General features: G+C 46.3%; 1 protein-coding gene and 1 pseudogene across 1 annotated transcript; one reads left to right on the forward strand and one right to left on the reverse strand.

The window, feature by feature from the left end:
• Window positions 1-12450: 12450 nt before the first annotated feature.
• On the reverse strand, window positions 12451-476380 carry LOC147663514 (verrucotoxin subunit beta-like). The gene is made up of 3 exons (XM_086950399.1): window positions 476281-476380; window positions 334242-336251; window positions 12451-13058 (listed from the first exon to the last, which is right to left on the reverse strand). The coding sequence occupies exons 1-3, from the start codon at window positions 476378-476380 to the stop codon at window positions 12451-12453; spliced, it is 2718 nt and encodes a 905-aa protein (XP_086806525.1).
• LOC147663515 (zinc finger BED domain-containing protein 6-like) lies at window positions 274228-275388 on the forward strand (annotated as a pseudogene).
• Window positions 476381-576716: the final 100336 nt, after the last annotated feature.

The following is a 576716-nucleotide window of genomic DNA, read 5'->3' on the forward strand; positions in this document are numbered from 1 at the left end:
ACATTACTGCTAGCCTTCTCAAAACAAACACTTTTTAAAATGTGCAGTGTTGTGCAAGGACAAAGAACAGATTGCAAGCTTCCCTGACACACAGAACACTTTGCAAGCTTCCCTAGGACAAACAACAGGTACAAGGATTGCTAAATCACTGTTTCCATCCTCACACACAAAGAACAGATACAACATGTGCAGTACAAGTGCAAGCTTCATTGGCAAAAAGAACAGGTACAAGGCTTGTGACATAACTGTTTGCTCCCTCACGCAGAACAGGTAGAACATTTGCAGGGTGGTGCAAGCTTCACTGGCACAAAGAACAGGGGCAAGGTCTGTGGCATCACTCTTTGCCTTCTGACACTAAGAACAATTGAAACAATGAGCAGCACGGTGCAACTATCCCTGGCTCAAATAACCAATGCAAGTCAGGTTGCATCACTGTTTCCCTTCTGAAGCACACAAAACATTTGTAACATGTGCAGCACAGTGAAAGCTTCCATGGCACAAAGAACAGGTGCAAGTCTTGTGACATCACTGCCAGCCTTCTCAAAACACATAACACTATTAAAATGTGCAGTGTAGTGTAAGCTTCCATAGGACAAAGAAAAGATTGCAAGCTTCCCTGGCACACAATCAATCAATCAATCAATCAAAGTTTATAAAGTGCATCTACTCACCAGTTAGGATTTCAAGGTGCTGGGGGGGGGAGTGTAGCGTGTTCCGGTAAGGTGGATAAAAAAAGCCAAGTCTTCAGTTCCTTCGTGAAGCTGGGGAGGGAGGAAGTTTGTCTGATGTGGATGGGTCGGGCGTTCCAGGTGCTAGCTGAACGTAGGAGAAGGAGTGTCTTCCTGTTCTGGTTTTCCTGATTTGGGGTACTTCTGCGAGAGAGAGCTAGACTGAGCGTAGGGCCCTGTGGGGTACGTGGAGGTTTAGTCGCTTATTCAGGTAGGCTGGTCCGGTGTTGTGGAGGGCTTTGTGTGTATGGGTGAGGATCTTGAAAGGGATTATTTTCTCCATGCCAGTGCAGTGTATGTAGATGCTGTGAGATGTGGCAGGTTTGGGATAGGTCGAGGATCAGTCTGGTGGCAGCGTTCTGGATGATTTGCAATTTGCGGGTGAGTTTTTTGTTGATTCTGGCCTAGAATGCGTTGCCGTAGTCCAGTCTGCTGGTAAAGTGGGCGTCTGTGACGGTCTTTCTGTGTTCAAGGGGGATCCATTTGAAGGTCTTGCATAGGAGGTGGAGGTTGTGGAAGCAGGTAGAAGTGACTGAGTTGATCTGATTGTTCATACTGAGGTCGGGGTCCAGGATGATTCCCAGGTTGCACGCTTGGTTGGGGGGGTGGGCGGGTTTCCGAGAGTTGGAGGCCACTACGAGTTGCTCCATGCGTTGGGTTGAGGGCCCATGATGAGTACACAGAACACTTTGCAAGCTTCCCTAACACAAAGAACAGGTACAAAGTTTGTGAAATCACTGGTACCTTCCTCACACACAAAGAACAGGTACAAAATGTGCAGTAGAAATGCAAGCTTCATTGGCAGAGGTACAAGGCTTGTGACATCACTGTTTGCTTCCTCACACAAACAGAACAGGTAGAACATGTGCAGGGTGGTGCAGCTTTACTGGAACAAAGAACAGGTGCAAGGCATGTGGCATAACTCTTTGCCTTCTGACACTCAGAACAATTGAAACATGAACAGCAAAGTGCAACCATCCCTGGCTCAAAGAACCGGGGCAAGTCAGGTTGCATCACTGTTTGCCTTCTGACATACACAGAAGAGTTTTAACATGTGCAAGCTTGACTGGCATAAAGAACATGTGCAAGGCACATAGCATATCTGTGTGTTGTAACACACTCACAGAACACTTCACAAATGTGCTGGGCGGTTCAAGCTTTCCTAGCACAAAAAACAGGTGCAAGGCAGGTGACATCACTGTTTGCCATCTGACTCAGACAGAATACTGGTAATATGTGTTAGGTGCTTCCCTAGCACAGAGAACAAGTACAAGGCATATGCCATCACTGTTTGCCATCTCACATGCACAGAGCACTTGAAACATGCTGCATGGTGCAAGCTTCCTGGCACAAAGAACTAGTGCAAGGCAGGGGACATACCTGTTTGCCTTCTCACACTCACAGAACACTTAAAACATGTGTAGGATGGAACACATTGCAAGCTTCCCCGGCACAAAGAACAGTTTCAAGTCCCGGGCCATCACTGCTAGCCTTCTCAAAACACAGAACACTTTTAAAATGTGCAGGGTGGTGCAAGCTTCCATATGACAAAGAACAGACTGCAAACTTCCCTGGCAGACAGGGCACTTTGCAAGTTTTCCTAGCACAAACACCAGTTACAAGTCTCATGAACTCACTGTTTCCTTCCTCACACACAATGAACAGGTACAACATGTGCAGCAGTAGTGTAGGTTTCCCCAGCACAAAGAAAAGGTGCAAGTCTTGTGACATCACTGTTTGCCTTTTCATGCACACTGAAGAGGTACAACACATGCATCAGCAGTGCAAGCTTCCCTAGCACAAGGAATAGGTGAAACACTTGTGGCATCACTCTTTGTAATGTAGTTCCTATATTCCTAATAGGCTCTGCGCATTGGAATATCATACTCTATAGATGTGACACAGAACTGAGGTCAGTATGTCTCTATTGAGTACATTAAACGTAATTACTTGTATGTTCCAGCTAACTCAGAGGACACTAGAAACTTTCTCGAATGAACAAGAAGGAAATAGTCTCTAACAACTGCATAAACATGACAACTTTATTTCCCCTAGAGTCGGAACAATATCTTTAGAGTCGTGGAAACAATAGATAACCGTTTCACTCAGTCAATCGTGCATGCTTAGTTTCTACAGAGTAGCAGAGAAATAAAGAGATGGGCATTTCATTAAAAGGGTTTATTGAACAGTCTTGTTTCTCATAAAAGAGATATGAACTACTACAATCGTAAGATAGAATGCGAAATAGAATACATACAGCATTAGCAGTAATACAAAATAATATTGTAATAGCATGGTTTTGTGGCTATTATATATTCATTTAAAATACATACATAAATAACACAGGCTAAAATACTCAACTGGTGCTTCTAAAATAATCCTTCCCCAGTATACCTAACCTAAGTCTAGTACGAGGGAAGAAGTAGGTGCTGTTTTGCTTTAGTTTAGTTGTGCCAAGAATTGCCAAAGTTTTCTCTAGCTTCTAATCAGCTCCATACCTTAGAATGAGAGAGTTTGGTATCTCTTTTCCTGGACTCGATCTCTAACACCCCGCAAGGGGAGTCAGAAACACGGGACCTGTATTGTCGGCGAGGAGGATGACAGCTTCTGGTCAGTGCATCAGTTGGGGAGTTGACTCCCTTCTCGACTTGCTGTGGCGAGCCGCGTCGTGCAAGTAGGTAGCCGGACTGCACCGAACCAAACTGTGCCTTGCCATAGCAAGTGAAGGTATATTTATACTTTGAAGGTGTTTAGGAATGCCGGTATTGACGTAAAAGTCGGGCATATGAACGTCATGAATGAACCCCTAAGGAATAGATGTTCATGCATAATAAACGAGTTCTTGGAGAAATCAATATCCAAGCAAGGGGAAGTCCTAAGGGCTTAAGAGTCTGGATTTCCATGAACTCGGTGGTACGTAGATGAACGGATGTAAGTAGCCATGCCTGAATTTGGGGTAGCATGGACTATGCCTAAATAAGGGCTGGATGTCTGTGCCTCATTAAGGGCAATATTATTTGTACCTATATATGGGGCATGAAACGTGAAATTCATACCGGACCTAAATCTATACACAACATCTTCTCCTACACACAGAACAGGCCCAATGTGTGCAGCACGGTGCAAGCTTTCCTAGCACAAAGAAGAGGTAACAGGCACATGGCATGACTGTTTTGCTTTTCACACACACAGAACACTTAAACCATGTACAGCGCAGTGCAAGCTTAACTGGCACAAATGCCAGGAGTAAGGCAGGTGGCATCACTGTTGCCTGCTGATGCACCAAAAACTCTTAAAACATATGGAATGCGGTGCAAGCTTCCCTGGCACAAAGAACAGGGGCAAAGGTTCGGGTATCACTGTTTCCTCATGATACACACATATCACTTGTAATATGTGCTGCAAGGTGCAACCTTCTATGGCACATGGAACATGTGTAAGGCTCGTGACATCACTGCTTGCCTTCTCACACACTGAATAGTTACAACACGTGCAGCAGCAGTGCAAGGTTCCCTGGCACAAAGAACAGGTGCAAGGCTCATGACATCACTGTCTACCTCCTCACACACACACAGAACAGCTACAACATATCAGTCAGTCAGCCCCAAAAATTAATATTTAGACCATTTGAGCCTGAAACACATATCACATACAACCATATCAACTTTTATAATTACATCACTTAAAAATGACTATATAAAATATCAAGGAATTAATTAATTGTATTAAAATGTTCAAAAATCTAAACACCTTAAAATATACCCCGTCTTCTAGTCTACTCCATATCATCATACACTATAATACAATCATCATAGATGACCCACATTTTACAAATGTATATACCCATAAAAACCTTTTTAATAGCAATCATAAACCTCCCTATGGCACATGCTATATCCAAGAATCTAATTTTAGTTAAAAGTTCCATAGGTTGTGCACAGTTTCTAATCTCACATTATAAAAAGATTGGACATAAAACATTTTTTCAGTAAGGTCATGTCCAGCTTTCTTTGCAGGCCTATCTGTCTTATCTAAAATAACAGGGTTAAATGCATCCAGAAGACATGTAACACATTTGCCATCTATTTTGTGGCTGACACCCATGGCAAGTTAGCTATAAATAAAGAGAGGATTAGGGGGGCATAGACACACCCCTTTCTTAATCCATTTTCAGTTCATATTTTCTACATCAAGGTTCTCTCAGTGTCCATAATAACTTGTACCGAGTTATAGCTGTGAAGCTCCTGAATTATGGACGAGGAGACCCTATGGGACATCCCACCTTGTAAGTGTCTCTATAAACGTTTATGACACACCAGATCACTTGCTGCACGGAAGTCAATGAAATAGCAGTACAAACTGCCCCTCATCTCCACCGACTTCCATGTAATAGACCAGATAGAGAAGCAATGATCAATTAACAAGTGCCCTTCCTTAATGCCAATTGTTCAGGGGGCACAACATAATTTACTTCTGCCCCGATTTTTAGCCTTCTCATTTTTACTAACCTATAATTGTTAGGGGCTTTTATATCTTCCGACTTGTGGGTGGATCTAATAATCAGCCCTCTCCAGTTTTCTGGTATATGTCCTTTGTAAAGTATGGCCATAAACATTTGGAAAAATAATTCATCCCACCAATCTGATGGGGTCTTAATAATTACAGCTGTGAGAAGCGATAAAGCATCTGATCTCACTTGCCGTAAACTGGGATCTGATATCCTCACTTATGTCAGTCCAAGGGGTGACCCTCCGCTATGGATTCCCCTCTTCTCTCATATATTTCTACCAGATACTCCTCTCAAGCCTCTTCTATCACCATCCTTTTTTGAAACCCTGATTAACCTTTTATATTGTTCCTTTATATTCTGAAGGCTACTATAACTCACAGAGTCTAATCTTAGGTTAAGGCTTCTTTCCCCTTTTCTTATCTGTGCTTTTACTTTCCGACATTTCTCACTAAGCCAATCGTTTCTATTAATAAAAATTCTTCGGATCCTTTTATCGTCAGCTTTAGTCTCATTTATTTCAACACTTAAGCACTGATTACATTTTCACACCACCCCACATTTTTACTAGGGGTGCTACCTAACCTTTTGCTCTGCTGGAATCTGGTTAATTATTTCATGCACTCTTTGGACATTCTTTTGGCAAAACTCCTAGGTTAGTTCATTTGGACAGGGAGAAATGTTTCTCTTGGTCTCTCTTGACCTCCTAGTAAAGTATGTTGCATGGGATAATGATCACTTCCTTCAGCTTGAACCACCTCAACATTCCTAACTAAATCATATTCCAGGTGTGCATAAAGATATAATCTATAGGGCAGGGTTGGTGTACACTCTTAAACGTTCAACTAGCGGGACCGTCCATATTTATCCTTCCATTCAAACAGACATAACCTTTTGACCCCAAATATTTTCCTAAGGCCGTATTTTGCGCTGCTAGATCAACATCTGGAAACTGGCATAATGTATATTGTATGCGATCAATAGCTCTTTACTTCATGAAGCAACCCTACCTGGGTCCGATTTATAGTTGAAATCCTCCAACAGAATAAAGAGCTCTCTAGAGTACAATTCACTCAGGCCCTCTATATCTTTAAGTGAATATTTCCCAATTCAACCCTGTACTCCTCCCCTCTCCCCCTGCATATATAAACATTTACTCTAGTCATACAGTCATATTTTGGGTCCAGGTCCGGAAGGTACACCCTACAGGCCACCAACCAAGTACATTTCACTTTCAATGGATATCACATTTGTAGCTATTAAAGTGGATAGCAGGATTATACCCCCCTCCCGATGGGCTTCCCTGTTGCCTCTTTTTCGCCAATCTGTTAATCTGAACAAACCCATCAATCCTAGGGGTTTCGTCACACAGCCACAGTTCTTGCACACAATCTTATACTGTTGCAAAGTCTTCCTGTGCCCTGGGCACCCCCCAACGTTTTTTTCACTGGTACTGGTGGTAACTGAATCGGACTGTACATGGGCTCTGCCTAACCAGGTCCAGGGCAGTGCTATGGTGAAAGAGACACTTAGAATACTGTGAAAACACCTACATACACTAGAGTACACTATGGGTTAGGGTACCCCTGTGATTGGCATAACCTCCCCTATCATATCTCTGGTTGCCTACAGTGGATTTCTTTTTGTTTTGGTGTCAGTTTAAAGGTAAAAATATTTCCTATTTTTATAACTCTTCGTTTAATTTTTATTGTGTGTTGTGTCTGAATTATTTACTGAATTGGTGTGTTTAAATGCTTTGCATACCTATCTTTGAAGTTAAGCCTGCCTGCTTGCAGCCAAGCTACTAAGGTGTGAGCACAGGAATATTTTTTAAGACCTATTCTGAGCCCTATATTGTGTCAGTGGTATTATTACCAGTGGTAAATGCATATCTGCCACTACTAATAATCCACTTTCCATCATATACAAATCAATATATTGCCATATTTCTAATTTTGACATTCTCCTGTAACCATCAACATTCCATATTAATACCCTGAGGCTGTGTGACGACCCTACGTCCTAATCTATTTCACTTTGACACCCATCTACATGTTCCTGGCAAAGCATGGGCCCTATATCTATTTCCAAGTATCTGCCCTCCCAAATGTCTAGCCATATCAGTTTGTACCGCAGTTATTTCAAGGCCTTCCTTCTCCCTATATTCCTGCCCAATCAGCCTAACCTGCCTTGATCCCAACAAGGCATGATGCTAAAGGAATGGTTTTTCATGATTGCTATGTTTGGCATTTCCACCTCCGGGACTAACCTAATCCCTTCTTCTAACAACTCCTGTTCTGCTTTCATTAGTACCAACTTAGCTGTACTAGAATACAGTATTATTTTATCAACTTAATTATTTTCAGCTCACCTGTTTAAGGTTGTTTGTCCCTATTTCCTTCAGGCTGCCACATTTAAGGGCCCATTCCTATCTCGGTCGGAAGGCACTCCGACCGAGCCAGATCCAGGGTGATTTCCGACCGAAGCGGAGTCCTGCAGTCCGACCGAGCGAGTACGATGCTGCCGTATGCTGTCGGACTCGGTTCGGTCGGACCCCCATAGCAGTCAATGGGAGTACAACGTGTACATGGGCTCCCATTGACTGAATGGGTATATCGCGGACAAGTGCGCCCCCTACAGTGGGTAAGCTGTGATGCCATCCGCACCGTACATGCCTGTGTTGGGGAGACCCGTGGGTCTCCCCCTGTGTCCGAGTCGTAAGGCTGCAGGTAACTGGGGGTTGGTGCGGACCCCCAAAGTCCACCTCCGAGAGATGTTGCGAGCCGGACGCTACGACTCGATCCGGCTGTCCGAATCGAGCATCGTACTAGCTCGGTTATGAAACATCTCCACGGTTTGCTTACGGCCAAGACGGACGGAGCGGTTCGAACCCGGAAACGATTCGGACGACGATTTCTCGCTTCTTTGCATCGTACTTTGCCGTCCGGACACGTGTACGAACCGGATGAAAATTCAGCCACCAAATCAGGTCCGCTGATGCCAAACCCGATTCGGTGCCCTTCCGACCGAGATCGGAATCGGCCCCTTAGAAAAGCAGAAAAGTAGCTTGGACCAATTTAACGGTTGTAACTTTCTCACTTTCTTACTCCTTCTTACTCCTTTGTCCATACTGAGAATGGTTAAAAATATAACCATAAATTGTTCCCATCTCTACCTCCTGTTTCTATTTCTGGGGGTCTTTCTTCTTTCTATAGCCTATCAGTTCCATTCCCCCTGCTCACCCTGTTCGATCCTTAGAATCACCCTTTTCTCTTTGCCCATCCAACTCTTTGCCATCACCATTGTATCTCCTATTTTGGGGATGTGGGCTACTTCTCCTATCACTACAACTAATTTACCCTTGTTCCTGAATCCTCTTCCTTACAGTGGTATTGGGGCAATTACTACTTCCTGGAGATTTTTGTTTTGGGATTTTACTGGATTCTTATGCCTTCTATGCTCTTCATCTTCAGCTGTTCTTCCTTTCTACCCTTCCTCCTCCATCTCATCCTGGGAATATATTGCCCGTAACCACTAGATTCTCCCTGTTTTTTTTGCAATCATTGTGTATCTAGATATATATACACTTTGTGAAGTAGTCAATCCAGGCACTTCCTTCTCCTCATGATAACCTGGTGTTTCAGTAGAGGGTTTCACTCCTTCTACAGGCCTTACTATAATTGTAATTGATCTTTTTGGGCTTGTAAAACCTCATTATTCAACGTTGCTACCTCCAGCAAACCTTGCCAGGTTTTTTGTAGCATCAACATTATGTCCAACATAGAGACTGATGGCATTGCCGAACTTTCAAGATCTACAATAGAGTTTTATGCTGATTCTTCACCTGCTTTAGCTGGATACTTCCATTCTTTTCTTCTGGTCTACTGAGGGGTTACTGGATGCCGAGCTATAATGCTCACTTTAAATATCTATACCGCCCTCCTCCACTTGTAAGCCTCTAAACTCCAAGCAGGTGAATAGCCGAGGTGATGAAGACAGCCTTGGTTCTGGGAATAGTTCTTTTTGACTTAATGTGTCTTGGTCATTTAGGAAGGGTAACTCCAGATACAAGGGGATACTGGTTGACATTCTCACCTGAATCAATTGCCATTCTTCACACAACTGAGATTCAGACAGCAGTTGTTTCATTTTAAAGTGTTTCCTACAAAGTCCTTAAACAAATTACTGTCCTGTCTGCCCCTGCTGTAGTATTGTCCAGTGCCGTTCTGTCCCTTATGTGGTTTACCTTTCCCTGGTGCCAACTATTGGTCTGGTATCAAATTTCTTTAATAGGGCACACAAATACCCTTCTGACTTTATAAGTACTGGTTCCCCGCTTTAGCTCTCTTCCAAACATTCTGGTGCATCTCAGTTCTGCCTGTTCTACTGTTGCCAGTCGCTGTGCCTCAAGCCTGCTGCCATCCCCTCCCACAACTATTTTTTCTTCTCTACTTTAACTTTTTACTTTTGCTTCAACTGTCTACTTTCATTGCCAGTCTTCTTTTCATCTTCAGGTTTGGATAATCCCACCTGGGCAATCACCCCAGGTGTTTTGGTGTACTTCTGGCAAGGCTTTAACTTAATTGTTTACCAGCCAGATGGTTCTTTGCTCAAGGTGTGTACTGAAGATAGCTTCCATTCTCCCTTTGTTGAAGAAACCTAATCTGGACAGCAGAGACCCCAACAACTACAGGCTGATTTCTCAGCTGCCTTATCCTGCTAGGATCACAGAGAAGTCAATGAATATTGAACTATCACAGATCATTAAGGATAACAATCTGGGTTTAGACGGCCACATAGTACCGAGCTGCAACTGTTTAATGTCTCAGAGGAGATTAGGGATGTTCTGGACAATGGTGGGAAGACAGCTTTAATCCTGTTCGACCTCTCTGCGGTGTTCGACACAGTCAATTACGGTCTTCTCATCGATCGACTTTGGGGCAGGGCACTTAAACTACCTAAATCTTTTCTTTCAGATAGGGAGCAACTGGTGGAGCTTGATGGGTTTAGGTCTACCCGTTTTCCTTCCCCTGTGGGATGCCGCAGGGTTCAATGTTAAGTCTGATACTTTTAAATATTCATGTCACCTCTCTTGCCACTCTAATAAAGTAATTTGGCATTACTGTGTCGTATCTTGATGGCACGCAAATTGTGGCATCACTGGTCGGTGGTCCTGAGGACACTGCTTCTATATTCCATGGCTGTATGCATGAAGTTGGAAACTGAATATCCCGAAATTGTCTCAAGCAGAATTCAGGAAAAAAATAGTTTTTTTTATTTGGGTGTGACACCTTCATTTGGACACCCAATTGGTGGCCACAGGAATAAGAAGATCTTCCTAACTCAGTCACTGAGGTAAAAAACCTAGTGAGTATATTTCGACAATAAACTGTCTTTTGAAGGCCAAAGATATGCCATCATCTCTGCTTTTTCATGATTAAAACCCTCTAGAAAGTGTTACCTTTTCTTCCTTTAGACCTTCAGAAAACTGTGATTTCAGCACTTATGTTATCAAAGACCACTGTAGTATGCAATCTAGATTTTTAAACAAATTACAGGTTCTAAAAAATGCTGCTGCATGCTTTTTGCTTGCTGTCCCAAAATATCAATCGGTATCCCACACTTTGCCAATATTGCATTGGCTTCCAGTCAGTAAGCAACTTGAATTTAAGTCCCTCTTCTTTGCTTTTAAAGCACCAAATGGGCTTGGTCCTAATTTTTTTAAACACATATTTGTGTGTTATGTTCCCGAAAAGCAGCCCCGATCTTCATCATCGCCAAGGGCTAATACAACGTCTTGGGGGGTAGAGGTTTTGTGGCAGGCACAGCCAGGTTGTGTAACTCTTTACCCCTAGCACTTAAGAAAGAAACTAATCTTCTTGCCTTTCTCAAACTTCTAGAAACCTGGTTGTTTAAAAAGTTAGTTTTTTTCTGGGTATCCCTATTTTCTGTAGTTCTAGTTGTCCTTCTATCTTTTCTCTTAATCAGAGCATCTGTGCCTAGACATCTTCAGGTTTTAGTGTGCATTATAAAATAAAATTTCATTTAATTGAATTTCATGTCAAGCTTCCCTGGTAGAAAGAAGAGGTGAAAGGCAATTGTCATCACTGTTTAGTTTCCCACACACGAAGAACAGGTACAACAAGCTTCCACTTCACAGAGACCAACTTCTACAGCTGCTCCCACAAGTCCAAACACAGCCCCATAGTAACACCTCCACCGGGTCCTGCTGAAGCCGCTGCTCAGCCCCACCTCCCACTTCAGACCGTTTTTCAATGTAGTCTAGAAAACAAGGCTGCCTTACAAACATTATCCTAGTTTAACATATGTTCGTTTTTCATCAATTTACTCTCGATTCCTTGTTAAAGGGACATATGTATCAAATACTCTATTTGCGAGTCTCAAATAGCCATTTTTTGAGAATCGCTATTTGAGAATCGCAAACAAGATGTATTTAAAACTTTGCAAATAGTTAGCGATTTCTTGGCATTCCCTAATTACGATTAGCAAACTGCGAAGAGCAATTAAGGAATACCTTCCCATTCATTCCTATGGCCAGGAGGCCCATAGGAATGAATGGGAAGACATTGTCAATTTGCGATTCGCAATTTGAGAATCGCAAATTGAGGATGCAATTTCAAGGGTGCCAGGGTGTCCAAAGGACACCCTGATTCACCCATGAAATGAGCATTTGCGCGCATGTAGCGCACATACATGCCGGCATGTATGTGCGCCACATGGCACTTTGAAAAATGCCAAAAAGTGCATTTTTCAAAGATATCGCAAATTACCACCAACTTGAAGTTGGTGGTAATTTGCGATTTCTTAAGGAGAAATCTTACAACTTAGGTGCTTCATACATTTCAGTTAAGGAATCGCAATTTGCGATTCCTTAAATGTATTCGCAAAATAGAGAATCGGAAATTTTGCGATTCTCTAATTTACGGTGCACTTTTGGGATGATACAATCCCAAAAGGCCTTTTCCCATTCGCAAACGGGCCGATTCTCAGAATCGGCCCGTTTGCGAATGGGAAAGGGGCTTGAAACATATGCCCCGAAATTCCTTCTTCCTCTGCGTTACTCTGTTGTATACATTTATGTTAAATGTTCAATTAATTATCTAACATGTCACATTTTCTTCTTTCTCTCCATCTCACAAATTCTTTCACTAATCTCTTGTCTTCGTTTGTTGCAGTGTTTTATCATCTAAGTTGTTATTTGAGGAACCTTCCATTATTGGCATCCACCATCCGTTTAATGACGTTAAACAGTTCCTGTCTCTGCTGCTCCTTCTCTTCTCCTGTTGCTCTGTTGTTTAGAGCGCAGTACCGGTTCTCACAGCATTTCATTAGATATACAAACCGCATCCAAGGATTATTAACATAGCTCTGTATTGATTGATCTCCAATGTCATCTTTTCCTGTAAACAGGACCATCAGGTGCTTCTCGACTCCAGCCCCGAACAAATCCTGCAAGGTCCGAACTGCGTACCTTTCATCCTCAGTGACCCGCCCCACAGCCAGCACTAGGATGATGGCGTGAGGCCCTGGGGCGCTGAGGACGAGGCTCTGGGCCACCTTTTTGATCATCTGCTTGGAAAATAGTGTTGTGCTAAAGAGCCCCGGTGTGTCAATGACAGTGACGTGTGTGCCCCTGTACTCACAGAACCCCCTCTGACACTCCCTCGTCACGGGGACTGCTGCGGGTCTGGACTCAAACACTTCTCTTCTAAGGAGGCTGTTCCCGCTGGCGCTTTTCCCTGCTCCGATGCTACCGACGAGGATTATTCTCAGGTCTCGGGGTGGGAACCAGAGAACAGGATCTGAAAAGAAAAGAGGAGAGAATCAGGCCCAGGGTGCTGATGAGAAACATTCATGGCCTCCTGTTTCACTTTTAATGAACAGGTTTCTAAACACCTTTTGCAGATTTAGAGTTAAGGGTCGATTACGATGTTGTTCACAAAGCATTCCAACCGAATCGGTCTCTGAATGTTTTCTGGCCGAATCGGATTTGGGGCGTCCAAACTATCGGTTATGATGGTTCCAGATACCATTCAGTCGGACTCCTATTGACTTTAATGGGAGCAGGAGTTCTGACCTAATTCACTGGCTCCCATTGAAGAAAGGGGTGGCTGGGGAAAATTGTGTACCCTGCGGCGGGCACCCCGTGGTGCCTACCACACTCTGCATGGTTGCAAAGAGGGGTACCTTGGGTACCCACACAAGCTCCATTCACAAGGCTCCTGGTGAAGGGGGGCCTGCTACGAGCCCCCAAAGTCAGATTCAGACAGCTGATCCGTGTCAGAACAGCCAATTTGGGAAGGCTGTCCGAATTTGACATCGTAAACGCTTGGTAGAACATGTGGTCGGTTGACCTGTTCGAGTCAGCTCCGAACAACTCGGTTCCTTCGAATACCATCCGGAACCAAGTAGGAATTGACTTGGAAAGTCCGAGGGATTTCTGAACATCGTAATCGGTTATTTGGAAAGCTTCCCGAATCGGTCAGAAAGATAGGTTCCGAATCAGATTCGTCAGGCCCGAATCAGATTCAGAGCCTTTCCTAACAACATCGTAATCGACCCCTAAGTATCCTAAAAGGCTCACTGGGCTGTGAGGGACTCAGTCACTCATCTAGCAGGGGCAAAGAGATAAAGAGTTCATCCCTTGTTAGCAGTGCTGTAATTTTAGCAAGTCGGATGATCAACTCATACACGTGCAGCTCCATTTGATGAAATGTCTGCTTTCAATTCAGAAATGACAATGTAAAAACAGTATAGCCTTATGTGAACACCATTGCATGGCTGTTTTTAAGTCATACTACGGGTATTTCAATAGGTAGATGTGCTCAAGTATGTGGTGATAATAAACTGGGTTAATAGACTGACAAAAGACCAGAATACTGATAGAGCATCATGTTATTCTGAAATTTTTGTAGGGATGCATCATAATCACGAGTAGTCAGCACCCGCTTAATTACAGGGTTGTATTAATGTGTGGTCATTAGAAGTGTAATACTAAATCGAGCATATTGGAATGTGTAGACGTGTGCTTATATCATTTGAAGACTAATGTACTGCTTTAACCGAGAATATGCCTTAAGTAATGTAGAAGTTATTATTTCGTGTGTAAAATGTTGCATTAGGATTAATCCTGCCCTATATTAAAGTTGCACATGTAGGTTTGCTTATTAATGAATCAAAAGTAATGCTTAACCCCTTAAGTGCTGCCTCGGTGCATTGGCCGACGGCAGCACTACCTCCCCAGTGCTGCGCACGACCATTGGACATCCATTCAGCACTAGTTCCAATGGACAGCGCAGCACTGGGGAGGAATGTTTAATAGCATCTATGAGGTTAAAATGAAATGAAATGTAATGCCTTTAGAATGATTTTGAATGTAATGCTTATGATGTAGTATTAGAAATACATTTAAACGTGTAAAGGCCAGGAACATGAAAACGCCAGTAGAGGCCTAACTGCAAGTTTCTATGTTGGCCAAATACTGTAGGCCTGAAATGTATTTTCCTTGGGAAGGCTCCTTTTTCTCGGTCGAATTTTGAATTGTAGATTTGTGTGCGTGCAAGATTGCTTTCTCATACACTTTCTGTTGCAGGTGCAAGGACACATGCCTCGTTAGGTAGAATAATTCTTTGTTTTAGGAGTTAGGATGGTAGAGTCGAGTATCGAAGGAGTGCAATGGAATGCATAAACGATACATTTGGCTGAGAAAGGGCCTGGGACCCAAGCACAAAACAACGGTTTTTGGATGTAGCTGAAGTTTTGATGGAAAAATCCAGGAGTGAGAACCTGCCTGAAGGGGTGTGTTTAGGGCGTGTTTACTGTTTTGGGGATTTTGTTTTAGGGACAGCACCCTGAGGGTGGAGAGCAGATTTTGAGGGCAGTCGTGGAGAGATGAGCAGAGTAGCAGGGTCCGAGGAGAGTGAATCAGTAAGGAGCATCTTAGAACGAGCTCTGTAGCTTAGGCTACTTGACTTTGGAAAGTGAGTGTACTTCTTAGGAAGTCTTCACTGCTGACACCATTTCTCTTGCTTGGGAGGGTCGCTAAGTAAGGATGTCACTTTAGAGTTAGTGTAGAGACAGACTAACCTTTTTCTTTCTTTTGGGTAAATGCAGTCAAGGCTCCAAGCAGGGACTGTCATTGTTTGCCTGATGCTTTTTGAGTTTAAGCTAATCTTCATATTGAGTTGTCTGAGACTCTTGCGTAGGATCATGTTTGTATTAGTGCCTGTTTACTTTCTGAACCCCTTGCTGAGGTGCTTGTATGTTTAGTTATTCTTGGCTTTGTAATAAATCTTTCAAACTTTATTTCGTAGTCAGTGGTCCTTTTAAATTGGATTGGTTAGTCGTTTACAAAGTTGCTGTGAGTTATGAATTTGGTGATCTTCCCTTTGCACTTCTTATCAGGCAACAACGGTCTAGTCGACCATGGACTCTAAAGATTGGTAAGGTAAAAATCTAGGTAGAATCCGGCTGTAACACTACCAAAGTCCCGTTTTGTCACATACTATTTTTTTTTTCAGGAACATATCATAATAAAGACTCGACCATGCCTGCCCAAGGTCAGACTGCATGCTGGAAAAATACGAGCAATGACCAGGTATGCAAGTGCACCATATCAGAAGCTCTAATTTTTTTACACGATTTTTGCACCAATGCAGATAATATTTGTGTCAGTGCCTTCCTATTACAGTGCCAGTGTGTCCCACAAAGGCGGGGGCTGGGCGGGGTAGGCATACAAGTGTACATTGCAGCCTTGGCAAACCTAAATAGGAAGGGCTAGATGCGGGCAAAATAAATGTGTTCGCTATTGGCTACAGTTACAGTAATTATCCAGGGAACGTGCACCAACAGCTGGCACCCTGTTCATTGTCTTTGAGGTAATACTCCTACACACATATGCTAATGGGAAGCGTATGGCTTTTTTTTTTAATTGATAGCCTGTTTGCGACTTGGTTTTATTTAGGAAAGCATTACCCAAACTGTTAGCCACACGGCTGCACCCTGCCTCTGAAAACAGTTACCTTTTGGAAAGTGGGCTTCAATCGATCGTTTTTGTTTGGTTGGATCATTAAGATCTCAACAACCTCAATAACTCCCCTGTGTTGAAAAAAAGGCAAGAAAGAAGCCTTTTAGCATGAAGACTCACTTACTTTGATTGAGAGAAGAGGGTGCTAACAGCCATATCCATCAAATAGCTGGTTTCTCTGTCTCTCGTCTCCCTTCTCTCGCCGACTGGTCCTCCCCCCTTATGAAATTTGTTGCACTTCCTGGCTCAACAGAGCAAGCCTGCAAGAACAGAAGAAGGTGATTTGGCTCAGCCCCACCCCTGATTGCTGCCTTTCATGAAACATAGTCTATGCCTTCTTTTAACCCCATACTCCTCAGTAAAATGCTTGGAAAGGTCAGGGAAGGAAATAATGCATTTACAAATGCACGCCTGAAATATGAAGCTGAATTGATGATGTTGTTAGCCAGTATGCATCAAGGCCATCTCCTTATTATTCTAACAGACACGGAAGTACCACTGAATAGCCCTTCATGTTTGTTTTCTGTGCGCCGGTACAAAGGTTTCTGCTTAGTGTCTTTGATTATAAAAGTTATGCTCATGGTGGCCCGTAAAGTGGGCGCCATAGCAATAAAATAAAAATAAAAATTGGCGCCATCCGTTAAGTAAGCACCGCCCGTCCGCTCAGAAGTGATTCAAATTACATGAAAGCGGGTGCCGTGCTTAAAGTAAGCATGGCAACAGTCCACATAAAAGGGATTAAAAAATAAAACATGGGGGGCGTGGCCAAGATGGCGGCTTAGCCAGACGTGTTCTTCGGAGGCTCCCCGTCCCCATTCCCCGTGTCGTGTCTAATTAGCTGACCATTCCCGCTGCCGGGCCCGGTGTCGACAGCCAGTTGCTGCGGAGGTCCGGAGGAGGGGTACGCCGGAATCCGCTCGAGGGTCCCGGGCGAGCGACCCGCGGAAGGAGGTGCCTGAGGAACCGGCGCAAAGGAGCAAGAGAGGCCCCGGCTTGGGCCTAGCCGGTGGAGGCGCGTCGGCCTCGGACTGCACACACAGGTGAGGGCAGCGGAGGCGGACTCGGAGCGCACCACCCCAGGAAGAGCCTACATCGCCCAGGGAGCCAGAGAGGAGACGCAAAGGCCCAGGAAACTGTGGACAGGTTCTCAGTAACGGCACCGGGAGGTCTGCTGCCGCAGGGCCGCAAACGGGGGTGGCTGAACCTCTTGTGTAAGAGAGCGGGGAAAACAGGCCCAGAACGGGCACAAGAGATCAGGGGCACAAGTCGAGAGTCCGGCAGTGGCTGCAAGGGGGCCCTGGCGCCGAACGTGCAAACCGCACACTGCCACTACTGTCTGCGGTCAGGAACTTGAACGAGAGGAGGGCTGGAGCCGCTGGAGCCGCAGTGAACAGAGAGGGGCCGGGGGGCAGTGGCCGTGTCCCCAGGGGCCCCCAGAAGGACCATCGCACCGGGGGATTGCCTTGGAGGAGTTGGAAATCCTCCAGCGCAGCACGAGGCAGAACGGGCCGAGTCCCCGGACAGGACGGGAACCTGGGGTCGAGAGAAGGAGCCTAGCTCCCGAAGACACGAGAGGGCGGGTAGCTCTGGAGGATCGCGGGCAGCAGCACCAGAACACGAGATCAAGAGGCACGCGCCCATTGCAGAGAGGTAACGCGATCCAAGCGCGCCACTTACCCTCGCCCCACTGCACACCTGCCACAACCTGACTGCAACCCCGTCTAGCAGGCAAAGCGGCTGGGAGACGGCGGGCCGACTGGAGGGGAGAAGATGGCTTCCTCCAACCGCAAAGGGAACCGCACCATAACCGACATGCTGTCCAAAGGGGGCTCCAAGGCCGAAAAAAGCCCGGACAAACCGGCTCAGGGACCCCCCCTAAAGGTACGGACCGCGAGGGGGGAGAAGCCCCGGCGACCAAGACATTTTCTGAGGCCCTCTTCACCTCTCTTAAGGAAGATATCCAATCCCTTAGACAAGAAATGGCGGGGATTATAAAGAGCTTCGCCGGGACGTCGACGAACTTGGGGAGCGGGTAGCCGCGAATGAACTCTCGGGACAAGCCAGAAGCGCAGAAATGGAGTACCTTAGACATGAAATCATTCGGCTTAACGAGCAACAGACTGATCTCCAATCCCATACGGAGGACCTCGAAAATCGCTCAAGGCTAAGCAACATTCGGTTCGAAATGTGCCATCCAGAGCGGAGGGGGACGATATCACAGGCTACCTACAAGCCCTATTCAGGACAGTACTTGATGAAAATGAGGACTTTGAGATCCGTATTGATAGAGCCCATCGGGTGGGTCCGGCCCGCCGATCTCAGGGTCCCCCCCGACATCTTGGCTTTTTTGTCCGACTACCCTCTCAAGGAGCGCATACTAAAGTCTCAAACAGCCCCTTCAATATCAGGGCCATGCTGTGGAACTATTCCAGGATCTATCGGCAATCACCCTACAAAAGAGGAGATCCTTTAAAATAGCCACCACCTTCCTCCGCAACAAAGGGGTCCCCTACTCCTGGGGACACCCCTTTAGGTTAATCTTCAAATGGAACAGAACCCTCCACCATTTGCGTTCCTTGAGAGACACCAGCTTCCTACTGGGTATCCCACACGAGGAGGACTGACCGGGCGACGAAGAAGGGGGGTGCTCTGTGAGAACCCCGCTCAAGTCCTCCCAAGTGACAGGTGACGGCTGGCAGAAGGTGAGGCGCGGACTCCCTTCCAGGAAAACCCTCAAGCCGAATCTAGAGACAATGGCACAAGAAAAGGCAGCAGCAATTCAGGAGGTTTCCAAGGACACTGGTGCCGACTCCTTAAAGCTTTAGTGATGGTCACACTTAGATAAGTATGGCAACAGGGTTGGGGGACGGGGCGGGGAGTCTCGAGCCGTTGAGCTGCCACTGCCACATAACCCGTACAAGTACTCATATACTACAGGTCTGAACTGACGTTATAGTGGCCTGGGTCGAAGTTCAACAACTGGATTTCATGTTTGGAAATGTTATTGCATTGATCATTCCTTTTTAAGCTCACTGAGGCAGTTGTAAACAAACAACTGACCACATTTCTGGAGGATGAGGATCTGTTGCACCACAACCAATCAGGTTTTAGAGCCTCCCACTCAACGGAATCAGCTCTCCTCTACACAACTGAGACACTGAGGGCCGCCATGGATCAGGGGGACAGGGCTGTCCTAGTTCTCCTGGATCTGTCGGCGGCCTTCGATACGATCTCGCATGAGATACTCATCAACCGTCTAGCTACGGTGGGCATAAGGGGCACGGCCTTGGCATGGATGGAAAATCTCCTTGTGGACAGGAAACAGATTACTGTCCTCGGACAGTATTTATCAGCAAAAAAATCAAATCCAACAGGTGTACCCCAGGGATCAAGGCTAAGCCCGGTGCTGTTTAATTTATATATGACACCTTTAGTTGAGTTAATATCATCATTTAACATCAATACAGTACCATACGCAGATGATACTCAGCTCATCTTAGTTTTAGACAGCAAGTCCACAAGTGCGGAGGAGAATCTTGGAAAATGCCTCACTGCAACCTTTAATTGGATGAAGACTAACCATCTGAAATGCAACACGGGCAAGACTGAAATTCTCCCTGTGGGTCCCCAAAATCTGTTTTCCCCCCAGCTGTGGTGGCCCCCAAACGGGGAAATTCCGCCAAACACAGTACTATCCGCACGTAACCTGGGAGTCAGATTTGATGAAAAACTCTGTTTTAAACAGCAAGTGGCTGCAGTGGCAGGATCTTGTTTCAACATCATACGTGGTCTTCGAAAGTTTTTTAACTTCATCCCATTAGAAGCAAAGAAGACAGTTGCAGTGGCATTAATTCCATCACGCTTGGACTACTGCAATAGCATATATGCAGGAGTGAATAGATCTACCCTACATAGGCTGCATGTTGTCCAAAATGCTGCTGCACGCCTGTTGCTTAATCTTCCAAGGAGATCTTCTGCTTCTGCTGCCTTAAGACAGTTACACTGCCTCCCCATACATAAGCGAGTTCTCTTTAAGATACTGGTAATTACTTTTAGAGCGTACCACAAAAAAGGGCCTAAATATCTGCTCCCACGGTTCAAGCCATACATACCAGGTCGGAACCTGAGGTCATCAGACATGTGTCTTCTAACAGTCCCCAGATTTAGATTAGCCACCAAAGGAGGAAGATCCCTGGCCGTCCTTGGTACTAAAGCCTGGAATAAACTCCCACAAAGCCTACGGCAAATCCCCACTGAAATCGAATTCAGGAAAGCCCTGAAAACCTGGATTTTTAATTTACCAGACACGGTTAGCAAACAGCTAGTCTAAGCTCTAAACATCCCTCAGGTACTATGAAATTGATGCGAGTAGTGTCTACCGGCCCACTATTCTAGGCTACGGACTACAGCGCCAAGATGCTCCTTGGAGCGATAGTATGCGCTCTATAAAAACTATCTTACAATTACAATTACAATTACAATCTGTTGGGGTGTATTGGGGAAGGGGGGAACTGGTGGTAATAATACTGTACAAATTCTCACCGTAATTCCTTTGAGAGATATGTTATGGTCTGTCTGGGGGGGGGGCACTGGCAGGGGGGCTCTGACATGGGTGGGGGCTGGGGTGGCCTCATCAACGTAGGTGGGGGATTTCGTCAACACAGGCAGGGACGAATGGGAGGAGGGGATGCTCCGCTGAGGAGGGCAGGGCGGAGGATGGCTTCTATAGAGGAAACATTAGGATTGACTTAGAATGCCACTCACTATAGGAACCTGGAATGTCAAGGGTCTCAACTTCCCGCAGAAACGCCAAAAGGTCTGGAAATATATTTCAGATCAGCATTTAGATATCGTAGCTCTACAGGAAACACACTTGTTGAAAACTGAAGACCACCGTCTTAAACATAAGAAATATCCCCTTATCTATAAAGCCTCAGCATCCACTAAACAAAAGGGGGTAGCTCTTCTCTTCAGTTCAGCCGCTCAGTTCCAACCTATGGGCACTCAGGGTGACAAAGAGGGGAGATGGCTGATGATCAAAGGCCGTATGAAGTAAAGATGTGCACTTTTGTATCGATTTATGCCCCCAATACTGGCCACAAGAATTTCTTGCTTTCACTGTTGGGAAAGGTGAATGATTTTGCAGAGGGTCCTTTAATCCTCCAGGGGGATTTTAACCTGGTCTGGCACCCAACACTTGATAGCACGCACACACGCCGTTCGGACATGGGTACTTTCCCCGACTCTGTACAGACACACATTGGGAACATGGGACTTTTGGACACATGGCGGGTCTTACACCCACTTACCCAAGACTACTCCTTCTTTTCACATGGGCACCAGTCTTATTCGCAACTGGATTACATTTTTTTAAGTCTGTCCCTACAGGGTAACCTACAGGATGCTAAGATACTCCCCATCTCGGTGTCTGATCATGGGATGTATACAGTGTGTCTTACTTGGCTTGGCAATGCCCCGAAACCTGCCCGCTGGTACTTCCCGGAAGCCTTGACGAGGGATAAGGAATCGACTGCGCAGTTGAGGGTGACTATCAAAGAATTCTTCTCCTTTAACGACCCGGACGAGACCTCTGAATATAATACCTGGGACACTTTTAAAGCGATTTTGCGAAGTAAATGCATAGCGCTCAACTCAGCCCTGAATAAACAGCGAGCTAGAGAAAGGGAAGACTTAGAGGAGGAACTGCTGAGAGGGCCCACAAGCATGCACCCACTAGGCAGACGCTCCGCACACTCACGGCACTCAGAGGCAAGCTGCGGGCCATTTATAATAACAGGGCAGAGTTCACCCTCCTCAAGCTACGCAACCTATCCTATACTCAGGGTAATAAGATAGGGAAACACTTGGCCAGACAACTGAAGGACAAAAGAGAAAGAGAATGTATAGGGGGTATTCAGGACACGTCAGGGACTCTACTTCATAAGGACGAGGACAAGGCGGATCTTTTTGGGTCCTTTTACAAATCCCTGTATGCGACTGATACACTTGACACTGACCATCAACAAGCCTTCCTGAGGGACTTGCCTGTCCCACAGGTCTCCCTGGAATGGAATGAGGCTCTCACTGCTCCAATCACCCTCGAGGAAGTACAATCAGCTATCAAAGCACTGAAACCCCACAAGGCGCCTGGCACTGATGGGTATACGGCGGTCTTTTACAAGACTTTTGCGGCTGACATTAGTCTACATCTGGTCCGGCTTTTTAACCAGATGGCCACGGACGGCAACACCGCGGACTCCATGGCCGAGGTGGTGATCTCCGTGATCCCAAAACCAGGCAAGGACCCCACTCGCTGCACCTCTTACAGGCCCATTGCTCTCCTAAACATTGATGCAAAGCTGTATTCCTCCATACTAGCCAAAAGATTGTATGAACTCATGCCGCCTATCATCCATCCCGATCAGTCGGGCTTCATTAAGGGACGTCAAACACATGACAACACCCGACGTATCGTCCACTTAATTGAGAAAGCCAACAAGTTTAAAATTCCTGCGGTCCTAGTCGGCCTCGATGCTGAAAAGGCATTTGACCGCGTGGATTGGTGTTTCCTATGGGCCACACTCGCGAAATTTGGCTTCTCCCCCCAATTCATAACAATGCTTTGGGCCAACTATAGACACCCAAAATCCAAAGTCTCGGTCAACGGGGTGCAATCTACCTCATTCTGCCACTCCAGGGGGACTAGACAGGGTTGCCCCCTGTCCCCCCTACTCTTTGCCCTTAGTATAGAACCCCTAGCTATAGCGATAAGGGAACATCAGGGGATAGAGGGCCTCCCTTTTACCGGTGAAGCCCCCAAAATCTCAATCTTTGCGGATGACGTCCTCCTCTCCTTGTCTAACCCGCTGTGTTCGCTCCCATGCTTGCAGGACGTGCTTAGCTCCTTCGAAGGAGCGGCGGGTTTCAAGGTCAACATAGATAAGTCCTACATTCTTAACCTTACCCTCTCACACACAGAATCCTTACAACTCCGAACGCTAATGCCTTTGGAGTGGGTGTCCTCTTCCATACAATATCTGGGGGTGCAGCTGACGCCTAAGGTTGAGCAACTGTATGCAGCCAATTTTCCCCCGATCCTCTCCCGCATTCAAAAGGATCTGGCAAGATGGAAGCCGCTCTTTCTCTCCTGGTTGGGGCGCATCCATGCTATAAAGATGACTCTCCTCCCCAAACTGCTATATCTATTTCAGGCGCTCCCCATAGAACTGGAAGAGGATTTTTTTAAACGCCTGAAGAAAATGATCCTGAAGTTTGTTTGGCAGGGAGGGCGGGCACGCTTCTCCTTTTTCATGCTCCGTCGACCACAGAGGGAGGGGGGAGCTGGACTCCCTGATCTTAGACTCTATTATAAGGCGGCCCAACTGTGTATTCTGGTCGAGTGGTCACAAATGGAATCGGAGAAGCACTGGCTCCACATGGACCGCAGTATAGCAGGTAGGACGATCTGGGACTTTATCTGGCGCAATAAAAAGGACAGACCCCCAAATGCATACATCAGCACCCCAACGCGCACTACTCTTAAGGTGTGGGCCTCTGTGGCGGAGAGGGAGGGATGGACGTCTTTCCCGTCACCACTCACATCAATCCACTTCACCTCTTCATTCCCCCCAGCGCTTTGGGAGGGGACGTTTTATGCCTGGAGGGAGTGTGGATGTCTCGCACTGACGCACTTATTTCACAACTATGACCCCCTTACATTCGAGAATTGCAAAAAGGACTATGGGGTAGTGGACCACGAGCGATACCATCACGCACAGCTGCTGCACTGGGCTCTTGACCCACGAAGTAGGGAGGGTGCCACCAGACCCCTCACCAAGTTCAAATCATTCCTCCTTAAAGCTAAATCCATGAAGGGGGCTATCTCTGCGCTGTATAAGCTCCTACTCTCCACAGAAATCGCCCCCCGTCCACGATTTATGTCGTGGTGGGAGGGGATGGCCCGGCGCGACTTCTCGGAGGAAGAGTGGTCCCACCTATGGACGGATATCTTTAGGTTCAATCAATCCACAGCTTTAAGAGAAGCCCATTTGAAGGTAATGATGGATTGGTACTTATACCCATCTAAACTAGCTAGAATATTTCCAGGTACATCAGATAGATGTTGGAGGGGTCTGGCCTTTTGGGAGACTTCCAACACATCTGGTGGGACTTCCCATCCATTAGGCCATTCTGGGAGGAGATTCTGGCTCAGATGAAGACTATCCTGGGATACCCCGTCCTGACTTCAATGACAGAGGCCCTGCTTGGCGTTAGAGACCCAATGCTAGAACACCAAACCAGGGCTGATAAGAGAATTATGTGGCTCTTTTTGGGAGCTGCCAAACTGGCTGTAGAGGCTGCATGGAAGAAGAGGGAAGCACCGGCGATGTCGCTATGGCAATCCCGCCTGTGGCAGCTGCTAAGCTTAGAACGCATGTCTGATATATCCCAAGAAGACTTTAAGAACTTTGAGTACCGATGGGGACCTTTTGTTTCATTCCTCTCAAAGGGCCTGCCGTCAGCAGTCTGCCCTTCCACACTCAGAGCCCTGCATATGTTCCAGCTCTGAGGATCACCATACGGTTGACACTCTACTGTAGAGTAATTCCACCACTGGGGAGAGGGGTGGGCAAAGGGAGTTCGGGGGGGGCAAGTTGGGGATTTTTAATTTTTGATTCTCGGTGTAGTATCCACTTTTCAATTCTCGTTGAGCTCTGGAGAGACAATACTAGTTAGGCACGCACACTGACACCTGGTTGGTCTGGAGAGCATAGAGAGAGTACTCAGCGCAAAGACATTCACGGAGGCGTCACTGCTCTCAGCAATTATCCCTTATCGTAGACACTAGGACTGTGTCTCATCTTCCCAGATGCTGAACTGTACAGATGTGTTGCGGATGGGCCTGGGGTACATTGTGACCATGGGAAGCTCCGACCCTCCCACTTGTCTGTGATGTAAACAATATGCTTTGAATTTAGAAGTGCCCCTGCGTGGGCTATTGGCGGATTGTGCCTTGAATCTTTGTTGCGGAAAAAACAATAAAAATTTGTTTGACAAAAAAAATAAAACATGAAACCACAAAATGTAATTTAAGAAATAGTCCCTAAACCAAAAACATAAAGACCTACTGCGTAAGTAAACTGTTGTTGGCCGGTGCTCCAGGCTTACAAACGGAAGTGATGTACAGCGAGCACCGGCCAATAAGGAGGCAAGAAACAGGAGCAATACAGTGTTGAGCTAATTGCAAGAAGAAGCCGTATTAGACTCCGGAGAGTTCTTGCAGCAGGTCTCGAAGGCAGCGCATGTGCGCTGATGCTCAAACTAAAAAGAGTATATGTGAGCTAAAACTAAATCTGTGGTATGCCAACAAATCTTTATTGGGGCATCCAGAGGTCAGGATTAAAAAGGTGACATTTTCACCCGTACCAAACTCAGTAAGTCGAAAATATATACAACCAGTGGTTGGAGTGGTTCGCTACTCAAACGCGATTTCTACTGGTCAGTGTACTCCCTAAAAGAGACAAAGTGTTAGGTTTGTTCAAACATACACTTATCTTCATGCACTCGTAGGATAAGAAAACAAACTTCAGCATTTGGTGTTGATAACTAAGTTGTTACTAAACCCATCTGTAATGATGCAGAGACAGCAGTGCCCAGTGACCAAACTGGTCAGGCACTAGGACCAGCCCGAGTGAGGGACGAGGGCGGGCGGAAAGGGAGGAGCTGGGGATTAAGGAGTTAGTTAGCCGTTAGCCCTGTATGAGGAAGGAGCTAAATAAAGGAACTGGTACAACCATCCGTGTCTGCGTGCATTCTGTGGGAATAACGACACTACAACTGGAGACGAAGGTGTCCTGTCCCCACGCGTGCGTGAAGAAGGCTAACTAGGCACCCAGCGGTTATTGACCCGCCTGGAGGTCACCCCACGTCCGGAAGTTCGAGCGCGTTGCCCACAGCGCCCACCGAGAGCCCACCTCGGTGGCGGAAGCTCGCTACCAAAAGCGCCCACCGAGAACCCACCTCAGCGGCGGAAGCGCGTTGCCAAAAAAGCGTCCACTGAGAGCCCACCTCTGCGGCGGAAGCGTGTTACTAAAAGCGCCCACCGAGTGCCCACCTCGGCGGCGGAAAGAGCGGAGCCCGCCTCGTACAAAGAGGCCCAGGAAGGAAAGAAAGCTGCCCTACCTGTTCGTGACTCAAGCGGTGGATCCTGGCTGCATGCGGTGAGTGAAAGCGCCGATTAACTGGGTCCCCGGTGAAGAAAACAAGAAAAACGGCCGAAATCTCACCAGAAACGAGATTCCCGCACGGCCATCGTAGAGTCAGGCAGCATTGGCCAATCCCCTGCGAGGGATCATCGGCGGACATTTTGAAGTCAGGCAAAGAGCCTGGAATAGCAAACAAGCATTGGCGAGTGACAAACAAACATTGACAAAGGTAACAAGACTAACAAACAATCACTGGTGAGTTCAACAGAAGCAACAAACAAGCACTGGCGAGTGCAACAAAGACAGCAAACAAGCACTGGTGAGTGCAGCAAAGTAACAAACAAGCACTGGTGAGTGCAACAGAAGCAGCAAACAAGCACTGGCGAGTGCAACACATACAGCAAACAAGCACTGGCGAGTGCAATAAAGACAGCAAACAAGCACTGGCGAGTGCAATAAAGCAACAATCAAGCACTGGTGAGTGTAACAAGAGTAACAAACAAGCACTGGCGAGTGCAACAGAACAGAACAGAGAGTAAACTAGGACTGTAAAGCAGTCAGGAACCACAGGCGTACAATGCCCAACTCAGCTACCACAAACATGATGAGAGCGTCTTTTCTGCGCTGCCCCAAGCCCCTCATTCTTGAATCCGGTGGAAGCATGGGCCCGCGATGGCAAGAATCGCTAGAAGATTTTGAGGACTTCATGAAAGCATCCAAAGTGACAGACCTTGAAGAGAAACTGCTCGCTCTCAGGAACCTGATTGGCAGGGAAGGTGGACGGCTCATAAAAGAATTGTCAGAACTACGGTAAAGTACGTGAAGCACTAGACCGCAAGTTCCTACACAAAAGTAACATCGACTTTGAGTGGTACACATTCAACCTGGCCGCGCAAGAGAAAGGTGAACAAATGGGGGCGTTCGTAACACGTCTGAGATGATTGGCGAAGTACTGTGACTTTGACAAGTTTTCAACTGACGACGCCCTGCGACTAAGATTCATAGAAGGTTGTCTCTCCGAACCACTGAGACGAAAATTGCTCAAGACAAGCTACGGGTTGGAAGAAATCGTAGAAATGGCAAGAGTAGATGAACAAGCTGATGAACATGCGAAGAAAATTGAAGACGGGAAAGGTGAGAGACGGGAACAAGTATTCAGGATGCAGTCTCAACGAGTGCACGGACGATCCCCACCACAGGTGCGTTCCTCCAGGTCCAAGAGACATCACCACCAGTCAAGCAAAGGACACAAAGATACGAGTCATGCGAGGGGACGATCAGACAGACAACCCAAATGCTATAGATGCGGATACGACTTCCCGCATGCAGATGCATGCCCAGCACTAGGACAACAATGCCGTAAGTGTGGTAGAGACAACCATTTTGAAAGCATGTGCGGGCTGTACCAAAGAGTGACCACAAGGGAAGGCACCGGCAACACCAGTCTTCAAACAATCGCCATCATGTCAGAGCAGTCCAGGATAGTCGAGACTCATCCACTGAGTCGTCACAATCCAGCTGCCGTTCCTGCAGGACATGTCAATCTCGGCGGTCGTCATCAAGAGAATACCGGTCCCCATCACCCATCCCTCAAGATCCAAAGGAATACCTCTATTGTGTAGCTGACCTTGATCAGCTGAAAAAATACCAACGTCTAGACATCAGGGTTGGCTCCCACCCCACCAAGTTCATGATAGATAGTGGGGCATCGCTAAACTTCCTACCAGTAACAGAATACCAACGCATGAAACCACCGCCAAAGCTGGTTGATGCCCATGTACAAGTGTATACGTGGATGTCTAAGGAGCCACTAACGTGTCTTGGAAAGTTCGAGACCGAACTATCATATCAAGATCTCACAATATCAGCCTACATTCATGTCATCGAGGGGCCTAAAGCCGACTGCCTCCTGAGCCTAACCACTGAAGAACGACTAAAATTGGTGAACATCCTATTCAGAGTCACTGACAAACCAGCACTCATCCAGAAGTTCCCCAAGCTCTTTCAAGGCCTGGGAAAAATGAAGAACTGCCAAATAAAACTGCATATAGACGAACAAATCACACCGGTGGCGCAACACCACCGAAAAATCCCGTTTCATCTGCAAGAAGCCTTGGAGAAAGAACTCCAGGACCTGTTAGAAGCCGACATCATCAAGAGAACAGATGGACCAACCCCATGGGTCTCCCCTGTCGTGGTAGTCCCAAAGAAAGGAGAAACCAGCTGAGTCCGTCTGTGTGTAGATATGAGGGCGCCCAACACAGCAATAGAGAGAGAGAGACATCCAGGCCCTCACATCAGTGACATGATCACTTCACTCAATGGAGCCAAGATCTTTTCAAAACTAGACCTCAACAAAGGATACCACCAACTAGAATTGCACGATCATTCCTAGGCATGGCCAGCTACTGCTCCAGATATATACCTGACTATGCCACGCTAAGCTACCCGCTAAGAATGCTCACTAAACAAGGACAACCGTTCCAGTGGTCCACTCAATGTGAAGGGGCGTTTCGAGAGATGAAGAGAACTGTAGAATCAGCAAAAAACCTGGCTTACTTCAATCCCAAAAAGAAGACGGAGATAACAGTGGATGCCAGTCCTGTAGGATTAGGAGCCATCCTCGTGCAATACGATAGAGAAGAAGACCAACGGCACAAAGTAGCATACGCCAGCAGAAGTCTAACGGACACGGAGAGAGCATATTCACAGCCAGAAAAAGAAAGCCTGGCTGTTGTCTGGGCATGTGAACACTTCCACATTTTCATCTTTGAAAAACATTTTACAGTAGTGCCTGACCACCAAGCTTTGACCATAATATTTGGAAACCCGCAAGCAAAAATGCCACGAGAATAGAGAGATGGGGCCTACGGCTCCAAGAATACACCTACACCATAATTCACAAGCCAGGAAAAGATGCAAACCCCGCAGACTACATGTCCCGACACCCCACCAGATCCAGTAAATCAGAACAATCAATCGCAGACGAATACATTCACTTTGTAATAGACCAAGCGAAGCCTCCGGCTGTTCCACTGGAGGCCATTTGTGAAGCGACGCAAACCGATGCCACCCTGCAAGAAGTGAAACGTCTGATCCAAACCAACAGCTGGAGACACACGCAAAGCAGTGAACAAAACGACGAAGAGATGGCGGCATTCAAACATGTCCGCGAGGAACTGTCAATAGCAACAAAGGGTCTCATCTTACGAGACACCAGAATAGTGATCCCACGACAACTCAGACAAGGGGTTGAAGGACTGGGTTTTTTAGAGCCCAGCGGCGTCAGGGATAACGCCAGATGCCTTCGAGTTCCCCTGCCTTGGCAAACAGAGACACGGGACACTTCTGGATGACGTCAAAGACCAAATTTATTGGTTGCAACCAGGGACAGAAATCTAAGAAGCACAACACGGGTGGTTCGACAGAGACTGCACACTTTCAATGAGCGGAGCATGGTCTTTTATGCCAAAAATCAAGCCTTAGGCAACATTCCAGGCTAGCATACAAACTGACCAATGAACAAGTGACATTTCAAAGGTAGCACATGAAGACAATCCCATTTTCCGTTGTCCAGCCCACCAGAAATGACCAAGCAATTTCAACATTCCTGTCCGGACGGGCCAGGCAAAACCCATAATAAAAACCTCAACCCAAATCAGCAATTATGTCATAAAAGAAGGAGCAGAAACAGATTGAAAGCAAGATAGAAAGGTGGGTGCAGTGTACTGTAAACTTTGGCATGTCCTGCTCTTTGATCTTTATCTGACCAGCTGCTCAACAAGAAACTGGCTCAGCGAGGTCAGCTTCAGACAAGGAAATCAGTTTGGCCAGGTCACACAGAAGTCAGCTAAGGTGTACGTGTCCCAAGGACTCGCTTGGCCGAAGTCATCGGCCTATGTGAGGGCAACCACACAAAATGGCTGCCGCACACAAAATGGAACCTGAGGGTTCAAAACGAAATCCCTAAATACATAGTGTTCTCATTGATCGATTCTTACAAAAACACTCGTACACACCGCACTCATCATTTGCGGTTCGCTGATACCAAAATCGTCTATTTCCGACGGCCTTTATTGATCGGGTTCGGAACACCGAACCATAGGCCCTAAAACTACAGAACTACAGGGTCATCAACCTAGCACATGAGGGACACCGGGGCATAGTAGCCACAAAAAGAGCACTCCGTGAAAGAGTCTGGTTCCCAACACTAGATCTGATGGTAGAGACGACCCTGAAGGACTGCCCACAATGTCAACTGGTGAGCCGTCCGGATCCCCCTGCACCACTACAAATGTCTCCACTACCGGAGGGTGTCTGGCAACACATTGCCATTGACTTCTTTGGGCCAATCAAATACGGCCCATACGTCCTGGTCATCATGGACGAATACTCCAGATTCCCCATTGCACAACTGTGCACATCCACGAAAGCATTGAGTGCCATACCAATCCTAGAGGAGGTCATTGCCGCATGGGGCATTCCCCTAGTGGTGAAGTCAGATAATGGACCTCCTTTCAACAGCCATGACATTGCTGATTTTGCTCAGCACCTCAACTTCACACACCGCAAGATCACACCACTATGGCCGCAGGCCAACGGAATGATTGAACGATTCATGGCCATGATCAAGAAGGACATGCAGCAAGCCAAACTCACCGTAAAGAGCCTTCAGGCAGCACTCGACGAGGTATTGCGAGCATACGGAAATACGCCCCATTCCACCACAGGCAAATGTGCGGCCACTCTCATGCTGGGGCGCCCAGTGCGCACCAGAATGCCAATGATGACTCCGGCAGCGAACGAACAGTATCCCGACTCTGACCATGAGGAGATCGCGGCCAGAGACAAAATAAAGAAGGAAAAAATGAAGAACTATGCCGATGAGCGACGTCATGCTACTCCCCCTCAAATCCAAGAGGGAGACTGGGTGCTGGCCCGACAAGAGCAGCACCGGAAGACTGACTGCAGATATCATGAGGTTCCGCTCAAAGTGATACAACAAAAAGGAACTATGATCACTGCAGAGACCGATGGAAGAAGACTTACCAGGAACGTGACATACTTCAAAAAGTGCGGACCCAATGTTAAAGAGCTACTGACCAAACCGAGGCTGGAGCAGAGAGAACCAGAGACATTGCCAAATCACAGTCTGTGTTTGATGGAGATTGCCGATGAAAATAAGTGCGACAGTTCCGACCTCCAGTCACGCCCCAGACGTGTGATCACAAAACCGTCTCGCCTTATCGAAGAACCTTAAAGATAGACTGTTTGCTGTTTTTTGCTGTGGTGTATATATTGTGTTTTCTTTTATTTACATATGGGGGAGATGTAATGATGCAGAGACAGCAGTGCCCAGTGACCAAACTGGTCAGGCACTAGGACCGGCCCGAGTGAGCGGCGAGGGCGGACAGAAAGGGAGGAGCCGGGGATCAAGGAGTTAGTAAGCCGTTAGCCCTGTATGAGGAAGGAGCTAAATAAAGGAACTTTTACAGCTATCAGTGTCTGCGTGCATTCTGTGGGAATATCTGTGGGAATAACGACACTACACCATCATTAGACCATGTGGTTAATCAATCCATATATTGATTGACTGTTAATATGGCTTACCCGTAATTTCGGGTAAGCCATGGGCTCGGTTCAAAAAGTTGAGATGGCATCAAAATCTTACTGGGAAACACAAGTGGGGATAAAGGCTTGACTGTATTGCACAGTCATAAATGGCGCAATGTACACAGTTGCCTTAAAACACATAAACATACTATGCTGGTGAACCTACACAAGAACATGCTGTTACTGAACAGAATAAAGCTGACGTTGTGTAAATTTTAAAGAAAACTTAAAGAACAGAAGGGGTTTTCTTGTTTGTGTAAATTTTGTTAAACTGCTGCAAACGGGTTTGTTGCAACCAAAAAGGAAGGCAAGCCATGCTCTTAGTAGTAACAGAAACAGTGTTTAGGTTCTGCAATAGTCATGAATTTACGCTGACATTTGCCTTCAGTTTGTAACTTTGTCACCACATTTCAGTCGAGACAAGTTTTTGGGTGAATATATGATTCTTGACCCAGACACACCCCATAGTTTAAACTACATCTCCCAGAACTCTTTGGTTTAGCACAGCCGCGATAACACAGGCAATCTTTGCTGAGGTAGATAGTCTGTCTTACCTGACCGCTCTTTGCCTACATCAGTAGGGGGTGGGCGGTGCCTGCTCACAAACAGGAAAAGTGTGGATGTTTTCAGTAGCACTCACCCTTCCGAGGAGGGAATCCAAGCCCCAGGCATCTGCTCTTGCAGGCATTTTCTCTGCTGTGTATATTTGTGTTTGAAGAGTTTTTAACTAGTCTCTTGTTAATTCAAAGGACGCTGCCACATTTCCTTTGCAGTAGTTTAGATTGCCAAATATTGCGTGAGGGAGCCACTCGCCTTGAGCATTTTTAAACCTGCGTGTCTCCCGAATCTGGGATCTTTTCTGGTATTTCCACAGTCACGCATGTTTCTGTCATCAACTTCATAAGAAGTTATATTACAAATAGGCACCCTAATAAAGGCGCTGGTAACATAGCAACCTTTCACCTATATTCTCCCCTACAATACACTACAATATTCTTCGACCCCAACCACCTACAATGCATCCTTCTCAACACCCGATCAGTCCACAGGCACGCCATTGACCTTTGGAACCTACTAGACAACATCTCTCCTGACGTCGCCTTCCTAACGGAAACATGGATGAACGCCTCCTCCGCCCCTGACATCGCCATCGCTATCCCTGATGAATATAAGATCACACGCAAGGACCGCACCGACCATACAGGAGGAGGAATCGCTATCGTCCATAAGAAATCAATCCGCATCTCAACCAGCTCTGACGCAAACCTCGCCAACTCCGAACACCTTCACTTCCAGATCCACATCGACCCCAATACAACTCTCAGAGGCACCCTCCTCTACAGACCACCAGGACCCCGCGCAAAATTCAGTGAAGACATCACGGACTTCATCACCCCACACGCGCTCCCCTCCAAAGACTACATCCTTCTGGGAGACCTCAACTTCCACCTTGAAAAGATCAACGACCGCAACACCGCCACCCTCTTAGACAACCTCGCCAACCTCGGACTTAAACAACTGGTCACTTCCCCCACCCACATCGCAGGTCACACACTCGACCCCATCTTCACCTCCAGCAACCATGTCTCCTTCAGCCACACTACGGATCTCCTCTGGACTGACCACAGCTGCGTTCACTTCACCTACAACAAGCCGAAACCCATCATCCACCTCCAACCAACTCTACAAAGAAACTGGAACAAAATCACCACGGATCAGATCTCCACATCGCTCCTTCGAACCTCCCAGCCCTCTCTTCTAACGCCAACGAAGCCGCCTCCAACCTCACCCTTTGGCTATCCAACACCGCCGACACCTTAGCACCACTGAAAAAACGTCAACACAAACTTGGCAACAAGAAGGCCTCATGGTTCAACGATGATCTCAAGAAGTCCAAGAAACTGTGCCGCTCCCTTGAAAAGGCCTGGAAAAAAGACCCATCCACCAGCAACAAGGACGCCTTCAAAAGCGCCACCCGTACACACCACCAACTGATCCGAAAAGCCAAGAAAACAGCATTCAAGGATCGACTTGACAACAACGCCCACAACAGCAAGGAACTTTTCAACATCGTCAAGGAATTTTCCAACCCCTCGGCCAACTCCAACGACATCACCCCCTCTCAAACCCTCTGCGACTCCCTAGCCTCTTTTTTCCACAACAAGATTGCTGACATCCACAACAGCTTTGACAACCAACCCGGAAGCCAACCCACCCTACCATCTGCTGACCATCTTCCCCCCGTAAACACCCTTAACAACTGGAACCCTATCTCCACTGAGGACACCATCCGCCTGATGAATTCCATCCACTCTGGATCCCCCACAGACCCATGCCCTCACCACATCTTCAACAAAGCAGACTCCATCATAGCTCCGCACCTCCGAGACGTCATCAACTGCTCCTTCAACTCCGCTACCTTCCCAGAAGACTGGAAACACGCTGAACTCACCGCCCTTCTGAAAAAACCAACAGCAGACCCCACCGAACTCAAAAACTACCGCCTCATCTCACTTCTTCCATTCCCGGCCGAAGTCATCGAGAAAGCCGTCAACAACCAGCTCGCCGCCTTCCTCGAAGCCAACAAATCACTCGACCCCTCACAATCTGGCTTCCGAGCCAAACACAGCACTGAGACCGCCCTCATCGCAGCAACAGACGACATTCGAACTCTACTGGACAATGGAGACACTGTCGCCCTCATCCTCCTCGACCTCTCTGCAGCCTTCGACACAGTCTGCCACAGCACCCTTTTACAACGCCTCAGAAACATCGGAATCCAAGGAAAAGCACTGGAATGGATCACCTCGTTCCTAACCGGAAGAACCCAGAGAGTCCGCCTCCCACCATACAAGTCCGAGGCCTCTAAAATCATCTGCGGCGTACCACAAGGATCCTCACTCAGTCCCACCCTCTTCAACGTATACATGAGCCCCCTTGCGGCCATCGCCCGCCAACACAACCTCAACATCATCTCTTACGCGGACGACACTCAACTGATCCTTTCTCTCACCAAGGACCCCAGCACCGCCAAAACTAACCTACACGAAGGAATGAAAGAAGTCGCCGAATGGATGAAACAAAGCCGTCTGAAACTGAACTCAGACAAAACAGAAGTCCTCATCTTAGGCACATCCCCCTCTGCATGGGACGACTCCTGGTGGCCGGAAGCCCTTGGAAAAGCACCCATCCCGACAGACCACGCACGGAACCTTGGCGTCATCCTGGATTCTTCACTCTCAATGAACAGACAAGTCAGCGCCGTATCCTCTTCCTGCTTTAACATTCTTCGCATGCTCAGAAAAACATTTCGCTGGATCCCCTCCGAAACAAGGAAAATAGTCACCCACGCTCTAGTCACGAGCCGACTGGACTACGGAAACACCCTCTACGCAGGTACCACCGCTAAACTCCAGAAGAAACTACAACGTATCCAAAACGCCTCAGCCAGGCTCATATTAGACATCCCACGCAACGAACATATCTCTGGTCACCTTAAAGACCTCCACTGGCTACCCGTCAATAAGAGGATCACTTTCCGACTGCTTACCCACGCACACAAATCACTCTACGACATCGGACCAGATTGCCTCAACTCTCGACTGTCCTTCTACACCCCCTCCCGCCAACTTCGCTCTTCCAGCCAAGCCTTCGCCAATGTACCTCGCATCAACAAGACCACCATGGGAGGCAGATCCTTTTCATACCTGGCTGCCAAAACATGGAACTTACTCCCCGCCTACCTTCGCCTCACCCAGAATCACCTAGCGTTCAGAAAGCAGCTTAAAACGTGGATATTTGACAAATAATCCTCCTCCCCTTCCTAAGCGCCTTGAAACCCTCTGGGTATGTAGTGCGCTATACAAATTTTATGACTTGACCTGACTTAACAGTTTACAGGGAATGACCTTTTACCTAGATATGACACTGCATTCATAACGTGGGTTTTCCCTAGTTCCAATCTCATACATTTTGCATGAGGTTTCTTGGAAGTACAGCAGGACTGCCATATCCTGTATAATATCTCTGTATAAAGTTCAGGTCCAACGTCATCCTTTAGGCCGACACATCACCACAGCAAGGTAGGACCCCTGGGGAGACCTATGGGTATATATACGTCACTTCTTGCTTAGAAAGACAGAGGAGACTGAGACTTCCCGGACGACACACGGACCAGAGACGCTGAGGTTCCTGCATGCAGATACTCTAGCTAGCAGTGGTCTAACATCCCTCGTGGGGTGTCCAACTCAAGACCAGGACGGGGTCCCACAGCTTCTTACTTCGGGTAATGGGGTTGACTAAATCCTAGTGGGATTCTTGGCTTAGCACCTACACACATCCTAGGTACATTTAGGTACATCTGGTTAATGAGGCATTGTAGGAGTACGCACTATCATATGTTTTATATACTTGTATGTATTCATGATTACTGCAAGATGGTAGAGTTATACCATACATTTACTTTTGCAGCGCTTTTAATCATTTACCTCTGCTACTGTCTAATGGTTGTTGCAGCTCATTTATTCTACACAAGAGAAACAACTGTTCAATAAATCCTTATAGAAAACGCCCAGACTGTTTATTCTGTGTATCTCTCAGAGACAAACTAAGTAAGCACGAGTGACTGAGCGAAAGGTAGTATATTATTTCCACAATTCTAAGGGATCAGGGGTGTCATGTTCGATGGTGGCCAAGAAATTTTCTCTCCCCGATAAGAGGAGATTCTAGTAGCACCGTAAGCTAGCTGATACAGAAGGCCAACATACCAAGTGGGGGTATATAGAGTTAGTCTGACACCAATCCTGCAGTGTATGCTGTCCGAACGTGCAGATCCTGTACAGTTGTTATAGGAACTACCCGACATGGTGCAGCCAACGTTGGTTGGGTACTTATTTAACAGTAGAATCTGACTAGTTCAGTTGTCCCATTCTCAGACCTCCTACTCACAAAACACCATTTACATCTGGAGTGAGTGGGCACAAACTCTGCCGCAGCTGAGTAGGTGAGAAATCCAATTTATGGCAATAGTTTAATCATGCTTGAAGGACATTTGGTTCCTAAAATTGTGCAAAACACCTTATCTTAGTTCCCTTGAAAAGTTATTCCATGTTCTAAACGCAATGACTAATCAGGACATACACTTAGACCCGCGATCGCAACCACAGCCCCTCTCAGACGAGGAGGAAGATGAAAATGCAATACATTTTGCACCAATTATTAGGCATGCAGTCACCCTAAAACTGCTTGTGCATGGTTTAACACCTAGTAGTGGCATAGAAGCTTTTGGGATTGAGGCACACAAATCATATCGAACAGAGGTATTCTGTCCGTGGGTTACATTCCCAGTAGCTAATGTGTTAGACCTGGCACCATTGGCGTGGGTCTCCTTTCCATTATTTGCTGTTGCTTCTGATGTTTTAGCTGGTTTTAGATGCATTAGGCACTGTGCCACTGCTATTAAGTGTCACAGTGCAAGTGCTCCCTACGGTAAATTGATGTATGGATTAGTAACTCCATCATTGGCTTATTTGGTTTACTTGTCAGACCCTAGTACAGTGCACTGCGTGTGCCCAAGGCTTGTAAATCAAATGCTGCTGATGGGCTTGCAGCACTGATTGTGCCGCCCAGCAGATCAGCCTGTAAAGTGTGTCTCAGGCCTGCCATAGCAGAAGCTGTGTACAGTCTGGTACCCGTCTCATTCCAGCTCAACAACTGATGCTGTCTCGCAGTGGTACTGGTGCCTGCTAGAAGAGACAGACGGAGATTTCACCCTCCCGGAACAACTATGGGGCTCAGATCTGGGGGCCCAGAGCATCGAAACCTGGCAGAATTCCTGTACCCTACTATATAAATGCGTCAAACCCGCATGGATAAGACGTAATCATTTTTTTACAATTCACCGTGCATATTTTACACCGCTAAAACTATCTAAATTTATCCCAGGGAAGAAATGTAATAAATGTGGCCATATCGCAGCCTCAGACATCCATATGTTCAAGGAATGCCCCAACATATCACAGTTTTGGAATGAAGTTAAAGTAACTTTGGACTCTATTCTTAATACTTCGATCTCCATCACACTCTCCTTGATTATATTTGGATGGGACAATAATATAAAGGGCCACGCAAGGACATTTCTGTTCTTTGCCATACTGCTCGCAAGAAGAGAGATATGTAAGGTTTGGATTGAAAATTCAGCACCAACCCACGCAAACTGGCTTTCGTCTCTCTACGCAACCTCTAAAACAGATTTGAGGAGATCAGGTGGCGAGCGTAGCCATATCTTTTGGGACGTTTGGGTTCGTTGGAGACAATAACCAGGGTTTTTTTTTTTTTTTTTTTTCCCCGGTCCTATGATTATGCCTTGAAACTCCAAGAACTAGGCCCCCCCCAGTCGGCTCAGAATGGCTAGTTCAATTGAATAAAACTTCAAGTTTGGAGTCTTTTCCCACGATACTCTTCGGGCCATCTATTGCCGAGTTCCACCAAATAGAGTACAAGATGCAGAGGAAATTCTGCACCTGGATTAAGTGGTTGGCAGTTGGAGGCTAAATAAGAGTGGGTCAGGCAAATGAGGATAAAAAAAAAAAAAAAAAAAAATGATGCTGGAGACCGGGTTACCAGGCAGGCGGCGTGTAGCTTCGACTACGGAGGTAAGAGACAGGGGACGGCCAGGCGCGGTGCACTCTCAGACGTGAGCCCGAAAAGAGATATTTAGACTGACTTGGCGAAAACTGTTTGGGCTTAGTATATCTCGAGTCCTGGCAAGCATGTACCCTAGTATAACTGCGCGAACCCGGCTCATCAGCCTAAATTTAAGCGGGTTTTGAACATTATATCATGCATTGTTCCAAATAAAGCACGCCGGATTTTTTCATGCATTTTAACGCAGTTTAACATGCTTTGTTCCAAACAAAACACGCTTTAATTTTCTATGCAATTTAAATGCATTATGAATACCTAATAGTTTTATCCACACAAAACGGAATACAGTAATGTGTAATACCTGTACTCCACAACTATTGTTTATTCAGATATAAGGAACTTTCTTCAATTATGAAAAAGAAGCGCTCCGTCTCAATTACGCTAATGCAAGGGCGAGGAGTGGAAAGACGCCTTATCTGATGAATACCCTGAGTCATCCAAATCAACATAAAGAACGAAACCCAACGCTCCCACTACAAAGTACTGAGTAAGCATATGACCATCTAGTTCTGTAAGGGGCTTATTGGTATTTTTTGTGTCTTAAATTAACACACTAACTGTACACCAAATATCATTGTGTGTACACAGGTTACTCTAAGGAACAAACCTGAATTACAACAGTGGATAAGAGTCTTTCAAATCATTCAAACCAACTTAAAGAACTAAAACCCAACGCTCCCACTACAAGGTACAGAGTAAGCATAAGATCATCTAATTTTGTAAGGGGCTGAGTGATAGCTTAGTGTCTTATATTAACACACTAACTGTACACCAAATATTATTGTGTGTACACAGGTTACTTAAAGGAACAAACCAGAATTATAACAGCGGATAAGATTTATCTATCCCCAGGATTTAGACTGGCACCGCAAATTGAATACTGCGAATTGTGTAAGGAATCTTTTATTTATAGTTTAGACACCATTACACTAAAAACTTTCTGTAAATGAAATCCCTCAATGAATGTATACTAATTGATTGTTCCATATAATTTTTAGATTGAAGAAATTCACTGTAGTCCTGAGGAAGGTGTACCATCGATCTTAAACACCGAAACGCGTCGACAATTTGGCTACTTTTAATTATTGTGTAAATGTAAATGTGTTGAGTATCAATATAATGTGATTGTGTTTTTATTTGCAAAACTGTTGCTTATATCATGCTGCTTTTGATTAAGTTTTTAATAAATGTGATTTTAATGAAAATTATGCTTTTTTGAAATAATTTTGGGAAATGTTAGGATATATACCATTGAGGTCAGAAAAGTTTTTTGGTGTCTTATTCCATAAAGTATTTCGCGCTTTGATTTAGGAACCACAGAAAGGAACAAACCCCCTTTTTTTGTTACAGTCTGGTACTGCCATGTTGACTGGGCAAGTGCACCCACTTGCCAGTCCCTAAACTTTCCCTTTTCTACATATTAGTCAACCCGAAGATAGGCCCTAGGGCAGGGTGCATTGTAGGTAAAAGGTAGGACATTCCCTGATGTGTGTTGCAGGTCCTGGTAGTGAATTACAGCTATTTTTGTTTTTCACTATTGCAAGGCTATCTGTTCCCCATAGGCCAGAATGAGCAGTTGATTATAACATCCTATAGTCCTAACTGACTCAGGGAACTAGGCAGAAATTCGATTTTAGGATGCCTGAACTCAGAATGATAAAGTACATCTTTTAGTAAAGTTGGTTTTAACATACTGTGTTTGAAAATACCACTTTTAGAAAGTAGGAATTTTCTTGCCTAACCACCAAGCCTGCCTCTGCTAGGTTGTGTATTCCTGGCCTGGTCTGACTTGCTCCAGGAGACAGGGTGAGTCAGCACATGGCGGAATAGACCCATCTGCATGTAGAGTGATGGGAGGAGTAGCACCTGGAACCTGAATAGGGCTGTGCCTGCCTTCCACAATGCTAGCTCCACCTCCTGTGGTGTGTCTGAGGACCCTGGCCCATCCTGACAAGCAAGAGAAGGAGTCTTGTAAACAAAGTTTCCCAGGACTGAACAGAACTGATTTGGACTAGGTACAGACACTCTCTGCCTTCAGAGATAAAGGATTTTGGTGTATAAAAAAGGGGGACCCTGACCCCAGAACTTTAGATCACTTCTGGGAATCAAGACAATCATTTGCTGAGGAGAAGAACCATGGAACTGAGGGAGGAGACTACCCCTATGCTGAGTGTTGTTGGGGTTGGCCTGCAGTGGTTGCTTCATTGCCAAAGAAAGGAGAAGAGGACTGTGTGTGCTTTTCATCATCTTCAGAAAGATCTCCAAGGGCTAGTACTTGAGTTTGCCTCATGCCTGAAGTCTCAGGCATACCAGACTTCACCCCTTCTGTCTTCCTTCATCTAGAGCTGCGGTTCTAGTTGCTAAAGAAGGAAAGGGCAACATCAACGCAAGTCAGCAACGCCGTTGCCTACCCCAAGCCGTGAGCACTGCTCCGACTTGTGCCGTGGGTCCGATGCCTGCCGCTGTGCCGCATCGACTTCGACACCGACATTGTCAATGCAGAGCCAATCGTCGAGGTGAGTAACCAAAAAGAAGCCACAGACAACCCGACATCGTAAGGAACCGTGGTTTCGGCTGCATTGTGACGTCACCTCCCCGATGCAGTAAGGAACCATTGTCTCACCTCCCCTGCGCTGCAGTAAGGAACGGAGGCTATACCTCCCCTGGTCATAAGGAACCGACTCCGACCAGTGTCAACTTATCCGCACCTTCCCAACACCAGGAGCTGTCTTTGTTTTTCATCGCTTTCCCAAGGTACTGTTCTTTGGGGGTCTGTGCCGTACTTTGAGATTTCTCCCATCACGATATTGTGATAACTCCAGGTAGAGTTATTTGTTGCTAGAGACTGATTTTAAGTGAACAACCAATTTAAGCATATCTAGAGTACATTATTGTGGATCTTTGTCGCATGAGTCTTGAGGTTAAGTCTATATAAAAATACCTATTTTTATAAATACACACTTGTTGTCTATCTGTAGTGTTGTCACTGTATCACTGTACGTGTTCACAAATGCTTTATACACTGCCTCTGAGATGAGCCTGTCTGCTCATGCCAAGCTATCAAGAGGGTGAGCAGGGGTTTCTTTAGTAGTGTATCTCCCTTCCACTGACTAGAAGCGAGGGTCCCTATGTGGACAAAGGTGTATACCATTGCCAACTAGAGAGCCCCAGTTCTAACAAAATGCAAGAACAAAAACATTTCTTTCTACATAGAAGATGGCATACCACTGGAATATGGTCTGTATGAGGACTTTGAAGTTCTGCTCACGTATCAGGGAACACTTATACTGGTTTAAAGGCACCCACCCCATGCACGAAACAGAGTAAGGCTCGGTTCACTCAGAAGAGAAGGAGTGGCATGGCCAATATTAGCAACCTATACACCACATCCTGGCATTGAAACAATGCCACAAGGAGACTTCTTAATACAACACAAAGAATTGATAAAAATTTACAGAAACCTGATGCAATTCGTCATGTGGACACTTAGGGGTCCATTATGATATAGGGCGGATTGCCTCCGCCAGGCTGGCCGTAGCCTCGGCCAGCCTGGCGGAGGCAATCTGCCCGATATCATGAACAGATATCCCCCCCCGCCATATTAGGATGGCGGGGGGACCACGGCAGACGGAAAGACCGTCCACCGCTTTTCGGCCCCGGTCCCCTTGCGGCCGGGGCGCAAAAGGAATAATATGGCACTGCCAGACATATTATGATGTCAGGTTTTCAGTGCCTTTCCGCGGCGGCGATGCCGCCACGGAAAGGCATGAGGTCTTCACTCTGGGGGCCCCCTGCGGGCTCCCAGAGTGAAGAACAGGTGGGGGGTGCACATGGGGGGTACCTGTGGTATCCCCCTTCATTGTCATTTACAAAGCGGCAGGCACCACACGGTGCCTGCCGCTTTGTAAATGACAATGTGAAAGTGCATTTTCAGCATTGTGGCGGACGGCGCAGAGAGCACCGCCCGCCACAATGCTGAAAATAAATGATGTGCCCGCCACTGCGGCGGGCACATCCTAATAGCACCCCCGGGACCCCCGCCCTTATGGCGGGCGGTCCCGATTTACGATGGGATGACGGGCGGGCAAAGTCCGCTCGTCATCCTAATGAGGCCCTTACAGTCCAACCAGCTCAGAGTACAGCAACTAAAATTACACCACAAACGTTACACGCAATAATGGGCAAAATTCCTGCAAAACTTGAACAAATGCCTCTCTGGGGAACTCAGAAAATAACACCTCTAAACGCAGTATTCCGGAATACTACCCTTTATGTAAAACACAGAATGCTGACAATCTGCTTGCCCATGGGGATAATAGCACAAATAGAGAATTGTACCACTTGGGGCACAGTCTTCACTGCCATCTACACCAGAACACATGGTATCCCGTTGTTAGCTGTAGTACCAGATATATTAAGACAAATAAAAAATTAGTATGGAGCAGAACCTGCTCTGAACTTAGGGATTAAATTACTAGGTAATTACGCCCAGGTATCAGCAATAATATTAGCAAATGTTAAAGGGGAGGCAGCATCAGTGGCCATCCGCCAACACCTAAGGTAGTTCATTCCTTTACAACAGGAGCACAAACTACCAAAAATCTTTCAGAGTGAATATGCAGAAGTAGGCAGAGACAGTTTGGGTGGGAAAGCATTAAAACCACAATTGATGAGCAGTCCTGAAAGGGACACTTCAAAGCAGACACCTGCTTCTTCTAAAAAGAAGTGGGATAATATTAAAAAACAAAAATCAGATCTCAATGCAGAGGTAGATCTCCTCCACAGGATCTGTCCGAGAAAAGGTATAACCTTAGAAATAGGGATAATATTAGGAAACCTGACAGGTATCAGGCTACTGATACACGTTCCTCTCATTTCTGTCAGGGTTCATCAAAAAACTCCGAGAGGGAAGGACGATCAGATAGAAAAGAAGAGAGTAGACAGTCAAGAGACAAGCAGCACACTCAAGACTATACTTACGAAAAAGAAGATACGTCAAAGCAAACGCCACAGTTTAAAATGAAGAAGGTTGCAGGTCTTAAGATCAGACATGCCCAGAATTCTGAGGACTCAACTACCTAATGGGGAATAGGCTCAGACGATGCTAGACAGTGTGGAAGAAGTAACAATAGCTCGCCAAAACCTATTGGAATTTCTGGTGTCAGAGGACTTGAATGATTACATCACGGTGGAAACACCAGATACTAGGGTAAGTGTCTTGCATAAGTTATATGAAATAACACTCCAGATGGAGGAGGACAAGCCCAGGAAAGTGAGAGGTCTGTTTTGGGGGAACCTGATGTCGGGTTATGAAAACCAATTAGAAGAACAAGATTGGCCACCTACATATATTATGGAGTGCCAAGACTGGAAACAGTAATTTTACCACGCCTCTTACACACTCACAACCACACGCGCACCCCTCACACACTCACAACCACAAGCACGCCCCTCACACACTGACAACCACACGCACGCCTCTTACACACTCACAACCACACGTGCACCCCTCACACACTGACAACCACACGCACGCCTCTTACACACTCACAACCACACGCACGCCTCTTACACACTCACAACCACACACACGCCTCTTACACACTCAGACACACCTCTTACACACAAACAACCACACGCACACCTTATACACACTCACAACCACACACACGCCTCTTACACACGCACAACTACAAGCACGCCTCTTACACACTCACAGACACACCGCTTACACACTAACAACCACACGCACGCCCTCAGCCCCACGCGCACCCTTCACAGACCAGCACTCTGGAGGCACATGCACGCCTTACACACTCACGCCTCTTACACACTCAGAACCACACGCGCACCGCTCACACACTGACAACCACACGCACGCCTCTTGCACACTCACAACCACACGCACGCTGTAGATCATTGCTAAAAACCAGTGGCAAAATCAATGAGTCCCAAAGGCCATTTCTGTTGGTTTTGTCAATACTTGTTCTTCAAGCATCTTTATACCTCAGCGGCACGAAATACATGTGAAATTTCTTTTATTTTTAAATAGTTTTGTTACAGATTGTCTGCTATGTTCGCCTCCAAAATAGGCACCCTGCCTTACATATACAATAACCACTGTGAACTGGAAGCGATGCATTGTCCATTATAATATTGTTTTTTTTCACCCAAAGTCCAGAAAATGTTTAACAAAGAGTAAAAAAAAGGGCTCAGGTATAGTTTTTGTGGCATGAAAACTGCACATCAAGCCACAGAAATTGACGTTAGTGGTACGTATGCATTTAGTTATACCCCTTACTTTCTGGCACGGACAAGGCTTTGTGTTGTGCTCTTAATGTACTGTGACTATGTGGTACTTTCTAAATCCCCCTTTTGGGTGGTTACTCTACTGCTGCACCCCTTGGGTGCCTTCACTTGGCCTCATGTTGATCTCCTTTGGTGCTGACCATTTTCTGCAGATAACACAAGCCTGTTGGAAATAAAGTGCATTGTGACTTGCTTTCCCCCATCTCTCACAGCCTTCTCTGTGCAAAAGTATTTTACACCCTTTGACACCTGTCTCTTGCCTGTGAAGAACCATTTCCCACCTTTCAGTTAGTTTCACAGCCCAGCTATCTCACACCTACCTACTGTCTGCTGTTCCTCTGTGACACCTCGCTATTGTCTGCAGTACTCCCTTTCACCAGTGTACATCATTGCAGCCCCTTTCACACTTGTTTGTTGCCTGTACAATCCCTTGTACACCTGATGTTACACAAAGAGCTTCTCCCACCCAAACCTACCCATTATCTACACACTCCCTCTCAGACTTCTTGCTGTGTACAACCCTTTTCACACTCCTCTTTTATCTGCACAATCCCTCTCTCTCTCTCACTCCTACATCATCATCTCTCTCCCCAGTCTGTCACCTTTGAAGTCCTTTTTACACCTGTTGGTTACCTAACGGTTCATCTCTAACAACAGTGTATAACTTGCACAGGGGGCTCGCAGTGTGTGGAGGGCTCTGTGTGGGTGTGTGGAGGGCTCTGTGTGGGTGTGTGGGGGGCTCTGTGTGGGTGTGTGGGGGGCTCTGTGTGGGTGTGTGGGGGGGCTCTTTGTGGGTGTGTGGGGGGACTCTATGTGGGTGTGAGGAGGGGCTCTGTGTGGGTGTGTGGGGGGGCTCTGTGTGGGTGTGTGGGGGGCTCTGTGTGGGTGTGTGGGGGGCTCGCAGTGTGTGTGAGGGCTCTGTGTGGGTGTGTGTGGGAGGGGCTCTGTGGGTGTGTGTGTGGGGGGGCCCTGTGTGTAACTTGCACAGGGGGGCTCGCAGTGTGTGGAGGGCTCTGTGTGGGTGTGTGGAGGGCTCTGTGTGGGTGTGTGGGGGGCTCTGTGTGGGTGTGTGGAGGGCTCTGTGTGGGTGTGTGGAGGGCTCAGTCTGGGTGTGTGGCGGGGCTCGCAGTGTGTGTGAGGGCTCTGTGTGGGTGTGTGTGGGGGGGCTCTTTGGGTGTGTGTGGGGGGGCTCTGTGGGTGTGTGTGGGGGGCCCTGTGTGTGTGGGGGTGCTCTGTGTGGGGCTCTCTCTGTGGGTGTGGGTGTGTGTGGCATTTGCAAGAGATTAAGCTATTGGCATTGTAAATGACAATGCCATTTATTTATCGGTTTTCAAAATGAACACATAAATAATAAAATTGTCATTTACAATGCCAATAGCTCTAACTTTTCCAAAGGCAAAACCATTGCATTGTAAATGCTTGTCCTTTTTTTTTGAAGAACGAGTCAATTTCAAACTCCAGATACATTGAACTTTCTTTCTTTGTTTGACATGACTTCCTCCATACCCTTTTGTCAATTCTCCCTGCTTCTATTTTTGACCGCTACGCCACTTTGTGTGATGTCACTCTTATCACATAAGGTTCTTTGTAAGATGCAATATATTTTTTTTTTAAATAGTCACTTATACATACACTTTTTCCACCCTTTCCCTCCCCTTTTGGTTTCCACGACACTGGGTGTCCTTTCATTTGCACAGAACAGTTTACTGTGCATAGGTATTTTTGTACAACTTGTCATATCATTTATTTTCTTATTTCCAGCCCTGAAGAGTCACGGTTAAATATCCGTTGACGAAACACGTGTCGGTTGGCCATTTTCCCTGGTGGATCTCCTTCTGATGGGAGCACCAGCAGTAAATAGAAATAAAAATCTTTGAGAAAAACGTTCTGGTGACTATCTTATCCTTTTTGTTGTAAAACTTGTGATACACTTCACAATATCTTACCCCTATTTGTGTGCTCTGGACTTGGCTTGATCAAATCGGAAGAGGGGGTCTCCGCCCACTCTTTCCTTTTCAGAGGTTGTGGTTTTCCTCTGACCAAGATGCACCAAAAATAAAACATTTCCAAATCAACATATGTTTCTCCTCCACATTACCGTAAACTGTTGAGCGCCATTAATTTCTGAAAACTCCAAAAACCTCTCGCTGAACCCACATGTTAATTTACATATGTCGACCAGTCGGAAGATGAGTGGGTGTTATATTCCATATAGGAACCCTAATATAGGCGCAAGTAAAATTGCAACCTATCATCTATATTCTTCCCTACATTACACACATAACGGTTTACAGAGACTGACCTTTTACCTAAGTACGACACTGAATTCAGAACACAGGTTTTCCCTAGTTCGAATCTCATACATTAGGCATGTGGTTTCTTACTAGCACAGCAGGGCTACCATCTCCTGTATATTATCTCTATATAAAGTTCAGGCCTGACGTCAATCTTTAGGCCAAAACAGTAGCACAGCAAGGTAGGATCCCTGGTGAGACCTATGGGTATATATGCACATCACATCTTGCTTAGAAAGACAGAGGAGACCAAGACATCCTGACCGACACAGTGACCAGAGACGCTGAGGTTCCCGCATGCAGATTCTCCAGCTAGAAGTGGTCTAACATCCCTCACGGGGTGTCCAACCCGAGACCAGGTTGGGTCCCACAGTCTCTCACTTCAGGTAAAGGGGTTGACAAAATCCTAAAGGGATTCTTGGCTTAGCACCTACACACATGCTAGGTAATCTTAGGTACGCCTTGTTAGGGAGGCATTGTAGGAGTATGCACTTTTTATCGTGTATTTTATATACTTGTATGTATTCATGATTACTGCAAGATGGTAGAGTTATACCATACGTTTACTTTCTTAGCGCTTCTAATCATTTACCTCTGCTACTGTCTAATGATAGTTGCAGCTCATTTATTCTACACTAGAAAAACAACTATTCATAAAATCCTTATTCAAAATGCCCAGACTGTTTATTCTGTGTATCTCTCAGAGACAAACTAAGTAAGCACGAGTGACTGAGCGAAAGGTGGTATATTGTTGCCAAGATTCTGAGAGATCAGGGTTGTCATGTTCGATGGTTGCCAAGAACTGTTCTCTCCCTGGTAAGAGGAGATTCTAGTGGCACTGTAAACTATCTGATACTGAAGGCCAACATACCCGGTGGGTGTGTACAGATTTATCTGACGCCAATCATGCAGTGTATGCTGTCTGAACACACAGCTCCTGTATTGTTTTTATAGTAACTACACAACATGATGCTGCCAACTTTATTTAACAATGGAATCTGAGTAGTTCAGTTGTGCTATTCTCAGAGACCCCAACTCACAAAACACCAGAGACGTCTGGAGTGGGTAGACTCGGCCGCAGCTGAGTAGGCGAGAAATTCTATTTATTGGCTAATTGTTAGTCAAGCTTGAAGGACATTTGGTTCCTGAAATTGTGCAAACACCTTATCCTAGTTCCCTTGAAAAGTTATTCTGTGTTCTAAACAAAATCACTAATCAGGACATACAATTAGTCCCACTAGCGCAACGATTGCCCCTCTCAGACAAGGAGGAAGATGAAAATGCAATACATATTGCCCCAAATTTCAGACATGCAGGTACCCAGATACTGCTTGTGCATGGTTTTTATACCTAGGGTTGGAGTAGAAGCTCGATTGATTGATGCACACGAATCATATCGAACAGAGGTATTTTATTTGTGGATTACATTCCCAGCAGCAAATGCAAGAACAAAAACATTTCATTTCAACATGGAAGATGGAATTCCACCGGAATATGGTCTGTAGGAGGACATTGAAGTTCTGCTCATGTACCAGGAACACTGATACTGGTTTAAAATCACCCCACCCCATATAAGAAATAGAGTGTTGTCGCTGGGATTCTGCTCCTACACAGAACTGTGCACAGCGACCCAGGACCTCAATGAATTGTGTTGGACCAAAAACTCACCTCAGTGCCTAGAAACCCGAACCAGCTAGCATCAGTGTCACATTAGCTCTTCCCCCTATAGCAAATGAACCAATGATTAGACAAACCAGAATATGCGACTTAGGTAATACTCCGGAATGGTGGGAAGCAAGAACACTCTTTAATTGTACTCTCATACCAGTCCGCAACAGGAGTAAAAAAGAGACACGGCAAAGGTTAAAATATTTTGTTTGACGACGTGCTCTAAAATTCAGTATTTTTGCTAAGATAAGCAGACATATGATTAGAAATAATATGATCAGCATTGTTACAATTCCATAAAACACAAAAGATGAAATCATATTGCAATGATGGTGAAAACCGGTAATATAGTGCCAAGTATAACACCCTCCCTATATAGGATTTATGTTTTATAAAATATAGACGGTCTCCTCGGCTTGTGTGGGGGACCCCATACCTCTAAGATCAGCAGGAGTGTATCACACCAGGATCTGCAAAAGCTCTCTGTCTCTCTGGAAAAATGGGATTCTTCCAAGTGCTTGAAATTATGCTTACAGTGCAATATTAAAGGCGCCAGAATCTCCGTTGGCTTGCAGCTGCACATATGTCTAAAACGGGAGCCGATCAGCCTGAACAACAGCTACCTTGTTATGATAAACTTGCAGGCTTTAGCACTCACTGTGCAGACCAGGGTCATGATGTAAGTCTAGGGATGTCGAAAACAAGCCACTCTCATGTGAAGTAATTCATGCAGCCTAACTTACAACAACAGCTATATGCAGTGTCTTGTGCAAAAGCAGCAAAAGGTAAAATGGCATTTAAACTTCTAATAAGCCTATGCTAACATAGCAATGTGAGCAATCAAGGCCCAGCTCTCACTACACCCTCCCTTGATCGGAGAACTCACAATAAGGGTGGCAATTTTTTGAACGCAGAGTTTAAGTTTAATTCAGACAGAACCAAGTTCAAAAATGTTGTGTCTATGAAGCAGGAACAAAATTGTCACTTCAATCCAACAGCGTATAGACACAGTACGTTGCAACCGCCTCTAATAGGAAGTCGTTGTTCTCGTCAGTGAACATTTCAGCCATCCAATTCAGTAATGGAAAATAACACACATGTTCTTCAGCAGCCGGAGCCTCTAGCACCATCAAAGGACAACTCGGGTGTTCTTCGAGATAACGGCGTGCCAAGAAATCATAGGCGTGGTACAAAATGGGGTGGTGATGGACGGAGCATCTGAACCAATCAAACACTCACACCCAGTCAACAGATCTGGGTTTAATCCATCACCGTTCTTTAGCCCACTCTGCCACCCCAGTTCAGACATGGCCATATGCAAATCAGTCTGACCCTGTGCCTCATGGGAACAGTCCAGCCCGAACTGCCAAGCCATGCCTTCCCTGGACCGGAAACAAGCTTCCGAGGACCGGTTCCTGGCATTTCAGCCGTCTTCAGCCCGGCTTGCTTGAATCCAGTGGCAAAGTGAGCAAGGGACTCACGTCTGAGCATACCCTGCCAACTTATGGCGAACAAAGTGGTACAAAAGGGGGTGGTGATGGACGGAGCCTCTGAAACAATCAAACACTCACACCCAGTCAACAGATCTGGGTTTAATCCATCACCGTTCTTGAGCCCACTCTGCCACCCCAGTTCAGACATGGCCATATGCAAATCAGTCTGACCCTGTGCCTCATGGGAACAGTCCAGCCCGAACTGCCAAGCTATGCCTTCCCTGGACCGGAAACAATAATCATAGGCAGCAGTCCATATTTTCCAATTGCCTAGGACTCCATGAGCAGTTGCACAGGCCATAATTCCGACACCAGAACAGTCTAGTTCATGAGCAACTAAGTGACCTATTAGTAGATCATAACCCTGGTTAGGAGACACCATGTTGCAGAGACACAAATCCAGAGCCCATTCAAAACTGCAATCCAGGCAGTGGAAAACTGGCTGCAATCATGTAAAGTACGAACACCGTAAAAATAAACCATACGCAACACTCAGAGTCACCAGAGGCAGTGATCCATAGTATTCAAGCATCCGGTTACGAAGTTGGAGCAGCCAGGGCAGTCCGTCGGGGGGCACAGAATGTGCAACCATTTTTTATTGCAAATCAACAGCAGTACACCGGCAGCCAAGGTGCGAATTAACGGGAAAACGCCAAAGAGGCTGGAAAAAATAGAATTAAAAAATGCCGGTATCACACCAAATATAGTTTGGAATGAGGTCACTAGGCCAGAACTCACTACTTTAAAAAAGTGTGCCAAGCCCGTGGTCAAGGAGGCATTGAATACAGTGTGAATCAACACCCCAAAATGCAGGCGGAGATCGGTACTTATAAAGCAGCCCCTCAGTACGAGTATTAGCCACGTGAAGGACGAATGTTTCACATGCAGATGTAAGGGCGACTTCTTTCTGGGACAAAAGAGCCCTTATTAGACCAATCATGTTGAACTCTGCTTTCAAGGTCGGAATGGAAGGCCAGATGGATATATCGAGCATCTAATGCGGAGGAGGAAACAGGACATTCTTACAATAGACAACACGTGGGAGACATTCACTATGTATGGAATCCCTGCCAGCATACCACAGCAATCTTCATTACTTAAAAGTAAATAACTACGTTTGTTAACAATGTGAAAGTAGGTGTAATAGCCGGGGTGGGTGCACCTTTTAAAATACAGGCCGAATTCGGAGCTTCCGAATTACACGAGCCGTGCAATTGTAAATTCCTACAGACTAAAGAGTGATCAGGTGTGGAAGTGCAATCTTCCCCTTTTAAATAAACTTCTTTACCCTCCCTTAGACACCTATAAGTGAATGGCTGAGACCAAACCTCATGGGGATATGTGCTACCCAATGGTTCATATCCCCCTATGGCATAGTTCTTCATTCATGCTTCGAATTTAAACTGTGGAAAAGGCAGCGTTATTAAACCATGAATAAGCCAAACTGCAGAATTTGTTTCGGCCACAGAAAATGGTAAAGGTTGTAACTTTTCAATATGCAATAGAGAAAATGATGCATCTTTAATTGACATAGATTTTTGTTTAACAGTTAAATTTAAGGGCAAAAACAGCGAAAAGGTATTCATGTAGTCCCAAGGCACCTTCCCAGCCTTTATCGTTTGTAAAGTCCATGCTAAACTGCATAATAGAACGCAATTGATTTTGACCATGGTACAAAACTGAGACATCATCTTACAAAATATCAACGACAAATGAAACAATATTGTCTAATGTGCAAATACGGGACGAAAGAGTGTTAATGCTATTATCTACAACTGCAAGCACTTTTTCCAAATTGGCTTGATCAATAGCCCTTAACCTAGAAGCAGCTTCAATTTGGGACAGTATCCATACCTCGTTGTAAACAGTGTAAATCCATCTTTTGGATCTGCCTGCAGCAGGACCTTTCACAACCTCATTCAAATCAATATTGTCAGATAATTTAGAGAAATGAAGCTGAACTGACGCTAAGGTGGAGTGTTTGAGCCAGTTCTGACATAGCTTGCCTACTGAATAGGTAGTGACAGAATGATCACTTTCAAAACGGAAATCCAACCGAACTTGTGTATAGCCAGGGCTCAAACCCAGAAAACCATGATGGCATGAATCTGCAGTTTTTTGCCATAATAACCAGCCTTGGGGATCCAAACTGGAAATGTTAAAGGACGAGTTTAGTAACAGAGTCTGTAAATCTCTAAGGGACATACTGGTGTGATTGTTCCATTTGGGATAAGGCCCCAATTCAGGAATCGAAGGAGCATTTAATTTTTTAGATGTAGCCAATCCAAAGCAGGTGGTCTGTGAAATAGTAGAATTTAGAAACAGCATATGGTTCGGGATGAGACATGCACGATGCAAAGCCTCAGTTCCTTGCACTTGCCAACTTTTAGAAACCCAAACAGAGTTAACCCCTTCCCTGTCGGCCCGTTTCCGCCCCCGTGCGGTAAACAAACGAACAGGGGCGGGCCATGACGAACCCCAGCCGTCATCAGCACACGAGCACCGTAGTGCATGACGGCTGAGGTTCGTCACCAGCATGGAAGGGGTTAAGATCACTAGTATCTTTCCACAGTTCATAGCCCCCAATAGCCAATTGGTCAATAAAGGACTTAGACTATAACAATTTAGTGTGGGTAGGTCTAACTTTGGAAGAGGACTTTTCAGTCATCTTAAAATAAAATGCACCAGGGTTTGATTGATTAAAATCTGTAAAGTAAGGAAACTTTCTCAAAAGAGTCTTGGAGCTGCCTTCAACAGGAGCGGGACAATGTTCCCATTGTGTGTAGTTAATCATATTTCTGAATGTGTTTGCTTTCTGCAGAAAATGATTGCCAGAGTGTTGGTAACAAAACAAGTCAGCATAATTTGCAGAATCTAAGTACACATCTTCAGCATCAAAGGCAGCATAATATTTCAAATCAGAAAACAGAGCCTCTACAACTTGGACATCCCAATCATCAGAGTGTATATTTTGCTTAACCACATCCCCCATTGAAACACAAATTACATTAGGGACATTTATAACCTCTGCGGGTCCGTGAATCTGAAATTTAACAGCATCCCATACAATCCCATCCAAGACAGGCCAAGCAGTGATGTTCACAAAAGTCTGGTTCCTCTTCATTCTATGTGATGAGGAGTGGGGTGCCAAAGTTCCATCAATTTGTCTAATTGTATTTCTTTCTTTAACATAGTGTCCATTCACAAGATGGAAAAAATATACCACAAATCCAATGGACATGAATCAAAAAATGTAAAAAAGCACCAGCGAAATTTAAGTCCAAGGTGGACTCCAAAAATGTTTTTTAAACCAAACAGCAAAAATTAAAACTTTTGAGGGCGACTTCGATGTGGCAGAGTCAGCGTCAAATGAAAAACGTGATTGATTAGCCACACGGGTCTCTAAATCGGGCAGAGATAAGTCTGTTGGATAAGTGTACTAGGTATCATCAAGAGGATCACCAGCCTGTGGATTCAATAAAGGATTCGTAACTTTATTCATCTCAATGGCAACAACAGGCCTGGTGATAGGTACCGGAGCCAAAACAGAGTTTCTCAGTATCGCTGGACAAGAGACCGCAGGTGTCATACTAAAAAGTATTGGCCACTCTGTGTAGTTTGAAATTGTCAATGGAGATGAACCTGTTTTCCTTACTACCAGGAAGTGGAGGTAAATTGACTGTTCTTGTACCCTGCATGCCAAGTACAGGAACTGGAGCACAATATGAGGGGCCAAGCTCCTTCTTGTTCTCAACCTTCTCTCGGACCAGTTCACCCAGTCGGTGATACTACAGCAAGGCCACAGAGCTGCAAATGAAATAGAGGCCTGGGAAGGGTTCACTAAGGCCCTCGGGATAAAATACGCAACCAAATCAAGGACACTAAAAGGCAAACCCCCGAAGAACACACTAAGAAAGACATCCACACTGGAGATAAAAAGCCTTAAAAGGGACATAAAGCACACCCTAAAACAACTACGAATAAAGCCAATTAAAGAACCTCTACAACACACCCTACATGGTCTAAAAGCAAGCTTAAAAAAGGCAATTTGGGAAAACAAAAGGCAGGCGAACGACGAACTATGGGCAAAAATAAAGCATGATTCCAAACTAAAGAACAGCGCCAACTTTTGGAAAACAATTCATAGCTTGCAACACCCAGGGCACCAAGGGATAAGCTCATACATAGCAGAGCCAGCCTGGGCAGACTACCTGCATAATCATTTCAACAAACCAAACGAAGATACATCTACAGCCTCGTCAGCAAATAAAAGAGACCACAGCAAAGAGGACAGAGCAGCAACAAAGGAAGAAAAAAGGCTCAGTAACGTAGCAGAAGGCAAAAGAGCACTAGTCAACGAAAAGATGGCAAGGGGAGAAAAGGATAACAGCACCCCAACACCCAACACTGAATATGACATCAAAATATCCGCAAACCGGATAAAACCCAAATAAAGAAGGGGAAAACTGAGGGAGCCCCGGGTCCTAATGGGATTCCAACGTTGATATTTAAGCACGATATCGAGTTCTGGAACAACACACTAGTTACACTTTTTATAAGCATACTGGAACTAGAAGCATGCCTGGAATCCTGGAAAGGCTCCATTATAAGTCCAATTTACAAGCAAGGAGACAGGAGCAACCCAGGCAACTATCGGCTGATAGCCCTTTTGGACATAGATGCAAAGTTCTATGCCGGCATAATACTAGAAGAACTGACACAGTGGGCAGAGACAGAGCTCATAATCCCACCAACCCAAACAGGATTCTGTAGAGGGCAGGGAACAACCACCAACATCATGGCTCTATCGTTACTAACAGACGCGGCAAAACTAGGAAAAACCCCACTGTTCCTATGCTTCATTGACTTTAGTTCAGCGTTCAACCATGTGGACCGGGGCAAACTATGGCAAAAGCTTAAAAAATGGGGGATTCCAGAACTGCTCTTGAAACAACTTATCCTACTCCACACCAATACCTGGGTCCGGATCAAGCTGGGCAAAGGGACACACCTCTCAAGGCGAATCAACACCTTTAATGGCCTAAAATAAGGGTGCGTCCTAGCCCTCACCTTATTCAACCTTTACCTGGCAGACCTCCCAGAGAAATTGGATAAAACCAACTTGCACGCGCCCCGGTTGGGGGACATCACGCTGACCAATCTCCTTTATGCCGACGACCTTGTTCTAATAAGCCGCACTCCAACAGGCTTTCAACATCTCATAAATACCACCAGCTCATTTTCACATCGTAACGGCCTAACCATCAACTTGAAAAAAACAAGAACCATGGCAGTGAACAACAATAAGACCAGGAAGAACAGCTGGTTCTTGGATGGCCACAAACTGGACCAAGTAAAATGCTACAAGTACCTGGGTGTTCTGGTGGACAGCAAAGGGTCATTCAAACCCCAACTAGAGACACTTTACAAAAAAGGAACCATGAGTTTTCTCGCAATGAAACCCCTTAAGAAGATTCTACCAGACCACACGCTCGATCCCTTCCTACAAGTACTGCTCGTCTCCAACCAACATTAACATACAGGAGCTAATCAACCCTAGGAAAGGATGCACAGACAATAGACAAAGTGATCAGTAAAACCTACAGGTCACTCTTTCAGCTTCCTAATTATGTCTTACCAGCACAAATTTGTCTGGAATTTGGGATACAAAAGCAAACGGTGGAAAGAAGGGGCAGCTTTATAAAATGTTGGCACAAGATCAGAAACGGAGAGCCAGGCACCCTAAACACCCACCACTGGACTGAACTGCAAAGACGTGAACGATCACATGCTGAAGAGTACTTGATGCAATCACTAGAAAGCCTAGAACTGACCGGCCTCTGGAACAGCTCAGTAGATCATAAAAGCTTTAAAAAGCAAGTAACAAAAACAACGAAAATAGTATCGCTACTTGAAGACAAAGAAACCCTGGCGAAAAGAGCCCATGGCTGGATAGTCTTAAATGACTATAAAACCCTCAAACCTCAAGCATACTTAGACCACGGCTTCAAGCAAAAGACAAAGGAGAAATTCTTAAAATTCCGACTAGGCGTACTACCGATCCTCCCTCATCTGGCACCATGGGAAAGGAACCATAAAGATCAAACCTGCCGTCTCTGCGGGGCAGGACCTGAAGACCTAACCCACATAATATGTATTTGTCCCAGCTTAATGGACATAAGGAGAACACTACTACGTGTAAAATGGAACCAGGAGGGGGTCAGGTCATGCCGACAGGCAGTTAAACTGTGCTTCAACCCAAGCGAGATCCAACTAAACTGCAGAACTACAAAAATTCTTGAAGCAGTGACAAAGAGAATCAAGGAGGCACAAAAAGAAGTACCTGCCCGATAGCCGGAAACATGTCCTAGGGCATTTTTCGAACTCACGGCCCGAATGCAGGAGAAGGTAAACCACTGTATCATTTTAACTTTTGATACTTATTCTTTTATTCCTGTCAGCAACCACTTTTTCTTTTAAAAATGTATTTTAAATTGTGAGTTTTAATTAACTGTGCAATAAAAAATCTTACTTACAATTTACTCACTCGGCGTAGCCAGCCAACTACCAGAATATGCAATGCAGCATCAGATGTGGAGGGCAAGTGTTCCTTTGCAAGACTGTCACGGGTCTTTTGTAGATTTTGGAAAACAGCACAATGTTCATCTACGTCAAAGGGAGTGGCTGACCCCACCTGGTCTAGACCCTCAAGATCCAGAGAAAACATTTTGATACCAAAGAGCATCTCATATGGGGTCGGCCCACCCAGAGACCTTCTAGGAAGATTATTAGGTGCACGCTGAGCACTATTGAGGTTGGCTAGCCAGTTCCGGCCTGTACCTAATAACCTAGCCGTCAAGGATTGCTTTAAGTCATGGTTCATCCACTCCACAACACTATTGCCCTTAGGCCGATATGGAGATGAACATTTTACTTAGACCCCCAATGAACACATGGCATCCTTGTATGCCTTAGAGGGAAAAACTGGACCCTGGTCCGAATGGAAGGTACCCCATGCAAACATTCCCACAAAGACATGCAAATCCCTTACGACAGTTCGAGAATCAGCACTCGTTTGTGGCCACACCCCCACAAAGCGCGTGCAGGAATAAACTGAAACTAAGATGTACTTATGCACAGTATCAGTGGAGAAAGGACCACAGTCATCTAAGTAAACACAACAAAGTGGTTTATTAGATATATACAACTGAGTCTGGGGAGGGCGTGCAGCAGTAGAAGGTTTAATTTGCTGACAAATGTCACAATGAAGGACATAATCATGCCTCTGTTTGTACAATCCGCGCCGCTAGTAACGCTGTTGTAGGAGAGATACAGTAGCTGACACGCCGGCATGCACCGAGGCCATACCCTCGTGACCCGATGTAATCAAAGCCTGCTGCGGCCGGCGTTGGGAATCCACCTGTCACCAGCTTTGTTAATTCTCACATAAGGAACTTTATCAGGACTTAAATGAGGGAAACCTTTTGGGTAATTTCCTCCCTTCTCTGTTGCGGCAATAGCTGCCAAGATGTCATCATCAATCTTACTTTTGGAATGTGTAACTGCTGCTACTGAGTTTGTCGCAACTGCTGCCTTGGCCGCTTCCTCGGCAAGACTGTTGCCAACAGCGTGAACTCCAACACGCCGATGGCCAAGAGTATGAATTACAAACACGAGTGGGAGCCGATCTTTAAGCTCAGCCACTCAAACCCAGATCATTTTATGTTTTCTTGTGCTAGCCTTGGAATCACAATAGTCATTCTGAGTCCAAAAGTGCAAATTGTCATTGTAAGATTGTAGAAAGTAGTAAGAGTCACTTACAATTAGAGTAGTCACACTAGGATCTGTGTACTCCAATACAAGCATTAGAGCACTAAGCTCTGCCAATTGGGCAATACAGTCAAATAATGTCTGTGTATGCACAACATCGGACTTGAAGTCGCCATCCACCATATAGTGCCAACCACTATTGCACAGTCCAAAGAGTATGTGTTCTTTGAATCCGTCGCCGGCTGCGCCGAACTGTCAGTATAAATGATACAATGGAAATCCTCCAGCGGGCGCATGGTCAGAGGAGCAGGATGAACAAATTCATATGGCAAGTATTTTTGTGTCTTCAAAGAGGAATCAAAAATGAACGTGACATCCGTGGATGTCAAGGACATCGCCCATTGTATCCACCTGGGGTGCAAAGTTTTTGAATTCGGTACACTGCCTTTCGTCACTGCCTCCAAGGCAAGATACGGAGTAACAACCAAAATGATTTTTCCCTGCGACAGAGCACGTTCTTTGAGAATCGCCATTTGACTGCTGTCAAAACTTTTTCTACAGTGGAAAAGCGCAGCTCAGCAGAAGTGTACAAGTGAAACTTGTAAGCGATAGGGACTGTGTCACCCTCATTAAAAGTCAGGTACATGAAACCCACCGCCCTAGGTACGATTCTTATCACCAGGTTGGTGTGGTTATTACGAGTCAATAAGAATTTAGATTCAAGCAGATCAGCCTGCAAAGATTGCAAGATGGCCAAATGTGCTGGCATAGACTGTATTACAAGTGTCAAATTGATCACCTGACCCTCCCTGCACAGCAACTGCAAACCTATGGTTTGCTCGCTATTTTAAAACATTTTCTTGTGCTTTATCAATTTATGTTGAATCTCTCAATAACATTTCTCAGAACAATTTTGATGCTTTAAGCTTATCAGTATTTTTTTTTCTTATGACTTTGTGCTCATTTGTGTTTCATGGATACAATGTTTAACATTGAATAACTCTTCTTAAGTAAAACAAAGTTATGCAAATCATTAATTACATTAATTTATAAACATTAAATTTGTCGAGAATCCCAATACATTTCGGGATCGAAGGATCCCTTCTTCTGGGGAACTGAAAAAATACGAAACAAAATGTTTGTCAATACTACATGATCAGTCCAAAGTGGTTCAGATAGTTGTAATATTTACATATACAGAAGGTTTCTGTCATTGTCGTAGTGCCATGTGTTAAGAAAAGAAACCTTCACCAAAAAAAGTGCAGATGTGAAATTCGAAATGAAAGGTAAATATGAGCGCACTAATCAACGTGCTTACCAACAAAGAAATCTGTTCCAGCCGTTTGTTATACAACACTGTGTGTCACTCATTGAAAGTCAACACTATCAACGTAACCTGTAGGTGAAAGTGCAGAAATTAAGCTGTTGTTTATGCCTATGTCGAAGGTTATCTTGCCTCCTTGCATATACAAGATTGAGTGATTACCTGGAAACTAACGAGCTTGGCCAATTCAAAAAATCTCATGAAATCGATATCCAGATTTGACAACTGTAAGCACCTGAACAGTCATGTAGTACAAGATGTATTCTAGGTCAACTATAGAGGTCTAGATATATCAAAACCAAAGATTCAGAATATACTAGTGTTACTTTAGGTGCCACCGAATGCCCCCATCGAAGACAAATCTACTGCGGTGTTGTTGAAAGATGAATTCACCCTGCAACAAAATGCCATATGTATTCACTGAATAAAATGGTATGCTAGCTTCGGGTTTGTCTTCCCAACTCACAAGCGGAAAGATTACCTGTAATCTCGCCCCCTGGCTGGCTAAACGAAAGTGCCTCTCCACGCAGGATATCCGACAAATTGTACACTCCTGCCGAAAAAAATGCTTTTGTTAACACGCTGTCTAAAAATCACCACATAAAAAAACTTCCTATAATACGTAAAAGACTACATGTGTTTACCGTCGCCAAGTTTTCAAACGACGGTCCACGCCTCCACTATTTCCCGTGCTGCACAAACGCAACGAATTTCCTCAGAGTCAAGTACTTCCATGTTCAGTACCAAACACAGAAAACAGACTCGGATCTCCTATACAAACAAACTTGGATATGGCGGCCATATTGCAGTGGTGAACAATAACGTACTACTCTCCTCAGAATAGTACTGATACATGCAGCCCTGGCTGCGAACATGTGTAACTAATGACCCGCGAGATTAAAACTACCTAAAACTTTGCAGATTCTCTACGATCAGTGTGAATGATCTCCGATACTTCGTATGATGTTGTGCGTGTGTTACCATAATACTCCCGATGTTAGGGACGAAGATCTGGCATAGTGCAAAGATTGGAGAAGTGATGAAGAAGAAATAATACAAAAATAGTAATTAAGTGCAATTTATATATTTGCAAGAGACATCAAAAATTACTGAATAAATCTTACTGTTAACAATGCAGTTGTACTGTATTTACAATCAATACAATCCTAAATAAAGAGAAATATATTTGAAAAAATAACAGAAACCATTGTCTCAAAGAATTAATGCTAGAACATTCATCTGTCAACACCTCACTGTTAAATCTTACTAGCTTAAATGTTGTTTTTGTTTGTAATGTGATGATTAGCTGCTAAAATTAGGCATCTACCTTACGGATTATCACTAAATGTGTCCAGGCACACTTTAATTGAATGTATCTACATCATGATTTGATTATGAATTGGTGTGCTCTATTTATAAGAAGCAAATCGTATCTAATTTATCATTTAATCCTCATCATAATGAGGACACTTACAGTCCAACCAGTAATAGTTGCAACAAATACAACTCCACCTCAGAGTACTGATTCCTGAATTTTGGCAGAGCATACATTTTGGGTTACGCAGAAAGATTAGAACCTTTCTACGATATAATAAGACTTGACTTTTCAGTTAGACAATTGACACAGGAACACACAGATACTCTACGTTCCTTGCAAGCATGATATGATAGCTGCAAAACACATGAAAACACGTGTGAATGTCCACAACCTGGCGATCCGTATAGTTGCGGATCAATCAGGATACATCTACCTAACAAACAATGAAGGTGAAACAGTACTAATTGCATACAAAAAATTTGTACACAAATTCTGAGATGCGCTTTGCATCTGCAGAAAAGGTTCTAACAGCACTAGAGACTGCTGTAGTCAGAGAAAGCAAAGAAGACAAAGTATGCCTGAATCCCTACTCTTTACAAGCTTTTATACTTTTTGCTTATAAGCCAAACACATTTACATTCATTTACATTAGACCTATTATACATACTCCTTCACAGTACATACAACTATATACAAAAACCATAAAAAACAATTGTGACTTAAAGTGCAACTTATTCAGTAAATCAATCAATAACATAGATTTTCAAACAAATATATATGTAACTATTAGAACATATAGTCATTCAACATATAATTCATCAACATAGGAAAAAAAATCCCTTATTCTTCTATGCTCTTTTTGCCGACGCGTTTCGAATCATAGGTAGTCAATGTCTAGATTCTCATCAAGGCTCTCTGGTTCTCTGTGTAAGATGTGAAAAAAAATATTTCTTTCCTATGTTGATGAATTATATGTTTAATGAGTATATGCTCTAATAGTTACATAGATATTTGTTTGAAAATCTGTTATTGATTCACTGAATAAGTTGCACTTTAAGTCACAATTGTTTTTTTATGGTTTTTTTATATAGTTGTGTGTACTGTGATGGAGTATGTATAATAGGTCTAATGTAAATGAATGTAAATGTATTTGTAATATATGTTAACTATGCACAATTTTTTCCTTTTCACTTTAAAATACTTAATGAGAAAATAGAAATAAGATCCAAGAAAAAGGTATAAATAAAATACAGGTACAAACATAAAAGAGTAGGGATTCAGGCATACTTTGTCTTGTATGCATTTAGTGGCCCTGCCTGTCTCCTGTTCCTTTGGGCCCAACTCCTTCCTTTTTACAAGTAGTCAGAGAAAGAGCACTGGCTCAGGGGAATCTAATATTTGTCGTGACTCTAGTACCAGGCTGCAACAAAGGTGAGTGTTCCCAACGCTAAGGCTTTTCATCCAAGATGGATACAATGTAGAATACAGGTAGGAGCCAAGTATAAAGATGCAAGCATTTCTGCAATACGAACAAGAATATCCTCTGCCAAATGAAATTATGCCTCTGGATAAGTATGCATATATAATTTACAATGACGGATCTGCCCAGCCAGCCATAGGTAGTAAGCAGCAAAACAGCGCCCCAGGCGCTATCGTTAAAGGTCGCATGCAGGATGGAAAGTTCCATCCAAGTTGTATGAAAACGCAATCTCTTGGAGACTACACAGCACAGCTGGTAGAGTTAAAAGCACTGTTAATGGCACTGATAAATACAGATCGATAATTCTCCACACTAATTGTGTGTGATTATTTTTACTGTGTACAGTCATTTATTTATTTGAAAGTTTTATGGAGCACGAACAAGACCCTTGCGGGTATCAGAGCGCTTTACAGTAAATGTTTATAGGCATATCAAACAATAAAATTAAGCAGGATCGTAAGAATACCATCATAAATCTTAATAAACAAACAAAAGGAGAGATCGAACATTAAGGATAAACAGGTTCATAATGAATGGCAGCAAAGACAATCACAGATAGAAGGGTAAATCAGATAAGGTATAATATAATGAGCATTTGCACCACTGAGGTCAGAACAGGTTCAAAGATGCAAAAGGTGGCACAATTATGCACAAAACAATATGGGACCGAACTACCAAGGGCTCACGTGATCCATACACTGAGTCATCAATATGATGACGTTCATGTTGAAGGGAATTAATTGGCTGACGAAGCCTTAAAGGGTGCTGTACGTACATATTTCGGAGCTGCAATCACTCATTCAAAAACGAGAATAGAAGGAGAGATTGCTGTTGCTACATGCAATAAAACGGCTCTACGAAAAAGGTTTCCACTCAGGTACTCTTACAAGTTAGATGCCAATAACGTTCCTTTTGCTCAGTTTCCTTGAGTGGGGGATAGAGTAATCTCAAACATGGACCATAGGTTAAGTTTAATTCTAGCAGCACACGAGGGGATCGGCTCTGCACATGCAGGAGTTATGGCAACTGTTTCTTTATTGAAGCAACGCTATTGGTGGCCAGGGTTAATGAAGCAGAGTAAAGTTTATGGCTTGAATAATCCTTTTTTGACATTTTTTAAAGATTTTAGAATTTTTTTAGAAGTTTTAAACATTGCAGCAAAACAAATGGTTTAATAGCCTTGTACATACCAATATCTAGTAAGCCTAGCAGTACGGTGATAATTTACATATGTCGTCCAGTCGGAAGAGGAGTGGGTGTCATATTCCATATAGGTACCCTAACAGGTAACATTGCAACCTTTCACCTATATTCTTTCCTACATTAAACACATAACGGTTTGCAGGGACTATCCTTTTAACTAGATACAACCCTGCATTCAGAACGCAGATTTTCCCTAGTTCGAATCTCATACATTAAGCATGAGGTTTCCTAGTAGCAGAGCAGGGCTACCATCCCCTGTAATATATCTATATTTAAAGTTCAGACCCGACGTCATCCTTTAGGCTGAAACAGTAACAGAGCAACGTAGGACCCCTGAGGAGATCTATGGGTATATATACATCACATATTGCTTAGAAAGACAGAGGAGACCCAGAATTCCCGACTGACACACTGACCAGAGATGCTGAGGTGGTATAACATCCCGCGTGGGGTGTCCAACTGGAGACCAGGATGGGGTCCCATAGTTGCTCACTTCAGGTAATGGGGTGGACTAAATCCTAGAGGGATTCTTGATTTAGCATCTACAAACTGGCTAGGTAAACTTACGTGGGAAACAACCTTTACAACGCAACTTTTACCATGCAGCGCCTTTACGACGCAACTTTTACAACGCAAACCATTACAACGCATTGTGCTGGGGGGCGCTCTAGGATAGGGAATACGTTTAATTTACTGTCCAACGCCTTCCCTAGTGTCCACGGGGACTGGAGTTGGAATAGTAAATAAACTATTCACTATCCAGCGCCCCAAAGCACTATGCGTTGTAAAGGTATTCGTTGTAAATACCGCGTTGTAAAGGCATGCGATGTAAAAGTATGCGTTGTAACGTCATACATCCCACTTACGTACATCCAGTTAGGGAGACATCATAGGAGTATGCACTTTTTACCATATGTTTTCTATACTTGTATGTATTCATGATTACTGCAAGATGGTAGAGCTATACCTTCCATTTACTTTCTTAGTGCTTCTAATCATTTATCTCTGCTACTGTCTAACTGTTGTTGCAGCCCATTTATTCTACACTAGAAAAAGAACTGTTGAATAAATCCTTATTGAAAATGCCCAAACTGTTTATTCTTTTTATCTCTCTGAGACAAACTGAGTAAGCACGAATGACTGAGCGGAAGGTAGTATATTGCTTCCAAGATTCTGAGGAATCAGTGTTGTCATGTTCGATGGTTGCCAAGAACTATTCTTTCCCAAGAGGAGATTGTAGTGGCACTGTGAGCTAGCTGATATTGAAGGCCAAAATACCCAGTGGGGGTGTACAGAGTTAGTCTAACACCAATCCTGCATTGTATGCTGTCCGAAACGTGCAGATCCTGTATAGTTTTTATACGAACTACACAACACTCTCTCCTGCTTTTTTCATGTCTGATTGCAGGTCCCTGTTTTTTTGCCTTCTTTAATCTACATGTTTTTATGCCTGCTTTAATTTAAATGTTGTTTGAGTCACTGTTTCTGTTACTACTAAAATCATGAATCACCTTCCTTTTTGGTTGTAACAAACCCGTTTGTAGCAGATTAACAAAATTTACAAACAAGAATACACAATCGTTTTTAAAAGTTTTCTTGTAAACTTACACAATGTCTGTTTTTTTCCCTTCAGAAACAGCATGTTCTTTTGCAGGTTCACCATCTGAGTCTGTTTATGTGTTTTAAGTCAACTGTGTGCATTGTGCCATTTATGACTTTGTAATATAGTCCAACCTTTATCCCCACTTGTGTTTCCCAATAGGATTTGCATGCCACCTCCAGTTTCTGTGTCATGGTTTAAGGTGTCACTTGTTCACCCGAAATTACGGGTAAGCTATATTCACAGTCAATCAATAAATGGATTGATTAACTAGATGGTCTATTTATGGGTTAACTAAGGACTTAGTTATGAGCACCTCCTGCTGAAGTTTGTTTTGCTATCCTCAGAGTGCATGAAGATAAGTTTATGTTTGAACAAACCTAAAACTTTGTTTATTTTCGGGGCATACACTGACCATTGGAAATTGCGCTTGAGTGGGGAACCACTCCAACCACTGGTTGTCTTTATTTTAAACTTACTGAGTTTGGTATGGGTGGAACTTTCACCGTATATTTTTATTTTTTACATCGGGCCTGAAGAAAGCCACCACACCTCTATGAAGGGTAAAAGCTGAAACATGTTGACATCCACTGTTCTATTACAGGAGGAATAACCCCCTGTCATATACTCACTTTTTAATCCTGACCTCTGTATGCCCCAATAAATATTTTTGGGCATACCACAGAGTTAGTTCCAGCTCACATACACTCTTTTATAGGTCGAGCCTAGAGACAGCGCACCTGCACTGCAGGCTCTGCGAGGCATGCTGTACTGGAGTATTTTATTGAAGCCCCTCCCACCCTCCTCCCATATTTGTCATTGGCTTATGTCAGTTCAAAATGCTTTTATTCGGTTTGTCAAAACATAACCATATAAGCCATATTGGCTTATGTCATTGCCCTTCGAAAATTCTGGCTTCTGATTCATACATAGCCTTGTTAGTCCCTCCTTAGTACCGCTTTGTCTTCACTTGTAACCTCCCATGAGGACTAGCCCTTTTACTTCATTTGTTACATGGTACACTTTATAAGTTGGTGAGCACTATTTTCTTTAATGCTCTTCCCTTATTCCACCCATTGTATTCCCTGCTTTCTTTTTAATTGTAATTTATTTTATTCAAATTACTGTATAACGGCTGACCTTATTTGATTATTTATTATACTGTGCTGTCCACATTCACTTTAGCGTCCACACCTATTTAATTATTTAATTTCCAGCGCCGGCCACTTTTACTTTAGCGGCTGCACCACGAAGTTTTTGAATATACTTTAGTTTTTTAAAAATGAACTTTAGGTGAAAGCAAAACATCCTGGAGCTCCTCCCTCTCAGTGAGGGGGTTCTAGCCCGCATTGGGACTAGGTCCGCAGTGCAAGGAGGTTACCCGATGATGAAGCATGCCACCCTCGGGTGGGTGAGGGAAACCAACCTGTGAAAAGGACACTCCAGCACCCTTCTGTTTTATACTAGTACCCAGGGGCCATTTTTGTCTGTTCTAGTTGTGTTAGAGGGGATTCAACCCCTGTTGGTCTTAAAACCTCCTCAGGCCCTGTTTGTTGTGTGTTGATTGTTTAAAAACACAAACAGCAAACACATCGGGTTTACTTTCTAAACAAAACCTAAAAAATAATTCCCGGATCCACACCTTTGTGAAAATACTGTCCCTTTCAGCGATGTCTGAGATCAAACACACACTGAACTATGAAAAACATACCCTTAATTTAAAAGAAAAGAAAAAGAGAACAAATATGTGTTTACATACTTTTGTTTATGAACTTGTTTTTGTGAAAGAGACCCATCCACCTTCTAAGGAAAGAATACTATATGTATGTTACTTTACTTACTGTGATGCTTCTGCCTGTGATGTCACTGTGATTTCATGTGTTAACTAGCTCCCTATACACTCTCTATTTTTCTTAGGTCTTGTGCCCTTCCACCTGTCACAGGTTTTTCCAGGTTTCTTTCAGTGCAATCATGCCCTCTGCAGCTGCGCAGGACCACCCCCTTGTGATGCAAGGCAGCCCCACCAAGAGAGCGATGTGCACCAAGGGAGCACTGTGCGGGTCCTTACAGTACACCCCTGTGCTCCCTGAGGCTCCATGTCAATCAACAACAAATGCTTTAGCACTAGCTCACCGCAAGGTGGCGTGGGATCTGCAAGTCTAACCCTTGAATGAGTGGGGAAAGGAATGGGGCAGAGTTCACATGAGGACATCACAGTTCGTTACTCTGAGGCATCAGAAGGAAAACATATTTTGTTGTGAATATCATTTAGAAACATGCTGTCCCATTGGGTAGATTGTGACTGCTGTGCAGAATGATCACTGCCATCTTTGGCAATGATTGAGCCATGCTGCATAGCATTGTGGCTGCTGTGCAGAATGATCACTGTAGTCTTTGGCGATGATTGAGCCATGCTGTATAGCATTGTGACTGCTTTGCAGCATGATCACTGCCATCTTCGGCGATGATTGAGACAAACTGTATAGCATCAGTACTGCTGTGTAGCAGGATCACTGTCGTCTTTGGCGATGATTGAGCAATACTGTATAGCATCGGTAAAGCTGTGCAGAATGATCACTGCCATCTTTGGCAATGATTGAGCAATACTGTATTGTATCGTGACTGCTTTGCAGCAGGATCACTGCCATCTTCGGCGATGATTGAGACAAACTGTATAGCATCGGTACTGCTGTGTAGCAGGATCACTGTCGTCTTTGGCGATGATTGAGCAATACTGTATAGCATCGGTAAAGCTGTGCAGAATGATCACTGCCATCTTTGGCAATGATTGAGCAATACTGTATTGTATCGTGACTGCTTTGCAGCAGGATCACTGCCATCTTCGGCGATGATTGAGACAAACTGTATAGCATCGGTACTGCTATGTAGCAGGATCACTGTCGTCTTTGGCGATGATTGAGCAATACTGTATAGCATTATGACTGTTGTGCAGCATGATCACTGCTGTCTGTGGCGATGATTGATCCATACTGTATAGTATTGTAACTGTTGTGAAGCATGATCATTGCCATCTTCGGCAATGATGGAGCCAAACTGTATAGCATCGGTACTGCTGTGCAGCATGATCACTGCCATCTTTGGCGATGATTGATCCAAGCTGTATAGCATCGGTACTGCTGTGCAGCATGACCACTGCCGTCTTTTGCGATGATTGAGCCATAGTCTATAGCATCGGTACTGCTGTGCAGCATGATCACTTCCATCCTTCGCGATGATTGAGCCATATTGTATAGCATTGGGACTGCTGTACAGCATGATCACTTTCATCCTTCGCGATGATTGAGCCATATTGTATAGCATTGGGACTGCTGTGCAGCATGATCATTGCCGTCTTTGGCAATGTTTGAGCAATACTGTATTGTATCGTGACTGCTGCACAGCATGATAACTGCTATCTTTAGTGATGATTTAGCCATTCTGTATTGCATCTTGACTGCTTCACAGCTTAATCACTGCCATCTTTGGCGATGACTGCGCTATACTTCATGGTATTGTGACTGCTGTGCAGCATGATCACTGGCATCTTTGGCGATGATTGAACTATTCTCTATAGCATTGTGGCTACTGTGAAGCTTAATCACTGCCGTCTTTGGTGATTATTGTGCCATACTGTAACGCATCGGTACTGCTGTGCAGCATGATCACTGCCATCTTTGTCGATGATTGAGCCATACTGTATAGCATTGGTACTGCTGGCAGCATGATCACTGCTATCTTTGGCGATGATTGAGCCATATTGTATAGCATTGTGAATGCTGTGCAGCAAGATCCCTGCCGTCTTTTTTGATAATTGAGCCATACTGTATAGCATCGGTACAGCTGTGCAGCATGATCACTGCCGTCTTTGGCGATGATTGAGCCATACTGTATAGCATTATGACTGCTGTGCAGCATGATCACTGCCGTCTTTGGCGATGATTGAGCAATACTGTATAGCATTGTAACTGCTGCGCAGCATGATCACTGCCATCTTCGGCAATGATTGAGCCAAACTGTATAGCATCGGTAATGCTGTGCAACATGATGACTGCCGTCTTTGGCGATGATTGAGCCAAACTGTATAGCATCGGTACTGCTGTTCAGCATCATCACTGCCGTCTTTGGTGATGATTGCTCCATACTATATAGCATCTGTACTGCTGTGCAGCATGATCACTGCCATCCTTGGCAAGGATTGAGTCATACTGTATAGCATCTGTACTGCTGTGCAGCATGATCACTGCCATCCTTGGCAATGATTTAGCCATACTGTATTGCATCTTGACTGCTTCACAGCAGAATCACTGCCATCTTTGGCGATGATTGTGCTATACTGTATAGCATCGTGACTGCTGTGCAGCATGATCACTGCCGTCTTTGGCGATCTGTTTTTTTCTCTTCAGAAACAACATGTTCTTTTGCAGGTTCACCATCTGAGTATGTTTATGTGTTCTAAGTCAACTGTGTGCATTTTGCCATTTAGGACTGTTAGAACCGGCTGTCTCTAGTTGGCAGAGGTATGCACTTCTGACAAATAGGGACACACCTTTTCTAGTCAGGCCAAGGGGATCACACACTTAGATAACCCCTGCTCACCCCCTTGGTAGCTTGGCAGAGCAGACAGGCTTATCTCAGAGGCTGTGTGTTAAGCATTTATGACCACATACAGTAATAAAGTGAATACACTACAAATGGACACGACACAGTAGTATTATAAAAATAAGGATTGTTATATAAGGCTTAGCACAAGACCAAATAACGACAAAAATATACCACAATCTTAATAAATACTCTTGGAAGGAAAAATAATAGTTTAAGTGTAGTTTCTTCTTAGCACAAAGTCTTTAGTATCAAAAGCAACTCTTCTTTAAAACACAGTTCTTTGCAACAATGTAACCCACACGGGAGTCACACGACGTCGAGGCAAAGTTAATCCAAAGGGTTCGGCGTCGACCGCGAGGAGCACTACGTCGAGCCCGGAGTCGCACAGACCCCCACAACACAGTACCTGGGACAAACGAAGCACACGATGATCAGCGGCGTCGAGATGTCCGGCGTCGCGCCTTCGGGGTCGATCCGGCCTCGGAGTCTGGGCGACCTGCAGCGGCGTCGACAGAAGTCAGGCAGGAGCAGCGCTCACGAGGCGAAGCAGGATACGGCGTCGTTGTCGATGTCGATGATGAAGTTGCAAGAGTGAGCAGAGCTCACGGCATCGAGAGGACTCAAAGTCGATGCGATCAGCAGCGGTGCAGACACGAGGTCACTTTGAGCTGGAGCCGAACTCACTACTCACTGGCGTTGCTGCTGGCGTCGTTCGGGCCCGGCGGCCGGCGTCGAGGAAGCGGGACACTGGAGCCGTTACTCACGATGTCGAGCTGGATTCGGCGACATCCGTCGGCGTCGAGATTGCTGGTTTCTTTCAGAAGTGCTGGATTCTCAAGTTCCAGCAACAAACACTTTTAGCAGATGAAGTCCTTTAGCCCTGTGACTTCAACAGGAGGCTGGCACTCTTCCAGCCCTTGGAGATTTTCTTAGCAAAGTTTGAGAGTACACACACAGTTCCTCTCTCCTGGTTCCTTGGCAAAAATAAAGAAGCAATGCAGGATTCCCCCCAGCAAACAGCACACTGGCAGTAGGGGTAGGCAAGTCCTTGGATCAGCAGGCTTCTTGTCCTTGGTTTCAGGGTTCTTTGTCAGAAGTAATCTAAATTCTTGGTTCAGGGGTCCTTCTCTTATACCCCTTTTTGGCTTTGATCCCTTTGTCCATGCAGGGGAATTTCCCAACATCCTGGGTGTGTTGTGGGTGTAGCCAGGCAGAGGCACCTGGCCTATTCACTGAGCAGGGCTGGGTCCTCAGACACCCAGCAGGAGGTGGAGCCAGCATTGTCACTGGCAGGAGCAGAGCTATCGGCCTCCTGGTAGGAGGTGGGGCCAGGATCGTCCATGGCAGGCACAGAGCCATCAGTCGCCTGGCAGGAGGTGGAGCCAGCATTGTATCAGGCAGGGCAGGCTATCAGAAGCTACTCTCCCCCTACTCTCAATGCAAATGTCCCACTAATCCCACACTGACTCTTCAGATCTCTGGAGCCAACCAGCTCCTGTCACACACACACCAAACCAGCAGAAACCAGAAATAGTTAGACAAGAAAATAGCCACTTCCTAAAAGTGCTATTTTCAAACCCAGAGTCAAAAAACCATCCACACCAACGGATGCGTAATTAAACCCCGAGTTCAGGGATACCAAACTCGACATTGCACCATGCTCCCCGAGCCAGCTAGAATTATAGCATTAATAATCCTGGCAGCCCATTCTAACTAATGGAGAGGAGGTTACCTCGCAATAGGGAAAAACGAATATGGCTGTAATTCACTATTAGGACATGCCAACTTGGTCAGGCCTGTCCTACCTTATACTTACAATGCACCCTGCCTGTGGGCCTACCATAGGGGTGACTAACATGAAGTTAAGGGAAGGTTTGGGGACTGGCAAGTAGGTGTACTTGCGCAGTCAGCGTGACAGTACCAGACTGCACGTAGGTCTAGCAATGGTAGACCTGTAGACACACTTTTACTAGGCGGCTTGTGTGGGTGGCACAACATGTGCTGCAAGCCCACGAGCAGCATTTGTATTTACTAGCCCTGGCACTCCTGGTGCACTAGACTAGGGACTGACAGTAAACCAAATAAGCCAAACATGGAATTCAATCAATACAGTAATTTAACATAGGGAGCACTTGCACTGTGGCACTGATCAGCAGTGGCACAGTGCCCAAAGATTTATACCAGCAAAAACATCGTACACAGAGGAGGCAACAGAAAAAAAATGGAGGAGAGACTCAAGCCAATGATGTCAGGTCTAACAATGACTGTGTAATATAGTCCAACCTTTATCCCCACTTGTGTTTCCCAATAGGATTTGCATACCACCTCCAGTTTCTGTGTCAGGGTTTAAGGTGTCACTTGTTCACCCAAAATTACGGGTAAGCTATATTCACAGTCAATCAATAAATGGATTGATTAACTACATGGTCTATTTATGGGTTCAGTAAGGACTTAGTTATGAGCACCTCATGCTGAAGTTTGTTTTGCTATCCTCCGAGTGCATGAAGATAAGTTTATGTTTGAACAAACCTAAAACTTTGTCTCTTTTCGGGGCGTACACTGACCATCGGAAATTGCGCTTGAGTGGGGAACCACTCCAACCACTGGTTGTCTATATTTTAAACTTACTGAGTTTGGTATGGGTGGAACTTTCACCTTATATTTTTATTTTTTACATCGGTCCTGAAGATAGCCACCACACCTCTATGAAGGGTAAAAGGCTGAAACATGTTGACATCCACTGTTCTATTACAGGAGGAATAACCGCCTGTCATATCCTCACTTTTTAATCCTGACTTCTGTATGCCCCAATAAATATTTTTGGGCATACTACAGTGTTAGTTTCAGCTCACATAAACTCTTTTTTGGTCGAGCCTAGAGACAGCGCACCTGCGCTGCAGGCTCTGCGAGGCATGCTGTACCGGAGTATGCTATTGAAGCCCATCCCACCCTCCTCCCATATTTGTCATTGGCTTATGTCAGTTCAGTTCAAAATACTTTTATTCGGTTTGTCAAAACATAACCATATAAGCCATATTGGCTTATGTCAATGCCATTCGAAAATTCTGGCTTCTGATTCATACATAGCCTTGTTAGTCCCTCCTTAGCACCGCTTTGTCTCCACTAGCCCTTTTACTTCTTTTGTTACATGGTACACTTTATAAGTTGGTGAGCACTATTTTCTTTAATGCTCTTCCCCTATTCCACCCATTGTATCGCCTACTTTCTTTTCAATTGTAATTTATTTTATTAAAATTACTTTATAACGGCTGGCCTTATTTAATTATTTATTATATTGTGCTGTCCGCATTCACTTTAGCGACCACACCTATTTAATTATTTAATCTCCAGCGCCGGCCACTTTTACTTTAGCGGCTGCACCACGAAGTTTTTGAATATACTTTAGTTTTTTAAAAATAAACTTTAGGTGAAAGCAAAACATCCTGGAGCTCCTCCCTCTCAGTGAGGGGGTTCTAACCCGCATTGGGACTAGGTCCGCAGTGCAAGGAGGTTACCCGATGATGAAGCATGCCACCCTCGGGTGGGTGAGGGAAACCATCCTGTAAAAGGGACACTCCAGCACCCTTCTGTTTTATACTTGGACCCAGGGGCCATTGTTGTCTGTTCTAGATGTGTTAGAGGGGATTCGTCCCCTGTTGGTCTTAAAACCTTCTCAGGCCCTGTTTTTTGTGTGTTGATTGTTTAAAAACACAAACAGCAAACACATCGGGTTTACTTCCTAAACAAAGCCTAAAACATAATTCCCGGATCCACACCTTTGTGAAAATACTGTCCCTTTCAGCGATGTCTGAGATCAAACAGACACTGAACTATGAAAAACATACCCTTAATTTAAAAGAAAAGAAAAAGAGAACAAATATGTTTTTACATACTTTTGTTTATGAACTTGTTTTGGGGAAATAGACCCATCCACCTTCTAAGGAAAGAATACTATATGTATGTTACATTACTTACTGTGATGCTTCTGCCTGTGATGTCACTGTGATTTCATGTGTTAACTAGCTCCCTATACACTCTCTATTTTTCTTAGGTCTTGTGCCCTTCCACCTGTCACAGGTTTTTCCAGGTTTCTTTCAGTGCAATCATGCCCTCTGCAGCTGCGCAGGACCACCCCCTTGTGATGCAAGGCAGCCCCACCAAGGGGGCGATGTGCACCAAGGGAGCACTGTGCGGGTCCTTACAGTACACCCCTGTGCTCCCTGAGGCTCCATGTCAATCAACAACAAATGCTTTAGCACTAGCTCACCGCAAGGTGGCGTGGGATCTGCAAGTCTAACCCTTGAATGAGTGGGGAAAGGAATGGGGCAGAGTTCACATGAGGACATCACAGTGCGTTACTCTGAGGCATCAGAAGGAAAACATATTTTGTTGTGAATATCATTTAGAAACATGCTGTCCCATTGGGTAGATTGTGACTGCTGTGCAGAATGATCACTGCCATCTTTGGCAATGATTGAGCCATGCTGCATAGCATTGTGGCTGCTGTGCAGAATGATCACTGTAGTCTTTGGCGATGATTGAGCCATGCTGTATAGCATTGTGACTGCTTTGCAGCATGATCACTGCCATCTTCGGCGATGATTGAGACAAACTGTATAGCATCAGTACTGCTGTGTAGCAGGATCACTGTCGTCTTTGGCGATGATTGAGCAATACTGTATAGCATCGGTAAAGCTGTGCAGAATGATCACTGCCATCTTTGGCAATGATTGAGCCATGCTGCATAGCATTGTGGCTGCTGTGCAGAATGATCACTGTCGTCTTTGGCGATGATTGAGCAATACTGTATAGCATCGGTAAAGCTGTGCAGAATGATCACTGCCATCTTTGGCAATGATTGAGCAATACTGTATTGTATCGTGACTGCTTTGCAGCAGGATCACTGCCATCTTCGGCGATGATTGAGACAAACTGTATAGCATCGGTACTGCTGTGTAGCAGGATCACTGTCGTCTTTGGCGATGATTGAGCAATACTGTATAGCATCGGTAAAGCTGTGCAGAATGATCACTGCCATCTTTGGCAATGATTGAGCCATGCTGCATAGCATTGTGGCTGCTGTGCAGAATGATCACTGCCATCTTTGGTGATAATTGAGCCATACTGTATAGTATTGTGACTGCTTTGCAGCATGATCACTGCCATCTTTGGTGATAATTGAGCCATACTGTATAGCATCTGTACTGCTGTGTGAAAAGTTGTGAATAAAACAAGAAAGAAAGTGATTCCTTGGTTGTTAGGTTTATTCATATGCACCCTAACCATCAGCCAACAGCCAGTAACTGACCATACAAGAATCCCTCATACAGAACATTCTAAGTTCCATGGAAACCCCAAGTAATAGATATAGAGAGAATACTACACATCCCCTTTCTTATAATTTAAAAGCTAAAGTAATACAAGAAGAAACAAAGATGAAAAACATAAGAGAAAAATGCATTCAAAAAGAGTACAGGAAACAACGCTAGGTTAATCGTGCAGGAGCATAACAAAATTCCTTATCTGGTATAATCCTTTAGATAAGAAGGAACTCTCTTTGTGCGAGAGCTAGGTCTTTGTTGGGTTACATTTGTATCATCACAACAAACAGAATTCTTTACATTAGATTTATCAATTACCGTGAAATCTTTAACAATGGCAACACAATTTAAATTCCAAATCTTATCATTTTCCAATTTGACTGAGTTTTTAAAACATTTAATGACATGCATCGGTGCAGAATATTTTGACCAAGCCAAAGCACCTACGGGTGCTCTGACCCTAACAACATCACCAATTTCAATCTTCCCTTCCTTTACTCTTTTCCTTTCATCAAAGCATATCTTGTTTTTTAGCTGAACCTTCTCCTCTCTAACGCTCCAATCACCAATTCCATTGTTGATCAAACCTTTACCCCAACACATCCAAGCTGGACTCAAACTCGTGTTGGGAACCCTCCCTTTAAATAATTCAAAAGGAGTTTTCTTAGTTGTCATCTGTGGTGAAAATCTATGAGCCAAAATGCATTTTTGCAACTCCACCTTCCAATTCAAGGAATTCACCCTTGAAAGCTGAACATTTTCCTTTATCACCCTATTGAACCTTTCCACAGTTCCATTGGTTTCTGGGTGATAAACAGAAGACCTTTTATGCTTTATTCCACAGGACATTAAAAATTCAGACATCATATTTTAACAAAATTGTGGACCATTATCAGATAAAATTGATTTTGGAAAACATTCTCTTCTAAAAATTTCTTCAAGAAAAGAGATGACACATGAAGAAGTAACTTCAGAAACAGAAGAAAACCTCCACCCACCTTGAATAAAGATCAATCAATACTATCTAAAATGGTGTACGATGCTCCCCTGAAAGAGGACCTACAATGTCTATAGCAATATCTTCCCAAGGACCCGTTGGAAGATTGCGACAAACCATGGGAGTGGTGCGTGAAAATAAAATGTTGTCACTTACCCTACATTGCAAACTTTCTCTCACCTCCCTTTCTATTTCCTGATCTATTCCTGGCCACCAGAATGAACTCCGAATCCTTTCTTTGGTCTTAACAATTCCTAGATGACCCTGATGTGCCTCATCAATCAATCTTTTCCTCAAAGAACCTGGAGGAATTAATTTGTTACACCTCAAAAGAATACCATTCTCAACTGATAACCCCTTTTCAACTAAACGCCATACTTTCTCAAAAGAACTATCCCAATTAACTTTTCCTTTAAGCTTATCAATTATTTTCCCAACTTCAACATCCTTACTAATTTCCTCCAACCACTCATCTTCAAGAATGACACCAGAAGTAATCTCACATACATTTACTTCATCTTCCCATACTTCATCTTCACAGTCAACTCCCTCTACTTCATCAACTAAACGTGATAAACAATCAGCAAATACATTATCAACTCCTGGTATTTAAACAACACTGAAATTAAACTCCTGAAGTACAATCACCCATTTTCGAATCATTGACGAAACACTATCCAAACCTTTCATCATATACATCTCCCTTAATGGCTTATGATCTGTACAGACTGTGAACCTCATACCCCATAGAAAATTCTTAAACTTTCTTAGTGCCCAATATATAGCCAGGGCCTCCTTCTCTATAACCGAATAGTTCAGTTCCGAACCCCTCAAACTCCTAGAAGCACAAACAATCAGTTTCTTTTGTCCATTCCTCCTTTGTTTCAAAACAGCACCCACACCCTTTGAACTGGCATCTGTTACCACAAAAGTCTCTTCAAAAGGTACAAAAGATTGTAAATCTGGAGCATCAACCACATCTTTTTTTATTTCACTAAACTCCCTTTGACACTCTTCTGTCCACTTAAACTCTTTATTCTTTCCTAGAAGATTTCTCAAATTGCTTGTTTTACCAGCTATATTGCTTATAAATTTTCCATAGTACTCAACCATGCCAAGAAAAGATACCACCTCTTCCTTGTTCTTTGGTGATACCAACTTTTCAATAGTCTCAACCAATTCTTTTTTAGGCGCAATTCCAAACGCAGAAATATGATGACCCAAATAATTTACCTCATTGACCGAGAACCTACATTTTTCATATTTCAAAGTCAAACCAGCATTTTCTAACCTTTTTAGCACCATTCTTAGAGTTCTGTCATGATCTTCTTGATTTACACCGAATATTAACAGATCACCCTGATAACATTTTACAGATCTAATCCCTTTCAAAATTGAATGCATCACCCGTTGAAAAACTGACGCAGTGGACACAAGACCAAACGGCATTCGTTTGTATTTGAAAGCAACCATTGGCGTTATAAATGCTGTAAGTTCCTGTGATTCCTGCGTCAGCTCAATTTGATGGTATGCCTGTGTTAAATCTAAAGTTGTAAACACTTTTGAGTTACCTAGAGATGTTAATAGTTCATCTATATTAGGCAGAGGAAATTTATCTACTACAACTTCCCTGTTTAAAGATCTTAAATCACAGCACAGTCGTATCTCTCCATTGGGTTTGTTAGCGACAACAATTGGCGCCAACCATTCAGTTGCTTCTACAGATGTAATAATGTCTTTTTTTTGTAATTTCTTTAGTTCTTGCTCCACCTTTTCCTATATCGCAATAGGAATTCTCCTAACTTTTGCAATTACAGGTATAGCATTTTTTTAAATTTTATACCATGTTTATAGCCTTTCAAACATCCCAACTCCTTTCGAAAAAGTTTTGGAAACTCTTCCATAAAAGTGTTCACTTCAGATCCTACTTCTTGAATTTGCACTTGAGGATCAGAGTTAGGATTCAAAATTACACCCAATAAGCGTTGATGAGGCCACCCAATCAAACAATCACCAACCTTGGAAACATACAGCCTGATTCATGATCGGGCCGTTTTGCGAGGCTCAAATAGCGAATCATAAGGAATCGCTATTTGAGACTCGCAAAACGGTAATCATGTAGGAATCGCAATATTAATTGCGATTCCCACTGATTCCTTATTTGCGATTAGCTAATTGCTAATCGCAAATAAGGAATAACTCTTCATGCATTCCTATGGGCCAAAAGGCCCATAGGAATGCATGGGGAGTATTCCTTATTTGCGATTAGCAATTTGCTACTCGCAAATAAGATAGCGATTTGAAGGGTGCCAGGGGTGTCCAAAGGACACCCTGTAGCACCCCTTAAATGCAAATTGAAACAGGTGTTGCGCACACACATGTCCAAAGGACATGTGTGTGCAACATGCAACTTAGAAAAATGCTTTTAAAAGCATTTTTCTAAGTTTTTGCTACTTACCGAGAGGTCTGACCTCTCGGTAAATAGCGGCCCAAAATTGCATTTTCGCAATTTTCAAATGCTTCATGAATTGCATTTAAGGAATCTCAAATAGAGATTCCTTAAATGTAATTCCTCGCAATTTAGCGATTTAGCAATTACCGATTTTTGCATTTGGGATGCTGAATCCCAAATGCAAAAATCGCACTCAGAATCCGGCCCTTTGCGAGCCGATTTAGCCTTCATGAATAAGGCTGATAGACTTTTCCCACAGTTATTCTCTTCCCCAATTCAAGAGTTGCATTAAAGTAACCCATCATGGTAATGGGTGCACCACCATATCCACCTGGACACACATCCATTCTACTGAGCTTATTCCTACTTTTGAAATGTTCCTCATAAATTTCTTTTGAAATAATTGTAATACGTGCACAAGAGTCACATTTCATCTCTATATCTTTATCATCAATCTTGATAAAACCAGTGGGATGATCCTTCTCACCTTCCACTTTAATTTGACAAATAACCTCTTTTATCTCTTTGTTAACCGCTTTTCTTTCTTTTGTTTTACAGAATTTTACAAAATGCCCCTTTTTTACCACAGCCATGACAAACAAAACTCATAGCTGGACAAAATTTTGAGTTTGCCTTATGACCTGACTTTCCACATCTGAAACAGGTAATACTAGCCACGTCAGTTTCTTCTTTATTCATACTTTTCACAACAGGTTTTACTTCCTTAATTTAGGAAACATCATCCTTAACCTCTTGCGCCTTTTCTTCAACCTTACCTTTGTCATTTTTCAACTCATTTACACATTTCAACATATGTTCTCTTTTTACAATACCAATTAGCTCTTCCAAGGGTGGTTCATCTTTGAGCCACAACTCTTCCCTGATCTTATCCTCTCTACACTTCAAAACAAATTGATCCCTTATACGATCTTCATTTGCACCACCATACTTGCAGGTAGAAGACAATTTCCTTAGGGCAGTTATATATTCTTCCACTCACTCATCTTTTCCCTGTTCACGTTTCCCAAAATGATATCTCTCCATAATGGTACTCACACGTGGTAGATAATGTTTATCTAATTGCAATAAACACACTTCATATTCATCCAAACCCCTTTGCTCTTGCTGAGACAAATCTGGTAAATTTTCAAGCACTTCCTGACCATCACCCCCGAGACAATGCAACAACGAATGCTTCCTTTCTGCACTTAAGTTAGTACCACATACTTTTGCATAATGTGCAAATATCTTTTTCCACTTACTCCATTTGACTCTTGGCTCACCTGGATCATTCAAGAAAAATGGAGGTGTCGTCACATTCTGCATATTCTTAACTTGTAATGTTTTACCATATTATAGACTTTAAAACAATAGCCAAGTCTCAAACTCATGAGTTAAACATTACTTTCAGTGAGAGTACATAAATATTCATTTAAATGCACAAATAAAACAAAAAAAATAAATTAAATTTTCACTCTTCCTTAACTGAAATAATAGCAGTTCATACAACTAAGCGAAAAATATTTTCCAATTACTCTAAACATGGAATATTGTACCCATTTTGATATTAAAATTGCATCCTTTCTATATCACAAATATTCAGGTTCATCGATGTACTTCTTTCCTGATAAAATGTGATTATCCCTCACACGATGTCTTCAAAATGTATAATTTAAGTTCCTTCCAGCAATAGTAACATCAAATTTGAGCGATCGCAAATGTTTTGACGTTTCTTCTCTGTGCGTAATCACTTTTTTCCTGCAACGGCCTTTGCCACTCCTACACAACGACGAATCATCACGCAGCGTCCTTAGCTACCACTAACGACGTTTCCCTTCACCAGACGTTCGCCGAATCCCTCAGCCTGACTCCACTACGTCATCAGTCGGCACTGCGTCTCAAACAGGACGAAGCTCCGTAGCTGAACCAAGCATTAACGGTCAAACAAAACGGTAACAGCTTACTCCTCTCTTCCAAGAGCAATAAAATGCACCGATTTTTCGTAAAACAAGTTTACAGATTTCAAAACTGCTCCTCAGCTGTTTTCCCGTTTTAAAAAAAATAATTAACTTCTCCAATTCCTTCCCTTCCACCACCTTTGAATTACAGCCGCTGGGGTACCTCAAATCTTCCCTTTTAAGAACTACTGCCGCTGGGATTCGATACAATATGCCAGAAATCGTTTTTCAACCTCTTTTAGAATATGGTTGATTTTCCACGAAAAATTTCAGACATTCAAATTCACAAAGTACTTAGCTTGATGTTAAGGTGCTCTTTATATATTGTGTATCCCGTCCTCGTCGCCAATGAAAAGTTGTGAATAAAACAAGTAAGAAAGTGATTCCTTAGTTGTTAGGTTTATTCATATGCACCCTAACCATCAGCCAACAGCCACTAACTGACCATACAAGAATCCCTCATACAGAACATTCTAAGTTCCATGGAAACCCCAAGTAATAGATATAGAGAGAATACTACACTGTGCAGCATGATCACTGCCATCTTCGGCGATGATTGAGACAAACTGTATAGCATTGGTACTGCTGTGTAGCATGATCACTGCCATCTTTGGCGATGAGTGAGCCATACTGTATAGCATTATGACTGCTGTGCAGCATGATCACTGCTGTATGTGGCGATGATTGATCCATACTGTATAGCATCGGTACTGCTGTTCAGCATGATCATTGCCATCTTCTGATGATGATTGAGCCATACTCTATAGCATCTGTACTGCTGTGCAGCATGATCACTGCCATCCTTGCCGAGGATTGAGTCATACTGTATATCATCTGTACTGCTGTGCAGCATGATCACTGCCATCCTTTGCAATGGTTTAGCCATACTGTATTGCATCTTGACTGCTTCACAGCATAATCACTGCCATCTTTGGCGATGATTGTACTATACTGTATAGCATCGTGACTGCTGTGCAGCATGATCACTGCCATCTTTGGCGATGATTAAAACATACTCCATAGCATTGTGGCTGCTGTGCAGCATAATCACTGCCTTCTTTGGTGATGATTGCGCCATACTGTATAGCATTGGTACTGCTGTGCAGCATGATCACAGTCGTCTTTGTCGATGATTGAGCCATACTGTATAGCATTGTGACTGCTGTGCAGCATAATCATTGCCATCTTTGGCGATGATTTAACCATACTGTATGGCATCAGCCCTGCTGTGCAGCATGATCACTGCCGTCTTTGGCAATGAATGAGCCATATTGTATAGCATTGTGACTACTGTGCAGCAAGATCATTGTCGTCTTTGGCAATGATTGAGCAATACTGTATAGCATCCTGGCTTCTGTGTAGCATGACCACTGCCATATCCGGAGATGATAGAGCCATATTGTATATGTTAGAAATGGGATCCCTGTCTGGCCAGGGCTTGCGCCAAAGTCAGTCAGAGACCACCACTCCTAAGTCAGGGCAAGGGAGTTACACGCCAAGATAACCCCAGCTCACCCTCTAGGTAACGTGGCGCGAGCAGCAAGGCTAAACTTGGAGGCGATATGAGTTAAGTATTTGCGCACGCACCCCAGCAACAACACCCAAGGCCCACCACAAAGGAAACTCCACACAAGGTTATGTAAAAATAGCCTTTGTATTACACCAAAACACATTAGATAAAAACACACACTTTACAATGTGCCAGGGGCACGGGCAGAATTTACAGGGGATATTTACAAGACAGGGCCACCTGGACCACTGTCAGGAATTAGCACTTTTAGAAGTAACACTTTTTAGAAATAGCACTTAGAATGTAAAATTACATTAGCACAAAATAGCACACAACCAGTAATCACTGGTAACCAGGACCTCACTAGCACCACCTGTACTAGGGAGGAAACAACCACCTAAGTATCACTATACCTGTAGGGGTGTAAGAACATAACACATGATGCAATGCATAACATTCATTCAGAGGTGTCAAAGGACAAAACACATGACGTATTCTCAACACATTCAGAGGTGCAGAAACCACAATAGCGCAAAATCCACATTAGCCACCACCTGTGGCAGTTCCTGTGTCCCAATGTCAGGGCCTAAACGTGGCAGTTGCCCACAAAGTGCTGGGCAACTGGGTGAGGATGGGGCAACACGAGGGAGCCTCGCAGGCTCTGAGTAAACAACTGTCCCCTTGAGCCTCCTCTGGGCTCTAAAACACATGGGGCGCTGCTGAGCCTTTCTCCGGGCTCAAGAACACAGCAATGGGGGCACTCAGGAACCTCTCAGGGCTGGTAAAGAATGGGCCCCTTAGAGCCTCCGTGGCTCTGACAACAGATCGGGCACCTTGAGCCTCTTGTGGGCAGGAGACCAAATGGAGCCTTTGAGCCTCTCTGGGCTCTGAAAACCACTGTGGCGCCTTACCCTACTAGTTGTAGCTTTGCACAGATGGGGATTATCCCATTTTTACCGTGCAGAGCGTGTTCCTCCGGCCACAATTCAGTGGCTGTGAAATCCGTTCTCTCCATGGCTTTACTAAACTGCCGGTCCTTGCCGAGCCATGCCATTGAAATCAATTCACTTAACCTAGACCACGAGCTCGATGTGTTATTTCTCACGGAGACCTGGCTCTCCCCCAGCTCTGGCCCTGACATGGTCAGAGCACTCCCCCCAGGCTTTCATATACTCCACCTTGATAGACCTAAAGGGAGGGGAGGAGGAACTGCAGTTCTCTATAGAGACACGCTCACCTGTAAGATCCAGAATGGAGGGGTGGCTGATTGTGAGAGCTTACAGTTCTCCCTTCGGTTGTCACCTACAGTGTCTCTGGTGGGCTTGTTGATCTATCGCCCTCCCGGACCTTTGGGTAGTTTCCCTAACTCTCTCTTGGAAATTACTGCACTTCTTGCCTCTTCTACTGCCAACTTTGTTGTTCTCGGCGATTTTAATATCCATCTTGAGGACCCAGCCAATGCCACAGGAGTCGATCTGCTCGACGATCTCAGATCTTTTGGACTCAATTTGGCCAATTCGGGCGCGACCCACGAGAAGGGCCACCTGCTTGATCCCTTATTTTCGAACCTGGACCATCTTACTCCATCTCCGGCTCTTGCCCTACCTTGGACAGACCATTATTTGGTGTCCGCGTTATGGCAATTTAACAGCCGAGCTGCGGTGGTCCCACGGGTTCACACCCTGGAGAGAGCCTGGTCGAGGCTCCCAGTTGACACCTGGGCGGCACACTTGGAGGCCACGCAGCCCTCTCAGGGAGCCAACCCGATAGTCGCTGACGCGAACTTCCACACCTGGCTCGTGGATTCTCTAGACACTCTCCTACCCAAAAAGAAACAACTTACGAGGGGGAAGAGAGTGGGCTCGGCACCTTGGTATTCATCAGAATTAAGAACTCTGAGGAAAGGATGTAAGAGGCTAGAGCGGTCCTGGAGGAGAGACTGGAGTGAGGCGAATCGTAAAGAATATCGTGCGGCCCTGAGCAGGTACAAATCCGCTATTCGGGTGGCAAAATCAGGATTCTTCGAAGAGCGCATTGGCTCTGCGGCCAACTCTTCCAAAGAGTCATTTAGGGTCATTAAGGAGCTACTCCATGCCCCCGACCCTCAGGTTTTCCACGAGGACCCTCGCAAAAAATGCACAGAACTGGCCTCGTATTTTAAAAGTAAAATCGACAACATACTGGCTTCCCTTCCCCGGCTAGGTGAGATCTCCTCTTTGGAGGACAATCCCAGCTCCCAACCTGAGTCACCATTGGCGGAGTTGGCTTCCCTTGGTCCAGTTACTAAGGAGGAAGTCCTGTCGGTGCTGAGATCTATGAAGAGTGGCTCCCCGAAAGACCCAGCACCTATTAAATATCTTAAACAGGTGTCATCTACTATCGTTGGCCCTGCTACAGACTTGATAAACCTGTCTCTCGCCCATGGGGTGGTCCCCCCCAGTTGGAAAGGGGCGGTGGTTAAGGCTCTTTTGAAAAAGCCTAACCTCGATCCCGCCGATCTCGCCAACTTTCGGCCTATCTCTTTGCTGCCGGGTATCAGTAAGGTGGCTGAGAAGTTGGTGAATAGCCGCCTCTCCAACTTCTTGGAAGCCAATTCCCTCCTGGGCGACTCCCAAACGGGTTTTCGGCCTGGTCAGGGGACCGACACCGCCCTGCTGGCGGTCGTGGAGAATGCGAGGAGCATGCTTGATTCGGGGGGATCAGTGGCAGTGATCCTCCTGGACCTCAGCGCTGCTTTTGACACCGTGGACCATCAGGTGCTTCTCCAACGGCTGTCAGGGGTGGGGGTCACGGGTTTGGCCCTCAAATGGTTCGCCTCCTTCCTGGAAGGTCGTACATTTGAGGTGTGGGAAGGCCAGGAAAAATCATCTTCTACCCCTCTCCAGTGTGGTGTGCCACAGGGCTCTTCATTGAGCCCTACCCTATTCAACGTTTACATGGCCCCCCTGGAGAATGTGGTACGGCCGCTGGGTATCAAAATCATCAGTTACGCTGATGATACCCAGCTGGTGGTAGGCCTCTCCCAGTCGGCGTACCATCCCGACCGGCTGCACACGTGTCTTGAAAAGATCTACACGTGGATGTGCAGCTCAGCCCTAAAGTTAAATGGCTCCAAAACGGAACTGATGCTGCTGGGGAACTCCTCTCCATCTTTGCCCCCCAGCAGCTGGCCAGACTGTTTGGGACCGATGCCCCCCCCCAAGCAGGAGATTAAGAGCTTGGGGGTATGGCTGGAGCAGGACCTATCATTTAAAACCCATGCCAAAAAGACTGCTGGCGTGTGCTTTGGCCTGCTCCGTTCAGCCCAGAAGATTCTGCCCCTGCTCCCAGTGGCCACTCGAAGGCTTCTCATCCAGGGACTTATCATCTCGCGGCTGGATTTCAGCAATGCGCTTTTCCTGGGCGCACCCGAATCTACCCTGAACAGACTGCAGCAAGTGCAGAACACGGCTGCCAGGCTTTTGACGGGTCTCCCTAGGCGGCAATCTGCCCGCCCGGCGTTGAGGGCACTGCACTGGCTCCCTGTGAAGGACCGGGTGAAATTCAAGTCACTCTGCATCGCCCACAAAGTCCTGCACGGGGTGGGTCCACCTATTCTTGAGGAGATGGTCCAGCCCTATAAGGCCTCTCGTTCCCTCCGCTCTGACCACCAACATCTCCTTCAGGTTGGCAGGGTGAAAAAGGCAAGAACTGGGGGCAGAAGGTTTTCAATAAATGTGGCCTCCTTGTGGAACTCACTGCCCTTACAACTGCGCTCCGAAGCCAGTCTCTTCAGGTTTCGTAAACTTTTAAAAACTTTTTTGTTCTCTGTTTAATCCTTGCATTCTTGTAGCTGTGTTATGTTCTGATAAGCGCGGGGATGCCTATTGGTAACCAGGCGCTATACAAAACTCGGAATAATAATAATAATAATAATAATACTGTGGAAGTCCCCCCCTCTGGGGGACTCGAGAATACTGGCCTGTCGTTGGAGTCCCACTCACCGGTTTCTGGCGGACGCTCCTCGGGTCTCCCGGCTCCTTCTTTCACTCGGCAGCTGCGGGGCTCTCCCCACACCACGGGGGCCAGCTGCCGGACAGAAGGCTTCTTTCTCCTGGCAGAGTGCACCGGATCCCGGGGTCGGCTCCCGGTAGCTTCCGGCTTCCTCCTTCCTGTCCCGGGCCGGCAGCCAATCATAGGGCGACCCGGGGAAGGTCACGTGATGTCCCGCAGTCCCGCCCCCGGCCTGCCTGACTTCCTGGTCGCGGCCGGGCGGCAACAGCGGGGACAATCTAGCGGGCAATGCCGGGTGGGCACCAGCGTCTTTAAAGTGACAATAAATCGAGGTGGGCACTCGAAAATAGCTAAAAACAGCGCAAGGTCCCTGGCGGGGTGGGCACCTGCCAGGGGACGTTAAAATCGGCGTGGGCAGCCGCAAAAGGAAAAGTAAAGCGCTCCCAGCGCTGAGGTGAAGGCACAGCGCTCCCAAGCGCTACAAGAGCAAATAAAGCGCTTCCAGGTGCTTAGATTTACAAAAGGGGGTGGTGATGAACAGAGTGTCTGAATTGAGCAGACCACTCTTACCCAGTCCAAAGATCAGGGCTTGATCCATCACCGTTATTTATCTCACTGCCCCATCCCAGCTCAGAACATGGCTATATGCAAATCAGTCTGTTTCCCAGTGTAAGAATTGGCTTTTGTAGTTTGGTTTGCCCTGTTCCCATCATGCACTGGGACAGGAACAGACTAATTTGCATACAGCCAGGTTCTGAAACTGGGATGGTGCAGTGAGCTAAAAAACGGTGTTGGATCTAGCCCTGATCTCTTGACTGGGTGAGAGTATTCTGTTTAATTCAGAGACTCTGTCCCTCACCACCCCTTGTTGTTAATATTTTTGTCCAGGTGCTTAGAGGCCCACAAGTACAGCAAAAGTCCTCCAGTAGTGCAGGAAGGCAGGGGGGGGGCAAGGCTGGGCCAGGGGCCAGCTCACTGGCCCTCCAGGCAGGGAGGCAGTCCAAGTGGCGGTTCCTCCTGGCCCCAGCAGCAGCAGCAGCCCCCTCAAGTAGGATCAGGAAAGAACAACTTCTGTGGGGACACAGCCCCATTTTTATACACCAAATCCTTTGTTCTGGCACAGGGTGGGGGCAGACCCAGTCGCAGCTGGTCCTTGAGTACCCTTGATGGCACAACCACCCCTTTCTTTCACTGGCAGGGCTAGGGTCATCAGTCACACCACAGGGGGGCGGAGCCAGCATTGTTTGGGGAAAACCCAGCCCATCCAGGACACAGGTACACTCCTCCCACACATCACTCATGCTAATCTCCCACTCACCACCGGGCAGACCCATCCAGCCTTCCTGGAGCCAGGCTCACCAGCCTGCTCCAGCCAATCACACGGCAGACACATTTTATATTAATATGCCAACTCCCAGAAGTGGCACTTCTACATATGACACACTCATGCAACACACACCGTTGCGAAGCATTCACTCTCACGAGTTCGCACATATCAGATTCGAACCTGTACACCCCACGCATCAGGAACTACCAGGGACACATACATACCCCATGCATTCCTATGGGAGGGCAGGCCTATCTCATCACATGCACTCAGAGTGCGCACGCACTTTCCACTGGGACACAGTGAAAGTGCGCAGAACCCAAAAATCACCATCACCAGGTCACCATTACAAGCAAAAAGTCTAGGGGTGAACCTGCCATAAGGGCCAAGTCCAACAGTATAGAATCAGTACTGCTGTGCAGAATGATCAATGCCGTCTTCGGCAATGATTGAACCATACTGTATAGCATCGGTACTGCTGTGCAGCATGATCACTGCCACCTTCGAAGATGATTGAGCCATACTGTATAGCATCAGTACTGCTGCCCAGAATGATCACTTCCGTCTTTGGTGATGATTTAGCCATACTGTAAAGCATTGTGACTGCTGCCCAGAATGATCACTGCCATCTTTGATGATGAATTTGCCATACTGTGTATCATCGTGACTGATGTGAAGCATGATCACTGCCATCTTTGGTGAATATTGAGCAATACTGTATTGCATCACGGCTGCTGCACAGCATCACCCCTGTTCGCCATAAGTTGGCAGGGTATGCTCAGATGTGAGTCCCTTGCTCACTTTGCCACTGGAGTCAAGCAAGCGCGGCTGAAGATGGTTGTATTGTCAGAAACCGGTCCTGGGAAGCTTGATTCCGGTCCAGGGAAGACATGGCTTGGCAGGTCAGGCTGGACTGTTCCCATGAGGCACAGGGTCAGACTGATTTGCATATGGCCATGTCAGAACTGGGGTGGCGGAGTGAGCTAAAGAACGGTGATGGATTAAACCCTGATCAGTTGACTGGGGTTGAGTGTTTGTATTGTCAACGCTCCGTCCATCACCACCTTTGGTTTTGCTTTGGTGATGATTTAGCCATACTGTATTGCATCGTGACTGCTTCACAGCATAATCACTGCCATCTTTGGCAATGATAGCGCTATACTGTATAGCATTGTGATTGCTGGGCAGCATGATCACTACCATCTTTGGCGATGATTGAGCAATATGTTATGTTATGTTTTGTTAAAAATCATTTCTAAAGAGCACGTTCACCAGGCGGTTTCTTGGCGCTGTTGGCAGGAACGGTTGTTGCAGGGGCGCTCGCGCGTGCAGATTCTAAACACCTTCTGCACACGCGCAGGCGCCCTCACATGTCCTGACATAGCGCTACACCTTGAACGCATGCGCAGCAACATTTCCCCAGAACGCTAATCTTCAGCGCATGCGCGCTCACAATTCAACATCTCGTAATAGCGCTAAATCTTAGCGCATGCGCGGCTTACTCCAGCCTCCACCCTTAGCACTGGCCGGTTAGTGAAGACCAATGGGGCGGTCATTTACATTAAAAACGCCGTTTTTTCGCGCGTTTTTGCCAAAATTAACCAATTAGAGGGTGTATTTAACCCAGCATCCCACAGTAGATATCACCTCCACCCCTACTCGGACGCTGGCCATAGGGGTACCGACGGACAGGTATGAAGCTAGCTGAACATGATACTCTGCAACTTTTAGTATCAAGCTTTGTCATTATCTTAAGTAACTTTAAACTGTGCAGTTCACTGCATGCTAGTCTGGTTGTCTTACTGCTATCAAATTAGCCTCTTTGTGCTTCCCCATATTTCTCTGCATGTGGGTTCAGCTTACATCTATAGCCCATCCATAGAACCCACGTTTTACATTTAGTTCTATTCCCTAGCCTAGTCACCTACCATGTGTCTCTGTCTGGGTTGAGTCTTGTTTTAGTCAACTAGTTTTAGTTAGTGTTTAAATACATATATATGGACAAGTGGAGCAAATATACTCTGTACCTCAATAGATTAGTTCATTAGAGGTCATTATACTTTTCCATTCCTAACAGAGCGGGGCCTCCTTCTTTCCCGAGTGGGTGCCGGGTGAGGTGAGGCACTTTCCCAGAGACTGCTGGGTGAGTAGAACATAAATCTACGAGCTATGTGTAGCTAATTTGTTTATAAATCAGAAGACATATGTAGTTTCTGAAGGGCTGAGAAAAGTCTTCTGCAGCCATTGCTTATTCTTAGTTGTGTTGTGTCTTTTTGAAGTGCCACTTCTTCACCAATTGCCTCTCACTTTTCATTCAAGAAAATCTGGACTACTTGGATGACTACCAAGGAAAACTTTGGGCTCAAAGATCCGGTAGGACTAATCCAATATGTTAATCACACCATTTGGTTCTAATAGTGCAGATGCATAAACATCTCTAGGTCCTGAAGAAAGCTCGGACCAGGTGTCCTATGAGCTGAAACATGTCGACCACTATGCACTACGCCGTGATATAGTCATTTGTTAAAACTATAGGCGTTGTTTTTACCCTTGACCCTGGACAATGCTGAATAAACATATTTTTTGTCACAGGAGCCAATTTTAAAATCACCCTTATTTTTGTTTTCACTAGCACTGCACCCCATTGGTCCTACCTCTGCAATACTTGGGTTAAGAAGACCACTTTCCAGAACCTATCTCTGCATCATTACTAGATGCATCAGGAGGAAATCTTGGTTCATGGTCCATATCCCACATGACGACACTCCACCATTAAGGGTGGGCTGATGGGACTTTTTCTAACCTAGTATTGTCATTGGGAGGTCAGTTTGGTGTAGTGGTCTCTTTGGCACGACACAACTCTTAGTTTAGCAATTTGACCAGGTACCTCTTGTTTGTTTATTTAGTTGATGAAAGGGGTTTGAGTTACCGTGGTCATTAAACTTTCCCCAGTTGACCCCCCTACCCTCTTTTTTCCAGGAACGGTTGTCGCACCAACCAGTGGGTATCAGTTGTAGGCGTGGGAAAACAACCAAGTTTTAAGTGACTTCCTAAATTGAGTGTAGGATTCTACCATGCGTAAGTGGGGAGGGAGGGTGTTCCAAAATTGGGGCGCCAGGACCGTGTATCTGAGGCAACCGTGTTTCTTCCGTTTGAAGGAGTGGGAGACAAACAAGTTCTTTTTGGCGGAACGTAGATCACGATAGGGAAGATACCGCTGAATGTTTGAAGCGATAAAAGCAGGGCCGCGTCCTGACAGGGCCTGACAGCAATACTGTATAGCATTGTGGCTACTGTGCAGCATGATCACCACCATCTTTGGTGATAATTTAGTCATACTGTATAGCATCGTGACTGCTGCGCAGCATGATTGCTGCCATCTTTGGCGATGATTGTGCCATACTACGCAGCATCGTGACTGCTGTGCAGCATGATCACTGCCTTTTTCAGCGATGATTGAGCCATACTGTATAGCAATGTGACTGCTGTGCAGCATGATCACTGCCGTCTTTGGCGATGATTGAGCCATACTGTATAGCCTTGTGTGCTGTGCAGCATGATCACTGCCTTCTTTGGCAATGACTGACCAATACTGTATTGCATCCTGTCTGCTGCACAGCATGATCACTGCTGTCTTTGGCGACGGTTGAGCCATACTGTAGAGCATTGTTACTGCTGTGCAGCATGGATTAGATTGTATATAGTTTTTGTATAGCGCAATAGCTACCCGCAGGCATTCTAGCGCTTAGCCAAATACAGGTGTGTGGGGCAGGTTAATTTTGCTGAAGAGAAAGGTTTTTAATTTTTTCCGAAAGTGCAGAAGGTTGGGTTCTGAGCGAATAGAGATTGGGAGGGAGTTCCAGAGCCTAGCCGCGTTTGTTGAGAACATTCTTCCTCCACTCGTTTCTCTTTTGAACCTGGGTCTGAAGACTTGAAAGGTATGAGGCGACCTAAGCTGTTAGTTGGGGTGGTAGGGGGTAATCAAGGTGTGGTTGAGGATTGCTCCTTTCCTCCAGTAGGCACGGTGGGCAATGCACATGCTTTTAAAATTGATCCTGTCTTTTACTGGCAGCCAGGGGAGGGATTTTAGTTCAGATTTCACTGATAGGCGGCGGGGAACGCGGAGAAGTGTACTGGCAGCGCAGTTTTGTATCACCTGGACTTTTTTCAAGGTTAATTCAGGGGCGCCTAGATAAAGGGCGTTTCCGAAATCCAGCCGGGAGAGGATTAGGCCCTGGACCATGATCTGTCTGGCCTTGTAGGGGAGAAGCAGTAGGATTTTTCGGATGAGTCTCATAATGCCCATGCAGGTGGCAGATAATTTCGTTTCCTGGTGTCCGAAGGATAGTGTGCTGTCTAGCCATATTCCTAAGCTCTTGATGGTGTTCCTGGCTGGGGGTGCTGGGCCTAGATCTGGTGGCCACAGAGACTCAATGAATTTTTGAGGGGAGTTACCCAGTACCATTAGCTCTGTTTTGTCGCCGTTTAGTTTCAGGTAAGACTGGCTCATCCAGGTACTTACTGCTTCCATGCAACCTCTGAGATCATTAGAACATGAAGAGGGATGATTTAGGGTAACCACCAGTTGCGTGTCATCCACATAGGACACGACTTGGACGCCGAAAGTATTCAGAAAAGGGGGTGGTGATGGACAGAGTATCTGAATTAAGCAGAACACTCCTACCCAGTCAACAGATCAGGGCTTGATCCATCACCATTTTTTATCTCACTGCATCATCCCAGTTCAGAAACCGGCTACATGCAAATTAGTCTGTCCCTGGCCCAGTTCATCAAGGGAACAGGGCAGACCAAACTACCAAGCCAATTCTTTACTGAAAAGGAAACAAGCTTCCGGGGACCCGTTTCTGGCATTACAGCCGTCTTCGGCCCGGCTTGCTTGAATCCCGATGGTGCAGTGAGCAAGGGACTCACATCTGAGCATACCCTTCCACGCTTATGGTGGACAAAACGATTCAGAAAAGGGGGTGGTGATGAACAGAGTATCTGAATTAAGCAGAACACTCCTACCCAGTCAACAGATCAGGGCTTGATCCATCACTGTTTTTTAGCTCACTGCACCATCCCAGCTCAGAACCCGGCTACATGCAAATTAGTCTGTCCCTGGCCCAGTGCATCATGGGAACAGGGAAGACCAAACTACCAAGCCAATTCTTTTACTGGAAAGGAAACAAGCTTCCGGGGACCGGTTTCTGGCATTACAGCCGTCTTCGGCCCGGCTTGCTTGAATCCTGATGGTGCAGTGAGCAACGGACTCACATCTGAGCATACCCTTCCACGCTTATGGTGGACAAAACAATTCAGAAAAGGGGGTGGTGATGGACAGAGTATCTGAATTAAGCAGAACACTCCTACCCAGTCAACAGATCAGGGCTTGATCCATCACCGTTTTTAAGCTCACTGCACCATCACAGCTCAGAACCCGGCTACATGCAAATTAGTCTGTCCCTGGCCCAGTGCATCATGGGAACCGGGCAGACCAAACTACCAAGCCAATTCTTTTACTGGAAAAGAAACAAGCTTCCGGGGACCGGTTTCTGGCATTACAGCCATCTTCGGCCCGGCCTGCTTGAATCCTGATGGTGCAGTGAGCAAGGGACTCACATCTGAGCATACCCTTCCACGCTTTTGGTGGACAAAACGATTCAGAAAAGGGGTAGTGATGGACAGAGTATCCGAATTAAGCAGACCACTCCTACCCAGTCAACAGATCAGGGCTTGATCCATCACCGTTTTTTAGCTCACTGCACCATCCCAGCTCAGAACCCGGCTACATGCAAATTAGTCTGTCCCTTGCCCAGTGCAACATGGGAACAGGGCAGACCAAACTACCAAGCCAATTCTTTTACTGGAAAGGAAACAAGCTTCCGGGGACCATTTTCTGGCATTACAGCCGTCTTCGGCCCGGCTTGCATGAATCCTGATGGTACAGTGAGCAAGGGACTCACATCTGAGCATACCCTTCCACGCTTATGGTGGACAAAACGATTCAGAAAAGGAGGTGGTGATGGACAGAGTATCTGAATTAAGCAGAACACTCCAACCCAGTCAACAGATCAGGGATTGATCCATCACCGTTTTTGAGCTCACTGCACCATCCAAGCTCAGAACCCGGCTACATGCAAATTAGTCTGTGCCTGGCCCAGTGCATCATGGGAACAGGGCAGACCAAACTACCAAGCCAATTCTTTTACTGGAAAGGAAACAAGCTTCCGGGGACCGGTTTATGGCATTACAGCCGTCTTCGCCCCGGCTTGCTTGAATCCTGATGGTGTAGTGAGTTAGGGACTCACATCTGAGCATACCCTTCCACACTTATGGTGGACAAAACGATTCAGAAAAGGGGGTGGTGATGGACAGAGTATCTGAATTAAGCAGAACACTCCTACCAAGTCAACAGATCAGGGCTTGATCCATCACCGTTTTTTAGCTCACTGCACCTTTCCAGCTCAGAACCCAGCTGCATGCAAATTAGTCTGCCCCTGGCCCAGTGCATCATGGGAACAGGGCAGACCAAACTACCAAGCCAATTCTTTTACTGAAAAGGAAACAAGCTTCCGGGGACCGGTTTCTGGCATTACAGCCGTCTTCGGCCCGGCTTGCTTGAATCCTGATGGTGCAGTGAGCAAGTGACTCACATCTGAGCATACCCTTCCACGCTTATGGTGGACAAAACGATTCAGAAAAGGGGGTGGTGATGGACAGAGTATCTGAATTAAGCAGAACACTCCTACCCAGTCAACAGATCAGGGCTTGATCCATCACCGTTTTTTAGCTCACTGCACCATCCCAGCTCAGAAACCGGCTACATGCAAATTAGTCTGTCCCTGGCCCAGTGCATCATGGGAACAGGGCAGACCAAACTACCAAGCCAATTCTTTTACTGGAAAGGAAACAAGCTTCCGGGGACTGGTTTCTGGCATTACAGCCGTCTTCGGCCCGGCTTGCTTGAATCCTGATGGTGCAGTGAGCAAGGGACTCACATCTGAGCATACCCTTCCACGCTTATGGTGGACAAAACGATTCAGAAAAGGGGGTGGTGATGGACAGAGTATCTGAATTAAGCAGAACACTCCTACCCAGTCAACAGATCAGGGCTTGATCCATCACCGTTTTTTAGCTCACTGCACCATCCCAGCTCAGAACCCGGCTACATGCAAATTAGTCTGTCCCTAGCCCAGTGCATCATGGGAACAGGGCAGACCAAACTACCAAGCAATTCTCTTACTGGAAAGGAAACAAGCTTCCGGGGACCGGTTTCTGGCATTACAGCCGTCTTGGGCCCGGCTTGCTTGAAGCCGAAAGGGCGAATTATTTCTGCGAGGGGGTTCATGTATATGTTAAACAGTATGGGGCTCAGGGACAAACCCTGGGGAACCCCATAACTGAGTGGTTTACTGGGCGAGGTGGTATCGCCTTCGCAGACTCGGAATGAGCGCTCTGAAGGAAATGATCGTAGCCAGGCCGCCGCTGTAGATGTTATCCCTAGTTCTGCGATTCCGTGAAGCAAGATGTCATGATTCACAGTGTCGAAGGTCCAATAAGATAATGGCCGCAGTGCCGCCTTGATCCACTATCATTCTAGCTTCTTCTTCCGTTACAGCTAGTAAAGCGGTTTCTGTTCCATGCATGGGGCGGAACCCAGTTTGAGATGAGTCCAGCATGACCACTGCCATCTTTGGCAATGATTCAGTCATACTGTATAGCATTGTGACTGCTGTGCAGCATTATCAATGTCATCTTTGGGGATGATTGAGCCATTCTGTATAGTATCGGTACTGCTGTGCAGCATGATCACTGTCGTCTTTGGCGATGATTCAGACATACTGTATAGCATTGTGACTGCTGTGCAGTATGATCACTGCCATATTTGGCGATGATTTAGCCATACTGTTTAGCATTGTGACTGCTGTGCAGCATGATCAATGCCTTCTCTGGCAATGATTGAGCAATACTGTATTGCATTGTGACTGCAGCACAGCATGATCGCTGCCGTCTTTGGTGATGATTTAGCCATACTGTATTGCATTGTGACTGCGTCACAGCATAATCACTGTCTTCTTTGGCAATGATTGCGCTATACTGTATAGTATTGTGACAGCTGTGCAGCATGATCACTGCTGTCTTTGGCGATGATTAATCTATACTGTATAGCATCAGTACTGCTGGGCAGCAAATCACTGCCGTCTTTGGCGAGGATTGAGCCATACTGTATAGCATTGTGGTTGCTGTGCAGCATGATCACCTCCATCATTGGCGATGATTAAGCCATACTGTGTAGCATTGTGACTGCTGTGCACCATCATCACTGCCATGTTTGGCGATGATTGTGCCATACTGTTTAGCATCTTGACTGTTGTGCAGCATGATCACTGCCTTCTGTGGCAAGGATTGAGCAATACTGTATTGCATTGTGACTGCTGCACAGCATGATCGCTGACGTCTTTGGTGATGATTTAGCCATACTGTATTGCATTGTGACTGCTTCATAGCATAATCAGTGCCTTCTTTGGTGATGAGTGCGCTATACTGTATAGTATCATGACTGCTGTGCAGCATGATCACTGCTGTCTTTGGCGATGATTGATCTATACTGTATACCATCAGTACTGCTGGGCAGCATAATCACTGCCTTCTTTGGTGATGAGTGCGCTATACTGTATTGCATTGTGACTGCTTCACAGCATGAACACTGCCATCTTTGGCGATGATTGTGCCATACTGTACATCATTGTTACTGCTGTGCAGCATTATCGTAGCCTTCTTTAGCGATAATTGCGCCATACTGCTTAGCTTCGTGACTGCTGTGCGTCATGATCATATTCAGCATTGGCAAACATTTTAGCTATACTGTATAGCATTGTGACTGCTGTGCAGCATTGGCATAGCCGCCTTTGGCGATTATTGGGCCATAGTTTATAGCCTTGTGGCTGCTGTATAGTATGAATAACACAACGGGAGTGCAGTACCTAAGGGGTGGAAGGAAGGGGAAAGGGAAAAGAGAAAACTTTTGTCATGTTGCCCTCACACGTCCTGAGTGGTGTCATGCTTCATCATTGGGCCTTGCTCCTCGTCGGGCAGGTGCTGCAATACTTGACGGGCTCACCGTTTCCGGGGCTCTTTTTGGAGATCTTTTTAGGAGAAGCCGTTGGTTGTGTGTAGGTAATGGGGCAATGTGGGATGTGGTGCACGTGTGAAGTGGTCTAAAATAGGTCAGGGTCAGTCCTAGGCTCAATAAGATTTTAATGGTAAGGTAAATCCTGCCTAATTAAAAGGAATTTGGACGCCCTGCTGGATTACAGTGATCCTACCAGGCTGTCACTAGTGTGGGGTCGACATATTTTATGCCTAATTGTTCCTAACTAATTGGTTGGCACTTCGTCAGGACCTATGTGTGAAAATAAAGTGCACGACTAATGGACAGGCTCCAAGACTTTTCTGGGGGTAGCCTGTCATGGGGTCTCGTAGTCCTGTACCAGGTAATGTAGAACCCGTAGTATCAGGAGCTACTGCCCGACGGGGGTGATAGGGAGCACAAAGTTGCTCGGCTCGAGTGGCTGGCGGCAACTCGCCGGTATGCCTACCGTTGCTCCGGATCCCCGTGCTGTATCGTATGATCATTGCCGTCTGTGGCGAAGACTGTGGCCGTACTGTATTTCATCTTTGCTACTGTGCAGCATGATCACTGCCGTCTTTGGCGATGATTGAGCCATACTATATAGCATCATGACTGCTGTACAGCATGATCACTGCCTTCTTTGACAATGATTGAGTAAAACTGTATAGCATTGTGACTGCTGTGCAGCATGATCACTTCCGTCTGTGGCGAAGACTGAAGCCATACTGTTAGCATCTTTGCTGCTGTCAGCATGATCACTGCCGTCTTTTGGCGATAATTGAGCCATACTGTATAGCATTATGACTGCTGTGCAGCATTATCAATGCCATCTTTGGGGATGATTGAGCCATTCTGTATAGTATCGGTACTGCTGTGCAGCATGATCACTGTCGTCTTTGGCGATGATTGAGACATACTGTATAGCACTGTGGCTGCTGTGCCTCATGATCACTGCCGTCTTTGAAAATGATTTAGCCATACTGTATAGCATCGTGACTGCTGTGCAGCATGATCATTGCCAGCTTTTTAAACGGGTGATCAGGACCCACCATACGTTTTCTGAAATAAACATGAGTTGCATGTAATTTAATTTACATAGTGCGCAGAGTCAATCCAAATTATTAAAAGGATTTCTTTATTCATAATCTTTTGGTTCTCTTTTCTAAATACTTTTTCTTTGATGTAGTTGACGCATTTCATCTCTTGACAGAGATGTCTTCAGGGCTACAAAAAATATAGACAATACATATGCATTGTAAAATCATTTGACAAGTTATTTATAAACAACAGCATGTGCTTGGGTGCAATACATATGATTCAAATTGGTGCATCATAGGGTTATATATTAAACAATCAAAGGGTTCACAAGTTTTTTATCCTAAAGGGACATAATCACTGTGCACACTATATTGCCCATATTTCATCCAAATTAAAACACAGTAATTTTACTGATGTGGCCAAAGCAGAAGACACTCAGATCATTGACATTATACTAAGGTTTTATTTGGTCATTTGTATGAGAAGAATTAACATTTCTAATCCTTTACACATGTCCACTCAACAACCGATATAAGTTTACACTGATTTTACAGAAGTTGTATTACAGACTGTAGGAAGATAGGACCTGTTTGTATGGTTACCCCCCACTTGTTGCTGGTGTCCTACTGTTTTTTCTGACTAGTCTGCCTGTGATCCTTCTGACCAGGACCACAGTCTCTGTGCTTCTTCATTTAATCAGCTATGGTAAGTACCTTGGTACCTTCCTGATTGGCTACTGATGTACCCTTTTAAGTCCCTAGTATATGGTACTAAGGTACCCAGGGCATAGGTAAACCAGGGGACTCCCATGGGCTGCAGCATGAATTGGGCCACCCATGAGGGAACCTTCAACCTGTGACTACAAGGCTGCCATTGCAGCGTGTGTAAGCTGGTACTAACACCACTTGTGAAAGATATAGGTTTATCTATATCTTAGGTCACTACACTTAAAACCTATAAGTCACCCCTAATTAAGCCTTTCCAATCCTGAAGGCAGGATGCTCGGTTCTAAGGATGAGTAGGACGCCCCTTCAGCCTCCGGAGTCCATTCTTCTGGGTTGAAAGTGCACCAGCCTTTGAGACATATAGAGAGACTGTAATGATGGGAAGTCCACACGTAGATTAGTATTTAGTGATGCTTTATTCTAAGATGTAAAGGGAGACCCCACCAGGAGCATCCAGCATGGTGCTCAGCCCAGCCAACTGTAATCTGTCAGGCAGATCACCAACATTCTGTTAGATGCATCACATTAACATTCTAATGGAGGTAGAGAGGGAAAGCATAGGGAATGACAAGATACTACATTATCCTCTCTCCTTAACAGAAAACAAAAAGCTTAAAACAGGAACGGAGAACTAGAGAAAATGAAGGCAAGTAGAATGAGCGAAAGCGGAAAAAGAAGAACAGAAAAGAGGAACAACTTAAAAAGAGAACAAGATAGAAGAATGGAAAAAAACGTATCAACCATCCACCCTTCTTACACCATATAGACCATCCTCTCTTCTCACAGAACTAAAAGGAAAAGACCAAAGGAAGTAAACGGAAGAGAAAAGAACAAAAGGAAAAGTAGAGGTGAAACCGCACGAAAACACTATTACCACTAAGCAAAATACAATAATGTAACGAAAGTGATAATAGTGCAAGAGAAGTTGCAATAAAAGTACATAGCATCTTAATACATGTAAATCCGAACATATTTAGGATAAAAAGTATAAAAGCACATAAATAGAAGGCATAAGCTAAATATGATGTAAAACTTTTAAAATCTAAATGTGAAAGCAAAATACAATAATGCAAAAGGACTATAAACCCTAGCATAGCTCCTCTGAAGGAGACTAAAAATACACCAAAGCATAGCTCCACTGAAGGAGACTAAAAAAATACACACACCCAAAAGGGCACAAAAACCCTGTAAACAACTAACGTAGCGTCAGGTGGGACTAAGACCCACAACAGCAAAATGGGACATGAACCCCATAGCAAAAACATGTCATCAAATAGATGGGACTGAAACCCACTACAACAAAGAAATGGGACTGTAACCCATCGCAAATACACATAACCAGCGCAAGTGGGACTAAAACCCATTGCAAGAAAAATGGGACTAGAACCCATATGAAAAACATTGCAAGAAAAGCAAAAGGGACTAAAACCCAATGCAAAAATTAAACATGTGGGACTGAAACCCACAGTCAGCGAATGGGACTATAGCCCAAAGCCAACACATAAATAATACAGATGGGTCTACAACCCACTGTAAGTAATTGGGACTAGGACCCATTACAAACATTTAAACTATTCAGGTGGGACTCAAACCCACTGTAACCGTAAGCAAATGGGACTGGGACCCATTGCAAAAAACATCTGAAATAAGCAAAAGGGACTAAAACCCTCTGTAAGCAGATGGGACATGAACCCATTGCAAAAAATAGAACGAAACAGCTGGGACTAAAACCCAGTGTAACATAATGAAAGAAACAAACAGTTATAATGCACAGCAGAGTACACATAAAATACGTGGCCAGTGAGAAGGAAAATCACATTACAAAACTAGTAAGAAAAAAAAACGAAACACACTGCCTGCTGCCCTGTGCCATCAAAATGCAATACTCAGAAATATAAACACTACATTATCACAAAATTACGCGCTGCAAATCCCTTTATGTTATGCAACACAGGAGTGGAAATACTTAGAAATATAAACACTACATTGTCACAAAATTACGCGCTGCAAATCCCTTCATGTTGTGCAACACAGGAGTGGAAACAATAATGTTTTTAAATCACTGGAGCTCGAACCATGCTCCTGAGAAAAACATCAAAATTGTAAAGAACTGTTTAGGTTTCCGATTTTATCACCGGAGCTCGAAGCATGCTCCCGAGAACATCCTTATTAAAACTAAAGACCAGAAATCATTTCGTGAAACACCTTCGTGTCCATGAAGAGAAGTGCACAGTACCTGGAGGTCCGTTTTAAAATGAGTGAAAGATCACGCTTTTGATATTTCCTGCTGTAACACCAAACCATCGTGACACACGTTTGGTAAATGAAAAACAAGATGCAGGTGTGTGTACCACCGTGAAGGAAGCATCGGAACACACACAATCCAACACGAGCAGGATGATCCACTCCCCACGAGTGAAGATGAGCTCTAACAGACACACCAAACAACGTCGAAGCAAGGAACGTAAAGGGCGCTCCAAGGTAAACATAGCGTCACGTATAGTGACGCAGGGCAGGGTGGTTCACGGCGTCTCTTCACATCGGGAGATCAGGCATAGCGTCACAGAAGCTCCACAGCGGCGTCATAACAACAGGCATGAAGGCATCAGGTGAGAGCGTGACATGCGCTGAATATTTAAACTGTCAAAGTTCGTTAAACCGGCAAAGGCAGGGGTGGCTCGATTATCAGTGAAATTAACAGAAAAAAAAAAAAAGTTGATGGTGATAAGCCGGTAAAAACTGACAAACTCTGCAGTGGCACGGTTTTCAGTGAAATGCGCAGAGTAGAGACAGGTTAAAAATGTTGAAGCGTCAAACAACATTGAAAACATGAGGCCAGTTCAGTAGAGAATAGTTTCTTGTTGCCCAAATAAACCTTTGAATAAGTCCATTGAAAAAAAACACTGTAGCACTGTATGCCTACTCTCGTGTAAAGGATGAGCCAGGAACAAAAATAATTCCGATTTAACCCATTAAAGAGGACAGCTCCAAAACAGCATACACAAAACTCTCCTTGTAAATAGGACAGTGGCTCTCCTTGTAGATAGGACGAAATGTAAAGAAGCCCTATAAAATCATTTACCTCAAGAGAAGGCACAGCACAGGATGAGCCAGGAGCTGACAAGTTAAGGGTTTTTCCTTGATGAAACAGGTCCAAAACCACAAAACAAACGCATTCCTTGTAAATATGACGTTGGCTCTCCTTGTAAGTAGGAAAAAATACAAAATTGCCCAATCAAATGCTTACCCTCATGTGAGGAATAAACGTGAGTCCCAAAGTCACAACAGGCACGCTTACCCAAAGTCAGGGCACAGCTCCATTTTAAAAATTTTAGACTCACTATTACACAGGACGACTGCCAGACTGCTGTGGGCGACCGGTTGTAGGTCACTGGTGGGGTCATGCTGGCAGTAGGGGTAACTTTTCTTGTTGCTTGAGGACCTTCCCAGGTTTCTTGTTTCTTTTCTTAATTTCACACAGCTTGAAGTTCTTCCAGACTTGACAGGTGTAGGTTCTTTCTATTGATCGTCGCCATGAATGTAATGATGGGAAGTCCACACGTAGAGTAGTATTTAGGTGATGCTTTATTCCAAGATGTAAAGGGAGACCCCACCAGGAGCATCCAGCATGGTGCTCAGCCCAGCCAACTGTAATCTGTCAGGCAGATCACCAACATTCTGTTAGATGCATCACATTAACATTCTAATGGAGGTAGAGAGGGAAAGCATAGGGAATGACAAGATACTACAGAGACCATGCGTCATTACGTGATGACAAACTCTAAACTGGCTATAACAAACTCAGTCATGTTTTGACCTCAATGATCCAAATACCAGTCTTCAAGAACTGGACAGCAAGCGAGGGCTGCTGCTGACTAAAGACATAATTCTGCCCTCCTGCTGCTGAGCCAAGCTTGAGCAGAGAAAGGCACAACAATAGGTATCCTGTGGCAGGGAGGTGTGATCACCTCTCAGACAGGGCTTAGTGTATTGGGACAGTTTGGGGATGCGTGGCTGCGCCACTGAGACTGTTGCATAGCCCATTTGGTTCCCTCCTGCATACTCCAGCTCAAGCCAGTTGGGGGAGCCATTGGCTCTCACTCTGCCACAAAACTGGACAAAGGACATGGGAGTATCCTCCATACCATCCAGCCCCTACTCTGGGAGGGACCCCTGAATCAACCCAAACTTTTTATTAGGGTACTTAAGGGCTAACCTGTGGGTGGGTCTCTAGATTCATTGTGGGATTAGATTCATATTCAACTCCACTTAGTCTTCGACTGCCCGGACACTCTGACCGCATCAAACTTTGCTTTTGGAACTGAGACCGCAACTGGGAAGACTCCGACTGCTCCCTGCCTCGTCGTCCTGCAAGTCTGCTGCAATGTCTGTGTCGGTGCTCCATACAGGTTCCACACAGGACCGGTGGACAACAAAGAAGCCCAAAGGAATGTCCCTTTAAGTGAAGCAGTCACTCCCCTGCATCTGCATCAATGTAGCTGACTGGTTTGCTGATCATGGGCTCCGACAGACTCCGAAAGGCTCAGTAACATAGGTGGCGGTTCTACAACTGCCTCGAGGCCTGCACTGTCTTCATATCGAGTCCGAAGCCAGTATCCCTCATAGGTACCATTGCAATCGGGCCCCTGTGCTGCCCGCTGTGAAGGCTTGGCAACTCTCTCCTCCAGTGATCTCCGGGTCCCTCTTGTGACTCCTGTGCCTCCGGCCTGGGGTTCCTTCCAAGGGTCTTCCTTGATTCCAGTGGGCTCCCCTATTTGCTCTAGGCCTGCTCTGACTTACCTAGTTGTGGTGAGTCACTTGGGCCTTGCTCGTCCCTACACTGCAGCTTCTTTGACTTCTGCGCCTGTTGACGTTGCCAAGGAATGATGGTAACCCTGCCGGACACTGAACTCCTGGCAATCGACACCCAATGTGGGACAGCTTGTGAACAGCTCCTCGTCTTCCACAGCATTGCCTGATCTTTACAGCTGCAAATTAAAGTGCCTGTCAACTCTTGGGCATCTATCAACATCGGTGGGCATTCATCGTCAGTGCCTCCTGGACACTCCTTAATGGCATAGACTCTGTCCCCTCTGTGTGCAGGTTCTTCTCACCTTGAATCCACCTTTGGGTTTCACTGGACTCCTTCTTCTACATTGGCACTTTTCCTGATGTCCTCCACTGTGGCTGCAGTGGTTTTCGGCACCACTTTGGACCTATACACCCGGCTTCCCTGGTGTAGATATCCTGGTTCCTGGGGTATTAACAAGTGGGGTGACTCTTCAGCCTTCCATTCTCCATGGGGCTTCTTCAGGGTCCACTGGGAAGCATCCATGTTCATTAAAACCGATAACCACAACGTACCCTTTGACTTTTATTGAGCAGTCATGTTCCCACTTTACACACAGCTTCCATGGGGTTCCTAGATACTCACCATGAGTGGGTCCTTTGGTCCCCGACTATCCCACATCTTCTGGGTCCATTCTCGACTTCAGTCGCATTCGACTATTTTTGTATATAGTTTGGTCTCCCCCTGGAGCCAGGTATTAACCTTCTGCTTACCGGTTTTATTGCAACCGTTTTGTGTGTATTGGGATTGTATCTCCGGGTTGGAGATATTGCAATGTTTTAGTGAGGTGTCTGTATAAATAATTATTTTTATAAGTACAGTATGTGGTTCTTTTTCACTTAACTCATACCATAAGAGTAAGTGCTGGTAAAACAAGCTGCTTTACACTCCTTCTGGAGTAAGCCTGGAGGCTGTTCTCCACAGCTACCACTTATAGAGTTTTCTATGGTTTTCTGAGACCACTAAAATCACCATAAGGGTTTTTTGGATTAGAGCAGGGTGCTGCACTTACATACGTGAGCACCATATACTAAGCTAATCACCTACACAGACATGTTCTACTCTTTCCTGAATTGCCAGTAAAATGTGTGTGCAACATTTCATAGAAACTAGATATTCCATTATATTGCCATTTTGGAACTCGCATCCGCCATTGGTATATCATTAATTTAGCTCTCAACAATTATTGATTCAATGGTTACTCTATCTCGAACACACTCAAAAATAATTTACACAAAAATAGAGCCAAGCCGGTATCAAAATCTTTATTCGACAGTAAGTCATAAAAGCACACACAATACACAGACTTACACAATACACAATAAATATTACATAAACAATACACAGAATAAAAAAGTTATTAAATTCCAATTGGTTACTATCGAATCACGGAAACTATTAAAATTCATATCTAATAATTTAAAATTACTTCCTGAATTAAAAACGACTTAATTTTAAAAAGATAATTCCCTATGGTTAACTAGCAGCAGGAGACATTAAACTGCGTGTGCGGATAATCCAAACCCATCTTAGAAATTTAGCTAATGCAATAGCTATAGGTGGGGAGCAATCAGAGCCTAATATTCTTAAAGCTTCAATGTGCCTCACGGTACCCAGAGATAAACAAATGGGTATCAGCCATTTGCGCTGCGGGGCTGCATAAAGGGGTCATATCAAAAATAAATGAGCTACAGTCTCTGCCACATCTAGACAATTATGGCATTTTTCATCTTGAGATGGCGCCCATTTATGAGTGAAAGCTTTTAATGGTAAAGTTCCTATCCTAAATTGGAAGTATAGTTTACGATCGAGGGGACTCTCAATTTTATCTCAATATACTTCACATGCCGGCCAAAATTTATGATCTAAAACACGGCCTGTCAAGTTGGTATTCATACAGGACCGATATTGTAACATCTGAACCATTTCCCAATATTTTTCCTTCAGTTGGTTTTTAGTTGGGAATTTCGCAATCTCTGGTTCATCCCATAAAAGACTTAGATCCAGCTTTACTAAGAGAGACCTTAAGTCAACCTTGAGACAAGGTACCAAATCAAAGGCCGACTTCAAGTCGGCAAATACCGTGTAGAGCGACCCTTTAGTCAAGATCACATTTCTCCAGTAGATTGTAAGGAAGCGGAAAACTTGGTCTATGGAACTCGTACACGGGCGAAAGCCTGCTTGGAATGGAGAAAGTATGTTATTTTCCTCAGCCCACGACTGTAATTTATTTTAAACTAAGCGGCCCATTAGGTTTTGTGCTGAAACTATAAGGCTAATAGACCTAAAATTACTAGGGAGGGATTTGTCTCCCTTTTTAAAAACAGGGATTATTTCTGCTCCCTTCCACGTAGGTGGAATAGGAGCACCCTTTGCCACTGAATTAGCCAAGAGTGCAAAATACTGGCACCAGGTAGGTCTATCACTTAGGAAGACATCCGCGGGGATACCATCCATGCCTGGGGCTCTTCCACTTGTCATGCAGTGTAATGCTAGATCAACATCTTTAATAGAGAATACCTGATTTTGATAAAACATATGGGAAGGTAAGGGATTATCGTCCTTTGTTGGGATACAGGCATATTGAGGTTTAAAAAAATCTAACCACTGGTATTGCGCAACATTATTTTGAGGAGGTTCTGCACATTCTCCCCTATTGCATTTAACAATATTCCCAAAATTGTTTGGAATCTTTGGCTTCACAAGCATTTTTCATGTCCCTCCACCTTTCTTGATCCCACTCTCTTTTTGCCACCCTCTGCGTGAACCTGTAAAAATCCCTTTCCTCTCTTACTTGAGCGATGTTCTTAGATTTTAATACTACGCTCAATTTATGGCGAGCAAGTTTACAGGCCTCGTTGTACCACCTTGCCACTTTAGTGTTTGAGCCTCGACTACCTGTTTTTAACTCTTTAGAGAAGAAGGTTTTTAAGCTAGAGAAGAGACGGGTATGTGCTTCTAGCATGACTTGAGGAAAATCCAAGCCATTGGTTTGAGAATTTAGGTAGGATAATTCACTCACAACCACTGCTTTAAGCTCTGTCAATTTGTCTGGATTTTCGATAAATTTATTCCACTTAATGTGGCGCATGTGATTAGAAGCAACAATGTCAAGTGTTAATAACCCTCTCCTCACTGGCCCCACTCTATCCCCCTTCTGAGATCGAAATGTAGAACAAAGGGGGTTGTGGTCGCTTTGCAACCTGCGTTTGACTACCATGTCTACAATACTATGCCATAATCTTATATCTACTAGTAAATAATCTATGCGGCTCCTATTATGTCCATTATCAAAAGTATTTGCACCCAGTTGGTCAGAGGGAGTTCGCCCATTTGCCGCTCTAAGGCCTCTCTCTAGGCATAAAGCCTTTAATTGAATTGCAGTAGCTGACCATCGTTTTACAGCTGGAATACCGAGTTTAGGGATACCCCATCTGGAGTCTTGATCTCCTGAGAGATCCTGATCCTCTTGCCCGAGTGGTCCAAAAGTGGAGTTAAAATCCCCAGCCACAATAGGAACAATTTGATCTGGTAAAGACTCTAGCTGGGTGTCAAGAGCGGCTATTGTCTCAGAAATGTTCCCCCCGATTGACCCCTAGCATAAACATTAAAAATAGCCACCCAGAGATTTTGGCTCCATTCAATCTTGACCACCAAGATATCCTTGACTGGGGACAGAATATGCAAGACTTTACAGCATAAACTCTGACGAACCCAAACCACCAGGCCACCTGCAGGACGGCCTTTAGATTGTTTTATTGCAGGGATAGCTACACCATTCTGGGGATAGTAGTTTACTACCAATGCCAGCAACATTCCATGAGAGAAGCGACAGGTTTTCTTTAATTTCCGGGGCTGTACTAACAGATGGAACCCTCTCTATCCTTACTAAAGTGTCACTCTCTCTAGCTGGCATTTGCTCGGTAGCGGTAGTTTTGGTGATCAATGTAGTGACCGGAGTTTGATTCTTTATACCAACTCCAGGATCTATGGTGGAATTGGGATGTTCCACTAAGGAAGTATTCAATTCTTGTATAACCCTAATGTTACTCCATGCACTATCCAAGGAGCGGACAGGCAGCATGTTATCTAAATAAGTAGCCAAATTATCTTGTACGTGGGGCACAATGTTTCTGATACTAGGTAATGTGTTTCTCAATAGCCCAGTAGTGTCATCCTTTAGTCAATCGCATGCCTCCATGTCATTCAAAACACCAAAACGATTCCTCAAATCTACTCCTTCAAACAAGGTTGGAATTTTCCTCCCAGGTGGCAGACATGCAAGCAGTCGATTTGGTCTAAAACTCAGGGTTCTCCTTGTATACCATGACCTATCATAGAAAAATTCTAGAGTTAAGGGTATTACTGCAGAGCCCCTTTGTTGAGGAGGGAACAAGTTTGCCAACACATTAGGTAACACTTCAGGACCAGAAAAGTTCACGGCTATACAATCTCCCCCAAATCTTTTCTTATGGTGACCCACCCATGCCACCCTTCGGGCCATGATTATTTCACTTGCTAATTGCTGGCTACCCCTTTCCGATATCTTCATATTATTAATCAGCCAATGCAACGCTTTATCCATTAAGGATACTGAAGATTCCACTTGGCCTTGACCCAGAGGCGGAACATTAGCCAGTACAAGAACTAAAGGTGTGGCTTCTGGAATAAACTATTAGGGCTCCTTCTCTAAGTTTGGTTTATGTGTGTTCAAGGAGGATACTGGGGGAATGACTAATGGGTGGCCACTCTGGAGATTTACATGCTCACTAATGGGATTTAAAGTGACGGTATTTAATGTAGAATTATGGGTGGTTAAACCATCCAGAACAGAGGGAGGGTGGACTATACCCTTAGCTATAGGGATCTGTGGGTCCTGCCCCATATGTTTTACTGACTGACCTGCAGTGTCGTGAGTTACTGGAGCTAACATTAAAGGAAAATCGTTCAAAGGGACCGGACCACGTGTTTGCTCAAGAGCTATAACTCTTTCTCCAATTGAGGTTAGTCTATTCATAATGGGTGCCAAAATTAGGTCTAGGTTCTCTTTAAATGTTCCCCAAAGTGATTTAGAAATATCTTCCATAGATGGCTGATTATTAGGAAGTGGATGTTTAATTAATTTGGGCTTTGGTTTCAGATGCCTTACTACCCTCTGTTGTTTAACTTTATTTGGGGGTGCCATACCGGCAGCTCTGGTACATCTCCTTGTAATCGGAGCGGGTGGCGGCGAAGAATTACACAATGAAGCATCTTCAATGAAGCCAATAGGGGATACATTTTGAGACTGGTCTTGAACACTCATAGACGTACAGGGTGGGCCAGCCAAATCTATCAAGTCCCGAGGTAGTCCAGGAGTTAGATTTATTGGCTGGGAATCAACGTCCTCTGGGATGTCATGCACAATAGTGGTGATAGTGCAACCTGGGTCCTTAGAAAGGCGCCTTTCAGTTCTTTCTATTTCCTCTGTTACTAAGCTGGTCACTTTCACTAAGTACGAGTCCAGAGTAGCCCCTCCATTTTCCTTCGGTTTGTCGGTCCTCTTCTTTCCCATTATTGATTAGTAAGAGATGTAGTATATTACAGTACCTTTCTTTGGAACAAATGTTAGAGGAGTGGCCTGCCCCAACCTCCTCTAGCCACCAACGGCCACAGGCAGCCACAGACGGTCCCGCCCTTGTCCCGGGATTCTCTTGGCGCGCTCCCGCATGCGTCCCGCGACGCAGGAGCTCAGCCTGCCTTTCCAGCGCCTCCGGGCGCGGAAGTGGGCGTGCGCACCTGCGTCAGAGTGCAGGGGATCCTAGTGTGTGTAGTCCCCCCTCTCAGCGGCCGCACAGATGTCAGGAGCAGCGGAGGCGGGGGAGACCAACAGGTAATGCTGCTGTGTGCTGGGAAGGACTGGGGCAGAGTTCAATACCCCCACTATGTTGCCGTTTACCAGGTAAGCCTTTAAACACCACCAAACACCCCCCGCAGTCCTCGGTGTTGCTTCAATGGAGCCCCGTTCCACCGAAGCTCAGCCTGCCTTTCAAGCACCTCCGGGCGCAGAAGCGGGCATGTGTGCCTACCTCAGAGCACAGGGGATCCTGGTGCCTGTAGTCCCCCCTCTCAGCGGCCGCGCAGATGTCAGGAGCAGGGGCGGCGGGGGAGACCAACAGGTAATGCTGCCATGTGCAGGAAAGGACTGGGGCAGAGTTCAATACCCCCACGGTGTTGCCGTTTACCAGGTAAGCCTTCAAACACTACCAAACGCCCCTGCAGTCCTCGGTGTTGCTTCAATGAAGCCCCGCTCCACCGAAGCTCAGCCTGCCTTTCAAGCACCTCTGTGCGCAGAAGTGGGCGTGTGCGCCTGCATCAGAGTGCAGGGGATCCTGGTGCCTGTAGTACCCCTCTCAGCGGCCGCGCAGATGTGAGGAGCAGCGGCGGCGGGGGAGCATGTGCTGGGAAGGACTGGGGCAGAGTTCAATAACCCCACAGTGTTGCCGTTTACCAGGTAAGCCTCCAAACACCACCAAACGCCCCCGCAGTCCTCGGTGTTGCTTCAATGGAGCCAAGCCATTTACCAATAAATAAACTCCAATGACTTGTGTCCATTTCATCTCACAGATATGGAATCAGATCTCTGTCCTAATATATTACTTGAGCGGAAAACATATTACTTCGGGACACACCCTTTTATGCATTCCTCACATAATTTATATACCTCCCAATGATCTTTCTAGATAATGTAAGGGGTGTACCGTCGCGATGTATTGGCACTTGTATCAGCTATAATTTTTGAAAAATTCCCAACATTACAGCGTTATGGCGCACATTATCTAGCAGATTTTATTCCCATTCAAAAACTACCAGGTCCCTTATTTGGCTGGTCTCTAGTGTCAACAGAGGGAGAGTCGGACCATTTGATTCATAATACTATGCACAAATAAGACTGTACCAATAATAATTACCTTTGTTACTTATTATATCATACCTTATATATATATATTCGTCAATTCCACGCACCAAACGACAATGTTGTCCTCAGCATATCGTGTACAGGCCTATTTCGCATCAGAACCTAGTAAGATTGTAAGAGCGAAATCCTCCTTTTACTTCGAGAACCCAAAACATTCATTCTGCTTATATCTCATCTGTTAGAAATGGGGTTCTCTAGTTTGCAGTGGTATGCACCCTGTCCAATTAAGGACCCTTCTTTCTACTCAGAATAAGCGGATACCACAGTTAGATAACCCCTGCTCATCTCCCTAGTAGCTTGGCACGAGTGGATAGGCTTACCCCTAAGGCAATGTGTAAAGTATTTGTACAAAACACACACAGTGTAACATAGTGAAAATGATACAAATGAACATCACACCAGTTTAGAAAAATAAAGTATCTTTCTCTAAACTAAACAAGACCACAATGCCAACAATCTAACGTACGCATCTCAAAATATGACTTTTTAAAGGTTTGACGCAATTCTATCCATAGAAACCTATAGTTGCAAGATTTAAACACAAAGTACCTCAAATGCGTCAAAATCAACAAGACAAACAGCCGCAGAGAATGGAAGCGTTGGATAACACAATGATGCGCCAGTTCCTGAGACCTTAGGGAGGTGATGCTGTCGTAATTTAGCAATGATTAGGTTAAGCATTAGCAGAAGACCTCTTGTATTTAGAGACTATCTTGTCCGTTTACGGAATCCATTTAGTATTTCTGTCGGCCAGTTTGTTTGCCATGTGCTCTGTCCTACCTTCCTGTTAACTGCTCTTGAAATCTGCCTAGAGACAAGATATATGTATCCTCTTCTGCTTTGCACATGCTCAGTTGAGCATGCAGCTGTCTCCAATTTGTAACTGCCAAGATGTGTCCAGATGAATTAGCTAACTGTCAGCTCTTCCCACTTGTTGCTAGCACACTCTCTGTATGACCTTATATGTATTTGAAACCAACACTCTGTGCCTTGTACCGCCTTCATTTCAGCCCCTGTGTGGGTATCAAAGTATCAAGCTCCTTCTAGTCAGTGTGCTACCTCATACTATACCGAAGGGTGTTGTGTGAATGTAGTTCCACCTCATGAGGTTTAATAAACTCTGTCTTTTCTATTCCAGTTTCTGTGCCAACTTCCTATTATTGGTCTAAGGACTCTAAGCAGAGAAGGGTGAATCCCTTGCACTAGTCGGCCTGGCTGAGGCTTGCTACCACACATTGGCGCCCAATGTGGGACTCATAGGAGACTCGGATGCCCGGAAGGACTGGTCGAGACGTAGGATTGGAATCCCGCTTTGGACGTGATCACTGCTGGAAGAGACCCGAGTCTTGGCATCCACAGCGTTTTCCCTTTCTTTCTGATCTGACCATCCAGGTGGCGCCTGTCCTCGACTGAGATCTCTTCTGTTGATTCAACTTGCAGTGACCGTTTGGTCGATTTGAGAACTTGGCAGTAGGAACCTGGACACCATTTGATTGGTAAGAGCCATTTTGCGGCACTTGCTGTAAGTTTGACCCCTTGGATTGGTAAGGTAGTTTAGAAACGCTTACTGTGGCATTTGTATATGGAATTGGCCAAATATTGAACTTGTCCTATGAATATGTATATATATATATATGTGTTGCAATACATATAGGCAGGTAATGAGGAGATTTTTTTCTACTTCTAAGAATATTTGAACAGCGCAACGTACAAAGTGTACTTTAGGAGCTACTTTTGATTATAATACTGCATATTTTGCACTATTTTTGGCATGCCTGTTTCCAGCACACTTCGTAAGATGTGTTGCTTTTTTAGTGGTACCAATTTGAGAATCGATAAAGCACAATTGCCCCCCCACCCCAGAGGGGAGGCCTAATAGGGACATGTATATTAAATATGGTATTTCGGCCACAATGTACAGCACATTGTGGAATAAATACACCCGCAAGGATCCTGAGTTGCGTTGGCCTATGCATGGGTCATTTGATTTGCGAAAGATTCAGTATGTGGAACAACGGGTGTTCAAGCAAAAGGCTAGGCAAGACATGTTTGACTGTGTGCGAAAGTGGGAGAAAGAAGTGCGTGAGCGAATGATTAGTGAACAGGCCTTGATTGAAAAAGAACAGCGTAAAAGTGTGCATGCGAAAGCATTAGCAATGAAAAATAAAGAGATTAAAGAAATTAAAGAAAGGGAAGATAGGGAGAGTCAGTTACAGGTAAATGGCCAAAACACTATTCCTAGGCCTCTTTATCCTATTCTTAATAAACCCCAAGATGATTCTCTCTTATTAGATCGTTGTCCACCTCGGTATACTCTTCCCTCTGCTCCTGATGAGTCAGATGAGTACTCTCCTGCGGGGCAGGAAAAAAACCTGAGACATTTGCTCAATGTTAAATACCAAAAGTTCCTCTCAGATTAGATCTGCAGCGCGTAAAACCGATCGTAGTATTAATACTGCTTCTGAAATCTTAGATACTATTCAGAATTGGTCAGAAAGGGAACAAAAATATTTCACCGAGATATTTGCTGGAGAGGTTCTTGAGCGATTTAGGAAATATTCGGTGGAAGTAGAGCCAGATGATATAGGAGCTGATTGGAAGCATCTACGTGAAGGTTCTTTTGTCTTCTCCAAGGTGGCTGACACGATCAGACGCTTCATTAAACTACGTGATGAAGCAGTCCATTTGTGCGGGAGAAAAAGGCAGCAGACGCAGCTGCACAAATATCTTGAATCAACATGGCACAAGCTCCGACGCTCGAAACAGATAAGAATGTTGTAAATGCGAAACCTATGTGGGAATCCGCACCTTGATATGTTCCTCCTGAAGGAACAAGCGGAAGTGATGATAAGACTTCTATTGACGCGAAAGGCTATTTTATTTATAATTGGGTTTACACTCCTTGGAGTAGAGCAAATGTCATGGCTCTTAAAAATGCATTGCCTGATCCGCGAAAGAATCAGACAGCTTTTTATGAATAAATTGAGGGTGCCATTAGCTCTTGTACTATGACTTTGTCTGACATTGATTTGTTTTTTGGATTAATATTACCGCCTGATATGTGGAGAACTGTGGGTAAAGTTGGTGATTGTGTGGTATTTGGGGCATTGTGGCCAGATATAGAACAATTAGATAAAGATAGAGAACCTGCACAAAAACGTGTACGCTAATTTTAGATCTTCCAGCAGATATCTTGGTTAAATTAAAGACAATTATTCCCCCTAAAAAGATAGATTGGACTATGTTAGCGTCTTGCAAGCAAAAGGTAGATCAATCAGTTTCAGACTTCTTCACACGCTTTGAAGAAGCATTCCACGATTTTAGTGGCCAATCATTGACAGATGACACAGGTAGGCATCTGTTTGTCGATAAATGTCACAAACCTTTTTCCGGAAATAGCTAGTCGCTTGAAGGCCAGTCAAAGTTCACGACTACGCCCTCTCCGGTTTCCCTCCTAACTATGGCTCAGTATTATGAACGACAAGAATTAGAAGCAAAAAGTAAGGAGGATAAAAAATCTAAAGAGTTAAAAACAAAGGTTATAATGGCTCAAGCTTATGACCCACCTTCTAGAGGTAATAATAGAGGTGGACGTGGATCTTATGGTTCGTCTTTTCCTCCCTATCCTTGTGTAGATTTGTCTGTTGATCAGTGTGTGTACTGCAGACAATTCGGAAATTGGATTTCAATTGTCCAGTGCTACGTGCTCAGCGGGGTTCACGTAGTCGGGACAAATGAGAAATCATTCAGGATATTCAGGGCCTAGAGGAAATACAAATGATCGTGCTAGGTTTGATGCTAATACACGTGGACAAGAGGGGGCTATTACTTTTGACAGACGGAATCAATATCAAATGTCCCACTATGAGCCGTCTAATTTGCAAGATTCTGCTTATGCATAGGATTGCCTAGGATGGGGTAAGGAATCAGTTGACGTTTCTGTAGATCAGTAGGGTCCCTATGTTACAGCACATGTTTTGGGTTCTACTGATCAGTTTCTGGTTGATACAGGAGCTACTTGTAGTGCCTTGTCTAAACACTTGATTCCAAGGGCTCCCCTGTCTGGCTTAACTATTACATCGATAGGTTTGGATGGAACATCCACCCTTAGCCCATTGTCACAACCACTTGCACTCCATGTTGATAAGTTTACTGCTCCATGTCCATTTTTGCTTTATCCAAATACACCAGACAACATTGTGGGTCTTGACATGCTCAAATATTTCCGGGCCACGATATGATGTTCTCCTGAAGCAGTACGGGTTATTTTAAATGACAACCACCCCATGATTGAGAGATCCTGTATTGTTAAAGAGGATATTGCACTAGCTTCACTCCCTAGTACTTTGTGGGCTACTTCAGACCCCGATGTAGGACAAATGATTATTCCGCCAGTACATATTAGTCTTTGCTCTGCACCAGTGTTAGGCACACCAGATTATACGAAGGCCTTTACACTCTATGTACACGAGAAAGATGGATGTGCATTGTCAATTTTAGTACAGACACACGGTGACAAGCAGCGTCCCTATGCATATTTTTCTGCAGTTCTTGATCCTGTTGCTCTTGCATTGCCTGGATGTTTTCGATCAGTTGCAGCAACAGCTGTGTCCATACGTCAAAGTGAAGGGATAGTTTTGTCAAACAAACTGTTGGTGCTAGTACCCCATGCAGTAGATGCCCTTTTGAATCAGACTAAAACTCAGCATTTAACTAGTGCTCGCTTGACAGGATACGAATTGACACTGTTAGCACCTCATATTACATTGAAGAGGTGTGCAACATTAAACCCAGTCACTTTGTTGCCATATCCTGCAACTCAGTCTCAATCAAAGAAGCCTCATGATTGTATATTCCTTACTGAGGCACAGACAAAGGGTCGCATTGATTTGCAAGATACGCCCCTTCCAGATGTTGACGGGGAGCTGTGGATTGATGGGTCCTGTTTAAAGTTACCGGATGGCACAACCTCAGCCGCATATGCAATCACCACACTTGAGACAGTAGTGAAACAGCTCGCATACCACAGAAGTGGCTCAAGCAGCTGAACTAATAGCTTTGACACGAGCGTGTGAGCTTAGTATTGATTTATGTGTGAACATTTACACAGATAGCCGCTATGCTTTTGGAGTGGTTCATGATTTTGGCCTACTCTGGAAGGAAAGAGTCTTTCTTACATCCTACGGGATGCAGATAATGCGAGGAGAATTAGTACATAATCTCTTGGCTGCACTTACATATCCGAAGAAAGTTGCCATTAAGAAGTGTGGTGCACACAAGAATATCACTGACAAAATGGGACAAGGAAATGCCTTTGCAGATCGTGTAGCTAGTGAAACTGCAATACAGCGAAGTACTACACCTATGTACATAGTAAAATCACAAGCTGAGCATTGGCATGATGCTAGAGAGGAAGTATTGGATATACAGAGATCTGCCTCTGTGGAAGAACTAGAGCAGTGGTCCAAAGAAGTAATGTTAGATGATGAGGGTTGTTGGCGTAACAAAGAAATGGAAATTGCCTGCAGCCTATTTATAACCTATGGTTCAAATGGCACATGGGCTGGCCCATGTTGGAGCTCTAGCAATAACTAAATTGCTTACACAAATTTGGGAGCATCCTGAAATTGCCAGCACAGCTAAAAGAGTGGTACAGTCCTGTTTGATCTGTTGGCAGTACAATCCTGGAAAAGGGACACAAACTCCTACAGGAGGGTTTGCTACACCAACCGAACATTTTGAAGTTTTGCAGATGGATTACATCCAACTTGAAGGCTGCAATAATCTAAAATATGACCTAGTGGTGGTATGTGCCTTCAGTAAATGGATCGAGGCGCACCCTTCAAATGATAATACTGCTCTTACTACAGCAAAGGTGCTTCTGAAGGAACATTTTCCTAGGTATGGTGTTTGTAAAATTTTGTGGAGCGACAACGGACCTCATTTTATTGGGCAAGTTGTTGATTATGTCATGAAAGGATTAGGGATCAAACAGAAATTCCATACAGTCTTCCACCCACAATCGGCAGGATTGGTGGAAAGGTATAATGCTACCTTAAAATTGAAGCTGGCGAAAATACTGGCTTCCACGTCCCAAAAGTGGCCGGATGCATTGCCTTTGGCACTGTTATCCATAAGATGAGTACCACACTCACAATAAGGTCTTACACCGTATGAGGTAGTATTTGGAAGACCGATGAACATTTGGGGAGTTCCTAAGCCACGCCCCATACATGATGTACCTTGTGTTCTGTTGAATGATTATTTGGCACAATTAACTGACAGTTAGACCTCTATTCATCAACAGGTTCGAGAAGCTCTTCCTGATAGATCTACAGGTGAGGCCCATGATCTCCGTCCCGGTGACCACGTGATGGTCAAGGTCTTCGACAGATCGAACAGCTTGAAGCCGAGGTGGCGAGGTCCGGAGCAGGTGCTGTTGACTACAAGGACAGCTGTTTGAGTGACGAACGGAAAGAACTGGCTCCATACCACGCACTGCAAGCGTGTATCGCCTGCCTTGGTGGAACCTGCTGTGCTGACTGGCCATCAAGAGATTCTAGAGATGGAGAAGGGTCAAGATATCTCATCTGACGAGTCTACTGAAGTCTTCCCGGACCACACGATTCCTGGAACATCGCGATACAATTTGAGACCGAGGAAAGAATCTGCAGTTTTGAACGAGACTGGTTGAGCTACCGCCCTGGGTTTGTGAAACGGAGAGCTAACGAGGCAAAGGGGGGGATCAGCCCTGAATTAGTGTAGTGACACCCATCTTGGCCCGTGGTGAAGAAATCAACGGCTATCCAAGGGATAAGAGCTCCAGCGATTGTTTTCAACAGGTTCTTAGAAAGATCGAGCATCGTTGTCATTGAAATGAATAATAGAAAAATGATTTGGGCTGTATGGTTTGTTGTTGCCCTGGTGGTTTTGGCAATAACCACTTGGTTCATTGAGAAATCAGCTCCTGCTCGACAGATTTTTGTTGCAACTACTCCAGCTCCACTGGAGCATCACTACTACACTCTTCCTTATCATGAGCAGAAACATCGACAGTCCTATCTGAATAACACATTCATTCAGATGTTGCATCATACCCATAATGCTACAAATACTACCAATTGTTGGGTATGTGGGATGATACCTGCACACCAGAAGAAAGGAGGAACACCGTTTATTCCTCTACCGTTTTCCCATAATGGTTTATGTCAAGCTTGGTATGCCCTTTTTTTGTTTTTGGAAAGCCTTCAGTAGGTGGAATAATTTTTCTATTAAATTAAGAATGTTACCAAGAAGAAAATGGTTATCCTCAAGCTGAAGGGACTAAATGGGAATGGGATGAATACCAACCGGACAATATTTCGACACCATATGTCTTCACAAATGTGAGGAATATGAAGAACATTGGACCCTTTGTGATTTCTGTAACAAGAGCAAAAGCAGATTTATGTATTGGCTGTGCTCGGAGAATTCCCGTAGGACGAAGTGAGTGTATAACTACGCTGAACATTGAGGGTGTTAATAATAGTAGTTTTATATCGTCGCACAACACCTACTTTGTGTGTGGTAATAAAGGATATTACCAATTACCTGTTGGATGGTCAGGGGTATGCTACATATCATTTTTGTTACCAGCTGTGTTTTTAGCACCTGCATCATATCATCTTGACCTGAAGCTGTACAATGATATTTCTAATAATAGATATACATGGACAACAAGTACTGACGAGATTGACCAGACAGACACCGCGCTGCAACAATATGTCGATTTCAATTTGGGTTTGTTTTTCTTTGTGGGTGCTGCATTAATTAGTAGAAAGATCAGACGATTGACTCGTGTAGTGGAAGCTGTCACCAATCAGACAGCTATGGCACTTGAGAACAATACAGAAGAATTGCAAATTGCAAGAATTGTAGCACTCCAAAATAGGATGGTGCTAGGCGTGATTTTGGCTGATCGAGGTGGTGCATGCTGCATCATAGGTAGCACTTGCTACGTCTTTATACCTGACCACTCACCTTCAGTTTATGACGCAATCTCTAAGCTGCATAAGATTGCTGCAGACATTCACCGAGAGACTGGTACATTGACATTTTCAAACTGGATATGGATACTTTTTGTTACTTGGGGCTGGAAGCTACTGACTATTCTATGTATACTACTGGTGATACTATTAATATGATGTACTTGTATACAATGTGGTCCTATGATTTGCTCCATGTGCATCAATGCTTGTACACTTGCCAAAAGAAATATTACAAAAGAACAACAAATGCTAAATAGTGAAGTTACTGAGATGATGAACATCAATGTACAGGATGCAGATCCAGATTACCCTAGACAGATGAATGTCTTCAGCAAATGCTGAAAGGGTCATCTCTCGTAATTTAGCAATGATTAGGTTAAGCATTAGCAGAAGACATCTTGTATTTAGAGACTATCTTGTCCGTTCACAGAATCCATTTTGTATTTCTGTCGGCCATTTTGTTTGCCATGTGCTCTGTCCTACCTTCCTGTTAACTGCTCCTGAAATCTGCCTAGAGACAAGATATATTTATCCTCTTCTGCCTTGCAAATGCTCAGTTGAGCATGCAGCTGTCTCCAATTTGTAACTGTCAAGATGTGTCCACCAGAATTAGCTAACTGTCAGCCCTTCCCACTTATTGCTAGCACACTCTCTGTATGACCTTATATGTATTTGAAAAGAACACTCTGTGCCTTGTACCACCTTCATTTCAGCCCCTGTGTGGGTATAAAAGGACCAGCTCCTTCTAGTCAGTGTGCTACCTCATACTATACTGAAGGGTGTTGTGTGAATGTAGTTCCACCTCATGAGGTTTAATAAACTGTCTTTTCTATTCCAGTTTCTGTGCCAACTTCTTATTATTGGTCTAAGGTCTCTAAGCAGAGAAGGGTGACTCCCTTGCACTAGTAGGCCTGGCTGAGGCTTGCTACAACGATGCAACAGTTCTATTGTGCGCAGGAGAAGTGATGTATCAAATCTGGACTGTAGGGGGAAGTGATGTGTCGATTCCAAGATGATTTCTGATCTGTGGGTGCTGCTTCGGAAAAACTTGGCACACAGGTGCAATGTGTGGAAATCCAGGACACGGTATTGGTCGAGGTGGCAAACAGTTGCTGCGTCTATTTCTTCAGCCATGATCCAATGATGCTTCGTTATTTTTCGCCGCACAGCAATGCGTGTGTCGGATTCGGTGTAGTGGTCTCCTACTTTGAAGACCAATGTGCTGAACTTGTGTGCGGTGATTCTTCAGGCTGCTGACAGGCAATGCGTTGATTTCTCTAGCTGCATTGGGGTGTGCGTGTGGAAATTTAGCAGAGATCGCTGTTAGCATTTAGCTGAAGCCATCTTGTTTCCGGCAGCCATCTTGTTGACCATGTGCTCACCATGTGCTCTTTCCTTCTTCACTTTTGTTTGGCCTTGTGCTGTGCTCAAGAACTGACTATACTAAGCCTCTGTTACTTTGCACATGCTCAGAAGAGTTTGTAGCTGCCCAGGCACCTGTTTAGGTATGGTAATGTCAGGGTGTCTTTTCTAAAGTCAGCAACTGTTTGCTTCGCCTTCTTTGTTGACTTTTCATTCTCTGTATGACCATCTATGTATGTAACTCTTCCTATGTGTGCTTGTACCGCCTTCGTTTGAGCCCCTGTGTGGGTATAAAAGGCCCATGGTTCTTCTACTCCTTGTGCTACTTCATACACAGCTGAAGGGTGTTGTGTGAATGTAGTTCCACCTCATGAGGTTTAATAAATTGTTTTCTTGATATTTCAGCTTCTGTGCCAACTCCTATTTATTGATCTGAGGACTTGTGTGCAGAGAAGTGCGAACCCCTAGCACTGTTAGGCCTTGCTGAGGTCTACTTCTACATGCTTCGGGATTTTCTCCTGCACAGCAGTGCTGCATCAGAATACTTCTGCCACAAGAAGGACAAAGCTTCTCATTTGCAGGTTTCTTCAGTTCTTAGCATTTCTCTGCAGCAGGAACAACCTGCAAGGACCCAGGACTGGGTTTGCCACCACAAGGCAGGTCATAACTCCCAGCAGGGAAGTTCCAGTAAGCTGCAAATTAAGTCTTTGTGTCCCTGAGACTTCTTAACAGGAAGCAAGCTCTACATAAAGCCCTTGATGATTTTCTCAAGTAGGATGCTACAGCAGGGCAAAGGTTCAGTCCTTTCAACTGCCCGCAGACAGAAGCAGCAACTGCAGACCAACCCAACAAAGCAAACCCAGCAAAGGGGAAGTAATCCTCCTGCCAGCTCTTCTTCTTGACAGGAACTCTTGATCCAGAAGCAATAGAAAGACTGGTGTTTTAGATCTAATACGTATACCCCTTTGAAGTCTTTGTTCAGAAAGTCTCTCTTGATCAGTAAAACCAGTTCTCTCCTCTCTGATCAAGCCAAACTACAGGGGACAGAGGCAGCATTGTGTAGGGCAGCCACAGCCGATTCAGGTTCTAGTGACAACTCCTCCCACCACTCTAATGCAGGAGGACATATCAACATACAACAACACTTGTGGGGAAGTGTGGCTCACTGGTTAGAGGAGGCATACCCTGAAGCTGAGGTCAGACCCGGGACCAGGGTTCGATTCCCGACGCGGCAGGGTCCTGAACCCAATTGTCCATGGACTCGATAATTCTCGCTTCGGTGCCCACTCTAAGCACGAGTTCACACTATGCAGCTCTGGGCAACAAGCTTGCTTAATCTTCACAACGGCCCTCCGCAGCGGGATGCCTGGCTTTCACCTTGGGGATGCCCAGCACAGGTGATCTCACAGGGAAAAACCAGGACGGGTTCCCAAGGCAAGCGCCGAGATGCCCAAGGGTAAAATCGAGCGCTATATAAGAACATACATACATACATACATACATATGCAGGGCACACCTCAACTCCCTTTGTATGAGTGTCTGGAGTTAATGCACAACTAAGCATGAGCGAATTTTGCGGATCTCGCGTTCGCGAATTTGCGGATTTTTGAACTCGCAATCCGCAAAATCCGCGAATTCTTGCGAATTTGCGGATTTTTTTTTTTTTTTGTGTTCGCAAGGATTTCTGCCAGTTCGCGAGGGTTTCGTACCAGTTCGCAATTGCGAACTTACATTTCGTCGCGCAACGGTCGCGAATTATGTTGTTTCTACGTCTGGTTCATCATCACAGGTTCCCAGCACCCTCTGTTTCACCACTGCAACCCTCTGTTACATCAATGCCACCCTCTGGTTCATCATTACTGTAGATTATGGGGGGGAAAAGCAAGCACACCATCCCTGCTTCAACTCAGATGAATTAATTTGGGGTTAGTTTATTAATGTGTCACTGTTTTAAAATTCCAGTCTGGCACCTGCTTCCTTATCTGTAATTTTGCTTTCTGTTGCAGTGCATTTTTTTTCCCCAGGACCTTCTTTGTGGCCTACTTGTAGCTATTGTATGAGCCTGCTGTGAGGGTCAGAGCAGGGTCATACAATTGTTGCAACTAGCAACTGAATTCTGGAGGGGCCCCAGTCAGGAAGCACTACCGGGAATTGTTACTAATGATGAGTTTGAACTCTTGCCCCTGCCGAGTGCTTTCACTTTTGAAAAACTCGTTTTTCTGCAATTTCGCGGGGTTCGCGGGGTGCGAACACGCGCAAGATCGGATTCGGAAGCCGCAAATTCGTGCGAATATGCAATTTGTTTTTTTTGCAGCGTGTTAGTTGGCAAGGTTTTGTGCGTTTTTGCGAGCCGCTCGTAGCGCAAGACGCGAAGTTACCCTCGCGGTCGTGCAAGGGCGCAGCCATCTTGTTTGCCTGACGTATTTCCGTTTCCGGGCGCGAAGTGTAATCTCGCAAAGTCCGCGGTTTGCCAGTACAGTCTCGCGCGTGTTCGCAAGGAAAATCTCGCGCGAACTTACCCGCGCGGTCGTGAACGGGCGCGGCCATCTTGTTTCTCATTCATTGCTATGGTTCTGGGCATGGTCTTTGTATCCTCTGTCAATCTCTGCCATCCTTTGCTTGTTTGAAGTTTTTTTTTATCTATTTTACTTATTATCTATCCCTCTATTTTTCTAGCCCTATATTTTTGTGTTTACTGCTACTTTTGGTTAATTTTAAACTACTTTTGTAAACTCTTTTCTTTTCTTCTCTTCCCTATTCTATTTTCTTTATTCCTTTCCGCCCAGACCATGGTGAAGGGAGCCGGGAAGCATCCCGAGAAGGGGAAGGGTCCCGCACCCCGTGTCCGGCTCCCGTGCGGGCGTTTGAGGGGGGAGCTAGTGATGCCACGGGAGATCTTTACCCCGGAGGAGGTGGGCCAGCTCATTTTTTATGTTCAGCGCCGCCTCCCCAGGACCATCATGGGAGGCGGCAAGATCAGTGCCGGGTACGGGGCCCGGGAGCGCCGGAAGCGGTGGGAGAAGGTGTGCCAGGCCATTTACCACCACTCTCGGGTCTGGCGCACCTACAACCAGGCCACCCACCGCTGGACGGATGTCCTGACCCGTGAGCGAGATCTGCTCGACCTCCTTGGCCTTGAGATCCCCGGGCTTGGTGAGTAGTAGTAGCTATGTCTTTACTACTATGTTTTCTCCTGCTGTGTTATTATATTGCAAATTTTTGTTTTTTTTACAAGAGCAATAATGCTGCTCATTACATTGTAGGTACATTTTATTTCAAAATCTTCTGTGCATTTCAGGTACACTGCTCTCCTTCTCAGTAGTGTTGCTACTATGCTTATTTGTTTTAGATTTTGTGTTCATTTCATTGGCCTGTGAAATTATGTATGAGTGTAGTTGAAAGAACTGCGCAATGCTACACACTAAGGTTCAGATTTTTAATTACCGGCGCATCCCTGCAAAGTTGCAGGGATGCGCCAGTAATTGTGCGTCACGCCACCATCACCCATGGTGCGCCGTATTACAATGCGGCGCGCCATGGGCCCAAAACGTCACCAAAGCGTTACGCATCTGTGCCGTAAAGGTGGCGCATTGCTGGAGTTGCGTCGCAACGATGGTGCAGCTCCATCAATTCTCTGGGGTGCCCTATCTCCCCAATGCTGCGTCAAGCCGTACGTCTGCTTCAAGCAGGCGCAGGGTTTGAGTCACGCATCATTGTCCTCAAAGTGACTGATTGAAATCTTGTAGATTTCCCTCAGCCACTTTTAGGATGCGTTCCTGCGCAGGAACGCCCTCCCTTGCGCCGGAACACCCCTATTGGCGCAGGGCTTTACAACGTGATGCATCTCCCAGATGCGTCACGTTGTTAATATACGCCGCACCATTGCGCCTCTTATGTGCTGTCGCTGCGTCACAAAAGTCACGCAACAATGGAGCAAAAGAGCCGCAAGGGCCTTATAAATCAGCCCCTACAGACTCAAGTCCAGTCCTTCCTTTGTACACATGGCGATAAGAAGAAATAGTGGTGGTGGATTAATAGTTTGAGTATTTTAATGACTGGTGAATGTAGTAGGAAACTTTAGTGTTGTCGCTGATCTTCAATCACAATGGACTTTGGCTGTCACTTTGCGTGCTGCGGACTGCTGCCTGCCAATCCTAGGCAAACCTTTTTAGTACTTTGTTTAGTGAGTTACATAGGGTAGTTTCCAATTCGACGGTCCGCAAATCAAGCAATACTAAAGTAATGACGTAGTCGACCACATGAGATTGGTCAATAATATATCCCGTGGAGTCGTTCCCTATTTGCTATTTCGCAAAAATATTTTGTTACTTTGTTAGTTCTTTTTTAAATGTTTGATTTGGTTGAGAAATAAATATCATCCATGTTTTCTGTTTTTCTTTCTTTCATGTTGTACATCAGCTTCCCCCAGGGGCAAGAGGAGGACACAGGAGGAGGAGGAGGGTGCTGTTGTCGATGCAGGCCAGGACCGGGCAGTCGAGGGCTCCTTTGCTGGCCCCAGTAAGTTTTAATTTTAATATAGAGTACTTATTTTTTCCTAGCGTTCCTCATTCGATTTTTTCTAAATCGTCTTTGATCTTCTTGTAGACAGGATCTAAATTCTTATCCCTATGACTCCGTGTGGTATTACTAGATTATTCTTATTAGTCTGTCTGTGTAGCTAACTAAGATTGCACATTTGGCATTTCCATTGGACTCCCATTCTAGTCAGCAATAGCTCTATGCACTGAGTGTAGTCCTCTGGGATTGTCCATATTGTCTTTTCAAGTATTCTAAATGTTTATGCTTTGACCATTGCCAACAATAAAAAGGTGAATGACCACCACCAAGAAATAATAAGATACTACTTTACTTTTGGTTTGGATAGGACAATCCATTCTACTACTGTTGCAGGGACAAATCTGCACAAACAGAACTATGGACACTAAATAATGCATCGCTTAGCTTATCAATTATAATAGGTGCTGTAACTGTTAGACTTTCCACATACCTCAGTGATAACAGACTTTGTAGTTGAACCCCGGCCCCAATCTCCTTACTGACTAGATAGTGTGGCAGAGTCATTTAGCTCCCAAAGTCACCGATGGCAGAGGCACGGACTCATGCTTGCAAAAATTCGAAAACCTTTAGCTCATCCACTCTAGTCTGGATGACCAAAAACCACAGACTCTATTTAAGTTTAAAAGCTTTATTAAAAGTAAACACATTTATTAAATTCAAGTTTGTCATAAAAGTGAACGTGTAACTGAAAATGGAAAAGTGCTTAGTGCTGACGATTAATTGGACACATTTCTTGTGGTCGAGCCGAGCTCTCACCTGGTTTGAACTTGATCCTGCTCGTGTTCTTAGAAGTCAAGGTTCTGTCTGTTAGGAGAAAAAGTGGTGCGTGTTAAAAAGTAAAAAGCAAACATTCATCAGTTGTGCCAAAAAGTGCAGCAAGACAACAGCCTTCCCTGGAAAAAGGGACCTTTTTACTCTAGAGTAGACAGTCAAAAATTATTAAATTGTACACTTTTTTCACATTTCTTTCTTCCTCCTAGACCAAATATTATATAGTAGTGAGTGGTGTATTCTAACATTATTAAATGTACTTTGTAGGTGGAACATCTGGAGACGGGGCCAGCGCGGAGGTGGTGGCATTGGACGAGGAGGACAACTCTGGGGAGGAGGCGGTGCAAGTGCCGGAAAAGGACATGCCTGTGAGGGTTCACACGGTGGTGGCGGGCAGAGGTAAGCTATACATTCCTTAGTCATTGAGATTGAAGACTGCAGAGTGTGCTTTCTGCACGGGTGTATTATAAAAAAAGCAGGTAGTAGCCTCCTCTAAATGTACTTCGACTTAGCTGTGAAGTTTTTGGCGAGAAGAATCCCAATCAGATCTGAGGTGAACTTGATGGATGGGATGAACGAAAAGCGAAAGAAGGGTGTAAGTAAGTGTGGAAGCACGAGAAATGTAATGATGACTGGCAAAGAAGAATGATATGTGTTTGCTTGGTCCCCGAGGTGGCTGGGAAGGTAAGAAAATGGTATGGTGCATGGCTGGGTGAATGATGAAGCAAGGATGGGTGGAAGGAGAACAGCCTGGGTGGGTGAGACAGAAACTGTATGTGTGCAATATACTTTGAATGGATGGATGCCTGGATCATTCATGGTACTATCTGACTCTTAGATAGCATATGTGAATCTAGAGAGAGTAGACGGTCACTGGATGAACTAAGTGTTACTTTGAAGAGCATGTAACACCGCACCCGCACGTCCGTTCCAGTGTAGGAAAGGCAAGGAAAAGAAGTTGTAACGTTGTCCAAAGACTACCATGAATAGTAGCAGTAGTTTGTATTGCAACTGCAAGCACAGCATATATCCAGTTATTACGGTGGGCACTCCCTACCTCCCTTAATAACTTTAGTTTAGTAGTAGTACGTCATTCATGTGTGGGGGTATCACTGTTCACTCAATAATAAGCAAAGCACCTAAAGTCATCCCATATGTCATCAAATACATCCCATGTGAAGTGATAGATAATCAGATAATTTAGCTTCTTCATTTTCCTTTTCTAATACTCATTTGCACTGTAGGGTGAAAGCTAAATTAATTAAGCAGTAGCCCTTTTAACAGAGTATTCTCAGTGCCACCCGTAATAGAAAAGTAAGAGCTTCACCACCTGCATGTACTGGACCGGTACAGTAACGCAAGTCTGTCTCACTCACCATGGTGTGCGTCTGTTTTTCTCGGGTGCAAGTTCACTGCGCTGGCATTATGCCGGCTTGCATAAGATAACGTACCAATTTTCCTAAACAAGAGAGAAGAAGAAGAATAAGAGTGGTGTACTGTCATAGTCGACTGTAATAGAAGTCCATAGTGCTCGTAGAATTTGTTCCTTAAACTCCCACTAATGTTAGAGCAAGGATGAAGAAGTCGGAGGTTACATAGATACTGTCCTCAATAGTTATGCACTGTGCTTTCAATTTGCTACTTGTACTGTGACAACTTTCTGCTCAATCATTTTGTGTTAATCTTAAGGAGCATTGGTTACAGACTATGTCTTTCTTTTTTCATGTAGTTGCTCCTTCCAAATCCAAGACACCATCAAGGAGGAAGGAGCAGGCTCGAATGGCCCGGCAACGGAGGCTGGATGCCACTGTTGCTGAATATCGGCGGCTGGTGGCCCTGGAGGAGGAGGAGACGCAGTCTGGAACAACAACAACGTCCACTGGGACAGCTGCCTCCTCCTCCGTGCGGGCTGCCAGCCAGCGCAGTGCTCCAGCGGTACGGAGCCGGGCTACCAAAGCCAAACGCCACCGCCCAGCAGCAAAGAAAGCAGCTGCCCCTCACAGGAATTGCAAGGCACACCGGCGCCGCTTATCCCTCAGACTGTCCTACCTGGAGCAGGAGGTCCATAATTATAAGAACGTGGTGGAGGGCCTCCGCTTCGAACTTGCCACCCTCCGCAAGGAGCATGATGCCCTGGCTGCTAATTCCAACAGCACCCTGCCATAGTGTCCCTTGCCCCTTTTTTAGAGACTTTTGGGGGGTGGGAATTGGGAGTTGTGATTTTTGGGGACTTTTGAAGGACAATCGTTGGGGTTAGGGAGGGTCTTGCGGGAGATTCTTTTGTTAGGGCTATAAAAATATACTTTTTGAAACTTTATCTGACCATACCTGTTTTTTACTGCTTTTGAGTCTGGTGGGTGGGGGTTTAACATAACAGTAAGTTTGTTTTCCTGAATAGTCCTAGGACTTTAGTAGTACTACCGTCAATCAAATCTCTCGTCTCTCCTAATACTCCATTATACTACCTCCAACCAAACGCCTATCTTACCTGTAATTTCTGTTTGCAAGTAGGGCTAGGCCCAGGGCTGGCTCCACGGGAAACAGCAAATAAGGTTGGCAATCCTGGGCGGATAAAATTTCCTCATAGCGGTGGTACTAGTGGTGTGACACAGTGGCAGTTGCTTGCCTATGAAAAAAAGAAAATGAAATCTGGTTTGTGCTCCTGAGCAATACAAAGGTACAATACAGAATATAGCAGGTGACAGAAGTACACTAGAACAGTGCCACGTTGTAGCCTAACAAATGTTAAAGTATAACTAATTCGGTTGAAGTTCTTTGACATTAGCCATGGGTCTTTGTCAAGCAGAGTAAGAATATATCATCGGATTTCTTCACCAGCCTGTTGCTATCACCTTATCCTCCCCAGCAAGTGTGTGGATTTATTGCTGTAATTTAGTCACACATCAATCAAAACCACACAGCCCGGGGGAAGAGGGTTAGGGTTTGAAAAATGGATGGGTACGGGGGTTTTTGGGAAAGGTTTTGGGAGACAAGAAAAAGTAGCACAGCATGGACGAACAATTGTGAACATAAACAAATCTTTGGGTACAAACCTATCCATCAATCTTTGAAAGTGCATACACTACTGTAACTGCATGCATGTCAGTTAAAAGTAATTAGTACTTTCGACAACTGTGGAAGAAAGAATGCGACAGTACAGGGCGTGGGTGGAAATATTGATAACTATATTCAACATAAGGTCTCTGTAGCCAGATACCTGAGAGCCTTGCTGGTCACTATAAATCCATTCACAACAACACTCAATGGGGTTGGTCTGGAAGGTGTCAGGTTTACTCCCCGTGATCCAGTCGATGCAAATATGGTTCCACTTCCAAATGTCACCAACACCCAGAAGTGTAAACACAGGGTGTTCGAGGCATTAGGCGGGGGAGAAAAATAACAAACTAAAATAAAAAATGTGGGATGGGTAAAGGTAGGGTCAGCAGGGAAAGGATACCTGTAACAGAAGACAAGACAGGCATCAGTGAAGTGCTGTCCTAACATACAAGGGTACTCTCATATAGTCTCACTAAATAGTCTGCAAGTCTCCCGCCTACTCATGGGAAATGTAGTTTCATAGTACGGTAGGCGCTTAGGGGCTGCGTAACCTGACAGAAGGTATAGTAGATAGAAAAGGAGAAATTGCTTTTTTTCTAGGTGTCCCCTCACTCACCAGGGTTGCCCCTTGGTGACATGCTTCATCATTGGGGCCATCCCAGTCCTCTACGGCCTGGGGCGTGCTGCGACTTGCGAATTACGTAGGAGCACTTACAAATGACTATGTGTGGTGCAGATGTGATAGTGGAGTGGACTAAGTGATGTGTTAAGGGATCAATGTAGAAGCAGAGAGAGAGCCAAGAAATGCAGTCACAGTCAGAGAAAAAGGCAAGGGATACTGTATCTATGTGGTTGTAGTGGTCCTGTTGGAAGTGGTAAGTAAGTTGCCCGCAGAAAAAAAATCCTCCTATTAGCGGCACTCCTCCATTGCAGCCGACGCTTCGTCCATCGATGTTGGTCACCAGAAGACACCCTGTCCACTGCCTGCCTGATGCTGAATTGTGGCTCGCTACTGTGAAGCCTGACTCCATCCTTTTTTCCCCATTGCAGAGACTGAAACCCGGCCTGTAATTATTCAACGAAAAACAGGAAGTGATATAATATTACAACACCACTGATAAATAAATATAAGGCATGTAGGCTGTGGAGTGCAAAAAGTCACAATTTGTTTTTCCTAGTAGACAGTACAATGTTTTTGAAAGTGCGTACTCTGAGTCACCTTTTGAAGGATGTATGGGCAAATTAATGTATCGGATCTTGCCCCTCAAGCTAGGTGTACTGTAAACTGTGTTTTAGAACAAAATTAGATCTTCCTAGCAGTGCTTCCACCCAGACCCTTACTAAAGCCAGTCGCAAAAATGTAGAAGACCCCCAATCAAATCTCAAAAAACGAGGCCTAGCAGAAAACTGGTGACAAAACTTACTTTGAAAGTAAAAGTAGGCCGAAGTACCCTAATTACCCATTACCCACCGTGGATTGCATTGTAACCACTTGCAAGCAACCAAGCAAAAGTAGCCATAGCCAGCATCGCTCCAAGACTCGAAATCCCCCCCACTCAAACACATGCAATAGAAATACTGCTAACCCTAACGAACCCTAAGTTAAGAATAGTGGCAAAGGCTTTCTTTAACTATGCCAAATCCCCCCTTTCCCACCATGGATTTTCTTCAAATGACTTGCAACCAAAATTACACATTCTCACGAGTGCTCTAAGACCCCAGAACTCAGTTTGAAAAATCTAGAACACCCCGAAACACATGCAATCCTGCTGCTAGGGCTAACCCTAACGAACCCTAAGTTACAAAAAGTGCCAAAACTAAAGGCTTTTCCGCGCGGATTTTGTCCCAACCACTTCTACCCGGTATTAGACCTTCCCAGGAATGCCCCAAGACCCGGCAACCCACCCGCCAAGAAGCGTAACACCCCCAAACAGGCCAAAAGCAAAATCTCATACTTGCAATATTTCTGGGCCTTCGGTCCAAACGCGCTGCGCAGCTAGGCCATAAGTCGGGGTTGGCACGACGGATTTCCTGAAAAGCAAATGCAATCAAGATTAGAGTGTCCCAGCAGTGCTCCCAGACCACGAAACTCACCCGCAAACAGACGGAACCCCCCCTAAGAGCACCTCAAAGGCAAGCAAGTCATCAAAAACACAAAAAAAATTCCGCCTGGGATTTGGTCCAAAACACTTTTATCCGGTATTAGAGCTTCCCAGCAATGGCCCCAGAGCCGTCAACCCAGGAGAAAACGAGTAGAAGACCCCCAAACAGCCAAAGAGCAAAAGTACAAAAATGGGGACTTAGTCACTTTTTCACAAATTTCCCAAATCACTCCGCGCGCGCTCTGCAGCTAGGCCCTAAGTCCCCTCAGCCACCATGGATTTGCTTCAAACCTCTTGCAAAGTAAAGTATATATAGCCAGCAGTGCTCCCACACCACGAAACTCACCCGCAAACACCAGGAAGCCCCCCAAACAGGCCCCCGAAAACGCTACATAGAGCAAAATGTCAGAAATAGCCCAAAAAAAAATCGGCCTGGATTTAGTCCCAACCACTTCTACCCGGTATTAGACCTTCCCAGGAATGCCCCAAGACCCGGCAACCCACCCGCCAAGAAGTATAACACCCCCAAACAGGCCAAAAGCAAACTCTCATACTTGCAATATTTCTGGGCCTTCGGTCCAAACGCGCTGCGTAGCTGGGCCATAAGTCGGGGTTGGCACGACGGATTTCCTGAAAAGCAAATGCAATCAAGATTAGAGTGTCCCAGCAGTGCTCCCAGACCACGAAACTCACCCGCAAACACCAGGAAGCCCCCCAAACAGGCCCCCGAAAACGCTACATAGAGCAAAATGTCAGAAATAGCCCAAAAAAAATCGGCCTGGATTTAGTCCCAACCACTTCTACCCGGTATTAGACCTTCCCAGGAATGCCCCAAGACCCGGCAACCCACCCGCCAAGAAGTATAACACCCCCAAACAGGCCAAAAGCAAACTCTCATACTTGCAATATTTCTGGGCCTTCGGTCCAAACGCGCTGCGTAGCTGTGCCATAAGTCGGGGTTGGCACGACGGATTTCCTGAAAAGCAAATGCAATCAAGATTAGAGTGTCCCAGCAGTGCTCCCAGACCACGAAACTCACCCGCAAACACCAGGAAGCCCCCCAAACAGGCCCCCGAAAACGCTACATAGAGCAAAATGTCAGAAATAGCCCAAAAAAAAATCGGCCTGGATTTAGTCCCAACCACTTCTACCCGGTATTAGACCTTCCCAGGAATGCCCCAAGACCCGGCAACCCACCCGCCAAGAAGTATAACACCCCCAAACAGGCCAAAAGCAAACTCTCATACTTGCAATATTTCTGGGCCTTCGGTCCAAACGCGCTGCGTAGCTGTGCCATAAGTCGGGGTTGGCACGACGGATTTCCTGAAAAGCAAATGCAATCAAGATTAGAGTGTCCCAGCAGTGCTCCCAGACCACGAAACTCACCCGCAAACACCAGGAAGCCCCCCAAACAGGCCCCCGAAAACGCTACATAGAGCAAAATGTCAGAAATAGCCCAAAAAAAAATCGGCCTGGATTTAGTCCCAACCACTTCTACCCGGTATTAGACCTTCCCAGGAATGCCCCAAGACCTGGCAACCCACCCGCCAAGAAGTATAACACCCCCAAACAGGCCAAAAGCAAACTCTCATACTTGCAATATTTCTGGGCCTTCGGTCCAAACGCGCTGCGTAGCTGTGCCATAAGTCGGGGTTGGCACGACGGATTTCCTGAAAAGCAAATGCAATCAAGATTAGAGTGTCCCAGCAGTGCTCCCAGACCACGAAACTCACCCGCAAACACCAGGAAGCCCCCCAAACAGGCCCCCGAAAACGCTACATAGAGCAAAATGTCAGAAATAGCCCAAAAAAAAATCGGCCTGGATTTAGTCCCAACCACTTCTACCCGGTATTAGACCTTCCCAGGAATGCCCCAAGACCCGGCAACCCACCCGCCAAGAAGTATAACACCCCCAAACAGGCCAAAAGCAAACTCTCATACTTGCAATATTTCTGGGCCTTCGGTCCAAACGCGCTGCGTAGCTGGGCCATAAGTCGGGGTTGGCACGACGGATTTCCTGAAAAGCAAATGCAATCAAGATTAGAGTGTCCCAGCAGTGCTCTCAGACCATGAAACTCACCCACAAACAGACGGAACCCCCCCTAAGAGCACCTCAAAGGCAAGCAAGTCATCAAAAACACAAAAAAATTTCCGCCTCGGATTTGGCACAAACCACTTTTAGTGCTTCCCAGCAATGGCCCCAGACCCGTCAACTCACCTGCAAAGAGGTAGAACAACACCCCCACAAGTGCTGAGTCTTTCTTCATTGGGCGTAAACCAGCCCTCTGCTTTGATGGAAATAGGAGTCTGGAGGAGGAGGATAGAGGAGCATGTTCTTCTGAACTTGTGAACCTGAGGAATGCAGACTGCGGCACCTTCAAATAAATTAGCAAACAAGTGAAGACAGTTCTGCTGATGGGCTTGTCTTTGTGATTATCTGATTAAAGTTTGAATTATATTAACTGTGCACAACAAAGAAAGACAGACACACAGGAATAAAAGTGAATAAGGATGAAAAAGAAAGTTATTGATTCGTTGTCTCATTTTCAGGGCTCGAAGTCGGAATCACGGTCCAGGAATAAGAATAAGGCTTCGTCATCATACTCTGCGAATTCAGCCCGGGTGAGGTCAGTGCCACCTGACAGAGTAGAAATTCCCTCATCTATGGTGCTGGCCACCTCCTCTTCATCCGGCACGCTCTCTCGTACTCTTATATCTGGTGGTATGAGGTGCTGATTCATCTTGATCATTGTTAACCTCTCCACATTTTTGGGCGAGAGGCGGCTCCGTTTGGGAGTTACAATCCCACCAGCCGCACTGAAAACCCGTTCAGAAGACACACTTGCGAGTGGGCAAGACAAGTAGTTTAAAGCCAGGTTGGTGAGCTGTGGCCACAATTCTTTTTTCCCATGCCAATACGCCAATGGGTCAGAATTAACATAGACCTCTGTGGAGTCATTCAGATAGTCCTTCACCATCGACTCAAGGTCCTCCTCCAAGGTTCCTCCACTTTGCGTAGCTCTTGCTGTGCCTCTGGCCTTTTGAGAACCAAACCCACGCAGAGCTAGCCAATCCTCTTCAGCCTCCAATGTTTCTGCTGCCTTTCGTGCAGATGATGCGGTTGCCGGTGTCTTTAACGGCTGAGAGGTCACTTGTGCCACAGCCACAGGTGCAGAAGTGGATTGTTTTGACTGGGGATGGCCTGCTGATGTACTGCCATTTCCTTCAATTTCCAGCCGTTCTGTTTCAAACTTCTTGGCTGACAAGGCTAGCCAACGTTTGTACTTTGTAACATCTTCATCAGCAAAAGGAAAGAATGCTCTGCCTGCCAGCGCCTTTTTGTAGCGTGGATCCAGAATAGTAGCACAAATGTAATGCTGTTCTGAGTGGATCTTTTGAAGACGTTCATCACCTTGTAGGAGCTCTAATAATGTCTCAGCCAGAAGCAAAGAGTCTTTCTTTTTGTCATCTTTTCGAAACACAGAACACACCTCCTTCAGTTGGTCCTCCAGCATGTACAACAATGGGATAGCTTTTCCCAAATTAGAGTCCTCCTTGCTGACTGCACGTGTGAAGACCTCAAAAGGACGAAGCATGCGTGTTAGGCTTTCAACTATGTTCCATTGCGGCCCACCCATCCTCAGCTCCTCTATACCCTCTTTCAAGAAAAATTGATCGAGTTGCGTATACTGCTCATACAGACGCTCAAGCATGTAGAAGGTTGAGTTCCAACGTGTTACCACCTCCTGGATGAGTGCTTTCACTGGCATTTGACTTTGATATAGCATGCTCCTCAGCTGCTTGCGGGCCTTAAAAGAATGCCTGAAATGCTTGCAAATTTTTCGGCAGTTGTCCAATACACTGTACGCTGCACTGCGTTTATTACCCAAGAATTTTTGGACAACCAGGTTTATACAGTGCGCCAAACACGGCACTCTGAAATAGTAACCGTCCCTCATGGCCTTAACTATATTGGAGCCATTGTCTGTGGAAACATAACCAACCTTGCGTTTTAGTGGGGACAGACAGTTAAGGACCTTTGTGTTAAAGACATCCAAAATGTTTTCTGCTGTGTGACGTTTCTCCAAACCAAACATGGCTAGTGTTGCATGTTTCCGAGCACCTTTAAAAACAATGTTAGTGTCAACACCTGAGTTTAGCTTTGCTTTAGCCCCTGAAAAAGAGACCCAGTGTGCAGTGATGCACATGTAATCAGCGCCTGCGCCACTGGTCCACATGTCTGTTGTCAGATGTATAGTGTGAACAGCACTCTTCTCCAAAGCTGCCCCAATCAACTTCAGAACATCTTCATGTAGTGCTGGAACCGCAACTCGGGCAAAATAGAACCGGCTAGGAACCTTCCATTTAGGGCAGAGCACTGTCACTAATTCTAGAAAACCAACCCCTTCTACAAAAGAAAAAGGGAGAAGGTCCAGAGCTAGCATTTTAGCCAGCTTAGTGTTATACAGACGGGTCATTGGGTGGTTGCGTTCATATTGCGCTTCTGTAAACAACATCTTTTTAATGTTGCCCTGGACCAATGATTTACGGGATGATGATGATCTCTTCGACCCAGTTACGCTCGCTGATGTACTTTTCCGCATTGATGTCTCACTCTCTCCCACACTCTTAGTGTGGCTCCCATGGGGTGTGCTGCTGACATGGGAACTGGGTGTAAGTGAAGTGTTTGAATCGTCTTCTTCTACCTCCTCGTCATCAGCAGATGACAAATCAACGTTTTCATTACGTGCAATTCCGGCTTTCTTGACCGCCTCTAGGTGCGGAAACCATTCGACAGGGTGCCTTCTCTCAAGATGACCTCTCTGGCCTCCGGTACCATAGTTAGAACCAAGCTTACCACGACTATATCGAAGCTTACAAAGGCTACAAATGGCTACGTTTTCCTTTTTTGGGCAAACACTAAAGAAGTCCCAAACTGGAGACTTGAAATGTCTTCGGGGGCCGGAGGAGGCGGCGATACTGGTGGTGGTGGTCCTGCTGCTAATGACAGATGAAGTGGAGGATGTGGATTGCCGAACTTCAGTACGTTTTGCACTTTCACCACCACGAATTGAGGTCGAGGACGAGGTGGGTACCTTCTTGCGAGGAAGAAATATGGAAGCGGTAGGTTTTGGTGTACTACTTAACTCCAAATCTAATGATTCCATTTCCATTGCCTCCTCGCCGACATCATCATCACGCTCAGCAGCTTCTCGGGATAGGGTCAAAATGTCTCTTTGCTGCATGCCCGGTGGGGCTGCAGTGACCTTTGTGATGACTGCCTCGTCGTCATCGTGAGAGGCTTCATCACCAGCAGTATCTGTCACTTCTTGTTGAGCCTCATCACACTCCATAGGTTTGAGTTTTTGGACGACCTTCCTTTTACGCTTAGGTACCGGTGGCAGATCATGGTGTGCCTCTGCCTCACTGTCAGACCGCAGTTGTCGTGGTTCCCAAGACAGATCACTTGCACCAGAACGAGGTGGGCTTGAAGAAGATGTAGACACCCCCCTTGATCTTTTCCTTGCTAGGGATGTGGAAGACAATGAATGATCATCAGGAGGAGTGGCTTCCAATGATACCTCAGCTTCATTGTCGATTTCCAAATGTGCCCCTACTTCGGGAGGAACAACTATTGTGGGCACTTGTGAACGTCCATGCACCTTTGCTTGCGCATCTCCTTTTGCTGCCTCTCCTTCCACATGTACTTGGGCGTGTACTTGCACATGGTGTTGTTGTTGCGGCTGTGGTTGTTCAACACTTGTCAGATGAGTTACAACAACCTGTGTTGATTCAGGGACATTGCTGCTACTTTCTTGCGATGAGCCAACATCACTGGTCGATGGTGATTGGAGAAGTACACTGACTGCCTCTGAAGCACTCAAGGGCTTTGACTTAAGTTGGCGTGGTGGTGGAGGCACTGAACCCAATGGAGCAGGGGTGCTGCTCTCAGGTTGGTCCCCAGCAGATCCTGCTGCTGCAGGCGTACTTTTTTTTTTGCTCCCAAAAAAAGTGGTGGGTGGCACACCAGCCTCCTTGGTAACTTGCTTCTTCTGCTCCTTACTAGCAACTTTCTTGCTAGAGGAGCTACGGAGAAGTTTCTTTGGGGCCATCTTCTTCAGAGCAGGTCAGACAGCAGGCCGCAGTTGCACGAATTGTAGAGTTGTCTGAGGCCAGACGTGACGTCGCGTGACGTTATGCTGCACACACACACCGCTGCAGGACTTCTTCCTGGCACTGGTGGTTCTCTTGAGTCTTGTGCACCTAAAAAAAATGGAAGACAGAGGAACATCAGTTCAGTTATAGAGCACAAAAAAATCGAAAAACACTGCAAAATCAGCACAATCCCAATCCATCCATGCCCTCCATAATGTTTAAATTCAAGACAACCCACAGAAAGACTAGGCCCATGCAAGACTCACTACCCCTGGGCATAAATAAAGGTTGAAAAGTAGGCAAAATGGTTGGAGGCCTAACAACAAAGCCTGCATTCAAAATGGCCACTTGCCTGCCAGCACATGGCCAGTGCCTGTAGCTGCACTCAAAATGGCCACCAGCCACATGGCATGTCCCTCCCCATGAACACCCCCAAAAATCGAAAAACACTGCAAAATCAGCACAATCCCATTCCATCCATGATGTTTAAATTCAAGACAGCCCACAGAAAGACTAGGCCCCATGCACCACTCACTACCCCTGGTCAAGGCCCCAACAACAGGTCAAAAATCGAAAAACACAAAATTTTACAAAAAAAAAAAATCGAAAAACACAGAAAAATCAGCACAATCCCAATTCATCTATGGCCTCCATGATGTTTAAATTCAAGACAACCCACAGAAATACTAGGCCCATGCAAGACTCACTACCCCTGGCATAAATAAAGGTTGAAAAGTAGGGAAAATGGTTGGAGGCCTAACAACAAAGCCTGCATTCAAAATGGCCACTTGCCTGCCAGCACATGGCAAGTGCCTGTAGCTGCACTCAAAATGGCCACCAGCCACATGGCATGTCCCTCCCCATGAACACCCCCAAAAATCGAAAAACACTGCAAAATCAGCACAATCCCATTCCATCCATGATGTTTAAATTCAAGACAGCCCACAGAAAGACTAGGCCCCATGCACCACTCACTACCCCTGGTCAAGGCCCCAACAACAGGTCAAAAATCGAAAAACACAAAATTTTACAAAAAAAAAAAATCGAAAAACACAGAAAAATCAGCACAATCCCAATTCATCTATGGCCTCCATGATGTTTAAATTCAAGACAACCCACAGAAATACTAGGCCCATGCAAGACTCACTACCCCTGGCATAAATAAAGGTTGAAAAGTAGGGAAAATGGTTGGAGGCCTAACAACAAAGCCTGCATTCAAAATGGCCACTTGCCTGCCAGCACATGGCAAGTGCCTGTAGCTGCACTCAAAATGGCCACCAGCCACATGGCATGTCCCTCCCCATGAACACCCCCAAAAATCGAAAAACACTGCAAAATCAGCACAATCCCATTCCATCCATGATGTTTAAATTCAAGACAGCCCACAGAAAGACTAGGCCCCATGCACCACTCACTACCCCTGGTCAAGGCCCCAACAACAGGTCAAAAATCGAAAAACACAAAATTTTACAAAAAAAAAAAATCGAAAAACACACAAAAATCAGCACAATCCCAATTCATCTATGGCCTCCATGATGTTTAAATTCAAGACAACCCACAGAAATACTAGGCCCATGCAAGACTCACTACCCCTGGCATAAATAAAGGTTGAAAAGTAGGGAAAATGGTTGGAGGCCTAACAACAAAGCCTGCATTCAAAATGGCCACTTGCCTGCCAGCACATGGCAAGTGCCTGTAGCTGCACTCAAAATGGCCACCAGCCACATGGCATGTCCCTCCCCATGAACACCCCCAAAAATCGAAAAACACTGCAAAATCAGCACAATCCCATTCCATCCATGATGTTTAAATTCAAGACAGCCCACAGAAAGACTAGGCCCCATGCACCACTCACTACCCCTGGTCAAGGCCCCAACAACAGGTCAAAAATCGAAAAACACAAAATTTTACAAAAAAAAAAAATCGAAAAACACAGAAAAATCAGCACAATCCCAATTCATCTATGGCCTCCATGATGTTTAAATTCAAGACAACCCACAGAAATACTAGGCCCATGCAAGACTCACTACCCCTGGCATAAATAAAGGTTGAAAAGTAGGGAAAATGGTTGGAGGCCTAACAACAAAGCCTGCATTCAAAATGGCCACTTGCCTGCCAGCACATGGCAAGTGCCTGTAGCTGCACTCAAAATGGCCACCAGCCACATGGCATGTCCCTCCCCATGAACACCCCCAAAAATCGAAAAACACTGCAAAATCAGCACAATCCCATTCCATCCATGATGTTTAAATTCAAGACAGCCCACAGAAAGACTAGGCCCCATGCACCACTCACTACCCCTGGTCAAGGCCCCAACAACAGGTCAAAAATCGAAAAACACAAAATTTTACAAAAAAAAAAAATCGAAAAACACACAAAAATCAGCACAATCCCAATTCATCTATGGCCTCCATGATGTTTAAATTCAAGACAACCCACAGAAAGAATCAGTCCACCCACCACTGAGTACCCCTGGGAAAAGGCCCCAAAACAGCCCAAAAATCGAAAATCCCAAAATTTTAGTTGCAGCAACTGTAATGCCCCAAACAAACTTACTTGTAAAATTTCTAATCCAACAGTGATCCAAAGAAAGTCAAAAAGGCCTCAAATCCAAAGATCCAGCAGCATCCACAAAAGGTAATCCTTCCAGGTCCACATCCGAATGAAAAGTGACCAGGAGATGGACAAAGCACTGGGAGGAGCCTGCTGAACAGGAACAGGAAGTTGAAGACTATGGGGCACTTCCTTCCTCCCACCCCCCTGCCCCCCTCCCCAAAATGGACTCCTCGCTAAAAAAGTGCAGGCAAATGTCAAACTAAGGAGTTATTCACATAAAAATCATCATTTCTAGAAGGTTTATGCTGCTTGCTGGTGGATTTCTTGTGCAGAATTGCAAATTTATATTTTCGCGCGCCGCATCTCAAATCTCGCAATTTGCGAAGTACCGCGAGACGTGATCTCGCCGTACTCGCGTTGACAAACTCTCGCTGGCAAGCCGCGATGACGTAATCGCGCTCGCCAATTCCCGCGGGATCACACAGCAAGATCCAAAATGGCGCAGCACTCGCAAACTATCGAAAAAAACAACTCGGCAAACGATGATAAACGCCGCGCGCCGCAAAAATTCTATCACCAACGCCGCGCCCCGCCAAAAAAATCCGCTGCGTGCGAATTTGCGGATTTTGCGGGAAATCCGCAAATCTCGCGGATTGCGGATTTCCCGAAAATCCGCAAAATCCGCGAGCGGAACGGATTTTCCGCCCACGCTTATGCACAACCCAGCCCCTGTCAATCTAAAACCATATGGTGAATCCACAAGCAGGTAGAAGCTCACAGGATGCTTAAACAATAAAATGCCTACTTTCTAAAAGTTGCAGTCTCAAACACACAATTTAAAACACACCTTTATTAAAAGGTGTGCATACACTCCAAATCTCTAGCTGTTCCCAATTGAAAGTTACAAGTGTAAAATGTTACAAGGAAGCTCCAATGATAGTCTATGGGAGAGCTAGACCTTCCAGTATTGAAAAACGAAATACACAGTATTTCAATATCGGGACATGTAAAACACACCACTACATGTCCTACTCAGCGCCAAGATGCTCCCTCCGGCGCGAAAGTAGCGCTTTACAAATGCTAATAAATATCAAATATCAAATACTGTTTACAAGTACTGCACCCTACCCATGAGGGTACCATGGGCCTACATCAGAGGTATAGTTTACATTTAAGGAAAGGGAATGGTAGGGCCTGGCAACTGGGTGCACTTGCCAGGTTGGCAAGACAGCTAATACATGTGTGTGCAGACACTGCAGTGGCAGGTCTGAGGCACATTTGAAGTCCTATTTGTTTGGGTGGCACAACCAGTGCTGCAGGCCCACCAGTATCATTTGATTTACAGGCCCTGGGCACACACAGGGTTCTTTACTAGGTACTTACCAGTAAATAAAATATGACAATCATGGATATCCAATCATATTCACAATTTAAACAGTGAGCTCTTGCACTTTGGCACTAATCAGCAGTGGAAAGTGCTCAGAGTACCTAAACCAGCAAAAACACAGTCCAGCACACAGTCAAAAATGCAAGAGGCAGAGGCAAAAAGACAAGGAAATCACAACAAAGATATCAGATCTAATAAGATCGGATCCCAATATATTTTCTAACCAAGTGTAGTCATTGTCTACCATCCTTGATGCCAGTCCCCAGGAGGGAATTGCATTGAAGGGAGCCGGGAGACCAGAGGTGAAGCTGGCTGCTGACGTCCTCTTACCTGAGGGGGCTTGCCCTGAGATTTGGACGGAAGAGAGACGAGAGTCCATTTTGAGGAGACCTAGCCCCTCCCAGCTGCACTTTGCCGCACCTTTGACTGCCGGGGGCCTGCTGGCCCTTTAATTGCGCTGTGGTGTCGGCGGTCCAGCCAGCAAATCTATGGACCGCCCCACGTCTCCTAGAGGATGCTGATGCTCTCGAGCCTTGCTGACTGTGGCAGCCATCGGTGAGTACCGTCTGCAGTCCCTTGCAGCCCTACCTCACTGATACATGTGACTCCTGTGCTAACTTTGTACAGGACACCTCTCGCAGCTCAGACCCTGGCCCTCGAACCTCTGGCCTGTGGACCCGCCTACCCCCGCGGCACCACACAATGCTGCGTTGCCTACACCCCACTGGGGTGGTGGATGCAATTGACTTCTTTGATATCTCTCCAACTTTCTCTGTGGAGAGGATGCACCGCACTCTTGGACAATGACCACCCTCTGGGGCCCATTACACTTTCTTATTGTGCGACTCCTAAATTACAAAGGCAGGGATTTTGCTCTTTGCCAGGCCCAGAAACACAGAGCACTCCAATAATAGGGGTCCGCTGCTCCATTTATCCAGACTTCACCCCCACAGCACATTAGACCCGACGTAAGTTCGGCAATGTATAGAACACCCTCCGCAAGCTGAACATACAATATGCAATGCTATACCCAGCTCGTTCGAAAATGTAACGCAACGGGAGGCCCAAGATTTTTGAGACTGATAGCTGACCGTGCTTGCCCTGCTGTCAGCAGGCCTGGGAGGCTGAGGTGCCTGGCTCTGCCTGCCACTTGGAACATTCCGGATGCTGCATACACGGAGGACCCAGCTACTGGACGATCATCCCAATACATCCTCCACCTGTATTACTGCTAACTGTAACTGGCAATATTGATCTTTATTCTTGTCCTATTTTTAAACTTCGGCCTGCCGCCTGCTGGGTCACCACTGTGCCCCACTGATATATACCATGATCATACGTTTCGGGTATTTGTGTTGCTTGTCCCCAATGTTTGGGATTTCGCTGCATGTTTTTGTATCTAGTTTGGGAGGGGGGATGGGGGGAATCTGTTTTTGAGAAGGATGATGTTTGAGTGTTTTTCTTATTCCTTTCTGTATAATTCTATGCCGCCGCATGTCAACCATATTAGGAACTGCCTCTGTTACTGCATTCACATTCACACTTTACCCCAACTAGACCCTCACGCATGACAGAACTAAGCCCCTGGAGACATCCTGTATTACTTGCAACATATGGGTATTAACAATCCCTGTAAGGACAAACAAATCTTGGCATATCTGAACAGACATGGCATTAAAATCACCTATCTGCAAAAAACACAATTACCCCCTGGTTCTACATCCACATTTGCCAAGACCTAGGCATACACAGCTATTTCTCCTCCTACAGTACTTACTCATACATGGAAGTATACCTTTTCACCTATATTCGTTTCACTCTGACCCAGAAGGCAGTTACATCATACTCCATGAACTTCTAGCTGACAAACAGGTCCTTCTGGTGAATGCGTATGAACCCACCATAGACGATAAAGTCTCTTTCCAACTTCAATTTAACCCAGTGCCAACAGCTAGACTCCTCTAGTGCATGCCCCAGCGATAAACCTAAAGCCAGGGCCTTACTCCTGCATATTATGGGAAACAAACTTTACAACGCAACTTTTACAACGCACTACCATTACAACAAAACTTTTACAACGCAACATCCATTACAACGCATGCCATTACAACGCAACCATTACAACGCATGACACTACAATGCATACCACTACAACACATGTCATTACAACGCAGTCATTACAACGCATACCATTACAACGCATACCATCACAACGCATAGTACCCTTACACTATCCAACACTTAACCTACTGTTGCACCCCCTGGAGTTAGAATAGCATTTTTTACCCCTACACTATCCAACACTTACCCTACTGTTGCACCCCCCTGGAGTTAGAATAGTAATTTTTACCTCTACACTATCCAACACTTACCCTACTGTTGCACCCCCCTGGAGTTAGAATAGTATTTTTTACCCCTACTCTATCCAATACCTACCATACATGCAATGTAATGGTATGCGTTGTAATGGTATGCATTGTAAAGGTAGTATGCGTTGTAATGGAATACTTTGTAAGGGTAGTTTTAAAAAATTTGTTGTAATGGCATGTGTTGTAATGAAATGCGTTGTAATGGATGTTGCGTTGTAAAAAATGTGTTTTAAAGGTATGCATTGTAAATGTATGCGCTGTAACGACACACATTCCCATATTATGGATACATACGCACTGCGAGATTCCTGTTGCTCGCACCACCCTTCTTATTCAGGCTTTACCTTTTACTCATCAACCCATTCAATCTTGACGAGGTTGTACTACTGGCTTTTATCAGCCAACATCGTTCATTGGTCGTCTGAGGTCGGTTCTGCTGCATACCTCGCAGACCATAGCCCATTCCTACTGCTTCTCACTGTCTGATATGGCTGTGAAGCTGAAAAGCGCTGGCAATTTCCTGGTGAAACTCTCCATGACAAAGTATTCAAGGGTGAAATGCTAGCGGCGCTGGTAGAATACTTCATAATAAGTACAGGCACAGTCAGTACACAAGCCATGTCCTTGGAGGCCTTCAAGACCTACATTTGTGGGATAAAAATCTCCAATCAATTTGTCGTACTGCATGATATATGCTGTGAAATTCAACGCATTGAAATGGACATGCGAGATTTGGACACAGCAGCAGTAGCGAATTGAATCCGGAGACTCCATAGTCGGACACTCTTACTGACAGAATTTCGCACACTTGCCTACTGAGTGACCGCATATATGGGGAAATACGCTAGGCTGCGTCATTATGAGGAGAGTGAACGCCCAGGTTGCACACTTGTCAGGAGGCTTCGCCCCAACTGAGCAACTGACCATATTTATTTTTATTTATTTATAGTATTTATAGAGCGCTCTGCAACCCTAAGGGCATCCTGGCGCTATCATTGAGATCCAATCTGACACAGGCGGACAAGTGTAGAGAGTAATGGCAACTTTCCTGAAATACTACAAGATCCTTTACACTTCCCATATCCCAGTAGCCCCTCCTGAGCTTCCTTCATACTTGGAGAAAATAGCAATGTCTGACTGGCTGATGGTTAGCGACAATTCCTTTGTGAGCCCCTCGCGCTTGACGAGATCAAAGAAGCCATAGATATGCTTGATGGCTCCAAGGCACCTGGGCTCGATGGCCTTACGGGCGCCTTCTATAAAACTTTCAAAGAACTACCACACAACTGTTGACATTGTATAATGAAGCTCTATCTACTGGTTCCCTACCAACCACTTTACGAGAAACAGTGCATACTCTTTTATTAAAACCTGTAAGGACCCCACTCTCTGTGCCTCTTATAGGCCCCTCTCGCTCCTCAACCTTGACAATAAAATAGTAGCCAAAGCCCTAGCCACCAGGTTGGCCTTTCTCATGGAACAGCTTATCTCAGCAGTACAATCTGGGTGTGTACCACATAGATCGACCTCACTTAATTTTTGCACAATATTCGCAGTACTCCATAGGATATCCTCAACTATACCAGCAGTGGTGGCCCTTTTAGATGCAGAGAAGGCATTTGATTCTCTCGAAAGGACATTCTTGATAGCAGTCTAAAAGGAACTAAGGATCCCCTCTCCTTTCCTGTCCGTGATTCTGCTGCTCTACTCTGAGCCATTGGCTCGCATATGGGTTAATGGATCATTAACCAAACTCTTCCCTGTTGCCAGAGGAGCAAGACAAGGTTGCCCACTACCCCTCCTATCTTTTATTATGGCAATGGGCCAGTTGGTGCACCACTTGCATGCCTGACATCTCCACCGGAGGGCTCAAATTAGAACAGGGCCCCTACTTCTTTCACTATGTGCTGACGATATCCTCCTCTTTATTGGGCACCCAGCTGACAACTTCTCACCACTGGTACAGGAAACAGTGCACTTCTCTGACCTCTTCGCCTGCAAATCAACTGGACCAAATCTGAGCTCTTTCCACTCATGGACACCGCTTAACTGGTCTTGACAGGCCACTCTCGCAACTGATCAGAGGGACATACTAGATATCTAAGCATTCAATTACACAGCGACACGCACAAGATATTACAATTAAATTATAAACCTGCAGTGAGGAACCTAAAAGTGCAAATTTAGAGGTGGATGAAACTGCCGCTCACAAACGCTGGCCGGATGGCTGTTATCAAAATGATTGTGCTCCCTCAGTTTATTTTCTGCTTTCTCAATATTCCAATGCCACTTCCAAATTCCTTTTTTCAAACCCTCCGCACCACGGCGAAAGTGTGCCTGCATTGGTGCTTGGCAGCACATTGGGCACCAGTGCAGGCAGAGTTCAGGAAAGTGCCGTATAATGTTAAATATGGTACATTCCTGCCCTTTTCCTTTCACGCTGTGCAGCGCAGCGCAGCGCAGCAAGGTGGCTTGCTGCCTAGTGTTGGATAATAGTTTGATAAATGTGTACCTAAATATCTCAACCCTGGAAAGGCTTATTTAGACTTTCATCTTCTTTTTAAGGTCATTCCTTTGATTATTATTATATTTAGAATGAGTGACAACATATTTACTGTTCTTGAATGAGCAAAACAATGCAATATACTATAAGCACATTCTATTATGGTTTCATCAGTATTATACTTATAGACTGGCACCATACATCTTTTCCCTCGTAAAGGTGATTCCCCAGTGGACTACAAGCTGCCCCAGACACAGTCTTTATGATCTATGAATGGCTCCATGGCCACATGTTCGAATCTTGCAGTCTACCTAAGCTTTCATCCTCCATGGTCGAGATAATTAGTACCATTGTGCTGGGTGACATGAGTACCATTAAGTAACTGATGCAGTTGTGCAGGGAATACAGCAACATGAAGGATACTCTTGGCGAAAACAGGGAAGTGTTCAAACATTCTTTGTGTATGGACTCTGACCCGAGATCAGTTCACAGATACTACAGGGTGTGCTTTGTTGGCAGTCAAAGACATTGGACGACATCCAACACTATGCCAAGTATTGTAGTGACTCTTTAGAGGCCAGGCGAAAGGGACTGAACAAAAGTTTCCTAATTTCAAATAAAAAGCTACCGCAAAAGCATGAGTATGACTGACGTGACATTTTTCGTCGACGTAAACTGAGCCCTCTTATAACTGTAACTGAAGACTTGATATTCACTTGGTCTTGTGAATTAATACCTATAAATAACATATTGTACCTTCTTGGCTGTGCTCCTGGACAGCTTTTGCTGAAATAAGATAACTTCTCCACCTTTTTGGGTTCTCAAAACTATTCATTTCTAATCTACTCGTCCAATAAATTCGTTGGGTGCAATAGTTGCTAGAGACGGCGGCGTGAGCAGATTAGAAAGCTTTGATGTTAACGCTTGGTAAATTAATAGGAAGTGTTTTCAGAAAGTAAGCACTTCAACATGCACAATTAATTACAGACAACCACTGAGCTATACCCTGTGCCTAATTTGTAAAATATGAAGTGCCATTGCCCGACATTTTTCTCTCAGAGGCCACAGACCGAGGTGATGAATGTAGATTGTCAATGCCAAGGTTGCTTATTCTTGATTCCACCTTATAACTCTTTCTTCCACCACTGTACATGCCTTGTCATTTTATTTCTCTCTTGCAGGTACTTTTTCATCCAAGCTTTCTCCCTTTGTTACTGGTTCTCTTCCTCCTTTCCTTCTTTATTCCTTTTGTGTTTTTCACTCTCTTACTCTGGTTCCAAGTCAGAGAAGTAAAACTATATTTCTGTCCCCATAAATGAGTGTCATTAGGCCCCATCTCAAACCACTGCCTCAAATTAGGCACCCCTGTGAATGATGAGGTACCGGGTTTTTTGGGACCCGGTGGTGCCAGGGGAAACACCCACAGACCTCTTGAGTTCTTCCTGTTTTGGACCACAGAAACACAGAGTCTTCTAGGTGATGTCAAGGATCGGGTTTATTGGCTGCAACCAGTAACAGGTGTCCTAGAAGTACAACAGCGTGGAGCGCATGTATGTTCTCAGGAGACTGCTCGTTTTTACAGAACCAGCCTTCTCTTTTTATACACAAATATAAGCTTCAGGCGAGAATTCTTTCTTTTACAGTCCGACCATATACATATTTTCAATACAAAGAAAAAGCAAAGTCATGATGGCAAACCCATACTTTAGTTTGTCCAGTTCGTGATGGATTACCCAGCAAGGCCCAGAACTTCCATCAGATATCGATGAACCCCCAATAAAATCGGGCACCTACTCCTTCTAAAACTAGTCATAAAGAAGAAACAGGGACAGGTGTGTGTGAGATTAGCGTAGCTTGTATGCGATGAACGGTTTATGACATGTTGTGCCTTGATGCTAATCTCGCTCGGCCATTGGGATGAGAACTGCCCGAACAGGTTCGGCTTTGAGGCAGTGGAGTCAGCTCGCCCAGGTCACAGAGGAGTCAGCAAAGGTGTACGTGTCCTTTCAGATCGATTTCGGCCTTGATCATTTTGACTACGTAAGGGCAATCACAAAATGGATGCCGTTCACAAAATGGAACCCGAGGGTCCAAGACGAATACTGCGATTTAAAGGTGATTTCGTCACTTGGCCATGACGCAAATGCGCAGGTATAACGTCTCAATCATTACCGGTCTGCCGATACCAAATTCGACATGGTACGATGATATTTTCTGACCCGAGTGTAGAGCCCTGGTACCATACAACAGCAGCGTCCAGAATTTTCAGTACCACAGACCCACCTTTTGCCCTTATATAGGCAATAACCTAGGCTCATGCTAGTCTGAGTCCAGGTCGGTGTGCATAAAGTCATTGAGATGCTGCTGTAGCATCATTCTGTTACTTAGTTCATCTCTTGATACAGGCTTCCTTACACATGATGTAGCGCAGAGGCCACATATTGCAGGAGCGCACTGTACACACAAGCAGAACATAAACAGAATGGCTAAGACCATCCCGATGAATATCAGAACTTTCCATCCCCACGCAGATATCAGTTTCCAGAACCACCCCGTTAAGGACCAGTCTCCTTGGTCCACGTGAATCGATTCAGAGATCTTATGTAGTTTGGAGATGGCCTGATAGACTGTTGGGGCGTTATCGGGAATGAAAATACAGCAACTGGATTGGATCACTTTACATACCCCTCCACGGTCTGCAAGTATGACATCTAGGGCAACCCTGTTCTGAAGAGTCATAAGGCGGTCCGACTGGAGTTCCGCAGTCAAGTTACTAAGGGCACCAGCCGTTTCGACTACCCTCGTCAATTGGCGAATGTTCCTGATGTTCACCATGGGCCCCCAAAACGGCAGAAAACCTTTGGCGAAATCTCCAAACTCCTGTTCCGCAGTGTCGTCTTGACTCATGACACCCTCAACTGTCCTTGTCCGATGATAATCTGCCTCGGCCGTGTAGGTGGGTGGCAGCAGAAACGAGATGAAACATGTGCCCGAAAAGTCAGGAGGCAACCATGTGTATGCTCTATCATGGCAGGCGAAGTAGGTACCCTTAGCTGCTAAGAATGAAGGGGAGGTCTGAGATGGGAAAACGTAAGTTTCAGTACAGACACTCTTCCCTAGCTGAGCTCTGGGGTTTTTTCCATTTTCCTGCAGGCATAGGTGACCTTGGTGGGGTACTATCCAGATTGGGGAGGATTTCTTTGCTCGCTGGCTCTCACTCAAGGAAATTCCATATTTCGTTATATTCCATCTACTATAAGGCATCAATTCATCCCTGGGAATCGTTTGATACGTGTTGATGTCTCTACACATATTTCTGATTCCGGCCACTAATGCCTTGTTGCTCGAATTCTTTCCTGGGGAATATGGTTCGAGGGCAAACAGGAACATCGTTTGAAATGCCCACAATGAACCACAGTAGCTAAATGGTAGGACGAAATATGGGATACCCTTATCTGTCATGTGTGGCATAAGTCCACATACCCAACAATTTGTTGTGTTCATTACAACCTGGTGCTGGTGTAGGAGCTGGAAGAATGAGTTATTTATGAATTCTAATCTTCTGGCAGACTCGTGTTCAGGCAGAGGGTGAAAAGAGTGCGGGGAAACAGTAGGAGGAGGTGTGGGCTGTGTATTGTGTGTAAATGATACTCGAAAGGTGTACAAAGCATAGCCAATCAAAAACATCATTATGCTACACAACAGGAAAATGCAGATTATTAAAAATCGTTTTTTCGCCATCACAGTGCATATTCTCTTTTCAAAGTTCGGTGATCGGGCAGGTCTCTCCATCTTGGGAAACTCCATCCTCTATGTTGCTGCCCGCGGTGGGAGATTGATTCTGCTAAGAAGTGCTTCCGTCAGTTTAGGGCAACTCCCTTAGACCAACCAGAACTGTCGACCTAACCATCTCCAGCTGCACTCCAAAGACTGTGGCAACCGCAGCCCTAGCAGCAGAACCGGATGGCGGTTCAAAAATCAAAAATGAGCAAGTTTCCTTGATGAGAGAGCTGCACAATAAAAAGAAAAATATTTTTATTTGTCCATAGTCATAGGTCTTGGCCTCAAGTTATAATGGTTTCGACCAGGTGCTGTGTGGTCCAGAAACAGGAGTTCAGGCTCAGTAGTGTCCAATCGTATTGACGGAGGCACAGCTTCTTGTAAAATGTCGTCGCTTTCTTTTTCAGAAGTAGTTTTTTTCAAACGTGCATCACTGAAGGGTAAGAAGCGAGGCACAGTCTCAGCCTCAGAGTCAGCAATTCCCTCTTGGACCCACCGGTCCTACGGAAGGGGCAAAGGGACCCGCTTGCAATGGTGTCCGTGCACCCAATGTTTCTTTCCCTCCACTCGGACGGCAGATCTCGTGGAGAAAAGGACTAGATGGCGACCAGTCCAGCGGGGCTCATCGTTCTTTGTCCGCTGGAAGTTTCTCACGAGGACATAGGTTCCAGGATCGATAGGGTGTCCTGGAGCTTGAGAGGCTTGAGGTAGACTGTCGTGGACCTGTTGGTGTAAAACACGCAATTTAGCCGTCAATTCATACAGATAGTCAAGCAGTACAGGATGCTCTATCTCACTGAACCTGGTGGGCCTTGGAACTCCCCATATGTTGGCCGGGCGGCCGAACACAATCTCATGGGGACTAAGTCCTAATCTGGAGTGAACAGTCATTCTTGTGGATAGGAGTGCCAAGGGCAGAGCGTCAGGCCATTTAAGACCTGTGCTTGCTTGAATCTTGGCCAGTTTCAACTTTAACTTGCCGTTGTAGCACTCTACTAGTCCAGCTGATTGGGGGTGATTTGCAGCGTGGAACTTCTGGTGTATGCCTAGCCCCTCACATACTTTCTTCATCACTTGTCCCACGAATTCACTCCCATTATCACTCCAGACCATTCTAGGCATTCCAAATCTAGGGAAGACTTCTTTGACAAGGGCTTTAGCTGTGGACAAGGCAGTATTGTCCTTAAGGGGATACGCCTCAACCCACCTGGAAAAGGCACAAACAACAACAAGTACATATTTCAAATTGTTGCACCTTTCCATGTGGATGAAATCTAGCTGCAAAACTGTTGTATCCTCGTGCTGTCTGCTGAGCTCGCCTCGCCGCATGCTCTGGAATGTGGAATCCTGTGCCTAGGTATTCCTATGATTCCAGTGCAGCGGTTGGCGTGGGCTCTTCATGTATCTATCTCGCCTCTCCAATAAATCCTCTTTTACCACAAAATCGAGAACAGTCTGTCTCCCTCCTTGACGGATACTTCACTGGCGACTTGGTGTGAACGAACCTACGCGATTTCTGAGCCTGCAGCCCCGGTATCCCCGGACCAAGATTACCGTTGTCATCATGAGATGCTGAATTCTCTCCTCTGTGTCTGCCGAGCCTTCATTGTCGAGTCGATGTCACGTTGGTGAAAATCCCGCTTTCTTCACGTTAAGCGGTGAGATTATTTTCATTTTAATACTTTTTGCTTTGTTTTCATCTGCGCGAGTTGACGCGTGCGCTCCCCCACGCGCCTGAAAACTTCAGCGCGAGCCAACGCTCAACATTCTCTGCATTCCAACCTGGCAGCGTCAGCACAAGCAAGTGCAAGCATCGTCTGTTCTATTTGCTATTGTGACATCACAAAGCTTTTCTTCAAGGCAGGCAGCGTCAGCACAAGCAAGTACATGCAGCATCTGTTCTATCTGTTGTTGTGACATCACAAAGCTTTCTTCAAGGAAATTCTTGTATTCTTCTTCAAGGAATAATTCCTCTCAAGAATTTTTTTTTACCACTGTTTATGACATCACAATACCTAAGTAAAGACATTTTCTGTAGTTTAATAAAGTTACATTCTTCAGCTTTTCCATTCATTCTTCTGCATCTCAATGGAAAGTTTTAATGCACCTCCGCCATTTTTGGCCAGTCCCGGTGAACCACCATTGGAATGGAAACAATGGCGTGAAGGATTTGAAGCCTATCTCAAAGCCATTGGTGGTGAGAACTACACAGACAAACGCAAACTTGCAATACTTAAGCATTCGATTGGCGCAGAAGGAAGACAAATTCTTTCGCATTTACCTCCAATGACATTAGATAATTCATCTGAAGAAGAAGTTGATGTCTATGAAAATGCAATTATGCAACTCGACAAACAGTTCATAAAAAAAGTCAATGAAGTGGTGGCACGTCACAAGTTTCTTAGCAGAAAACAACTTCCCCTTGAACCAATTGATTCTTTCATCAAAGATTTAAGGATCCTGGCTGCAAAGTGCAACTATCAACAATTCCAAGATCAAATGCTAAGGGACCAACTTGTGCATAATGTCTCTGATGTGAAACTTCAAGAAAAATTACTTGACGCAAAAGACTTATCTCTTTCAAAAGCACTCGACATCGCACACCGATTTGAAGATATGAAGCTAGGCATCAAAGAGTTGTCCGACAAAAAACCGAAAGAATCTTCTTCCGAAAATCCTAGTATATCGGTGGTCCAAAACGTCAAGAAGAATCCATCCACTTTTACTTCCAACAAACCTTTGATGGCCTCTACTTCTCATCAAAGTTTCAGAAAGGATGTCGTTTGTTTCAAATGTGGCTTTCCTGGCCATGTAGCAACGGATAAGAGGTGTCCCGCTATAGGACAATTTTGCAACTATTGTAAGTCTAGGGGTCATTTCTCCAGGATGTGTAAGAGTCGCAACAGATCGAAGTATTCCAATCCTGACCCTAGACGCCCCAGATACTCTGAAGTTCAACCTGTGGACATCGATGACGATGAGTACGACGACATCTGCAACGTCTATGAAGTTGGAGAAGAAAAAAAAGACTCACCCTTCTGTATGCTTCAAATTGGGTCCAAATCTATAAAAGTCATGGCAGACTCTGGTGCAAAGTACACTCTAATAGGTGATGACGTATTGCTAAAGGAATTTCCAGATGTCATATCGTTATTTCCCTCTGACATAAAATTAAGGGGGTATGGGAAAAAACCCATTGATGTATTTGGATACTTTCCTTACACTTTATCATTTAAGGGCAAGTCAATTCATGCTAAAGTTTATGTTGCTAAGGATGGATCATGCTTACTGGGTTGGCCACAACAGAGAGAATTGATGATGAAACTTGATCCCAATCACCCCGATCAGGTTTTAGGTTACTCTGACTTCATCAATTCTATTGAGGTATCCCATGACAACAAATGGGAAACTATTTTTCCACAAGTTTTCTCCCCTACTTTGGGTCTACTCAAAAATTTTAAACATAAAATTATTCTCAAACATAACGCTGTTCCCAAAGTACATAAAGTACGCAACATACCCTTAGCCTTACGTGAATCTGTAAAAAAAGAACTTCAGAGGTTATGCGACTTAGATGTAATCGAGGAAATTGAATCCTCCGAATGGCTTTCGCCAGTGGTCGTAGCCCACAAACCTAACGGGAAAATTTGTTTATGTGTGGATATGTGCGATTTAAATTCAAATGTATGGGTGGATAGACATCCTTTACCCAATATTGGAGAAATGTTCGCTAAGCTCAAGGATGCATCTATCTTCACCACATTGGATTTATCTAACGCATATCACCAGATAGCACTTCACGATGATAGCAAGCATCTGACTTCGTTTATAACCACTGAAGGTGCATACAGATATAAAAGGATGCCTTTTGGGTTAGTGTCCGCATCCTCAGTGTTTCAGCGTGTAATGCACAACATGTTTAAGAATGTGTCCAATGTGTTATATTTTCAGGACGACATCTTAATTTTCGGCAAGGATGAATGTGAGCATTCGGAAGTTTTGTTTAAAGTCTTGTCTATCCTACAAGACAACGGTCTCACTCTCACCAAAGAAAAATGCAAATTTGGGAAAAGTTCAGTAGATTATTTGGGACATTCTATCAGTAAACAGGGCATCTCTCCCAAATTAAGCTTAGTTAGGGCTATTGAGAACGCACCTGAACCGGGCAACAAGGATCAACTTAGATCCTTTCTCGGTTTAGCCGAATACTATGCCAAGTTTATCCCCTCCTTTTCTGATAAAACCTCTCACTTACGTAATTTGATGAAAAATCATCAAGAATTTGTTTGGGATGATAACTGCAAATGTCAATTTAATTTCATCAAACAATGCATAATTTCTGCTCCTGCTTTGTCCCCATTTGACACCAATTGTAAATCATTCATTGTCACTGATGCAAGCAATGTCGGCATTGGTGCTGTTCTGATGCAAAAGCAACACAGTGGTTTCGTCACTATTGCTTTTGCATCAAGACCATTACGTGGTGCTGAAACAAAATATTCTACTCTTGAAAAGGAGACATTGGCTTGTTGGTGGGGAATTGAGTACTTTCGCAGGTATGTATATGGTACAGACTTTGTTGTACGATCGGACCATCGTCCCCTTGTAGACCTGTTTACGACCAAAGGGTGTGGTAAAGCCACCTCTAGAATCGCAAGATGGCAGTACAAACTGCAAGATTTTCATTTTTCCGTTGAGTACATCCCCGGTGCAAAGAATGTCCTTGCTGACTTCCTTTCCAGGCTTCCCGTGGAAGACGACAATCATGTTGCTCCCGATAATGACCCTGACAAAGTGGTGTCAATTTGCGAAGTGTCCAATGGTTGCATTCGTGAAGACGATTGGGTTTTGGCTTGCAGTAGTGACCGTGATTATTTAGATGTTGTGTCTTATGTCAAAAATGGTTGGCCTTCCAAGAACAGTCTATCTTCTAGTGTTTTGCCTTATTTTCAAGTAGCTCAAGAGCTCTCCATCCAGGGAGAAACTCTTTTGAGAGGTTTACTGTTGGTGGTTCCGGATAGTTTAAGGAACACCGTGTTAGACATGGCTCATGAGGGCCACCCAGGCATGTCCAACATGAAGAAAAGAATAAGAAGTGAATTTTGGTGGCCTGGTGTCGACAAATTAATCGAGAAGAAAGTAAGGTTCTGTGTCGAATGTTGTGTGAGTGATAAATCCCAAAAGCCTGTTAAATACCACCACGATTCTATCTCAAGACCATCTAAACCATGGGAGTGTGTTTCTGTGGATATTGCCGGCCCCATGTCCCTTGGTCAGGGTCCTGTGTACGCCATTGTCTTGATAGACCAGTTCTCTAGTTGGCCTGAGGTGAAATTTGTCCCACATGTATCTTCTAGAGTGGTTATCGACTTTCTCAATTCAATTTTTGAAAAAGAAGGTTTTCCCTCTTCCATCCTTTCTGATAACGGCACACAATTCACCTCCTCCGAGATGAAATCTTTTTGTTGCAATCATGGCATCCTACACAAGCGCTCTTCTGTTTACTATCCTCAAGGCAACGGAATGGTCGAAAGATGGATTAGGGTGCTCAGGGAGGGTCTACAACTTGCGGTGTGCAACGGTGGGAATTGTCTCGAGGCTGTTAGAAAACTTTTATGGAGTTATCGGAATACTCCTAAGGCTTATGGTGAACTGTCTCCTTTTGAAATAATGCGGGGGAGGAAAGGTGTATGTAATTTAAGTCAACCCTGGATGCGAGACCTTGTAGATGGTAAACGTTCTACTTGTCGTTCTCCTGTGGTGTTTTCCAATTCCAGCAATCCATGTAAGGTTGGTGACTGGGTGCGTGTGAGAAAGTCTGGTTTTCTTAGATCTGGTGTATCTCGCTTTTCTGACCCATTGTTAGTTGTAAGAGTGGGCAGGCAGGTTGTAGAGCTGTCAGACGGGAATGTTTGGAGTCTCTCTAAGGTTGTCAAAGTTCCACCTTTTCTTAGCAGTTCCTTTGCTCCCAACCGTGCAGGGACCTCTCCCTCTAGTTCCAATTCTCGTCACCCTCCTGCTTTCCCTCGTTCCTTTCAGTCCATTCCCGTCCATTCCCCTCATTCAAGTTTTTCCCGTCTGAGGAAACCTCCTGTGTGGCATAAAGATTACATTGTTGGTGAATAACCTTTTCTTTCCAATTTGTTCTCAGAAACCTCCTGGGTGGCATAAAGATTACATTGTTGGTGAATAACCTTTTCTTTCCAATTTGTTCTCAATGAATAACCTTTTCTTTCCAAATTGTTCTTAATGTGATGTGACTGTATTAATTGCTCTGCTTGTATGTATTAACTGTTAAGATCAATGCTTTTCTTTTCTAGTGAGGAGGATGTGTTGTATCCTCGTGCTGTCTGCTGAGCTCGCCTCGCCGCATGCTCTGGAATGTGGAATCCTGTGCCTAGGTATTCCTATGATTCCAGTGCAGCGGTTGGCGTGGGCTCTTCATGTATCTATCTCGCCTCTCCAATAAATCCTCTTTTACCACAAAATCGAGAACAGTCTGTCTCCCTCCTTGACGGATACTTCAAAAACCTCGAACGGATACGTTGGAGGCGCAAAATGACCAGCTGGAGTTGGAGTTCCCTTACCAGGGTTGTACTTCAGACACACCATACAATTCTTGACCACATTCTCTGCACACTTAGGGATTCCACTATTCTGCACTACTGGAGCCAACAACTTACAGATCCCTTTCACGCTAAAATGGGCCATCCCATGAGCCATTGTCACCACAGCAAGCACATATGCATCGGGTAACAGCCATCTCTGCTGCTCTGATAATTCAATCCAACAACCATTCGCACCCATTCTGCCTGTACTTTCTCTCCACATGTTCAATTCTCTCTCTGTAGCCTCAGATTGAACTGATTTCACACTTTCAATGGTGTCTTCACACATCCCTCTATCCGGAACCCATCTCGCCGGACCCGCAACATACATTCGACTCATCACATTCCTTGCAGTTTCTTTCGCGACTTCATCCGCAAATGCGTTTCCACGACCAACATCGTCAGTCACCTTCTTGTGAGCACTACATTTTACAATCACAACTTGAAGTGGCAAGGTCAGTGACTCTAGAAGCTCATTTACTAACTGACCATGCTGGATCTTTGTACCGTGCGAAGTCAGGAACCCACGTTCACGCCACAATCGCCCAAAACTGTGAACCACGCCAAAGGCGTATTGGCTGTCCGTGTACACATTCACTCGCTTTCCTTTTGCCAACACACATGCTCTCGTAAGTGCAATCAACTCTGCTGCTTGCGCAGAATTGTGTGGGATACGTGCAGCTTCAACAATCGTGTGCAATGTCGTCACAGCATATGCTGCAGTTGTATCACCATTCGGCAACTTGAAACATGAACCATCAACCCATAAGGTATCATTACATTCAGGTAGAGGAGTGTTCTGTAAATCTACTCTCCCTTTTGTCTCTTCTTCTGTTCTAAAACAGCAGTCATGTTGTTCGACCTCATCTGTCTCTACTGGAATGGACAATAACGTGGCTGGGTTGAGTGTGTCACACCTTTTAATGTTTATGTGACTCGCTAGCAGTGTCAGCTCATAACTTGACAATCGAGCACTAGTTAAATGCTGTGTCCTTGTTCTGTTTAGCAAAATGTCTACTGCATGTGGGACCATGACAATGAGTGTATTATTCATTACCAGCCCAGCAGACTGTCGAATACAGACAGCTGCTGCTGCAGTGGCCCTCAAGCAACTTGGCAATGCCTTAGCCACCGGATCTAGAGTCGCCGAAAAGTACGCGCATGGACGCTGTTTGTCCCCAAAAGGCTGTGTCAAGACTGACAATGCACAACCTTCCTTCTCGTGGACATATAATGTAAAAGGCTTACTGTAGTCGGGGTTACCCAACACAGGAGTCGAACATAATGCTGCACGCAATTCAGAAAAACTTTTCTGGCACTCCTCAGACCAAAGCACGGATTGGGTGTATCTTTACATGTTAACGCCACCAATGGTTTGGCCAGTAAAGAAAAATTTGGAATCCACTGTCTACAGTACAATGTTTCAAGACTTCTTTGTCAATAAAATCTCCAACCTAGTAGCTGAAATTGGCACAACCCTCGAGTTTGACTGTCCCTTGTTGGATACACCCGACAGAACATCGGTGACTAGTCTGTTAAAGACCTTTTCCTTGATTACGAAGGAAAGGCTGCCAGCTCTGTTGAGCCGGGTTAAATCGGGTTCCTCAGCAGACCCGTGCCCACCAGAGGTGTTTAAACTAGCACTGCCAGGTATAGAGGACGAAATGTTGAACTTACTAAATACTTCTTTACTAACAGGCCAAGTCCCGTCCTTCTTTAAGGAAGCCCGGCTGATTCCTCTGCTGAAAAAAGCCGGGGCGGATGTGAAATGCCTAAAAAATTTCAGGCCCATATCTCAGCTGCCGTTTTTGACGAAGGTGGTTGAGCAACACGTACTCACTATCCTGTCGGAACATCTGGAAAATAACAATCTATTTGAGCCAAACCAAGCTGGGTTCCGTCCGAATCACAGCACGGAACTCGTTATGCTGTCTATTCTGGATGATTTGAGGAACAGGGCAGATAAGAAAACTCCAAGTGCCCTGGTGCTGTTAGACCTCTCCGCGGCATTTGATACTATCTGTCATAAACAACTATTGTCGCGGATGATGGATTTCGGCATTGTGGGTACAGCACACGCCTGGCTCTCCTCCTTTCTTGAAGGGAGGTCTCAGAGAGTACAGCTTGGTGACCTTCTTTCCACCACTACACCGATCACCTGCGGAGTGCCACAAGGGTCTGCCTTGTCGCCCCTATTTTTTAACATCTATTTACAACCCCTGATTAGATTGCTCAACCAGATGGACTGCCATGTATATAACTATGCGGATGACACCCAAATAGTGATCCAGCTTGACCAGGGTCCGGGTGGTCTCGTAAGACTACAGAACATCTTGAAGTACACAGCCAACTGGATGTCCAGAAATTCATTAAAAATCAATCCGGATAAGACCGAGGTACTGCCAATTACCATCGCAGGGAACCCATGGATTGAGGATTTCTGGCCAAGGGAATTAGGGCCACCTCGGGAACCAGCTGCTGTGGTCAAGAGTTTTCGGCATCCAGGTGGACAGCAGGCTATCTATGCAAAAGCAAGTGAGGATGGTGCTCGGGACCTGCACTGGCCTCCTTCGACAACTTAGGAAAGTTGCACCTTTGTTGTCCTTTTCCACCATGAGGCGGGCAGTCTCTGCCACGATCTTGGCTAGGCTAGATTATGGCAATTCGCTATATATAGGACTGCCACAGAAACTCTTGTATAAGCTGCAGGTTGTCATGAACGACGCTGCTAGGCTTATTTTTAAAAAAACAAGGAATACCCACGCATCTCCCCTTATGCAAGAACTGCACTGGCTGCCGGTTAAGCAGAGGGTGATGTTCAAAGGACTGTGTATTGTTCATAAAGCCCTGTACGGTAAGGCTCCAATGTACATAAAATCTCGGCTTGTTCCCTACAGCCCAGCACGGACACTTCGATCCGCTGACGCCTCTCTACTTATTCAACCACGTTGTAGATTGGCCACAGTAGGTGGACGTGCCTTTTCATTTTTGCTTCCAACAGCCTGGAATAAGCTGCCAATTGAACTACGGAAGGAGACTAATTTTTTGGCCTTCCGAAAGAAACTAAAAACAGTGCTTTTACAGCAAGCATGGGGTGTTCTGTAACTTTTTTATTAACAGTTGCCCTTCACAGTATCTGATGTTTGGACCCTGACCCTGATAAAGCGCTTAGAGACCCCTGGGTTATAACGCGCTATATAAGTCGAATAAATAAAATAAATAAATAAATAAATAATACCCTAGAAAGCACGCACTTCTCTCTGTGTTTTTGGCACACTTAATTTTGCTATTGCCTGGATTCTTTCTGGGGTCAGTTTCCTCACCTCCTTCGATAAGATGTGACCTAAGTAGGTCACTTCTTGTCGACAATATTGTAATTTAGACAGGGACACTTTGTGATGCAGATCACATAAATGACGCAACAATGACAACGTGGCTTCTTTACAAATTTCCTCAGAATCTGCAGCAATAAGCAAGTCATCCACATACTGAATGAGTGTAGCGCCTATACGTAAAACAATCGTATCAAGCTGTGTTTTTAGAGCTTGACTATATATTGATGGACTTTCACAGTAGCCCTAAGGAGCGCGGTTGAAGCGGAAACTTCGTCCTCCTAAACTGAAGCCAAAAATATCCCTACTTTCCTCAGCAATTGGGATGCTGAAGAAAGCATTCTTCAGGCCAATCACCGAAAACCAGGTAGCAGAGGCTGGGATCATGGTCAACAGGGCAGTAATGTCAGGAACAACTGGAAATTGTGGTACAACTATCTTATTGACCTCTCTAAGATCAATCACAAATCTGTACACAGGTGGCTGAGAGGGATCAGTTCATTTCAAAACAGAACTATTGCAAACGTTGCCTCTTGTCTCTTCAATCACATCTTTTTCAATCAAATCATAAATGATCGCTAACAACGCTTTTTCACCTTCACTAGAAATGTTGTATTGGGGAATTCGTGGCAACCTAACATTGGCTTTCAATGTTATAACATATGGCGCTATTTCCAAGAGACCCACATCATTGGATCCAGTAGCCCAAAGTGTAGCTGGGATCAAAGACAATTCGGTTGGAATCTTTTCTCTTGACAAGTACATTGGAGAAACCACTTTCTTACCTAGGGTAAGCTGTACTCCCAAAGGAGAACAGTACAGAGTCGCATACAATCTTTTTAACAGGTCCAATCCCAACAATTTTTCACCACAACCTGTTGTCAGAATAAGGGGTGCTTAGAATTCACAAGGACCGACAGACAGGGACATAGGACATGAAATCGGGTTCCTAACCGGGGCGCCAGAAAAACCTACAGAAACATTCATTTCGCCAGACAAAGGTGCGCCAGGGAGTTTCGAGTGCATCAAAGAACTCTTTGTAGCACCAGTATCCAACAGAAAAGGCTCTGATACACCTGATGTAATCACCTCAACATAAGGTCCATTCTGATCTACTGGAACTGAAACAACTCCCTCTCTTTGTCCATGACTGTCCTAGCAATCATTACCCTCCGTATTCTCATTCTCTGCATAGTAGTCATCAGCATAGTATTGAGCTGTCCTAGAAGACGAATAATTTTGTTGGTCAAAGCTGTTCATAGAATTCTGAGGTGGAAATGGACGAGCGTTCTGAGAGAAATTTCCACGGCCCCTACCTCTAGGAGCTTGTTGAACACCTCGACCTCTCGCACCAAAAACACCATTCATGCGTTGTAACAAAACCTGACAATTACTCTTAAAATGACCCTGTTCTTTGCAGTACGCACACTGATTCGGACCATAAGGTAAACGCTGTGAGAAGACTTGTTTCTTTGCGAGTTCCTCGAATACTGCTGGGGCTGCTGATAATCGTGCTGACTAGCAGTATGAGGCGGATAAACCTGCTGGAGAAGTATTTTAGTTTTCAATTCTTTAGTCTTTTTATCTGCCTTCTCTAGCTCATCTTTTCGTCTATTTTCATAGTACTGGGATGTAGCTAAGATCTGAGCTGACGTTGAAACGGCCCAAACACTCTCAGAATCCTTCAATTTATTACACAATTCAGGAAGTAAATTATGTACAAACTTATCAACAAACAATCTCTGGCCACCCTCCCTAGACATATCCTGACCACTATGATCGGCGAAAGTCTCCTCAAACCGCGTGAAGAAGTCAGACACAGTCTCATTCTTCTTCTGCTTACATGCCGACAACTTGTCCCAATTCACACGCAGTTCGGGCATTAGAGTCTTCATATATGCAATAATCCTACCAGGAAGTTCTGCTACTAAGGGCTCAAGTTTCGCACCACCAACTTGTCTAGAATCAGCTGCAGCAATATTAACCCAGGTGTCACCTAACTCTTGATCATGATCTGTATGACGAATCTTTCCCCATAAAGGTTGTGGGACAACATTTCCAAACAACATGTCTTCATCAGCTAGATTCATGATACAGGAGCTTCCAGTCTGTGACAATTCCTTATAATACCCTGCAGGATTTTTGCGAGGATCAGGCAATGTCTGTTTAAGCGCTAAAACCTCTGATCTTTTCCAAGGAACATGTACCCACACCCGCTGAAAATGCGGCGGAATGGCTGGATTAGCGTTTGCGCCACCTTCCCTCCAAACTGGGGGAACCTCTCTCATGGGGTACTGTCGCGCCTTTTTCCTACCAGGCATGTCATGCTCAAATCGAGAATTGCTTTCCTTACTTCTATAAGACAGTAATATCTCAATTGCTTGTTCAACATCGGCACCTACAATCATGCCTTCTTTAAATCTGAACCGCGTACGGAATAATTCAGGCATATCGTACTCTGGATCATTTCCCTCCAAATCTTCACAGAGATATGTACACATTTGTTCAAAAACATATCTCTGTGTAGATGCTTCCCACTGAGGGAAGACTTCCATGACGGACTGAACGTCATACTTTACAGTATTAGTAACCCATTTACGCGCTAACTCATTTAGTGCTTCCCTCTCTTGATAGTCAGGCAGTCGACTCCGCAACTGTCTTCGTTCTGGGTTAGGGGTCGTATTAGGTGACCCAAAGAAAGGTGAGAAGAGACCAGTGACTGTGTCTGCTACTCTCTGTCGAACGGAAGGAGAAACAGACGGAAGGGCAGATATGCTGGAAGAGACAGGCAGATGTAAAGCAGATGTCGATTCAGTAGTAGAGGGAGTATTAGGATACGCAGTTGGAGCGGTAGGCGAAGTCGTAGGAAAAGCAGATGAAGTATGTAGCAAAGGCGTCGGCCCTTGAGAGGGCTGCGCCGGAGGAGTAGAAACCAGCTGAAGAGGAGCTGGTGTCTGTGGAAGAACTGGCGTTCGTGCTGCGGGGCGTGGTATAACAAAGCGTTGCGGGGGTGCAGTAGCATTTTGTGCATAGGGGGGTGATGAACTCAGTAGATGAGACATTAAAGGATCCTTATCAAGTTCTTCTTTTGATCCTCATCCTTTATGTGGCAAAACCGGGTAGCATTTGTCTACCGCTAGCTTCCTACTTCTAAGCATTTGTTCATTTTCTTGCTCTTCCTCATTATCCCTAAATGCAACGGCAGCTTGTACCATTGACATACCTCTTTTATTCTTCTTCTCTAATTTTATTTCTTTCTGTTTGGCTTCTTTGCGCCATAGGCGAAAGGAGTCAAACATCGCTGGCCGGGCTTTCTTCTTAAAAAGTTTCACCTCTAAAGTATCCAGTATTTCTGTGTCAAAGTTCCATATTGTGGCCATTTTAAGACACCATTGTTTCTGGTGTATCGGATCCATACTTCATTATACGTGATAGGGCCTACGCCATGCTTCACGTAAAGCTCATATGTTGGAGTTCCAATCGGAGGAACCGGACACGAGTCCTCCAATCGGGAATCCCTACTACAACCAAGACAAAACAAATTTCCAAGTCTGCTAAGACCAGGCATCTTCGCTCTCTAGTCTAGCTTCAAACTTCAAAGGATTATCGATTACGATATGTCTCGTGAATACACGAGTCCTTCAGCTTTGGCGCTTGCAAGTACCAAATCAAAGCTATCCCAAGGGATATTAAACTAAGAACCAAACTAAGGACTGGGAGACGCTCCACTTATACTTAACTGAAGTATCGATGACCGATGACGTAACTAGAAGACTCGTCTATCGTTCTACCAAGCATCAATGGGTCCAAAACAGGGCGATAGTCAGGGCAGCAGTCCTTCGTAGCCGTCGGGACGCGGGGAACCTCGCAGCAAAGACCTTCGGAACCACGTCGACATACAGGGGTCACACGAAGCTCCTCACGAACATCTGGCTTGGACCGACACCGCTTGATACCGCCCCGAGTTGGGCACCAACTAAGGTACCGAGTTTTTTGGGACCCGGTGGTGCCAGGGGAAACACCCACAGACCTCTTGAGTTCTTCCTGTTTTGGACCACAGAAACACAGAGTCTTCTAGGTGATGTCAAGGATCGGGTTTATTGGCTGCAACCAGTAACAGGTGTCCTAGAAGTACAACAGTGTGGAGCGCATGTATGTTCTCAGGAGACTGCTCGTTTTTAGAGAACCAGCCTTCTCTTTTTATACACAAATATAAGCTTCAGGCGAGAATTCTTTCTTTTACAGTCCGACCATATACATATTTTCAATACAAAGAAAAAGCAAAGTCATGATGGAAAACCCATACTTTAGTTTGTCCAGTTCGTGATGGATTACCCAGCAAGGCCCAGAACTTCCATCAGATATCGATGAACCCCCAATAAAATCGGGCACCTCCTCCTTGTAAAACTAGTCATAAAGAAGAAACAGGGACAGGTGTGTATGAGATTAGCGTAGCTTGTATGCGATGAACGGTTTATGACATGTTGTGCCTTGGTGCTCAGTCGTATTTTAAGTATGGTCAACCCTTGTTGTTGCTAGTATAACTTGATGGAATGTATTTTAAAATGTATATTGTTGTCTTTTATGGTGATCAATTTACCGAATAAAGATTTATACACGCTAATCTCGCTCGGCCATTGGGATGAGAACTGCCCGAACAGGTTCGGCTTTGAGGCAGTGGAGTCAGCTCGCCCAGGTCACAGAGGAGTCAGCAAAGGTGTACGTGTCCTTTCAGATCGATTTCGGCCTTGGTCATTTTGACTATGTAAGGGCAATCACAAAATGGATGCCATTCACAAAATGGAACCCGAGGGTCCAAGACGAATACTGCGATTTAAAGGTGATTTCGTCACTTGGCCATGACCCAAATGCACAGGTATAAAGTCTCAATCATTACCGGTCTGCCGATACCAAATTCGACATGGTACGATGATATTTTCTGACAGGAGTGTAGAGCCCTGGTACCAAACAACAGCAGGGTCCAGAATTTTCAGTACCATAATGACGCAAACAAATGACTGTATGGCACACTACATGAGCCCTGTGCATGTCTAGAGACCAGCTACCAGTCATAATGGTTGTTTTAGAAATGCATTGGTTTACCTTTATTCGCTTAAAACGGGGTTAAACTCTTCTGATATTCAAGTTTGTGCAAACAATCTTAAGCCTTCAACATGCACTTGACATGTATTTATATTCATTGTAAGCGTACGAGAAGCCTGTTTATAAAGCGCTTTATAAAGTTTATCCAGAAGTGCCCATAGGTTAAATTGTCTTTGCGCAATATTGCTTTTTAGGTCTCCCCTCAGACAGCTCATGCTGTCTCTTCGAGACATTTAGTAAGTGGCTTTAAAAAGTGCCACCACTGGCATTTGCTGGCCTAAAGCTTGCGTTCACGAGCTTGTGCATGTTCACAGCTGCCATCTGTGTTTTAATTGCTGTAATCAGGCTCCATTACTCGCACTCCCCCCTTCTTTTCTCACCCTCCCTCTTCGTCAGTTTCATTTGTGTCTTCTATTGCTGTGAATGCTCCTGCTTCCACCAGGCTCACACACCATCAGTCATCAGTGCACGCTTTCACCAGGCACACACACCACCAGCTGTCAATGCACGCTTCCACCAGGCACACATACCACCAGATGTTACTGCACACTTCCACCAGGCACACACACCACCAACAGACAGTGCACACTTCCACCAGGCACACACACCACCAGCCGTCAATGCACGCTTCCACCAGGCACACACATCACCAGCCATCAGTGCACGCTTACACCAGCAAGCACACCAGCTGTCAGTGCACGCTTGCATCAGGCACACACACCACCAGCCGTCAGTGCATACTTCCACCAGGTACACATACCACCAGCTGTCAGTGCAGGCTTCCACCAGGCACACACGCCACCAGCCGTCAGTGAACAATTTTCCACCAGGCACACACACCACCAGCCGTCAGTGCATGGTTTTCCACCAGGCTCACACACCACCAGCCGTCAGTGCACGCTTCCCCACCAGGCACATACACCAACAGCCGTCAGTGCACACTTCCATCAGGCACACACACCACCAGCTGTCAGTGCACGCTTCCACCAGGCACACACACCACCAGCCGTCAGTGCACGCTTCCAGCAGGCACACACACCACCAGCTGTCACTGTACACTTCCACCAGGCATAAACACCAGCAGCCATCAGTGCATGCTTTTCCACCAGGCACACACACCACCAGCATCAGTGCACGCTTCCACCAGGCACACACACCACCAGCCATCAGTGTACTCTTCCACTAGGCACACACCACCAGCCATCAGTGCAGGCTTTCACCAGGCACACACACTACCAACAGTCAGTTCACGCTTCCACCAGGCACACACACCAACAGCCATCGGTGCATGCTTCCACCAGACACACACACTACCAGCCGTCCATGCACAGTTTCACCAGGCACACACACACCACCAGCCGTCGGTGCACAATTCCACCGGGCACACAGACCACTAACTGACAGTGCACACTTCCACCAGGCACACACACAACCAGCCGTCAATGCACACTTCCACCAGGCACACACACCACCAGCCATCAGTGCACGCTTCCACCAGGCAAGCACACCAGTTCTCAGTGCACGCTTCCACCAGGCACACACACCACCAGCCGTCAGTGCACATTTCCACCAGGTACACACAACACCAGCTGTCAGTGCACGCTTCCACCAGGAACACATGCCACCAGCCGTCAGTGGACGCTTTTCCACCAGGAAAAACACACCACCTGCCGTCAGTGCACGCTTATCCACCAGGCTCACACACCACCAGCCGTCAGTGCGCTCCCCCACCAGCCACATACACCAACAGCTGTCAGTGCACACTTCCACAAGGCACACACACCACCAGCTGTCAGTGCACGCTTCCACCAGGCACACACTCCGGAAGCCGGCAGTGTACGCTTCCACCAGGCACACACCACCAGCCATCAGTGCAGGCTTTCACCAGGCACACACATTACTAACAGTCATTTCACGCTTCCACCAGGCAATCACACCAACAACCGTCAGTGCACACTTCCACCAGGCACACACACTACCAGCCATCGGTGCACGGTTTCACCAGGCACACACAAAATCAGCCATCGGTGTACGCTTCTACCGGGCACACACACCACCAGCCGTCAGTGCACGCTTTCACAAGGCACACACACCACCAGCCATCAGTGCACACTTCCACCAGGCACACACACCACCTGCCGTCAGTGCACGCTTTTACACCAGGCACACACACCACAAGCCATCAGTGCACACTTTTCCACCAGGCACACACACCGCCAGCCGTCAGTGCATGGTTTTCCACCAGGCTCACACACCACCAGCCATCAGTGCACACTTCCCCACCAGGCACATACACCAACAGCCATCAGTGCACACTTCCATCAGGCACACACACCACCAGCCGTCAGTGCACGCTTTCACCAGGCACACACACCACCATCCGTCAGTGCACGCTTCCAGCAGGCACACACACCACCAGCATCAGTGCACACTTCCACCAGGCCCACACACCACCAGCCATCAGTGTACTCTTCCACCAGGCACACACCACCAGCCATCAGTGCAGGCTTTCACCAGGCACACACACTACCAACAGGCAGTTCACGCTTCCATCAGGCACACACCACCAGCCATCAGTGCACGCTTCCACCAGGCACACACACCACCAGCCATCAGTGTACTCTACCACCAGGCACACACCACCAGCCATCAGTGCACGCTTCCACTAGGCACACACACCACCATCCGTCAGTGTACGCTTCCATCAGGCACACACCACCAGCCATCAGTGCACGCTTTCACCAGGCACACACACCACCAGCCATCAGTGCACACTTCCACCAGGCACACACACCACCTGCCGTCAGTGCACGCTTTTACACCAGGCACACACACCACCAGCCATCAGTGCACACTTTTCCACCAGGCACACACACCACCAGCCGTCAGTGCATGTTTTTCCACCAGGCTTACACACCACCAGCCGTCGGTGCACGCTTCCCCACCAGGCACATACACCAACATCCGTCAGGGCACACTTCCACCAGGCACACACACCACCAGCCGTCAGTGCATGCTTCCACCGAGCACACACACCACCTGCCATCAGTGCACGCTTCCACCAGGCATACACACCACCAGCCGTCAGTGCACGCTTTAACCGTGCACACATACTACCAGCCATCAATGCACGCTTCCACCAGGCACACACACCACTAGCTGTCAGTGCACGCTTCCACCAGGCACACACGCCACCAGCCGTCAGTGCACGCTTTTCCACCAGGCAGACACACTACCAGCCGTCAGTGCATGCTTTTCCACCAGCCACACACACCACCAGCCATCAGCGTACGCTTCCACCAGGCACACACACCACCAGCCATCAGTGCAAGCTTTCACCATGCACACACACCACCAGCCGTCAGTGCATGCTTTCACCGGGCACACACATCACCAGCCATCAGTGCAAGCTTTCACCAGGCACACACACCACCAGCTGTCAGTGCACGCTTTCACCAGGCACACACACCACCAGCTGTCACTGCATGATTTCACCAGGCACACACGCCACCAGCCGTCAGTGCACACTTTTTCACCAGGCAGACACACCACCAGCCGTCAGTGCATGCTTTTCCACCAGGCTCACACACCACCAGCCATCAGTGCACGCTTCACCACCAGGCACATACACCAACAGTTGTCAGTGCGCGCTTCCACCAGGCACACACACCACCAGCCGTCAGTGTACGCTTCCACCAGGCACACACACCACCAGCCATCAGTGCAAGCTTTCACCATGCACACACACCACCAGCCGTCAGTGCATGCTTTCACCGGGCACACACATCACCAGCCATCAGTGCAAGCTTTCACCATGCATACACACGACCAGCCGTCAGTGCATGCTTTCACCGGGCACACACATCACCAGCCATCAGTGCAAGCTTTCACCAGGCACACACACCACCAGCTGTCAGTGCACGCTTTCACCAGGCACACACACCACCAGCTGTCAGTGCATGCTTTCACCAGGCACACACACCACCAGCTGTCAGTGCACGCTTTCACCAGGCACACACACCACCAGCTGTCAGTGAATGCTTTCACCAGGCACACACGCCACCAGCCATCAGTGCAGCAGGCAGGCTCTTCTCAGAGTTTCTTGGTAATTATGTGTTGGATGCCTGGGAAGGTGTGGGTCGAGTTTCTTTGAACCAGCTGAGTATGCAGGTGCAGTGCATGAACTCCTGTGTGAGTGAGTCATGCTGCCTGGGGCTCACTCACTCCACACTTGTAAATTGCGCCTGCACCAGGCTTTTTCCCATTTGCAAATTTCGGTGCATGGGAAGCCCCCACACACACAGGAATGACTGCTTCCTACAACTAGAATGGAACCAACATTCAGAGCAATGAAAACAAGTTCATTTGATGCAAAGAACTGTTAACAAAAACCATATCCAGCTATTGTAGATCTGGCAACTTAAACAAAACAGCCACAAAAAACAAACAAGCATTGGCATAGCCAATAGGTCTGACTTTTTGGACCCTATAAGTATTTAGTTATGCAGCACAATATCCTTGGTGCTACAACACCTACTGTTGCATGGCAAAACACTTATAAGGTTCAAAACGCTGGACCTATTGGCTATGCCAATGTTTGTTCTGTAAGGTCGCATACGCTTAAGAAGGTTTCACTGATCCTGAAGTCAAGCAAAGCGACTAAATTAAAGTGAACTGGCTGCGTGGAAGAGACAGTGGGGAGGAAGGTCAAAGCAGCAACTCTGTTCCCTAAACAGAACGCTTTTTTGTATGGAAGGAGGTGCTGGCTGTGACTGTGGGAAGTCATAAATGAGGGGCTGTTTCGTGAGGTCCGTGAGGGGCTAGTTTTCAGAGCCACTTGGCGACTGTGGTGGTTGTTGGTGGTTCTGGCACTAGCCCCCTAAAGAAAACAAATGAATTTGAAATTGTATTTTATTGTTTGATTACTTAAAACAAAGACAATTAGAATAAAAAGAGATGGCAACACAATTCATCTTAAATATGGAAGAAAAAAAGGCTAAAAAGTATTAAAAGGTAAACATTGATACAAGATGTTTTAAAAAATGTGAGAAGAGGTTACTAAAATACATTGGAGCTCCATGTCCTTATTGTTAAATATACAACTTATCCTAGACTTTCAGAAGAAACAAATGGGAACAGCATAGGTAAGTGTCTCAAAGTGGAATAGAGAACACAGAAGACCTAGTATGTTCATGATTGTTCAAGTTACAGCGCTGATACTTGCAGTCCTTCAGTTGTGAGCTTTTTTGCCTTTTTAATGACAAATTTAGTAAACCGGAAGTCGAGCATCGTGTTTTCAGGATTCATTGCTGCTATGATGGCTTGCCGGCATTATCAGGCTCCATGTGTAATCCATTCGCCCGCAGCAAGCTCCTTCTATCATTAATCAAGGCGGGGCAGACCCAAACCACGTGCTCAAATAATTCAGAGTGGTGCCCACACCCCCTGCACTTGGTGTCATCGCTTGAGCGGCGCCATGCTGGCGGATGTTTTAGAAAGGGCAATTCCCCTGAGAGAGCGCAAATTTGAATAAAAATTATGTATAGGCCATATTTACAAGCACATTGTATAACGTAGGAATGAAATGTATATCGTAATGTGAAGTTGACACTTATAGCATATAGATAACCGATATAATCCAAAGTAATATAGGAAATGTAACTGTATTCACTTTAGAACATGTATTAGATTTAGAAGGCCCGTATACGTAGTGGGCTGATGTAGAAATGGTGTAGAAATGCTTATGAAAATGTAGAACGTGCAAAGTAGAATTCATGTACGTGTGTAACCTTAAACTGGAGAAGCGGCGAGAAATGAAACGTGAAGAAATGTGTAGAACATGTATAACACGATATAGCGAATGAGAATATAAAAGTTATACTCTACGTAGTTATATTCTATGTACAATGTATTCACATATATGTAACAGACTTTTGCTAAATACGAAAAATATATGTTAAAGGTTATACTGTGTAGAAGGCTTTTTGTAAGAATGTTAGAAAGGTTTAGGTCATTTGTGATTCTAACCTGACTGACCAAGGGTTAGCAGGAGCACAGTCCAATGTGTGTAATTTAGTGGACTCACAGGAGTCGTGAATAGCTTGATGTGGACGTGAGAGCCAAGAAGTCTAGCACTTGTTAGATTTAAGGTGACAACGCTGGACAAGGTTTATGGCCTGAACGTGATAAGAAGCGCTTAGAATTTGAAACTTGTTTTTGAATGACCATTCACAGGACCTAGAAGGGTCAAGAATAGCAGTTGTAAGTTAAAGTCTTGTTTAAGTTCATATGACTTTTGATCTGAAAGTGTCAGTAGAAGTCGCCAACAAGAAGACGAAGATGACATCTAAAGAAGAAAGGTCAACTTAACGGACGGCGAAAGAGATGAAGCAATGGACGAAGCTAGAAGCTGACATCATCGGGGAAAGTCCGTGGTGGGCGTCAAGGGGCGTTTCACCCACACTGTGATTGTGTATTTTAGGGACAGCACCCCGGGGAGGAGGTAGCAATTGGAGATTAGGAACAGCTCAGAGAGAGAAGGGCGAAGGGTAGATGACTTGAGCAGATGCGCTGAGAGAGATCAGAGCGCAAGAGAGCAGTAGGCCGAGGACCCTTAAGAAGAGCGGATGGGTAGGCAGAGAGGGTACTGCTTCTTAAACTTAAGTTACCTTTAGAGGCTAAGAGAGTTTGAACTTCTTTGGGAGTCAAACTGCTGACACCTTTTTAGGTTAGGAACTTGCGAAGTAGGGATGTCACCTAGCATAGAGTAGGGACAGAGTTAACGTGATACTTTTCTCTTTCTGTAGATGACGCCAAGGAACCACTTCACATCGAAGCTTTAAATTGCTGATATTGGAATTGATTTTGTATTCTTTTGTATACTTTGATCCTGAGAGGATTGTAATTGCATCCAACTTTGACTTTTATATAAAACTTTCAAACTTTATCAGTTGTAAGTGGTTCTTCAGAGTGGCGTCAGTTAATGGGGTTTGTCTAACCTATGCGGGGGTTGTCTTTTACTCAATGACAGATACTAACGGTCCAAAATAGATGAATGAGATAAGCTATTAAATTGATCATAAATTGATATCAAAATCTCATTCCCCGCACCCCCATCCTTAGTGCCATAAATCTTTTCGTCCAAGAAAGTGCATATGTGCTTGAAAAATAAGGGACCTCTGATCTAGGTTTGAGTTCCACTATTATGGATCAGGCATGTTATCTTTCGGGCAATTGTGCCCTGTCAAGATGGAAAGACCAAAGTCGAACAACTCTTTCGATGGACAGTTTAATGCCTGATGGCGTGGGTTGGTACCCCAGTAATCTACAATGTCAAGCAGCTGCAAGGAGTGTTCAATGTAACGTCGATGTTTTTGACTGGATTGGCCAACTGATATTTCTTGCCACAGCATGGCCTCCAGGCTTCCCTCATACGAGTTGCTAATTCGGGATCCACCAAGTTTGGGGGGAGTGGGAGTTGATATTATAAAATAGGTGTGATAAATCTGAAATAAAAAGATGAAATAGGAGGGGGGCCAACACGCCTCCTTGTTTGACCCCACTGGAGGTCTGTTTTTTTCTTGAAACGTGTCACCCCTCACCCAACTTTATGCAGATCTAAGTATTTGAGTGAAGTTGGATTATGGACTGTAGCACAAGGCAAGGTATTCTCCATCTTTGCAGTTTGTGCCATAACAGGCCCCTGGGCACCCGATCGAAGGCCGCTTTAAAATCAACAAAGCAGCAATGTAGTGAGGTTTTTGAAGATGCTGCTTACTCCATAAGTACAGATAGGGCCAGTAAGTTACTAGTGGTGCCTGAAAAGGCCACAAATCTAGTCTGGCTAAATGGCAAATGCAGAGTTTCTAACACCCAGGACAACAGCTCTTCCAGCAATAAGCTAGCATAATATTTAGAATCTACATCTAAAAGGGCTATTATCCGGTAGTTTTTGGGATCAGCTCTCCTTCCTCCTTCATATGGTGAATTATAGCTCCTTTCCGCGATTCTGGTATGTTGTGGGTGTGGCGACAATGCAGAAATAGGGGGGGCCAGATGTTCAGACCAAAGCTTTGGGTCGGCTTTAAACAGTGCCTGCAGAAGCCTGTTGGGTCCTGGAGCCCCGTCCGAGCGGGCATTGCTGATGCAACGCACAATATTTTGCCTAATCCCTTCCTGAGCCATCTAGGAATAATAATTTTGGGTTAGAATTTTTGTAATTGTAATTGTAATTGTAAAAATATTTATTAAGCGCGGTTGCTGCCTGTAGGCGTCCAAGCGCTGAGTTGAAGGAGAGAGGTGACGGAAGAGGAGCTAAGGTACATAGGATTTGGGAAACAGCAGTGTCTTTAAGTTTTTACGGAATGAGAGAAGGTCTGGGTTGGACCGGAGTGAGAGGGGGAGAGCATTCCAGAGCCTGGCGGTATTCAAAGAGAACAGCCTACCCCCAGACCTGGCTCGCTTCACTCTGGGAACAACGGCAAGGAACGCCTCCGTCGACCGAAGGTTCCTATTAGGGTGGTAGGGGATGACAAGGTCGTTGTTAATGGCTGGGCCCGTTTTCCAGAAGGCGCGGTGCGCCAAGCACAGCGCCTTGAAGGCCACTCTCTGCCTCACTGGCAACCAGTGGAGACTTTTTAGAGCAGGTCTGGCTGACTGGGTGCGCGGAGTTTTCAGCAGGGTACGTGCTGCACAGTTTTGTGCCACCTGCAGTTTCCGGAGGGTCATCTCAGGTGCCCTCACGTATAGGGCATTGTTCGAGTCCAGGCGGGACTGGATGAGACCTTGTACCGCCACCTTTTTGGCCTCTAGGGGAAGTAGCGGGAGAACCTTCCTCAAGATTCTAAGTAGGCCAAAGCATGTGGCGGACAGTTTAGTGGCCTGGGTGGAGAAGGAGAGTTTGTTGTCCAGCCACACTCCCAGGCTCTTAACACTCTCCTTAGGGGTGGGGGGGGGGGGGCCAGTGCACAGGGCCACAAGGAGGTGAAAGGCACAGGAGAGGTTGGGCCTAGGAGCATTAGCTCCATCTTTTCTCCATTTAGTTTTAGGGAGGAGTTGGTCATCCATCCCTTAACGTCTTCTAGGCATTTTAGCAGATCAGCTGGGGAATGCCTGTTGTTCTCAGTGGCCAGCGAGACCACAAGCTGGGTGTCGTCGGCGTATGACACAATTTTAATGCCATACGGTTCGACAACACCCGCCAGCGGCCTCATGTACACGTTGAACAATACAGGGCTCAGAGAGGAGCCCTGTGGTACTCCGCAGCTCAGGGGTTTGCTAGAGGACACTGTCTCTCCGTCGAAGATCTGAAACGACCTCCCAGACAGAAAGGAGTCAAACCACCTTAATGCGTCACCTGAAACTCCAATGTTATAGAGACGGTCCAGCAAGGTGGTATAGCTGACCGTATCGAAGGCGGCACTTAGATCAAGGAGGATCACTGCCACTGATCCTCCCTGGTCCAGTACCCTTCTAGTTTCTTCGGTGACCGCTAAGAAGGCGGTTTCCGTGCCATGCTTCGGTCTGAAGCCTGTCTGGGATGTGTGTAGCAGAGAGTGGTCCTCCAGGAACTGGACCAGCTGCGCGTTTATATACTTCTCTAACACCTTACTAGCCCAAGGGAGAAGTGAGATGGGGCGGTAGCTGGAGTGGTCATCTGAGTCTAGGCTGGGTTTCTTCAACAGCGCCCGTACCATTGCCTGCTTCCAAGCTGTGGGGACAGAGCAAGCGGATATGGACGTGTTTAGAAGATCCAGGATTACAGGCAGGGTGGCTTTGCTTGCCTGCATCAGGACTTCTGGAGGAGCAGGATCACAAGGAGAGCCCGACTTGACTTGTCGTGCCACTTTGCTTAAGGTGTCGAGGTCCAGAGGAGGGAAGTGCTCGAGGGAAGGCTGGTCTGGGTGAAGAGGTTGTCTAGGGGGGAGTGGATTAATCGCATCCGGGGTTGTGGCTGCAGTTGGGAAGGTAGAGTAAATTTTTAGAACTTTGTTGTAAAAGAAATCCGCAAGCTCGTTGCATTGGTCCTGGGTTTTGTTAGGGGGAGGTGCCGTGTTGGCACTGGAACATTGCTTTATAATTTGGAAAATTTCTTTGGGCTTTGATTTCGCTTCTAGTATTTTCTCGGAGTAGTGGGTTGCCTGGGCCGTTCTGATCCCTTCTTTGTAGGCTTTGATCACCTCTTTGTAGGAAGCCTTTTTATCTGGGAGAAAGTCTAAACGCCAGGCTCTCTCTCGTTGCCTGCAAAGGCGTTTTAGCTGTCTTAGAGAGTCGGAGAACCAGGGGGCAGATTTCTGTAGTCTCTTCGAGGAGGATCTACGAAGCGGGAGGATCGAGTCTAGCGAGTGGGTGATCCAACTTACATAGTTGACGTTTGCCACATTGGGGTCTAGGCAGGGTGACAGGCGAGTGGAGTCCAGGTTATGCAGTCAGGGCTCCAATGGGAGTTTTGACCAGTTCCTCCTGGTGGTGACTTGGAGAGGTAACTGGGGGGTTTTGTGTGTGACCCAGGTAAACGGGACCAAAAAATGGTCTGACCATGGAAGGGGGGTGGGTTGATCAACAGTTAGATCCAGGCAGTTACTGAATATAGGGTCAAGTAAATTGCCTTTTTCATGGGTCGGGGCTGCAACCAGTTGGGACAGTTGAAGAGCTTCCAGATCATCTAGTAATTCCTGAGCAATGTGGTCTGAGGGGGAATTAAAATGGAGATTAAGGTCCCCTAGGATCGTGTGGTTGGCGGAAGATAGAATTCTCTCCGCTATAATTTCTGGAAGAGACCTATGGAACACTTTTACAGGCTCAGGGGGGCGGTAGATCAGGGTGCCGGAGAAAGAGCTATTTGCGTTGAACTCTATGCAAAATGCTACACTCTCGCACTCAGGGATAGTTACTGCTGTGGTACGGCATCGGTACTGGTTCTTCAATATGATCGCCAGACCTCCGCCTCTCCCTACCGGTCTATCCAATCTAAGGATATGGTAGCCTACGGGTAAGGCTTGAACCACGTCTGGTTCAGAGTGAGCAGTGAGCCACGTTTCTGTCAGGAAAACCGCGTCTGGCTTTTGCTCCTCGAGCAGCATGGCAATCTGTGTGCTAGGTTTTGGTAAGGAGCGGCAATTTAGCACGTACATACGGTACGTTTGTGCCGCGGCCGACGGGGATTTGCGGAAGGAGTGTTTGCACCCCGAACATCGGGCGGGTACCTCTGTGGGAGCATAGATATGGGAGCACTGGGGAGTGGCAGCCCTACCTATGCTGTATATGGCCGCCGAGCTGTAGGTCCTGCTCTGGGTAGGGTGGGAGCCAGAGTTTGTGGCCCCAGGTCCCGGCTGGTCGCGGACGGGCGCAGACGGGCTTGCCTTAGGCGCGCCATCGGCGCGCAAACGGCGCTCCCGCTGCGCTCGTCCGCTGCGCTTCCTAAACATACACATTATATAGAGGGGAAGGAGAGGGCGTGGCCTGTCAGGTGGGCGTGGTTAATCTCGCACGCCTGTGCTGATGGCGGCGTCTGAAGGTGAGTATAAGTGCGCGACAGCGTTTAGATCGGCTGCGTGCACATTGGAGTTACAAGTTTTAAAAGCAACAATTTACATTAGTGACACCACACAAATGGGTTTTAAAATTGTACAAATATACGAAAGATATACTGGCATGTACTAGTTTCAACAAGAACTGATAAGCTACTCTTTGTTTGTCGTTATTCATGGATTTCCTTAATGCTTTTTGAGCTTGCTTATAGTTGGAAAATGCATGAATATCTCCTGGGTGTTTCCTAACCTGGCGTAGTGCAAAATGGCGTTTGGTCTTTAGTTTTTGTGTCTCAGTTGTGATGCGCATTTGGTCGAGTATTTGTGATTTACGGACGGGGACGGGAATTGGCAGAGGAATTGTTGAACAAGAGAATCCCATACTTTGGTTGGAACAACGTCCGCTATGTACCATTTACCTAGGAGAACTCTGCAGTTATCCTTATTGCGGGGATTAATTGATCAGTCCATTTCAATCTTTTAAGAAACCTGTACATGTGCTAGTTGCGGTTTGGACGACTGCCGAGTGATGGGCGACGTTGAAGGATATACCGATTATTTGAGGGCGACGATCGTTAACACCCAGTGATGCAATGTAGAAATTCTGTATCCGGGGAAGCATTTAATTATTGCTTAGCATAGAGTATAGAAATGAGTGGTGGAGAGTCCATAGAAAAACGCCTGTTCAATACAATATAACCCATGCTGTTGAATTGTAAGACTATGTATTCACTCATTTTACTCAACCTGTTACCCGCAGGTTTGAATTGAAGCGCGAGGTGCAATGGAACGGCTGGAATTATATCTTTATCTTCCTCTGAGGTGCTTCAAAAAAGATTTGTGTTAAAGTCTCCAGAGATTAAGCAGGGGTCAGCACCATGTTCACTTATTAGGTTGGACGTGATTTCAATCCGGTGGTCGAAATTGGCCTTTTTCTCGCTGGAGTGAGGTGAAACGTAAATGTTAAGCAGAAGCAATTGTCTAACCGGATTCACACTTCTGACTCTGATACTGGTGATCCAGTCTTTGTTGAAATCTAGCACTTTGATATTTAAAGATAATTTTCAAGCAACATAGATTGAGAGGCCGCCTCGAGGTCAGCCATGCTTGTTCATTCTTGTTGCTGAAGACCTAAATTCAAGAAGTCTTCTATTGGGGTACTAGTTACGGACCAAGTTTCCCGGAGAAGTATGATGTTATGTCTTTCCAGGAATTCAGGAATATCTGTCGGACTAGGATGAATACTAGTTCAATCTTTCTGACCTCGGGACAAGGCCGCTGGCAGCCAGACCCAGTTAGGCCTTATGATGGATTGACCCTCTGTGGCTGGCTCTTAGAGGTCTGATGGGGAGCCACTTCGAGCTGATCTTAGTATCGAAAGCGCTGGGTTTCCCAATTGAGTGAAAGGGGCCAGAGCGATGGCTAAGATGGTGTGGTCCCAGAGGTCGCGGGTTGTTGCTAAGTTAATGCCCCAGCTATTGAATTGATCTGTCTGCGATTGTACCAATTCCTTTATTGCCTTGGAAGCCAGAGTTATCAAAGTTGTTTCAGTTGATTGATTGCTGTTACTAGGTTTAAATTCAATTGATATTATATTGTTGGATTCCAAGTTACTTTATTCTGTTATTGATTTCAAAAAGTCTGAGGATGTTCCCTCGATTTAAGATGTCATGCGGTCTTGGGAAATATACTCCAGCACTAACAACAGTTTGTTCTGAGTGCTGTCAAGAGCCAGATTTTCCTTTATAGGATCAGTGGAAGACTCTGTTGTCTTTCAGGTATAGTCTATTCTCCATTGATTTGTAAACGTTCGTGGCAAAGGAGCTGCCTGGTCTCTGCTGGAATTTATGGTCACTTTATTAAACATTGTTTTGCGCTTGATCACAGGGGCTGGTATCATGGTTGGTGTCAATGGGGACCTTTGCTCAACGCCATGGCTTGAATTGCCTACGGGTGTTCTAGAACCACTAAATTCTTCCCTGGTCTTGGCTTGCGTGCTGGTGTCAGGATAAATGGACTAGTGCCGGGGCTGGCCACTTGATGATTTGCAGCTGGAGATTGCACCTGATCTGCTTTGTACTCCAGGTTGACTTGAGGTTGGCTGCTCTTTGTCGTTGTTTGGAGAGTAGACTTAAGTCCTTGACTTTGCTTGGACTGAATATGCGATACTAGTTGTTGGTGGTGCTTTTTGGTGTGGTTAGTTGGTGAACCGGAGACTGCCTACTGGTGATACTAGTTGTACTTGTCGAGCCCGGTGATGAGAGGGGTGAATTTTTTTTAAAGTAGTTGCTTATTGGATTTTGAGCTTCTGTTACTTGTCTGTTATGGTTTTTCAACAGTCTTTTTTCCCGCTTGCTCATCCTGTGGATTTGCACAGTATTAGCAATTCCACCGGCGGCCTGCCGGTGCAATCAGGCGCCCCATTGCCTGTTGAAGATGATCTCTTTTGCACGATCGCCTGAGCTGGTCTTAAAGTGTTCAAATCTGCGTTATCTGGTGGAGTTTGGCGGGTTGAGGAGCTCTTTCTGTTGGCATTTTGGAATTCGAATGTAGGGGTAACAACATCAGAAACTGCTTGTTTGACTGACATCAGACATTCAGATGGGGCTTTGTTGCTGACAAGGCCTTGATTCCTATTGTTCGACTTTTGAATTCTAAGTCGGTTACAACAGATGAGTGGTAAGTCTGATGTGGAATACAGGTCTGCCCTGATAACGGAAGTTTCTTGACTTTAATTAAAACTGACGAGAGAAACTCAGGTAACGAGGAAAGGCTATTGAATATTGGGATGCAGCAGCATACTGCCTGTGCTAAGTGAGCTTTGGATTGAGCTTTTATAATCAGCATTTTGGGACCCTCTAGTTTTTGATTGATCCCAGTGTGTTTAAGAGATCAACCTGCAATTCCTTTTTGTCAGAATGATAATTTAACGCTGAAACCGTTGATTGGAGGGTTTGCAAAAGTTGGGACCAAAGTACGCTCTCATCGTTTGAGCAGCGACTCACAAGAACGAGTGGCTTGATGTGATCGACATTTAAAAAAGATAGATCAAGTGATTTATTGGTGTTATGGCCGCCATCTGGTGAGACTTTGCGGTTACACAGGCCAAATGGGTTTTGTGTTGTGTTTGTGTGTGACAATTGGACCTTGCATGGATATGTCCTTACCTGTTGTTGATTTTAGCAATTAATGCTGGGTTGCTCCCTGCCTAGACCGCCATGCTGGATTGTAAACTAAGTGTTAAAGGCGGAGGCAAGCTTGGGTTGGTGAAGGACTGGACGTTCTCCCTTGAAGTGGTGTTTAGGGGCAGGACACTGTCACTATGTTGACTGGTAGCAGGTTGTGGGGAAAATCAACAGATCCCTGTGATGGTGAACAGCGCTCGGTGATGTTTTGAACAGGATGGTCGTCCTTTGTTAAGGCACTCGATGGAAGATGGTGTGGAGGTGAGCTAAAGCCCAGCCCACTGGGGCCGTCATGAGTCGTGGCCTCGACTCGTGTTAGCTTCCAGTCTGATGACGGGTGGGCCTGGATGGTTTCCAATGTGGCTCCCTATGGGAAATTAGCCCTGGCTTTTTTATTGCAGCAGCGTTTTCGAAAAAGTCCCTCAAAGTCGCCCCTTTGGAGGCAGTTACCACTGGGACTGCCACGCCAGATTTTAAGGTGCCCATTACGATGGCAGGCAGACAATTACGGTAAACAGGACGGACCGCCAGAGGTGCAGCGGTCCTGCTAGGCCCCTTAGGACGTTACCCTGGCGGTCGCATCCTGCATATTGAACTTTGCGGAGGGTGGTGCACAACATGACAGGCACCCCGCGGTAACTGCCAACTTTTGTATGCCAATTTAGGGGGTACTATAGGTACCCCCCAATTTTAGATCCCCCCACCCTAGGGGGCCCGTAACAGGCCCCCAAAACAATCTTCGTCGACCTTTCGATGGCGGCATCGCCGCCATGGAAATGCCTTTCTGAATGCACATGATGATATATATGGCCACCATATTGTCTCTCTTTTCCGCCCGGCTGTTAATCCGACCGGCGGAAAAGCAGCAGTTGGACTTTCTGTTCACCGCGGTATCCCTGCCATGCTAATATGTCGGTGGTAAATGGGGCTCGGGCAGGGAGTAGGGCGGCCAGATCGCCACCGTTGGTCGGGCAGGGGCGATCTGCCCGCCATCGTAATAGGCCCCTAAATCGGGGAGATTGGGACTGGCGGAGGCTGACAACACCGATTAAATTTGTAAGGCAGAAGTGCCATGGTGGGTCTGGGGATGGATTAGAGATAGCTGAGCATGTCCCTGTGTCACAAAGGTCTGAGATGTGTCCAAAAGTAGGGCTTCCGCCATGTCCAGATTACCATGGGAGGACTCTGTCCTTGCGTTTTTAGTATGAGTTTTAAGTTGCTCTTTCCTGGCTCTCCCTGACCTCATTGCAGGGTGTAATGCAGTTGAGATAGATAGTTATTATGCTTCACCACTGTGGTGTAGCAAAGGACTAGAGGTCTAGAGGATAAGAGCCATCCCCCTTAACAGGTTCCCAACCTTTCCGCTGCAATAAAGGGATTGGGAGGTGATTGCGGGGAGGCGGGGAGCATGAGGTGGTCTCATCAATGGGATGTGGGAGCAATACCCCTGTGGCCCTGTGGTGCCAGTGGTGCCTCAGAGGTGTTCACTGGTGGGGTGCCTCTCCTCCATTTCTCGCACCCATAAGCAGCACTGCACGTGTGCATACACACTCACCGGGTGCCTTGCCGTGCCTTGGGTTGCAGGAAAGTGCTGAGGAGTGCTGGTTCCTGTTAGACTTACAGGAAGCTTTAGCACAGAAGGGTTGCAGGTAAAGAGAAGAGCGGATTAGTGGGGGGCCCTGGCAGCGGTGGTGGTTGCCCCCAGGGCTGTGGAGGAGTTACAGGGTGATCTGGAAGCATATGGGTACAGAAGGGTACCTCAGCGCGGCACATAGCGGTGCCAGAGCCTAACCCCAGGGGCCTCATGGGAGGTTCCTGGAACCTGTGTCGGTGCCCCATTAGCTCATCGGGCAGTTGTGGGCCTGAGCAACCGGGGGCTTGCCTTGCTATGCTCCGCCCCGAAAGGGGCGTGAGTATAAGGGACCAATGGTCATGTGATCCTGGAAGGGGATTACCAGAAGGCAGTAAATAGGTGGTTCGCCACAGTGCTGCTTGGCTCATCAGGCAGGCAGGTGGCGAGAATGCTGCCTGCCCTTGGATCGCCCGTAAGCTAACCCACAAGATTATATAACGTTGTATGTAATAAACCTGTAGCAGTTTTTCCCAAGTTCATACTCGTGTGCCGTGTATTTATTTGCGGGATGCATGCTAAGATAGGGGGGGTCCTGTTGCCATGAAGGTACTATGAGCCGTGTCCGCGGATTCCATGCCCTGCTCTCCCACAGCAGCCTGCTGTGGCTGCCGGACTTGCTTGAGGGTTTAGGGTTTGGCGTGCGGGAGAGTAGCTGGAGATGGGGTGCCGGGGGCCACACTTGTGTAGCACTGCACTACACAGCACACCCCCTGCTAGCTCCACAGGAGGAACCACTGCCACTCGTTGCAATGCCGAATGCCAGTGCATTTGGCTTCAGGCTCTGGGTTTTAAAGACAACAAATGGAGAGCAGCCTGGGGTGTTCTCCCTTAGCTGACAGCGGCTGCCTGGAAATGGCCTAGCCCTGAAGACTACTGCCGCAGATGTACCTCCCGGCTACCACTGTCTACTATACCAACCGTATTACTTTACTCCAGTGAGAGGATCAAGACAACGGGGGTGAGAATGCAATAGTGGCCCTGCTGTGTGAAGGCCCTGCTCCGGAATGTCATGGCCCTCTGGCTGCTTCTGCTGACAGACCCTGCTGGAGGCCTCCAAAGGTCCCGGCAGTGACGCAGGAAAATGCTGATGATCAGGAACCCGAAGGCCGAGCTGAGAACAGGGACTGGTTGAAAGTTTCACATAGCTGCCAAGGTTTCAGATTGCTGTGTGTGACATTTTTATAATTTTGTTTCATTGACTATGAGTGACACTGTCCTGCAATACAGTAGCAACATATAAATATCAGACATTACACCCATTTGAGCAACGAGAAACTCTAAGATCTTAAAATGTCTGCAAAGCACCAGAAATGGAAGAGCTCTGTGGGACCCGACTGTACTAAACATGATGTTAGAGGCCATACTACCTGCAAATAAGACTCACCACAAAAAACAAAAAAAGAATAGATCTCCCATGGGTGTACTTAATCAGAACCATGTGCCTCACCTTTCCTCTTCATTAACTGATCAAACTGTGCTGGGAAGACCCAGAACGAACAAGCACAAACAGTGCATTCCCCCTGCCAACAAGCAGGCTTGGTCTGGCTCAAATGCTGTATTAAATTCTTCCCAGTCGGCACATTCAAGCTCCTCCAGTGATAGGCACATGTGTCTGACCAGGGCTGGACCGGCCTCTGGGGATTTTTACCTTTATTAACTGCATCCGTTCACAGGTATGTCCTTCTGAACTGGCCATTTACCAGTAGGGTTACACCTGGGTCGTCTTTTTATTGGCATGAGGAGTATTGTATTGCCGTTGCAAAAACTGTAAAAAGCACCTAAAGCCGTTTTTTCCCCTCTCATTAGTACTTACCCTAAATAGTTAAAACAAGAGGAAGAATGCACTTTGCAATGTTCTGGGGCTGCCAAATTAATGATCGCTGGCTGCTAATTAACGTAAACAGACAGAAAGGCCCTCTATAAAAACAAATAAACTTTATCAAGATAATTTTATAACCTTGTATATCATATGTGACCCTTTCCAAATCAGACAGAAAGGCGATCTATAAAAAACGGCGAAACTTTAGAAAGACCATTTTTATAATAGTAATTCATGCTTGACTCTTAAATCTTAAAACAAGGTGAACAAATGGTGGGTATTTCTCTGTAAAAGGTGGCAACCCTACTTTTCCAGTATTGGGGTATCTTTCATAGATTTACATGCCTGAATCATTCCCCGTCGTCGAGGCGGGAGTCCCACGGTAAAAATATATACAATAGCAGTGCCTAAAAAACCTTGTAGTAGGCTGGAGAAAGGTATAGGCCCAAACTAGGCCCAAAACTTTACAGCCTATCTACGTCTTTTTGTAAAAAGAACTGAAATAGTAGCACCAGCCAATCGGCTGTCACCACCCTCTAGAACCTTCCCAGCTCAGGCTGTTCTCCTCAGACTTTCACCGCAATTCGTGTGGAAGGGAGTCTCCCTGAGTGCCTACTCAGTTTTTTCTGTTTTCTCTTCAGGATGTCTGAAAAGAAGGCTCTTTTCGAAGCTTGTGGGACCTGTTTTAAGAAGAGGGTCCATGTGGATGACAAGCACTCCGACTACATCTACTGCCTGCATCCCTCACACATTGTGAAGGATTGCAAAATCTGCCGCACCTTCCCTGCCAAAACCATCAGGGACAGGGAGGCAAGGATTCTTTTATGGCTTAAGTCATCTTCCACAGATGATGAAGACAAAGCCTCTACTTCGAGTAAGAGAGCCAGATCCCGGAAAGGCTCTTCTCCTGAGAGAAATAAGAAACATAAACTCTCTCAGAGCTCTTCAGAACCCTCAAGGAGGTCATCGTCTTCATCAGGACACTCATCTACAATTGTGAGTACAGCCCATACTTATACTGTCACTCTGGTGTCTGCTCACACTACAACTGTCACCTCTACTTCCTCAATTTCTTCTGCTACGGTGTCCACAGCTGCTATCACCTCCCCTAGGGTGTCAGCTAAGGTTTATTCTACAAAACCTGCCACGTCGACGCCATCGTAAAAGTAATCGTCGACTAGAGCCCCGTCGACGTCTAAACCGTCATCGTCTAAGAGCCTGTCGACGACATCATCGACGGCCCTGTCGACAGCAAAGTGTCAACCTCGTCGATGAAGGATTCCTCGATGAAGACATCGATGAAGGACTCGTCGACGAAGGACTCGTCGACGAAGACACCATCGACTGCCTTGTCGACGAAGACACCATCGACGGCCTCGTTGTCGAAGACACCATCGACGGGCTCGTCGACGAAGACACCATCGATGGGCTCGTCGACTAAGGATTCCTCGGCAGCCTCGTCGATGACGGCATCGTCGTCTACTACCCCGTCGATGGCGAAACCGTCGACGGTGAAACCATTCATAACAGTCCCGTCGACGACGGGCCTGTCGAGGATGCCACAATCCATAACGACGAGTTCAACTGTGGCGATTATACCTGCACATCTGATAAATAAGACACCGCCATCAAGAGTGCAATATACACATTTTCAAATGAAATCCTATCATAGACAAGACTATTCTCACATCTGGTGGTGGTGGGCAGTGGCAGAGTCCCAGCCGCTTCTACGGCGCTAGCAGCAACGCTCCGCTGTGTGAATTTTAAAACTGTTTTAGACCATTAGGGGCATTGTGAGGAGATCGATTGAGGCTCCCTCCCTGCATTTTTTATTTATTTCCTGGCGTTCTTTGTGTTACCTGGAGGCACTGCTGACATCACTCAGAGGCAAGTTGCATAGCGCCTGGGGGACTGCTCTCGTTCTCTCCTTCCCGCCCCGTTCTGACACGGTGACTAGCACCGATTGTGCAGAGGGCGTGGAAGGTCCGAGGCAGCCACTTCCGGTGCGCGGGGGAGGATGGTCAGCGCTCTAGTCTATCTGGACGCTGGGGGGGGTTAAAAGCCACAGGAACCTGGGCCGTGAGGTGGTGAGTGGGCAGTGGCAGTGTCCCAGCCGCTTCTACGGCGCTAGCAGCAACGTTCTGCTGTGTGAATTTTAAAACTGTTTTAGACCATTAGGGGCATTGTGAGGAGAGCGATTGAGGCTCCCTCCATGCATTTTTAATGTATTTCCTGGCATTCTTTGTGTTACCTGGAGGCACTGCTGACATCACTTGGAGGCAAGTTGCATCGCGCCTGGGGGACTGCTCTCGTTCTCTCCTTCCCGCCCCGTTCTGACACGGTGACTAGCACCGATTGTGCAGAGGGCGTGGAAGGTCCGAGACAGCCTCTTCCGGTGCGCAAGGGAGGACGGACAGCGCTCTAGTCTATCTGGACGCTGGGGGGGTTAAAAGGCAGATGTATGCACGGCCTCGCCGGCGGAGCGCTGAAGGCAAGCCCGTCTGCGCCCGTCTGTGGCCGGGCGCGGGCCAGAGCCTTAGCCCCTGGTCAAATTGTTACGCGCATACGGTGGAGCAGAGACCAACTTTTAAAATTGCGCCCTAATACCCCGATTACATGCTGTCATACCTTGAGGGTGGGGGAGAACTCTAGCTGTAGCCACTGTCAGTATATGCTGTGTAGAGGAGATAAGAGAGAGCTGGAGCTTACCAGTTTGGTATGTGGGCTACTTAATGTCAGGTCTATGCATAAACATAAACTTGACATTTATGACCTACTGATTGAGAAACAGTTCGATCTCCTGTTTCTCTCGGAAACATGGTTAGATGTTGACTCTGATCCTGATGTCATTGAGGCTCTCCCGAAAGGCTATCTGATGGTGAGGCTAGACCGGCCTAAAGGTTGTGGGGGAGGAATAGCTATTGTTTTTAAACCTCCTCTGTGCTGTCAACTTGAACATCTAACTGTAATGGATAGTGAGGCAGGTGACTTTACTATTAGGTTTAATATGGCACCACATTAAAAGGGTTCCTGATCTATTGACCCCCAGGCCCATGCACCCGGTTCTCGGATAGCTTGGTGGAGGGGATTACGGAGGCTGCCCTACGTAGAGATAAATTCCTCATTTTAGGCGATTTAAATATGCATTTCGAAGATCCATTGGATAGAGGAGCAGCGTGTTTCTGCCAGGATCTGCAGTCATTACAGTTTGACCTGAAAGTAAGGACCCCTACGCATCAGCAGGGCCATCTCTTAGACCCGATATTTGTAAATTGGTAGGAAGTGGTGGTAAATACCCCTGTCCCGGTTCCCTGGTCGGACCATTCTCTGGTGCCCTTTGTGGTGCGCATTCCGGGGAAAAGAACACTGGAACGGCCACCCCCTAACTACGCCAGCTGGAAATGGGCAAAATTCTCACAGGTTAAATTCAATGAAGCATTAACCAAAGGAGGAAAGATAGGTGGGACGGATGGAGAAAATGCTAGGCGTAACCTAGATGAACGTATAACAGAGGCTCTAGATAGCACGGCCCCACTTTGCTTGACCAACTCCGGGCCGCGTGCACAGAAAACAGCCCCTGAGGTACAATGATGATTTGCGCCGAGCTAAGGCGGAATGCAAACGTCTGGAAATGCTGTGGAGGGTGGCCTTTCTGAGCCAGGCCAAACAGGAGTATATAGTTAAGAGGAGGGCCTACCATGGGCGTATTCAAGGGGCTAAAGCTGCCTACTTTGCAAGGAGAATTAGGGATGCGGAAAATTCCGCAAAGGAGCTGTTTAAAATCTATAAGGCTATCTCCTCAGCCGAGTCCTCCACTGTTAACGTGGACTGCTCAGCTGATTTTTCTCTGAAAAAGTGGCCAAGATCTACTCTTCCTTTCCGGGACAAACTAAAATGGGGTCTGAGTTTGTGGAAGCTGAAAGGGAAGTCAGGGGATTATACGCTCTTGAGAACTTCACTACCCCTTCCCCAGAGGCTTTAAAACAGATCTGCAGATCGATAAAGTCGGGCTCCCCTAGGGACCCTGCCTCACCGAAGCTGCTCACAGAAAGCCTATCAATCCTGGAGCCCTATATTAGACATCTGCTGGATGTATCCTTCGGGACGCACACGGTACCTGAAGGGTGGAAACAAGCGGTAGTGCTCCCCCTCCAGAAGAAACCTAATATTAGCTTTGAGAAAATGGAGAACTTGCACCCTATCTCATTGTTACCCTATCTGGCTAAAGTGGCGGAGAAGGTCGTGAATGTCCAGCTGATGAAATTTGTGGAGGAAGCTAATCTCCTTCATGCTACTCAGTTCGGTTTCAGACCCCGCCACTCCACGGAATCGGCTCTGCTTATGGCTGTTGAGACCATCAGACAGGGAGTGGATGAGGGCCAAACCATGGCCCTGTTCCTCCTGGATCTGAGCGCAGCATTCAACACTGTAGCTTACTACACCTTGCTACAGTGTCTGAATGAGGGTGGGATCTCTGGTGCTGCGCTGAAATGGATCCAATCCTTCCTGACTGATCGGGGTTTCCAGGTTAGGCAGGGGGACTGTTACTCCAGAGTGATTAGTTTGGGTCAGGGCGTACCGCAGGGTTCGTCCCTGAGCCCGACTCTATTCAATCTGTACGTCTCTACGGTAGCAACTATAGTTGAGCGCTATGGGCTGCGTATTGTGTCCTACGCAGATGACACGCAGCTGGTCATCTCCCTATCGCGTGCGCCCAGTCTTGCTGCAGACAACTTCCGAGCTTGTATGCAGGAGCTCGCCTCCTGGATGTCGACCAACTGCCTGAGGCTAAATGGCAGCAAGACAGAGGTGCTTGTGATGGGGGGAGGCCCGACTGTGTGGTCATCTGCGTGGTGGCCTTCCTGTCTGGGTCCGGGTCCCACGCCATGTCAGTAAGCAAAAAATTTGGGCATATGGCTCGATGCTGAATTAACTTTTGTGCCCCAAATCAGCCGAGTGGTGGGGGTGTGCTTTGGTGTCCTGGAAAGCCTACGAAAGGTTATGAAACTCCTTCCCACGGAGGCTAGATGGACACTGGTGCATGCCCTTGTCACCGCTCGATTGGATTATGGTAATCTTCTTTATTTGGGCACCTCGTGAGGAGCCTTGATCGCCTGCAGGTGATACAAAATGCTGCTGCCCGTTTGGTCCTGATGCTGCCTAGAAGAATGGCCTCTAAGGCCGCACTGCAGGCACTTCACTGGCTTCCGGTGAGGAGCAGAATTGAGTTCAAGGCCCTGTGTACATGCCACCGGATTATAGCTTGCAAAGCACCGGCGCCGCTACAGAGCCTTGTTACTCTGTATAAGCCCACTTGGGCTCTAAGATCTTCTGGCTCCGGTCTTCTGGTGGTTCCCAAAGTAAAAAGGGCACACATGGGGGGCAGGTCTTTCCATTTTCTGGCAGCCAGAAGCTGGAACAAGCTCCCGATGGAACTGCGCCTCGAACCGCTAGATTCAAAGTTTAGGGGTAAACTTAAAACCCATCTATTCGTGCAGTAGGGTGAAGTGTGTAGGCTGCTGTGGCATTGCTGTTTCCAATCACTATAGCGCGGGGACACGCCAATGTACGTAACCAGGCGCTCTACAAGCTTCCCTATTATTATTATTATAATCTCTCCACTTCTACCATCACATATTCTAGAAACATATGTGGAGGAGGATTCTGATGACGAAGAAGATGATGAGGGTCCCTTTGGGATTGCAAGTCACCCTTCACAATTACACATCAAATATCAGGAGGAGGATGAAGAGGATGTGCAACAACATTATTATCAAGGAGACGAATCAACGCCTTATTATGCTCAATCAATAAGGCCTCCACGTTCCGAAGACGCAAGTCATCTTCCTCCTTCTTTAGTTCAAGACTTGCAAGCCATGTTGGCAGACTATCGCCAAAGATTTCCACCTGCGCCAGTGGCACCTATTGTGCCTCCTGTACCAGTGGATGTACCACGGCCTCCTTCACCAGAGATTCCAGTGTCGCCAAGACACACTACGGTCCCTGCGCCACAGGAGGTTATTGATACCTCATCTTCAGATGATGATAGGAGAGAAGAACGCGAGTTGCCTGCGGACAACATGCCTACAGATCCATGGGATGACTATATAATCCCTATGCCTTCACCGCCAGTACCACAGCCCTTAGATTCTCCACCGGAAGATATTGGTGGATTTCATTCAGCGGGCTGCTGCGCGTTTTCAACTGCCTGTAACGGTAGAGCAGTCAGACTGTTTCTTGCATGACTTCAAGGAGAGATACAGAAAGATTACCAGAGCAATACCAATTATTGACTATATATGGAAGGAAGGCCTTAACATCATGAAAATGCCGGCTTCTATACCCGCAGTCCTTCCTCGGATTTAAAAGAAGTATCGAGCACCATTGGATGCACCATCTTGTCTTTTGAGACACCTTCGTCCAGACTCAGTAATCTCTCAGGCTGCACAGTAGAGATCCAAGAATGATTCGGCTCCAATTTCAACACCCCCTGACAAGGAGGGCAGGAGGCTGGATTTGATAGGGAACAAGTTCTCCACGAATGCTGCAGCATCCGTTAAAGCGGCTAATTCCTTGGCAATTCTTGCCCGCTACGACCGACAAATGTGGTCCGTCCTGTCGGAATTCATAAATTTAATACCTGAAGATCGACAACAGGAAGCACGCAAGATAGTGCTAGAAGGAGAAAGGGCAGCTTTGGAGATCATTGACTGTGCCTTAGACATCTCTAACACCAATTTCAGACAATTAGCAGGAGCAGCAGTCCTCAGGCGACAAGGCTGGCTCAAGGCTACCTCCTTTAGGCAAGAGGTTCAAACAAAAATTATAGATATGGCTTATGATGGTGACTCACTTTTCGGTAAGCAAATAGACGATGCTTTACAAGCGATTAAAACGGATACGGACACTGCCAAATCTCTTGGTACTCTTCAATATAAAAGAGGATCTTTTAGAGGGGCAAGAGGCCGTGGATTTTCCTCCAGAGGAAATTATCACAACCAGCAAAATAGACAGTATCAGTCTCAGTACAAACAACTGTACTATCAATCGCCTTACAGGAAACCTACCTCTGGTAATTTCTCTCGTTCGGGAGGAAAACGACGATCAAACAATCAAGGACGTGATTCCAACAAGCGTCAATGAGTTTTGCCGGACACCAGTCCATCATCCTTCCCTTCCTGTGGGTGCGAAAATTTCTGCATTTTACCAACAGTGGCGGAGTATAACTTCAGATCAGTGGGTTCTAGATCTGGTCAAGAATGGACACACTTTGGAGTTTCTGAAGAAACTACCAACAACACCGCCCAAGGGTCCCCCTCCCCCTCATCTTCACTTACTCTTCAAAGAGGCCATAAAGATGTTGCACAAGAATGCGATAGAAAAAGTTCCCACCACTCAGAAAGGGAAAGGATTTTACTCTCGCTTCTTCCTCATAGAGAAAAGATCAGGAGATTGGTGCCCAATCTTAGATCTGCGCAAGCTCAACAAATATCTAAAGAAACAGAGTTTTCGCATGGTGACGCTGACAGATGTCCAGAACTGTCTCAACGAAGGGGACTTTATGGCTTCTCTGGACCTAGAAGACGCCTACTTTCACATCCCTGCTCACCCAAAACACCACAAATACCTGAGATTTACAGTGGCTGGCGTCCATTTTCAATTCAAGGTGCTCCCATTCCATCTAAAGTCAGCACCAAGAATATTTACAAAGTGTTTAGCCCCAGTTGCTGCCGCTCTGAGGTCACAGGGAATACAAGTCTTCCTGTACCTGGACGACTGGCTGCTAAAAGATCACTCAGGGAACTTCACAAAGGAAGCGGTCAAAAGCTCCCGCTTTCTATTCTCAAATTTGGGACTTATCCTCAATTCAAACAAATCTCAATTGCAACCCCGTCAGGTATTAACCTTTCTGAGAGCGTTACTGGACACGTGCCGATGCAAAGCGTTCTTGACTCAGGAACAACAAACTAAACTACTAAAGCTGGCGAAACAAATATCGGCAAGAAGGTCACTTTTGTTCCGAACATATGCTTCCCTTCTAGGGATGTGTTCGTCTGCAATCAGTCTAGTCCCAATGGCAAGACTCAGAATGAGGCCTCTGCAGGAGGAATTACACCGACAGTAGCGGCAGGTAGACGGCTCGTCCGAGGACCGTTTAAAGGTAACATCCAGAATTAGGCGAGCCCTTCTTTGGAGGTCGAAGGAAGACAATCTGTCACTGGGCCTCACATTTCTCCAGACCATGCCAGAATTTACCTTAACAACAGATGCTTCCATGGAAGGTTGGGGAGGTCACCTCCAGGACCTTCAAATTCAAGGTCGATGGTCTGACCAGTATCGGCAGAAACACATCAACAGCCTGGAGTTGAGAGCCATTTTCCTATCTCTGCAGGCTTTCCTTCCAAGAATTGTGAACTCCTCAGTGCTGGTGCGTACGGACAATACCACCAGCATGTATTATATCAACAAACAAGGGGGAACAAGATCTCTCTCCCTTTTGCAAGAGGCTCAAGAAATGTGGGAGTGGGTCATACGACACGGCATATCCCTCAGAGCGGAGCATGTGAAGGGTATTCAGAACTTTCTAGCTGACAACCCCAGCAGGTCTCTCACAGGTTGCCACGATTTGGAGCTCGAGCAAGATCAAGTGGACAGGATCTTTCAGATATGGGGCACACCAACTCTAGATCGGTTCGCAACACGACAGAACAACAAATGCCTGTACTTCGCCAGCAGATTTCCTCAACAGGGGTCAAGGGGAAATGCCCTGTTTATGATATGGTCCGGAATCTTTGCATAAGCCTTTCCTCCGATTCCGCTTATTCCAAAAATATTACAGAAAATGAAAAGGGAACATTGTACTCTTCTCCTAATTGCTCCTCGCTGGCCGAGGCAGTACTGGTTCCAAGAACTGCTTCTTCTGTCTCGACAACCTCCACTTCATCTCAGACCGACCATGTCGATGCTGACAAGAGAAGGAGGCCAGATTCTGCACCCAGATCCTCAATCGCTTCACTTGCACGCCTGGCTCCTGACTTCCTAGAATTTAAAGATCTTAACATTTCTACAGATTGCAGAACAATTTTAACTCAAGCCCGTGCTAAAAGTACCATCAGAACAAACCGTTTTAAGTGGAAACGATTCTGCTGCTGGCGTGAGACAAATATTGTTCATCAGCTCCAAGCTCCACCAGAGGACATACTACCTTACCTGCTGTCCTTGGCCAAGGCAGGTCTAGTTTTCTCTTCTATTAAGGTACATCTGGCCGCTATCTCCAGGTTCAGGAAGAGTTCCAACAAACCATCACTGTGTTCTTCCTCATTAATAAAACAATTTCTTAAAGGGTTATTTCGAGTTTTCCCTCCAGTTCGACCTCCACCTCCTTAGTGGGACCTCAAAATTGTTTTATCCCAACTGTTAAGGAGGCCATTTGAACCTATTCACAAAGCGGAGCTGAAGTTTCTAACTTGGAAAGTAGCTATCCTGCTAGCCCTCACTTCGGCCCGTAGAGTCAGTGAGATACAAGCCTTCACGATCACAGAACCTTTCTTACATTTCACTAAAGACTATGTAACGCTGAGAACGAATCCTCAGTTCATTCCAAAAGTACCATCGCAATTTCATATTAATCAGCCTGTAAAACTAAAGACCTTTTTCCTGGACCCTGTAACTCCAGCAGAAAAGACATTGCATTCCCTGGATGTGAAAGGTGCGTTAAGTTCTACCTGCAAAGAACTAAGAGCATACGTAAATCTAACCAGCTATTTGTTGCTTATGGACAAGCCACACTGGGGCAGGCTGTAACGAAAGTGACTATAGCCAGGTGGCTATCTTCTGTAATTATCTTTTGTCACGAACAGGCTAACAAACCCCTGACAAGAAGGGTTAAAGCGCATTCTACCAGAATGATGTCAGCGTCTACTGCCCTATTTGCTGGAGTGACGCTGGAGAACATTTGCCGAGCTGCTACTTGGAAGAGTGTCCACACCTTTATGAAGCACTACTGCTTGCAGTCGGCATCTCACGATGATACAGCAGTGGGGGAAGCGGTGCTGCAGCATCTTCTTCACTAAGGTTAGACATTTATGGTATCTCTCATTATTTGGGATGTTTAAACCATATTTCTATTCACTGTACTTTTTTTCTGTCCTTTTCAAATACTGTCTGATTTTATACTGTATTGTATGGCGTTTTTTGCTTGATTTATGTTATGTAGACATGTATAAGCTCTATAACCTTCCAGGTTGTGTGGGGATAGGTACAATCTCTCTTGTGTCTCCCACCTTCCTCTAACGACAGATATACTCTTACTGCTTGTTACTCTGATTCAGGCATGTGAATCTATAAAAGATACCTGAATACTGAATAAGAAAACAAGTTACTTACCTGTAACTACAGATATCCAGTATTGGTATCTTTCATTGATTCACATGCACCCACCCTCCTCCCCGACAGGGCTGTTCTTTTTTACGGATACTTACTTCTCACTTGTGCTGGGAAAATCTGAGGAGAACTGCCTGAGCAGGGAAGGTTCTAGAGGGTGGTGACAGCCGATTGGCTGGTGCTACTATTTCAGTTCTTTTTACAAAAAGATGTAGATAGGCTGCAAAGTTTTGGGCCTAGTTTGGGCCTATACCTTTCTCCAGCCTACTACAAGGTTTTTTAGGCACTGCTATTGTATACATTTTTACCGTGGGACTCCCGCCTCGACGACATGGAATGATTCAGGCAAGTGAATCTATGAAAGCTACCAATACTGGATAACTGTAGTTGCAGGTAAGTAACTTGTTTTCTTACCAGTGGTTTTCTATGCTACTTAGGCATCCACCGTACGATAGGGAGGCGCAGTATGAGGCTGTCTCTCACTGTCTTGGCGCTCAGGGCAGTTCTAAGTCGCCTCAAATTATGCATCAGTGCAGTTCACACTTACTGGCCACACTCTTGCAGCTGGTGGGCGGCTTCAGGCAGAGGGTCTCTGGGCTGAGGCAGATAAGTCAGACTGCTGGCCCAGCAGAGTCCAGTCATTTGTGGATCGGTGACCCAGGCAGGTACAGACAAGTGTGCCTCGGTCCCATCGCACCCTCAAAAGTCAGTGGATGACGTCTTATTGGAACCATAAAACAACCTACTATTCATCTAAAGTCCTCAACTCCACCAACAAGTCAAAAGAAATTTTCAGGATTGTGAACGACCTTTGCAACGACGATAGAACTTCCCCCCCGGTAGTTCCCTCACAAGCGTTATGCAACTCCCTGAACGACTTTTTCCGTGATAAGATCTTAACGATTAAGCAGAACATCTCCACACTCCCATCATCCGCCCCAGTGGATGACATCTATTTCAATCCCTCAACTTTACATTCCTATCCCCTTATTGATTTGAAAACTTTCTTGACATTATTGTCTAGAGTCAAATCAGGATCCCCTATGGATGTCTGCCCCCCCCATATCATGAAAGAAATTGGTCGAGCTATGCCCAACAGCATGATATCCCTACTCAACGACTCTCTCACGTCAGGGACAGTACCTAGCAGCTTCAAACAGGCCTTACTGATTCCCCTCACCAAGAAGCCTGGCATCGACCCGCTCGACCTTACGAACTATCGGCCCATATCTTTGCTACCTTTTCTATCGAAAATGCTGGAGGCGCACGTCACCAACTGCCTCTCTAACTTCGTGGAGGAAACAGAATATCTCCAACCCAACCAAGCAGGCTTTCGACCTGGTCACTCCACTGAGGCAGTAATATTGGCAGTCCAGAACACCTTGAGGTCCAACGCTGATAACAACCTTCATCAAGCCTTAGTACTTCTCGACTTGTCCGCGGCATTCGACACGGTTGACTATTCCATTCTGGTCAACCGTGTCGAACAGGCGGGTCTTAGAGACTCTGCCCTAGCCTGGTTAAAATCGTTCATCTCCGAACGCACCCAATCGGTTCGCTTAGGCTCTTTTTCTGCCGCCAAGGTCAAGTCTTTCTGTGGGGTGCCCCAGGGCTCCTCACTATCCCCCCTGTTGTTCAATCTGTACATGCGGCCCCTCCTCTTTGCCCTGAGTAAGCACAAAGTCACTGTATATAACTATGCAGATGACTTACAGCTTATCTTTGTTCTCAATTCCCCTAACGCGGTGGAGGACTTCCAAGCCACCATGACCCTAATCCAGAGCTGGATGTCCTCAAATCACCTCAAGTTAAACCCGGGGAAAACTGAGTTGATTCTGCCCGGCAAGAGCGAAATCAGTTGGAGCCCTAACTTCTGGCCGTCGGACATGGGTCTTCCCCCTAAGAAATCTTCCACTGTAAAAAGCCTAGGGATAACCATCAACGGGGACCTCTCGCTAAAATCCCAAATTGGTACCGTGGTCTCCTCTGGATTTTTCCAACTAAGGAAAATCAGGAAAATCGCCCATTTCCTCACTCCCTCCGCCTTAATCCAGGTAGTCATGGCCCTAGTCCTCTCCCACATTGACTTTTCTAATAGCCTATACCTAGGCCTACCCGCAGGACAACTCAAAAGACTACAGTACCTGCAGAATCAGGCCGCTAGACTGATCTGCAAAGTACCCAAATGGGAACCTATCAAACCAGGCCTGGAGAGTTTGCACTGGCTACCCGTGGCTCAAAGAGCCGAATTCAAAGCCGGGTGCATTATCTTTAAGGCCCTGCAAGGCAAGGGACCCCTATTTATCAGACAGCTGATCGGTAGATATGTCCCCTCACGGAACCTAAGATCTGCCCACAAAGACCTTTTAGAAGTTCCTCGTTTCAAGAAAAAACGACAAGGCGGCAGCAGCTTCCACTTCCTGGCAGCCACCCTATGGAACTCTTTACCACTAGCCCTCAGACAGAGTAAAGACCTCCTTGCCTTTAGAAAGGCTTTTAAAACTCACCTCTTCATAAAAGCTTACCCGAAATAACTCTTCCGGCAGACTCACCTCTTGTTATGTTTTTTATCTTACCAGCGCCAAGAAGCCCCTGGGCGTACGCGCGCTTTATAAATTTTTAATAACATAACATAACAAGTGGGGGCCAGATAAATGCCCTCCATCCCATGCGAAAAACTGGGCATATGAACTTTGCTTCCATCCGGCAGATTCAGGCCTCCTACCAGAAGGGGGCAATTGCCAGAGCCTCAGCACTGGAGGCTGGATGTCACACAGGATTTAGGAAATGTTACAATGAACATCTTTGTTGTCGTGTCCGATGCGCTCAGTGGCAGGCAGCTGATCGCTCTCTAACCAATAACAAGCAAATGCAATGCAATAAGTCTCGCATTTGTGAGAGTTAGAGCTAGTGGCGTTGTAAATGACAATGGCCCAGATGCATGAAGCTAAAAACCGCTCACAAAGAGGCAGATTCTCAGAATCTGCCCCTTTGCGAGTGGTATTTTTGCATTTGGGATGCATCATCCCAAATGCAAAAATCGTAAATTGAGAATTCGCTAAATTGCGATTACTTGCATTTAAGGAATCTCAAATTGCGAGTCCTTAAATACAATGCTTTAAAGTTTAAAAAATAGCGATTTGGCTAATAGGGCTCGCAAATTACCATGAAGTACAACTTCATGGTAATTTGAAAAAACTTTGAAAAATGCACTAAAGTGCATTTTTCAAAGTTTCATGTTGCGCACACACATGCCCTAAGGGCATGTGTGTGCGCAACATATGAGCACAGATCAATTTCAGGGGTGCAACAGGGTGTCCTTTGGACACCCCTGCACCCTTGAAATCGCATTCTCATTTTGCGATTCACTAATTGCGATTAGCAAATTGAAAATTCTTCCCATTCTTTCCTATGGGCCTCTAGGCCCATAGGAATGAATGGGGAAGTATTACTTAATTGTGACTTGCAATTTGCGAATCGCAATTAAGGAATTTTAAGAAATCACTATTTTTAAAGTGATTTCTTCTTGCATACCCTTTTGCTATTCCTTATTAGCGATTCCTTATTTTTCGCTAATAAGGAATCGCAAAATGGATGCTTGATGCTTCTGGGGGAATGTCTTTTACCCATGTGTTTTAGTTTGGATTAGAATGATGTGGGTTGTATTAGAATTGCTAGCTGTGGAATTATGTGTGGTGGAATTTTGTGTTGTGGAGTATATTTGTGTCGTGTAATTAGAGAAGGATGTAGCCATGGTAAACGAAATAATGTTTTTATATAAAACCATATTGCCTCCTAAATATGTTAATATAATAAAAAAAAATTCCTTATGCCAGGCACTGTTAACATATAAAAAATAACAAATTATTATGCATTATAAACTATACAAAATGTGCTGTTTTATTTCACATAATTCACCTTTTATCAGCGCATTGGTTATTGAAACACTTCCACACTTTTGTTTTCTTGAACAAAAAATACATTTGTTTTGCGATGTGAAACAAATAAATCATCTTGGGAATGAGACACCAGTCTCTGTAGGCAGAACCACAGCCGGGGAATTTCAGGCAATTCACGGATTGGTGACACAATGTTTAACAAGATCCAACAACGATGAGCTTGCCTACAAGATAAGCAGGGCACTGGGCGTGATGGCTTTGTAAGTGATACAGGTGCTTTGAAAGATGGTAAGGAGAGGCAATTGAGTTCTATCACAATAGAGATTATGTGATATTTCTGCAGGCTCCGGATGAGGTGCTGAAGGATGACTCCAAGTAGGTAAGTGTTGACTCAGAGGCCCAACAGAGCAGGGCATTACCACTATTCAGATGAAACCCCCACCCACCTCGCCGGACACACACTCGACGCCGTCTTCTCATCCAGCACAGACATCAACTTCAGCCACGCCACAGAGCTTCAATGGACGGACCACAGCTGCGTCCACTTCACCTTCAAGAGAACGACGACCCACCAACACCAGCAACACACCGCCCGCAGAAGTTGGAACAAGATCACAGCAGACCAGCTCGCCACCTCCCTGAGCCAACACCCTCCTGCCAGCTCAGCGAACCCCAGCCAGGCCGCCGATAACATCACGAAGTGGATCAGCAACTGCGCGGACGAACTCGCCCCGCTGAGGACCCCGCCCAGCAGACCCGGCAGCAAGAAGGCCCCATGGTTCACCGACGAACTCAAGAGCTCCAAGAAGAACTGCCGAGCCCTCGAGAAAGTCTGGAAAAGGGACCCGACACCGGACAACAGGACCTCCTACAAACTGGCCACCCGGAAACACCACCAGCTGATCCGCGCCGCCAAGAGAACAGCATTCAAGGACCGGTTGGACAACAACGCACACAACAGCAAGGAACTCTTCAACATCGTGAAAGAGCTTTCCAACCCCAGCGCAGGAAACAACGACATCACCCCATCGCAAGACCTCTGCAACTCCCTCGCCTCATACTTCCACAACAAGATCACGGACATACACAGCAGTTTCAACAACCAACCAACGCACACCACGACCGACCTGCCACCCCCCCCCACCACCACCCTCCACGCCTGGACCCCGATCAGCACAGAAGACACCATCCGCACGATGAACTCCATCCACTCCGGATCACCAACCGACCCCTGCCCTCACCACGTCTTCAACAAGGCCGACGCTGTCATCGCACCCCGCCTGCGAGACATCATCAACACATCCTTCGACACCGCCATCTTCCCCGAAAGCTGGAAACACGCCGAACTCAGCGCTCTACTCAAGAAACCAACAGCGGACCCCACCGACCTCAAGAACTACCGCCCCATCTCGCTTCTCCCGTTTCCAGCCAAAGTCATCGAGAAGACCGTCAACAAGCAGATGGCCGCCTTCCTCGAGACGAACGGATCCCTCGACCCCTCACAGTCCGGCTTCCGAGCCAACCACAGCACCGAGACCGCCCTCATCGCCGCCACCGATGACATCCGAGCCCTGATGGACAAAGGAGAAACAGCGGCCCTCATCCTCCTAGACCTCTCCGCGGCATTCGACACGGTCTGCCACCGCACCCTAATACGGCGCCTCAGCAACGTCGGAATCCAGGACAAGGCGCTGGAATGGATCATCTCCTTCCTCGACGGAAGAACACAGCGAGTCCGCCTACCACCGTACAAGTCAGAGGCCTCCGAAGTCATCTGCGGCGTCCCCCAAGGATCATCACTGAGCCCCACCCTCTTCAACGTCTACATGAGCCCCCTCGCGGCCATCGTACGCAAACACCACCTCAACATCATCTCATACGCCGACGACACCCAGCTGATCCTCTCCCTGACCAACAACCCCGCCGCCGCCAGAGCCAACCTGCACGAAGGGATGAAAGAGGTAGCCGAGTGGATGACGACCAGCCGCCTGAAACTGAACTCGGACAAGACGGAGGTCCTCATCCTGGGCTCTTCACCCTCCGCCTGGGACGACTCCTGGTGGCCTCCCGCCCTGGGCACCGCACCCAAACCGACAGACCATGCACGAAACCTGGGCTTCATCCTGGACTCCTCCCTCTCCATGACCAGGCAAGTCAACAGCGTCTCCTCGGCGTGCTTCAACATCCTACGCATGCTACGGAAAATCTTCTGGTGGATCCCCTCAGAGACCAGGAAGACCGTCACCCAGGCCCTCGTCACCAGCCGGCTGGACTACGGCAACGCCCTCTACGCCGGGACCACCGCCAAGCTCCAGAAGAGACTCCAGCGGATCCAAAACGCCTCAGCCAGACTCATCCTCGACATCCCACGATCCAGCCACATCTCCGGACATCTGAGAGACCTTCACTGGCTTCCCATCAACAAGAGAATCACCTTCCGCCTCCTCACCCACGCACACAAAGCCCTACACGACCAAGGCCCGAGCTACCTCAACAGCCGAGTCAACTTCTACGCTCCCAAACGCCACCTCCGATCTGCCAACCACGCCCTCGCCGCCGTCCCCCGCATCCGAAGAGCGACTACAGGAGGAAGGTCCTTCTCCTACCTGGCCGCCAAGACCTGGAACTCCCTCCCGTCCGACCTGCGCCTGACCCAAGACCACCTCTCCTTCAGGACGAAGCTGAAGACCTGGCTGTTCGAGCAGTAGCGGCACCCCCCCTCCCCAGCGCCTTGAGACCCTACGGGTATGTAGCGCGCTTTATAAGTGTCACTGATTGATTGATTGATTGAAGCGCACAAGGGCTTGAACGCAGTTCTAAAGTCACTTTCTGGAAGCAAAGGATTCACTTTCTTTAATAGATTAGTGTACTATGTGAATCCAAGTGACTTAGCATTCAGCGAAAGCTGGTGTTCTAAACATTCAGGATTTGTATTATTTAGCGAGGTTTGTGCTTTTTCTTGCTCGTTCTTGGCAATAAACAGGACTTTTGTCTTGGTGAAGTTGAGCCTTGGCTGGCCCAAAACATCCAGGTCTGGATGAGGCACAAAATCAATCGTCACAGACTGAAAGAACACATAGGCACACCAGGGACACACTTTCACAACATATAAGGGCACCTTTATGGATGGCATACAGAAACATGGCTCATGCAAATCTCCAATTCGTAAAGTCAAATCCAAGTATGCCCTGTGTGAATGCTTAACTGCAAATGCCTACTCAAGAATTCAGGTACGAACCCACACAACTGCTTACCAACTCATATGTATAACAGAAGTGCATGCATCAGCCACACTTACATTTCAATTGTCATCGCCATCAATTAGGTGGGAGTCTAGGAAAAGCGCACACAGACTCCAATGTTAATTTTTGGTGTACATTCTACTACACAGTAGAAATACAGCTAGTACAAGTGTCAAACACAAGAACACACCAGGAGCAGTGGTTTGTACTCAACTCATGATTTCTGAGACAAATGCCACAGAGAGAAAACTGGACTTTACATCACATTACTGCACTATGCATCCAAATAAAGCCACTGTATATCTGCTAGTGATATATAAGAAATATTCTGGCTACACAGCCCTGAAAAACTAGAACTCTGCTTAAGGTACGTTTCTTCATCCACCGTATATTAAGACATAGAAGAAACGTTAGTATGTTCAAGACTCCTTAAAACAGGCTCTTTCGCATCACCCTCCTACAATGGGCGCCAGCCGGCTCTCAGGCTGCGGCCACACACGCCTGCTCCTGAATACCCTTCTCTATGCTTCCTTCCTCCCTCCGCAGTCTCCAGTCACCACCCTCCGAGTCTCACGCCGGTCCCCCTCATAGAGAACCGTTCGCCAATATTCTCCACGCCTCACCTCCTGCAGTTGTCGAAGCTGAAGCCACCAGCTTCAGGGAGCTGACACACAGACACAGCCGCCATGTTTGCACGATGAGAGTGCGACTTCCGCGACCTGCGGCAGACAGGAGGTTTCCAGACACTGAGGACAGACTACAGAATGAGACAGCGGAGCCACGAATGCTAAATAGACGCCATCCTGGACTTGCCGAGTAGAGCGTCCATAATCAAAGGAAATATTCGTAAAACTGCAAACTAATGCAAAAATTTCATCATGACTTAACTAATATAAATTCAGTGGTTGTGATCCAAATTAACAGTGAAAATATTTATTAATTAATACGTGATTTTACTACTTAATATTTTATATCAATTTGAATTACGTCAAATGAATTGAATTGATTATAGTACTCTAATTCTCTTTCTTGGATTAGGAGGCTGCTACTGCTTCTCACAATGCAGGTTGAGAATCCCGACTAAAATACCAGAATACCAGGAGGCCGCCTCTGATCAGCCTGCGGATGAAAGCAAGCACTCACCTGGACTTCTTCCGGGTGCCGTCAATGCCGGAACAGATTGGAGGGCGTTCCCGAGAACAGGCTTTCGGCTGACGTAGCCAAAGGCCAAAAATTCTTGGGAACGCCCCCGAATCTGGTCCGGGATTGACGGACAGAGCCGTCTTCCAATGGCTAGCCTCATTAATGGAGCTAGCCAATGAAAGACGGGGGCGGATTCCGAGCCCCCATACTATACTCATTAGGTTTTTCCTAGCGCATGCGTACTTCGTACGCATTGGCTAGGCAAAACCTAAAAAGCACAAATGCTAGTGCTAGCACAGATAGCGATTTTACAAGTTGTGCTAATGTGCTCTTTTATAGCTTAGCCAAGTAACACTCAAATCACAGAAGCGTGGCTGACCTGCCCAGGGTCACACATGACATCAGCAGAGCTCCACTCTTCCTGACTCACAATGGGTCGTACACCGAGCTCATGCGTCAGCACGCTTGATAGAGAATATTACAGATTACGGGGCACCATGGAAATAAATAATTCCTAGAACTTGGAACGTAGTACTATTGGTTGTGTTAGCTCTTGTGACATGCCGAGTGTTGTATTTGCACAGCTGTCTGAACCTCATAGAAAGGAGGATGCAAGGCCTAATATGAACTGCCCCTTGCGTGCACTGCTCCAAAACTGTAGGTTTTATTTGGCTTTCATCTTCATCCAGGGTAATCTTCCTCAGTGCCATATGGTACATCATTCTTTTAGTTTTCTTATCTCTCTCTGAACCATCCTTCCTGCTTTATTACATCATTTTTCTGCTTGACAACCTTAGCATGAGCCATGCTTATTTTTAATCTGCATTCCAGATTCTTTATTGCTTGAGTTGTACTGTATTCTTTTATGTTGCCCAGTTACATCTGAAGCTGTACATGAATGGACATACATTGCTGTGCTGAGAATAAACCTACTTCTAATTTTATTGGATATTGGACTACTTTGTAACATTGGCGACGAGCTGAAGAGCCACTCTAGTCATCATCATCACCACAGGTACAGAGTGCTTCTTGAACCCATGAAGAAAATCGTATTTTTTTTTAATTACTATTGGACTATTATTTTGTATATATTTCTAATGGATTAATCGGTCTGGAAGCCATACTAATTTAAAAATATTTTATTCATACTGACTATTTTAGAAATATGATTCATAAATATATTATTTCATTTTACGTGATTTGATGGCACCAGTGGCTGTATGATACATTTTATTGTGCTCTGATTGCACCTGTGGACGAATCTCTCATTGTACATGATTTAGCAGTGAAGATTATTTTTGTGCTGTTTGGTAATTTAGGATTCAGTGTTGCATGTGATTTGATGGCACCAGCGGCTGTTAAGGTGTATTTATAGTGATCTGATTGCACCTGCGGGAGAATTTCTTAATGTACTGAATGCAGCGCTTTGGTTGTACTGTGCGCGTATGTCATACCGCTTTCACACGATAAAGGAAATATTCTTTGTAGTCTTCTGTCAAGAGTTGCCTGATTTAAAAAAAAGTGTATTTAACATACTGTTCCTGCATTCTTTGGCATCTTTCAAATGACAAGTTCCACACCAAGTGTGTTCATTATTCCACACGGATCGCGCTCATTATTGTTCTTGTCATCACAAGCACACGCAAACAAGGAAGTCTATTGCGTATAGCGTCAACAACGTGGAACATCAACAGCAGCCATTTTGGTTACAGTGGTAACCGCTACTCCGTATTCAAAGGAGCCGAAAAGCTCATTGAACCTCAATTTTGATATATATATTTGATGCTTAAAGCATACGTTGATTATTTAATGTGGATTGCTACATAAGTGAGTTTATTTTTATATTGTCATATTTAACTTGTTTAGCAATTCCTTTCATTGCTTATTGAGGAAATTTGGCAGAGATCAATGTTAGCATTTAGCTGAAGCCATCTTGTTTCCGGCAGCCATTTTGTCTGCCATGTGCTCGCCATGTGCTCTTTCCTTCTTCTCTGTCATTTACCCTTGCGCCTTGCTCAAAGACTGGCTATACTTAGCCTTTGCTACTCTGCACATGTTCAGTTGAGCTTGTAGCTGACCATGCACCTGTTTAGGTCTGTTACTGTCAGGATGTTTCTACTAAAGTCAGCAACTGTTAGCTCCTCCTTCTTTGTTGAATGTGCATTTCTGTATGACCATCTATGTATGTAACTCTTCTATGTGTGCTTGTACGGCCTTCTTTTGATCTACTGTGTGGTTATAAAAGGTCCATGGTTCTTCTACTCCTTGTGCTACTTCATACTTTACCGAAGGGTGTTGTGTGAATGTAGTTCCACCTCATGAGGTTTAAGAAATATCTCTTTTGACATTTCAGTTTCCGTGCCAACTTCTATTTACTGGTCTGAGGACTTGAGTGCAGAGAAGGGCGAACCCCTAGCACTGGAAGGCCTGGCTGAGGCCCATCTCTGCAGATGGGTGCCCAACCACTGGGGCTCATCGGCGACTCGGATACCCGAAGAAGTGGTTGAAACAGAGGATTGAAATCTCACTACGGACGATCGCTGCCAGAGGAGACCCGCATCTTGGCACCCACAGTGTTTTTCCTCTTTTCCTGCTCTGACCCTCCAGGTGGTGCCGGTCCTCGGCTGAGATCTCTTTTGGTGTTCGTCGTGCAGAGACCATTTGGTCGATTCAGAACTTGGAAGATGGAATCTGGAGACTTTTGCTTGGTAAGGTCGTTATTTGCGACGCTTTTGGTTAAGGCCGTTTAATGCGATGCTTTTGGAATTATATGGAAATTGGCGAATATTTTGAATTTGGATATATATAAATTGCAATTCATATAGACAGGTAATGAGGATAAGCATCAGGTTTGCGGTGAGTTTTTGTGTACCTCGGGGTACGGACGTTGTAGCCGGCCGTGTTCCTCCTATTTGGGCCCGGCAGCTTGGCCTCCAGTTGGTGTCCGGGGGGAATGATTGAGAAGGAGTCAGTGGCCCGCAGTCTGTCGGATGTGCGGGTTACCATCGTGGTTCGTGGCTCGAGGATGTCACAGGTTGCACCGAGGCCGATGGGTAGAGAGAGTGAGCTGCTGTGCTGGGCAGCCTAGTTGGTGTTTACTGGCGCTGCCGCATTGGCTGTTGCGGGCCGGGCCTGTGCCCCTTCGTTGATGAGTGTAGGACTAGAGTGACTCACGCTGCATCGGCTTGGTGCAGAGCACTGTAGGTCAAGTGACGTGGCTGGGCCAAATGCAGCCTGTTGGATATGTTCCAGTGGTGCGGAAGGAGCTGTGGCTAATGGGGTGCAGTTGGTGGAGGCAGCAGAGCTTTTATTCAGCATGTAGGACTGGGTGAGGCTGAACAATGAAGAAGTGGCAGCAGCCGTGCGTTGCTCTTGTGCCCCCCTCCTGCCTCCCCACATTACTTGGTGGATATCATGTCCTCGCGGCATTGCTTGGTGGTTTTTCAATGGGCAGTGTCAGTATGTTAGACGGAGCCCGTAGTAACAATTTCTTTGGCGTACCAGGTCATGTTGACCTGCTTCGGCATGGAGACTGGGCTGCACAGTGGGTAGTTTTGTGGCTACGTGTCTCCCCTCCCCCCTCGAATGGCCCACCCTTATGGTCACGAGTCTCAAGTTGTTGCGGTGTAAGGGGGTGGGTAATCGCGTTTCTTACTAAAGGCACATATGCAGGCTGACTGACTCGTCCCCGTAGGGGACCCTCGTAAGAGGGCAGCCCGTTTAGTGCCACAGGATGGCACACTGCACAGCCTATTGTCCGGTCCCCCCCTTCGGGGTACCGTGTGTCACTTCCGGCCGAGGTGGGGAAGAGGAAAGGTATATATGCCTCCCCTGCCCACCTGACGGCCTTTTTTGTCCCTCACCCTTGAATGCCTTCTGGTCGCTCCCTCCAGAGGTCTGGTCTGGCGTCGGTGTGCTGTTTCCCCATCCGGTCGACGGGTTGGTTTTTGTTGTGGTGAGTCATTTCCTCTACCTTGCCGTGGGTGCGGGCCTTCAGGGGCACCACAATTTTGAAAGGAGGGGTCACGTTTGCTCTCCAGGATGGGTTGTGTTTTCAGAGGTTGTGTTAAGGCATCAGGTCGGATTTAGGGGGGGTGCAGAGGCCAAGCCGCAGGTCGCGTGCGATAAGCCCCTGCCCTGCACCCCGGGAGGTCCTCCGGTGCACGGCCTCTGTAATGATCGGGGGCATGTCGGGTCATTTGGGTTGGCTCGCTTTCGTTACTGTTTGTTACTTAGGCAAGTAAGATTTTAGACCGCTGGTAGGAACGCTTTGACGGTAAGCCCGCAGTGCCCGACTAGTGCAAGGAGGCATTGGTTGACACCTCTTTGTGGGCAGAGATGCAGCGTTAACGAGGGATCGACGGTGAGCTGAGCATTCGAGTCACGGCGCTCACTGAGCATCAGCATTTGCCGCACTCTAATATTGTTATCCGTCCAATATGACCGTTTATCGAAATGTGCCTTGTAAATGGGAGTACTGGCCCCTCAAAGGGTGAGAAGGATGTAAAAAAGAGTGTTAATGATAGTGTCCAAGCACCTATTGCTCGGTCATGTACATATCTGGGTGCAGGGAGGTGTTTACGCACTGTCCTTCTGTTACGGACTACGTACACGCCAAATGTTATCATTGATATTCTAATGGGTTTTTCTCCAGCATATCATCACCAGCACGGTATAGAGTAACTTTCTCTGTGAAATGCCTTGTTTTAGTGGCCAGACGGAAGAGGTGCTGCGTGAGTTTAGGCACCTCGACATGTTTCTCTGTTTGCTCATGGGGAACATCTCTCGATTTGCCGGGCCCCGGGGGAAGCAGAGTCGCAGACTAGTCTTCCCCCGGGGTCATTCGTGCAGGGATAGGCCAGGTAGGGGAAGGGGAGGAGTTAGGGGGTGGGTATTTAGGCGCAGGGGAGGAAGGGAACTTCCTCTTCCCGCGCCTTGCACCATCGGGAGGGAGCTCAAAAGGAAGGTTAGTTTAGGGTTGTGTTTTTCACTGGTTTAGCGTAGTCTGTAGGTTTCTGGGTCAGGCCGATCGGTGTCGGGGGCTGTTTCACGGCAGCCGGTTCAGCTTTATTCCGCCAGTAGCGTGGCATTTGTCAAGATGTCGGGGGTGTCGTCTGAAGAGGTCCGGGAGGCCTTGTTACTGCTAGCGAGGGCCGGGCGGGAGGACCTGCTTCAGCCGAGGGTCCTAGGTCAGGCGTGGGTGGGGGCCACCAGGGGCACACGCGCTGCCTCGGCCGGGGTTAAGGCCGCAGTGGTGGCCTGCCAGGAGGACTAGCCTGACGCTGCAGGCCAGGATAGCGATCGGAGGGGGGGCGGAGAGCCAAGGGACCCAGCGAGGGGCGAGAAACGCAGGAGCCTGCCCCCGCGGGCCTACCCTCCGATCGAGTTTTTGCCTGGGGCCTCGGGGGCTGCCATGAGGGCCGCGCCCCCCGCGCTTCCGCCCCAGGGACCTTTGCAAGTGCCGGCCGGTGCTGTGCAGGGGGAGGGGCAGGCAGACAGCATTTCTGGGCCTACTCTGGAGCCAGAGGGAGCCCTGGGTGGGAATGGGGCCCCAGGGCTTGTCGGGCAGTCGGCTCTCACTGCTCCTGGGGCTGGCTTGGCTGGGGACATCACGAGGGAAGCTGGGGGACTGGAGGAGGAGGCCCCCATCGACCTGTCTACCAGCTCTAGGGCTGGCACCCCTGCCCCAGCAAGGCAGGTGGCGGCGGGGGACCTGGGGGGCCGGGGTGGGCTCCCCACCCTGGTTCCCATGGGAGGGGGGCCTGGTTGGGTTCCTGGTTTTCCGCGGGTGGGTTTCTTCCCCCCGGGGGCTGAATTTTTGGGCTACTGCCTGCCCCCTCCCCCCCCAGATCTGGGGCGCCACCTCCTGGGAAGACAGGGCCCGGGGTGAGAGGATCCTGGAGCAGATTCAGGAGGTCAGGTGGGCCGAGGAGACCAGAGCCAGGGTGGGTGCGGTGTGGGGCCATGAGGTTGAGGGCCCACCCACCCCGACCTCTGAGGAGGAAAGGGAAGCGGAGAGGGAGGAAGAGTTAAGGAGGGTCAGGGCTAAGAAGGCAGTGCAGGACTACCCCCCCAGGGGGAGTATGGCAGGAGTAGGGACGGCCAGGACGGCTTTGAGGCCCGATGGTGCTGGGGCCCACTCAGGTTGGAGCGACCAGAGGGGTGGGAGCGGATCCAAGCCGGCGGCTGTCGGCAGAGCCCGGGGTGGCCTGGCGTGGCGCAAGACGGCTCCAAGATGCAGGACGGAAGCAGTAGGGCAGTCTGCGGCGGCTGTCCCTCCACTGAGGGCTTGGGCTCCTGCAGCGCGTGTGGAGGCTGGAGTGCGTGGACGGGGAGGTGTGCAGAAAGGTGTGAAGCGAGCGGTGAAGGAGGTGGACAATTTGTGTGTGGATCTTGAACCGGTGCTTGAGTTGGATTATGGTGCGGAGAGTGATGAGCTGGAGGACGGGGAGGTGCGGGATGACTTGGAAGGCTTAGGAGGCGCTGCGGACAACAGCGACCTTGGTGTCTTGCAGGACAAGGTGGTGACGAAGACCAAGGCCGGGACGGCGGCGGTCCAGGTGACGGAGTCCAGAGGACGGCCCCAGGAGCAGACCACGGCACTCACAGGTGAGGGAGCCTGGTGGGCGGCCTGGGAAGACGTTCCCTGGTGGGGGGGGAGGGGCGGAAGAGGACTTGCAGGTCGGTGGGAGTGGGTGATGGTTCGGTGCGGGAGGCCGAGAAGCCATCGGGCGCTCCACCCGAGGATGGTAAGAAGGTGGATGGTAAGTCGGTGATGTTGGGGGTGCAGACGGACAAGGGGGATGGTAAGGAGGAGAAGGGAGTGAAGGTACCTAAGAAGCTACCATATATGGGGCTGGCGATGCCTTTGGGGTCGCATCTTTCGGAGAAGCTCAAGGATCGGATCTGGAAACATGAGTTTGTGGATATCTTTTAGTTGCTACACAGGGAGGTCCAGGCTAAGGAGGGGTCTAAGGAGGAAGAGTGGGAGCTGACGAGTCGCCCTAGGGTGCCGGTGACAATGGAGAACTGGACGTTGGCGTTCTTGATCTATGCCAGTGTTTATTGCCAGAAGTATTTGGACAGGGCAATCGCGCTTTTCAAATACATGGATATCATTCGCAAGGCCCAGATGCAGTTCGGGGGTTTTGCCTGGCTAAGCTATGATGAGGAGTTCCGAGCTAGGGTTAGCGCAAATCCCGAGAAGAGTTGGGGGGAGGTGGATCAGGAACTCTGGGTTCAGTGGATGGCGTCTTCACACTCCACTGCGTCCACACACACGGCCAGTGGCCTACCGGTGGTGTATCTGTCTTTTCCGCCGCGTCCCGCCCAAGGCGGGGCGGGGGGTGGAACAGTGCCCAGCACCATTGTCTCAGGGCAGCAGTCCAAGCCGGGGGGTTATTCCACGGGAGCCTGTTGGAGCTACAATAAGGGGTATTGTTCCCGGTATCCCTGTAAATTCAAACAAAAGTGCTCGAAGTGCGGCGGGAAGCATGCCCTTACGCAGTGCCTCACGCTCACCACACCCTCGGAGCAATGGAGGAACGCCAGAGGGCGGGACCACCCTGGACTGAAAGGCGCCTACACCAGTTAGGGTGGAGGCGATGGCCCCGTGGCTCTCGTGCTACCCGGATCAGGAGGCTGCGGAGCAGCTTTTCTGGGGTTTCACTGAGGGCTTTAGGGTGGGCTACCAGGGTCCTAGGGAGCGCCGTTGGGCCGAGAATTTGAGATCTGCCAAAGAATTGCCGGGTGTTGTGTCTGCTAAGTTGAAGAAGGAGGTAGAGGAAGGAAGGGTGGCTGGCCCGTTTACTGACTGGCCGTTGCAGGACCTGATCATATCCCCATTGGGGGTGGTGCCGAAGAAGGAGGAGGGGGAGTTCAGGATGATTCACCATCTGTCATGGCCGGAGGGCCAGTCGGTGAACGACTTTATTGCAGTGGAAGATTCTAGAGTGCTCTACGCGTCGGTGGACGATGCGATGCGCCTGGTGAGGGTATGTGGGACAGGAGCGGAATTTGCGAAGTGTGACATCAAGTCTGCTTTCCGTTTACTGCCTATTCACCCGGCGGATTTTCCACTCTTGGGCATGCAGTTTGGGGGGCCATCTACGTGGACAAGGTTTTGCCCATGGGGTACGCCATCTCCTGCGCTCTGTTCGAGCTGTTCATCACTTTTCTGCAGTGGGTCATGGTGCGTGTTAGTGGGTGTCGTGAGGTCACTCACTACTTGGATGATTTCCTCTACCTGGGGAGGTCGGATACCGGGGATTGCGGCAGGGCCCTGTAGCGATTCCAGGAGATGGCCTTTCAGTTTGGGGTGCCTCTGGCGCCCGAGAAGACGGCTGGTCCCAGCTGTTGCCTCACCTTCCTGGGGATCGAACTGAATTCAGTGCAATGGCGGGCGCACCTTCCTGAGGCCAAAGTGAGGGAGATCCTGGCATGTCTGGAGTGGGCTGTGGGGGAACGGCGGATTCCTTTGCGGGCAGTACAGAAACTTCTGGGTTTCCTCAACTTTGCGTGTAGGGTAGTGCGGGCAGGGCGGACGTTCTGCAGGCAGCTCGGCATGGCCATGTCGGGGGCAGTGCTTCCACATCACAGGGTCAGGATTTCCATGGGAGTGAGGACGGACTTGAGGACATGGATTACTTTCTTGCAGGACTTCAACGGTGTGTCTTTGGAATTTGACCAGGAGAGGGCGGTCTGGCAGTGCCAAATTTACTCTGATGCGGCTGTGTCAGCAGGGTTTGGTGTCTTCTGGGACGGCAGGTGGTGTGCGGAGAGCTGGCCGGCCTCCTGGATCAAACAGGGCAGGAGCATTGCCTTCTTGGAATTCTTCCCTTTGCTGGTGGCTCTGGTGGTGTGGGGGGAGGAATTTCGAAACAGGTCTGTGCTCTTCCACGTCGACAATATGACGGTGGTGGAGCTGGTGAATCGTCAGAGGGCAAGGGACCTGAGAGTGCTGCGGCTGTTGCGGAGGTTCATGTTGGCGTGTCTGCGGTTGAATGTGGTGTTTCGGGCTAAGCATGTCCCTGGGGCGAATAATGGCATTGCAGATGCTTTGTCTCGTTCGCAGTGGCAGCGGTTTCGACACCTGGCACCGGGAGCGGATACATGCAAGACCGAGCTGCCGGCCAACATCTGGGCCTTGGGGGAGTGAGGATGATTGGACTGGTGAAGGGTTCGCTGGCTGAGACCACAAGGAGGACTTATCGTTTGGCATGGTCTGAATTTCATGGGTTGGCCGGTGAATGGCGTTGTGGGTGTGGAGTCGGCTGTGGAACAAGGGCTGAGAGGTTATGTGTTGGATTGCATGGATCGGGGTTTGACCGCGGCTACGATCTCTGGTAAATTGGTGGGGATATCTTTCTACTGTGTTTTGTTTCTGGGCTTTGACCCGACCAAGGATGTGATACTGAGCAGAATGTTGCGGGGCTGGGGCAGGGAGCGAGGGAATGGGGGGGTAGACTGAGGGAGGCGGTGACGTTTGAGTTGTTGGTCCGACTGGTTGGGGTGTTGCCGGAATGTTGTTATGACCCGGTTGAGGTGGGTCTTTTTCGCTTGTGTATGGTGTGGATGTTTTTCGGGGCATTTCGGGTGTCTGAGCTCTTGGGTACGAGGAAAGGGGCTGGCAGGTTGTTTGAGGAGATTCGAGTGGATAGGGGGCGTTTGGGTATTTGGCTGTGGTGCTCCAAGACTGATCAGTTGGGCAGGGGCAAGTGGGCGTGGTTGAATGAGACAGGCGGGGCGGTTTGCCCGGTGTTGGAGTGGCGGACTTTCCTGGGGACGGGAAGTGTGCGTTGTGGGGAAATTGTTTGTCATGCATCTGGCGCAAGAGTGATGGCGGGCCAGTTGTTGGCTGTTTTGCGCAATGCGTTGAGGCGGTTGGGCATGGATGCGGCTGGTTTTGGGACCCACTCTTTCCAGATTGGGGCTGCGACAGCGGCGGCCAGGTTGGGTTGGTCCTGGGATAGGATTAGGAGACTTGGGCGATGGAAGTCACGCTGTTGTGAGAGGTATGTGAGGAAGTAGGAGGGTCCCAGGCAGGATGTTGGTTGTTTCAGACTGTTTTTTCTTGTTCTAACATCTTTTTCTTCGTAGGTTGCGTGGGTGGACCGGGCGGTAAGACGGTGACTTGGATTGTTGGGCACTCCTTCGTGCATTGGGCATCCAAATATGCGGAGCAGCAAGTTTACGGCCGTAACCTGGGACTGAAAGGACACTTGCACGAGGTACAATGGTGGGGCAAAAGTGGCATGCGATGGGGGGCACTACTGCCCTGGCTCGCGAAGATGATCCCACAGAGGGGATGTCCTGATTTGTTGATCATTCATCTGGGGGAGAATGACCTGGTGCAACTATCCGGATTGGCACTTTTACAACTCATGCAGCGGAACCTGGAGGTTTTGAAAGCGAGGCTTGCAGGGACCTGCATTGCCTGGACTGAGTTGGTCCCCAGGAAGGTGTGGAGAGGGGCTATGAAACATGGGGCCATCGAGAAAGCACGAAGGAAGCTCAATAGGGCAATGAGACTCTACTGTGGTGACAAGGACATTAAGGTTATTGCACATGGCGGGATACGACTGGAGGAGCCTTTAGTTTTCAGGGACGAGGGGGTGCACTTGTCCCAGCTGGGCAATGCGTATTACATGATGGAGATGAGAGATGTGGTGAGCAAGTTGTGGAATGAGGCTATCTGGTGTCGCAGGGAGTGAATGCGGGAGTGTGTGCTGTGGACTGGCGGACCTAGACGGGGGGTGGGGCAGTGAACCGCCCTACAGGAGGTTCACTGGTTGGCAGGATTTGAAGGGACAGGGGGGTCAAGAGCGGGCACACCCATCCCTTGGGGGGGAGTTCGTAGGGCGGATAGAAGCGTGAATGGCAGGACGCAAGGAGTGGGCTGGATGACAAGTGATTGAGGGGCAAGAATAAAGCATGGTTGGAGCTTCTAGGGCTTGGTGATGAAGCGGAACGAGTAAAACGAATGAGGGGGGAGTGTGAGTGGGGGTTTGTTGTTATTATTATGTTTATGTTACTGTTATGTACAGATTACGCAGTTCTGGTCTAATAAAATGGCCTTTTACGCTGACACTGCGTGGTCTGTTTATTGCGCGATGTCCCTCATGTAGTGCGGCTCGGCTCATTCAGCACATTGCCGAGCAGGGGACAACCTAGAAGAGGTAGCAACTGGGTGGGGGCAGGCTGGGCTTCGCAAGGGTAACGCACCTTTGCCCCTACCCCGATCATGGCAGAGAGAATCGGGGGAAGTCCCTAGGGGTTCCTTCCATCCCTTAGGGACTGCCCCTGGCTCCGCATTGGTACTGTGGTTTCTCTGTTCCCGGGCGCCAGATGATTCACAGTACCCGCCCTTCATGGTGGCATTTGTGTGGCATGAAAGGGTTGCAGTCTGGCAGCCATGTTTTGTGCACAATAAATGGCGAGAGTCATACATTGTGAACCATGCTTCAGCGTGTCCCACGTCGCTGCAGCTGGTCGAGGCAGGGGCTTATCTTGCCCAAATTCTGTGTGTGTGTGTGGGGGGGGTTAAGGCACACTGGGGTAGGGCCTAGGCCCGAGGTCAACTACCCCTTCCCCTCCACTATTGTGTCCACCACTTCACGATGCAAAGGGCGCTTTATCAGCAGGGCCCTGGTTACAGGGCTTTAAGTGGGCCCGGTCTCAAGGGGTCTGAGCACCAGCAGTTTTTTAAAGGGGGCCTCGAAACGGGTCTCTATGGGGCTCTGTTTTGAGCCCTGGCACAGGCGCTCCGTTTTTTTCTGGACTGCAGAGACAGCAGTTTGCTGTCAGTGCAGTCCACAAAAAAAGTGCCAGGACGCACAGAGCCTGAAAGAGACCCGTTTCGAGTCAGCAGGCACATCGATGTGTACGTGCTCACATTGCTCACTTCTCACTAGGGGAGAAGTTACGGCATGACGTCATGCCAGGGGAGCTTGTAGTGGAAGGGAAGTCCTTTAAAGAGTCATTTTCTTTCTGGATTTCCCTTCTATTTCTGAAACGCTAGAGCAGCAGCATTGCGGTAGAGTCACCAGGGCTTCAAGCTGAAGCTTTTTCAATGTTATATGTAGCCAGCCATAGTTGCAGCTTATTTATCTTATGCAACTAATAACCATTGACAAAGCCAATAGTCCTTACTTGTTGTAGGTGTAATGTGACTTGTTGTCTCACGTATTTGGATGCAATGACAGGAACAGCAAAATACAAGTCGGCGGTACACTATGCTAAACACAGATTTTTAGCTTGTGTTAAAGCCACGCCCCTAATTACATTGACCACGCCCCTTTGAGAGACCCCCCCCAGTTCTTTCATCCCACTTAAAGCCCTGCCTGGTTAGGCTTTGGTTTCCGCTCCTCCCGGATTGGAGACACACAGGCCCTCCCGAAAGGCAAGCACTTTATCTTGCGCCGGCAAATATGAAATATATCCTTTCAGAGCTCATGTAATGGGCCCAAGCCAATCGGATCGAGTTCGCGATATGTAAACATGCAAATTACTATTTTGGGTGAGCGAGGAGGGCGCCGCTCTCCTTCAGCTGCTTTATTTGGCCTGCCATCAAGGGTCCAATTGTCGTCCGAAGCATGATAGTGACATTCTCACGCAACTGCAGGTGTCAATGAGGTCAAGTGGGCACGGTTGAAAGGAAGTACATAAAATACCATTCTTAGCGCGTAGATGGCAAGTTGGAATGACGGCTGTTTTTATCAAGCTCAGTTGCTGCTTGTTCAAATCGATCGCGCCACAGTACTCTGCATTTTGAAATACCATGACTGGGTGAGCACACGGTCAGCGCGGATTACGTTGTCCTTGAGGAAGGATTGGTATGCAAGGACTTGGTACCACTTTGTATCTTAGGATTTGTGGCACGGTCAACATATTAAGTCACGGCTCTATATTATATGCACTTGAATAATACTGCAAAGGCTCTGGTTATGGCCGGACACACATAGGTCAGCCATGCTCGTGTTCCCTGCCCTGCTGCCTTCCAGACCATACAGCAGCGGGTTTTGTTGGCCGGTATGCTTGGGTCCCTCGTGCTTTGGGTAATGAATATGTTTCCAATGTGTGAGGCAGACACGGGGACAGAGGGTGCTTGGCAGCTTGCGGAGTACTCGGAGCTGGGGGAATGTGAGTGTTTGCAGGTGGTTGGCAGCTCGGCCGGGGGCGCGTTGGTTAATTGTTTTGAGGTAGCGCTTCTCGCTTCACATGGCCGATACTTTTATCTCACTGGTTCTTTAGTCCGTCACTTCTCATGGGCCTATTTCTCTGAGGCTGCGCTACATGTTGAGCTATATTCGGGGAATGTTCATGTCGGTGATAGGCCGGGACGATAAAGTTTTGTTTTGAAAGTCTTTCAGGTCAGCATTGGGCTGAGTTTAATAGCTGTTAATAAATAGGCTGAGGTGAGTTTAACCCTACAAACGTACAGCACTAAGGGCCCTCCCGTGATGGTGCTCTTTAGTGGTGATACGATCGCCGTAAGGGTTTTGTTCTCCATTTGGGGCATCGTCCAAAAGATACATGATTTCATCTTCTTTTCTCGATTATGCTCACGAGAAAGTGGTGCTCGAGTCGGTGAATTACCACTTGTCACACGGAAATCATGACTACGTTACCTATAGCAATCCATTACTTTGGCAGCTATCATCATTGCGTTTGATCCCATATCCGGTTAGCCACAGTGAAGGACTGACTATGACTGTGATTGACACATAATCACACGAGGGGTCAGAATGTTAACGTTAGGATGTCAATACAGTCTGTGTCAGCGCGCTCAAGGGACAGTTTACAATATTGTTTACAAGCTCAGTTGCTGCGTATTTAACTCTGCAACTAACAACATTGACAAAGCCAACTTCCCTGACTTGTCAGGTTGAGGTTCTTGCTGCATCATTATCCGGATGCAATGACAAAAACAGAAAAATGCCAGTCGGGAGGCAGATTGGCTCCCTCAGGCACAGGGGACCCGGGTGCAGGTGCTCAGTGGGTGTCACTGGGAGCAGGTTTACACCAGGTGTTATGGTTGCAAGTACACTAGAGCCTCTAGAGGGGACCCCGGTTGCATTACTCATGTGTGGTCACGGTGTGCAAGTACACACAAGGTGTTTCGGTCGGTAAAGCAAGGCACGTTTCCAGGTATTACGGCCAGCAGGACCAGGGCATCTAAGTTCACGTAATAAAAGGGGTTTTTTAATGGAATGGATGGACATAGGACAGATGTGCCATGACTTCATCCTCGGTCATCTATCCCTTAATTACATGCAGTGAGATGTACAAAGATGACTATCGCATTTGTCACCGTCAGACCTTTTGCTGATATACAATGGGGATTTGAATATTGCAGAGGAACGGATACATTCATATATTTCACCCTGCCCAAACAGTCACGGGGATGCACTAGTTCAGATTCAACCCAGCCTTATATGTACAGCTTCTGGTTCATACCACACGGCAGTTACGTTGCCCACGGTCATTAATAAAGGGCTGCAATGGCCTACTACTGCTTATCCAGCAGATAGTTTGGCTCATTGAACCGGGTGGTTTTCTGGTGCACGGCTAGGAACAGCACGACCAGCCGGGTAATTTTAGTCAGGTGGTCCCTACATACCCCCCAGCTTAGTTTGTTCCATTGTGTAGACTACTTTAAGTTTTCCTGAATGTTTACAAATAGGCCAGGAGGTGACGGGTTGTTGGCCAACTTATGGGGTTTCCAATTTGCAGAGATTCTCAATCATGTGTTGTCCGTACAAACTTGGGTAGTAAAGTAACGAAGTGGAGATCAATATATCAGAGGAATTAATGGTATAACATCATCCCTGATCTCCTGCACCTGATATGGATTGCCTTTGTGAGTACATGGATGACTTTCATGCTTTTACCTAAAAAGCAATCTAAGTTTTTTAATCACGTGGGAGATGGGTGAGAAGACATGTGGTTTTGCGAGGATGGATTGTGCTGGTCAAATGCAACATTCTTAGCATCTCTTAGACAAAAAGAGGCCTTTTACTGAAAAAGTGGTGTCACAGATTTAGGTACAGTAATATTAAGAGCTGCTGCTGTGTTACAATGTTGAAAACACAAGTCACTATCCCTGTATATTGAGGCTTTGGCATCAATTATTTGTGCCTTGCTCACCTGGCGTTCCTCATTTTCTCACCACTTAGACAGCGAAGGGTCTGCCCGTGGTTCATTGCATGGCCAGTTATTGTTTTCTTTTCTTGGAGCATCAGGCAAGGGTAGTTCGCAAACAGGTATTTCGTTATTAGGGACTGGCAGAGGGGTTGTTTCGGACCCACTGAAGGCTAGGGTGGCAAAGCATGAATCTGAGGACCTTAGAGTCCGACACTTTGCTTGGGTTCTGATACGCAAGGCGCTACGGAAGCATCGGACACTAACCCCGGCTGAGTTGGCTTCTACACAGGTGAGCTGACGGTGGTACCCTTCCTGGGAGAAGTTATTTTAGGGCCATGGAAGTGATCTTTAGGGTCCGCAACCAAACCAGTTCAACATGGGTTAGTTTCAGAGATGAGTAGTCCACTTATTCTATGGAAGTGGCAGGGCTATTCGGAAACAATGTAAAGGGGCACAGATAGAGTTCTGGCAGGACTATTGTGTCTAGGTTATATGCAGGAGGACCTGCAAACACAGTTTGGGCTCCATATGTTTCCAGGCATTGGTGCTGTGCACACCCATATGTTTTACAGCTATGGGACACACCACACATTTCCAGGTAATAGGAGCAGTTGGTACCAGTGCATCTAAGCTAAAATTAAATAAAGGGGCTTTTAACCCTGTATATGACTTGCGGCTCTTCAAAGACATGGAGTTAAATGTGAGGCTACGCTACCTTTATAAACTAATGGGCAGACTGCAGCACAGTGGTATTCACTGGGCTGCTCAGAACCTGTTCAGTACACAGATGCCTGAACTAAGAACCAACGTATTTAACTTTGCTCACATTAACTTAAGTTGTATCACAACTTCACGACTTCCTTAGAATCAGGGCAATTAGGCATTAGGGTGAAGCGGCAGCATATTTGCACAAACCTTGGGGCCTGTTGTAGCCTCTCATATACCTCCTCCATTCTGGCCGACACTTGGTCCATTCGGCTATGATTTCACTGTTGGTCTGGCTAATACAACGAAGGCTTTATTTGTTTGATCTCTTTGGATTTAACGGTTTGTTTAACTGTTGCCCAGGATAGTTGTTGCAGGAAACCAAACACATCTTTCTATCATGGCTTTACACCTTTGTCGCACAAGGGGGAGGGGCACTTACATTATCTCCCTGTCTAGGTAGTTGTGGGGGACGCACTTGTCAATTTTGTAACTGGTTTAACCCCACTAGGTGAGAAAGTCAAGTCTGGACTTCCGGAAGTGCGGCAATGGCCCGCCACTGCTATTTCCAGCAGCAAGTTCACCGGTGCTCAACCTGACCGGGGGAGGATGGGCGGTTCTGGTTGTCTAAGCAGGTCCCAAACTAGCCTTAAACGCATGATGGAGACAATTAGTTGCATGCCTAAAGAGGTAAACCTTGTGTTAAAGGGATGATTTGCCAAGGGAGATAGATTGGTCGGCTTGCACAGGCAAGCGGAATCTGCAGGGGCTTGGCTAAGCTTGTCACCAGGAAGTGGGCTTACACAACTAATGTGATATGTTAAGGTTGCAAGCATGCACCAAGAGATGGATTCTCGAGACCATCCAGGACAGACAAAACACCCGCTCTGCAGCCAGGGAGCTAGCCAGTTGCGGTAGCTGCCAGCTAATTGTGGGTTGCGGTGCAATAAGCTGAGGGGATCATGGGGTCAGAGCATAATTGGGTTACAATGATTGAAGAAGGGTTGTTTTGGCATTCCCACTGCCCAAGAAAGGACAATTATGTCGTTCATGTGGTTTCCCCTTTTAAACGGCAAGTACACAAGGACACCTGTGCTTATGTCACATACCTCATGGCACGGTCGTCACCAAAGGGGGGGGAATGGTTATTGATATGCCTTGCCAGGACAGGGATAGCCAATAACACTAACAGGATACTGGCAGTATCTTTGAGGGACGGGCAAGGGCATTAAAGGGCCATAGTGCGTGACGCAGCATTTGCAGGGACGCAAAAGTGTCCCAGCGGATCCACCAAAGGGACTAAGTCGAAACATGTGGCACAAAATTTCGTAGTCTGACACCATTCCTGGTGTATCAAGGGTCACAGGTGGATAGGAGGGACCCGGCATCTGTGACCGATCGAAGGTTCGGCAAGCAGGGTAGGCTGCGTAAGTTGTCATGTCACGAAAGGGTGTAGTGTCTAATAATAAGGCACCATACACGTATTCCCTCAAACCTGTTGTGACACCATTACTATGCACAAGGTATAAATTGAAATGAACTATGAAATTGTCTGGTCAATGTGGCGAAGTAATGCACCCTAGAAGAAGACCACACGGTGCAAATTAGCAACTAGTTGGGACAGGTGAACTTCAGGGGTCTGAAATCACCTCCGGCTTCCGTGGAATGGAGCTCGGTCGGGGGAGGCGATGGAGCCGGCACGCAGGAGGTTCATCTGCGCTATGCATAAATTCACTGAGCAGAGGGTATTTGGCTTCATTAGACATGGGTGCTACGCGCCAAATTCACAGGGTGTTGTGAGGAGCATAGAGTACATCTGCCCAGTATAAGCAGGGACCTGCTCGATAGGGGAGAGGCCCTAGAAATAGCTGGAATGCCGGCATTGGTGGGGGCCCTGGCTGCGATGGTTGCCACACCCAGGGCTGTGGCGGAGTTACAGAGTGATCCAGAGGCAGAAAGGTGCTATGGGGTACCCTCTTCAGTAGCACAAAGGGTGCGCAGGCCTAATATCCCTAGGAAGTCTGGTGGGTGGACCCTGGGGTGCGACGGCGCCCCGTCTGTCCTACGGGCGGTTGGAAACCTGTACAACCAGGGGTTGCTTGAACGCTCTGCCCCTCGTGGGGGGGGCATGAGGAAATGGGAGGGGCTATCCCCTCACCACAACCGCTAAGCACCGATTGGCTAAGGCCACGATGCAAGTTGGCCCATCAGGTGGTAGGCCGCGAGGGGGGACTTGCCTTTGGATCGCCTGTAAGATAACCCACCATGTTGGCATATTTTGTATGCTAATAAACCTGCAGCAATTTTTCCCATCCAAAAGTTGTCTTGTCTGCTTATTTATGTTACATGTATATTGCTGCGGAAGGGCTGTGAGTGTGGCCGATAGTGGCACTACGCAGGCTGACCGACTTGTCCCTGCAGGGGACCCTCATAAGAGGGCGTCCCCTTTAGGGCCACAGGATGGCACACTGCACAGCCTAGTGTCCGGTGTCCCCCTTCGGGGTACCGTGCGTCACTCCTAGCCGAGGTGGGGGAAGGGGAGAGGTATTTATGCCTCCCCCGCCCACCTGGCGGCCTCTTTGTCCCGCACCCTGATGCCGTTTCCCTCCCTACCGCTTACCCGGCGTATCAGGGTTGGGGGGAGGTTCTTCTAATTCTCTTTATTTGTGTTGCAGGCAGGGTTACAGGGCCATTCAGAGGCGGAAAGGTACTATGGGGTATCCTCTTCAGGAGCACAAAGTGTGCTGTGGCCTAATATCCCCGGGAAGACTGGGCGGTGGACCCTGGGGTGCGATGGCGCCCCATCTGTCCTACGGGCTGTTGGTAACTTGTACAACTGGGTGTCGCTTGAACGATCCGCCCCTCGTAGGGGGGGTGTGAGTAAGAGGGTGGACCGATGGTTCACGGGAAATGGGAGGGGCTATCCCCTAACCACAACCGCTAAGCACCGATTGGCTAAGGCCACGATGCAAGTTGGCCCATCAGGTGGTAGGCGGCGAGGGGCGGCTTGCCTTTGGATCACCTGTAAGATAACCCACCATGCTGGCATATTTTGTATGCTAATAAACCTGCAGCAATTTTTCCCACCAAAAAGTTGTCTTGTCTGCTTATTTATGTTACTTGTATGTTGCTGCAGGAGGGCTGTGATTGTGGCCGATATTGGCACTATGGGGCCTCCTCTGGAGCACAGTGGAGTCTCGCTTGCATTTCGTACACACTTGGAAGCTCCCACCCCATTATTTTTCTACCTTAATTTTACCAAAATCGTCAGGGGTGCGTCGGGTGTGCACGCCGTTTTTTGTATAGCTCAATGGGGGTGGGCGCTGCTGCAGTCTCTTGTGGCAGTTTGTGAATGCGGACTGATGGCATCAATGCACCGGTTTGAATGAAGGCAGGACTGCCTCAGCATCTCATCCGTTCTCAGGTGATTCTATGTGTGGGTGGGACAGGGTGTGCTGACGGTTGGGCCAAGTGCACTCCAGTTAGGGATCACCCGGCGAAGGGACCATATTGGAACACAATCGGGGCAGCGGGTTTACAACCGGTGAGCCCTTGCCCCTACTGTGTGGAAACCAGTCTCGCATGCCGGTTCATGTAGCGCAGAAATGCAGCGTGGCTTCTTGGAACTTGGCTGGTGACTCACAATCTCTTCAGGGGTTCAAGTACCCGCTCAGTTTGGGTAGCTTTACGGGCCACAAGGCTGTCGCATGTAGCTGCTCTGTGACTGCAACAGCGGGTGGCGCGGTGAGTGATGGGCTGAGTTATCTGGGATGGGCCAGAGGCCCTGGGGGCAAGTTTCAGCTTGGGTGAGAGGGGGCACTGGCGTTAAGGTGTCGCAGTACCCTCTAGTGCCCCCCTCCCTTGCAGACATTCTGGCAGTCAAGAAGTGGCGCACCTGGTTCGTTATGGTGATGCCTGATGCTTTTCACCGCTGCCGTCTGAAGTAACCGATGCAAGGCACAGTCAGCATTCCACCCTTTAAGGACGATAAAGTAAGAGACTCCTTTGCATTAGATAATAGCAACATGAGTTTGGAGTTTGATTTATTGGTGTCCCCATAAAACTATTTTGTAAAGAACCTAGGAGCTGCAGGAGCAGGCTTTGAAGCGCTAACAACTGAAACAATATAATATGAAATATGTGCTACATTGCCGTGCCTCTTCGGTCAGCAAATATGTAAACTAGGATATCATTCATCCTGAGCGTAGCAATGTTTGTTGTTTTGGAGGTCCTGTAATGCGATTTCCGGCAGATGTATTGTGTTGGTATATCATTTGGGCGGCGAACCTAGGTCCATTTAAGGTTGGCCGCCATTACCATTTTGCGCAAGGGGTTCTCTCTGCGAGGCCCACTCTTTCAGCTATGTGTGCATTTTGAAAGCAGGTTTTCATTGGCGGTGCTTTCAAATCCTAGGAGCCCACATGTGATATGGCGTGTGTGTAATTTGATAGGGGTGAATTCTTGGTGAGCACAACTTACTTTAGACTGACAATGGTTTCATTTAAGCACAGTTCGTCAAGTTGGCTGCTCCGTAGAAGGATGGTTTGCCATCGCCAGAATGGGATCTCCATGTTTTGCATCTGGTTGGCTTGACCAAGGGTTGAGAAGGAGATGATGCGGTTTATGGGCGGCCGCCTGGGGAGTCAGTCCCGACGTCGACAGGTTCGTCTTACAGGTCTATGTCTCCTGCCCAATGTGTTGGTGTAGAAACATTGTGGTTGCTGTGGTTGCGGCCGTCTGGGTCGTCGTGTCCCTGGGTCTGGCGACTCCGCGTGCCTTTCCTGCCTAGAGAAATGCCCAGAGAGCAAAACTTGGTCCCCCTGGGTTTGTTGTTGCTCAAATGCGTGTAATTACTGACATTGATATGTTTCCCGCTTTTCATGGGTTTGATTTTGCTGGCATTAAGTGTCACACATAGTCTTGATGTCCCTCATAGATGCACAGAAATTAGGCAAAAGTCATACATAGCAATCTGGAAATAGACAGCTATTTATGGGGCCGGCTAGCTTATGGACAAACACGCCACCAGGTGGCTCAGGGAGGCTGTGCAGCAGGGTTAAAAGTTTATAATGGCCTGCAGGATGTGGGGCCCCAGCCAGAGTTGCGGCCGGGAGTCTGAAGGGCTGTGTGCTTTCTTTGGCCACGCCCAGCAGCTTGCGGCATACTCAGCTGCCATTGAGGCCATGGGACCTCGATGTTCCCTGCCGGACACCCTGTCGGCGGGTGACGTTTGGCGATATGGGACAGTTTTTGTGGCGTACCCGTTGATGATTTGATGAGCTGGGATCCCTAAAGCATAGAGGTTCATCTCTTCCCCTGTTGCGGGTTGCATCGTTGGCTTCGGGCAGAGGTGGTGTGTTTGCCAATTTATGATTATGTGGAGAACCATTGACATCTCGTTGGAGCTGAAGTCTTGCCTAGTGGAAGCTTTTACTGCAATATGGTAGCACAGTGGCTATGCACCCCTGCGGCAAAGTACGTGTACAACGCAGATCTCTAGCACATTTAATGTGAATATGTCTTTGGGTTAGTTCACTGGTCTGAGAGGTCAATAAATATATACCAATTCTTATATAAACCAATCGATATTTTTCTCCTGTGGAGTTCGGAGCCAGTTGGGCGGTTAGTCACTATAATTCTTTCACAGAATCACCATTTCCGAAGGGTAGAATATTCAGTATGCTACATAGTGGGGCTTAGTTAGCTTAAGCATCCAACAAGCGGTGAGAAAGCCAAGAGTACTGGCTTGTAAGTGTAGTGCCCACTTGGTAGTATATATCTGGTCAATATTCTTAGAAAGAGGTCATAGTTGTTGCTTATTTACCATAGGCGACCAACAGCCATTGACAAAATCAATAGTCCTTGCTTGCTGTGACCCTTGAAGTTTGGAGTAATTTGGCAGGTGAGCTGCACCATGTGTGGTTGGTAGGTTGTGCTGCACGTTGGGCATGAGCCTGGCTGTGCCGTCACCTGGGGTCAGTAAATTTGGTGGCGAGTGCCTCCAGCAGTCTGGTTTAGTGAAGTCGCCCCATCGCATACACCTGAGGGGGGTGCCTGGCCCTAGCTTCATACTTTTTTGGTCCCTGTCTTTGATCGGAAGCAAAACACTGGCCCCAGATCCCTGTACTCCTGATGTCCAAGATCACAGATGACTGACCTAAGATCACAAAGCAGGTGCCAAAGCATCAAAGTAACGGGCAAAGACTCATGCCATGAAACTTTCATTAGCGTGGTAAGTGCAGTGGCATTGGGGTCTCAGGAGAGTAACTAGCCCACTGCACCCTTAGTAGGTACTGTACAACTCAACTCGAAGGGAAGGGGGTAGTTTACTTTTGCATTAGTGACCATAAAGCCAAGTAGACATCACAGGGCTCTGCTCACACTAAAGTGGGCCAAGATCACATAAAGCATAAGGTGAGAGAGTGCGGTTTAAGTCATATATGTTAATTTATGAAACAATGATAGAGGTAGCGAAAATGACATCACAGATTTTGATCGGTGATAATATCTTTTGTTCTAATATAGACAATAGTTACGGACAGGCTCTGTTTTTTGCAAAGACTAGCTATTTTGTCTCCTTCGATTGCCCCTGTCATGACTCACAGTAGGTTTCCTCCTTATTTAACCTCGGTCACCATTTCTCCCTCACAAAACAATCAAAAAGCATTTGATTCCTGGAGTTGGAGAGCAAGTTGGCAACGTAGAAATTCCAACATTCCGCAAACATTCCAACACTGCTTCAGCATATCGCTGAGTAGCAGTCTAGTCGTTTAGGTTAATCACACGCTGGTGAAGCGCGTTCCCAGATTCCACTGTGCACTACACCGAAGTACTTCAAGGAAGAGCAACACATTTACATGGCCGTCGTCGAAGTCATTCAGGGTAGTTTGCGTGCACATCGGGTATAGATTCGACAGTTGGTAAAATTTCCAGAGTCAAGGTCAGTGAACTGTTTAGTTCTTGTCATGTAAAAAAGAAATACTTTTGTGGAAAGCTAATAGCATAGATTCTAAATATCACCAGGAGGATAGAGGTGAAATGAAAGTATTTAAAACTGCTTCCTAAGTTCCCCTCTAAACCTTCGGTGTATTCTTAGAGGCTTTCATTAGACAATTTCAGTCAGAACCTTTTTGTTTCTCCTGATCGCAGGCGTGACCTTTCAACACGCAGCGATTACCAGTGAGAAATGCAAGCATCCAATTTCAGTGAGAAATGCAAGCATCCAATTTCAGCTGTGTTCAGTCAGCTGAGGCAAACTATCTATAACACAGGGGCTTCTCTTTTAACACACTGCGTTTCCTCTCAACTAAATAAAAAGGAATATTCTTTAAACCAAATACTTTTCAGCCAGAGTCAGAGATATTTGAGTGTGACGATTAGCACACCATAAATCAACACTCTTTTCAAGGACATGAAGAGCTAATTAAAACTAACATAAAAACGACATCCCTTAAACAAATAACTTCCTACCAGAGTCAGAGATATTCAGTTTGTAATAATTAGTGCTACAGAAATCAAGACGCTTTCAAAGCGAACAAAGGGCTTAAGGGAAAATAGATAAAACCACATTACTGCAATTTATACTACGATGCTAAAAAGCCTTTACAAAATCTGTGGTAAAAGACAGAAAGGCAGAGACATGAATTCCCAGAAACCCATTTAATACGGCCAGTTCAGTTCAACACACTGTAAGTACACCAATAGAAATTAGAGGCACACCATTACAGAATTAAATACATACAACTTAGACTTACCTGTATCATTTCTTGTGAAGAAAGCTGAAGCAGGATAGGCGCTGGTCATCCCTGAAAAAGAAGAAAGAAGATTACTGAACTCCACTTCTCTTCATAAATAAAGAAGAAAGCAAAAAGAGAAGTAGGCTCCCAATCATTTCCTGGTAAGGCAAGGTACCCTAAATGTTAAGGACAGTAAGTTATTATTAGATAAATTGAAAAGTAAAGTTACATGACATATGTGTTTTAGCACTGCAAGAACACTACTAAGAAGAATAGAAGATTGGAGAACAAGTAGAGTGTTGGGAGCTGTCTTTTCTCTGTCCCATTCCCCTTTCCCCCTCGGTACTTATCTGCAAAGGTTTATTGAGATACTAAGCAGGGAGGTTCTGAGAGTGGCATTGGAAACTAGCGTTGTTCTGCTCCTGTGCCATTAGAACCTTAGTTGCTAGCCTTGACAGAGTGAAGTACCCACGTTGGTACTAGCACCTGATCAGAATGACGGAAGGATTTGAGTTAAAAGACTTAGGAGACATTTTAGGTAGTATACAAAGAGACTTAACGGCAGTCTGTGAGGAAAATAACATTCTGAGACAATAACTAATTAGTTTAAAATCAGGGGAATCAGTTTTGGGGTCTAGTTAAGGAACTTCCTCCTTTGAATCTCAAAGGCCTAACACTAGTACCTTATCCTTTGCCCCAACACAAGTCATTCATTCACTATCCCCTGTAATCCCTCTCACCCCCCTGAGCGACTCAATGGAGACCGGCAAAAGGCACAACATTTTTTAACGCAACGCTCCCTACATTTCATGTGCCGACCAACGATTTTCCCCAATGCACAGTTCCGCGTAGCCTTCATTTGATCTTACCTAAGTGGTGACACTGCCTCATGGTCCATGCCATTAGTAACTAAAGATGATCCTATCCTGTATAATCTAGATGACTTCAAAAAAGAATTTCTCAGAATTTTCGAAAGAACTGCATCTCAGGCCTCAGACAACGAATTGTTGGAATTGAAACAGGGCGACCAAGAACTAGTGACCTACCTAGCCCAATTCAATTAACTGGTGGTAGAAACAGACTGGCCCGAGAATAAAAGAGCGGTAGTATTTTACAGAGGGTTGAGAGACGAACTGAAGGATGCGTTGTCACAGATTCCAAATTGCCCTACTAATATTTCAGTACTGGTGGATCTAACCTTGGCGATTGATTAACAGCAAAAGGAGCGGAAGGGAGAATGAAGAATAGATTTTAGACCCAGCATTCACCATTTTGATCGAGCGAAATCGGAATCCATGCGGTCGACAGAAGTAACTTCGGGTCTTGAACCTTTGCAAATTGGTGTTATACAAGGACCACTCTCAAAAGAGGAAAAAGAAAGGAGAAGACTAAATGAGTTGTGCATGTACTGTGGAGGCAGGGGACATTTCTCCAAGACATGCCTGAAGCGACCGAAAATTCCAGCCAAGGAAAAGGAAAACTAGCAGCACCACTAGTCACCGGAGTTGGATTGGTGGATGCTAACAAAGAAACAACTCCAATAAATCATCAAATGGCGAACACCCTGCAAGTCTTTTCACCCCACTTGGTTATGTCTGTAAAGTTAAAATTCAGGGAGGTAATTCTCACAGATATTATGGTCATGGTTGACTCTGGAGCAAATGGTAATTTTTGCGACCACAAATTTGCTAATCGAATTGAAATACAAGCTATCAGAAAAAAAAATGTGAGAAGGTCAGAGCCATAGATGGTACTGATTTAACCTCTGGACCCATAACCAGTCACACAGAAGTTGTGCAAATGACTACCGCCCAAGGACATCGATAAACCCTACAATTTAATTTAATTGATGCTCTCCAACGTCAATTGATTTTAGGTTTACCGTGGCTAACTGAACACAACCCGTTGATTGATTGGGGAGCTTGTACTATTCAATTAAATTCTACCTACTGCACCAGGAATTGTTTTCATAACTCGACCAAATTTTCTGAACCCAATACAGCCACGCAGTTGTGTGAAAATGGTAGTTTGGTATGTGTGATCCGAACCACTATGATACCAGAAGAATATAAAGACTTTGCTGACATTTTTGATGAAATTAAGGCTGAAACTCTAGCTCCTCATAGGCCCTACAACTGCAAAATTTATCTTGAACCTGGGGCAAAATTGCCGTGCAGTCGGATCTATGCCTTAACAGGAAAAGAAAACGTCCATTTGAAAGAATATTTAGCCAAGAATTTAATACACCATCTCAATCTCCAGTCTCTTCCCCCCTATTTTTGTGCCAAAAAAAGGGGGCAATCTCAGAATGTGCATTGACTTTCGGGCAATCAACACAATATCAATCAAAAATCGCTACCCATTGCCCCTCATTTCAGTCTTGATTGATCAGGTCAAAGAAGCAAATTTTGATACTCGTTTAGATCTACGAGGAGCTTATCACCTGATTGGACTCTGGGAAGGCGACGAATGGAAGACGGCATTTAGGACAAAATACGGCCTTTACGAATACCTAGTAATGCCGTATGGTCTTTGTAATGCGCCAGTGGCCTTCCAGTACTTTATTAATGATGTTTTAAGTGACTTTATCAACCAATGTGCCATTGTGTGCATTGATAACATTCTGATTTATTCCAATTCTATAGAAGAACATCAAAATCAAGTAGGAGCTGTTCTACAACATTTACAAGAGAATTCCCTATACATCAAATTAGAGAAATGCTTGTTCAACACTTATACAGTGGAATTTTTAGGATTCGTATAGTCACCCGCCGGTGTAAAAATGAACGCCTTCAAAGATTGGAGGCATTATCTGATGGGAGCTAAACACACGGTCACCTTGTTTACTGATCACCACAATTTGAAATGTCTACGATCTGCTAGTACTCATACTCCGCGTCAGCTTTGTTGGTCGCTTTATTTCGCGGAATTTGATTTTGTAATTACCTTTCGCCCAGGTTCTAAGAACGGAAAAGCTGATGTTCTTTCCAGGCTAGACACAGAAAATCAAGCTCCTGTCATTGAGGATTTACAAATTATTCCTGAAGATAAGATTGTTGGTGTGATCTTTGTGGAGCCTTTTGAGACTCGTATTCGGGAAGTTATGACTGATCTAGAGATGGAGAAATGGGCTACTGAAGATCTTCATAGTTCTATTCAGAATGGTCTACCGTATCAAGGAACCACCCTGTTTCTACCTAAAAAAAGGAACTTCAACTAAAGGCGATGCAAGAATGTCATGACAACCCTCCTGCTGGCCATAAGGGTATACTCAAACTTCATTTCTGGTAGCCACACATGTGTCGAGATGTTCTTCAATATGTTTTAGGATGTGGACTCTAAGCACGGGGAAAACCGGACAGGCAGGCCCCTAAAGATCTCTTACAACCCATTCTAACACCTCCCTATCATTGGAACACTGTCTCCCTAGTTTTAATTGTTGATTTGCCCTCCTCTAATGGGTTCGACACCTTTAGTAAGATGGCACATTTTGTACCCTTCAAGGGCACACCCACTGCCAAACAACTGTCCATACTTTTCAATCAACATGTTATTCGTCTCCATGGCATTCCTAAAATCCTAATCTCAGATAGAGGCTCTCACTGTCTGTCGCAATTTTGGAAAGACTACATCAAATGTCTTAACATTGACCATCGCTACTCCACCAGTTTCCATCCGGAGACTGATGGTCAGACTGAGCACATTAATTAGGAACTAGAACAACATCTTTGACTTTACTTGTTAGATGAAGAGAGTGATTGGTCTGATCATCTGTGGACTGCTGAGTATGCTCATATTAGCGCTTCAAATGTGTCCACTGATAATTACCCTTTCTTTGTAAATTCAAGCAGACATCCTAATTCCCATGTTAATTTTGAGAATGTAGAAGTTCCTGCTGTTCAAGACATTGCCAGACAGACTAAAATCCACCAATCTACAACTCAGAATTTGTCGATCTCTAAAGATAGTTACAAACACTTTGCTGATCGGAAGCATAAAAAAGCTTCAGGTAGGGGACTCAGTTTGGCGATGTACAAAAAATCTCAGACTCATGGGCTCTCATAAATTCCAATCCCGTTTCATGGGCCCCTATCCAGCTAAGAAGTTCATTACCCAGTAACTTACCGACTATCACTACCTGACACAACTAGGATTCATCCAGCCTTTCACATCTCTCTCCTTAAACCAGTTCAACCAGCTTTGCGGAGTACTCCACCTCCTGATCCTTTGATTCTTTATGGTGAGGTAGAGTACGAGGTGAAACCAATCTTAGATTCAAAAAGGATTCAAAACAAACTTGTCTACCTCATTGATTGGGAGGGTTATGGGCCTGATGAGCGTTAATTGGGAAAAAAATACAAATGTCCATGCCCCTCGATTAATCAGAGCCTTCCATGATAAATTCCCTGCCAAACCACTGTTGGAGGAATCCCCGTTGGGTGGGGGTACTGTCAGGACTCACAGTAGGTTTTCTCCTTATTTAACTCTGGCCACCCTTTCTCCCTCATTAAACCATCTAAAAGCATTCGATCCCTGGAGTTGAAGAGCAAGTTGGCATTGTAGAAATTCCAACATGGCCGCTAACATCCCCAACACTGCTGCAGCATATTGTTGTGTAGCAGTCTAGTCAGTTAGGTTAATCACAAACTGGTGAAGCGCGCTCTAAGATTCCACTGTGCACGTCACCAAAGTTCGTTAACGAAGATCAATGATTTTACATGGGCGTCGTGGAAGTCAGTCACGGCAGTTTGCGTGCACACCGGGTTTTGATTTGACAGTTGGTAAAATTCTCAGAGTTACGGTCAGTGAACTGTTTAGTTCTTGTCATGTGAAAAATAAATACTTTTGTGGAAAAGCTAATAGCATAGATTCTAAATATCACCGGGAGGATAGAGGTGAAATAAAAGTATTTAAAGCGTCTTCCTCAGTTCCCCTCTAAACCTTAGGTGTATTCTTAGAGGCTTTCATTAGACATTTTCTGTCAGAACCATTTCGTTTCTCCTGAACGTGGATGTGACCTTTTAACACACAGCGTTTACCAGTGAGAAATGCAAGCATCCAATTTCAGCAGTGTTCAGTCAGCGAAGGCAAAATATCTATAACTTGGGCTTCTCTTTTAACACACTGTGTTGAGTTATTCGAGTGTGACGATTAGCACACCATAAATGAAGAGCTAATTACAAAGTAGCATAAAAACAACATCCCTTAAGCAAATAACTTCCTAGCAGAGTCAGAGATATTCAGTGTGTAATAATTAGTGCTCCATAAATCAAGACGCTTTCAAAGTACAGGAAGAGCATAAGGGAAAATAGATAAAATCACATTACTGCAATTTATACTATGAACCTAAAAAGCCTTTACTAAATCTGTGGTACAGGAAAGAAAGGGAGAGACATGAATTCCCCGAACCCCATTTAATACAGCCAGTTCAGTTCAACACACTGTAAGTACACTAATAAAAATTAGAGACACACCATTACAGAATTAAATACATACAACTTAGACTTACCTGTATCATTTCTTGTGAAGAAAGCTGAAGCAGGATAGGCGCTGGTCATCCCTGAAAAAGAAGAAAGCAGTTTACTGAACTGCACTTCTCTTCATAAATAAAGAAGAAAGCAAAAAGAGAAGTAAGAAGATAAGTAGGCTCCCAATCATTTTCTGGTAAGGCAAGCAACCCTAAATGGTAGTGACTGTAAGTTATTATTAGATGAATGGAAAAGTAAAGTTATATTACATGTTTTTTAGCACTACACTATTAAGAAGAATAGAAAATTGGCAGAACAAGCAGAGTGTTGGGAGCTGTCTCTTCTCTGTCCCATTCCCTTTTCCCCCTTGGTACTTACCTGCAATGGTTTATTGAGATACTAATCAGGAAGGTTCCAAGAGGGGCATTTGAAACTAGCGTTGTTCTGCTCCAGTGCCATTAGAGCCATAGTCACTAGCCTTGACAGCCCCTCACATGCCTCTATCGCAGTATAGTGAGGTCTGACTCTTTAAAAAGATGAGATCTTCACCCCCACTCGGGTGCATGCGTCACCAGAGGAGTTTTCCGGTGGACACGGGGGATTTCTGCTGAGTGCTTGTATAATGCTACTTCTACAATGGTCCCAGAATTTTGGGGTTACACTGGGTTGGAGCAGTAACTTAAAGTTGAAGCTCAAAAACGCTACAATGTATTAAAGAACATTTGGCTTCCCTAGTATTCTAGAAGGGGTCGGTTTTGATACATATTGTTCTCCTCCTGCCCACTGTCTTGTCTGCTCCCTGGTATACTAGCAGGAGTTAAGGAGGTCAAGACTTCACCTAGGGTGGTGACTGGCTTAATTCGATGGAAAAATCCAAATATTTCACATTTACTAACGTGTGTATTTTTTAGCTGCCTGTGCATAGTTTTATTCATATGCACAGTGTTATAAATTTAAATCATCGCTGTATTGACTAGTGCGACCAGCGGACGTTCATGCACCAAGGTATTTGACAGCAGTGAGTGTTGTTATGCTGTAAGGATATAAAGGTTAAATACAACTGCCAGGTCCCGCTGGTGTGTCAGCCAATTGGCCACTTACAGGTTTAAAGATGAGTTCAAAGGGCACAAGAGGTGGTCATGGCAAAAAAAAACTGGACCAATTCAGCTGATTGGGTCTGGTGGTGGTTTGACCTCATGGTCTTAGAATCTAACCCCTGTTGTGTTCTATCAACCTTTCTTCCTTCCGTGGTTGTTAAAATGGTTGGTTGTTAAAATGAATATCGGGAAGCGGGGTAAGAAATATCTTTGATCCGGGAACACTTGCACTTCAGGCGTCACGCTCCAACAATCTTTATATGCATATAACTGGGATAGGAAGTAAGGCGGGCATGATAACTCTTAAGTCTACCTGCATCGGCACATATTTTCAGGAGTGATTGTCAAAGGTATTGCACTTCAGCCAGGCAATGTTAACACCCATCCACACCAAGCCGATTGTTTAAGGTCATCCTGGGCCGCATATACACAGCCCAGTATTAAGCCCCTGGGGTTGTCAGTGTCATGAATTACCAAACCATGGTTTACACTAGCAGAAGTTTGGGAGTGCAAGACTCCACCTAGTGGGGTGGCTGGCTGAATTTGATGGACTAGTCCAAAATGTTTCACAGCAATGGCACATGGGAGAGGGTCAATTACCTGTGAATAGTTTATTCAGATACAGTATCATATTGATTTAAATAATCGCTGTAGTTGCAAGTTGCAAGAGTGAGATTCCCTAAATGTCAGCAACTGCTCACATTTTCAGCAATAAAGCTGCCTGGGAAGTCTGGCTCCAGTCACTAAAGATTAAACTTAGCAGGCAACAGTCTGGCAAGAAAGGTGGGATGTTGAAATGATTGCCCACTTAGCAGTATGACTAATGCACAGGAGGATGGAGTGTGATTGAAGGGACGACCCTTGACCCTCTGGTGTGTCGCTCCCCTCCTGCCGCAGCTTGCTGTTGCCGCCTCCTGACCTGTTTGTGCTGTTCCTGAGACTGCTCATACTCCTGAGCTCCCTGCGCTGTTCCGGGCTCCTGGACCCTGGTTTTCTCGCCGCCCCAGTTTTTTGCTGCCTCCTCTGGACCCTGCCCCCTCTCCCTCTCCCCGCGCTGCTGTAGGTTTTTCCGCCGCTGCCTCCCCTGCGGCCCCGCCCCCCTGCTGCTGATTCATTTGCCCCTCCTGCCCCACTCTCCTCCCAGCTGAGCCGCCCTCCCTCTCCTCCTCTTATGGCAGCCGCTGCGAGGCCGCACAGTAGACGCGCGCAGCTGGCCCACCGCTGGCGCGCCAAAGGTACGCTTAAGGCAAGCCCTTCTGCGTCCGTCCGCGCCAAACGCCACGACTCCTGGACCTCGCACCCTCCATGAAGCCCGCATCCGGTACGATGCCAACAGCCTCCTCGCACTCAACCTCGGGTGACCATCCAGTTGCCACAAGGCTGCCCCCAAGCGCACCCAAGGCCCCTTTACCTGCCGGAACTGCGGCTTCTCCTGGACCAAAGACGCAGAGTCACCGACCACGACGGAACCCAACCAGCTCCGCTGCATCCTGCTAAACACCAGCTCCGCATGCAAACACGCCGCCGAGCTCTGGGACCTGCTCGACTCCACATCACCTTACATCGCCTTCCTGACCGAGACCTGGTTGAACGAAGCCTCCGCACCAGACATCGCAGTGGCCATCCTCGACGGATACAAGATCACCCGCAGAGACCGCGCCAACGGAGTCGGCGGAGGTATCGCCATCATCCACAAGTGCACCATCGGGGTTTTCACAAGCACCGCCGACACCCTCAACACCGCCAAACACATGCACCTCCAGATCCATCCTGTTAGACCTGTCAGCCCTAGGGTGGTCTTTCCCTGTATTTTTTGCCCTTGCCTCATTTTTCACACCTACTTTTTGTTGTCTTTAGGACTCTGGGCACCCTCCCATTGCTAATCAATGCCAGGGTGCAGGTGCTCTCTTCCCCCAAGATGGCTACCACTGACCCCTGCTACTGCAGCGTGGTCTGATTAGGTGCACTCTAGTAGCCAGGAGCTGGCTGGAACCCTTAAATAATGTTGCCAAACCAGCCTGCCCATAGCTAGAATGAGGGAAGCTCCTGTAACCTTCCAGAATAGGGGAGGCACCAACTGCCACTGCCAACTGACACTATATAAGGAAAAGGAGGGAAGCTTTCTAGTCAGTTGGGGCATCACTGACCTGGGGAACCCACGCAGGAGTTTAGGCGGGAGGGCCTAGTGAGGAACCTATGCTACTGGGAGTGACAGGATTTAGGTGCTGCCTCTTAAGCTGGGTGAGGTGTCCCAAGCTAGCCCCCTAATCTGGCCCAGTGGTAGGGAACCCCAGGGTCCATCTGCAGGCCTTCAACTCATCATCACCCCACCCCCCCCCAGTAACTTCAAGAAACAAGCAACCAAGGGCGCCGAGCCATCCAAGCGTCAAGGAGACTGCTTTCTGGGATCAGGTACTGAACTGTGCTGCCCTGCGCACCCCCTGCCTACAATTGGGCTGACCTGTATGCCACTAATCAAGCGCTGTAAAGTAATTGACTCTGCCCAGCGCTGTGAGGTAATTGACTCTGTCAAGCGCTGTGAAGTAATTGACTCTGCAAGCGCTGTGAAGTAATTGCCCTTGCCAAGCGCTGTGAGGTAATTGACTCTGTCAAGCGCTGTGAAGTAACCGGCTCTGCCAAGCGCTGTGAAGTAATTGCCCTTGCCAAGCGCTGTGAAGTAATTGACTCTGCCAAGCGCTGTGAAACAATTGCCCTTGTCATGCGCTGTGAAGTAATTGACTCTGCCAAGCGCTGTGAAACAATTTCCCTTGTCAAGCGCTGTGAAGTAATTGACTCTGCCAATCGCTGTGAAGTAACTGGCTCTGTGAAGCGCTGTGAAGTAATTAACTCTGTGAATGGCTGCGAAGTAATTGACCCTGTGAAGCGCTGCCCGCTGTCATCGTGCTGTGGCCGGAAGTGCTAATTCCCAGGCCATCACGTGACGGGGGACGCGAGCCGCGTCCTCGGCCGCGCCCCCGCCTGAGCCGTGCAGCAATTGGCTGCCGTCCCCGTGCCTCTGTTTCAATCGGGGAAGTCCGGGATCGTCACGGAGGGGGGTCGTGGAGCCTGAGAGCCCCCTCCCGTTTGCCCCGCATCACGGATCCGCCTTGCCCCAGCGCTGGTGCCTGCATCCCCTGAGCCCTTGCCAAGCGCTGTGAGGTAATTGACTCTGTCAAGCGCTGTGAAGTAACCGGCTCTGCCAAGCGCTGTGAAGTAATTGCCCTTGCCAAGCACTGTGAAGTAATTGACTCTGCCAAGCGCTGTGAAACAACTGCCCTTGTCAAGCGCTGTGAAGTAATTGACTCTGTCAAGCGATGTGAAGTAACTGGCTCTGCCAAGCGCTGTGAAGTAATTGACTCAGCCAATCGCTGTGAAGTAACTGGCTCTGTGAAGCGCTGTGAAGTAATTAACTCTGTGAATGGCTGCGAAGTAATTGACCCTGTGAAGCGCTGCTCGCCGTCATCGTGCTGTGGCCAGAAGCGCTAATTCCCAGGCCAAGTCACCGCTGCACCGAGTTCACCAGGCCGCGCTAGGCCCGAAGCCCGCCTCCCCTCATCACGTGACGGGGGACGCGAGCCGCGTCCTTGGCCGCGCCCCCGCATGAGCCGTGCAGCAATTGGCTGCCGTCCCCGTGCCTCTGTTTCAATCGGGGAAGTCCGGGATCGTCACGGAGGGGGGTCGTGGAGCCTGAGAGCCCCCTCCCGTTTGCCCCACATCACGGATCCGCCTTGCCCCAGCGCTGGTTCCTGCATCCCCTGATCACCGCGCCAGGCGGCGAGAGGTCCCCACAGCCGGCGGAAGCTTCTCCCACCGACTTCAGCCGACGCGAAGGCCCCGGACGGCTTAAGTTACCAGGTAACCCCCGGGGAGGAGGGCGGTAGGCCGAGTGTGGCCCGAGGTCGCCCCTCCCCTGGGGTGGATTGAAACTGGGCCCCGTTGGCCCCCCTTTTTGAATGTGCCTCCCGAGTTTGGAGGTTGGAAGGTTGAACACGTACTCCTCTACCCTATTTACAAGCCGGAAATGTTCCTAGTGCACCGTATTTACAAGCCTGAAATGTTTAGCGTGCACCGTATTTACAAGCCTGAAATGTTATAGTGCACCGTATTTACAAGCCTGAATTGAGAGGGAGATTAACTTCACTGTACTGAATTGTCTTACAGAGGTGGGCTTCCCTAGTATTCTGATGATCTGATCTTGGTTGCAAGCCAACCGGAATTCACAAAAAGGAAGGCTTGTCACAAATAATTAAAGGTTGTGTTCTTTTGAGTTCCTTGTTGGACTGATAAGTACTTGCCGATATGTTGTATTACCTGTAAGGAAAAGTGTCCATGAAAGGTTTTGATGTGATATTTAAATGCATTACTATAGTCGCTTCTTGTAGGATCCTCCAGGTTAATACAGTTACCCCGTTGCCTGTCAGAGAGTTTGATATGACAGGCGGGGTCAGCTAGTGTTTCACTGCTAGATGAACTGGTTATTATTCTAATGAAATGTTCACCCATTCATAGGAAAGGTAACCTGAACGTGATTCATGAAATGTCTCAATGTAATGCTGATGAATTAAGAATGCAACGCTCTATTTGAAAGCCTATATAAAAGATCTTGATTCTTTCAACTACTGGTGTGGTCTCCATTATTGCGCCACTGTGTCTTACATTGGATGTGTGCGTTAAGTAGCTGCTTCACACACAAGCCCCTGGCTGCCTTCCTGCTCGAGCCATGCTACCCCCTTAAGAGCTGGTGACCCCAGGTCTTACACACACGGACTACAGAACCACCTTAAGAGGCACCCTCGTCTACAGACCACCCGGACCCCGTCCCCAATTCTGCAACTCCATTGCCGACTTTGTCAGCACGCACGCACTGACCTCCACCAACTACATCCTCCTTGGCGACCTGAACTACCGCCTGGAAAACTACAATGACAGCAACTCATCCACCCTGATCGACAACCTCACCACCTTTGGACTAACATAGATCGTCACGACACCCACTCACATCGCCGGCAACACGCTCGATGCCATCTTCACCTCCAGCCCCCATGTTACCTTCAGCCACACCTCCAAACTCGCCTGGACCGACCACCACTGCGTCGACTTCAGCTTCCAGAAACCCGACTTACATCACCGCACCCCACAGATCCCTAGACGCCGCTGGGACAAAGTAACCAAGGATCTACTGCAAGCTCACCTCGCACTCAACCCCCAACCAACCCCACCGACACCAAGGAGGGTGCCCACGCCCTCAAACACTGGATGGAAGACTACGTCAACACCCTAGCCCCATTGAGGCAACACACCAAAAGGGACACCAGCCAGCGAGCCAGATGGTTCACCCCGGAACTCCTAGCCTCCAAGTGCGCCTGTCGGAGACTGGGGAACACCTGTCACGACGAGAAAATGCCCGATAGCCACGCAGCCTTCAAGGACGCCATCCGCAACCACCACCAACTCATCAAGACCAACAAGAAGGCCTCCTTCAAAGACCGCCTCGACAACAACACACACAACATAAAGGAGCTCTTCAACATTGTGAAAGAACTCTCAAACCCTGGCTCCTGCACCAACAACATTCCGCCATCACAAGCCCTCTATGACGCCCTCGCTGCCTTCTTCCACCGCAAGATCACCGACATCCACAACAGCCCCAATCCCCGAACGCGACCTATCAACCCCACCGTACCGTCACCACCAAGACCCACCGACCAAGACCACCTCACCGCATGGACCAACGTGACAACTATGAGCACCATCCTCTCCGGCGCCCCATCCGACCCTCTTCCCCACCACATTATCAACAAGGCCGACAGCTCCATCGCACCCCACCTGCGCAACATCATCAACCTCTCTTTCGAGACCGCAACCTTCCCTGCGTGCTGTCAGCATGCCGAAATCAACGCTCTACTGAAGAAACCCCGGGCGGACCCGAGCAACCTCAAAAACTTCCGGCCCATCTCCCTGCTCCCGTTCCCGGCAAAGGTCATCGAAAAGACCGTCAAGACCCAGCTCACCCGCTACTTGGAAGAGAACAAGATCCTCGACCTCTCCCAATCAGGTTTCCGCAAGAACCACAGCACCGAAACCGCCCTCATCGCCGCCACAGACGACATCAGAATCCTACTCGACAATGGCGAGACTGCAGCCCTCATCCTTCTAGACCTCTCCGCCGCCTTCGACACCATCTGCCATCACACGCTACACACACGCCTCCACGACGCAGGGATCCGCGACAAGGCCCTGGATTGGATCACCTCGTTCCTCTCCGACAGAACCCAAAGAGTCCGCCTCCCCCGTACCACTCAGGAGTCACCAAGACCATCTGCGGCGTACCGCAAGGATCATCTCTCAGCCCGACGCTCTTCAACATCTACTTGGCTCCACTCGCACGCATCGCCAGACTCCACGACCTCAACATGATCTCGTATGCCGACGACACCCAGCTGATCCTCTCCCTCACCAGAGACCCCCTCACCGCCAAAGCCAACCTCCACCATGGCATGAAGTCTGTCTCCAACTGGATGGAAGACAGCCGACTCAAACTGAACATGGACAAGACAGAGGTCCTCCTCCTCGGACCTAACCCCTCCACCTGGGATGACTCCTGGTGGCCCTCCACCCTGGGCACCGCCCCGACGCCAACCAACCACGCACGCAACCTGGGAGTCATCCTAGACTCGAAACTCACCATGTCCAACCAAATCAACGCAGTCTCCTCAACCTGCTTCTACACCCTCCGCATGCTTCACAAGATCTACAGATGGATCCCTACAGACACACGGAAAACCGTCACCCACGCCCTCATCAGAAGCAGACTCGACTACGGAAACGCCCTCTATGCCAGAGCCCCGTCCAAGCTCATCAGCAGACTTCAAAGAATACAGAACACCTCGGCACGCCTGGTCCTCGACATTGCCCGCCAAGACCACATCACCCTCCACCTGAGAGACCTGCACTGGCTCCCCGTCAACAAAAGGATTACCTTCAAACTCCTAACCCACGCACAAAAAGCACTCCACAACACTGGACCAGAATACCTCAACAGCCGACTGTCATTCTATGCACCCAACAGAGAGCTCCGCTCCGCCGACCTCTTACTGGCCACCGTCCCACGCATCCACAAAACCACCTCCGGGGGAAGATCCTTCTCCCACCTAGCCGCCAAGACATGGAACGCTCTCCCTCTACACCTACGACGAACAGAAGACCCACAGACTTTCAGGAGTCTACTCAAGACCAGGCTATTCGATCGCTAGCTGCAGCCACCCTCTCCCAGCGCCTTGAGACGCTCAAGTGTGTGTAGTGCGCTCTAGAAATTTTCTGATTGATTGATTGATTGACACAGGTGGTGTGACAGCAATGCAAGACTGTCAGCCTATTCTGGGTAGGAGGTTCCGTATCACCAACCGGAAGGGTGCCAAGTGGCAAAACCAGTAAATATGTTCAAGATATGGGTGTCTCTGGCCTTACAGTGGTGTAGAGCCATTCTCATTTAGAGGTACGCCCAGGTGAAAAGTGTGTGCTTCTTAAGGTTCTCATGAGCAATGCGGTTTGTGGTATCTATTCAAGGGGAAGAGATATAAGTTAGGTACTTAATCGCTTACAACGTAACACTTTTCAGGCGGGCGTTGTTGTCTTGCAAGTTGCAACCGGGAGATACTCTCATTATGTCAGCAGATGCGCACATGGTCAGCAGTACGCAGCCTGGGAAGTCTGGGGCGAATACCACAGATTAAACTGGAAAGGCAAAATTACTGTACGAAAGGAGGGATAAATGGCAAGTACAAAAAGACTCCCTTGCTTAATTTCACATATTCAATGGCGGGATGATCACCAATTGACACTGGGAACCTTAGATTCCAAGAGTTTCATTGGTAATATACACACGACTTCCTGGTCATGTGGGGTATGTATGACCCACCCTGAATTTCAAGGTGACCAGAAGCTAAGCTGAATACAGAGTTGGATTTGTAGAGGGCAATCATTCCAGGGATAACAGAGTGAACTAGGTCTCTAGCTGGATTGAGCTCTAATGATCACGTGATCAAGCTTTAGTTAAGCAAGCCTGGCAGACGGTGGAAGTTGTCACTCCGAATAGGGTGCAGTGACTGCATTGGGGTGCGCAATATAAACATTCCTGTTCACCATGGTTTAACTATCAAAAAGGTCTGTTGCAAATGTCTGGTCAACTGCAACAGAGTATGTGTTTGCTCTATGGGCAGGTTTCGGGTTGCTTCAGTTAAGCACAATATTCCTTGCCCTGATAGCGTCCATAGAAAGGATGGTTGTAGAAGTGGTCATCTAACAAGGGTGCTGCTGTCCCCTAATATAACTACGATAAGAGTAAGCTTCCTCCTGGGAGGCCATCAAATTCCTACAGTTAATGTGAGGCAGTTGTGCCTCCTGGAGAAGGATGAATAGCTCCATGCGGTTTCCCGTATGCAGTTTGTATGGATGGGGTTTTCCGGAATGAGATGGAGCATCTCCGAAACAGATAGGAGCAGAGACTGGCTGGGGGGAAGGTTACCCTAACATCTTGGTGATCCACTTAGGATGCACCGACCTCACTGCCATGGGAAGAGGGGCATTGTCTCAAGCAATGAAGGCTGACTTAAGCGAGATCAGCAAATACATGGGTCAAGGTGAGCTCTTGTGGTCTGAGATTATTCTGAGATTATTCCCCACAGAGTGCGGCATGGGGCTAAGTCAGAGGTGGCTGTTGAACATTCTGAGAAGAGAGTCAACAGTTGAATGCGTAAGTTCACAGATCAGAATGGCCCAGGATGTCATCAGACACAAGCTGATTGAGGCCAATGTTAAAGGCTACTTTGATAATGATGCGGTCCACTTCTAACCTGTGGGAATGGTCCTGTTCCCCTTGGATTTACAGCACGCCTTGAAATGGCAGGTTGCAGGTGAAAATACAGGTGTGTTAGTGGGGGGGCTCTGGCGGCGACGGTGGCTGCCTCCAGAGTTGTGGCGGAGTTACAGGGCCATCTGAAAGCAGATGGGTACAGAAGGGTACCACTGAATGAGCACAATATGGGTGCCAGACCCAAATACCAGGAGCCTCAGGGCAGGTTCCTGGAAAACCAAGTAGGTTCTCCATTAGTCCTTCGGGCGTTTGGGGGCCTGATCAACTAGGGGCTTGCCTTGCTATGCTCTACCTGAAAGGGGCGTGAGTAATAAAGGACCAATCTGGGAAGAGGATCACCCAAAAGGTGTAGCACTGATTGGGTTTCCCACAGTGCTGGCTCATCAGGCGGGCAGGGCAGCATAGGTTGGTTACTGCAGCCTGCCCTTGGTTCACCCATAAGATAACCCACCATATTGCATACTTTTGTATAGAATAAACCTGCAGCAATATTTTCCTATAACAAAAAGTTGTCTTGTCTATTTATTTATTCATGCATGCACAGACTGTGAGTGGGGATATTGACAATAATAGCGCTATTTGTAAGAATGTTGGTTCTAGTGCAGCACTGCAGTTTGTGCGTGGGTACTCTAAATGTGTAAGCCAAGTATGTGTGGCTGCAAGTGCGGGTCATGTGTCGTGCAGACACCTTAAGAACTTGAAGCATTACCCCAACAGCGCGCCGGCAAATTATTTTATGGCCTTCACTCTAGGCACACTTATTTTTGCGCCAACGGCCAGCGAGAACAGCTACATGGCCACCTGGCTTGCCTCTCTCTGTGATTGGTGACAGACTCTGCTGTGGGCAGGGCAGCTGAGCTGCAAACGGCCGCCGCAGTGTTATTATTAGCAGTCATCTCTCGGCTGCAGTGCTTGAGAGACATATGAGGTGGGATAAATATGCGCGACTTCGCATTTCAGTGCGGTGATGCGGTCCACCACACTGAAATGCGGTAGTCTAATGCCTGATAAGTGGTACTTGGCAGGATTGTGAAAGAACCTGGTGAGCACCTTGGGCCGCCTGCAGGTACTTGTTCTGTTACTGGCGCGGGATGGAACAGATGACTGGGAAAGGAGTTACCGCTAAGCGGCTCGGCCGCGTAATGAGCCTGGTTCCTCTTTGTGCTGAGGCTGGTGGTGGCTGGCCCCTAGATGAGTGAGTGACAGCTGCGCTGCTCTGAGGTCCCTGTCTCCCCCTGGGTGCCAGGCCAGATCTAGATGGCCCGGTCAGAGACAGGCAACATCTGTAGAGCCCTGGGAACAGTAGTGAGTTGCCTGGGAGCAGCGTAAGAAGTGGGTGGGAACGGAAGGGCACGGCGTGCCCCTACTTCTAAAAATTATGTTAGTCCGTTCCCCAACTTCTTAGTTTTTAAAGAGCGTACCGGGTCTATAGGAATAGCCATACTTTAAAAGTACACCTTTTTTTTCCCGCATGAGTGGTGCAGTGCAAGGTGAATATTGAGGAAGGCCTCTGCAGTGTGCCCGACCTCCTCCCCTTCCCTGCTGTGTCTAATGGGCCTGCAAAGTGGGACTGAAAGGGCCATCAGTGTAGCATAGTGCAAAAACGGCTACTCTGATGGCCCTGCGTCTACTGTGAGCCCATGATTCACACCTCACAACGCTGCCAGCCCCCACTGTGACCTGTGACAATGATTCTTTGATGTCAAGCAGACTGAAGGACACCACCTGGGGGACTTCGTGACATGCTATAAATCTGCTCGCCAGCCAGCCACTGAAAAGCTGACCCAGCCCCACCAGCCTCTCCTGTAAATTACTCTCCGTGCCTGCTCAGAGAAACCCAACCCCTCCTTTACAGCTCTGCCCTTTCGCTGAACCGGGGCATGCATGAGGAGCCTGGACTGCCTCTGAAGCCGAACTCCACAAACATCAAGTAAGTGGGGGGAATAAAACACCTGGTGCATTTTGTTTAACAAATGGAAAATTTCTAATTTCTTATCTGCTGCCTTTTTAATGGTATTTCTTTTCAATGTGTAGTGCCCTGCTCAGAATCCAGGGCAGTTGGCGGCACCACCCATGCCAGGCTCACTGCGGGCACTAAAAATTCATACATGTTGTCAATATGTCTGATTCGGGCAGGAGACGCCCAACATTTAAAGCCAAAACCAGCTTTATTTCAGCCAGTGTCTAACTTGTGCTGTTTTTTTTGGGTGTTCAGCACCGGCACATATTTCACAGGGCCAGTGCTATACATTTCTTTCACACAGCAGTGGTGGTGAACATAACTTTTCAAAAATACATGCATGTGGCTTGGCAGCTGTACTTTTCCTACGTCGTCTATGCTGCTCTCACTCTCATCCATTTGTGAATGCATGTACCTTACCTGAGCCTCTCATTGGATGATGTCAGAGTACCTATTTTTTCATTGCGAAAATATGCCTCAATCTTTGACCTCTTGCTGTTGCTGCCTCTGTCCATTGTGTGCATTCCATCACCAGGGACCGCATTTGGCCCTCTGTTGCTGAGTGCTGCTGATGGACAAGATTGTTGGGACGGACTTCAGAGTGGACATGCCACTGACTGCCTCTCTTTCTGCCTCCCCCAGTACAGGGCTTCATTCAACATGCTCGGGTTGGCAGAGAGGAAGAAGCCCGGGCAGGTGGGCATGGCCCAGGGCAGCATGTTCCCCACTCAGCCCATGCTCGCCAGACCCCTTTCATCGCAGTGCGATCAAAACAATGTCCATAAAGTAGAAATGACAGGCAGAGAGGCTAAACACATAGGAACGCACCATCCTCTTTAGTATACTCAACAAGTATGACATAATTGGTGTGGTTATAGGTGCTCAGTCAGAAACGTATGCATTGAGGTTGTTAATCTGAGCTCTGCAGGGCTGAGAGCTACAACATAGCTCAGCAGTGCGTATAAGCACCAGAAAAGCAACTTTGCTGTACAAGTTCTGTACCCGAATTCACTGTCGCCAAATTCCGGCAGCACGTACTCTGTTCCTAACCCGGCAGGCTCCCTATTTCCAGACTTAGCAACAGGACTTAAAGTTCCTAAAGGCTCATGCAGCTATATAAACTTCTAATAGTTACAGCTTCAGTTCCTCAGTCTCTCTAGGACCCTGTTTAAGATGAGCAGATTCCATGTTACCGGGACACCTCTTTTCCATTCATACATTTTGCTTTTTACATGTCATTAGGTTTCGCTGGGGGGCGGAGCCGTTAGGCTCCTCCTCCAGAGAAATCTGTAGTTTCTAGTATGGGTGACTTGAACACGCCCCTCTGCTTCATTGGCTAGCTCCATAAATGGAGGCTAGCCATTGGAACAGAGAGGCGTCCGTCAATGCCGGACCAGACACGGGGGCGTTCCCGAGATTCTTTGGCTTTTGCCGACGTCACGCGACGCCGGGAACGCCCCCGAGTCTCCTCTGTCCTGGGCATGTTTTTCCCCGGCACGTTTCCCGCCTCCCTCCCGCCGTCTCGTGTTCTCTCCCGCCCCCCTCCCCCCTCACGCCCCCTGTGTCCTCTCCCGCCCCCTCCCGCCGTCCGTTTTAATTTATATTCACTCAATGTACACTTATCTGCCGGGATCCACCATTCTCGGTCTTACTTTGCGTGCTAATTACCCTTGTTTCAGATGTGTTCATGCATTTCCACCCATATATTTTTAGCTGCCTACATATAATGTTGTATTTCTTTTTTGCGAGGCATACACCATGCTCCACTGTACGCTTTTCCTTACAGCGTTTGGAATGTTACTTCATACTTACCCCTAAAATACATAACGACTGCGTGACTCTGTTCCACTTGCCCCTTTCTCACCCGTTCCTACACAAAAAGCAGTTGAGTTGTTTTTCCGGGCGCTTTTTCAAAGGTTTATCATTTTGTTGCGTCTTCGCCCCACCTCCCGGCACGTTTCCCGCCTCCCTCCCGCCGTTCGTGTTCTCTCCCGCCCCCCTCCCCCCTCACGCCCCCTGTGTCCTCTCCCGCCCCCTCCCGCCGTCCGTTTTAATTTATATTCACTCAATGTACACTTATCTGCCGGGATCCACCATTCTCGGTCTTACTTTGCGTGCTAATTACCCTTGTTTCAGATGTGTTCATGCATTTCCACCCATATATTTTTAGCTGCCTACATATAATGTTGTATTTTTTTTTTGCGAGGCATACACCATGCTCCACTGTACGCTTTTCCTTACAGCGTTTGGAATGTTACTTCATACTTACCCCTAAAATACATAACGACTGCGTGACTCTGTTCCACTTGCCCCTTTCTCACCCGTTCCTACACAAAAAGCAGTTGAGTTGTTTTTCCGGGCGCTTTTTCAAAGGTTTATCATTTTGTTGCGTCTTCGCCCCACCTCTGATTTTCAAAAGTCTTCACACGTCCGCTGTCAAAGCAATTGAGGAAAACTGAGAGGATCCGGCCCTGCAGCAACTTTCCACATTTCACCTTTTATCAAGCAGGCCTTTGTCCTCCCTCTCCCCTGATGTTGCCTGTGTTACTTGAAGATATGCCTCCGGGTCACGGGGTTAAAAGGGGGCTTGAAGGGAGATCATATTGGGCTTGCTTTACACAGGCACCTAGCATTAGACACAAGGCCCAATAGAAGAAAGATATACTACTCCTGTTTGATGAGCACCGGGGCAATAAATTCATTAATCATCATTTTATGCCTCATCAAACACTTTCCAAGTTCCTCCATGGGAGTTATACAAATTAGCCACTGAAAAGGCAGTAATTTTAGTTTAGCGAGGTAAGTGGTTTTTGATTGCCTTCCTGAACAATGCTTCCCTTGACAGCCTAATAAATCAGTGCTTTCTGAGGCCGAGGCGCAGCGAGTGTGAACAATAACTCGCCAGAGTTTCTCCTCTGAATTCGGCCCAGAGGCCCGGGGAGGACGGGCCCGGATCAAAGCTGTCGCTTTATTGCCGGGCAAGGCTTTCTTTGAGAAGAATAACTATTATTTTGAGGGAGAGGGCAGCGAGAAGGTCAGCATGTGTGAGATAAGTGGAAGGGGGTGGGGTCAGGGCGCGGTGGTGGGTGAGGGAGGAGAGAGCGCGCGATTGGTCGGTATGTGGTAAAAGGGACGATTACATGTCACACAGACCCTTACTCGGATAGGGGGAAGAGTGTGGCATTTTAATTAGGGCAGGGCTCGTTCGGAAAATGTAGCCTTATTGACAATCCAATCATCCTTCTGGGGATATGTTCAACACATCGATTCAACGTAACAAACTAATGGGCACGTGCGTGAGCACTCCAGTCACAGAGACACACACAAACCATTTACACGCGGAGGCACGCACAAATATACAAAGACAAATACACATGAACACATAAACACATGCGAACACATCCAGTAAGCGTACCAATACATACACAGAGTAGTAGAACATCACACACAATTGCGCAGGAGAGATGCAAACGTATGCACGTGCGCAAATAAACTTTCCCACATACAAACACATGTGTGGTAAATAGATAAAATGCAAAAATACGCAGGTAAACCGAGATGTAAACAATCACACAAATTATCAGAGTAACAGATACATAAAAATAGAGACAACACGAACTGGACTGCAGGCGCCTACATATAAACGATAACACGCATAAGTATCATAATGCCCACAAATGCATATACAGGTACTTAACACAAACCTTTTTTATATAGGCACACACTCGCACAGGGATGGAAACATAAATGCATAGATTAAAAACACACACTTATAAATGTATGCGTATACAAACACAGACATTTATTTGTACACGCATTTGGCCTCGGAAAACCAGGAGGAAAGTTGCATTCCCTGAAAGGTGCACATACATCAGAGTCCGGCTGTCTGATTGAGCGGGTGCCGCGCGCCCTCCTGCTCTGCAGGGCACAGCTCAATCTCACGCCCTGGCTCTGCACGGATTCAGAGCAAGGAGCACACCGCGACAGCAGCCCCGCCGAGCGGCTGAAATATCTCCGCTGTCACCGGGCCGGACAGGTGAGGGGCGCTGACATAAATCTAGGGGCTGCCATTGTCAGCGGGGACAGATTACCGGCGAGCTCAAGTAATAGAGATCGCGTGTAATCTGAGAGCAATTGATTGGTCGCCTCTCGCAGGGAGCGGGGACTCGGTGGCGCAGCTTCAGATGCGCTGGGTGGTTTCCCAGCGCAGGCCTCGCGGGTGTGCTGTCTTATCTTTCCAGATTGCTGCCCTGACAATATCATCCCTTTCTGCTGGGCCGTAAATCATCGCGGTAACCGGCCGTCAGCAGGCAGCCAGCGCACGTTGGCACCAAGCCGGGGAATTTGTCTTTCTCGCGGCCTATAGCAGGACACGCAGAGAAGAAGGGGGGGGGGGGGAGGGGGTTGTTTGTATCAATAACCGTCTGTTAACGTCTCATGAGCCAGGGTGTAAAACACAGAATAGAACAAGCGAAGAGAGGAGTGAAAAGACGCGTCTGTGTATTAATTGTCGTCTGAAGCAAATCCTTCCCACTCCCACGCTGGCGGAAATCCCCAGGCTGCCGGAAGGAAGGGAAAGGTAAACAACAGGGGCGTAGTGCAACAGGCGCAGTGGCACCAGGACCCAGGTGAGCATGGGGCTCTGTACATCCCAAATAAGGCTGTATTTTAATAGCCAACCGCTGTTGTTGTTGCTGGTGGCGAGGGTGCTTTCCATTGTTTGCGTTTGGACCGATGGCACCCTTGCCAAGCCACTGAAAGTAAACATGGAAGTAAACTAACACAAATAAGTACGCTACCAGCTTGAAAGCAGAGGACAATTCTTAATGTTCTCGTTTTCGCTCAGTATTAGAGAATGAAACGCCTGGATTTAAAAGCCATCGTCCTAATGAGCAGAGAAATGACGACAGGCCAGTGCGAGAGTAGTCTCGGCCTCCTCTCCAGCACTCCAGACCGGAGGTATTTTAAGTACAGCCGTGTCTTCTCTCGTTCATTAACTTTCCCTCCACACAACTCCGCGCGCCTCTGGAAATAAGTTGGCAAACTGGAAGCCGTTTATTAGGTTTCGCTGGGGGGCGGAGCCGTTATTAGGTTTCGCTGGGGGGCGGAGCCGTTAGGCTCCTCCTCCAGAGAAATCTATTGAGTACAGTAAGCACTATGGAACACGCCCCCCCGTCCCATTGGCTAGCTCCATAAATGGAGCCTAGCCATTGGACGAGGGGCCTGTCCATCAATGCCGGACCAGACACGGGGGCGTTCCCGAGATTCTTTGGCTTTTGCCGACGTCACGCGACGCCGGGAACGCCCCCGAGTCTCCTCCGGCCGGGCCGTGCTTGCTGCTGTCCTGGGCATGTTTTTCCCCGGCACGTTTCCCGCCTCCCTCCCGCCGTTCGTGTTCTCTCCCGCCCCCCTCCCCCCTCACGCCCCCTGTGTCCTCTCCCGCCCCCTCCCGCCGTCCGTTCCTCTCCCGCCCCCCCCGTGTCCTCGTAGGCCTCCCTCCCGCCGTTCGTGTTCTCTCCCGCCCCCCTCCCCCCTCATGCCCCCTGTGTCCTCTCCCGCCGTCCGTTCCTCTCCTGCGCCCCCTCCCGCCGTCCGTTCCTCTCCCGCCCCCCCGTGTCCTCGTAGGGCTCCCTCCCGCCGTTCGTGTTCTCTCCCGCCCCCCTCCCCCCCCTGTGTCCTCTCCCGCCCCCTCCCGCCGTCCGTTCCTCTCCCGCCCCCCCCCCGTGTCCTCGTAGGTGCTGACCCGGGAGCCGCACTGCCATAGGCTGACTCCCGGGTGCTTTGGAGGCTCGCCCGTTCTGCCGTGTCTGGATTGGCCCGCTCGACTGGAGGAGCCGAGAATTCACCGCGATCACCGCCGGGCCCGGGGAAGACTGACCTGACCTCGCCGAGGGACCTGAAAAACGAAGTAGCTGTGCCGTATAAAAGTACTAGTTAGGTATGTTTCACCATTTCTTACAGCTGTCCACTGTGCAGCAGTACGTCAAAATGTTGCAAATAGACATCAGAAACAATTTTTTTTAAACCCAATCTTTAATGGCGGGCGCGCAACCGCAATAACTACCTAAAACCCTTGGTGAGGGAGGAACAGAAAAGTGATCCCCTCCCAAGATGGTACCAGCATAGTGACTAAATAAATCGTAATTTCGATGGCCAAACCCTTCGTTCTGAAGTGCTGTTTGAGACCTTATAAGGGCCGAGGAGCTTGTCTGAGATCCCGCCTTCGCTAAAGGGTACGAATGGAAAAGGGACAAGCGTCGCTGTGATCTGCAAGCGGCCATCTTTGGTGGGAAGAACATGTTTTAGCATTTTGATAATAATTATTCAGTATTTTTCAAATATAGGCAGATTATTACAAAGCGCGAAATTCTAATCCTCTAATCAGACCCTGTCTCTCGGTCTACAATGCTAGATTCCGTAGTATCTTCATGCAGTCCACACCACTCAGTTATTGATGCACAACACTTGCCCTCTTATTGAAAAAGTATCATATCCCGACCATAAAACCAACCCATGATATTTCAGTAACTCCTCCTCCTACACGCCCTCGCTTGTTCCACACCTCCTATTCCCCTCCGGCCCCACATTACCCTGCGCGCCTAGCCCACCCTCCTGTCACCCACCCCTCTTGCCCCACCCTCTAGTAAGCCACGCCGGGGATGCCGGGAGGGCGGTGGGTGCCGGAAGTGTTTGAAGTCTGAAGTAACAGCGACCGAGAAGGAGGTGAGGGGGAGAGCAGAGGAGGGAGTGGAGCCCCGTGGGTGCAGTCCAGGTGGAGGAGGGATACGTGGCACGGGGGGGATTGTGGCCAGCACTGGCTGGAGGGGCAGCAGGGTGGGTGAACAACACTGGGGTCATAACTCTGTGCTGCACTTGGTTAGAGGGCTGCGGTGGAGGCATTTATGATCAGGATGAGGCGAAGGTGCAGGAGATGGCAACGTCCAGGAAATGGGCATGTAAAGCGTTAGCACCGAGTTGATGACATAATGGGTGGGGGGACTCGTGAAGGCATTAGAATGAGGAGTGGAGAGGAAAGGCAAGAATGGAGCTGTAGTAGGAGAGGGCATGAGAAGTGAGCGGTATCTCGAGCAGTGTGGGTGGACTAGAAGGTAATGGGCGTTGTCACTGGAGCGGCGAGGTAGTGTTTAAAGAGAGGGGAAGTGAAATAGGTGTAGCGGTGTAGCACAGTGTGTAGACGAAAAGAGTACGGTGCCCCATAAAGTCTTCATGTTTCCTGCCTTCGCTTTATAAGTATACCATAAGTAGTTTACGACTTTATTCTTCCTTTCCTTGTTATGTTCCTCCATCATCCTTCCTAGACCCTGTGACCATATCTTTATTGTCTGAATCGTGTTCGTGTCATAACTATGCAGACCTTTAGTGCTGTTACATCTGAACTTTGACTCTCATAGTGTCCTGTGTTATTCACTGACGCCTTTGCCTGCCAGTTTTGTACCTTCCTGTCTTCTATATTTCCTTTTGGCGTATGAATGTCCCTTTTATGGCCTTATGGTTGTCTTGTTTTTGTTGTCTGTCTCCAGTCTCTCTTTATCGTCCTGGAGATGTATTTCACAGGACTGGTCATGATGCTCCATGTGTGCCATCTAGAACCGCACACAATTCTCCAGATGAGTACTATAAAATATGCTGTGACTCATGCCCAGATCTGGACCTGATGCTCAGGCTTGGTCTCTGTACTTGGATTGTGTAAGCCTGGAGCACTGCTTATATTGGTTTATAGAGGACTTGGGGCAGTGATCCATTTTGGTGAGGAAACATGTCTCCAGAGAAGCATATACTAGTGTGACTCACTGCATAGCACCAGTACAGTTGGGCGTGACTGTATAATGAGTTCTTGTGTATTTTGATTATAGGTATATCCCCAGAACGCCATGCTGCTTGCGCATATTCCACCTGTGCATGAAGGGGCAAGCCTGGGGAGTGCCAGCGCCACATTAATCTGATAGCCACACTAGATCACATGAAACGCTTTAAAGGGACATATGGAGCAGTTCCAAGGTACCAGCATGGTAAAAAACAAATAACTGCACGTCTGCCTCTTACGCTTCATCATCCAACACACTGCTACGCCTTGTGTCCCATACCATGATAACCGCACCTCAGTGGTCGTTACGCACAACATGGAAGCACTTCCCACATGGAATCAAAACCGAAAGAACAACCTTCTATCCACACTACCGACATGGTGTAGTATAGTGCTTATGAAGGCAAGCACTTCAGCGCCCCACATAAGGTGAAGTGTTTCAATTGGCAAAAGATTAGTTGGGGGATCAAGAGGCTTGGCATGAACTAAATCCACTGTTTCATTGTGCGAAAATCGAGTAATCCTAATTTCTGTTTGGCTTGGTATCTAACCCACAACGTGATGTAGGAAATATGAGCAATGGGGATAGGTTGTTGCCATTTAGACTGCGATGGGATAGGATAGTACTCGATATGGCAATACCAATAAGATTTCAAATCTGTAACTCTATTTAAATGTTTGATTTTTCGACACACTGCAAAAGCATGTGTTTGATACTGTTCTTGTAGTAGCTGTCAGCTGAGCAGAACACATTTTTGGTTTGTATTTTTATTTTTGTAGTTCATAGTATTTCTATTGGATTTTTTTTAGCATGGAGATAGTTTGTCGAGGTCTTGATGCTGTAACAGGAGCATGTATTATTTTACCATCATTTCTATTTATGTTGGGTGACGTGCGTTGTTAAAGAGTGACAAGAGGGCTAAAGACGTGTTTGCCCGTGTTTGGTGAAAAAGGCTAGATGGATATCTCGACGGGATGCACCCATAATTCAAGGTATTCACGTATATTCTAGCCTGGCATTGTAAGTGTTTTTGGTGACTTAAGAAGACTACAGCACTGCTTCGCAGTCTGAGGCGCTAACTCGACCTCACGGACTCCGCGGCCCCATCGCCCGCCCCTCCTTCGGGGAAGGCGCGAGTGGTTTTGCTGTGAGTCCCTAGAGCAGGAAGTCAGATTGTGGTTTTCTTGCAAGCTTGCAACACTTCCCTTTTTAGGTTTCGCTGGGGAACGGAGCCGTTAGGCTCCGCCTCCAGAGAAATCTTATGTTTCTTAGTGTGTACTCTTAGTCCCTCCCTCTGTTTCATTGGCTAGCTCCATAAATGGAGGCTAGCCATTGGAACAGAGAGGCGTCCGTCATGGCCGGAGGAGACACGGGGGCGTTACCGAGATTCTTTGGCTTTTGCCGACGTCACGCGACGCCGGGAACGCCCCCGAATCCATCGACACGTGTTTGGTGCAGACTGAAGGTTTGTGAGCCTTCCCCGAGCAGAGCGCACTAAAATAACCCGTGTGCAGCTTCACCACCGCGAGCCGGGATCAGTAAACCCCCGACGAAGGGCCCCGTACCTTGCTGGTACCAACGCGACCGAAAACAAGCCCGCTGCTCTCCGATTGGACGGGAGAGCCGAGCCCCCTCACCAAACGCCGCCACATCTTTCCCTCTCAGCTTTCTTTCTTCCCTCTTACAGTTTCGGTTTCTCTCGTTCTCTCACTCTCTCTCCCCTCCTGCCGTCTCTTTTCCTCTCACCCCTCCTCTTTCCTCGCTCAATCTGTGCCCCTCGTGTCTGCTCTCTCTGGTCACCAGAAGAGACAGCGCCTCCCACCGCCGCAAAAACGCCCGCCATAGAAAGAGCGCAAGGGACAGGAAACGAATAAACAAGGGAAGGAAAGACACACAACCAAGAGTGGAACACTTAAAGCTGCTCCAGAGAGGGGGAGCCGAGCAGGTCCGCCTGGAAATGTACATGTGTAGAGACACTTCCTCGGGAAGGTCCCCCCTCCCCCCGATCAGACCCTTTCAATTATTCAATAGCTAGAGCAGACCAAGTGACTGCCAGGTGCAATACATCAGGCTTAGGAAGGGCTTTCATTAGATTCGGAGAGATTCACGCTGCTCTCTCCCTCCATCCCTCCGCCCTCACTCCTGTGTGGGTGGCTCTGTGTGTGTGTGGGTGGCTCTGTGTGTGTGTGCGTGTGGGTGCAAATGCAATAGGTCTCACATTTGCGAAAGATTAAGCTATTGGCATTGTAAATGACAATGCCATTTATTTATCTGTTTTCAAAACCAACACATAAATAAAAAAAATTGTCATTTACAATGACAATAGCTCTAACTTTTACAAAGGCGAAACCGTTGCATTGTAAATGCTTGTTTTTACATGAGGTCGGTCCTTCCGGGTGTTGGCTGCAAAATTGTGGAATTCTCTTTCGCCCCACTTTCGTGAAATGGATAAGCTCCTGAAGTTTAGGAAGGCATTTAAAACGCATCTGTTCCCTCACACAGTTTAGTTTTCTATTCTGTGCGCTTTAGCCCGTAGCTGCTGTGTTGTGTTTGGGTACTTTCTATGAAGCGCCGGGACGCCCCTTGGCTGGGGCAGCTGTGCGCTATAAAAGTGTTTTTAACATAACATGCCCTGATTTTAATAGGACTTATTGTAACCCCCTCACCTGCACTCTAATCGGCTCCTTCACTGCTGTTTTGGCGTGTCCGGTTTCTGGGGTGGGATTGGCTTTGGGCGCCATCTTGGAGTGGTGTTCACTTTGGGCGCCATCTTGGAGTGGCGTTCACTTTGGGTGGGTGTTGCTGACGAGCGGTCTAGCGCTCTGGCTGAGTGGAGGGATGCCTATTTAAGGCGACTTGCCCTGTGGACTGCCCTGAGAAGGTACACGCGCTTTGCATCGCGCTATGCGCCTAAATACCGCGCTATCATTTTCAAAGCTACCCTTATAACTATTTGTGTTCTTCTTAGTTGTATTTTGCCCTGATTTTAATAGGACTTATTGTAACCCCCTCACCTGCACTCTAATCGGCTCCTTCACCGCTGTTTTGGCGGATCCGGTTTCTGGGGTGGATTGGCTTTGGGCGCCATCTTGGAGTGGTGTTCTCTTTGGGCGCCATCTTGGAGTGGTGTTCACTTTGGGCGCCATCTTGGAGTGGTGTTCACTTTGGGTGGGTGTTGCTGACGAGCGGTCTAGCGCTCCGGCTGAGTGGAGGGACGCCTATTTAAGGCGACCTGCCCTGTGGACTGCCCTGAGAAGGTACTCGCGCTTTGCATCGCGCTATGCGCCTAAATACCGCGCTATCATTTTTAAAGCTACCCTTATAACTATTTGTGTTCTTCTTAGTTGTATTTGGCCCTGATTTTAATAGGACTTATTGTAACCCCCTCACCTGCACTCTAATCGGCTCCTTCACTGCTGTTTTGGCGGGTCCGGTTTCTGGGGTGGGATTGGCTTTGGGCGCCATCTTGGAGTGGTGTTCACTTTGGGCGCCATCTTGGAGTGGTGTTCACTTTGGGTGGGTGTTGCTGATGAGCGGTCTAGCGCTCCGGCTGAGTGGAGGGACGCCTATTTAAAGCTCCCTCCAACGCGCAGCGGTTACGCGCGCGCCCGTCCGCGTAAGGAGGCGCGGCCCATGGCAGAACTCTGGACTTGGCCATCATGACTTTACCTTTGAGAACTTATAGTAGGGCCGATCTACTGGCCCTTCGGGACCGATGTACACATTGCGAGTTTTCGCCTGTAGTCCCGCTTTGTGGCCCATTTCATTGTAGGTGTGGTATTTGGTCATTGGAACCCCCCTCTCTTATACGCTCCTTGGTGCCTGTTATAAAGAGGGTAGGACAACGGGACCTGAGTATCTGGAGCTTAAACGTCAGATCTGTGGTAAAGCACCATCAGGAGGTTTACGACCTTCTCATTGATGGTTCGCCGGATGTGCTTTTTCTCGCGGAAACGTGGCTCCAGGACTCTGACTCCTCGATAATTAACCTAGCCTTTCCCCCAGAGTATGCTATTTTTACTTTAAATCGGACGACTAGAGGTGGAGGCATTGCGATGGCCACCAAACGGTGTTATCCCTGCGAGTGGAAAGCCGCTGAACTTTTGGGGTGTGAGGGTGCCCTATTTAAAATAGCGTTTAGTCACCAGTCACCAGAGTCACCTTCTCTGGTTTATTAATTTACCGGCCTCCGGGCTGTGACTCTGTTTTTAAGGCTGCTCTTCCTGAGTACATTAGTACAGAGGCACTAGGATGCGCACATTTTAATGTTGTGGGAGATCTTAATCTCCATTTGGACTGCCCTTCTTTACCCTCTATTAGGAGCTTTCTGGCGGATCTTGAGGCTCTACAGCTCTCGCAGATGATTACTTTCACCACACATAGAGGTGGTCATACTCTTGACCCGTTCTTCACAAATCTAGATGGATTCAGAGTTCTTGGTTCCTCCCAGTTGGTCTGGACAGACCACATGCTGGTGAAAACGGCATGCTCTTTGTCTGACTCTCCTTTTCTATCTCAGGACAGACTTGTTCTTAAACGACACTGGAACAAATTAAGACTGGAGGATTTTTACCATCTGCTCGAGGAGGTTCCTTTAGGTCCGCTCACCGAGGTCGATTGTGGTTACGACTCCTTCTGTGAGTGGATATCTGGTGCCCTCGATTCTCTGATTCCTATGTGTTGGTCCAAGTGTCATCGGAAGGAGCCGAGTCCTTGGTATGACACTTCCTTGGCATCTCTTAAGAGGGCCTGTAGACAGGCCGAAAGATTATGGAGGAAGTCGTACGACCCAGATCTGAAGATATATTATCTGGCCAAGGTCAAGATCTACCACAGGGCAGTGTGTCAAACTCGCGCTTCCTTTTATGCTCAACAGTTTCAGAACTCTGCCAATCCATCGAAACTTATTTTTAAAGTATTGAAGGACCTGATGGCGAAGAGAGCAACTGCAGTGGAAATATGCTCAGACTTACATTGTGAGGGTTTGGCCTCTTTCTTCCATGAAAAAGTGCAAGCCATCTATCGCACTTTTCCAACGGGTTCCCTGATGCTAGAGCAGGTTGGTCGCACCTTAGGTGAGGGGGAATGTCTTTCTATCTTACCCCCCTTATCTCTGGAGGTGTTTGACTCTCTCAGCGCCAAAATCAAGTCTGGATCTCCGGCAGACCCGCTGAAACCGGCCCAACTCAAGACCCTGGCGCCGGTTTGCCGTACCCCGGTACTGTCCTTGATCAACCTGTCCCTCTCTTTTGGAGTGGTTCCCGTCAGATGGAAGCAGGCAGTAGTCACGCCAATTCTGAAGAAGGCAACACTTGACCCCCTTAAACCTGAAAGCTACCGCCCTATCTCCCTTCCCCCTTGGGCCACGAAAATAGCGGAGGCCCATGTGAATGCCACTCTTACAGACCATCTTGGTAGGCTTAACATTCTCGACCCTACCCAGAACGGGTTCCGTGCGGGTCACAGCACGGAGACGGCCCTTCTCTCGATGGTCGAGCATTTGCGTTCCGTGCTGGATTCCGGTCGGACGGCGGCACTATTGTTATTAGATCTCAGTGCCGCCTTCGACACGGTCTCGCATGGGATTCTGATTCGGCGTCTTGAGGAGGTGGGCGTTTCTGGCTCCGCCTTGCACTGGTTTCGATCCTTCCTTACGGATAGGTCATTCCAGGTGGCGATCCCGCCCGGTAAGTCGTCATCCTACTTGTTAGACCAGGGAGTCCCACAGGGGTCTTCACTGAGTCCCACCCTTTTCAATCTGTATGTGAGACCGTTGGCTGCGGTCGTCAAGCGGTGGGGCCTGACCATGGTCTCTTACGCAGATGACACGCAGCTGGCGGTCACACTGAGTGGGGACTCAGACCTGGAGGCTCCCAGGTTCAGTGATGGTCTGTGGGAAGTGGCTAACTGGATGAATTCCAACTGTCTCCAGTTAAACACCAAGAAGACGGAGATTATGGTGGTTGGTAAACAGGTGGCTTTGTGGGGTGACAAATGGTGGCCTTCGGAGTTGGGTGTGACTCCCCTCCCAGCGGCAGAGATAAAAAACCTGGGGGTGTGGCTTGATCCTTCTCTGAGTTTCATCTGTCATACCAAGAAGGTGGCGGCTTCTTGCTATGGCATCATCAGAGGACTTCGACCCATCCTCAAATTCTTTGATGCTGGTGGTCCAAGCATCAGTGCTCTCCAGGCTGGACTATGCCAGCTCCCTACTGGCGGGGGTCAGAATTTCTGTGGCTCCAGCGGGTTCAAAACGCTGCGGCCCGACTGGTGACAGGTCTGCCTAGGCGGGGCTCGGTGTCCAATGCCCTGCGCTCTCTCCACTGGCTCCCTGTGCAGCAGAGGATTAGATTCAAGGTTCTCTGCCTTGCATTTAAAATCCTCAAGGGTACTTCCCCACAAATCTTGGAGAAACTGCTGATCCCCTATGTCCCCTCTCGCACTCTTAGATCGCTAGGCCAGAACTTAGCAGTGGTCCCGCGTTTTAAGTTGAGCAGAATTGGTGGCCGCTCCTTTTGAGTCCTGGCAGCGAGCTGGTGGAATTCTCTTCCTCCACAAATCCGGGCCATCGATGAGCTCCTTCAGTTTAGACGGGCTATCAAGACCTTTTTATTTGTTTAGCTCATCTGTTGTGTCTCTTCTCCTTTCTGCCCGCTTTTAATGCTGTGTTGTGTTTACCTTCTCAAAGCGCAAGGACGCCCCTTTCCTGGGGCAGCTGTGCGCGGTACAAATAAAAATAACATAACATAACATAACATAACATAACATAACATAACATAATGTAACATTGTTATCAGGTGTGTTTGTCCAAGTGGCTCAATTGAAATCAACAATGACTACAACCCCAGAATGCACTGATATGTCAATGCAAAGCCCATGAGCTGAAAAGTAGAGTGCTGGTGACAAGAAGCAATCACATCACTCTAATTCTGTTATTATCCCTATCCACAGGCTCCTGTAGCACTATACGTTCTTTTATTTAGTAACATCACTTCCATCCCTTATGAGACCTAGAGAGCTCACTCCAACTCTCCTGATGCATGCACATTCATATTTCTCATTCTTATTTTACTTCAATACAGGGATCTTGACCAATGTCTCGCTCTTCGAATTCCTGCACCACTCTTTTAGGCGCTTGCAACACTCTCTCCTTTCAGTTTCCTGTGTGATTCCTCCCGCTGGGCACCTGCAGCAGCATTAACTTCTACCATGATCCTCCTGTAATCTCTCCACTATTTCAGTCTCTTGTATCACTTTCTCCCTTCTTTTACGTCCTTGAAATGCTTTACCCATTTCCTTGGAATCCTGTAGCTCTCCCCCTTACAGGCTTTTGTAGTTCTCCACAACATCCAGGATGTTGTTGTTCCTGCAAAATACACTCCCTTCTGACTGCTGAAGCATTCCTTATCTCAATTCAGTGTAAGAGTTGCCTTACTAGCACAATGTGATGAGGGTGACTTTCAACCAGTAACAATGTATCACTAATCTCTAATCTTACTGTTTTGTGTAGGCTCATAAGTAAAATGGCAAAAGCGACACTACAATTCCCAGGAGGATTTGTGCTTTGTCCTGTCGGATAAAAATGAGACGTGCTTAGTTACCCTAGTAGTATACGGATAGTGCACTGCTCTGCTTGTGTCCCATCCTCCATTCCTGCTGCTTACTAGTTACTGGAGATCTGCACCTCCTCCCCTCAGGATATGGTAGATTACAGCTAAGTAACTGGACAGCAACAGCAACCATAATGGAGTCTGAGGTAGTTTGCTCGTCTATCTTCGGGGGACTTCAGTTAACAGAGTGGAACAAATAGATGAAATTCTGCTTCACTGAGGCAACTGAGCATGACAGAATAAAAGAGTGCTGCACTCTATCCGCCCTATTACAGTATTGCCCGATCAGTGATTTTACTCTTTCCACCTAGAAATACTGCAATAAACTTTAAGCCACTTTGCTGCTAGAAGCTGTGGCTTAGATTTACCACTGAGTAAGCGTGGGCGTAAAATCCGTTTCGCGGGCGAATTTGCGAATTATTGACGATTTCGCGATCCGTGAATCACGTGAAATTACCCAATAAACTACGAATTATTTTGCTTGGTCGCGCTTGAAAAATACAATATCGCGCGTGCAGCATTGACTCTGAGCCTGCCGAGTTGTTTTTCCTCGCGGTTTTGCGTGTGCTGCGCCATTTCCGATCTTGCTGCGTGATCGCGCGAGAGTTTTTCGAACGCAATTACGTCGTCGCGGCTTGCCATCTTGCACGGAGATAGTTTGACAACGCGAGTACATCATAAATGCCCGCGACGGCGCGCAGCTGACTTCCGGCGGGAGGTTTGAACAGCTCAAGTTCCCGAAATTGCAATTCTGCACAAGAAATCCACCGCAAGAAGCATAAACCTTGTGAAAATGATGATTTTGATCAGAATAACTCCTCAGATTGACATTTGGCTGCACTTTTTGGTGCAGGAGTCCATTTTTTTTCCGGTGGGGTGGGAGGAAGGAAGTGCCTCAGAGTTTCCAACTTTGTGTTCCTGTCCAGCAGGCTCCTCCCAGTGCTTTGTCAATTTACTGGCCACTTTTCTGTCGTATTCTAATCTAGGACCCCGATCAATACTATGACCTTATGCCCCTATACGGCTATAATTCATTCATACCCCTATATTGGCATAAACGATCAAGAGCGATATTCAGAAACTCGTCTCTGGCCTCACACGATCAGAGCCACATTTCAGTATCTCTTCCTCTGCAGCTCATTACAGCAGATGACATGGCAGAAGTCACTATCTTAGATTCCTAGATTAACACTCCAAGTTCTTCAACAAGATAAAACTCAGCAACCTGGGAAATCCCCGCTTGCTATGTTTTGATTAGTAATAGAACTCTAATGAGCACTGAGAGACGATCACTTCCTAGTGACATCTTTATTGACGTCTTATGTCCAAAAACTTACGTCAAACAAGGCAACTTTCAGGTATAAGTATTTTCAACGTTGCCTTAAGCAAACGCTGCCTCAACGACATTGACGATAGCCATGGTGTGGTGAACACAGGAGCAGAACAGCTGTCCCTTGCAGAGCCCAGCAAATGCAAGCTGCCCACGGACGCTGCCCCTCCTCCTCCTCGACGCGCTGAGAGAGACGCTGTCTTTTCTCCTGCCGAGAAAATCCAGCTCCGGCGTTTCCAGCCTACTCTTGCGAGTGACTGGGATATCAAGTCCTGGAAGGAGATACAAGACCTCCAACATTCTATTCCAGAGGTATGGTGTTGACTAAACCCTTAGAGAGAATTCTTGAAGCAAACCTTGGCAAAACCAACTTAACTTAAACTGCTACTTACTCCCATCCACATGTTAGGCTTAGGTCAGGTACACTGGGGTAGGCGTAGTTAGAAGCACCAGTTGAGTATGTTAGCCTAATGTATATATGAATGTATATATTTTATTCATTTAAACCATTGTATGGCTAAGAAACCATATCAATGATTTTACAGTATTATTTCGCAATCCTCATTCTACTGTACGCACTATTTATATTGACAAGTCTTGCAATTGTGGCAATTCATTTCTCTTGCATGAGAAGAAAGACTGTTCAATAAATAATACCTTTTATTGAAAACGCCCGTCTCTCTATTCTCTGCACTTTGGTGAAAGTAATCTGCACAAAACTGACTGAGTAAAATAACTGTCTATTGTTTCACACGACTCTAGAGATTGACTCTTATCTGAGGAGCAAAGTTGTCTTGTTTATGCGGTTGTTGGAAAACTGAATCCCTTCTTGTCTGTACCAGGGAAGCTGATCACTTCCTATTCAGTCAGGAAAGTTTCCAGTGACCTCTGAGCTAGTTGGTAACAAACCCAATTAAGTTTAGCGTAGTCAGTAGAGACCTGGAAGACCGCACTTCTACGTCTATACTACTGTTTATGTTATTCCAATGCGCAGGGCCTATAGGGAAAATAGAAACTACACTACATGGCGCCCAACGTTTGGTAAGGCGATAAAACTAACGCAAGACGTTAGAGTAACTCAGTCGTGCATTTTTCACACAGACCCTTTCTCCCGTAAATACTCCAATAGACGTCTGGAGTGGGTGAAAGGTTCAAATCCGCCCGACCTTAGTAGGAAGAGATTCCTATGTAAAGTTCTGGTTTATTCAACGTTGAAGGATACAGTGTTCCAAAATATTGTGCACCTAATCTTTGTCTCCTTGGAGACCTCCTCTGCAAAACCTTTCTGACAATAAAATGTCAGACACTGAAAATGGAACTGATGCCGCAGTAAATGCGACTCAGCAGAATCCCGAAGGTACAGGGATTACTGAACCGGGTGCAAAAATGATCCCGGTCAACATAAGAAAAACTATAACGTCAAAACTTAAAGAAAATGGACTGACCACGCAGGGTGGCACAGTCGTCTTCGTGATAGAGGCTCACGAATATCGGCAGACAGAGGTATTCTATTCTTGGATAAAATTTCCAGCGACAAACGCTGCAACACACGAGTTCCACTACTACATAGTAGGGGATCCACCGGATGAATACGCTCCTTTCGAGGAGATTGAAATCCCATTAAATTACCAAGAGCACCTGCTCTGGTTTAAAGGCGCTCTAAAACACAATGATCATATAACCAGGCTCAGTCCACTAGGTAGACCAGGAGCAACGTGGCCGGTTCTAGCCAGATACACACCACATCCGGACATTGCAAAAATGTCAAAAGATTAGCTGTTAGTACAGCTAAAAACCTTAATTAAAATACATAGACAATTAGTCCAATATGTAATGCGGACTGCAACAGTCCAAACAGCTGTTAATGTTCCACAGCTGACCCCTCATCAGGGGAACACAAATAAAATTACACCACAGAACATACAATCATGTCTTGGTAAAACACCCATAAAACGGGAACAAATTCCTTTCTGGTTAGCGCAGAAAATTACTCAAATAGAGGCAGTATTTCCGAATACTACCCCTATCGAGAAACACAGAATTTTGACCATCTGCCTTCCGATGGGGGTCGCACCACACGTGGAGGACTGTGACACTTGGGGTACAGTCTTTGCTTCCATTTACATGAAAACGCATGGTGTTCCGTCAATGGCGGTAATACCAGATGTGCTAAAACAGATTCAGAATGAATACGGTCCAGAACCTGATTTAATTCTTGGTATGAAATTACTGAAAGACTTCAAGCAGGTCTCGGCTATATTATTAGCCAATATAAAAGGAGAAGCAGCATCTGTGGCGATCCGCCAGAAGTTGAAGGAAACAGATATAACAGATCAACCAAATTAGCTTGCCAGATTTATAGAAAAATGTTATGAAGAATTAGGTAGAGACAGCTTGGGTGGGAAACCAGTGAAACCCCAACTGCTCGAAAATCCTGAAAAGTTATTTATTAAAAATAATTCAAACACTCCTAAAAAGAGCTGGGATGGAAATAAACAATCCACTCCCAAGGAAAAAGTTTTCCAGTCCAGAGGAAGGTCTCCTCGACTGAGAGAAAGAACTCCGACTCGAGAACACCAGTCTCCCCAAAGGGAGCCCTCTGAAAAAAGATATAACCTTAGAAATAGGGATAATTTGAAGAAGCCTGATAGATATCAAAGTATTGATACACGTCCCTCTCGATCTTTTTCGCAGAAATCGGAAAGAAGAGGACGGTCAGTCCCAGGGGAGCACACCAAGTCCAAAGACAAGGAACCTGCTGAAAGTAAAAAGTTACAATTTCCAAGAAAGAAGGTAGCCAGTATGAGAGTAATCGAACATACCGAGAATACTGAGAACACAGTTGAAAAACGGGGAGTGGGCTCAGACAATGTTAGACAGTGCAGCAGAAATCAGCATAGCTCGCAAGATCCTGATGAGTCATCTGGAGACAGTGGACACGAATGAATACATTCGAGTAGAAACTGCCGACACCAGAGTTAGCGAACCTCATAAAATATACGAAATACCATTGCGTATAGAGGGAGATAAGACTAGGAAAATAAGGGGTCTATTTTGGGATAACCTCTCAAAAGGCTATGATATCCTGCTAGCTGAGAAAGATTGGCCCCCAGAGTTTGTCAGGGAGTGCCCTCGTGGCGAAGAAATCATTATGCCTGCCTTCTCGAATCACATTCCGATTCATAAAAAATATACTTATGCAAGGAAATGGGCAGTGGCCCAGGCACCAGCATTATATAAAAACCATGTTGGATGGGATGAGGACTCTCCTCCTCACAAAATCCAGTTGAAAAATCAACCGACTGCACAAAGGCAGTATCCCATTAAGCAAGAAGCTAAAAAACAAGCCAGGGAGATTTTAGATCATCTTGAATATCAGGGGGTGATCGAAACATGCACCTCTCAAATGAACAATCCTTTGTTTCCTGTCTCCAAACCAGACAATTCATATTGTCTAGTTTTGGACTACAGACACCTTAACTCATGTTGCAAAACATTTGCAGTACAAAATTTGCATAGTGCTGCACTAATGAATAACATAGTTCGGAAAAAATATAAAACGACATTAGACATTTCTAATGGTTTCTTTTGTCAAAATATTGCACCCGAACGCAGGTACTTGACCGCTTTCTCAGTAATGGGGTCCCAGAAAAATTTCTGTAGGCTCCCACAGGGGTTCAAGAACAGCCCAGGATTATTTTCAGCAAGAGTAACAGAGTTACTACAAATGTATGTTTATGAGGCATTATCTTATGTCGATGACATCTATCTAACAGATGATGACTTGAATACTCACTTGAAAAGAGTGAACACCATAATACTTGGGTTCACAGCAGAGGGTTACAAATTCAACTTTAAAAAGTCAAGAATTGCCCATCTGACAGTCTTATTTTTAGGATACGAATTATCAAGTGAAGCGAAAAGCCTAGCGGACAACTTCTTAGAGAAGTGCGCTGTACTCCAAGCACCGAAAACGCTGAAGAACTTACAATCGATTCTAGGCTTCCTGAATTTCGGAAGAACTTACATTCTAAATTATGCGGAGAGGGTTAAACCTCTCTACGAACTAATTAAACCTGATTTTAAACCGATCAACTGGACTCAAAAACACACAGAAATTTTGAGATCACTGCAAATAGACATGTTAGCAAAAACAAAATTAGAAACACATGATAACACACGCAATCTTGTAATCCGAGTCATCCCAGGAAGATGTGGATTTACGTACCTGACCTCTAAAGAGGGAGAAAAGGTAACGATTTCTATTAAATCTCACTTGTACACACAAGCAGAAAAAACATTCAGTCACACAGAAAATACTGTCAAAGCAGTGCAAACTGCAATAGCAAATGAACGAGAACTAGCACATGGCAAAAGGATCAATGTCCTCACAGCGGAATCCGCCTTCGAGGCGATATTCAGCCCAGTAAACCTGCCTACAGTGTCACTGGATCTGAAATGGATACAGTGGGTTAATTCTCTTGATGTGGAGGATGTGAAATACTATTTTGCTCCGCAATTCAAAAAACTGAATGATTTAACTTATGAAGAAGAATATCCTCTGCCAATCGAACTTCTGCCTCTCCCACAGTACGCCTGTATAATCTACACAGACAGATTTGTACAGCACTACAACGTAGAAGATAAAACCTACGATGCAGCCTGTGCGATTGTTAAAGGTCGCTGGCTGTGCGGTAAATTCAGACCGAAGATAACAAAAACTGAATCAGTAAGAATCTGTTCGGTTCAGAGAACGGATATCAGATCTTTAAAGATGGCGCTTGAAAATGCAGAACGTGAATTCCCGACACTAATCGTGTACGATCCGCATTATTGCGTCAACTCTTACAATAATAAATTACAGAGCTGGGTTCAACATGGTTTCAAAGATGACACAGGTGCCATAATAAAGCATAAAATGCTTTGGAAACAAGTAGCTCTTTTACAGAAAGAACTACAAAAGACTCAGGTGATACACACTCTGAGTCATCAATGTGAAGGCGTTCACGTTGCAGGGAATTCATTGGCTAATACAGCCACAGCAGAAGCAACTAAACCGGCTTCCGTAACCACAAAAAAGCGTTCAGAAAAATACATAGATGGGGAAATCATGCTGGCAGTAAAAACGTCCTCAAAGGGCGAATGTGCAGCACTACCCGTGAATTATCCACTCAATTATGCATACGTAATTGATGCAAACTCCGTTCCTTTTGCTCGCCCTGGAGTGGGGGATAGAGTGATTCCAAATATGAACAGGAGAAAGTTATTAATAGCAGACGCACACATGGGTGAAGGTCCAAGGCACATTCAGATGAAGGAATCTCTGACTGAATTGCAATCAGTATACTGGTGGCCGGGGATGAGCGTGCAACATCAAATATATGTAAAGAACTGTCCCGACTGTGACAGGGATCGCAGTAATGAACCGGTCCTGCCTATTACCCAGTTACCGTTTGTAGACAGGGTATTGCTGTCTACATGCCATCCAGCGTCCTATTAATCATTTAAGACTAACTTCACTTAAAAAATGTGGCCCCAGCACTCGGCTGACGCCAGAACGGTTATAAAAGATCTGCGAGTCTTTATCGGCACATACGCAATTGCCATGTTCCATTTTGACCAGGGTCCTGCTTTCAGCTCTCGAGCTTATAAGGAGCCCATGGCCAGCATGGGTATTGAATTGCAGTATTTTTGTCCGTCACACCCCGAAGGGAATAGTATGGTAGAAAGAAAAAACCGGGACATAAAGCAATCTATAACTGCAAAGGTATTGGTTCGGGTGATGGGTGGGTCAAACATTTAATAAGTGTCCAGCTTAGTCTAAACAATTTGCCAAGAAATTCTCTAAAAGGTTTCAGCCCGTACGAACTATTGTTCGGAACTAGAATGCACATTCAGGACTTAGATACTCAGGTATCAGTTGTAGAAGATAAGAAAGGAGAATTTGACATCAAAGATCGTTTGGCTGTTTTACAGGACTTGAATGAAACAAGAACAAAGCAACATAAAGTTAAAACAACAGCCAGCTACCACTGACGAGGCACCACCAGCCCCAGCAAGACCTGTCTGTATTCCAAAGATTGGGGATCTAGTCAGAGAAAAAATAGCGGTGAAGAAGGAATTTGGGCCTTCTTACAGAAAAGCAGTACCTGTCTTGGCAATCAACGGAACGAGATCAGTAGTACTACCGCCCCTTGCTGGTAAAAAGGAGAACAGAGTTGTATCAACCGACCTGGTAAAACCACAAGCATGTGGCCTATAATCAACAGTAGGCCCAGTGGACTCCCGAGAAACTACAGAATACCCAAAGTTGCAACAATCCAAGAGGTTCAAACAGAAAGATTAATCACATTTGATAAACCTGCAGTGCACAGAGAGGGACTTTGCAATAATGCCATGGAACTCGTGCCTCTTGAAACACAGATTGAAACAGTTTGTCATGAAACACCAGTCTATGATGATGTGGCATCAGAACGTGCTACCGAAAGACAAATTGAGAATACAATTCCAACAATTGACAGAACTGCCTCTGGCTACTTCATCAATTTCGATAACTTTTCTGAGGATCAAAGCAACCCTGAAGTAACGCCAGAAACAAAGACTTTTAAAGAAAAAGCAACAGAACTCTTTCATGACATCAAAGAAGTATATCTGGATGCACCATTGATTGAGCATTGGATAATCTCAGGGGTACTTATACTCCTACTATGCATAATTTTGGTTTTAATTTTAGGAAAGTTCATTACAGTTCAATGGACACAGCAAGTCAGAACATCAACTTAGTCCTGAAACCACACAAATCATCTCACATGACGAAAAGAGAACTATCAACTGTAAATGTCACAGCAATTCCAATACCCGGCGGGGTAGTATGGGACAAGACTGACTATGAAGTATATGGTCCGGTTGAAATCTTGAATTATCCTCACCAGTTCAAGGTTTCCTTAAGTGACTTTGTAAAACCTAGTACATTCTCTGATGATTGGGATTTTGAAAGTATTAATAATATGATGTCTGATTTAGTGTTGTCAGCAAGATTTACAGAACATGGTTATTTACAAGGTTCATCTAATTATGAACACATGTATTGCTTCTCACATTATGGAGACCACTACTTACATAAATCTGCACAACCTAGAAATGTTTTTAAGTATAACCAATGGGAACATTGTGCTACTCCACCTAAAAGCAGTTCTAAAACATTCTATGAGAAATTCAAGTACTTCTCAGGGTTTAACACAAGTGATGCAGAAACGTTTTATTATAAACTGTTGGATAAAACAGGGACGAAAACAATGTTGACAAATAATACATTGATATATTCAGAAGCATTTTATGAAAAAATGATGATATTTGGTTTTGATTTTTGGAAAAATAATATTGAAACAAAAACAATCTGGGGTACAAAAGATTGGCAGGTACAAGGCCTAGAAGCATTATTTCGAGCCTGCATGATCCCAGAACAAATGATGTTCTTAAATGACACAATTCATCAAACAACTTGTCTTGGCCTAGCTAAGATTAAAGACCTTAACAAACCGTGTATTCCAAAGCCAATACCTGATGATGCAACCACAGATACTGAATTAGACGTATCGCAAATTTTACAGCTAAACAGAACACATCCTGATTGGAAAAAGTGGTTAATCTGGCCTACTGACACAAATAACTGTCAAGATAGATTCCTGAATAAAACACAGGGGTTAGCAATGACCAGACCAGACCCTAGATACTCCCAGAGACAACATCCAGGGATAGTAACAACATACAGTGTAGGGAAGCTGTGCCTTGAATGGCTAGAAGCATCCACACTGGCAGAAATTAAGCAACACTTATCTTTACTTAAATATGGTGCTGATTTGCGCGATTTCATTCTGGGACCATGCAAACAGCTTCAAAAACGTTTCATAGCGGCAAGTGTATATGCGGCATACAACGAGGCTTGGAAAGTCACACAAATTGAAACAGCAGAAAAAATACGAGAAATTGATCGTATTAATTTGGAACAATCACTTTCTGTAGTGGACAATGGGTTAATGACTCTGTCCTCCAGAATATATTCACTTGACAGCATTGTATCATCTGCCATAGATATAATAGACAAAGACTTGCTAATGTTACAGCATGGCCAGTCACAATTGCGTTCTATTGTACAGTTAGGCTGGACGCTGCAAAATCTTCGTTCAGGCTATGTGCCATGGCGTTTAATCAACACAACGTCATTGTTTTCCATCTTTAACCTTACTGATAAACAAATCAGCTTGGCACAAAAAGGAGCAGACTATACAATCCTGAGCATCGAAAAACTTGAGAGATTACTATTGACAATGTCAGAAAGTACTGTCATTGAATGGATAATACACAGGATTATCACAATTCCGATAACTACTTTCCGATTTAGAAAGTGCCTTGAATATATACCGACTGGCCAGTATGAACGTTTGGGTAAAGGGTACATTAAGTCAACATGGAAATTACCATACACACACACATGTTATAGTGACAGCAACAAAAATGTATTTCTTAGTGGTGAAAATTGCAAACATTCACTGAGCGATATACTTTTGTGCCAGGGTATTAATTTACATGGGGCCTGTGAAGGAAATTCAAACAACCTTTCGTGCCACCAGCATGTCACACGTGCAACGCAGATAGAGCCTTTCTTTAAGCAACTCTCGAATGGGAGTTACATTCTAATAACGGATCACAGCTGTTGTGGCCTTTTGCCAGGGAAGGCATATCTCGTACACGTAACTTCCAAGGTCACTTGTAGTATGCAAGCATTGTTTCCAAACGGCCCTGGAGACTCCGAGACTCCCTTATGGCCTTGTCTGAATTTCTCTTCTATACGAATTGATACTTTAAGCAGAATGAAGTCTGTGCTTTCACAGACAACAGTGCCCATCACGTCATCAAAAGAGACGTATGATCTCCTAGTTGCAAGGACAGCTACGGAGATACATGACCTTTTATCAACAAATTGCCCCGTGCATTTCACAGAAATGCTTAGCCAAATTCTTAACATGTCTAGTGCCACAGGCATCCCAGGCGTATTTAAAACGATTTTTACGGGTCTCTTAACACCATTCAGAGCAATTCTGGGAATCATTCCCAATTTTGTCCATTCTGTCTTTGGCGGCATCCCCCTTATTTTGGGACCTGTAGAAGGCATTTTATTTTTGACCCTCCTGCTCCGATATGGCAAGCCAAAACACAGACATGACTCCGGCAGGAATGGAAGAAACAATCCTAGCAATACGCTACCGGGACAGGATAACTAGAGTCCTTGGATTGGCCAGGTTGAGAGATCTAAACATGACCTGGTTCCTTTCATTCAGACCTATATGGCAAACCTGCATCTTACCTGTGCTTCGATGTATGCTATGCGGAGATGAATGCGTGTTAGACACCTGTCTTGCACTTCCATCAGCAGTACCAATGGATATCGATACTTTGCTAAGTCCAGTAACGGCTCACGCATTGTGTTGTCCCCAGCAGCTACCAATCCTGATGACGGCATTCATGGAGACTCCAGTGCTACGAGTAGGTGGTAACAGTGGAGCGAGAAACAAAAGCAACATCACCCAGGTACGACCATCTGTGAGCATTGCTGATCCAGACTTTGATGATAGAAATCATTCTCACACCTGCCAAGTTACAGCGTTATCGAACTTGGTCCAACTGTCACCTGATTTTGTAGACCAGTTCTTTGAGAGCCTGTCTGATATGATGTTCTCCCCTGAACAGAAACAATAATTTTGGAAAAACATTCCGACGCGCAGCGTTTTCATGAACTCTGAATTCGGCCTTCGGTTTTGATCAACAAAAGTACTGGAACTCTATTCCCCCGTTCACCATGAAAAGTTTTTTTTTTATTGAACTTTTTCAAAATATTTACCTTTTTCTGGCACGAAATTCTTTGCTTAAAGTAGACCTATTCATAAAGAACAGAACTTCTATGTTTAGTAGATCTAGAGACAGGATTACCTTACATCAGCCTCTAGCACATTTTACAGCAAAATCCATTTATATGTGATGAAATTATCTCACCCTTCTTTTCTGTATTAAGAGATATTTCATGTGTAATTTTTTCGCATAATCGTTCACTGATTACATATGCTATAATTTTTGAATGATTCCTATGCTTAAAGGCGTACAGTACCGATATTTTCATGTATTTTCAAAATGCACCATTTCAAATGCGAAAATGTATTTTGGGGTGGGCAATGTTACACGTGCATCTTATTGCTCTAGTTTTTAGTAATTTGATGGACATAAATTTGTGGAGTGGGTGTCGTATTCTAATCTAGGACCCCGATCAATGCTATGACCTTATGCCCCTATATCCGCTATAATTCATTCATATCCCTATATTGGCATAAACGATCAAGAGCGATATTCAGAAACTCGTCTCTGGCCTCACACGATCAGAGCCACATTTCAGTATCTCTTCCTCTGCAGCTCATTACAGCAGATGACATGGCAGATGTCACTTTCTTAGATTCCTGGATTAACACTCCGAGTTCTTCAACAAGATAAAACTCAGCAACCTGGGAAATCCCCGCTTGCTATGTTTTGATTAGTAATAGAACTCTAATGAGCACTGAGAGATGATCAATTCCTAGTGACATCTTTATTGACGTCTTATGTCCAAAAACTTACGTCAAACAAGGCACCTTTCAGGTATAAATATTACCAACGTTGCTTTAGCAAACGCTGCCTCAACGACATCAATGATAGCGATTGTGTGGTGAACACAGGAGCAGAACAGCTGTCCCTTGCAGAGCCCAGCAAATGTAAGCTGCCACGGATGCTGCCCCTCCTCCTCCTCAACACGCTGAGAGAGACGCTGTCTTTTCTCCTGCAGAGAAAATCCAGCTCCGGCGTTTCCAGCCTACTCTTGCGAGTGACTGGGATATCGAGTCCTGGAAGGAGATACAAGACCTCCAACATTCTATTCCAGAGGTATGGTGTTGACTAAACCCTTAGAGAGAATTCTTGAAGCAAACCTTGGCAAAACCAACTTAACTTAAACTGCTACTTACTCCCATCCACGTGTTAGGCTTAGGTCAGGTACACTGGGGTAGGCGTAGTTAGAAGCACCAGTTGAGTATGTTAGCCTAATGTATATATGAATGTATATATTTTATTAATTTAAACCATTGTATGGCTAAGAAACCATATCAATGCTTTTACAGTATTATTTCGCAATCCTCATTCTACTGTACGCACTTTTTATATTGACAAGTCTTGCAATTGTGGCAATTCATTTCTCTTGCATGAGAATAAAGACTGTTCAATAAATAATACCTTTTATTTAAAACGCCCGTCTCTCTATTCTCTGCACTTTGGTGAAAGTAATCTGCACCAAACTGACTGAGTAAAATAACTGTGTGTAGCAAACAAGGACCCCCTGATACGGATTGATTTCCTGGGTCAGGGCAAAGAGCAAGTGTGAGTAGATTACCCAGGCAAATTCATGAACCAACTAGCACATGAAAAGTAACTCAATACATATTCAAAAAACGATAATACACTATTGCATGTACATATAAAGATACAAATTTAATAACATGATATTCAATAAAAATGATACATAATTATACACAAAGGATAAAAAGATTTGTAACATTTAAACATATGCATATTTTCAATCTTGTAAATAGTTCATTGATATAAAAGATAGATGGTTTCCTGTTTTTTGTTTTTTCTGTTCAATAAATAATATCTTTTATTGAAAACGCTCGTCTCTCTATTCTCTGCACTTTGGTGAAAGTAATCTGCACAAAACTGACTGAGTAAAATAACTGTCTATTGTTTCACACGACTCTAGAGATTGACTCTTATCTGAGGAGCAAAGTTGTCATGTTTATGCGGTTGTTGGAAAACTGAATACCTTCTTGTCTGTACCAGGGAAGCTGATCACTTCCTACTCAGTCAGGAAAGTTTCCAGTGACCTCTGAGCTAGTTGGTAACAAACCCAATTAAGTTTAGCGTAGTCAGTAGAGACCTGGAAGACCGCACTTCTACGTCTATACTACTGTTTATGTTATTCCAATGCGCAGGGCCTATAGGGAAAATAGGAACTACACTACATTTCATTTGGCTGTTGAGCTGGAAGGATTACTTTTTCTTGCTGCTGGTGGATTTTTGTATTTGAGGACTTTTTGGACTTTGGAGTTTGGATCACTTTTGGACTTGAGATTTTACAAGTAAGTTGGTGTTGTTTGTTTGGGGCATTGCAGTTGAGGCAACTCCAGTTCTAAAACTTTTTTCACATCGTTAACAAAATATATATTGTGGTGGGTAGCTAGCCACAGTATCCAGTAGGCCCATGGTTAGTCATGGGTGCATGATACAACTGTCTCTCTGATTTTTTTTAAATCTTAATTCCCATTTATGTCATGGAATTTTAGCTCACTGTTATATGTTTTTATTTTTATTTTGGGGTGCCTGTAAAGCCTCACTAGCCAGTAGGCCCAGGGGTAGTGAGTGGTGCATGGACCAAGTCTTTCTGTGGGGTGTCTTGAATTTAAACATCATTTAGGGCATGGATGGCATGGGAGTGTGGTGATTTTTGGGGGTGTTGTTGGGGACTGGCCATGTGGGTGGGGGCCATTTTGAGTGCTGGTACAGACAGGGCCTGGCCATGTGTTGGGGGGCAAGGGGCCATTTTGAAGGCAGGCAGTGTTCTCAGGCCTGCACCCATTTTGCCTAGCTTTCATCCATTATGCCCAGGGGTACTCAGTGGTTCATGGGCCTAGTCTTTATGTGGGGTGTCTTGAATTTAAACATCATTGAGGGCATGGATGGCATGGGATTGTGGCGATTTTTATGTGTTTTTCGATTTTTGGGGGTATTGTTGGGGACTGGCCATGTGGGTGGGGGCCATTTTGAGTGCTGGTACAGGCAGGGCCTGGCCATATGCTGGGGGGCAAGGGGCCATTTTGAAGGCAGGCAGTGTTTTCAGGCCTGCACCCATTTTGCCTAGCTTTCATCCATTATGCCCTGGGGTACTCAGTGGTGCATGGGCCTTGTCTTTCTGTGGGGGGTCTTGAATTTAAACATCATTGAGGGCATGGATGGCATGGGATTGTGGTGATTGTTATGTATTTTTTGACTTTTTGGGGTGTATAACTGATGTTCCTCTTTCATTGCTTTTAGGTGCACAAGAGAATCACCAGTGCCAGGAAGAAGTCCTGCAGCGGTGTGTGCAGCACAATGTCACTCGACGTCACGTGTGGCCACAGACAAGACAACTCTGCAACTCGTGCAACTGCGGCCTGCTGTTCTGACATCTGAAGAAGATGGGCCCAAAGAAAGGTGGCCGTAGCGCCTCAGCGAAGAAAGTTGCCAGGGCCACTGCCAGTAAGAAGGAGCAGAAGAAGCAAGTAGCACCACCTACCAAGGAGACGGGTGTGCCCACCGACACCTGTTTTGGGAAAAAAAACTACGCCTGCAGCAGCAGCGGTGTCCACCGGGGACCAAGCTGGAAGCAGCACCTCCGCCTCATTGGGGTCAGTGCCACCACGCCAAGTTAGGTCCAAGCCCATGAGTGCTTCTGCGGCAGCCACTTTGGTTGTTCAATCACCATCGACCAGTGATGTTGGCTCATCACAAGAAAGTACCACCCAATCAACGCCGGGTTTAACTCAGCTGGCGAGTGTTCAACAAGCACAGCCGCAACGACAACCACAAGTGCAACTAGTACAAGCGCAAGTACATGGGCAAGGAGAGGTGCAAGTACATGGGCAAGGAGAGGCGCAAGTCCATGGGCAAGGAGAGGCACAAGTACATGGGTAAGGAGAGGCTCAAGTACATGCACAAGGAGAGGCGCAAGTAGAGGTGCATGGAGAGGTGCCACTAGAGGTTAATGGAGCGGCACAACTGCCTACAATCCTTTTTTTCCAGAAGTAGGGGCACATCAGGAAAATGATATTCAAGTGGAAGAATCATCCGAGGAATCCACTCCTCCTGAGGATGATCCATTGCTTTCCAGATCCCCACGGAGAAAAAGGTTAAGGAGGGCTGCTACTAATACAAGTTCTTCTTCAATCCCCCTTCATTCTGATGACCTTGAACTTGATTGGAACACACTAATGCAGTCTGACAGTGAGGCACACCATGAGCCGACAAAGTTAGCTAAGCCTAAAAGGAAGGTTCCCGCAAGGCTTCTACTTATGGTTGCTAAAGATAAACAAGAAGTGGTGCCTTCTGCTGTTGATGAAGAGTCTGACGATGACCCAGTCATCACAGACGTCACTACAGCCACAGCGGGCTTGCAGCAGACAAACATTTTAACCCTAGCCCGAATGGCTGCTGAGCGGGATGTGGTCAGCGTGGCACTGGTACCACCACCAACGCAGTTAACTACAACACCAACACGACCTCCAGCTTCCATATTTTCTCGTCAGAAGGGCCGGCAGGGACCTCCATCCAGCTCGACCTCCATTACCTCAAGTAGTGGTGCTGTAAGTGAACATCAGAAACAAATTCAGCCACGTCCATCCTCCACTTCATCTGGCATTGAAAGTCAAAGTAGCGCCTCCACCACCTGCAGACTTCTCCAATCCCCAGTTTGGGACTTCTTTACTATTAGCAAAAAGGCGGAAAACATGGTCGTTTGTTCGATTTGTAAAGTATCAGTTAGTCGGGGTAAGCTTGGTACCAACTATGGTACCGGAGGCCAGAGAGGTCATCTCAAAAAACACCACCATATCCAGTGGTATAAGCACCTAAGTGACATTGATGAAGCCAAAACAAAAATAAATCCAAATGTATCCCTTGATATTGCATCTGATGATGATGATGAGAGGCTGATCGTGCAGGGGGAAGTGAAGAAGCGACAGACATTTTTTCTGGTACACCCAGTACCCCTGGCAGCAGCACTGCAGTGGTAGCGCCCACACCCTCTACCCCTGCAACATGTATGAGGCACACTAAGAGTCTGGGCGAGACACCAATGCAAAAAACTAAATCAATGAGCCTAACTGGTTTGAAGTCTGCATCATCATCATCATCACGTAAAACGGTCCAGCGCACCATTAGCAGCATGTTTTGGTCGGATGTGCATTTGAACACAACCACCAAATGGTGCGTCTGTATAACGCAAAGCTGGCTAAAATGCTAGCGCTGGACCTTCTCCCTTTCTCTTTCGTGGAAGGGGTGGCCCAAAGGGAAGGTTCCTAGCCAGTCCTATTCTGCAAAGGTTGCTGTTCCAGCACTACATCAAGATGTGCTGGAGGTGATTGGCGCAGCTATTCTAAAGAGTGCTGTTCACACTATCCACATGACAACAGACATGTGGACCAGTTGCCAAGTCCTTGATTACATGTGCATCACTGCACACCGGGTCTCTTTTGCAGGGGTCGAAAAACAGTTAAAACACAAAGATGTTGACATGGAGGAAGTTTTTCAAGCTACTCGCAAACATGCAACAGTAGGCATGTTTGCCATGGAGAAATCTCACACTGCACCTAACCTTTTGGAGGAGTTTAACAGGAAGGTCAATGAATGGCTGCATCCAAGAAACCGCACAGTTGGTTATGTTTCCACGGATAATGGCAGTAATATAGTTAAGGCCATGGACAACGGTGGCTATTTCAGAGTGCCGTGTTTGGCGCACAGTATTAACATCGTGGTGCAAGCCTTCTTGAAAACAGAAGAGCCAGTCGTCAAAGTACTGACTATCTGCCGAAAAATCTGCACACATTTCAAACATTCTTTTAAGGCCCGGAAGCAGCTGAGGAGCCTTCAATATGAACGTAAACTGCCAGTCAAAGGACTAATCCAGGAGGTGGCAACACGTTGGAACTCAACCTTTCAAATGCTTGAGCGTCTGTCTGAGCAGTGGGAGGTAATACATGAGTTTGTCTTTAAACTGGGTTCTACTCACAAAGACTTGATGCTAGAGTTGGAGGAACGGAAGCTAATTGCAAGCCTGACAGACATGCTTCGTCCTTTTGAGCTCTTCACGCGTGAAGTCAGCAAGGAGGACTGTTCTTTGAGCAAAGCTATCCCATTGTTGCGCATGCTAGAGCACCAACTGAAGGAGCTGTCTTCAACGTTCCGAGATGATGTTGAAAAGCGAGAAGCATATGGTTTGGCGGAGAAGTTATTATGGCGCCTACTTGACAATGAAAGGCTTAAAAAGATACATACAGACCAACATTACATTTGTGCCACTATTCTTGATCCACGGTACAAAAAGGCACTGCCCACCAATACTTTCATTCCTTTTTCTGAAGCAGATGTTTCAAAGTACAAACATTGGCTAGCTGTGTCAGCCACTCGGTTCGAAAAAGACCGTCAGAACCTTCAAGGAGGCAGCACAAGTACAACTGAATGAGCAGGCCATCCGGCGTCAAGTTCCACTTCTCAATCCGTGGCCGAAGGGAGTCACTTTCCCTCACAGCCGTTAACGACACCAGCAACCATATCATCATCCTCACCTGCACCAGGCCACAAACAAATATTGTCGGAAGGGGATTGGCTAACTCAACAAGGGTTAGCTCGGTCCACTGATGAAAAGGTTGCAGATGGTACGCAAAGTGGATCAACCCTGGAGAACCTTGAGTCGGTGGTGCAGGCCTATCTGGATGACCCAACAGAGGTCTGTCATAATGAGAACCAATTTGGATATTGGTATGGGAAAAGCTCTGTATGGCGACAGATCACCAACCTGGCTCTAAATTATTTGTCTTGGCCACTCGCAAGTGTGTCTTCTGAACGTGTTTTCAGTGCTGCTGCTGCCATTGTTACTTCAAAAAGGACCCGCCTTTTGCCCAAAAATGTGGAGAGGTTAACAATAATCAATATGAATCAGCACTTCATACCACCCGATTACAAAATACGTGAATGCACGCAGGAAGAAGAGGACACCGACTTAGGTGACGACGACGGAAGTTCTTCTCGGTCACCAGACCTACTCCCGTCTCAATTCGTAGACTTGGAGGACGAGCTCTGCTTCCCTGACACCGAGGACTGAAAATTACTTCCTTTTTTTCTGTACTTATTCACTTTTATTCCTGTGTGTCTTTCTTTGTTTTGCTACTTTTACCACAACAAAACTCTAATTACCAAATCACAATAAGTCCATAATCAGCACTGTCTTCATCTTATTTTCCTTATTGATTTGAAGGTGCCGCAGTCTGCATTCAGATGTTCACAAGTTCACAACTCAATCATGCTCCTCTATCCTCCTCCTCCAGACTCCCCCTATCCATTTCCCTCAATGCAGATGGATGGATTATGGAGAAAAAACAAACTTTGTCTTCGTAGACGAGTCCCCTCAAGTGGGACTGAAATAACTGACTGACTACATGCTTGCTGATTGTTGACAGACCTACTTTTGAAATTTACAGGAGAGGCTGCCCTGTGGGCCCTCACTTTCTGAAGAAGATGCGGACATAAAGTAGAGCAGGTAATGAATAATGAGAAGATGGCATGCAGTGGACAGCAATGGCTGTCTGTCTCTGTTGAAACCAATTGCTGTTTGTTTTTTGTGAACAGCGCAATTTGCCATGTTTTCAATATACCAGTATTGCTGGTTTTTGGGGTTTATTTGGGGGTGTTCAAGATTTGCGGTGCTGGGTCGGAGGGTCTGGGAGCACTGCTGGCACAGTCTAATTTTGATTGAATTTGTTTTTCAGGAAAAGTGTGAGTTTTTCCGGTTTTGCTTTTTGCCTGTTTAGGGGTCTTATACTTGTTTCCGCCTGGTTTGACAGGTCTGGGGGCATTGCTGGGAAGGTCTAATACCGGATAAAAGTGTTTTGGAGAAAATCGGAGTTGAATTTTTTTTTGCGTTTTTGCTCACTTGCTTATCTTTAGGGTGCGGTTTGGGGGTTCCTGGTGTTTGGGGGTGGGTTTTGGGGTCTGGGAGCACTGCTGGCACAGTCTAATTTTGCTTGCATTTGTTTTTCAGGAAATCCATGGTGGAAAACGGGATTTATGGCCTAGCTGCACAGCGTGTTTGGATAGAATTGAAGGAAGGCCGATTTTAAGTATGAGATTTTCCATTTTTGCTTTTTGCCTGTTTGGGGGTATTCTGCTTTTTTGCGGGTGGGTTGGCGGGTCTTGGGGCATTGCTGGGAAGGTCTAATACCGGATAAAAGTGGTTTGGAGAAAATCCACGCTGAAAAGCGTTTTGGCACTTTTTTTAACTTAGGGCTCGTTAGGGTTAGCTGCAGTACTGCATGTGTTTGAAAGTGTTCTAGATTTTTGCAACTGGGTTCTGGGGTCTTAGAGCACTCGTGGGAATGTGTAATTTTGGTTGCAAGTGGTTTGATGAAAATCCATGGTGGAAAAAGGGGGATTTGGCCTAGTTAAAGAAAGCGTTTGCCACTATTCTTAATTTAGGGCTCTTTAGGGTTAGCAGTATTGTATTGCATGTGTTTGGGCGGGGGTTCGAGATTTTTACGACTGGGTGGGGTCTTGGAACACTTGTTGGAATGTCTAATTTTGATTGCAAGTGGTTTGAAGAAAATCCATGGTGGAAAAGGGGGGTTTTGGCCATACTTTCTGAGTGCGTTTTGCCACGATTTGAAATAAGGCCTCTGCGAGGTAGCAGTAGTATTTTGCACGTTTTTGGGAGGGTAATGAGGGGTGTTCTAGATTTTGGGGATTGTCGTCTCTGAAAGTGACAGTATAATTTTTGCACTACACAGCGTGCCTTATATATTTTTTTCTCCGAGGTGTCTTTAACACTTACTGTTGTGTTTTTCCATCATCAATTACAGGCAGGCTTTTACCCTGTGCCATCGATGTACTACTCAGGCTTACAATTAGCGATCCGCAAATCCGCATCAGGCAGGCAGTGGACAGTCAGTGTGTCTGGTCACCAAGATTAATCGACGGAGCATCCAATGGAATGAAGGAGTACCGCGAATAAGAGGAATGGCTGGATATATCAACTTCACAAATTCAACGGGACAACTACAAAAAACAGTAACAGTATCCAAAATTCTCCCTATCTTTTAAATGATATTCTTGTGTACTTGAACTTTCTTCTACGAGTGTGACTCTGTGCGTTTGTTTGATCTCTGCTTCAAATTCATCCCTCCAGCTATTTGACACGTCTTTGCTATGTTTAACACTAATTTAATGTTCTAAGTGTTTATTCTCTGAGGGCAGAGAGGCAAGTGAAATTGCGTAATGACTGCAGCCCTGTACTGCCAACTTGTTCCTTCGTAGTTACTAGTAAGTTGCAGTAAGTAGTAGTACTACTTTTCAGTAAGCTAACCATCCATTTAGTAAACAACTTCTGGCATGCAGTAGTGCACTTCCTTTATGTCCCTTTAAAGGTTTATGAATATCTTCAAATCCAAAGATTTGTTTCTCTTCATTTGTTGTTTGACTGTCCATGCCGTGTTTTTTTTCCTCTCTACCAAACTTTCCCAAAACCCCCCATTCCATCCAATTTTCAAACCCTAACCCTCTTCCCCCGGGCTGTGTGGTATTTCATTGAGGTGTGACTGACAACAACAAAAAATTCCACACACTTGCTGGGGAGGAGAAGGTCAAAGCAACCAGAAGCTCTTGTGCGCCATCGTGGATTGATAATAAGAACATCCTCCTCCTACACGACGTGAACAATCTAATGCTTAATGCTTATCTTACGTTGGCACTACTTAGGCTACAATTTAGGGCTGTTCTGTACCGTACTATCTATTGTACTGTTTCTAATGCTACGCTCAGGCCACTCAATGTTCAATTTCTTCTTTTTTTCATATGGTGATACTGCAAGTGTGTACCACTACTGCTACCAGCACAACAATGATATTGCATCCGTCGAGGATTCAAGTCAACAACCAACCTTAATCACCATTTGCAATGCAGCCAGCCCTGGGGCTACCCCGATTCTCAAACACGAATCACAGGTAAGATAAGCATTTTGGAGAGGTAGAATAATGGGCTAGGACTGGGAGGAGAGCAGAGATTGCCAGTACTACTAGTAAAGTACTTGTAGGGCTACTGAATTCACTAACTTGGTTACTGGCACTTTGGTACATTTCAGGACTAGATGTTTCCTTCATGCTGGTAAGTTGTAAGAAACCAAACGTCCAGTAACCACCGACTACCCCCACACAAAATAATATGAACACGTTTACTATGTTTTGGTACGAAAAATAATTATTAAGAAATATATTGAGGTAGTCAAAAAATGAAATAAATTAACCCAACATCCCCCTACCTAACCCCAACCAATGTCCAAAAGTCCAAAAGTCCCCTTTCCCAAACACCCAATTCCCACCCCCCCAAGAGTCTTTGAAAAAGGGGCAAGGGACAGTCACTTCCTCCGGTGTCGTAGTTTTGCAAGCTGTTGCTTCATGTCCCGCTGCTCTATGCGGAGGTCCTGAAGCTGGCGCTGATGTTTTTCGACCAACCGCTCCAGGTAGTCCACTCTTTTACGTAGTCAGCGCACAAGAACGATCCAGGATCTGGGGGGGGGCTGATGTTGTTGCTGCTGTGCGGTGGCGGCGGGAGGCTGTCGGGCCATGGCTCCGTTTGGCTGGAGGCTTCTGGCTGGTGGACACGGGGGCAGTGGAGGAGGATGTAGATGTTGATGTCTCCTCATGCTCCCGAGCCCACAACCGCCGATACTCGACACAAATAGCCTCCAGCTTACGGGCCATGGCCCGGACAGCCATCTCCTTACGGGTGAGCTTTTTGGGAGTAGCATCTATGAAGAAAGAAGGAAAAATACTGTAGCCAATAGTCTTTAACATAAAGTCAAAATAATTCAACGGAAGGTTGACACTCAGTAACACCAGCAAGTAGCAAACACAGTATAACATTTTGGCATGTATCTTTCCGCCGTCTTTGTAAGCCTGTGACACTATGAGTTTCAGGAATTCCACTAGCAGCACTATAGGGTGACTCACTACTACATACATAGTCAGAGAGTACTAAAAAAGGCCTTTTTTACTTTTTTTCTCTTGTTTTGCAAAAGAAATTACTGGTACGTGAACTTTGGGTAGCCGCCATAATGGCAGCTCACTCAGCTTTCACCCAAGAAATACAGACACAGGCCATGATGATGCAGACTTGGAGTACTTTGAGCAGTACATGCAGGTGGGGATAGGAATGTCTTACTTTTCTATAGGCGTGGCACTGCCACTGGCCATACTTCATCCACTCAGCGTCTGCTCTACTACATCATACACCTCTGCTATTGACGAGGAGGATAAAGAAGATAACATCCAAGCTTCCAAAGTACGTCTATGATTCTTCCTAATGTCTCAAATGTACCAAAATTTCTTTTTGTCAACAACCAACTAACACCCTGTTCATTATATTTTGGAAACCGCCGTCTTCTTTCTTATGTTGAATTGCATTCAACAAAACCATTCTTTACAGTCATAAATAAATTTTAAGACTCGCTCGTCCTTCGTTTCACCCTTCTTTAACTTTTCGTTCTTCACATCCTTAAACTACATCTGATATGACTTGGCTTCACAATAAAAATTTGCCAGCTGAGTTGAAGTGAAATAGAGGGGGCCATTGGTTACCAGAGAAGTACCGCCGCAAATGCTATTAAAAGTCAAGGTTGACTGTCTTCTCTGTGATAGCCCAAAAAAGTAGTTCTAAATGAGTAAATGTTCTTGACAGTACAGTGTACTTATACTAGTGTACTGTGTACTACTGTACAGTACATCATACACTCCTTTACGAGCCTACTCAAACAAATGTCAATGAGTAAGGAGTATAATAACTTACCACCATCCGCCGCCGCTGAGTCTTCCCCCCAGCTCTTCCTGTTGGCGCCGCCGCATCCAGAGTGGACCCCTCCGCACTGCTGGCCCCGGCACTGGTGGTCATCTGTGCCGCATCAGATGTTGTGACGTCTAGGAAAAACATGTCATATTTTCAGATGCCATACACAACCCCCTATTTTGTCTCGTAATGGAAGAAAATGTTACATATTACATTTTTTATTACTGTGATTGGAAAAAAGTAACGGTTTTGGGGAGGGTGTTAACCTTTTATAAGCTTATTCCATTAAATGCTACACTTCTTCTTATGACAACTGATGAATGCTTGCTTAACTTGCACCATTTTTATCATTACAGAAAGAAGATTCTATTGCCCTTCTGCCACACGATTCACCAACTACTACTGAGTCATCACCAGCAGTACTTTAAGTACTTTAAAGAAGATGGGGGCTCACGCACAGTTATTCTAATAATTTCCTGTGTCTGTTAACTATTATTAAGTTTGAGTCATACTAATTTCATTCATTGGAATGTTGTTTAAACTTTAACGTCATCTTCATCCATCAGAATACTATGCTATTAAAAATAAAGAAATAATGTTTTCATTTCTTAATTGAAAATAAAACTTTAAAACTAACAAACACTGTGTGGTTTTTGTTCAAGAGTGAGTGAGCGGAAAGGTTTGAACTACTGCACTTGGCAGTCATGTTTCAGTGACTCAGATAGGCCGGGACTCGGAGGTAGTCTTCTTCTGTGCTTCTGGGTCGTAAAATCATTGGTCAGACATTCTAGATAGTCGGTCAGGGGAATGGGGGTTCAACTTCTGTTCGGACTGAGGTATGTTGAAAGTCGCACTGCACCTATCATCAACAATGTCCTATTTATCTTGTCCATACTTCTTTGTGTGCAGAATAGTCCCTGAAACACTAGCCGTATGGGATGTGCTCCTCTCAAATCAAAAAGGCAACTGCTACCTTTTACTTGGTGTAAACAATGACATTTTGTTGTTGGAAATTGTGAAAGCACTTACATAAAGAAGACTGGATTAGACAGCAAGGGCAACCCAGAGGACTGCACTCAGTGCCTAGAGCTATTGCTGTATCAGAGTTTTGTTTCACACCGTTTGCCGAATGGGCAAGCTTAGCTACCTACACAGACCGACTCATAATTGTAAATAGTAGTAGCACAGAGAGTGATGGTAGAGGCAGGATAAGAATGTAGAAAGTAGTTTACATTAGAAGAAGATCAAAGACTATTTTGTAAGAATTATTAGGAACCAGTTTGTAATGAATAGGAGTTGTAAAGGTTAGGGAAGTATAAGTATTAATATAACAATAGAACAACTTACTTGGGCCAGCAGAAGAGCCTGCAAGGGACTGAGCCTCTCCACCTTCTGCCACCGTAGTCTCTGTCGCCACTGCCGCCTTGCCCCTGGGAGGTCCTGATGATCATGAAATAATGAAACACAACATGGATGATTGTTTTTTGGGAAATATTTGATTTCTTTGTACTCAATCTAAAATTATGTCGGGGAAACAAATTAACATCAATTGCATCTGATCTGGTCAACTGGGAGGATAGTAGTACAGTATTGCAGGATTCGCCGACCGTCTAATAGGAAAGTTATGTAATTCACTAACTACATCAACAACAAAAAGGTTCTACTACGACTGCCATCACTCAGCAGCACGAGACGTCGCGTGACAGACACAGTCCGTCATCATGATTGCAGACCACTAACAAATGTCCTATAACAAGTAATAAATAATATACTCAACATATCAATCCACCGCTATCTCTTCAAAGTGGCAGCAGCAGGAGTACAAAGAAGGACTAGACTTGAGTCTACTGTCTCTAGCATTACGTAGTAATGCTCTCAAATGACTAAAAAGTTGCAAACAAGTAAGCATAGTAGCAACGCCAATAACCAGGCGAGAACCTGCAATAGCAGAAGCTATTTAAACATTAATTTACCTGCAATGTAATCTAATCAGCAGAATTCGTACTCTTCAGGAAAAAAATAGATCAGCAATATAACAGAACAGAAGGAAAAAAAGTAGTTATTAAATAGCTACTTACCAAGGCCAGGGATCTCCACACCGAGCAGGTCGAGCATGTCATGCTCCCGGTCCAAGATGTCACTCCACCGGTGCGTCACTTGATGGTAGGTGCGCCGGACCCCAGACTCCTTATACATGCGCCGGCACACCTTCTCCCACAGCTGGCGACGCTCCCGGAGGATGTAACCGGAAGCAATCCGCCCACCTGCTGCCACAGTCTTAGGGAGGTGGACTTGGACAAAAACCATCAAGGCGGCCACCTCCACCGCAGAGAAGATCTCCCTGTCCTGGACTTCCTCCCCCCTCAAACGCCCGCAAGGGAGCCGGGTACGGGGTGCTGGGCCCTTCCCCTTGCCCTTGTCGCCTCCCTGGGCACAAGAAGAAGGAAAGAAGAATAGGTGTGAAAAAAAATAAGAGAGAGAGCGAATGAAATAAAGTAGGTAATAAAGTAACAAAAAGTTTAAAAAAAACAAAATATAGATGTAGGAAATTGAAGAGAGAGATAATAAGCAAGAAAAAACAAACAAAAGTTCAGAAAAACATAGGATTACAAAGATACAAGGTGGATAGAAAGGTAGCATGCCCAACACCATAGCAGTGAATGAAAAACAAGATGGCCGCGCCCATAGAGGACCGCGTGGGTAAGTCTGCGCGATATTTCCCCCCCCGCGAGCACGCAAAAACGCCCACGAACACGTAATCGCGCGCCGCATACGACGCGAGCATGCAACGAGCACCCGGAAACGGAAACACGTCATGCAATAAAGATGGCCGCGCCCATACACGACCGCATGGGCAAACTCGGGGTCGGTGCGCTGCAAGCGGTCCGCGAATAAGCAAAAAAACACCCGAACAGGCAAAAAAAAAGAAATCAGCAAATTTGCACGAATTTGCGGATTGCAAGTTCGATTTCGCACGAATTCGCGTCCCGCGAATCTTGCAAAATGGCAGAAAAACGAATTTTGGAAAACTGAAAGCACTTAGCAGGTGCAAAAGTTCAAGCTAATTTGTAACCATTCCCTGTAGTGCTTCCTGAGGGGCCCCTCCAGAGTTCAGTTGCCTACTTGCAACTATTCTCTGACCCTGCTCTGACCCTCAAAGCAGGGTCAGAGAATAGTTACAAGTGTGGCACAATGCTCCTGTAAAAAAAATAACTGCAAAAAGAAGCACTTACAGCTAAGGAAGCAGGTGCCAGACTTGAAGCACAAAATCAGTGACACATTAGCCAGCCCCAAATTAATTCATCTCAGTTGAGGCTGCGCAGGTGTGCTTTCCCTCCATAATCTACAGTGGTGAACAAGAGGGTGGTAGTGGTGAACCAGGGGGTGGCACTGGTGAACCAGAGGGTGATGTGATGAACCAGAGGGTGGCAGTGGTGAACCAGAGGGTGACAGTGCTGTACCACAGGGTGGCAGGGGTGAACCAGAGGTGATGTGATGAACCAGAGGGTGGCAGTCGTAAACTAGAGGGTGGCAGTGGTGAACCGGAGAGTGGCAGTGCTGTACCAGAGGGTGGCAGGGTGAACCAGAGGGTGCTGTGATGAACCAGAGGGTGGCAGTGGTGAACCAGGGGGTGGCAGCGGTGAACCAGAGGGTGGCAGTGGTGAACCAGAGGGTGGCAGGGGTGAACCAGAGGTGCCGTGCTGAACCAGAGCATGGCAGTGGTGAACAAGGGGGTGGCAGGGGTGAACCAAAGGGTGGCAGTGGTGAACCAGAGGGTGGCAGGGGTGAACCAGAGGTGAGGTGATGAACCAGAGGGTGGCAGTCGTAAACCAGAGGGTGCTGTGATTAACCAGAGGGTGGCAGTGGTGAACCAGAGAGTGATGTGATGAACCAGAGGGTGGCAGTGGTGAACCAGAGGGTGGCAGTGGTGAACCAGAAGGTGGCAGTGATGAACCAGAGGATGTCAGTGGTGAGTGCTGAACCAGAGGGTGGCAGCAGGGGTGAACCAGAGGGCGCTGTGATGAACCAGAGGATGGCAGTAGTGAGTGCTGAACCAGAGGGTGGCAGCAGGGGTGAACCAGAGGGCGTTGTGATGAACCAGAGGGTGGCAGTGGTGAGTGCTGAACCTGAGGGTGGCAGGGGTGAACCAGAGGGTGGCAGTGATGAACCAGAGGGTGGCAGTAGTGAGTGCTGAACCAGGGGGTGGCAGCAGAGGTGAACCAGAGGGCGCTGTGATGAACCAGAGGGTGGCAGTGGTGAGTGCTGAACCAGAGGGTGGCAGCAGGGGTGAACCAGAGCGTGGCAGTGGTGAGTGCTGAAACAGAGGGTGGCAGCAGGGGTGAACCAGAGGGTGCTGTGATGAACCAGAGGGTGGCAGTGGTGAGTGCTGAACCTGAGGGTGGCAGAGGTGAACCAGAGGGTGGCAGTGATGAACCAGAGGGTGGAAGTGATGAACCAGAGGGTGGCACTGGTAAACCAGAGGGTGCTGTGATGAACCAGAGGGTGGCAGTAATGATCCTGAGGGTGGCAGTGGCGAACCAGAGGGTGGCAGTAATGAACCAGAGGGTGGCATTGATGAACCAGAGGATGGCAGTGATGATCCTGAGGGTGGCAGTGGTGAACCAGAGGGTGGCAGTAATAAACCAGAGGGTGGCAGTGATGAACCATAGGGTGGCAGTGGTGAACCAGAGGGTGCTGTGCCCATACACGACCGCATGGGTAACTTCGCAATGCAAACGGCTCGCGAACACGCAAAAAGCCTGGCGAACACGCAAAAGCCCCGCGAACATGCAAAAAACCAAAAATGTGCAATTTTGTACGAATTCGCAAATTATGCGGATCACGAATTCGTATTCGCACGATTTCGCGGACCGCGATTTCGCTGATTTCGCCCATACTTACCACTGATATTCTTTAAGTGATGTGGACAATATGGAAAAAATGCAGTGATTCCATAATAGTGCCGCTAACAGCCATAAGCAAAAAACATCACTTAGTCATGATTTAAATAGCACTGTCTATCTCCAAGTAATGTCAAGCTTAGCTCTAGTCACAAATTATCAATATGTGGATGCTTTCCTTGCATAATTGCTGATTGTAGTTATATGGATAGCATTTTGCTCCACCGAAGGTCATCTATCCCGATCTGCCACTGCTCTTTGTGCTGCTTTTAGGGGTCCGACAATGCTCCCACAGTTTTTGACGCATTCACAGGTTTACAAGGACTTGTAATCCTGGGAATGCGTCAAAATCTTGCGCTGCCCCAGGGGAGGCATAACTAGGAGAAATATCTTTATTTCTCCTTGTTTTTTCCTCTTTCAAAGTGTGCTTTATTCTGCAGTACACATAGAAAGAGGAAAAAGCCTCTCAATATTGTTTTTGTACAGAAAGGTGCCCCTTCTTGCATAAAAACAATCCTGCATGCAAAGAAGGCACCCTTGAACTATGGGGCAAGTTTGCCTGCGTAGACGCTAGGCTGCCGAAATGCCACCAGCGCAGGGGGAAAAGACAGGAATGCACCATATTGGATAAATACCGTGCATTCTTGCCCTTTCCCTGTGATACAGGGCAGTGCAGCAAAGTAATATGCTGTGCTGCCCTGCACCACCATTCCAGTAAATATGCCCCAAAGCTCACAAGCTTGATGGTATCTCTGCTTCATACACAATCACTTTTAGCATGTGCTACCTGCTTTGGACCCACTGCAATTATGCAGCAAAGGAGGACAACATAACGTTGCAGGGTTGACTAAATTATGAAGCAAAAATAGACTGCAGGGTTATATAGTACATTTTCTGACACTTTATTAATTTGACATTTTTACACATACTAACAGTCTCTGGAAAGATTTAATCTCATTAATCCCAGTGTAACATGCCAATGCAGCGGTGAGAAAGGTGACCAGTCAACCTTTGCACACGGCCTTCCACTCCACAGTAACACAATTCACTTTGTTTAGTAACTTTTGGTCCTTTTGAGCTTCAAACAATTTTTTTGATAAAACCATCAGATTATGCGGCAGATGTATCATGTGGAAAAATACGGCAGAGCTATAATTATGTGGAAAACATCTGCAAACTTGGATATTTTACCATTCATGTTTGAACATCTAATGCTGGCCTTGTGCATAGGACTACAACTTTGCTTTGCTTGAGTGTCACAGAATGACGTAGTCAACAGTGCTCCCAGCACAGAAAACACTGACAATGAGGTGCAAGTGTTAATTAAATGTAACTAGTGGGCACACACTGCCTCGGCTAACTAAAATGCTTTATGCCAGAACGTATCAACTTATTATGTTCCATGTCTGGTTTCCCAGCTGCTATAAGATGTGTACTGCAGTATGACATCTAGGGGGTTTGCTTGGCCATTCGAGTAGTCCCTGCTTTATTAGAGGGTGCAGGAACGGGCAGCAGAGCTCAATAGTTAGAATAGTGGTCTTTAAACCAGGATTTACTGGTGTCTTGCAGTTTTTTTTGTGCCTGAACTTAGTTATGGAACAATTTAAAATTGAGCAGTTCCCATTCTGTAGATACCAGCGCAAAATGATCAGTATTTTCTAGCAAATTGATGTTAACTATTATTATGTTATCGTTATTTGAAAGATTTCTCAGATCCTGCTGTTGCAGACACTCACCAGAAACCGGAACAGTGTGTTTCTGTTCTCAAACCAGAAAGACGGGTCATCATCAAACCACGGCACTGCAAGGCCAGAGAGGGATCAGGTTTACTGCTAGATCAGAGGCAAATCAGTGTCACTGCATAGCCCGCAAAGTACAGTTGTCACAGAATCTCGGAAGTAGGGGTCCTTCCTGAATCATTTGCTGCATTAGCGCAGGTCGCGCTGCCAGTGCGCTGCACTTTTTACTCTGCCTTTATTGTATTTTGGTTCTTTTAGTTCGCTGTTTCCCCTGTTTTTAACTCACCGCTTTTGTGTGGGCTCAAGTCCCCTTACTTGCACATAATTTCTGTAACGCTCACCGCTATTTGGCGGGTCCGGGTCCCGGGGTGGATTTCTGTGGGCGCCATTTTAGATTGTGTGAGTACTACTTCCTGCGGGCGCCATCTTGGAGCGTCCCCACGCTCGAGCTGCCCTTTGAGACGCCTATTTAAAGTCGTCCTCTCCCGCGCAGCGGGAACGCGCAGTGGGACGCCGTCGCTTAGCCGGAGTCGTGCCAGAGTCCTGCCCGTCTGCGCTCGTCCGCGTCGAGGTAGCGGGTGCGGGCTCAGGACTCTGGCTTCCTGCCTTCATACCACCATGTATATTACCGCGCCGATCAGGTACAACCGCGCCGATCTCCTTTCCATTAGGGACGGTCTTTTGGCTTGTACTCATGATCCGTTGTTCCCACTTTCGGGACCTTATGACTGTCTTTGTGGCAGTTTCTCTCTGGATTCCCCCATCGGGGTGCGCTCTATTGAAAGAACTACCCGAGGTACTCGTATTGACAACACTGAGCGAGCACTTAGTATATGGAGCCTAAATGTGAGATCATTGGTCAAGCGACATCAGTCCCTTCGTGACATGATAGATAAGGACTCACCTGACCTCATTTTTCTCACTGAGACATGGCTACAGGACGCCGACTCTGCCATAATAAATCTGGCTTTTCCTTCCACTTATACGGTATTTACTTTGAACCGCACGTCTAGGGGAGGTGGCATAGCCATGGCGACAAAATCTTGCTTTCCGGCTGATTGGAAAGCTCTTGATCTGCCGATGTGCGAGAGCGCCTCTTTTAAGGTTACTGTCAGCCATCAGTTCACTCTTAGTGGCCTGCCTATTTATCGCCCTCCAGGGAATGACACTGTCTTCAAGGCCGCTCTCGCTGATGTGGTCAGTTCGTTAGCTCCTAGATGCGCTAACTTTAACATCGTAGGTGATCTGAATATACATCTTGATCAGACAACATCTTTACCCATCAGCTCTTTGATAGCGGACCTTGAAGCCATGCAACTGAACCAACTAGTCACCGCCCCCACCCATATAGGAGGTCATATTCTTGACCCCTTCTTTACCACCTTGGCTCGGGCTAGGGCATCTGACCCGATGGTGGTGGGTTGGACCGATCATCTGTTGGTTAAAGTGTCATGTCCCTTGGATGACCCACAATTTAAACCTGTGGACAGACTGACCCTTAAAAGAAACTGGCGTAAACTCAAACTGGAGGAGTTTGTTAAAATCTTGGAGGCGCAGCCCCTGGGCAACCTGCCAAATGTGGAACAGGGATATGAACAGTTTTGTAACTGGGTCCTTACTGCCCTTGATTCTCTTATACCAATGCGCTGGTCGAAATGTCACGCTAAAACGCGCAGCCCATGGTATAATGAGGCCCTTGCCGAGCTAAAGAGAACATGCGGGCAAGCTGTGAGGGCGTGGAGGAAATCCTTTGATCCCACATTAAAATCGCTGTATTTCACCCAGCTTAAGATCTATCACAGAGCTATCTGTCAAACCCGGGCTGCATATTATGCTTCTGAGTTTTCAAACAGCCCTAACCCATCTAAATTAATATTTAAGGTGCTCAAAGATCTGATGGGAAAACGGGCCACCTCGCTAGAAATCTGCACGGACTCTCACTGTGAAATCTTGGCATCCTTTTTCGTGGAGAAGGTGCAGGCAATCTACCGAGGGTTTATGCCATCTGTGCCCGGAGCTGAGCCCAGTGTTGAGAGGGCTTTGGTCTGTGAAACTCTGTCCTCCCTGCCTGCGTTGTCGGTTGAGGCTTTTGATACTCTGAGCCTTAAAATTAAATCTGGCTCTCCCCTAGATCCGTTGAAGCCAGAGCTAATTACACTTCTCCCGCCCCTATGCCGTGAGCCCATATTGGACTTGATTAATCTCTCACTCGCTGAGGGCGTGGTTCCTGCTTCCTGGAAGCAAGCAGTGGTCAGCCCCATTTTGAAGAAGCCTAATCTCGACCCTCTGCTACCTGAGAACTACCGCCCCATCTCCCTCCTGCCCTGGACCGCCAAGGTCACTGAGGCACACGTGAACTCCATCTTGTCTGCCCATCTTTCCCGCAATAATATTCTTGACGAGAGCCAGAATGGTTTTCGCGCACAACACAGCACCGAAACTGCTCTGCTCTTTATGAGCGAACACTTGCGATCGGTGCTGGATGCGGGGCAGACAGCGGCGCTCCTCCTGTTAGACCTGAGCGCCGCGTTCGACACGGTGTCTCATGACATTTTGGTGCGGCGGCTGGAGGAAGTGGGAATTGAGGGGAAGGCTCTTCAATGGTTCCGCTCTTTCCTCTCGGACCGGTTTTTTAAAGTGTCCATTCCACCTGGTCAGTCCTCTTTCCATCCTTTGGGACTGGGAGTCCCTCAGGGCTCTGCGTTGAGCCCCACTTTGTTCAACTTGTATGTGAAACCGCTGGCTGCTGTCGTCAGACAAAGTGGCTTAACCATGACATCGTATGCCGACGACACGCAGCTGGCGGTGACACTCAGTGGGGACCCCGAAGTGACTGCTCCCAGGTTCCGCGCATGGCTTATAGCCGTGGCGAACTGGATGCGTATTAACTGCTTACAGTTAAACGCCAAGAAAACCAAAGTCCTGATCCTAGGGAAGCAGGCGGAACTTTGGGGAGATCAGTGGTGGCCTCCTGAATTGGGGGTGACCCCCATCCCAGCGGCCGAAGTGAAGAACTTGGGGGTTTGGCTGGACTCCAACCTCTCTTTTACCAGCCACACAAAGAAGATTACAGCTACCTGCTATGGTATTCTGCGAGGACTGAGACCAATCCTCAAATTCTTCGACCCCCCTACTCGGCAACTGGTGGTCCAAGCCTCTATTCTTTCTCGGCTGGACTATGGGAGTGCTCTGCTGCTTGGTGTAAATCAGGCCGAGGCAACCAGACTACAGAGGGTGCAGAATGCCGCTGCGCGGGCCATTGTTGGCCTCCCGAGACGTTGTTCTGTCTCTGCAGTTCTGACCTCCCTTCACTGGCTGCCGGTCAGACAGAGAATCAAATTCAAGGCTCTCTGTCTGACATTTAAGATTCTGAAACTCTCCTCTCCTCCTGCCCTTGCGGGTCTTGTTTCCCCTTATGTCCCCACGCGGTCTCTCAGGTCGGAATCTCTTCATCTGGCGATTACGCCTAGGTTCAGACTGAGTAGGATAGGAGGTCGTTCGTTTCGAGTTTTGGCGGCCGGATTATGGAACTCCCTTCCTGTCCATATTCGTGCCCTTAACAGCCTGACTCTCTTCAGACGTGCTATAAAAACTCATTTGTTCACCTCTGTTGACTGATCTCTTCTTTCTCCAGCGGCGATTTGTTGTGTTGTGGTACTTGATCAGGCGCCAGGACGCCCCTTCGCTGGGGCAGCTGTGCGCTGAATAAAAGTTATTAACATAACATAACATAACATCTCTTCTGCCTGCCACTTAAATTGCTGCTTACCCAGAAGCTTCGCAGTATTCGACTATCTTCAATTCAACATCAAGTTTTAAAGAGGTAAAGACCCTCAGCCAAGTTCTGAGACAATCCAATGTACTCCCTCACATTTATTGGGATCTGCTCATTGATACAAACAATGTAGCATTTAATCCCCCCATTATTCCATTGCATAAATGCATGTAAAAATATTTTTCAAGTAAATGCCTTAAGTGTGGGCTGACACATTTTAATTTACACCTTGGTTTTCATTGTTAAACGGCTAATATTCAGTATAGTTTAATCGTGGGATTAAAAAATGACATGGACTCTTTCTTTGTAGTGTGTCTCCTCTGTACAGTATTGTGTAAGATTGTTATCACATAGGAGACTGGACAGCGATTGGATTAGAGGATTGTTTGTCTCATTCCACCATATATTCAGATCACGACAATGAGATTATTGGAATCACCGAGAGCCCCTTGCGCTATCAGGTCAGACAGTTGTTCTCCAAATGTGGCGTTTCTACCTGGAGGGTGATAGAGCAGGTGACACCGTAGTGAGCCATTATCTTTGATCTTGATGATGGAGGAGAGACATTTGAAAGAATCGTAATCGAAAGAGGTGGTTTCCGAGATGACCAGACTATTTTTGTGGATAATAGCAACCCCTCCTCCTCGCTGATCTATACTGTCTTTGTTAATCAGGGAGAAGCCAGGTGGTACCAATATGTCTAGGCAAGGGGGAGACATCTTGTTCAGCCATGTCTCCGTGAGGAACGCAATGTCAATGTCATGTGATAGGATAGCGTCGGTTAGATCCGTTGCGTGAAGTGAGGCCGATCTGCAGTTGATCAGTGAGCAGTTTGTGAAAAGCTCTTGATTGCTGGTGGTTACTTTGGTCGCCCTAGGTATGGTGGGGAGGACAGGCGTATCAGGGGTTTTGTGCAGGGAGGATCTTTCCGGAGGCCTGTGATCACTTGGATTTTGGATTTAGGAGAGTCCAAAGAGGGAGAATCATATGAGGAGGCTAGCGTGACTGCTTTATTGTCTGACATGGGAGCTTCTGATCTAATGGGCCTTGAGGTCAGGTGAATTGCATTAGCCAACGGACTGATCCTGGTCCTTGGGGATGGGACTCCGGTTTTTGAGGCTTCTTTTGAGCCTGGTTTCGAAGCCCTGGTGGGGGGATGTTGCTACTGGATATCAGGGGTTTCTGAGGACCCGGAAGGGCTGATTGCGATGGAGGTGTGGGGAGTCCCGGGAGGGGATTTCAGGGGTCTGCGGGCTTTATCCAGGTTAGAGAGGATTTTGGTTAGGCCCAGGGAGATTGCGTCAATCTGACTTTCTAGGGCCGTAAGACGCTGCACCAAGAAGTCATGGGAAGAGTTGGGGGTATCTGGGGCATCATCTTGCGTGGTGTTGATCGGGTTGAGGGGTTGAGGTCTTATATTGGTGGAGCGTGTCGGGTTGTCTTTTTTCGAGATCAAGGGTGAGGTCAGAGGGAGGAGATGGATAGGCACAAGGGAGGGTTTTGACTGTCTGAGAGCTGGGAAGCAGCTGGTGGGAGGAGTGGTCTTTATCGGCGAGTTACGTCTGTGAGTTTGCTGTGGAAGGATCTGCTTGGGAGGGGAAGTGTGATGGATGGGTTGGGGCCGAGGAGATGTGACTGGAGTTTCTTGTTGTGGCTGGATGGCTGTAGGTGTGAGTTGGAAAGTGGCGAGGCCTGGCGTGTGAAGGGGCGCGTAGTGGGCCAGAGCAGTACTGGGTGTGTGGATGATGGAGACATAGGTTTTGGCGTTAGCTGTGATTGTAGGCGGGCTAGGGATTGGGACGGGGTGCGGTAGGGGAGGGCGGGAAGATCTTAGTGCTGGAAATAGGGAGTCAAAAACTTCAAGTTTTTTGTTGTTTGCCTGAATCAGGACCGTGCCATTTGTGTAGATGGTCATGGATGTGGTCCCTCTTCTGGCCGTACGGTTAGAGAGTATGGAGGTAGGTTTGCAGCTGTGGGAGATGGATGTGGTTTTGGTGATACAAAGTTGTGTTCCAATCGTGGCGATCCAACCTTTCGGTCTCTCAGTGTGGAATATAAGGTCCATCTTAGTCGGACCATTGGAGGATGAGTGGTAGATGTCTGTGAATAGGGTTTCTATGTGTTGCCGGATAAGTTTCTGTTTGAAAATGCGTTTCATTTTTGTGGAGAGGAGGGGGAAGATGATGGTGAATGAATTCTGTCTGTGAGGTTTCAGGTGGGCAGGTAGGGCTTGCATGGGAGAGGATGGCGCCATCATGTAGGTAAGGTGAGAGAAGGGTGCCTGAGCGGGGGGGACGGGGTGAGTCGGTCGAGAAGGGTGTGGGAAGGGAGACTGTGAAATGAGGCCTGGTGATAGGTTCAGCTAGGACTCAGACAGGATCCGGGCCTAGGGGTCGTACTTCCTAGTAGGATTAGTCATCTACTTCCCGGGATTCTACAAGGCAAGGTGTGGGGTCTATTTGAAAGGTAGTCTGCGGTTCGAAGTGTGCTAGAGGGTAGGCATCCTGCAGTCGACCAGAATTTCCGCTACTCTCAATGCCAGGCTTATTGACGGGTCGTGGTTCGGCCAGCGTGTTCTGTGCGACCGTGCTAGACTTCAGGTTGGGTGAGTGACCACTGGTCAGGAGAACGAGCTGATAGGAGGGGGGTCCTAATCTTAGGAGAGAGAGACTCGTAAGGCGGTCATTGTAGGGTTAGCTTTATCTACTCTGGCCAGAGCGATTTTGATTTTTCCCGGATCCCCTCTGTTCTCCCCAGGGTGTCTGTACTCCGGTTCACTGATTGGGGGCAGTAGGGGTCGGAGCGTTTCATTCGTGGTCGGGGGGGTCGCACGTGGTGACCATTTTGGAGTCGTGGATACTCTTCAAGTGACTGGACTTGCTTACAGGATTCTTCTGCAGATGATTGATTTTTGCAAGGATCCCCTTTTTGATCTCCGGGGTGGCTGCTTTCTGGTACCAGGATAGGGGGCACTAGATCTTCAAGTCGCCAGGCTTGTCCGTGGTCCGTAAGTCCGATTAGGGGCGTTTGAAGTTGATACACTTCAGTTGGTGAGGAGGAGGTCGCATGTGGCGGCCATTTTGAAGTCAGGCTGGCCTGCATGTTGATGCAGGAGGCCTACACTGTCAATGGTACTGCCAATTTTGTCCTTGGGACATTTCGGGATGACTTTTGGCGGAACAGATCTGGCAATGCCAATGCTCCTTTTTGCTCGACCATCTCATCCACATTGCTGCTACCACCAGATGTACTCGGTGAGATGGTAGTATTCAACTCAACCACTCGACGAACATTTTCTAGATTCTGCAGCGGGGGGGGACTTCCATATCTCCTCGTGCCGGCAGCCAATCACAGCACGGCCCAGGGAGGGACATCACGGGGGGGTGGGTCCCGGGCCAGCGGCGGTGAACTCGGTACTACAATGAGGGGTAGGCTCCCTCAAAATCAATAATAAAGTGAGGTGGGCACTCGTTTGGGGGCACAACACGGCACCAGGTCCCTGGCGGGGTGGGCACCCGCTGGGATCTTAAAAATCGGCAAATTAAGCGGAGTGGGCTCCCGTGCTGAAAATAAGCAAAAGGGAATCCCTCAGGAACTGGATCGCCGCACCAATGCACTAGTTTGAGGGGGATTCCAGCACTCCCCAGGCGCTGGCAGGGCACAAAGTGCCAGAGAACCCCAAAAAGTCCTCCAGGAGGTAGGGGTGCAGGGCTGGGCCCAGTTGTCAGCTCACAGGGTCCTCCTAGGTAGGGAGGCAATCCCCAGTGGCGGTCCTCCTGGCGCCCAGCAGCAGGCCCCTCTCCAGAAAGGATCCAAGAAGAGAACATTTTGTAAGGGGACACAGCCCCTTCTTACACTATAAAAGCCTTTGTCTCAGGGTGCAGGGTGGGGGAAAAAACAGTCGCAGCTGTTATTGGAGCACTTTATTTCCCTCAGCCACCCTTTCCTTTCACTGGCCAGGCTAGGGACGCACCACAGGGGGTGGAGCCAGCATTGTGGGTGGAAAGCCCAGCCCTATTCAGGTCCCAGGTGTACTCCTCACTCACATCAATTATGCTAATTTCGACACTCACCACTGGGGCAGACCCATCATGACTCATTGAGCCAGGCTCACCAGCCAGCTCCAGCCAATCACAAGCCAGACACAAATTACACAAACATGCCAACTTCTAGACGGGCACTTCCACACTGGACACAATCACGCCGCATACATCATTGCGCAGCATTTAATCACACAAGTCCGCACATACCAAACTCGAGCCTGCACTCCCCACACGTCAGGAACTAAAATGGTCACATACATTCCCCATGCATTCCTATGGGAGGGCAGGCCAACCTCACTACACGCATTCAGAGTGCGCACGCACTTTCCACTGGGACACAGTGAAAGTGTGCAGAAGCCAAAAATCACTACCACTTGGTTACCATGAAAAGCAAAAAGTTCAGGGGTGAACCTGCCAGAAGGGCCAAGTACAACATTAACCATAATCAAAATAAAGCTTTAGAAACACTTTGGGAAAAATGTATGCCAATGTATGCGAAGGTAGCTCACAAATGTACAGTATTAGTGGGAATTTGAAGCCAGGGTTGGATTGGGATTAAAAATCAGCCCGGCACACAAAAGTGGCTCACATTTGCATATTTTCTTTCCTCAAAACGCTGCTTTACGAAAATTTATTTTAAAAAAGGGAAGGTGATAAAAAAATGCACAGATTAGTTTACACTGGTGAAACACACCTGAAAACAAGTGAGGCCACTTCTGCTAAGGATCCCTGCCCCGCTAGGTAGGCACACAGTAATTGGGCGGCCCAGGGATAGAAAGGTAGTGACACCTCTGCCTGTTGCTAAACGGGTGGTAATGAGCACCCATCACCTCCAGAAAGGCCACTCAGACACCCACTGGGCCGCTGTGGTATCCGAACCACAGTGACATTGCCCATATCGACCCCCCAGACGGCTCAAAAAAGGAGCCCACAGTTGGAACTGTACACCGGCCCCTCGGTGCCCACGTTATCAATGCGATGCTGGTTGAGACTTCTGGTGTGGGTGCCCTAGTCATTATCTAAGGAGGCTCTCAAACCAATACTTACTCACGGCGCCTGCTCCTTCATTGTGTGGCAACAGGCAGCTGGCCAACAGGCAGGATGGATGCTGCAAGACCTGTAGAATTGAGGTCAAGTCAGTGGTAGGTGAGGAAGCTCAGAATGTTGGGTGCAACAAACAAACACAGAGAAAGCCAATAGTCCTTGCTTGTTGTTATAGGTGTAATGTTAGTTGGCCTATTGTGTATCTTGATGCAATGACAGAAGCAACAATATACCAGTCATCGTCACAGTATACTAAGTATACTAAGCAAAGATTTGAGCATATCTGTTTAAAGCCACGCCCTCAATTACATCTGCCATGCCCCTTTTGGAGATCCACTGTTTTTTCATACCACTTAAAGCGCTGTTTAAACCTGTCTAATCACCGTGTTATATAACACCCCTTTAGAGTCTGCTGGAATTATAGACAACAATCATTTGCATTCTGGGACTTGCAGGCCAATGGCAGCATTAGGAAAGGGTGAAAAATACAGCTTGCAGAATTCAAACGGGGCCAAATAGCAGCATTGAAGGTGACAAATGTGACATGAGATGTTTAACTGAGCCAAGGTCATGATGAACAGCACCATCAATGCTTCCGATTAGCTCTCTGTCTTTTGTGATTGTGTTAGCAGGTTGTGTCTGTTGAGACCCATGGTACATTGCATGCGTGGACTCGTAGTCATACGTTGGCATTTTATGGTCTTGTTTAAGATATGTCAAGATCTCATTCATATTGTAGCGTGAAGCCTGTATGTCTTGCTAGACAAAGGTTTATCCAAAGATTTAGGGAACAGACCCTCTCTCTGTGCCTGTGCCAGGGGTCACAGGCATAGGGAGAGGGTCTGGGATAAGTGTCACAGACAGAGCCTTCCCCTTACACTAAACAGGGCAGTGACATGAGGTGGCAGGTGGAGCTGGACAGTGACAGCAATCTGGCGACCCCAAAGGGATCAGATTGCCCCGGCCTCTCCAAGGACCCAGCAAAGAAAGGGCATTTAATCTATATGCTTCAGTGCTTGTCACAAGAAACGAACCACCTAGGCGCGGACCCTGCAGTGGACTCTGTCAGCACTGGAAAGATGAGCTGCGGACCTGCAGCAGTGAGGGAACCCCGCGCTGCCCCTGTGGCGGACTCTGTCAGAACTGGAAGCAGGGGCTGCGGCCCTGCAGCAGTAAGGGAACGCTGTGCTGCCCCTGCGGTGGACTCTCTCAGCACTGGAAGCACGAGCTCTGGCCCTGTAGCAGTGAGGGAACCCCGCGCTGCCCCTGTGGCGGACTCTGTCAGAACTGGAAGCAGGGGCTTCGGCCCTGCAGCAGTAAGGAAACGCTGTGCTGCCCCTGCGGTGGACTCTGTCAGCACTGGAAGCAAGGGATGCAGCCCTGCAGTAGTAAGAGAACCTAGCGCTGCCACTGCGGCTGACTCTGTCTGCACTGGAAGCAGGGGCTGCGGCCCTGCAGGAGTAAGGGAACGCTGTGCTGACCCTGCATTGGACTCTGTCAGCACTGGAAGCATGAGCTGCGAACCTGCAGCAGTAAGGGAACCCTGCGCTGCCCCAGGGACGGACTCTGTCAGCACTGGAAACACGAGCTGCGTCCTGAAGCAGTAAGGGAACCCTGCGCTGCCCCTGCGGCGGACTCTGTCAGCACTGGAAGCAGGAGCTGCGGCCCTGCAGCAGTGAGGGAACCCTGCACTGCCCCTGTGGCGGACTCTGTCAGCACTGGAAGCAAGAGTTGCGGCCCTGCAGCAGTGTGGGAACCCTGCGCTGTCCCTGCGGCAGACTCTGTCAGCACTGGAAACACGAGCTGCGTCCTGAAGCAGTAAGGGGACCATGCGCTGCCCCTGCAGTGGACTCTGTAAGCACTGGAAGCAGGAGCTGTGGCCTGCAGCAGTGAGGAAACCCTGCGCTGCCCCTGCGGCGGACTCTGTCTGCACTGGAAGCAAGAGTTGCGGCCCTGCAGCAGTGAGGGAACCCAGCGCTGCCCCTTCGGCAGACTCTGTCAGAACTGAAAGCAGAGCTGCAGCCCTGCAGCAGGGAGGGAACCCTGTGCTGCCACTGCGGCGGACTATGTCAGAACTAGAAGCACAGGATGCAGCGGACTCTGCCAGCACTGGAAGCAGGGGCTGAGACCCTGCAGCAGTAAGGGTACCCTGCGCTTCCTCTGCTGCGGACTCTGTCAGCACTGGAAGCAGGAGCTGCGGCCCAGCAGCAGTAAGGGAAACCCGCGCTGCCTCTGCGGCGGACTCTGTCAGCACTGGGAGCAGGAGCCGCAGCCCTACAGCAGTATTGAACCCCGCGCTGCCCTGCGGCGGACTCTGCCAGCACTGGAAACAGGAGCCGCGACCTTGCAGAAGTAAGGGGACCCTGCACTGTCCCTGCGGCGGACTCTGTCTGCACTGGAAGCAGGAGCCGTGGCCCTGCAGCAGTAAGGGAACCCCGCGCTGCCCATATAGCGGACTCTGTCAGCTCTAGAAGCAGGAGCTGCGGCCCTGCAGCAGTAAGGGAACCCCATGCTGCCCTTGCGGTGGACTCTGTCAGCACTGGAAGCTGGAGATGCGGCCCTGCAGCAATAAGGGAACCCCATGCTGCTCCTGCAGCAGACTCTGTCAGCACTGGAAGCATGAGCTGTGGCCCTGCAGCAGTAAGGGAAGCCCGCGCTGCCCCTGCAGCGGACTCTGTCAGTACTGGAAGCACGAGCTGCGACCCTGCAGAAGTAAGGGAACCCTATGCCCCCCCTGCAGCAATAATGGAACCCTGTGCTGCTCCTGCGGCAGACTCTGTCAGCACTGGAAGCAGGAGCTGTGGCCCTGCAGCAGTAAGAGAACTCCGTGCTGCTCCTGCAGCAGACTCTGTCAGCACTGGAAGCACTAGCTGTGGCCCTGCAGCAGTAAAAGAACCCTGTGCTGCCCCTGCAGGGGCCTCTGTCAGCACTGGAAGCACAAGCTGCAGCCCTGCAGCAGTAAGGGAACCCTGTGCTGCCCCTGCGGCGGACTCTGTCAGCACTGGAAGCTCGAGCTGCGACCCTGCAGCAGTAAGGGAACCCTGAGAGGGCCTCTGTCAGCACTGGTAGCACGAGCTGCGGACCTGCAGCAGTAAGGGAACCCTGCGCTCCCTCTGAGGCAGACTCTGTTAGCACTGGAAGCACGAGCTGTGAGCCTACAGCAGTAAGGGACCCCTGCGCTGCTCCTGCGGCGGACTCTGCTTGCACTGGAAGCACGAGCTGTGGCCCTGCAGCAGTAAGGGAACCCTGCGCTTCCCCTGCAGGAAACACTGTCAGCACTGGAAGCATGAGCTGCAGCTGTGCAGCAGTAAGGAAACCCTGCGCTGCCTCTGCGGGAGACTCTGTCAGCACTGGAAGCACTGGCTGCGGTCCTGCAGCAGTAAGGGAACCCTGCGGTGCCCCTGCTGTAATAAGGAAACCCTGCATTGCCCCTGCTGTGGACTCTGTCAGCACTGGAAGCACGAACTGTGGCCCTGCAGCAGTAAGGGAACCCTGCGCTGCCCCTGCGGTGGACTCTGTCAGCACTGGAAGCAAGGGCTGTGGCCCTGCAGCAGTAAGGGAACCCTGCGCTGCCCCTGCGGCGGACTCTGTCAGCACTAGAAACACGGGCTGCGGCCCAGCAGCAGTAAGGGAACCCTGCCCTGCCCCTGCGGCAGACTCTGTCAGTACTAGAAGCACTAGCTGTGGCTCTGCAGCAGTAAAAGAACCCTGCGCAGACCCCAAAGGGGACTCTGTAGGCACTGGAAGCACGTGCTGCGGACCTGCAGTAGTAAGGGAACCTGCGCTGCCCCTGCGGCGGACTCTGTCAGCACTGGAAGCTCGAGCTGCGACCCTGCAGGAGTAAGGGAACCCTGCGAGGGACACTGTCAGCACTGGTAGCAGGAGCTGCGGCTCTGTAGCAGTAAGGGAACCCTGCACTCCCTCTGCGGCAGACTCTGTTAGCACTGGAAGCACGAGCTGTTGGCCTGCAGCAGTAAGGTACCCCTGCGCTGCTCCTGCGGGCGGACTCTGTTTGCACAGGAAGCACGAGCTGGGGCCCTGCAGCAGTAAGTGAACCCTATGCTGCCCCTGCGGGGAACACTGTCAGCACTGGAAGCACGAGCTGCAGCCCTGCAGCAGTAAGGAAACCCTGCGCTGCCTCTGCTGGAGACTCTGTCAGCACTGGAAGAATGGGCTGCGGCCCTGCAGCAGTAAGGAAACCCTGCGCTGCCCCTGCGGCAATAAGGAAACCCTGCGTTGCCCCTGCGGTGGACTCTGTCAGCACTGGAAGCACAAGCTGTGGCCCTGCAGCAGTAAGGGAACCCTGCGGTGGACTCTGTCAGCACTGGAAGCAAGAGCTGTGGCCCTGCAGCAGTATTGGAACCCTGCGCTGCCCCTGCAGCGGACTCTGTCAGCACTGGAAACACGGGCTGCGGCCCTGCAGCAGTAAGGGAAACCTGCGCTGCCTCTGTGGCAGACTCTGTCAGCACTGGAAGCAGGGGCTGCGGCCCTGCAGCAGTAAGGGAACCCTGCGGTGGACTCTGTCAGCACTGGAAGCAAGAGCTGTGGCCCTGCAGCAGTATTGGAACCCTGCGCTGCCCCTGCAGCGGACTCTGTCAGCACTGGAAACACGGGCTGCGGCCCTGCAGCAGTAAGGGAAACCTGCGCTGCCTCTGTGGCAGACTCTGTCAGCACTGGAAGCAGGGGCTGCGGCCCTGCAGCTGTAAAGGAACCCTGCGCGTCCCCTGCTGCGGACTCTGTCAGTACTAGAAGCAGGGGATGCGGCCCTGCAGCAGTAAGGGAACCCTGCACTGCCCCTGCCGCGGACTCTGTCAGTACTGGTAGCAGGGGCTGCGGCCCTGCAGCAGTAAGGGAACCCTGCACTGCCCCTGCGGCGCAGACTCTGTCAATACTGGAAGGAGGGGCTGTGGTCCTGCAGCAGTAAGGGAACCCTGCGCTGCCCCTGCAGCCGACTCTGTCAGGACTGGAAGCACGAGCTGGTTCCCGGCAGCAGTAAGGAAACCCTGCGCTGCCCCTGAGGCAGACTCTGTCAGCAACAGAAGCACGAGCTGTGGCCCTGCAGAAATAAGGGAACACAGTGCAGCCCCTGCGGGGGACTTTGTCAGCACTGGAAGCAAAAGCTGCGGCCCTGAAGCAGTAAGGGAACCCTGCGCTGTCTCTGTGGGAGACTCTGTCAGCACTGGAAGCACAGGTTGAGGCCCTGCAGCAGTAAGGGAACCCTGCGCTGTCCCTGCGGCAGACCCTGTCAGCACTGGAAGAACGAGCTGTGGCCCTGCAGCAGTAAGGGAACCCTGCGCTGCCCCTGCGGCGGACTCTGTCAGCACTGGAAATATGGGCTGTGGCCCTGCAGCAGTAAGGGTACCCTGCGCTGCCCCTGCGGGGGACTCTGTCAGCACTGGAAGCACAGAATGCGGCCCTGCAGCAGTAAGGGAACCCTGCACTGCCCCTGTGACAGAATCTGTCACCAGTGAAAGCAGGGGCTGCGGCCCTGCAGCAGTAAGGGAACCCTGCACTTCCCCTGCGGCGGACTCAGTCAGCACTGGAAACACGAGCTGCGACCCTGCAGCAGTAAGGGAACCCTGCGCTGCCCTGCAGCAATAAGGGAACCCTGCGCTGCCCCTGCCGTAGACTCTGTCAGCACTGGAAGAACGAGCTGTGGCCCTGCAGCAGTACGGGAACCCTGCGCTGCCCTTGCGGCTCACTCTATCAGGACTGGAAGCACGAGCTGTGGCCCTGTAGCAGTAAGGGAACCCTGCGCTGCCCCTGTGGCAGACTCTGTCAATACTGGAAGCAGGGGCTGCTGCCCTGCAGCAGTAAGGGTACCCTGCGCTGCCCCTGTGGTGGACTCTGTCAGCACTGGAAGCAGGAGCCCTGGCCCTACAGCAGTAAGGGAACCCCATGCTGCCCCTGCGGCAGACTCTGCCAGCACTGGAAGCAGGAGCCGCAGCCCTGCAGCAGTAAGGGAACCACGTGCTGCTCTGTGGCGGACTCTGTCAGCAGTGGAACCACGAGCTGTGACCCTGCAGCAGCTAGGGAACCCTGCACTGCCCCTGCAGCAATAAGGGAACCCTGTGCTGCCCCTGCGGTGGACTCTGTCAGCACTGGAAGCACAAGCTGTGGCCCTGCAGCAGTAAGGGAACCCTGCATTGCCCCTGCAGCAGGCTCTGTCAGCACTGGAAGCACGGGCTGCGGCCCAGCAGCAGTATGGGAACCCTGCACTGCCCCTGCGGGGGACTCTGTCAGCACTGGAAGCACGGGCTGCGGCCCTGCAGCAGTAAGGGAACCATGAGCTGCCCATGCGGCGGACTCTGTCAGCACTGGAAGCAGGGGCTGCGGCCCTGCAGCAGTAAGGGAACCATGTGCTGCCCCTGTGGCAGACTCTGTCAGTACTGGAAGCAGGAGCTGCAGCTCTGCAGCAGTAAGGGAACCATGCACTCCCCCTGCACAGGACTCTATCAGCACTGGAAGCACAAGCTGTGGCCCTGTAGCAGTAATGAAACCTTGCGCTGCCCCTGTGGCGGACTCTGTCAGCACTGGAAGCAAGAGCTGTGGCCCTGCAGCAGTATTGGAACCCTGCGCTGCCCCTGCAGCGGACTCTGTCAGCACTGGAAACACGGGCTGCGGCCCTGCAGCAGTAAGGAAAACCTGCGCTGCCTCTGTGGCAGACTCTGTCAGCACTGGAAGCAGGGGCTGCGGCCCTGCAGCAGTAAAGGAACCCTGCGCGTCCCCTGCTGCGGACTCTGTCAGTACTAGAAGCAGGGGATGCGGCCCTGCAGCAGTAAGGGAACCCTGCACTGCCCCTGCGGCGGACTCTGTCAGTACTGGTAGCAGGGGCTGCGGCCCTGCAGCAGTAAGGGAACCCTGCACTTCCCCTGCGGCGCAGACTCTGTCAATACTGGAAGGAGGGGCTGTGGTCCTGCAGCAGTAAGGGAACCCTGCGCTGCCCCTGCAGCCGACTCTGTCAGGACTGGAAGCACGAGCTGCTTCCCGGCAGCAGTAAGGAAACCCTGCACTGCCCCTGCGGCAGACTCTGTCAGCAACAGAAGCACGAGCTGTGGCCTTGCAGAAATAAGGGAACACAGTGCAGCCCCTGCGGGGGGCTTTGTCAGCACTGGAAGCACAACCTGCGGCCCTGAAGCAGTAAGGGAACCCTGCGCTGTCTCTGTGGGAGACTCTGTCAGCACTGGAAGCACAGGCTGCGGCCCTGCAGCAGTAAGGGAACCCTGCGCTGTCCCTGCCGCAGACCCTGCCAGCACTGGAAGAACGAGCTGTGGCCCTGCAGCAGTAAGGGAACCCTGCGCTGCCCCTGCGGCGGACTCTGTCAGCACTGGAAGCACGGGATGCGGCCCTGCAGCAGTAAAGGAACCCTACACTGCCCCTGCGGCAAAATCTGTAACCAGTGGAAGCAGGGGCTGCGGCCCTGCAGCAGTAAGAGAACCCTGCACTTCCCCTGCGGCGGACTCAGTCAGCACTGGAAACACGAGCTGCGACCCTGCAGCAGTAAGGGAACCCTGCACTGCCCTGCAGCAATAAGGGAACCCTGCGCTGCCCCTGCCGTAGACTCTGTCAGCACTTGAAGCACGAGCTGTGGCACTGCAGCTGTAAGGGAACCCTGTGCTCCCCCTGCGGCGGACTCTGTCAGCACTGGAAGCACGAGCTGTGGCCCTGCATCAGTACGGGAACCCTGCGCTGCCCCTGCGGCTGACTCTGTCAGCACTGGAAGCACGAGCTGTGGCCCTGCAGCAGTAAGGGAACCCTGCGCTGCCCCTGTGGCTGACTCAGTCAGCACTGGAAGCAGGAGCTGCAGCTCTGCAGCAGTACGGGAACCCTGCGCTGCCCTTGCGGCTGACTCAGTCAGCACTGGAAGCACGAGCTGTGGCACTGCAGCTGTAAGGGAACCCTGCGCTGCCCCTGTGGCAGACTCTGTCAATACTGGAAGCACGAGCTGTGGCCCTGCATCAGTACGGGAACCCTGCGCTGCCCCTGCGGCTGACTCTGTCAGCACTGGAAGCACGAGCTGTGGCCCTGCAGCAGTAAGGGAACCCTGCGCTGCCCCTGTGGCTGACTCAGTCAGCACTGGAAGCAGGAGCTGCAGCTCTGCAGCAGTACGGGAACCCTGCGCTGCCCTTGCGGCTGACTCAGTCAGCACTGGAAGCACGAGCTGTGGCACTGCAGCTGTAAGGGAACCCTGCGCTGCCCCTGTGGCAGACTCTGTCAATACTGGAAGCACGAGCTGTGGCCCTGCAGCAGTACGGGAACCCTGCGCTGCCCTTGCGGCTGACTCAGTCAGCCCTGGAAGCAGGAGCAGCGGCCCTACAGCAGTACGGGAACCCTGCACTACATTTGAGGCATGCCTGGATTGAAGGACGTGTCCTGAACTGCACTCAGAGGAGGACAGCTGGGGAGCATGGGGGCAATTCACCTCTCCTGCACTCAGTACATTACACTATATTATGAGTAGGGGCTTGGTTGAATGCCAGGCTGGACCCCCGGAAGAGGAGAGGGTTGAAAAACACAGTCCTATTACTTCAGTCACCACGAGGTGTTCATAACAGGCTACGATTGAATGCTCTGGAGCTAAGGATGAGGGCACTGCGACATTTTCACAGTGCCTGTTAGCGGGTCAAAGAGGTGTTTAGAATACATGGCCTTTGAGTCCTCAGCCTCGCTACAGTGGTCATGTATTCCAGTTGTATTTGTGATTCTGTGCAAATGGGAGTGATGGGGTACATAGTTTTCAAAATAATGACAAGGCGAAAGTAAAATAAAACAAACAGTGCTCTCTCGCTACTTCAGAGTCAGCCTTCACTTTTATGCCCACCACTTTCAATTGTCACCAGCCACCACTGATGACCAGAAGAGGGGTTGTGAGTGTGTATTCCCTAAAATGCAATTAGTGTTAGAAATCAGGTTTTATATAAACATAGAACACATTAGGCCTTGTTGTCCATCTTTATTTTGACGTTGCAATATGACACAGGATTTGAGCTGGTCTTTATTCTCTGCCATAATAATGAACTCATAGGTTATTCTAGGCGAGAAAGTGATTTTTAGTAGCTGACTAAGCAAAGTGTTCTTTCCCAAGGGTAGTTTGACAGTCCCAGAGTGAAAAACCTACTATGTGACAGTTTGTTGCGAACAGATGTTGTGAACACCACAACTCCATGAAGTAGACCAGTGAGAAAATCTTGGAATGTATTCTGTTGTCACTATTGCTTCTTTGATTGATTTCTATTGGTTATGAGCATGTGCACCATTTACTAACTCAGTAAATGTATGAATCTTTTCTCTAAAGCTCTATAAAAGAGTGTGATGTCTCCTTGCTAGGAAGAAACCCTTTCCTCACCCCAGTCCAAGCTTGCAAAACTCGACGGCCGGCCGCCCGCCAGATTATAAGTAATCACGTGGTATGGTGGGTGATTCTTTGGCATTCCCATGGCGGTGCCTATTTAAAAGGCACCGCAATGGGAAAGCCAAAGCCCATTCCTGAATGGCATGGAGTGAGCCTGAAAGGGGTTGACTTCACAAAGGGGCACAACATGTGCCCCCCTGATGCACCCCATTGCCCTGAGGCAACAGAGGTCCCTATAATACCCCCTCTGTTCCTCTCCGGCACAGTTTTCATGGGATGTCCACCTCCATGAAAACTGTGGCAAAGAGGAAACTCGTAATATTCTAAGCGGTGCCGCAGTGGCAGAGCCAAGCATATTGTGGGTTCATGACCGCCACAACACCTCCAGGGATCTCTGATCCCTGGCAGTTGTGGCAGTACCATGACAGTCTGAGTGTCCAAATTGTGATAGGGTGGTCGTACCGCCGGTGCCCACACTGCCACCATGGCTACAGTGGTCCATCGGACTGCTGTGGTTATAAGTATGCCCTACGTCATTTGATGGCTATGTTTCGCATTTTTACTCTTATATTGAATTAGTATATCTTCAAACTGAAATTCTTGTCTGTCGTGCCTTCACATTTTACCTTAAAGGGAGACAGCTCCAGCGGGAAGTGCCAACATTTGATAGGGACTACACCCCTCCCGATCTTTGGTCAGACCGCTCAGGAGAGCAAAATTAAGTGTGGGTTTGCATGCTGACCCTCCTGCTGTAAAATTTTTGCTAATAATATTTTTTTGTTACATGAGCGGTCTTAATTGTTTAATTGTTGGTAATTACACATCACACAAGAGCAATGTAGAATTATTCTGGCATAGTTAGAATTTCACCCAGGATTACCAATACATTAATGCTTGCAGTTCAGCAAGTTTTGTACTAAGGATCTCTTTTAATAAAATTACAAAGGCTATGACCATAAACGTTCTTATCATTATGTACAGTATCTCTTTTACAGGTTTGTTAGAAATGGGATTTCCGGTTTCTAAGGCTTGCGCCAAAGTCAGGCAGAAACCACCACTCTAGTCGTCAGGGCAAGAGAGTTGAGAGAGCGCAAACTGACCTAAATGTATAAGTACACCACACTTACACGTAGTAAGCACAAGTCATGAAGAGAAATGCCATGAGTGCTGATAGTACCTACATCTATATTCTGAAATGTGTAGTTAATGTAGAGATTTAAGTAGAAATGGAACTAATGCAGAAATGTGTGAAACTATATGATTTTATTAGACGTGATTATTCCTGAATCCATGTTGTGTAGCTGCTAAAATGTAAGATGGCATACGGTTAAACGTAGAACGTGGTAGGCCTTAGGGCCAGAGCTAGAAGGGAGGGGGAAGGTGGTTCATTTCACAACATGGATTGCACTAATGTTTTAGTAATAACGTTAATAAACCATGATTTATAGATGTGTTTACCGAATAATAGAATAAGAGTACTAACATGCTATTAATTAAAGAAAAGTTGAATGCTATAATCATTATGAGAAATGTTGTAGGCCTGAAATATTTTAAACAGTGATTTACACATACTGGTCTGGGCCGGGAAATGTTGCAAACTTTAGCTGGAAGTCTATGAGAATTGGGATCTTGGCTGCAGATGTCTGTCTGCAAGAGAAGAAGGGGTATCCAATTATAAATGAATAGAGGTTTGTTCGGGAGACGGCCCAGACATGGAGGAGGGTTCCGGAATGTTTTAAGGGGTATCAGCGGGCCGGAGAAGAGTCTGAGAAGCAAGGTCGACTCTAACCACGAGGCCTCATCATGGAAAAAGCCAGAAGCTGCACCACGTGAGGGGCGTCTCACGAGGGGCGTACCAAATGTTGTTGTGTTTTTTGTATTAGGGACAGCACCCCTGGGTGGAGTTAGAGCAGATGCCTGAGGACCCTTTAGAGAGTGGATGGGTAGGCAGAGAGGGGTCAAGACTGGAGAACTATAGGTTTTCACCAAGAGACTGAGAGTGGGTGACTTCCCTTGGGGGTCATTCACTGCTGACACCTTTTGTTAGGTTGAGACCTGGTTAAGTAGGGATACCATCTAGAGCAGGGTAGGGACAGCCTAACCTGTGTGTTTTTCCCTCCAACTTAAATGACGGAGAGATCTCAGTATGTGTCTATGCTGATAGCTTTATTATTCTTTGAACTTGTTCTTGTAGTTTCCGTTGCTCGCCTGAGGGCTTTCAGAGAGCACATGTATGTAGTTGGGCCTGTGTATCTTGTGAATCTCATTCTGAGATGCCTGTACCTACAACTTATCTTAACCTTATAATAAACCTTTGAAAGCTAGAAGTTGTTTGTGATCTTTTGGAGCGGAGTCCTTTATTGGGTGAACTAACTTGGTAAGAGATGCACTTTCTTCCCTCAATGACAGGCAATAAAGGTTCAGTCGACCAGATCGGGGTTTTAGATCAATAGTGATAAGGTATCGATCAAAATCTCGCCCTTCCAGTTGGTAGCAGAGGATGGTTGCCTTCTTGAGGAAGGTGATCTAGGCCAGGTTAGATTACCCCAAGGCCCCTAGAGATCGATGATCGGAAGAACCGCCCGCCGAAGAAGGTCCGGATGACGTGAGACAGAAAAGCAGCAGTATCGGTCGAGAGTGAGTATAAAGGGTCATGCGTGTTAGATTGCGGTGTTTTTGTATTGTATTTATGTTGTAATGTCTGGCGGAGTTGAATATCTGTAGAGTGACAGTGGAACAGGTTGTGAGCGCGCGCAACCGGTGGAAATCTTAAGTTCAAGGAGAGCTTAAGTGGTTCGGGTGTATCGGACACCCAGAGTAATTGTTAACTAGAGTGAAGGGGGTCATGAGGTACCATTGATCACCCGAAAGACCGAGATAGGGGGAACGTAAGAGTGAGTGCGTGAGTAACGGACGCTGGTCGGAGGTTACTGTGTGTGTAAAGAACCTATCAGAGAGACGATAGACATCTCGTCAGTTGTGTTGACAATTACAGATAGACTGTGGACGTACAGTCGAGGGAAGTGACCGCTTGGTCGGAAGTAGTCATTTTTCAGAGTATGAATGGGACGCATGCATGACCGCGAGGAGAGCTGAGAAAGGAGGGGTGCTGCTGCGAAGCGGAGACTAGTGACGTCAGAAAGTGCCGCGCTGGGATTGGCCGGCCGGTGAAAGACCGCGCTGCGATAGGCCAGCTAGCAAAGCCGCGCTAGGATTGGTGGATTGTCATCAGGAAGTAAACAGAGTATTCAAGCTGGAAATCGTGCGCGTAATTATGAAGTGTTTTAAATGGTTAAGAGCGCTGTTTAGGAAAGAGCGGCGGGGATCGTATGAAGGGGAAGAAGCCCCGCCGGAGGGTACGCCGGCTTGTTATATGGGGACACATGTTGGGCTGCATACGATTCTGTGGATCTCAGAGTGGAGTAAGATTACAGACGGAAATGAGGAACTCACGTTCCCGAAGTACGGGACGTTCAGATTAGAGGTGCTACACAGATTAAAAGCAATTATGACCTCAACGAGACCCTTGCCTAGACCGACCCAGTTTGAAGCCCTTAATGCGTGGATTAGGGCAGCGCACGAAAAGAACATGAACAGACGGCAAGAAAGGGTGAAACGTTCGGTAAGGGCAGTACAAGATGCCAAGTGGGATGCGGATGCTAAAAGATGGAGGGTGCATAACTTGGAAGTAAATAAATTGTATCCAGTGTTAGAGATGCCCGGGAACAAAAGCCCCCTAGAAGAAGACGACGAGAGCGAGACAGAGGACAGCTTGATAAACAGATTATTGACAGACAGGCCACCCCCGTATAACAGAGCAGGGGGAGATGTCGAGAATAGTGAGAAAGGGGGGGGCAATGCAGGAGAGCATGGGCCGATTCCCAGTCCCGATTGGGATCCCGCTGCAAAGAAAGAACTGTCCCAGCCTAGCCAGGTGCAGCAGGTAGTCGGGAGGTTTGTGGTGCAAAGGCCGCCAGAGACGGAGTGTGCCACATCCTACGCATTACCCGATGCACTACAGGTACCTGTTACCATAGGTCCTATAGTATCGATATATGACCCAGAGAGGGCTAGAGGGGAGGAACGGGTACGGAGGGACAGAGAAAGAGCAGAGATGGCAAGGAGGAATGATACGATCAACTCCCCAAGCCAGTTGCCGATACCAAGAGAGTGGAGCACCCCAGTACACACAGCAGGAGATCCAGGGGGCCATAGATGGCCAGAAGATATGAGGGGATCAGGACGGAAATCCTTTCAGGAGTTAAACGAGTACATGAAGAAGTGGGATGAGGCAGTTGAGGCTCACAAGAGCATCATAGCTGCGGAAGCAGGAAGAGAAAGTCAGGACAGCAGAGCCCGGACTCACTGCGGGGCTGAAGAGAGCAGTCCGGAGTGGGACGGGAGGGAAAAGGACAGTAGGGGAGTCACCCACTGGGCCCGGAGTGGAGGTAGATCAGACCTGGAAAACGGGGGCCTAGAGAGGGGGGGGGGTGTCTCGCCCAATACATACTGAAGAAGACAGGAGGACACGGGAGTACAGGGATAGCTTTAAGTGTATCCACTGTGTGCCCGCCAACAGAGAACAGAATGGGAGTTGCGAGAGGTCGCACCATAGTCCCTGTGATGACGGACATGAGCGCAGTCCAGGGGATATGGGGAACCAGGAAGGATCGTATCAGATACTGAGTGATACTAGGCCGAGAGTGAATGGGGACCGTAGGGAGAATAGCAGAGAGTCCTACTGTGAAAAGAGAGGAGAGAGAGAGAATGGACAAAGTAAGATAGGAGGTAACAGGCCCGTGTTCCATCACCTTCCAAGATCGGATGGCCGAGCATGGGACCTGGAGAGATGGGAGCAAGAGAAAACACTCCCCAACTCTCCCGAACCCAAACGTAGGGCTCGGAGTTGGGATGGGAGAGAAACTTGTGAGCCTCCCTCGAAGGAGTTATTATGAGCAGAGATAAAAGCCAAAAGACTGGATGTCTCCAGCCTAAGGTCAGATCTGGATGATATGGTAGACGGTACCCTGCCCTTAGAAAGAATGGAAATGTATGAGCAGGATGAAATTCTGTTCATGGCAAAGGACGTAACTCGAAAGGCGAGAGCAATCCATGAGAAATTAGTAGAACTAGCAGGCAAATATATGGTGGACCTGTCAAGGACCAAAGCATTACAGGGTAACCACCGGCTACATTACACAGATCGAGACTTAGATGAGAGGAGAACCATCGGATTGAAAACACACATAAGGGAGCTGATCACTGGAATAAGGACATGGAGGGCCCTAGATAGGTGGGAAGAGAGGTGGTCCAAGAAAGGGACCGTCAGGAGAAGCACACTTGGTATGACACCAGGAGGACAGCAGGGAGTAGAGGCATACCCTTTGAGGGAAGTCGCAAATGGGACCTATGTCCACGTCCCTTGGAGTAGGGGAGATTTAGCTGCTTTTACCACCTCCTTCCCCAAACTGCGGGAAAACCCAGTGGAGTGGTACAAGCAAGTGGAGAGATTCGTAAAAATCTCAAAGGTCCTATGGATAGATCTGAACACGCTGTTTGACATAGTAGTGCCAGGAGATTTGTGGACCGCATGCTAGGTTAGCGCTGAGTGGCCCACCACAGAGTCAGAAAGAGATGCTAAGACTAATGGGCCGTCTGAGATTGTGATGGCAAAATTCGAGAGAGTAATGACTTGGCTGAAAGATAAAGTGCCAATGCAAGACATAGATTGGGTCAAAATTGACAGAACAAGACAGGAACCCAAAGAGACAGTTCACGAATACTATGAGAGATTGCTGAAGGCGTTTAAACAGTATAGCGGTCTGGATGTAATGGATCCAAAGGACATAGGGCAATTTGTGTCCAAGTTCGTTTTGGGCCTGAGACCGGATATTAGTTTAATGATACAGCAACACTTGATTTGTTGGCAAAATAAACCCCTAGACGAAATACTGAGGTATGCCAGGTACTGCTGTGATGAGATAGACTCCAAGGCAAAGAAACTAAAGGAGAAACTGATGGTGGTACAGATGCAGGCAGCAGGGAAGGGGGGACAGCAGCAACAGCAACCAGGAACAGGCACTGGAGGAAAGAAACAGTACAAGCAGAACAAGGGCAATGAGGAGAACTCCACCTTTAGACCCAGGATAGATATAGCGGCCTTAAAGAAAACAACTAGGTGCCACCAGTGTAACGAGGTGGGGCATTGGAAACGCGAGTGTCCCTATAATGATGAGATAGGAGACCAAGAGGTAGAAGAGGAAGAGACCCAGAGTGCGCCTACAAGAGGGGTAACGCAATACCAGGGAAAGGTGCTCAAAGGGGGGGCCCTCCTCCCCGAGCCCAGTTCCCGCAGCCACCCAGAGTAGGGACCATGGGTAAGACATATAGACAGATGCCCCTGTTTGTAGGAGGAGAGGAGTGCTATTATGTGGACCCACTAACTGGGCAGATAGTGGAAAGGGAAGACTGCACCCTTGGGGCAGCTTTGGAGGTGGACCAGAGGGGACCCTATGTTGAGGCCGAAGTCGCAGGGTTCCCCACGACATTTTTAGTGGACACAGGAGCCACTCGATCCACGATCAGATCAGCCGCAGTTCCAGGCCTGCCCATGTCTGGAGAGACCATACAAGTGGTGGGGGTCGCTAACAGGAGAATGACCAGTCCTCTGACTGAACCCGTGCAGGTGAAAATAGGGAAGTACAGTGATGAGCACCAGTTTGTGGTTTGCGATTCTAGTCCTGTATGTCTGCTAGGAAGGGACCTTTTGTGCAAGCTAAACTGCACCATATACTGCACACCACAAGGAGTGGAGGTATTGACTAATGACGATGATGCTGACTTTAAAGTTGCAAATTCCAGAATATGTGTGGAATTGTACCCCACTCTGACAGTGGATGAGCTACCCTGGGATCTGAGAGAGACAGTAGCTCCAGGAGTGTGGGATTTCACTGGGGAAGAGATTGGGTTGGTGAAAGGGGTGGACCCAGTGAAAATTGTAGTGAAACCGCATGCTGAGTTTCCAAGAACACCTCAATATAAATTGACTCCAGAAACGATTGCAGGCATAAAACCCGTGATCGAGTCCATGATTAAACAGGGAATACTGAAGGAAATCGTGGGTAGTCCATGTAACTCCCCGATTATGGGTTTGCAGAAACCAAATGGGAAATTCCGGATAGTGCAGGACCTCAGAAAGATTAATAACATAGTCGTTTCGTGTTGTCCAGTGGTACCGAATCCATCAGTGATACTGTTTCAGATACCGTTCCAAGCAGAATGGTTCACTGTAATTGATCTTTGCCAGGCTTTCTTTTCGATCCCTTTGGACGAAGAGAGCCATTTTCTTTTCGCATTTAAGCTGGAAGGTCGCGTCCTAACATGGTGTCGTATTCCTCAGGGGTATACAGAGAGCCCATCGATCTTCAACCAGCTTCTAAAGAAAAATCTTGAAAGTCTAGTGCTGCCCCAGAGGTCAGTTCTGGTCCAGTACATAGACGACCTCCTTGTGGCGTCAGAAACAGAGGAAGCTTGCAGGGAAGACTCTATTGCTTTGTTAAATCACCTAGCTGAGAATGGGCATAAGGTGTCCCCGGGAAAATTGCAGTACTGCCTGACAGAGGTGCAGTACTTGGGACATAGAATTGAGAAAGGTAAACGAAAAGTGTCACCAGACAGGATAGAGGCCATCATGCAGATGAATGCGCCTAAAACACAGAGAGAAGTCAGGATGTTCCTAGGGATGGTGGGATATTGCCGACAGTGGATTGCAAACTTTTCACTGAAAGCAAAGCCCTTGCAAAAACTGACGCACAAGGAGGTGAGTGATCCGGTACCATGGGACAAGGACTGTTTGATGGCGTTCCTACAGCTGAGAGAGGACCTATGTCGTGCTCCGGCTTTGGGAATGCCAGATTACGATAAACCATTCTTGCTTTATTGTTGTGAGAGAGAGGGTTGCGCGCTGTCTGTGTTAGTCCAAATTCATGGGAATGCCCGTAGACCAGTCGCTTACTTCTCGGCTACTTTAGACCCAGTAGCCGCAGCGTTGCCCGGATGTCTCAAATCCGTTGCTGCAACAGGTGTCAGCATTGAGAGGTGTGAGAATATTGTCATGGGGCATCCGTTAGAGGTGCATGTGCCCCACTCTGTTGAATTGTTAATGACCAGGACCAAAACACAGCATCTGACCAACAGCAGGCTCACGCGCTATGAGCAAGTTATTCTTGCTGCAGAGAACGTGACCCTCAGGAGATGCTCTGTTTTAAATCCTGCCACCTTGATGCCACTCCCAAACGATATTGAGGATGATGATGAATGTACAGACCATGACTGCCTCAATGTGACTGAACTATGCACCAAACCAAGACCCGACATTGTAGATGAGCCACTGACTGACCCAGACGAAATTTTCTTTGTCGATGGCTCATGTGTAAGAGACGAAGTTGGGCAGTTGAGAGCAGCTTATGCTGTTTGTACGATTACTGGAGTTGTGGAAGCTGGATGCCTGGAAGGAGTACACTCCGCACAGGTAGCCGAGATCATTGCCCTGACGCGTGCCTGCCTGGCAAGCAATCAAATCCGAGTCACCATATACACCGACAGCCAATATGGTTACGGGGTAGTTCATGATTACGGGCAGTTGTGGTCTCAAAGAGGTTTCATGACCTCTTCAGGCTCTCCCATTCGCAATGGAGAGTTTGTGCGCCTGTTGTTAGAGGCGTTGCAATGTCCAGCAGGTATCGCAGTTGTGAAGTGCACCGCACATACCAGAAATATGGACTTCGTGTCACAAGGCAATAGATATGCCGACGAAGTCGCGCGGTATTGCGCGGAACAAGGGTACTCTTTCACAGAGGTGGAAGTGGGTGGAATAAATGTAAGGACTGAATTAGCTATGATATTAGAAACTGTTGATACTTGGGACGAACTGAAAAACATGCAAGAAAATGCTCCTGATTTTGAAAAAGAAATGTGGGAAAAGGCAGGATGTGTGGTGGGTGAGGCCCATTTCTGGGTCTCACCAGATGGCAGAGCAGTGTTGCCCAATGAGATGGTGAGCCCAATGGCCAGACAAATACATGGTCCCGTCCACTTAGGAAGAGATGCTATGCTGAGAGTGTTTAGACAGACCTGGTACAACCCTAAGTTCAGAGTAGCAGCCGAAGCAGTGTGCCAGCGTTGTGTGACTTGTCAGCAGTTGAATGTAGGGAAAAAGACACCAGTTGCACTGAGCCACATTGGGAGGTCAGGAGGTCCATTCAATCGAATGCAGATAGATTTTATTGAAATGCCAAGGTGCAACCGCCTCCGCTATGTCTTGGTGGTTGTTTGCGTATTCTCCAGATGGGTTGAGGCATACCCTACACGTAGGTGCGACACCCTCCCAGTAGCCAAGTTACTGCTTAGGGAGCTAATCCGCGCTTCGGGGTGCCGGCCTCTTTGGAATCAGATAGGGGAACGCATTTCAACAGCGAGCTTGTGAAGATGATTTGTGCGGCTTTGAACATAGATCAGAAATTGCATTGCAGTTACCGACCAGAAGCCTCAGGAATTGTGAGCAGATCAATGGCACCATCAAGGCCAGAATCGCAAAAGTGTGTTCATCAACATCCTTGAGTTGGCCTGACGCTTTGCCATTGGTCCTTATGAGCCTCCGTAGTACCCCAGACAGAAGAACGGGGCTGTCACCACATGAGGTGTTAATGGGGAGAGCAATGAGGTTGCCATCTGTCCCAACTACTGCACTGTTAAATATCACAGATGATATGATCCTGGACTATTGTAAGGGGCTGTCTGACGCCATTCATTCTGTGTCCCTTCAGGTGCAGGCTGCCGAGGTTCCATCGTGCCAGGGCCCGTGTCATGACCTGTTTCCTGGGGACTGGGTCCTGGTGAAAAAACACGTGAGAAGAAGCTGCCTGGATGTTCGTTGGCGTGGGCCCTTCCAGATCACCCTGATCACGAACACGGCTGTGAAAGTGGGAGGCCTGCCCAACTGGATCCACGCGTCGCATACGCGGAGGGTTCCAGCACCTCTGGAAGAAACAGCTCCTCTCTCGGATAGACGTCCAGCTGCGGACCGAGAAGCCATAGAGGGGGCTAGCCAAGCTGTAGAGGTGCCAGCGGAAGCAGGGAACGAGTCTGACCAAGCTGAGGACGGTCAGTACAGCAGCGAAACAGACGACGCTACTGAAGGAGAAAGTAGCTGGGAGTACGAGTCAGACACTGACAGGTCTGACAGAGAGCGTGAACCGGCAAGAAGGAGAAGGAGTAGAAGGGTACGTGGAGAAGCCGATTGGCCGCAAAGAAGAAGCTCTAGTCTGAGGTCAACTCCAGAGAGAACCCTTCCTCCGATATCAGAGGATTCAGACCCGGAAGAAGGTGCTCAGGGCGCTGAAGCACCGAACTTGAGGAGGTCAAGAAGAGTGCGTGTGCCTAGCAGAAGATACTCCACCCCTGAGTGGACATATCTGGCGACAAATGTCTTTGAAACCGGAGACAGGGAGGATCCGAGCGGTGGTGGTGTCCAGTTCTGAGCCCATCGTCACAGTGGAAATACGACTGTTAGTACCCGGTGTCGAACAAGAAGGGTCACTAACTTTCATGCTCCCCAGACCTCCCCGCCTCAGCAAGTTAAAGCACATGTTTCTCACAGAATTGCAATTCCCCGATTTTGGTACAAAAATAACAGCCCATGAAGAGCACAATCTTCGTTTGGAAATATTGAACTTTGCTATCGAGGCTGCAGGCACAGGCCTGATAGTAGATGCTTAAAAGACTTTGTAAATAAGCGAGAAGAAAAGAAGATTACCTAGCGCCCAGGAAGCAGAGAATCTTAGGGACCTTCCCTTGAGTTGATGGAGAAGGGCTAGGGTTGTCTGTATTGAACTGTTAAAGGACTTTTGCGAAGAAGGTTGTCAGCTTCCAGCTGTGTGGTTCTAAGGACAAAAGGAGTAAAAGAGACTGTAAAGGAGCGAAAAGAAAAGAACTTTGTGCTAAGATACGAGAGAGCCATACTGTCTGACGAAATGGAAGCCGGCACCCAGAACCGCAGAGCTAAATGTATAATAGGCACACTAATAGTAGGAGTAATAATATTAATAGCTTTAGTAGTAACAGTCTCTTATGTAAAGGGACGTGAGGAAGAGGCAAAGGTAACTGATGTGAAATCTGTAGAGGCGCTTACACCCACTGTTGCTGGTGAGAAAGGGGAAAACACTCAAGAGAAAGCGTTATTAGCTGCAGAAGCCCGCAGGTTACACGTAGATGAGTCCCAAGGAGACTTTAGGTCAAATGCTTATGCTAAACTTTTGTATGAATACGTGGATGCCATGGAGGTCAAGGACTGCTATGTTTGCATGCAGTTGCCGGCGTCTGTAGATGAAGGCATTCGATATCATCACCTCCCGCTGACATATGGCATTACATGTAGCTTATTGCTTAGTATATTTTATGGGAGAGATAGTTTTGAATACTATTTCTCCAATTACGATGCAGTGTTACCAGAAGTCCCAAATTATAAAAAGATGAATAAATGGGACTACTGGAAGAGTGAAGACAGGTTGGCAAAGTTTTTCATTCCTTGGATTACCTTAGATACTTCACATGCCCGCAGAAATAACCTGACATGCAAGGTGTCAGAAGTCGAGAAGAAGTTCATAGGGCAGGTGGATGATCGATATAGGAGACAAAAGATTTTGAAAAAATCAGGACAATGGAAAACAGATTGGACCGAGGAAGAGAAGGCACACAAGAGAAAGGGTAGTAGTGGTCCAATAGCTTTAGATAGAACGCAGAGAGGGAAGTTATGTCTTCACAGAGCCAAAACGTATTATGAAAATGTATACGTGGGAGAAGTTAGCTGTGAACATGCTTTCAATCTAGAGTACTATACCAAGGACTTCCTGAAGGGAATGCAAGTGATTCCAAATGTGTATTTTGTATGTGGAAGAAATGCCTACGTGAGACTACCTGACAACTGGAATGGATCATGTTACTTGGCCATTATCTTCCCTAAAATATATCATGCCCAAGACTTAGAGATCATCGAGGGCAAGACATCATCGAGGGGAAGGAGAGATGTAGGAGATGCAGAAATGGTTGGAGATGTCTTTGGAGCTGTGTTCCCTCTTCTGGGACTAATCCTTAATGATGTTAAAATTAGACGACTGGCAACAGTCGTAGACAGGTTGTCTGCCAGCACTGCTCAGTCCTTAATGCTGGTAGAAGGAGAGATGCAATCGGTAAGGGCTATGGTTCTCCAGAACCGTCTTGCATTAGACGTCCTATTAGCAAAAGAGGGCGGAGTCTGTAAGGCTTTGAAGGTCCAAGAATGTTGCACTTACATTCCAGACAATTCAAAGCCCCTTGAGAAAGTTATTAGGAACATAACTAATATTCACAAGGAGATCGAAGACCTGAGTAGAGAAAATGTCTGGGAAAAGGTGGGTCATGGAATGAGTGAAGCTGGAAGTTGGCTCACCACCTTAGGCAAAAGCTTTGTGTGGTCTATCCTAAAACCTATCATCATAATATTGATCTGTGGGATCGTGTTGTGGGGATTGGTGAGGGTATTTAAATGGTACAGAGCAAGAAGGTCAGAGAGGGCCCAGAGAGAACAGCTGCAGAGATTGGCTGCCATACAAGATAGTCAGTACAGGAGTCTGAGGGCTCTGGAAACGCAGAAACGAGTTATGCTAGCAATCACTGCAGTTTAAATGTTAATGATGACCCCGAGAGGTCATCAAAGGGGGGAACTGAGAGAGCGCAAACTGACCAAAATGTATAAGTACACCACACTTACACGTAGTAAGCACAAGTCATGAAGAGAAATGCCATGAGTGCTGATAGTACCTACATCTATATTCTGAAATGTGTAGTTAATGTAGAGATTTAAGTAGAAATGGAACTAATGCAGAAATGTGTGAAACTATATGATTTTATTAGACGTGATTATTCCTGAATCCATGTTGTGTAGCTGCTAAAATGTAAGATGGCATACGGTTAAACGTAGAACGTGGTAGGCCTTAGGGCCTGAGCTAGAAGGGAGGGGGAAGGTGGTTCATTTCACAACATGGATTGCACTAATGTTTTAGTAATAACGTTAATAAACCATGATTTATAGATGTGTTTACCGAATAATAGAATAAGAGTACTAACATGCTATTAATTAAAGAAAAAGTTGAATGCTATAATCATTATGAGAAATGTTGTAGGCCTGAAATATTTTAAACAGTGATTTACACATACTGGTCTGGGCCGGGAAATGTTGCAAACTTTAGCTGGAAGTCTATGAGAATTGGGATCTTGGCTGCAGATGTCTGTCTGCAAGAGAAGAAGGGGTATCCAATTATAAATGAATAGAGGTTTGTTCGGGAGACGGCCCAGACATGGAGGAGGGTTCCGGAATGTTTTAAGGGGTATCAGCGGGCCGGAGAAGAGTCTGAGAAGCAAGGTCGACTCTAACCACGAGGCCTCATCATGGAAAAAGCCAGAAGCTACACCACGTGAGGAGCGTCTCACGAGGGGCGTACCAAATGTTGTTGTGTTTTTTGTATTAGGGACAGCACCCCTGGGTGGAGTTAGAGCAGATGCCTGAGGACCCTTTAGAGAGCGGATGGGTAGGCAGAGCGGGGTCAAGACTGGAGAACTATAGGTTTTCACCAAGAGACTGAGAGTGGGTGACTTCCCTTGGGGGTCATTCACTGCTGACACCTTTTGTTAGGTTGAGACCTGGTTAAGTAGGGATACCATCTAGAGCAGGGTAGGGACAGCCTAACCTGTGTGTTTTTCCCTCCAACTTAAATGACGGAGAGATCTCAGTATGTGTCTATGCTGATAGCTTTATTATTCTTAGAACTTGTTCTTGTAGTTTCCGTTGCTCGCCTGAGGGCTTTCAGAGAGCACATGTATGTAGTTGGGCCTGTGTATCTTGTGAATCTCATTCTGAGATGCCTGTACCTACAACTTATCTTAACCTTATAATAAACCTTTGAAAGCTAGAAGTTGTTTGTGATCTTTTGGAGCGGAGTCCTTTATTGGGTGAACTAACTTGGTAAGAGATGCACTTTCTTCCCTCAATGACAGGCAATAAAGGTTCAGTCGACCAGATCGGGGTTTTAGATCAATAGTGATAAGGTATCGATCAAAATCTCGCCCTTCCAGAGTTACACGCCAAAGATAACCCCTGCTCACCCTATAGGTAACGTGACGCGAGCAGTAAGGCTTATCCCGGAGGCAATGTAGGTTAAGTGTTTGTGCACGCACCCAGCAACAACACCCAAGGCCCACCACATAGGAAACTCCACACAAGGTTATATATAAAAATAGCCTTTATATTATACCTGTTATTTTACGGCCAACCCGTGCCGCAGTGCAAGTGCTCTCTATGAAAAGTATAACTGTGATTGGTATACCTGATTGGTTCATTGGATTTACTGTCAGTCCCCAGTAAAGTGCACCAGGAGTGCCAGGGCTTGTGAATGCCAATACTGCTAGTGGGCCTGCAGCGCTGGTTGTGCCACCCACAGAAGCAGCCTGTTAAAATGTATCTAGGGTCTGCCACTGCAGACCCTGCGTGCAGTCTGGTACTGTCATGCTGGCTGGGAAAGTGCACACACTTGCCAGCCCCTAAACCTTCCCTTAACTTCATATTAGTCACCCCTATGGTAGGCCAAAGGGCAGGGTGCATTGTAAGTGTAAGGTAGGACATGCTCTGATGTGTGTGGCATGTCCTAATAGTGAATTACAGCCAAATTTGTTTTTCACTATTGTAAGGCTACCTGTCCCCTTTAGGCCAGATGGGCTGCTGGAATTATTACACTCTATAATCCCAGCAGGCTCAGGGAACACGGTAGAGAGTCATGTTTAGTATGCCTGAACTCAGAATAATAAAATACTTCTTTTAGTAAAGTTTATTTTAATATCCTGTGTTTACAAATGCTACTTTTAGAAAGTTAGCATTTGCTTGCCTAACCATTTCAGCCCCCTCTGCTAGTTTGTGTATCTGACTGTCTGGGATGTGTGAGTGACAGGGCTGGGGGATGACAGGTGGTGAATGCAAGGATTACACCTTAGTGGGAGGTAGGAGTGCCCCTTGACTCTTAATCAGGCTGTGCTCTGCCACCACAATGCTGGCTCCGCCCCCTGGGGAGCGACTGATGACTCAGCCTGCACCTGGCCCAGGAAGGGCGAAGCACTGTCATCAAGATACTCCTGGCTGCCCCTGTCCCCACAATGCTGGCTCCACCTCCTGTGGAGCGTCTGATGTGCCTGCCCCTCACACTGAAAGAAACAACCAAGGACAGCCACTCAGAGTGGGGAGGGGGGTCTCTGGTACTCTGCAGGTCTGTGTGAGGAAAACCATGCCTGTAGACTGTTTGCTAGGGAATGACTTGGAGAGCTCCCCTTGGGAAAAGGTGGAGAAGACAACTCACCTGAGGATGGTGGGTCTGCCTGACTGGGCGTGCGTGACCACCCGGTCAATGGCAGCCAGTAGGGGTGCTCAAGAGATCCTGGGGCCTGAAGGAGAGGCCCAGGAACCGGCCTTAAAGAGAAGGAGCAGGGGGCGCGGGAAACCGGCCCCCGAAGTTCCCACGGTCCAGTAGGAAGCAGACCTTGAGGGGGATGCCCTGGAGCCTACAGGGGAACAGATTGCTGAACTGGGGGACCTGCCTGAGCTGACCCATTGGCAGCAAGAAGGAGGTCCCTCCAGGGAGGAATTCTGCAGGGAGCAGAAAGAATGCCCTTCTCTCGTGGGTATGCGGCAGCAGGCTGCAGACCAGGCCAATAGTGTTCAGGCCAAAACACATTATGTGTACTGGGAGAATGACCTCCTGTATTCAGAGCCTAAGGCTGCTGAACCTGGGTCAGCCCGTGTGCTGGTGGTACCCCAGAAGTTCAGAGCCTTCATACTGGGGCTGGCTCAGATCAGGAAGGTGATCCATAGCAATTGGAAAATTCTGAACATCAATGACCGGGAAAGCAGATTAAGCAAACCGATCTTGCCCTTCAGGTGAAATCAAAATCTCCGGGATAAACTGGTCCATAGTAGGTGGAAAAATAAAGAAAGAAACAAACAGAAAACCATAGATGGAAACCCACTACCAAAAGGCAACCACAAATGTGGCAACAGCCATGCATGTGACCAGATAATCCCAGGAGAGAAATGGAATTATGGCCAAAGACAAGGAAGCTTAAAAGAAATGACCAACTGCAGAACTACAAACGCCATATACCTTATTAAATGTCCGTGTGACATAGGGTATGTAGGTGAGACGTCCAGAGAATTCTACACGAGATTTTCTGAACACAAATCTGCAATTAGAACCAAAAAAACAAATGCCCCCATGGTACCACATTGCATCCAATACGGTCACAATGAAAAAGATCTGCAATAGTAGATTTTGGAACATGTTCATACACCACCAGGAAAGGATGCGACGATTTTCCGCAAAAAACGAGAGACTTTTTGGATTCACTTTCTGGACACAGTCCGCTTTGGACACAACGAAGAAATATCCTGGATAGTGACACTGTAAAGAAAATCATGACCTCTCCATAAAACGTGAGCTATCAGAGCAGGTACACACCCTGTATTCCAAGGTGTTCTTTGTGTAATCCTACCCACTGTCTTCACCATACTGCAAACTTCCACAAAATCTGTGCTTTTAGAATATAGTTCAACATATACATCCCGATTCATTTCTACATAGTACCCCATTTTCCGTCTGTTTCTCTGATTAAAACTATGCCATTAAAACCCATTCCAATATGGCAACCACTTTTGCATTGAATACCTAGAGTCTGTCATCTATGTTTAGCGATTTCGTAACATATGCATAGAATGAGTCCTACCTTTATGGCTGTGAACATCCACCTGTTCTCAATTTGGAGCTTGCTTTTAAAACTGTCCCTCGAGGCAGCTATCCCCTACTCAAGGATTTCTCCTCAAGAACCCCCGGTTACGACTACAGCTACCTGCACAGAAGGTAAGAGAATATCGAAATCTCGCCCTGTTTCTCGCTAGCTCGCACCCCTGCCACTAAAACCGGGTTAAGCAAAAGCAATCTCTATGAAAGTATAGCTTTATAAAGGCACACCCCAAACAAAAGCGCAAAAAGTCAACCCCTTGGTCTTTGAACCTGATACCCATGTCTAGACTTGTACAGCTACGCCCAGCCTATTGCCTCATTCCCGAAATCTTTATTTTAGGTTACGTTGAAACTCCTTATAACACGTCGTAAATATGTTCCATACCAGGCTGAGTCGTTGGAATCCCTGACTGCGGCACCAGACTTTCAATATTAGGTAAGACGTGAAATCGAATCAGGCTGTGTACTCGTTATAACTTCCTGTAGCCGTATCGTTAGCCATTTTAATGATGGTTGTTATAACCTAAGCTTATTCACAGCGACATCATGGTACAGAATCCTTAACCCTTTTCTTAGCTGGTTAAAAACGTTCAGGGCGGGCACCCTCCGTAAATAAGTATAATGGTCCCGCAAATAAAATGCTAGGTCATTCAGTAGAGCTAGACGTGTAATCTTTAACTAACGTAGTATGTCAAGAGATAACCACATGTTATATTGAAATCTCTGTTATCTTACTATAGGAAAACGAAAAAAGAGAGGCTGGCTAATTTTAAACACTGAAGAGTTAGATCCCAATAACCAGGTACTGCTTATGTCGTAGGTTTGCCAGTAATTTCTTTGTCAGCGGGTAAAACTCAATTTATTCATTAGTTCATGTACTTATTTCTGTACAGAGAAATATAGAGGTTCCTAACTATAAAGATCGCCATTCAAGAAATCTAAAGATTTTTCATCTTTGAAATCAAGGTAACAAACGCGACCAATACAGTAAAAATTCAACGCGAAACCCCTTTTGGAACTAAATAAATAACCACATACATTCCATGTTTTTTCTTAGCCTATGCCTCAAAAAGAACGCCCAGCATCCGCTCCTCAATATAATCCATGCTGAGACCATCCACACTATAGGTATACTTATTCCCTTATGTCTGTGTGACACTACTGCACTTTAAACTAACTTATTAGCACTGCATGCCCTTTGTAAATAACATGCTAAAACACAGGGTGTACTTTATGAATGGGAACTGATTTATTTATTTTGCTCCTCCCTCGCTCTCCTCACACTGGTTTTTCTCGACTAGAATTCTTCCAATCTTATTAGACCATAGCCATCTTCATGTCTTCGGCTAACTATGAGCCCCCGCCATTAAGAAAATGTACTCATGTATTTAGTAGATGCCAACCAGCTACAATGTTAAAAAGGTAAAAATGCAAAGAGATAATGGAACTCATAAGTGTTTTTTCTCTATTTTCAGAAAATTGTAATGTGCCCTCGATCTCTCTAATATTACCTATGTCGTATTCTTGTATATGTTGTCTATGGCCCTGAGGAAGGTGATACTCACCGAAACGTACGTCGGCTCAACACCTATTGTCTTGGACACAAACTAGTGAATTCCATCTTAACTAGCGGAACTGTACCATCTAGATCCCCACACCATCTTATATAGCACACCTTAGAGTTGCCATTAATGTTAGTCTCGTGTTTTGTATGATTTAGATCCTGTTGTTTTTGTAGATAGGTATGTTTTTTTTTAAACTAATAGAAACAGTATGCTTTGGATTGTGAGTATGTGTGTATGAATGTTAGGATTAACTTTTATGAGAGGGCACGCCTTTTTTGCTTATGAATGTTACAAAAAGAAAAATGTATGTAAAAGCGATGAACTTTCTTGTGATACCAAAATGATATGCACAGTCTTATAAATGTTCCTAAAAACATTCTTCTTAGAAAACAAAAAAGATTAATAAAATATATATGTTTTGATAATGTTTTGTAGTTTCCTTTCTGGCATCTCTCTTATTAATGTTTGAGATTCACTCAATGATAAAAGCAATATAGGTCCCTACAGAGGTTCTAGTATCTTTTTGCCTGATTTGTCTCTCCCCCCTCTGGACCTCAAATTAACTGGGAGAACTCTTTCTTTCTAATAATAGCTGGCTCATGATGTGCCATTAGCAGGACATTTGGGGATGGACAAGACCTATGACAGGCTTGTCACCCACTTTTATTGGCCCCAAATGCACAAGAGCTCAGATGCTCACTGTAGATCTTGTCAGACTTGCCAGGCAAGTGGTAAGAGCGGAGGGAAGCACAAGGCTCCTCTGCAGCCCTTCCCCGTGGTCGGTACGCCATTCCAGCGAGTGGGTATTGACATTGTTGGGCCTCTGGACCCCAAGACAGCCATGGGCAACAGGTTCATCCTGGTCTTGGTGGACCATGCCACCCGGTACCCTGAAGCCATCCCTCTGAGAACAGTGACGGCCCCCGTGGTGGGACGGGCACTGATGGGAATTTTCTCCCGAGTGGGATTCCCTCTACAGGTGGTGAGCGACAGGGGCACCAATTTCATATCCAAGTATATGAAATCCCTTTGGCAAGAGTGTGGTGTAACTTACAAGTTCACCACCCCTTAACACCCCCAAGGAAATGGGTTGGTTGAGAGATTCAACCGAACCCTAAAAGATATGATCATGGGCCTGGAAGGTCCAATGAGGCGTAAGTGGGACGTCCTCTTGCCATGCCTTCTCTTTGCATACCGTGAGGTGCCACAGAAGTCCCTAGGGTTCAGCCCCTTTAAACTGCTGTACGGTCACCCAGTGAGAGGACCTCTGAGTTTGGTAAAGGAAGGCTGGGAGCAATCTCCCAGGAAAACTCCCCAGAATGTATACAGTTACATGCTGGCCTCAAGAAACCAGACCAGGCGCTTCAGACAACTTGCTGAGGCAAATCTGGAAGCCAGCCAGGAAGAGATGAAGCAGTGGTACGACCAGAATGCCACTCTGGTAGAGCTTCAGCCTGGAGAAAAGGTGTGGGTCTTGGCCCCAGTGGAGCCTTGTGCACTTCAGGATAAGTGGACAGGTCCATTTGAGGTTGTGGAAAGCAAGAGTACAGTAACCTACTTGGTGGACATGCAGTCTCCCAGGAACCCTTTGAGGGTCCTACATGTTAACCGCCTTAAGCCCCACTTGGAGAGGTGCCCGAAGTGGGCATGTTGTTGGCAACTGATGATGGAATGGAGGAGGAGACTGAGCCTCTTCCTGACCTCTTGGTAGCCTCTGAGAAAGATGGGTCAGTGGATGGAGTTAACCTCTCACCCACCCTGACGCCTGAACAACAGGATGAATGCCGCCACTTGCTGGGGCAGTTTCCAGATCTGTTCTCCCTGATTCCTGGTGTCACAGATTGGTGCGTCCATGATGTGGACACAGGAGACAGCTTACCTGTGAGGCATAAGGCCTACAGATTAACTGACAGGGTCAGAGCCTGCATAAAGGAGGAGGTCTCCAAAATGCTTGCTCTTGGGGTGGTTGAGTCCTCCAGCAGCCCTTGGTCCAGCCCCGTGGTCTTGGTCCCAAAGGCTGCTGCGCCGGGAGCCACACCTGAACTCCGGTTCTGTGTGGACTACAGAGGGCTTAATTCGGTCACCAAGACTGACGCGCACCCCATCCCCAGAGCTGATGAGCTCATTGATCGGCTAGGGGCTGCCCGGTTCCTCAGCACGTTTGATTTAACGTCTGGGTACTGGCAGATCGCCTTGACCGATGGGGCAAAAGAGAGGTCAGCGTTCTCCACACCAGATGGGCATTTCCAGTTCCGGGTTATGCCATTTGGGATGAAGAATGCCCCTGCCACCTTTCAGAGGTTGGTCAACCAGGTGTTGGTTGGGCTGGATGAGTTCAGTGCCGCCTACCTGGATGACATTACAGTGTTCAGTGGCACCTGGCTAGAACACCTGCGCCACCTCTGGGAAGTGTTGATGGCCCTGCGCAGAGCAGGCCTCACAATCAAGGCCAGCAAGTGCCAGATTGGGCAGGGTTCAGTGGTGTACTTGGGACACCAAGTGGGGAGTGGCAAGGTGGCACCCTTGCAACCCAAAATTGAGACCATCCTGGCTTGGGAACCCCCCAAGACTCAGACTGCAGTGAGAGCCTTCCTGGGGCTCACTGGGTACTACAGGAGGTTTGTCAAGGGCTATGGAACTATTGTGACCCCCTTGACAGAGCTGACTTCTAAGAAGCAGCCCAGGAATGTCATTTGGACTGACACCTGTCAGAAGGCTTTTGACACCCTGAAAACTGCCATGGGCAGGAGCCCGTGCTCTTGGCTCCTGATTTCTCCAAGGAATTTCTAGTGCAAACAGACGCTTCAGAGCATGGTGTAGGGGCTGTTCTCTCACAGATGACTGAAGAGGGCTGGGACCACCCTGTAGCCTTCATCAGTAGGAGGTTACTTCCCCGGGAAAGTAGGTGGAGTGCAATAGAGCGAGAAGCATTTGCTGTGGTCTGGGCGCTGAAGAAGCTAAGACCCTACTTGTTTGGGTCTCACTTCCGGGTTCAGACAGACCACAGGCCCCTCAGATGGTTGATGCAAATGAGGGGTGAGAACCCAAAACTGTTGAGGTGGTCCATCTCCCTACAGGGTATGGAGTTCATGGTGGAACACCGCCCTGGCACAGATCACGCCAATGCTGACGGTCTGTCCAGGTATTTCCGCCTTAGTGATGAGGAACTCCCTGGGGAAGGGTAGTTCTCCCCACATTTCGGCTGGAGGGGACACGTGTTAGACCTGGCACCTTGGCGTGAGTTTCCCTTCCACTTTTTGCTGATGTGCCTCAGATGTTTTTGCTGGTGTCCGCCGCTCAGGGCACTGCGCCACGGCCAACCCGTGCCGCAGTGCAAGTGCTCCCTATGAAAAGTATAACTGTGATTGGTATACCTGATTGGTTCATTGGATTTACTGTCAGTCCCCAGTAAAGTGCACCAGGAGTGCCAGGGCTTGTGAATGCCAATACTGCTAGTGGGCCTGCAGCGCTGGTTGCGCCACCCACAGAAGCAGCCTGTTAAAATGTGTCTAGGGTCTGCCACTGCAGACCCTGCGTGCAGTCTGGTACTGTCATGCTGGCTGGGCAAGTGCACACACTTGCCAGCCCCTAAACCTTCCCTTAACTTCATATTAGTCACCCCTATGGTAGGCCAAAGGGCAGGGTGCATTGTAAGTGTAAGGTAGGACATGCTCTGATGTGTGTGGCATGTCCTAATAGTGAATTACAGCCAAATTTGTTTTTCACTATTGTAAGGCTACCTGTCCCCTTTAGGCCAGATGGGCTGCTGGAATTATTACACTCCATAATCCCAGCAGGCTCAGCGAACATGGTAGAGAGTCATGTTTAGTATGCCTGAACTCAGAATAATAAAATACTTCTTTTAGTAAAGTTTATTTTAATATCATGTGTTTGCAAATGCTACTTTTAGAAAGTTAGCATGTGCTTGCCTAACCATTTCAGCCCGCCTCTGCTAGTTTGTGTATCTGACTGTCTGGGATGTGTGAGTGACAGGGCTGGGGGATGACAGGTGGTGAATGCAAGGATTACACCTTAGTGGGAGGTAGGAGTGCCCCTGGACTCTTAATCAGGCTGTGCTCTGCCATCACAATGCTGGCTCCGCCCCCTGGGGAGCGACTGATGACTCAGCCTGCACCTGGCCCAGGAAGGGCGAAGCACTGTCATCAAGATACTCCTGGCTGCCCCTGTCCCCACAATGCTGGCTCCACCTCCTGTGGAGCGTCTGATGTGCCTGCCCCTCACACTGAAAGAAACAGCCAAGGACAGCCACTCAGAGTGCTCCACCACTGAAAGGGATTATGCAGAGGCCCCCCTGGCCTGAAAAGACAAAAGAAATGCCATATAAATATAGGAGCCCTGCTCCTTGTAAATTAGATCCTGCTTGCGAACCAAGATGCCCCTCTGCCTGAGGAGAAGGAACCAAGGAAGCTGAAGGAGAGAGACTGTCCCTGTCCTGGGGGACTGACCAACAGTGGGAACCTTGCTGCCAAAGGAGAGGAAGAAATTTTACCAAAAAACGTTGCTGCTTTTGACTTTCTACAAAGACTTGTGTTTTCCTAGCTGATCTCCAAAGGCCTGGTAGGGAGCCCCCGTGAGGCAGATCCAGAGCGCTATTTACAAGCAGGCGCATTTAAAAGTATTGGGGGCATTTTTGTTAAACTACGTGCTTAAGGAAGTAAAGACGCTTTGCTGAATGAACATTGTTTTAAGAAACACCTGAACAGAACTATTGCCATCCAAGAAAAGTATCCAATCCAACCTCAACAAAAGTATTGCGTGCATCCTAATTGAATGTTATTTAAGGTCTTGTGATAAGTCTACCCATCTATTATGTTTACATAAAGTACCAGTATTTTTATACATACCACAGCCTGGTGTCCATTTGTGGGGGGGTCAGTGTTATTTATTGTGTGTGATTATAAATGCTTAACTAAATGCACCCTAGAGATTAGCCTTGACTGCTCACGCCACGCAACCTAGAGGGTGAGCAGGGGTTATTCTTAAAGGGTAGTTCCCTTGCCCTGACTAGAGGAGAGGGTCCCTGCTTGTCACAAGTGCATACTTGCACCAACCAGAGACCCCCAATTCTAACAATACCAAACACATTAGATAAGAAACACACACTTTACAATGTGCCAGAGGCACGGGCAGAATTTACAGGGGATTATATACATGGGACAGGGCCACATGGACCACTGTCAGGAATAAGCACTTTTAGAACTAGCACTTGGTAGAATTAGCACTTTGTAGGAATATAGAATAATAATAACTGTAGCACAAAATAGAAAATAGAGCACACAACCAGTAACCACTGGTAAAAGGTAAGTACCACCTACGCAATCCTAACTGCCTTAGGAAAATATCACGCAGGGAATCATAAACTCACTAGCATAAACTTATACTAGGAAAAACAACCTCCTAAGCACCACAATACATTCAGAAGTATAAAACATTACACATGATGCAGGAATTACATTAGGCAGGTCATTGCAAATTGTGCAAAGAGCACATAGGGCCAAAAACATGTACCCCACATAGGGGCACAACACATGAACTGTCCCGAGGCCAACTGGCCTTACAGGGGCTGAAATGCCCTGTGTCCAGCCATGTCGGGGCAGGCTGCGCAGGTAGCCAAAGAAGATTGCGCAAAGGAGCAAGCCTAAACGAAGCAGCTGCCCACTAAGTGCTGGGCAGCTGGGGGCCTCGTCTGGGCCCTAAAGGAACAATGGGGCCCAAAACAACGTTGGAGCCACAGGAGCCTCGCAGGCTCCATGACCAAGACCACTGTGCCCCTGTGAGCCTCTTGGGCTCTGACCAATTATGGCCCCTTGGAGCCTCATGGGCTGGAAAGACTTGTCGGCCCGGAAGCCTCGTGGGCTTGACGAAAATGCTCCCACTGGGGGAGCGGCCGGCTGCCAACCGGGGCCTCCCTACCCTCAGGAATGCCCCCTAAATGTGGAAATCAATGCTGGAGTCCTCCCTTTGGGGACTCGGAAAACAACTGCCCCCGTGTTGGAGTCCCTCGCTGGGGGACTCGAGAACAATGGCCCCCGGAGCCTCTCGGGGGCACTGAAGTAAAATATGCCTGTGGGTCATTGGAGTCTTGGCGGGCTAGAATTACACAAAATGCCCCCGTGGGTAGGAGCCTCTCAGGCTCTTAAGACAAAATGGTCCCAAACGCCGGAGTCCCGCCTCTGGGGACTCAAAGTACGAAATGCCACTGAATGCGGGGGCGGCCCGCTGCAACGTGGGGCCGCCCGGGAGAACTCCCAGAGACAACCACAAGCCCCCACCTTACCGGGCTCCAGTCTCCAGGGTTCCTGGGCCGCTCATGGGGATCCGATCTTCAGGCAGGGCTCTCTGGTCGGTTCCCTCTCGGTGGGCAGATGCGGTGGACTCTTGCTACATGCGGGGCTCTCCCCAAATTACAGGAGCCCCGCTAGTGCCGGCAACCCTCTGTCTTCCCCGGAGGCACCCCAGGCTCTTGGATTGGCTTGCCTCACCCGGTGGGGTCACAGGAGCGCGGGGTAGGCTCCCGTGGCTTCCTGCTTCCGCTTTCAGGGGGGGTCACTTCTGGGTCGTCGCAGGCAGCGCGGCGGCTCGGAGAGGGAAGTGGCAGTAATCCAGGGTAGGCTCCCGGTATAATTAAATGTAGAGTCTCCGGCAGGGTAAACACCTGCCAGGGACCCAGTCACGAGGCAGAAATACAGCAATGAGCGGGGTGGGCACCCAGGCCGTGAATCAGAGCAATTTGTGGGGCCACACGCAGGGTGGGCACCTGCTCTCCCCCCACACAATATGAGCAAAATGGGCCAGCTACACTGTGCTCCTGGCAAGGGAAACAACGCGCTTCCAGGCACAGCAGGCAAGGCTCAGGAACAAGTATTTAGAAAGGTAGGGAGGCAAGGTTGGGCCCAGGGGCTTGCTCACAGGGCCCTCCAGGCAGGGAGACAGTCCCCAGTGGCGGTCCCCCTGGCGCCCAGTAGCAGCAGGCCCCCCTCCAAATTAGGATCAGGAAAGAGAACATTTTGTATGGGGTCACAGCCCCCTCTTATACTAAGAACTCCTTTGTCTACATGGGTGCAGGCAAGGGGCGAACCAGATACAACTGGTTCCTGAGCACTTTGTTTTGCTCAGCCCCTCTGCCTATTCACAGGATGGGTAGGGTCATCAGTCGCACCACAGGGGGCGGAGCCATCATTGTGTGGAGAAAGCCCAGCCCTGTTCAGGTCCCAGGTGCAGCCCCTCCCTGCCATCAACATGCAGATCTCCCATTCACCACTGGTGCAGACCCATCCTGACTCATGGAGCCTGGCACACCAGCCAGCTCCAGCCAATCACCAGCCAAACAGCCAATGCACATAAATTACACAGACATGCCAACTTCTAGAAGTGGCACTTCCACACTAGACACATTCACGCCTTACACATCATCGCACAGCATTTAATCACATGAGTCCGCGCATACCAAGCTCGAGCCGGCACTCCCCACACATCAGGAACTACCAGGGATACATACATTCCCCATGCATTCCTGTGGGAGGGCAGGCCAACCTTACCACACGCATGCACTTTAACCTGGGACACAGTGGTAAAGTGCGCAGAAACCAAAAATCACTAATACCAGGTCACAATTAAAAAGCAAAAAGTTTAGGGGTGAACCTGCCAGAAGGGCCAAGTCCAACAAGGTTGGCAAATTATTTTTACTCATAAAGATTTTTTTAATATTGTTTCTCAAGTGTAAATTTGGGAGGTCATGAAAGGAGTCTATCCTCCCTGTCCTCTTTCCAAGTCGGAAAAACATTTCTTGATAGTTTGTGACTCCAATTGATGTCACAAACCACTAACAAAGCTAACAAACCTGAAGCCTGCTGTGGTAACTAATTTGCAAAGAGGAAGTGGTCCCCTAAGGAGCCATTTCCCTTTTTAGAATTATGTTGGCAACCTCATGAGAAAGAAGATTTCCAAAATGGAAACCTTTATTTTTAAACAGCAGCACTTGTTCCTTTAAGGATCACAGGCTGTTTTTATTTTAAAAAAATCTTTTTTAAGAGTTTTCCATTTGAAGTGCAGTCATAAAGATAGGGGTGTGCTGCCACAATACCCGTGATTATATGCGGATTGGCACCTGCCTAATGAATATTAATCAGGAAGGTTGTTCTACAACCCCCTGCCATTCAGCATTTTGAGAACTGACTGAACAGTACTAAGTATGGACGAAATTAGTGAATTCACGCGAAAGTGAATTTGCGGTCCGCGAAATCCGGGAATTTGTGCGAACTTGCAGATTTTTTTATTTTGGCGTGTTCGCAGGGTTTTTTTTCAGCACGGCTACCCCGAACTTACCCATGAGGTCGTTTTTGGGCGTGACCATCTTGTTCGCGGGAGGAAAACAACTCAGCAAACTCAGAATCAAGGTAAATCAATGCAGTGGGTGTGAGATTGTATTTTTGAAGCGTGAACAAGCAAAAAAAATTTGAGAACTTGCGAATTGTTTGGCAATTTCGTGTGATTCGCGAAACGAGAAATTGCCAAAAATCCCCAAATTTTGCGAGCGGAACGAATTTTCAACCCATGCTTAAACAATACATAAGTCGTTTTGCAAAATACTATTTAATTCTCAGAACGTTTCTCCTGAATTTGTGACCACTTTTTGCATATTAATTAAAATATATCAGGAGCTTAAGTTTCATAAAAAGATGATTGCCAACTATATCCACTCCTTGTTTGCAGTTATTCCTGGTGTTAATTATCTATTTAAATCTACATAACAGATAATAACACAAAATATAAGCTCTTTAGATGCCAGCTGGGTGAAAAAATGAAGTTCTTCTGTTATTAGCACGGCTTCTGGCCAGGTTGTGAATATTGCTGGCTATTTAGCAAGCCTCCTGGTGAACCATTTCTTTTCTATTAGCAAGTCCACCTGCCAAACAGTACATTACTTTAAGCCAGTGGTCGCTAAGTATTCCATTTTATTTTCTATTTGCCAGGCTTCTGATGGAAAAGTATATGATATCTGCTATTTAACCGGTAGTCAGGAAAATAATTAGGCTTATTTGCTATTTGCGTGGCTGCTGGCCAAGGAACAAATAACATCTTCTCTTTCGCCAGCAGTCGGGTAATGAGTGAAGTTTTTTTTTTGTTTGCTTGACTGCTGCCAAGCAGAACTTAAACTCTGCTAATTAGTTAGTGGCAAGGTAAATAGTAAATATACCTTGTTATTTGAATGGCTGCTAGGCAAACAGTGCTGAATCTCTACTACTCAACAGTTGGTTAAACAGTACAATGACAATCTCGCATAATTAGTGAGCGGCGAGTAAAAAGCAAAGTTTATCTGCTATTTTCAAGGCGACCGGCCAAAGAGTAAATCATTTTCTGCTATGTAGCCAGCAGCCAAGTATATAGCAGGGAAAATGTATTATTTTACCAGTGGCCGGCTAAATATTTGCTACCAAAAGTTTGGTTTACATAACCAATGTTGTTACCAAGATTATTTGAACTGTATGGGAAAATTGAAAGGCTGAATCAGCCATCAATTGATCTAGAGTGCTAGTCATATAGTCATATCCTGTATCACCTGCCCACTCTCTGCACTAAGACTGGGAGTCCAAGTATGAGGTAGGAAAGCAGGTACTATCTGGAACTATCAAGAAACCCAGGGGAGTTAGAGGTATATAGACATTATATTCAGAGACTCGGGAGACAGCCTGAGATAGAAGAAGCCATGAGAATTCCAAAACTATAGATGCCTTACAGTGAACAGACACTGAGGAAAACACAGGGCACAGACTGCAAAGGAACGTAGATAAAACCAAAGGAAAGACTGTCATGGAGAGACTAATCCATCACAAAAAACTAAAATGAGGAACTAAAGGATGGTGGGAGCAGAGGCTCAAACAGGAACAAAGAACTCAGGCTGTCAGTTATGTGCATCATACACCGGCATGCTCAGGACACGCCCTGTGGCAGTCCCAAAACACTTCCAAAACATTCTTCTTGCCCCCATCTACAAATGCCATAGTCACCAAGTGCACCTAATCTGTATTGAAACTTTAGTCGGTAACTGGCAACAGGTTTCCTAGTTCAGAATGTCTGCTATTTAATTATAAATACATTGTATGGTTTCTTTACTAACTGTTACTTAATCTCTACTATTTCATCAGTGGCCTGGTAAATATTAAACCTTCTTTGCTATTTGCCTGAGTACATGATCTTTGCCATCTAGTTGTGGCTGGGTTATTTGCTGTTTGCACAGCTGCCATGCAAATAGAACATGGTCTCTGCTATTTAGTCAGAGGCTGGATTAATAGTGAATTTTGTTTTGCTGTTTTCACTTCTGCCGACAAAATTGTACATGGTCTGTGCTATATTGTTGACTTCTGCATAAATAGTGACGTTTCCTTGCTATTTGCACCACCGCCAGGGAAATAGTACATAATATCTGCTATCTAGTCGGCGGACAGGTAAATAGTGAAGTTTCTCTCCTGTCTGCATGGCCACTACTCAAATAGTACATAATCTCTGTTATTCAGCAGCCGCCGTGTAAATTCCTGCAGAATAGCTACTCCCTTTTTTTTTATTCTCATTTGTAAATTTGTATTAAATGAAACAAATAAATAAAATGGAAAATCAGTGAATTGGGTTTGTGCACTTATTTAATTATTGACCTGTGAGAATTATTGGTTCTGTATCTGTGTTTGTTTTGTGTTTAAATTGCTGTTCCACTGTGCTAAGAAAGCCCTGGACAAGGCAACATATCTGAATATGTGAACAGTGTGCATTGTGTACTTGAGGTATGTGAAGTGAGTCAGGTGTACTACAGTTCCTTACCCTCGTCTCTTTTCAAGACGTACTCCTCACTCGCGGCGCTGCTTCCAGTGTCGCCACAGATTGCAGACACTCGGAATCTGTAGGATGATTTGGGGTTCACTCCTCCGATAGTGCAGGTCTCGACCTTCTGTGCAGTCAGTTGCTCCTTCCATGTCTTTGTGTCCGTAGATTCCTCTGTGAATTCCACCTTGTATGCACTTATTCTGGTGCCAGCACCAATGGTGCCAGGCTCCCTCCAGGTGAGGGTGATGTCTCCGGTTCCATTCTGCCGGCCTGTCACCATCTCAGGAGGGCTGCATGGAAGGGTCTTGATCATGTGGGTGTGTTTACTTGGTAAGGTGACCCATCGAGCAGACACCGCTGATTGTCTAAACTGGTACCAGCGGTTAGGACCCAGAACTGTCACGCTGACCCTGTCACTGGTGTCCTCTCCTTCAACGCTGCTCCAGACATCTTCACTCCTGGTCCTGTACTCCACATGGTAGTTCAGCACTGGGTCAGTCCCATCAGGCAGCGGTGCGCAGGTGACCAGCACACTGTCATGAGATATTTGACTTATCTTAGGGGTGTCAGGGCATGGGGGTTGGAATGCTGTGTCTTTAAGAACCCCATGTTCATACAAGTAAATTGAAACTCCTGGATTACTGGGATCACGAATCGAGGACAGAACAAACTGGATCTTCTTGTCTGAGGCATTGAGCCTTGTAAACTCCATGAACTCGTTCACGAGGGCTCTAGATCTTTGGTTCACATTGATATCGTTAAACCACTCTCCAGAGGTTGGGTGGGTGGGTTCCTTCAACTGTTTTGTTGTAAGCCAGTAATTTAATTCTGATAAAAAAGGTTCCTCTTCTCCTAGTGAAGTGAACATGAGTGAGATCACAAGTTCCAATCTGAGATCACGTAACACTTGGTTCATTTCCAACTGAGAAGGTACAACTTTCACTGCCTTTGACTCTGTCAACAAATTTATGTACCCACTGACGAAGTTTACCTCATTCTGTTTTGATTTCATAAATTCAGAAAGTTGTGTGGTACTACATGGGGATTTTTCTTTGGTGATTAAAATGTCCTGTAGTGCACTTTCCTCTTCTCCAGCTCCTCGAACAGCGGGTAGGACTCTAGCAAGGTCTGCTTGGAAGCCCATCCTGTACTGATTGCTGAGATTCATAAATGTTTTTATTCTACTCTTGATGTTGGGGAAATGTACAGCGGCTGGCTGGGTAAGCATGTCATTGCACTCCATTTCAATATCATTTAGGTCTTCCATAGCAGCCTGGACATCTTCAATCACCTTAGAACTGATGCTGCGCACCAGCTGAGGTGCCTTGGAGTCCAACTTGCTCAGTGGGTACAGCCAGACCATTGAAGGTATTGCGTGCTCACCATTTGCCCCTAGGAGTGATGGGAGGCTTTTATAGATATTAATTGCCTCCTCGTAAGTGGAAGGGTTGTTTGGTAAAGCAAAATCCCCGCAAAACGTGCAATTGAACTTTTCAAATTTACTCTTGTCATCCTGCGATATGGTAATGTCTCCTTGCCCTCCAATCGCAACCTTAGGTATTCTATCAACAGCACCCTTTAAATCTCCTTGTATATCCTTCATTTCCTCAGATGAGGACACTTCTCGATCGAACACAAAAAAAGCCTGCGCCCCGTACAGCACAGCAGTGACCACATGGGTTGCCATATCTTGGTCAAATATTTCTGGATAAGAGATATTGTCTCGTCCTAAATGTGTCATGGTCAGTTGTTCAAACCTAGTTGTGGTTGAATATTGTAGGGTCACTCTGGCTTGTTTCTTAGAAGTCTTTGTCTCCTCTAAATATTTTGCTGCCCCTCCCACCTCAACCATCCCCCCCAGGAAACTTGCTTTAAGGGAGGCTGAGATATTGAGGGCAGAGGCTTTGTCTTTGATGGTGTCAGAGGCGATGATTTGAAAATGTGTTCTTGGTTGCGGAATAACACGCACATCATTCTCAATGGTTGTCTTGTCCCATAGAGTAACACCTGAAAAACCAAGAACATGCCTTGTTATTGAGACTACAATAGTACTATGGTTTAGTAATAGATTCCACACTCAAAGTCAAACTAAAAATGCACTTTTTCACCAATCAGTTTCAAGGAGATGGGCACTGGAACAGTCCCTAGAACAGCGATTTTTGACAATTGACATTTTTACTTGATCATCAGGGGTGATTACAGACCTTTCACAGCTGATCAGAATACTTAAAACATCCTAGGAATTTTAGTCAAATTTGTAAAAAGTTTCTTTTTGTGGTGCAACAGTGTGGTCTCAAGGCAAAAATGTAAAACAGGAGTAATAGGAAAGATACCTTCAATCACACTCCAAAGGTGGGCATGGCTTGCATAATGTGATGTAGGACACACCTCAGAAGCTCTGCCCAGATGATCCTGAAGTTGCTAACATTGCTCCACATCCTCCATTCTGAAATGACTGCACCCCCATGAGCCACAATTTCGAGGTGATGTCACTCTTGTGCTTCTGCCAGAGGTGACTCTGCCCAACAAACCAGACTCAGGATTTGTGACAGAGAAGAGGCACCATCTATGACCCTAGGAGCAGCCTCAACCTGGAACCCTGATGTGGAAACGGCACTGTATCTTTAACTTATTACACCACCCAGTCTGCAGAAAGTGACCTCATAGGTGCCCGAAGACACAGTACTCCTTCTTTAAAACCGTCCTTCTGCAAAGGTGCTGGAAGTCATGGTGTAGGAAGTGACCCCAGCATCTCTGTGCTGAAAGGTCTAAACAACCTCTGCTTTTAAACCTACTGTAGTAATTATGCCAAACCAGGTAAGTGCAAGAGCAAGAAGTTTATTGACTGTTCATCTCCACAGCTTCCAGGAACTGCCTTTCCTTGGATTCAAACTACCGCATTCCATTGTCATGACAATAACATCATTGCATCTTAAAGGGAAACTACTACAACATCTCTTTCCTTTCCGTTTATATTACAAGAAAGAAGAAAGCAGGAGAAAGCAGAAAAGAATAAAGGACTAAAGGCGAAAGAAAACAAACAGTACTAGAGAAATGCGAAAAATAGAAGAAACTCAGTTAAAGATTTAACCGATTCGGCAGGACACTTTTCCTATTACTCCTCCATGGAGGAACATATTTCAAAGTAGTACTTTTATTAATAGTGGTCTTCCTTTCGAGGTGAAACAGAAATATTGGTGTTTCCTGGGTCCAAACCCAGGTGTACAACAACTTTCATGGGAATCTTGTAAATTCTGGACAAATTCCACCAATTTTTTTATTTACTCTCACAGCAAAACATGAGGTAACATCCACTTTAACAGGAGGACCAAATTTAGACAACCCCTTGGGAACATTAGGAGGAGACTTAATCCTCGGCCAATCTCCTACAGAAACAGTGGACTTAAATGCACTAGCTTCTGGGTCAATGGGTTGAGAAGAGGAACCAAGACCTCCTCGTGTATGAACAGAAGGTGTTAACAAAGAGTCTCTGTTGTCTTGTCTCCCCTAGCAAATTTACAATAAACCGCACCTTTTCATACAAGCAGGGCACATGTGAAATAAAGCTTCTCTTCCCCTGAGAAGAGAAAAAGGACTTGAATCAGAACCTGCACTCAGTGTAGTGCGCTGTGCCCACAACATACTTTGGACTGCTTCCTTAATGTCAACTCTGGATGAAACAGCCCACTGTACGCACTCAACAAGGATGCGGTTCGGGCGCTCAATAAAACCATTGGCCTGTGGGTGATACAGTGCGAAACATCTGTGAGTGACACCACACTGAACCAGAAAATTAGACATCTCTTTGGAGGTAAACTGTACCCCATTGTCGGACACAATTTCCTTGAGAAAACCTTTCCTGGCAAATAGAGTTTGAAGAAATGTAATGACTTCATTTGAATTGGGATCTGTCATAAAGTGTACCTCCCACCACTTGCTGAAATAATCAGCCACAACCAGCTCAAACTTACATTTGTTAGGAAGCACATTAAAAGGTCCCACAAAGTCAATGGCCAACTTCAACCACAGACTATTTGGTACTTAAACCTGTTGTATTGGGGGTGAAACGATTTTTATACGTTTATCACTAGTAAAACAAGTTATGCAACCTTCCACAATATCAGTGATTTGGCGGTTAATGGAAGGCCACCAATACACACTCCGAATTCTTTTCTTAGTACTTGTTTGTCCCAGGTGTCCCTCATGACCAGCATGAATGAGGTGACTTCTGAGAGACTCAGGAGGAACAAATTTATACCCACGCATGACCATCTCTCCCCCTTCCAAAGTAATTTCATCAGCACCTTTTGCAAACGGGTGAAGATCACTATCTAAGTGTTTTTTCTTTGGCCATCCGGTAACAATAAAATGTTTCACTCTCACAAGTACACAACCAGTCTCCATTGCCAAAAACCAGTCATGTTCATTGAACGTTGCCACACAGCAAACGTCAACTGCAGCAATGAGACACTCTTCATCCACATCATGGTCATAGTCTTCTTTGATAAAGGGCAGAGGGGACCTAGAAAGATAATCAGCTTGTGTGTTGCATCCACAGGCAATATGTGCCACAACAAAATGATATTGCAACAACTTAGAGTTCGACCTTGCGATTCTGGGAGTATGGTCTTTTACAACTCGACCTTCAAGTGAGGGAATGAGAGGCTGTTGATCTGTAAGAAGTTTAAAGGTCTTTCCCCACAAAAAACACTTAAAACGTTCGACAGCCCAGCAACACGCTAACAATTCTCTTTCAATCACCGAGTAATTATTTTCACTGAGACGCAAAGCTCTTGACGCGAACCCTACAGTGTACTCTTTCCCTTCCTTGAATTGAGAAATCATCCCCCCTAAACAATCTAGACTGGCATCCACAGACACTGTGCATTGGAAAAGAGGGTCAAAAGGAGTAAGCATACCGCATGACTCCAATTCTTTTTTTATCTGTACAAATTCTTCTTGACAAGAGTCATTCCAGATAAAGTTCACCTTTTTCTTCAGAAGTTCACGCATGTGAACAGTTTTGGCAACAAAATTAGAAATAAACTTTGTGTAAAATTTGCACAGATCTCGAAATGAAGAGACTTGTTCTTTTGAGACCGGACATGGGGCTTTGGAAATGGCCTCAATGAGACCCTCCCTAGGAACAATTCCGTCACCAGAAATTTGGTGTCCAAGATATTCAATCGACTCAACACAAAAAACACTTTTGAGTTTGTCCGCTACAATCCCCTTGCTTTCTAATCTCTCCAAAACTTTTGCCATGCAACTCCTTGTTCTTTCCAGCTACCAAAATGTTGTCTTGAAAAACAACCGTATCAGCAACACCTTCCAAAACCTTTTCCATGACCCGCTGGAAGACTGAAGCTGCTGAAGCCAAACCAAACGGCATCCTCCTAAACTGAAAGGTGCCAACGGATGAGAGAAAAGCAGTAAGATGCTTGCATGTTGGGTCCAGCTCAACCTGATGATATGCTGATGCGAAATCGATCTTTGAGAAGTACCTCATACCAGCAAACCTTGGAAGGATTTCGTCAATATGGGGTAGGGGATGTGAGTCTATCAGGATCTCTCTATTTAGACTTCGCATGTCAATCCATACCCTAAGGGTACAATTTCTTTTTTGTGCCACCACCAATGGAGATAACCAGAGTGAGGATTTGATCGGTTCGATGACTCCTGACTCAAACATTCTCTTGAGTTCTAATGACAAATCATCCCTTATATTGAAAGGCACATTACACAATTTGTGTTTAACTGGAAGAGCCCCTTCCTTGACTCCAATCAAATGCTTGAATCCTTCGATAGATCTCAGCGACTCTCCAAAGACTTTAGAAAACTTGGTTGACCAATACCCTAAATCCTCACCTTCAGATTGTTAACTCACAAGAAAAACCTGTTCTCCCGCCCCAGGTCTGAGAGTCATACCAATCAACTCCTGATGGTACCAACCAAGAATGTTAAGTCATTTCTTGGCCACGTAAACTTTCCCTTCGATGCACCTGTCTTTAAAAACAAGAGAAGTGACAAAAAACCCAGACAACTCAATTTTCCTCCCTTCATAAGAGACAGGACTTCTATCAGTAGGATTAAGAGGTGTATCCCCCCATGTACTCTCAAACAACTCATCTGTGATCATTGTCATACGTGCCCCTGAATCCACTAGTAGTTGCAAACACTTACCATCTACAAAAACATCCACTATGGGATCAACCCAGCCCTCTGAGTCATCCTTGACCACAACCACTAATTCAGTAAGAGAACTTACAACTTCAGACATAGAATCTTTCTTAGATTCTTCAGAGTACAGAACATTGATACTTCTCCGGAAACCACACACTTTAGCAAAATATTCCTGTTTCCCACATTTCCGACATGATGCATTTTTTGCCAGCCAAACTCTTGAATTAGGGAAATGAGACGGGAAACAACACTTGGTACAGAGATTTCTAGAATAGGAACCCTTTTTTCTGTTCTAGTGTATGTAGACGTAATCCCTTTTTGTTCAGGGTGAGGTTTTACCTAATCTGATTGTGACTTCTCACTCATATCTTTATGTTCCTTAATAGCATTCACAACACTCTTATCGGGTTTAAGCTCCTTTGAGGCTTTTTGAGACAGTTTGATACTCTTTACAATGGTAACCGTCTCTTCAAGAGAAGGATACTTTAAAGTTAGCAATTTCTCTTGGACCTTCTTGTCTCTACAGTGTACCACAATTTGGTCATGAATGAGTTGAGACGTGAAATGTTCAAATTCGCACACTGAAGCTAAAATGCGCAACACTGCTACATACAACACTAAACTCTCATCACTCTCTTGTTCTCTGGTAAAAAAACTTGTGCCTACCAACCACTAGGCTACTTTTCACAACAAATTGTTTCTCCAGCATGGCTACAGCAAGATCATAAACATCTATTTAATCTTCACCCTCAACAATAGCTAGAGGAGGTAAATGTTCTAAGACAGCTTGTCCCTCAAACCCCAGATTGTGTTCTAAAATTAATCAATTCCTTTGAGCGCTAAATTTTGAGCCCCCAATAGCAACTAAATATTTAACGAAAGCTCTATACCATACTTTCCACTTGACTGGTGGATTACCTGGAAGCTGTAAAAAAGGGGGAGGAGGTTGTACATTCTGCATGATCTAGACTGAACAAGCAATATGAATATAAATGTCAGATAAATGCCTGTGGAGAAAAGGAAAGATTAAAATAACACCAAAAGGTATTGTGACAGAGTATAACAAAGTAAATTGCTATATTGTGCAGTACGAAGTAAAATACAGTTTGAGAAAAATAAAATTCAGGTGATGAAGAAAAAGAAATAGCCAACCAATACTGTTGGATTACAATAACGCACACAAAATATGTCACCTATTGGCTTTTGATGAGAAATATGTGCTGACACAATCTTCAAAATAGCACACTTGAAAATTCCATTTAGTTTGCAGTTAACCCAGTCTCCAAACATAGACACAGTGCCTGATACACACAATCATAAAAAATGGTCTAGGCAAACAGAAAAAGTCAACGCAAAGTCACAGCAAGGTACTCGCAGCTAATAAAGTCTCTTTCATTGGTTTACTCACAGCAAGTAAGCGAAATGTCCCAGACGTATTTGTAGCAAACTTAAGGTACAACTTTGCTATTTAAGAAGATCCTTAAGCAGTCAAGCAGAATATTTCCCTCCTCTTACGCTGTAGAAAGATTGACGTACCTTGTACCCAAACAACAGGACGCGCACATTTCCAACAATGGGATAAATCTGCTGCAATGTGCACTCTCTCCTCAAGGACTGGAGACACGCTGACGTGCTTTCTCTCCTCCGACTCGCTGACAAAGATGGGCTGACACACTCCTCTGACGCTCTGGTAACCAAGCAACAGGCGCACTGACGTGCTTTCTCTCCTCTAATGCCGGAGACGCGCTTACTCACTTGGTAACCAAGCAACAGGGCACACACTCTCCTCTATCTCCCACAGAGGATTCTACGACGTCCCCATACAGAGACAAGCACTGGCGTTGCCAATAGGTCTCGCAGTAGGAAAGTTGGAGCTATTGGTTTTGTAAATGACATTTTATATTTATGTTTTGTGATTTACAATGCCAATACTTTTAACTTTAGCATATGTGACACTTTTAGTATTAGTAATGTGACACGTTTTGTATTGCCTTTACTTAGATGTATTGATATTACAATTAACATTGGCTTTTAATGTTTTTTAAATAATTAATACTTAAATAAAAGTGATTGTAATTTTTAATGGCAATAGCTTAAACTTTTGTAAATAACTGTTGTGAAGATTATGTTCAGTGACTAAAATCCAAGAACAGAAGTGAAATATTAACATTTTTTTGTGACATTTGCAATAAAGCTTCAAACATTGAGAGAACATATTTGAACCAGTGATGCTATGGTAGTGCTGAGTGATGCTGTGGTGGTGCTGAGTGATGCTGTGGTGCCCCTGAGCGATGCTGTGGTGGAGCGATAGATAGATAGAGGGCGATGGATAGTTAGACAGAGTGACGGCGATAGATAGATAGACAGAGTGAGGGCGATAGATAGATAGACAGTGAGGGCGATAGATAGAGTGAGGGCGATAGATAGAGTGAGGGCGATAGATAGAGTGAAGGCGATCGATAGATAGACTGATAGAGAGTGAGGGCGATAGAGAGATAGAGTGAGGGCAATAGATAGCTAGAGTGAGGGGAATAGATAGAGGGAGGGCGACAGATGTGTGTGTTTGTGTGTGTGCGGTTGTGTGTGGTTGTGTGTGTAGTTGTTTGAGTGGTTGTATGTGTGAGTGGTTGTATGTGTGGGTGGTTGTATGTGTGAGTGGTTGTATGTGTGGGTGGTTGTATGTGTGAGTGGTTGTATGTGTGAGTGGTTGTATGTGTGAGTGGTTGTATGTGTGAGTGGTTGTATGTGCGAGAAATTAAGCTATTCATATTGTAAATGACAATGCCTTGTATTTATGTTTTAAAAACCAACACGTAAATAAAGGCATTGCCATTTACAATGCCAATAGCTCAAAACTCTCACAACTGCGAGACCTATTGCAATGCAAATCCTTGTTATCTTTGCAGTTTTATATAACGTGACCTCGAGCGGTTTACATGAGGACTAGTTACATTACAGGACACAGAATGTTGAGTTGACGCCGAGACTCGAGCCCAGTGAATCCTCAAATCTGAAGTCGGCAGCTCTGGTCGTTAGGCCACATCCTCTCCCCAATAAAAAATGGTGCGGCTATCGAACAGCCTTACTTTATAAAGTTGTTAAAGCATTTGTAATTATATTTCGCCCTTACTATATGACGCTTGCCATTGCGCTTAGTCAAGTATAAAAGTAAATAAGCCCCCTTCAAATCAGAAGGGTATTTTATGCAAAGGATTCAGGGGTTGCGCCTCTCAACTGGAACTTGAAATACCTACTCCATGATGACCTCCGATTAAAGAAATTACGATAATGTGGTCTCTCTTTTGTTTCCATTTCAGTAAGTGTTCGCTTCAGTCTATATTTTTTTAAACAGTGTTTACTTTGAAGCAGAGCCAATGACATTTCCTGCCCTCTCTGTTTATTTTCCAGGTTTAATCCAATCGCGCCCTGAGCTATCACCTTTTCAGCCAATCAGACGAGGCCCCTGGGTTTGATTTGTCAGGATGATGCAAAACGGAAACAAGGACGTAATGAAGAGAAGCCTAGCACGGGCCTCTGGTGCGGCCATGTTACAGCGGGTGGTGTTCAAAATTAGCAGCTAAGTATTATGGCAGAATCAGAGCGCCATCTTGTGTGGCTTCTATGAGTCTTCCGTTGTGCCAAGAACATGGCCAGAGCTCAGCTGCCGATTTAGGAACTGGAAAAACAGGTTCGAATCTCGGCGACGTCTCAACATTCTGTGATCTTGGGCAACTCGCTTAGTTTCCCCGTCCTTAAAAAAAAAAAAGCACTGGTAAAGCAAACTAGCCAAACGGAAGGAAAAACATACCACACATGGCCTTTGATTATAGCAAGGCAAAACAAGCTTGTATCTTGCCTTTACTTATGTTACGCGCTGTAAACAACGGTTCTGTCCAGAAGGATGCCCAGTCTGCTCCTAATTTATGCCATTTTTGGGGATGGGTTGGGGTGTTTAATTTCTGGATTCAGACTCTGCAGCTGCAGGGTGGGAAACATAAATATTCCCTCAGGGTTTATGAGTTAATTAATGTATCTATAACAAGCTGCCTCACTGATAAGGTTGTACAATTAACAAGTAGCACCTATACAGACCTATAAGTGTCTTCCTGGGCACTGGATTTTCGATGCTGTGGATCACAGCCAAAATCACTCAAACAAGTTCCCAAATGTGAATGTTGAAAAATGTATTTCTTTTATTGTAGAACATAAATCCATGTAAAGATATCAATAATTCTTGACTCTTTGCTCCATGTACTCAATTTCCGGTACTGTGATAAGCATAATCAATAACAATGATGTAAACATCGATTCCCAATGCATTTCGGCATCAGGAGAATATCTATAAGGCAAATCAAATGAAAAGATCTTAACTCTAGGAGAAAATCACTGTAAATGGCCATCACCATGTCTAAAGGACCTCCAACGTATCGTGTCTGTAGAGACTCGGGCGATATGAATATGCGTTTGGATAAAGTAACAAAAAAATAACAAAAAAATACTGGGTTGTTTAAATGTATAAACAGAGTAGTGCAGAGAGATCCAAAACAACAATGTGCATGAGTTTACGATGTCTCTGCTAAAGAAGGAAAAGATAAACGTTCGTGATAGTGAAATTGACCGCGTCGATAACATGCATATTACAAAAAAACTCGACGAGACTCAAATAACAGGGTGACGATGTAATGTGAAAGAGACGCCGTGCACAAAACATGCTATTAATGCTAAAGTGACTGTTAAATATAACAGTCCACGCGATGTGCTGACCGATAAAACGTTCTGAAAGCTCCCAACAGTTGTGGAAAGCAACCGGCGGTCGCACTGCCGTCCATGCAGGTTTGGGTGGCGTGTGACGTATAGTCAGTGGGTGTGGTTTTAACACAGAGCAAGCGTAACGTGTATCCTGGGACTTAAAGGGATACTGATACATAATGTGTGTAAACCAGATAAGTGGAAGCGAACATGCCACGTTGTTATGTGCTTTTGTTTAGTTGTGCAATAAAGTTTAAAATCATAAAGCGGCAAGCAGAACAAGAGCGGCCGGGAAACTGAAAGTACGGCCGGCCACCGGCCAGCCATGAATAATTAGGGGAGGGGAAGCCGCAGAGCACACGCTGGGAGAAGCCCTTTGATGTGGTGGCGGCCGTGAACAAAATGCAATTAGGAGGGAGGGAGGCTGATGCCCGTGCTTGTTTGGTCACGTGATTCTCGTGAACTCGAAGAAAACCGCACCAAAAAGCCCTTGGTTTCACGAGTATTTTGAGCACTTGAATTCTCTCCATTTCCCATTCCTTCGAGACCTAAAAACAGCGCTGTATCACCTTTGCGCCCGGCCAAGCTGAGGTCTAGCTGTTCCGTTCCAGGACCTGCTGGTTCGATAACCGGAGGATAAACGGTATGAAAGGAAGCAGTGTGCCGTCCTCAGTTTCAACCCACGAATGTGCCCCTCTTTAGTATTCGTGATGGGCATCGGCCAGAAAAAAGTACACCGTTTAGCACGATGCTTCTGCGATAAAACAATGCCGACCGCAGCTGTGAAGGCAGGTGTCCCTCGAATGTTATTTTCTTGCACAGCTTGCGAGGCAGTTACATTTGCTCGCAAAATTGCAAGGCCAGTACATTGGAAAAACAAAAAGACTGCAACTTCACATCCTTTTCTCATGTTAATACCCACTAGCCTCACACTCTTACGCTCGCTCTCGCGTTGTAGATCTGGTTATCACTATTAAACAAAATAGGCATCGTAAGCATTATGTATTCAAGCAATGGCAAAGCCAATAGATATATAACATTAATAGGAAAATGGATGTAAATAAACCTAGGCATTCAAAAATGACGTTTATCACGTTTTTCAAGTGTTGGAAGAAAGTAGCAGGACAGGATTGTTTTCTGTATGTAATGAATGCAGGGGATATTAGAGAAACAACTGTTTGACAAACAAGTGTGGTGATAGAACATACTTTTGAGATTTAAAATAGTCCCTCGTTCTTTGCAATGTCACCTATGGGAAGCGGAATGATATACCAGTAAAAATAACAGCAATGCTAAAGTGGTGCCAACCCTGACGTCATGGAACAAGCACAGTAAAATTCCAGCGTGTATTACTGTAACCTTGAACTTTCACTGTAACATGACGGTCACGTAAAAAGTTGGGAGCGCTGAGTAGTCGAGGTGCACTGCACAAAAAGACACATTGGAAAGCAGAGTCATTTCCAATCTCAGCAGAGAGGCCAGTGACTGAATGGGCACAGGGCACGGCAAACTGATCCCCTATTCCCCTACAGCAGGTCCTTCAAGAGCCGGGATGAGGCACGTGACTCACCAAGGGCCATGCAGTCCATAAACATGAGATTATACTCATAAATGGACCGCGCATCTATCAGACGGTAAAGCATAAATAATGCAGGTACCCATCCTCCGCGGAGAATGGCCTCTCTGGCACAATTGACACATTTCACTGTCTGAGGCGAGAGCAGGAGTCCGGCGCTGGAAGCCAAGAAGCTGTTAAATATTTGATACTAACTGCACAATGCGACGGTTCGAAGGCCAGCGAAGGGAGGGGGGATGGTATTTACTAGCCAGCTCGCTCAAAAGAGCAATTTTACCAAATCCAGGCGCAAGGAGGGTGAAGGCGCCTTAGACCAGCCACTGGCTCATTGTGGCTCCAGGGCTGGTACGAGAATGGTTAAACAGCACCAATCTTGGCCATATAGCCCCCAACATATGGATGCAGCGCCTAGACGAGCTCTATGACGTGCAGCGCATGCATAACACCCTGAAGTACATCGGTTGAGGTATAGGAACGCTGGATAAACTCAAATATGCCCATCGGGCAGCAACACTAAACCAGAGAAGAAGACAAGATAACAAAAAGCAAGGCATGGGAAAGACTTGAGAAATATGTGTAATTTGCTTTCACGTATTTGCACATAATGTAAATACGTCATTTAGGGATACATCTTCACGTGAAATGAGTACTTATGTCAATTTTGGAAGGGAGGTTGCATTTCGCCCTTAACATGTATGTGCATTGTTTCAGCCCCGCCATGATTTCATTTAGCAGATCACTGCTGCATATTTACGCGACAGTTTGTAATGGGCAATTTTACACAACAGCAGCGTGTGGCCTTCCCGGGATTATGCGAATTACGCCAGTGTGACTGGCATTACTCCTGCACCTAGCTAATATATTGAGCAAATCTGTTGGACGGGGGATGGGCAACCCTCAGGATGCAGGTCAGGATAAGGCGAGCCCTAAGGCTCGTTTCTGAGCTAAAGTTGTGCAACTACGCAAGCATCCTGGAACTTAAATACATGCAACACTAAAGTTCAACTAAATAAAATCAACATCTCTGCACATAAAGCAGAATCAAACAGCAGAACAAGAATTTTAACACACCAACAACTCGAATTAAACAAAACATTAAAGAGTGAGAGTCAGTGGATACCAACTCATAGTAAACAGGGAGATAGCTCAGTCCGTTAATGCACACCTGAACAGCAGTACTTTTGCTGGTGTCAACAGATGCCAAAATTTGACCGCATAACTAACCGGAAAAACATCACCACTCACTTAGAAACAGAAAACACACTACTACTCATATGTGACATTAGGCCTGCCAGAGAGAGCTGTCGACTCTGGAACTGCGGAACCAGGTTCGAGTCCTGGCATCAGCTCAACATGCTGTGATTCTGGGCACATCACTTAAACTCCCCAGGTTTCTAAAAAAAAAAACTGATACTGATTTAAAGGCTTTAATGCTCTTGGGGCAAGTTTGCGATATATAAAAAAAAGTTGTATTACCACTTAAACAGAAAAAACACACCAACACTCATTTAAACAGAAAATGCACTCCAGCTTGCATGCAAATAGAAAACACATACGCTAATGCAGCACACTTCCACCTATACGTAAACAGAACACACACTACAGCTCGCATGTAACCAGAACACACACTACCACTCGATTGTGAACAGAAAACACATTATCACTTGGTTGAAAACACAACCACCAGAATGTAAAACAACCACCAGAACGTAAACAGAATAAATACTGCAAATTGCACCTGAACAGAAGACACTACTATTTGACTGTGAAGAGAAAACACTACCACTTGCATGTAAATAGAGGAAACACCACCACTGGCACCAAAATACAGACAACACTACCACTCGCTTGTATGCCAACAGCAATCCTGAAGGCCCCTGTATTAACGTGCCAAGTGAGGCGCTCCAGGGGTGCCCAGACTCAGCCGTGATAGATCTCTAATACCACAGCTCCTCTCCGGGTACAAGAAGATGTATTCGATAGCGCGAGCACACCCTGGAAATACCGGCTGCGCATAGGGTTAAAACCCGTGCCAAAGCTGACAATGCGAGCAGGCTTGCAGTGCAGAGGTGCCTGCTGCGAGCAGAGCGGCTTCAGGGAGCGCTGCTCGTCCAGGGTTTAAGAGCACATTTCTTCTCTGGAGCCGTCACATGTCACCTACACTGCACGGGGTGAAGACGCTCCAGTTCTGGATGCAACACCGCTCACTAGTGCAGGGCAGCGCATAAGTGACTCAAGTATGTGGATCAAAAGAAAAGTGTGATTTAGTGCATGGGAGAGGGGGCATTTTTACAAGGCCGGGAGAGAAAATAAAGTAAAAATGAGGCGAGAGTGGAGAAGATAACGAGATAGTCGAAAGGAGGGTCCGGCTGGGAGCTGGGAAAGAGGCTAAAAGGGCTGAAAGGGAGGGGAGAATGCACATAGCACATTCCAATGAAGTCTGGTGGGGGGCGGGGGTGGGGAGCAGGCATATGGTGTTTGAGTGAGCAGCCTTTGATGTGCGAGCGAGTGGGAGGGAACAGCAGGGGCAGAGAAGCAGATTACCTTCAAGGCAGGAGGCAGGCAGAAGGCTCGGGCAAGCTTGTGCACGAGAGCACATGCACTCGTGAAAAACCTCTTTTTTGGGCTCATGGTGAAACTCTTGGTTTCACTGCTATAGACTTGCCCTATTCCATTCCTGCGGAATGGAAATAGGCCGAGACCTAAAAAACCTGAAGGTGGAAGGATCCCTGGTCCAAAGGATATCAACAGACACCTCCTGGGAGACACTTCCGAACACAGTACAAACAGCGTGTCTTTCCGAGCACAGCACAAATAGCGTGTTAAAGTAAACACTGTAATGAGTCCCAGCAGCAATGGGCAAAGTATCAGAAACAAAGTACATCCACCCTTTTAAAAATTGCCCAGAATAACTCTCTAACGTTGGGAGAAATCAATAACTGAATGGGTAACCAAATTAATCTCACCAGCAACACAGCACAAAGAGGAGGTGTAAAGTTGATCCTTGGGCAGATGAAGAGCAGATGAAAAGAAGACGTACTTTCCCTTGACGTCTCAGCCAGATGACATCTTGGACTGCACCCTTCATAGAAGAGTCAGAGATGACTGAAGACACTGAATACTCTGAGGACAATCGCTGCACACGTGGGTGGAGAGAGGAACAGTCACCTCGTTGCCAATTTTGTAGTAATTACGCCAAACCAGGTAGGTGCAAGAACAAATAGTTTATTAACTGTTCATCTCCACAGCTTCCAGGAACTGCCTTTCCTGGTATTCAAACAACAGCATTCCATTGTCATGACAATGACATCATAACATCTTAAAAGGAAACTACTACATCCACCCACTGTGCAACGCAGTGATATGCTGTAGAAGGAAAAGACCCTTCTTAAAATGTATAAAACAAGGCTAGAGTATGGATGGATATGTTTTTTAATGGTTTTCTTTTAAACCACCCACACTCTGTTGGGATTGGAAATTCCTCCATATGGTAAGAGGCATGCACCCCTGGACTGAGTGCCCCAACTGTACTTATATTTGAAAACCTAATGCTCATTTTTGTTTCCATAGGTAAACATTGATCATGCAATTTTGCCAAACCATATGCTTGTTTCAAGGACTGCGGTCTTATTGGACTGGAAGGGACATGCAAAGCACTACCGTCACAGTTATGAAAGCTACTGCTTTTACCAAGAGTTAATCAGCACAAGAGTGGTGGTTGCACCAAACCTTGTAGTGATCATTAGTAGTGATCTGGTGCTCTTAGACCTGTGTCACCGGAGTGAGGCCAAAAGTCTTGAAGAATCAACCAATCATAATCCCACTACTGTGTGTTTAGCTCACACCTTGGCCTGCATCGTTTTGATGTGCAGTGCAGGTGTGGTGCATCTACAGTGTGTGTATGTGTGCATGGGCGGAGTACAATACAGGGATATTGCAGTACTGTGCAATGCGGTCATGTTGAATGCATATGCTGGGCCTAGATGTACAAAAGGTTTTTGCATTCGCAAATGGACCGAGTCGCTATTTGTTGAATGCAAAAGTCCCTTTCAGAATGTACAAAAGGCTATTTGGCTGCTCCAAATTGTGATTCCTTCCTTTTTGAAATCACTATTTTTGTGATTCTAAATAAGTGACAACAACCATGAATTTCTAAATGGTGAGTTGCAATCTCTATGTATGAAGATTTCCTAATTGCGACTAGTCGCAAAATGCAATTTTAAGGAAATGCAACTACAAGCAATTTCAATTGGGTGCTTATCGGGTGCAACCTATGAAAACTGTCCCTAAATGCATCAGACCCTTTCACAATAGCAGCATTGTATGTTTTGGCAAGGATGATGAGGAATTTGAGAGGAGAGGAGACAGGTGAGGGTTTTTACGGTTAGGGTAACCTTGTTCAATGTGCGGAGGACATATGTGATGAATACATGTTCAGTTCAGTAGTTAGGTTATTTTGGAATTGATTGCTGATTTACAGCCACACCTACAGACTCCCACAGACAGAAGCAGTATTATTCCACTGCATGTTCAGGGACTGTGTTGCTTAAACCTTTTTTCACATCTTGAAGTTGACAGAGAGTGAAAGCAGTAGCAGGAGATTGTACCAAAGTGCATAGTCATATATTTTTCCATATGTTTTCTGATCTTATGTTGTCTAAAAGTAATGAATTGATTTATTTTCCTGAATCTTAAGAGACTTACAGCATGAAAAACATTATTTTATCATCTGGCACATTTGTCCAATGTCATGGGGTGTGTTGATGGTACACATATTGCTATTTGAGCACATCTGATAATTAATGCAGGGGCCTATTTACAAGCCCCTTGTGTCTCCCCAAGCCACTTTTTGTATGCAGCAGCACAATCAGTCCACCACACTGCTCCATATCTACAAACTGATGCATTGGGTCCAATGTATCAGTTTTTAGACCCCTGCGTTACAATATACCTTTGCCAGGGTAGGCATTTCCACACACAAAAACGCCACATAGAAGTGGTACAGGGAAATATACAACATTTCACTGCATCACTCTATTACTGTGGTGAATACAGCGCATCCATAGTGTTACAAGAACATTTGGCACTGACACAAGGAAACTGACGCATTGCTGCCAATGCCTCAGTTTCTGGTAAATGAAGTCCTCATTTTTAAAAAACGCAAAAATAGTCACTCCCTCAAAATACAAATTATGTGTGATGAATCCTGTATGACAGGCCTTGCAGCTCAATTTTCAGGCATCACTTACATATGTTCTGCCACTGTCGGATATACAAAAGGCTGTCTCAAGGTGATTTTGGTGACAATTTTCAGCTTGTTAAGCCCATATGGAAATGGTACCCTCAGTTTGTCATGCAAACTAAAAAGAGATACTATTTTTTGTTTCATAACATTTCAGGAGACAGTGCATATGCATTATGTCCTTGAATTTTGACACCATATTTATATCCAAGTACAAGGAGAGAGTGGAGATACAACAGTACTCAAAACTCTACACACTCTGTCATTGAGAGTACAAATACAACACCAACAGGACACCTCTCATGCTGTGGAGGGTAGAGCACATTGTGCTGAGATCACAAATAATTATTTGGAACTTATGTAAAAAGGGAATATTGGAAACTAAAACATTACCACATGCTTGATGATGGTTTGTGTCAAATATGTCCTTTTATTCAGTATTTATTCTCCTTTTGTGTTAAAAGATCACAAAATGTACATCATAAACAACTTTTTTCATAATTGTTGAGTGTTTTCTCCTTAACCCCTTCGATGCTGATGACGAGCTAAGCTCGTCATCAGCTACGGCGCTCGTATGCTGATGACGAGCTGAGCTCGTCATCTACCGCGGTTTTTTGAATTTTCCAGCGCACAGTGGGAAAATTCACCGCATCGATGCGGTTAAATAAACATGGTAAGACACAAATTGCATATGAACAGACAAACAAACAGCGTATTGCTTTCTTTGACCTTTACTTACACTACTTTTCTCAACAGCTCCTGCCTGTGTAGTATCACCAACATCGGTACTAGATGTGTGTTGGCATGGGCACCTACTTTTTGAGACATCAGGCACAGAGAGGCTACTTAAGCTTGACTCTGTTCCCGCTGTGACATGAGAACACTTATGCTAAGACCTGTGACACATCTGTCTGTCTGCGGTTCGTTCATCACCCAGGTCTGGGAAACCAGGGGGTGGTGGAACTGTAGTTTTTCTTTTGGTTGTCACTTGCTCTGTCTGTTTGGCAGGGATGCCAGTGGATTGCTCAATTTCACAAGGCCTTTCAACAGTGACATTTTGCTCTATATCTGTTGTGATGCATCTAAGAAAAATATACTGTTGTACTTTACTATACTGTTTTGTAAATGAATATTTAAGAGATTATGGGCCATATGTAGGTAATTTACATTTACCGATTATAAAATACCAAATTTTACCAATTCAGTATTTCAGAATCTGTAAATGGTATATAGATAACAATTCAGTAAATATTAATGAATCGGTAATATTCGGTATTTAAGAATCAGTATTTACGATTCGGTAATTCCCATTCATTCCTATGGGCCTTGTTGGACTTGGCCCTTTGGGCAGGTTAACCCCTAAACTTTTTGCTTTTGATATGTGACTTGGTGTTAGTGATTTTTGGTTTCTGCGCACTTTACCACTGTGTCCCAGGGTAAAGTGCGTGCGTGTGGTAAGGTTGGCCTGCCCTCCCAAAGGAATGCATGGGGAATGTATGTGTCCCTGGTAGTTCCGGATGCGTGGGGAGTGCAGGGGCGAGTTTGGTATGTGCGAACTCGTGAGAGTGAATGCTGCGTGATGATGTGTGCAGCGTTATTGTGTCTAGTGTGGAAGTGCCACTTCTAGAAGTTGGCATGTCTGTGTAATTTATGTGAATTGGCTGGCTTGTGATTAGCAGGAGCTGGCTAGTGTGCCTGGCTCCAGGAGTCAGGATGAGTCTGCCCCGGTGGTGAGTGGAGAGATCTGCATGATTGATGTGAGGGAGGAGTGCACCTGGGACCTGAATAGGGCTGGGCTTTCCCTACACAATGCTGGCTCCGCCCCCTGTGGTGCGACTGATTACCCTAGCCTGGCCAGTGAATGGGGAGAGGGGCTGAGCAACAGATTGCTCCAGAACCAGCTGCGTCTAGTTTTGCCCCCACCCTACACCCTAGAGACAAAGGGATTTTGTGTATAACAAGAGGCTGTAACCTCATGTTAAATGTTCTTGTTTCCTGACTTGAATCTACCAGAGGCGTGATGCTGCTGGAGCCCAGGGAAAGGCTTGCCTCCCTGGGCCCTGCCCAGCCCCTGGATGCCTGGAGGACCCCTCTACTTCCTGAACCCTGACAGAGTGGGGCTTGCTGATGGTGGGGCCCAGGAGGGACCGCCATGGGGGCTGACTCCTTGCTGGAGTGCCCTGTGTGCTGGCCCCTGGGTCCTACATGCTCCCCTGACCTCCAGGACCCTTTTCTTTGCTGTTGCCTTTGCCCCAGGAATTGATGCTCCCTGTGGGCACCGTGGGTGCGTTGGGCTCCTTTCTCCTGTGGCCCTGTGGAGGGAATCACGAGCGTAGGGATTCCCCCTGTGGCCCCTTCATGCAGGTGCCCACTCTGCATTATGCCTGCATACGACCTGATTTAATTATTTTGATTTACGGGTACCACCCCGTTTATATGCTCCTCAGCGGGTGCCCACCCCGCTTCTCCGTTTATTTGAGGCTTCGAGGGTGCCTACCCCTTGTGAAATGCCCGAAGGATGCAGCTGCCGCCCGTGGCCCACCTGGCTGTGGGCGGGCTGCTGGACGGAAGTGACGCGGCAACCAGGAAGTGCGGCCAGAAGAGGAGGTTGGGAGCCCACCCCATCTCCTTGAGCCCAGAGAGAAGGAGAGGAGTCCTTCCACGGCCTGGGGCTCCCGTGAGCTTTGGAAAGCCCCGGGGCCACCAGCAGCGAGAGAGAAGCGCTGCCCCGAAGAGGCCTGAGCCAGCAGCAGTACACCGCGGAGGGGGGCGCGAGTCACATTGCCGCTGCCTGCCCCCACCGCGATCACCATAGATGTCCTGCCGCCTGCCCAGAGGAGCCCTGCCGGAGGACAGCAGCCCGGTGAGTGAAAATGGGCTGGGGGCTCCAGGCGGGTGTTGGTGCCAGCGTGAGGCACAGTATGTTGGTGGCTTGTAGGACGACCCCGGATGGCAGTGGGCCGCCCCACCATTTCTGCCCAAGCCCACGGGGGCTCGGGGGGCCATTGTTCTTTGAGTCCCCTGAGCGTGACTCCCACGTAAATTTGGGGCAGTTTTGGTGGCAGAGCGGCCCCGGCTGACCACCGGCCGCTCGCCCAATGCGAGGGCATTTGTTTATTTATAGCCACGAGGCTCCTGAGGCCCCAGTTGTTTCTCCAGAGCCCATGAGCCTCCCACGTGATTTGGGGCAAAGCTGTGTCCAGAGCCTAGATGGCTCCATCCTGTGCCGCAGCATTGTTCCAGAGCCTAGAAGGCTCCCAATCTGCGTAGTTTTGTATTAAGGGCCAGTGAGATCCCATGCCGCAGTTTGTCCTCAGCTGCCCAGCAAGTAGTGGGCAGCTGCTACGTTTAGGTTTTCTTTCTAGGGGACCTGTGTTTGTGAACTCAGGAGTGAGACACACTCTTTCATCCCTACCTTGGCCTTCCCTAGCTGCGCAGCAGTTAGTGCCAGCTGCAGCTTTTAGGCCTGGCTCTTGTCCCCAGCTGCCCAGCAAGTAGTGGGCAGCCGCTACGTTTAGGTTTTGGCGCAGTGGCGCAACCTGGACCCTAATGTGATTCATGTGTGAAGCTTCTGGCCTATACCTCTGTATGTTTTTTCATGCAGCATGTGTGAAGCTTCTGGCCTATTCCTCTGAATGTGTTTTTATGAATCATGTGTGAAGCTTCTGGCCTATATCTCTGAATGTGTTTTCATGCATCATGTGTGAAGCTTCTGGCCTATACCTCTGAATGTGTTTTTATGCATCATGTGTGAAGCTTCTGGCCAATACCTCTGAATGTGTTTTTATGCATCATGTACAAAGCGTCTGGCCTATACCTCCGAATGTGTTTTCATGCTTAGGAGGTTGTTTTTCCTAGTATAGGTGATGCTAGTGAGTTCATGGTTCCCTGCGTGATATTTGCCTAAGGTGTTTAGGATTGCGTAGGTGGTACTTACCTTTTACCAGTGGTTACTGGTTGTGTGCTACATTTGTTATTTGGCGCTACAGTTATTATATGTTCTATGTGCTAAGCATTATTCCTACAAAGTGCTAATTCTACCAAGTGCTAGTTCTAAAAGTGCTTATTCCTGACAGTGGTCCATGTGGCCCTGTCCTGTGTACATAATCCCCTGTAAATTCTGCCCGTGCCAGTGGCACATTGTAAAGTGTGTGTTCCTTATCTAATGTGTTTGGTATAATACAAAGGCTATCTTTGATATAACTTTGTGTGGAGTTCCTTTTGTGGGGGGCCTGGGTTGTTGTTGCTGGTGGGTGCGTGCTCACATACTTAACTTACATTGCCTCCGGGATTAGCCTTACTGCTCGTGTCACGTTACCTAGAGGGTGACCAGGGGTTATTTTGGCGTGTAACTCCCTTGATTGATAGAGATTCCTGAGGCGGAAGTCGGGAATCAGAGGAACGCTATTTTTAATTGTGTGAGAATGCTTTTCTTTTATTGTGTTATTCTTTTAAAAACCTACTTCTCTTCTTACCTGATGCACTCGCTCTCGCTGGGGGTTTCCGCATTTCCAGGCAGCCAATTTAGGGCTGACTTGGGACGCGGAATCTCTTACTTGGGCGCATTTCCACGGGCGCCATCTTTGGGGGAGTGGAGGTCGGCAGGCTAGTGCTGTGGGCTACACTGGCCATAGACTACATATGGAGCCAGAAAATCCAGCACTCATTGATAGAGATTCCTGAGGCGGAAGCCGGGAATCAGAGAATCAGAGGAACGCTATTTTTAATTGTGCGAGTACACTTTTCTTTTATTGTGTTATTCTTTTAAAAACCCACTTCTCTTCTTACCTGCTGCACTCGCTTTCTCCGGGGGTTTTCGCATTTCCAGGCGGCCGATTTAGGGCTGACTTGGGACGCGGGATCTCTTACTCGGGCGCATTTCCACGGGCTAATGCTGCGGGCTACACTGGCCATAGACTATAAAATGAACTACACAACGTGTGCGCGCGCAGCGGGCGCGCTGATGGTGCGCCAGAGGCAAGCCCATCTGCGCCCATCCGCGCCAGAACGGGCCCAGGGACAGGAATTCCTGTCCTTCCCCCACCTCCAACATCACCTACTCACGTGATTCACTCCTCAAATGGAGACTGGACATAAACACTGCGTGCCTTTACGCATTTACTCCAGTGAGACCACACAGCCCCTGCACCTCATGCCAATATTCCCTCTTGACAAAAAAAGACCCCTCCTTCTGCAGAAACACGCATAAGTATGGCCCTACTGAACTGCAGGTCCCTGCCCAAACACACCCTAGAAATCTACTCACTGCTGCAGGACCAAAAATTTGACATATTGTCTTTAACGGAAACCTGGTTATCCACCAACTCCGACCCGGACATAGTCCAGGCCCTCCCCCCAAGATACCTCATTCAACACCGCAACAGACCAAGTGGCAAAGGGGGTGGGATCCCGATTATTCAGAAAAACAGTCTCTCCTGCCGGCTAGTTGACAGCTGCACCCTAGACTGTGAGAATGCTCACTTTATTATCCAGATCTCCCCCACAAAAACAATCTTAGGTCTTCTCTTGTACCACCCTCTGGGTTTTTTGCAGCTCGCTTCTAGAGACAGTCATCTCCCAAGCAATTACTTCCTACAATTTCACACTGCTGGGAGATTTAAATCTACACTTCGACGACCCTTTAGACAAAGTAGCAGGCGAGCTAACACTCGACCTAAAGTCCTACGAGCTCCTCCTCAAAAGCCCCCACGCCACACACATAAAAGGGCATCTCCTTGACCCTATATTCTCCAACATTACTGCTCTAGAACCCAGGAACCACTGCCTATCCCATGGTCTGACCATTTTCTAATCCCGTTCACCTGGCAAACCTCCACTGAGACTCCACAAGCCCCGCCGACAGGCAATCTAGAAAGACCCTGGTCCAAACTCTGGAAAAGCCTATTAGAGCTCTCAACCCCTGCACACGATCCAGACCCTTAAGTGGCGGACAAAAATTGCTCATTTTGGATTGCAAACTCACTTGACCACGTCCTACCTAGGAAAATTGTGGGGAAAAAAAAGCAGACCTTTCAAATCTCCCTGGTTCACCTCTGAACTCAGGGACCAGAGAAAGCTATGCATAAAGTTAGAACGTGCATGGAGGAAAGATTGGGCCATTAACAAGAAAGTTGAATATAGAACAGCCATTAGGTCCTACAAAGCCTCCCTCAAAGCTACCCAGGCTGCCTTTTTTGATGAGAAAATTCGAGCCTCCACTAATTCATCTAGAGAGACCTTCCGTATTGTTAAGGAACTCCTTAAAGTCCCTGACCCGCCCCCCACCACCGACACCTCAGGGCTCAGATGTAACCAACTCGCGGAATATTTCTCAACAAAAATTCAAAACATCTTAAAAAGTCTCCCAATCTCAGACCAGCTGCCATAACCCAATTTTTCCAGTGCCCCAAATGTCTCCCCACACTTTGACTCCTTCTCTCCAACCACCAGGGAGGGATTCCTCACAATTCTCGGATTAGTAAAAAGTGCCTCCCCTGTCGATCCTGCACCACTTAACATCCTAAAATTAGTGACTTCAACCATCACCCCATTGGCTACTGACCTAATCAATTCCTCTCTCTCCCAAGGCACTATCCCGCCAAGCTAGAAAAGAGCCATCGCAATACCCCTATTAAAAAAGCCCCAGCTAGACCCCTTAGAGATATCCAACTACCGACCCATCTCTCTGCTACCAGGGATTAGTAAGATTGCGGAAAAATTCACCAATCAACAACTGTCCGCCTTCCTGGAAGCAGGTGAACTGCTTCGCAGCTCCCAGACAGGCTTCTGGCCGGGCCAGGGCACAGATACAGCCCTGGTAGTGGTGGTTGAAGAGGCAAGGCAGATTTTGGACTCAGGAGGACCAGCAGCGGTGATCCTTCTGGACCTAAGCGCTGCCTTCGATACGGTTTATCACCGTATCCTTATCCAACGCCTCAGCAATTTAGGAGTCTTCGGGCTCAACCCTCGCATGGCTAAAATCCTTCATTAACAACAGAACCTTCCAGGTCTCTGAAGGCAGCATACGTTCCAAAACAATCCCTCTCCAGTGTGGCGTTCCACAGGGCTCGTCCCTGAGCCCGACACTCTTTAACGCTTACATGTCCCCACTGGAAGACATCGTCACCCCTTTCGGGATCAAACTGATCACATACGCAGACGACAAACAATTGGTCATCTCACTTAACCAGTCAGACCATTCCACTGGGAACCTACGATCATGTCTCTCAGAAATCTTTAGCTGGATGAATAAATCATTCCTTAAACTTAACGGAGATAAAACGGAGCTAATGCTGTTGGGATACAAAACTACATCTGTCCTTAACTCCATGTGGCCTGCTTGCATGGGATCAATTCCCATTCCAAAAAGTGAAATTAAAAGCCTTGGAATCTGGCTCGACCAAGACCTTTCTTTTAGAACCCAAGCAAAGAAAACCGCCGGCGTGTGCTTTGGCCTACTCCGTACTGCACGGAAAATCCTCCCTCTCTTACCTCTATATTGCAGAAAACACCTCATGCAGGGCCTCATCCTCTCTAGGCTGGATTATAGTAACGCCCTCTACCTAGGTGCCCCAGAGACCACCATAAACAAACTACAACTCATCCAAAACTCTACAGCGAGACTGTTGACAGGAACTTCAAAAAGACTCTCAGCTAAACCCGCCCTTAGATCCCTTCATTGGCTCCCAATACGGTAAAGAATCAAATTTAAGTTCCTGTGTTTAATGCACAAATCACTTCAGGGCAAGACCACCCCCTCCCCTCCTGAGAGGTCTGATCACCCCCTACAAAGCCAACAGGGCACTAAGATCTGATCTCCTTTACCTTGCAAATATTCCCAGAGTAAAGAAGGCACGAACAGGCGGACGTGTCTTCTCTTTCAACGCAGCAAAACTCTGGAACTCCCTCCCCCTCAATATTCGGATAGAATCCAATCTCCTGAAGTTCCGCAAGGTCCTGAAAACTTTCCTCTTTCCCTAACGCTTCCGTTCCCTCTGCCAAAACCTATACTCATACGCTGGGACGCCGACGGGTAGCCACGCGCTCCACAAATCCAATTCCATTCCATTCCATTCCTTGCCCTGACTAGAGTGGTGGTTTCTGCCTGGCTTTGGCGCAAGCCTTAGCCAACCGGAAACCCCATTTCTAACACTGGTGGCAGCAGAAGGGATCCGGATATGTGTTTGCGCAGTACCACAGCGACAACTGGCTCCACTACAAAACTCTGAATTTTAGATAGTCGCATGAAAGGGGAATATTGTTTTTAAGTTTGTTCTAAATGTCATTTCTTTGGAAATGTGTTTCTTGTGCACTGTGAGTTAGGTGTCCCTAGCTCGGGAGGGTAGATCATCCCCTAAGTGCAGTGTAAGTTTTCTGGATTTCCCAGGAAGGGTGAGATCCAGTGGTGGCAGCATAAGTGTGTCCAGTGCATGTGTTCCCCGTCCCGCTCCCGGAGTAATGGTACCTGTGTCACGGGATGGTCAGGTTGAGAAATCAGGGGTGGTAGAAACTACCTTACCGGTCTGGGGGGGGTATGTGTGGATGAATGTTGTGTTGCACTGGACAAGTGGTGTGAGTTCTCTGAGATAGGGAGCTTGCTGAATACAAGTGGCGTGTGTTCTCTGAGATGGGGAGCTGGCTGAATGATTGGGAGTGATTCCATAAGGAGTGGCTGAGGTGTCTTCCAGCCCAGCGTGGTGGAAGAGGTTCAGAGTAGCCCAACTAGGTCCCGGTGTAGGTGCTCACGTCCTGTCTCAGAGGAGAAGGAGTGGGTGGGACTGCTTGTCTCCAGGTGCCCGAAACCCAGTCTCAGGGCCAGGATTGTTTCTTAAGGGAACACCAGGTCGGGCCTAGGCTGTACTAATAGGCCATTTGAGGAGGATCTCCCAGGGTGTAGAGAACTTGGAGCTCCTGTAAGCAGGGCTCCAGTAGTTCTGGTGTCTGGCATTACCGCTCCAGTTGGGAGGGTGTAGAAGTCAAGACGGAGGGGTGCGAGGGGGATAGGCTCTCCAGTGGAAAAAAGTGTGTCAGGGGCCAGCCAGAAGGGCTGTGTCGCGGGGAGTGACCATGGTGATGCCACTACTGTCCTGAGTAACAGGCAGACTTGTGACATGACACATTAGTTATGTGTCACCCTCAAAGAAGTCCTGGTATGCCAGGCATCTAACCAAAGGGTAGCTACCCTAGGTTGGGGAACCAGGTTCAGGTGTTTGCCTGACCTGGACGGCAGGGTGACTGTAGCCAGAGTCCTGGCCGGTTTGTCTTTCAGGGGTACCCCTCCAGTTAGGAGGGTGCAGAACTCTGGAAGGGGGTTAGAGGGAGTCTGACCCCTGTGCATCTCGTGAATTTGGATTCCAGGCGGTAGCCCAGTTGAGGGAGATAGGTCCCGAACTGGTGGGAGAGTTGTGTTCTGGAGGGTGCTTTTCCTGGGAGAATGCGCAACCCCAGAAGAAGAGGTAGGGTGGGGCATTCTTGCCCGTGACCTCTGGTCAGCCTGAGGGTGCGGACCCTAGGTTGAAGGATCAGTGATAGTTTGGAACTACACTGAGAAAGAGAGTGGAGAATGGCTATTGTAGGCCAGGGGTTACCACCTCCCACTCTGTGGATGGGCAAGGACCAGTGGTATCTGGGTGGCCTAGGGCCTGGTCCTAGCCGTGGACAACTAAGGAGTACCAGTTGGGTAGCCTAGTTGGGCCAGAATTTTTTTAAGTGTGCTGTTTATGGATCAACAGGGCATAGAACTGGCGGGTGTCCCTGCAGTGCGAGCCTACGTCGGTGTTCTATCGCCCTAAGCAGGGAAGCCCATCACAGTCGTGATTGGTCATCGGCACAACAGTCTCTATTTTATAGCCATGATACTGGTAGTGTGGTTTATATAAACAGAACCATAATTATGTACTTTCGTCTGATATTTGTCAACAAATTAAGCCGTCTATGTTCATATGTCCACCTCAAACACAGCTATGTATTTCCAATCAACCTTTTGGCTGTGTGTGTCTTGATCACTGTGGTCGACTATCTTCTGATACTGCACATAAAAATATATTTGTTGCAGTTGATTCATGCACTAGATTCCTTTGGGGTGAGGCATGACACAGTGCTGATGCTCGAAATGTCATCAGGGATTTACGTGTCTTTGTCTGGATGTTTGGCTGTGGCATCCTCCACTCTGACTAAGGTTCAGTGTTCGCCTCTAAGGCGTACAAGGACGCGATGGAGACATTGAGGGTGCTGGTGCAGTTTTTGTCTCCATTCAGGCCTGAGGGCTATTCAGTTGTGGAGCGATTGAACAGTGACTTAAAACAAGCTAGAGCTTCAGGTATTGGCAGGAACTGTCTGGCCCACTTGTATGGGGTTCAACGTGCACTTAATAATCTCCCTAGAAGTTCTCTGGGTGGGCGGACCCCATACGAAATGCTGAAAGTGTTTGTGCCTGAACTTGATGATCTAGACGTTGTGGCAGCGTCTGCAACTTTTGATGTAGATAATCATTCTACTGTGTTACAGGATCTATAAAAGACCTTTGACAGTGTGACAACTGACCATTTACCCTGTTCCACTGATGCAGCACTGCTGATTCCAGTCGCTGGCTGGCTTCCTAAAATCGGAGATCTGGTATGAGAAAAGCTAGAGAACAAAAAAGAATTTGGTCCATCTTATCATACACCGGTTCCAGTGCTTGAACTAAAGGGTATTCGTACAGTCATTTTACCACCTTTACCTGGTCGCAAAGACAACAGATACATCTCAGTGAACCATGTCAAGTTATACAGTGTGGCTGATTCTGTATAGTGTCACGCCTGCTGATTCGTGTAACGCCATTTTGTTGTATCCGCTGGCTTCATCATCTTCCACTGTTCCTCATGTGGCCAAGGAAGTGATAGACACTGTAATTGACCCAGGCCCAGATGGAGTCCCCATTGACTTATTTAAAGTCAATGCAGAAATGTGGGCTCCATTACTAGCAAATGTATTAAATGCGTACAGCACATTGGGATTCCCTGATTTATGGCATGAGGCCATAATCATCCCAATATTCAAAAAGGGGAATAGACAGGACCCAAAATGCTACCGCCCTATCTCCCTGCTGGATACATTAATGAAGGTGGCAGGTAGAATCCTACTAACCAAACTACAAACTTGGTCTAAGGATAAAGGGATTCTCTCAAAATTGCAGTACGGCTTCAAAGCTGGAGTTGGCACTGTAGAGCAGGGTCTCAATTTAAATCTAATAATAAATAAGTATGTTAATAAGAAGCAAGGGAACCTCTACCTCACTTTTGTCGATTTATCCTCGGCATTTGATTGTCTTGACCACGCTGTGCTGTGGAATACCTTGGTAAAGATGGGAATAGATAAAAATATCTTACACTTCATACAGGAACTATATAGGGATGCGGGCGCAGCGGTTAGGTATGGCAAAAATGGAGAGCGAACAAAAAAATTCCCTATAGCAAAGGGTGTGCGTCAGGGTTGCATCCTCGCCCCTTTTCTTTTTAACTTATATATCAACGAGATAGCAAATGTTTTAAACGACCTCAGAGTTGATTATCCCAAAATAAATGGTACCTCAGTACCTTTATTATTGTATGCTGACGATGCTGTGATCATGGCCCGCACACAGCTAGGCCTCCAGAAAGCCATAACAGGTTTTTCATCTTTTATGTCTATAAGAGGCCTAAAAATAAATGAAGGAAAAACATTTACAATGTCATGCTCCTTGCGAAAAAACACACCAAATTGTAAAATCTTCATAAATAGTAGCAAGATAGCAATGACTAAAACCTTCTCTTACCTAGGAATTATATTCAATAATAGGGGAACATGGGCACCAGCTATAACCTCCAGAAATTTAGCTTTTGCCCGTACAATAGGCGCCCTTAAACACTTTGCCAAGAGATTGGGCAGGAAACCCGTGCATATATTACTTAAGATATATGCTGCCAAATGCGTGTCCACCGCTGTATATGGGGCAGGCATATGGGGCATAGCAGATAGCACTCAGATTCAAACAGTGGAAAATGCCTTTCTTAGATATTTACTCTCAGTCCCTCGTTCCACGTCCACCACTGTGTGCCATAATGAACTAGACAGAATCCATATCATAGATCTTATAAAAGTAGCACCAGTAATGCTGTGGTATAAGATTTGGACATGTGAGGACACAGGGTTTAATAGGGAAGTAATTACTGATTGTTTAAACTATCCGGTATCTACCAAACAACCATGGTTAGCGTATGTGAAAAAGTTCCTTTTCTCCATCGGCAAACCAGATCTTTACATAAACCCTATAACTTGCACACAAATATCAAAAAAATCTTTAAAAACGGCGTGCTTAGATTTACTGGCGGAACGAAGATGGTATCTAGATGGGCACAAATCCACCATAGTAGCGCACCGTAATATCTTATATGGCACGGGAATCCACGCCTACTTAGCACCAACTTACTCGTGTTTTCATAGAATGCTCCTGACTCGAATGAGGACGGAGTCGTTCTATAGGCTTGTATCTTTTCCCACTACAAACATTTGGTCGGCAAACATGGAAAAGTGTCCATGTGATGAGACATCTAGACAGTCAAATATACATTGTATACTGTTTTGTAAGCATTATGAATGGGGGAGGAAAAGATACTTGATACCACTCTTAAAGTCATGGGGGGTGAGAACCTGTAAGATTGCATTGCTTAGACTATATATGCTGCAAGACGAAATTACTATAGTGACAATGATAAAATTCCTTACGTTTATCGTAAAATGTAGGGGGTCTATGGGCAATGTATAGGACCTTGTGGATAATTTATAAAAATGAAAAATCCGTATTATAGTGTTCCTCATAAACACCGCATAATACGTATACAGCAGCAGACTGTATGAATACCGAGAGTCCTGTAAATGAATTTTAAATGAATTTGTTGCATTTCTATTCATTTTATCTAGATGATGTTTCTTAATACGACATTTTTTATGAGAAAGAGATGTATATAGTATTTGTATTTTTTGTATGTCATGCTTTTATGGTTTTTATGACAAAATACCGAATAAAGCTATCTTGAATTGAATTGACTTTTTACCTCAACAACCTCTATCCTCCACTATGGACGTAGAGTATACATATCCTACAGATGAGTCGATTAGCGAGGTGCCTAACATTCCTCGACAACATCAGGTGTACTTGGAAAATCCACCTCTGCTTATTAGGAATGGTTACTTCGGAGATCATGCCCACTTCTCTCCTGACTCTTCCTCCTCAACATCCAGTTTGGTTCAAATAGACTTACCTTGTCCTTTCATGGACCTACATTTGGTTGGTGCTTATCCTAATTTTCCTCTTCATGTCAATAAGATTTGTGACAGTTTTCTTTTTGCTCATCAGTGGTCACTATTTACCAGAACACTGCAGTCTTGGTTCAAATAGACTTACCTTGTCCTTCCATGGACCTACATTTGGTTGGTGCTTATCCTAATTTTCCTCTTCATGTCAATAAGATTTGTGACAGTTTTCTTTTTGCTCATCAATGGTCACTATTTACCAGAACACTCTGCTGTAAACTTGGTCGATGGAATTCTGGCCCCTCAAACATCGTCCCATATAATGAAACGTGATCTGACACTTGTGAACATTTCAGCTTTCAGGATTGCAGATGGCATAGTTTGGGATGAAGTAGCTTTTGAAATCCATGGTCTGACGGAGGTAATCAGGGTACCATAAGTGTTTTGAGTCTCATTAGGAGATGTAGTAACACGGGACATACAATCTGACAATTGGGATGTTAAAGCGGTACATTCATTGTTTTCTGATATAAAATAATATGCTGCTTTTGATGTTGAAGATTTGGATTTAAATTCTGTCAACTATGCTGATCTCTTTTGCTATGAACATTATGAGCATCATTTTCAGCACAGAACAAGCACATTCAGGCCTATTATTAATTACACTCAATGGGAACATTGTCCTACTCCTGTTTGAGGGAGTTCTAAAATGCTTAGAGATAAATTCACTTATTTTACTGATTGTGACACATCTAATCCGGAATCTTATTTCTTTAAATTAAATTTGTCATCTCAATCCAAATTTATGATGACCCACACTAAATCAATTTACGCAAATTCATTTAAAACTAAATTGGATACACAGGGTTATGATCACTGAAAAAAGACCATTAATTTAAAATCCATTTGGTGTTATCAGCCTTGGCAGGTTGAGGGAACTTAAGCTTTACATCGTGCCTGCCTGATCCCAACGCAAATTTTGTTTTTGAATGATACAGTGTACGAAACCACTTGTTTAGGACAGGCAACTGTAAAGAATTTAAATGTTCCATCCATTTGTTTTTAGCAGAAAATGCCTATTTGGGCACTCTAATGACCTACACTATTGATCAGTAACAGGCGTTGTTTTGTAATGATACTTTCAATGCCTCCGAAATTGATCCATTGATCCATTCGGATGGTTGGTGTGGCAAACAAATTCTAATGCATGCCATTTGCGTTTTTATAATGTAACACCTGGTTTCACACAGACAACACTGGATCCACGTTATCCACATACACATTCAGTCACCACATACTCGGTGGTTAAAGTATGCCAACAATGGTTGGAAGATTCTACCTTGGCATCAGTGAAACAAAATCTGACACTCTTGTCGAATTTTTCACTTCATTATTTCTCTGCACTCTTTTGTTTTCTTTATAATGAATCTAGGTAGTGCCGAATGTGGCGTTAGTTCTCAGATTGATTCTTGGAGAAATGTTGTTTTTAAGACCTATGTATTCCTGTGTTTCTGTTGAAAAAGAATTTGGGGGATTGAATACTTTATGGTCTTTATAAAATTACTCCATGACCCTCTATATAGTGATTTTGTTTTTACTCTTGTCGAATGACATAAATTTGGCTGGTTTCATCTTGGCACCTAGGAATCCTAGATATAAGAGATTTATTTATGCCGCTTATAACGAAATGTGGACACTTTCGCAGATGGAAGCAGCATTTTGTCTACGCCAAATTAATCAAGCAAATTTAGAAAATGTACTTGCAGTGGTCAATAATACCATCAATACGCTTTCATCACATATTTATACATTGGGTAATATTGTTTCATCTGTTACAGATATTATTCAAAGTGATGTATCTGTATTGTATCATGGTCAGAATCAATTGAGATCTGTTATGAAATTTGCCTGGACGTTGCAAACTCTCAAAATTGGGAAAGTCCCATGGGATTATTTAAATTCTTCTCCTTTATTTCTGCCTTTTAATTTAACTGATAAACAGATTTATTTCCATGAAAGATCCTGCTTATACACTTTTGCATATTGAACAATTGGAGCCTTTACCGTTCTCTGTAGCGGAAACAGACTATGCTGTTTGGTTAATTCATGGGGGTTATCTCATACCCCTTTTCGCAGTTTCACTTAAAATCATGCATGCAACATTTTCCAATTGGCCGTTTCGAGCCACTGTGTTGCGCATTTCATCATGAATTCTGGTCCCTACCTTTCACTTACAGATGTCTGCAGGAGGAAAAGGAAGTTTTTTTAACAGGGGAGGACTGCGGTTCCACAGTAGGCCATTCACTTGTTTGTAAACATGTTAAGTTGCACGGCGCTTGTAACGTATCGGTGCCAAATCTGGCTTGTTTTTTAAAAGGAACACTGGTGCTGTCAATAATTCGCGCATTTACCTTGCTTACTAACGGCAGCTATCTTATTTTGAACAACCAAGACTGCTTTGGTTTACGGGAAGGAATTCCTTATTTAGTAACAGTTTCACAGCGAGTAAATTGTTGTAGCAATGTGCTTTTCCTGCCGACGCATGGGAGTCTAGATAGCTCCATTTGGCCTTCCATTCCGACTTTAAAAACAGATTTCAACAAATCGAGTAAGCTCAAAGTCTACTATTCCAACAAGAGGTGGCTCTCACTCCCGCTCGAGAGAAATTCAAGTTGCAGGTGGCTAGGACATCTAGTGAGATACAGTCTCTTTAAAATACTAACCTCCCTCAATGTCTTTTAATAATGTGTTTACAAAACATGCAAACAGTGTTTACGCACCGCTTACAGGTTTTTTAAACACATAAATAAAAAGCATTATCATTTACCATGCCAATAGCTCAAACTTTTGCAAATGCAAAATCTATTGCATTGCATATCCTTGTTTTATTTATTTGTGATATCCCAATGATTGGAGGAAATAGTAGATATATCCCGGGATAGTGGATGACAGAATAAAGACGTTTGTACTCGGCCTGTCTCAGAGAACTTTACTTCATAAGAGGATACATCATAATCAGCCTCCTGAGGCAGGGTTCTCTTGCTTATGAGAATTGTCCCCTAAACCCGTTGCAGTCATACTCTAGGGACTCTACGGCGGAAATTCAAACGAGTTAAAACATTATTAAATGAGCACAAATGACTAAACAAACGGCATATAAATAAACACACGAGAAAAAGAATGAAAGACTGAACAAAGTAGCAACCTATGAATGAGTGACAATACATGAAAACGCATGGCTCGTGAATTTATAATATGTACAGGTAGTATGACTTTCACGGGAACTGCAAAGGTGCAAATAAATGAAAAGCCTCAATGACATGATGCAGAAATAAAGGAGTGAATGCACGAAAGAACCCGATTAAACAAATACACTCAACCGACCTGGACTCTAGGCACTGCTTAGAATGCCTTACACAGCAGGTGCAGTCTGTTGGATTTCCTCTATTTTCCAAGAAACTGCTTATTCCGAACTATACTGTAAAAAAAATAAAACCTTGGGCGGCATTAGCCACGCAACAAACCAACGGAAACCTGTTGACACACCTGCAGGCAAGTCACCCATGCCTTGCCCACTACCATCGAGAGAGCCTTGACTCTCTGATATAATTTAAATCTAGCGCTCCCCTCGTACCGGTTGTCTTTTTGGCGCTCTAAAATCAAGTGACCATAGGAATATGCAATAGTTATTTTTAAAGCTTGCACTAAAGTGTCCCTGTGGCAGCCATTGCACGCATGTCTAAGGCCTCGGCCAGACAGAGCTCAAAAATACAATGTGAATCCGAAGTGCCAGTTTAGTAATATCGAAAATCTGAATCAGGAGGTTACCCAGGGTAGCTTGTAGGCAGTCTTAATGATAAATAGTGCTAAGACGCACCCCACTGAATGAATTGTCTCTTTGCAATTAAATAATCTGTTTTAAATCCATCTTTTACGAACTGGTAAAAGGAGGAGTCTGTCCTGTAGGACTTCAAACCCATTTTTAGTTACACAGTCACTTCGCAGCAGCTGGCGCATATACCTCCTGAGCTGCATTTCTGCACTTGAACCAATGACCCGCATCCACGCACTCAACGCTTCAGCAGGCATATTGACCACTAAGCTATCTTCGGGTGTTATGGAGCCTGTGGCCTTAAGGTCAAACACTGATCTCTGCAGGAGGCACAATAACCCCCGCGCCTTGTAAGGCTCCAGGAGCTATAGTCAGTGGGCGTCTAGTAGCTGTAGCGTTGGCGCTGAGGCTAGCGCAGAGTGAGCGGCCTCCTAACGCTAATTAATACAGGAGCCGAGATTGCTGCTCACGCGTGGCTCCAACTGCCCGCCGTTGCCACGCCTCTTTATTTTATACACTCCCGCGTCTGACGCCCTGCACCCCGGAACACTACATTCCTTCTAACCTTTATCAAAATAGAGAAACATCAAAATTACAGTGAATTATAAACGATGGATCTGTTACCAGTCTGTTAGTGTTCATTCAGGGTGTCAGCCCACCAGGTAGTCAGCCAGTTGGGAGGATGGGGCAGGATTCTGCCGCAGTCCATACCTGGAGTGTTCCTCTCTGGATACCATTACCCTCGGTGTCCCCGGAATCAGGGTACTGTTTCCTCCACCCGGAGAAAATGGGCTCGACATTCTGCTTTCAGGGGTGGCTGGAACCTGGGAGGTGTCTAGGTCTCTCTGGCCTTCTACCTCCGAGATGTACGGCTCATTCTCAGGTTCCTCTCCTTGAGGTGGACTCGGGCTGGACTGTGTTGAACCTGGTGAATTGCTCTGGTGCGCTTTCTTGAAGAATGAGATGTCCCTGGTAACTGTCTCGGCTCCTCTCTGGGCTGTCACCATGGTACCGGTCCGGCGAGTGGCAGTCCACGGTTGGTGTTCGAACGGGAGTCGGAACTTGCTTCCTGGGTAGCGATATTTGACATAGACTTGGTCGCTTGGTTGAATCATGAACTCACGGCCTCTCGTCGTTTGCTGGCTTGCTCATTGGAGTGAGTTCGCTTTGCCAGGGCCTTTTCTTTGCTGGCTCGCTCGGGAACTCACGTGGAGTGGTTCGGGAGAGTGTCTTTCACAATCCGGCCCATTGTCGACGCACTTGGTGTCGCCTCCGTTGTGACGTGTGGGGTCATGCGATATTCCCTCAGGAAGCTGTAAATTGCCTTTTCTAGGGGTGATCCGTCTACGAGTGCTATGCGGATGGTCATGTTGAGCGTGCGCATGAACCTCTCAACTTCCCCATTAGCCTGAACCCAATGCGGGTTTATCTTGCGGTGATGAATGCCCCAGCTCTTGAGGTACTCTGCGAACTCTTGACCTTGGAAGGGTGGTCCATTGTTCGTCTTGACCACCCCGAAGATGCCATGAGTGGCGATAGTCTTCTAGAATTTGGCGATGACTTCCGTGGCCGTTTGGCTCCCTACGACCTCTACCTCCGGATACTTGGTGAAGTCATCAATTATCACGAGCGCGTAGCGCCTGTCAGGAAGGTGTCCAAAGTCCGCACTCACGCATTCCCACGGTCTCTGAGGGTTATTTTCAGTTACAACTGGATGAGGGCGGGCCGGCTGCACCGCGGCTTGACACCAGTTGCATGATCTGACAGTTTGTTCCACCATTGGGTCCATGCCCGGGAACTACACCTTGGCCCTCAGTCAGCTCTTGGTTTTCACCATACCTTGGTGTCCTCTATGCGCTAGTTCCACCGCTTGATGGGTTAGGCTGGCCAGCAGGACTAGGCGGGGGCCCCGTAAGAGGCATCCTTTGCTGTCAAGAGACAGTTCTTCCTTGGATCTCAGGAAGGACTCCAGGGTCGCTCTCGCTTGGGGTGTCCTTTTGCTTAGGGATTCCTGGATGGGGCGCCTGTTCCCTGACTGGACCGCATCGGCGACCAGTTGGAGGCACTCATCGTTCTGAGAAGCTCCGATGATGGACTCCAGGCTCATGGGAAGTGGTGGGGATCTTTCCGTCACCAAACGGACATACTCCTCCGTGTCTTCCGCTTCTTCTTTCTTTTTCAGGGTGGCTTCTCGGGGGTGCCTTGACAGGAAATCCGTGGGATTTGTCGACCCTGGCTTATACTCCACTTGGTAATCGTATCCTTGTAGCTGAAGTATCTAATTCTCGATTCTCGGAGGTGGTTGGAACAGGGGTAGGAGAGGCTTGTGGTCCATGGTCACCGTGAAGGAGTGGTTGTACACGTAGACATGAAAGTGACGGCAGGCCCAATGGATGGCTATGGCCTCTCTCTCAATCTGCGAGTACCTCTGCTCCGTATCTGTCAATGAGCGGCTGGCGTATGCGATGAGTGCCCACTCTCCGTTGTTCTGAAGCTGCGTCAGCACCGCCCCTCGGCCAAAAGGGCTAGCGTCCACGGCCACATTGGTGGACTTGGAGGGGTCAAAGTATGAGAGGGTGGTGTCAGCTGACAGGGCTGCCTTTGTGTCTCGGGGCCCCATTGCCACGTGGTGGCTGGCTTGGTTAGTTCTCGGAGTGGCTTGGTGAGGTTGGAGAGATCAGGGATGAAACACCCACAGAAGTTCACCATGCCCAGGAAGCTCCTTGCTTCTGAGATGTTCGTTGGGGCTGGGGCCTCTTGGACATCCTTTACTTTGTCGGGGTCCGGCGCCACTCTGTGGTTTGAGGTGTACCCGAAGAAGCTGATTTTGTGCTGCAGGAATTGGCACTTTTCTCGGTGGAGGGTTAAACCTGATTCTTTGATTCTTCGTAAAACTCCTCGTAGTCTTTGGTGATGTTCTTCAATGGATGTTGCATAAATGAGTAGGTCATCGCTCACGTTTAGAACTCCTGGGAGTCCACTGAGGACGTCGCGGATGGTGTTCTGGAATACCTCAGCTGCACTCGATATCCCAAAGTTGAGGCGCCGATATCGTCTTAGTCCTACATGAGTGGATAAGGTGGTTATGTACCTTGAGTATGGGTGGAGCGGTAGTTGATGATATCCTGATCGAAGATCCACCTTGGTGAACCACTTTGCACCGTTGAGTTCCCGTAGGATATCGTCTATTGTGGGGGTTAGGTGCCGTTCTCTCTTCACCGCTGCGTTCGGGAGGCGCATATTCACACAGATGCTACCTGTCCGGGTTGCTTGGGTTTTCGGGCCACTACGATCGGAGATACTCATGGGGTGGGTCCACTGACTTTTTCTATGATCCCCTGTCTCTCTAGTGTTTCGAGTTCCTCTTCAACTTTTTTCCTTAAGTGGAACGCAATGCGCCAATGCCTCAGCGCGACCAGTTGGACTGACAGGTCGATGTGGAGAGACATCTCTTTCGCTTTTAGGCATCCGATGCCTTTGAACACGTCTTCAAACTCCTCCATTATGGTGTTGAGTTCTTCTTCAAGTACTGCCAGGGCGTAGGATATGAGTTTTAGATCTTCGGCCGACTGTCCGCTTAGCAGCATGCCGCTGCCTTCTTTCGTGACATAGATCGTTGAAGGCACCGTTGCCTCATGGTGTTGTAGTTCTGTTTTAAAACACCCGATCAGAGGCGAACACTCGGATCTTTGCTTCGCGTAGTGGGGGTTTTGTCCTTAGTTGGTTGTAAACGCTCGCTGCCATCAGTTCAATAGACGCTCCTGCTTCAATGGTGGCTCTCACCTCTTGCTGGTGAATCTTAATGCAGCACTTTGGGAGGCGGCGTTTCTTCCTTTCTGGTTGATTGATAGCATACACATAGTGGACTGGATAGTCCTCAGTATCGTCATCAATGTCTTCACTGTCCCTTTCTTCTCTCACCACGTGTGCAGCTTCCTTCTTGGCTCTCGTAGACCTGCATACTGCTGCAAAGTGGTTCATCCACTCGCATGCGCTACATTTCTTTCCTCTCACAGGACAGTCTTGCATGTGGTGGGGCTGGCCTCCACAATATCCACACTCCTTCTTCTTGTCTGGTTGCTTTCTCCCGCTCATTTGTCTTCCCTTGGGTCTTACTATGTTCACCTTTTCTGCTGTGTTAACTTGTTCAGTTTTGACTGGTCTGTGTAGGGCCGGCTCCATGAGGGATGTCCTCGCCTGAGACAGTTCTTTAGATCGGCCAAGTTTGAGTATGTCTGCGAGGGGTTTATCGTCTTCTTGGAGTATGGCGACTAGGAGTTTCGACGAGAAACAGCCTTGGATGATCTGTCCTCGGATTTCCTCCTATTCGTCCCGGAATCTGCAGGAGCTGGCTAGTTCTTTTAATCTGCCGTGGAAGGCGTCTAGTGACTCGTCGGCCTCTTGCTTCGCTTGGTGGAAGATGAACTGCTCATAATCCTTGCTCGCCATGGGTTCAAAGTAGGCGGTCAGTGCCGCGAGGAGTGTTTGGTATGTCTTCGGTGTGGCTTCTGTCAACGTTTTATAGATGCGATGTATGTGTTTGCCCCCTAGGTGTAGGAGTAGGGCTCTGCGCCTTTCTCTGGAAATATCCCGCTCCCTCGAAATAGATTTGGAGGCGGTCCGTCCAATCTCTCCAGCATGGGGCAAGGGATGAGGGAGCTCCATCAACTACGAAAGGTTCTAAGGCTGGAATGGACGCCATTTTGGCACATGCACGGTGCGCCGCTCTGATTCTTTGAGGCTTCTGGGAGGTGGCAGTGGCCCCGGGGACTGACGAATGTCCCTTCTGCGGGCTGATTGTGTGGTCCCTCTCGGTACATAGCACGCTCTCACGACCGGGCTTTGGGGCTTCGGTGGCGATGCGTGTATTTGTCTCCTGTGGGGCGATTCTTGGCCTGAGATGTCGGCGTGGTGTGCTGTCCTTACCCACTCTGACGTCGTGGGAGGCGCTGTTACCGCTCAGCAGGCCTTGGCCTCCCCTCTTTTCTCTGTTTGCTGGCTCTGTTGTGAGCGAGGCCTCTGTGCACGTGGCCTAGGGCCTTACAACTTTTTTCCCCACGTGTTGTTCAAGAATTAAGCTTGCCGCCCGGAGAAGCTGCCGGGCGATGAGGGCGTTGTGCAGGCAATGAGGTAGGTTCCGTGGGACCCTCGTCGCCAGTGTGGCGTTGGTGCTGAGGCTAGCGCCGAGTGAGCGGCCTCCTAACGCTAATTAATACAGGAGCAAGATTGCTGCTCACGCGTGGCTCCGACTGCCTGCCGTAGCCACGCCTCTTTATTTATTACACTCCCATGTCTGACGTCACGGGTCAGCGCGGGGACGCTCCGGTGACGCGGGTCAGCAAGACCGCTGCCCTGCGCCCCGGAACACTACACTAGTCACCCGAAGGGTGCATGCATTTAAGCATACAGACAGACATACATATTCTCATCAGTACACATTTTCCATCCTTAAGAAGCAAACTTAAACATGCAACCCCGCATACTCATAGATTGAAATTTAAGACACATGATGGCGAGCTGTGGCCAACCGCACCCCACAGAACCTAACATAGTCCAAGCAGAACAATGGTCGAGTCTGCTGTTTACTGGCCTATACGGCTGCCCATAAACAGTACGAAACACAACTAAATACACCACCAACAGGACACTATTGTATTTGCATGTATATATCATGAGACTTTCACATTCTGTCAAGCTTTCCAGAACAGGCCAATTGCCCCCGGATTATATTACTGTTATATCTCTGCTCAGTATGATGCCTGTGGAGAAAGGTCAAGCTGCCCGAGACATGCCTCTACAAGGTGGGGGAGGGGCTGACCACTAGCCTCATGCCCTAAACCAGTGCGGCAGAACAGAAAGCTTCAGCAAAGCCCCCTCCATAGACAGCAGCCAGGCCAAGAAGTCCTACAGAGCTACCGATAATCGCACTGCCTTTACCGCTATGCATGCCTCTAACCCCTGTACTCTCAGTTCTCAGACTACTACAGGGCAGGCTACCGACTACTGCCCCCACCACTAGCTCCACTATTGACATTACTGCACATACTACAGTTCCATTAGAGGTTTCAAGGCACTGTCTCTTCTCACAAAGCTACTGCCATTGTCCTTATGTCACCAGCCCGGTACTAATGACAATATTTTTTTATAACTCCCTATTGCTCTTCATAAGCATTATAAATAACAGGTATATACTATAATCCACTTGCCTCATTTTACCAACTTCGTAAAGATGGGAGGCTGCATCGGCCCAGTCGGGTTGGATCTGATGACGGCCATCGCTGCACGTTTCACAGTGAACGTTCAAGACACTGAGATGCAGAGCGCTCCCCTGCTGTGCCGATGTCAGCTGCGCCCTCTTCACACTTGTGACAATCCAACAGTCCACACCTCCCAGCCTCGGCCTCCACAGCCCGTGACCCTGCTGGCTCACTATTCAGACTATATGAAGGGAGTTGTGTCCTAAACAAGCATCCACCATTGTCCCGGTTCAATAAAGAAAAAGTACACTTACTGTGTAACAACCAAGAAAAGGGGCCAGTAGCCACAGGATACAATTGACTACATGGCCGTACTAAGGAGGGACTAATAGGCCTATTAAGGAATCAGACACCAGCATTTACGAAGGACAAAGACACAAGCCAATAAAAAATATGGGCGGGGGAGTGGGCGTGGATTCTCTCCTGCACTGTGCTACAACAGATCATTGTCAGAGTTTTGCTTGCGCGCTGGCTAAAGCTCGACCTACAAATCAGCAATGGGCATGTGTTATAAGTCATGACGTACCACATACCATTTTAGATGAAACATTGTTTAGGTTGACAGTTTTATAAAACACAAATGTTGATCAGGACTGGTCATCTTGGTGCTGAAGCACAACAAACCAGATGCTTCATGACCAATAAACCACCATCCAAAAGAGGATACAACCATGAAGTAAAAATATGAAACAAGCCAAGTCTTTGACACTTTTCTAAGTTTTAATCCATTTTATTAACACTTTATAGCGGTACAACGTAAAGCAGGCATTCTCATCTGGTTATGTTAGTTCACCCCGGTGAGGTATGTGTACAACTGAAATCTACACTTTAGAGCGGATGGCTATATCTTGATCAATAAAACGCCACATTTTGTCTGTCTCTCTGAGACATTCCACCATGAGATGTAGGCAGGAGACTTGGCAATAATGTGGAACTACAAGCACCGTCCTTAAGATATTTTCTGCATGTCTTAGAGTTGGGATGCAACCTCCCAGTTGCTAAATGTATGTAATGCTGAAGACTAGCTTGAATTTTGTGAGTGAAAGTGACATGACCTGTATGAAATATTGGAATTTCAGGAGGATTTTGGAGCACATGCATCAAACTCCTCATTTGCCATTACCAAATAGCGATTTTAAAGGAACGCTAGTCGGTAATCGCAAATGCCTGTGCATGTAGGAATCGCAAAATAATTTGCGATTCCTTAACATTAACTAATAGCGGTTCGCACATTGTGAATCGCTATTAGCTAATGTGACTCCATTCATTCATAGGAATGAATGGTAATACATTCTCAAATTGCAATTAACAAATTGGTAATCACAAATTGCCAATGCAAATCCAAGGGTGCCTGAGGGCCTAAGGCCCCCTGAAGCACTCCCCAAAAAAAGATAAGTGTGCACATGTGCAGCAGACACATTGCCCTAGGGACATGTGTGCACTGCAGGCCACCTGGAAAATGATTTTTTGTGCATTTTTCAAAGCATGTGCAAATTACCATCAACTTGAAGTTGATAGTAATTAGTGTTGCTTAAATGCACAGTTCTCATTTAGGAAAGGTTACATGTATCGCCATTAGGGAATCGAAAATTGAGATTACCTACATTGCGAATGACAAAATGCATTGGAAAAACACTTTTTTCATTCGCAAACGGGCCAATTTTGCGAATGGAAAAAGGCTTGATGCATGTGCCCCTTTGTCTTGAGGGGATTGATTCTTTTGACCCAGGAGAGTGCAAAATGTTGAACAGAAGTAAGAGTAGATTTTTGTTGTGGACGGTGCTGAGTCCATGCTGTACCTTATGGTTAGGGTGGGGTTGATCCAGAAGCCCTGGCTGAAGTAGACAGACATTCTTCATTTTTCTCAGCCACCTTCCTCCCCATGTCCATGCCCACTCTTTTATGCATGTGATTGAGTATGTGTGCGATGGTAAAAAAGACAAGATGTGTAAAGACTGTGATTAATGTGTTTTTCTTCTACTTTAAAATATGTTTACTCTGTTAATTGTGGTTGAGGCCCAGGGGTGCTGGAGGGTCAGCTACTATCATGTAGCTTTTTCTGAACTTAAGAATTATTTTATAATTGTGGTTAAATTGTGTTGTAATGCTGATGAAAATTATGATGATTACTTGTATGGCTTTCATTATAATGGGCAGGTCTTGCTTCTTCTTTCTTATATGTCATTGCCTGGAGGTGCACAAGACAAGAGTGTGATGGAGAGAATAGTCTGAAACCAAAGTTCAGAGACTTCTCTGCTAAGTCCTTCCTCTCATGACCAACAATACATGCATAAGGGAAGATGGTCCCAAAGAAGCATAATACTGCCAAAAAGTGTATTTCTTTATGAGTATTTGCCAAGCTCACTGACACTCATTGAAAGGGTGCCTGCGCACTGAAGTAGCATTCATTGGTAACAAGCAGACAGAGGACAACCCACCACAAACAAAAGTGAGATTTAAAGAAGCTTACACCATTTTTGCAGGTTGGATTCCACATGGATGGGCAAAGGTAGGGTATTCCAAAAAAAGGGGACCCAGAAATTGAGAAGATCTTCTACTGACTCTGTTGTGTTTAGGAGTTGAAAACTGGAGTTTGGAAGAAGATTGACATTGCATGGAGGGAACATATTTCCAAGCTTTCAGTAAGAGAGAAAGGTGCTGCACCATAGAGGATTTTAGGCATCAGACACTCCAGGTATAACGTGAATATGAAATGGGATTGGAAGCCAATGAAAAGAAGAAACTAAATCAATTTTCCTAATATTAAATATGTCTCACTATAGCATTTGGATGTTTGATGATTATCCTGACTTTTTGGGAACTTTAAAATAGGCTTAATTCCTGCTGAGCAACCTGGCTTGGATGAAAGGATTTGCAACCATTACCTTCTGTGGGAAACAAAGATATGTGATGATCCTATTTAACTCTTTATGGTGAAAAAGACAATATGTGTAAAGACTGTGATTTGGGGTTTAAGGGAGAGTTTATTGTAAAGGATAATACCAAATTGCAAGTAGTCTACACGAGAAGAGAGTAGTTAACTAATACCACTATCCTACCTATCAACATTATTGCCTATTTAAAGAATCTTAGACTTACTGGAGTTGACTTTCAAAAAATCGGTTTCAACAAGAAATGGGTAGTCAAAAGAGCTAATTAGAGATCAGAGGTGAGAGGTGACAAACAGGCTGTGTAGCATTCTCATCAAAGTATATATTAATAAGATGCTGAAGGTGCGAGTCTAGAGGAGTAAGATACAGATTAACCTGCACTAAGATAGGATTTTATCTTGGGGAACTCCCCAGTGCAGTAGTTTATGGCAGGAACAGGATGGTAAATTTGAATAGATTGAGGGAAAATTCACTAGGGAGGGGCAAATTCAGCCCAGTGTGGAGCCACAGTGTCCAAAGGAACTGAGACGCTGGATTGATGTCTATGGTGTCTAAGGTGGCAAAGAGGCCCAACAGAATGAATATTACTTCATTGCAAATATCAACCACTGATTTTCTTGAGACCCTTGTGAACACTCAGCCAACGGTACAGTCAAATCCAGACTAACCCTGGCTGATGAATTCCGCTCCGCTCGCGGAGTTTGCGGAGTGTCATGCACTCCGCGTTACGCAGAGATCGCTGAGTTCTGGAAATCTCTGCTTGCCTCTGTGTGGCATAGTTTTTGTCCCCGCTCGCGTCCGTCAATGCCAAATTGCCAACCATGAGCGAGAGAAATCAACGTCCCGGCGAGATTTTTCCTCATTCGCGATCGTCAACATCAAGTTGGCGAGCGCAAGTGTGGAAAATCAATCTCCTGGTGAGATTTCTCAACGCGGGGAGGCCAGGTTCCTCATTGCGAGTGGTCACGTATACTCGTGACAACTCATGTTGAGAAACTGCCCGTTCGCGTTGAGAAAGAGGAAAGCAGGGACCACTTGCACTGTGCATGGTGCCGTTCGCAATGATTGCACAGTGCGGACAAGCAACTGGCACTGTGCAATCATCACAAATGGCATTTTCCTATCATACTCCGCCGCTCGTGTTGCTCTTCGTAGTGCAGCTGAGTGTTTTTTTGCACCTCGTGTAGTGCCAGGTAGTCTTACTCTGCGAACTACGCATCAACATAGATACATCTTAAACAAAAGTGCAGATGCAAGAAAGGGTATGGAGAGACAAGTATAAAATCCAAATATAAACAACTCTTATTGGAATATAAGCAACCAATTGTTGAAAAGAAATCCGAATATTTCATGGATAAAATCAGCAAAGAAAACTGGAATGAGTTTTTCAATATAGTCAAAAAATGAACACGTTGTAGCGGATCAATTGATGTGTAATAACGTAGCTTATTTCTTTCAAATTATGATCCAGGAGATGTATGGTAGATTTACACCTACCCAAAACACTAGATTTTGGGGTAGGACAGTGCCAAAAGCCTTACTACTTCGCTGCCCTACATCAATTGAAAACAGCAGAAATGTGCTGTATCTGTGAAATACGAGCATTTCTGTCCTCTTTCTCTGTGCTGAAGCTCAAATGGCTGCCTTGTGCCTCGTTTCCCTACCCTGGGCAGGCATAGGCTCTTGGCGCAGTGCCAGAGTTACAGTATGTTGTAAATCTGGGAATTTGTCAAATACCATGGGTGTTACATGGGAATACCCACCATAACGCCCATTGCATGCCTTCCCAGGGCAGTGTGAGCCAACCCTCAACTTGTGCTGCATTGCCTCACTCCATATCTACAAGGTTGTGAAAAACCAAGCAGGTGGCATGATGTGGCCTAGTAGATAGGACTACGCCCTGTGAACTACCTTAACATTACAAAATGTCACGTTCCAGCAGTGTACAGGGCTTATAAATTAGCCCTGACTAACTCACACAATGGTCCAGATAACCTCCAGACACCCCAAGACACTTTAGTAGAATTCCCTTCACTGATGAAAGAGGTGAACCAGCTTAAGGAATCCTCTAAATCGGGCTCACCTTGAGAACCCTGTCCTCCTTCTAATTGAAAAATAGCATCAAAGGTAATTTCAGGCCACCTCACCATACTTTTGAATTCAATCATTCAGACAGGAATCTTTCACACTGAATGGAAGGAAGCAGCTATTCTTCCTCTAGTAAAAAAACACATTCACTGGATCCTAAGGAGGTAAAACATTATAGGCCCATACTCCCGCTTTTGTTTCCAACAGAAATACTGGAAAAACATCTCAATTCTAGGGTTTGAGAATTTCTAGTTGCAAAGGAAATCTTGAAATCTGCACAGTTTGTTTTCAGGAAAAACCACAGTATGGAGTCAGCCTTGGTTGCAGCAGAGAAGATATTAGAATGATCATGGACAGGGGAGAGAAAGCAGCTTTCAGACGATTTCAATACTTTCTCTCATTCAGTACTTACCAAGCAGTTAGAAAATAGAGGGGTTGGTGGATCAGCGCTCCAGTGACATCCTTTCTTGTGGACAGAGAGCAGACTGTTGCACTTGGAGACTTACATCCATGCCTTTTACGCTACCCTGTTGGGTGCCTCAGGGATCTTTCCTTGGTGTGCCTGTAACTTTGCCACCGCTCCAAAAGGCGCCGAGGCCCCTTGAGTGAGCTGTCCATCATAGTTGGGAAAGGGCGGGAAGACGTTTTATACCGCTAGTGTTTGGTGCGGGGTTTCTATGTGTGTCAATGCCTCTTGTTTATAAATGGTCAGAGAGCGAGAAGGGCAGCAGGTGAGGAGAAAGCAGCCTCCTGGTAACAGGAACTACAAGGGGATTGCGCTTGAGAAACTCAGGGATGCAAAGACCTCCCTCGGGTATTACAGCTAATTTTCTACGGCAGATAAGGGGTTAAAGCACACTTGCCCAGCCTCGACAATGCTCACTAATGTTTTGGGCTGATTAAAAATGTTACTGAATTTGAAATTCAACTCGGGCACCTGCTATATCTGTAAGTGCTTCCTGTTGAGGTTTAAGTTTTGTGACAGGAGCCTCTTACCAGAATGAATCCTGCCCTGCATAGTTATCCACGAAGATGTCACCGTTTTGTGCAATACCTCTACTCAACTGGAGTACTGACTAATCAGTAAGTGCTACCTTGTAGGGTAAATGTAAAGTGCTTTTCCTACACTGCAGCTGCGTAAAGGGCCAGAAGATTTGTCTCCACTGACCATGTGTGCCTGTAACTTTGCCACCGAGCCAAAAGACACCGAGGTCCCTTGAGTGAGCTGTCCATCATAGTTGGGAAAGGGCGGGAAGACGTTGGATACCGCTAGTGTGTGGTGCCGGGCTTCTATGCGTGTCAATGCCTCTTGTGTATAAAGGGTCAGAGAGTGAGCAGGGCAGCAGATGAGGAAAAATCAGCCTCCTGGTCACAGGACCTACACAGGGATTGTGCTTGAGAAACTCAGAGATGCAAAGACCTCCCTCGGGTATTACAGCTCATTTTTAACGGCAGATATGGGGTTAAAGCACACTTGCCAGCCTGGACCGTGCTCACTAATGTTTTGGGCTGATTAAAACCTTACTGAATTTGAACTTCAACTCAGGCACCTATTTATTTATATCTGTAAGTGCTTCCTGTTGAGGTTTAATTTTTGGCCCACAGGAAGCACTTACAGAGTTAAGGCAGGTGCCCGAGTTGAATCTAAATTTTGTAACCATTTTAGAATGGTGCCGGCAAGCTGCCAGAGTTGAAGTTGCAACTAAGCAACTTTAACTCTGGCAGCTTGCCGGCGCCATTCTAAAATGGTTACAAAGGTAGCTTTAACTCAGGCACCTCTGCTATATCTGTAAGTGCTTCCTGTTGAAGTTTCATTTTTGTGACAGGAGCCTTGTGCCAGAATGAATACTGCCCTGAATAGTTATCAACGAAGATGCCACCGTTTTGTGCAATACCTCTACTCAACTGGAGTACTTTCTACTGCCTAATCAGTAAGTGCTACCTCGTTGGGTAAATGTATGGTGCTTTTCCTACATTGCAGCTGCCTAAAAGGACAGAAGATTCGCCTCCAGTGACCGTGTGTGCCTGTAACTTTGGTCCCTTGAATGAGCTGGCCATCAAATAAAATACAGCCCGCCGCGAGAGAATTTGCAAATTTTGCAGCAATTTTGCAAGATTCGCGGATCGCGAAATTGCCGAAAATCTGCAAGTTTCGCGAGCGGAACAGGTTTTTGGCCCATACTTAGTGAGAAAGTGTTCGTTTTCTTGCATGGTATGCCCCCACTTTTTGCTGAATTGCTGATGTTCTTTGACTGACACTGTTAATCAGGCCTATGTTCCTTCTCTAAAATTACAATGAAGCCTGAACCCAATTGGCATATCTGGGCACATGTCAGCCCCCGGTTAATGGTACCACAGGTACACAGGGCAGAGAAGGCTTCTAAGGGCTGCAGCACTTATTGTGCCACCCTTAGAGGTCCTGTACCCTGACACACACACACACTGCCTTTGCAGGCTACGTGTCTTGTTGCAGAACAAAGTGAAGAGTCGACATGGCACACATCTCTGTGTGCCATGCCCACAAACCACTGCCCTGCCATGGATCAGTCACCCCTCTGAAAGAGTGCACTACACCAGTGGGTACAGGTACAATAGCCCTGTACCCCTATAGTGCCCAAGTCCATTCTTGGGCATTGTATGTGCAGGGCTGCCATTAAGAGTATATGGTGCTGGGAGTTTATCACTACAAACTCCACAACACCATAATGGCTACACTGAAGACTGGGAAGTTTGATATCAAACTTCTTAGCACATTAAACTCACACTGAATCCAGTGTGGGATTTAATGTAAAATGCACAACAGAGGGCATCTTAGAGATGCACCCTGAAACTCGAACAACTTCTAGTGAACCGACTGAGTGGCTGCTTAGGCTGCCCCAAACAGACATGTTTCTGGACCCCTGGGTCGAGAGCCTGCTGCTCTCGGGGGGCAGAAACAATGCACATCCTGGGATGAGGCGCCTAGCCTCCTCCCCCAGCATTTACAGGGTTCACGAAATGGAAGCTTTAAAGGCATGCCGCCTTTGTGAGCCTCTCCAGACCATTTGCTGCTTTCAGCAACTGGTGTCCACTTGCTATTCCCACCACTTTGGGCAGGAGAACTGGCACAAAAAATAATTAAGGGAAAGAGGTGTGCCCACCTCTGCCAACTCCACCCCTCAGGTGGGGCAGGAGAGGTGAAGCACAACTCTGAGTCACCACCATCTTGAGGATGGGGGACCTAGCCAACCAGGGACAGGCTCCTGCCCCCCTCGTACAGGAGGGTTGCACAATAGGGGGTGTACCCACCCCAGGGAAGGGACCCATTGGTCCCAGGCCCTTTACCTACCTGTAACACCCCTAAATCTAGTATTTAGGGGCTCCTGAATCTTGCTTCCTCCAGCAAGATTCCTCGGCCGACCTTGTGCCACTGAGGATGCACATTTTGTGCTCCTTTGTTTCTCCATTTTCTCTTACCTAAACCCTAGGTGCTTTGCTCCAACAACCCAGAAACCTGCATGCCAGCAGCCACCACCTGGAGGCCCCCTATCCGCCATTGGATAACATTGCTATGTTATGGTATTAAAATGTATAAAGCGCGGCTGTTACCCTAAGGTGTCCTGGCTCTGAGTACTGCTAAAAATGATTTCCGCGAGGTGAGGTGTCTACGCTATAAAAAGCCGCGTTTTCAGATCCCTTCTAATGGAAAGGAGTCTTTAGAAGGGATCCTTTAGAAGGGTACATTGGGCCTAAACACTTTACACCCGGCCACCCTAGCGCCGCTGAGGGTGCAACAACGGTGCATCACTGACCCAGGGGGACCCCTGAATCTAACCCCAGAACCTTAACTCCCCCATCGATTACTTACCTGTGAAACGATAAACTGTTTTTCCTCTATAGGATAACATTGACAATTTTCTTCCAAAAAGTTTTTGTGTCTAAAAATATTCTTTGAAAATCGCACAAATAACCAAAACATATTTACTTACCTGTTTGCAAGAAATATCCCAGTGCTGAATCTAGGTATCCAGCACTGAGTTAAAAAAGTAACGTAAAAAGTAACTTACCTGTAATTTACTGAAAAAGCCTATTCTTTTCAAAGTACTGTATTTGCTAAGTGTTGCAAACTACTGCATCCCCTGTAAATCAAACAAAGTACAGTCTGTATTGCATTTTCAATCTGTTCTATATCCAGTAAAGTATTTAATGCTTACCTGCCCTAGGCTTGCTTGGTTCTAAATATAAAACAGTATATTTTTTTACACAAAAACAATTAGTCTAGAGTTCATTTCTTGAGTGTGTGAATTCATTTGCTGACTGAGTGTGTACATCAAATGCTTAACACTTCCTCTGATACTGTCTTACTGCTTGACCACTCTGCCACAAATAGAGAGTAACATTTTATCAAACTTTAACCTCTGCCTCCCTCTGGGGTCACCTGGACTCTATACACAATATACCTCATTTTGGTTTAGTATATATACAGCCAGTTTCCCACAAACAAGCAGGGGAGTTAATGCACACCCTTGACGCACACCTGTGGAGACTCAGGATCTAACAATGGTCTCTCTGTTCGGACCATAGTGCACTCATGTATTAGAGGGAAGGCTTTGCAGGTCTCTCAGAGGTAGAAAACGTGACCCCAACCTCCAGTGCAAGCCATAACTGGTCTATACAAACAACATTTAAACCAGATTTAAGGTCAGGAAAGGTTAAACAAGAGGCCACACCTCCTTGTTTTACATACTTCATACATAATAAATAAAGGTGCATTACCTGTAACCTCGGGCGGGTAACTTCGCTCCGGCTGGTGGAGTTTGCGGAATTTTGCCTACTCCGCGATCCATTGCTGACGCGGATTTTAGGTAAAACTCCCCACCGTGGCAGAGCGGAGTTAGCCAGCACCTCCACACTCCAAAATTACTTAAAATTTAAAAAAGAAGACACTTTCCTGCGTGGCTGCTTCTTCTTCTGCTTGGCCGCTCTCCTTCCTGCTCCTTGCCGTCCTTCTTCTGTGAGAAAACCCTACATTGTGTGTCTTGCGAGTGTGCATGCAAGCGCGCATTATGTACAACATAGGAGTCAATTTTCCAAATGGAAGTCATACACCCCTGCCTCTCAAAGGCAAAATGACAGTGCAAGTAAAGGCAGAAGGCCAAGAGACTACAAAAAAGTTCCACCTAGTGGACACAGAAGCTGATGTCACAAGGCTGAAAATCTAGGCCTCTTTAAGTTCTTCCATGCAGTCAAAGCCCTCCACAAGAACGAAATGCTAACACTATTCTTCCAATTATTCAAAGAACTTGGAGGCATTCAAAGAACTTGGAAGCAAGCTACATATATACTCAGCCATAAACTAGGCGTGGGCGGAAAATCCGTTCCGCTCGCGGATTTTGCGGATTTTCGGGAAATCCGCAATCCGCGAGATTTGCGAATTTCCCGCAAAATCCGCAAATCCGCGAGCAGCGGATTTTGCTCGCACTGCTCGCACTGTTCGCGTGAGTTCGCGCCCCGCGAATAAGTGCAAAATTGCAGAAATACGATCTTAGCAAAACTGAAAGTAACTACTTACCAGGTTCAAAAGTTCAGGCTCATCATTAGTAGCCATTTCCTGGAGTGCTTCCTGAGGGGCCCCTCCAGAGTTCAGTTGCCAGTTGAAACTATTATGTGACCCTGCTCTGAACCTCAGAATAGTTACACATATGCCACAAAGGTCCTGAATTACAGCTAAGGGAGACAAGCAGGAGCCAGGCTGGAAGTTAAAATCCATTAATCAGCCCCTAATTCATTATTGTCAGTTGGGGCAGGGCAGGTGTTGTAACTAATTTTGCAACAATGAAAGCACTTAGCAAGTGCAAAAGATCACTAATCAGGGCGCACTAAGGAAGCAGGTGCCAGCTAAAAAAATATTCTGTGACACATGAATCAGCCCCAAATTAATTCAGGTCACTTGAGGCAGGGAAGGTGTGCTTTGCTTTGCCGAAAATAATGTACACTGGACAACCAGAGGGTGTGGTGATGAAACAGAGGGTGGCATGGGTGGGCCAGAGGGTGGCATGAGTAGTCAGAGAGTGGCAGTGGTGACAGAGAGTGGCAGTGATGAAGAAGAGTGTCCCAAACAGGCTGGACACGTAGAAACAACAAGTTCGCGAAACTTGCGACCCGACAGGTAAGTTCGCAATTTGCGAAAGTGTACAAAACCCTCGCGAACTGGCAGAAACACGGGCGAACACAAAAAAAAAAAATCCGCAAATTCGCGGGAATTCGCGGATTTTGCGGATTGCGAATCCGCAAATCCGCAAAATTCGCGAACGCGAGATCCGCAAAATTCCCTCATGCTTACCATAAACCCCAGTATTTAGAGCAGCAAGGCATGCAATAGTCTTTTAATCAATGCCCAGGAAAGGATTCTTGGCAGGCTTCATTTGGTACAGAACGCAGCCGCCAGGATATGGTCAAGTACCCCAAATTCAAGCCAATTTCCAATGTGGTGGGGCAGCTTCATTGGCTGCCTATAAAAAGCAGACCACAATTTAAGTGGCCACCAGCTCTCTGCTTATCCTTCCAGTCCATAGCACCGAGACACCTAGGGGTATTTGTGCGCTTTAGAAGTTGTTAACATAACATGACATAAAAACGACGGAAGCGCTCTGATCCCAAATCGAAAGGGAGGTGTTAGCGATTAAATGGGCCTGCAACTTTTCTCACTTGTATGTCAGTAGTCACCCATTCAGAGTAGTGACAGACACCACCCACTGGTATCCCTATTCAAAGACACAGTCCCCCATCCTCCGCCGAGGATCGAGTGATGGGAAATTCAGTTGCGGCATTACCAGATGGAACTTGTATATCGACCAGGGGCAAAAAAAACAGCAGACTTCCTCTCACAACAACTGTCCGAATTACAAAAATACGACGGTGACCATGAAGCAAAGACAGAAGAGTATGTCGACATGGTGTCACAATGGATATGCCCCCGTGTTCTCACCATCGAAGAGATCAGAATGGCCACAACAAATGTCCCTGTCCTCACCAAAGTAATGAACTCTCTACAGAAGGGATCCTGGTAGGACTTCTTGCATGATGCCAACAGGTGGAACGGGCTCAACAGAGAACGCCTAGGAAAGCAATGGACGGTACGAGAGCAGCTGCAGAAGGCCTGGTGTTAAGAGGATCCTGAATCGTGATCCCGGTGAGCCTTCAAGAGAGAGCAACAGCTCTCTCCCTTGAGAGACACCAGGGGACTGTGTGGATTAAATCATGCTTGTGAGAGAAAGTATGGTTCCCCGGACTAGAAGCAGCTGAAGACTTATTAGTGCGAAACTTTCTGTTCTGCCAACTCACAAGCAGCCAGGAATCACTGGCGCTCATGCTAACCGAAGTACCTGCCACAGCTCCTTGGTCATGAGTGAGCCTTGACTTTGGGAGCTTCCCTAATGGAAAAGTGACCACTGTGTTCATAGACAGCTACTCCAAGTAACAAATAGTCAAGGTGATTGCATTTACGTCGTTTGCCCACCTTCTACTTGTCCTGGAAAGAACATTTGCACTCTTTGATTTGCCTCATGAGCTCAGGGTGGACAATTTCCCTCCTTTTCAAAGGGAAGATTTCAAGGATATGCTCACCTTCCGAGGGATACACCATCATTGAATCACTCCTCAATGGCCGCAAGCTAATAGCGAAGCTGAGCACTTCATGCGCACACTGAACAAGATCCTAGGAATTGCAGTAGCTGATAAAGCTGACCCTGAAATAGCACTACACCAAATCCTGCAAGAATACCGCAGAATACTGCAGTTCCCCTCACTGTATGACACAAAGGTCACCCTGGTCCCTGATGCTTGCCCGACTTCGGAGAGACTCTATCCCTGTGACTGAAATCTAGTCTCTGGAGCCGTATGAACCGGCTGGCACTCAGGCCCAGCGGGCAATGAACAACGATCAAGCCATTCAACAGCGAAGAGAAAAACCCAAGGAGTTCAGTTCTAATTCACAAGTGACAGAGGGAAGTTTAGAACAACATATGAACTAAGGCTGTCGACTGTTGGCTGTCGACTGTCCTGAAAGCGAATAGAACTGCCATCACCGCCCAACGTGGCACAGAAATCAACAGAATTAACAGTGGCTGGAGTGGGCTTCTACCTCGTCATGAGAAGTATGCTCTGGTATTTCATATGTGTCAAGTTGAAGTAATGCTTTGTTGTTTTCAATTTTTCAGTATCTTTGGAGAGGTACTTTACAAGAGTTGATCAGATTGCAGCATTAAGAAACTAGAGCACGAGACATGGCTGGGTTAACCTTGCGCAACAGTAAATCCTAAAGTAAGTTGCTCCAGGGAACAAGGGAAAAACGGCCACTTACGTCCCCCAAACTCCTCTTTGTAAACACAAAGAATACAAGAAAAAATAATTATTGTCCCCGAGCACAACACAGCAAATGTTAGGACTTAAGAGAAAAGAGAAACCAAATCATATTCTTTCCATGTCATAAGTTCATTAAATCAGTTCCTTTTATTTTATTTTATTTTCTCTTCACAAACGTGAGATTTCCATCACAATGTCAGTCTTCATACAATATTCATTGGAATCGTACACAATGTAGCCAGAAAAGCAAAGCCGACACGTTTTTCGTCACAGGAAACATCACCCAATGACTTCTTTGGGGCTACAACAAAACAGCAAGAACAAATAATGTACACAAACATTTTATTTTTTCAAACTGACTGTTCTTCACCCCCACCAATATTGGAAAAGGAAGGGCAAACTTCAGCATGAAGTATAAAAAAGAGAAGAAAAGGTTGCAAAGTCACCAATAAATCACCCAGTGTAAACATAATAGGTATGTAATAAGACAAGTAATGTGACTTGTCAAAACGCATATAACCAAGAAATGAGACACAAAGAGAGGATTAAAAGCACAAGTGGTAAAGAGTGGCAAAGAGTGTCTGTAGCACCATTATAGTCACAAGGGAAGGACCCGGACCTCCAAAATGTACACGTAGGTCTAAATTATAGCTGAAAAGCCATAACTCAAATACAAGTCAATTCCTATTAAAAGTAAACCGATCCTATTGTATTCCATATAGACAGACATGCCAATTACTCACTATAAGAGACTCTTCTCAAAGTCAAACATCACATTCCAGGTATGACCTGTCTATGGTCCAATACTATATAAGACTACTAAAATATAAAGGAGACATAAAAATAAATCTATACCACTATTAATACCTAGCTAAAGCCGTATTCTCTTCAAATGGTCAGGTCTCCATCCATCATAAATATATTCAATATCTAGTGGAGGAAAATATATCCTTGGATTTCTCAGCTTAGATATTAGTTAGACCTCACTCACCTAAAAGTATATTTATACAAAGGCATATACAGGTGAATAATTAGTCTCAGCTATAATATCTTTATAGTATTGGCCAAATAATTTATGATTAATAGCAGGAGCAAAGGGAACTATAGTAAAACAGGCTTCTTCATAGATTTAGTTACCTCCATATAGTTCAAGAATCCATAATTATTTAAAGGGAATCATATAGGAATTTCTGTAAGTAGAAGATAAAAGATAAAAGAGTGAGAATACTAATCTATTCTGTATACTCATTAAACCATTCAACGCAAAGCTAGAAGCTCTTAATATCACAGCACCATATATTCGATGCTGTACATGAACATATTCACGAAAATGTACCCATATTAAAAATTATCTCTTCCGTAAGATACATTGTCGTAACAATTTACACTCGATAAGAGTAGTTATCAGAACACATTTATTGCAACTCCAAAGATCCTATCACAAGTTGTCAGCGAGGAGCAGTCTAGTCTTAAAGCGAAATATATACTGCATCCATATTAAAATATATACGTATCCTACTTAGAACTGAATATTATCAATCCCATCTCAGATACTAAAGCATCATATATATATTTAGCTCACATATATAAGGGTGCATGTTATCGGCGTACTGTCACCAATGCAATATGATATCTCGAAAAAAAGGGAGAAGTGGGTAATGGACATAACAATATCATATTTATCGCTCTTACAGCATATTTGGCTAATACACATAAAAAGTGCATACTATCGGCATAAAATCACTAATACGACATGGTATTGCAAAAAGACAGAGAAAAGACGGATAATAGCCTCGAACCTAAAGCGTCTCGGCATTATACCTCAGACGTCGAAAGAGCTGTGGCACGCTTTACAAGTAAGGCACAAGTACTCAGTACACTCACTATAATATCATTACCAACCACACAAACAGACAGTTAGTCTATTACGGCCCCTGCCTCTCAAGATAATCTTACCTGGGAGAGTACTCCCGTCATCATCTATTGAGTTTCTAAAGTTGTGGCGAACCAAAGCCGCCCGAATGAATGTTTAAATATCCGGCGCCAATCAGTTGATTCCATATTGCGATAGAAAAAGGACTTCAATACCAATGTCCGATCGTTTTTCAAGCACCATATTTGAATGGTACAAAGTATCCTAATGTACACTATGAATATAAGAATATAAGAACATAGTTGCAATATCTTAAGTAACATTCTACTAAAAGAAGCCACATTAGAATTCCCAATATAGAGAGGCCACAATTATGTTCTATAATTGTTTCCAACATAATGTAGCATACACCACAAGACGACAGCTTAGTTATTTAATGGTGTCTAGGGTGTAATTCCAAAGTGATAGTGCCCGTTCTATATTATAGTTAATTGCTCACACGATCCCCAACATGCGTCCCGCATCTGGTCGCGAGAGACAAGCACACACGCCAGAAAACATTTTCATAGAGGCATCATCAGTTCCTTATCAAAAGTTATCCGTCAAAGCGAAACTCGCATAACTATACGGATAGAAGAAATAAATAAAAGTAGAAGAGATAATGGAAATAAAGGAAATAAAAGGGAGGGAAAGGAGAAACACCAATAGAGGCAAAGGTCCACACCAGGTTCAATTACAGTCTATAGTTCCTCCACATAGTAGGATATCAGTAGATTGCAAATCATCTGTCTTACATAGATAGAGAGCAGGCAAGAAGTATATACCATATTGCCTTAAGATCAAACATCAATTTGTTGTTCATATTTGAAAATAACCATCCATATTCAATTGTTAAGATTAACATTCAAAAAGTATATCATTTGTGATATATATACATATATTAGAATATATGGTCTACAGTTCGAAGATCATCCTTATTAGTGAATTGAAGCCTCAATTCACAAAAAGTAGGCATAACGCTGTCATCATCAAGTCATACATAATGTGCTTTGCAATTGTAATTTCACATTATCAAAGGTAGATCTGATACATAAGTGCTTCAAAAACATTCAATAGCATGAGAGACATATATAACCTGTGTATCATATTAAAGAAAGTAATGCAGTACCTGATCTACATTAATCCCACACTCCACAGCCCGAATCCCAAGTATCCATCTGGCTCCGCATTGCCTGAGTTTATGTTCTCTAGCTCCGCCCCTATAGTCATTAAATATGACTTCAATACCATGGAATTCAATCAATCAATCAACCAGAGTACTTGTAAAGCGCACTACTCACCCGTGAGGGTCTCAAGGCGCTTAGGGAAGGGGGGGGTGCCGCTACTGCTCGAAGAGCCAGGTCTTGAGGAGTCTCCTGAAGGCGAGTAGGTCTTGAGTTTGCAGTAGGTGGGCAGGGAGGGTGTTCCAGGTTTTGACGGCGAGGTAGGAGAAGGATCTGCCGCCAGAGGTAGTTCGTTGGATGCGTGGGACAGCGGCAAGGGTGAGACTGGTGGAGCGGAGCAGGCGGGTGGGAGTGTAGAAGCTGAGTCTGCTGTTCAGGTAGGTTGGTCCGGTGTTGTGGAGTGCTTTGTATGCGTGGGTGAGGAGCTTGAAGGTGATCTTCTTGTTGACGGGGAGCCAGTGTAGGTCTCTCAGGTGGGGAGTGATGTGGTTGTGGCAGAGGACGTTGAGGATCAGTTGGGCAGAGGCGTTTTGGATGCGTTGTAGTCGTCGTAGGTGTTTGGCTGGGATTCCTCGTCGAAGCTACAGTTTCTCCGTGCCCGCAGCATCTCCCCATAGGGGATAGCATTTATCTGACTTTTAGGGTGGGCACTGTCTGCATGCAATAAAGCATTGCATGATGTTGTCTTCCTGTACATTCTGCTTTGTATTTTACCCTCAAAGTGGAATAGTTCTAAGGCAAGGAAGACAATACTGTTTAAGTCAGATGTCATTGTAAAAGTCATGTTGCTTAAATTGCTATTCATATGAGCAAACAATTCTGACAGATCTTCATCTGTGCCCGTCAAAACCAGTAAACAGTCGTCTATATAGCGACCGCAGTATAGAAATAATTCCTGCCACTCCACCCCCGATGGGTCCCAGATGTGCCTCGCCTCAAACAATCCCATAAAGAGACAGACAAAATACGGAGAAAATCTGGAACCCATCGCAGTACCACAAGTCTGTAGGTACCAGTCCTTATTAAAGCGGAATGCATTGTTCTTGAGAATAAGTCTACATATTCAGCTATTTTCTCTGTCGGTCCCCCAAGTCCCGATATTATCGGTCTACCAACGGGAGCGGCTCGATTTTTATGGATTTTTGGCAGTGTGTACATACACTGATAACGTGGCTTATCTGTTTTAAGGAATGAATATTCATTGTTTGTCAAGAGGCCATGGTCACGCCACCTTGTAAGTTCAATGTTAACTGACGCCATTAAATAACTAAGCTGGCGTCTTGTGGTGTATGCTAGATTATGTTGGAAACAGTTATAGAACATAATTGTGGGCTCTCTATATTGGGAATTCTAATGTGGCTTCTTTTAGTAGAATGTTATTTAAGATATTGCAACTCCGTTATTATATTCTTATATTCATAGTGTACATTAGGATACTTTGTACCATTCAAATATGGCGCTTGAAAAACGATTGGATATTGATATTGAAGTCCGTTTTCTATCGCAATATGGAATCAACTGATCGGCGCCGGATATTTAAACGCTCATTCGGGGCGGCTTTGTTTCGCCACAACTTTAGAAACTCAATAGATGATGACGGGAGTACTCTCCCAGGTAAGATTATCTTGGGAGGCAGGGGCCGTAATAGACTAACTGTCTGTTTGTATGGTTGGTAATGATATTATAGCGAGTGTACTGAGTACTTATGCCTTACTTGTAAAGCGTGCCACAGTTCTTTCGACGTCTGGGGTATAATGCCGAGACGCTTTAGGTTTGAGGCTATTTACCGTCTTTTCTCTGTCTTTTTGAAATACCATGTCGTATTAGTGATTTTATACCGCTAGTATGCCCTTTTTTATGTGTATTAGCCAAATATGCTGTGAGAGCGATAAATATGATATTGTTATGTCCATTACCCGCTTCTCCCTTTTTTTCGAGATATCATGTTGCATTGGTGACTGTACTCCGATAACATGCACCCTTATATATGTGAGCTAAATATATATATGATGCTTTAGTATCTGAGATGGGATTGATAATATTCAGTTCTAAGTAGGATACGTATATATTTTAATATGGATGCAGTATATATTTCGCTTTAAGACTAGACTGCTCCTCGCTGACTACTTGTGACAGGATCTTTGGAGTTGCAATAAATGTGTTCTGATAACTACTCTTATCAAGCGTAAATTATTACGACAATGTATCTTATGGAAGAGATTATTTTTAATATGGGTACATTTTCGTGAATATTTTCATTTATATCATCGAATATATGGTGCTGTGATATTAAGTGCTTCTAACTTTGCGTTGAATGGTTTTAATGAGTATACAGATTAGATAAGTCTTCTTACTCTTTTATCTTTTATCTTCTACTTACAGAAATTCCTTTACGAATCCCTTTAAATAATTATGGATTCTTGAACTATATGGAGGTAACTAAATCTATGAAGAAGCCTCTTTTACTATAGTTCCCTTTGCTCCTGCTATTAATCGTAAATTATTTGGCCAATAGTATAAAGATATTATAGCTGAGACAAATTATTCACCCTTATATGCCTTTGTATAAATATCCTATTAGGTGAGTGGGGTCTAACTAATATCTAAGCTGAGAAATCTAAGGATATAATTTGCTCCACTAGATATTGAACATATTTGAAGGGAATGCGGCTTTAGCTAGGTATTAAGAGTCGTATCATTATATTCACTGCAGATAACTATCTAGGTTGCATATTGAATTATTATTATGTCTCCTTTATATTTTATTAGTCTTATATAGTATTGGGTCATACCTGGAACGTGGTGTTTGACTTCGTGAAGAGTCTCTTATGGTGAGTAATTGGCATATCTGTCTATCTGGAATACAATAGGATCGGTTTACTTTTAATAGGAATTTACTTTGTATTTGAGTTATGGCTTTTTAGCTTTGATTTAGAACTTCGTGTAAATTTTGGAGATCGGGTCCTTCTCTTGTGACTATAATGGTGTTAGAGACACTCTTTGTCACTCTTTACCACTTGTGCTTTTAATCCTCCCTTTGAGTCTCATTCCTTGGTTATATTCGTTTTGACGAGTCACATTACTTGTCTTATTACATACCTATTATGTTTACACTGGGTGATTTATTGGAGACCTTGCGACCTTTTCTTCTCTTTTTTATACTTCTTTCTGAAGTTTGCCCTTCCTTTTCCAATAATGGTGGTGGTGAAGAACAGTTTGAAAAAAAAAAATTGTATACATTATTTATTCTTGCTGTTTTGTTGTAGCCCTGAAGAAGTCATTAGGTGACTGTTTCCCATGATGAAACCGGTGTCTGCTTTGCTATTCTGGCTACATTTTGTACGATTCCAATGAATATTGTATGAAGACTGACATTGTGATGGAAATCTCACGTTTGTGAAGAGAAAATAAAATAAAATAAAAGGAACTGATTTAATGAACTTATGTCATGGAAAGAATATGATTTGGTTTCTCATTTCTCTTAAGACCTAATATTTGCTGTGTTGTGCTCGGGGACAATAATTCTTTTTTTTTTGCATTATGAAATTATGTGCTTCTTTTGCTCTTCCACTTTGGCATATAGCACAGACATGATTGACATATCTCACATACAAAACTCACTGTTTTCTACGCTTAATTATGAAATATGAGGGAACCATGTATTTAGCCAACGTTAGAGGGTTGCATGGTATTGTGGATGCGAAAACATTGAGAGAGCCACACAAGACAACCCACAGTGGACTGCCCTGGGAGTGTTCTTTTAGACATGCATTTATTTACTAGGTTTCCGTAGATGACAGCTGATCAAGGGCCCAAAATTCAAAGCTGGTAAAGTTGCAAAAAATGACTTGGTTCCTTAGTAGAAAAAAGTATCTGACCATGTTGCATTTTGGGTACTTTCGTGCAGTATATTTCTTTTGTAAATTGGCAAAAAGTTTTCCTAGTAATTTTCAATATTATTTTTATTTCAACACTTTGGTCATGATTTTGACTTTTGGGGACACTGTTAACTCCATCAGGGTGATAAAATAAATAATTATGTGGCCCTGATGAGCCCCTTCCAGCCAACTTTAGAAATGCCCAAGCGCCCAGCAGACATTTTTAGCATGCACAGCAACTGTTGTCACAGCGCATTTTATGTTTGACACATGTCTCCATCAAAAGCACTAGAGCATACATCAAACTTACGTTTTTTTTATTTTCAAAAACAATATCTCAAAGTTGGATTTTCTTTTTGAAATCAAAAATACATTGCCCAGGGGAGGAGCCAAGATGGCGGACGGGACGGACGTGTGAGCGCCCGGCTCCCAAAGCCGTCTGCTCCACTTGGATATCCTGGCACTAATCCTTGCTTGCTCCGCGCTGGGACGACGACCTGTATGCGCTGTGGACAGTCGCTTTCATTTGCGACCATCGCCGGCCGTTTTGGACGAGGATTTCGAGACTAGCCACTCACCGGGGCTGCCCGCGACCCTCGAACCGATTGCCGCCGCAGGTCACTGGGACTCTTTGTCGGGCGGCCGGGCTGTGGAGGTACCGGCGTTTGGGACAGGCCCGCCTGCGAGTGGCGGAAGGAATTCCTCCTGCCCTGCGAGGAGCGACTCCAATCGGCTGACGAGTGTGTGCCGGGGAGACGGGATCCCTTTGTTCCTCGCTCTCCACTCCTGCACTGCCTCTATCCTGGGCGGTCTCCATCTTGCGGCGTCCTTCTGGTCACGCGCTGTGAGTGCCCCTGATTGCTGAGTGGGATCTCGCTGTGCAGGACCCTTCGTGCTGACAGCTGCTTGCCCCCCCGGGATACGACGACTGCCCTCCATAACGGAGTCGCCCCCTCTCCCTCCAGTGTGAATCCGTGGGAGAGAAGACAATGGCGCTTGTCCTCCAGCAGGAACGGAGAGTTGTTTCCTTGTCCCCGGCCTGCGCGGACCTGCCTGCAATTGACCCGGGCGAGGATTCAGATGCGACGCTGGGCAGTGAGGATCGGCTGCTGTGGCAGAGTGACCTGACCTATGGCGATATTCACGATGCCCTCGCGGACCTACGAGCAACATGGCGGCGCATTGCTCAGGAACTGGGGGATAAGATCGATGAAGCTGTGAGTTCCTTACAGCGGCCGAGGCTGCCTGTATCTCTATTGCCTGTGTGTGATTTTCCAACGACTACAGTGTTGCTACAAGAGCGTGTGGAAGATTGTTACAATCCTGGCTACAATGTTGCGCGCCTCCCTGCCGACGCTGCTACTGTTACGCAGTTTTCCCTCACTCCGGGAACTTTGACTCTGCCTGACCGATTGCAATCGGGGCTTCGCTAAATGCCCTCCCAGCTATTTGCCCCCCTTGCGGGCGTAGCCTTCGGAGCCCTCTTCCAGCATCGCCGGAGTGAGCGACATCCTGTATGGCAGGGGGGGCTCGTCATCCTGGGCGCTGACTTAATTGGAGACCGGGGACGCTCATCTTCCTCTCTTCTGCACCTTTCCCGTCGAGAGCGGCCATTTTGCTCCTTTGTTCTGCCGGACGGGTTTCCGCTGAACTGGTCATGCCTGGAGATGTTTCGTCGATCGGGCCAGGGTTGATGGGGACCCTCATTTCGGCTAGTTTAATCGGCTGGCGGTGACCTGGACTGTTTTTCGTTTTGTAATGCTGACTGATTTGCAATTGCAGCCTCCTCCCCAGTTGATCTTGTGTCTATCCTGTACTGTTGTGCTCTTTGGTGGTGGGAGGGAGGTTCTGTCCGGGCCCAGGGTCTACAGGGTAATTATTAATGACTAGCCTTGACGTGTGCCCGCTACCATGTCGTGTTTGGGGTGATTACTGACGCTATGCTTTCCGTGCGGGCTGGACGGGGATGGAGGCAGCTTCTGTAAATGTTGTGTGCACATATCGTGTACTGTTTTCTTCCTTCACTCCTATTGTTGCAATTAAGTACAGCGCAGCCGCTTTTGGAGTAGGAGGTCTCAGTGTGGGTACGCAGTGGACGGCTGGGACCCCGGGAATTCTGATGCTCAGTGGGCTCCTCCCCCCACCTTTTCCTTTTGGGGAGCGGTAGATTAGCTTGTCCTTTTCTCCCTCCCTGAATGTCATGAGTGATGTTTTTCCTTTTCTTTTTCTTCTTCATTTCGTCTCCTTCTTTCCTTCTTCTGCACTTCTTGCTGTTCTTTCTCCTTTTTCCGACTTTTCTTCTTCCTAAATTTCGGGTTTATGGGGCGACAGGCACGCTGCTAGGGGGGGGGGGTAGGCCATAGCCTCTGCATGTGTGTAGGGTGGGGGGTTATCATTAATTTTTTTGTTAGTTTCTATGGGACCTGTTTTGTTTTCTTCTATGATTTTCACTTTCTTGTCCATGTATGGGAGTGCTGGGTGTAGGGTGGCAGTGGTTAGGTGACTGGGTCATGGGTGCTGCTATGTGGCATAACTATTGTGTGGCCATCCTGCCTGGCGGGGACTTGATTACCGATTTACGACTTGCTTGACACAGGTGCTAAAGTCAAGTCCCGTCTGCATGGACCTTGCTCTTATCTTTCTTTTATTAGTACGGAACACTACGACCTGATCTCGATAGTTGCATAACAAAAACTTTAAAATTAAACCTACAATCATCCTGTGACACGGTGCGGCGATATCCTTCAGTCTTTCTTCCGTTAATTGTTTGCGATTCTGCTACAGTACTGTGTCGCCATAATGTATGCTGTTGTGCTACCCAGCTGTTCGTGGCCGGCCGGTTGGTTGTAGGCCCGTATTTGTTGCTCTTTCTTATGCACAATAAAGGTTTTCAAAAATTTAAAAAAAATAAATAAATACATTGCCCCTCTTGCCATAGAGTTTTCTTCCAAGGCAAGAATATCACCAAGTACTTTTCAATGCCCCTTATAACCAGGCCTTTTCTGGTGGTAATGGGCATTGAAAATTGGTTGTATATCCACCCATCTTACTTCGGTTGGCTGACTTACAGCCAGTCCTCTAAAGACCCATACTCCGTTGTGTTGTGTAGTTCCAATATATACCATACCCAGAATCTTCGCGTTTAGATAACATGAACTACTCTGACCACCCCCACTGGAAATGTTAGCTTGTTTACATTAACTTGGTCACAGTGCCGCTACTTTCTCCTTTTATCGGTGACAGAATAGTTTCTGGCAACCTTAGAACATGACAACCCTGCTTCCTCAGGATCGTTGAAACAATATACTACTTTTCGGGTAGTCACTCATGCTCACTTAAACGGCATCAAAGAACAGGTACGATGCAGTCCATCCAGAATGGTCTAAACGATAAGAACCAAGAAGCGCCTAGTTCCTGTAGGAGAGGTTTACCCAGATGTTGTACCATGCGCTCACGGTACTTGCGCTCCCGGAGTGTCATCTCGTTGGTGATTGGGCGGTCCATTGCAGAGCAGAAAAATGACAACCAGGATTCCAGCTATAGAGAGCAGGATCAGCGGAAGACCTCAAATAATGCTTCCTAATACGGAGTGTATACAATTTGGAATACCTTCGATGAGTGTCTGAAAGGTGCTTAGAAATCCTGACCCTATGGTATTAAAAAGGTGTACAATACCACTCATATGAGACATATTATTGACACGAGCCTCCATTTCTGCTAAATGAATGCGGCGGTTTGTACATATAAGTGCCTGTTTCTCAGTAGCGGTCTTGGCAATTTGAAGATCAAAGGTCTCTCTAGTGGAGGTTAAGGGTACTATTTGCTGTAAAAGCATGGCTTTCAGTCTGCTCAAAGTATGAAACTGTATAAAGGAAACATTCAATGAAGGCCACAATGGTGCCTCCTTGACTATATTCGTTGGGGGAAACAATATTTGCAAACATCAAGTAGCCCTGATGTTCACGGTGACCAGATAGGCAATGCCCGGAAGCATCCCAGAGCAACCTTGATCGTTCATCATCAAGGAACTCCCATTCGAGCGCAGCTCAAATACCGATGTAATCACAGCAGCTGGAGTCCCTTTCATGTGGCTGGACATGTCGGGGCTGGACTGCTCCCATGAGGCACAGAGTCAGACTGTTTTGCATATGGCCATGTCTGAACTGGGGTGGAGGAGTGAGCTAAAGAATGATGATGGATTCATTTCAGATCAGTTGACTGGGGGTGAGTGTTTGATTTGCTCAAACGCTCCGTCCATCATCCCCTTTGGTATCACTTTGTTCACCCTAAGTTGGCAGGGTATGCCCAGACGTGGATCCCTTGCTCACTTTGCCACAGGAATTAAAATAGCCTGGCTGATGAGGGTTATGAACCCAAAACCAGTCCCAGGATGCTTGTTTCCGGTCCAGGGAAGACATGGCTTGGTAGTTCGGGCTGGACTGTTCCCATGGGGCATTGGGTCAGACTGATTTGCATATGGCAATGTCTGAACTGGAGTGGTGGTTTGCGCTAAAGAATGATGATGGATTAAACCCAGATTAGTTGACTGGGGGTGAGTATTTGATTGCCTCAAATGCCCCGTACATAATCCCCTTTGGTATTGTTTTGTTCGCCTTGAGTTAGCAGGGTATGCCCAGACGTGCGTATCTTGCTCCCTTTGCCACTGGATTCAAGATAGCCTGGCTGATGAGGGTTATGAACCGAAAACCGGTCCCAGGATGCTTGTTTCCGGTCCAGGGAAGACCTGGCTTGGTAGTTCAGGCTGGACTGTTCCCATGAGGCACAGGGTCAGACTGATTTGCATATGGCCATGTCTGAAAAGGGATGGTGGAGTGAGCTTAAGAATGATGATGGATTAAATCCAGATCAGTTGACTGGGGGTAAGTGTTTGATTTGCTCAAATGCTCCGTCCATCATCCCCTTTGGTATCGCTTAGTTCACCCTAAGTTGGCAGCGTATGGCCAGACGTGAGTCCCTAGCTCACTTTGCCACTGGATTCAAGATAGCCTGGCTGATGAAGGTTATGAACCCGAATACGGTCACAGGAGGCTTGTTTCCGGTCCAGGAAAGACATGGCTTGGTAGTTCGGGCTGGACTGTTCCCATGAGGCCCAGGGTCAGACTGGTTTGCATATGGCCATGTCTGAAAAGGGGTGGTGGAGTGAGCTAAAGAATGATGATGGATTAAACCCAGATCAGTTGACTGGTGGTGAATGTTTGATTTGCTCAATTGCTCCGTCCATCATCCCCTTTGGGATCGCTTAGTTCGCCCTAAGTTGACCGGGTACGCCCAGACGTGGGTCCCTTGCTCACTTTGCCACTGGATTCAAGATAGCCTGGCTGATGAGGGTTATAAACCCAAAACCGGTCACAGGATGCTTGTTTCCGGTCCAGGGAAAACATGGCTTTCTAGTTTGGCTGGACTGTTCCCATTGGCACAAGTCAGACTGATTTGCATATGGCCATGTCTGAACTGGGGTGGCAGAGTGGGCTAACGAATGATGATGGATTAAACCCAGATCAGTTGACTGGGGTGAGTTTTTGATATGCTCAAACGCTTCGTCCATCATCCCCTTTGGTATCACTGAGGACATGTTTGCTACCAACCCTTTACAAACCCCATGCAGGGAAAGATCCTAGCACATGAGAGAACCGCTCAAAGTGCTCTTGCAATTTGTACCACTTAGAAACACTTCTCGATCCCCCCTCCGACATCGAAATCTGTATGGTAACTCACAAGATTCCTTAATGTATTCCTTACCCATCATTTCATATTTGCCCGCCTGCCTTTGCTCAAGGCAATATTGAAACTGAAAAGTAACCGTAGAGTTATGTGGCCATGGACAAGTAGATGGAGATTCCGCTACTGTAAACGGTAGTCTGTCCAGTTTTTCAATTTGCAGCATTGTATATTTTGCTCCCCTTTGTGCCATTTCCACCTGTTTATCTGTTAGATTGTATTCTGTAAACAGAGACGTACTGTTGATAAAAACCAAGGCACATAGCCTGCATGCAAAGATTGGAGCATCCAGCTTAATAACATAATAGAACGTAACTGAGATTGCCCGTGTTGTAATATGGCCAAATCATGAAAGTCTCACAGACAATTGGAAAAATCTGGGAGATGACGATAAGCACGCACACCAAGGTTTCACACATCCAGAATCTGGTACTTAGGCACAACAGACCTAACAGGACAAAGCCCTTGTCGATTGAAGAAACTCGAGCCCTTCTCAGATCCTATGAGCAACCTGCCCGCAGTATGGAGGAGATTATCAAAACAGTACCTATTGACTCTAATAGAACGACTAGAAAGAATGACAGGAAAGCAATCCACCAAAATCTTCAACATATTCAGCTTATTGCATCTGAAACGGATAATGGAAAACTCGTCAAATCACAGAAACCCTTGAACTGTCTTCTACTTAATTGTCGTTCGGCAACTAAACATGCTGCAGACATAGCCGCCCTCATCATCAATAAGGAAATTGACCTGGCCATCCTCACGGAAACATGGCTCAATGAATCATCATCTCCTACCATGGATCTCTTAGTACCACCACAATATAGCATCGTCAGGCTAGACAGACCAAGGAATGTGGGAGGAGGCATAGCTTGCATTCACCGGTCGGAGATCGAGGTCTGTCATTTCCAATCTGACCCCCTAGAATCCTGTGAATACCTTGGTATTAATGTGAGAACACCAAAGAATCAAAGCTGCAAACTGCATACATTCTACCACCCACCAGGAGAGAACGCTAAGTTCACAGAACAACTGATGGAGATCATAACGACCAACTCTAACTCGGACGCCAATAACATATTCCTAGGTGACTTTAACCTCCATTGGAATGACGGCGGTGATAAACTGGTCAACGCGCTTAAAGACTTCCTCAATGAGCTAAAACTTGTACAAGCCTGCAACCAACCCACTCACTCACAAGGAGCGACCTCAGACTGGATTATCTCAAAAAAGGATGAGACCTCTATCCTTGCTATAGACCCATGTGACTGGTCTGACCATCACATCATAACATTCACGATACCTACATTGACAAAGGGCAGGACCGTGCAACCACGCAAGCTCGAGAAACTGATCCGAGACACGAAGGAGGCTAACACTGAACTACTGGTTAAAAGGTGTGAGAGAGACTTGAAGCCACCCAACAATAAGCAAAATGTCATTGAGCTGACCGATCATTACATAACCTCAATTGGTAATATCGTCAATGACACCATGCCCCTAAAAACGAAAAAAGTATCAGAGAAACCAAGAAATCCTTGGTTTAATGAATCATTGAATGAGGACCGGCGCAAACTGAGAATGGCCGAAACGAGGTGGAGACAACATCCCTCCTCCCCGGAGCTGAAAGCGCTCAGGAAAACAAGAAAAGAATACAACAAAAAAATAATCAACTCCAAAAAAGAATTTTTCAGAGATGAATTGGACAGTGCCATAAACAGACCACGAAAACTCTTTGAGATTTTAAAACAACAGTCAAATAAACTAGCCAAAACGGTCTTAGAGAATACAAAAACTCCCATAAGCTGCGAGGAATTCTCCTCATTTTTCACCGAAAAATCTAAATTGCTTGAAGATGACCTCACAATTGCAGCAACTAACCTTAAGGCACTACCTCAATCCAGTAACGAGTCCAATTTCTCACCAGAGTGCCTCCAAACTAAAAATAAGGCAAATTGGGACACATTTGAACTATACGACCAGGAAAAAATCGCCAGAACGCTGGCGGCACTTAGACCGAACAATCACTTTCAAGACCCATTACCAGGAAAGTGTGTAAGAGAAATCAGCCACACGCTAGTTCCGATCTGGACTGAGATAATAAACGCCTCACTTGCACAAGGAACCCTCCCTGACTGTCTAAAAACAGGGCAGGTGATGCCCATCCTTAAAAAACCGACAGCTGTTGCTACAGACCCGAACAACTATCGACCAGTGACCAACATCCCTCTACTGGCTAAACTCATTGAGAAATGCGTGCAGGGCCAACTAAGTCAACACATCGCTAAATTCTCGCTACTGGATGATTGCCAATCAGGTTTCAGAACAGGGCACAGTACCGAAACTGCGATCCTGCACATTGTCGATGACGCCCTACAAGCCCTAGACCGAAATCAATCTTGCCTACTGATCCTCCTAGACCTATCATCAGCTTTTGATACGGTAAAACACGAAGTGCTTATGACCAGACTACAAAAGAGGATGGGTTTGTCTGGAAACGTGCTGAAATGGTTTAATTCTTTCCTACAGAACAGGACTCAGCGATTCCTGGTTAACCAAGCAATCTCTTCCCCGAGCCCCAACGCAATAGGGGTCCCTCAAGGCTCTACGCTATCCCCAGATCTATTCAACTTATATGTAGAACCTCTCACGGAGATCCTTTTAAAATCACAGGTATCCTATCACATGTATGCGGACGACACGCAATTATACATAAAGATCGCCTCCCTTGAGGACATTGACCTAATGAACAAGACACTAAAGAGTGCTTTGCGATGGCTAACAATGAATCATCTGAAACTAAACGCCCAGAAAACCGAATTCCTGCTAATCTCACCGACAAGGAGCCAATCTGAAGTTATAGAGTGGACTAAACTGGTGACTGCGCTAAACTGCACCCCGACCCTAGTTAACTCAGCCAAATCACTAGGAATTACACTAGATAAGAACCTCAACATGAAAAACCATATTAACGCAATGGCCAAGAGCGCTCCCTTCCACCTGAATTATTTAAGAAAACTGAAACCCTTTATCACTGAGACAGATCTAAAACTGGCTATACAATCACTAGTCATCTCGAGGATCGAATATGGCTGCACCACATTGGCGGGCCTGAAAAAAACATCCACAGCACCACTAAAAGCCTGCCTCAACGCAGCGGCGAGACTCATTACGGGAACGAAGAAATTCGATCACATATCTCCTCACCTGAAAGCACTACACTGGCTACCTTATGGAGCCAGAATTCAAATGAAGATGGCCTGTATCACGCACAAAGCGGTTCACTACAACACACCTAGATACCTAGCCAAGAAACTTAAGATCTCAGGAGGTAACAGAACAACGAGAAGAGCAAAAGATTTGCTACTACGACCAGCCTTTTTCCACAAGAAAAAGACCTACAACAGAGCATTCTCCGGAGCTGCCCCCAGAATCTGGAACTCTCTCCCTCCAAACATCAGGAAGATTCAAAATACAGTAACATTCAAACGAGAATTGAAGAGCCACTTGATGAGTAAATACCCTACTTAGAGTAACCTAAGGATCACCGGGATGATCAATTACGCTAACTGAGTGCTGCCCTCTCCATGGAAAACTGGAAGATCATCATCGAACAATGAACTGATACCGTGCGCAAGCCGAGGCTTGACACATCACTGCTACCTCGTATATATGTGTGAACTTGAACTATATCTCACAGTCATACTATATAACTTCTATCTCACTTGATTTATTTATCCATATATGTGGATCTTTAACTATATATACAACCACTATATATTACCTCTACCGCACTGGATTTATTTATACTTATTATCCTTGATATGCACTGAATTGCCTTATAACCCTACCTCAACGAGCATGGTTTGTTACCATGACACAAGCCAAGCCTTGCTCTCTATATAATGACAATTGCACAATCATTATGAATATATATATTTAATCGCGTCTATACAGTATATTGCCTTCTACCTCACTATTCTCTTGTTGTTAGTATTGATGTTATTATCTTTATATGTAATTCCTTCCTGTTAAGCGCTCTGATACCCACGGGTCTTGTCCGCGCTATATAAAACACTATAAATAAATAAATAAATAAATAAATAAATAAATAAATAAATAATAATAAATGTTCTAGTATGTCTATCGCAAAAGACACAATGTTGCGTAAGGAATATATTCTGGAGGTCAAAGTTGTTAACCCATTGTCTACCACTGCTAGGGATTTCTCTAAGTGAATACGGTCTATTTCCTATATTCTCTCTGCAGTCTCTTGTTGGTATATTTTCCAAATTTCATTGTAGGCAGCATAAATGCCATCATATATGAAGCGTTTCTGACGTGATTTCCTGGGACCTAGTAAAAATTCCTTAAGATCCATGTCTTGTGTGAGTAAGGACAGTGTTGTAGTAAGAAAATCCATATGCAGATAAGTTGTAGATTCCAAGTAGTTTATTTATTAAGTTTCAGTTATTGATGTAGTAAGATTATAGTAGGATGGTAAATAAATTGGAAGTAAGATAATAATGTACCCCAGGAGGAGCAATCTCCCTCTGCTCAGCCTCTCATCCTCAACTGACACTTTCACCCAGCACAAATCCCACTATAACATATCCTCTTTCTTTACATTAACAAAACAAAAGTAAGAGAAATGAAAACAAAGAAAAAGATAGCAAAGAGTACTGTCTTAAACATAATAATACATGATAAGAAAATGCAATAATGCAATAACATAAAAATGCAATACAATAATGAAACAGAATAAAATGCATAACGCAGTAGCATAAAATACAATACAAAAATAACACAGCATATGATGCAATAATATAACAGCATAAAGATTCATAATAGCATAGCATAAACTGCAATGCAATAATAAATAGCATATAATTCAATAATATAAAACAAGAAAAATGAAGCAAATCAATGGCACGCCACCATCCCCTTTTCTGATAAAGGCGAGGCAAACCCCCCCAGCAAAAAAAATGCGCACACCTGAAGGAACAAACAGTATCAGGCAAAGCAATATAGAAAGAAAAACAAATCACATATAACACTCATACGCCTGAAGTATAGTCACCCCTACACTCCGAAGATCCCATCAACGACAACACAAGAATAGATGGAGAACAAGAGCCGTGAAGTAGACTGCGAACCAGCACTGAAAAACTAACAGGACCAAAACACGGAACATAGTAACGTACATACTTGACAAATAGTACTCAACCAAACAACAGAAAGATGTACTGGGATGCACACACCCATGAAACAGAGAAAAATGAAAAATTTACCGGGTTACACTCACCCATGAACCAGAAAATAATGAACAGGGATACACTCAACCATAAGACCAGGTAAAAAAAAATTCGGTGGGATGCATTCACCTGCAAAACAGAATGAAGAAAACTGGGATGCACTCACCCCAGATAACATAGTAAAAAGTAATGAGATGCACTCACCCACGAACAGAATACATGTACAAGGATACACTCACCCAAGAAAACAGCAAGAAATAAGATGGAATGTACTCACCCACGAAAGAGAAAAGAATATAACAGGATACACTCACCCAAAATAACATAAAGACAATTAATGGGATACACTCACCCATGAAAACAATAAGTGCTAATGAAGAAAAAAAATAACGTGTTATCAAAAATAAAGAATTTGCAATGTTGTAACATGTGCCACTTAGATGTAGACATTAAAAAATACCCAGAAAGAACTAGGCTTGACACAAGAGAAAAATCCAATAGGATAGCAGAATAAAACAACACTCTCACAAAATAAGTGGTCAAGTATGGCAAAATAAGTAATCACATGGGTGAACCTTCTTATATGCAAATGCAGGAAAAATCATTTCAAATAAATAACATTTCAAATCAAACAAAAATTAATTACACCGGTACTCGACCCAAGTACCCCAGTGTGCACTAAGAAAGGAAAACTTGTTAAAAATTAAGTAGTAAACAGTTCTGACATATGCCCAGAAGATGGAGTACTGAGCCCAGTAAAGTGAAATGTTCACCAGAACACAAAAACATATACATCCTTGGCGAGAGAAAACACAATGGAGAAACGTCTTAGAAATTGTTCCAACAGTCCAGGAACAAAGTTGTAATAATGACGGAGAAGCAGACAACTCGCAGATAATGAGAATACATTGCACCCGAAGCTGAAGATTTGCAAAATGTCACTGCTGCATGCTGAAATCCGGGAAAATTTATAGGAAAATCCAATAGCATTGATGACAGAAAAAGGCAAACGGATCCGATGCGTGAAGAGAATACAGGACCCCACTCGTGGTCAATGCAATACTACTGATGAAGACGTGAAAAACGTGGTTAGCAAGTCAGGAGACTGCAAATCAACACAAAATTAAGTAGATCAGCAAATGGCAATCCTAAAATGGCGGCACGCAGCGCACGCTGCACCGGGTGCTTCTCGGCCCTTCAGTGCTGTAAGCGCTGTAGAGCCAGCTAATCTCCCAAGGATGTGCGAATGTCCTCGGACTCGGAGCTGCTCCTCGCGACCATCAAAGCCGGTAAGAATTTGCGCCTTGTCTTGCTTGCGCACTGTTTTAAACAAGCAATGAAAATGCAACAGATTTTGCCTTTGATTAAGTTAAAGTCATTTGCTTTGCTAATGGTATTGTATAGCAAAGCAATTGGCTTTAATTTAATGAAATGCGAGACCTATTGCATTTCTAATTCTTGTTAGAGTATGTTATCAATTGCATGACTTTGTAAAAAGTCAAATGTTATTGGTTTTTATGTATATTTTTGTATGTTTTTGTACCTGCAGGGGACAGTGGTGCAGTAAATCTTGCGTTTATTTTAAATTAAAATGTCCCTTTTGAAGGATGTTGGTTTGAATGGGGAGTGCTGTCTAGAAGGATTTAGGCAAGCATAACGGTATTGTTTAACATTGTAACTCATTCTCAGGGGTTGACCATACAGGGCCAGGTCATCCGTGGGTACATATCACCCCGAATTCACAGTGCCCATTTCAAACTCGAAGGGATGCAAGGCGAAGCTGGTCCATAAAAATGTCCGTCTAAGCTGAATGTTGCACACAGCAGCAGCAGGCACATTGACACGATGGGCTATACTGCCATGCTATTAAGTCCACTGCATGTCTGGTTTCACACAAGCTTCAACTTTCTTTTGATATTCAAATCCGCCCACTTTGAACCCCATTTACGTCGTAAATGGCCTCTTCCTGTTGATTGTTCAGGAGGTAGGAAGAAGATGGAACGTGCAGATTCTCTGACAAAGGCAGTAACCCACTGAGCTATCCACATACAATTCAGTTTATCTGCATTTAAAAACTACCAACAGACAAAATGATTGCTCTCCTCAGGCTCATAAATCACCAGAGGTATCGGTAAATTTTTTGTTTCATTGTGCATCATTGGCAAATTCACTGTGAGGGCCAAGGCTCATGTTTGGGTGGGCCAGGCTCATGTTTGAGTAGGCCTGGCCCACTCGGCCCACCCTTTAGAACCGGGTCCGCTGCTGCCGCCTGTGAGCTGGACAGCGTACCAGTCTGCTGCCACCTCAGACCTGGACAGAGTGCCAGTCTGCTGTCACTTTGACACCGTGCCAAACAGTTCAGGAGAGTCAGAGTGTCCTCACAGGTCTCCAGCTCTAGAACAGCCGCCGATCCCTGAAACAGATTTGGCCATCCTGACGCTACACCCAGAAGAGAGGCCAGGGTCTGAATGGGAACTGTCTGAACTCCCCCACATCTTGTAGTGCAAAGGTGCTTGGTGCACACGGATTGAAAACTAGAAGTCCTGCATTTCAGTGCTTTTGGTCTGATATCTGCCACAGGCTGAATACTCACTCACTAAGCAGCCCCTAGAACCTAAAGGTCATTCAGCTAGCACTATGCTCATGTGTGACCTACTTACCTTTATTAGCCTCCCATTTTCTTTGTCGTAATTCCCTCACAACATGTTATCAAGTGTAATGAAGCAGGAAGGAGAGCTTAGTGAGTTACACGTTCATTGTAGAAAGTGTGCATGTGTGTGCGGGGCTTGTTTGTTTGCAGGTTTCAAATCAGGTCTGAACTGATTCAACCTCTCTAATTTTTTAAATGTACAACCTTAATATTGGTTGATAAATGCACCTGGTATGCAAGTGCCTACCGATCACAGCGCTTACTTTCTACACGAAGAATTGAAACGCTATGTATCAGGGGCGGCTGGTGGATTGCGAAAGTGGTGGGGCGAAAAATTGTATTGTGGTATAACGAGCAAGTGAGCGAAGCAAGCGTGCCCGAACTGCAAAAGGAGGGTGCGGGGGGTTTCCCCCACACAAATTTTTCTCCAAAAATGGATTCAAATGGCAGCTTTTACACCACATATTTACTTCAAATTGTTGCAAACACGGGTCCAAATATAGCATTTTAAAGCGCAAGTGAGAAGAAAACTTTAGACACATATCAAAAACGTGTCCAATCGTTTAACTGGTCTGCATGCAAAATGACCCCGAAGTCAAGCAACGGAAATAGGCCATCTAAGTGTTTTCTACCTGTAACACATCTCTGCCTCGTTTCTGTATTGGTTGATGAAGTCATCAAGGCTCACACCATTGGTAACATTGTACATTGAAAATACTTTAAAAATTAGATGGCAAAAGAGATCCATCCCAGGATTGCAGTTCATCCTTGATTTTTTTAAGAATAGCCAGACAAACAGAAATTATATGACAGCAAACTGTTTTTAATTTGTAAAATATCCACATAACAGAAATTGAGGTGCAGAACATACAAACCTAACAACAAGATTTTGGGTGGAAAGCATAGATATACTGAAAGTGACAGATATGGTTTATAAAGTGTTTCAAAAATGACAATAGAGAAAAAGGAGTTAACAAAATAAGTTTAATTTTTAATTGAAACATAAATAATAAAACATATATAAATGTAGAGAATGAAAATAAATAAAATCGAAAGCAGTGAAGAAAGTATTTTGCATTTAGGGCCTCATGAGGTTTTGGTCACACGAGTTTAAGCTATTGGCATTATAAATGACAATGACTTTTATTTATGTTTTTAAAACTAAAACAAAAATAAAAGGCATTGTTATTTGCAATATCAATAGCTCAAACTCGCGTAAATACGAGACCTATTGCTTGTTAGTACATCTGGCCACAGTCTGTTACTTACCGCCCAGTTATTACATCAGTTAAGAGGCTGACATCTCATCAATTAGGTCTGCGTCCTTTTAGGGCTGCTAGATGAGTATACACCGACTCTAGGACACTACACTGGCCCTCTTGGTATTTCTTTTAACAAATCGTGGCACTCTGGGAATTGTAGTTTTTGTTTGTTTCAATTAAACCAACTGAACTAACGCACATAAAATGAAAGTGTAAATATTCCAGAGGACAAAAGGTAAAGAAAAGTGCTCTGAGGAATCAGCAAATCTTCTAGGTCACAGGAATAATGGGAGACTAAAATAAAGGTCGCTGTATACCAAGGAAAAACAACAAAAGGGACCCAAAGGGCCAAACAGTGTTCAAAGTGTAGCAGAACTCGCAGAAGCCAGGTATATTAAAAAAGAGCAACTACTACTTTAAGGCAGAAATGGCAACCATGACCTAAGGCACTTTCTTATTGGGTTTCGTACTTGTGCAGAAATAACTGCCCCTAAATCCAGCAGTGCCACTGCATTAAAGTGGTTTATTAAAAGGGCGGGTACAAAGCTGCTGTTAACGTTTACTGGCACTGAAGTTTGAAGGGGACAGCCCAGCAACAAGTGCCACCTACAAGCGCTTACTGGACCTTGGCACACTCATCTGCCAACGTGTGTATGCTGGGTGCCACAGTTTGAGTCAGTTCCATGGGGATGCCTCCCATGAGGGAATCAACCTTGTAAACACATGCGTTCTCCACGTTCACCAGCCCAAGGTGAGAGCCTGTGGGCCACATCCTCCCAGTGTGCCCCGCAGGCCCCTCACTCCCACCCTGACCCCCTGCTCTGTGTAAGTGGCTGCCAAAGTAGAATGAAAACAGCCCAACTCGATTGTTCCCAGGGGACCCTGGGTTGCACTCGAGGCCACTCCTCACCACTCCTCCTCTTCCTCGCTTCATCATCTGGCCAAGCTCCAAACAACCACGCTTGAAACAAAGAGAATACACACCAGCCAGTGCATGTAGCGCAACGCAACATGTAGTCTCTTTATACACAAACGTAGCCAACTACACAACCAGTGCAAACACAAACTCACCAACCACACACAACACCAAAGATAGCACAAGTGAACACTCAACAACCACTAACAACTACCCAAACTCATCAACCCACCCACAACACCAAACATTGCACAAGCAAACACTCACCCACCACTAACAACTACCCAAAACAAACCAACCAACCGCACACAACACCAAACATAGCACAAGCAAACCCTCAACAACCACTAAGAACTAACCTGCCACATAAAACCCTTCACAACTACCAGGACAGACACTTAAGCACCCAACTGCTACCATAAATATCATAGGCACACAAACTCTACTGGCTTACAACTACCACAAACTTAGAACTGAAAGCTCATGTCCACTACACACCTCACACTCAGATGTACCATCAAACATACCACAGGGCTACATCCAACTCACACAAACCCCCACCTCGCAGAGTGACCATACACCCATCTAAAGACACACTGGCATGCACCAAATCCAGGACCAACACAATCCTGATACACACAGTGCCTGCATAGACCCTTACACTTTTGAGATCTCAGGCACCAAACATACACGTACACTCAACATACCAGATATCAAATACTACCCGCCACACATACTCAGCTCTGTTAACATACAAAAGGTGTGTGTGTGTGCACACACACCGAAAATCTACTCAATAAACATTATCAAGAACAGACACGTAACACACTATAGACTCAACTTAAACAACTGCATAGACATCCTACAGACAGAGCCATGGACATGCCCCTTCTCCCCACACACATATATACCACAGGAACAAACACTGACATACATCCAAACCCATGCACCTACTCTTTAGACATAAATTATGACACACACCATAGGACCACGGCTAAAAACCTGGCACAAAAATACACATTATCTGTGACACACAACTCCTTCAACAGACACAAGCATTCCCACCATCATGCATACACATCATGCATACACATGTGCACAATAGCTCGACCTCACATGCAAAAACATAGCCAACACCTTCACTGTGCATACACATAGAACAGTCAGGACACACATTCGCACACACACTCATGCCACAGTCACACTAATGATAAAAAATAGTCAGGGCCACTGCAATTATGCGACAGGGAAGGGTTGAATTATGTGGCAGGGATTGATTAAATTATGCAGCAAGAACAGACACATTATGCAGCAATATGCAGCACAGTTTGTGATAGCTTTACTTCATTAGTTTAGCATTTTTAAACTTGTTAACACTGTCTGGTTATTAGTTGTTCCTCATTAATACCCAAACATAGCAATACCCTACAGAAAGGTGAGCAGTAAAACTTTGCACAGTGCCTTCCACTGTGCTGCAACACGTTTTGCTGTATTTTTACTAACCTTTAAACTGTTTGAGTTAAAAACATTTGTTTTTTGTTTTAGAATTTGCAGATTATGCTGCAGATGCTGGATTATGTGGCAAATGTGGCAAACCTACAATTATGGGAAACTCGCTATGGCACATTTGCATATTTCCTATGGACTGAATATAGCCGCCTTGGACAATGCATACAAAACATATTACATACAGGTAATCACCTATCTGCAACTTCAATGGAAAGAGAACCAACCCACAGGCTCCCGAGAAACAAGCACATTCCCTGCAAGCACACTTACTGGTATGTATGTACATCTAAGAGCAGCTTCTCAAACACATGCAGTGCACAGTCTTGGCACACAAACACCCATCAGCTTGACACTCACATACAGGCAATCATAACACTATAGGCCCTCATCCCATGGAGCGTTCTTATTGTCGCAGCCAAGAATGCTTTTCTCGTCACCAGGTTGGTTTAAAATGCAAATGCTCCTGCATTCAGGGAATGCACACACCCGCCACCACTCTCCCTAACTCCCCACCCCTGCCCTGGCCCAAAGGAAGCAGATTAAGATTTCAGTGTAATTATGAGTGACATTTCAAAAACTATGAGTGACACTTTCACACAAGCAAAATGAAGCATTGAAGACGAGGGATAAATATATATATTAGAAATTATAGCGGAGAGTGGGCTGAGGCACACGTAGGTAACATCGAGGCTGTGTTTTATTATGTAATACTAGTTTAGCAGCCTCGAAGAGGTTTAATTGGGATGAAAAAACGTGGGGGCGGGTGTCTCTCAAAGCGGTGTGTCTGATGTAATTAAGGGTGTAGGTTAAAAACACGCAATGAGAAAAACTGACTGCGTTGGCATATTGCTGCTTTTGTCATTGCATCCAGATATATAAAATAACAAGTAATATCATACCTATCAGTCAGGACTATTTAGCTTTGTCAACGCATATTAGTTGCATGAGATAAATAAGCAACAATTGTACCTTCATTGTAAATAACATTGAAAATGCTTCCGCCGTTGTGACAAGGTGAGACTATCAAAATGCCCGGTCTGAAAGAGATGGGTAGAAACATCCGTTAACTCAACGTTCTGCCCAGCAAAAGACCAAACAAGGACCTTCCAATGTAGAAGCTACGACCTGAACTGAGTGCTATCCATGGGCAGGATGCAGAGACAGTCGCACATTGACAGAATTCAGAGGCACAGCAAGCTCAAACAAAAGGAATGCAGTGCTCTTCTGCTCTAAAGCTAAACTAATGCAGTGTTGGCATGAGGCACACCCATTCAGTACTGCTTTTATACCAATAATTCCATGCAGAGCTGTCCTACAGCAAATACATCATCCAGTGCTGCCTTGAAACAGTAGCCCCCCCCTGAAGTGGCACTATCTTTAAGCACAGCACAAACATTGCAGCCTTTCAGCAAAACTCCAGCAGTGCTCCCCTCCAGCAGAACCAAATGCACAGCTGCCCTCTTGTAAATCCTTCATGCAGCACTGCCCTCTTATAAATCCTTCATGCAGCACTGCCCTCTTGTAAATCCTTCATGCAGCACTGCCCTCCTGCAAATCCTTCATGCAGCACTGCCCTCTTGTAAATCCTTCATGCAGCACTGCCCTCTTGTAAATCCTTCATGCAGCACTGCCCTCCTGCAAATCCTTCATGCAGCACTGCCCTCTTGTAAATCCTTCATGCAGCACTGCCCTCTTGTAAATCCTTCATTCAGCACTGCCCTCTTATAAATCCTTCATGCAGCACTGCCCTCTTGTAAATCCTTCATTCAGCACTGCCCTCTTATAAATCCTTCATGCAGCACTGCCCTCTTGTAAATCCTTCATGCAGCACTGCCCTCCTGTAAATCCTTCATGCAGCACTGCCCTCTTGTAAATCCTTCATGCAGCACTGCCCTCCTGCAAATCCTTCGTGCAGCGCTGCCCTCTTGTAAATCCTTCATTCAGCACTGCCCTCTTATAAATCCTTCATGCAGCAATGCCCTCTTGTAAATCCTTCATGCAGCACTGCCCTCCTGTAAATCCTTCATGCAGCACTGCCCTCTTGTAAATCCTTCATGCAGCACTGCCCTCCTGCAAATCCTTTGTGCAGCACTGCCCTCTTATAAATCCTTCATGCAGCACTGCCCTCTTGTAAATCCTTCATGCAGCACTGCCCTCCTGTAAATCCTTCGTGCAGCGCTGCCCTCCTGCAAATCGTTCATGCAGCACTGCCCTCCTGTAAATCCTTCGTGCAGCACTGCCCTCGTGCAAATCCTTCATGCAGCACTGCCCTCCTGCAAATCCTTTGTGCAGCACTGCCCAGCGCTACCCTCCTGCAAATCCTTCATGCATCACTGCCCTCCTGCAAATCGTTCATGCAGCACTGCCCTCCTGTAAATCCTTCATGCAGCACTGCCCTCCAGCAAATCCTTCGTGCAGCGCTGCCCTCCTGCAAATCCTTCATGCAGCACTGCCCTCCTGCAAATTCTTCATGCAGCATTGCCCTCCTGTAAATCCTTCATGCAGCACTGCCCTCCTGCAAATCCTTCATGCACCACTGCCTTCCTGTAAATCCTTCATGCAGCACTGCCCTCCTGCAAATCCTCCGTGCAGCGCTGCCCTCCTGTAAATCCTTCGTGCAGCACTGCCCTCCTGTAAATCCTTCGTGCAGCACTGCCCTCCTGCAAATCCTTCATGCAGCACTGCCCTCCTGTAAATCCTTCATGCAGCACTGCCCTCCTGCAAATCCTTCGTGCAGGGCTGCCCTCCTGCAAATCCTTCATGCAGCACTGTCCTCCTGCAAATTCCTCATGCAGCACTGCCCTCCTGTAAATCCTTCATGCAGCACTGCCCTCCTGTAAATCCTTCATGCAACACTGCCCTCCTGCAAATCCTTCATGCAACACTGCCCTCCTGCAAATCGTTCATGCAGCACTGCCCTCCTGTAAATCCTTCATGCAGCACTGCCCTCCTGCAAATCCTTCATGCAGCACTGCCCTCCTGCAAATCCTTTGTGCAGCACTGCCCTCCTGCAAATCCTCCGTGCAGCACTGCCCTCCTGTTAATCCTTCGTGCAGCACTGCCCTCCTGTAAATCGTTCATACAGCACTGCCCTCCTGCAAATCCTTCATGCAGCACTGCCCTCCTGCAAATCCTTCATGCAGCACTGCCCTCCTGCAAATCGTTCATGCAGCACTGCCCTCCTGTAAATCCTTCATGCAGCACTGCCCTCCTGTAAATCCTTTGTGCAGCACTGCCCTCCTGCAAATCCTTCATGCAGCACTGCCCTCCTGCAAATCGTTCATGCAGCACTGACCTCCTGTAAATCCTTCATGCAGCACTGCCCTCCTGCAAATCCTTCATGCAGCACTGCCCTCCTGCAAATCCTTCGCGCAGCACTGCCCTCCTGCAAATCCTTTGTGCAGCACTGCCCTCCTGCAAATCCTTTGTGCAGCACTGCCCTCCTGTAAATCGTTCATACAGCACTGCCCTCCTGCAAATCCTTCGTGCAGGACTGCCCTCCTGCAAATCCTTCATGCAGCACTGCCCTCCTGCAAATCGTTCATGCAGCACTGCCCTCCTGTAAATCCTTCATGCAGCACTGCCCTCCTGTAAATCCTTTGTGCAGCACTGCCCTCCTGCGAATCCTTCATGCAGCACTGCCCTCCTGCAAATTCTTCATGCAGCACTGCCCTCCTGTAAATCCTTCATGCAGCACTGCCCTCCTGTAAATCCTTCATGCAGCACTGCCCAGCGCTACCCTCCTGCAAATACTTCATGCAGCACTGCCCTTCTGCAAATCCTTCATGCAGCACTGCCCTCCTGCAAATCCTTCATGCAGCACTGCCCTCCTGCAAATCCTTCATGCAGCACTGCCCAGCGCTACCCACCTGCAAATCCTTCAAGCAGCACTGCCCTCCTGCAAATCCTTCATGCAGCACTGCCCAGCGCTACCCTCCTGCAAATCCTTCATGCAGCACTGCCCTTCGGCAAATCCTTCATGCAGCACTGCCCTCCTGCAAATCCCTCGTGCAGCACTGCCCAGCGCTACCCTCCTGCAAATCCTTTGTGCAGCACTGCCCTCCTGTAAATCCTTCGTGCAGCACTGCCCTCCTGCAAATCCTTCATGCAGCACTGCCCTCCTGTAAATCGTTCATACAGCACTGCCCTCCTGCAAATCCTTCATGCAGCACTGCCCTCCTGCAAATCCTTCATGCAGCACTGCCCTCCTGCAAATCGTTCATGCAGCACAGCCCTCCTGTAAATCCTTCATGCAGCACTGCCCTCCTGTAAATCCTTTGTGCAGCACTGCCCTCCTGCAAATCCTTCATGCAGCACTGCCCTCCTGCAAATCCTTCATGCAGCACTGCCCTCCTGCAAATCGTTCATGCAGCACAGCCCTCCTGTAAATCCTTCATGCAGCACTGCCCTCCTGTAAATCCTTTGTGCAGCACTGCCCTCCTGCAAATCCTTCGTGCAGGACTGCCCTCCTGCAAATCCTTCATGCAGCACTGCCCTCCTGCAAATCGTTCATGCAGCACTGCCCTCCTGTAAATCCTTCATGCAGCACTGCCCTCCTGTAAATCCTTTGTGCAGCACTGCCCTCCTGCGAATCCTTCATGCAGCACTGCCCTCCTGCAAATTCTTCATGCAGCACTGCCCTCCTGCAAATCCTTCATGCAGCACTGCCCTCCTGCAAATCCTTCATGCAGCACTGCTCTCCTGCAAATCCTTCGTGCAGCACTGCCCTCCTGCAAATCCTTCATGCAGCACTGCCCTCCTGCAAATCCTTCATGCAGCACTGCCCTCCTGCAAATCCTTCATGCAGCACTGCCCTCCTGCAAATCCTTCATGCACCACTGCCTTCCTGTAAATCCTTCATGCAGCACTGCCCTCCTGCAAATTCTTCATGCAGCACTGCTCTCCTGCAAATCCTTCGTGCAGCACTGCCCTCCTGCAAATCCTTTGTGCAGCACTGCCCTCCTGAAAAACCTCCATGTGAAGGGTGTGTTATTGCTGTAGTATTAAGATTTTTTTTCATGCTGACGGTAAGGGCAAAATGGGGAGCCCGATAGAGACCCGTCTCGGCATCTGCTTTTCAGAACTGCCTGTGCTCACAGGCAGGGTCCGGCCCACCTAAAGCTTTGCTAAACCCTAATAATCATTGCCCCGAGCTGGGAGGGGTGCCTAAACCGACAAGTGGAGCTGCTATCTGCACAGCCCTGCAGCAGGCACCAGCTCACACCAGCCACAGGCAGGTTGCACAGAGCTACAGACAAGCTATGGTGATAGTGACACTCCAGCTTAGCTGGACATGCACATTCCGCAAACATCACTGAAAGCCAAGATGAGGGCTAGGGACCCAGCACAAGGGCATCAGATTCCAGATTCTGCCTCTCCCAGCTGCATCATATTGACAATTATGTTAACGGAGCTCTCTGTGGCAGGAAGAATGAGGCCAACAATCTCGAGCTGATCTGAGGAAATTAAACTAAGTGACAGCAATTGCAAAGCCACACACTCCCTAAAAATAGTAAATATGCTCTTTCTTCATGACAACAATGTTAATTCTAAGGCATGCAAACAATACATCGAGCTCCATTTGTGGGGGTAATATAATATTAATAGCTATTTCATTGAGAGGAAAGAGGTGGCCTGCACTACAAAAAACAGTAATGTTATCACAGGAAGGTCAAGCAGAGTACCAGGTATCCCGTCTGCCTGCTGGCTGCCTCAATGAAAGCGTTCACAAACAGTGTGTGACTAATATAGAAGAAACACCGGCCGGGCTTTTCACTGGCTGCTGGCAGTCTGTCTGCCTGTGAAAGGCCCGGTCAGTGTTCCTTCGAAATTATTGATGCACGCTTTCACTTTCATTCAAGCTGCAGGCAGCCATCAGGTCACTCGGCTGTGTTCATTAATCAAAATTATTACACAATAGTACTTACTTATTCAGTCAGTAACACAGTGCTCACCTCTTCCACCTCATTCCCACACAAGCTAAATATTTTCTCTTGCTGGGCTCCAACTTGTGTCTGATTCCCAAACCACAAACTGGATAATTCTGGATTAACCCCCTCCCCCTGAACCCTGCACACCATTCACTTCTGTCAACAAGCGTCTCGACGAAGAGGCAGAGGAGGCCACTGACACCCCCCACTACTTCACCCAAGCTGGGCTGGCCTGCCCCCAGCCATTGGAAAAATGGGGAGCTTCTGAGTCCTCCCTGGGCTAAACATAATTCGCCCAAATGAAAAGCTGTATTCTGGCAGTGATACACAGGTTCAAGCGCGTCATTTCAAACAATAACCATACACTACACACCTCCGAAACTCTCCAGGAGACAATTCCAGTTAATCCGGTAAGCAGATCCTTTAATAAGCAGCCGAAAGCATTAGCGTACAATTTGAATGCCGGTTTAACCGCACGGCAACACTATTTAACTCAAGCGTCTCCATTTAAGCAACAACACACACACGCGACTGAAACTTGCATGCACGCCACAACATTCAGAGGACAACATACAGACACGCGGCACAAATCTACATACACACCTCACGCGAACACAACACGCGACAACATGCACATTCAAACCATAACACGATGTTTATTGTTGTGAATGACGCGCGTGCATCCACGCGCGTCATTTCAAACAATAACCATACACTACACTGTGTGTCATCACTGCTCTGCTTTCTGGCTTCAGATCAAAGAAATTGTCAGCCAGCCAAAAGCATGCGCACACAGCAGAGAGCCAAGAGCCAATGCCATCATCCACACCCCCTCAAAGAAAAACCCGGATTTACCCATGTTTGTTCACCAAGCAGCCAGCACAATTTATTGCTAGCTGCTGGGTGCTCCAACTCATATTTTTCTAACCCCCCAAGGGTGGTAGGGCGCGCCCATCACCCCCATGAACACCAGCCACCCCTGCTATATATTTAATAATCATTGACATTTCCATTTCGTTATTAAAATTATAATATTGCCAATGATGTACTCACAGGCTACAGCAGTGCCTCAACCTACTGAGCCATTTCACGGGTGGATTGTGTCGGATTACCGGTAGTAACGACAGGGTTAATATTACACAGCAGTTCGGAATGTATCAACCTGGGGAGAATTAAAGCTTCCTCTGTCGAAGGCAGACCTTGTACCTCAGGCGCACTAACCCAATTAACTATCTTGCTGGCAGTGTCGGTAAATGGCTGTTACATGAGCTAGGCACTTGTAACTTGGATAGACTTTCTGCTTTTACACAAGTCTGGTGGCTTGGAGGCTGCCTCCTGGAGAGAGGGGGGCAGATGCGGATTGAGGGACGGAGCCCAAGAAGCCCCACCCTCCTGCCCACCAGGATTAACCCACCCAACTTGAATATAGTAGCTCACACAGAAGTTATTGTCCTTCTATAAACCCAGTCACGAGGCCATTAATGGCCAATAACTTGTCCTTTGTGAAGTTCTCGGACCCGGGATTGTGATATAATGATATAAACAAGTGAGAGAGACCCCTGACATGGAGCATGGTCTGAGCTCTACATGGGGAAAAGCACCTTCCGTACTACACTGGCAGTTTAGGAATTTCACACCCATCTTTCTTGAAATCTTCATACCATCCATGTTAGCTTATCTTGAACGGAGGCATGATTATGGCAGTAGGAGCAGAGAAGTGCACGTGGCCCGGGGCTTTCCTTTTCAACATACCCGGGGAGGGGACCACAATCTTACTAAATGCGCGGACGGATGCTGAACATACACTTTGTAAAACATGGAGTGAGAAAACTAAACGTATTTGACGGCCTCGTCCCTTCACAGGAGCAGCAGGGACCAAGAATGAGAACACATACGACATCACAGGCCCTGCGCTGGCGTCCACAATACTAAAGATACAGAGACTGCAGGGGGAGGGGTTCCACAACAATAGGAGAGAGAAAAAGCATCATCTCTTATCTTTATGGGGCCATGTGTCTCTAATTAGTGGGGAGGACCTCTCACAGGAAATAAATCTTGACGAAACCAAAATGTTTTTCCTTTGAGAGGTCGGGGCAGTGTGCTCCTCCATGCTAATTAGAAACATGGCCCCATAAAGATAAGAAAGTGCTTTGCAACAGACGCAAAGCAGGCCACTGAGTCCGGCTTGGAGGCCAAAGGGCGTCTACAGCAATTCCTAATTTCCAATGGCAGGCCACCGTTTAGCATAAACGGTGATGACAGCCAATTGAAATGAGGAGCGGGGCTTAACGCCCTCTTCTGAAAGTCCTTGTTAACAATAAATCTCGCGAGGCGATCAGCGCATGTGCTGCCACGCCACGCAAGACCTAAAAACATCACAACAGTTGAACTGCCCATTGTAGCGCAGCAAAAAGGAAAACAAAAAGCAAGGCAACTAGTACAAATATAAATAAACAATACCTCAGTAGCATAATGATGGCACAAGGGAAGCAATCCTCGTGGCAAAAGGAGCACCGACCTTCACCCACCAGTCCTGTAGCTCAACACTTTATACACAAACAGTCCACAGGTTCAGAGGCATCGCTAGTCTCTGCATAAGTGTAACTGAGTGCTCACCAGCACTGAACACTTCAAAACAGCTCAATGGGAGTGTCTGTCAATTTTCCCAGAAAAGATAGCTGTTGTCAAATCCAGAGCACTAAATCAAATTATAAGCTTGACCCACGTCTTTAGCAAGAACAGCTGGGCAAGAGCAACACCTCCAAGGCACTAGGATGGCAGCAGGATGACAGCAATCTCCAAGGAAGCTGCATGACGAACGGGAGTAGAGAGTCAGACACCTTAAGTAGACTTAGCAGCAGGAAACTTACCATGCTTGAGAGAAAGAGAATCTGGAACACCCAGGTTGCATGCTGACCAGTATCAAGGTCACTGGTGGGGCTGGGGCTGCCAGTCTCTTTTTTTGGTATATTGACGTATATGCTTGAAAATTGGAATACGTAAGTTACAGTTCCTTGGGTGAATTCTATAGTTGCGGTTTCAATGTTCCTTGTAGAAGAAAATTCTAAATTTGTGGGTTCAAGAGTCCAATCGTCACCAAAATGTTGTAGTAAGAAAATCCATATGTACACAACACAAGTTGTAGATTCCGTCGAGAAGTGTGGCTAAATGATTAGAGCGGCAGACCCTGATGCAGAGGTCCAGCCGGGACCAGGGTTCAATTCCCTGCCTCGGCGGGTCTTGGGCTCAAAATTCCACGAACCTGATAATTCTCGCCTCTGTGCTTATTCCAATCATGGAGTCCCACTTTGCAACTCTGGGCAATAACTTGCTTAATCTCCACAACGGCCCCCACAACGCTAAGGATGCCTGGCCTCCACCTTGGGGGTGCCAAGGAGTGAACACCTCAAAGGGAAAGCCAGGATGGGTTCCACAGCGGTATTCGTACAAGCGCCTTGAGACCCTTGCGGGTGAGTAGTGCGTTATACAAGTATCAATTTACATTTACAAGTAGTTCCTTTATTAAGTTTCAGTTATGGATGTAGTAAGATTATAGTAGGATGGTAAATAAGATGGAAGTAAGATAATAGTGTAACCGCACCAGGAGCAGTCTTATTCTGCTCAGCCTCTCATCCTCAACTGACACTCTCACCAAGCCCACACACCAACATTCCATGACATCAAACAGCATTGTCCAGTCATTCAGGCTGAACAGAAGGGAGAGTATTGGTGTAAAGAAAGAAGACAAGAAATCACACTATAACAGACAGGTGCTGTTTTACTTCTGTGAGTGTTGAAGTCTCTAGCCAATCAAGGCACAACTTCCCAACAATGTAAGATGTCACTACTCCTGGGTGTTCTCTTTCTACATAACTTGCATCTGGCTTAGGAATACTGAACCCTTTGGTGGTATCCCAAAATCGTTTTTGACATCTATTTGTGTCTAAAGGCCAAATCAACCATTCTTCCCAATTAGGGTCTGATATATTGTACTGTAAAATGGCATTTATTGTGGCCCCTTCTTGTGAAATCGAAATATGCCACCCCTCCATCTGTGATGATGGTGGTAATTGAGGTGTGTTCAGGTCCTTGTTCTTGGCTAGTCGAAGACAGGATGTCTGTTGCACAGTGTCATTTAGAAATATCACCTGCTGTGGAATGAGGCATCAAAATAGTGCTTCTGTTCCATGGACATGCCAGTCCCTAGAACACAAGACTTGTATTAATTTTATTGTGTCCTTCCATAGGTCAAAACCCTGTTCAGACAATTGGGTGATACAGTAAGCAGAGTAAATCTGTTTTGTGTTTGTCAACATAATTTTCATTGCAGATGTCAGTGTAACCTTAAAATAATATGAGGTCGGGTCAGTGGTGTTAAACCGTGAATAATATGCACATTTCTGTGCGAATGTTTACAAACTACTTTTTGGTAGTGTAGGGCAATTTTCCCACTGGTGATACATAAAAACATTTCTAGGTGAAATAGATTTGTGTAAAAAATTATGACCATAATATAGGTAACAGTACAAAGTGTCATAGTTTGAAGTACCTTTTAACATTTCAGTGTTCGCAAATGCTGCAATTTTTTCTAACTCAGACAACATGTTATTAACAGGTTTCAATCATCAGAAAGTGTACTGGAGGTAATGATATCACTCAATAAAATTTTAAATAAATGAGAAATTTTAAAAGTTCAGTCGGATCAAATATTTCTAAATTAACCTTGTCCCAAACTATACTGTCCGGTATACGAACCGCTGTAATGTTCACTGATGACAAGTCTCTTTGTTCATGTTGTGAGGACTAATGTGGCTTCAGAATCAAATTAACTTTTTGGGCTGAAGAGCTTTGTTGAAGGTATTGTCCATTAATAAACATGCTAAAAATTATAACTAAGCCTAGCCAGAAAAGAAGAAATAGTATTCCAGTAATTACCCAGAGATCTAACCAAGGTGACACTAGGTAAGTCTTTTTTAGAAAGTTCAGACAGTTTTTACCTTGCTGCTTGGGTGATTTTTGGGCTAGCGTCATTTCTGATTGACTTGGATCCAAGGAAAATGTGCAAAGTTACAGAAATAGCCTGAAGCAGTTCGATCAATTGTAGGAATTGCATCGGAAGATTGTTGAAATAACATTTTGATCTTGTTGAGGCATGTTCATTTAGATATATGTATTTGGTCTAATTGCAACTTGTTTGTTATTTTGAGTTTGATTTTGAAGTTGAACTTTGGGTTCAAGGGGAACGAGTTCCATAGCATTGTTGCTTAGGCCTTCATTCTTCATAAGGAAGCTCTTCAAAAGTGATGAGTCTTTCAGTTTGAACTTCTTGGATTGTAGCTAGAGGAGGGCATCTGCTACTGTGGAGTCCACAAGGCCTACTGTTCAGTATTGGCCACATAGTGTGGTTTAATTAAGTCAATTGAGACAAATTATTTCTCCTTTTTCCCAGCAAGAGGCGGCAAAAGTACAATTCTTGCTCCTTGGACGGATACCGGCTTTCTGTATGATGGTCAAAATTCATTTTTGTCTGCTATTTTCTCTCTGACCAGTTCCCCCACTTTTGGGATCGAGACAGGTCTTGCTGTGATTGCCTTGACTTACCCAGTGGCGTTCTGTTTCATGTGGACGTTGCTTTGTTGTGTGCTGGATCCATTTAGATCCTGTAAAACAGCCAAACAATCATCGCTATCAAATGGTTTCTCATCTACCACTGCACCTTCACAATCAAGATCAGGTACCCACATTCTCATCCGAAATAGGACCTCATATGGAGTGACACCCCCTAGAGAACTTCTTGGCTGGTTATTGAGTGCTCGTTGGACCACTTATAGGTGATTGACCCCTCTACCGCCCTTGCCTAATACCCTAGCTGTTAAAGATTGCTTTAGGTCCCAGTTTTTCCTTTCTGCAACCGAATTTCCCTCAGAATGGTACTGAAAGGAGTACCGCAATGCTACACACATACTTTCCATGGCCTCTTTGTAAGCCTGAAAGCTAAACGCCGGGCCACGGCCAGAATGTAACCTTCCAACTGCGTATGCCTCAAGAAATACTTGCAAATCTTTGATAACAGTTCGAGCATCATTCACTGCAGCCATGATATGCTTGAAAGCCTTATCAGATTGTAAGGGATCGCAGGGTTCCAGATACACAAAAGCGAGAGGTTTGTCTGATTTTAATAACAGTGTCTGAGCCGGGCGTGTTATGGTGGAGCCTTTCATCTGTTGCCAGATGTCACATTTCAAGACATAGTCTTTAGATTACTTTGTTAGGCCTGGACACCAATAGCGCTGTTTCAGTAACAAAATAGTCGCTGTAACACTTGTATGTGCGGAGCCCAAAAACATTGTGTGCAGCAATAATTAAAACTTGCCTACGATCCATATTTGGTATTACTCTCCCCCACCCACTCCAGGAATCTGAGCATATGGAATGTTGTTTGCATCTAACTTGTAGGAGTACTTGAGTGGCAATTTCATTGGTACTGCTGAGCTGCCTTTGGGGTAAGCAATGACAGCCACAATAATCTCACTGTCTTTTCTTGTTTTTGAACAAGTGATTGCAGCTACGGAAGCCTTGTGGAAAACAGCCTCCTTGACAGCTTCATCAGCCAATGAATTCCATTCAACGTGAATGCCATCACGTTGATGACTCAGTGTGTGTATCCTGTGAGCCTGAGGTAGCACATTTTTCAATTCAACTACCTGTTCCTATAGCATTCCATGCTTATCTGAGCCACCTTTTGCATCTTTAAACCTGTTTTTTCGCAATGATGTAAATGTTCATTGTATGACTGCACACAGTAAAAGGAATCACACCCAATTAGTGTGGGGAATTTATGATCCGTGTTTACAACTGCCAGTATCAGTGCTTTTAACCCTGCCAACTGAGCTGTGCAGTCTCCTAGAGATTGCGCTTTTGTGCAACCCAGATGGAATTTTCCATCCTGCATTTGGCCTTTAAAAATCGCACATGCTGCGCTGTATTGTTGCTTACTCCCTATGTCCGGTTGAGCAGATCCGTCAGTGTAAATAATATATTCATACTGTTCTAGAGGCAATGTTTCATTTGGTAGAGGATATTCTTGTTCCTACTGCAGAAATGCTTTTGATTTAAGACTAGGATCAACTCTGTATTCAATGTCTGTTGCAGTAGGACAATTGGCCCATTGTGTCCATCTTTGAAGCAAGGCTTTTGTATTTGGAATGGTAGCCTTTGTAACAGTCTCTAAAGTTGGTACTGGGGTTACGACAATTATGTGTTTTCCTTGAGCCAAAGCTCACTTTAAAAGTGAGCAGACACACAGCACAGAATTAAGATTGTTTGGCCAGTGTGGTCTAGCTCGGTTTTAGAACACAGGAATATTGTGCCATAGGGTTGGGCACATTCTTTCTCTTCTTTTCTTTCCTTGGGTTCAAAACTGCGGTACACAAGACTGGTTGTACAGGCAGGATTTGACACTCTAGCACCACACATATTATTTCTCTGTGCACTTTCACATTCCTTTTGTTTGGAGTGGTGGACGCTAATGATGAGAACCTAGGCAGCAGGCGAGTACCATCCTGCTAGCCTCCATGGTGATACTCCCGTGAGGTTCCGCCACTCCTCCTTTACACTTTTCTCTCCACTTTTTCTCTTCGCTCAATCAAAGTAACACTTTGGGGGAAGGGAGCGCTTAATGGAGGAGGAACTACTTTGTAAGGCATCGCAACCACTTTTAGTGTATCTTTTTTGCAAAATGGTGACCCCAATTCAATAAGGCAAGACGGTAAAGTGATAGCCGCTGTTCCATCTACAAACGTTTAGTAGCTGGTCTGGATTAGGAGGGATAGATGCACTGCATGAACAGGTCCCGAGTTGTATATGACATAGTGAGAGGGGGACAACCTGTTCTTTATCCCCTAAGCTCCCTATTGTGAGTAGCAAAGACTGTACCCCAAGAGGTGCAATCCTCTGCTTGTGGTGTTATTCCCATGGCCAAGCATATTGCTAGTCTGTGTTTTTCAAACGGGGTAGTATTCGGGGATACTGCCTCGAACTGAGTTATTTCTGAGATCCCCAGAAAGGCTTTTGTTCACGTTTTGTGGTCATTTTGCCCGTTACTGCATGAAATGTTTGTGATGTGATTTTTGTTTCTATTCCCTGAGATTGAGTTCCATTTGTTGCAACTGTTGCTGGTTGGACTGTGAAAGTCCTCATTATGAATTGCGTCAAGAGTGTTGTATGAGTGAGTCTCCCTGTGGCATTGTTTCAATGTCGGGATGTGGTGTGTACGCCACTAATATCAGCCATGTTACCCCTCTCCTCCAAGTGGACCTAATCTTACTCTGTTTCTTATGCAGGGCAGGGTGCCTTTAAACCAGTATAAGTGTTCCTGGTACGTGAGTGGAACCTCTATGTCCTCACAGGGACCATATTCGACTGGTGCATCTCCTTCTGTATAGTAGTGAAATGTCTGGGTTCTCGCATCGGCTTCTGGGAATGTAACCCACGAAAAAAAAATCTCAGTTTTGATTGATTTGTGTGCCTCAATCACGAAAGCTACTAAGCCACCCCTGGCTGGTAAACTATTTTCAAATAGTTTCAGGATGATTGTATGTCTGAATTTCGGTGCAATTTGAATTGCGCTTAAATCTTCTTCTCCTGCTGGGAGGTGAAGATCCACTACTGGGTTAATTGTGCCCTCAGTCATTTTTGTAAAGGAGACGTTTGTTCAAGTGAACTAAGATAAGGTTTTATGCACAATTTAGGAACACTGTGTCCTTCAAGCTTGATTAACCAGCAGCCAATAAATAGGATATTTTGATTACTGAGCTGTGGGGGAGTTGTGTGCCTACCCACTCCAGTCGTCTCCGGTGTTTTGTCAGTAGGGGTCTCAGAGAGTAGCATGGCTGAACCATTTAGATTCTACTGTTAAATAGGTACCCAGCCAACGTAGGTGGAGCCATTTCGTGTAGTTTCAATATATAACCTATACAGAATCTGCACATTCGGATAACATGAACTGTGGGTTTGGTGGCAGACTGACTCTGAGCACCCCCATTGGAAATGTTAGCCTGTTTGCATTAGCTAGCTCACAGTGCAACTAGAATCTCTTCTTATTGGGGTGAGAATAGTTTCTGGCAACCTTAGAATATGACAACCCTGATCCCTCAGGATCGCGAAGACAATATACTACTTTTCGCTCAGTCACTCGTGCTCACTTATTCGGTCTCAGAGAGATACACAGAAGAATTAGTTGTGCGTGTTACAATAAACATTTATTGGACAGCTGTTCTTCGAGTGTACAATAGATGTGCTGCAACAACCGTTAGACAGTAGCAGAGATATATATATATGTATATATATATATATATATATTACCTACTGGCGGTCGCCAGTAGGTAGTTATAGTTAGGATTGTTTTCCATAGGAAATCCTCAACATTCTATTTGGAATAACTTTGGTCCTGGTGGATGAGTCTTTGCGAATTTCTCAAAGAAGATGGCTAGGTCCGCTGCGCTCCTTCCCTGAAAGTTTGGGGGGGATTGGTCAAGTGGGGGCTGAGATATAAGGGGGGTCCCAAAACGTGTTTTCTCCATGTTATTTTCCATATGACCTTTAGACTCGGCTACAGTTCGAATGGGTAAATGAATTTATAAGAAATTTGCCAAAACTGTAGAGTCTTGTTCGCAGATTACGCTTTTTTTGGAATGGTGTAAATCCGTTCAGTAGTTGTTGAGAAAATTAAAGTTAAAGCCAATTATATATCTATAGGCGCGCACACAAGCGGCTGCGCGTGAGCGGAATTTTTTTTGGCTGCGTGACGTCTGTTAACGTTCGATTCGAAGGAAATCAGGAAGTTTTGTCCGCCATTTTGTCACTGCGAGTAAATATATTGTTCATTTCAAAGCATTGAAACATGGAAAGGGGAGAAGGTAGGGATTGTCTTGCTGCGTAGCTTTTCTCGGGGTGTGCAGTAAGGCTCTTAAACGCAAAAAGATATAATTTTTCCCCAAAAAAAAATACGGGGTGCGCGCACCCGGTCGCGCACACCTATTTACAAGAGTGTGAAAATGGAGGTAAATCAGAAGTTTGAGTGCTTATATATAAGGTGGCTCTGAAAAGAGCCCTTGTGTTAATTGAATGTTTTCTGCATTTATAAGTAAGTACCGATGCAGAGCCTGATGTTGCAGAGGAGGATTCTGTTTCCCTCATCCGTGAAATGAACACCGTCTCTCCTATAGACGTCTTGCATGTGGTATCGCAAGTTGTTGTGGTAAATAGAACCCATGCTATAATCTCTGAGGAACGCAGAAACAGATTTATTTACATGTCTCCTTGCTTTCTCAAATTGTGCACAATGGTGATTGGACCAATTCCATTTCTGTCTTTGGCATATATTGGAATATACCAAGGCAGATCGAGGAAAAAGTGTCATCAATTGTCGAAAGGTGTCTTTTAGAAGCATTTCCAGACCTACCCAGGTGATTGTGCCTAGATCGTTCCCACCACAGTGCACAATTATAAGGTCTGGTTCTGGGAGATGCATAAAAGTTTTCACCAATGGAATCAATTGGTGACATTTCAATCCTCTTTTGGAAATCCATGTTATGTGTACATTTGGTAAGCTGAGGTTGCAAATTCGTCTGCTTACTGCATATTTTTCACTCCAGTGAATATAACTGTGTCCTATTAGCCAGACCTTCATTTTCAAGGGATTTGTAGTCGTCCTCCGATCGGTTCTGGAAGTGGAATGGTAGTTAGAAGTTGAAATTCTAAATAAAGAAAAAGGAAGAGGCTGGGTGTGGTTTAAAAAATAAAAATGATTGGTTGATTGTAACAAGTGGAGATTGAACAGGTTAATGTTTATGTTAAACGAAAAGTACTATTGGGTGTGAAAAAACAAGACATGTAACAGAGTTGTGGATTGGCAGGTGTTTCTGGAGGGAAAACAGTGTTCTTAGTTTGCTGTAGAACGTTGAGACATGAACTTTTGACCTCTGCCTTCAGCAAGGTGCAGAATGAGGTGTAACCATGGAAACAGCCGGAGATGGCAGTTGGTGATGGGTTCCCTCTTTGGTGCCTCTGCATCTGAGTCTGTTCTCTGGTGGCAGGCGGACAACTGTTTGTTATTGTGGAGATGAAACGGTGATAAGGAGAGAAATACGACATAGCGTCTGGCCTGTAGAAGCGTGGGAGCAGTGATTAACTCTGAGTGAAGCGGAACTGTGTCGGTGCTTAGTAACAGTAAAAAAAAAATGTTAACAGTGGTATAACTGTCTTTACGGTGCGCGACCTACAAGAGTTCACGGGCCGTATTTGGCTTGCAGGTTCTAGTATCAGTAAGTGAGGTCGAGAAAAGAAAACATTCAGGACTTTATTTATGAAGGCCTTGCGCCATTTTTTAAAAAATGAGGCAATGGCGGCGGAAGGTCTTCATGAATAAGGTCCTCAGTGACTACAGTTAAGGTTATGTGGAACCCATGAATAGTTTTTCAATATGAAATCATTTCAGTTGAGATTATGGATTAAAAGAGAAACCGTGAATATTTGAAATGTTTATTTAGAAATGTACTATTTTAAAGGCAAATCATTATGTATTATGAGTACAGAAATTGCAAAAAACACAGTAATTGGTATTGTCAGTAGTACATGGAATACAAACGCTATAGTTAAAGAAAAATGAATATAGTTGGAAAAAAACATTGTACAGTCTTATAAGGAAGTATATTATATTTTAATAAATGGAAGAAGGTTTCTGGCCTTTCAGTTTAGGAACGATATATGAAAATGCAAGTGGTTATACATCATTACTTTATGAATCAGCTGTCTAACAACACGAAATCATAATGTCCACTGTTAGTAAAGCAAATAGGTCTGTTCTTCAAAAGAAAATATGGAAAATAATGTGAAGAATATAGAAAACCAAAAGGAAATGAGGACGTCAATGGCTTGTTTGAGAGTTATTGAAGCATTGTTTAGGCAAAATAGGTAGCTTGTAACAGGAAATCAGTTTTATCATTTGAAATTATGTCAGCTATCCAATGGAAAAGAGTAAAGCAGTACTGATGATCTGTTATAATCGGAGCCTCTTTTACCATCAGAGGGCAGCTCGGTGGGTTTTCGATGTAGCTCGCTGCTAGGAAAGAGTTAACCGTCCATTGTGTAGGCAAAGTATGCAGCAAGTGCCTCTAACATGAAATCATTGTTATCATCTGAAAACATGTCAGTCATCCAATTGAGAAGATGAAAGGAGCATTCATGATCTGTCATTATTGGGGCGTCTTTTACCATCATAGGGCAACTCGGTGGGTTTTCGATGTAGCTCTCTGTTAGGAAATCTTGCGCCGCTGCGAATATATTCCAATGACCCAGAACTCCTTGTATCGCTGCAAAGGCCATAAACCCTCCGTTGTAACAAAGCTGTTCATGATCAAGTAACGGATTCATGAGGTGATTGTAATTCGGTTAAGGAGGTACCAAATTGCAGAGACATAAATCCAGGGCCCACGTGAAATCACCGCTCAGGCAATGAAATACAGGCTGCACACAGGTGAAATACGAATATCGAAATGATAATCGATATGAAGTATTCAAAGTTGAGAGTGGTAAGGTGCCGTAGTATGGAAGCATTCTCTGTCGAAATAGTTCTAAGTGGCCCGGCTCGTTTGCGAAGGCAGGAGGGACATCCATTTTGAATTTCCCAAGATGGTAAAGGAAACGGCGCAGCACTGCCGGTTGTATAGCAACTCCACAGAATTAGGTCGCCGGCTATGCAGTGGAGAGGAGCAGAATGACTTGATACATTTTCTAGGAGTCTAGTCACTTATATATTGCTTAGTGGTTATTAAAAAAGTAGCTTTTTTTGAACTGGAGGATGCGTTAAAAAATAAGGGAGTGATTTGAGGGAGTTGTAAAGCAAGGTCAATTTTTTTTTACATCAATGCTGTTTTCTGTGAATGTTAGCTTAGTGAAAGATATGTATGTGAGCAGATGCAACGTTCAGTTTTAAATGTGACAATGGCGGTCTTGTTCATGTCTTCCGATTCAAGGTCGGTATTCGCTGCCAAATACAAAGATTAAGAAACGCATGCGTGGGGTACATAGTGTGCATTCTTAAAGGAAAGCAAATGAAGGGTTATTTTTACTGCGTTAGCATTGTCGTTTAAAAACTTATAGTGATTTCTATTATATGTGAAGAAAGTGTCACTGATGAAGACTGAAAATAAATCCTTATAAATGATACGGACTGGTGTATTTTAGAAAAGGTGTGTAACATTACATGAATTGTGGAAAAAAAATAATGTAATTGAAAGTGTATGGTTTGAAAATGAAAAGTAGAGGTTTATAGTTCATGTTTTGAAAGCAGTTCTAGAGGGTCAGATGAAAGTGTATGGTTTGAAAATGAAAAGTAGAGGTTTATAATTCACGTTTTGAAAGCAGTTCTAGAGGGTCAGATGCATGATAGATTTATAAAAAATAGAACATGTTTTTAAATAGTATTTTGGAAAAAATATGTGCCTTTATGTACTATTTACATTATCTGCCTGTTGCGTATTCTTTGAGTTTTAGTAACCCTGTGTCTTATAAGTTTTCTAGGGGCGGTTTGAGGTTCATGGTGGGTTTGGCAGGGAGGGTAGGTTGGGGGTATGTAATAGGGGGTTCGGCTGGGGTGGAGTGCGGAGTTTAGTGAAAAGTGAAGGGGGCGGGGAGTTACGTTGTTTGGTAATGGAGCAGAGTCAGAGGACACCACATTTGTGTTATGGGGTGCCACGGAAATATGTATTTATTCTCAGAGGTTTATTATATTAAGGATATATATCAGCATGGTGGCTCTTGTCGTTTTGTGGTTCTGTGTATGTTTATAATGCTGGCTCTGTAGTTTTTGTTTATGGACCTTATTACGACACACAGGGGAGCTACGTTGCACAGTTGGAGATCAGAGACTTAGGAAATAAAACTTTATAATTGTAAGGGCTGTAAGCGATAGAAATCGCCCGTTCTCGGTGTAAAAAATATCACCGCTATTGGTGGTATTTTCTACGGTGTTAGTACTCGAAGGAGAATAGTAACATATATGTGAAATAAAATTATGTAATAGGCTCAGCATTTCACATTATCTTGGAAAACAAAAGTTGCTTTTACATAGCAATAAGTCTCTTATAATTAAGGGACGGAGTGTATATAGTGCTATTTAGTAGTCTGCTATGTGATTGATGTCGAATATTTCATAAGAGGAGGCTTTAAAAGTTTTACGATAAACTGGTTTTCTAGGGAAGTGGGTGGAGTGTTCCGTGTAAATTGCAGAATAGAAACTAGTAAGAACCAATTGGAAGTGTTGTTTTAAAGTCACATGACTGCACATGCGTGTCTCGACGCGATAGGTGGGTGCGCGCACCCGGTCGCGCACTATAAGAAAGCGGCGAGAAAATATCAGCTAATATGCTCTTGAAGCTTGTTTTGGTACAAAGAGTTAGTTCTGAAAAGAACTTTTTTTTTTTTTTTTTTTTTTTGGAAACAAGTGTTATGATGGTTTTGATTTCTTAAAGTTGCAACGACATTTTTCAGTATGTTATACTATCCAAATAAAGTGAAGAAATTTAACTTTTCTTGGAGCATTTATGACTCTCAATTTTGTGTTTAATTAGAGTAAAGCTTTGCTCTCCGTATACAAGAAGTTCTCCACAGTTTGTGCATTTCATGTGCACGTTCGCCAGATATGGTCTCAAGTCCATCTCAGCACTCGATGGCGATACAGGTCGTCCACCGGAAGATGTGCTGATTACTTCTGATGGTAATAGCGTGGCCTCCGTTTTTCTTGTCAAAGGTGGTCGCTCATTTTCATCAGATTCGGAAGATGAATGCGGAACGGTAGCCATTGTACCGAAGTCTTCGGGAAGATGTTCGACGTTGTTGTCTCTTGAGAGTAGAAAAGAAAGTGATGGAAGTGGGTGGAGTGCTGCGTGTAAATTCCAGAATAGAAACTACCAAGAACCAATTAGAAGTGTTGTTTAGAAGTCACATGACTTCACATGGGAAGGTCAGGTCCTGTACGCGATAGAAGGGTGCGCGCACCCAGTCTCGCCCTAAAATAAAGCGGCGAAAAAACATCTTATAATATGCTCTTCGTGCATGTTTTGGTGGAAAGAGTTAGTTCTGAAAAGAACTTTTTTTTTTTTTTTTTTTTTTGGAAACAAGTGTTTTGATGCTTTTGATTTCTTAAAGTTGCTACGATATTTTTCAGTATGTCATACTATCCAAATAAAGTGAAGAAATTTAACTTTTCTTGGAGCATTTATGACTCTCAATTTTGTGTTTAATTAGAGTAAAGCTTTGCTCTCCGTATACAAGAAGTTCTCCACACTTGTTGCATTTCATGTGCACCTTCGCAAGATATGGTCTCAAGTCCATCTCAGCACTCGATGGAGATACAGGTCGTACACCAGAAGATGTGCTGGCCACCTCTGATGGTAATAGCGTGGCCAGGGCTCTTGTCGATGCTTTTGCATAATGCTCAGGATGCCTTTGTTTAACATGCCACTGCATGGTGTGTATAGAAAAGGAATATTTTTTATTTGGATTTCCCCTTGAGAGCTCCGAATTGCATATCGTGCAGGTTACTTTTGACGCATTCACTTTCTTTTGATCTTCAGGATAAGTGAAAAATTGCCAAATGAAGGATTCCTTTTTTCTTCTTAACGGTGGTCGCTCATTTCCTTCAGATTCGGAAGATGAATGCGGTAGGGCAGCCATTTCAGCAAAGTCTTTCGGAAGATGCTCGATGTTGTTGTCTCTTGAGAGTAGAAAAGATTGTGAGGAAAGTGGGTGGAGTGCTTTGTGTAAATTCCAGAACAGAAACTACTAATAACCGATTGGAAGTTTTGTTTTCAAATCACATGACTTTACATGCGCTTCTCAGGACGTGTAGGCGGTGACACTATCTAGTTAAGAACGTGATTACATACTTAGGAACTAGCATTCAAAAAAACTATGAAATTCACTGAAAAAACCATAGGTTTTACACACGTTATAGTTAGGAAGTAGCATTTGAAAAACCTATGAAATTCACTGAAATTCACTGAAAAAACTATAGGTTTGACACCAGTTATAGTTAGCTGGAAATTTTACTACTTCCTAACTATAACGTGTGTAAAACCTGTGGTTTTTTCAGTGAATATAAATATATATATATATATATAGATATATAATCAGCAGTACAGTGAATATAAATGCATAATACAGTTCTACCATTTTGCAATAATCATAAATGCATACATGGATATAAAATGCATGATAAAAGAAAGCACGTAGACCTACAATGCCTATCTAGATGTACCCAAGTGTACCTAGCATGTGAGTAGTTGTGAAGCCAATAATCCCTCTAGGATTTAGTCTAACCCCATTACCTAAAGTGTGAGAATGTAGGAGCCCATCCTGGTCTTGAACTGGATACCCCGCAAGGGATTTTCAGACTACTGTCAGCTTGAGCGTCTGCACGCAGGAGCCTCAGCGTCTCTGATCAGTGTTTCAGCCTGGAAGTCTTGGTTGCCTCTGACTAACAGTAGCAAGCTGTGCTGCATTTATGCATAAAGTATCTAGGGTTCCATTGTCCTTTGTTTCTTGGGTTAGCCATTGTTGGATTTGAGGATGAAGTATGGGATGTACCTTGTATGTAGATATGGTGAGGTAGGTGGTGTAGCCCCTGCCTGGTTTCCAAGAACCCTTATGAATATTCATTCATACTATGTGAGTCTATTAGTTAAGTTATAGGACTCCACTAGGTAAAGGTTCAATCCTAAAGGCTCGTTACTGTGTAGTATAAGGGAGATAATGAAGGTGACGGTTTATGATATTAGCCGGGCTTATATTAGGGTAACTGTATGACACATAACAGCCGTTCTGTACAAGAGGTTTGACCATGGAGGAGACGAAGTAGTCTCTGCTGTTGTCAAACCAGGGTCTACCTGATTCTACATTTGGCAGTTGGACTATATTCATAATGTTGGTAGCAAGGGAAGGGAAGGGTACACCTTCACCACAAACCGCAAGAAGATTGAAAGCATAACATTTTGGGAAAATGAGATAACTCCTTGAAAAATGCCCAAAATGTTTTTAAACTGCCCTGCTTGTTCTTTACAGCTAGTAAGAAGGTGCTTTTATCACAGACAACCATCTGTTGATGACATTTAAAAAAAAAAAAACATTTCTGATTACTCCCAATAAACAAAAACATAGCTATATTTTGGCTATTTTCTTGGTTCCCTCCAGGGGAATCTGCATACACCAGGTACCTTTAGAATCACCATTATGTTTGAAAACAAGAGGGGGTGGCTTAAGCACTGAGGCAAGATAGCTGTGGACCACTAAGCCCCATCTCCTGACAGAGCTAAGAAACAGATTTTTGGCCCCTTTGAGACCACTCCCAGTGCTCTTTTTGCTGGTTTCATGCTTCGCAATATTGCTGCATACCTGAGAGTTGGTGGTTATTTTTAAAGACTCGTCCTTCTCTCCCTACAGCCGCTATGATGTTCTCCTTCACACGCGATCGGCCAACGTTTTATCAGTGCACCACTCGTATCATTATCCTTCATTCCCAGAACTATTAACAATGCTTTGGGTGATCTTGCCTTCTTTACTCATATTATTATCTCTGCAACTCTAGCCTACTATGTTTCAACATTGGAAGCCCTGAACTCTTCTAAATCTTCAGCATTGTGACATCAGCATTTAAAAGAAGGCTTCAAAATAGAGTAGATACTTCATGAAATCAGATGAAACTTAACCTTTAACAGTGCTGATACTACTAACCAATACCTATTAACAATAAACGATCACTAGTGTAACTTAAACTTCGAAGCTGGGTGTGTTCTTCCTGTTACAGTTGTATCTGCAGCGGCCAGTGAGGTTGCCACTCACCAGAATACAAAGGGACTTCATTGTTTTTCCTAAACAATGTACTTCTTTGGAGTTTAGTGTTGGAGTGTAAAAGACAGTGTAACCCTGGGAACGTTTTAGACTGCTGCTGCAGTGTTCAGAAGACATGCTCCCACAAGCCACCCTATTGGCAAATTCCAATGCCCTTGGCTATATGTTTGTTCAAATTGGCCACTTAGTTTGAGGGCATGAATGAATCTCCATACCATTCCTGCAAAGTAATATGATAAAGCTGTCTCACAAACACTGGAGCAGTGTCATTTAATACCAGCAGCAGGGTGGACCTGCAGAGCCTCGTAAGTCAACACTCTTACCTTTTCTCATACCCGAGTGCCCCAGTCTGTCAAATCAGTACATGCTAACTGTTTGTCATAAACCCTGCAAATCTGCGACGCCAACAAAAAAACTGCGATTAACACAATGCAGTATTTGCAGGTTTGATACGTTTTTATAACTATATTTCGGGGATGCTTGCTAGCAAACCAGAGTTCATAGAAGAAAACTGCAACAAGGGGGCGTGTATTGTGGGCTGAGGCAGGATAGCAGGGGACTGCTAATCTCCATCTCCTCATGGATCTAGCAAACTGATTTTGGACCACTTTGACCCCATGCCAAGCAATCTCTAAGCTGGTCTCATGCTTCGCATTATTGCTGTGAACCTGCGAGCTGGTGGTTATTTTTAATGACTCTTCCTTCTCTTGCTATGGAGGCAACAACATTCTCCTTACTGCGCTAGAGACCGCCATTTTATCGGTGTGCCGCTCGTATCATTATTCTTCGTTCCCAGAACTATTAACACCAAGTTGGGTTTTACAAGCCAGTGGGAACTACTATACATTCTCTACTTCACATCCTGCTATGTAGACATGTGCTTGTCACATGTAATTAGTTGTCCTTCTCCTCACCACAGTGTGTGCATCCTCGCATAAATATATCAAAGTTACCCTCACCAATTATCTATTATATGGGCAGGCTGTCTACCTCTAAGTTTTCTCATAGACCAGCTCACATCATAAAAATGGCCAGTGACTCCCTTAATCTTGCTAAAGCATCTTCCTCTGACACTAATCCTAAAAGAGCCAAAAATGATCCTTCCTCTCTGATCCAGTTGTCTCCTAATCCAGTCTTAGATACAATTTTAGATGAAATATGTGCCCTTAAACGTTCATGAAGAACTGTAACAAATTGAAGTATGTTAGATCACTATGGAAAGCATAATGTTAAAAATGGAACAGCTACTAAAATACCTATACTGGTATAATAAGTACAAAAGCTCCACCTTTTTACGGAAGATCTTCGCCTCTATGGTATACCAGAGAATGTTGAAGGCTTTGATCATCTTTCCTTCTTGAAGACATTTTTACCTGATCTTCTCAACCTGCAGTCTTCTGCTTCTCTTAGTATTCAGCGGGCACATCGCTTAGGTCAATCTCAACCTCATTCTACCAGACCTCGTGGAATTATTATGCTCTTTTTAGAATTGACCGATCTGATGCAACTAATGCTAGACATAAAGACTTTCTAGCTCTTCATCCTCAACTGAGATCTCTGCACATCCGATATGGCATACCACATCCTTGTCTCTGCAAAATTACTTATGACGGTGTTTCTTATTTGAAGATCCAACTAAACTAAAACTGTTTCTGCAAACCATCCCCAAGCTACATATGGACACAAATGTTCAATGTTCTTAAATTGTTAAATTAATATTATTGAATGGCTTCTCGTTTCTTATTGTACTCTTTAATTCTGTTCTTCAATATGATTTATATGACCTGAAGTTATCTATTTTTATTTTTTCTCCCTGTTGTTGTTCTTGCTTCTGGGTGCTGTCATGCCTGGTTCTCATTTCCATTTTTCTTTATTTCAGATCTGGCTTTATGTCCTTGATCTGTACCGTTGTCCCTTTATCTCCTTTCCTCTTCCCTTATTCCCTCTTCCTAGCTATTCTCCTTTCCTCTCTTTTCTTCTTTTTTATCTTTTTTTCCTGTTTCTATAATTGTATGAGTCTCTATTTGTTTTTCTTATTTTTTTTTCTGGTAGTGATTTCATGTGATTCATTTTATGACAAATGGTGTTTTTTTGTTTCCATTGTTGTTTTTGCAGTTCATCATCACTGTTCCTGTACTCCTGTCTATCTTCATCAAAATGTTTAATGTTGTTTCTTGGAATGTCCGTGGCCTGGGTCATCCTGTTAATCATCAAAAGGTACTTTCACATTTATTGAAACTTAGTTGTTAGATTACCCTTTTACAGGAAACTCATTGTAATGATGCTGAAGTCTTGAGCTTAGAAGTCAATGGGGGGGGCCAGGTTTTTTTTTCCTGCTGTCAACCAAAAGGGTGGTGTTACCATTTTATGCCACAAATCCTCAAAAATTCAAATTCTATCAACTGAATGTGATACAAGTGGATGATGTATATTACTTAGATTTGGAACTCTCTTCCACCTAAAGAACGCAGAATCTCTTCAACGACTGCATTCAAACTGGAAGCCAAAAGATTCTTAATGAATCAATTCTTACCTTAACTCGACTAGGTTTCACCTGCTCAAAGTCATTGGTCACACAACTGTTGTAACATCATTTGATACTGCTCTCCTCTACCACATGCCCCCCTTCGTAGCCCGCTATATACCTGCTTATGTACTACTCGCCTTGATACAATTGTCCTGTAATTATATGACTATTCTTGTTTCCTATTCTTACCTGATATCGATATTGTATTTATGTCCTTCCTTCCATCCTATTGTAAAGCGCTCGGATATCCTCCGGGATCTTGCTCGTGCTATATAAAACTTTATGAAGAAATAAATACTATCCATACATTTTTCAATATTTATGGGCCAGTTAAGTCAGATCTGGATTTTTGGCATAGTATTAAAATAAAATTATATTCCATTACCAATCTGAATATTATTGTTGCTGGATATTTCATTGATTGGCTAGAACCTTTTTCTGACAGATAATCTAAATGTAAATTCAAGCCAAATATATCTCATAAAGCATTTCAATCTGCTATTGCTTCTCGTCCACTCTATGATGTGTGGAAAACTAGTGATCCTAATGCATACGAGTTTACATTGTATTCAAATGTTCATCAGACTATGTCCCGAATTGATTGTATTCTGGTATCAAAATCTTTACTCCGCTCCATCCATTCTTTCGAGATTAGCTCCCCTTTTATTTCTGATCATGCCCCTGTCTTATCCTCTCTGGATTCATCCCTTGCTTTTCTCAAACATGCTCTTTGGAGTTTAAGAACTCCTTAGTATCTGATCAAAATTTTATTTTAGAAGCTAACTCCTTTATAAATGAATATTTTCAATTTAACAAACCTAGATATACTTCCGTCCACAACAATTCGGATTCTTTTGAAGCCTATTTTAGAGCCTTTACTGTGATGTATTATTTTAGGACCCTATTGTAAGTTTCCCGATTCATGCCCTTATATAGGTATAAATCACCCTATCATTATGTAGGCATAGAAATCATAACCATATTTATGCATAGCTCATGCAGTCCAAATACGGCAGGGCTACTTCCACTAGTTCTGAAAATCCACAATAATTTCTTGGAAAACTCAGCTTCAGCAGCTAGGGATTTCCCCTTGCTTGAATATTGATTTGTCCAAAAACTCATGGAGTTTTAAAAAAACTGAGACTCTTTGATGACGTTAATATGTCCAACTCGGCACCTTCAAGGTATAAATATGCCCACACTCGCTCAAGCAAGGATGCAGTGGTTTGGAGAAGTTTACTATCTACTTGCCCGACGCGCCCTGCTACAGCAAGTGCCAAAGGAAGCCGACCCTCCAGCAGATGCACTGAGAGAGACACTGTCATTTCTCCTGCAGAGAAATCCAGCTCCAGTGTTTCCAAGCTACCCTTGCGGGTTGTTGGGAAATCGAGTCCTGAGACTGACCTTCTTCATTATAAACTAAGGTACAAAGCTGATTAGACACACAGAGAAATCTTGGAAAGATTCTTGGCAAAGAATACTACATTTATGCTACACCTCACTTACTTCTTTCCTCGTACTAAGCTTAGGTTAGGTACACCAGGGTAGGCATATTTTAGAAGCACCAGTTGAGTTCTTTTAGCCTCTGTTATTTATGTATGTATTTATCTACGGTTTAGGAACCATACAATGCTCTTACAGTATTATTTTATTCTATTACTTATACTGTAGGCATTATATTTTACAACCAGTTTTACGATTTTAGCAGTTCATTTCTTATGCTTGAGAAAGAAGACTGTTCAATGAATCCTTTTATTGAAAATGCCCCTCTATCTATTTCTCTGCATCTCTGGTAAAATGAAGCATGCGCGATTGACTGAGTGAAATATCTATCTATTGTTTCCACGAATCTGATGATCAGTTTTATCTTGGGGAAACAAAGTTGTCATGTTTATGCGGTTGTCAGAAACTAATCCTATCTTGTGAATTCGAGAACGTTTCTAGTGACCTCTGAGCTAGCTGGCACAAACACAATTAAGTTTAGTGCATTAGGTAGAGACCTAGTCGACTTCAGTCCTATGTCTAAACTACAGGATACACTATTCCAATGTGCAGAGCCTATTGGGAATATAGGAACTACACTACATGGCGCCCAACGTTTGGTAAGGCACTAATTTAATGCTAGATACTAGAATAACTTAGTCGTTCTTTTTACAGAGACCCCTTTACCCTGTAAAAACTCCACTAGACGTCTGGAGTGGGTTAAAGGATAAAATATCCGCCTTAAACTGAGTAGGACGAAAAATCCTATGTATTAGTTTTTGGTTTGTTCAACGTTGAAGGATACAGTGTTCCAAAATGTGTCACCTTATCTTTTGTGTCCTTGAAACTTGCTCTGCAAACCTTCATAAAAAATGACGGAGAGTGACGAAGAATTGGCTAGAGCTGCAGCAGCACTGAAAATGACCCGGGTGTTATACACATCCCTGCAAATGTTAGAACAATTATAACTTACAAATTCATAAATATTGGAGTATCATTGAGAGGTGGTAAAGTAATATTTGTAATAGAGGCACATGAATATTGACAGACAGAGGTATTCTATTCATGGATTCTGTTTCCTGCAGCAAATCCAATAACACATGAGTTCCACCACTATAAAGTGGAGGAACATCCAGCGGAATACGTTCCTTTCAACGACGTTGAAATTCCACTAACTTACCCAGAGCATCAGCTCTGGTTTAAAGGCGCCCTACAACATCAAAATCACATTACCAGGCTCAGTCCACTAGGTAGACCAGGAGCTACATGGCCGGTACTAGCCAGCTATACACCACATCCTGACATTGAAAGAATGACAGGTCCAGAACTATTAGCTCAGCTGAAACAGTTAATTAAAATCCACAGACAGTTGGTTCAATATGTCATGCGGACTTTAACAGTCCAACCAGCTGTAAGAATTCCACAGCACACCCCTCATCAGGGGAACACAAACAAAATCACACCACAGACTATACAGTCAGTAATCCGTAAGTTGCCCGCAGAAAGGGAACAAATACCATTCTGGTTAGCCCAGAAATTTACTCAAATAGAAGCAGTATTACCCGATAGTACACCTCATGAGAAACACAGGATTTTAGCAATCTGTTTACCAATGGGGATTGCCCCTCACGTGGAGGAATGTGACACTTGGGGTACAGTCTTTGCTTCAATCTACACAAAAACACATGGTGTCCTGTCTTTGGTGGTAATACCAGATGTTCTGAGACAGATTCAAAATGAATACGGTCCGGAACCAGCCTTGAATCTTGGTATGAAATTACTGAAAGATTTCAAACTGGTCTCAGTTATCTTATTAGCTAACATTAAAGGTGAAGCAGCATCAGTGGCAATCTGCCAAAAATTAAAAGAACGTGATATTACTGAGCAACCGTATGAACTTGGCAGAATTATTGAAAAATCCTATGAAGAACTAGGAAGAGATAGTTTGGGAGGGAAATTTGTAAAGCCTCAACTAACAGAAAATCCTGAAAAAGCTTTAGCAAAAATAATCTAACTACTCCTAAAAAGAAATGGGAAAATAGTAGACAGTCACTTCCTAAAGAGAAGCGCTCTCAGTCCAGAGGTATATCTCCTCAAAAGGAGCACTCTGAAAAGAGATATAACCTTAGAAATAGGGATAATATAAGAAAACCTGATGGATATCAAGATACTGATACACGATCCTCTTTCAGACTTCCTCGCAGAAATTCGAAAGAAGAGGACGGTCAGAACAAAAAGAGGAACGCGTGAAGTTCAAAGATGATCAACATGTTCCAAAAAATAAGAAAACCCAATTCACCAAAAAGAAGGTAGCAAGTCTATAAATCAGACATGCCGAGGATGTTGAGGACACAACTCAAGAACGGGGAGTGGACCCAGACAATGCTGGACAGTGCAGCAGAGGTCACCATAGCTCGCAGGATCCTGAAAGATCATCTGGTGAAAGTGGATCTGAATGAATATATTCAGGTTGAAACTGCCAATACCAGGGTTAGTGTACCCCATAAGTTATATGAAGTAACACTCCGAATAGAGGGGGATATAACTAGGAAAATAAAAGCATTCTTTTGGGAAAAACTATCTAAGGGTTATGACATCCTTCTAGCTGAAAAAGACTGGCCACCTAAATTTGTCAGGGAGTTCCCACATGGCGAAGAGATCATTATGCCAGCCTTCTCTAATCATAATCCTATTCATAAAAATACACCTATGCCAGAAAATGTGCTGTGGCCTAGGCTCCAGCATTATATAAAAATCATGTGGGATGGGATGAGGATTCTCCTCTCCATAAAATCCAGTTAAAAAATCAACCTACTGCTCAGAGGTAGTATCCAGTAAAAAAGGAAGCTAAAAAACAAGTCAGGGAGATCTTAGATCAACTTGGATACCAAGGGGTGATTGAAACATGCACCTTGTCAATGAACAATCCTTTGTTTCCTGTCTCCAAACCAGACCAAACATATTGTCTAGTTTTGGATTACAGACATTTAAACTCTTGTTGCAAAACTTTTGCAGTACAAAATTCACACAGTGCAGCAATGATGAATAACATCGCTCGGAAGAAAGTTAAAACTACATTTGATATTTCAAATGGTTTCTTCTGTCAAAATATTGCACCAGAAAGCAGGTATTTGACAGCTTTCTCAATAATGGGGTATAATGACACTTCTGTCGTCTCCCCCAGGGATTCCAGAACAGTCCTGGATTATTTTCAGCCAGAGTAACAGAGTTACTACAAATGTACGATGATGAGGCATTATCCTGCATCGATGACATCTATCTTACAGATGATGATTTGGACAGGGTCTTGAACAGGGTGAACACCATAATACTTGGATTCGCCTCTGAAGGGTATAAATTCAACTTTAAAAAATCAAGAATTTCCCACCTCAACATCCTATTCTTGGGATACGAACTTTCAAGTGAAGGCAAAAGTCTGGCAGTGAACTTTTTAGAAAAATGTGCGCTCCTCCAACCTCCAAAAACGCTGGAAACCTTACAGTCAATTCTAGGATTCCTAAACTTCGGAAGAACTAACATTCTGAATTATGCAGAAAGAGTTAAACATCTCTACAAACTAATCAAACCTGATTTTAAACCTACTAATTGGACTCAGAAACACACAGAAATTTTGCGTTCAGTGCAAACAGACATGTTAGCAACAAAAAATGTACAGACACGCGACAATGTACGCAACCTTGTAATCCGAATCATCCCAGGGAGATGCGGATTCACATACCTAACCTTTAACGAAGGTGAAAAGGTACCATTAGCTTACAAGTCACACTTGTACACACAAGCTGAAATGAAATTAACTTCAACAGAAAAAAATCTGACAGCGGTTCAGACTGCTGTAGCAAAAGATAGAACCCTAGCACAGGGTAAACACATCAAAAGCGTTATACCAGTACCTGCCTTAAAGGCAGTGACAAAGGCAAGCATTCCAAATGCAAAAGCTCTACATCCTAGATGGGTACAATGGGTTAATTTTCTTGCTGTAACAGACGTTGAATACGTTTTTGACCCTTACTTGAAGACACAAGAATTTCTCCAATACGAACAAGAATGTCCTCTGCCTACTGAAATTCTACCTCCAGAACATTACGGCTGTATAATTTATACAGACGGATCAGCACAGCCCGCAATTGGGGGTAAACAATCTTATAGTGCTGCGTGCACGATTGTTATAGGTCGCTGGCACAATGGTAAATTCAGACCTATGGTCACAAAAACTCAATCTTTTGGAGACTGTACAACTCAGCGAGCTGAACTCCAAGCTTGAAAATACCAATCGCGAAATCCCCACACTCATAGTTTGCGATTCGTATTACTGCATCCAGTCTTACAATGAATATCTGCAGAACTGGGTTAAAAATGGTTTTAAAGACACAAAAGGTTGCACAATCAAGCATAAAATGCTTTGGGAACAAGTAGTTCTTTTTCAGAAAGAACCACAAAGGACTCACGTGATCCATACACTGAGTCATCAGCGTGATGGCGTTCACGTTGAAGGGAATTTATTGGCTGATGAAGCCGGAAAGGCAGCTGTGCAAACGGCTTCCGTAGCTGCTAGTACTCGTTCAAAAACTAAACTAGGCAGCGAAATAATGCAAGCAATCACTGCTTCAATAAATGACAGCGGTAATACACTACCGAAGGGCTTTCCACTCAAGTACTCATATATAACTGAAGCGAATATTGTTCAGTTTGCTCGAATTCCTGGAGTGGGGGATAGAGTAATCCCAAACATGGAACGCAGGTTAGGACTAATCTTAGCGGCACATGAAGGGCTTGCCTCTGCACATGCAGGTGTTTCCACCACAGTTTCATTATTAAAACAGCGATACTGGTGGCCACGCATGAGGAAACAAACCAGAAACTATGTTTTGGAATGTGAAATATGCCAGAAAATGAAAGTTTCGACAGTAAAACGCCCGGCGCAGACGCCCCTTCTGATTTCAGATAAACCACTAGCGTGTGTTTACCTGGACCACTGTGGTCCCTGACAAAGAGATGGCAACTATAAATACATCATGGTCGCAGTGGATTCATGCTCAAGATTCATTTGGATGTGGGCTCAGTGCTCTGCCGACTCCCGAACTGTTATAAAAGATTTGCGAGTCTTTATCGGCACATACGCAATCGGCACACTACATTCTGACCAGGGTCCTGCGTTTAGCTCTAGGGCTTACAAGGAGGCCATGGCCTTCTTGCGCATTACATTGCATTTTTTGAGTCCATGCCATCCTGAGGGATAATTTGGTTGTGGAGAGAAAAAATCATGACATAAAGCAATCTATAACAGCTAGGGAATTAGGTTTGGGTGATGGGTGGGTCAAACATCTAATAAATGTCCAACGTAGTCTTAACAACACGACAAGAAATTCTCTGGGTGGAATCACTCCATATGAAATCCTTTTTGGTACTAGAATGTTGGTTGAAGACCTCAATCGTCACACTTCAGTGGTGGAACAAAAATCCTTTGATATCAAAGATCGTTTGGCTGTTTTACAGGTTTTAAATGGAACAAGAAGTCTAAGCAATACCAGCGAAAAGCAAACGACCACTGAAGAAAAAACACTTGTTCCAGCAAGACCTGTCTGGATTCCAATGATTGGGGATCTGGTCAGGGAGAAAATAGCGGACAAGAAGGAATTTGGGCCTGCTTAGAGAAAACCAGTACCTGTGCTAGCAATCCACGGATCAAGAATTGTGCTACTACCGCCCCTTGCTGGAAAAAAGGAGAACCAGTTATTAATATTATTATGTCAATTGACCTGGTAAAAAACCACACCATGTGGCCGATAATAAGTAGTGGGCCCAATGGACTCCCAAGATGTAGCAGACAACCAAATCTTACTACTAACCAAGAGGTTCAAACTGAAAGACTCATTACCTTTGAAGATTCTAAAGTGAGAAAAGAAGGACTATGCAACAAAGCCATGGAACTTCTGCCTCTTGAAACCCAAATAACAGTTTGTCAAGAAACTCCCTTCTACAATGATGTGGCATCTAACTATACAAATATTTCAAGGGAACAAGCAGCTCTAGCAATTTCAAATAATCTGGATGCGATACCAACAATTGACAGAACTGCCTCTGGTTATTTTATCAACTTTAATAACTTTTCTGAGGATCCCAGTGAACCTGAAACTACGCCAGCAAACAAATCTTTTCAAGGAAAAAATAAAGGGACTTGATCAAGAGCTTACAAATACATATCTGGTTTCACCATGGGTTGAACTTTGGATTGTGTTACGTGTACTTTATCTCCTGCTATGGCTCATTCTTGTGTTAAGTTTGGGAAAGCTGATAAATGGAAAACACATAAAAATTGAAAAAAAAGGAGGAAGTAAGAACATCAACTTGCTCCTGAAGCCAAACAAATCATCTCATTATGAACAACGAGACCTGTCATCAGTGAACATCACAGCGGTCCCACTACCTGGTGGAATAGCTTGGGGTACAACTGATTATGAAATTTATGGCCCTGTCAAGCTGCTAAAGATTCCTCATCAATTTAAGGCTTCCTTGAGTGATTTTGTTTCACCCAGCACATTTTCTGATGATTGGGACTTTGAGACTGTTAATAACATGATGGCAGACTTAGAATTGTCTGCAAAATTTATAAAGCATGAATACTTAGAAGGTTCATCAAATTATGAAGAAATGTATTGCTTTAATCATTTTGGCCATCATTACTTGCATAAATCTGCAAACCCTAGAAATGTTTTAACTTATAATCATTGTCCAACACCTCCAAAAAGTAGTTCTAAAACGTTTCTTAGATAATTTCCATATTTTACAGGTTTTAAGAAAACAAACTCTGAAAGTTTTTACTTTAAAAATGTGAATAAGACAAGCAAGAAAAGTATGTTGACAAATACTAAACAAATGTATTCCGCTACCTTTTATGCTCAATTGTCCACCTTAGGCTTTTGGAAAGACAACATTGAGACAAAAACTGTTTGGAGCACAAAAGACTGGTAGGCACAAGGTTTAGAAGCATTGTTCAGAGCCTGCATTATCCCAGAACAAATGATGTTCTTAAATGGCACTGTTCAACAGACATCTTGTCTTGGCCTGGCTAACATAAAAGATTTAAACAAACTGCCCATACCTAAGCCCTCACCTGATAGTAATGTAACTTCAGGTGAGGAGGTATACGTAAATTATATTTTACAACAAAATAGAACAAATCCTGAATGGTAAAAAGGGTTAATCTGGCCCACAGACACGAATAACTGTCAAGATAGATTCCTGAACAAGACACAAGGGTTCACAGTAACTCGGCCAGATCCAAGATATATCTAAAGACAACATCCAGGGATAATAACAACTTATAGTGTAGGAAAACTATGCCTTGAAGGACTGCAGAAATAAAACAACACTTATCTTTGCCTAAAGATGGCGTTGATTTACGAGAATTCTTACTAGGACCTCGTAATCCACGTCATAAACGTTTCATATACGCCGGTATATACGCTGCTCACAATGAAGCATGGAAACAGCAGAAAGAATACGAGACATTGATCGTATTAATTTAGAGAAATCACTCTCTGTAGTTGACAATGGGTTAACAACTCAGTCGTCCAGAATATATTCTTTGGACAGCATTGTATCCTCTGCCATAGACAAAATGGAACAGGACTTGCTATGTTGCTATTAGGCTGGACGTTGCAAAATGTTTGTTCTGGCTATGTGCCTTGACGCCTAATCAACACTACCATTTTTTACTGTATTTAACCTTACAGATAAACAAATCTCATTGGCACAGAGGGGGGCAGACTAATTAGTGCTAAGCATAGAAAAACTGGAGAGATTGCCATTGACCGTTTCTGAGAAACCATCAGTTGAATAGATAATACATGGCACCATCATAATACCACTGACGATTTTCCAGTTTCAGTATTGCTTAAAACATATACGAGCAGGCCTGTATGAAAGGTTGGGTAAATAATACATTAAGTCGACCTGGGATTTACCATACACACATAAAAGTTGGTGTGGGGGAAAGGAGGTATTTCTTAGTGGTAAAAATGGTGAAAGCTCACTAAGCGCTACACTATTGTGACAAGGTATTAATTTACATGAAGCCTGTGAGGGTTCTTCAAATAACCTTTGTTGCCACCTGCAGGGTTCGCCCACAGCGGTGATAGATCCAATTTTCAGGCAGCTTTCCAGTGGTAGCTACATTATGTTAAATGATCACAGTTGTTGTGGAATGATGCCAGGAATAATCTATCTCGTTACTGTGTCTGCCAGGGTCACTTGTTGTATGCAAGTATTGTTTCCTAAAACCAAGATAGACAGGGAGTCGCCACTATGGCCTTCGCTGACATCTCTTTTATATGAATTGATACTTTAAGCAGAATGAAAGCCATTATTTTACAAAAAACTGTGCCACTGACCTCGTCCATAGAGACATATGATCTGCAAGTTGCAAGGTCCTCTGCAGAGATACATGCATTATTATCAACAAACTGCCCAGTACATTTCACAGAAATCTTAGGTTGTATCTTTAACATGTCTGATACCAGTGGTATTGCACATGTATTTAAGACGATTTTTTCGGGACTGTTAGCACCCTTTGAAGCAGTCCTGGGCATTTTTCCTAACTTCGTCCACTCTGTGTTTGGCGGCCTGCCTCTCATTTTGGGACTAGTAGCAGGGATCTTTTTTTTATTCCACCTGCTCCATTATGGCAAATCCGGCCACCAGCGGTATCCAAGCCAGCATGGAAAATGCGCTGCAGGTTATGAGGTACCGTGACAGAATAACACAGATCCTTGGCTTGGCTTGTTTGAGAAATCTGAATACCACACGGTTCCTGTCATTCAGACCAATCTGGCAAGATTGCATCTTATCTGTTCTACGATGCCTGCTTTGTGAAGAGGAAAGCGTGTTGGATATCTGTCTAACACTACCATCGGTTATGCCAATGGATGCTGGCGCATTACTGGGTCCGGTAACAGCTCATGTGTTGTGTTGCCCCCAACAGCTACCAATCCTGATGACGGCATTCATTGAGGTCTCACCAACAAATCCAACTGGAAGTGAGATACGCGGACCAACAGGCACACAGGTACCATCTGCTATGAACATTGCTAACGCGGCTGACGCTGACGGCGATGCTTCTCATCTGCGGACAATTGACCTTCTTAATGAAGTAGTCGAACTTTCATCTACTGTGGTAGACGATTTCTTTGCCAGCCTTGATGACTTAATGTTTTCTCCTGATACCGAGAAAAACTTTTGAAGTTAGCACATAGCGTCCTTTCGAACTCTGAAATCCGACCTTCACTTTTTTCAAAACAAAAGTTTCTAACTTTGGAACTGTTTTTTTTCTACGATTTGATCTGACTTTTTTCCAAAACTGAACTTTAGCACAAAAGTAATCTGCTTAAAGTAGAACTATTCTTAGAGAACAAGAATTCCTCGAACACTTCATAGCAACAATATTAGCTTAATCCACCAACAAAAACAGTTTGTATATTCTGCTATGGGATGGTCTCGACCTTTTTCTTCGGTAACTTAGAGCCATTTCATAAATGTAATTTTCGTGATTCACTCAGTTAGCATTGCTAATATCATATCATATGCTTACAATGAAGTCATTTCCTTTACATATTTACTATACAAAATGCTCATTTTTTTCGTGTGCAACCATTCCAAATGCATTTTATATGATTTTTTAGGGGGTTGTAAACACATGCTCTAGATTATATGTTTTAGTGCTTGAACTTAGATGAACATGATAACGTGGAGTGGGTCTTATGTATTATTTTACGACCCTATTGTAAGTTTCCCGATTCTGGCCCTTATATAGTTATAAATCACCATATCCTTATATAGGCATAGAAATCATAACCATATTTAGGAATAGCTCATGCAGTCCAAATAAGGCAGGGCTACTTCCACTAGTTCCGAAAATCCACAACGATTTCTTGGAAAACTCAGATTCAGCATGTAGGGACTTTCCCTTGCTTGAATATTGATTTGTCCAAGAACTCATGGAGTTTTCAAAGAACTGCGACTCTTTGATGACGTTATTATGTCCAACTGTACGTCAAACTCGGCACCTTCAAGGTATAAATATGCCCACACTCGCCCAAGCAAGGAAGCGGTGGTTTGGAGCAGTTCGACTATCTACTTGCCTGACGCGCCCTGCTACAGCAAGTGCCCAAGGAAGCCGACCCTCCAGCAGACGCACTGAGACGCTGTCTTTTCTCCTGCCAAGAAATCCAGCTCGAGTGTTTCCAAGCTACCTCTGAGGGTTGTTGGGAAATCGAGTCCCGAGACTGACCTTCTACATTCTAAACTAAGGTATGGAGCTGATTAGACCCTAAGAGAAATATTGGACAGATTCTTGGCAAAGAATACTACATTTATGCTACACCTCACTTATTTTTCCCTCGTACTAAGCTTAGGTTAGGTGCACCGGGGTAGGCGTATTTTAGAAGCTCCAGTTGAGTACATTTAGCCTTTGTTATTTATGTATGTATTTATCTACGGTTTAGGAACCATACAATGCTCTTACAGTATTATTTTATTCTATTATTTATACTGTATGCATTATATTTTACAACCAGTTTTACGATTTTAGCAGTTCATTTCTTATGCTTGAGAAAGAAGACTGTTCAATGAATCCTTTTATTGAAAATGCCCCTCTATCTATTTCTCTGCATCTCTGGTAAAATGAAGCATGCGCGATTGACTGAGTGAAATATCTATCTATTGTTTCCACGACTCTGATGATCAGTTTTATCTTGGGGAAACAAGGTTGTCATGTTTATGCGGTTGTCAGAATCTAATCCCTTCTTGTGAATTCGAGAAAGTTTCTAGTGACCTCTGAGCTAGCTGGCACTTTTTAAGTTTAGTATATTCGATAGAGACCTAGTCGACCTCAGTCCTACGTCTAATCCATAGGATATATTATTCCAAAGCGCAGAGCCTATTGGGAATAAAGGAACTACACAACACTACATTACCAATGCTTACAGTGCTTACACTGCCAGAAGGAAAAAGCTGTCCAATATCTTTCCACCATTAAACATATTAAAACTCTTGAACATGCGTATTTTACTTTTAAATCTCTCTCTCACCTTCAAGACCTTATTAAAACTAATCCAATCCAAACAAGCTGGGTACCATTGATGCTTGCAATATACTTCTTAAAATAAAATACAACTATAATGGGGGTCAGAATAAAGCTGGTAAAATGCTGGCTAATTATTTAACAGTTAAATCAGAAAAGAAATCTATCGGACCTAGTGAAAATGGCCTTAATAATAACCTATTAAATTCTGATTCAGATATTGTGAATGCTACCCATCCCTCTGAACACCAACCCAATCATTCTTTAACACCTTGGCTGCTAAGGGGTTTTCCCATCTGGTGCTGAAGTATCAGATTTGCCTTGTTCATGACAAGGTCAACTCGTCATAAGCACAGCTCCACTGTACTAGCATGACGAGTTGGCCTTGTCATTAGCATGGAAGTGGTTAATGATCTCCCTTCTCCTCCCCCCTTGTTGGACGCTATGGGTCTCCTTTTAAAAAGATATAACTTTCCAGTAGATTTTGGATGCCATCAAATCTCTGAAGAGAGCTAAAGCCCCTGGATCTGATGGTTTTTCCATTGAACTTATTTCTTCTTTTTCATCTACTTATGCACCGAATTCCGGCGAGCTTTTCAACTCCTTCCTATTGAAATCTAAACCTCAACGCTCTGATTTGAATGTGCTCATTGTCGTCATTCCCAAACCTGGCAAAGATCACACTTTGGGGCCCATTATGATAACGGGCGGATCGGCACCACCTGTATGGCCAGGCGATCCGCCCGCTGAAAACCACCAACCGCTCCCTAATTCCCCCCACCAGATTATCATGGCGGGGGGACCCCAATAGACGTAAACACCGTCCGCCGGTTTTCTGCCCAGTCGCAGAGTCAACCGGGCGGAAAAGCAGCTAACAATGTGGATGTGTCAGGGAGACACCGCCATCTATATTAGCATGTGTGCGGGGATGTGCCTTTCCCTTTCAAGGCAGGCAGTTTCTGCCATTGGGGGCCTGTTTCGGGCCCCAAAAGACTCTGGGGGATGGGGGTGCACATGGGGGGGGTACTTATGGTACCCCCCAGCAGTTCTATGCACAACATGCAGCACCGCACAGTGCCTGCCTTGTTGTGCATGGAAGTGCACAACATGCCTTCCTGGCATTGTGCTGGGCGGTGCTGAGTGCACCACCCGCCACACTGTCAGGAATGCTGGCGGGCGCATCCTAATGTCCCCCACGGGACCCCTGCCCTTATGGCGGTCGACCCCTTTTTGCATCTCCGCCCACCATCCTAATATGCCCCTTTGTGTAAATAACTATAATTGCAAAATGTTTGTAAAAATTCTTGCCTCTAGATTAGACAATGTCATACCTAACATGACCAGTCTGGTTTCATTAAAGGAAAACTGACCCCTGACAATGCTAGGATATTCTACAATATCATTTATCCATTAGGGAAATATCCTGATTCTCTTGCTGCACTACCCCTTACACTATCCCTTGATGCTGAAAAAGTATTTGACCGTAAAAATTGGCAATTTTGTTTGAAACTCTTCATTGGTTTGTTTTTCGCCACAAATTCATCTTGTTTATCAAGCTATTATACTCCAAACCATGTGCTTGTGTCTCTGTCAATGGATTTCTATCCCTTTATTTCAACTTACATAGAGGTACTAGACAAGGTTGTCCTCTTTCTCCTCTTTTATTTCTTCTCTGTCTTGAACCTTTTCTTAAACGTATTCATCATAACCCTTTGATAAGAGCTTTCCAACATAACTCGTATGAAACAAAAGTATCTGAATATGCAGATGATATTCTTGTGAAGCTTTTGAATCCCTTAACTTTCCTACCTCCCTTTTTGCAGGAGATTGATTTAAATTCTAAAATATCTGGCTATAAATTGAATTTTTTTCTAACTGGGATTTTACCTTTAAACTCCTTATGATATGTTCTCTGATACTAATTTTATGTGGTGCCCATCTATGATTACTACTATCCATCAAACTCTTATCCACAATTTTTGTGCACAAAAACATAAGATTCAAAACTTGCTCTCCTCTTGGTTACCTCTCCACTTATCCTGGTGGGGTAGATTGGATACTGCTAAAATAATGATTGTGCCTTTTATTATTTTTTTGCTTTCTGTGTTACCTTTTAAAATTCCTAATTACTATTTGAACCAAATTAATTATCTTTGTATCAAATTTCTCTGGAACAATAAACCTGCCCATATTGCCCTATCCAAACTAATTAAATCAAAAAAATGAAAAGGGACTTTCCTAATTTTAAAATATATCATACTGCTTTTTTATTAGACAACTTTATGCTTTAGAAAGACATTTTCAAGACTTCCCCAAAGCCAGCTTGACCAATTTCTAACACTCCCTATTAAATTAATTAACTTTTTATGATATCAGCTTTATGTCCAACTGTGACTTTATATCCAAACCCCCAATCTTAAAATATTCCCAGCATCTATTACATTCATTGCTCACTTCTGGCCCCCTCTGTTTGGTACAATAAATTCATTAAGTTTTACAATCAATCATATTATTTCAAGCATTGGAAAGAAAAGGATATTCTGTATGTCCACCAACTAATATCTAAAAATGTTGTCTCACCCTTCACTATATTGCAAGAACGCTATTATCTACCCTCTCCTTGCTTACCCCAATACCCCCAATTATCACAGATACTTCAATAGTTTTAATTAGACAAAAACTTTCCTGATGACTCTACTCTGTTTTCTCCCTTGACTCCTCAGTACAATATTTCTCCTGACTCTAATCCTAAAGCTTCTTTCATAAATAAACTTTTATCTACCCAAATAGATTAAAATACTAATTTGAAACAGCATCGGAACAAGACCTCTCAACGACTCTTTCGACTCAACAATGGGATAAATTATGGCAAAAATGTATACTACCTCCAAAGCAGCCAGTATCACTCAATCCCTATTTTTCTTATACAATAGAGTGGGTCAGTACACCCGTTGTTATCCATCAAATCAATCCTTCCACTCCACCTCTTTGCTGGTCATGTTTTTCCTCTAATGGCACACTACTTCACTTAAATTATATTTGCCCTAATGTTCTTAACTTTCAGACATCCGTTTGATTTAAATGTTCTAAAACATTTCAATGTTGTATTCCATTATCAATTCAAAATGTGTTTCTTGGATCCATGTCTGTTGATTTCCAAGATACTTCCTCAGAGTCAAGGTTATTTGATTTTATTGATCTTGCTTTTAAAGTTATCCTTACTTGTTGACAACATAATTCTAAAATATGATTGTTAACATGGTTCAATGTTATTTTTGATGAGCATAGAATTTCATATCTAAACAACAGAAGAGTACCTTTAATAGTTCAGGAGACAGTAAAGAGAAGTACTCAGATTTGCCACCACCAAAAAATTGGGAAAAAAAGGAACAAGTAGTGAAGTAGGGTTAGATTATATCAAGAAGAAAAAGAACCCTAAGGCACCAACAGAGGTTCTTTTTCTTCTCGATATTATCTACCCCTACTTCACTACTTGTTCCTTTTTTTCCCAATTTTTTAGTGGTGGCAAATCTGAGTACTTCTCTTTACTGTCTCCTGAACTATTAAAGGTACTCTTCTGTTGTTTAGATATGTTACATACAAGGGGTGTAAGAGTAGCCTAGTGACCCTTTCTCTCTTGTTGTTTACCTGAGCATAGAATTTCTACTGTTTCAACGTCATTGTTATCTCAGAAAATTAAGTCTGATTTACTCTGGTTACCTTTTACTACCTTTTTATCTTCACACTCTTATCTACCCTAGTTTCTATTCACCTCTCTCTCTCTCTCTCTTTTTTTTCCTATTCTTTTCCCTTAACCCTCTTCCTTTACTCCTTCTACTTCTCAAAATATTAACATGACCATTGTTAAGGTAGGTAATCTATTCTCCTTTTTTTTACTTACTTTATAGCATAAGATTATATTTTACAGCTTTTTAACGTGACAGTAACATATTCATTATTGTATTATCATTAGGATATGGGTTTTTACTATGTTATCTTTCTTCTTTATGCTACCTGTAATCTTGGTATTCACTTATTATTTAAAACATTTTTTGGGAGAAAATTGGATGGAAACTTGGGGTCCCATTAGTATGTCGGGCGAATCGCCACCGCTCACATGGAGGTGGAGATCTGCCCGAGATATTCCCCCTCCCGCATGTAAAATTTCCCATGCCACATTTCCATGGCGGGGGGACCCACGCGGATGGAAAGACCATCCATCGGTTTTCCGCCCGGTCGTCGAGTCGACCGGGCGGAAAAACTGTTCATATGGTGGAGGTGTCTGGTAGACACCGCCATCCATATTAGCATACATGCGTTGCAGCCACGGAAAGGCATGCAGTTCTCAGTATTGGGGGTCCGTAGCGGGCTCCCAGGGATTCTGGGGGGTGGGGGTGCACTTGGGGGGTACCTATGGTACCCCCCTGCATTTGACAGTACAACATGGCAGGCTCCGCGCGGTGCCTGTCACGTTGTACTGTCAAATGCACAACTTGCATTTCTGGCATTGTGGCGGGCGGTGCTTTCAGCACTGCCCGCCGCAATGTCAGAAATGCGGAATGCGCACTCCAGTGTGGTGGGCACATCCTAATGGGATGTGCAAGACCACTGCACCCTTATCGGGCATTCCCATTTCCTGGGGGTATAGTGGGCGGACCAAGTCCGCCCACCATACTAATGACCCCCTTGGTGTGGATACATTTTGTTTAAAAAAAAACTTTGGAGAGGTAAGTTTGAAGTACCCAAAATAGCTTAAAAATAGCTTTGTGCTAAGAGAAAAAAGTCTCAGCATTTAAAGGATCAAAAATGAGAAAGTAGTAGGATTAGCTAAAAACATACTGTACAAACTGGTAAACACCCAAATATAGAATCCGAAATATCGACAGGCCAGAATATCGACTCCAAAATATAGATAGGCCAGAATATCGAATCACCAAAATAGAGTCAGAATATCGAAATTGAGGTAGGAAATATCGATTTCCATAATATCAAATTTAAAATATCGATTTCCATAATATAAAAAAAATGTAGTGTTATGTATAGTAGTACATGTGTTAAAATTATATATTATTTTTGTAATGTATAATTTATTTTTTTAATGTAATGAATGTTATGTAATTTAATTTTGCGTAATTTAATTCCGTAGCGGGTTTTGGGTTTATAGGGGAATAGGGTGGGAAGCAATTTAATCATAGTAACCAAAATATTATTTTTCATTTATATGTATTGATAATTAATTGATTTATAATGAATTATTAATTTGTAAATCATTTTTATTAATTGGCAATTCATTGTTATTAATTGGTAATTTCTTTTTATTAATTGGTAATTAGTTTGTATTATTTGAATAACTGATAATTATGTTAATTGTATTATTTATTATTTGGAGCGGATTGTGGGTTTATAGGGGAATGGAGTGCGAAGCAATTTAATCATAGTAACCAAAATATTATTTTGTAATTATATGTATTGATAATTATTTGATTGATAATGAATTATTAATTGGTAATTACTTTTTAGTAATTGGTAATTATTTTTTAGTAATTGGTAATTATTTTTAATGAATTTTTTATTGGTATTGATAGTTAATGTAATCTTATTTTAATATTAAATCATTACTTTCCTTACTGTTGCACTCTCTGGAGTGGGAATAGTAATTTTTATCCCTACGCTATGCAACGCTTTCCCTATACTGTTGCACTCTCTGGAGTGGGAATAGTATTTTTACCCCTAGGCTATCCAACGCTTTCTCTACTGTTGCACTCTCTGGAGTGGGAATAGTAATTTTTAATCTCCCGCTGTCCAACGCTTTCTCTGTTGTTGCACTCTCTGGAATGGGAATAGTAATTTTTACCCCTACGCTATCCAACGCTTTCCTTACAGTTGCACTCTCTGGAGTAGGAATCGTAATTTGTACCCCTACGCTATCCAACGCTTTCCCTACTGTTGCACTTACTGGAGTGGGAATAGTAATTTTTACCACTTCGCTATCCAATGCTTTCCCTACTGTTGCACTCATTGGAGTGCGAATAGTAATTTTTACCCTCCCGCTATCCGACACTTTCCCTACTTTTGCACTCACTTGAGGGGGAACAGTTAGTTTTACCCACCTACTATTCAATGCTTTCCGTACTGTTGCACTCTCTAGAGTGGGAATAGTGGGAATAGTACTGTTTACCCTCCCGCTATCCAACGCTTTCCCTACTGTTGCACTCTTTGGAGAGGGAATAGTAATTTTTACCCCTACGCTATCCAAAGCTTTCCCTACTGTTGCACTCACTGGTGTGGGAATAGTAATTTTTACCCTTTCACTATCCAACAAAATCTCTACTTTTTTATATTACATTATTTTTTTTTTACATTTGAAGCTTTTTTACATTATTTAAAGTATGTTTTATTTAATTGTTTTTAATATTTAATTGCTTTTATATTATTTTTAATACATTAAAAAAAATTGATATTTTGGTTAACTATATTTTAACTATCGATATTTTGTATTCAATATTTTAGTACTTTCCTGTTTGTAGATAGGGCTACCATATTCTGTACTTCAATATTTTAGAGTTGATTTTTTGGGCATTCTATGTTATGTCCCTCGATATTTAGTCACTGAACCGTACAAACTATGGATACTTCTGTGGAATGTGCACCAGAGCTCATAGACAGTAACAATATATACACAGATTCTCCGGGAATTTCTGATGGTGAAACCTACTAATGTATCCATACAGGTCAATACCTCAGAAAGACATTTAAATCCAGACGATACTGACATTATTCTGCCTTGCCTCCATTTCTTTTCCCCCCTCAGTACGGAACTTTTACCCTCGCTTTTCAACTCTGTAAAAAGCGGCTCTCCACTAGACCCTGCCCCTATGAATATTCTAAAGCTAGCCCTGCCTAATATCAGTACATACATCATCCATCTAGTTAATACTTCACTTGAATCCGGAAGGGTACCTCAAGACTGGAAACTGGCCATGGTTAGGGCCTTGTTAAAAAAGCCACATCTCGACCCCCAAGACTTTTCCAACTACCGTCCCATTTCCCTGCTCCCTGGCATTAGTAAACTTGCCGAGAAATGGGTAAATAAACAATTAGCATCCTTTCTGGAGACCCATAACCTGCTCCATCCAACCCAACCCGGGTTTCGGAGAGGACAGGGAATGGAGACGGCACTGTTGAGGGTGGTAGAGGATTCCAGGAGGATTCTGGACGCAGGTGGCAGCGCGGCCATTATCCTCCTGGACCTCAGTGCCGCCTTCGACACGGTGAACCACCGTGTCCTCCTGTCTCGTCTCAGAAAGCTGGGCGTCAAAGGCAGGGCACTCATGTGGCTGGAGTCCTTTCTTGGCGATAGATTCTTTAAGGTCTTTTCAGAAAATAGCTGCTCCCCATCAATGCCATTACAGTGTGGGGTGCCACAGGGTTCCTCCCTTAGCCCCACACTGTTTAATGTTTACATGGCGCCCCTGGCGGAAGTAGTAGCTCCCTTTGGGATCCAACTGGTAAGCTATGCTGACGACACCCAGCTAGTTGTCTCTCTCAATCAGGTGGAGTCCCCCCCCCTCCAGGCTTTGCTGTTGCCTGGAGGCGGTAGCAAATTGGATGGACTTGTCCCACCTGAAATTGAATGGAGGAAAAACGGAGCTGATGCTTCTAGGAAAACGAGACATATTTAACAACGTGGACGCAGAGTTGTCATTTAAGATCCAGGCAAGGAAGACAGTGGCCACCTGCTTCGGACTGCTGAAAACAATTCGGAAAATCCTTCCTCAGCTACCCGAATCAGCAAAGAAAACCATAGTCCAGTCCCTTGTTTTATCCTGGCTGGATTATGGAAATGCGCTCTATCTTGGAGGCCCCGTGTCGGTTATCCGGCAACTTCAGGTTGTCCAGAATTCCGCAGCACGGCTACTCACAGGCACTAGCCATCGTACATCAGCCAGGCCCGCACTCTGCACCTTGCACTGGCTCCCCATAAAGGAGCGAATCCATTTTAAGACACTCTGCACGGTCCATAAAACACTCTATGGGAGTGGCCCCCCCATTCTAGATGACATGATCAGACCATACAAACCTACTAGGAATCTTCGCTCGAACCAACAAAACCTGCTGATAGCTCCTAGGTTCAGCAGAGCCCGCACAGGAGGTCGTCTGTTCTCGCACAATGCGGCTGGGTTGTGGAATGCTCTTCCTCCACCTCTTCGCCAAGAGCCTAACCTCCTTGTCTTCCGGAAAAAGTTAAAAACTCTTCTGTTTCCAAAAACTAGATAATACAGATTTGCATTTTTAATCCACCTCTGTCTGGTCAGTCTTAAGCGCTGGGATGCTCCCGAGTGGCCATGCGCTATAGAAGAGCCTTTTAATAATAATAATAATAATAATAATAATAATAAATCCCCAGATAGGAATCATAATGTAAAAATGCAGTGTGACATACTGCACAAAAATAAAGCACTATTATGGCTGAATTTATCTGAAATTTACAGCATAATTCTTGCAGAGAACAACTACCCTCTGGTCTTATTAGAGATAAAAGTATATATTTTTCTGTTAGTAACTGAAGATATCATGGAAGTATCTGCTAGTGTTTGAACTTTAAAACAAGCTACAGAAACCAAACGGGGTGGTATAAAAATTATTTTCCACATTTCATTCCTCAACAAGGTGAACTCCAAATATAGGGCCCCATTATTATGGCGGGTGGACTTTGACTGCCCGCCATACCCTCGCGAACAGGGACCACCCGCTGAGGATGCGGGGGTCCCGCACTCCTGATTACCATGCGCCCTCCACACTGGCTGGCGCAAAGAGCATCTGCGACATTGCGGCAGGCGATGCAGAGAGCACCGGCCGCCGCAATGCCACAGAGGCAGGATGTGCATTTCAATGCACTACGTGGCAGGCACTGCGCGGTGCCTGCTACGTTATTCATTGAAAGGCCCATGTGCGCCCTCCACCCCCACGGAGTCCCTGGGGGCCCGCAACGGGCACTCCAAGCAGACTCCGCATGCCTTTCTGTGGTGACAATGGCACCACGAAAGGCAAGTTCAAGGCCACCATCTGGTATGGCTGGAGGTGTCTTACAGACACCGCCACCATATTGAACCCTTTTCCGCCGGCAGAAGGTCTTTCCGTCCACCGTGGACCCCCCAGCCATTGTAATATGGCGGGGGGATCATTTCCGCAGGGATGGTGGGCGGATAGTCCCCGGTGAGGGCGAGCCGCTCGCCATATTAATGGGACCCTTAGACTCAATATTCTCTGAAGACTGAGGCAATGTGCAACATAAAATCCTGCAGAACCAAGCCATTATACCACCTTGTAGTTCCACAATGAATACCCCTCTTCTTTCTGTCTTAAAACTTGACTGATACTATAGAATAGCCTTGGATGCATTATGAAAATCACAAGATTGCTTGAATGCCATTTATATCACACATGAATATTTAAACACACACCTGACCAAGGTGAATTAATAATGAGAATACTGACCACACATGGTCACATTTTGTATTATTTAGATACGACCTTGGGGGTGGGGGGGAGGGTGGTTTATACTCCGAACAAGATAGCGGAGTTTCATTGAGCTCTTTTACAGCATGGAGCTTATCTTTACTGAATACCCACTTTCTGCTTTTGCCTTGAATTCCAAAACCTCTCTGTATGCTGGCTATATTTCCTGCAGAATCCTGGGTTGGTGCTCACACTATGGGAGCTCCTTCTTTGTTTCAGATTTGTGGTGGTGAGTGTCCTGTGAGACGTGAGCGGCTGCAATTTTATTAGCGTGCCGCTCTGTCTATTTATTTTCATATACAGCACTTTGCTTGCTTTATTAGTATACATCGTGAAACATGCATCATTTGAAGCCACATATCAGAGTTGCAGTTGCCCTTTCACACATATTTTAAATAAGGGAATTTTTTTCTTCACTTGTAACCTGTATTTACGACTAACTGCTTTCTCAATGAGCACACAGTCAATTGCATCATTCCAAAATCATTTTACAACATTTGGCAAATGTTTACATTTTACTACACTATACCAGAACTGGAGTTAGAAAAGTAAATAAGCCCCCTGGGCAATTAGCAGAGGGTAAGAAGATCCAAGCTAAGCTGGACCTTGGAAATAAGTGAAAAAAACAGGGCGAGCGACTACTCACATTGCTTTCAGTAATGTCAATTATTATAAGTTGTATATAGCGCTATCTAGACCCGGGGTGTATCAGAGCGCTTTACATACACATGGGAACAAAAATTGCAGTACATAGCATGACTTAAAGATGCATAACGAATATAAGCTAAACATTATAATTATGTATAAAGATATAAGTTAAACATTATAATTAGGCATAACATTACATCGTAGGACATAAAGGTACATGAGGATATAAGCAACCCATTATAATTAGGCACACAGTAAAGGGTAGGGAGGAAGGTCAAGATGTTGAAACATTTGCAAAACCATCCATCCTAAATGAACAAGTGAGCAGGGGGACTACTAAGCTATTGAAGTCTAGATTTGTTGACTTTGACGGTAAAATATTTCTTGAGGAGAAGGAGTTTCAGGTCCCTTTTAAAGCAGGGGAAGGAGGAGTTGCATCTGAGGTTAATCGGGAGTGAGTTCCATATCCTGGGTACGTTACCAGAAAAGGATCGGGACTGGGTGGTTTTCTTTTTCAATTTCAGAGGGATGAGAAGGAGTCCGTTGGAGCTTCTCAGGAATCTGGAACTTCCATCTTTAACCAATTTGCTATTTAGGTAGTTGGGGGAATGTAAGTGAAGGTTTTTGTGTGTGATACAAGCCAATTTGTAGGTAAATCTGCCTTCAATGGGTAGCCAGTTGAGGGAGCGGAGGGTTGGTGTGATGTGTTCAAACCTTTTAATACCAGTTATGAGTCGAGCTGCCATGTTAAGGACTGTCCTTAGTTGGGCTAGGTGAGCTTACGGCTTGCCTGTAAGGATGGCATTCCCGTTGTCTAGTTTGGAGAGGACTAGGGATTGAACAATAGTCTTGAAATCGTCCGGGGGAATGAAAGGTTTAATTTTTGTCAGGTGTTTTAGTGAGTAAAGTGCACTTTTTTTTTACATTTTTGATGTGGTCCTTCATTGATAAGCTCTTGTCTAGGGTAATGCCTAGTGACTTAACCGAGTCGGAAAGGGCGAGAGAGTAGTTTATGGCATCTAGGTTCTTGAGCCAGTCTTATATGGGAAGGTCATTACTTTTTGTAGCAAACAGTATTAATTCCGTTTTGTCCGGGTTCAGTTTTAAGTGGTTTGCATTAAACCAGGATTGGATCTTGGTAAGTGTGACATTGAGGTGTTGGATGTCACTGAGTGATTTGATTTTGTAGTAGAGTTGGGTTTCGTCTGCATATAGGTGATAATTAACTCCTGCTTGTTTCAGAATGATTGTAAAGGGCTCCATGAAGAGATTGAAGGGGGCGTGGGAGAGGATCGAGCCTTGAGGGACCCCAAGTGTGACTTGTGTTGGTTTTAGATAAGCAGGAGTTGATTTTATTTTGTAGCAAGTGTTGCTGAAGGTAGGAAGCAAACCATTTTAGTACTATGCCATTAATGCCAGAACAGCCCTTCAAAGTCTCAAGTAAGGCTGAATGATTTATTGTGTCGAAAGCAGCAGATAGGTCAATAGGAATGAGAAGACAGGCTTTGCCATCATCTAAGGCTCCGTGAATATCATCTGAGATATTGAGCATGGCTGTTTGGGTGCTACACCCTTTCCTGAATCCTGATTGAAAGGTGTCAAGGAGGTTGAAATCATCAATATGTATGTTAAGAGTGTTACGGAACGCACTTCTCCAGGGTTTTGGCAAGGAACGGAAGGTTGGAGATAGTTCTGCGGTTGTTGAGATCATTTTTTTGAGTATGGGTGTGACTTGTCCTAATTGAAGGGGTTCTGGGACATAGCCTGATGTGAAAGAGGAGTTGATGATGTTAGTCCAGGCAGGAGTAATGATGTGGTTGAGTTTTTGTACTATTGTGGGTGGGTGAGGGTCCATAGTGTTGGAGGTAGGCTTTAAGCGCGCAATTATATTGAAGACTTCATTTTCGGACACAAGATCAAAGGCCAACCAGATTTCATCATTTTCCAATTGGTAGCGGAATAAGGTCTGCTTGGTTGAGGCTAAGTATAGAGGGGCAGGTTAAGATTGATGGTGTATTCGAGGTTTGGATGAAGGATTGAGCAATTTTTGTGACTTTGTCTGTGAAGAAGCTGGCAATTTCTTCACATCGATCCTTGGTCGCCAATATTTTGTGAGGGAATGGGCCATTCGTTTGCCTTTTGACAATGTTGAAGAGTTCTGTAGGTCTATTCTTGGACTGGTCTAGTTGTCTGCGGAAGAATTAGACCTTTTCTTTAAAGATGTGTTTTTTGTATTCTGACCGTGCAGATCTAAGTAGCACTAGGCGCCTTGCCAATGGTTTTTGTCTCCAAGTCCTTTCCGCAAGTCTGAGTTGTCGTCTTTCGATATTGAGACCCACATTGAACTATGATTTAGATGTGATCAATTACAATTGTTTAAGTTTGAGTGGTGCTACTTGATCTAATACCTCCGTCATTGTTGAGTTAAAGTGCGTTGTGAGGTCATCGGCTGACAAGGAGGTAGGCTGGGACTGTAGATGGGCAGGAATCTCGGATTAAAGTTCGGAGATATGGACTTCATTGATGTTCCTGATCTAATGCTTGGGTTTGTCAGATCGTATTGGATGGTATCTGACAGGTGAGTCGATATTAAACAATATGAGGTGGTGGTCAGACCAGTCAATGGAGAGATCGATCTCAGAGAGACTAGTTCGTTTTTGGTGATGATCGCATCCAGAGTTGCTCCTTTGGTGTGTGATGGTTCATTGCAGAGTTTTTTGAGGTTGGTTATTTCTAGCAGGTTGGATAGGTTTTGGGTAGTGGTGTCTTCTGTGTTATTCCAGTGGATATTACAGTCACCCAGGAACACGTCTTTCGTGTCTGTTAACAAGAAACAATTTATTAGGTCGGTTAGTTCTTCAGCGAAGGGGGCACGCTCCCCGGAGCGGATGGTAGATGGTGTGAAATTTGATGGACGTTGTGCCTTTGACTCTAAGTTGAACACAGAGGTACTCCAGAGTCCGGTATTATGCAGATTTTAATGTGGTAATCTGTATACCTTCTTTGTGGACAATCGCTAGCCCGCCAGCTGTTGAGCGGTCTGTCTTGCCTGATGATGTTGTATCCTGGCGGGATGATAAAATCTAGAATGGGGGAAGAATGGTCGTTGAACCAGGATTCTGTGAGGAATGCTATGTCTATTTCTTCTCCAAGTATCACTTCAGCAATGTAAGTGGCGTGTTGTACTGCTGACCGACAGTTGAGGAGCCTACAGGAAAGTGGGCAGGAAGTTTTAATGTTGGGGTGTGCTGTATTGCGCCGGGGGTCTGGGTGAGAGTACTGCCCTAGGGATTCTATTTGTGCCAACAATGACTGGGTTAGCGGCGGGAGCAGAATTCTGGCTCGTTGCGAGGTGAGAGTCATTGATCTCATCAGCTTCCATTACTGAAATGGGGCGGAGAGCTCGGATAGATCAATGAGCCTATCTCCCCAAAGGAATGGAGGGCCATGGGGGGTCAGGTGGAGCCATGTAAGAGACTGTGTGGTGAGAATGTGTGTAGTTACCCAGAGAGTATGAGCCAGGTGACTTAAACAGGTTGGGAGGGTCTAGTTGCAGACGTAGGATGTCAGCAGCTAGGACGTAGATTTTCTGCTCCATTCTGTTCAGTTGCTGGGTAATTGAGATGAAGGAGTTTCTAGTCCTTGGAGGGAGCAGTGTATGACTAGAGTCTGTAGAAGGAGAGATTACTGTGTTCTGGTATTTAAGAGTATCATTGGGGTTAGGCATGGGGATGGATTTAGCGTGGTAAGTTGGGTCAATGATGCTTCCAGTCTTGAGGTAAGGAAGAGGTGTTGTGGGTCTTGGGTCCAAGAGAGGATAGTGAGCAAAAGTAAAGAGTGGGTCAGTGTCCAGGGGGTTGGTAGTGAGATTGGTGGTGGAGACAGTTTGGGCATGTGGTCGTGGGTCAGGGTAAGAAGAAGGGTGAGCATTGGTTTAAGGGAGGTCGGTGTCCGAGGGATTACTGGTGATGTTGGACCTGGGGATGATTTGGGCAGATGGAGTAGGGTCAGTGTTGGAGATGGGGATAGTTTGCGAGGGTGGAGTCGGGTCTACTGAGGTTAAGGGGGAGTGGATAAGGGGAGTTCAGTAGCAGAGAGACTGGAGTTTGTGTCCGATCTGTCTGGCTCGGAATCAGCCTTGCTGTGTGCTTTTGCTGGTCCTGGTGGGATTAGTGGAAGTCTGATAGTGGGTGTCAGGGTGGATAGGGATATGGGAGGTTGAGTTAGATGGCTCTGTTGTGATAATGATGAGACTAGTGTCTGGAAGTGATGATAAAAAATGGTGAGGTGCGGGTCAGTGGCCGGTATGAGAATGTTTCCTGTTGTTAAGATGGAAATGGTGACATTACTTCCTGTGATGTCCTACAATAGCTTTTTTATGAATCAAAATCCATGCATTTTAACATCTGGATTTCACATGGGCAGCAGTGTGATGATTTGATTGGCAAATTTGTCTGAATTGAGTGAAGAAACTAAATGTAAAACTAAAACAAATCAACTCAACAAATTAGAGTGGACTATTTCTTATTCCTTTCAATTGGAACTACGCCTCTCTGGGAGTAAAGTCTGCAAATGTAACATCAAGGCAGCGGCATGTAATGGTAATGAAATCTTTCAAGCTGGGCTGCCAACTCAAAATCCTCTATTTGATGCCTGTTAGAGCAAGTGCCAGCTGCCAAGAAAATGTGTAAATAAATGATACTAGCCGAATTAGGATGCCCATTTTTAGGTCGAGCTACAGTGCAGATGTGCTATCCATAAGACCTGCTGTAATCAATAATACAATTTCTTTCCCCGGGTGCTACTTTGTAGTGTAGTTCCTATATTCCCAATAGGATCTGCGCATTGGAATAATATATACTGTAGTTTAGACATAGGACTAAGGTCTACTAGGTCTCTACCGAATTTATTAGACTTAATTATGTATGTGCCAGCTAGCTCAGAGGTCACTAGAAACTTTCTCAAAAGTACAAGAAGGGATTAGTTTCTGACACCCATATAACATGACAACTTTGTTTCCCAAGAAAAATAAATCAATCTTCAGAGTCATGGAAACAATAGATAACTATTTTACTCAGTCAATCGTGTATACTTAGTTTCACCAGAGTTGCTGAGAAATTTAGAGAGACAGGCGTTTTCAATAAGAGGTATTTATTGAACAGTCTTCTATCTCAAGCATGAGAAATGTACTGCTACAATAGTAATGCTGGTTATGAAGTACAAGGCATATAATACGAACAGTATTATAAAGTAGTACTGTAAACGCATGATATGGTTTCTAAGCCATAAGTTGCTGTAAATAGATAAAATGCATAAAATACATACAATGATAAAAGAGATGGATAAAATTACTCAACTGGTGCTTCTAAAATACACCTACCCCGGTGTACCTGACCTAAGTAAGTTTAGGAGTAGTTTTAAGTTTAGTATTCTTTGCCTAGAATCTGCCAAGAGTCTAATCAAGAATTCTCTAAGGGTCTAATCAGCTCCGCACCTTGGCTTAGAATTAAGGAGGTCTTGTATCTCTCTCTCTCAGGACTCGATCTCCCAGATACCCGCAAGGGTAAGCTGGAAACACTGGAGCTGGAATTCTCAGCAAGAGAAGAAACAGCGTCTCTCAGTGCGTCTGCTGGAGGGTCGGCTTCCTTCGGCACTTGCTGCTGCAGGGCGTCGGGCAAGTAGTTAGTCGATCTGCTCCGAGAACCAACCAATGTGTGTTAGTTTGGACAAATGTAGGCATATTTATACCATGAAGGTGCCGAGTTTGACACATGATTGGACTTAATAACGTCACTCAAAGGTTCAATTCCTAGAAAACTCCAGGATTTATTGGATAACTTAATATTCAAGCAGGGGGAAGATCCTAGCTGCTGAAGGCGGGTTTCTCCAAGAAATCGTTGTGAATTCTCGGACCTTAGTGGAAGTAGCCTTGCCGTATTTGGGCTGTAAGGCTCAGGCCAAATATGGTAATGATTTCTATGCCTATATAAGGATAGGGTAAAGTATACCTATATAAGGGCATGAATCGGGAAAAGTTACACTAGGGTCTTAGATTCGTTTACAACAACTTAACCATTGTCTCAATCTATTGTCACTCTTCTTTGCTGCCTCCTTACTTAATTAGCTTTGACACTACATCACTTCTGTTCAGGACTGAGGCGCACAGTAAAGAAAAATGTTTTCCCCTTTGCTTCTTCAGCTGTTGTGTGGGAGAACTCTATTTCGTTTTCTCTTTCCACCGCCGATGGTCACTGCTTCTTTTTTCTTCTGCGGCCCAACCTTGTTTGCTTGCATGAGTCCTGCAGATTGCAATTTTTTTTGTTTGTTGATAATTGCGGCTTCGCCTCCAACTCTGTTGCTTACTGCCCCCTGCCCCGTCACTCACCCCTCCTGCCATGTTTACTTTGCACTGCCTCAGACCTTGTAATGTGAGGTTTGCCTTAAAGGCTTCAGGAAACACTATTTTCTTGAGTGTGTTCCTGCCCTCCACACTTCTTTCATGTTTGCCATAGCTCTTTCTCCGTTTTATGTTGCCCCCCTCACATGGTGTTATATGGCGGACTATTTAATATTGCAGCAAGTGCATCCAGTCCAAAAGCTCTAACTTTCTCAACTAAGAATCGGAGGTGGATGTGAAGCAAGCATTTTCATGCTTAACTAGCGCACCGAGGACCTTCTTGCTTTCAACAAAGAAAGAAAACAATCTGTAGTATCCTGCATTTACGCTGAAAGGTATTGTACCGGCCTTGGTCAGCCTGTGCCTGTGCTTTGACTCATTAGAATGTTGGAGTTTGATGATGCCTCGGAATGTTGGGCCATGGAGAGCTGAAGTGACAGCTGAGGCATAGGCTGAGCAGCAGACAGGCTGCTCCTGATAGGGCTCTTCTTCAGAACATAACTACTGTTATACTACTTGTTACCTGCTTGAATACATTTTATTGAATTAATACTTCCTGCGTGGACCTCCTCACTACACAATCGTCTAGTGCATTCTCTTTTATTAAAATACAAGGACATTTTGTGTTGTAAAGCAGAAAGCTTGGGTCGATGTCCAGCTTGTAGAGCTGTGAGCAGCTCTTGACTGGCCTCTGGTTCATATTGCGAGGGAGGGTTTATATTGCGAGGGAGGGGTTTATATTGCGAGGGATGGCTTATATTGTGAGGGAGGGTTTATATGGAGGGTTTATATTGCGAGGGAGGGTTTATATTGCGAGGGAGGGTTTCTACGAAGGAAGTGGTCAGCGCCTTTATTTGCTCTCCAGATGATGACTTTGTTCTGTCACTTCTAAAGTTACCCAGCCCCATTTTCACTGCAATAAACCTGCAGCAGTAAATAAGCATGGATTCCCTTTGTGTTAAGTGATTGCCTCCCACTCCAGGCAAGCCGCGGACAGCAGCCTGCATGGAGAGTTTTTGAGAAAACCAACTCAAACCTTATAACCTTACTTCATTAGCTTTCCCCTTTCCAGTGATTTACTTTAAAGTCATGTTTTTATAAAACTGGTACTGCAGTGAATATTGTAACAGTAATTATTAGGATTTTCTTCTAAAAACATTGTGAATGTGAATTGATACTTGTATAGCGCACTACTCACCCGCAAAGGTCTCAAGGCGCTTGTACAAATACCGCTGTGGAACCCATCCCGGCTTTCCCTGTGAGGCATCCACTCCTGGACACCCCCAGGGTGAAGGCCAGGCATCCTTAGCGTTGTGGAGATTAAGCAAGCTACTGCCCAGAGTTGCAGAGTGGGACTCCATGATTGGAATAGGCACCGAGGCGAGAATTATCAGGTCCGTGGAATTTTGAGCCCAAGACCCGCCGAGGCGGGGAATTGAACCCTGGTCCCGGGCTAGACCTCTGCATCAGGGTCTGCCGCTCTAACCATTGAGCCACACTTCTCCACATTAAATGATAATGAAATTGCCTTTACATTTTGTTATCTCTCTAGCTTCATGAATGGTGGGTGTATGACTGCACCGCTACATCGTATTGCTTAATTTAGACATAGATTTACATTCTGAAAGTAAACTTATAAAATAGAGATCACTTGGATAGCAACTGCATATTAGTGTTCCACTGTATTATCCAGTGCCGGACTGGAAAACCAAAGCAGCCCCAGGGCTGGTGCGAATGTGCACAATGCTGCTTATGTTACTGGGGGCTGATATTGCAGCTCTGCTGCAAAACCGGCCCCAGTAATAAAACCGTCCCCCACCCTTCCAGCCTCCCGGGGAAACTCCAGATGCCCAGCATGGCCAGTCCGGCTCTAGTATCATCGTCCGAGTCTGGTGACTTGTAGTAATGCTAAGGTTGCAGACCAGCACATTCAACAGGAGAGCCAAGCCAGAGGGTCTAAATCGTGCAGAAAAGCAATCCTTCACATTTCAAAAAAGTGTACTCCTTTACCATGTGGAATTTTTTCACTGTAGCATATTAAATTATATCACTGCATTCAGTGTCATTTATTGAAAGGGATAGATCTTCAACGTAGGTTTCTCTCTGAAAGGTAGGATATCTTTGTTGTTGTTCTACATCCTAAAAACACAATTATGTAACACGTTTTCATGTTTTCCAGTTTAATCAAATAAATAGATCCATGCCAAAAAGGTAAAATTTTTCCATTTTTTTTACAAAGTACCCAAAATGCAGGACAAAACATTAAGGGGCACATTTACAAGAAACATACGCATCTGTACAGATGCTTCAGTTTCCCTTTGCTTCAATGCAAACCCCTTGCATCACCATGGATGTGCTGTACTTACAATACGGCGCCCCCATGGCGTAAGGATTGACACATGCATCAGAAATTCTGATAGGTCTGTTGCCGCAATAGTCATGCATTGCTGGAATCATGTTGCAAGCACGACACAACTCCAGCAATGCATGTTGAGGCCTATTCCCAATACACTGCATCACTCTTTATGTCTGTTTCTTGCAGGCGTAAGGTTTTGATGCAGTGGTGCCCTACAAGTAGATCACTTTTATGAGGCTTTCCTGCGTGGGAACGCTCACCCTGCATATATTATACGTGATGCCGGTATAATTTGACGCAGGGCTTTACAACGTGATGCATCTCCCTAGATTCAACACGTAAATTGGCCCCATTGTTTACGCCAACCCTGAGTCAGAAAAGTGACACAACTGTGGTGCAAAAGTGTTACAAGGGGCTTGTAAATCCGGCCCTAAATTTGGCAGAAAATACGGTTATAGATAAGGGCTTCTTTTTTTACCTGCTGTGAAGGGTGAGTGAGCTTCATGCTCTGTCTACTGAGAAACTGTACATGGTCATTAGGAACTCACCCTTCTTTTCTTCCAAAATGTGTTTCTCATTCTCCCATCCATCAGACAAATTTCTTGTCTACTTGTTACCATATTCAGCACCCCAGCAAAAGTCTCTACATACCCTTGATGTGAAGAGGGATTCACGTTATAAATACATTTTAATGTCAAAAGGGACCTTGTCAAGTATGGAGCTGGACAGAAACATTGGGGGCATATTATCAAGAACGGCTAAAGCGGCGATAATGGGCTTGATAATTTGCCCTTGTGAATTCCAATAGAAGCCCATGTTCGGGTGTTAACCTGGGCTTCTATTGGAATTCTCTATGGCATATTATCAAGCCCATTATCGCCGTTTTAGCTGCAGTTTTCTGCCACTAAAGCGGTAATAATTTTAACGCTGTTCCTTGATAATATGCCCCTTAGTCTTCTCTCAACAGGCCATTGAAAGGTGAAGAGGCTAATGGGCCTAACAGGTTAAGCGTGGGACCCATCCCAAAAGGGGGGAGGCAGCTACTGCAGCTCTGATTTCATATACACCTGTTTCTGATGTTTGTAAGACTCCTCCAAATCCAGATTCTAAGATCACTGCTGAGTGTTCTAGGCTTCTGTTTGTGACTTATTTCCCTGTGAACATAAGGTAGGGCATGCTTCCTACACTACTTTTTTTTATATTTCAGTGGGAACCCCGTGGTGAAGTTGTTAAAGAACAGTAATTCAGCGTATTCACCATTGGTTTTCTCTGTGAATTCAGAATAGCCCAAGTTCTATAAATGTATCTCTTCCCTGCATAACTGATACTCAGCAGAGAAAGATGTATGTATGTATGTATGTATGTATAAATTATTTTATAGCGCGCTCCGTTACTGGAGAGTATCCTGGCGCGGGTAAAGGAGAGGTAGACAGTGAGACATACAAGAAAAACTTAACTTACAGTCTTGAACAGATGAGTTTTCAAATGCCTTTTAAAAACAGCCACTGAGGACATAGATCGTAGCTGGAGAGGGAGAGCATTCCAGGCCCGGGCCCCGATCACTGAGATCGATTGGCCACCAAGTCTTGCTCGTTTGAAGCGGGGAAGATACAACTTGTACAGGGTGGAGGATCTGAGGGGACGTGCAGGAACATAGCTGGTAAATCTCTTCCTCAGATACAGGGGGCCTTGATCATGGGAAGCACGAAACGCAAGCACCAGTGATTTAAATAGAATGCGTTGAGCAACCGGAAGCCAGTGGAGCATGCGCATCTCAGACCGAACGCTCTTCCATCTCGGGATGTTAAGCAAGAGTCGGACTGCCGCATTCTGGATAATTTGAAGGCGTTTTACCAAATAGGCCGGGATGCCACTGAATAATGCATTCGCATAATCCAGCCTAGCCAGTATAAGTGCTCTAGCAACCGTCTCCTTAGCATCCCTAGGGAGCAGAGGGAAGAATTTGCGGAGCATTTTTAGGGTAGCAAAACAGGTGCCTGTAAGTTTTTTAATATGGACCTCAAATTTGAGATCCTCTGTGAACCAGATGCAGAGGTTTTTTGCTGGTCTCGCCATCTCTTTTGGGCAAGGAATGTTTGGAGGCCACAGTGAGTTCTTAAACGAGGTGGGGAAGGAACCATAGAAAAGTACTTCAGATTTTTCCTCGTTGCATTTCAACTGGGCCTGTGTTAACCAGCGAAATACAGCGGACAAGCACAGATGAACTACCGATGTATCCAGATTATCATCCTGCCAGGTAAACAACAGTTGGGTATCATCTGCATACCCTATTATCTTGGCCCCAAACTGTTCGGCCAGAAAAACCAGGGGAGTTATATAGACATTAAACAGCAGGGGGCTAAGAGTAGACCCCTGCGGCACCCCTGTAAGCAGTGGTTTAGGTTCAGAGGCGTGAGGAGGCATCCAGACCTGCTGAGTCCTATCGGACAGAAAAGAGGATAGCCAATCTAGGACAACCCCCCCAATACCAATGGCCGACAACCGTCGGAGAAGGAGCTCATAGGGGACGGTGTCGAACGCGGCAGAGAGGACCAATAAATTTAGGACCGCTCTGCCACCTCCGTCCAGACATTCCCGAATTGACTCAGTCATCTCCACCAGCGCCGTCTCAGTGCTATACGCCGCCCTGAAGCCTGATTGAGCGGGATGGAGGGCATTGGAGATGTCAACAAAGTTCTCCAGTTGCTGAAGGACTACCTTCTCACAAATTTTCGTAAGTGCCGGAAGAAGGGAGATGGGACGGTAGTTCCCAGTAACCGACACGTCCAGTCCAGGTTTCTTCAGAAGCGGCAGCAGCTTGGCCTGTTTCCAAGCTGACGGCACCTCTCCAGTGGCCAAGGAGAGGTTAACTATCTGCGTGATCTCAGCGCAGACTGTTTCCGCCACCTCCGACAGTACCCGGGCCGGGCACGGATCGACTGGGGAGCCAGACTTCAGGGACTGGATGAGAGGGAGAACCGTACACTCCTCAATTTGCACAAAGTTCGTGAAGTGCTGCCCTGAATTTGGACATAGTGAAGGGTCCAAATCAGCAGCTAGGTAGTCGGCTCGGAGGGCCGCTAAAAGGTCCTGCTGAATCCTTGTTATTTTTGTAATGAAAAAAGAGGAAAGTTCCTCACACCATTGCGCAGAGGACGGAAGTGGAACAGCATCAGCCACAGGGGACATAAAACTTTTAACAATAGAGAAAATCTCTCTGCTATTGTTATCAGCCTTGGCAATGCGCCCTGCATAGAAATTCCCCTTAGCTACCTTGATGGCTGTATAGTAATCTTTCTGGGCGAGTCGCAGAGCGGATTTAGCCTCAGAGCTATATCCACATCTCCAAGCTCGTTCCAATTTTTTACACCCCAGTTTCCGTTCTCTCAGTTCCGGGGAGAACCAAGGTTGGGAGGGAGAGCGCCTAGCTCTGCACACCGTACTTTGCTTAGTAGAGGCGATAGTCGCCTCCCGAGCCCACTCATTAAACTCACATACTGCTACGTCTAAACATGAGTTAAGTTTTGGGCGGGTGCTGGACAAAGTCTGTCTGAACTCGAGTACATTAATCTTTTGGGGGTGACTGATGAGAGATGGAAGACTGAGTTCGGGCAATTCCCACATGAATCTGACCAAATCATGGTCCCACCATGTAGTCTTTTCCACAGTAACCGACTGAATGGGAAAATTAGAGCAAACCAGGTCGAGTAGATGACCACCCGCATGCGTTGCACCAGTGACCCATTGATTAAGCTGAGCGAGCTCGAGGATTTCACCAAGTCTTCGGGCTTCCGGGGCGTCCGGAACATCCATATGGATATTTAAGTCGCCAACCAGCAAAAACTTGGGAAAGCTTGGGGCCCGGGGCACTATGTATTCTTCTAGGGAATCCAGAAAATGGTTAGGCTGGCCCGGTGGCCAATAGATCAAAGATCCGCCCAAGGTAAAATGAGGAGAAGTCTTTATAGAAAAATGAAGAACCTCTGCCCTGGCATCCGCAATCGGAGGCTCAGAGGTGAAGCTCCACCACTCCCTAAAAACGACTGCTATCCCCCCCCCCCTCTACCTAAGGGGCGATCAACCCTAGCTATCTTGAAACCCCTGGGGACAGCAAGTTCCACACTGGGAGCGGAAGTGTTAGTCATCCACGTCTCCGTGAGGAACAATACATCCAACTGGCCTTCCCCTAGTAATTCAAAAATATCAGCGGCATGCCTCACCGCAGATCTGGCATTGATCAAACCCGCCCTGATGTTGGGGGCAGGGGCGTCAATGACCAGATGTGAAGGAAGGGAGGGTTGGGGGAAGAAGCCACAGTGGGGGCATGTAGCCAAAGCACCATCAGGGACTACCCGAGGGCAGGGTAGACCCTTAGCTGGGGGGGCCAGACTCCACAGATCACAGCGCCGTTTCTCTAACGAAGGGATCCCAGGAAGGCGCTGAGCAGTAAGGCAGGCCCTGGGCCCGTCCGAGGCACGGACGGGCACAGACGGGCCCTCCTTTGGCGCTCCTTCGGCGCTCCTTCGGCACGCCCGCTGCGCGCGACCGCTGCGCGCCCTATGGGGGACCATTATTTAGCACCCAAGCCCCTCCCCGAGCTGGACCGCTACCTCCCGACCAGCCAGGGACCGGGCCTCACTCAAGATGGCGCCGCCCGACCTGTCCCTCCACTACAATCGGCACAGAACAGCCACGGTGGACCAGGGCACAGGGGAACTGGGAAACAGTGCAGGAAAGATGTGACATGCCAGTCTTCTAAGATACCTAAAGGGGCAGATATTAGCTGTTAATGCAAGTTTTCTTTGGGACACCACTCCTGTTTTCCTTTTTGCTGCAAAAGCACTCGTCAGGAATGGTGTTTTCAGCCAAATGTACTATATTTTGGCTAATTGTAACAAGTGCATTTTTGTCATGTTTTTGTATATTTGGCTTCATTGGAAAACAATTGAATCTCGGATGAGGAAAGAGAGAGTCCACCGTACATGAATTCAGGGAGAATAGCCATCAGGAAGAGCTAGATTTACAGTTGAGTAGCTTTTCCTTTCTAATCCAGAAGTTGGAAACATTCATAATCTCCCAACCCAAGGTCATTCACTACCCTGAGTTAAATACATTTAAACTAAAGGCCAAGCATGTTCTTTAATGCGGATATCACAGATTTCGCCATTTAACCTTGAGAAGTGATTCAGGAGAGGCTCAATCCCTCATTGCTGAAAGTTTGAGCTATTTGCAATAGCTCAAACGTTTACTAATGGGAGACCAATTGCATTGCAAATGCTTTTTTATTTTGGAATTCATTGTGTTCATATTTGGTTTAGCTAAGAAGGGACACAACAGAGAGACGAAGAGAGAGAGAGATAGAGGCAAACATAATGTCTGTCTATCTATCAGCAAAGTTCAACAATCACAAACCTATCCTTCTTTTCCTTACCTGGAACCATGGCATCACTGCGGCAGTCGTACAGCATCCCAAGCTGAAGGGGTCGGCCAAGTGCGCTTAATTTAATGATGGAAGCAGCTTCAGAGGCCATGAATTCAGCAGGGGTCAGGCTAAAATGCATGAAAAACATAAACATGGATTAGTTCAATCAGTTTTCATTGCAAGTCTTCGAGTACACAATCCAAAGTGACCTTCTGGGCGTGGGGACTTGGACAGAGATTTCAGTAATCACTCAGCACTGTCAGTGGAGATCCACTCTATAATGTAGAACAATTATAAAAAAAAGAACTTTATAGACAGACACTAGTGTAGGAGATTCAGTGGAGAACCCTATACATACATAAGTGTCAGTGTGAGGGTCCGTAGGGACCTTACAGATCCACACACACTCATCAATGTCAGTGTGAGGGTCAGAGGAGACCCTGAAGTACAGTATATTTTTTTTATTTATTTATTTAAACGTATAAAGTGCACAGCTACCCGCAGTGGGTTTCCCGGCGCTCAGGGACAGACTAAAGAAAGAGCTAACATGCTGATTTTACTGATATGAATCTTCTACTCACTGCTGAAAAAGCCAAGTTTTTAGTCCCTTGCGGAAACGAAAAAGATTGGTTTCCGTCTTCAGGGTCACAGGAAGAGTGTTCTAGAATTTAGGACCCAGATGGGCAAAAGAGCGGCCTCCCATTTTTGCTAGCCTAAATCTGGGAACGGAAAAATCACCATTCCCTGAGGATCGCAAAGTTCGGTTTGGCTTGTAGGCCTGAAGGAGGCCCTGAAGATATTTGGGGGCTGAGCCTTGCTTGATTTTAAAAACGTGACAAAGGGCTTTGAATTTAATACGGCTCAGGATTTTGAGCCAGTGAAGGTCACAAAGTGCAGGAGAGGTGGATGTTCTCCTAGGAACATTGCGGAGGAGCCGGGCAGCCGCATTCTGAACAACCTGGAGTTTTTTATGGTTGTCAGGTCGGCTCCAAGATAAAGGACATTGCCATAGTCCAGGCGTGAAACAACCAACGCCTGGACTACAGTTCTTTGTGTGGAAGGGGGCAACATCCACAGGATTTTTTGAAGCCATCTCAAGGTGGCAAAACAGATAGAGGCCACCTTCACAGCCTGCTGTCTCATTGTAAGTTTATCATCGATGAGAAACCCGAGATTGCGTACTACAGTGGCGGGCTGAGGGGTAGATCCCATATCCCTGGGCCAAAGGTGGGGGCCCCAAAGATCCTTACCCTTGCCCAGTATCACATCTTCGGTCTTGTCACCATTTAATTTAAAAAAATTACTCTGTATCCAATCGGAGACTCGAGTCAGACCTACTTTCAAAGCAGAGGTTTCATTGCACTTCTTGTTAGAAAGAGAGAAAATAATTTGTGTATCATCGGCGTAGGAGTATAGAGTGAGACCGGCTTCCTCCACAATAGTGGCCAGGGGACTCACATAAATATTACATAGTAAAGGACTAAGTATAGACCTCTGGGGAATGCTGTAGGTCGATGGACAAATTATAGAGGAGGCAGAGGCAGAGAAGACCTGGAAAGTACGACCAATTAAACAAGAGGCTATCCAGGCTAGAGCAGCGCCCTCCACTCCCAGGGACCGAAGAGTCGCAAGGAGGATGGAATGGGACACAGTGTCGAACGCCACGCTCAGATCAAGAAGAATGAGAGCGGATGTCTCACCGCGATCGACACTGTGTGTCAGACTCTCGGTAACTCCTAGGAGTGTGGTTTCGGTCAAAAGATGGACTCTAAAACCTGACTGGGACGGATGTAAAAATCCTGAGCTCTCAACAAGATGAGTTAATTATGTATTAATATGCCTTTCCAGGATCTTTGAAAAGAAAGGAACAATCATAGCATGCTTCCACTCCTGTGGAACATATGACTCGGATAGTGAGGAATTGAGAAGTTGCTTTAGCACGTGGCGTATACACCAATTAATGTCAGTGTGAGTGTAAGTAGAGACCTTATAAATCCATACACACTCACCAATTTCAGAGTGAGGGTCAGTAGAGACCCTGCCGAACCATATACACTCATCAATGTCAGTTTGAGAGTCAGAGGAGACCGTGATGTACAGTATATTTATTTATTTATGTTCTTATATAGAGCCGGACTCTACCCCCGTAGGGGTATCTCCGCGCTTGTGCTTCTACCAGATAGAACCTAGTCAAGATGTTTACGCTGTGATATAGCTGATCTTTTCTTTTAGGATGTAGAGAATAGATGGGTTTTTAAAAATTTCCTAAAAGACAGATGGTTGGTGGTTTATTTCAGAGTGAGAGGGAGTAAGTTCCAAAGAATGGGGCCTTTATAAGAGAGGGCTCGACCTCCTTGTCTAGCTCTCTTAATTCTGGAAACCTCTAGTAGCTGCTGGCTACTGGAACGCAGAGAGCGCCCTGGGCAATAGAGGTTGAATTTTTCGGTCAAATATTTGGGACCTGTGCCAAACAGACACCTATGTATAGTGCAGTAGATTTTGAATTGGACACGTTTCCTAATCGACAGCCAGTGGAGTTTGGTCAGAAGTGGACGTGATGGGGTCCTAGGTTGGGCATTGAGATCAAGTCTCGCCGCAGTATTTTGCACCACTTGCAGTGTATTTAGTTGTTCCTCATTGGCTGAGATGTACAAGCCATTGCAATAATCAAGTCTACAGATATCTAAGGTCTGAACCAGTGTCTTCCTGTAGTTGTCAGGCAGGAATGGGAAGACTCGACATAAGAGTCCAATGACACGGAAGCAGGATCCAGCAACTTGATTATATAGACCAATTAATGTCAGTGTTAGGGTAAGTAGAGACCTTATAAATCCATACACACTCACCAATGTCAGTTTGATGGTCAGTGGAGACCCTGCAGAACCATATACACTCACCAATTTCAGTGTGAGGGTCAGTAGAGACCTTACAAATCCATAGTGGCCCTTCAAGCCCCAGGGGTGAATTCTTTGAACTGCTGGGGACACTGCTCGAAGACAGGCTATGTGCAGATTCCTTTATGGTGCAAGTGGATTTTAATTTTTATCTGGAGGACCAATCCAATTTGGATACTATCACACTGCGGCAAGTGATGGAGGCAGGGGAACTGAAGCAGTTGATTGTAGTACCAACACATAACTAGGGGCACATGCTGGATGGGATCCATTCCAACAATTCCAAACTGGCAGTCTCTTCTGTATTCCCTTTGGTGTGGTCTGATCATTGGGCCATCCTCTTCAAGGTGAAAGAGTCTAAGGACCACAAACTTAAATCAGTGCCCACAGGAACCATCAGAAAAAGAGTGTGGAAAAACATAAGAGTTAGGAGAGGTATTGAAAATACAAAGCATCCTCCCCCTGCTGAGGTAGATGAAGCTACTTCAGTATTCATGGAGTGGCTAGAAGTAGCATGTGATAAACTCGCCCCTTATAAAGTGTGGACCCCCAAAAGGGCTCATCCATCTACGCCCTGGTTTTCAGATGAACTAAAAAAAAACAAAAAAAGGCCTGTAAACGTTTAGAAAGGGTGTGGAGGAAAGGCTACAAAAACGTAGGCAAAGAAAGGTATAAGCTAAGCCTTAGACAGTATAAGGATACACTCTCAGAAACCAAAAAGAAATTCTTTGTTGAACAAATCTCCCAGGCGGAATTCAATGTTAAAGAACTCTTTAGAACTATCACTAAAGTAGTGGCCCCAAAGACCCCCAAGGGACAAAGCAGCCCAGAGCTCTCTGAAAAATTGGGCACATTTTTCCAACAAAAAGTGGAATCCATCTTTTTCTCATTTAGCCTAGCTAACTTTAAGACTTTCGGTAGGAATGCTCTGGGAGAAGATCTTGGAGATGGGCATACAATTGTGCATTTTATAGCTGCTATGCATTTTGAGGTCACTGGGAGGGTCCAATATGGATTAGGCGGGGTGCTCACTGCTCCAATTAAAATAAGTTGTGGAGTCCGCCAGATCATTTATTTTGTTTGTACATAAATGATCTGGAAACCTCTATTATAAATGGGCACGTGGACGCACCCCAGATAGGCTGTAGGTTATTACCAGCTTTATTATATGCGGATGACTTTGTTTTAATGTCTAGAACGGGAGTGGGGCTGCAACGACTTTTAATTGTTTTTTTCTTATTGAAAAAAAAAACATTTTGTCCTCATTTCACCTTTAAGCATTTTGCAGAATGTTACAGCCGTTGTTATGGACCTGGACTCCCCCCGGCCAACTGTGGATGCTTAGGTCCCCAGACCAACTCCTTGTACTGGAGTTTTAGGTGTAATCATAGGACTGGGAGCCTTCGCACTTCAGTATCTACACAGTCTCAAATCTCTGCCCATGATGATAAGGGGTTGCCAGAGGCTATTTGAGGTGTTACCAACGCTAGCTAAATCGAGGCGAGCCATCGCAAATGCAGAATTCAGCCATTCCTCTGTTCTTGGGGGGTTGGGGTTGATGGCGCAAGATGATGAACAAGATTTTGTTCAAACTTGCAAAGTTAATCTCCCATATTAAAAAGTAATCGAATTAATGAGCATGTGGTGAAATTACTAATCAACTTAGTATAAGGACTTATTCATCAGAACATACGGGGTTAACTAATGTGCATGTGCTTATTTTGTGTGCTTATGTTATGTATATTCTGTGATAAAATGCTCACAGAGATTTGTCCAGTTCAAAAGAAGAAAGAAGAATGGTAAATATAATGCTGCTTTTGTGTGCTTTGCTAGGTGACATAATTAACGGGTTTAATTAGTATTGGGGGTGGGTAACAGAATGGGTTTTAATTCTTTTATTAATAATGTCTTGTGTTTGTTTAATAATAGTTTCCGAGAGTGAGGCCTAAAGATCGTTCAGAAAATGGCTGACAGAGTAGCAGATACGAAAAGCTTGTCCAGAGTGGAGCCTTGTACATGCGCAGTTGTGAAGACTTTTACCATGCTGCCATCAATGTTTGAAAAGCAGCTCTTTTGTTGTGCTGAACGTGCACTCGGAGGAAAGGCCCAAGGACAGAAATCTGGTTTGTCTACCAAGGTTAGGAAGTTAGATTAAAACTCGAGTAGAAAGTATCCTTCTTGAGGAAGCCGAATGACATGGAAATGAGAGACAATAGGGCTTAAGAAAAGCCTGGACTTGGTCAAGAAACGGTAGTGACCTAATATCCTTTATCGTGGACTGACACGGCACAGCCAATGAGAGGCTTAGATTTCTAAGAAAATATATAATTTGTAGAAAGTTTAGTTAGAAGGAAAGGTATAAAACCTGACGTTATGAGCAGGAGGGCGCTTCTCGCTTTCCGATTCCTGAATGACGTGACGTGCTGTTGGACTCTTTGATGCACGTAAGGACAGCAGACTTTAAATGCTTTTTCCTTTCTAGGTGGAGCGAGTTTAGACAGGGAAATAGAATTAGGGAATGGAAACTGTTATTTTGCTTTTTATTCATGCTTTCTGATTTTGCTTTAAAAATGTCAGTCTAATAAGTAATTTCCTTATTAAATGTTGCTTTCTTATTTGCTAATAAAATAATGATTCTTAATAAAAATGCTAATTCTTGAATAATAAAGTTAATAAAAATTAGATTTGAAACGACAAGCTGGTCTTGTTTATTCATGGTCTAGTTACCATCAGTTGATCCATTTGCCTTAGTGACTTAATTAAAATGTCATAAGTTTAAAACCATGGTGAGATTAAATAAACTGCAGTTGTATATAATGATGTAAATAGTTTGATGAATTAGGTCACATGATTCAGTTGCTCAGAAATTGTCTTGTTGGTTTATGGGCCTTTATATGAGTTATATGTTTAATGGTAAGTACTGAGCTGATAGATAGCGTTTGTGAGACAGTTTTTCATTAGGAGCGCTGGATCAGGGTCTTTCCATTTCAGGCAGATTTTTATTTGGTTTTATCAATTTTATGAGTGACCTTGGCCTCAAGACTAATGTTGCAAAATCTCAGATTATGGTGCTGGGTAAACATCCTCCCATTGTATAGACATTTTTTAAAGGCAGTGAGAAATTGATTCAGGTGCCAACTTTTTCCTACTTTGGAGTCATCTTTGACTCAAAAGGCACATGGCTGCAGTTAATGGAGACAAGGATTAGGAGTTTTAAACAAAGCCTGGAAGCTATTTTTAGATTTAGTACAAAGTTAGGCTCACGTCCTGTGAATGCAATAATAGAGATCTATAAAGCTCGCACATGCGCTGCCGCTTTATATGGCGCAAGAGTTTGGGACCCCTGCAATACTTTAGGTCTTCAACGAGTGGAATAACTCATTTTTAAAATGCCTACTGACTCTTCCACAGAGCACCCCTGCCACCATGTGCCATAGCGAACTCTGTGTGATCCCCCTATCCTTTCGAACGCAACTAGCACCTCTCTTACTGTTGCACAATATCCGGGCAAAAGAAGAAACAGTCCTGAATCGTGCCATTATTGTAGATTGCTTAAAACTAGAGTGGGCAAGCAAAATCCCATGGCTCTCATATGTCAAAGCCAAACTGAGGAACCTGGATTTGTCAGATTGTTTCGACAACCCAGCAAAAACTGCTAAAATTCCAAGGACCAAGTTAAAGAAAGAATACATGGCGTATCTGTACTTGGAAAGAGATATGCAGGAGATGGGTAAAAGAAGGGTTCTTGACCACTCACTTTTGGTTTGCTCAATGGGGACTGAGACCTACCTTTCTTTTCATTTAAATCATGTCAAATTATATTACCGTATAAGGTTTAGGTTTGGAAGCTCACACCTGTTTGTTTCATATCCACGAAACGCTTACAAAGATACTGGGCTGGATATCTTCCCCCTGTGATTCAAAATCGAAGCAGAGCACATTGCACTTTATGTTCTTTGCAATATTTATATTACTCCAAGGTGCACTTTTTTAATACCACTTTTAAAGCATTTGAAAATAAGAAGGTGTCAGGCAGCTTTGCACTACCTCCAGCTTTCAAAGGATGAATTTCTCTTTCTGATGGTTTATAGATATATCTCCTCTTCAGTCTGACTTAGAAATATTGTTGGGAAATGACCTAATATTGCACTTTATCAATGCACTATATATATATATATATACTGTTGTCCTAAAAATGTTACCATATGGCACTAGGAATGTAGATTCTTTTCTGTCTCAGTATGATTATTGTTGTGTCCAGGGCGGTGATATGAATTGTGTCTTTTTTTTCTTTTCAAGAAATATTGTTTATATTGTTTATTTTCCTAAATTAGAAATCTTTGTTTTTATAATGTATTCTTTAATGGCTTGGAACACAGCCGAATAAAGATTTCCGAATGAATGAATGAGACTTTCGGTATTCACAGTAGGCATGTAGGAGTCCTAAAGTTAGGACTCCTAACTTCTGTGAATACCGAAATGAGTAAGTGCCTTCAGTGAATACCAAAATGAGTAAGTGCCTTCTGTGAATACCAAAAGGGTAGTAAGTTTAGGATTTTGTCTTAAATTAGTTCTGTGAATCGGACCCACATGCACCAAAGTCAGTGTGAGGGTCGGTAGAGAGCTTACAGATCCATACACACTCATCAATGTCAGTCTGGGAGTCAGTAGAGACCTTACAGATCCATACACACTTATCAATATCAGTGGGAGGATTAGTGAAGACACTGAGATCCATGATTACTCATCAGTGTGAAGTTCAATAAAGACCCTGGGATCCATATACACTCATCAATGTAAGTTTGACGGTCAGTGGAGACCCTGCAGATCCATACACACTCACCAATGTCAGGGTGAGGGTAAGTGAAGACCCTGCAATCCATATTTAGTCGTCAGTGTGAAGGTCAGTGAAGACCCTGGGATCCATGTACACTCACCAATGTCAGTGTGGGGGTCAGTAGTGACAAGGCGATCTATAATTACTCATCAGTGTCAGTGTGAGAGTCAGTAAAGACCCTGCGATTCATATACACTCTTTAATGTCAGTGTGACGGTCAGTGGAGATCCTGTGATCTATATACACTGAGCAAATGTCAGTGTGAGGGTCAGCAGAGACCCTGCAGAACCATAAACACTCATCACTGTCAGTGTAAGGGTTAATAGAGACCTTACAGATCCACACACACTCTACAATGTCAGTGTGAGGGTCAGTGAAGACCCTGTGATCCATGGTTACTTGTCGGTGTGAAGGTCAGTGAAGACCCGGAGATCCATGTACACTCATCAATGTCAGTATGACGTCAGTGGAGACATGCAGATCTATACACACTCACCAATGTCAGGTTGAGGATCAGTAAAGACCCTGCAATCCAAGGACATGCATAGATTTGTAGTTTGTGATAGCAGTCCTGTAAATCTGTTAGGTAGGGATATCCTCTGCAAGATGAACTGTAAAATATATTGCTCACTGGTTGGTATTGAGCTCCAAACTCCAGAAGAAGATGGACTTTATAAATTAACAATGTTAATGGTTGAGGCTGAAGAAAGTAAATTATATCCTGTGTTTGATAAAAGTAATTTACCTAAAGAATTAAAAGAGACAGTGAATGTAAAAATCTGGGATTTCACTGGAGATCAAATGGGTTTGATGAAAAATGTAGACCCAGTTAAAATTTCAGTAAAACAAGGAGCAGACTATCCAAACATTCCTCAGTATAAAATGAAAGCAGAAGGAGTAACCCCTGTAATTGAAAAATTTATAAAACAAGGTGTTTTAAAAGAAATTGAAAGCAGTCCATGTAATTCACCAATTATGGGAATTAAAAAGCCAAATGGAACTTTCAGGATAGTTCAAGACCTGAGAAAGATTTATCAAATTGCTGTTCCATGTTGTCCAGTTGTACCAAACCCAGCGGTAATTTTATATCAGATTCCGCATGATGCAGAATGGTATACAGTTATTGATTTATGTAACGCATTCTTTACTGTTCCATTGCATCCAGAAAGCCAGCAAATGTTTGCGTTCAGGTTCAAAGAGCGTATCCTAGCATGGTGTCGAATCCCTCAAGGGTACACCGAAAATCCATCTATCTTTAATCAGTTGTTGAAGAAATCCTTGGAAAATGTAAATTTACCTGGAAAATCTACATTAGTGCAGTATATTGATGATCTCCTTGTGGCTGCAAAAACAAGAGATAAGTTTGTAACATATACCATTACTCTTTTGAATCATCTGGCAGATGAGGGACATAAAGTGTCTCCCGCAAAATTACAGTTTTGCAAACAAGAAGTGAAATATCTTGGTCACAGAATTGCAAAGGGAGTCAGACAAGTGACAACAGAAAGAATAAAAATGATTCGAGCAATGCAACCTCCAAGAACACAGAGACAGGTTAGAATGTTTCTAGGAATGGTAGGTTATTGTTGCCAATGGATTAGTGGATTTTCAGTAATTGCAAAGCCACTGCAGATACTGACAAAATCAGACATAAAAGACCCAATTTGCTTAACAGATACTGAATTAGAAGCTTTTGAAAAGCTAAAGAAAAGTTTGTGAGAAGCCCCAGCATTGGGAATGCCTGACTACGAAAAAGAATTTGAGTTGTACTGCAGTGAAAGAGAAGGATGTGCATTATCAGTTCTAATTCAAAGACATGGAAGACTGAGAAAGCCAATAGCATATTTCTTAGCTGTTCTTGACTCTGTTGCAAAAGCATTACCAGGTTGCTTAAAAGCAGTAGCTGCAACAAGTGTAAGTTTGGAACAAAGTGAAGGAATAATAATGGGATTTCCTGTAAAAGTATATGTACTACACTCAGTTGAAATTCTTCTCACTAGAAGTAAAACACAGCATTTGACAAATAACAGGTTAACAAAATATGAAAAGACTATCCTTGGATCAGATAATGTCTCTATTGCAAGATGTGTGAATTTAAATCCTTCTACGTTATTACCTGATGGTACTGAAACAGAAGTCAGGAATGAGGTTGATCATGAATGCCTGGATGTATTAGAATATTGCACAAAACCTAGGCAAGATATAAAAGATGTCCCATTGGAAGAATCAGATTATGTTTTATTTGTTGATGGATCATGCTTAAGAACAGATGAAGGTGTTCTGAGCCCAGCGTATTCTGTATGCACGGTTGCAGATGTAATTGAAGCTTCTTGTCTCAAAGGAATTCATTCAGCTCAAGTAGCAGAATTGATTGCTTTGATTCGTGCATGTGAAATGGCAAAAGAGCTAAAAGTTACCATAGTGACTGATAGTCAGTATGGTTACGGTGTAGTCCATGACTATGGCCAGCTTTGGTCTCAAAGAGGTTTTTTAACTTCTGCGGGATCACCGATCAGAAATGCTAAATTGATTAAGAGACTCATTGATGAAATTCAATTGCCAGAGAAAATTGCAGATGTAAAGGGCACAGCACATCAAAAAGGCGAATATTACATTACAAAGGGAAATTCATATGCAGACACAATAGCAAAATTCTGTGCAAAGAATAATATGTCCATTAATCGGGAAAAAGACAATGAACATGTTTTGAACTCACTTATGCTAGAATCTGTAGTTGAAACTTGGCAAGGAGTAAAAGATTTGCAAGATGAGGCAGATGATGAGGAAAAAGACACTTGGTTAAAAGCAGGATGCAGAGAGAGAGAAGAAGATGAGATTTGGGTTTACAAAGATGAGAGACTAGTAATGCCAGACAGCATGATTTCTGACATGGCTCGCATGTATCCAGGTCCAGGACACATAGGTAGAGATTCAATGATTAGATTATTAAGACAAACATGGTACAATCCAAAATTCAGAATTATTGCAGAATCCCTTTATCAGAGATGTTTAGTCTGCCAGCAGATCAATCCAAACAGAAAACAGTTGTAAGCATGGGATACATAGGGCGGGAGGGTGTTCCATTTACCAGATTACAGCTTGACTACATTGACATGTCACCTCATAATAAGCTCAGATATGTCTTGATTATAATCTGTCTGTTTTCGAGATGGGTGGAAGCGTTCCCAACACGTCACAATGATTCAGTTGCTGTGGCAAAATTGCTTTTAAGAGAAATCATACCTAGGTATGGATTTCTAGTGACGGTCGAGACTGATCGTGACCCACATTTTGAAAACAGATTGCTAAAATTGATTTGTGAAGCACTGGATATAAAACAAAAGCTACACTGTGAAGTAGTGTGGCTCACTGGTTAGAGGCGGCAGACCTGAGAGCAGAGGACGGCCTGGGACCAGGGTTCGATTCCCGGCGCGGCGGCAGGTTTCTGGACCAGGGTCAGCGGACTCGATAATTCTCTCGCCTCGGTGCCCACTCTGATCAGCGATCACACTCGGCAACTCTGGGCATTAGCTTGCCTCATCTTCACTAACGGCCCCACCGAACCGCCGGGGATGCCTGGTCTCACCCTGGAGATACCCATTAAGGGACCATCTCTCAGGGAAGCCAGGAAGGGTTTCGCAGCGGTCGAAGCGCCTTGGGACCCTACGGGTAAGTAGTGCGCTATATAAATGCCAATACACTGTGCTTACAGACCAGAAGCATCAGGTGTTGTTGAGCAAGTGAATGGTACAATAAAAAACAGAATAGCAAAGATGTGTTTAGCGACAGGTATGAAGTGTACTGGTGCACTTCCACTTGTTCTGATGTCTTTGAGAAGCATTCCAGATAGAAAAACAGGTTTGAGTCCCCATGAAATCCTTATGGGCAGAGTAATGAGGCAAGCATCTGTCCCATTCGAAAAACTATTGAGCATTAATGATAGTGTCATTATGGATTACTGCAAAAATCTATCTGATGGGATAACTTCTGTGTTCCATCAGGTGGGAACTGAAGTGATTACAAAAGAGAAAGAACAAGCTCATGATCTGTTACCAGGAGACTGGGTGAGGACAAAAGTACATCGAAGAAGAAACTGCCTAGTACCAAGGTGGCAGAAGGTAAGACAGGTGATATTGGTCACAACAAATGCAGTAAAGTGTAGAGGTCTGAAGAGATGGGTTCATGCTAGTCATACCATACGAGTGCCAGCACCTGCAAATCCAGACGAAGGTGATACAACAGCTGATTAAGATTCTGAAGAAGAGCCTGAAAGACATCCAGATCCTCAAGATCAACAAGAAGGTCGACATCTGGAAAATTCAAATGCGAAAGAGGCATTGAATGAAGGAAATGAAGAGATTGTGATACAAGATTCTGAAAATGAAGAAGATCTGCTAGATCAAGTAGCAGAAAAAGAAACTGAACAAGTGGTGATTCAAGATCAAGATCAGGAGAGTATTGAAAAGCAGATTGGAAGCTCTGGAAGAAGGAACGAAAATTCTGAAACTGGAAAACTGGAAGTAATCAAAGAAGGAGAAGTAGACGAAATTCCAAGTACCAGCTATAAGGATACTGTTCCTAACAGAGTGAAACTGTCGTGTAAAGAAGTGCCTGGATCTAAAGAAGAATCTGATACAGAAAATCTGATTATCGATGAATCAGATGATAACACAGAAAGTGAAACAGATGAAAGTGGAGATGAATCAAAAGTGAAAAGTTCAAGAAAAAGAGCTTGGAGAGTGGAGTATAATCTAGCTGAACCGAAAAAGAAATTATCAAGAAAAGGAGATAATTGGCCAAGTGGAAATGAAGGTGTAAAATTTAAATTAAAGAATAAAACAAAAGATCAGGTTAATGAAATTTCAAGTCAAACGGGAGAAAATTTAAAAAAGGGAATTCAAGCAGAAAAGAAAATTGAAGTGATAAACAGAAGAGCAAAAAGAGAGGTAAAGCCAAATCAAAAATAAAAGTCTCCTGAGTGGACTTATATCATCATTCCTCCAGTAGTAGAAGTAGAAGTAAATAATAGTCAAGAACATTTTGATGATGCAAGTGATAATGATTGATTTTATTCTGACACAAGGTTGAAGAAATTGTGTAAGGTGACACAAGGTCGAAGAAAGTGTGTTAGCTGGAAAACACATTGATGTATGACATAAGGTCGAAGAAAAACTGTTAGACAAAAAAAATTAAAAAAGAGGGGTGTTTATTTAGTAATTTTTAATACATTTTTATTTTTGATTAATTTTTGAAGATGCCTTCTACTAATAATAACTTGAGATGCTCAATGTTCAGAAGATGTTGCAAATTATCTTCAATATGTGTAATCCTGATAATCCTAGTTTGGTTAATTTTAGCTGTCATTTTTCTTTTTGGAATAGATAAAGAGATGTATAAAGCTAATATGACTAGTAAAGTTGTGGTTAATCATGACAAACATGATAAAGTTGACAGGATAAATAAAATTATTGTACATAAACCTGAGATTCACCAAGATAGATCTGTAGGAGATTTTTCTAGTAATACTTTCTCAAGGCATTTATCTGAATATATGAAGGTGATGAATGCAAAGGATTGCTACATTTGTGTGAAATTGCCTACCTCTGTTTCAGAAGGTGTAACATGCAATATGCTTCCTCTTACTTATGGCATAACCTGTAGTGTAATAGCTAGTTTGTTTTATCAAACAGGTCGTTTAGAGTACTAATACTCAGACTTTGATGAGATTTTTGCAAATCTATAAGTTGAAAAAACTTGAATAAAGTGAAACAGGCTAAACAGATGAGGGAATTTTTCCTAGTGACTAGTGAACTAACTTATGAGTATGCTTTTAGAAATAATTTAACATGCAAATTGAGAACAGAAGAAAAACATTCTTAAATATGGTAGAGGAGAGATGGGCAATTTACAAGCGAAATGAGATGCTGAAACAAACTAAATCTAAATTTTGGCAGACGGAAGATGATAAGCTTAATGGTAGAAATGAAAAGGTTGCAATTCATGTAGATGAACCTGTTAGTAGAAAATTTGGTATTAGAAGAGATAATACTTTGTTTGATAATTACTTTGTAGGTGCTAGTCAATGTGAAGATACTTATCGTATTATAGGGGGATGGGGATTTAAAGGAGGCAAAGATCCACTTTTTCCTGGAATTTATTTTGTTTGTGGGAAGAAAGCTTATTACAATCTTCCTGATCACTGGTATGGGACTTGTTAAGTGGGATTAGTTTTTCCAAAGATTTTTCATGTAGATAGAAATGCAAAGGGGTCATTTGAAATTGGCAAACACCTGAATAGGTTCAGGATGGAATGTTTTTCAGAAATTTTGGGAGATATATTTGGTGCAGTAATACCCATGGTAGGAATAACTTTGAATGCAAATAAAATCAGATAAATGTCTACAATTGTTGATAGATAATCTACAGATACTGCTAGTGGATTTCAATTAGTGAACACAGAACTCATTGCTATGAGAAAAATGGTAATGCAGAATCGTATTGCTTTAGACATTCTGCTAGCTAAAGAGAGAGGAATTTGTGGAATTTTACATGTCCAACATTGCTGCACGTACATACCTGACAAGAGTCAGAATATAGAGATGTATATTAAAAACGTAACTGAATTACATGTTGAGGTAGAACCTTTAGAAGATGATAGTTTTTCAGAACGTTTAGGTGAAAGAATAACAGCAATTAAGCACTGGTTTCAAGATATTGGTAGTTCAATTATAGGTAAAATAGTCTTTCCTTTAATAGTCATAGCTATAGTAATACTTTTGTTAAAAATTAGTTGCATGATACACACGAGAAGAAAACATGTTTTAGAGAAAAAAAGAATTTACAATCTGAGAAAAGAAAAAGAAATAGAATTAGAAGAGTTTCGGAGAATTCAATATGAGAGTTGGAGAAAAATAGACGAATCCAAACTTTAGAAATACTAATATTAAAAGTGTCCAAAACATGTTCGAGGGTTGAAAATTTATAAATTTTTGGGTATAGTTTAGTGATTTTCACTTTACAAATTGTTGAGCGGGTTCACACCCGCGAGAGTTTGAAGGGTACTAAGATTCTCTCAATGCTGTAGATCCTTTTTTGAATTAACGGCAAGGAGTGACATCTTGTCCCTCCTAAGTTATGGGAGAGAAAGACACTTTATCTTTTTCCGAGAGCCATATTCAAAATCTGTTGGCCACTTCCCCCTTTTCTGATGTCACACTAAGTTCTTCAGCTCAACAGCAGAATGAAACAGATAAACTTATTAGACTCCGGAAAAAGCAAATCCGCACTGAACTTCACGGGCATTTTCTTCTGAAGCACCTAAGGGGTGGGACCATCCGATGGGGGCTTCAGGTCAAGAATGTCCTAGTGATTTTCACTGAGGATGCAGATTATAAAAAAGGCTTCAGCTGCATCAACCGCCCAGAGATTATGTGCTAAGGAATTACAGGAAATTGAGGAACTAACTCAAGCGATCAGGGACAGCCAGGTGATTACAGACTCTAAGGCCCTCCTAGAGAAGCTAGACAAAGAAATCCAGACCTTCAAAGATAATACCATCAACGGCAAATCTGCCCAGTACGAACGGGATTCTAAATCTTTCACGTTAGAAAGGGCTTACAAACGGTCCGCGGCCACGCCAGCAGGTCCCGACGACGATGAAGGTTTTATGAAGGTTGCGGCAGCGCCAGCAGGGAGGACGATAGTTCGCAAGGCAGGGCTACGGCAGCGCCAGTAGTCCGTCAAGGATGAGTTCTTCTCTGCGTCTCTCGACTCCAGGATACAACTGCCTTCCTGCTCTGGAGCTGCCCCAGTTATAGGGCTGGTGCCCTTTGATGTCCGGACCCTCGCACTTGGAGGTCGGGGGGTCCAGGATGAGGGAGTCCAGACACCCAGCAGGGGGGTGGAGCCAGCGCCCGGGGAGGCTGGGGGCGAGCGGTACCTGGCGGGGGAGAGCCATCGACACCTCTTTCTCCCATTGACCTGCCAAGTAGTCCGCTCACCTCCTGGGTGGATGGTGGTGCCGGGATGTCTGAGGCCTGGCCAGGCCCAGGGTTAGGGTCGATCGGAGGCCACGCGGCCTCGTGGTGCAGTGTCCAAGATGGCGCCCAGGTCGGGCGCGAGGGCCAGTAGGGGATCGGGCCCAAGAGGTCGAGATGTTCAGAGGCAGGGGTCCCGGAGGGGACGGAAAACGTGGAGTGGTGGTGTGTAACACTTGAGGGACCGGGCTCGGGCCTGGTCGGGCAGAGGGGGAGCGGGCCCTTCATGTGGCCTGTCCAACATGCGTCCCCCCCAGCTGAAGGCGGGGAGAGTCACCCATCCTCTTGGGGACTCTCCTCGTCGAGGCGGAAAAAGCGTGACAGGCCATCCGCGTTGGCGTGGTCTCGTCCAGGTCGATGTTCCACAGTGAAGTCCATCCCCTGTAGGGAGATGGACCAACGTAGTAGTTTTGGGTTCTCCCCCCGCATCTGCATCAGCCACTGCAGGGGTCGATGATCGGTCTGTACCCGAAAGTGTGTGCCAAAGAGATAGGGCCGGAGCTTTTTGAGGGCCCATACCACGGCGAAGGCCTCCCTCTCGATGGTGCTCCAGCGTTGTTCTCGGGGCAGGAGTCGCCTGCTGATGAAGGCCACTGGCTGATCAAGGCCTTCGGGGTTCAATTGAGACAGGACCGCCCCAATGCCGTGGTCGGAGGCATCCGTCTGGACGACGAATTCCCGGCTGTAGTCGGGGGCCTGGAGCACAGGGGCGGAGCACATGGCGGCCTTCAGTTGTTCGAAGGCTGCTTGACAATCTGGGGTCCAGTTGACCTTCTTTGGTTGATTTTTGGATGTGAGTTCTGTGAGGGGCCCCACTATGCTACCATAGTCCTTCACGAACCGTCGGTAATAGCCCGTGAGTCCCAGAAAGGCGCGTACCTCGGTCTGGGTGATGGGGGCTGCCAGGACTGGATGGCGGCGATCTTGAGCTGCAGAGGGGCCACCAGGCCGCTTCCCACCTGGTGTCCGAGGTAGGTCACGGACCCCTGACCAATCTGGCATTTGCTGGCCTTGATCGTGAGGCCAGCTTGCTGAAGGGCCTGTAGCACCTCTCGGAGGTGGTGGAGGTGGTCGGACCAGTGGTGGCTGTATACAGCGATGTCGTCTAGGTAGGCGGCACTGAATCCTTCGAGTCCTGCCAAGACCTGATTAACGAGTCGCTGAAACGTTGCTGGGGCATTCTTCATGCCGAAGGGCATGACCTTGAAATGATAATGGCCGTCAGGAGTGGAAAACGCAGATCGTTCTTGGGCCCGGGGTGTGAGGCCGATCTGCCAGTAGCCCGCCGTCAGGTCGAAAATGCTGAGGTAGCGGGCAGCTCCCATGCGGTCGATTAGTTCATCTGCCCGGGGGATGGGATGTGCGTCTGTTCTGGTGACCGCATTCAAGCCCCGGTAGTCGACGCAGAACCGGAGTTCCGGTGTGTTGCCGGGGGCGGCTGCTTTGGGGACCAGTACTACTGGGCTGGCCCAGGGGCTGTCTGAGGGCTCAATGACCCCGAGCGTGAGCATCTTGGTCACCTCTTCTTGGATGCAGGCCTGTACCCGATCTGGTACGCGGTAGGCCCGGTGGCGGATAGGGGGGCTGTCCCCCGTGTCCACGTCGTGCACACACCAGGAGGTGACACCTGGGGTGAGGGAGAACAGGCTGGCGAACTGCAGCAGAAGGTCTCGACATTCTTGGCGTTGTTCCAGGGTGAGGGCCTCCAAGAGTCGGACCCCGTCCACGGAGCCGTCTTTCTCCCGAGTCCAAGGGAGGTCAGGGAGGGGTTCGGAGTCTTCTTCGGCTCCATTGTCTGTGGCCATCAGGAGGCTGAGTTCGGAACGCACGAAATGGGGTTTCAGTCTATTAGCGCGGAGGACCCGGAGGGGGTTCCGTGAAGATTCCATATCGATGAGATAGGTGACAGGGCCCTTGCGCTCGACTACTTTGAAGGGCCCCGTCCACTTGTCTTGCAGGGCGCATGGTTCGGTGGGGGACATTACCCATACTTGTTGGCCGGGTTCAAATTCGATGGAGGAGGCATTTTGGTCATACCACTTTTTCATGTCCTCTTGACTGGCCTCCAAGTTTGCTTTTGCCATCTCCCTGAATCGTCGGGTCTGGTTGCGGAGGGTTAGGAGGTATTTGAAGACATCTGGAGGGTTCTTTAGAGGGGGCATTTCCCAGCCTTCCTTGACTAGGCTGAGCGGCCCCCGTACCGGGTGTCCATACAACAGTTCAAACGGGCTGAAGCCGAGGGACTTCTGGGGGACTTCTCGATATGCGAAGAGGAGGCACGGCAGTAGCACATCCCACTGGCGACGGAGGGGCTCTTCCAGCCCCCCAATCATCCCTTTGAGCGTGCGGTTGAACCGCTCAACGAGTCCGTTTCCTTAAGGGTGATAGGGGGTCGTGAATCGATAGGTGACCCCACACTGTTGCCAGAGGGACTTCATGTATTTTGAAATAAAGTTCGTGCCTCTGTCGCTGACGACTTCTCGGGGGAAGCCCACACGGGAGAAGATCCCCATCAGGGCCCGGCCGACTACCGGGGCTGTCACAGTTCGCAGGGGAACAGCCTCGGGGTAGCGGGTGGCGTGGTCCACCAGTACCAGGATGAACCGATGTCCTTGTGCTGTACGGGGGTCGAGGGGCCCCACAATGTCGATCCCCACCCTCTCGAACGGGGTGGTGACCACTGGAAATGGTTGCAGGGGGGCTTTCAGTTTGCGGCCGCTCTTCCCACTGGCTTGGCACGTGGGGCAAGATCGGCAATGCTGGAGTACATCATTCCTCATTTTAGGCCAGAAGAAGTGGGTCACTAGGCGGCTGTAGGTTTTATCCTGACCCAGGTGCCCAGCCAGGGGGACATCGTGGGCCAGATTTAGCAAGAAGTCTCTAAAACGGAGGGGCACTACTAGCACTCGACTGGCCCCCAACTCCGCGATCTTTTGTTCACTGTATAGCAGATCATTGTCCCAATATACCCAATGTGTTCCGGAGGTATCCCCTGCGCTCTGGGCGAGGGCTTGTTGGCGGAGTCCCTCGAGGGAGGGACAGGTCTTCTGCTCTTGGCGAAACTGCTCCTGTGTGGGCCCCCCCTCTTGATGCCACTGGTCGAGGCCAGCGAGGTCCGGAGGTTGAGCTGGTTCTGGGGGGACGGCACGGTCGGCGTCTTCTACTGGAGCGACCGGGGGAGGAGGTGCCGGCCATTCAGGTTCCTCGGGTCGGAGATTGGCATGGGCGGCCATGGACCGGGTGGTGACGCACGCCCAGTCCGGGATGCCTAACATCCCCAGGTGTTCTCTTCGTTCTACGGCTGCCCACGGAGAGCTTTCAAGGTCATTCCCCAGGAGGCAGTCTACGGGAGCATCATCTCGGACCGTCACCTTCAACATGCCGGAGACTCCTCCCCATTCGAAAGGGACGCAGGCCATCCGACATAGACTCTCCGAGTTATCGGCTGAACGGACAGGGCAGAGAATATTTGGTAGGAACTGTTCTGGGGTCACCAGGTGACAGCGGACGGCTGTTACACTGGCCCCGGTGTCACGGAGGGCTTCGGCCCGGCGTCCATTGATGCTCACCCATTGACTGTACTTCCGGGTGTTAGCGGGTAGGGGGACCCGCGGGACCATGTCTTTCCCCCCTAAGCAGGCTAGAGCCATGGCGGCTGGCTCCCATTCTTGATGTTCTTGCTCATATTCTTCTTGTTCCTCGGAGATCTGTTCTTCCCCCAGGGCAGCAGCAGCCACCTGGCGGGGTCTCGGGCTCTGGTTCTGTGGGCAATTTGGGTCGTTTGCGTAGTGGCCGACTCGCTGGCATCGGTGACACGTGACATTGGCCCTATATCCCGGTCGTGCCGGGGTGCTGCCCCGGTTGGCCGGGGGGGTGGTGCTGGCAGCGGGGGCGGCCGGAGCGCTGTCTCTTCCTCGTCCTTGGCCCCCTCCTCCTCCTCGGGGACGATGCTGACCGTAGTGGTTCCGGTTCTGTTCATAGGACCCATTTCGGCCCACTCTGGTGATTTCCCACCGGTCAGCCTCGGCTGCGAGCTGCCGTGGATCAGTCAATTTGCTGTCGAGGAGGTGCTGCCGGAGCTCGATGAAGCAATTGTTTGACAGATGCTCCCACACCATGAGATTGAAGAGCTGTTCGTACGTTGTGACATTGCTTCCTTTGATCCAACCCTCGAAGGCTCTGCTGAAATAGTTCACGTACTCCACCCAAGTTGTACCCGGGATGCGGGTGCAGTCTCTGAACCTCTGGCGGTACATCTCGGGTGTGAGCCCATAGCGGGTGAGGAGGGCCGCTTTCATGTGGTCATAGGAGGTCATCAGATGGTCCGGGAGCTGTAGCAGGGCATCGCGGCCCTCATTGAGGAATCTCCCCCATAGACCGGCTCCCCAGTCGCTTCGATCGATCCGGTGGGAGGTCATAGCTATTTCGTAGGCCTTGAACCATTGTTGGATGTCGTCCTCATCCTTGGGGATGTGTACCTTCTTATCTGTCGCTCCCGGGGTGCGGGGTTGCTCGGTCGCCCCTGATTCCTTGTTCTGCTTGCGTAAGTCTATCTCAGCTAATTTGCGCTCATGTTCATATGCCAGTCTTTTTTCCTCGAGCTCTCTTTGTCTCTGTTTTTCCTCTCTTTCTTCTCGGAGCCTCAGATGTTCTAAGTTCAGTTTCTGTTCGGCCAACTTGAGTTCACCATCCATTTTGAGCCGGGCCATTTCTAGTTCATGTAGTCTTGTTCTTTCTCGTTCCTGGATCTCGTCTTGCGAGAGGCCCGTTCTTCGCTCCTCGGGAGCCGTGGTGTCTTTTTCTACTGCTGCGATATTTTGGTCCGGGGGTCTGACGGCCCCGGTTTCTGCCCAGGACTCCAGGGCATGCTTGAAATCGTCTTTGGTACTTAGACCGGTGGTAGCGATACCTAGTTCGATGCAGAATTGTTTTAGTTCACGGTGGCTGTATTCTTCCAATTTCTCCATCTGAAATTTCTCGGTGGATCCGCTTTCTTTGGTTGTCATCGTGATTTCGTCGTGGGGTGAGCTACTCTCTGTACGATTATGCGGTGATTCGGATCGCGCCGCTGGCCACCAATGTTAGACGGACCGGGAGGGTCGGCCGAGTATAAGGGGAGAGGTCTCCAGGGAGAGCCGTCTCCAGCGATCGTACAGACAAGTAACTTCCCCCCCACAGACGGACACCACACAAGGATAAGGTAAACGATACTTTATCAGCAATTCTTCAAGTACGGTCAAATGTTACAAGGAGGTCTGGACTCAGGGGTCCCCTCGGTTCGGGTCTCTGGTTGGGAAAAGGGGTAGCGGGACAGTCTTGTTACCAGTTGGGTGGATGGATAGCTCTCAATCCTCGAGCTCGGCGTTCTAGATGATCGGGCCGCGGCGGAGCCAGCAGGTCCCGAGATGGTTGAAGGTAGCGGCGGTCCGCGGCGGAGCCAGCAGGTCCCGATGAAGATGGTGGTTACAAACGGTCCGCGGCCACGCCAGCAGGTCCCGACGACGATGAAGGTTTTATGAAGGTTGCGGCAGCGCCAGCAGGCAGGACGATAGTTCGCAAGGCAGGGCTACGGCAGCGCCAGTAGTCCGTCAAGGATGAGTTCTTCTCTGCGTCTCTCGACTCCAGGATACAACTGCCTTCCTGCTCTGGAGCTGCCCCAGTTATAGGGCTGGTGCCCTTTGATGTCCGGACCCTCGCACTTGGAGGTCGGGGGGTCAAGGATGAGGGAGTCCAGACACCCAGCAGGGGGGTGGAGCCAGCGCCCGGGGAGGCTGGGGGCGAGCGGTACCTGGCGGGGGAGAGCCATCGACACCTCTTTCTCCCATTGACCTGCCAAGTAGTCCGCTCACCTCCTGGGTGGATGGTGGTGCCGGGATGTCTGAGGCCTGGCCAGGCCCAGGGTTAGGGTCGATCGGAGGCCACGCGGCCTCATGGTGCAGTGTCCAAGATGGCGCCCAGGTCGGGCGCGAGGGCCAGTAGGGGATCGGGCCCAAGAGGTCGAGATGTTCAGAGGCAGGGGTCCCGGAGGGGACGGAAAACGTGGAGTGGTGGTGTGTAACACTTGAGGGACCGGGCTCGGGCCTGGTCGGGCAGAGGGGGAGCGGGCCCTTCATGTGGCCTGTCCAACATACACCATACAATACTTCTTCAGTGAGTCTTTGGTCATGTGCGCTCGTGCTTTCCTTCCCATGTAAACTTCTGTGAAAAGGCCCTCTCAGCATTCATAGCCCCTTGGGCTAAGAACCGTCAGCTAAGGGACACAGTTGGAATGACTCTTTCTTTGATGCCACATAAAGCACGAAATGATAAATATTTGCGTTTTAGTTCCTGGGCACAAGAAAACAGTGCTCCAGAATGGACTAAAAAATCAATAGCATCCCTCATTAACTCTTGAGATTGTAAAGATGCTTTCAGCATACCATCTAACAAGTGGCAAGGATCTCCTACAGGGAATCACTTCAGCTCGGGTATCAATTTTGACAGGTCATCACACAAATGTTTTATATACGTAGCTGAATCCCTACAAATACAAACAATAGCACTCCAATCTTTGTTGACTTGGAAAGAACCTTTTTTGCAGAGCATAACAAGTGACACTGCGTTCCATGTTTTCCAAAAGTCTGGTGTCATGTTTTCACCACTATCCCAGATGCTTGGTGATATATATACTTGTCACTATACCTTGCATTGAATGTTTAAAGCCTGAGGTGTTGGCAATTCGCCCACTATCAATACTGACCCACTCGAAACTATGGTCTGATGTATTAAGGGTTTTTACCCATTCTCTGTGGTTAAATGTGATGACACATATTAGGAAAGATTTTTATGAAAATAGCCATTTTACCTATGAGTGAAAGAATCAAATGCAGCCAAAATATAAAATGTGAGTTTGATATGTCCTGATTCTCTACAGTTTATAAAATAATTAAACTAAACCTAAAACGTGAAACTAAACCCTGCATCTTTAGACCAAAGGCCATAAAACTGAAAAAAGTAAAAGGAAGAAGAAACAATATTTTAGTGGCATCCCTAAAGAACAAAACTCAAGCAGAATAATGTTAGCCAGTCTTTCTTACTGTTGCTTGTATAACAAAGTTACATTTTATTGACCCCTTCAGTAAGAACAAAATGACTTTCACTTTCTTTTTCCTTTCTTTGAATGGCATTTAGTTTGTGGTTGTGCAGGTGTTTTTTCAGTGTTTATATGTTTTCACCGGTGAGGGCTATTTTTCTTTCAGTGGGGTTTTATCAGTTATTATAGGTTTAAACCTAAAACCCCACAGCCTAGCTATACCCTAAAATCAGTACTGCTTGGCGTGGCCACCGGGAAAGGCTAGTGAACACTGGCTGCAGTACTGGTACAAGACTCTGGCTGAAGGCCATTACTCACGTCTTGTGTCCATTTGGGATTGGGGAAAGGGATATGTAAAATATGGGATCTATATCATTAAAAAAAAATGCAGCAAAGAATCCACTAAGGAACAATATTGTTGTCTATTATATATTTAGTAATTAAACAATTAAACATGCAATAGGTCTCACATTTGCGAGAGTTTGAGCTATTGGCATTGAAAATTACAATGCCTTTTAATTATGTGTTTTGAAAACCTGTAAACTGCAACTCTTCTACTGCCAACCTTGCTTCTAGTAAGCAAAGACTATTAGTAGAAAATGTGTGTTTACAGACCACTTGCAGATTTCAAAACACATAAATAAAAGGCATTGTCATTTAAAATGGCAATAGCTCAAACTCTTGCATTTGCGAGACCTATTGCATTACAAATGCTTGTTACATTTGTCACCCCGATTGGAACAGGTATGCCCAGACGTGGGTTCCTTGTCCTCCATGCCATTGGATTCAAGCAAGCCTGGCTGATGAGGGGGTGAAAGCCCAAACACCGTCCCAGGATGCTTGTTTCTGCTCCAGGAAGGACGTGGCTTGGCAGTTCGGGCTGGCCTGTTCCCATTGGGTGCAGGGTCAAGACTGATTTGCATATGGCTGTGTTTAAACTAGAATGGCAAGGGGAACAACACACAATGGTTTTAGGCCCAGATCTCTGTACTGCGATGAACGTTTGACATTGATCAACATTCTGTCCATCAACTGTTCTTTTTGCATTGATATTTATGACATTTTTGAAAAGTGACGCAGCAGCTGCAGAAGTTGCTCAGCTTTCGTCAAAATGACACCTCAACTATACTGTCATGTAAATGTAAATGTAAATGTAAATGTCATGGTACTTATAGAGCGCACTGTCACCAGACGTCACCTTGCGGTGTCGCCCATTCGGCTTCCTGGCGCTGATACTCATACCGCTGTGGAACCCCTCCTGGCTTTCCCTGTGAAGTGTCCACGCCTGGGCACCCCCAGGGTGAAGCCAGGCATCCTTAGCGCTGTTGGGGCCGTTGTGGAGGCTAAGCAAGCTATTGCCCAGAGTTGCAGCGTGGGGCCCATGATTAGAATAAGCACCGAGGCGAGAGTTAACAGGTCAGAGGAAATTGAGCCCGAGACCCCACCGAGGCGGGGATCGAACCCTGGTCCCTGGCCAGAACTCTGCATCAGGGTCTGCCGCTCTAACCATTGAGCCACACTCCTCCTGTATAAAGAGAGGCTAGATAGGACAGTTTTGTAACCAGACTACACTATGGAAATAGTTATTTTGCATTTTGCATCTGGGGGTCGTAAGGATTCAACCACCACCAACCACCCATTCCACCCCCCCTCACCACCACAAAGGCAACGCACGAAAAAGGACCGCATTTATCACAAGAGGACCACTCTGATAGAACTCAGGAAGGAGGAGGTAATCACTCTTTATCGGCTGAGGAGACAGTCCATTGTAAACCTGCTAAATCTGATTGCCCCAAGGCTACAGCCAACAGCTGACTGGTGAAGGTTATGACGGTACAATGTATGCGGGCATCAGGTCTTTCCAGACAATGGCCGCCAGAGTGTCTGGAATCTCCCAGCTATCTTTCTCCTCAATCCTTCCCTCCTTCTTGGATGCAACCTTCTAGCTGGCACCCAACAACCTCCTCTTCCCTAATACCCAGGAACTGCAGCTGGTGACCAAGCAAGGATGTTATACCATAGATGGTTTCCCACATGTGCCTGGTGCCATGGACTGCACACATGTGCAACTGGTACCATCTGCAGCCACTGCACATCTCTAGAGGAACCGGAAGCACACACACTTCATAAATGTCTACGCCATTGTGGTCCATTGGGCCTCTTCACCAACATGCTGGCCAAATACCCTGGCACTATGCCCTGGGACGGATGCCGATCCACATGAGTCTACGGACAGCGGACATTACTTTGGATTCCCTCCATGTGAGGCTGTTTTGGAGCGAGGCACCGGGTGCCCGTGATCCTTGTCATATATTGTTGAGTTCATTACATATTCTGATAACTGGTTAAGATCCTGCGAAGATAATTCTTCCCTGTTTTAATTCCTGCCTCCCATCCGGACTAGTAGATGAGCTATCCGGTCACATGCGTTCTTCACCCAATCATAATTAGACAATGATCATTGTGCTGCTTGTTCTTGGGGCACCCCTAGTCGTCCTGGAAGGGACCTTCACCTTTTCTGTGAGCCTCCAAACATTCGGATGTATGTATATTGACGGTTTATGTCGTTTTATTATTGAGGCCCTTGCATCACATATCCGGTGGTTACTACATGACACACAGATGGCTTGATATTACTGAATGTTTCACAAGGTCTTACGCCCTGAAGAAGGAACTATTTATGTGCTTCAGTGTTCCAAAACTTGCGTCGGCGTTTTGTCCTACTGTTTCATGCCTTGTTTCCAACTTATCACATTATCATTGTATTACTGTATGGTTACTTGTTTATGTGTTGGCTCTTTTTGTCCAGTGTCTGAATTGGTGTTGTTTGGTTGTCTCAGTTGTACATATTTTTGACTAATAATGTCATGAACTGGTTCATTATGTTTAGTGGGCTCTTTTCTGTTTTGAATGATGTGTCATTATACATATGAACTTTATTTGTCTATATGTTATTTTTGAAATATTTATTCAAACCGTTTCTTGTATTTATGAATATTTCTATATTTTGTTATAATAAAGTTATAAATTACTAATCTGTGGGACAACCATATGTTTATTTTGGATGAATCACCAATTTTGTGAAGTCTTAGTGGGAGGATTTTTGTATTTTTCTTGCAGTATTTTCCCTTCTCTCTGCTCCCTTATTGAGATTTCAGGGACCCTCTGTTGTTTATATTAGTGTGCACGATGCCTACATATTCAGGCACTATAAATGACTGATTCCAGAATGGACGATATGGGAATGGCCTACATGTAGATAAGCTAAACTCTAACATCTAACAGTCCTACTAACAGGTAGAAATTGATGACATTTTACCCATAACTGTGTCTTGACGCAGATAGGAACTAAAGTAAAAGGGATGTGGCTCATACATGCACCATGTATCATGGTCATGTGTCAGGTAAACCCACCAGCTAACAATGTCAACAAACACAAAGCCACTATGGCTTCCATGTAATGGTGGAAGGGTACAGAGCAATGCGTTGCTGGCTCAAATGGATCACTGAAAGAATATCGATGACAAAAATATCGACACCAAAATATCGAGTAAAAAATATAGAATGCAAAAATATCGACTCCCTATCTCCAAACAGGTAAATACAAAAATATTGAATCAAAAATATGGTTGTAAAAAATATAGTTAGTCAAAATATCGAATTTTTTAAATGTCTTAAAAGTAATTGAAAATTAATGAAATAATAAATATAATTAACTTGAACATACTTAAAATACTTAAATAACATTAACATTAATACATATTTAATGTAACTTTAAAAAAAACAATGTAAGTTTTTTAATACATATATCTGTGAGCAAGGGCGGATGCCCGAAACGCGTCAGATTTTGTTGGACTCAACCTTTGAATAAACTTTGTGCCTTCATTTACGTTGGATTTGTGTGGTTTTCCTGGGTCGTCGATACACGGAGCTTTGGAAACTGCTGTTGATTTTTATATATATATATATATATATATATATATATATATATATATATATATATATATATATATATATATATATATATATATATATATATATATATATATATATATATATATATATATATATGACGTACCAGTTACCTCCCAAAAGAAGAACTCAGAGGCCAGAGGGAGTTCAGGGCAGACAGCTCATTTATTTCACAGATTCCCAGTGGCGGCGTATGCATTTCGGCTTTAATAGCCCCCTCAGCGCCCAAACACCGTGACATGTCCTCCCGAATAGCTCCTTTCTGCCAAAATACTTTGCAGCGCTAAATCTCCTCCCCCTTAAGTGATCGACACACCCACTGCAGCTCGTGTAGAATGTTGAACCACTGGTCCCAGAATGCATTGTAGCAGGCATTTCGGGCGGGTGGCGTGGAGGAGTGAGTCTAACTGTAGGTTCGCGCTGGCAAGCAGGTAGGTGTGGAAGGCGCACAGTCTTGGAACCACTGAAAGTTCACGGCCGTTGCCCTTGGTCCCTCGTGCCGCTACAGCCAGAGGTAACACACTCACGGTCCACTGGGCAGAGGCAGTCAATGCGGACTGGGATCCCAGATAGGTGAAATACCTATTCTCCCCAATGGTGCTGTGTGTCTTCTGGCGGTCACTGGAGCTTTCGATCCCTCGAAAGTCTGTAAGCTGCAAGCAGCGTGGTGTCCAACTTTGCTCCAGGACAGCTTCGTGTAGCAGGGCCATCTGTTCTGCGTCGTTGGCTGGCGCAGTTTACATGACGTACCAGTTACCTCCCAAAAGAAGAACTCAGAGGCCAGAGGGAGTTCAGGGCAGACAGCTCATTTATTTCACAGATTCCCAGTGGCGGCGTATGCATTTCGGCTTTAATAGCCTCCTCAGCGCCCAAACACCGTGACATGTCCTCCCGAATAGCTCCTTTCTGCCAAAATACTTTGCAGCGCTAAATCTCCTCCCCCTTAAGTGATATATATATATAAACATAATATTAATACAAAATATACAATATTTTTACCGTAAGATAGTGAAAGGGTTAAATGTACTATTACCACTCCAGTGAGTTCAACAGTAGAGAAAACATTGGATAGCGTAGAAGTAAAAATTACTATTCTCACTCCAGAGAGTGCAACAGTAGGGAAAGCGTTGGATAGCGTAGGGGTAAAAATTACTATTCCCACTCCAGAGAGTGCAACAGTGGGTAAAGTGTTGGATTGCGTAGGGGTAAAAATTACTATTCCCACTCCAGATAGTGCAACAGTAGGGAAAGCATTGATTAGCGTAGGGGTAAAAATTACTATTCCCACTCCAGTGAGTGCAACAGTAGGGAAAGCATTGGATAGCTTAGGGGTAAAAATTACTATTCCCACTCCAGAGAGAGCAACAGTAGGTAAAGCGTTGGATAGCGTAGGGGTAAAAATTACTATTCCCACTCCAGAGAATGCAACAGTAGGGAAAGCATTGGATAGCGTAGGCATAAAATTTACTAGCCCACTCCAGTGAGTGCAAGAGTAGGGAAAGCATTGGATAGCGTAGAGGTAAAAATTACTATTCCCACTCCAGTGAGTGCAACAGTAAGGAAAGCGTTGAATAGCGTAGAGGTAAAAATTACTATTCCCACTCCAGTGAGTGCACCAGTAGGTAAAGCATTAGATAGCGTAGGCATACAATTTATTATTCCCACTCCAGTGAGTGCAACAGTAGGGAAAGTAAATACGTCATATATGAATTAAAATAAATTATTACCAATTATGAATTAATTAAAAGTAACAATGTTATATAATATAATAATTAATTAATTAAAAATACAAATAAAAATTAATTATTAAAAATAATTACCTATTAGTACAAATTATTTATCATGTAACAATTAATTAATTAGAAAATAAAAATAATCAAAATGTACAACAAAACAAAACCAATAAATACATTAAAATATTTAATTAATTACAATTAAATTACTTGCCACCCTATTACCCTACAAACCCACAACCCAAAACAGAAAATAAATTAATAGAATTAACATAATTATCAATTATTTAAAATACATTACTAATTATATTTCATTTAATTACCAATTAAAATTGTTAATATCAATTAATTCAAAAGAAATACCTATAAATAAATTACAAAATGTAATTAATTATAATTAAATTACTTCCCACCCTATTCCCCTTATAAACCCACAACCCGCTACAGAAAATAAATTAATACAATTAACATAATCATCAATTAATCAATTAATTAAAATTAATTACCAATTAAGTGTTAGTTAATTACCAATTAATAATTAATTAACATTTAATTCAAAATAAATACCAATAAATAAATTAACATATTTAATTAATTATAATTAAATTACTTCCCACCCTATTCCCCTATAAACCCACAACCCGCAACAGAATTATATTACGCAAAAATTAAATACCATAAACTTAATTAATTAAAATAAATTATAAAATAAATATACACTTTTCACACATATACTATCATAAAAAACACTTAAAAAAATTTGATATTATTAAAAAATAATATTAACTTACTTTCCTCAAATTCGATATTTTTGTTGTCTATATTCTGTCCATTCTATATTTTTGTTGTCTATATTCTGTCCATTCGATATTTTGTCCATTCTATATTTTGAATTCAATATTACTGCTATTCTATTCGATATTTTTGTAGTCTATATTCTGTCCATTCGATATTGTGTCCATTCTATATTTTTAATTCGATATTAATTAAAAACTCAATATTTTGAGTGTATGCTGGCTCAAATGTAGTGTAACATGCATATGTGTAAGGGAGGTTTTCCATGCGGATGTGGCAGTGTCTACACGTCCCTTCCAAGGTTCATTAGGCATGTCATATATACCAACACCCACATCAGTGGTTAACTATGGACACAGTGTAATGCTTGGTTCCTAAGTCAACATCTACCTACAGAGGACCAAGTACCCAAATATGTACCATTATCAGCAGGGCTGGCTTTAGTGCAGCGCGACTGGTGAGGTGGCACTGGGCATTACCTTGAAGGGTGGGCACTGACCTCAAGGGGTTCGCTGTCTTTAGCAATGACTTACAATGTAAGCACCTGCTTCACAGTTCCTTGTGCATTAAGCCCTATAAGCAGTAATAAAAATGTCAAGGTCGCTCTTGCAATCAATGTTCCTGTTGGAGAGAGAGGTGGGAGTTTTGTAAAGTGATGGTTTTGAGTTGCCATAAAGTAGTGCAGTGGGTTAATATGCCTGCTGCACACAACCGATCTGTATTTTGTGTGGATAGCTTCATGGATTACGAAAGGCAGACTTTACCAGTGATTTAAAACAAAGAAAATGTATTTGAGAGAGGGGCAATGCAGAGATGTGGGGCGCTTTTGCTGGGCGATAGGGAGGGAATTTGAGGAGGATGTTAGAAGGGTTCCATAAAAGATTGTCACGCCAGGCACCACCAGCCTTAAAGACAGACCAGACTATCGGCATGTTGTATCAGTACATAACACAGAGTGGTCGCAAGATTCTCCAAATAGACATCCCGAAAAATAACAGGATCTACATCACAGTCATGGTGTAGAAGTGTACAACCTATCAGCCCATGCTCAACATTTTCAATAACACAGAGTATTGGAAGAGAAAAGTGTCAACCTATCAACAGCTGAATGTCTAACAAATATTGTGAAAACAATGTTTGAGATATGTACGACAATGTAACTACATATAACGCACATGGCCTATCATATTTCAGTAAAAGTTCTCTAAAGTAGTGAGGCACCTTTTGTTTCACTGTCAGCTGACCATGGATATGGGTCAAGGACACTCCATGCACACCCCCAGACAAAGAAGACAAATAACCAGGCTGTCAGCAGGACCCGGAAGAATATCAAGAGAAGCTTTGGACTGCTGAAGGCCAGGTTCGGTGGCTTGATATTTCTGGGGGTAGATTGCTCTACCGCACCCCCCAATGGTCTGCAAGATTATCTTGATCTGTGCAATGCTGCACAACATTTGTTTGCAGACTAATGTCCTTCGTCACAGTTATCTACAGCTTATGGACCCGATGGAGGATGATATAGAGGCTTGAAACATCCAGGATACAGCTGCAGACAATCGCAGATGTGCACACATTGTGCAAATGTTTTTACATGAAATACATGTTTGTGAATGGACCAAGAAACAACATGAATGAAAGGTTCAACATGATAATAAATGATTCTCACTATTACTTGTCTTTGTGTTTATGTCACATTTCCTAGGAATATAAATGTCCACACATTCTGTCAACTAGAAGTAGCCCTCAGAAATGAACAATCAGGTTGGATGCCAGACCTCAACGTCAAACTCCCTAAAACAATACACCGTGCATTGTCAAGTGTTGTGTGTCACTTGCACCTTGACCAATTCCATCGCATTGTGTCAGTGACACTGTAGTACGCAAGGTTCCACTATACTACAAAAGGTGACACTATCATATGAAAGGTGAATTATCTGTAGTAATTGTGACTATTTGTCATGCTGACCATTAAAAGTGATGTTGGACTATGAAAAATGACACAATGGTTTGAAAGGTGACATTACTGTAAAGAATGTGATGCTTTTGTAAGTAAACAGATGCTTTACTACTTAAGGTCACTCATGAGTGGAAAGTGCATCTGCTGGAAGACACACATCAAGGGCACAAAGTCAAAAACAGTGCTTTGTCTATCGTCTAACTAGCGACTTGGACATTTGTCTAGTGATGAGTCAAACAAAAAAATCATCAGTTAGAAAAATAACAAAGACAACGGAATAGTGTCGCATCCACACAGGATATAATGTCATGGCTCTGCCCTGCTACAAACTAGGAAGTGTGAAGTTGCTATCAATTTTGCTTACTGTCTATTTTGTCTGTGCTTGGTGGTGGAGGTGTTTGGTGGTGTTTCCCATTTGTTTAGTTGTCTGTGCATTCTGTGGCTGGTCCCTAATTTTTCATTTTATTTTTTAGGCAAATCTGGGTTATTAGTAATAGTTGTAGGGGAATGGTTATTAGTATATTGTTAGTTGGGGTTAGGGTGATTTGTTGCTCTAGGAAGATTAGGAAGATGCTAGGCAGGGCAAGGGCATGAAACCTGACTGAGGAGCAGTTTGGGGACCGGCTGTGGCTTATAGTTGGTTTCCTGTCGAACTTGATTGGAAGTGGAGACCGGGTGCTATCGAGGTACCCAACCCAGGAGCGGCGGCACCGGTGGGGGAAGGTGCATTATTAGATTCTGAAACTGTTTGGTGTGGACTGGAACCTCCGCCATACAAACACCCGTGGGAAGACATTGTGAACCAGGAGCAGGTCTCCTTGATCGTCTGGGCTTAGAAGCTGGAGGGAATGACAGTAAGTTAATGTAATGTAATGTAATGTAATGTAATGTGGGATTCTTGTAAAGCGCACTGTTACTCTACCCGAGTGTCCTGGCGCTGTAGACCGCTGGGGAACCCGTCCTGGTTTTCCCTGTGAGATGGTCCCTTTCTGGGTATCTCCAGGGTGAAACCAGGCATCCCCGGCGTCTGTGGGGGGCCGTTGTAGAGATGAGGCAAGCTTAATGCCCAGAGTTACCAAGTGTGTTCCCTGGTTAGAGTAGGCACCAAGGCGAGAATTATCAAGTCCGTTGACCCCTGGTCCACAACTATGCCGCGTCGGGAATTGAACCCTGGTCCCGGGCCGTTCCCTGCTTACAGGTCTGCCGCCTCTAACCAGTGAGCCACACCTCTCCACCGGTTCTCTTGAGCTTAGTAGATGTTTGCCTGTAGCTAAATACTCAACACTTTTATAACTGAAAGGGCCGGCGATGTATATAGGTTACTATGACATGAAATGTGCTAACTAAAATACAGACACGGAGGGGCTTATTTACAAGCACCTTGTGTGGCTGGTGTGTCAATGTTTTAGACGCTCCGGATGTGCAATGTATCTGTCCATATTTACGAGGCCACATAAAATTTCCCTGCGTGACTTTTCATTGCCTTGTAAATAAGCTTCACTTACATGCACTACTCTGTGTGAAAGGGGCATTTCTTGAGTGTTTCTGGGGGTGTTCCCTCGCAACATCTATGGAACATGCACATTCTAATGTTTACAATGTTTTGTGAACCTGGGAATGCCCGGTTACTCACTGGTAATATCCATTACTCCGAGTCCTGGTCTCCCCGTCCCATTCCTGACAAGTGAGCAGCTAGTCTACTCTACAGAAACCCCTACCTAGCTGAGCTGTTTGCACTTCCCCCTAGGATGACGTCACCATCACGTGACTATAAAGGGGGAAGTGCATCCAATAATCATCCTAATAATACAAAAGAAAACCAGAACAAAAAAACAGACAATCACCCAAAGAAAAACCCAAACCAGGGAGGGAGGGAAGGGCTCAGGAATGGGTCGGGGAGACCAGGACTCGGAGTAATGGATATTACCGGTGAGTAACCGGGCATTACCTCCTCGTCCTGTCTCCCCGTCCCATTCCACTAGTGAGCCCATACCCAAGCACACGGTGATTGTGAGAAAAAAACAGACCAGAAAGTATGAGAAAAAACAGGTCCATTTTAATCAATAGAAAACAGTACAAACTATAAATCATGTACAGAAGACAGGACACAAGCCCCAAAAGCAGCAGAGGCCGCCATCCCCAACTGAAGACGGTAATGTGCAACAAAAGTATGGGGAGAAGCCCACGTGGCAGCATTGCAAATGTCTTTCAACGAGGCCCCCTTGAACATGGCCCAGGAGGACGACACGCTCCTAGTCGACCTACCCTGAACAGAAGAAGGCAGAGGACAGTGGGCAGAATCGTAAGCAGAAACCACAGCGCCCCTGACTCAACGAGACAAGGTGGACAAAGAAGGATGAAGCCCCAGCCCCGAGAGGCCATAGGTGACAAAAAGGGAATCAACTTTACGGAAACCAGCCGTACGCTCCAAGTAGATGCGGAGAGCCCTCAACACATCTAACGAATGGAGGAGCACCTCCTCAGGAGAGGCAGGAGCCGGAAAAAACACTGGGAGAACAATATCCTCCTGACAGTGAAAGGAAGACACCACCTTAGGAAGAAAGAACTGACTCGGATGGAGAATGACCTTATCATCGCAAAATCGCAAGAAGGGGGGGGAAGCCATCAGCGCCCAAATCTCACCAACCCTCCGCCCGGAAGTAATGGCCACCAGGAAAATAACCTTAGCAGAAAGGAATTTCAGGGCCACGGAGTCCAAAGGCTCGAAAGGAGGACCCGTCAAAGCCCGGAGAACCAAGGGAAGATCCCAAGGAGGTACAGGAGAACGAGAGACAGGACGCTGAAGCAAGAAACTCCGCAGAAGGCGAGCCACCAACGGGGAGACAGAGGAAACAGAAGGATCCCGAAATCAAGAATGGCAGCCCACTGGGCCCGTAGGGAAGAAACTGCAAGCCCCAAGACGAAACCATCCTGCAAGAAGTCCAAAACCATTCACGGCCTCACAGGAGGCAGAAGAGAGACCCCTCATAAGACACCAGGAGGAGAAATTCTTCCAGTGACGGTCATATGACTTCAAGGTGGAAGGACGCTGAGAAAGCTGAAGACATCTGGCAACCTCAACCGAGCAACCCAGACCCAGCAAACTCAACCTTTCAAGTGCCAAACCCCCAGCCGGAGGCGACACAGGGAGGAAACCCCGAGAAGAGGAGTCCGCAACGGGGAGGGAGACAGGGGAAACCGCCAATGCGGGCAAAAAGAAAAGGTCAGCAGAAGGGGGAACCAAGACTGCCGAGACCATTCCGGAACCACCAGGAGAACCTCCGCCCGATCCCAACGAATCGTCCGGAGGATCCTCGGAATCAAAGCAAACGGAGGGAAGGCAAATAGCAGACCCCTCAACCAAGGAATCAAGAAAGCACCGGTAGCCCACGCCAACTGAGAGGGAACTATGCTGCAAAACCGAGGAAGAAGGGCGGACTCCTTCGAGGCAAACAGATCCAGCCAAGGAAGGCGGAACCGGAGGACAATCAGGCTGAACAGATCCGGAGACAGACAAAGGGACACCGAGGAGGGGAACACCCTGCTCAAAGAATCCGCAGGCCCATTCTCCTTTCCCGGAAGATAGACCACCGTCAGAGACAAGAGAGTCGACTCGGCCCAAAGGCCGATCTTCCGGGACAGGAGAAACAGGGCATGACACATGCCCCCCTGAGAACCACCTGATTGTCCGTCTGTACAGAGACCGCCCGACCCCGAAGGAGAGGAGCGAACCAAAGAAGAGCCAACCAAACCGCCCTCAACTCCTTCCAGTTCGACGACTGGAGGGACTCGAAACTGGACCACCGACCCTGAGCCTTGGAGGCACCCAGAACGGCACCCCACCCCAAAGCACTGGCATCCGTGGACAACACAATCACAGACTGAGGAGAAAGGAGATAGAACCCCCGGGAAAGAGAGAGAGAGGACAACCACCACTGGAGATCCGCCCGAATCCCCGGAGTGACAGGGATCAGAGTCTCGTAGTCCAAGGAGGTAGGATCCCAGTGCGACAGGACATGATGCAACAGGGGGTGCAGATGGAGTCTGGACCAAGGAAGGAGATACAGAGTGGAAGCCATCTCCCCCTGACTCCGCAACCAGAGACGGGCAGACACCCGGGATTGGGACAGAAGCCAGGAAAGGTGACGAAACAAAGTCAACTGGCGCTCCTGCGAGAGAAAAAACATGTCCAAGTCCATGCGGAAGAGAGCCCCCAGGAACTTCAGGGACTGGGAGGGCACCAGGGAGGACTTCCTGTGGTTGATAAGGAACCCAAAGGAACCGAGCAGAAGACACACCTGGTCCACATCCGACAGAGCCTGTGAAAAAGTAGGGGAGACAATCAACCAGTCATCCAGATATGGAAAAACCAGAAGACCCCTGGAATGAAGGATACCCACCAGAGGGGCCAAGACCTTGGTGAACACTCTGGGAGCTGAGGAAAGGCCGAAAGGGAGCTCCCGGATCTGATAGTAAAGGGCCCCCACAGCAAATCGGAGAAAACGCAGGTCTTCCGGATGTACAGGAACGTGCAGATATGCATCCATGAGATCCAGGGACGCCAGGACCAGAGGCAGGATGGACTGGAGTGTCACCATCTTGAACGGACGGTGGACAACGAAGCGATTGACCCGCTTCAGATCCAGAACAGGACGAAGATCCGAAGTGTCCTTCTTCGAGGCAAGAAAGAGGATAGAATAGCAACCTCTGCCTCTCTCCAGAGGGGGGACCTCCACAATAGCCCTCTTCTCCAACAGGAGCCGCACACCTGTCAACAAAGCATCCCTGCGCAGAGGAAGGCGTGGCAGGGGAGTCTGAACAAAACCCGGAGGAGGAGGAGAGGAAAACTCGATCCAGCAACCTTCCGAAACAGTCTGAACCACCCAGGCATCTGGAACCGACAACCACTGGGCACGGAAGGACTGGAGGCGACCACCAACTGGCAAGGTCAGACAGTCATTAAGAAGAGGAGGAAGCGGGGGTGGCAACACCGGCAGCGGCCCGGGGCTTGGCACTTCCAGGGCCCCCCCCGGCCACGACCCCTGCCACGAAAGGGTTGAGAAGCGCCACGAGCAGGAGGCCCAAAAGCGCGACGGTAACCAAAACCACGACCCCGAGTAGGAGGGCGGAGCCACCAGCTTGCGGTTCTCAGCAGACTGCTTGACCATACCCTCCAGCTGAGGACCGAACACCTTGGAACCTGCATAGGGCAACTTAAGGAGTACCGACTTCTGCGAAGAGTCCGCCTTCCAGGAACGCATCCAAACATAACGACGGGCAGCGATGGAAGCACCAGAAGCAGCCGCTGCCGCCCCAAAATTGTCAAAGGAAATATCCGACAGGTGCCGAACCTGTTGATCCATCAAAGACAAAAGAGGCGTGGCATCCTCGCCGTCCTGCAGCAGAACCGACAGGGACTGGAATTCCTTAAGGAGTGACTGAACCATATAGTTCAAATAGGCAGTCGCACGGATGAAAAAATTGGAAGCAGCATAAGAACGCTTCACAGCACCTTCAACACGCTTATCCACAGCGTCCGCAGGATCGGCGTCCTCAGAAACGACCAAACCCTGAGAAGAGAGGCCAGTCATCAGATTATCAACCTGCACAGCCTGAGGGAACTCAGCAGCAAAACACTCCAGAGGGTAACGCCAAGACAGGAAACGAGGAAAAGCAGACTTGTCCACTTCCTGCCATTCGTGAGACAACACCTTGCATATAGCACCGTGCAAAGGCAAAGAGTCCGGAGCAGGCTGGACATATTGTGTGAAGAAGTCATCCTCCAAAACATCAGCGGCAGGAGGAGAGAACCCCAAATTGGACCTAACATGTTCGAACAGTTCAGTGAGCTCAGCACCCTGAACAAAATGACCATGCACACCCTCATCCTCCTCAGGACCCAAGTCATCCTCAGGGACAGCCTGTGGATCCACAGAAACACGAGGTCTCTTGGGAGGAAGCCCAGCCGCATCCCTAGCCAGGAAAGGAGCAGCCACAGCCTCACTGACAAGGAGGCGCAGTGCATCCAGAGGGGCCGCAGAAGATGAAGCCTAAGCAACCATCTTAGAAGCACAAGTCCACAAACCACACCAACAGGCAAAAACAAGGACAAAAAAACACCCAAGAAATTAAATGAAATGAAAATTGCACTTATATAGCGCGTAACTACCCGGAGGCCTCGCAGCGCTTTAGACTGAAGAAGGACCCCATATATAGGCTGAGGACCCGAACACCTGTGGCAGGAAGAAAAAAATGGGCCGGCATAAAAGGACCAGCCAGCAGCCAAAACGCCCCCTGTTGGACAGGCCACGTGAAGGGCTTGCTCCGTCCCCGCATGACAGGGCCCGAGCCCCGGTCCTCCAGGTGTTACCCACAGAAGCAACCCGCACCCCGTCTCATACGGGACTCCTGCCCCCGGACATCTCTGTATCATGGGGCCGAATTCCTTCCAGTTCCCTCGGCCGGCCCGGCCGCCATCTTGGACACTGCACCACGAGGCCGCGTGGCTTCAGATCGACCCTAACCCTGGGCCTGGCCAGGCCCCGACATCCCGGCACCACCATCCACCCAGGAGGTGAACGGCCCACTTGGCAGGTCAATGGGAGGTGGAAGTATCGATGGCTCTCCCCGGCCAGGTGCCGATCGCACCCAGCTCCCCCGGGCGCTGGCTCCACCCCCCTGCTGGGTGTCTGGACTCCCTCATCCAGGACCTCCCGACCTCCAAGTGCGAGGGTCCGGACATCAAAGGGCGCCAGACCTATAACTGGGGCAGCTCCAGAGCAGGAAGGCAGTTGTATCCTGGAGTCGAGAGACACCGCGACGAACTCATCCTTGACGGACTACTGGCGCTGCCGTAGTCCTGCCTTGCGAACTATTATCTTGCCTGCTGGTGCTGCCGCAACCTTCTGAATCCTTCCACCTCGTTGGGACCTGCTGGCACTGCCGCGGACCGTGGTAACTACCATCTTCACCGGGACCTGCTGGCGCCGCCGCGGACCGTCGTCACCTTCGATCCACTCGGGACCTGCTGGCTCCGCCGTGGCCCGACCATCCAGAACGCCGAGCTCGAGGATTGTGAGCTATTCCTCTTATCATCACATCTACCAGATTGGTAACAAGACTGTCCCGCTACCCCCTTCCCATCCAAGAGACTGAAATCGAGGGGAGCCCGGAGTCCAGACCTCCTTGTACCTTTCTACCGTACTTAAAGATTGCTTATAAAGAACGTAAAACCTTATCTTTGTGTGGTGCACATCTGTGGGGGGGGAAGTTACTTGTCTGTACGATCGCTGGAGACGGCTCTCCCCGGAGACCTCTCCCCTTGTCCTCGGCCGACCCTCCCGGTCCGTCTAACATTGGTGGCCAGCGGCGCGATCCGAATCAACGCGTAATCGTACAGAGAGTAGCTCACCCCACGGCGAAACCACAATGACAACCAAGGAAAGCGGATCCACCGAGAAATTCCAGATGGAGAAATTGGAAGAATACAGCCATCGTGAGCCATCTGCATTGAACTAGGCATTGCTACCACCAGTCTGAGTACTAAAGACGATTTCAAATACGCCATTGAGTCGTGGGCAGAACCCGGGGCCGTCAGACCCCCGGACCAAAATGTTGCAGCATCAGAGAGGAACACCACAGCTCCCGAGGAGCGAAGAACGGGTCTCTCGCAGGAAGAGATCCAAGAGAGAGAGAAAAACAGACTACATGAGTTAGAAATGGCCCGGCTCAAAATGGACGGTGAACTCAAATTAGCCGAACAAAAACTGAACCTAGAACATCTGCGGCTCCGAGAAGAACGAGAAGAAAAACAGAGACATAGAGAACTCGAAGAAAAGAGACTGGCGTATGACCACGAGCGCAAACTAGCAGAAATAGACTTACGGAAGCAGAACAAAGAACTGGGGGTGCCCGAGCAACCGCGCACCCCAGGAGCGACAGAAAAGAAAGTACACATCCCCAAGGATGTCGTCCGAGAGTATTTCCGAGATGACGACATACAACAGTGGTTCAAGGCCTACGAGGTCGCCATGACCTCCCACCGGATCGATCGAAGTGACTGGGGAGCCGGTCTATGGGGGAGGTTCGTCAATGAAGGCCGCGATGCCCTGTTACAGCTCCCAGACCATCTGATGACCTCCTATGACCACATGAAGGCTGCCCTCCTCACCCGATATGGGCTCACACCCGAAATGTACCGCCAGCGGTTCCGAGACTGCACCCGGATCCCGGGTACAACTTGGGTGGAATATGTAAACTATTTCAGCCGAGCCTTCGAGGGTTGGATTAAGGGAAGCCAGGTAACGACCTACGAGCAACTTTTTAATCTCATCGTGTGGGAGCACCTCTCTAACAAATGCTTTGTCGAGCTCAGGCAGCACCTCCTTAACAGTAAATTGACGGACCCACGGCAGCTCGCCGCCGAGGCTGACCGGTGGGAGATCACCCGAGTAGGCCGGAGCGGGCCGCACGAACAGAACCGGAACAACCAAGGTCAGCACCGTCCCCGAGGAGGAGGAGGAGACCAGGGACGAGGGAGAGACACCGCCCCGGCCGCCCCCGTGCCAACACACCGCCCCCGGCCAACCGGGGCAACCCCCCAGTGCGCCTGGGGTACAGAGCCAATGTCACGTGTCACCGATGCCAGCGAGTCGGCCACTACGCAAATGACCCGAACTGTCCACAGAACCAGACTCTGAGACCCCGCCAGGTAGCGGCCGCCGCCCTGGGGGGAGAACAAATCTCCGAAGAACAGGAGGAATGCGAGCAAGAACAACAAGAATGGGAACCGGCCGCCATGGTTCTAGCATGCCTAGGAGGAAGAGACATGGTCCCGCGGGCTCCCCTACCCGCCAACACCAGAAAATATAGTCAGTGGGTGAGCATTAATGGGCGCAGGGCCGAAGCCCTACGTGACACAGGGGCCAGTGTGACGGCCGTCCGCTGTCACCTGGTGACCCCAGAACAGATCCTGCCGAACATTCTCTGCCCCGTCCGTTCAGCCGACAATTCGGAGAGTCTATGTCGGATGGCCTGCGTCCCCTTCGAATGGGGAGGAGTCTCCGGCATGTTGAAGGTGACGGTCCGAGATGATGCCCCCGTGGACTGTCTCCTGGGAAATGATCTTGAGAGTTCCCCGTGGGCCGCCGTAGAGAGAAGAGAGCACCTGGGGATGCTGGGCCTCCCGGACTGGGCGTGAGTCACCACCCGGGCCCTGACCCTACGCAATCAGACCAGGCAATTCAGAGAAATGGCGAAAGCGAACCTTGAGGCCAGTCAGGAGAACATGAAGAAGTGGTACGATCAAAATGCCTCCTCCATCGAATTCGAACCTGGCCAACAAGTGTGGGTGATGTCCCCCACTGAACCATGTGCCTTGCAGGACAAGTGGACGGGGCCCTTCAAGGTGGTCGAGCGCAAGAGCCCCGTCACCTATCTCATCGATATGGAATCTTCACGGAACCCCCTCCGGGTCCTCCACGCCAATAGACTCAAACCCCACTTTGTGCGCTCGGAGCTCAGCCTCCTGATGGCTACAGACAGCGGAGCAGAAGAAGACTCCGAGCCCCTCCCTGATCTCCTAAAGACCCGGGAGAAAGATGGTTCCGTAGACGGGGTCCGACTCTCAGAAGCCCTCACCCCGGAACAGCGCCAAGGCTGCCGGGACCTCCTGCTGCAGTTTGCGACCCTGTTTTCCCTCACCCCAGGGGTCACCCCCTGGTGCTTGCACGACGTGGACACTGGGGACAGTCCCCCTATCCGACATCGGGCTTACCGCGTACCAGATCGGGTACGGGCCTGCATCCAAGAGGAGGTGTCCAAGATGCTCACGCTCGGGGTCATCGAGCCCTCGGACAGCCCCTGGGCCAGCCCAGTGGTACTGGTCCCCAAAGCTGCCGCCCCCGGCACCACTCCTGAGCTCCGGTTCTGCGTCGACTACCGGGGCTTGAACGCCGTCACCAGAACCGATGCTCATCCCATCCCCCGAGCGGATGAACTGATCGACCGCATGGGAGCTGCCCGCTACCTCAGCATCTTCGACCTGATAGCGGGCTACTGGCAGATCGGTCTCACACCCCGGGCTCAAGAACGATCCGCCTTTTCCACCCCTGATGGCCACTACCACTTCAAGGTCATGCCATTCGGCATGAAGAATGCCCCAGCTACCTTTCAGCGACTGGTGAACCAGGTCCTGGCGGGACTCGAGGAATTCAGCGCCGCCTACCTGGACGATATCGCTGTGTACAGCCGCCACTGGTCCGACCACCTCCACCACCTCCGAGAGGTCCTGCAGGCCCTCCAAAGGGCCGGCCTCACGATCAAGGCCAGCAAATGCCAAATTGGTCAAGGGTCCGTGACCTATCTCGGACACCAGGTGGGAAGCGGTCTGGTGGCCCCTCTTCAGCTCAAGATCGCTGCCATCCAGTCCTGGCAGCCCCCCATCACGCAGACCGAGGTCCGCGCCTTCTTGGGGCTCACAGGCTACTACCGGCGGTTCGTGAGGGACTATGGCAGCCTTGTGGGGCCCCTCACGGAACTCACATCCAAAAACCACCCAAAGAAGGTCAACTGGACCCCAGACTGTCAAGCGGCCTTCGAGAAGCTGAAGGCCGCCATGTGCACTGCCCCGGTGCTCCAGGCCCCCGACTACAGTCGGGAATTCATTGTCCAAACGGACGCCTCCGACCATGGCATTGGGGCAGTCCTCTCCCAGTTGAACCCCGAAGGACTTGACCAACCAGTGGCCTTCATCAGCAGACGTCTCTTGTCCCGAGAACAACACTGGAGCACCATCGAGAGGGAGGCCTTCGCAGTGGTGTGGGCCCTCAAAAAGCTCCGGCCTTATCTCTTCGGTACCCACTTCCGGGTGCAGACAGATCATCGGCCCCTGCAGTGGCTAATGCAGATGCGGGGGGAAAACCCAAAACTATTGCGTTGGTCCATCTCCCTGCAGGGGATGGACTTCACTGTGGAACATCGACCTGGCCAAGACCACGCCAACGCAGATGGCCTGTCCCGCTTTTTCCGCCTCGACGAGGAGAGTCCCCAAGAGGATGGGTGACTCTCCCCGCCTTCAGCTGGGGGGGACGCATGTTGGACAGGCCACGTGAAGGGCTTGCTCCCTCCCCGCATGACAGGGCCCGAGCCCCGGTCCTCCAGGTGTTACCCACAGAAGCAACCCGCACCCCGTCTCATACGGGATTCCTGCCCCCGGACATCTCTGTATCATGGGGCCGAATTCCTTCCAGTTCCCTCGGCCCGCCCGGCCGCCATCTTGGACACTGCACCACGAGGCCGCGTGGCCTCAGATCGACCCTAACCCTGGGCCTGGCCAGGCCCCGACATCCCGGCACCACCATCCACCCAGGAGGTGAACGGCCCACTTGGCAGGTCAATGGGAGGAAGAAGTATCGATGGCTCTCCCCCGCCAGGTGCCGATCGCACCCAGCTCCCCCGGGCGCTGGCTCCACCCCCCTGCTGGGTGTCTGGACTCCCTCATCCAGGACCTCCCGACCTCCAAGTGCGAGGGTCCGGACATCAAAGGGCGCCAGACCTATAACTGGGGCAGCTCCAGAGCAGGAAGGCAGTTGTATCCTGGAGTCAAGAGACACCGCGACGAACTCATCCTTGACGGACTACTGGCGCTGCCGTAGTCCTGCCTTGCGAACTATTATCTTGCCTGCTGGCGCTGCCGCAACCTTCTGAATCTTTCCACCTCGTCGGGACCTGCTGGCACTGCCGCGGACCGTGGTAACTACCATCTTCACCGGGACCTGCTGGCGCCGCCGCGGACCGTCGTCACCTTCGATCCACTCGGGACCTGCTGGCTCCGCCGCGGCCCAACCATCCAGAACGCCGAGCTCGAGGATTGTGAGCTATTCCTCTTATCATCACATCTACCAGATTGGTAACAAGACTGTCCCGCTACCCCCTTCCATCCAAGAGACTGAAATCGAGGGGACCCCGGAGTCCAGACCTCCTTGTACCTTTCTACCGTACTTAAAGATTGCTTATAAAGAACGTAAAACCTTATCTTTGTGTGGTGCACATCTGTGGGGGGGGAAGTTACTTGTCTGTACGATCGCTGGAGACGGCTCTCCCCGGAGACCTCTCCCCTTGTCCTCGGCCGACCCTCCCGGTCCGTCTAACACCCCCTAATTGCAAAAGAGCCATATCACAAATTCCACAAAAAGCCCCTTCCCACTAATGCAGGGCGAAAAAAGGACCAGAGACCCACCCATGAATGACCGCTGGAGCAGGCCAACCAACGCCCGGTGAGTAACGGTGAGAGAAAGGAGCAGAAACGGCCGCTAACGCGAGCCGCGTGTGAAACAATAGCCCAAGACAGAGACGCCGCTAACGCGAGCCGCGTGCAATGTAACAGCCCCAAAAAAGGAGACAGCGCGGGGGAAACGGCAGCACGAGAACCAAGGCGGCCGCTAAAGCACGCCGCCGTACACAAATAAGGAAACAGCAGGGAACTCACCATGAACACAGCAGCCCCCGAACAGCACAGCCAGGAAACGCGGTCGTATATCGCAGAAAATTATTGGATGCACTTCCCCCTTTAAAGTCACGTGATGGTGACGTCATCCTAGGGGGCAGTGCAAACAGCTCAGCTATGTAGGGGTTTCTGTAGAACAGACTAGCTGCTCACTTGTCAAGAATGGGACGGGGAGACCAGGACGAGGAGGTAATGAGTCAGATTCCTCTGCCTTCCCATGGATGGTGTATGGAACTTGCAACAAGGAGAAATACCTTAATTTGTCCTTGGTTTCCCTTTTCCTATGTGTGCTGTATTCTGCAGCGTACATAAAAAGCAACAAACACAACTTGTTTCTGTTTTTGTGAAGGAAGGTGTTCCTTCCTAAACAAAAACAATCACCCATACAATGCAGGCACCCTAGCATCATGGCGCAAGGGGCCTACATTAACGCGTGGCTGTCCAGTGTGTTCCAATGAAGGGAAAAGGACAGGAATGTGCCGTTGTTCTGCAGATTCAGATCATTCCTGCCCTTTTGTTGTGATGCACAGCAGCACAGCAGGAAGGCTTGCTGAGCTGCTGTGCGTCAGAATACTGTAAATGAGGCCCAGAACATGACACAGCGGCCTGTTCACAAGGACTTCATAATGCACAGAGCAGACCATGCAGTGCAGGAAAGGCCATAAGTGAGGTAGGACCCATCCTGCACTGTGCAGGGAGTAGGGTCTCCCCAGCTGCTAGGTCATTACTGACTCTGAACTGTGTGGCCCACCCCACGTATCAGATACAAGGGAGTGCACTCACATGTCCTCAGGCTATAATTTAGACACGGTGTCTGTGTCCTCCCAACATTGTCATACATTTGCCTCTGCTATATATCTACATCTTCATACCTTTATGAGCCTGTATGGGCCGTCATTGAACATTGTTCATTTACAGGGCACTGGTCACATGTAAGGAGCTACGTGAAGGAGACAAACAAGCATATGTACACAGTGTATATGTTCTGCATTCACAGAGCTATGTACCATGATTTGTCCTGTTAGTAGACCAAGCCTATTCACCCGTGCCGAGGTTTCGACATTCAGAGATTCCAATGCTACTGGCGAGTGTCACCTCATTGTTACTGTGATTGCTAACGATTGTGTGTTCGCTGAAATGGTTTGCTGCAAGATGTGCAAGGGGCATCCTCAGTCTGGAAAGATGAGCTGCACCGTACATGTAGATTCACGACAGGAGGAGGATAAAGTTCCATATGCTATTGACAGACACAAATTGCCATCTCAAATGATTAGTAACACATGAATGCACACATGATGTATGCCTCCTAATGTGCTGTGCTGTTGTTGTGTCAGCTATGGTGTAGGGACGTACAGCACATGTATTATCTCCTGCCTCAAACCCAATGCTAGTCATTGATTATAATGTCTGTCACCGACACTATGGTCCATAATTGCCAAAATGTTACCCCAAGTATGTGGCACAAATGTTGCAAGCTCTATGCTGTGAACTCCCTGATTCAGTGTGTGTGCCCAAGTAAGGTTTGCCAGGACACAGGTGTGTTTGGGGTATAACACATATCCCACACTAATGTTACAATCCTCTGGAGCAGCAGGGAACTGGATGTTGCCAACTCGGGACATTTTCATTACTTTGTAGGCATTGCTGAGACATAGGGTCATAGTGTAAAGTATCACAGGCATGTATGCTCTGTGTTGTCAGGATATATGCCCTTACACATGACTCAAAATGCTGTCGGTATCCTTATGTTATCACCTGGACTTCACTTTATTCAATAAAGTCTTGCAAAATATCTGACAGATACAGGTCTAAACATTCACTAATATGCACGTTATGGCATGCATGTACACACTCGTCACATGGACAAATAGATAAATGAAAGTTGAAACAGTCTGTTGGGTATATCGCGGAGCACATGTCATTTTTCCATTTTCATTAGGTGATCTATGGTATAGCGGCAGTAGTATGGCCATATGTCAATCCCTATAAATAGATTTACAGCAGGTCTGTTGAAGGTGAGGTAGATCACAACAATCTATTGATGTTTCAAATACCTGGCACTGATGTGATGTGTGATGCTATGTGTGCGGTCTGTTTATATGCCACAACATTGATGCATTTCTCCGTCTCAATACGTGTACTTGCTATACATCACTCATTTTAGCTTAGCTGTTTGGTCATAGACTGGACCCTCAGGCATGTATCAGGTCACATCTCAGAGAGCACACACGTGGACTATGTGCTTCCTTCTATGTGTACATAACAGCATATACCAATATCTGTCCCCATGGCTATGAGTCCCGTCACTGAACTTTCCTGTTCCCACACGGTCACAACCTGGGTGAGTGACCATTGTTATCTTAGGAGAAGGACATGAATCTCATGATGGTTGGTCATTGTACGTTACATAGATGTAAGTGTGGTAGGTAGCCCATGCCACTTGTGCTGCGAATAGTGAATGATGCATAAAATGTTGTCAAGCTTTGCCTGATTTATGTGTCCTTCCTCTCCAACAGCCAACATGACCCCAGAAGAGGTAAAGGCATTCAGGGTCAGGCTTGAAAGTTATTTGTAAATATGCAAAGTGCGAAAGGCCTACAGGCAAATTGGGGAGACCTACCAGAAAGTCGGGGCAGCAGGGACCTAGATGTCACCAGCTCAAGGACATGACTTCCTCAAGAGGGGAAGAACCAGTCATCCTGAAGGAAATGGGCATTCTGAAGCAATTGTCGCAGGACCCTCCCCTGCCCCACTAGCTGCTTCTAGCTGTGCCCGACTAGCTGAACCTCCTCTGCCCCACTACCCAGACCCTCCACTGTCCCTTCCTGCACAAAAACAATCACCACTACAACTCAGGCAGCCTTGCGCAGGGCTGCTGTTTTGTGCATCAGCGCAAAGGATAAGGGCAGGAATGCACCGCATCTCGTCGATTCAATGCTTTCCTGCTCTTTTATGTTGACGTACGGCAGCGCAGCAGAAAGGCTTGCTGCGCTGCTTTGAGTGTAAATATAGTAAATGAGACACTTTGCCTCCAGACTCCCTTCTGCCACATGCTCCATCTCCAACACATCTTGTGTAGGATGTAGTGCCCCAATGGGCTTTCCTCTGTCCAGGGGCGGCTGCTAGGGAATGGTGGCAAGGGGAGGGAGAAGTGGGGGGGTTAGAAAACAAATTATAAAAAAAGAAAACGTACCTGATGGTCACCGGTCGCCAGCCATCACCTCTCCTACGACACAGGAAAGAGGAAGCACACAGGCTCCCAGACTTCCCTAGCCAATCACGATGCTGCTGTCACCCTGACAGCAGTGTTGTGATTGGTCTGAGTGCTGCTTTTCAGAGCTCATCCAGGGAGTGAGAGGCTGTGCATGTTCTCCACCCAGGTTGTGCAATACAGCCTGTGCAGAACATGCTAAGTACACATGGTGGTTTGGCCGGCCCAAGACGGTTGGCCAAACGGTCATGCACACTTAAGGTGCAGAAGCAAGCATTCCTCCTACCTCTGATTCATGGGAGCCCAGTCCCACCCCACTGTAACCTAACCTGGCTGCAACTACAAGGTCAATACAAAAAATTATATTAATGTTCCGTTATTAGCAGTTTTTTCCTTTGATCTGCTCTTAAAGGAGTGGGCCAACGCTCCTCAACCTCGTGCATGAAACAAGCATCCTGGGACCGGTTTCATTCAAGACTGATTTGCATATGTCTGGGTCCAAAATGGAAAGGCATGGTGAGCAAAAAACTGAGGACCTGATCTCTGTACTGGGGGTGAATGTTTGATCTGTTTCAGCACTCCTCAATTGTTATTTTTGCATTTGTTGCCCTAAGTGGGAAGGGTATGCCCAGACATGTGTCCTGTGCTCACCATGCCACTGGAGTCAAGCTAACCTGGATGATGAAAGTGGATACTGTGGAACCAGTCCTATGATGCTTGTTTCCGGCCTAAGGAGGACCTGGCCTGGAAGTTTGGGATGAACTGTTCCCTTGAGGAGCAGGGTCAAGACTGATTTGCATATGGCTGGGTCCAAACTGGAGTGGCATAATAAGCAAAGGAACAATAAACTTAACCCAGATCTCTTGACTGGGGGTGAGTGGATGAAAACTTTCAGCTCTTTGTCCATCATCGTGATGAGTTTGAAAATATGTATTTTGCCAGATCAAATTAGCACTTTAAAACTGTAAATACAGGCTGCAATGGCAGGCCTGAGACAGGATTTAAAGGGCTAATTAAGTGAGTGATGCAATAAGTGCTGTGGACCCACTGAAAGCATATAAATTACTGACTCTGGGTATATGATATACCACTTTACTAGAGGCTTACAAGTAAATTAAATGTGGCAATTGGACCTAAGCAAATTTTACCATGTCTAAAGGAGAGAGAACACCCAGTTTAGCACTGGTTAGCAATGGTAAAGGGCACAACGCCCTAAAGCCAACAAACACAGGATCAGAAAACAGGAGGGTGAAATCAGAAAGTAAGAGGTTGACCGATGCAGAGAGGGCCTAGTCCACCACAATCCCCATCCAACCAAAAGCCAGGCTAGATTCATCAATACTTTGATAAGCTTTGCTGCTTAGTTGATGGAATGTGGGCAAAGGGCATGTTGTTCAATGGCACTTCTCAGTTCTATGCCCCTCTGATCTCAAGTTGATCCCTCTGTCTATGACTGTCAAGCAATTGGACTGACCTATGAAGAACGTGTGGACCCCGTCTGTGAAATACCTAACTTCAACTCCCTCACAGACGCATCCTAGTAGGCAGATAGCACCACAAAGGGCAACAAAGCAATGTGGTCCTTTACGCCCCTTGGATCAGACCAACTCAAGGTACACTTTGCTTATAAGGACAACAACCAACAGAGGCCACTGACAACTGTCAGAGTCAAGAGCTAGGCCTCATGTCACCCTCTGCCATGGGGAAGTTCTAATTGAAGACCTTGGGCAGGCCTCACTTCTAGCCTTGGGACTGGCAATGAGTTTCCTAAGGGCTCTGGAGGGTTCTCTGACCTCTGAGGTTTCGCAGAGTGGGGTGCAACAGCCTCAGGTGTTGGGAACCCTACTTCCACGCTGTCTGCCACCATTTCATAGGTGGCATCCTGAGACTGACCTGTGAACCCAGGCACAATGCTCGGAGGCTGAATAGGGAACAGGGATGAGTCCTTCCTCTCTCACCTCTTCATCTTGGCTCCTGTACCCTCTGCTTGTGATTTGTAATCCCCAAAAATGTAACTGTCAGTGCACCCTGGGCAGCCAGCCATCCTTCCCTGCTGTCTTGCCACTGGAGGATGCCAGATGCCCATGACTGCATTCGCTAGAATGAGGAGGAGAGTCATAGTTAGACCCAGATGCCCATGACTGCATTCGCTAGAATGAGGAGGAGAGTCATAGTTAGACCCAGATGCCCATGACTGCATTTGCTAGAATGCAGTCATGGGCATCTGGGTCTAACTATGGCTCTCCTCTGGTTCATCTCCCAATCCCAATCCAGGGTATTCAGGGCCAAAGGACGGAAAAAGTCCTGCCCCCGGACCTGAGTTACCCTGCACACCTGGCCAGTGCACTGCTCTGAAGAAATCAGCCATTCCACTACCATGGTCTGGCTAGTCCGGTGCCCCCCAAAGCAGTGACACAAATTCCAATCACCTTCACCTGGTGGATGTGATGACTTCCACCCTCAGGAATCAAAAGCTCACCCTTGGAGTCTATCTCCCAGCCAAGGGAGATCAGGGTATGATGAACCACCTGCCCCTGGGAACTAATTCCCCCAACACCACACAGGCCACTCCTGTAGAATAGAATTCCCCCCAGTGGGTGGTTACTTAGGACAGAGAGAACCTCTCTGCTTTTGTCCTAACTGGGAACAATCAAAGCAGCAGGTCTGGTAATTGGGTGCCCTGGGCCTCTATCCGCCAGAACCTCCTCCCTGTTTTTAGGTAGGGACTTTGGGAACCTTTTCCTCCACCTTACTTTGGGACTTGCTGGGTCACTTTTGACCTCTCCCTCACTCTGATATGGAGGACTTAAACTTCCAGGCACCTTCTTATGGGCGCTGATTGTGAGCCAGATGTTTGCCTCCTTAGAAAGCTCAGTGAAATCAGAGAGCTCACTATCCACTATGTGTTGGGGCAGATCTGCAAATATAGACTGAACATGTGTTTCCTGGCAATCAAATTGTGCAGCCCCTTGTAACCACTCACATCACTGCTCTTCACCCAACCAGCCAGTGCTTTGCAAAAGTAGTCAACACAATCTACCCAGGACAGCAGGGGCAGCTTCAGGCAGTCCCTAAACTTTTGCCTATAATTTTCAGGGATGAGCCCATATTTCCTGGTCAGAGCATCCTTCATGAGAGTATACTTCATCCTGCCGACTTTCCCCAGAGCTAACAGGGCATCACTCCCTTCATCTGGAATGTGCCTACAGAGGATGGCCCCCCAACCCTCTTCAAGGCTTCTGTGCATCTCCAGGACAACCTGATAGGCATCAAACCAGTTTTCTTTTTCATCCCGCACAGCAATGTTTCAGCACCGATCCTCTGGAGTCTGAACCCTCTTTTCTCCAGTGGACACTAGAATAATGCTGCCAACATTGCTGCTGGAATGTGAGGGTTGCCTGGCTTTAAGCTCCAGTTCCTTCATGCTGATCTCAAGTTCCAGCAGTAGGTTATTTTCTGCAATCCGTACCTCCTCCTCCAGTTACATTTTAGCCAGCTGCAGCTTCATCTCACTCTCTGCCATCCTGTCTGTCAGCTCCTCTGGGAAAAGACACTTTGAAGAAACTTTGCACTCTGCTCTCAAAGCAGGCTCTCCTTCTGTAGGTAGGTTATTTCCCCCATCAGGGAGCTGCCACTCAGGGTCCACTACTAGGTCCTCCTCCTCCTCATCCAAATTAATCTCCACCTCCTCAAGATTCTCATCATCTGACTCTTCAGTGTTGGGTTGCACTCATTCCTGCATTAGCCCCCTCTTCTTGTAGAGCTCCTACTGGGGTATTAACCATGAGCACCAGCCAATCAGAAACTAGGGAGAATTGAAAAGCCTCAAATTGGCCTCTGTGTATTTATCTGAGAATTTCAGTTTAATACAAAATCGCTGCATGGCACTGCACATACACAGGTCCCAATCCCTAATCCAGCTGAACACCATTGTAAGACATTGGGTTACTGGTTGAGGGGAGTGAACCCCTCCTCAAGCAGCAACCACAATCCTCCTCAGGGTGAGGCACAAGCAAACCGCAAATTAACCTATGCTTATTCCTCTGGTAGTTTGGCACGAAAGCAGTCAGGCTTAACTTAGAGGCAATGCGTAAAGTATTTATGCAGCACTTCAAATAGTAATGAAATGAAACTTGGCACAAAGAAATTCCCCCATAAAAAGAAAATTCCTCAATAGAGGTGCTTGCACCGTACAGGCTCCGTGCAGTACCTGTGGGGCATCAAGGACAACTGAAGTACCTCCCTTGGAGTGAATGAGTCACTTCCCTGCATCTGCAGGCACCGCAATAAATCTGATCGACTTGCTTCTCCTGAGGACTCCTGCAACACAGGAGGTGTGTTTCGATGTTACTTGAGGCTGAGCTGCCCACTCAACAAGTTTGAGGTGAGTATTCCTTCTGGGGACTGCATAACCCGAACCACTGTGCACCATGTTCATTTACAGTACATATGCTTGTTGGCATTCCCCAACTTTGTGCACTGGGCTGTCGATAGCCCCCAACATGGCACACATTTCCTACCAAGGACTTTGGCCTCCACGCCCTTTGTGCCCTTCAAGCTGTTGCTCTTTGAAACTGCAGCTCAAACATGGGAATGTCAGATATAAGGGCTGGGAGTGTCACTCATGAGTGCGCCTCAAACATGGGAGTGTCAGATATAAGGGCTGGGAGTGTCACTCATGAGTGCGCCTCAAACATGTAAATGTGACAAACAAGGGCTGAGAATGTCACACTTTAGTCGACTTCAAACATGGGAATGTCACACATAAGGATTTGGAATGTCACACGAGTGCACTTTGAACATGGGAATGTCACACATAAGGATTTGGAATGTCACTCATGGGCGCACTTCAGACATGAGAATATCACACATGTACAATCTGAAAGCTAGGCCGCTCTGCCCCGAGTGCATGCAGACCTCACACTCTTTTCATCTGTTCAGCCCAGTTTTGCCCTCCACGAGTTCCCCAGGTGGGCAGCTGCTTCAGCGCCTGTTTCCTCTTTGCCCTCCTCCACTGGGGCTCAAATGGTATTTCTGGAGAGTGAATCATTAGTTAAACAGCCTCAGAGATGATGCATATGTCTCCTCACATTATCAGTTAGTTGCTGAAGTGTACTTACCTTTGCCCTGGATCTGGTTGTGATGTTTCCTCAGCGGGAAGGAGCAAGATATCCTGTGTGTGCAGCACCACAAGCTGAGATGTAGTGAGTCTGTTTGCTGTAACCCAGGGAACACGCCCTGCACACACAGCTCGAAACTGAAAGAGGCAGAGAGTCTTTCACTTTCTCAATCCATACACTACAAAAGAGGGAATGTCACACATAAGGGCTGGAAAATGTCACACACAAGACCACTTCAACCATGGAAATGTCACACATAAGGGCTGCGAATGTCACACATGAGCGTACTTCAACCATGGGAATGTCACATTTTAGTGCATTTCAGACATGGGAATGTCACACACAAATGCACTTCAAACATGGGAATGTCTACAAAAGAGTAGGAAATGTGAGAAGTTGGCCTGGCATATGATGTCCACTATTCTAGTGGGCACCTTGCACCAGTCCAAACGACCCATATTGATGGTAGGTTGTAAAGTCAACCTTCTAGAAAGCTATCCTAGTGGTATCTGTGGAGAGCAGCCTTCAGGCTAAGACTTAGAGGCGAGTTAAGCAAATTGTTTTACCAGTCTATAATCTATTGAATGATTAAATGAAAGCACACCACACAAGCTATATATCAAATATAGATGTATTTAATCTAAACACAACCCCTCTGGTCTCTTTATGAGGTCAGAGGTAAAAGTACAATACAAGGAACTTAATTAGCATACGATAAGTTGCACAGTATACGTTATGCCCTATCGCCCTCACAAACCATATACTAAAATAGTGGTATAAGAACCACGTGAGAGTTAGAAAGCAGGCCTAGGGTCTGTAGAACCGCTGGGACAACCAGGAACCACCCAAGGTTAGGACACAGGAGGCCCACAGGGGACCATGTGTCTAAACACAGCCGTGGATCACTATTGACTTTCTATGGAGAACAAACAAGTTACAATTTTAAAGATTAAGGACACTTATAGGTGAACTACGATGGAACTCTTTTAGACTTAGGCACTTCGAGAGTCAAGACCCACGGGAGCACCGAAGTACTTGTGTTACCTCACCCAGGGAATCCGGGTGCATAGGTGTCTTTTGGTGTCGGGTTTTGTTGTTGGTTCCTATGGTGAGCTGCGAAGAAATGCTGCAGGCGACCAGAGAAAAAAAGTGTCCGGGTGGATCCAAGGGTGGATTGGAGATCTGAAGAATCTGAAAGCAGAGGGGACAGAGTCTGGGTCACTTGCCTGTGACCAGGATGGTGATGGGAAGATGCCAACCAATGTCAGGTGTTTTCAGGTGACAGAGGTGAAGCTTGACCCTTCAGCCATAAGGACCAGGAGGCATTGACAGTGACCAGGAGCTGGATTCGAGCTGTCCCACAAAGATTGTCGAGTGCTGCAGCGTCAGAATCCGGATTGTATCTAACAAGCCTTGGCAACAGCAACCCAGGCAAGATGTCGAGATTGGCTTCGGTAAAGACCATCAAGGTCTGGGAGACTCCTCCTTTGAAGAGGAGTGAGAGGATGTCTGGAGCAATCAGGAAAGCTCAGGTAACAAAGGATTGTCTTTCATGGGGGCTCACTAGCCAATGGACTAGGAACTGTGAAGGAGCCTCGAGCTGAAATGCACAAAGCGGGCCCACGGATCACTTGTGGAGTGTAGGCCTCTGAGCTTTGGTGCAAAAAGGTGCTCCGGGTAGGGGCTTCAAATATCTAAATGCACAACTTCGGGAAACTTCGGGAAGTAGGTGCAGTTGCAAAAATGCAGGATGTCCAGGAGTTTCGGTCCCACGACTCTCGTGTCCGCTACGGGTCTCAACTTTGCTGGGCGCTTGGGTCAGTGTTAGATATGTCCGGAAGTCCATGTCCTGTGCTGCATATTCTTTGGGATCCAACAGGAGCCTCGAAAATGTAGACTGGTTTCTTGGTACCTGTTTGAACAGGGTTGTCACTCCTTGACCATAAGGGAGATTCTCCCATCTTCCAGTCGATATGGAATGTCGAAGGTCCAAGATTTATGTATCAGAGTTTCGTCCAGGGTAATCTAAAGTCCTAGGGACTGGGGTCCCATACTTATACCAAGTTTAAGTCAAGTCAAGTCAAGTCAATTAATTTATATAGCGCGCTACATACCCAGAGGGTCTCAAGGCGCTTGAAGAAGGGTGGGGAATTACTTGTCGAATATCCAGGTTTTAAGTTGCTTTCTGAATGCTAGGTGGTTCTGAGTGAGGCAAAGGTGAATGGGAAGTGAGTTCCAGGTTTTAGCCGCCAGGTAGGAGAAGGATCTTCCTCCCATGGTGGTTTTGTTGATGCGAGGTACAGCAGCAAGGGCTTGGTTGGAAGAGCATAGCTGGCGGGAGGGGTTGTAGAAGGAAAGTCGTGTGTTGAGGCATTCGGGTCCAAGTTCGTAAAGTGCTTTGTGTGCGTGGGTTAGGAGGCGGAATGTTATCCTCTTATTGACGCGGAGCCAGTGGAGGTTTTTCAGGTGACCAGAAATGTGGTCTTTACGCGGGAGGTCTAGTATGAGTCTGGCTGATGCGTTGGAGTTTTTTCTGAAGTTTTGCGGTGGTGCGGGCGTATAGGGTGTTTCCGTAGTCCAGGCGGCTTGTAACCAGTGCGTGGGTGACCGTTTTTCTAGTTTCGGTGGGGATCCAGCGAAATGTTTTTTTGAGCATGCGAAGAATGTTGAAGCAAGATGATGAAACAGCGTTGACTTGTCTGGTCATCGAGAGTGAGGAGTCCAGGATGACGCCCAGGTTCCGTGCGTGGTCCGTCGGGATGGGTGCTTTTCCAAGGGCCTCTGGCCACCAAGAGTCGTCCCAGGTGGAGGGGGAGGTACCTAAGATAAGGACTTCTGTTTTGTCTGAATTCAGTTTCAGACGGCTGTGCTTCATCCACTCGGCTACTTCTTTCATTCCTTCATGTAGGTTGGTTTTGGCGGTGTTAGGGTCTTTGGTGAGTGAGAGGATCAGTTGAGTGTCATCAGCGTAGAAGATGATGTTGAGGTTGTGTTGGTGTGCGATGGCCGCGAGGGGGCTCATGTATACGTTGAAGAGGGTGGGGCTGAGTGAAGATCCTTGTGGCACGCCGCAAATGACTTCAGTGGTCTCTGACTTGAATGGTGGGAGGCGGACTCTGCGAGTTCTTCCGGCAAGGAACGAGGTGATCCATTCCAGTGCTTTTCCTTGGATTCCGATGTTTCTGAGGCGTTGTAACAGGGTGCTATGACAGACTGTGTCTAAGGCTGCGGAGAGGTCGAGGAGGATGAGAGCGACTGTGTCTCCATTGTCCAGTAGAGTTCGAATGTCGTCTGTTGCTGCGATGAGTGCGGTCTCAGAGCTGTGTTTGGCTCGGAAGCCGGACTGTGAGGAGTCGAGGGATTTGTTGGTTTCGAGGAAGGCGGCGAGCTGGTTGTTGACAGCTTTCTCAATGACTTTGGCCGGGAATGGAAGGAGCGAGATGGGGCGGTAGTTTTTGAGTTCGGTGGGGTCAGCTGTGGGTTTTTTCGGAAGGGCGCTGAGTTCGGCGTGTTTCCAGCTTTCCGGGAAGGTGGGGGAGTTGAGGGAGCAGTTGATGATGTCTCGGAGGTGTGGTGCTATGATGGAGTCTGCTTTGTTGAAGATGTGGTGAGGGCAAGGGTCTGTGGGGGATCCTGAGTGGATGGAGTTCATCAGGCGGATGGTGTCCTCAGTGGAGATTGGGTTCCAGTCATTAAGGATGTTCAAGGGGGGTGAAGGTGCGGCAGAAGGTTGGGTGGGTTGGTCTCCGGGTTGGTTGTCGAAGCTGTTGTGGATGTCTGCGATTTTGTTGTGGAAGAATGAAGCTAGGGAGTCGCAAAGGGTTTGAGAGGGAGTGATGTCGTTGGAGTTGGCAGTGGGGTTAGTAAACTCTTTGACGATGTTGAATAATTCCTTGCTGTTGTGGGCGTTGTTGTCTAGTCGGTCTTTGAATGTGGCTTTCTTGGCAGTCCGGATCAGTTGGTGGTGTATGCGGGTGACGTTTTTGAAGGCGTCCCTGGTGCTGGTGTTTGGGTCTTTTTTCCAGGCCTTCTCAAGGGAGCGACAGAGTTTCTTGGATTTCTTAAGATCATCATTGAACCAGGGGGCGTTTTTGCTGCCTAGTTTGATTTGACGTTTTTTTCAAAGGTGCTGGTGGTTACACCCCTTCCCCTTTGTACAGTTGCATACCAGAGCTGGGGCTGAGTGCTCCAGCAACAGGTTTGAACTGGCAAATGCATTGTGCACCTTGTGTGCCCCAGGCAATGTCTGAAAAGCATTCACTGAATGCAACCCACCCTGCCCCAATACACTAATGCCTGCCTGGGGAGGTGCTAGCACCTCCCTGGACAGGAAACCTGTTGTCCAGGCTTCCAATGCCAGAGTTTCATCCAGCAGTTGGAGGGCAGACTCGTGTCTGTGGCAGCAGCATCCACTTTGTGATGCTGAGGCTCTTTTAAACCTTAACTGGGTATATCAGTATGTACATGTCTTTTCCCTCTAGAAGGGTAGAATGCTACCCCTGCCACCAGAACTGGTGGGGGGTAGTATTCCAAAGTGTTTGACACCTTACACTACAAGTTTTGATAAAGCCAAACCAAAGTTAGCATTAACCACGAGGATTATAATGCACTTAAGAGTATATGGTATGGCTATATCATAGAACAGCTATAAGGAGATGATTCTGAAAGCTGCAGATGGGCTCAGCTCATGCTAGGGTACCCTCTCACATAAAACCGAGCACTCTGCCTTCAGGATTGTCAAGGGCTGCCATTGGAGTGACTTATAGGTTACTATGTGTCTATATGTAAAGGTAGATATAGGTATACTATATCTAAGTAAGGGGTGCTTACACCACCTAACCCAAGCTGCAAGTGCAGACCTGTGGTGCCATTTTGGAAGGCTTTCCAGGGTTGGCATAATACATGCTTCAGTCGCTGGTAGGCCTCTGGGGTACCTATGCCCTTAGTTCCTAAGGTACTATATATAGGGATTCAGAAGGTTAACCCAGTACCAATCTGGTATGTACGTAAAGTACATGGTATCAATTTAGAGAGAGAACAGCTAGGATGTGGTCCATATTAGCAGGGCCACAGCCAGACTAAAGTCGAAAAACCAGGGAAACACCAAAAAAGTGGGGGTATCCATAGGAAGCAGATCCTACTCTCCTACAGGAAAAGCACACATGAGCGCGCTTTACACATGGGGATATCACACATAAGGGTTTGGGATGTCACAAATGAGTGCACCTCAAACATGTAAACGTGACACAGAAGGGCGAAGAGTGTCACATTTTATTGCACTTCAGACACGAGAATGTCACACATAAGCACACATCAAACATGGGATTGTCAGATATAATAGATAGGATTGTCACACATGAGTGCTCCTCAAACATAGGAGTGTCAGATAAAAGGGCTGGAAGTGTCACCTATGAGTGCTCCTCAAACATGGGAGTGCCAGATATAAGGGTTGAGAGTGTCACACATGAGTGCTCCTCAAACATAGGAGTGTCAGTTGTAAGGGCTGGGAGTTTCACATATGAGTGCTGCTCAAACATGGAATTGTCGGATATAAGGGCTGGGAGTGTCAGACATGAGTGCTCCTCAAACATGGGAGTGTCAGATATAAGGGATAGGATTGTCACACATGAATGCTCCTCAAACATGGGAGAGTCAGATATAAGGGCTGGGAGTGTCACACAAAAGTGCTCCTCAAAAATGGGAGTGTCAGATATGAGGGATGGGGATGTCACACAAGAGTGCTCCTCAAACATGGGAGTGTAAGATATAAGGGCTGGGAGTGTCACACAGTAGTGCTCCTCAAACACGGGAGTGTCAGATATAAAGGCCGGGGATGTCACACATGAGTGCTCCTTAAACACGGGAGTGTCAGATATAAAGGCCGGGGATGTCACATATGAGTGCTCCTCAAACACAGGAGTGTCAGATATAAGGGATGGGAGTGTCAACCATGAGTGCTTCTCAAACACAGGATTTTCAGATATAAGGGCTGAGAGTGTCACCCATGAGTGCTCCTCAAACAAGGGAAAGTCAGATATAAGGGCTATGATTGTCACCCATGAGTGTTTCTCAAACATGGGATTGTCAGATATAAGGGCTGGGATTGTCACAGATGAGTGCTCCTCAAACATGAGAGTGTCAGATATAAGGGTTGGGGGTGCCACACATGAGTGCTTCTCGAACATGGGAGTGTCAGATATAGGGGCTGGGATTGTCACACATGAGTGCTCCTAAAACACTAAAATGTCAGATGTGAGGGCTGGGAGTGTCACATATGAGTGCTCCTGAAGCATGGGAGTGTCATATATGAGTGCTGGGATTGCAACACATGAGTGTTCCTCAAACATGGGATTGTCAGATATAAGGGCTGGGATTGTCACAGATGAGTGCTCCTTAAACACTAAAGTGGCAGATATGAGGGCTGGGAGTGTCACATATGAGTGCTCCTCAAATATGGAAGTGTCACATAGGAGGGCTGGGAGTGTCATACATGAGTGCTCCTCAAACATGGGAGTGTCAGATATAAGGGCTGGGATCATCACACATGAGTGCTCCTCAAACATGGGAGAGTCAGATATAAGGTCTGGGAGTGTCACACATGAGTGCTCCTCAAACACGGAAGTGTTAAATATGAGGGCTGGGATGTCACATATGAGTGCTCCTCAAGCATGGCAGTGTCGGATATGAGGACTGGGAGTGTCACACATAAGTGCTCCTCAAACATGGGAGTGTCGGATATCAGGGCTCGGATTGTCACACATGAGTGCTCCTCAAACATAGGAGTGTCAGATATAAGGGCTGGGGGTGCCACACATGAGTGCTTCTCAAACATAGGAGTGTCAGATATAGGTGCTGGGATTGTCACACATGAGGGCTCCTCAAACACTGAAGTGTCAGATATGAGCTCTGGGAGTGTCACACATGAGTGCTCCTCAAACATGGGAGTGTTGGATATGAGGGCTGGGAGTGTCACACATGAATGCTCCTCAAACATGGGAGTGTCAGATTTGAGGGCTGGTGGTGTCACACATGAGTGCTCCTCTAACATGGGAGTGTCGGATATGAGGGCTGGGGGTGACACACATGAGTGCTCCTCAAACCTGGGATTGTCAGATATAAGGGTTTGGAGTGTCACATATGAGAGATCCTCAAACATGGGAGTGTCAGATATAAGGGCTGGGAGTGTCAAACATGAGTGCTCCTCTAACACGGGAGTGTTGGATATAAGGGCTGGGAGTGTCACATATGAGTGCCCCTCAAACAGGGGAGCCTCGAATTTGAGGGCTGGGGGTGTCAAACACGAGTGCTCCTCAAGCATGGGAGTGTCATATATGAGTGCTGGTGATTGCAACACATGAGTGCTCCTCAAACATGGGATTGTCAGATATAAGGGCTGGGATTGTCACAGATGAGTGTTCCTTAAACACTAAAGTGTCAGATATGAGGGCTGGGAGTGTCACATATGAGTGCTCCTCAAATATGGAAGTGTCACATATGAGGGCTAGGAGTGTCATACATGAGTGCTCCTCAAACATGGGAGTGTCGAATATAAGGGCTGGGATTGTCACACATGAGTGCTCCTCAAACATGGGAGAGTCAGATATAAGGGCTGGGAGTGTCACGCGAGTGCTCCTTGAACACGGGAGTGTCGGATATAAGGGCTGGGACTGTCACATATGAGTGCTCCTCAAACACAGGAGTGTCAGATATAAGGGCTGGGAGTGTCAAACATGAGTGCTCCTCTAACACGGGAGTGTTGGATATAAGGGCTGGGAGTGTCACACGTGAGTGGTCCTCGAGCAGGGGAGTGGCGGATAAATGGGCTGGGTAGGTCTCACATGAGTGCTCCTCAAACATGGGAGTGTTGGATATAAGGGCTGGGGGTGCCACACACGAGTGCTTCTCAAACATGGGACTGTCAGATATAAGGGCTGGGTAGGTCACACATGAGTGCTCCTCACACATGGGAGTGTCATATATAAGGGCTGGGATTGTCACATATGAGTTCTCATCAAACATGGGAATGTCAGATAGGAGGGCTGGGAGTATCACACATGAGTGCTCTTCAAACACGGGAGTGTCGGATATGAGGGCTGGGAGTGTCACATATGAGTGCCCCTCAAACAGGGGAGCCTCGAATTTGAGGGCTGGGGGTGTCAAACATGAGTGATCCTCAAACATGGGAGTGTCGGATTTGAGGGCTGGGGGTGTCACACATGACTGCTTTTCAAACATGGGATTGTCGGATATAAGGGCTGGGAGTGTCACACATGAGTGCCCCTCAAACATTGGAGTGCCGATATGAGGGATGTGGGTGCCACACATGAGTGGTCCTCGAACAGGGGAGTGTCGGATATATGGGCTGGGAGTGTCACACATGAGTTCTCCTCAAACACAGGAGTGTCAGATATAAGGACTGGGAGTATCACATTTGAGTGCTCCTCAAACATGGGAGTGTCGGATATAAGGGCTGGTGGTGCCACACAGGAATGCTTCTCAAACATGGAAGTGTCAGATATAAGGGCTGGGTAGGTCACACATGAGTGCTTCTCAAACATGGGAGTGTCGAATATTAGGGCTGGGATTGTCACATTTGAGTTCTCCTCAAACATGGGAGTGTCAGATAAGAGGGCTGGGAGTGTCACACATGAGTGCTCCTCAAACACGGGAGTGTCAGATATGAGGGCTGGGAGTGTTACATATGAGTGCCCCTCAAACAGGGGAGTGTCGAATTTGAGGGCTGGGGGTGTCACACATGAGTGGTCCTCAAACATGGGAGTGTCGGATATGAGGGCTGGGGGTGTCAAACTTGAGTGCTTCTCAAACACGGGAGTGTCGGATATGAGGGCTGGGAGTGTCACACATGAGTGCTCCTCAAACATGGGAGTGTCAGATATAAGGGCTGAGAGTGTCACGCGAGTGCTCTTGAACATGGGAATGTAGGATATAAGGGCTGGAAGTGTCAAACCTGAGTGCTTCTCTAACACAGGAGTATTGGATATAAGGGCTGTGAGTGTCACACATGAGTGGTCCACGAACAAGGGAGTGTCGGATATATGGGCTGGGTAGGTCACACATGACTGCTTCTCAAACATGGGATTGTCGGATATAAGGGCTGGGAGTGTCACACAAGAGTGCCCCTCAAACATTGGATTGCCGGATATGAGGGATATGGGTGCCACACATGAGTGGTCCCCGAACAGGGGAGTGTTGGATATATGGACTGGGAATGTCACATTTGAGTGTTCCTCAAACATGGGAGTGTCAGATATAAGGGCTAGGATTGTCACACATGAGTACTCCTCAAACATGGGAGTGTCGGATATAAGGGCAGGTGGTGCCACACAAGAGTGCTTCTCAAACATGGGAGTGTCAGATATAAGGGCTGGGTAGGTCACAAATGAGTGCTCCTCAAACATGGGAGTGTCATATATAAGGGCTGGGATTGTCACATATGAGTACTCCTCAAACATGGGAGTGTCAGATATGAGGGCTGGGAGTGTCACACATGAATGCTCCTCAAACACTGGATTTTCAGATATGAGGGCTGGGAGTGTCACATATGAGTGCCCCTCAAACAGGGGAGTGTCTAATTTGAGGGCTGGGTGTGTCACGCATGAGTGCTCCTCAAACATGGGAGCGTCGGATATGAGGGCAGGGGGTGTCACACATGAGTGCTTCTCAAACATGGGATTGTCGGATATAAGGGCTGAGAGTGTCACACATGAGTGCTCTTCAAACATGGGAGTGTCGGATATAAGGGCTGGGAGTATCACACATGAGTGCTCCTCAAACATGGGAGTGTCAGATATGAGGCTGGGAGTATCACACATGAGTGCTCCTCCTACATGGGAGTTTCAGATATGAGTGCTGGGATTGTCACACATGAGTGCTCCTCAAACATGGGATTGTCAGATATAAGGGCTGGTAGTGTCACGTATGAGTGCTCCTCAAACACAGGAGTGTCAGATATAAGGGCTGGGAGTGTCAAACATGAGTGCTCCTTGAACACGGGAGTGTCGGATATATGGGCTGGGAGTGCCACACATGAGTTCTCCTCAAACACAGGAGTGTCGGATATAAGGACTAGGAGTGTCACATTTGAGTGCTCCTCAAACATGGGAGTGTCAGATATGAGGCTGGGAGTATCACACATGAGTGCTCCTCCTACATGGGAGTTTCAGATATGAGTGCTGGGATTGTCACACATGAGTGCTCCTCAAACATGGGATTGTCAGATATAAGGGCTGGGAGTGTCACATATGAGTGCTCCTCAAGCATGGGAGTGTCGGATATGAGGGCTGAGTTTGTCACATATGAGTGCTCCTCAAACATGGGAGTGTTGAATTTGAGGGCTGGGGGTGTCAAACATGAGTGCTCCACAAACATGGGAGTGTCGGATTTGAGGGCTGGGGTTGTCACACATGACTGCTTTTCAAACATGGGATTGTCGGATATAAGGGCTGGGAGTGTCACACATGATAACCCTCAAACATTGGAGTGCCGATATGAGGGATGTGGGTGCCACACATGATGGGTCCTCGAACAGGGGAGTGTCGGATATATGGGCTGGGATTGTCACACATGAGTTCTCCTCAAACACAGGAGTGTCGGATATAAGGACTGGGAGTATCACATTTGAGTGCTCCTCAAACATGGGAGTGTCAGATATAAGGGCTGGGATTGTCACACATGAGTGCTCCTCAAACATGGGAGTGTCGGATATAAGGGCTGGTGGTGCCACACAGGACTGCTTTTCAAACATGGAAGTGTCAGATATAAGGGCTGGGTAGGTCACACATGAGTGCTCCTCAAACATGGGAGTGTCGAATATTAGGGCTGGGATTGTCACATTTGAGTTCTCCTAAACATGGGAGTGTCAGATAAGAGGGCTGGGAGTGTCACACATGAGTGCTCCTCAAACACGGGAGAGTCAGATATGAGGGCTGGGAGTGTCACATATGAGTGCCCCTCAAACAGGGGAGTGTCGAATTTGAGGGGTGGGGGTGTCACACATGAGTGGTCCTCAAACATGGGAGTGTCGGATATGAGAGCTGGGGGTGTCACACTTGAGTGCTTCTCAAACACGGGAGTGTCGGATATGAGGGCTGGGAGTGTCACACATGAGTGCTCCTCAAACATGGGAGTGTCAGATATAAGGGCTGAGAGTGTCACGCGAGTGCTCTTGAACACGGGAGTGTAGGATATAAGGGCTGGGAGTGTCAAACATGAGTGCTTCTCTAACACGGGAGTGTTGGATATAAGGGCTGGGAGTGTCACACAAGAGTGCCCCTCAAACATTGGATTGCCGGATATGAGGGATATGGGTGCCACACATGAGTGGTCCTCGAACAGGGGAGTGTCGGATATATGGTCTGGGAGAGTCACATTTGAGTGTTCCTCAAACATGGGAGTGTCAGATATAAGGGCTGTTATTGTCACACATGAGTACTCCTCAAACATGGGAGTGTCGGATATAAGGGCAGGTGGTGCCACACAAGAGTGCTTCTCAAACATGGGAGTGTCAGATATAAGGGCTGGGTAGGTCACACATGAGTGCTCCTCAAACATGGGAGTGTCATATATAAGGGCTGAGATTGTCACATATGAGTTCTCCTCAAACATGGGAGTGTCAGATATTAGGGCTGGGAGTGTCACACATGAGTGCTCCTCAAACACGGGATTTTCAGATATGAGGGCTGGGAGTGTCACATATGAGTGCCCCTCAAACAGGGGAGTGTTGAATTTGAGGGCTGGGGTTATCACACATGAGTGCTTCTCAAACTTGGGATTGTCGGATATAAGGGCTGGGAGTGTCACACATGAGTGCTCTTCAAACATGGGAGTGTTGGATATAAGGGCTGGGAGTATCACACATGAGTGTTCCTCAAACATGGGAGTGTCAGATATAAGGGCTGGGAGTGTCACGTATGAGTGCTCCTCAAACACAGGAGTGTCAGATATAAGGGCTGAGAGTGTCATACATGAGTGCTCCTCGAACACGGGAGTGTCGGATATATGGGCTGGGAGTGCCACACATGAGTTCTCCTCAAACACAGGAGTGTCGGATATAAGGACTAGGAGTGTCACATTTGAGTGCTCCTCCTACATGGGAGTTTCAGATATGAGTGCTGGGATTGTCACACATGAGTGCTCCTCAAACATGGGATTGTCAGATATAAGGGCTGGGAGTGTCACATATGAGTGCTCCTCAAGCATGGGAGTGTCGGATATGAGGGCTGGGTTTGTCACACATGAGTGCTCCTCAAACATGGGAGTGTTGGATATAAGGGCTGGCATTGTCACAGATGAGTGCTCCTCAAACATGGGAGTGTCAGATATAGGGGCTGGGATTGTCACACATGAGTGCTCCTTAAACACTGAAGTGTCAGATATGAGGGCTGGGAGTGTCACATATGAGTGCTCCCCAAATATGGGAGTGTCATATATGAGGGCTGGGAGTGTCATACATGAGTGCTCCTCAAACATGGGAGTGTCGGATACAAGGGCCGGGATTGTCACACATGAGTGCTCCTCAAACATGAGAGAGTCAGATATAAGGACTGGTGGTGCCACACATGAGTGCTTCTCAAACATGGGAGTGTCAGATAGAGGGGCTGGGATTGTCACATATGAGTGCTCCTCAAACACTGAAGTGTCAGATATGATGGCTGGGAGTGTCACATATGAGTGCTCCTCAAGCATGGAAGTGTCAGATATGAGGGCTGGGAGTGTTACACATGAGTGTTCCTCAAACATGGGAGTGTTGGATATCAGGGCTCGGATTGTCACACATGAGCGTTCCTCAAACATGGGAGTGTCAGATATAAGGGCTGGGGGTGCCACACATAGGTGCTACTCAAACATGGGAGTGTCAGATAAAGGGGCTAGGATTGTCACAAATGAGTGCTCCTCAAACACTGAAGTGTCAGATATGAGGGCTGGGAGAGTCACACATGAGTGCTCCTCAAACATGGGAGTGTCGGATATGATGGCTGGGAGTGTCACACATGAGTGCTTCTCAAACATGGGAGTGTCACATATGAGGGCTGGGAGTATCATACATGAGTGCTCCTCAAACATGGGAGTGTCGGATATAAGGGCTGGGAGTGTCACACATGACTGCTCCTCAAACATGGGAATGTCAGATATAGGGGCTGGGATTGTCACATATGAGTGCTCCTCAAACACTGAAGTGTCAGATATGATGGCTGGGAGTGTCACATATGAGTGCTCCTCAAGCATGGGAGTGTCCGACATGAGGGCTGGGAGTGTCACACATGAGTGCTCCTCAAACATGGGAGTGTCGGATATCAGGGCTCGGATTGCCAAACATGAGGGCTCCTCAAACATGGGCATGTCAGATATAAGGGCTGGGGGTGCAACACATGAGTGCTTCTCAAACATGGGAGTGTCAGACATAGGGGCTGGGATTGTCACAAATTAGTGCTCCTCATACACTGAAGTGTCAGATATGAGGGCTGGGAGTGTCACACATGAGTGCTCCTTGAACACAGGAGTGTCGGATATAAGGGCTGGGAGTGTCACACATGAGTGCTCCTCAAACACAGGAGTGTCAGATATAAGGGCTGGGATTGTCACACATGAGTGCTCCTCAAACACAGGAGTGTCAGATATAAGGGTTGGGATTGTCACACATTAGTGATCCTCAAACACAGGAGTGTCAGATATAAGGGCTGGGGGTGTCACACATGAATGCTCCTCAAACACGGGAGTGTCAGATATAAGGGATGGGAGTGTCACACATGAGTGCTCCTCAAACACGGGAGTGTCGGATATAAGGGCTGGGAGTGTCACACATGAGTGCTTCTCAATCATGGGAGTGTCAGATATAGGGGCTGGGTTTGTCACACATGAGTGCTCCTCAAACACGGGAGTGTCAGATATAAGGCTGGGATTGTAACACACGAGTGCTCCTCAAACATGGGAGTGTTGGATATAAGGGCTGGGAGTGTCAAGCATGAGTGCTCCTCAAACACGTAAGTGTCAGATATAAGGACTAGTAGTGTCACCAATGAGTGCTCCTCAAACATGGGAGTGTCAGATATAAGGGCTGTGGGTGTTACACATGAGTGCTCCACAAACACTGGAGGGCTGGGGGTGTTACATAAGTGCTCCACAAACACAGGAGTGTCACATATAAGGGCTGAGAGTGTCACCCATGAGTGCTCCTCAAACACGGGAGTGTCAGATATAAGGGCTGGGTTTGTCACACATGAGTGCTCCTCAAACACGGGAGTGTCAGATATAAGGGCTGGGTTTGTCACACATGAGTGCTCCTCAAACATGGGAGTGTCAGATATAAGGGCTGGGTTTGACACACATGAGTGCTCCTCAAACACAGGAGTGTCAGATATAAGGACTGGGAGTGTCACCCATGAGTGCTCCACAAACACAGGAGTGTCAGATATCAGGGCTGGGTTTGTCACACATGAGTGCTCCTCAAACACGGGAGTGTCAGATATAAGGGCTGGGTTTGTCACACATGAGTGCTCCTCAAACATGGGAGTGTCAGATATAAGGGCTGGGAGTGTCGCACATGAGTGCTCCTCAAACACGGGAGTGTCAGATATAAGGGCTGGCAGTGTCACACATGAGTGCTTCTCAAACATGGGAGTGTCGGATATCAGGGCTCAGATTGTAACACATGAGCGCTCCTCAAACATGGGAGTGTCAGATATAAGGGCTGGGGGTGCCACACATGAGTGCTTCTCAAACATGGGAGTGTCAGATAAAGGGGCTAGGATTGTCACAATTGAGTGCTCCTCAAACACTGAAGTGTCAGATATGAGGGCTGGGAGAGTCACACATGAGTGCTCCTCAAACATGGGAGTGTCAGATATGAGGGCTGGGAGTGTCACACATGAGTGCTTCTCAAACATGGGAGTGTCAGATATAGGGGCTGGTATTGTCACAAATGAGTGCTCCTCGAACACTGAAGTGTCAGATATGAGGGCTGGGAGTGTCACACATGAGTGCTCCTCAAACATGGGAGTGTCGGATAGGAGGGCTGGGATTGTCACACATGAGTGCTCCTCAAACATGGGAGTGTCACATATGAGGGCTGGGAGTGTCATACATGAGTGTTCCTCAAACATGGGAGTGTCGGATATAAGGGCTGGGATTGTCACACATGAGTGCTCCTCGAACATGGGAATGGCAGATACAGGGGCTGGGATTGTCACATGTGAGTGCTCCTCAAACACTGAAGTGTCAGATATGATGGCCTGGGAGAGTCACATATGAGAGCTCTTCAAGCATGCGAGTGTCGGATATGAGGGCTGGGAGTGTCACACATGAGTGCTCCTCAAACATGGGAGTGTCGGATATCAAGGCTCGAATTTTCACACATGAGGGCTCCTCAAACATGGGCGTGTCAGATATAAGGGCTGGGGGTGCCACGCGTGAGTGCTTCTCAAACACTGAAGTGTCAGATATAGGGGATGGGATTGTCACAAATGAGTGCTCCTCAAACACTGAAGTGTCAGATATGAGGGCTGGGAGTGTCACACATGAGTGCTTCTCAAACATGGGAGTGTCAGATATAGGGGCTGGGATTGTCACAAATGAGTGCTCCTCGAACACTGAAGTGTCAGATATGAGGGCTGGGAGTGTCACACATGAGTGCTCCTCAAACATGGGAGTGTCGGATAGGAGGGCTGGGATTGTCACACATGAGTGCTCCTCAAACATGGGAATGGCAGATACAGGGGCTGGGATTGTCACATATGAGTGCTCCTCAAACACTGAAGTGTCAGATATGATGGCTGGCAATGTCACATATGAGTGCCCCTCAAGCATGGGAGTGTCGGATATGAGGGCTGGGAGTGTCACACATGAGTGCTCCTCAAACATGGGAATGGCAGATACAGGGGCTGGGATTGTCACATATGAGTGCTCCTCAAACACTGAAGTGTCAGATATGAGGACTGGGAGTGTCACACATGAGTGCTCCTCAAACATGGGAGTGTCGGATATAATGGCTGGGAGTGTCACACATGAGTGGTCCTCAAACACAGGAGTGTCGGATATAAGGGCTGGGAGTGTCACACATGAGTGCTCCTCAAACACAGGAGTGTCAGATATAAGGGCTGGGATTGTCACAAATGAGTGCTCCTCAAACACAGGAGTGTCAGATATAAGGGTTGGGAATGTCACACATTAGTGCTCCTCAAACACAGGAGTGTCAGATGTAAGGGCTGGGATTGTCACACATGAGTGCTCCTCAAACACGGAAGTGTCAGATATAAGGGCTGGGGGTATCACACATGAATTCTCCTCAAACCCGGGAGTGTCAGATGTAAGGGCTGGGAGTGTCACACAGGAGCGCTTCTCAAACACGGGAGTGTCGAATATATGGGCTGGGAGTGCCACACATGAGCTCTCCTCAAACACAGGATGTTAGACGGACCGGGAGTGTCGGCCGAGTATAAGGGGAGAGGTCTCCAGGGAGAGCCGTCTTAAGCGATCGTACAGACAAGTAACTTCCCCCCCACAGACGGACACCACACAAGGATAAGGTTAAACGATACTTTATCAGCAATTCTTCAAGTACGGTCAAATGATACAAGGAGGTCTGGACTCAGGGGTCCCCTCGGTTCTGGTCTCTGGTTGGGAAAAGGGGTAGCGGGACAGTCTTGTTACCAATTGGGTGGATGAATAGCTCTCAATCCTCGAGCTCGGCGTTCTAGATGATCGGGCCGCGGCGGAGCCAGCAGGTCCCGAGATGGGTGAAGGTGGCGACGGTCCGCGGCGGAGCCAGCAGGTCCCGATGAAGATGGTGGTACAAACGGTCCGCGGCCACGCCAGCAGGTCCCAACGACGATGAAGGTTGATGGAAGTTGCGGCAGCGCCAGCAGGCAAGACGATAGTTCACAAGGCAGGGCTACGGCAGCGCCAGTAGTCCGTCAAGGATGAGTTCTTCTCTGCGTCTCTCGACTCCAGGATACAACTGCCTTCCTGCTCTGGAGCTGCCCCAGTTATAGGGCTGGCGCCCTTTGATGTCCGGACCCTCGCACTTGGAGGTCGGGAGGTCCGGGATGAGGGAGTCCAGACACCCAGCAGGGGGGTGGAGCCAGCGCCCGGGGAGGTTGGGGGTGATCGGCACCTGGCGGGGGAGAGCCATCGACACCTCTTTCTCCCATTGACCTGCCAAGTAGTCCGCTCACCTCCTGGGTGGATGGTGGTGCCGGGATGTCGGGGCCTGGCCAGGCCCAGGGTTAGGGTCGATCGGAGGCCACGCGGCCTCGTGGGGCAGTGTCCAAGATGGCGCCCAGGTCGGGCGCGAGGGCCGGTAGGGGATCGGGCCCAAGAGGTCGAGATGTTCCGAGGCAGGGGTCCCGGAGGGGACAGAAACGTGGAGTGGTGGCGTGTAACACTTGAGGAGCCGGGCTCGGGCCCGGTCGTGCAGAGGGGGAGCGGGCCCTTCATGTGGCCTGTCCAACACAGGAGTGTCGGATATAAGGACTAGGAGTGTCACATTTGAGTGCTCCTCAAACATGGGAGTGTCAGATATGAGGCTGGGAGTATCACACATGAGTGCTCCTCCTACATGGGAGTTTCAGATATGAGTGCTGGGATTGTCACACATGAGTGCTCCTCAAACATGGGATTGTCAGATATAAGGGCTGGGAGTGTCACATATGAGTGCTCCTCAAGCATGGGAGTGTCGGATATGAGGGCTGGGTTTGTCACACATGAGTGCTCCTCAAACATGGGAGTTTTGGATATAAGGGCTGGCATTGTCACAGATGAGTGCTCCTCAAACATGGGAGTGTCAGATATAGGGGCTGGGATTGTCACACATGAGTGCTCCTTAAACACTGAAGTGTCAGATATGAGGGCTGGGAGTGTCACATATGAGTGCTCCCCAAATATGGGAGTGTCATATATGAGGGCTGGGAGTGTCATACATGAGTGCTCCTCAAACATGGGAGTGTCGGATATAAGGTCCGGGATTGTCACACATGAGTGCTCCTCAAACATGGGAGAGTCAGATATAAGGACTGGTGATGCCACACATGAGTACTTCTCAAACATGGGAGTGTCGGATATCAGGGCTCAGATTGTAACACATGAGTGCTTCTCAAACATGGGAGTGTCAGATAAAGGGGCTAGGATTGTCACAATTGAGTGCTCCTCAAACACTGAAGTGTCAGATATGAGGGCTGGGAGAGTCACACATGAGTGCTCCTCAAACATGGGAGTGTCAGATATGAGGGCTGGGAGTGTCACACACGAGTGCTTCTCAAACATGGGAGTGTCAGATATAGGGGCTGGGATTGTCACAAATGAGTGCTCCTCGAACACTGAAGTGTCAGATATGAGGGCTGGGAGTGTCACACATGAGTGCTCCTCAAACATGGGGGTGTCGGATAGGAGGGCTGGGATTGTCACACATGAGTGCTCCTCAAACATGGGAGTGTCACATATGAGGGCTGGGAGTGTCATACATGAGTGTTCCTCAAACATGGGAGTGTCGGATATAAGGGCTGGGATTGTCACACATGAGTGCTCCACGAACATGGGAATGGCAGATACAGGGGCTGGGATTGTCACATATGAGTGCTCCTCAAACACTAAAGTGTCAGATATAATGGCTGGGAGAGTCACATATGAGAGCTCCTCAAGCAGGCGAGTGTCGGATATGAGGGCTGGGAGTGTCACACATGAGTGCTCCTCAAACATGGGAGTGTCGGATATCAAGGCTCGGATTTTCACACATGAGGGCTCCTCAAACATGTGGGTGTCAGATAAAAGGGCTGGGGGTGCCACACGTGAGTGCTTCTCAAACACTGAAGTGTCAGATATAGGGGATGGGATTGTCACAAATGAGTGCTCCTCAAACACCGAAGTGTCAGATATGAGGGCTGGGAGTGTCACACATGAGTGCTTCTCAAACATGGGAGTGTCAGATATAGGGGCTGGGATTGTCACAAATGAGTGCTCCTCGAACACTGAAGTGTCAGATATGAGGGCTGGGAGTGTCACACATGAGTGCTCCTCAAACATGGGAGTGTCGGATAGGAGGGCTGGGATTGTCACACATGAGTGCTCCTCAAACATGGGAATGGCAGATATAGGGGCTGGGATTGTCACATATGAGTGCTCATTAAACACTGAAGTGTCAGATATGATGGCTGGGAGTGTCACATATGAGTGCTCCTCAAGCATGGGAGTGTCGGATATGAGGGCTGGGAGTGTCACACATGAGTGCTCCTCAAACATGGGAATGGCAGATACAGGGGCTGGGATTGTCACATATGAGTGCTCCTCAAACACTGAAGTGTCAGATATGAGGGCTGGGAGTTTCACACATGAGTGCTCCTCAAACATGGTGGTGTCGGATATAATGGCTGGGAGTGTCACACATGAGTGGTCCTCAAACACAGGAGTGTCGGATATAAGGGCTGGGAGTGTCACACATGAGTGCTCCTCAAACATGGGAATGGCAGATATAGGGGCTAGCATTGTCACATATGAGTGCTCATCAAACACTGAAGTGTCAGATATGATGGCTGGGAGTGTCACATATGAGTGCTCCTCAAGCATGGGAGTGTCGGATATGAGGGCTGGGAGTGTCACACATGAGTGCTTCTCAAACATTGGAGTGTCAGACATAGGGGATGGGATTGTCACAAATTAGTGCTCCTCATACACTGAAGTGTCAGATATGAGGGCTGGGAGTGTCTCACATGAGTGCTCCTTGAACATGGGAGTGTCGGATATATGGGCTGGGAGTGTCACACATGAGTGGTCCTCAAACACAGGAGTGTCGGATATAAGGGCTGGGAGTGTCACACATGAGTGCTCCTCAAACACAGGAGTGTCAGATATAAGGGCTGGGATTGTCACACATGAGTGCTCCTCAAACACAGGAGTGTCAGATATAAGGGCTGGGAATGTCACACATTAGTGCTCCTCAAACACAGGAGTGTCAGATGTAAGGGCTGGGATTGTCACACATGAGTGCTCCTCAAACACGGGAGTGTCGAATATATGGGCTGGGAGTGCCACACATGAGTTCTCCTCAAACACAGGAGTGTCGGATATAAGGACTAGGAGTGTCACATTTGAGTGCTCCTCAAACATGGGAGTGTCAGATATGAGGCTGGGAGTATCACACATGAGTGCTCCTCCTACATGGGAGTTTCAGATATGAGTGCTGGGATTGTCACACATGAGTGCTCCTCAAACATGGGATTGTCAGATATAAGGCCTGGGAGTGTCACATATGAGTGCTCCTCAAGCATGGGAGTGTCGGATATGAGGGCTGGGTTTGTCACACATGAGTGCTCCTCAAACATGGGAGTGTCAGATATAGGGGCTGGGATTGTCACACATGAGTGCTCCTTAAACACGGAAGTGTCAGATATGAGGGCTGGGAGTGTCACATATGAGTGCTCCCCAAATATGGGAGTGTCATATATGAGGGCTGGGAGTGTCATACATTAGTGCTCCTCAAACATGGGAGTGTCGGATATAAGGTCCGGGATTGTCACACATGAGTGCTCCTCAAACACAGGAGTGTCAGATATAAGGGCTGGGAATGTCACACATTAGTGCTCCTCAAACACAGGAGTGTCAGATGTAAGGGCTGGGATTGTCACACATGAGTGCTCCTCAAACACGGAAGTGTCAGATATAAGGGCTGGGTGTATCACACATGAATTCTCCTCAAACCCGGGAGTGTCAGATGTAAGGGCTGGGAGTGTCACACATGAGTGCTCCTCGAACACGGGAGTGTCGAATATATGGGCTGGGAGTGCCACACATGAGTTCTCCTCAAACACAGGAGTGTCGGATATAAGGACTAGGAGTGTCACATTTGAGTGTTCCTCAAACATGGGAGTGTCAGATATGAGGCTGGGAGTATCACACATGAGTGCTCCTCCTCCATGGGAGTTTCAGATATGAGTGCTGGGATTGTCACACATGAGTGCTCCTCAAACATGGGATTGTCAGATATAAGGGCTGGGAGTGTCACCTATGAGTGCTCCTCAAGCATGGAAGTGTCGGATATGAGGGCTGGGTTTGTCACACATGAGTGCTCCTCAAACATGGGAGTGTTGGATATAAGGGCTGGCATTGTCACAGATGAGTGCTCCTCAAACATGGGAGTGTCAGATATAGGGGCTGGGATTGTCACACATGAGTGCTCCTTAAACACTGAAGTGTCAGATATGAGGGCTGGGAGTGTCACATATGAGTGCTCCCCAAATATGGGAGTGTCATATATGAGGGCTGGGAGTGTCATACATGAGTGCTCCTCAAACATGGGAGTGTTGGATATAAGGTCCGGGATTGTCACACATGAGTGCTCCTCAAACATGAGAGAGTCAGATATAAGGACTGGTGGTGCCACACATGAGTGCTTCTCAAACATGGGAGTGTCAGATAGAGGGGCTGGGATTGTCACATATGAGTGCTCCTCAAACACTGAAGTGTCAGATATGAGGGCTGGGAGAGTCACACATGAGTGCTCCTCAAACATGGGAGTGTCGGATATGAGGGCTGGGAGTGTCACACATGAGTGCTTCTCAAACATGGGAGTGTCACATATGAGGGCTGGGAGTATCATACATGAGTGCTCCTCAAACATGGGAGTGTCGGATATAAGGGCTGGGAGTGTCACACATGAGTGCTCCTCAAACATGGGAATGTCAGATATAGGGGCTGGGATTGTCACATATGAGTGCTCCTCAAACACTGAAGTGTCAGATATGATGGCTGGGAGTGTCACATATGAGTGCTCCTCAAACATGGGAGTGTCGGATATCAGGGCTCGGATTGTCAAACTTGAGGGCTCCTCAAACATGGGCATGTCAGATATAAGGGCTGGGGGTGCAACACATGAGTGCTTCTCAAACATTGGAGTGTTAGACATAGGGGCTGGGATTGTCACAAATTAGTGCTCCTCATACACTGAAGTGTCAGATATGAGGGCTGGGAGTGTCTCACATGAGTGCTCCTTGAACATGGGAGTGTCGGATATAAGGGCTGGTAGTGTCACACATGAGTGGTCCTCAAACACAGGAGTGTCGGATATAAGGGCTGGGAGTGTCACACATGAGTGCTCCTCAAACACAGGAGTGTCAGATATAAGGGCTGGGATTGTCACACATGAGTGCTCCTCAAACACAGGAGTGTCAGATATAAGGGTTGGGATTGTCACACATTAGTGCTCCTCAAACACAGGAGCGTCAGATGTAAGGGCTGGGATTGTCACACATGAGTGCTCCTCAAACACGGAAGTGTCAGATATAAGGGCTGGGTTTGTCACACATGAATGCTCCTCAAACACGGGAGTGTCAGATATAAGGGATGGGAGTGTCACACATGAGTGCTCCTCAAACACGGGAGTGTCAGATATAAGGACTAGGAGTGTCACCAATGAGTGCTCCACAAACACAGGAGTGTCACATATAAGGGCTGAGAGTGTCACCCATGAGTGCTCCTCAAACACGGGAGTGTCAGATATAAGGGCTGGATTTGTCACACATGAGTGCTCCTCAAACACGGGAGTGTCAGATATAAGGGCTGGGTTTGTCACACATGAGTGCTCCTCAAACATGGGAGTGTCAGATATAAGGGCTGGGTTTGACACACATGAGTGCTCCGCAAACACGGGAGTGTCGAGTATAAGGACTGGGAGTGTCACCCATGAGTGCTCCACAAACACAGGAGTGTCAGATATCAGGGCAGAGAGTGTCACCCATGAGTGCTCCTCAAACACTGGAGTGTCAGATATAAGGGCTGGGTTTGTCACACATGAGTGCTCCTCAAACACGGGAGTGTCAGATATAAGGGCTGGGAGTGTCACACATGAGTGTTCCTCAAACACGGGAGTGTCAGATATAAGGGCTGGCAGTGTCTCACATGAGTGCTCCTTGAACATGGGAGTGTCGGATATAAGGGCTGGGATTGTAACACATGAGTGCTCCTCAAACATGGGAGTGTTGGATATAAGGGCTGGGAGTGTCAAGCATGAGTGCTCCTCAAACACGTAAGTGTCAGATATAAGGACTAGGAGTGTCACCAATGAGTGCTCCACAAACACAGGAGTGTCACATATAAGGGCTGAGAGTGTCACCCATGAGTGCTCCTCAAACACGGGAGTGTCAGATATAAGGGCTGGATTTGTCACACATGAGTGCTCCTCAAACACGGGAGTGTCAGATATAAGGGCTGGGTTTGTCACACATGAGTGCTCCTCAAACATGGGAGTGTCAGATATAAGGGCTGGGTTTGACACACATGAGTGCTCCGCAAACACGGGAGTGTCGAGTATAAGGACTGGGAGTGTCACCCATGAGTGCTCCACAAACACAGGAGTGTCAGATATCAGGGCAGAGAGTGTCACCCATGAGTGCTCCTCAAACACTGGAGTGTCAGATATAAGGGCTGGGTTTGTCACACATGAGTGCTCCTCAAACACGGGAGTGTCAGATATAAGGGCTGGGAGTGTCACACATGAGTGTTCCTCAAATACGGGAGTGTCAGATATAAGGGCTGGCAGTGTCACATATGAGTGCTTCTCAAACATGGGAGTGTCGGATATCAGGGCTCAGATTGTAACACATGAGCGCTCCTCAAACATGGGAGTGTCAGATATAAGGGCTGGGGGTGCCACACATGAGTGCTTCTCAAACATGGGAGTGTCAGATAAAGGGGCTAGGATTTTCACAATTGAGTGCTCCTCAAACACTGAAGTGTCAGATATGAGGGCTGGGAGTGTCACACATGAGTGCTCCTCAAACATGGGAGTGTCAGACATGAGGGCTGGGAGTGTCACACATGAGTGCTTCTCAAACATGGGAGTGTCAGATATAGGGGCTGGGATTGTCACAAATGAGTGCTCCTCGAACACTGAAGTGTCAGATATGAGGGCTGGTAGTGTCACACATGAGTGCTCCTCAAACATGGGAGTGTCGGATAGGAGGGCTGGGATTGTCACACATGAGTGCTCCTCAAACATGGGAGTGTCACATATGAGGGCTGGGAGTGTCATACATAAGTGTTCCTCAAACACAGGAGTGTCGGATATAAGGGCTGGGAGTGTCACACATGAGTGCTCCTCAAACACAGGAGTGTCAGATTTAAGGGCCGGGATTGTCACACATGAGTGCTCCTCAAACACAGGAGTGTCAGATATAAGGGTTGGGAATGTCACACATTAGTGCTCCTCAAAAACGGAGTGTCAGATGTAAGGGCTGGGATTGTCACACATGGATGCTCCTCAAACACGGAAGTGTCAGATATAAGGGCTGGGGGTATCACACATGAATTCTCCTCAAACCCGGGAGTGTCAGATGTAAGGGCTGGGAGTGTCACACATGAGTGCTCCTCAAACATGGGAGTGTCGGATATAAGGGCTGGGAGTGTCACACATTAGTGCTCCTCAAACATTGGAGTGTTGGACATAAGGCCTGGGAGTGTCAAGCATGAGTGCTCCTCAAACACGGGAGTGTCAGATATAAGGGCTGGGTTTGTCACACATGAGTGCTCCTCAAACACAGGATTGTCAGATATAAGGGCTGGGATTGTCACACATGAGTGCTCCTCAAACACGGAAGTGTCAGATATAACGGCTGGGGGTGTCACACATGAATGCTCCTCAAACCCAGGAGTGTCAGATGTAAGGGCTGGGAGTGTCACACATGAGTGCTCCTCAAACACGGGAGTGTCGGATATAAGGGCTGGGAGTGTCACACATTAGTGCTCCTCAAACATTGGAGTGTTGGATATAAGGCCTGGGAGTGTCAAGCATGAGTGCTCCTCAAACACGGGATTGTCAGATATAAGGGCTGGGTTTGTCACACATGAGTGCTCCTCAAACACGGGTTTGTCAGATATAAGGACTAGGAGTGTCACCAATGAGTGCTCCTCAAACATGGGAGTGTCAGATATAAGGGCTGTGGGTGTTACACATGAGTGCTCCTCAAACACTGGAGGTCTGGGGGTGTTACACGAGTGCTCCACAAACACAGGAGTGTCACATATATGGGCTGAGAGTGTCACCCATGAGTGCTCCTCAAACACGGGAGTGTCAAATATAAGGGCTGGGTTTGTCACACATGAGTGCTCCTCAAACACAGTAGTGTCAGATATAAGGGCTGGGTTTGTCACACATGAGTGCTCCTCAAACATGGGAGTGTCAGATATAAGGGCTGAGTTTGTCACACATGAGTGCTCCTCAAACACGGGAGTGTCAGATATAAGGACTGGGAGTGTCACCCATGAGTGCTCCTCAAACACGGGAGTGTCAGATATAAGGGCTGGGTTTGTCACACATGAGTGCTCCTCAAACACGGGATTGTCAGATATAAGGGCTGGGTTTGTCACACATGAGTGCTCCTCAAACACGGGAGTGTCAGATATAAGGGCTCGCAGTGTCACACACGAGTGCTTCTCAAACATGGGAATGTCGGATATAAGGGCTGGGATTGTCACACATGAGTGCTCCTCAAACATGGGAGAGTCAGATATAAGGGCTGGGGGTGCCACACATGAGTGCTTCTCAAACATGGGAGTGTCAGATATTGGGGCTGGGATTGTCACACATGAGTGCTCCTCAAACACTGAAGTGTCAGTTGTGAGCTCTGGGAGTGTCACACATGAGTGCTCCTCAAACATGGGAGTGTCAGATATAAGGGCTGGGTTTGACACACATGAGTGCTCCTCAAACACAGGAGTGTCAGATATAAGGACTGGGAGTGTCACCCATGAGTGCTCCACAAACACAGGAGTGTCAGATATCAGGGCAGAGAGTGTCACCCATGAGTGCTCCTCAAACACTGGAGTGTCAGATATAAGGGCTGGGTTTGTCACACATGAGTGCTCCTCAAACACGGGAGTGTCCGATATAAGGGCTGGGTTTGTCACACATGAGTGCTCCTCAAACATGGGAGTGTCAGATATAAGGGCTGGGAGTGTCACACATGAGTGCTCCTCAAACACGGGAGTGTCAGATATAAGGGCTGGCAGTGTCACACATGAGTGCTTCTCAAACATGGGAGTGTCGGATATCAGGGCTCAGATTGTAACACATGAGCGCTCCTCAAACATGGGAGTGTCAGATATAAGGGCTGGGGGTGCCACACATGAGTGCTTCTCAAACATGGGAGTGTCAGATAAAGGGGCTAGGATTTTCACAATTGAGTGCTCCTCAAACACTGAAGGGTCAGATATGAGGGCTGGGAGAGTCACACATGAGTGCTCCTCAAACATGGGAGTGTCAGATATGAGGGCTGGGAGTGTCACACATGAGTGCTTCTCAAACATGGGAGTGTCAGATATAGGGGCTGGGATTGTCACAAATGAGTGCTCCTCGAACACTGAAGTGTCAGATATGAGGGCTGGGAGTGTCACACATGAGTGCTCCTCAAACATGGGAGTGTCAGATAGGAGGGCTGGGATTGTCACACATGAGTGCTCCTCAAACATGGGAGTGTCACATATGAGGGCTGGGAGTGTCATACATAAGTGTTCCTCAAACACAGGAGTGTCGGATATAAGGGCTGGGAGTGTCACACATGAGTGCTCCTCAAACACAGGAGTGTCAGATTTAAGGGCTGGGATTGTCATACATGAGTGCTCCTCAAACACAGGAGTGTCAGATATAAGGGTTGGGAATGTCACACATTAGTGCTCCTCAAAAACGGAGTGTCAGATGTAAGGGCTGGGATTGCCACACATGAGTGCTCCTCAAACACGGAAGTGTCAGATTTAAGGGCTGGGGGTATCACACATGAATTCTCCTCAAACCCGGGAGTGTCAGATGTAAGGGCTGGGAGTGTCACACATGAGTGCTCCTCAAACACAGGAGTGTCGGATATAAGGGCTGGGAGTGTCACACATTAGTGCTCCTCAAACATTGGAGTGTTGGACATAAGGCCTGGGAGTGTCAAGCATGAGTGCTCCTCAAACACGGGAGTGTCAGATATAAGGGCTGGGTTTGTCACACATGAGTGCTCCTCAAACACAGGATTGTCAGATATAAGGGCTGGGATTGTCACACATGAGTGCTCCTCAAACACGGAAGTGTCAGATATAACGGCTGGGGTGTCACACATGAATGCTCCTCAAACCCAGGAGTGTCAGATGTAAGGGCTGGGAGTGTCACACATGAGTGCTCCTCAAACACAGGAGTGTCGGATATAAGGGCTGGGAGTGTCACACATTAGTGCTCCTCAAACATTGGAGTGTTGGATATAAGGCCTGGGAGTGTCAAGCATGAGTGCTCCTCAAACACGGGATTGTCAGATATAAGGGCTGGGTTTGTCACACATGAGTGCTCCTCAAACACGGGTTTGTCAGATATAAGGACTAGGAGTGTCACCAATGAGTGCTCCTCAAACATGGGAGTGTCAGATATAAGGGCTGTGGGTGTTACACATGAGTGCTCCTCAAACACTGGAGGTCTGGGGGTGTTACACGAGTGCTCCACAAACACAGGAGTGTCACATATATGGGCTGAGAGTGTCACCCATGAGTGCTCCTCAAACACGGGAGTGGCAAATATAAGGGCTGGGTTTGTCACATATGAGTGCTCCTCAAACACAGTAGTGTCAGATATAAGGGCTGGGTTTGTCACACATGAGTGCTCCTCAAACATGGGAGTGTCAGATATAAGGGCTGAGTTTGTCACACATGAGTGCTCCTCAAACACGGGAGTGTCAGATATAAGGACTGGGAGTGTCACCCATGAGTGCTCCACAAACACCAGAGTGTCAGATATCAGGGCTGAGAGTGTCACCCATGAGTGCTCCTCAAACACGGGAGTGTCAGATATAAGGGCTTGGTTTGTCACACATGAGTGCTCCTCAAACACGGGATTGTCAGATATAAGGGCTGGGTTTGTCACACATGAGTGCTCCTCAAACACGGGAGTGTCAGATATAAGGGCTCGCAGTGTCACACACGAGTGCTTCTCAAACATGGGAATGTCGGATATAAGGGCTGGGATTGTCACACATGAGTGCTCCTCAAACATGGGAGAGTCAGATATAAGGGCTGGGGGTGCCACACATGAGTGCTTCTCAAACATGGGAGTGTCAGATATTGGGGCTGGGATTGTCACACATGAGTGCTCCTCAAACACTGAAGTGTCAGTTGTGAGCTCTGGGAGTGTCACACATGAGTGCTCCTCAAACATGGAAGTGTCACATATGAGAGCTGGGAGTGTCATACATGAGTGCTCCTCAAAAATGGGAGTGTCGGATATAAGGGCTGGGATTGTCAAACATGAGTGCTCCTCAAACATGGGAGAGTCAGATATAAGGGCTGGGAGTGTCACACATGAGTGCTTCTCAAACACTGAAGTGTCAAATATGAGGGCTGGGAGTGTCACATATGAGTGCTCCTCAAGCATGGCAGTGTCGGATATGAGGACTGGGAGTGTCACACATAAGTGCTCCTCAAACATAGGAGTGTTGGATATCAGGGCTCGGATTGTCACACATGAGTGCTCCTCAAACACAGGAGTGTCAGATATAAGGGTTGGGAATGTCACACATTAGTGTTCCTCAAACACAGGAGTGTCAGATGTAAGGGCTGGGATTGTCACACATGAGTGCTCCTCAAACACGGAAGTGTTAGATATAAGGGCTGGGGCTATCACACATGAATTCTCCTCAAACCCGGGAGTGTCAGATGTAAGGGCTGGGAGTGTCACACATGAGTGCTCCTCAAACACGGGAGTGTCGGATATAAGGGCTGGGAGTGTCACACATTAGTGCTCCTCAAACATTGGAGTGTTGGATATAAGGCCTGGGTGTGTCAAGCATGAGTGCTCCTCAAACACGGGAGTGTCAGATATAAGGGCTGGGTTTGTCACACATGAGTGCTCCTCAAACACGGGATTGTCAGATATAAGGGATGGGATTGTCACACATGAGTGCTCCTCAAACACGGAAGTGTCAGATATAACGGCTGGGGGTGTCACACATGAATGCTCCTCAAACCCGGGAGTGTCAGATGTAAGGGCTGGGAGTGTCACACATGAGTGCTCCTCAAACATGGGAGTGTCGGATATAAGGGCTAGGAGTGTCACACATTAGTGCTCCTCAAACATTGGAGTGTTGGATATAAGGCCTGGGAGTGTCAAGCATGAGTGCTCCTCAAACACGGGATTGTCAGATATAAGGGCTGGGTTTGTCACACATGAGTGCTCCTCAAACACGGGTTTGTCAGATATAAGGACTAGGAGTGTCACCAATGAGTGCTCCTCAAACATGGGAGTGTCAGATATAAGGGATGTGGGTGTTACACATGAGTGCTCCTCAAACACTGGAGGGCTGGGGGTGTTACACAAGTGCTCCACAAACACAGGAGTGTCACATATATGGGCTGAGAGTGTCACCCATGAGTGCTCCACAAACACTGAAGTGTCAGATATGAGGGCTGGGAGAGTCACACATGAGTGCTCCTCAAACATGGGAGTGTTGGATAGGAGGGCTGGGATTGTCACACATGAGTGCTCCTCAAACATGGGAGTGTCAGATATAAGGGCTGAGTTTGTCACACATTAGTGCTCCTCAAACACGGGAGTGTCAGATATAAGGACTGGGAGTGTCGCCCATGAGTGCTCCACAAACACCAGAGTGTCAGATATCAGGGCTGAGAGTGTCACCCATGAGTGCTCCTCAAACACGGGGGTGTCGGATATGAGGGCTGGGGGTGTCACACATGAGTGCTCCTCAAACATGGGAGTGTTGGATATCAGGGCTCGGATTGTCACACATGAGGGCTCCTCAAACATGGGTGTGTCAGATATAAGGGCTGGGGGTGCCACACATGAGTGCTTCTCAAACATCGGAGTGTCAGATATAGGGGCTGGGATTGTCACAAATGAGTGCTCCTCAAACACTGAAGTGTCAGATATGAGGGCTGGGAGTGTCACACATGAGTGCTCCTCAAACATGGGGGTGTCAGATATAAGGGCTGGCTTTGTCACACATGAGTGCTCCTCAAACACAGGAGTGTCGGACAAAAGGGCTGGGAGTGTCACACATGAGTGCTCCTCAAACACAGGAGTGTCAGATGTAAGGGCTGGGATTGTCACACATGAGTGCTCCTCAAACACGGAAGTGTCAGATATAAGGGCTGGGGGTGTCACACATGAATGCTCCTCCAACACGGGAGTGTCAGATATAAGGGCTGGGAGTGTCACACATGAATGCTCCTCAAACACGGGAGTGTCAGATATAAGGGCTGGGAGTGTAACACATTAGTGCTTCCAAACATGGGAGTGTCAGATATAAGGGCTGGGTTTGTCACACATGAGTGCTCCTCAAACACGGGAGTGTCAGATAAAAGGCCTGTGGGTGTCACCCATGAGTGCTCCTCAAACACGGAGTGTCAGATATAAGGGCTGGGTTTGTCAAACATGAGTGCTCCTCAAACACGGGAGTGTCGGATATAAGGGCTGGGTTTGTCACACATGAGTGCTCCTCAAACATGGGAATGTCAGATATAAGGGCTGGGTTTGTCAGTCACACATGAGTGCTCCTCAAACATGGGAGTGTCAGATATAAGGGCTGGGAGTGTCACACATGAGTGCTCCTCAAACACGGGAGTGTCAGATATGAGGACTGGGAGTGTCACCCATGAGTGCTCCTCAAACAGTGAAGTGTCAAATATGAGGGCTGGGAGTGCCACACATGAGTGCTCCTGAAACACGGGAGTGTCAGATATGAGGACTGGGAGTGTCACACATGAGTGCTCCTCAAACACGGGAGTGTCAGATATGAGGACTGGGAGTGTCACACATGAGTGCTCCTCAAACATGGGAGTGTCAGATGTAAGGGCTAGGAGTGCCACACATGAGTGCTCCTCAAACAGTGAAGTGTCAGATATGAGGGCTGGGAGTGCCACACATGAGTGCTCCTCAAACATGGGAGTGTCAGATATAAGGGCTGGGAGTGTCACACATGAGTGCTCCTCAAACACGGGAGTGTCAGATATGAGGACTGGGAGTGTCACCCATGAGTGCTCCTCAAACAGTGAAGTGTCAGATATGAGGGCTGAGAGTGCCACACATGAGTGCTCCTCAAACATTTAAACTTGGAAAACAATGGCTGAGAAGGTCAAACTTTAGGGCACTTCAGACATGAGAATATCACACATGTACAATCCTAAAGCTAGGCATCTCTGCCCCCGAGTACATGCAGACCTCACACTCTTTTCATCTGTTCAGCCCTGTTTTGCCCTCTTCAAGTTGCCCTGTGGGCAGCTGCAGCAGCGCGTCTTTCCTCCTTGCCCTCCTCCACTGGGGTCAAATGGTATTTCTGGAGAGAGAATCATTGGGTAAACAGCCTCAGAGATGATGCACATGCGTGCTCACATGATCAGTTAGCAGCTGAAGTGTACTTGCCTTTGCCCTGTGTCTGGTTATGATGTTTCCTCGGCAGGAAGGCGCAGGAGCTCCTGTGTGTGCAGCACCACAAGCTGAGATGTATAGTGAGTCTGTTTGCTGTAACCCAGGGAAACCGCCCTGGACACACAGCTCGAAACTGAAAGTGGCAGAGAGGCTTTCACTTCCTCCATCCATGAAACTCATACCCAGTCATGGATGTCAGATAGAGGGGGGGTGGGGGGGAGCAGACAGGTCTTGCTCCCTGCCGCTCCTGGCGTTGCCTTGAGACCCTTGGCACTTGATGCAAGGGTCTGCATGAGGGTAGGAGGGAAGCAGGGCTGTGAGAGCTGTGTGCCCTGGCGGAATGGAAGCAGGGCTTTGAGAATTGTGTGCTCAGAAGCAGGGCTCTGAGAGCTATGTGCTCAGAAGCAGGGCTGTGAGAGCTCTGTGCTCAGGCAGAATGGAAGCAGGGCTGTGAGAGCTGTGTGCTCAGAAGCAGGGCTGTGAGAGCTGTGTGCTCAGGCAGAATGGAAGCAGGGCTGTGAGAGCTGTGTGCTCAGAAGCAGGGCTGTGAGAGCTGTGTGCTCAGGCGAAATGGAAGCAGGGCTGCGAGAGCTGTGTGCCCAGGCGGAATGGAAGCGGGGCTTTGAGAGCTGTGTGCTCAGAAGCAGGGCTGTGAGAGCTGTGTGCTCAGAAGCAGGGCTGTGAGAGCTGTGTGCTCAGGCAGAATGGAAGCAGGGCTGTGAAAGCTGTGTGCTCAGGCGGAATGGAAGCAGGGCTGTGAGAGCTGTGTACCCAGGCGGAATGGAAGCAGGGCTGTGAGAGCTGTGTGCTCAGAAGCAGGGCTGTGAGAGCTGTGTGCTCAGGCGAAATGGAAGCAGGGCTGCGAGAGCTGTGTGCCCAGGCGGAATGGAAGCAGGGCTTTGAGAGCTGTGTGCTCAGAAGCAGGGCTGTGAGAGCTGTGTGCTCAGAAGCAGGGCTGTGAGAGCTGTGTGCTCAGGCAGAATGGAAGCAGGGCTGTGAAAGCTGTGTGCTCAGGCGGAATGGAAGCAGGGCTGTGAGAGCTGTGTACCCAGGCGGAATGGAAGCAGGGCTGTGAGAGCTGTGTGCTCAGGCGGAATGGAAGCAGGGAAGGGCTCCTCAAACATGGGAGTGTCGGATATAAGGGCAGGTGGTGCCACACAAGAGTGCTTCTCAAACATGGTAGTGTCAGAAATAAGGGCTGGGTAGGTCACACATGAGTGCTCCTCAAACATGGGAGTGTCATATATAAGGGCTGGCATTGTCACATATGATTTCTCTTCAAACATGGGATTGTCAGATATGAGGGCTGGGAGTGTCACATATGAGTGCCCCTCAAACAGGGAAGTGTTGAATTTGAAGGCCGGGGGTGTCACACATGAGTGCTCCTCGAACACAGGAGTGTCAGATATGAGGACTGGGAGTGTCACACATGAGTGCTCCTCAAACACGGGAGTGTCAGATATGAGGACTGGGAGTGTCACACATGAGTGCTCCTCAAACATGGGAGTGTCAGATATAAGGGCTGGGAGTGTCACACATGAGTGCTCCTCAAACACGGGAGTGTCAGATATGAGGACTGCGAGTGTCACACATGAGTGCTCCTCAAACAGTGAAGTGTCAGATATGAGGGCTGGGAGTGCCACACATGAGTGCTCCTCAAACATGGGAGTGTCAGATATAAGGGCTGGGAGTGTCACACATGAGTGCTCCTCAAACACGGGAGTGTCAGATATGAGGACTGGGAGTGTCACCCATGAGTGCTCCTCAAACAGTGAAGTGTCAGATATGAGGGATGGGAGTGTCACACATGAGTGCTCCTCAAACACGGGAGTGTCAGATATGAGGACTGGGAGTGTCACCCATGAGTGCTCCTCAAACAGTGAAGTGTCAGATATGAGGGCTGGGAGTGCCACACATGAGTGCTCCTCAAACATTTAAACTTGGCAAACATTGGCTGAAAAGGTCAAACTTTAGGGCACTTCAGACATGAGAATATCACACATGTACAATCCTAAAGCTAGGCATCTCTGCCCCCGAGTACATGCAGACCTCACACTCTTTTCATCTGTTCAGCCCTGTTTTGCCCTCTTCAAGTTGCCCTGTGGGCAGCTGCAGCAGCGCGTCTTTCCTCCTTGCCCTCCTCCACTGGGGTCAAATGGTATTTCTGGAGAGAGAATCATTGGGTAAACAGCCTCAGAGATGATGCACATGCGTGCTCACATGATCAGTTAGCAGCTGAAGTGTACTTGCCTTTGCCCTGTGTCTGGTTATGATGTTTCCTCGGCAGGAAGGCGCAGGAGCTCCTGTGTGTGCAGCACCACAAGCTGAGATGTATAGTGAGTCTGTTTGCTGTAACCCAGGGAAACCGCCCTGTACACACAGCTCGAAACTGAAAGTGGCAGAGAGGCTTTCACTTGCTCCATCCATGAAACTCATACCCAGTCATGGATGTCAGATAGAGGGGGGGGGGGTGGGGGGGAGCAGACAGGTCTTGCTCCCTGCCGCTCCTGGCGTTGCCTTGAGACCCTTGGCACTTGATGCAAGGGTCTGCATGAGGGTAGGAGGGAAGCAGGGCTGTGAGAGCTGTGTGCCCTGGCGGAATGGAAGCAGGGCTTTGAGAGTTGTGTGCTCAGAAGCAGGGCTGTCAGAGCTGTGTGCTCAGAAGCAGGGCTGTGAGAGCTGTGTGCTCAGGCAGAATGGAAGCAGGGCTGTGAGAGCTGTGTGCTCAGAAGCAGGGCTGTGAGAGCTGTGTGCTCAGGCAGAATGGAAGCAGGGCTGTGAGAGCTGTGTGCTCCGAAGCAGGGCTGTGAGAGCTGTGTGCTCAGGCGGAATGAAAGCAGGGCTGTGAGAGCTGTGTGCCCAGGCGGAATGGAAGCCGGGCTTTGAGAGCTGTGTGCTCAGAAGCAGGGCTGTGAGAGCTGTGTGCTCAGGCAGAATGGAAGCAGGGCTGTAAAAGCTGTGTGCTCAGGCGTAATGGAAGCAGGGCTGTGAGAGCTGTGTACCCAGGCGGAATGGAAGCAGGGCTGTGAGAGCTGTGTGCTCAGGCGGAATGGAAGCAGGGCTGTGAGAGCTGTGTGCCCAGGCGGAATGGAAGCAGGGCTGTGAGAGTTGTGTGCCCAGGCGGAATGGAAGCAGGGCTTTGAGAGCTGTGTGCTCAGAAGCAGGGCTGTGAGAGCTGTGTGCTTAGGCAGAATGGAAGCAGGGCTTTGAGAGCTGTGTGCTCAGAAGCCGGGCTGTGAGAGCTGTGTGCTCAGAAGCAGGGCTGTGAGAGCTGTGTGCTCAGGCACAATGGAAGCAGGGCTGTCAAAGCTGTGTGCTCAGGCGGAATGGAAGCAGGGCTGTGAGAGCTGTGTACCCAGGCGGAATGGAAGCAGGGCTGTGAGAGCTGTGTGCTCAGGCGGAATGGAAGCAGGGAAGGGCTCCTCAAGCATGGGAGTGTCGGATATAAGGGCAGGTGGTGCCACACAAGAGTGCTTCTCAAACATGGGAGTGTCAGATATAAGGGCTGGGTAGGTCACAAATGAGTGCTCCTCAAACATGGGAGTGTCATATATAAGGGCTGGCATTGTCACATATGATTTCTCTTCAAACATGGGAGTGTCAGATGTGAGGGCTGGGAGTGTCACACATGAGTGCTCCTCAAACACGGGATTGTCATATATGAGGGCTGGGAGTGTCACATATGAGTGCCCCTCAAACAGGGAAGTGTTGAATTTGAAGGCCGGGGGTGTCACACATGAGTGCTCCTCAAACACGGGAGTGTCAGATATGAGGACTGGGAGTGTCACACATGAGTGCTCCTCAAACATGGGAGTGTCAGATATAAGGGCTGGGTTTGTCACACATGAGTGCTCCTCAAACACGGGAGTGTCAGATATAAGGGCTCGCAGTGTCACACACGAGTGCTTCTCAAACATGGGAATGTCGGATATAAGGGCTGGGATTGTCACACATGAGTGCTCCTCAAACATGGGAGAGTCAGATAAAAGGGCTGGGGGTGCCACACATGAGTGCTTCTCAAACATGGGAGTGTCAGATATTGGGGCTGGGATTGTCACACATGAGTGCTCCTCAAACACTGAAGTGTCAGTTGTGAGCTCTGGGAGTGTCACACATGAGTGCTCCTCAAACATGGAAGTGTCACATATGAGAGCTGGGAGTGTCATACATGAGTGCTCCTCAAACATGGGAGTGTCGGATATAAGGGCTGGGATTGTCAAACATGAGTGCTCCTCAAACATGGGAGAGTCAGATATAAGGGCTGGGAGTGTCACACATGAGTGCTTCTCAAACACTGAAGTGTCAAATATGAGGGCTGGGAGTGTCACATATGAGTGCTCCTCAAGCATGGCAGTGTCGGATATGAGGACTGGGAGTGTCACACATAAGTGCTCCTCAAACATGGGAGTGTCGGATATCAGGGCTCGGATTGTCACACATGAGTGCTCCTCAAACACAGGAGTGTCAGATATAAGGGTTGGGAATGTCACACATTAGAGTTCCTCAGACACAGGAGTGTCAGATGTAAGGGCTGGGATTGTCACACATGAGTGCTCCTCAAACACGGAAGTGTTAGATATAAGGGCTGGGGGTATCACACATGAATTCTCCTCAAACCCGGGAGTGTCAGATGTAAGGGCTGGGAGTGTCACACATGAGTGCTCCTCAAACACGGGAGTGTCGGATATAAGGGCTGGGAGTGTCACACATTAGTGCTCCTCAAACATTGGAGTGTTGGATATAAGGCCTGGGTGTGTCAAGCATGAGTGCTCCTCAAACACGGGAGTGTCAGATATAAGGGCTGGGTTTGTCACACATGAGTGCTCCTCAAACACGGGATTGTCAGATATAAGGGATGGGATTGTCACACATGAGTGCTCCTCAAACACGGAAGTGTCAGATATAACGGCTGGGGGTGTCACACATGAATGCTTCTCAAACCCGGGAGTGTCAGATGTAAGGGCTGGGAGTGTCACACATGAGTGCTCCTCAAACATGGGAGTGTCGGATATAAGGGCTAGGAGTGTCACACATTAGTGCTCCTCAAACATTGGAGTGTTGGATATAAGGCCTTGGAGTGTCAAGCATGAGTGCTCCTCAAACACGGGATTGTCAGATATAAGGGCTGGGTTTGTCACACATGAGTGCTCCTCAAACACGGGTTTGTCAGATATAAGGACTAGGAGTGTCACCAATGAGTGCTCCTCAAACATGGGAGTGTCAGATATAAGGGCTGTGGGTGTTACACATGAGTGCTCCTCAAACACTGGAGGGCTGGGGGTGTTACACAAGTGCTCCACAAACACAGGAGTGTCACATATATGGGCTGAGAGTGTCACCCATGAGTGCTCCACAAACACTGAAGTGTCAGATATGAGGGCTGGGAGAGTCACACATGAGTGCTCCTCAAACATGGGAGTGTTGGATAGGAGGGCTGGGATTGTCTTTTTTTTTTTTTTTTTTTTTTTTTTTAATCCTCATATTGCGAAAATATTATGTATTTTGGAAAATATAAATTCTACCTCTGAAGCTTTCCCTTTTGTACCGTCACTGCCCAATGGTCTCTCTTTTCTTGGGAGTTTTTCTTTGTTTTGCTTAATCAGAGGAGAACCATTTCCATTTACATATTAACATATCTGTAGTCGAGAGGGGGGGAGCTAGCCACCTTGGCTACTTCTATGAGTATCATACTCATAACACAGAATACGCTATCGCATTAATCATAGGACAGTGTGTTACGCCCGATCCTCGGAGGTCAAATGTTTCTCCATGATTTCCCAATACTTAAACCTCTTACTAATTTTTCCCCTTCTGTCTAATTTTTTTATTCTGATGGCTGAGTTTAACCACTCTGCATGTGTCGGGGGAAGAGGACCTATCCACTTAATGCAGATCTCCCTTCTGGCTATCACCATTAGTACAAAGAGTAGTTTTGCTTCCATTACTGTTAGTTTATCTACCCCCATTGTGTTATCAATCCCGAAAAGAATAAGAATTGTACTTACATTTAGATGTTTTTGAAATATTGAGTTCAACGTCTTACCCACTCCTTCCCAGAATGTTTTCAAAGATGGGCAGTTCCAGAACATATGGATGTCATCCGCCTTCTCTTCCCCACATTTGGGGCATTTTTTGATTCCCGCATTTTTAAATTTTGAAAGCTTTTTCGGTGTCCAATAAGCTCTATGCAGGGTATACAGATGATTTCTTTTTAGTGCCGCTGTTTTTAATGTTGACCAACACTTCTCTATGGAGTTTTCCCATATATTTACTAGGTCTTCTGAGACTAGATCTTTTCCCCAGATTTGCTCTGCCATCTGGGAGCTTTCCTCTTCATTATCTATAAAAGTCCAATACCATTTCGCTACCTCCTTCTTCATTGGTAGGATTTTTATCATTTCTTTTTCTACAGTTTTGTTTTCTTCCTCGACCTTTGGCAGTGTCTTTGCCCAACTGTTTAGTTGATAATATTTGAATTTTGATATTCTTCTATTGGAAATCTTATTCAGTTCTTCCCATGATATTAGTGTTGTTCCCTTCAGAAGTTGACCCCAATATTCGATGTTGCATTGTTTTAAGGGGGTAGCCATGACATCTTTTAAACATTCCGGAGTTCCGGGAGAGTTCCATATCGGTGCCATTGCACTATAATAGGGGATTTTTAAGATCGATCTAATTTGCGTCCAGAGTTTAGCCGCTTCCTTCAGAACTTTTAGTTTAATTTTCTTGAAGTACTTTTGGTGACCAAATTTAAAAAGAAAATGATCCTCAGCTTCTGTCATTCCTTTCAAATATACCGGGTAATATTGGTGTATTCTAAGAAGAGACCGAATGTTTTTAAATTGAAATGCTCTGCAGTATTCTGTTAAGTCGGGACTTGCTACTCCTCCTTTCTCTTTTTTCCTCCTAAGTTTTTTCCAGGAAATTCTAGTTCCTTTGGAGGCCCATATGAAACTTGCTATTTCCCCTTGCAGCTTTTTTAGCTCGGTTTTTTTAAAATCCAAGGGGATAGTGTTAAAAAGGAAGGTATATTTTGGGAGTATACTCATTTTTATGATATTAGATCTCCCTATATAGCTTAAAGGAAGGCTAGACCAAGCTTTAAGCAATTTTCGCACCTCTTGAGCTACTTTATTCAGGTTAATTTGGGTTATTTTGTTAAGATTTTGATTAATCAAGATACCTAGATATCTTATCTCTTCCCTTATATTGGGACTATCAAACTGTGTGTTCCATGTCATTATTTCTGTTTTTGTATGGTTAGCTAAGTAACCTGAAACTTCCCCGAATTTGCTGATTATATTTTCTATCGCTGGCTTGGATTTTACGTATTCGTCTGTAAATAGCATCAAATCATCTGCATAAAGAGCCAGTTTTTTCTCCCAACCTTGATATTCAAAGGGCGAGATTTCTTTGCACTGTCTAAGTTGGTTTGCTAGGGGTTCTATATATAGATTAAATAGCAGGGGTGAAAGAGGACACCCCTGTCTAGTGCCTCTACCAATTTTGATATTGTTAGTAAGACTACCATTAACCAGAATTCTTGATCTTGGATTTTTATAGATTTCTCCTGTTGCATATAAAAAAGAATCCCCTAAGTTATTTTTAGTCATTATGTTGTTCAGGAATGACCAGTTCACTCTATCGAATGCCTTAGCTGCATCTATTGTTAATATTGTTAAAGGAATATTGTTTTCCGTAGCTATGTCTATAGCACTTATAAGTTCATGGGTTAATTCGTGTAATTGTCTTCCTTCTGTGAAGCCTTTTTGATCTGAATGTATAAGTTGAGGCGTAAATTTTCCCAGTCTTGTTGCCAATATTTTAGTAAAAATTTTATAGTCTGCATTAAGCAGAGATATCGGTCGATACGATTCGCATTTTTTGGGATCCTTCCCTGGTTTTAAGATGATTGTTATTATAACATCATTCCAGGTGTCTGGCATCGTTTCTTTTTGCTTAAAAACCATATTTATTAGCTCTGTTAGATGTGGAACTAAAGTGTTTATTAAGGTCAAGTAAAGCTCGTTGGGCATTGCATCTGGGCCTGCTGCTTTTCCTTTTTTTAGGGTTTTTATTGTGTTTTTGACTTCAATTGGTGAAATTTCTTTATTTAACTCTATCTTCTCTTCTTCCGACAATTTTAACACTGGCATGTCTACTAAATATCTCTTGATTTGTTCTTCAGATGGGTTTACATCCTCAGTGTATAAATTTGAGAAGAAGGTCATAAATTCGTTTCTAATTTCGCCTTCCGCTGAAGTTAGAATTGTCTGATCTTGATCTTGTCTTGTTAGAGTTTTTACTCTATTTCTTGCCGTATCAGTTCTTAACTTCCATGCAAGCCATTTTCCACAGCCCTCCCCATACTCGTGGTTTGCCAGTTTGCTTGCTTCCCACTTGATTTTTAATTTTTCTTCTAGTATGTTACTCAGCGAATCTTTTTGTTTTTGTCTGTCTTTTTGTAAGCCTTCTTTTCTGTCTGGATCTTTTTCTGTTAAAATTTGAGTATCTAGGGTTTTTATATTTTTTTCTAAGTCTGTTATCTCTTGTTTCTCCTTCTTTGATTTATGTGCAGCAAGACTAAGTAGTTTTCCTCTCAATACGGCCTTATAAGTGTCCCAAACTATTTGTTTTGAGGTTCCTGTTTTATTATTTTCGAAAAAATCTTCTGTTTCTTTTATAAGAGTTTGTACAATTTCCTGATCTAAGAACATAGCCCTCTCCACCGTAAACCTTCTATTTATCTGGTCAGTTTTGATTTGTAATGTTAATTGTACAGCGGAATGGTCTGATAGGTGGGCTGGTATATGACTTAACTTTGTTACATTTTCCATTAATCTTCCTTCTACTAGGAAGAAATCAATTCTAGATTTATGTCCCAATCTTTTATTGTGAAGAGTAAAAGGTAGGCTCTTATCTCCTTTCTCCTTCCATATATCCATTAGATCCAAGTCTTTTTTATAAATACCGATCCACTCCCTCATTTTCGGCAAATTAGGAGAATTCGTATTTTTTCCAGGGGGGGATCTATCGGTTTTAGGATCTAGGATGATGTTAAAATCTCCTCCTAAAATTATTGGGGCATTGGTTAACAGTAACTGTGTGTATAGTTTCTGTAAAGGCTCTGAATCATCAAGATTTGGACCATAATACCCTGCTATTGTCAATGCTGAATGTCCCACCTTTATTTTCGCTACTGCCCATCTGCCTTTGATGTCTACTTCTGAAGATTCCAAAGTTGCATTTAGGGATTTTTTTAAAATGATAGCTACACCTTTGATATTGCATCCTTGATTTGTGCAAATATGTATATCTGCCCATCTTACTTTCTTCATGATTTGGTCCCATTCCTCTTTCACTAGATGGGTCTCTTGTAGGATTAAAATTTCGCTCTCAGATAATTTAAGGTATTCCAGAATTTTGTTTCTTCTACTTTTTGTTCTCATGCCATTCACATTCCAGCATAATATTTTAATTTTTTTATTGACTTCTCCCATTGTATTTATTTATTTTTATAGTTTTTCGTTTGTTAGTCGCGATAGCTTCAGTGTTATAAGGGCGAAGTTCCGTTCTTTCCCAATTTTCTTTCCGTATTTGAGGATTTAAATTTTTTTTTCTTTTTTCCCCATTTTGCGCCCCCACCACTTTGTTTTATATATTTTTTTTTTACATTTCTGGTTTTGTGTTTTGTTCTTTCCCTCCCCTGGGAAGCCTCCTTCTTTTTTTCTTGGGGTTTTTATCTTGACCCCTTCTGGGCTCTTCCTTAATGGACCTGGAATATCTTATTTACTTTCTTTACATCGGCGGCAAAAAAATTTCTCAAATTGTAGTGCTTTCCATCTGGATTGTATCTTTCATTAAGCTGATCAGATTTTTTACTTCATCAGGCTCTCTAATGTTTCTCATTTTGTTTCGCCACATTATTCGTAAGGATGGTGGGAACTTCATTTGTACTGTGGCTCCTAGGGATTGGAGCTCTGGCATGTGCTTTCCCAACTCCCATTGTCTGTCCTGAGATGCTTTGGACATATCTGATCTGATTCTAAAAGACCAGGAGTCTTTATCGTAGTTTCCTTTTTTTAAGGCCTCACTCAGGATTTTCTCTTTTAGTGTGTAAGTTTTGAAATTTATCAGTATTTTTCTGGGCGTTTTTCTGTCTTTGGCCTTCCCGAACGGGTCTCTATGTACTCTTTGAATATCTTCTTCTAACAACTTGGCATCACTCCATGGGAAATACTCGACTAATAAGTCTACAATGAATTTCTTTATGTCGGTACCTTCTTGTCTTTCTGGAACATTTAGGATTCTTATGTTATTTTTCCTCGCTTGGTTTTCAAGAGATTCCAGTTTATCACTCATAAATTTCCCCTCTTGTCTTAGAGTGAATATCTCCTTTTTGTTATTTTCCACCTTTTTGCTCAATCCGCTCACTTCTTCTTCTATAGCTGCGACTCTTTCCCCTAGAGCGTTTAGTTTATAGTCTAGCTTTTCACACACTTCTTGAATCCTGTCCTGTTTTGCTTCAGATATAGCAAACTTGTTTTTCATTTCAGACCATATTTTTTCCAAAAGTTCATCTGTTGAATTACTAGTAGTTTTATCGCCTGATTTTCCATCATACTCAGTATGTTGCGCTCTTCCTATTGAGTCTGCTTCTGTTGCTGTCTTTTCTGGTTCTTCTGTTATTGCTGTTGTGTTTGCTGGTGTTGTTGTACCTTCAGCCATTTTGTGAAGGGGTTGGTTATATTTAGCCTTCTCAACAACTTTATTTTGTAGACCCACTTCTACAGTAGTGGTTGTTATATTAGAAGTTTTAAGGAGTGTGTAAGGAAGGGTTTCTGGTGAGGTCTTAGGCGGTTGAGTTATATCACTTCTTGTGTGATTTGTCTGCTGTTTTTGAACCTTAAAAAAGGTTCTCAATGAAGGTGTAACCCTTGTTTTCTGGGCTAATTTCCGAGATATTTCAGTATTGTCATTAAGTATTTTTATTTTGTCCTTGTATTTTTTAGGCTCAAAGGACGATTTTTTTCCTTTTTTTTTGAAGTTTCCCTGGGTGTTATATTTTTTGGGAATTGTTCTTGTTTTAAGAAATTCCTGTTCCGAAGGCTATAGTTAGAAACCACAGTTGTTGTGCCTTTTTTTCTCTCTGTTTCTTCCTGCTTAACTGGGTTCTTTACTATTTCATTTTTTTGGTTGCAGTTGGCATTTATTTCAGTGTCTATTCCTTTATTTTCAGCTTTAGTGTTTTTTCCAGGGCTTCCCACCCCCTCTAGCACTGTTTCATTCATGTGCTGCTTTACCAGCTTTACCAGCTTTAATTCTTTTATTTCTTTTATTTCACCCCAGTATGTGTCAGATTTTTGTTCTAATACTTCCTTAGCTTGCTTTCTTCTCCACCCTGCGTTGCACACCGGAGCCCTCCGAGCCTCATTACACGACCTGCAGTCTGTCAGACCCAACCCCCGCTCACCTCCATAGCGGCCGCTGTCTCTGCCGCTGTCTCTGCCACCAGTGCCCCGGAACAGGAAACTGAGCCTCCCGATTGCTCTCCTGTGAGCTGCTCCTGCAATTCCTGCTCTCGCCCACACTCCAGGGACGACCACGCAGAAGCCTGATACCGCTCCCTCAGCACGCCCCTTGCTCGCCGGCAAAGCTTCCACCATTCGGTAAGCGGTTCTCCACGAAGGTTTAGAAAAATTGAATTATTTCGAAGTATTAGCGGTGTTTGAAGCCGCTGTGTTAGCGGGTCTGCGACTTGCGTTTTCACCCGTTGTTTTGTCTCCTTGTTGCTCCGCTCCGTCGTTGTTGCAGTTTTTTAGGGTACTAGGGTTTTAATATCTGATCCGTTATTTTCTACTTTCTACTTGCATTTGGAAAGTATCTCGACGTGTAGCCGCGTTACATTATGTGTTCCTCGTTCTCCAGGTCCATCAGGTCAGGAGCTCACCGACTGGGATTGTCACACATGAGTGCTCCTCAAACATGGGAGTGTCAGATATAAGGGCTGAGTTTGTCACACATTAGTGCTCCTCAAACACGGGAGTGTCAGATATAAGGACTGGGAGTGTCGCCCATGAGTGCTCCACAAACAGTGAAGTGTCAGATATGAGGGCTGGGAGTGCCACACATGAGTGCTCCTCAAACATGGGAGTGTCAGATATAAGGGCTGGGAGTGTCACACATGAGTGCTCCTCAAACACGGGAGTGTCAGATATGAGGACTGGGAGTGTCACCCATGAGTGCTCCTCAAACAGTGAAGTGTCAGATATGAGGGCTGGGAGTGCCACACATGAGTGCTCCTCAAACATTTAAACTTGGAAAACAATGGCTGAGAAGGTCAAACTTTAGGGCACTTCAGACATGAGAATATCACACATGTACAATCCTAAAGCTAGGCATCTCTGCCCCCGAGTACATGCAGACCTCACACTCTTTTCATCTGTTCAGCCCTGTTTTGCCCTCTTCAAGTTGCCCTGTGGGCAGCTGCAGCAGCGCGTCTTTCCTCCTTGCCCTCCTTGTTAGACGGACCGGGAGGGTCGGCCGAGGATAGAGGGAGAGGTCTCCGGGGAGAGCCGTCTCCAGCGATCGTACAGACAAGTAACTTCCCCCCCACAGACGTACACCACACAGGATAAGGTTCAACGATACTTTATAAGCAATTATTTAAGTACGGTAAAATGGTACAAGGAGGTCTGGACTCAGGGGTCCCCTCGGTTCTGATCTCTGGGTTGGGAAAAGGGGTAGCGGGACAGTCTTGTTACCAATCTGGTAGATGAAATAGCTCACAATCCTCGAGCTCGGCGTTCTAGATGATCGGGCCGCGGCGGAGCCAGTAGGTCCCGATGAAGGTGATGATTACAAACGGTCCGCGGCCACGCCAGCAGGTCCCGACGATGATGAAGGTTTCAGAAGGTTGCGGCAGCGCCAGCAGGCAGGACGATAGTTCTCAAGGCAGGGCTACGGCAGCGCCAGTAGTCCGTCAAGGATGAGTTCTTCACTGCGTCTCTCGACTCCAGGATACAACTGCCTTCCTGCTCTGGAGCTGCCCCAGTTATAGGTCTGGCGCCCTTTGATGTCCGGACCCTCGCACTTGGAGGTCGGGAGGTCCGGGATGAGGGAGTCCAGACACCCAGCAGGGGGGTGGAGCCAGCGCCTGGGGGAGCTGGGGGCGATCGGCACTTGGTGGGGGAGAGCCATCGACACCTCTTTCTCCCATTGACCCGCCAAGTAGTCCGCTCACCTCCTGGGTGGATGGTGGTGCCGGGATGTCGGGGCCTAGCCAGGCCCAGGGTTAGGGTCGATCTGAGGCCACGCGGCCTCGTGGTGCTGTGTCCAAGATGGCGCCCAGGCCGGGCGAGAGGGCCGGTAGGGGATCGGGCCCATGAGGTGGAGATGTTCAGGGGCAGGGGTCCCATAGGAGACGGGAAACGGGTAGTGGTTGCGTGTAACACCTGAGGAGCCGGGCTCGGGCCTGGTTGTGCGGGGAGGGAGCAAGCCCTTCATGTGGCCTGTCCAACATGCGTCCCCCCCAGCTGAAGGCGGGGAGAGTCACCCATCTTCTTGGGGACTCTCCTCGTCGAGGCGGAAAAAGCGTGACAGGCCATCTGCGTTGGCGTGGTCTTGCCCGGGTCGATGTTCCACAGTGAAGTCCATCCCCTGCAGGGAGATGGACCAACGTAGTAGTTTCGGGTTTTCCCCCCGCATCTGCATTAGCCACTGCAGGGGCCGATGATCGGTCTGTACCCGGAAGTGGGTGCCGAAGAGGTAGGGCCGGAGCTTTTTGAGGGCCCACACCACGGCGAAGGCCTCCCTCTCGATGGTGCTCCAGCGTTGTTCTCGGGCCAGGAGTCGCCTGCTGATGAAAGCCACTGGCTGGTCAAGTCCTTCGGGGTTCAACTGGGAAAGGACTGCCCCAATGCCATGGTCGGAGGCATCCGTCTGGACGATAAATTCCCGACTGTAGTCGGGGGCCTGGAGCACAGGGGCGGAGCACATGGCGGCCTTCAGCTTCTCGAAGGCCGCTTGACAGTCTGGGGTCCAGTTGACCTTCTTTGGTTGGTTTTTGGATGTGAGTTCCGTGAGGGGCCCCACAATGCTGCCATAGTCTCTCACGAACCGCCGGTAGTAGCCTGTGAGTCCCAAAAAGGCGCGGACCTCGGTCTGGGTGATGGGGGGCTGTCAAGACTGGATGGCAGCGATCTTGAGTTGCAGAGGGGCCACCAGACCGCTTCCCACCAGGTGCCCGAGATAGGTCACGGACCCCTGGCCAATTTGGCATTTGCTGGCCTTGATCGTGAGGCCAGCTAGTTGGAGGGCCTGTAGCACCTCCCGGAGGTGGTGGAGGTGGTCGGACCAGTGGTGGCTGTACACAGCGATATCGTCCAGGTAGGCGGCGCTGAATTCTTCAAGCCCCGCCAGGACCTGGTTAACTAGCCGCTGGAACGTTGCTGGGGCATTCTTCATGCCGAATGGCATGACCTTGAAGTGATAGTGGCCATCAGGGGTGGAGAATGCAGACCGTTCTTGGGCCCGGGGTGTGAGACCGATCTGCCAGTAGCCCGCCGTCAGGTCGAAGATACTGAGGTAGCGGGCAGCTCCCATGCGGTCGATTAGTTCATCTGCCCGGGGGATGGGATGTGTTGGACAGGCCACATGAAGGGCTCGCTCCCCCTCTGCACGACCGGGCCCGAGCCCGGCTCCTCAAGTGTTACACGCCACCACTCCCCGTTTTCCGTCCCCCCTGGGACCCCTGCCTCTGAACATCTCGACCTCATGGGCCCGATCCCCTACCGGCCCACTCGCCCGACCTGGGCGCCATCTTGGACGCAGCACCACGAGGCCGCGTGGCCTCCGATCGACCCTAACCCTGGGCCTGGCCAGGCCTCTGACATCCCGGCACCACCATCCACCCAGGAGGTGAGCGGACTACTTGGCAGGTCAATGGGAGAAAGAGGTGTCGATGGCTCTCCCCCGCCAGGTGCCGATCGCCCCCAGCTTCCCCGGGCGCTGGCTCCACCCCCCTGCTGGGTGTATGGACTCCCTCATCCCGGACCTCCCGACCTCCAAGTGCGAGGGTCCGGACATCAAAGGGCGCCAGACCTATAACTGGGGCAGCTCCAGAGCAGGAAGGCAGTTGTATCCTGGAGTCGAGAGACGCAGAGAAGAACTCATCCTTGACGGACTACTGGCGCTGCCGTAGCTCTGCCTTGCGAACTATCGTCCTGCCTGCTGGCGCTGCCGCAACCTTCTTAAACCTTCATCGTCGTCGGGACCTGCTGGCGTGGCCGCGGACCGTTTGTAACTACCATCTTCATCGGGAGCTGCTGGCTCCGCCGCGGACCGTCGCTACCTTCAACCATCTCGGGACCTGCTGGCTCCGCCGCGGCCCGATCATCTAGAACGCCGAGCTCGAGGATTGAGAGCTATTTCATCTATTCAATTGGTAACAAGACTGTCCCGCTACCCTTTTCCCAATCCAGAGACCAGAACCGAGGGGACCCCTGAGTCCAGACCTCCTTGTATCATTTTACCGTACTTGAAGAATTGCTTATAAAGTACCGTTGAACCTTATCCTTGTGTGGTGTACGTCTGTGGGGGGGAAGTTACTTGTCTGTACGATCGCTGGAGACGGCTCTCCCCGGAGACCTCTCCCCTTATCCTCGGCCGACCCTCCCGGTCCGTCTAACATTGGTGGCCAGCGGCGCGATCCGAATCACCGCATAATCGTACAGAGAGTAGCTCACCCCACGACGAAATCACGATGAAACCAAAGAAAGCGGATCCACCGAGAAATTCCAGATGGAGAAATTGGAAGAATACAGCCATCGTGAATTAAAACAATTCTGCATCGAACTAGGTATCGCTACCACCGGTCTAAGTACCAAAGACGATTTCAAGCATGCCCTGGAGTCCTGGGCAGAAACCGGGACCGTCAGACCCCCGGACCAAAATGTTGCAGCAGTAGAAAAAGACACCACGGCTCCCGAGGAGCGAAGAACGGGTCTCTCGCAAGACGAGATCCAGGAACGAGAAAGAACACGACTACATGAACTAGAAATGGCCCGGCTCAAAATGGACGGTGAACTCAAGTTAGCCGAACAGAAACTGAACCTAGAACATCTGCGGCTCCGAGAAGAAAGAGAAGAGAAACAGAGACAAAGAGAGCTCGAGGAAAAAAGACTGGCATATGAACATGAGCGCAAATTAGCTGAGATAGACTTACGCAAGCAGAACAAAGAATTAGGGGTGCCCGAGCAACCCCGCACCCCAGGGGCAACAGATAAAAAGGTACACATCCCCAAGGATGTCGTTCGAGAATACTTCCGAGAGGACGACATCCAGCAATGGTTCAAGGCCTACGAGATCGCTATGACCTCCCACCGGATCGATCGAAGCGACTGGGGAGCCGGTCTATGGGGGAGATTCCTCAATGAGGGCCGCGATGCCCTGCTACAGCTCCCGGACCATCTGATGACCTCCTATGACCACATGAAAGCTGCCCTCCTCACCCGCTATGGGCTCACACCCGAGATGTACCGTCAGAGGTTCCAAGACTGCACCCGCATCCCGGGTACAACTTGGGTGGAATACGTGAACTATTTCAGCCGAGCCTTCGAGGGTTGGATCAAAGGAAGCAATGTCACAACTTACGAACAACTCTTCAATCTCATGGTGTGGGAGCATCTATCAAACAATTGCTTCATCGAGCTCAGGCAGCACCTCCTCGACAGCAAATTGACTGATCCACGGCAGCTCGCCGCCGAGGCTGACCGGTGGGAAATCACCAGAGTGGGCCGAAATGGGTCCTATGAACAGAACCGGAACCACCACGGTCAGCACCGTCCCCGAGGAGGAGGAGGAGGGGGCCAAGGACGAGGAAGAGACAATGCTCCGGCCGCCCCCGCTACC

This window comes from Lissotriton vulgaris, unplaced genomic scaffold, assembly GCF_964263255.1.
Source record: "Lissotriton vulgaris unplaced genomic scaffold, aLisVul1.2 SCAFFOLD_340, whole genome shotgun sequence".
In the NCBI taxonomy this organism is placed as follows: domain Eukaryota; kingdom Metazoa; phylum Chordata; class Amphibia; order Caudata; family Salamandridae; genus Lissotriton; species Lissotriton vulgaris.

What these genes read in the sequence shown, in the direction of transcription:
- LOC147663514 (XM_086950399.1), bottom strand. Translation starts at nt 476,380, where the DNA reads ATGGCCTCTGAAGCTGCTTCCATCATTAAATTAAGCGCACTTGGCCGA. An exon ending in CAGTGATGCCATGGTTCCAG is followed by an intron (nt 336,252 to 476,280) that starts GTAAGGAAAAGA and finishes TTGGTTTTTCAG; the next exon opens with GTGTTACTCTATGGGACAAG. An exon ending in CGTCTTGAAAAGAGACGAGG is followed by an intron (nt 13,059 to 334,241) that starts GTAAGGAACTGT and finishes TTTTCTTTTCAG; the next exon opens with ATCCTGTTCTCTGGTTCCCA.